The sequence below is a fragment of the Eschrichtius robustus genome, chromosome 16, assembly GCF_028021215.1.
Source record: "Eschrichtius robustus isolate mEscRob2 chromosome 16, mEscRob2.pri, whole genome shotgun sequence".
Lineage (NCBI taxonomy): Eukaryota > Metazoa > Chordata > Mammalia > Artiodactyla > Eschrichtiidae > Eschrichtius > Eschrichtius robustus.
The window spans coordinates 84,869,546-85,422,767 of NC_090839.1; the positions used below are offsets into that span (position 1 = coordinate 84,869,546).

The 553,222-nt window shown below is 51.3% G+C and overlaps 3 protein-coding genes and 1 non-coding gene across 10 annotated transcripts; 1 reads left to right on the forward strand and 3 right to left on the reverse strand.

Moving 5' to 3' along the window:
* Window positions 1-12,683: 12,683 nt before the first annotated feature.
* LOC137750816 (U6 spliceosomal RNA) lies at window positions 12,684-12,790 on the reverse strand. The gene has a single exon (XR_011070598.1). It is a non-coding gene; the product is annotated as a U6 spliceosomal RNA (small nuclear RNA).
* A 4,989-nt stretch (window positions 12,791-17,779) lies between these two features.
* Window positions 17,780-40,726, reverse strand: SH2B2 (SH2B adaptor protein 2). Its single transcript, XM_068524126.1, is given in 10 exon segments — window positions 17,780-18,123; window positions 18,655-18,826; window positions 21,415-21,623; window positions 22,754-22,918; window positions 23,027-23,092; window positions 23,095-23,117; window positions 24,460-24,551; window positions 26,220-26,321; window positions 29,560-30,308; window positions 40,517-40,726. Coding segments are annotated over 9 exon segments (1,893 nt in total). The 5' UTR covers window positions 30,280-30,308; window positions 40,517-40,726.
* A 2,976-nt stretch (window positions 40,727-43,702) lies between these two features.
* On the reverse strand, window positions 43,703-415,524 carry CUX1 (cut like homeobox 1). 6 transcript variants are annotated; one of them, XM_068565277.1, is made up of 24 exons: window positions 413,728-414,551; window positions 334,886-334,996; window positions 242,468-242,515; window positions 214,529-214,607; window positions 186,982-187,119; window positions 182,652-182,775; window positions 178,254-178,330; window positions 176,724-176,790; window positions 143,551-143,599; window positions 133,714-133,818; window positions 127,340-127,522; window positions 118,144-118,202; window positions 114,948-114,996; window positions 114,130-114,226; window positions 112,444-113,115; window positions 111,231-111,296; window positions 109,824-109,925; window positions 107,789-108,633; window positions 105,366-105,531; window positions 104,763-104,819; window positions 83,965-84,267; window positions 81,587-81,775; window positions 75,224-75,488; window positions 69,423-70,273 (listed from the first exon to the last, which is right to left on the reverse strand). In XM_068565277.1, exons 1-24 carry the CDS (start codon window positions 414,055-414,057, stop codon window positions 69,553-69,555), a joined length of 4,902 nt encoding a protein of 1,633 aa, XP_068421378.1. In that variant the 5' UTR covers window positions 414,058-414,551; the 3' UTR covers window positions 69,423-69,552. The 6 variants fall into 6 exon arrangements, with proteins under 6 accessions (XP_068421382.1, XP_068421381.1, XP_068421380.1 ...); XM_068565276.1 differs by having other exon boundaries at window positions 69,426-70,273; window positions 127,340-127,528; XM_068565278.1 differs by lacking the exon at window positions 413,728-414,551 and adding an exon at window positions 415,303-415,524 and having other exon boundaries at window positions 69,428-70,273; window positions 127,340-127,528.
* Window positions 415,525-530,390: 114,866 nt separating this feature from the next.
* On the forward strand, window positions 530,391-543,662 carry MYL10 (myosin light chain 10). 2 transcript variants are annotated; one of them, XM_068565750.1, is made up of 7 exons: window positions 530,391-530,431; window positions 535,126-535,218; window positions 535,758-535,833; window positions 536,744-536,848; window positions 540,576-540,654; window positions 543,062-543,110; window positions 543,391-543,662. In XM_068565750.1, the coding sequence occupies exons 2-7, from the start codon at window positions 535,183-535,185 to the stop codon at window positions 543,487-543,489; spliced, it is 444 nt and encodes a 147-aa protein (XP_068421851.1). In that variant the 5' UTR covers window positions 530,391-530,431; window positions 535,126-535,182; the 3' UTR covers window positions 543,490-543,662. The 2 variants fall into 2 exon arrangements, with proteins under 2 accessions (XP_068421851.1, XP_068421850.1); XM_068565749.1 differs by lacking the exon at window positions 530,391-530,431 and adding an exon at window positions 534,824-534,904.
* Window positions 543,663-553,222: the final 9,560 nt, after the last annotated feature.

Genomic DNA, 553,222 nt, shown 5'->3' on the forward strand with positions numbered 1-553,222 from the left:
AGGGCCAATGAAGATGAAATTTGTGAACAGGACACAAGCTGGAATTCAGCTAATGGAGGCTGGAATATAATGTTACCCTTGACAAGGAAAAACCTGCCACCTGGGTCCAGCATCCTATTTCCGAGGACCTTCCAGAACTGGCTCCGTCAGTGATTTCATCTTTTTCCAGTGTTCTCACTCTCTCCTTCAGCATATAAACATGCTCCATCTCCCCAAACTCTACGTCCTTCTCCACATACTCTCCTTCCCTCTACCATCAAACCGCTTTTCAAAAATTTTAATTATGAAGATAAAAAATAGCCCTAACAAGAGCAAATACAAAGTAATTCCCATGTACCCATCACCTAACTTCAACAATTATTAACATTTTCCATTCTGCCCTTTCCCCCTTCCTGCTGGTAAAGCAAATTCCAGAGATCACATTATTTCATCTGTAAATGATTCTGGATGTATCCATAACAAATAAAAACCTTAAAAAATCCAGTATATTACTATCACACCTAAAAATATTAACAATAATTCCTTAGTATCAACTAATAGCCAATTTTTAAAATTTCCCAATTGTCTCAAAAGATTTTCTTTTACAGTTGGATTATCATCTTTAGTTCCCATGTCTTATCTTACCTATATAATTTCCCCTCCTTTCTTTTTCATGACAATTATTTGTTGAAGAAACAGAATATTTTTTCCTATAGAATTTCTCAGTTTGGGATTTGGACAAATGCTTTTTTTTGACATCCTTTCATATGTCCTTCTATCCCCTTATTATTATTTATTATTTGGGTAAACTCATAATTAGATCTAGAGACTTGATTAAATTCAGGTTCAATTTTTGTTTGTCTGTGTGCTTCATAAAAGGTGCTGTGTTCTTTCCATCATCTGACCTCAGGATCCCCATTGTGACTGTTTGTCCTGCTTTTAGTCATGTTCGGATTGATTGGGGGTTAGAAGTTGGCAGTCTAATCTATCCATTATAAAGCTCCAAAAATCTTACCTAATGGTTTTTGCAGCCTGTAATGGTTGTTCCTGGATCCATTATTTCATTGAGTGCTACAAAATGTTCAACTTCTAATTTCAGCATTCCTTATGCATTTTTAAGCTGGTATTTTTCTCTAAAGAACTTTCCTCATTGCCCTTTATCCTGTATAGAAGATGCTATTTTTTTTTTTTTTGGCTGCATTGGGTCTTCGTTGTTGCACGCGGGCTTTCTCTAGTTGCTGCACGCGGGCTTTCTCTAGTTGCTGCGAGTGGGGGCTACTCTTCGTCGCGGCGCATGGTCTCATTGCGGTGGTTCCTCTTGTTGCGAAGCATGGGCTCTAGGTGTGCGGGCTTCAGTAGTTGTGGCACGCGGGCTCAGTAGTTGTGGCTCTAGGGCTCTAGAGCGCAGGCTCAGTAGTTGTGGCACATGGGCTTAGTTGCTCCGCAGCATGTAGGATCTTCCCGGACCAGGACTCAACCCGTGTCCCCGGCATTGGCAGGCGGATTCTTAACCACTGTGCCACCAGGGAAGTCCCTAGAAGATGATATTGATGCCACTACCCACGTCTCTTTGGCTTCCCTTTGAGTTTACTATATACACGGACAGCTGCCCACCTCAAGTACCTGTGTCTTTCTGCTTCTCTGGATATAGCATCACAGTTGCCAAGAATCTCACCTGAGGTGGATCACTTATGTTGTAGCCTTAGATCTTGAAGGGTATGAAGGAAATGGCAATTATATGAGTTGTGGAGTTGCCTGGTTTTTCTTTACTGCCCTAGAATATTTGAAAAAAGAGAATAACAGACCCAGGGCAGCCAGTGAAACCCAGCACCAAAAGACTGCCTACATGGCAACACCTAGAGAGACTCTCATCTCCAGTATCTGGAGGAAAGTCTATGCTGAAAATCAGACCCTGCAGGAGAGGACAGAAAGAAGGCAACAAAGTAATATTTGAAGAGATAATGGGACTTCCCTGGTGGCGCAGTGGCTAAGAATCCACCTGCCAATGCAGTGGACATGGGTTCGAGCCCTGGTCCCGGAAGATCCCACATTGCAAGGAGCAGCTAAGCCCGTGCACCACAACTACTGAGCCTGTGCTCTAGAGCCTGTGAGCCACAACTACTGAGCCCACGCGCTGCAGCTACTGAAGGCTGCTCACCTAGAGCCCGTGCTCCACAACAAGAGAAGCCACTGCAATGAGAAGCCCGCGCACCACAACGAAGAGTAGCCCCCACTGGCTGCAACTAGAGAAAGCCTGCGTGCAGCAACAAAGACCCAACACAGCCAAAAATAAAAATAAATAAATAAACTTAAAAAAAAGAGATAATGGCTGAGAAATTTCTAAAATTAATGAAAGACATGAATCCACATACTAAAGAAGCTCAGTAAACCCTAAGCAGGATAAATACCAAAAAACCATACTCAGGCATGCCAGAGTCAAACTTCTGAAAGCCAAAGACATAAAGAGAAAATTCTAAAATAGCCAGAGGGACTTCCCTGTTGGTCCAGTGGCTAAGACTCTGTGCTCCCAATGCAGGGGGCCCAGATTCAATCCCTGGTCAGGGAACTAGATCCCGCATGCCGCAACTAAGACCCGGAGCAGCCAAATAAATAAATAAATAAATATTTAAAAATAAATAAATTAAATAAAATAGCCAGAGAAAAAAGACACATTAAATTCAGGGGAACAATAACAACAATAGCTTACTCCTTAAGAGTAATTATAGGAATCAGAAGAAATGGAATGACATCTTTAAAGTGCTGAAAGGAGAAAACCCTGCTAACCTAGCCATCTATGCCCAGTGAAAACATTCTTCAAAAACGAAGGCAAGGGGCTTCCCTGGTGGCGCAGTGGTTGAGAATCTGCCTGCCAATGCAGGGGACACGGGTTCGAGCCCTGGTCTGGGAAGATCCCACATGCCGCGGAGCAACTGGGCCCGTGAGCCACAACTACTGAGCCTGCGCGTCTGGAGCCTGTGCTCCGCAACAAGAGAGGCCGCGATAGTGAGAGGCCCGCGCACCGCGATGAAGAGTGGCCCCCACTCGCCGCAACTGGAGAAAGCCCTCACACAGAAACGCAGACCCAACACAGCCAAAAAAATAAAAATAATAAATAAATAATAAATTAAAAAAAAAAAAAAAACGAAGGCAATACTTTAATAAAGATGTTTAAAAAAAAAAAACGAAGGCAAAATTTTTTAGACAAACAAAAGCTGAGAGTCTTTGTTTCTAGCAGACCCACACTATGAGACCCCCAGCTAGCTTGGATCTTCAGGAAGGAAAGAAGAAACCTGGAATTGGTAAGTAAATGGAAAAAATTTTCAAGATATGGAAAATAGCATGGCAGTTCCTCAAAAAATTAAACACAGAATTCCCACATGATCCAGCAATTCAACTTCTGGGTATATACTTAAAAGAACTGAAAGCAGGGACTTGGACAGATAACTTGAACCCCAATATTCATAGCAGGTATTATTCACAATAGCCAAAAGTTGGAAAGCATCTAAATGTCCAGCGACAGATGAATGGATAAACAAAGGTGGTATATACATACAGTGGAATATTATTCAGCCTTAAAAAGGAAGGAAAGTCTGACACATGCTACAACATGGATAAACCTTAAAGCCACTATGTAAGTGAAATAAGGCAGACACAGAAGACAAATATTGCATGTTCCTCTTATCTGAGGTACTTAGAGTAGTCAAATTCCTAGAGACAGAAAGTAGAATGGTGGCTGCTAGGAGCTGGGGGAGTGGGGAATGGGGAGTTAGTGTTTAATGGGTACAGAGTTTTAGTTTGGGAAGATAGAAAATTTTGGAAATTGATGGTCGTGTTGATTAAACAACAACGTCAATGTACTTAATGCCACTAAACTGTACACTTAAAAATGGTTAAAATGGTATACCTTATGTTTTGTATATTTTTCCATAGTAAAAAAATTAAAAAGACTACCAACTGTTTAGGGCAACAATGATTACAGTGTATACTGAGGTTTCTAACACATGTAGAAGTAAACTATACGACAACACAGAAAGCTGGGGAAAGGAAGTGTAAATGGAATTGTACTATCAAGTTCTTACATCTTTCCTGAAGTTGCAAAATACGATTTTAAGGTAGACTGTAATAAGGTAAAAGGCATATTATAATCTCCAGATTAACCATTTGAAAAAAATATAAAAAGGTATAACTAAAATGCCATAGAGGAGATAAAATAGAAGAATAGGGGCTTCCCTGGTGGCGCAGTGGTTGAGAATCTGCCTGCCAATGCAGGGGACACGGGTTCGAGCCCTGGTCTGGGAAGATCCCACATGCCGCGGAGCAACTGGGCCCGTGTGCCACAACTACTGAGCCTGCGCGTCTGGAGCCTGTGCTCCGCAACAAGAGAGGCCGCGATAGTGAGAGGCCCGCGCACCGCGATGAAGAGTGGGCCCCGCTTGCCACAACTAGAGAAAGCCCTCGCACAGAAACGAAGACCCAACACAGCCATAAATAAATAAAAATAAATAAATTTAAAAAAAATAGAAGAATAAAAATAATGCTTGATTCATCCAAAAGATTAAATAAAGGAAAGGAAGAACAAAAAAACAGATGGAACAAATGGAAAACAAGTAGTAAGATGACAGACATTAAATTTAGTGTTCTAAATACTGCAGTCTCCAAAAGACAGAGATTGCCCAACTGGATTAAAAAAAATCAGCAACAAACCAGTTGTATGCTTTTTACAAGTGACATGCTTCAAGTATAAGGACATAGAGAGATTGAAAATATAAACATACAAAAAGATATACCTGGGCTTCCCTGGTGGCGCAGTGGTTGAGAATCCACCTGCCAATGCAGGGGACACGGGTTCGAGCCCTGGTCTGGGAAGATCCCACATGGCGCGGAGCAACTAGGCCCGCGAGCCACAACTACTGAGCCTGCGCATCTGGAGCCTGTGCTCCGCAACAAGAGAGGCCGCGACAGTGAGAGGCCTGCTCACCGCGATGAAGAGTGGCCCCCACTCACTGCGACTTGAGAAAGCCCTCGCACAGAAACGAAGACCCAACACAGCCAAAAAAAAAAAAAAAAAAAAAGATATACCCTACAAATAGCAACTATAAGAAAGCTGGGGTGATTCTATTAATAACAAAGTAGACTGTAAGACAGAGTACTATCAGAGATAAAGAGGGACATTTCTTAATGATAAAAGGGTGAATTCAACAGAATGACATAACAAACCTAAATGTGTATGGTCTAATAACAGAGCGTCAAAGTACAGGGAGAAAAAAAACTGGCAGAACTAAAAGGAGAAACAGGCAAATCCACAATCATATTTGGACATTTTAACGCTGCTCCCTTGGCAGTTAGTTCGAAAAAATGTAGACAAAAACATCAATGAGTATACAGAAGATGTGAACAATACTCTCAATTAACTTGACCTAATTGACATTTATAGAACATTTCACCCAAGAACAGCAGAATGCACATTCTTTTCAAGTGTACATGGAACAGTCACCAAGATAGACCAGGTACTTCGGTCATAAAACAAGTCTCACTATATTTCAAAAGAGTGAAATTATACCAAGCATATTTTCTGACCACAATGGAATTAAAGTAGAAATCAATAACAGAAGGATAACTGGAAAAATCCCTAACTGTTTGGAAATTAAGTAAAGCAGCTCCTGGTAGGCTACTAAGTCTCTGGAAGAAATTGAGTCTGTCCGTGGGAACCACGGTCAATGCAACCGGAGTGGCTGTCATGAGCTGGATATTGTTAGATCCACTACGTCATAAGGTTAGGTGGGCACAGTACAATCATTGTATGATGGAAATGGTACCTTTGGGATCTGATTCAAGCAGGTCCGAAGGACACAAGTAAACAAAATGAATAGGCAGCCCACTTCTCTTCTGGTGCACTAAGCACCTCTTAGTGTTCACCTATGTAGGAAGGGGTGGGTAATACCAAGACCAGCTGATGGAGGACAAAAAGTCTGGGTCTGGTTCAAAGTAGGTTGTCTTGAAATGCTGGTGAGAGCCAAAAATGGCCTGCTGCTACACTACCTTCCCCACTCAGGGGTATCCCAAGTGGAGAATGGAACAGAAATTCTCCCAGTGGGCAGAACTTTGAGCACTACAGCTGCCATCAGCTCTGTGTTCAGGGAGAGGTGGTCAGAGGCCAGGCTATACACAGACTCTTGGGTAGTGACGGATAGCTTGGCTGGGAAAAAGATATGTAGATGATGTATGGGAGTGGATACAAAAATGTATGGTTTCACGCTTCCCTGGTGGTGCAGTGGTTAAGAATCCACCTGCCAATGCAGGAGACACGGGTTCGAGCCCTGGTCCGGGAAGATCCCACATGCCGCGGAAAGCCCATGTGCCGTAACTACTGAGCCTGCGCTCTAGAGCCCATGAGCCACAACTACTGAGCCCGTGTGCCACAACTACTGAAGCCCATGTGCCCTAGAGCCCGTGCTCTGCAACAAGAGAAGCCACCGCAATGAGAAGCCTGCGCACTGCAACGAAGAGTAGCCCCCACTCACTGCAACTAGAGAAGGCCTGCGTGCAGCAACGGAGACCCAATGCAGCCAGAGGAAAAAAAAAAGAAAAAAAGTATGGTTTCTTGGGACTTCCCTGGTGGTCCAGTGGCTAAGACTCCACGCTCCCAATGCAGGGGGCCTGGGTTTGATCCCCAGTCAGGGAACTAGATCCCGCATGCTGCAACTAAGTTCGCATGCCGCAACTAAAAGATCTCGCTAGGCCGCAACAAAGATCGAAGCTCCCAAGTGCTGCAACTAAGACCCGGTGCAGCCAAATAAATCAATAAATATTTTTTAAAAGTATGGTTTCTTATGTCTCGTGCCAATGCCCATCAGAATACATCTAGTACAGAGAGAGCACCAAACAAACAGGAGAATAGGATGACTTGTCTGGTAGATGTCAGCCAGCTTCTGTCCTTGGCCACCCCAGCACTTGCACAGCAGAATAGCCACGGTAGCAGAGATGTAGGCTATGCATGGACCCAATGATGCAGGTTCCCTCTCACCAAGGGTGATCTAGATTCTGCAGCTACTGAGTGTTAAAACTATCAGTAGCAGAAACCAACATTGAGCCTTTGATATGGTACCCTATCTTGAGGAGACCAGGCCACTATTTTTTTTTTTAAATTTATTAAATTTATTTTATTTTTGGCTGCGTTGGGTCTTCGTTGCTGCACGCGGGCTTTTTCTAGTTGCGGCGAGCGGGGGCTACTCTTCGTTGCGGTGCGCGGGTTTCTCGTTGCGGTGGCTTCTCTTCGCTGTGGAGCACGGGCTCTAGGCCCGCGGGCTTCAGTGGTTGTGGCTCGTGGGCTCTAGAGTGCAGGCTCAGTAGTCGTGGTGCACGGGCTTAGTTGCTCCGCAGCATGTGGGATCTTCCCAGAGCAGGGCTCGAACCCGTGTCCCCTGCGTTGGCAGGTGGATTCTTAACCACTGCGCCACCAGGGAAGCCCCCAGGCCACTATTTGATGGCACTTGAGTTTGTCTACCTTAGAAGAGGTAGAAATTCATCTTTACTAGGACTGAAAATTATTCAGGGTATGGGCTTGCCTTCCCTACCTACAGTACCTCTCCCAGCTTACAGGGTACCTCATTCAGGGAATTCACATAATATTGCCGTGGAAAAGGGGGAACATTTTATTTTACTTTATCTTCTTTTTTGTCTTCTTTGGATTCACTGAATTTTTTTCAAGTTTTATGGAGATGTAATTGACATACATCACTGTTTAAGGTGTACAGCATAATGGTTTGAACTTACATATATTGTGAAATAATTACAGCAAAATTTAATTAGCATCCATCACCCCTTATGGATACAATAAAAAAAGTCCCCTTGTCCCTCTAAGTCACAGGACACAGCCCAATTCAGTGTGAGTTATGACTCAACCTCAAACTCACTAAGGGGTATCGAGCAAGGCTGGCAGATTTGGCTGGTAAAGAAACAAACCTTTTTAGATTCAGACAGTTTATCATTTACATCAGGAGCAAAAGCAAGATCAGCCAAGATGGCAGCTCCCTGGGACCCTTCTTCAACAGGATGACCAAATTTTACCAAAACAAGAGAGGACAATGCAACACGAGGGGTGGGGCACCCTGATACTGAGGAATCAGTTCTGTGTAGTTTGATAGCCGGCAGCTGTACCCTAAGACGGGAAACCTCATACCTCACCAGAACCCAGGAGGTAATGAGAAAATGCCTTCCTGGAAGATGGGGAGGCAGCTTCCTAAGTTCTCATCTTCTGGGAGGGCCACAGGGCGTCCTGCCAACGTTCAGGTCAGCTGTGGTTAAGTCTTGCCTACATGGCCCGTGTAGAGGCGCGCATGGTCGCCAGGGCAACAGGGAGGAACCCTTTCCTTTACAGAGTTAAGACTTCTCTTCCTTCCCCAGCTAAGGCTGGTGGCAGGAGAAAGCCTTCAATCCAGGAAGGTGATTGTGGGTGGATTCTGCCCCCTCTCCCTGCTTACATCCTCACTTACTAGTTATGTTTTCATCCTGGTAGGGGCAAAAAGAGAGGAGGTAAGGCAATGAGATGGTTCCTCCCTGGCTGGATGCCTCGGCGTTTTCTTAGCCTGGCCAAAGTCGACAGCGGAAATCCTCTTGAGGGCACTTTCTTGTTTCCTTCAGAGGACCAAATATTGGGTCTTTCTGAGGCACTTCCTGTGATGTGATCTAAATACTTTCCCGGAGAAACTCCAGACATGCAGACTCCTATATCCCGAAGCCGCAGGCTCCTTTAGCTTTTTCAGACATGAGATGGAGAACAAGTCACGCTTTCTCAACCGCAAGGGAGCAAGTGGAAAGCACCTCTCTCCTTGGGAGGAACTCAGCACAGCTGTAGCTCCCATCCTCCTTTTTCCTTCTCTCAACTCTTCCATGTGCTTGAAATAGGGGAGTGGATTCGGAAGACCCAGAGTCAGCCCATGACCATTTCCTTTGTAAATTCTGCATTCGATGATCTGCCTCTGGCATTTCACATCTACTGAAATGTTGAGCCTCAGTGGAAATTTTTAACATCACGTTACTGACCTCCAAAAATATTTGTCTCTTTTGAGTATCACGGACTCACGGTCTGTCACAAACTCAACTTACTCCCATTGACCATAATTTTATTTTTGCTTTTTGCTTTTGGCCCGTGGATAGCCCTTGAAGCTGGCTCTTTGTTCTTTGTAGTGATGGATCCCCAGTCAGCCTTGAAAGCATTCTTGCTTTCTGACAGCAAGACGTTTTAGGCCCAGTTCGAGGTTTTCTGCCTCAAACATGGAATCAGCTACTCTTTCCAAGGAGCCTTGGTCTTGTATATTCAAACATGGTATTAGAGACCAAAAGTTGGGCCTTAGGAATGCAGACTTTTATGGTGTCACAGGAGTACCGGGGGCAATGCAGGATGACAGAACAGAAAAATTATCTTTTATTTAAAAACAAAAAAGATCATCAATTTATGTAGATATTTTAAACTTAATTACAATTTTACTTAGCCCTTTCTTATACTGATATCAAAGTCTTTTAGTTTATTTTCTCCTCTTTTCTGAGATAGAATCTTTTCTCCTCTCTGTGACATATAACATATTTTTACCAAATTTTATGTACTTTGCTTTAATATATTATACCAAATCATGTGTTTAAACAATAATGTTATTTAAAGCTTCAGAAGGTTTTACTTTTCTAAAACAAAATTGGATCTTATCCAAGAGTATTATAAAAGAATACCCGTGATCTCTTAGCTGTTTTGCTATTTCATTTTTTAACAGCTTTATTGAGGCAAAATTTATACACAATAAACTGCATGTTTATAGTGTATAATTTGATAAGTTTTGACATGTGTATACACTGTGAAACCATTAGCACATTCCAGATAATGAACATGGGCATTACCCGCAATAGTTTGTTTATACCCTTTTGTAATCTCTCCTTTTTGTTCCCCTCCCTGCCCACCCCCCATCTCCAGGCGACCACTGATCTGCTTTCTGTCATTATAGATGGCATTTTCTAGAATTTTATAGAAATGAAGCCATACAGTATGTACTCTCTTTTTGTCTGGCTACTTTCTTTTTTTAAAAAATTTATTTATTTTATTTTTGGCTGCGTTGGGTCTTCGTTGCTGCACACGGGCTTTCTTTAGTTGTGGAGAGTGGGGGTTACACTTCCTTTCGGTGTGCGGGCTTCTCATTGCGGTGGCTTCTCTTTGTTGCGGAGCACGGGCTCTAGGCACGCGGGCTTCAGTAGTTGTGGCACGTGGGCTCTAGAGTGAAGGCTCAGTAGTCGTGGCGCACGGGTTAGTTGCTCCGCGGCACGTGGGATCTTCCCGGACCAGGGCTTGAACCCGTGTCTCCTGCATGGGCAGGTGGATTCTTAACCACTGCGCCACCAGGGAAGTCCCTGGCTACTTCCATTTGGAATAATTATTATGAGATTCATCCAAGTTGTCATGTATATTAATTGTTCGTTCCCTTTTATCGATGAATAGTATTCCATTGTACAGTTATAGCATAATTTACTCATCTACTCAACTATTGATATACCTTTGAGTTGTTTCCAGTTTTTCGTCACTACAAATAAAGCTGCTATGAGCATTCATGTGCAAGTCTTTCTATGGACACACGCTTTCATTTATTTTGGGTGACTACTTTGGAGTGGAATGGCTGGGTCGTATGGTACTTATATTTTTAACTTTTTAAGAAGCTACTGAACTGTTTTCCAAAGCATTTTAAACATTTTACATACCCACCAGCTGATGATGAGAACTCCAGGTGTTCCAGTCCTCACCAACACTTAGTATGTCAGTCTTTTTAATTTTAGACATTACAATGGGTGGTTCAATTTCCATTTCCCTAACGACTAATGATGTTGAGCATCCTTTCATGTGCTTATCTGCCATCCATACATCTTGGATGAAGTGTCATTAAATGTTTGGTAGAATTCAGGAGTGAAACCATCTGGGTCTGGAGTCTTCTTTGTGGGGAGGTTTTAAACTACATTTTCAAACTCTTTAATAGATAGAGGACTACTGGTGTTATCCATTTTTTCTCGAATGAGCTTTGGTAGTTTGCATCTTTCGAGGAATTTGTCCATTTCATTTAAGCTGTCGAATTTACTGGCATAAAGTTGTTCATAATATTCCTTTATTATCCTTTAATTATCTGTAGAGTCTATAGTAATGTCACCTCTCTCATTCCTGATGATGTTAATCTACTGTCTTTTTGCTTGCATTATTTCCAGTGAGAAAACTATTGTCATCCTAATACGTAATGTGTCTTTTTTCTCTGACTGCTTTTAAGATTTTTCTCTTTACCACTGACTTTTAGCAATTCGAGTATGATATGTCTTGATATAATTTTCTTCATGTTTCTCGCACTTAGGATTTGTTGAGTTTCTTGGATCTGTAGGTTTCCAGTTTGCATCAATTTCTGAAACATTTTAGCCATTATTTCTTCAATTTTGGGGGTCCTCTTCTCTCTTCCCTCTTCCCTCCTTTGCGGACTCCAATTACATGTATCAATGTATTTAGCAGCTTGAAGTTGTCCCACATTTCACCGATGCTCTGGTCATTTTACAACAGCTTATCTTACTTAATTTTATTTATTTTTATCGTGAATACATATATATATTTCTCATGAACGTTGCCATTTTAAGCCATTTTAAAAAGTTGTATATGACACCATTCTTTATAGATTGGAAAAAGTAACCCTTTTTGTGAGTACATGATGAAAATTAATAAATTGTTCTCCTTATTAGGGCAAAAGGAAAGCAATATAGTGTTGCTATTGTGAGGTTAAAACATTTCAACTTTTTAAACAGTGGAGCAGCACCTCGTCCTAGATATAAGATCAACGTCTCGGGCCTCCCTGGTGGCGCAGCGGTTGAGCGTCTGCCTGCCGATGCAGGGGACGCGGGTTCGAGCCCTGGTCCGGGAAGATCCCCACGTGCCGCGGAGCGACTGGGCCCGCGAGCCACGACTACTGAGCCTGCGCGTCTGGAGCCCGTGCCCCGCCACGAGAGAGGCCGCGACGGCGAGAGGCCCGCGCCCCGCGATGAAGAGTGGCCCCCGCTCGCCGCAACTAGAGAAAAGCCCTCGCGCGGAAACGAAGACCCAACGCAGACACAAATAAATAAATAAATAAATAAATAAAATTATTAAAAAAAAAAAAAAAAAACAAACCCAGTATTATGTACTTGAAAGTTGCTAAGAAAGTACATCTTAAATGTTCTCATGGGCTTCCCTGGTGGCGCAGCGGTTGAGCGTCTGCCTGCCGATGCAGGGGACGCGGGTTCGAGCCCTGGTCCGGGAAGATCCCCACGTGCCGCGGAGCGACTGGGCCCGCGAGCCACGACTACTGAGCCTGCGCGTCTGGAGCCCGCGCCCCGCCACGAGAGAGGCCGCGACGGTGAGAGGCCCGCGCCCCGCGATGAAGAGTGGCCCCCGCTCGCCGCAACTAGAGAAAAGCCGTCGCGCGGAAACGAAGACCCAACGCAGACACAAATAAATAAATAAATAAATAAATTAAAAAAAAAAAAAAGATCAATGTTTGATTATTGCTTTCTTTTTTTTTTTTGATGTTAGCAGTTGTTGAAGCTTAATGCCTAGGTTCATTTATTTATTGGGAGTTGCAAAATAATATTCCAGTTATATCCTTTTTTCTTATTTATCAGCTGGAATAGATTTATAAAGAGATGCTTCCTCTCACCTACCAAAAAATATGGAACGCTTCACAAATTGGCATGTCATCCTTGCGCAGGGGCCACGCTAATCTTCTCTGTATCGTTATAATTTTAGTACATGTGCTGCCGAAGCGAGCACCATTTTAGCCATTTTTAAGCGTACAATTCAGTGGCATTAGTTACATTCACCATGTTGCGCAACCATCACCATAGCTATTTCCAAAACTTTTTCAACACCCCACACAGAAATTCTGTACCCATTAAGCAATAACTCTCTGCTTCCCTTTCCCCCAGACCCTGGTAACCTCTAGTCTACTTTCTGTCTCTATGAATTAGACGGTGTTCTTTAAAGCTCCTAAGCACCAAATTTTAATCTCAATTCGTTTCCAAAACATTTGTCCAACTTAAAAAGCTCCAAGTTGAAAATTATAATACATAAACTACATGGGCATAAAACCTTTAATTTTGGGATTTCCCTGGTGGTTCAGTGGGTAAGACTCCGCGCTCCCAAGGCAGGGGGCCTGGGGTTCGATCCCCGGTCGGAGAACTAGATCCCACATGCATGACGCAACTAACAAGGCTGCATACCGCAACTAAGAAGTCTGCGTGTCGCAACTAAAAGATCCCGCATGCTGCAACTAAAGAAAAAAAAAAAAAAGATCCCACATGCCATAACAAAGATCCTGCGTGCCACAACTAAGACCCGGCAGAGCCAAACTAAATAAATAAATAAGTAAATAAATAAATAAATTTAAAAATAAAACCTTTAATTTTTTCCCCTTTAATTAGCTTTCTCCATCCAGTCCCAGACAGGGAGAATAAGGTCAGTGAGAGATCACACACAAGCCTCCTCTCCCCTCTAAGACCGGCTCCTTGTCCAATTTGTTTTGTAAGATCAGGATTCTCGATCGTGTTAAAGTAGGAACCAGGAGGTCAATTTATGCTACAAGCCAACTGTTAGCTCAGGGACCAGCTGAGGGCTTTTTTGATTCCTCATCACACCGGTTTTTTCTCTGCTATTTCTGAACATTCTATTTCAAATACAGGCAATTTATCTTCATTCTTTAGAGCAGGGTTGTTAACCTGAGGTCCTGGGATGGTTTGTGGATAAACCATTCAGTAAGTCCATTTACTTCAAGGGGAATAAAATGACATCTTTATTTTAATTAACCTCTAACTAAAAACTACACTTCCTTCATTTAAGGAGAGACCACAGCAGTAGTAGCAGCACCTGTCACTTTAGAAGCACTCATAGAAATCAGTGATATTTTCATAGTACATCTTGGTTGTTGCAGAAACTTTGAAGTACCATTTACACTAATCCTACTGTGAAATTACCTTAGTCCATAGAGGTGCTACTAGAACTTGCTATTTAAAGTGTTAATAAACACATATATTATCACATCACAAGTTAAAAAAATGTTTTTTGATTACTTTTTGATTATGTTTAGTATTTCGACTGAATTTCAGTATAATTGGTTTTCTTTGCAAGCCTACTTCATGAGTTTTTAAAAATGCTTTAAAACTGTGCGGGGGTCTCTATGCTTCACCAGACTGCCAAGGGGTCTGAGGCACAAAAGAGATTAAGAACCCCTGGTCTTTTGAGGGGGGGGGGGTCACTGTAGAAAACTTCCTACTTGCAGGATGGCAGTTTGGGCCAGATGCATCTTTTTAAAGGATTTTGGGGGAATGATTGAGATTCACTACTCAACATTTACATTAGTGTACTACTTTGCTGTCTCTTAACACTAGGCATATAAGAACACTTCTTGGTGCCAGGAATTTTACTTCTTCTACCCCAAAAGGGCTCACACTTGGCTGAGTTAGAAGCGCCCGCCAGAAAAAACGATTTGAGTCATCACTGGTACACCAGTTCCATTTCTGAAGGAAACTGACACCTTCGGGGCCATAAAATACCCAGCTTTCCATTTTGACGGGGCAGGCACAGGTGTGGACCCTCGTCCTCCCCCAGCACACATACCTCAATTCTATGGCAGTGACCTCCTTGGAGCAAGTGCAGCCTTATGTCTGGAGGCAGGACACAGCATTTCCCACTTCTTGGTCTGGCTGGTGGGTGGCTGCAGAAGGGAAAACCCACCCCATGTGGTCAGGCCTGGGCGCCCTCCCAGGGAGACCCTGCACCCTTGGTTTACCCTGGAACCCTGTTTCCAGGTCACCCTTGGTCAAGTGCAGAGATCAAGGGCCCAGATCTAGCCTCAGCGTGGATCTGCCTCTGGGTCGAGGGCCCCCTCCTAGAAGAGTGTATTAATGGCAGTGGCTTGCCTTTCCACGGCTCTGAGTGCTTTATCTTGGAGACTTTGGGGTAGCCGAAAGCACCCTTCTGTGGCTTACGTAGGGGGACATCTAACCCCACCTCTTACCTGAAGGAGAGCTGGGAGATGGACAGAAAAGGTTTGGATGGTGTAGTCCCGGGCTGGACAGAGACCGACAGTCCTTCGGAGCCTCTTGGTGAAGACAGCAGACGCCTCTTCCTTCTCTTTAGGCATGGGGTTGGAGCTCGTGTTCTCCACAGCCCCCTTCAGGTGGAGCAATCCAAGCGGGTCCAGTAAGGGCTGTACCGTCCTCCAAAGCCTCAAGCCAGAGATTCCCTTGCACCTCCCCCATCCTCCCCCCTCCCCGCGTCCATCAGTCTATGGATGATCTTTCCTCCATCACTGGTCTCCTCCTCACCCTCTTCTATCCTGGTCCAGCTCATCACCCCTCACCCATCACCGCAGACTCCCTGGCCTCATTTTTGCCCCTTCCAATCCATCCTCCACTCATCCTTAGGTCCCAGGGTGATCTGTCCGAAATAGAAAACTGACCATCTCAGCCCCCATTTCAAACTGGCTCTGGTCCCCAAAAACCCTCCATTTCTGGCCTGGCTCTCAAGGCCCTCTCAGCCCAGCTGGTCTCATCTCCCACTCCCTGCCCCGGCCTCTGCAGGCTGCCATGCCCTCCCAGTCACCAGGGCACGTCCTCTGTGTGGTCCCAGCGCACGGCTCATCTCTCTGGCCGTCCACCCACCTACCCCACGGGCCTGGCCATGCACCAAGCAGGCATCTGAAATGCTCGCTGAGGAGCAAAATCTTGAGAATGTCACCACCATCCGTGCAATTGCTATGGCTTCCCCAGAGTCCCACCAAGTCCGGGCTTTCTGGAAGCTCCACTTTGAGTGACAGGCCTGAGGGTCTCACCCTGGGGGCCACACTGTGGAGACAGCGCCTCTTTTCATTTGACCTCTTGTCGCTGGGCCTCCGTGCCACAGCCCTTGGAGAGCCCTCGGAGATGGCCATCATCTTTTCCACCATTCTCCCACGAATCCACTTCAACCTGGGCACACCTTAGGAACAGTGCCTGACTGCCATCCTCAGAGTGGGCACAGACCCTCTCCCATGTTCTCATGCTCTGGGTCCCTGGTTCAGCCTTCAGTGCCTTTTGCTTACTCCTGGGCCCAGATTCCTGCCTTGAGCTCTCAGCAGGTAAAGTGGCCTCCAAGGTGGCCGACTGTGTCAGGAGGGAGAGGCAGGAGGGCTGAAGAATGGCAGACCCCGTGTTCAAGTCTCAACTCCACCCCTGAGGCCACTGAACCCTTCCACTGAGGGAGCAAGGATGAAGCCTCAGGCTTGGGGGTGATGTCTGGGGCTCAGCCGTCTTGCCACTGGGGAGACTCCTGCTGCCGGAGAGGCAGAAGGCAGCCAAACAGAGCTCTCACCAGCCCCCTGTCCTCTGCCCAGCCTGAGCCTCACCCCCACAGCCCCCGAGGGGGATGGGGGCTTGCACTTGGCCCGGCATAGACCCCAAACCACCAGGGGGCACGGGCAAGAGCACGGAGCAGCTCCAGCCGCAAGGATGGAGGTGCCAGAAGCTGAGGTACAGGGTGTTCTGAGCACCAGCCTTGTACTCCCTCACCGTGGTGGCAGCAGGAGTGCTGCTCGGTCACTTCCTGGTCATTTGGTGAGTCGGGACTGGGTAACTCAAGCAGAAAAGCTCTGGGAGCCCCCCAGGGGCGCTGGTGCCCCTCATACGGGGAAGGGCTTGCAGGTGCTGCAGTAGCAGTCCCAGGACGATTAACTGTCTGGGGCTCTGGAATGCACATCATGGATGCAAGCCCTGCCAGGGCGCTCCTGGGCAGAGGGACCATGGGTCCATGGCCCCAGGCGGGGAGGCAGAGTTTGGACTTGGGGAGGGGGAGGGCGCTTTGGTGCAGCAGGAGTAAGCTCCTTCTCAGACGGACCACTGCCTGAGGGCTGGGGTGCTGGGACCTCGAGCAGGCTGTGTCTCCAGGTGGGAGCCACAGCGGGACCTCCACCTGCAAGGAGGCAAGGGGTTGGGGTGGGGGGTGGGAGGACCCTCTAGGCCACTTGCAAGTTTGACTCTAGGTCAAAGGCGAGAAGCCTAGCCTCTTCCACTGCCCAATCCCCCAGTGGGCTCGTGTGGAAAAATCCTGTCCACACTGCCAGGACCTCAATGACGAACCCAAGGACACAGTTGCTCTCTCCTCGCCAGGGTCCAGCTGCTCACGCTGGCATTCAAGGCCCCCATACCTGGCCTCGCTCCCATCCTTCACTGTGTCCCAGGCTGAGCCCTCCTTTCTCATCTTTCCTCTACCCTCCCCCACCCCTCATTCTTGCCCCCGAAGCCTCTGCTCAGTTATCCCTCCCCCCCTACCTCTCTCACAGCTCCGCCAAAGCCCCCTCCCCAATCCCTGTGGGCCTCTTGGGCCCAGCGCTTTACCTCTGCACCTCATTCAGGGACTGCCGGTTGTCTCCTGGTTTCACTCGCCCAGCGGGGAGCCGGGTCCCCTAAGACCTGGGTGGGGGCCGGGCAGGTGCCAGGCCACGGTGGGCTCAACAGGGGGCCCGTGTGTGGCTCTCCCTCCTCCCCGGCAGGCCCAGGAGGAGCCGTGCCTGAGGCCAAGGCAGGAGAAAGGACGACAGGAGAGCCAGGTGCAGTCCCTAAAACAGGCTCTTTAATAACATTATGTCTTCACTGAAGAGCTTCGCTTTTCCCACCCAGCGCCGGGCGGGGGCCGGCAGGGTCCGCGGGACGGACGGCCACGTGGGCCATCGCCCCGCGGCCGGGCGGGTCCGGGTGGCCCCAGGGCCTTGGCGCCGCCCGCGGCCGCCTAGTAGAAGGAGTACTGGTTCTCGACGGCGCGCGTGCGGCCCCGGGCGCCCTCTCCCGGCCCGGCCTCCGGGGGCTCGTCGGCGCCCCCGCCCGCCGCCTCCAGCAGGCGCTCGGCGCTGTTGCTGCGGCTGCGCGCGCTCAGCGGGCCCTCGGCGGGGCGCGAGGCGCCGGGCACAGACGCTGCCGAGGACGACGAGGCGGAGGAGGACGAGGCGCCGCCGGCCTCCGAGGGCGAGGCGGGCGGGCAGGCGGCCGCGGCGAGGCTGGAGAAGTAGTGCTGGCCGGCCGGCTCGCTCCAGCAGGCGGGGGGCGCGGGCGCGGCGCTGGGCGAGGGCCCCGGGTCTGCAACGGGAGACCGCGGGCCGTCAGCGCCAAGCCTGGGCCCTGGCCCGCCCTCCCGCCCCCCAGTCCCGGCGTGCAGACACGGGCCAGAGCCCTGGAGGAACGCGGTGGCCTGGCATCACACAGGGAGCCGGCAACCCGAATTCAGCGCGCCGGGTTCCAGCCCACCTCCCCGATAACTAAAGTCATGGGTATAGGCGGCAGCGCACACACACAAACGGCGCTCCACCCGCGTTGTGCCGGGCACCCTCACTCACCCCTCCAAGGCTTCCTTCCTTCAACAGCTCAGCGCTGAGCCCCACCTGTGCAGGGATCTAAGTGACTCCACCCCCTTCCGCCCGCCAGGAATTACTCAGGACACGGATCCCTCGGGGCTGCGGCTCTCCCGCCAATCCTGATGGCCGGGTTGCTTACAACTTGCCCAAGACCGGGTGCTCATCCCACCGGGTCTAGCAGGGTGGCAGCCTGAGGGTGACGCCCTCCCCCACTGCCCACCTGTCTGTTTGCACGGGCCAGGTAGGGGCGTCTTACCAGGTGGGGGGCCCTGGGCCCGCACATAGCTGCGAAGGGTGATGTCTGCAGAGCCCCCGGACTCCAGCGGGATGGGGTGGGTGTGGAAGTGGCGGAGCATGTCGAGCACAGACTGGAACCACAGGTGCTGCACGTGGCACTGCCCGTGGCCGTTCAAGGACAGGCGCAGGTGCTGTGGGCATAGATGGGCGTGGTCAGTGTGGGGTGGGGGGGTCCTGGACTGGCCCCATGCTTGGCAAGTGCCTTGGAAGGTCACAGGGAGGACCAGGTCTCATAGAGGCCACAGGGGTGGTGTCAGAGTGGGGGCCCCTCACACATGAGCCCATCTTAGGGGGGGGTCATGCCTGTGGCGGGGACGGGGAATGAGGGCCACAGAGCCAGGCTGAGACTGGAGGCAGCATGCATCTGTCCCTATGCTGGGAGCACCCACATCAGGCCCTTCACACACCCGCTCCATCCCTAGTCTCCAAAAGCCCTAGAAGGTAGAGATTACAGCCTCCATATTAGAGATGGGGAAACCCAGGCACAGGGAGGGAGAGACTCGCCCACAGCCGCAGAGCACAGAGCTAGGAAGAGAACTCGTGTTTGGGTGACCCTCCCACCCCAGCTGCTAGGGGTCTGCCCACTGTCCCCGAACAGGCAAAGCCCAGCAGGCTGGAAACAACCCCCAGGGTGGCTGGGGAGGAATGGCTGCAGATGCTACTCAACTGTGCTGCAGCGGGGGGGGGGGGGGGGGGGGGGTGCGTGGAGCACGGAGGAGCAGTGCCCACCTGGGCCAGGCGCCTCGGGGAGAGGAGGGCCCACAGGCCTGTGGTCTCTAGTGGTGAGCCACAGGTCTCTGGCTTCAGCCCTTTTTTGCTCCATGTGTATCTCACAAGGGGAAGAGTGGCCGTCTCTGGGGTGTGTGTGGCAAGAGGGCTGATGACAGGAGGGTGCATGGGACGGGGGAGCTGGCCTCCTAGTACAGGAGAGAGAAGCCCTGGGGAGGAGGGGAGCGTTCCCATGAGTGAGTGCTGCCGCTCGGCAGGGCCAGAAGTTGCCAGAACAGTGTGGGCCAACCCGGGGAGCACATCATGGCAGCCCAGGGCAGGGGCTCAGCCCAAGAGGAACAGCATAGCGGGGTCACACCACAGCCTCAAGTCGGGGTGGGGCCTCTGGGGACAGAGACCCAGGGCAGAGCTGGGCCCCAGGGAGCGTGTGCCTCTCAGTCTTTGGAAAAAGACTGCAGACATTTATTATCTGAAGGTGAAAAGTGAGGCCTCGGAAGGCAGAGGTCTTCCTTCCCGGGAGGTGTATGAGTAGGAAGCTGCTCTATCCCACCACTAACTTCTCCAGCTCTGCACAGGACTCTGGACAGACATGGTGCTCTGAGAGGCACCAGCTGTGGTGAGTACAAAGTTCAGGGCCGGGTTTTGCCCTGGAAAGAGCGGAGCCTCCCGCTCTGTCTCCCTTACCAAACATCCTGACACCACCCCCCGACCCCACCCGCATGCCCCATGCCCCACGGTAGGCTGGGCACCATCCGAGCCTCTGGCTTGGGCATGCGTCAGATCCGGGCCCTCCCAGGAGGCTGCCTCGGGGCCGTGCTGGCTAAGAAGTAAACTCCGGGTCAGGCTGCCAGGGACGGTGTTAAGCGCCTGGTTGTCAGAGGAACTGGTGAGGGAAGCTGCTTTCCAAGGAGGCGTCCCCAGGGAAGCGCTGCCCATGGGGCCAGGGGAGGGCCTGAGCCGGGCCAGCCGGGGGCTGGGACGCTGGCTACCCGTGCAGGCCTGGAGCAGGAGTCCTAGGGTGCCCCCTCCTCCAGCAAGGACTGACGGGAACTGTGTGTCCTGGGAGGAGCCAGGGCTGGGTCTGTTTCCTTAGCGGAAACTCGGGATGGGGGGGGAGGGGAGTTTGAGGTTCCTGCCCACTCTGTCACACTGAAACCCCCCACGGTCACTGGACTTTCTGTCATGTTTTCCTTTGTGCCTTAGGTCTTTATTAGCACGCAGTGCCCTTCCTTGAGAGCCCGCCTTCCGGGTTCACAGTCATGCCTTTGCCCTGCCCTGTCTGGACCACCCTTCCACTTGTCTTCACCTCAAGGATTCTCTGTCCATTGCACGTCTCAGGTCAAGGTCCTCTCCTACTCTGGCTGGTGGGGTCAGGAGCCTCCTCTGGCCCCCCCCCCCCCCACCCCCCGCCTTCTCTGCAGCCCTTCTGCCCGGCCCAGCTCCTCCTCTTCTGCCTGGCTCTCGAGGGCCCACTGTGTGTGGTTCTCTTCCACAGCCCCTGGCCTGGCATGAGCACAGGCCTGGCCCGGAGCTGGGGACCAGGAGGGGCTGGTGAAATGTGCTGGGCAGGGGAGAAGAGGGGCTGTTGGGTGGGTGGAGCATTGGTTGACCCCAGCCCTGTACTGAGGTGGCTCTCGGTGGAGACCCTCAGAAGCCCTAGTGCTCCGCGATCCCCCATGCACAGGGTCAAAGTGAAACCCTCAGAAGGGCCCAGCCTCCTGGGGGCTCGGCCACCAGCAGGTGATTTCCCCATCGGATAATGGCGAAGCCACGTCTGAGGCAGACCGTAGCCCCACAGAGAGGTGCAGGAGGATGCGAGTGATTCGGAGCATGGCCAGGGGTAGGCCTGGCCTGTGGGAAGCCACGCCACCCCTACACCCATGGAGCCCGCTGCTGGGCGCCGGTGCAGCCTCAGGACCAGGGCCACCTCAGCCCCCCTCCCCCTGGGCTGGATACTTCCCCCCTGTGCCCCCCGCCTTCCCTGACTTACCTTGGCCTTGCCCTGGAAGTTGAAGGTCAGCACGTACTCCCCAGGCCGAGTCTCACTCTGGCGGATCACGAAGAGGCCGTGGCTCCGGGGCCCGCCTGCCAGAACCAGCTGAGCTGCCTTGACCCGTGACAGTGTCCCGTGGAACCAGGGGTAGTCAGAGAGCTCCAGCTCGGGCTCAGCCTCGGGCTCCGGCTCTGCTCCGTCCTCCACTGCAGAGGGATGACAGTGTGAGAGGCGTGGGGGAGAGAGCGGGCACGTAAACGAGAAAAGGGATGCATCATCTTGTTGGGTTTTTGCACGTAAGATGCTGCTGAATAATTTAGAACGAGGCAGGGAGCTGACCCGCCCACTAAACATATGAGGTAAACTGAGGCACAGAGAGGAGAAAATGATAGAATAAGAGAATGTAGATTTAAACTACAGACTGGTTTAGCAAATAGCTTAACGATAAGAACGTATCAAATGATGGAATGGGTGCCATTCGTCTCAAGGATAGACCATTAATAGCAATTGGCGGGACTCCCCCGGTGGCACAGTGGTTAAGAATCCGCCTGCCAATGCAGGAGACACAGGTTCGAGCCCTGGTCCGGGAAGATCCCACATGCTGCGGAGCAACTAAGCCCGTGCGCCACAACTACTGAGCCTGCGCTCTAGAGCCCGCGAGCCACAACTACTGAGCCCACGTGCCACAACTACTGAAGCCCACGCGCCTAGAGCCTGTGCTCTGCAACAAGAGAAGCCACCGCAACGAAGAGTAGCCCCCGCTCGCTGCAACTAAAGAAAGCCCGCACGCAGCAACAAAGACCCAACACAGCCAAAAATAAATAAATAAATAAATTAAAAAAAATAGCAATTGGCAAATGGTTTCTGTTCTCACATAACATACATTAAATGTTCTTGCACCTCCTGAACCAGTAACAAAACTCCTCAATACCCCAGCTGTATCTGCTTGTATGTATAACATCAGAATATGCTTATTTCACAATCATCGTGCAGTTTTCTCTGGTTTGGTGGGATCACTCAGTTTCCTGGGGTCACTCTCTAAGTCGGCAACAAACCTGGGAACAAATCAAGTGCCTTTGTCCCCAAGCCCTCGTTACAACCCTTTGCACCCCTTTCTGTGAGCGTTTTCTACTGAAACCAGGGCCCGTGGGAGGGGTCACATTCCCGGACTAGCCGGCAAAAGCCAGAACAACCGAGTAGCTGTGCAAAGGACCCGGTGGGATGAAATGTCACAGCTTCTGAGGCTCAGGAAGGGCTTGGGAGAGGCCTGGGGGTGCCTGTGGCCTGGGGCGGGGGCGCAGGGAGGGGCAGCAGGAAGAGTGCAGCCCCACCGCACCTGTGTTATTGCTGTCACTGCCGCTGCCACCTGGGGACTCCAGGGTCTCCAGGAAGGTCTCCAGCGGGACATGGACCAGGGACTCCCCGACGGCATCTCGAGCTCGGCTGTGTGGGGCCGTCACCACGGCTGCCGTTGTCTCTAGGGGCTGGGGCAGGTCCGCTGCTGGAGAAATGGCAGGTGAGAAGCACGTCTGTCTGTCTGACCATCTCTGAGCGACCGCCCCCTCCGGCCCTGCCCTCCACTACTCCAGCCAGCTCTGTCCCCACCTACCATCCGTCAGGAGCTCACAGCTGCAAGAGGCCACACGGCTGGCCAGACAGCTTCCCCGGGCACAGGGAGATCGGCATCTTCCTCGCTGTCCCTGCGAAGGCAAGAAAGCGCAACCACGTCCTGCCGTGGGACTCGGACCACGGGCTGCTCGTGGAGCCAGGCAGTGGCAGACAGTCCCACGGCCAGCATCAGCCCTGTCCCTCTGCCTTCATGTCCCTCTGTCACACCCTCAGCTTGCTCTGTGGCCACCATGTGAGTGACCGCGCCATATGGAGATGTCTCCTGGTGGGTGCAGCTCTCCTGGAGGTCACATGACCCCTGCCCCCTAACCCATGACAGGCTGCCCTCCTCCTAGGATCCCACGGAGGCCCTCATATAGGGGCAGGGCGTGGTGGTGGGCGGGGCCGGGGCCAGCTCCCTTCCCTGCCCTGGGCCTTTGTCTCCCCACCTGCGCCAGCTCTAAAGTACCGCAAAGTGAGGTTCACCTTCACGGGGGCTGGGGAAAGAGTCTGCGGAGCCAGCCGCTGGCTGGGAGGGTGGCAAGGGAGGGATTACAGCCACTTTGGGATGGGGGTGGCGGGGTGGGGGGAGCCTGGGAGGCGCTCAGGACTTTTGACTGTGCTTCCTTAAACGAAGCTGTTAATTAGAAGGCAGCAGCCCCTCCCCCGGGGCTTGGCTCACCCCAGTAGCCAGAGCTGCTGCCAAATGCTCAGCCGGCTGGCCTGCCTGCCCCTCCTCCTCCTGGCCTGGGGATCTCTCCCGCATGGCGCAGCCAGCCTCCCTGCTGTTCTTCCTGAACACACAGCTGACCGTAGCTGCCCTCTGCTTATTACCAGCCATGGCTCCCCACTGCCCCGACCTACCAGCTTCCGGGGCTCTCACAGAAGTCTCCTCCTCATCGGCTCTAATTCCAGTCACCCGAGGGCCCCGACATTCCCTGCGAGTCCCAGGTCCTCGCACACCTCCACAGCCTTTGCTGGGCCGTTCTCTCTGCCCTCCTCCCTGCCGCCCCCAGCCCCCTCTGCCAGGCTCAGGCCCGCCCTTTCTTTAAGCCGCAGAGAAGGGGGGCACCTCTACCAGTACAGCTTCTCAGAGCCCCAGGACTGGATTAGGGGCCTCCCGGTTGGTCCCCCACCCCTGGCACTTGGGGCCCAGCCCATCCCTACCCCTCTCCTAGTGGGCTCAGCCTCCCCTGGAGTGAGAACAAGACTTGATTCAACTTCCCTCCGGGTCCCCAGACCCTGAACCTACAGAGCCTGCTGGGAATGGGGGTGTGGGTGATCTGGCCAGCACCCACCTGGATCGGACTGCAATGAGAAAAGCCCATGTGCCAAGCTCAGCGCCTGCCCTCGCCGGGAAGGCTGGACCAAGGGCACAGCCGAGCTCGGCCCCCCCACCCCGTCTTCCCATCCTAGGAGCACTTGGGCACTCACCCAGGGTCCACACAGCCCTGGATGTCAGCTACCCACGAGTGCTTCTGCAGGGAGTCGATGGTCTCCAGGATGTACTCTGCTCCGTTCTCCACCTGGGGAGGGGGTGGCGAGAGTCCAGATCACAGCACCCTCAGCAGGAGGCTCCAGAGCCCAGGACAAATGGCTCATCCCACCCCTCCCCCTTGGGGGCTCACTGGTGAGGGCAGCAGGGAAGACAATGGGGTCCCGGGGTGGAGCCCACACTCTCAGCGGCGCCCTCCTCCTGGGCCCACCCCTGGGGATCATGGAGATGATGTCCAGCCCTGCTGAGCTCAGGTCCTCAGGCCCTGGAGATGCAGCCCTGCAGGAGGCCATGCTGGCTGGGTAAGGGATGGGGAGGTGGGGTGGAAGGGCATCACAACCCTCAAGTCTGTGAGGGGCCGGCTGGCCCAGCACTGAGTTGAGGGCCCACACGCCTTTGCACCTGGAACTCCGCCTCTGTGGCCACACCCCTGGGATAAGAAGCCTCCAGAAGGGAAACAAGGAGGAGAAAGCCGGGCCCAGAGTGTGACCCTGCACACACATTGTCTGATGAACCCTGCCCAACAGCCCCCCGTGAGGGAGGTGATGCTTTCCCCATTGTACAGATGGGAAGACTGAGGTTCAGAGAGGTCAGGTAACTCGCTCAAAGTCACACTAGCGCTCGGTGGAGGTGTTGGGACCCGAACCCAGGTCTCTAAGGCCAAGGCCTGGGCTCTGAGCTTCTTGTCGCGTGTCTCAGTAAAGAGCAGTTGGACTCCCAGCATCTCAGAGCTGAGACGGTCCTTGGAACTGCCTTCATCCCCTCTCTGAATGGATGGGTGAACTGAGGCCCAGAGTGGGCCGGCAGGTGAGCCCCTTGGCCTCAGGGCTCCTGAGCGTAATCAGAGACACAGAGGCCACCCAGCTGTCAGGGGCGAGGCTCTGACCTGTCTCATCCAGCAGAGTGCCAGGCAGGGAGGGGCCGTGTCCTCAGTCCCTCGCCTGGGGTGACTCAGGGTACGGGGTTGGCAAATGTTTGCTAAATGAATAAGAGAGTTCATGACTCAACAAACAGGGACAGTAAAAACATAAACCCAACCGGGAGCCTGGAGAGGAGGTGGGGGGGGCCTCCATGCAGCCTCGGGTGGGTGGAACCAGGCTTCCTTGGGGACTTGGCTTCACAAACATCCTCTAATCCTCCAAGGAGGCACGGGGCCACAGCCCTGGCAGCCTGGAGCCATGTCCTCAGCAACCCAAGCAGGCCACCCCGGTGATGTGGAGCCTGGGAAAAAGAGGAGCCGCCCCCAGACTCACTGGGGTGCCTCCCTGCCCACCCTCAGGGCCTTTGTGCCCTCTGTGGGACCAGGCAGGTTCCCACACTCCAGTGCTGGTGACAGGAGCATTTGCATAACTGCTGCAGGCTGGCTACCAGTTCCTGCCTGTGGGGTGGGTGCGTGCTGACTCCAGTGGGGGAAGGGAGGGGAGGAAGTGAAACTCAGGACCTTCACCCAGGCGCAGGAGGAAATGGGAACGGGGCCGCACACGGTGGACTTGGACGACACCTGGGGCATCTGGCTTTGGAGCCCAGGCCAGGATTCACATCCTAGCTCTGTGCTTGACATCTGCGTAGGATCCTGGGACCCCCCAACCAGGGCTCCCTCCCCCTGCCCTGCTGCTGGTCCTTTACCCTCACCTCCCCCGACACTGCCCTCGAGCTCTGCCACCCACGAGGGATCTGTGGGGCCCAAGGTGGGGCTCACCTTGAGCACGAACGTGTTGTCCTTCTCCGGCATCTCCAGGGGCATGGTGGTGCGGACCTCAATGATGGCCGACAGAGGGATGCTGACTTTGGGCCTGGAGGCCTGGGAGGCCAGAGGAAAGGGCAGTGAGACAGTGCCCCCAGGGCCTCCTGAAGTCCTCTTCCCCCTCCCCCCTCCCAGAGGTCAGAGCAGCCCTCAGCTTAGGAGGTCAGGCAGCCCTGGCACAGAGGTGTCCCAATCCCCATTTCACAGATGGGTAAGTTGAGGGAGTTCCTTGGAAACAGAGGGACCTCCCCGTATAGTCATACAGCAAGTCAGGGACAGAGCTGGGACTGACATGAGTCTCCCACGTCTGAGCCCTGAGGGGGTGAACTCTGCCCCAGCTGCCCTTCCACCCAGCGCACCTACCGGATCTGTGGCTTTCACATTTTTCACCTTGACCCATAGTAAGAAATACATTTGACATTGTGACCCAGTACACACACACAGGTAAAAATATCTCTGAAACACATGTTTCAGCAGACAATATTTACCCTGACTGTGTGATGGAGTGTGATATTTTCTATTCTATTCTAGTTCATTTAAAAAAAATGCTCATCTCCCCTTTCAGACTAGAGTTTTCCACAGCACAGGTCTGGAGCCTCAACTCAGAACAGGACTCCTGGAGCCAGGCAGGCCGTGTCTTTAGGTGGAGGAAAAGGGACCAGTGTGGGATTTAACCAAGGTGAGCTGGCAGGACTCCTGGGGACAGCCACTCTGTGCCTGGACCCCCCACTCTGCCCCCAAAGCGCCTGGCCCTGGCCTGAAGGCCCCCCCGAGGCTGCCTTGAGACTGAGATTCCTGGCAGGGCTTGGGCTTTGGACAGGGGCTTTCTTAGGAGGAAAGGGAAGGGCCACACGTTGGGTGGGCAGGCGGATGGGAATTCCTGGCAGCGCTGGCTGCCATCCAGCAGAGCAGGGCTGCGCTTGGGGCGGTGACCGCGAGGCTTGGCTGACCATGGCAGGCCGTCAAGCCAGCCAGCGGGGCAGGGGCCGCGGTCCTGGAGTGGGTGGAGCTGACAGGTCTGCAGTGAAGGCCGGTCTGGGAACTATCGCTGGGCTCCCGCTGGCCAGAGGCGGTGATTCCTCTGCCTGGCACTTGAGGCCCGTCTGTCCTGGCCTAGCTGCCTTTCACCCGGCTCCAGCTCACTGTTACCACTTCCCTGGACGGAGCCATCAGGCTGTTTCACGACCCCAGACCTTGGCTCACTCAGCTTGAGTCTCCAGAAATGCCTGTCCCGGGGCCCTGCCACCTGGTGAACACTTACGAAGCTTCTCCTCCTTGTGGCCCCCAGAGCATCCTGTGCTCACCCCACTGAGGTTTATTTTGCCATCCAGTCTAGCAAATATCACTTGCCTGGTGGTTCCCTAATGGCAGGGGGCTAGCATCATTGCTCCCTGGGTCCCAGGGCCGGCCTAGGGCTATGAGGGGACCTGGGGTCCAGGAGACTTTTCCTGCAGGGTGAGCGAGGGGGCAGGATGCTGGAAGCCTGACACACGGGGCCGTATGAAAGAGCAGTCTGAGGGTCCCAGAAACAGCCCCTAAGCCTGCAGACCCCAAGCCCCGGTCTGCTCCAAGGGTGCAGCTAGGCCCCCAGGGGCAAGAGGAGGAAGAAATCTGGACTGTGGGTGGGTGAACAGGACTCAAAGGCAGGGGGAGTGTCAGCAGGGGCTCCCCGTGGGGCTCGTACACCCTGGAGCCAAACATATTTGGGAAACTGGACCTGAGCCCTCACCAGGCATGCTTCCCACCTGGCTCACTCCTGAATTCACAAACATTTGTATGAAGAAAGGAGGGTCTGAGGCCAGATCTGGGATAGGAACCCACCTGCCTTTCTCAGAGGTTGGGAAAGTGACCCCTCAGGAAGCCTGCCCTCTGCCAGCGGCGAATGGTGGGCTGCAGGGGGTGGACTAAGGCAGAGGGCACCGGCTGCTGTGTCCCCTCCCTCGAGGGCAGCAGACATGCTATTTACAGCCGGGCAGCTGTGGTTGCCACTCAGGGCCCAGAGGCGTTGAAGCCCTGCCCTGTGGGTGACCCTGGGCAAGCCCCACCCCACTTCCCACCCTTCACTGGGCCTCGGTCTCCCTGTCTGACAAACGGTGGAGTTGGGCTTGGTGGTCTATGATTCTCTCAGGGACCTAAAGGTGGGGGGCCTGGGCAGGCAAAAAGTCCTTGGTGAGTCTGGGCGTCCTGGGACTTGGGGAGAAAGCTCTTCAGAGAGTCAGCGTGTCCCTGGGAAATCACCTCTCATGCGGCTCAGGGGCACCCAGCCTTGGGGAGCCCACACCCTGCACCTCCAGGGGAGAAAGGCAAGGAGGAGCATCCAGAGTCCCGAGAGACGGGGAGATGGAGAAAGAGGCGAGACGCAGGGTGGCTAAAGACAGCGGGGATAGAATGGGCCCAGAGGTGGGTGAGGGCCCTGTGTGGTTCTTGGGGCTGCCGCACCAGCACAACCTCCCACCTTTCCAAGCCTCCCAGTGCACAAGGAGCTCCCACCTCCACGCTCCTTTCATTCCCGGGACCACCAGGGTGATGGGTATAATTAGCTCAGCTCTGCCTCCCGCAAGCTGTGTGACTGGGCAGGCCACACACCCCCCCCCCCCTTCGTTCGTCTTCTCTTCTGTGACCTGGGGACCACGCTGCCCACCTTGCCGGGGCACCTGGGAGGATGAGGGCTCTCAGAAAGCGGGCACTATTGTTGGAGTTATTTCCTCTTTCCAAACAAGGCAGATTTGCTCCCCTGGAGGAGACCCAAAGCTGCCCTCAGGGCTCTGATGTTGAGCCCCCAGGAGAGTAGAGGGCACAGTGCACTCAGGTGAGCGGCCATGCTGGTGACAGCTAGGAGAAGCTTAGCTTTTGAAATCAGGGCCGGAAAGGGGCCACCTGGGCGGGGGCTGGGCTGGAGCGTGGCAGCCAAGCTAGGGACAAGCAGATTTCCCCTGAGCCAGATGCAGACCTCCGGCAGGCCCTCTGTGAGTGTGCCAATGTCATTGCCTGCTTTCCTCTCTGGGGAGGCTCCAGCCACCCAGGGGTCCCAGGTGAGGAAGAGGAGTCCAGGCAGCCAGGCTCTCCAATACCTCCAGGAACAGTACCCAGAACCCCTTCTGTAGCCAGAGGGCCCTTCTGACACCTCACAGGCAGAAAAAGAGGGCCTGAGGGGTGACTTGTCCCAGAGGCAGAGGGGGGCCCCTGGCATCCCAGGTGCCTGACCCTGAATACTCCATCCCGCTGATCAGATCAGGCAGTGCGGTCCCCGAAGCCAGCCCCTCCACGGTCCCCCCAGGTGTTGGTGGGCACTCACCTTGGGCGGCACGAAGAACTCTAGGCGGAAGCGCTCGCCTGCCACGGCCCTGCGCAGGAGCAGGCGACACTTCTGCCACTGGGCGGCGCCCCCGGGGCCCGCGGCCGCGTCGTCGGCCACCATGAAGCGCAGCGCGCCCTCTCGCTGGATGTCCACCAGCTCCACCTTGGCCGCCAGCGTCCGCGACAGCCGCAGGCGCCGCGTCCACTTGTCGCGCGGCTCGGCTGGGGGCTCGGCGGCCCGCGGGGCGGCGTCGGGCTCGGGCTCGGAGCGCCGGTGCCACATGTCTCGCACGCCGTCCACCACACACAGGCTCATATTGCGCAGCGAGAAGCCCTTGCGGACGCGGGCCTTGGCCGCCGCGTGCGCCGACACGTCCTCGGAGCTCCGCGAGTGGCCGTAGGGCGCGGCTTTGAGCGCCGGGGGCCCCGAGGGCTCGGGCTCCATGGCGTCTGGGGGCTCGGCCGCTCCCCGGGGCACCGGCCCGGCCACCAGCACGCGGCGCACCTCCTCGCTGAACACGTCCAGGAAGTTGGCGGCGAAGTGGCGGGAGAAGGAGGCCCCGGCGTCGGGCGTGTCGTAGGCCGGGTTGTCCCGCAGGAAACGGCAGAACTTGTGGGCGAAATCCACGGCGGCCGCCTGCGCGTGCAGTTCGCAGAACTGCCGCCAGTCCGGGACCGGAACCGGAACCGGGACCGGGGCGGCGGCGGCACCATTCATGGCTCCCGTCCCATGGCAGCCCCCGGAGGCTGCAGGCGAGAGGAGCGAGTGAGTGAATTCCTGACCCATGTCCAGAGCGCCCACGTGCCCCACTCCCCCAGGGCTGTGTGCAGCATTTCAGAGCAGCTTCGATGTGTGAGGCGGACAACCAGGCAGGGGGGGGGACACGTGTCTGCAAGAGGGGCACTCTCCTTCAAACCGCAGTCTCAGGGAACCCCAAGGTCATTCCTGGGCTTGGCGAGGGAGGCTGGGATGACAGACGCCTTCAAGTGGGGTCCCCGATGAGCCTCCCAAGTGACCTCGCTTCCCTGAGTACCCTCTTCTGAGGGTCCCCAAAGTTTGGTGGACAGAAAGAAGTCATGCGCAATCCTCTTGGCTCTACCTTTGAAATATACCAAGAACCCCACCCCTCCGCTGCTCCCCGCCATCCGTATTGCTGTCCTGGCACCCACGCAACCCTTTCTCCTGCCTGCAGTATTTTAGCAGCCTCTTCATTGGTCCCCCGGAACCTGACCTCACCCCCCTATAGCCTGTTCTCCACCCAGGAACCCAGTCATTTCTAAAACATAAGACAGATCAGGCCCTCCGCTGCTCAGAATCCTGCGATGGTTTCCCACCCCACTCAGTGTAGAAGCCAAAGTCCTACCCATGGCCCCTGAGGCCTCACGTGATCTGCCTCCATTTGACGCTCTGAGCTTATCTCCCGCCACTCTTCTTGCCCACTCTGCTCTGGTCACACCTGAGTCCCACCCCAGGGCCTTTGCACTTGTGATTTTCTCTTGTACTTGCCTGGAATGTCCTTTCCCCCCCACCCCCTCACGTTTTTCAGGTTTCTGTTCAAATACCATCTTGTCCGATAGCTCTCCTTGCCCACCGCTCTATTTAGAGTAAGAAATTCTCCACCCAGCACTGGTGTCTCCGTGCCCTTTGCCTGCTTACTTTTCTCCACAGTGCTTATCCCCATCTGACATTCTGTTTATGCACTTGCTTGGTCTTGTTCCACCCCTCCTGGACCGCCCCCCCCCCCCCCCCCCCGCCCCAGCACCACACCCTCCCCGGAGAATGCCAGCTCCACAAGGCAGCGGTTTTGACAGTCTCATATGTGGCTGTGTCCCCACTGCTGGGCACATGGCAGGCACTCAGTAAACACTGAATGAATGAATGAACAAATGAATGTGTTCAGCACACCAGGCACGTCACAGCTGTCACTGCCCAAACCGTCACATGGGGCCTGAGAACACACAGCTTGGTAGTGACAGACCAGGGATTCTCACGCTGACTCTGAGCCTTTGGGGGTCACCTCCCAGTGTGGATCTAGTATGACCAGTTTTTCATACTGGCATTGAAGGCGCTGCCTCTTCAGACTTCTTTCCCTCACCGTGGACTGACTGCCTGCTCTACTTGTGTTCCCACCTCCTGGAATCCTGCTCCCTCCAGAGCTCCCATCCAAATCGGACCTTCCTGAAGAGGCCCTGATCGGGGAATCCCACCTTCCTCCTCCTATCCCTAGGTCCCTCCACGCTTCCTCACTCCGGATCGCCAAAATGCATGGTGTGTGTCTAGTCATCTGGGGGCCTTGCCTCCTCATCCCCCATCACTTCCGGGGGCACAGGCCCAGCCATTCTGTTTATGCATCTCCTCCCCAACAGGCCAGGGTGAAAATTACTGGTGGGGAAGAAGTGGGGTGATGTGGTCCTGCCCTGCCTTAGGGAGCCCCTGTCTGAGGGGGCCGGCCAGTGTTAGGGGAACTGAGACAGGGGGTCATGCCCTCGCCTGCCTTTCCAGGATCCCCACAATTCCCAGCGTGGCCCTTCCCTCACAGCTCCTGGGAGCACCATCTCCTCTCTCCTCTGGGATCCAAACTCTGTAATTAATCGCCGGGTAAAAATAGCTGCCCCACTTCTGTGAGATCATCTGCGGGGCCTCTGGGTCATAGGGCACCGTGGGAATTCCCTCTCACCTTGGGGCAACCTCGGCCATCGATCTGCAGTCAATAACCACAGGACAGCCCCAGGGAGGAAACAGGCCACTTGATGAGGCCACTTAGCACGGAGGACAGTTTTCCTTCCAAACCAGCAGGTCTCCTCAGAGACTCTCACCCCAGCACTGGGGAGAGGGGGAGAGAGTAGCAGGGAGTTCGGAGGGCTTCCTGGAGGAGGTGGGGCTTGCACTGGGCTTCATGCTGGCAGAGAGGATGACGAGTGACTTCACTGCAGTCATGAGCAGTAACTTGGAGGCAGACTTTTCAGGACATGGGGGAGGGGCTGGGGGAGGACAGGGGCTGAGGCACCCATGAATATGGCTCATGCTGGGCCTTTCTCCTGCTCTGCACTTCCTTCTCATCTGGCTAACTCCTCCTTATCCTTCAAGAATGAATCCAGGGGCCACATCCTCCAGGAAGCCTTCCCTGACTCCCCTGCCTCCCCAGCCCAGGCGACAGGTGTTTCCTCTGAGCTCCCACAGTCCCTGCCTGTGCATCCCTCTAGCGAGGCGCCCACTGCAGGGTGCCCCAGGTATCTGTTTCCATGTCTGTCTCCCACCTGGCACAGGCACTCCTTGGGGGCAGAAGGCAGGCCTGAGTCATATGCCCGGAATGGGGGTGGAGGCAGGAATGCACCTGCCACCATCACCAAGGCCTTGGCCTGACCTGTGGAGAGTGGGCGTTTCTGAGGGTGGGGCGGGGACAAGGCCCTGCAGCTGAGCTTGTGAAGCCCCGTACCTGGGCTCCAAGCCCATCCATTTACCCAGCAGGGCAGTGCTCCCCATAGGGGCCATCTCTCTCCCTCCTGAGACAGACCACCAGGAGGGTCAGACTACGTGACAGGGCAGCCTGGGAAGGGCTAGCACTGGAGCCAGCAGCAAAGTGTGGATGCCCCACTTGCCATAATTTTGCCCTCCATGGGGCAGGTGGGGGCAGGGAGGAAGTCGGTCCCAGTGCCACATCCTCAAGCATCAATCCCCGTCCCTCCCACTCTTCCTGCTGGCTGAGAATATTCTTGGCAAGGAGAATGGGCAGAGTGGAGGGACAGGACCCAGGGGAGAGGCTTTCACGGGGTGAGGGGGCGGGGGGAGGGTCCCATCTAGGCCTCACTGGAGGCAGGGGTGGAACTCAGAGAGGAATCTGCCAAGGGTAGGGGGCACGTGTCCTAGGCAGGCACTGGCCTGGGAAGCACTGAGGTTGGGCCTGCCTTGACCTCCCCCCTCCCCTGTGCTGACCGCTTGCTGACTGGCCAGGAGCCTATGGGCCTGATGCCCAGCACAGCAGCCCTCACTGTCCCCTGGGTCCAGCTGGGGCTACACAGAAGTGGCAGGGGTTGTACAGCCAGGGGTAGAAGTCACAAGCAGCCGGGCCAGCCCGGGAGCCCCAGCCCTAGTTACAGACTGAGGCCCAGGCATGGCTCTCTGTGAAGGGGAGGCCGCAAGCCAAGAGGAAGACGGCTCAGCCCCAGCAGGGCACGGGTGTGCTGTCCCCAACTGCCCGTGGGCCAGAACTGGGGAGGAGACCGAGTGCAGGGACTCTGCTGACCTGGGCTCCAGGCCTGACCCCACTGCTTTCTGGGTGAAGGATGTTGACCTCGACTCCAGCCTCTGGGCCTCAGTCTCCTCACTTTAAAAATGAGGATGAGGGAATTCCCTGGCGGTCCAGTGGTTAGGAGTCCGCGCTTCCACTGAAGGGAGCACAGGTTCGATCCCTGGTCAGGGAACTAAGATCCCGCAAGCTGCGTGGCATGGTGAAGAAAAAAAAAAAATGCGGATGAGGGGCCGCCCCTCCCTGGAAGGACAGCACAGGAAGTGGTCTCTGCTGTGTTACAATCCATGTGTACCTGTGGGCAGGACTAGGGCTCTCCAAACCTTTGGGTGGAGCCAGGAGGTATCTCCAGGGACCAGTCAGTGTGACACCCAATCAATCATTCTGCAGGCGACCACAGACCCAGATGCGGGAAAAGCAGAGCCTCAGGGGGAGGGGAACCCAGAGGTACCAGAAGCAGGGTGGACGAACTCACCGGGCTCCTACTGTCTGGCCTGTCCGGGAAGGTTTATGGACTGACTCCAGCAGGCCCTGGGCTCTCCCTCCTCCAGGGGCTCCTTGGGAAGCCCCACCTGAGTCTCTGCCTGTGTCACTCCCCAGCCGGCTGGAACTTTCTCCCTCACTCCGCTGACGAGTCACATTCTGCCCCACCTTTAGGCTATGTACAACACTCTCCACTTCCAGGAAGCCTTCCCCCTACACTGGCCCTTCCATCCTGAGCTCCCATGGCCCCGCGGTCCTTGGCCCTCCTGCTTCCATGGGCCGGGTCCCAGCTCCCCCTCCTCTGGCCCCAGGGAGCCAGAAGAAACCTGTCGAGTCAGTGCGGGACAGCAATGGACTGGCCGGTGGGAGATGGGGGCTCTGTCTCGGGCCAGGCCCTATGTCTCCCGAGGCCTCGGCTCCCCATCCATAACATGGGGGGCTGGGGCAGTGGCCTCCAGGGGCCCCTGTCATGGCCCTTGGACACTGAAGACTGGGGCCCTACAGTCCCTCCAGGGGTGGGACCAGAGGCAGGCAGGAGGTTGCCTATCACATTCACGGGCTTCTTCTATGAGGACTCCGGTGGAGACAAAGGGAGCCCCACCCCCATTCCGCCTGGCCTGGGGATCAGGTGGTTGGCCCCCCAGCGGCCCTGGGTGGGCAAACCACCCTCCCCGATCCATCACCCTGGGGTTCTTCCAGGCTCAGCTGGGCTGTCTGGCTTCTCCTCCTGGAGCTATGTTTTTTGTTCCCATCTTGCCAGGGCCAGAGGGCGATGGGATGGGGCTTCAGGGAGGCAGGGCAGGGGGTGGGATGGGGAGGGGAAGCATAGTCCAGTCCCTGCCTGTTGCCTTTCCAAGCCACGGACTCTCCTAACCCCTCCGCCAAGAACCAGACGGGAGAATCCCCCAACCCCCACCCGGTTAGACGCCTGGGAGAGGGGGCGGCTGGCCTTCCGGTGGTAAAAATAGCACTGACAATTGGAAAAGAGGGAAAAAAAGCCAGCCATCAGCCCCCAGTGGCACGCAGTTCTGGACCCCATGGCCAGGTCATTCCTTAAAATATTAATGAGGCGGCCTAGCCACCCCGCTAATGGGCCGGTGACCAATCGATCCAGCGCACAGTGGGCAGCGGCCTGGAGGGGTGGGGGTGGGGGGCACCGGCGCGGTCCAGGCCCACACCTGCGGGGGAGGGGGGAGTGTTCCGGGAGCCCAAGCTGGAGCTGGCCTCCCTACCACAGGAGACAGCCAGCCCCAGGGGAGGGAAGGAGGCCCTGCAGAGCACACCAGCCGCCCAGCAACCTGAAAGGCTGCCCTCTGGGTGGGGGGCAAGGCCTGGGCGGCAGCGTCCTCTGTGCTGTGCTCCGGGCTGGGCCAGACAGTGCTCCCCGCCCTCTCCCCTGCCCTACCGCGAACCACTCACCATGGGGAAACCGAGGCCTCTTCTTGGGGTCTCCCCAACACAAGGAGAGGAGACAAGGCCTCCCTTGGCTCTGCCCTGCCTTCCAGGAAGCTGGCCCCTACCACGCTCACCGATGTCCTGTCCTCCAGGCTTCTCAGGACCACCGGCCCGGCCCAGCCCAGCCGACCGCGCACTTTACCACCAAGCCTCCTCCCAGCTGCCCTCCTGGCCTCTGTGGGACCGTATCCCCCGATCGCCCCTCTGCACCCCGCCCCCTGCAGCACACGGACAACCTTCGGGCCGCGACGGAGGCAGAGTACCCAGGGCTCAGTCTGTTTCGCTGTTGGTACTTGGGCGTTGGTTCTTAAGTCTACTCCCTACCCCACCCCCCCTCAGAAAGTGTCCCCACAGGACAGGCTCTGAACCAAGGCCTCCTGCAAGAAGGACGTGCGGCTGGAATTCCCCGACCTTCTCCACCCAGAATATCTGTGCTCGACCCATGACCCCGGCAGGAGGCAGGAGTGGGCATGATTTCTGGTCTTACTACTCTCGAACTGGCTGGGTCTTTGCTGCAGAGTGGGGAGGGTGCTCTGATTAGCGACAGGGACAGGTGTGGATTAAGAACCCTTGGGACTCTGCCCCTGTTTGTGGGGGTCGGGGTGGGGGGAGGGAGGGGCGGCGCGGGACTCAGCTGGCCCTGGCTTTTCTGAGTATCAGTTTCCATAGCTGTAAAGTGGGACCATCCTGCTCGCCCACGCAGAACCTGCCTGCTTCGTGGTCCAAGGCCTGCGCTGAGGAGCATCGCTGGGAGGTGGCTGCTGAAAGCTGGCGGGGCAGCTCTGTGCCCTCACGCCTTCCACGCAACTGCCAGCCTTTGCCACCATGGGAGTGGGGAAGCCCTTCTGCTGAGCCCCCCGAGCTTTCACTGATGCCCCCGAGCTTGACAAGCCCCTCTGGCTCTGGGACCTGCAGACCCCTGGTCCAAGGGGGCCCCACAGCTGCATCCGACAGCTGCTTCCGTCACCGGGGCCCCGTGGCCGGGGCGTCTCCCCTCCTCCACATCTGACACGTGGGACAGTGGAGTGGTTAAAAGCCTGAGATCTGGAGCCAGACCGGCTGGCTTTGAATCCCAGCTCCTCTGCTTCCTAGCCGTGTGACTCAGCCTCCTGGGGCCTCAGTTTCCTCATCTGTTAAAACAGAGGGTAAAAGGGCACTGACCTCAAAGGGCTGTCATGAGGATTAAATAAGTAATCTGTTTAAAAATCAAAGATCCTCTGCTTCTACTTCCTAAATGTCTTGTATTCATTCCCTCTTTTCCTCCCACTCCTCTGGGCAGAGGACTCCTCCCAAACCTCCTTGTTTCTCACGATCCCCCCCCAACCCCTGACAAATCCAGGCTCCACAGTGTGGCCAAGGTCATCTTTCTAGGACTCACATCCAATTGGGCTATGCCCCTGTTTAAAACCCTTCTCCCCTCCCATCTTCCCTGCCAGGAAGCGAGGATTCTCCCGTCATACAGTTGAGGAAATGAGGTTCTGCCGAGGGAGGTGACCGGCCCATCATTCACTGGATTTGTACTGAACTCCCACCATGTGTCAGGAGCCGTGCTGGTGGGTCCAGGGCCACAGACTGGTGAGGGGGGAGTGTGAAGCCAAGTTCAGGTCTGCCCCTTTCTGTAGCACATGCTACTCCCAGCAGGGCTTTGTCCCTGGGGAGCCCTCACTCTGAGGGCACAGTAGGGGGACCCAGGCCCTGCCTGGGGAAAGGAGATGGCCATCCTCAGAGGAGAGGGCACTCTTGACAGGCTGGAGGGCAGGGGAATCCAGGGCTGGGCCCTGCAGGAAGTCGACATCAGATGAGCAGGGAGCGGGCCCCAGGACAATAAGCTATGCCGGGGCCTGGGGGCTCAGGAGGGAAGCCTATCCTCCTTCAGGAGCACCTGGTGCTGGACAGCTCCTGGACAGGCTCTGTAGGTGGAGAGCAGGCTGGGATGGCTCCAGCTGCACTGGCCCCGCCATCCTGGCATTGCAGGGCAGACGCACCAACCCCTCTCCATCCTTGGCCTGAGCCTCGCAGTCTCTCCCTCTCTCCCAGTGTCGTGGATCTCACCTAGGCCCTGATTCATAACCCTCCCAGACCTCCCTGGGCCACGGCCCAGCCCCCCAAATCTGCCGGACATCCCCTTCAACCACTTAGCCCACCAGTCTGCCTTCTGGCTTTTTCCACGATACACATACCAGCGACTCCTAACTGAGACCTCCAGTGCCTCCCCTCGGTTCTGAGTATCCCAGAACTCTGGGTACTGCGGATGCTTATAAAGCTTCCCCAGGCCTTTTCCCAAACAACTGAACTCCCAGCCTGGCTGATCTCCAGGCACCTCAAACTCACCACATCCAAGTTTTAATACATCCTCTTCCTCCAACCCCTGCTTGTCCACTGCTCGGAGTCTCAACATGTAGCCCGGCATTGCCCCACCTGCTCCTCTGCCCCAGTAGCTGGCAGGCCCCTGAGCCCAAGGGGGCCCCGGGAACGCCCCCCTTTGTCCTGTCCCGGCCTCCACTCTGTCCCCCCTGCCCCTCGTCCCTCTACAACACCACATGGCTTGTGGCCTGTCTTCTCTACCAAACCGTGAGCCCCCAGCTGGGTGTTATACCCGCCCCCAGGTGGGCCCTAGACACAGAGGGTCGGAAGTATCTGGAGAATGGAGCCCAAACCCTGCTTCACCCAGAGGAGCCAAAAGATGCTGTACTCCCACACACTGCTCTGCCCAAACAGGTGTGGGCCGTGACCTCCTCTAGATGTTGAAGAGTCACCCCTGCTCTCCCCTGGGACAGAGCACGGCCATAAAAACAGACCCACCCAGGTGAGTGGGGAAGAGAAACCTCCCCAGTTTCCAAAGCTGCCGCCGCCCCTCCAGCCCCACGTGGACAGTGAAAGAGCAGGAAGCGAGGCAGGCTCTAAGGCTGGACCCGAATGGCACGGGGACAGCTGCCAGGAGGCCCAATATACCTAAACTCCCAATTTCCTACGACCCAGAATAGACGGGCAGTGCAGGAGGTAGAAACCAGATTCTTGTCAGAGAGAAGTGGTTTAGAAGCCTGGCTTGTTGGTTGAGTGACTTTGGGCAAGTCATTTCACTTCCCTGAATCTGTTTCCTTCTCTGCAAAATGGGGATAATAATAGAACCAAACCCCCAGGGTTGTTGTGAAGATTACATGAGAAACGCCACAGAGGCCCTTAGCCTGGCACGAGTCAGCTTGAAACCAAATGCTCAGCCCTGGGGGTCCAGGCTCCACCTGAGTGGGGGTCCCACCTCCCAGGGAAGCTCACCCTTGGGTGTGTGCAGGAGTTCTCCCTGGGAGACCCACAAAGTAGGGAGGAGGGGTCTAGAAATTTTAGACAGAGTTTTCACAGTAAGGGTAAGAAGAAAAGCATATGCATTAACTCTTGACTCCTCAGAACCATTCAATTATCCCGCATCAGGATCTCCTGCCCATCATCATTCACGCCCTCTAGAGGGGGAGAGGAGGCAGTCTGTGGGAAACTGTCTCTGAGAACCCCATAAACGCCCTGAACCTTGCCACTGCCCCCACGGCCAGACCTCCTCCAAAGTTCTTAGAGCTGAAGGGTTCTAGGTCACTCCCAGCCGATGGCCTCCTGGATGGAGCAGGGAGGCCAGGATGGAAGAGATTTGTTCGAAGTGGGGGGCAGGGTTGGGGGGTGGTTCAGATCACACCCCCCAACAGAGGCAGCCAAAGTCTCTTAGGGTAACCATCCCCTGGCTCCTCCGTTCTCTTAGGGGTGCCCATTCACCCCATGGTCAGCGACCTGTGTTGGAGGGGGCAACTCTTGCTGGTCACCCAGCTAGGAGGTAGGCAGCACCATCCCCATTTTACAGGGTAGATAATGGAGGCTCAAAGGGCAGACGTAGGGTTCAATCCAGGTTTGACTCCCAGCCCTGAGGCTCTCCCCTGCACCAACTGGCCTATCCTTGTCCACGGTCACTCCTGGGGCTGTCCAGTCAGCCCTGCGCGGCTCCTGAGGAGTCCCAGTCATTGCAGACTTCTCCCCCTGAAGACCTCACTTCGTGGGCTGCTGGGGTCCCTGCCTCTGCCCGGTCTTGGCCCGCTGGTTTGGCGCGGTGCCTGGCCCCGCGCTGCCCGCAGGTTCATCAATGGCTGAGGCCGAAGGGACTGAATGGAGGGCATGAACCCCACCCCTTCTTAAAGGCGCCGGCCTCTCCGGCACCCTCAGCGATCCTCCCCCCTATCGAGGGCTGCAGGAGAGTTCCCGGGGTGGGCGGGTCGAGAATGGAGACCGTGAGAAAGAAGGCCTGGGCCAAATGGAGGGCGTGCCGGCCCAGCGACTGTGGTCTGGATAGGGTCCCTCCCGTGGCCGGCACCCTCCTTCCAGCTTGGCCCTCCCCCCGCCCCCGCACCCTAGGGAAGAGACCCCAGCGCTCCACCACCCCCCCCCAGCCCCCAGCCAGAGACCCCTCCTCCAGGGGGGCCCGCTGCGCTCGCCCCACCAAGGGGTCTGGGCCCTGGGAAGGGGCCTGGGCGCAGCTGCTCCGGAGGCGGCTCGGCCCCTCCCGCCACTCCCGCCCGGCCCGGGATGGGGGTCGGAGAGCCGATCCCCGCCGGGGGCGCGTCTCCTCCGTCGCGCTCCCTCCCACCCGCGCACACAAAGACAACACGCGCGGACCGGGGCGCGTGCGGCCGCGCTCCCCGGAGCAGCAGTGCGCACACACACGCGCGCCCTCAGGGACGGAGGGAGTCCGGGGTGATGGACGGGGGGACGAGGGAACTGAGGACAAGCAGGCCATACCTACAGGCGCGCAGCTGTGGCCGGGAGGGCCGGGGCGCCGGAGGAGCGCTGCCCGGACCGCGGCCGGCCTCCCGGGGCCCGGCGGCTCATGGCCAGCGGCGGGTTCGGGGTCCCTCCGGGAGGGAGCTGGCGTTGGCGGCGGCTCCTCCCTCCGTCGTCCACAACCTCGAAGGCTCGTGCGCTCCTCAGTGGCCCAGCGCGGCCCCGGCTCTGCTCTCTCGGCGGCCGAGCCCCGCGCGCTCCGAGCCCAGCCCCGCGCAGCGCGCGCCCCGCCCGCTCCCCCTCCTACCCTCTGCCCGTGCGGCGCGCGCCTTCCCGGCCCCGCCCCCGCCTCGGGCTCGGCCCCCTCGCCCCTCGCAGGTTCCGCCCCCGCCGCGCCCCCCGCCCTCCGCACGAGCCTGTTCGGCGCCCGCCGCTGCTGCTCGCTGCCTCCGGGTGGCGGCGGTGGCGGCGGCTGGGCTGCCGAGCCTTGGGGCCCAGAGGGGTTAGGAGCTGGCTTGCAGCCGCTGCATTTGGGGCGAGAGTCCGCGGCTGCTGGGTCTCGCGGAGCAGGCTCCAAGCCAGGCTCCGGAATCCCCGCCGTGCAGAGGCGTCCCCCGGAGCCGGGGGTGGTGGCCCCGGGAGCGTGGCGGGTGGAGGCCGGGCGGGTGGCCTGAGTAGTAAGGTAGTGGGGTGTGTGGGGCGTGGGCGCCCGACGGGGGCCCCGGACCCTCCGGCGTGGGGACAGTGGGCGTCTCGAGAAAGCCCAGATGTCGCAACGGGAGAAATCAACGTCTGGTTCCCATAAATCCCAAGGGCGAGCGCCACGCCCCCTCCCCCCAGAGCTCCGGTGCAGGAAATAGCCCCGGGGCTACAGGGCAGGGAAGACCCGAGAACGGGTCCCACCTCCCCACCTTCACAGTGATGGGGACACTGACGCCACCCGGGGAGGTCTTCAGAAGTCACACAGGGCTGATGTGGGGGAGGGGAACACAGCCCTGTCTTCCTCACCCCTGCTTGGTTCTGCAGCCCCAAAACACGGGGCATAGGTTAGGGCAGATCCCAGTCTGGCTGAAAGAACAAAGACTGCTGCTGGCCTTTGCGAAAGCTTGTGGACTAACCCCTGGGGAGCTGGGGGCCTCCGGGAGGCTTCCCAGAAGAGATGGAGGGGCTCCAGCAGGCCTGGAAGGCGCCCAAGAGGAGCAGAAGGGCATCAGTGTGAGCAGAAGTGTGGAAGGGCTGCTCAGAGATGAGACCTATTGCTTGCTCCTTGGGGGGTGCCGGGCTCCTCCCCTCCTCTCCATTCTTGCCCCTGCCCCAGGCCCTCAGCTCCCACAGGCAGTTAGATCTGCGTCTCCCTGCCTTTGCTAAGCTCTCTGCAACCCCACCTCTGGCTGTTCTGTGATCTACCATGGTCTCCCTGCTAGCTGGGAGTGCCTCCATATGTTGCCCTCCCCCACCCATAATGACCCCTGACCTTTGTGACCTCTGACCTTTGTAGAGAGCTCTTTAACCTTTCCCAAAGCCATTTCGCATCTCTAATTACCCAGGAAGCAGGACAGGCAAAGAAGGTTTTTTTTCCCAGTCTTGTGGATGGAAAGGGTGTGGCCTAGAGAGGAGCGGTGGGTTGGTGAAGGTGGAGTCTGCCCCGGAGTCCTCACCTCCTGCCCGCCAGCCCTGGGCTGCCCTCCATGGGGCCTCTAAAGCAAGGCAGGCCTGGTCTGAGGCCCCGGTACCCGGCCCCTACCCTTCCACACACAGACCGGCTGCTCTCTCGCCAGGACCTGGCCAGCAAACCCTTAATGAAAGCTTAGGCGCGGACCAAACACCGTTTGGAGCTGCACAGAGGCCTGGACATCTGGCTGGGAACCTGACCTATGAAGGGGGCTGGGAGGCGTGTGGGAGTGTAGGGGTGGGTGCGTGACCGCCTGCAGGGTGGGAGAGAGGGAGGGAGGCTCCACGCTGCACGGCCTGGCTGTGGACCCCACCCTCATGGGAGATGGGAGAGCCTGGCCCCCCAGTGGACTAACCTGGTTCCGAGTAGTGGGCTGAGCTCCAGTGGTGGGCTGTCATTGGCCAGGGAGGGTCGTGGGGTGTGGAGCCCTGGGCAGGACAAGAGCGCTGATCGCCAGGGAGGAGGAAGTGAGGGGGACTCTGACCTACAAGGAGGAACTGGTGGGAGAAGTGGAAGTGGCTGCGGTGGGGAAAGGCGGGGGGGGGGGGGGGGAAGTGATTAGCCAAGAGTAGCTCTGTCATGGGGACAGGAGTGAGGGTCAGGGAGGAGAGGTCTATCTGGGGTCCCCGAGGGCAGGAGGCTCTGTGGCCTTAGAGGACGTCCTGATGGGACAGATGACGAGGGACGCTGGGGTGGGACCCCAAAGGGGACCCCTGGAGGCACAAACTCTAGAGCATTCAGGGCTAAAACTCAGACAAGGATAGCATGGGGGACTCTGGCCTGGTGGACTGCAGGGTGGGAGCTGGGTGTGGAGCCAGTCTCATGGGCCACCTGGCCAGTGGGATAACGCCAAACACCACAGACCAAGAGGAAGCCCTCTGTCTGGGTGGGAGGGGACCCACACCAGTGGGGCTGGGCTGGAGGCCAGGTGACCTAGAACCTGTGACTCAGGGGTGTCCCCATGCAAGCCTGGCACAGGGGGCTTGGTGGGCATGGGCTCTGCAGTGCGTGGCAGGCAGGGCCCAAGGGAAAGGGACAGAGTACATGGCTCCAGGGTACACAGAAAGGGAAGCAGGTGTTCCCCAGGAGTTGATGTCACACATCCAACCACACCCTGATGGGCAGTTCTTATAAAAGGAGTGGATTTCTCTTTTTGATTGGGTTGTCTGCTCAAGAGAACTCAGACAAGGAATTCCCTGGCGGTCCAGTGGTTGCAGCTCTGCGCTTCCACTGCGGGGGGCACGGGTTTGATCCCTGGTTGGGGAACTAAGATCCCACATGCCGCGCAGTGTGGCCAAAAGAAAAAAAAAAGAGAACTCAGACACTGTGGGTTTGGGTTTCCGCAAAGCTCTGGACTCACTCAGGGAATTCTTGGGGATGAGAAAAGGGGGAGAGGCCTCCCACGTGTGGGGGGCCGTGTCCCATGCCAGCAGAGCAGCTGTGAGGTCTAGCCATAGCTCCCGGGGGTGTCGCTGCGGGAGCCCGCCCACCAGCCTCCTGTACCCTCAGAGTCACAGAGGGCAGGACACCGGTGTGGCTGCAACAATGTGTTTATTCAAAATGTGCAAAGCTGAACATGCAAGTGCAAATCTAAGTTAGGAAGATCTGCCAGTGGCCCCAGGGTGGCCATGCTAGGATGGCCCACAGCTAGTCCTCCTTGGCCAAGAAGCACTTGGGCCCCTCAGCCCAGTCCTTGGGTCTGAAGAGCCTGGGGCGTGGGTGCTCTTCCTCACCTAAAAGCCAGAATATCTTGCTAAAGAAGAAAGCAAAAATCATAGTGGGTCTAAGGGGCTGGGAGGGGGTAAGAGAAACTATCCTGCCCTCAGGGGCTCCCTCTCTTCTTGGGGTGGGGTGGGGCCATGATAAAGGAAGGTGGCGGGGCTGGACTCAAAGCCTCCTGGCCTGCAAGGAAGGGCTTCCATGCCTTGGTGGGATGGTGATGGATCGTAGGGGAGCCCAAGGGGATCCCGGGGCCTGGCACAGAGAGGCCCAGGGGATCCCAACTGGATTAACCACAGCCAGAATCAGTGGGAACGCAGTATCGTGGCCGGGAGGTCTCTGCCACCAGGGCTGGTGGTCAGGCTGCGGGTGAGACCCAGGCTGGGTCACCAGCCTGAGATGGGCCTGAAGGGGTCCCTTTGGCTCAGTCTGGCTTGGCCTTGGGAGCTTTCTGGATTTGGGGAGCCGGATGTGGCTGAGACCATCTTTTAAGGGAGTCCAAGGAGACCTGGGGGCCTCTGGCACTGTTGGCTGGAGGGCAAGGGCAGTCTACGTTGGGGATTCTCCAGGGAAGCCTAAGTCATTAGAAGCAGCTGAACAAGCAGGGGTGGGGAGTGCAGCCATCACTGTCGTGTCGGGGAAGCCCCGGGACATCACTGCCACAGGTCACCGGCTGCCGCCCCGTTGTCATTCTCGTGGAACTTGTGCAGGTGATCGGCGAACCTGTGGGTCACAGAAACCTTTGCTGAGGCCGAGTGTGAAAAAGAGAGAAATGTAGGGGGTGGCGGGGGCCATGGAGATCTCCGAGGGGCGTGCACCTTGTGCCGGCGTGGGGGCCGGGGACAGTGGGCTCGGCAGGGGCCGTGGGGTGGACCAGATGGGGGCAGTGATGGGGGAAGGCAGGGAACGTAGGAACGCGGTGGTGCTGGGGGCCGAGGGTGGGTCCTCACTTCTTGGCACAGAAGGTGGCACAGTCCCGCTCCACGCTCTCACTCCATGCCAGCTTGTAGAGCACCTGCCCAGGGAGAGACACGGTGAGCTGCCTGGGCTGCTCACGGCCGCTGCTGCAGTCCACCTACGGCCCCTGGGCTTGGCTTCCTGACACGTGAAGTTTCTCGTGGCCCAGGCTCCAGGATGGGTGGGCCTTAGAGATGCTCTCGGGCCCGCCGGTTTCACAGATGGTCAGACGGGCCTGGGGATGCAGCTGCCATCCCTAACGTTGCTGGGTGTACCACTGGCAGGGCCAGGACCTCCTGGGCCCTGGGGTCAGAGTGGAAGCCCAGGCTAGCCATGTAGGGGCCATCTTGACTGCCCTCGCTGCGGGTGGGGATCCCTGAGGCTGGAGCCTTCCATAGGCACGCCCTACCCCCACCTCTCCCCACACGTGGTGGACACGCAGGCATCACTAGGCCCCTGCATGTGCTGTGTTCACTAACTGGAATGCCCCTCTGTGCCCGAGGAGATTCAGCTCAAGATGTCCCTTCTCTGTGCAGCCCACCTGGCTGTCCCTCAGTAGAGTCAATTAGACCCGTTTTCCCACCTGTCAGCCTCCCACAGCGGCCCTTCCCTCTACCAAGCCCCTCCGGGACTGGGCCCTGGGTGGAGTCAGCCGGGCTGCCGCCCCAGCCAAAGAGCCTGATGGGTGGGCTTGTGGTCCCCAGGGTGGGATGAGGCCCCTGATGGGGAGAGAAGTAGCCAAGAGCAGACGCTGTGCCTGGGGGTAGACGGGGGGGGGGGAGCGTGGTGAACGCATCCCTGGCCGCGCCTGGACGCTCACCAGGAAGACCAAGCAGTGCAGGAATAGTGTGTAGAAGAAGCCGATGGTGCGGGCCATCTTGTTGGAGAGAACCAGCCGCCCCTGGGGAACAAGCGAGGCGTGAGTAGGGACGGGGCAGGCCTCACCCACCCCTGCAGGGCTCACCCATCCCAGGGCAGCAAGGGGAGGGAAGGGCAGGCAGCTGGCCTTTCACTCCAGTGTTTAGGCTGGGAACTTGGGCCACAGGAATTCTAGGGAATGGCGCCCCCTGCGGCACAGTTCCAGAACCTACCATGAATTATGCTGCTGCCCCGGAGTGGGAGGGACCCTGTTTCGGGTCGCATGGCTACCCTTGACGGAGCCTGTGAGGGGCAGCGGGGTCCCTGGGGCTTTCCAGACTGGGCTGGAGGGCAGGTGACAAGGTGCCCAGAGCCAGAGGCCCAGGCCTGACACGGCGGGGGCACGGGGGGGAGGCGGGGCGTACTCACCATGCTGAGCGTGGCCTTGTCCCAGGGGCTTAGGCTCAGGTATTTCCGCTGCCGCTCCTGAAGGAGGAGGAGGGATGAGGAGAGGACCCCAAAGGGTCCCCAGTGCTCCAGCTCACTGCAGAGAGGGACCCTGCCCTGCTGTCCCCGCAGAATCCCGGGGGCCTGCCAGGGGCTCCCTGGCGCCCAGCCCCACTCAGGGTGACATCCTAGGCTCCCCCAACCTCTGTGTGAGCAGGGCCAGTGACGGGAGCTGCTGCCCCCTCTGCGGTGGCCGGTTCTGCCTACAGCAGGAAGGTCTTCAGGGCAGGGGGAGGGGGAGTTACAAGCTCCCCGCCCCACCACCGTTAAGTCACCTGACGCTGGGAGCTCTTTGCTTGTCTGCCTGCCCCCCAGAGTGTGCACCCAGGGCTAAGCCGGTCGCTGTCACACACCCTGCCATAGCCCTCCGCATCAGCAGGTGTTCCTGGCACTCTGGGCCCACGCCGGGTGGACCCCGGGCCTTCACGGTACCATAGCGAGCCTGGGGGCTGCCCTGATGGTCTGGTGTGTCAGGGTGCAGTGTGGGGGGCTGCAGGGTGAGACCAGGGCTGGCGCGGGGGGTGGGGGGTGGGTCTGGAGGGAGGCTGAGGCCAGGTGAGCTGGCGGCGGCCGGGTCCACGCACCCGTTTGCTGAAGGAGGAGAAGGGGTCCAGGCGCTCCTCGTACTGGGTCGAGTACCGCAGCTCTGTGTCGTCGCTGCCGCCGCCCTGCGAACAAAGGAGGAGAGACCCCCGTCACAGTCAAGGGACCCAACAGGAAGGCCAGGGCCGAGGACTGCAGACCGACAGCATCATAGGGAACCCCAGTTTCCTCCTTAGCACGGTGGAGGCGGGGAGAAGGCCCCGGGTGACAGTGTGACATGGATGGTGCCACGTGTCCAGGGGCACTGCCCGGGGTCAGAGGTCTCCGCCTGGGGTCAGGGCCACGGTGCCTCAGGGCAGGTAGGGGAATTAAGGCCCAGAGGGGGGCTGGAATGTATAAGATGGACAGGGCAGGGCGCCGTGCAGGGAGGTGGGTTTGGAGGGGCTTCGCTGGGAGTGTGCAGGGTGGCTGTGGAGCACAGGCCAGCACCTGGGAGACGGGGGACCCTCAGCCCCCCAGCGGGCCACCCACGGTGTAGTTTGCACGGAGTCTGGGCGCCCTCTGGTGGCCTGAGAACAGCTCCAACCGGTGGTTTGGGGGCCGGTGGCTGAGAGTCTTGTCCCAGGGAGGCCCCCAACCAGCGTGTCACTGCTCCCCATCCTTCTACTGCCCATCCTGTCTCCCCACAGTCTCAGAAGGGTTTTCTTGCACAAGGTGGTCCCCTGTGAGGCCCGAGGGCTGAGAGAAGCCAGGGAGGACCCTCCTGGCTCAGAACAGGGTGGGTAGCTTTCTGTTGCATTCTCTTGATAGATAGGTTTTTGGAATGTTGGACCAAATTCTGGTTTTTTGTTTTTTCTGTTTTTTAATATAAGTTTAAAACATAAGAATTCCCCCGGCCCAGGGACTTCCCTGGTGGCGCAGCGGTTAAGAACCCGCCTGCCAATGCAGGGGACACGGGTTCGAGCCCTGGTCCGGGAAGATCCCACATGCCGCGAAGCAACTAAGCCCGTGCGCCACAACTACTGAGCCTGAGCTCTAGAGCCCGTGAGCCACAACTACTGAAGCCCGCACACCTACAGCCCGTGCTCCGCAACAAGAGAAGCCACCGCAATGAATGAGAATCCCGCGCACCGCAACGAAGAGTAGCCCCCGCTCGCTGCAACTAGAGAAAGCCTGTGCGCAGCAGCGAAGACCCAACGCCGCCAAAAATAAATAAGTTAATTTATTAAAAAAAAAAAAAATTCCCCAGGCCTGTCCTGTATGTTCAACATCCCTGGGGTTAAATTCCCACATCCTGGGGTCAACTAGTGGGTCACCCCCATTCCACAGAGGAGTCACTGTGACTCCTGTGGGCCTGAGTCCTGTGGACCCCTGTGGGCCTGAGTCCTGTGAACCCCTGCCTCTTGCTGGACCTCACCACCTCCTGGCTTGTTCTGATGAACGAACGTCCATAAGGGCTCCACTGCGGGAGGCTCTCCCCAGCCTAGGGAGGACAGCTGGCAGGCACAGGGGGTGGGGGGTCGGATGCCCTCTGAGGGCCCCCAGGCCCAGTGCTGCCTAGCAGGTCACTGCCCCCAACCCTCCCGCCTGGATATGCCCGGACCACCTCTCTTCCTTGCCTGGTACACCTGGGGCTGAACTTGTGGAGGGCACTTACCCGGCCAGGGTAGCTCTGCAGGAACTTGATCTTCTCAAAGAGCTTGATGTTGTCCGCGCGCAGGCTGTCCAACTCGCTCTGCAGGGCTTGGATGGTGTGCTGCGCCAGGCGGTTCTCCTGGGGGCAGGCAGGTGGGCGGGTGGGCAGGTGGGCAGGGCCAGCAGTGGAAGGCGTGTGGCGAGAGGCCTCTGTGCTGGCACAGGTCCTGCTCTGTCCACCTGGAGCCCCTGCTTGGCCTGGGGCCGTGTCCTTGACCTGCCAGCCTCTGCTCAAAGCTGCCTGCTTTGGGGAGACCCCGCACCAGGCAGAAGTCACAGCTCTTGGATCACTTTCTTCATGTTGTTTGTTTATGGTATTATCAGCTTAAAAATTATTATCGAGATATAATTCATATAACATAAACATCACCATTTTAATGTGTACAATTCAGTTGTTTTTTTTTTTTTTTTGGTATATTCACAGTGTTATGTAACCACCCCCACTATTTAATTCCAGAATATCTCTATCACCCCAATAAGAAACCCCACACCTGTCATCAGTCACTCCCCATCCCCTCCTCCCCCAGCCCCCCAGCAACCACTAATCTACTTCCTGTCTCTATGGATTTGCCTACTCTGGACATTTTGTATAAACGGAACCATACAATATGTGATTTTAATGTTTGCCAATCTAGGGGCAAAGTGAAATGTGAACTCATATTCCAACTTATTAAAATGCTTAAATAGGTGTTTTCTTCACACTGTGAAAAATTCAAAAGGACAGGAAAAGTCCATGGTAGTGTGGCAGTTCCTCAAAAAATTAAAAGTGAAATTACCATCCAGCAATTCCACTCTGGGCATACACCCCAAAGAACTGAAAGCAGGGACTCTGAGATAATTTGCCTGCCCATGTTCATAGCAGCATTAGTCACAATAGCTAAAAAGGTGGAAGCAATCCAAGTGTCCATGGAAAGATGAAAGGACAAACAAAATGTGGTCCATCAATACAATGGAATATTATTCAGCCTGAAAAAGGAAGGAAGTTCTGACACATGCTATGACATGGATGACCCTGGAGGACATTATGCTGAGTGAAATAAGCTAGTCACAAAAAGACAAATGTTCTATGATTCCACCTATATGAGATGCCTAGAATAGTCAAATTCATAGAGTCAGGGTAGAATGGTGGTTACAGGAGGACAGGGGGACGGAAATGGGGAGTGAGTGTTTAATGGGTACAGAGTTTCAGTTTGGGATGATGAAGAAGTTCTGGGAATGGATGGTGGTGATGGTTGCCTAACAATGTGAATGTACTTAAATGCCACTGAGCTGTACACTTAAAAATGGTTAAGATGGTAAATTTTAAGTGATGTGTCCTTTACCATGACTTAATGCAAGTACATGGTAAAAAGTCTAGATTTTTAAAGCAAAAGGTAGACTATTATAAATACTCTTTCCTCCCTATTTGATCTAATTTGAAGACCTTCTTTTAAGGGCTGTCTAGCCTTCCACAGTGACTGTCCCCTGTCCCCCAGGGGCGTGTGGGTATTCCCTGTCCACTGTCCGTGCAGGCAGCTGTGAGGGGAGCAGTCCTGACGGTCCTTCATTTGAAGCCTCTTGCTCCAGAGCCCACATCACAGAGGGTCCCACTGGATCTGGTCCACCCTTGTCACTGGACCAGCACTGGGCTTGGCCCGCAGTGGGCGTTCAGCGAATGTCTCCCTCCCCAGGACCTCAGCCTGGAAACCCCATGGGGGAAGCTGTGGGTGTGGAGAGCAAGGGTCTAGACAGACATTCCACCATCCACTCAAGCCGTGACTCTTTGAGAAGACGGAAATCTTCTTGGCTCCTCTTTCTACTGGGAGAGTGATCGGGGGACCTGGGCTGGCTCTGTGGGATGCAGGGGGTGGGGGGTGGGTTGGGGGTGGTGGTCTGCAGAGTCCCTAAGGAGGCACTGCGTGTGAAAGACCCACGTGCAGTCAGACGGTCACCTTTGCAGACTAGACTGCCCCTTTCCCTATGGGGCTCCTCCAGGAGGGCCACCAGCTGGGTGCTTAGCAGCCAGCAAGCTCTCTCAGACCCCACAGAGCTCCTGGCCGTCTGTACGCTGTTCCTCTTCGTAGGGTTCAAAGACTCTCTTCCCTGGGACCTGCCCCTACTAACTCCCACCTGATTGAGATGTTTCTTCCTGGACGATGGTGACCACCCCCAAATCGTCTTCCCGGGCCAGGCTTCTGTCCTGAACTGGCTGCCTGAGTGACCTTCTTACCATCCATCCTGGCAGTGTTGGTCCCCCGCTTAAACCCTTCGGTGGCGCCCCAGCCTGGCACTAGGGACCTTGCCTGGCGACTCTCTGTTTTGTCCCTGCACTCCCTTCCGGCTCCTTGGCCCCATGTTTCCACTCACTCCTTTACCTTGAGTGTCTGAATCGTCTTTCAAAGCCCAGTGTGGCACCACCTCCTCTAGGAAGCCCTCCCTGATTGCACAGAACAAATTTAATCCCACTGAGGTTTATGGTCTGTGACACATCTTTCTCCCCCAAGCCTGTGTGTCCTCTACGGTGTCCTCAGGTCCAAGGAGTGTAAGGGAGAGAAGGATGTGACTCACAGCCTCCAGCTCCTGGTTCCGGGCCCGGAAGCGCTCCCTCTGGCTGGAGATGATGGAGAGCAGCGAGTCCACCTGGCCCTCAGGGAGGGTGCTGCTGGCTGGTGCTGAGGGTCCTAGGAGGGAGGGGACAGTGGCTTGGAGTAGCGGGAGGCACAGCCCAGCAGTGGGCCCTCAGTTCACCAGCCCCGAGGGAGCTCTGGCCAAGTGCCATGGGGTGGAAGCCACAAGGTGCTGAGAGGTCGGGGAAGGGGGAGAGGGGCCAGGGGAGCAGCAAGGGGTGGGGCATGAGAATAGGGGGCCTCGGGAGGGGAGGGTCCCTGAGGTGGGCCCCTCCTGCCTGCACTGTCCGAGGGCCAGACCCCAGAGACCCTCCCCTTTTTCTATACTTGGATCTGAGACCCTTACATCTGTCAGACTGGGCCCCCACTTCCTGGGGGAAAGCAAAGGGACACTGAGGGGACTGGGTATCCCCTACCACCGCCACCGTGTCCTGGCCCAGCAGCCCCGGGTTCTGGCCTCGACACCCAAGGAGGTACCTCCCCTCCAGCCCTCTGGCTGCATCTCAGGGCTGAGGCCTCCGCAGGGAGCCAACGCCCACCAGCCTTCGACGGCTTCTGGCAGGGCCAAGGGGGTCAGGGTCCCATGGTGGGGGGGTGAGGCCTAGAAGGGCAAGTGGGGGGCTCACCCCCTCTTTTGGGTTTCTGCTGCATTGCTGGAGTCGAGGCCTGGCCTTCTTTGAGGGCGGAGAGCGCTCTTTAGGGCCCAGGGCCCAGGCCGTACCACCTCTTTTCCCTTCCCGCCCTGCCCATCACTGCCTAGGCCCCTCCTCACCATAGAACAGGGCGGTGGCCTCCTTGATGGGCTCGGGGATCTTCTCCAGGCCGAGCTCGGCTGCGCCCTGCAGGTGAGAAGAAGAGGTCAGGGAGGCGCCTCCACACTGGGCATTGAGCACAGCCTTCCAGGGGGCCAAGCAAATAGGGGGCAAGGAGCAGGTGGGGCCATCTGGCGGCAGGGGTTGGGCACAGCAGTGGTAGGTCCTTAGAGGATGCCTCGTGTGGGCCACCGAAGATAAAGCTGGGCCCCAGTTTCACCCCAAGGCCAGAGCTCAGCGGTGGGGTTCACACCGGGCCTTTTGGCCCTGACGGGCATCAGAGGCCGGGCGAACCGGGCCCTGCCAGCCAGCCTGCTGTGTGGCCCTGGGCCAGCCCAGCTTCTCTTCCCTGAGCCCCATTTCTTCATCTGTAAAATGAGGTGGGTGATGTGATGACCTCTAAGGGTCCTTAGGGCTCCAGCCTTCCCCGATCTCGGGGCCTCAGGTCCTCTAGCTGTGAGATGGGTGGATAATCCCGGCCTTGCTTCTGCCCAGAGCTCCCAGGGCAGAGGTCCAAGCCAGTGCCCGGACGCAGGGGGCTTTGTGCCCTTTGCCCTGTGGCTGGGCATCCCGAATGGGGCCTTTGTGGTGAAGTGAGCAGACAAAACCCAGAGGCTGTAGGTGACAGCCCCTGTGGGGCTTGGGGCGGGGCAGGTGGACACCAGCTGCCTGAGGAATGGGCTGGCTTACTTGGAAAGCTGGTATTTAGTGAGGCTGAGAGAGCCCTGGGCAGGTGGTGCGGGGGCAGGGTCGGGGTGGGGGGGGCTCACCTCGGCGTCCGGCCGCTGGATGGGCTGGATGGTGCTGAGGTCCTGCTCCAAGCGGGCGATCAGGTCCCTCTGCTCGGCTGCTGTGGCCGTGACCTCAGTGATGTGGACCTGCAGCTCTGCACAGCGCCCTGTGCCAAAGGAAGACATGGCCGTCAGAGGCAGCCTGGTGGGACCCGCGGTGCTCTCCCCGCTCTGTGCCTCCCAACCCACGGCCTGTGCCCCTGCCCGAGGGACCAGCATTAGCCCAGCCGGCAGGGGTGGGGTACTCCTGGCATGAGCTGCTCATGGAATTCGCTGAGTAGGGGAAGGGGCCCATGTCAAAGATTTAGGAGCAATGGGCAGCCCCCTCCGCGGCTCCGCTGTGACCAGCCCCTCTCCCTCCCCAGGCCTCACTGCTTCCGTCAAGCAGGGCAAGGAAGCTGAACCCAATGAGCCCCAAGTTTCTTCCAGGGCTGATGCCCTGGGATAATGACCAGAGAGGGCCGCGGGGGGTAGGAGTGGGGAGAAAGGTAAGGGAGGCGCAGTGCGAGGTGCAGAGGGGGGCAGGCCGGCCTCCCTCAGACCGAGCAGGGGCTGGGGGAGTGAGGGGTCCCACTGACACCAGACTTGCTCGGCCCCTCCGCCGACAGGCTTCAGCGCAGCGTTAGGGATGGGGCAGCTCCCCCAGGACTCCCCTGGCCCAGAGCCCCGTCCCTCTCTCCCAGCCCGGTGCCAGGTGTTGTCTTTACAACAAAGCAAATCCAAAATAATTCTGTGTGGGGACTTTCCTGCCTTTGTGGAGGGGGGAGAGGTTGCTGAGTCTCCCAGCACAGTCCCCGTGGGTGCCTTCAGCTGCCGTCGGCAGGGAGGACAGCAGTGGCCTGGCAGCTGGGCAGACCTGAGTTTGAGGTCTGGCCCTACTTCTGGTTGGCTGTGTGACTCTGGGCAGCGACTTGCCCTGTCTGGGCCTCATTTATAAAATGGCGACAGTAAACCCTGCTCAGAGCCGCAGAGAGGGTAGCCGAGGCCTGAGGCCTGAGGCCTGGAGTGCTGTGCTTTGGGGTAGACTGTGTGGCCACCAGGGGGCACTGTTGTCTCAGAAATGCCCCAAGGCCTCAGGCTGTGGGCAGTGCCAGGAGAATGGCCCCCGGCCCTCCTGGGCAGACTCACCCCTCACCGCGCGGCCTGCTCACCAGCCAGCCTCACCCTCACCTGCTCCATCTCCTGGGTGTCTGCCGCACACCCAGCTCTTTACACACCTCACGACAGTCCCATCAGTCAGCTAAGGTGATTTCCATTTTACAGATGGAGGAACCGAGGCCTCCCGGCCTGGGACCGTCCAGACCCCAGGGTGTGCACCGCCGACTATGTCTAAGCCCTCCCCACGTCAGGGTCTCCACTGCTTCAGGCTCTGAGTGGATTTCCTCCAGCTCCTTCTGTACCTGGCGGGTAGGTGGTGTCGGCCGAAGTGAGGGGTCCACGGTGGGGCTGGGGAAAGAGGCTGGACCTGAGGGCAAGGCTGGGGTATGGAGGGAGGACCGTGGGTGGCAGGGTTGGGGTCTGGCCTTCAGCCTGCAGGCCCTGGGTGGCCTACAGGAGCTCTAAGCAGACCCCAGAGGGGAGAGGCCCAGAGAGGCCCCCCCAAGTGTCATCACCCGCCGGCCTGGGCGACGGGGCCTTGGTGAGCATCACACACGCATAGGAGGAAGGTGGACGGGAGTCATGGTGAGGTGTATGTAGGGAGAGGGCATCATTATTAATTTTAAAAAGTTAAAAAAAAAATTTTTTTTTTTTTTCCCCACCGTGCCACACAGCATGTGGGATCTTAGTTCCCTGACCAGGGATCGAACCCACGCCCCCTGCAGTGGAAGCATGGAGTCCTAACCACTGGACCGCCGGGGAAGTCCTGAGGGCATCACTGTTAGAGGTGAAGGGCCTGGACTGCGGGAGGCGACAGGTTCAGTTCTGGGCGCTGGGCGTCCACAGGGACAGCCACACACAGGAGCGCGTCCAAAAATGGCTCTGGGTGGACAGACCCCCCCAGGGATGAGCGGAGGGTGTGGAGCCCAGAGAGGGCTCAGGTGGGCAGCCTCCCACCTTGAGGGGTGAGGGCCCCGGGGACAGAAGACACAGGGTGCAGGTCGGGGAGCCCGTGGAGAGGGGGCCTGCTGCTCAGTCCCGGGAGCTGTGTACGCAGCGTGGTTCCGAGGGGGCCCAAGCACGGCACAAAAGTTAGACAAAATGTCAGTGAGATGATTCCTCGGCAGGCCCCTGCGTAAGGAGCGGCCTGCAGCTCCAGGAGCCGTCCATGGGCGGTGGGGGCGGGGTGGGGGGAGACGAGGGGACATCCAGGCCAGGTTCCCTGCGCGTCTGTGCCTGTGTCTGGTGCTGGGGGGGTGGGTACCCAGGTCCCTGCCCGTGCACACGTGACACTCGGTGCGCGTGTGAGGGCCCTGCCAGCAAGCCCTCTGCGCTAGGTTGCCCCAGCCAGTGGGTGCCAGGCCACTCGGTTAAGCTGCTCTGGAGGGCCTGCCTCAGCCGCTGCTGTAGATGCTCCCAGACACCGGGTGAGCCGCTGAGGGGACCTCCGGGGGTGCACGGCTGAGTGCTGGCTGCTCCCCAAGAGGTGGCTCTGGGTGAAGCTGAGGGCTGGCTGGCGTGCCCTCGCGGCGGGCGTGGAGGTAGCTGCCCGTGGGGCACCGGGCAAAGGCGGGGCAGCGGAGGTGATGGGGCAAGGCTGCGGGAAGGCCCTGGGTGGGACCCACCACCCCTCACTTCCTTCCGTCTCCTCTGCTGGGGGCGGGAACACGCAGACCGAGATTTGGGATCACATCTCTGGGTGGCCACTTGGTGTCAAGGGAGGGTCCTGAGCTGGAGTCTGGCCGACCTGGGCTTGAATTCTGGCCCTGGCGCAAGGCAGTAGAAGGCCCTGGAAAGAGTCGTGACCCCCATTGTTGCGGAGAACCCAGGAGGGTAGGCCCGTGCTTGGAAGTGGCCGCCCAGATGGGGAAGGGGCGAGCCGCTGGGTGGTTGGGCTATGGCAAGTCTGAAGCGCTAGTGGAACGGCTAACGGGACGTGTATGGTGGGGAGCGGGACCCACAGGCTGCAGATGCAGGCTGCGGAGACCTCCGGGTCCTGGGGTGACTGAGCGCCCAGCAGCGGACATGGATGCCCAGAGCGTGCTGGGTGAGAATGGCCAGAACTTCTGGGGAAGCTGACCTTTTCAGGCGTGTCCCGGAAGACACCCGGAGAAGAGGTAGCAGGAAGCAGGGGGGAGATCAGGAGGAAGCGTGTTAAGACACCAAGTTGAATAGGGACCGTCAGTGAGTAAGGAGGGGTCACCGGGGTCTCAAGAAAGGCTGGAGCGTTCGGGCAAGGTAGTGGCGGAGGGGGGCGAGCAGCAGGGGTGCAGAGGTGGGGACAAGCCCGCTCTGGACGGACGCCAGATGGGGGGCGGCATGCTCAAGAGAGGGGTTTTTCAGGAGGATGCTGCAGGAGGGAGTATCTGCAACCCGGGGTAAAGCCTGTGCAGAGGGAGAGGCTGCGTCTTGGAGGGGGAGGGGCAACAGAGGGGTGAGCGCGGGGCTTGGGGCTGGGGTGGGGTGGTGGAGAGAGACCCCCCGCCTCTGAAAGGTGGCCCATGTCAGGTGGGTCCGAGACAGCCCCCCTCCCCTTATGAAGGTTTATGGGGACCTCGTCCTTCTGGGAGAAGCCGGGAAGGGCTTTCTAGGGGGTGCATTTCAATTTCACAGAGGGGAGAAAGAAAGCAAAGCGACGTCAAGGTCAAGACTTAAGGAGACAAGGCTATGACTGCGGGTCAAGGCCTGATTTCTGACTGCAGGTCGATCAAATGCGGAAACGCATCCCAATCGCGATCGGGTGGTGTCACACCCAGGGCTTTCCCGAACGCGGGGCACCCCTTTATTAAATCAGCCACCTGCGAGCCAGGCGGGAACCCTGGAGGGGCTCAGCGTGCACTGTCTCTCTGCCTGGAGGGATCTGAGGGGAGGTGAGCCGCCAGCACACCCACCCCCTCCCCACCCCTGTGCCCGGGTGTCCCCACAGGTGGCCGGAGATGCCTTCCTGTGCCTGCAGATGCCAGCGCCTCGCTCTGTGCGTCCTCAGCAAGTCTCCTCCGCGTCCTGCGGCCCTTGCTTCTTCCCACAAGCGCGCACGCACATTATCCTCCCATCTGAAACGCACGCCCTCCCATTCTCTTGACCCCACTGACCCCCCCCCCCCCCCCCAGCAAAACGCCCTGAAGAAGGTGCCTAGTCTGAGTGTCCACTTCCGTAAACGCTCCCCATCAGACTTGGACGCCCACTCCACCAACTGTCCTCGCCAAGGTCACTGGTGACCTCACACCTCGCTCCGTCCTCATTTCTCAGCCCTCATCTTACTGACCCATCAACACCTGTTTCCAGGGCACTGTCCCGGGCCTCCTGCCCCGCTGGCCGCTCCTTCTCGGGTTCCTTTGCTGGTCCTTCTCCCCTCTAAGCTCTGAACGCTGCTGCACCCAGGGCGCCGCCCCTGCACGCCTTTCTCTCTCTTCTCATTCACTCTGGCCACCTCGGGTGCCATTTATAAGCCGATGACCCTCCAATGCATGTACATCTCCAGTCCACTCCTTCCCCTGGGCTCCTCCTCCACTTGGCTGTCTAAGTGACATCTCAAACTTAACGGGTCCGAACTGAAGCCTGATCCCCCAAGTCTGCTTCGCCCAGCAGGAGCCCCGGTCCCATGGCCCCAAGAGGTGGCACTCTCTGGGCTGAGAGGAGCAGAAGCAAGGCCATTCTTCAGTGGCTCAGACCAAACCCCTGGTGCCATCCTTGCCCTTCTCCAACACTCCTTACATCTCATCTGTCACATGTCCTGCTTTTGGCTTTCTCTTCCAGATAGATCCAGAATCCAATCAGTTTCACCACTGCCACCACCCGGTCCGGGTCGCAACCTCCCATCTGGATTGTGGCAACAGCCCCCGCACTGGTCTCCCTTCCTCCACCCTCACCCCTACAATCTAGTCACGAAGCAACAGCCAGAGAGCCTTTTAAACAGTAAGATCAGACCACCCTCTGTTCAAATCCTATAGGCCCCCGCATCCCTCAGAGTAACAACAGCCAGAGCCCTACCAGGCCCCACCTGCCGCGCCTCCCCCTTGCCTCTCCGACCTCGTCGCCTCCCGCCCCTCCCCTTGGTCACTGTGCTCCAGCTGTACTGGTTTCCAGGCACGTTTGTACCACAGGACCTTTGCACTTGCTGTTCCCTCTGCCTGAAATGTTCTTCCCTTGGGCGTCGGTGTGGTTCATTCCCTCACCTCTGTCAAGACTCCGTCCACATGTTGCCTTCTTAGTGAGGCCCACCTTGACAACCTATTGAAAACTTTACCCCCCCCCACTTGCTCTTCCTCTCCCCTTGCCTTGTTTTTCTCCCATAACACTTAGCACCGCCTAAGTGGCCATGTGATTCACTTATTCATTTATTACGTCTATCATCTTCCACTCCCCACTAGAAGGTCAGTTCCTTGTTTGTCCCCTGCTATAACCCCAGCGTCCAGAGCAGTGGTCCACAGTGAACCCTCAGTGTGCGATTCGCTGGCGGATTCCGCCCAGCAGGGAAGCACCATTTCTTCTAGGTGGGAGGTTGCACAGGGATCCCCAGGGCTGCAGGGTCTCCCAGGTTGGGGCAGAAGTGGCTGGGCACAGGCAGCAGGAGCCTGGCAGGGCCAGCTGGCCTCTGCTGGACCCACCACCTGATAACTGCTCAGGCCTCACCCGGAACCCTCCAGGCTGTGCCCTGGCATTGGGCCTGCAGATCTGCCAGCGCAGAGCCCCAGGGCGACCCTGCACCCCAATCAGTGAGTGCATACTTGCTGGGGGGCTACAGGGGGTAGGGGGGCACTTCCTCCCTGGCTGGGGCCCCGTCACTCCAAGTATGGTTGGAGACTCTCTCGGCTGCACCTGAATCCTTCTTGACATCAGAGAACAAGCATCACCTAGTGAAGCATCCCTCCAGACCTGGCTTTGTTCTTACGAACAGTATGGTCAACCCCCTCCCACCTCGCACGCCCTACCCCAGCACCGTGGCTTCCTGCTCCACTGACCCGCCAGGTTGTCGCCCTTCTTCTGTGCACGTGCCGCCCCTCGATTTGGGTGTCCTCCCTGCCTGTCCGTCACAAATGCCACCTCCCACGTCAAGGCCACTCTGGTGAAATCTGCCAGCCTTTTCCCAAGTGCCCACCAACGTCACAACAGTTCTGCCCAGCCCTCTGGGTTCTCACCCTGGCTCCCCACACGTGGGCCTGCAAATTGCGTGCCCCCCAAATCCAGCATCTAGGGCTATGGAGGAGATAGCAACACACCCCAAGGCAGCCACTTGAAAGCCCTTTGAAACACAAGCAGACCGGATTGCTGTGGACGACTCACGCACTTTAATAATTACATCATCGTGTCGCCTTACCCTGTATAAACCTGCAATTCCCCCAGTGCATCAAATAAGGCACGTAATTTTGCTCAGATCCACTTAACCAGAGAGAAAGGAGAAAGGCCGTGCACAGGGAGGCTGAACGTTCTGCCTGCGTGGGGACAGCACCCGACTGCAGTCAGAGCGTGAAATCTTGCTCGTTTTTCTGCCTCTGGAGCTGGCCGTTTACAAAAACAAGAGTCAGCCCTGCAAAAGCATGTGCAACTGCAGTTCTGCTTAATTAAATCTCACAGCAAAAGCACTTGGGGAGATCTTCTGGGTAAAAAGAGTTTGTGCTAAGTGCTTTTATTTTTTTACATTATATATTTTAATTTCGTTGAAGGATCTTTAAAAAGTGGGGGTGTGCCTAAACTAGAAACAAAAAAGGTTCCCAGTAAGGTTTAAGTTTCTCAGCGTCGAACTGGGAGAGCCTTACTGGTTTTATGCCAACTTCTCCCATGGAGGGTGGGTGGGCAGACGTTCGCGGACAGCGCTACACTTCCACACCCGAGTGACGGGTTGAGACGGGGGCTGCTGGGAGCCCCTAGCACTGATGGGAGGCTCTCCCTGCTCTGGGGTCTCCTATGGAGGGGAAACGGAGTCTCGTTTAGCTCACGCTTCTGTATCATGTGTGGGAGCTTCACATGCTGAAACCTACACATCAAGGCGCAAGGAACTAATATACCCCCTCCCCCACCCCCCACCACCAGTCATACATTGGTGAGGATGGCAATTCTTTTCCAATCCTGTAAATCTCGAGACTAGAAGCCTCCTCGGTCACAAGCACGTGGACCACACAGCAGCCAACTCTGCAGGGCTCTCCCACCTCCAGCCCCGAGCGCTGGCTGGAGAGGCCCTTTCTCAGGAGCCCGATCATTCTGGAAGCCCACAAGACACGGTTCCCGCCTTCCTCTTCCCAGCCATTCGCCTGCATTCACAGGTGCCCTGAGCTTGTCCTTCTTCACATCACAGGAGTCAGGGACAAAGCAAGAGACCCCAAGGAGCAGGCTGAGGCCAGGCCGCCGGCGCCACACCCTACACGGTCGCCCGCCATTCCTGGTCCTCACAGGCCTGTGAGACTCGCGATGGTGCCCCCATTTCACAGACAAGGAGGCGGATGCCAGGAGGGCCAGCCCTTCAAAGGTACCCGAACGGTAAGGGCGACATAACAGCAAGCAGGGATGCAGGCCCTTACGGAGCACGTACCGTGTGCCCAGACGGAGACCTGAGGACAGCAGGGCCTGCTGGTCCCCAGATCCCCACGCATCCATCCTACCCCCGGCCCAGGTTCCTGCCGACACCTGCCCCGACGCCACACGCCCCAGGAAGCACGGGAAGGCAATTCTCGAGGTGCCCTTTGGACCCAAAATGAAAGTGTTTGCTGCTCCTCCTCAGGCCAGAGCCCTTTAAATAAAAACGACCCACACGTTCTTGTGTTTGTATAAAAGATATTTACTTCAATGATCACACCTAGGGTGCTAGTGAATAATAATAATACATGGTGTGAGTTTCATACAGTGATATTGCTTCTCCATATCATATAGGGACCGTTGTACAGTGCTGAGAACAAACAGCGTATGGCTAACCGAAGACGGAAGGGACAACGCCCAGGGGCCGACGGGTGCCTCCCCCCACCCCCACGCCAGGCGGATCAACTTTTGACTTACCGTGTCGAAAACAAATAGCAGAAATAAAATGTTACTAGAGATGGCTCACAGCAACACAACAAAGACTTTTCTCAAAGCTATTTGTACAAAAATGATGGTGTTTTGTTTTTTTTTTTGTTTTTTTTTTTGGTCAATTGGGTCATTGTGAGGATTAAAAAAAAAAAAAGTCTGTGATTGTGAGTATGAACAAATGAGCTCTAAAAACACCTAAGACTTAGTGCGTTACAGAAAATATAAAATACTGCTAAAATGTAAGACACCACAAGACACGGGGTGCGGGGGGGGAAGCTGAGCTTATTAGGAGTCATCTGGAAGAGGCCCGCCGTGCGGCCGGCCATCCTGTGCTGTGTTAGTTAGTAGTCTGGGCAGGAGCGTGGCCACCCGCTCTCATGGCAAGTAGTTTATTGCACAATCGCAAAGAGCTAGGTCTTACTCAGCGGAAAGGGACGTGGGGGACACCGCCTTTTCTTTTGCTTTTTCCCACTTTTATTTTATAACAAGCTATCCGTAAATGCTTTCGGAATTTTGAACGAATCCTCATGCCTCCAAAATGCACAGCATTTTCTGAGGGGGTCTCAGAGAGTGGGACATGAGATGCCCGTTTTCCCAAGGAGGCAGAAAACGGTTTGAAAGTGAGAGAGAGAGAGAGAGAGAGAGAGAAATGCATAGACTACTTGGAGGGAAATGAAAACCCTTTGGCAGGGGAGGGATGGGGGCTGTTATTTCATCAGAGGGCTTTCTTTCAGAGACAAGGACAGAATCAGGACCCCAAATGATGTCAGAGGAGGGAAAAGTCGTGGCACGGAGAGTGAGTCGGCGGTCGGTGGGCCCTTTGGGAGCCCCACCTTGGCCTCCACCACCAGTCCCACTGCACCCCAACACCCGATGAGCAAGTAACTGGGTGTCTTGTTGGCTGTGCCTCTAGCCACAGAAAGCTGTGCCCCTGGTCCAAACTTCCTCCACACTTGACCACGTGAAGGGGGGATAAGGGACTCCACCCCACCCCCCTGGGGCGGGTCCTTAAGCCGCAGCCGGACTAAGAAACACAGTTGCTCCTCAAGAAGGTTCTGACCAACTTTGCAGGCAAGGAAAACAACAACAACAGAAACGAAAGCCAACCGAAACCTGTCAGCCCACGTGAGCCTTGCCCGGAAACCTCTGTCACCGGAAGTCAGGCTCGACCAGGCCGCCGCACCCGCTCTGCCCGGGGCTCCTGAAACGCCATGAAACCAGAAGTCTGACCAGAGGCTCTAGGAGGCTTTGGGGAACTGAGCTTTGCTTTTTCTAAGTCTCCTCTATAGCTCCTCACGCGAGTGTCCTTTCCTTACATTGGTACATTTTTTTTTTTTTGTTCAGCAACTCTCTCATTTTGAAAAGTTAGACGTGTAGAGACCACCAGTGTTTGGGTGGCAGCCCTGGAGACAGACGTCTGATTCTGCTGGAGAAGCCCCCGCTGGCCCCCCTCCCCCTCCCGCCTCCCACCCCCCCCTCCGCATCTCCAGACCCTTGGGTTCTTTGGGGCGGGGAAGGGCAGGAGGCAGAAGACGGTCACCACTGGAGTGATAGCAAAAAGCATTTATGACAACAACAACGACACAAAATAACAATATACTCCTGATAAGTACTTAAAGGATTAACCTAATAATAAATAGAAGAGGCTAGAAATAATTTTTTTTTTCTCAAGGAAACATCCTTTTATAATTATCCTCACGCACGCTGGCGGGTCAGTAGCAGTCAATCCATCTCAACAAGAAAAGGTTAAGTGCTGGAAGGCAGAGCTGTGGTCTCACACTGGAGAAGGTTCTCAGCTGCTGAGTCACAGACCCCCTCCACCCGCCCTGCCACCCAGCCAGAAGTTCTGGTGGGTACCCGTGGGCCCTACACGCCTAGCTTGGCGGTCAGCAAGAGGCAAGCTGAGATGGGGGTGGGGGGGGGTGGTGCTGGGGAGGCCTGTTTTCCCTTCAGTTCATGAACACACGGAACTACAGTGAACAAACTCGTCCTACTCCTCCACAACCTGAATCGTCCTGGTCTAAAGCTTACTTTGAGTTCATTTGGTGTGCAATACGTTACATCTTAAAAATGAAGAAAAATGATTTCTATTGCACAGAGCTTTTACACATAGTCATCTATTTAAGTGCTTTCTGTTTAAAGCAAACTAGGCCAAAAAAAAAAAAAAAAAAAAAAAAAAGAGAAAAGAAAAAAAAAAAGGAAAATGAAAAAAGGAGAAAAAAGGGAACCAGAAAACAAAAGCAGCCCCGTGCCACTTCAATGCATCTTGCTGACTGGTGTCTGGTTTCACCAACGGAAGTCCCAATGCTTCCGTACACACTGTGCTTCTGATTATTTTCCATAGGGATGTAGCCATGACATTGGGATATAAGGCACCTTTCCTTTCTGATCACAGAAAGCTTGATACATAGCATCTAGCATATTTTGTGGTAGAAATGAAAGCCTAAACGCTACAGAAATTACAGTAACACAGACTCTACACTATTGGATAAGCTAAAATGATCCATGAAAAGCAACTCAAAGCTATTTTAAATGTTGAATAGCGGGGATGGGGAAGTGTACATTTATGCCTAGCCTAATGTCTTTCTCTCACTCGCCTTTTTTTTTTTTAAGGTCCTTCACCTACAATGCCCAACTTTTAAAATTAGCATTTTGGAGGAGACTAGGCGCTTTGGAAATGTCTTGTTAAAGCTAAATGTCACTTCATCCAAAAATGAAAACGGGGAGGATGCCACGGACAGCGTGGACACAGTCTCTTTGGAGGGAAGGTGGTGACGGAAGGGGTGGTAGCAGGGCCTGGGCTGGTGGGGGCAGTTCCTGCGATGGGACAGACGGTGGTGGTGGGGGGAGGAATTGCACGTCCTTCTTTTTCCCTGACCAGGAATGAGGCTCCCAGGCTGCTAGGGCAGGGCAGACTCCAGGGCAGGGCTCATTTTATGCTCAGCTCGGCACTGCCCACGCCCCTTCCTCTGCCCCCTCTATCAGCCCCGAGTGCTCTGGCCTCAGTTTTCTGCACATCTCTAAGGGTCTCAGAGCCTTGATCTTTTTGGAACTTTAATTGGCAACTTGCTTTCCCTTCTTTTCCCGGTAGCTTTCATCTACCAAAAGGCAGCGACGGATGGGAATGGGAATTAACATTGCCAAACTGGACCATCCTCTAAGCAAGCAGGTGTGCTGGCCGGACCGACATTCAGTGCACTGGGGAAACAGGCGTACATCATGTTGGAGGCCCGGGCCACCACCTTGACACTTAGGGCAGGAGCTCTGCCTCGGGGGTCACGAAGGCTCCCCTAACGCCATCAAGGCCCAAACGAGACCACAGCAGCCCTCCCGGTAAGCGCTTCCAAATTCTTTCCATCGGAACACTCTGGCCACCTCACCTAACCAGCAGCCGTGGGAGCTGGTTTTCTTCAGCACGGGGCGGAAACTGGCCTATTCTTTGGGGAAGAAAGGGTCACGTGACTGAAGACTGGGCATGAGGGCTGGAGAAGGCCGTATTCTCTCCTGTCCTTCAGAAGATTCCCACGGAGGTCTCACAGAGGGGCTGAAACGATAACCTCCCAGTGCCAGAGACAACAGAGCTCCCCGAGGCCAAGTGGGAATCCTGGGGAAGTGACCTCACGTGGCCATGGAGGGGCAGCCCAGGGCAAGGGAAATGGCTGTGACGGATCTTAACAGCTGAGCAGGAATGGACAGAGTGCAGAGGCGGGCCAAAGGCAAGGCCCTCTGAGGCCCGAGACGGCCCCTGCCTGCAAAGGAAACAGCTGTGAGAGCTTCAGGAACAGGTGGAAGTCAAGAGGAGAGTCCCCGTGCCTCACAGAGAACAGCTGTCTGTCCGTGTTGTGCTCACAAGAGGGAAGCCGCCTGCCCACCAGGCCAAGATACACTCATGGACGCCACACTTCTAGGTTTTCTCTTCCCAGATCCCACTTGCCTCACGTTTCTGAGGGGTGAGGGGTGAGGTCGAGTGGGAGCATGGTTAGTGAGGTAGAAGGGGACAAATGAGTGTGACAACAAAGGACATCCAAGGAGGGAGCCAAACCTCCAGGCTTAAGGGGCACGGCTACCAGCCCACCACGCTCGCCAGGACCTCTCCCTGCTCCATCTCCCCCACGCAGCTGGCTTACTGGCCTCAGAGAGGAGCAGCCTGGGACGGCTAAGGACAGGCTCTTGTTCTCACAGGCCCGTCGAGAGGTGCCTGCCATAGTGCATTTAAGGCAAAGGCTACTGTCCCCAAGTTCAAGACCTAGTAAATCACCACCGCTGTTTCACTCTGTGCCCATCCCTGAAGGACGGGCGTTATGCTCCCCCTGGCTCCTCTGCTATTTTCAGGGAGGTTTGTTTTCCTACAATCAGAGGAATGAAAAACATTGCATAGAAAGTCAATAGAGTTCATTGATCACCCCTGCATGTAAGGACATGAATTCAGGGAGAACAAAGAAATCCAGGCCAACTTTAGCCAGAAAGGCACCTGCCTGCGGACAGAGCTGTCCCGTGACTCGTCCCAACCTCTTAGGGCACGACTTCCAGGTGATCTGAGGATAGTTAGCTGATGCCAGAGCTTGCGTACAACCTGCCCTCTGCTTGGTCTGCTCAGGGCTGTGGGCTGACGTGGCCCCAGGCATGGAGGCATTCGGGTGTTTCCTTCCTCCTGGAGCTGGCGGCTGGGCCTGGGGCTGGCTGGGGAGGGTCTCTCACAGCCAGAGGGAGCACAGACGCACACTTAACCCAAAGCTCTGTTGTACTCTGGGTCTGGACCACCAACCAGCATATGTGGCTTGTAAATGGGGGGTGGGGGGGGGGGGAAACAAAGATGCCCACAGGAGGGAGATGAGCAGGGAGGCATTTGTGCTTTGGAAGTTCAGGGAAACTGTCCCAGGGAGGCCATGAACTCTCATCTTTTTGCCTCGGTCACTTTCCCAGACGTAGTGGCCATGGCTTGAGAGTAGTCATACAAGTCAAGATCCTGGCATTTCCTGGAGACTTCTCTCCAGTCTGCTGACCGTAAGCCACCTCGTGTCGTGATGTTCTTTGGGAAGGTAGGCTCTGAGGAAAACCGAGTTAGAGCTAGATGGCTGCGGTAATCCTTTCTAAAGAAGGGCGGCCTGGTAGACAGAAATCACAGACAACCCTGCCTGATCCAGAAGTTCAAGGGAAGAGGTCATCTGGGAGCCAGGTGGCGGGAGCGAGCGGGCACAGGGCTGGGACAGAACCCACACCCCTTCCACCTCAGACAGCACAGGAGAATGTGGGCAGGAACCAAGGGTCAAGAGGCTGAACGTGAACACTGATTGTATGCGGAGCCTCCACTTAGCCAGCTAAGTAACGGCAAAAACCTTAACTTATGAACACTGCCTTCAATTAACAAAAAGAAGCCATTTAAAATGGTATAATGGAGCTTGTAGTTAAGCGTTAGTGTTTTATACGAAACCGTTTTCCCCAGGGGAGAGGTACAAATCAGCTTTTTAAACTGATGGAGCGGAAAGAGGAAGAGGTCGGCTGCCTGTGGGAGCTACTGCTTGGAACGCCAGCCAGCTGAAGGTAAAGCCCACGGAGAGGATGCTGTTCAAGGCACTTGAATATTGCTTCTCAAGATGAAAGATCAACCCTTGGACTCAAAATGAGGGGCGCAAAGAGGAGGGGGACACCCCCTCCCCCCCCCCCCCCCAGGTTTCTGTTATTTAGTGGCAGCTCTTAAAAGTATTATAGTGACAGCTTAACACAAGAGATCATAGGGTTGGGATCGCAATCAAAAAAATAAAATAAAATAAATAGAGGAAAAAATACAAACATGGAACTGCAAGCAAAATTTAACCAACTGATTGTATCGAGCACCCAGATGTAAGTCTGGCAAAAAAGATAGAATGGAAATCAACAATAACCTAGTTTAAAAAAAAAAAAACAACCAACAACAACAAAAATGACTAAATTGCCTGGAAGAGCCAAAGCGGCTGTTTTCGACGTTACTATTTGGCCACTAGGATGGACAGATTTATACTTTTTCAGTTTCCTCAGATTTCACACCTTAGTAAATAACAGTCATGCCTTTAAAACGAAAATACTACCCTAGTATTCCCTGTTAACGCCCTGCTTTTCGTTCTAATGAAAATCAGGTATTTGGAGATTCAGCACACGTGACGACAAAATTCCTCCTTGAGGTTTTCGTGGAGAGGACACCACAGTACTGTCAGGGGCTCTGCTGCTGTTGTGAGGGTCACGAATGCAAACTCGCTCTTCTCACCGCACCTGGATTCAGCCAGATGTGAATCCGTTTTCCCCTTAAGCTCCTCCATGTTGAATTCTCTGCTCACTGAACCAGATTTCAAGTTCAGAGATGATATGCAACCATCGAAAGACAAACGGCCTGCCTCCCAGCCTCCTAGAGCCTTCTGCAAACTTCTTATTCATGAAAAGGCATTGTCTTTAGTGTAGTGACTCTTAAACTTGTGAAAACTTGAACTAAGTGCTGCAGTTGCAGGTTAAAAGACTGTAAATGAAAATACATAATTTCTAAAACATCATGCAAGAAATGTGGTTTCACATCTTACAGTCAAAGTCCTACAAGTTAATTAATACAAGCACACTGAGGTGTAATAGCGGGAGCATACCTTTAAAATTAGAACTCCCTCCCACCCCCCCCCAAATCAAAAAAAGGTAATATTAATTAAACTTAAGAAATAATGAATGCACCATTAAAATGTCATCCAAAGATGTTGACCTAAGACAAAGGTTTCAATGATACACAATACGGTCAAAAAGGTTTCAATCAGTAATATACAGTATGACAACTACATCTTGTAAATTATACCCAATACTGCCGGCAGTCTATCCCTCTAAAGAATATTTGCCCCTCTCATCCCTTCCTAACAATCAGATAATAAAATACAGCACCTATAAATAAGCAAAAAAAAATATATATATATACCGAAATCATCTATTGTTAGTTTAAAGATATGGCAATAAAGGAGTCTAAATTAGCAAACTTGTAGAAGCCATAACTGATAAAACAGCTTATTGAAAAAAGGTGGCAGTAATGCACTCTATGTGTGCACAGGTACTTAAGAAAATACACAGATGTATAAAATTGCACACACGCACACACGCACACTCTCATCCACCTCTGTTCTCACGCGTATACACATAGACGACAGGAGGAATCAGAGACAAGTTAGACTTTTGATTTGTACTTAGACTGCCCTAAACTGTGCATAAAAGAACGTTCCAAGAGGCAAAATGAATGGAGGGCCAATGGTCTGGTCTGGATGTGAAGAGCATCAGCGTTTTGGTGTGAGTTTGGGCCATCTCTACGGGGGTGGGAGCCGAGCCCAGACTGCCACGTTCTCTCTTCTGCAGGGAAGGAAGGAGGCTTCCCACGACGTCAACAGTCATCAGTGCTTGTGGTGGGAAGAAAGGGAGAGAGAAAGACAGAGAGAGAGAGAGAGAGAGAGAGAGAGAGAAAGAGAGAGGGAGAGAGAGCGAGCGAGAGAGAGAGCGCGTGCGCGCGCGAGCCCTGCCCAGGCCCAGGGAGCGGCGTCCCCTGGTGGGGCTCAGTCCATCAGGTGCCCGGGAGAGTGGTGTGAGGTGCGGTGCCTTCTGTGTCGTGGAAAGACTGCTGCCTACGAGGGGCCCTGTGTGGCCCCAGGATCTGCCTGCGGCGACCTTCGCGGCCTACTCTTTCCTCCTTTCTTTCAACGCTCGTATGTGTGCAAGACGCACTAACACAGACGTAAGACACCATAAATTAAACAAAATGAACGGGTACATGCTACAGTTCTAACTTGTCTCCTACACCTCCGACATATGAGGTCTGATCAGCGTGCTCTGCGGTTAGAGGTTAAAAAGCAGATTATAAAATACCTAGATTCGGATCTTTTCTTTTTGTCCTGATTTGGCCTAGAATGGAGTGTATTAAACGAACCCTGGTCAGCAAAAGCCCAGAGTCAGTTAAAGCTATGGATCAATGTGCACTACATGTCAGGATTCTATTCACGTACAAGAAAACACTACGTCAGCTACCACAAAATCAGATAGTTTCCTGATGTGACTTTTCTTTTTGTTAAAAAATATGTGAAGTAAATGTGTTTTACTTTAATTCAAAGTTTCAAAGGAGAAGATTCTTTGCTTGAAAATATTTAGGAATCCAAACTAGTGTGTTTAGAGTCGGTTTGACTGTGCAATCTCTTAGTGGCAACTGAACAGCTACAAAAACTTTCTTTTTAAATTTTTCTGAAAAATCCCCCCCCCCCTTTTTTTCCTGGTTTAAGAAGATAATAGTGTATTATCGCTCTGAAGCCATTAGATGGCAGATAAAAAGCCCCCTTTTAATATGTGGGTTTGATTTTTTTTTTTTTTTTTTTAAAGCCCACACGAAAGAGGAGGGCGCAAGGCAAAGCTGTAAGAGTTATTCCAGAACCTGTGGAAATCACTTAGGGCAATAAAAAAAACACTTCAGGGTACAAAAAAGCTCGACTACACATTTCCGTTTTCTTCCTTGAAAACACGACATAGATTGGGCTTAATGCTCCTTTGTTTTCTATATGCACCTTGGCCTATGGCGATTTTGCCCTGTGGCCCGCAGGGCGGTAAGTGCGCAACACGGTCCAGGCCGCGGAGTCGGCGCCCCCCCCCCCCCCCCCACCGCCCCTCCTGCCCGGCCCGGCTCGGCCAAACTCGGCCAGACTCGGCCCAGCTCGGCTCGACTAGGCCCAGCTCGGCCCGACTCGGCCCTGCCCGGTCAGGCGCGGCCCGGCTCGGCCAGACTCGGCCCGGCTCGGCGGGACGGGCGGGCGGCGCCCTCTCAGAACTCCCATTCGATGGGCTCCTCCCGGCTGGCGGCCTTCTCCAGGCGGTGGATTATGCTGTTCAAGTTCGCGGCCTTCTTCTTCCTCAAGGGGTTGTCTCGCGAGTCCCTGGCGCCCGCCGCCTCCGGGAGGCCGAAGAGGCTCTGCAGCGAGCTGGGCCTGCGGGCGGCCGCGGGCGCGCTGGTGCTTGGCAAAGCGGAACTCCTGTCGGCGCCGTCCCGGGCCCTGCACGGGCCCTCCTCCGGCGGGGCGGCTGAGGTAGCGGCGTCCTCCCCGGCCGCGGGCGCGGCGGCGGCGGGGTTTGGCACGGGCCCCGGGCCGTCCGCGGGGCCCTCGGGCGGCGGCGGCGGCGGCGGCGGCGGCGGCGGCGGTGGCGGCGCCCGGGGCCGGCTCTCGTCGGTGGCGGCGTCCGGGGCCGGGGCCCCCGAGGGCGGCGGCTCCGCCTTCTCCGCCGGCCGCGGCGCCTCCTCCCGCTCCTCCGGGGCCGCGGCCGCCTCGGCCGGCCCTCCCTGAGACTTGGCGGCGGCCGCGGGGCCGCCCGACTCTTCGGCGTCCGCGGCGCCCGGGCCCTCGGCGGCCTCCACGCCGTCGCAGCTGTCGCCCTCCGAGCTGGGCGCTGCCCGGCCGCTCCGGGCCGACGGCGAGTCGCTGGCCCCGGCCTGGCCCTGGCTCCCGGCCTGAATCTCCTCAATAAACAGTTCTCTGCGGATCCGAGACCTACGAGACACAAGCAGGGGGGCGCCATGAGGGGGCCGCCGCGCACGGGCGCTCTGCGCCCCTTCCCTTGCGGCCTGAGCCTCCTGCCATCTCCGCCGCACGCCCTCTCTCCGTCCACCGCACCCGCATCTCACACTCCCACCCGCCGGACAGCCGTTGAGGCCCCTACGGGCCCCAGAGCGGAGCAGGGCCCGCTCCCCGGCGGCCCTTCTTTAAAGCCGCCCCCCCCCCGCTTCCCAGCCAGGAGCCAGCAGAGACCCCGCGGTTTCCTAAACCCGGTGCCTCTGCGTAACCTGTCCCTTGGCTGGCATGCCAGTCCCCTCTTCACAAGGATGGAGCGCCAGCGTTACTTATTTAATGGCACGGTTCCTCCACCTCCAACCAGGCTGTGAATGGCGAGGTCCCATTCTAGCATGGTGCTTGGTGTACAGTGATAAAGGCCGACTGCATTCATACATGGAAGGCGAGCGTGAATGATAACCACTGCTTCCTCATCTGGACTTCGTGACAGAGAACCAATTACTAGTCGGTGCCCAAAGTGAAAATCTTCAGTGTCCCGCTCTGAGCCACGGGCCAGGCAGGGCCTCTGGTCAAGGCTGAGGTGGGATTCTGACAAGTTATGTATTTCAACTAATTCCCTCCTCTAAAAGAAAAGCAGGAAAGGGTCATTTCTGATCAAGCAGGAAGGAGACCAAATAACGTGCTCCAACGCATCAAGCAGGTTTTAATCAAGCTGAGTTCAGCCTACGGTGGAAAGTGTGCTTCACTGTTTTGTCGGGTCTGAAGGAAACAGCTACAGAAGGGCCCTGGCCTTCCCTGTTTTGGAGCCCTTCGTGATGTCATGAAAGGGCTGTTGTTAAGTCTGTTTTGTTTTGTGTCGGAATTTCTCTTCCCATCGTGCTCACAGTACTAGGCTCAGTCAGAAGTCTCCCCAGGTGTTTCTTCCAAAGAGCTGAAAGAGCCTCTGATCATGAGCCAGCTGTTAGTGGAAAAGCATCTTCAGGGAAAGGAGCACCAAGCCCAGTGTCCTGCAGAAAGTGGGCCTGCAGAAAGCCCTGGGGTTAGGCACACACAAAGATATTTTCTACAGTGCACGTAACTCAATAAAGGTTAACATTTTTTGAGAACCCACACTATGCCAGGTCCTGTGCTGGACGTAGGGAGGCTGGGGCCAGGGAGAATCCGGCTGTAGTTGAGTCCAGTATATCAGAACTCTGGTCATGGTTATCTGCTACATGGTTTTTTTGCTCCATACATAGGGTGAGCTCTGACCCTTGTCCTGAAGATGCTTCCTGAGCCAGAGCTACCCGCGTGAGATCCTGAAGCCCCCCAGAAGTTCCCAGGGATAACGGAAGACTTTCCTCCTTCCCTGGGGCTACCTTGGGAGCCCGTGAAATGGCAGCTCCCATAAACAGCTTCCTGGGCACTTTGCTGGGAGGGCGAACCTGCTCTTTGCTGGCTTTTAAGCCCTTTGGCAGCCAGAAATGCCCGTTGGGATGAACACCCAATCCCATTCCAGCCTGGTTACGGAGGTGGGAGGCTAGACGGGCAGCTGAGGGTTTGGTCCCATCCAGGCCACAGGCCCACCCCTTGGACTAACTCTGAGTCTCAGGGGCAGCCTGGCCCGGCTTGGTGAACAGGCTTTTTGGAACCAGGCAAACCTGGGTTTGAAATCTGGCTGGTCACTCACTAGCCGGGCAACTTGGGCAAGTTCCTTAACCTTTATGAGCTTCAGTTTTCTTAGCAGAAAAATATGGAGAATAGTGTCTTCCTTGCAGAGATGTTACAATTAAATATCAATGTATACTACAGGACACAAAGTAGACAAAAAAAAAAAAAAAAAAAAAGTAAAAGAAAGAAAAAAAAAAAAGGAACTATTCTTCTGTTCTTACCATCTAGCTGCCTTTTCAACGACAAAGTCCCCGTTATAAGCACTGAGGCTGAGACAGAAAGGCTGAGGGAAGAAAGGGACAACTTCACGCCCAGGGCCTGGGATCCAGGCTGCCACCCTCACTGGCTCGGCTAACGTGTATAATAACCTTTCTCTGTAAAACGGGGCTGGCAGCAAGCACTGAATTCCACTGCTGATCAGAGGAAGTGATGAGATAACATCTACAAAGCTCTTGGCTCAGTGCCTGGCACATGTTATATGCTCAGCAGATACGAGACGTCATCCTTCTTAGCCTAGGTTTGTCTCCATGTCCCTGAGGAAGATTATCTTCTGGTCTAGAAAGATCAGGTCCCAGAAGCAAATCTGGTTTTCAGACAAGTCACGCAAGGCTGACAGGATGCCATGGCTTTTAGGGCTTGGGAGAGTTTCTTCTAATGGACCTGTTCTTCTCCAGGAGACCAGGTGTCCTGTGCTATGTTGTTCTGAAACTCCTGGGTAAGTGGTCACCCTAGAATACTTCTAATTTCCTTAGGGTGAAAGGGTAAGAGGAAGTAAAGTTTTATTATTTTTTTGATGGGGGCAAAAATCGACCCCAAACATTACTAAGGGTTCCAGTGGCGCAGTAAAAAATAAATCAACTTCTGTTTAACTCCTGTGGAAAGAACCTAAGAAACTGCCCTCTCGCTTAGGAATTAAAACACGCTCAGTGCATGTGTGCTGAGTGCTACTGTGTGCTCGTCCTTGTGTGAAGCTCTGTGAGACGTACCAGGTAAGCTGGTCTGGACTAAGCATTTAAGGGAAGAGCTAAAGCCATGGAGAGAGTGCTCGCTCAGCTGGAATCTCTGCTCTGCACTTTTCCTTTGGGTGACCTTAGGCAAGGGACTTCCAATTCTTTGGGCTTTATGCCAGTTCTGAATGACCTGGTGCCGCTTCTCATCCAACCTATTTTGTGGCTTATAAAATTCTTCTCTAGTTCAGTTCTTCTTTCAAGACCCTGCCGTATCATACCTCTTCCAGGATAGTCATCCAGATCTCCGCAGGTGAAACTCATCTCTGCCCTTGGTTATCCCACGTGACTTACCAGCCTGCTTTGTTGTGGAGTACGTTTGACGGAAGGCATTTATTGCACATCCATCTACTCTTAGGTCTGGACCTGAGCTCATGACTAGCTTTTGAGGTTCTACTGCTATTCTTCCCATCTCCCGCTTCTCTCTTTATAGCTGAATTTGCTTAAATGCTCAAGTGAGGCATCTCCACGATGACCAGCTGACCATCATGTGATGGCAGTACTATGGTGGTCAGGAGGCCAGCTGGGAAACGTGGAGAGTGCATGCCCTGGCCAGGAGGCAGTGATTGCCACTCAACTGAGGCCTGTGGGGGGATCTGGAAAAAAAAAAAAGGTGGCCCCAGCAGGGCCAGGGGAAATGGCTTTGGAGATGTTTTGTGCGACTGGTAGCACCTTTACCCAGACACTCAGCAATCTACAGCTTCCGGCACCCCTGTCCAGGGTTGTGATTCTCGCATTAAAATGGACGTAACTTGCAGAAGACTCAAAAGTACACATTCAAGTGCACCTCTGTGTCTAGAAAGTGAAAGGAGGATTGTGTGACACCTGGCACGGAGAGGCTCTGGTGAACTTCTGCCCACGTTTCCATTCACTAGCCTTCACTGCACTTTAGTTTACTACTTTGGAGGTTTCCTTCCGTGCAGAGGGAGCTCTCCATTACTGTAACTGCTGACCTCACTCTGCCTCTGTTTTTATCTGATTGGTAAATTTAGGATGAATAAGCTAGCCGGGCTCAGCTCATGTACTTTGTCTTCTTGGGAGCCAGCCTACACATGGGGAGGCCTGCCGGGGCCAATGGTGCCATGATGGATAAACTGGCCTGGTTTTCAGGGTCAGGGAGCAAGTCTGTTTGGCTCTCACACTAAGCTACATCTGCTAACGTAGCCTTCATCAGCAATAAAGGTATTATTTTGGCTCCCATCTAATAGTTAAAAATTTTCCAATTTGTTCAGATCCTGGGAACAATTGTGCCCTGTCAGAAGCTCCAGCAGAGCCTATCCGATGAGGCAGGCCCCAGTTTGAGACACAACTCCTCCCTCTAGCCCCTGACTGTCTGTGATCTTATGTTGCCTGCCACTTATTTGAGGTGAGGAACCACGAGGGCTCCACCTGCACTGGTTATACATGTGTACTTGTCACCTTGGTATAACCAGGAGCACCTACCCCAGTTCTGCCGAGCCCTAGAGAAAATGATGTTTTGATGGGAACTAGCGATCGAGATGGCCGAGTACAAGGCATTAAACAGGCAGGAATTTCCATCAGGCCACTGAGAATTCTTGGTTTCTAGCAGTAGGGAGTCTTGGTTATAGCGGTGATCGACAATTCATTATCTGTCAGTGGATCTCCATTATCTAATCCCAACATTTTACCCCAGTCCTTTGTTCTAGAGGAGAGCACCGGGCCCTTCCCTCCTCAGGTAAGTTATTTAACCCCTCTGCGCTTTATGTTTTCATCTATAAAATGTGGAAAAAACTATATCTCTTACACAGTTGTGAGGATCAAGTGATACAGTGCTGGTTAAAACAAAACACATAGCTCAGTGTCTGTAGACCTAGTAGATGCTCAATAAATCTTCATTAACTCATGACTTTCCCAGAAGAAAGGGTCTTACACTACTTGATTTAATTACAAAACTAATCAAACTAATTTGGAAAACAATACTGTAAAAGACCCTGAGAAAGCACTGAAAAAATCACCAAATACACGGTCACTACTGTGGAACCATGAATGACTACACTCTCCCTTTTTAAATGATAGCCCTGATAGATTTTTTTTCTGGTCTCTAACTATATGACCCTACGTCTTTGGGGTTTAAAACGCCAGTACGAATAAGAAGCCAATTAACTGACCAAACCCCAAGTTCTCAGTCCCCAGCACGTTGTCCTTGTGCATGGTGAACGGCCAGTCTGCAGTACCCGTCGGCCTCTTCCCGAGGGCTGAACGCGCGCTCTCTAAGCTGCAGCTGACTTACTGGGCGAGAGCAGGGCCGTACCTGTAATTGTGGAACCAGTTGATGACAGTGCTGGTTTTCAAGTTGAGCTGGGTGGCGAGTTCTTCGATGGTTTTTGGGGACGGGTATGGCTTTTGCTGATACGCTCGTTTCAGAGCTTCCTTCTCTTCGGGAGCCAGCACCACTCGGGGTTTCTTCAGCTGGTGCTGGGGCTGGGGGCTGGCGCCCTGGCTGTAGTCGATGCCAGCGGACGGGGGCTCGCAGGGCTGGCTGTCGCTGACCGAGCTGTGCCGCCGCTTCATGTAGGCTGAGGGAGGGAGAGGAGTCAGACTGAGGTGCAGGCGCCGCGGGGAGACCCGCCCCGGCCCCGGCCCCGGCCCCGGCGCTACTACGCGGTACGCCCTCCGCTCCCAGACATTGTTGGGTGGGGCGTGGCGGCCCCCTGCTCTTCCGAGGGCATCTCAAAACGCCTGGACCAGAACCATTCTGAAACCCAACACACGCTCATCGAGGACCTGCTCTGTCGTGACGTGAGGTCCCCGTCTGTCCCTGCACGACCCACGGTTTAGTGGGGACACAGAGAAGTATACAGATAGGCGGCCCCAGTAAGGTGTGATACGGGAGGCCAGCGCGGGGTGCCACGGAGGCGGGCGCTGAGGGACAGCACTCAGCTCAGCCTGGGGAGGGGGCTGGGGAGGCTTCCCGGGAGACATGATGATTGAACTGCACCGTGAAGGACAAAGGGATTAGCCAGAAAAACGAGGCAGCGAAGTAGAAGATGGTAGGAGGCTGCTCCAGAAAGCGGGAATAGTGGGAGCAGAGACGCAGAGGCACGAAACAGCACAGAGTGTGGCGTGTGTGTGCGCGTGCGCGCGCGCACGTGGGGGGTGGGGGCTGGTGGAGTTGCCGGACCCAAAGGTGGAGAGATGGGCGGCCAGGGTAGGCCACAAGTTTGGACGTAGGTATTACCTAGAAAGCAGTGGGAAGAGACGAAAAGATTCTAATGAAGGGAATGATGTGATCAGCTCTCTGCTTCTGAAAGGCTGCCTTGGCGACAGCTCGGAGCGTGGAGTGGAAAGGACTGAAAGGAAGAAGCTCAGTCGGGAGGAAAGAAGAATAAAGATCTGCGCTAAGGCAGTGGTGATGGGGCTGGAGAAAAGCAGACGGATGGTGGAGCTGTGAGGCGTGGAACTGACAGACGTAGTGGCTGACTCAGCGAGGGACCAGAGTGAGCGGCGCTGAGGACGGCCCCCTGGCCTCAGGCGTGGGAGGTGAGCTGGGTGCTGGTGTCATTGGGCTGGGTATCACAGAAGGAGCGGACTAAAGGGGGAAGATGACGGTTCGTCTTGGAAACGTGGAGTTTGAGGGGTCTCTGGGTCACCCACGTCGAGATGTTCTGTAGGCAGTTGGAAAGACAGGTGTTAAGCTCAGACGAATGGTCCGGGCTAGAGAGAGGAACTTGGAACCACTAGAACAGAACCTGTAGTTAAGTCCGCGACCTTGATGAAAAAGAGAAGGGCCGGGAATGGAATCCTGGAAAACACCCACATGCAGAGGATACCCCAGGAAGCAGCAGCCGTGAAGGATCCAGAGACGGGAGGCAAACCAGGAGACAGTGGTGTGAGGAAGGGATGAGTGAGGAGTGAGGGTCCCTGCGTCAGTGCTGCAGAAAGGAAGGTCCAACAAGCACCCAGGATGTCCTGGGTGCTTAGACATTAGGAGGTAACTGGAGGCCTCGGTGAGCAGATAGAGCGGAGCTGTGGGAGCAGAAGCCAGACCGCAGTGGATTTAATAGTGAACAGGAGGTGAGAAAGTGGAGGTAGTGGGCAGGAGTTACTATTCTAAGAAGCCTAACTGTAAAAGAAACGTGAGAGACAGGATGGCTTCTAGAAGGGAAGTCCCAGGTCGAGGGTGGCCCTTTAAAGATGAGAGAGAGCTGATGTTTCCAAGCTGATGGGGGAGAAGACAGAGAGAGCTGGGGCTACACGTGAGGGAGGAGACGGCCACCGGAGGTGCATGAGGTGGGTCCTGAATACAGGAGTAGGAGTGGGGGGGGAAGGGTGGGGTGGGTGGACATACAGACACGTTTATAGGGACTGAGGTGGGGAGAGTTGATGGCCTTGGTTTTCTTTATGAAGTAGGAAGGCAGGAGGAGGGGTGATCTGAAGAGATGGAAATGGGAGTCTTGAGAGAGGTCGGTGAGAAATGGTGGTGGGGATGGAGGGGGTGATGGCGGGGGTGGGGAGAAGCACAGAGGACCCTACTGAAACCGGAGATACAAATCTGAGGCGGCACCGACCCGTGTAGGTCCCAGACGCCAAGGAGGTTGGGTGAAGAAGACGGGCAGGGCGCTAACCCAAGGCTGGGATTTGCAGGGGGATGAGGAATGAAAAGGTGTGCGATAGAGTATCATGGCCAGAGAGTACCAAAGCGGGGATCGGGGCAGGGGGTGGTGTTCTGGGGAAGGAGAGAAGGGCAGCAGAGGGCAAACTGCTGGGGGAAAGCCTGGGAGGGGATATCCAGGCTCTGGAGCCATCTGGGGTCAGCTGGGATGAACGGAGAAACGTGGAAAGGTGGACGGACAGGGAAATGTGGTCAGTGACGGGGGACCTGAACTCAGGCTTTGAGAGGTAGAGTAGTTGTGGGCGAGGATGCAATTTGGGGAATCAAGGGTTGAGGAGGTCAAAGAACTTGAGGCCTGGGTGCTGGACAGGTCAGATGGGGCTTAAAATTCCCCTGGATGAGGCAGGACATGGGCGTGGAGGAAGGCGCTGATCCAGGGGCCACAGTCTTGAGAAAACGTAGACAGTGAGCAGGAGGTTGGCGGACGGAGATGAGAAGGGGCTTCGAGAAACCCTGCTGGACCGAGCTTGGAGGAGGCTCCTAACCCAGGAGGGGAGGAGCGGCCAGAGCAGGGCTCAGAGGTCAGGAAATGCGCGGCCCGGAAGGCACAGCAGCTGGCGCGAGGGGAGGACGTGTGCTGTTCACGTGTCTTTTGACTGTGGAATAAGGGTTAGGAGGAGCGGTGGGGAGCGGGCTGAGACAAGGCTCAGGGACTCAGGTGCGACTGTCACCCGGGGATGCGCTGCGTGGGCTGGGAGGTAAATGGGGGGTGATTCCTGGGAGATATCTGCTCTCCCAGTGCTGTGTGTGCTTCGTCTGCTCCTTTCTGTTGTTACGTGTCATTAATCACCAACTACGCTTCAACTTAAAAACCATCTGGACTTCTTGAGCAAACGAATCATCCATAGAGGTCATTCTAGTGAACTAATTTGGAATACGGTCTGAAAATTCCTTAAAACTTCTGAAAACTGATGAAAGTTGAGAAGCAGTGTTATTTAATTCAAACGGCACGGGGCAGTAAGAGTAGTATCTGTCAGCAGCAGCAGCAAACATCTGTCATCTGGTCCTCACAGTTACCCTACGGGAGACAGACCAGTATCACTCCTACTTACAGGTGGAAAAACCGGAGCCTAGAGAGGTTCAGTGGTTCACCTGAGGTCACACAGCTAGTAAGTGAGCGAACTGAGAGGTTGACCTAAGTGTGTTCGGGGCAGCACTGCCTGCCCTGCCCAGCCGGCTGGTGGCCAGCCCCCCTCCCCGCCTCCGCCCCGCCCCGCCACGGCATGGGAGCGGGGCCTGGGGCTGTGTCCACGGGAGCCGAGGGAAGCCAGGGAGACACACTTCAGCAGCACTGACACGTGGGTCTCAAATGTCACAGAAGACTATCAGGGTCCATCTGTAGCCTCCAGGGAGGGGAGCCCAGCCCCCGAGCTAGCTGAGGCTGCGTGTGTGTGTGTGTGTGTGTGTGTGTGCGTGTGCGCGCGTGTGCGTGTGTGTGTGTGCGCGCGCTATCTCATGAAGGGAACAGAAAGCAGAGGGCGGACTAGGGTAGAGAAAGAGATTTACAAGAATGAAAGAAAGGAGAACAATAAAAGATTTGCGCTGAAGGGAGAAGAAGCAAAAGCTTTTACGGAAGAGGAGGAAGTGCAGCGTACATGGGAAGCCTACAGTCTGGATTGCCTGGTGCAGAATTTTTAATCTAGGCTAGACTGGGGGCAAAGCTTATTTTCATCTATTTTAAAGGGATACAAATTATTTTAATAACTCTCATTTCGTGAGCGCTTATATGTGCTGGTTGTTATGCTAGGTACATTCTAATCCTTACAACCGGAAAAAGTATTACCTTCATTTTACAGATGCTGAAACTTAGGCTAGGGGGTTACTTAACGTGCCATTTTATGATTAGAACTCAGACATAACTGAGAAGCAAATCTTCTCACCCTAAAATGAATGTGGTGAAGAGTCAAGAGGCTAGAAAGAAATGAGCCTGGTCTGTCCAGCCAGCCCCCTCGCGTTGGGCGGGTGACCGATCGTCTATGGAAATCACAGGAAGTGCTGTGCCCTGGGTCACCCGCTGTCGTGTCTGAGGGGTCAGATGCCTCGGCCTCCCGCTGGGGCTGGTTAGCGAGCACCCCTACTGGCGAGAGTTGACAGGGGGCCTGCAGCTGCTCAGGGACTTCGGGATGTGAGTGAGGAGGGGCCTGGGCCCCAGCGAGACAGAACTCTTCTGTGACACAAGATGGCGCCCAGAGCCTGTGCAGGAGGGAGTGGAGGCCTAGGAAGCCCCCAGAGATCTATTTGTGGGGACTGAGGTCCTTTTCTACTGGCTCAGGAGAAGCACCCCAGGGAGTGGTCGGGCCAGGGCCCGTGCACAGGAGGTGGCCTTCGGGAGGGATGCCTTCTGACAGAGCGCGTGCAGCTTTAAAACCGCTTGGGGTGGGCTCTTGTTGAAAGTCTGTGATGGAGGTATTGGGTTCACGAGACCATTCTCTCTGCTTTTATGTCTGAAATTTCCCATGATAAAAAGTCAGAAAGTTTTGGGGGGGGGGGTGTGATGTGGCCCCTGGCCTCTGGAGCCTGCAGCAGTGCCTGCAGCTGCCCACGGCTGCAGCCTGTGTCAGAGCCTCGGTCTGCAGTCTGAGGGCGGGCAGGGCAGGAGCCCCCCGGAAGGGCCCCGGCTGGCGTGGCAGCCGCTGCCTGGGCACGTGGTCCCGGCGTGGCAGGCACTCGGCCCAGGGCAGCAGAACACATGCCTATCTGAGAGCACTGGCTGCGAAGCCTAACAGCCCACGTTTGGATTCCTGCTTACGCCAACCTGAAGTCAGGTAAGTTTCATGATGCCAGAGCCTCATTTTTCCTGGATAATAGCATCTCTACTGGATGGAGTTATGTGGGCTGAGCGAAGTCTCAGCACAGTGTCTGCAAATAGGAGGCACTTTGAACCTACAAGTCTCTAGACCAGAGACTCTCCCTCCCTCTCGGAGCCCAGCCCTTTCCCTGGTTGGGTGAGGACAGCGATGCCGGGCTGCAGGTGAGCCGCACACGCCCCTGGCGTGAATTCAGAGGGTTCGAGCCTGGGCTCCACCCGCCCCCGGCTCGGGCGCGCTGGGCGTGGGGCCGGGCACAGTCACACGGGTGGGTGTGACGCCCCCTCTTTGGTGAGGTCCCCTGCAGAGGCTGAGGACGGCGGGCGGTCACGGCTTCCTACGGCCAGACCAGCAGCTGGTGCCCGCTCTCCCACACCTAAGGGATTCAGCAGCCCCCAGGTGAGCTCGCAGCACTAAAGGTGACAAAGGACTGTCCCCTCCAAGGGGAGGACTCACTGACGAGGGACGGCACGTGCAGTGCAAACCAGGACACAGAGCAGGTGTCACTTCCTGCCACCGAGGAAATCCCTCAGGGTTTCTCCTGTGCCGTAACCTGTAGCAGAACGCTGCTCAGCATTTGAGGGGGCTCGGGATGTGTCTGGAGAAGAGAGCTGCTCTTAGCTCTCTAGGAGGTCGTATCCTCTACAGCCCCAGAGACTGTAACGTAACGGCAAGAGAGAGGTCTGTCCTGGCAGGAATTTGCTCTGCTGTTCTCCAGGCTGGGCGACCTCCATGGAGGCGGCTAATTTCTCTGAACCAGAGACTTCTTATTTACAAACGCATTTTTTAACCACCTCTTTGTGGAAGCCCTGCCATGTGGTACACGTGCGATGAAGTGTTTTAATACCCCACCCACCCAACAAAACAAAAGACAACAAAGGAGCCACCACCAAGTGGCCTTATTCTCCTGAAGAAGAAAAAGGTACACTGGTCGCCAGGGTGACTTAGGAATTATCACAGTGCCCCCCAGGGCTAAATGCCTTTGGGTTCAGGCTGCTAGGCAGGAAAAGCCACAAATCTTCCCAGTCCTTTTAGGTACTCATCGGTGGATGATCGTCAAAAAATCCTTTGCCCTGCCTTACAGTCCCTTGGGCATGGATCAATGTCCCTCCTCAGCTTGGTGTGAAGGCTTTACAAGCAACAGCGCGTTTATAAATGAGAAAGCGATTGGCTGGGGCAGGCGGCAGGGAGTTACCTTTCTTTTCCATCCGTTTCATGTCCATCAGCTTCTCCACGTTGTTGGGGTCATTCAGCCACAGCTGCATCCGGACAAAGGGCTCCCGCCCCTTCAGACTGAGCTTGTGCCAGGGCTTTGGGCGAGCTAGGAGGTCGGAGACGGAGCCTTGGGTGAGCCCTAGGATGGTCTCCCCAAACAAGCGCTGACCTAGAGAGAGAACAGAACCAAGAGTGATGTCACTGCTGAGACCCAGGGATCTGGTGGGACTAGTATGTGTCAGGTTAAAATCAGAAACGGGGGTTCAAGACCCACAGTCTGATCAGCTGGGTCCTGGCTTAGAGCGAGCACTTTGTAGCAGCACGTCCTCAACCAGACTGGTAACGAACTCCACTGGTGATGGAGTCAGTATTACTCTCGCATTCTGGCTACACACAAGGCTTCCCTCAAAAAAGCCTCTGGGCTTCGGATGAACCGAGGCCTGGATGACACCTGCGGCTTTTATCAGAGGTGGTTAATCCCAAACCCGAGCGCAGGAGGTTAAGCAGCTCGTGGGGAGACCTCCCTTTTACAGCCTCAAACCACAGGGCCGTCTGCACCGGCTCCTTTCACGATTAGTGAGGTTACCAGGTCCTGCTGAGAAAACAGGCCACTTGACCCAAGGTCACAGCAGGAAAGAGAAGAAGAAAGAGCTCCTCAGCTTTATTTTCCTGAAAAGCGGGCCATTTCCAACTCTAAAGTCTGTCCCCGCAGTTCAGGCAGCCTGCTCCCCAGGCTGATCAGAGGGTATTCCGCTCTGGAGAGCACAGCGGCGTGAGGTCTGCAATGTTCGCCGGAGGCTTAGAAAGAAAATTTCTCTCCTCTGAGAGCCATTCAGCTGCCAGTGAAGAGGGACCACCACTTTTAAAGGTACGCACGAGAACCAGGCACAACCTGGAGGACTGGACGGGAGGACTTAAATGAACAGGACCGCTAGTGGAAGTGGAGACCGGGATCAGAGGCCAGTGTCTGGTACCATCAAGCCTACGGACCACGACACCGGCTCTGCCCCTCAGTGCAGGGGGACCGTGGACCACCGGCTTGTTCCCCCTGCGGCTCACGTCCTCCATCTGTGAGAGGGAAACACCCCCAGCTGCGCTCACAGCAGTTACAAGAGAAGCGGGGCTCTAAGCAAAAGTTTACTGCACGGAAAGCTTTGGATTTGAGAAATTAAGTTTTTTTGACATCAGTCATTTTAACTGAGATATATACATTTACTGATTTTGGTAAACCTGTGGTTTCCCTGCTTTTCAGACTCTCAGTTTAGCCTACAAACACATCCTAGGTCCTTACCATTTTTTCGTTGTGGTAGTTTCAAACCAATTTTACCTAATTCTAATCTGGCAAGCGAATCTCATTTCATTCCAAGGAGCTTGTTATGTTCAGGAAAGCGATATATATGAACAGCTAGTTACCATTTGCTTGACCCACCCAGTTGTACGGGGCGGTGGAAATCAAGCGAATTATTCTTAGAAAATTAATCTGTATTACTTCTAGAGGTTTCACAGCAGTGGCGCTCAATCAGTTTGGAGTCCCAGACGTATTTGAGAGCCTGAAGAAAGCGACTGACCCTCACCCTTTAAAACGTGCGCGCACACACACGTCCTGCTGTGACTTTAAGAGACTAACCCATGAACACCCCAAGACCCCAGGTCAGAGGTTAAGAGGATGCCTGGGTCTTGACCAAGCTGCCTAATTCGTCTGTAACTTGGCCCCCTTTGCGTCTATTACTCCTCGCACACACCCTGGGAGGGGAGGCAGCTTCTTCCCCGGAGAAGCCGAGACCAGTCGGAGCAACTGTGAAGACGCCTCTTATCGCCAAATCCAGGTGACGCTGCGATGGAGCCTCTCCTGCTCAAAGAGGAGCAAGTCGTCTCCCTGGTGTGAGAAGTCTCACCCCTCAGACCACAGATTTGCCTTCACAGCAAATCGGAACCCCGACTGTCGGGCTCTCCCGTGACGCCATCCAGATGCTACTGGGCTCGTGCCGATTCTGCCCTGCTCTGCACGATCCCCACCCCCTCGCCCAGGAGTCAGAGCTCCACTGGGCATGCCCCCATCGGCGGTCGCAGCGTATGGCCTGAGTTGGCTCCGGCCGGCATGCTCGTCTTCCAAGAGGTCCTGGTTGGGGTGCAGGGGCGGGGCTGGGCTGGGCTGGGACTGACCTTAGACCTCTAACACCCTTATGAACCCTGAGTGCTCACAACTATAGGACATTTTAGGTTCTTATAGGTAGCCTGTGAACGTTTAAACCCTTTGGCTGGCTCAGCCTGAGGCCCCCTTCCACTCGTTCTCCCTGAGAACTCCCAACAGGAAACGACCTGCCACCTCCTGACCGAGCAGTTGGGGAGGGAACCTACCCAGGTTGTTGTCGGTCAGCACCTCCTTGACCCTCTTGGTTATGCCGTAGGTGTCCAGCTCTGGAGACATGGCCACCAGCTCTTGAATGCTGAGAGCCGAGTGTCCGGACAGAGGCAGTGGGGTGGTGGGCTGGGAGTCTGAAGCGGGCGGGTCGCTGGGTTCCGGCGGTTTGCCATCCTTACTTGTTTCAATGGGGGGACAGGGCTGCTGGACCAGTTCAGTCAAACTCTTCACTGATTCGCTAGAGCTCATCGGTGATTCGGGTGCAGGGCTGCAGCTGGCAGAGGTCTTTGGAGTGCTTTCTGTAATCAAAGCGCACAGAAAACCGAGGCTGAAAACAGCTGTCTTTCACCATGTGCATCTACTTTCCTTATCTAGGAATTACTAATTAAACGTCTGTTTAAGAAGGAGACAGTATGGCAGTCTATGGATTTAAATGAATTGTTTCATAGTTTTCTGGCTGAAAATTAACCTTTCATTTTCTGTATTAAAAAATAAAAAACAGCAACAGAAGAAAAACTAGGGGTTTAAAGAGAAAGTTTCTGAAGGCTCAATAAAGGGCATTCTGTTAAAAAATACGTCCTATTAGTCACGTGCTATCACTGTCATGATTTCTTCCGATGGAACCCCTTAATTCTGTAATTCAGGAGTACCTTGGCTAGATTATAATTTGCATACTTATTTTGTCCATAATTTCCAGCACAAAATGAATGGACGTAGTATTTTAAATGAGGGCTGCCTACGATGTGTGGTCACCACAGTGACGAAGACCCTTGAAGATGAGACCTAAGGCCTCGGCCACCTAGTGCTGAGCTGGGACCCCAGGTCGGTTCTCACTGTGATCCCGGAGGGCTCCATGGCGCCTTACGTGGAGGGAACCGATGGAAGGGGGTGCCCACCCTGCTCTCTGCCAGAGCCCAGGATGTGCTTCTGAAAGCCTAGCTCTCTGTCTACGCCATGCTGTCACCAACACCGGAAGAGACAGGGCCAGTGTGGGCAGTCAAGTCTCCATGCTCTCCTTTCTTAAGAAGGAGCTGTCTTGTTGCAGGTGCCCGGCAGGGAGTGCCACGGTGCTCTGTTGGTGAGTGGTCCCTTCAGGCCTCTCTGTTAGCATTACCCGTAAAACCTGACATCCGTTCTAGTTTTGGGATGCCTGGAATAAAGGCTTTTGCCATTTCCTAATTTCCAAATACAGAGAAAATGCAAAGTGACCTAGCACTGTGGTCCTACCCACAGGGTAAAACCTGCCTTTGGCTCAGAGTCTGGGTGCAATCTCTGCCCCCACTCCCTGCTCCCACCAGGCACGGCACACGGTGAGATCCCACAGCACCCTGTGTGAGGGGCCAGGCGAGGCGCTGTCACAGGGCTCTACAGCCCCAGAGAGATGACAGCTCACGAGGCTGGGCCATGCAGTGAGTGTGAACACACGTGGGCGGCCCCCCCAATACCCGCGACCTGACTAAAGAAAATGCAAAACTAAGGAGTAACTGAATTTCAACTGATCGTATAACTGGAGTGTCCTTCGATGGACATATGATGTCCAGGATAACAACCTATTCTCAACTCAAGAGGACGGAAAATGTATTCCAGATACAAGGGATATTTTGTATAAATACCTAGAAAGAGAAAATCCCAAATAAAACAACTGCAACTCAACCGGTAAACCCATCTGTTGTCCTAAACCAGGACAGAGTTCCACCATCACATAACGCTGTGTCCTCAACCTGGAAGATCAGGTTAAAAATAAAAAAACCAAAAAAAAAAAAACACTGGTTTGTGAAAGCTGTAAAAGAGACAGACGTAAACAGCAGAAACGGTCCATATAAATCCTTAAGGCAATCTGGATCCTACAAATCGGATTTCTTCTCTCTGCTCACTCCAGGTCATCATACAACTGGATATAAAACCCAGCAAACGTTATTTTTGAATCTGAAGCAGCAATGGAATTGCACTGTGAACTTGCCCTGAGTCACCCAGGCGAGGGACCAATTTGGCAGATCATTCATCTTGCTCACTGTATACTGTCAAGGATGGCATGAATTCCCCACATGATAAACAGATTTCTTCTCAGGTTTGTGTCCTTTAACCCACAGCAAGGTCAGAATCATGGCTGCCTGGAGAACATACCGGCCGGCACTGCTGCCCGAGCACCACCCCTGTTTTGTTCTGGGCACCGGCGCAGGCGGGTGCTCTGAATAGCTCGAATGGAGGCATGTTTCTTTCTTCCAGGCATCCTCAGCAAGACACTCGCACACATTTTTGCCAGGAAAACCCTCTGAGAGAACTGACCAGAGGAGCTCGCCACACGTTACTGGCGTCCCTCTGTGCTCCCAACCGTGACTGCAGACAAAGGTATCCCCGCCCCCCCCCCCCCCCCCCCCGCCGCCGAGATCAAAACCCCACTGGGCCTTGGAATGTACTGGGTGGCTGGTATCTGCACCTCCACCCTGAGTCTGTGTCTAAACTGTACTGGCTGAGTGACAATTGTTCACCGACAGACACAGGTGCACACAGGTGCCACCGTGGTCTCAGGTCACCGAGAGCAGAATTGGGCCCACGTTTTTGGAGCGGCCTCGCTGGACACACCACGAAGCCACAGGCTCAGAACATCACATTGGAAAGTCATTCAGTTCTCTAGAAAGCTACTTCCAGTAAGCACCACAAAACCAGACCCATCAACCAGCTCCCATCGACCCCTGGTGAGGGGACCGGGCCCCTCGGTGCCAGGAGGACAGGTGCCCGTATGACTCACCATCTTGACAGAACACGAAACGTGGTCAACAGAGAAGAAGAAATATCTTCTTTTCTAAAGATTAGCAAATGGAGCCCTCTGATTAAAACAAGACTTTTTGAAAGAACAAGGCTCTGTGCTCTTCTGTGTAACTAAAAATAATTTAGACAAGAAAAAAAAGGAGGAGCCCTGGGCTTGGCACTAAGGCATTGAGCCTGGGGATGGGGGCTGCCTCTACTAGCTGCCGGTGCTAACTTGAATAGGATTCCTAACTTCCTGCAACATCCCGGTTTCCTCATCTGAAAAATGCAGACAGGTTGGTAATGAGGAACGAACCTGCCACGTGGTCAGCGCTAAGGAAACCTGAATTCGATGTTAAAAAAAAAAGAGTTGTTATTAAATTGAACATATTTGTCTATATAAAGGTCCCCTGGGACTTCCCTGGTGGCGCAGTAGTTAAGAATCCGCCTGCCAATGCAGGGGACACGGGTTCGAGCCCTGGTCTGGGAAGATCCCACGTGCCGCGGAGCAACTAAGCCTGTGCGCCAGAACTACTGAGCCTGCGCTCTAGAGCCCGTGTGCCGCAACTACTGAAGCCCACGCGCCTAGAGCCCGTGCTCTGCAACAGAGAGAAGCCACCGCAATGAGAAGCCCATGCACCACAACGAACAGCAGCCCCCGCTTGCCACAACTCGAGAAAGCCCGTGCGCCGCAACTACTGAAGCCCACGTGCCTAGAGCCCGTGCTCTGCAACAGAGAGAAGCCACCGCAGTGAGAAGCCCATGCACCACAACGAACAGCAGCCCCCGCTTGCCACAACTCGAGAAAGCCCGTGCGCGGCAACGAAGACCCAACGCGGCCAAAAAAAAAAAAAAAAAAAAAAAAAAAGGTCTCCCCTGCACGCAGCGTAAATCTCTTCATGATTTATTGCTGTTACTTCCATAGTTCCTGGCACACGACTGAGATGTGCTGGTGATAGACTCAACAGCTACATCTTGTGTGATACCATTTAGATGACATTCTGGAAAAGGTAAAACTACAGGGACAGAAAACAGATCAGTGTTGCTAGGGGTGAAGGGCAGGAGTTGCCTACAAAGGGGCACGAGGGAATTTTGGGAGGCTGATGGAATTATTCTATATCTTGATTATTGAAATGCACAGAACGCTTCTATGCGGGCAGAGTGAATTTTACTGTATGTGAATTGTATGTCATTATCAGCTTACTTAGGACAAAAGTGCCAGCAGAAAGAATGAATGAAGATGCATTATTCCATCCTTCTTTCACTCATTCCCTAAGTCTGTTCAGTCAGGCCAGTGGGAATACGGCAGTGAACGTAGCACACAGCAGGGGGGTGGGGACACTGATGTGGCCTGGGGATCAGAGACCTCCTGGGAGGGTGACATTTCAGGGGGACTTCAGGCATGAACAGGAATTAGCCAGCTAAGTTGGGAGGAGTAGCAGTGACAAGGAAGGGAGATAGATTGTTCCAGACACTTGGTGGGTTTGAGGCATCAATAAAATTGAACGTAGCAAGAATATGAGGCAAAGAGAGGTGGTCCCCAGGGGCTGGGTTGTGCAGAGGCTTTGAATTGGTTAAGGTGTCTGTTTTAATTTTTGGGCAGTCGGGAGCCAGGGCACGTTCATACGATACACCACGTGCTATAAACAGCGGCAAGAGGCTCAGGACTACAGCCGCGGGGACCAGCATGGAAGCGTAATGGCGAGCCCACAAAGCAAGGCGCAGGACGAAACAGATGACAACACTGGTGCACAAGCCGAAAGCCCGCACGCGCTACGTGCTGTGTGTGGCAGTCAGACCCGTAGCGAGGGTATCAAATCCCGTCCAGGAAAGACAAAGTGCACATGCAGGACGGACGGTAGCTGACTTCTAGGAGGAATGAGACTAGGGAGAGGCTGATGTTTTATTCCTTAAAACATACAGGATTGAATAACGACCAATTCAGTTTAGCCCTTTATTTAGGGCTAAGGTTGGGTGATCGGCATTCGCTGGGTTATTCTGTAATTTCATGTTTGAAACATTATAGGCCTAACGTCAGAGAGTAAGAAAGTAAACAAGTTCACTGTTGCTTCAGTACAGAGAATGAACTTGCAGACAGCATGGCTGGGGCCGGGAGGTCGTCGGGGACAGCGGACGGTGGCTGAGGAGGGCGGGCAGTGGGGTGGGGAGAAGTATGTAGGCTCAGGAGAGATTTAGGAGATTGCGTCAACAGGACTGGGGGCTGAGTGGATGTAGGCGGAGGGCTGAGCAAGAGGGGGTGTGCCCCACGTTGCGGCTTGGGCTACGGGGTGTGTGGGGTGCCGTTCTGAGAGGGTGTGCACTGCGGCAGGAGTGTCCTGGGGTGAGGGGGAAGACAATGTTAAGAAACCTTATTCTTGGGGCTTCCCTGGTGACGCAGTGGTCAAGAATCCGCCTGCCAATGCAGGGGACACGGGTTTGAGCCCTGGTCCGGGAAGATCCCACGTGCGAGGGGCAACTAAGCCCCTGCGCCACAACTACTGAGCCTGCACTCTAGAGTCCGCGAGCCACAGCTACTGAGCCTGAGTGCCTAGAGGCCGTGCTCCGCAACAAGAGAAGCCACCGCAATGAATGAGAAGCCCGCGCGCTGCAATGAAGAGCAGCCCCCGCTCGCTGCAACTAGAGAAAGCCCGCACGCAGCAATGGAGACCCAATGCAGCCAAAAATAAATAAATAAATAAATAAAAGAAACCCTATCCTATGACCTCTTGTAACAGCAGCTAGTGCTCAAGCGAACGTTTCTTGTGCACTCACTGTGCGCCAGGCACTGTGCTGAGGCACGTGTCCACGTGCCCGGACCTCAAAAATGCGATGGTGAGGCCCTCAAAGCCAGCCCACCTCTAGGATGAGGGAAGGGGACTGAAACACCTTTACAACCTCACGTGAATGCAGCCGTGCGCTAAGGGCATTTACACACTGGTTCATTCAATCCTCACGATGGTCCTGCGGTGGAAATATAAACCCCACACTCCAGGCGAGGAAACTGAGGCTCCAACGGGCATTGTGACTTGGCCCAGGTCACTTGGGTGGAGCGAGGATCTGACCAGCTCAGGAGCGGAAAGCCCCCACCGGCCAGTCACTGCGGTATCACAGCAGCCTGCCTCTGCCTTCATTCATTCATTCACTCGCCCAAGCGAACTTTTTTAGAGCACCTGCTCTCTGTCGTACACCCTGCTCAGCAGTGGGGATAAGATGAAATTTTTTGTTTTGCTTTATTTATTTTATTTTTATTTTTTTTAAAGATTTATTTTTTTATTGATTGATTGATTGATGGATCGATTGCTATGTTGGGTCTTCGTTTCTGTGCTAGGGCTTTCTCTAGTTGCGGCAAGCGGGGGCCACTCTTCATCGCGGTGCGCGGGCCTCTCACTATCGTGGCCTCTCTTGCTGCGGAGCACAGGCTCCAGATGCGCAGGCTCAGTAGTTGTGGCTCACGGGCCCAGTTGCTCCGCGGCACGTGGGATCTTCCCAGACCAGGGCGCGAACCCGTGTCCCCTGCATTAGCAGGCAGATTCTCAACCGCTGCGCCACCAGGGAAGCCCTGTTTTGCTTTATTTTATTTTATTTTTGGCTGTGCCTTGCGGCTTGTGGGATCTTAGTTCCCCGACCAGGAATTGAACCAGGGGCCGCGTCCTAACCACTGGACCACCAGGGAAATCCCCAAGGATAAGAGAAATTAGACAGAGACCTTGCTCTCAAAGAGTCTGCAGCCTGCGGGACTGGGGCAACTGAAAATGCGTGATTTGCATTAAGAGCCCAGCTACACAGACCATCTATCCAATTCTGATGGCAACAGTAAGGTGTTACATTTAAAAAGTGATTAGTGTGGATTAATTTTTGGGGGAAGGCTTCGAATCTTGCAGAAGAGTAGCCCGGTTAGTAAGACACAGATAGCACAGACAGTGACTCAAGGCCGCCTGAAATACACAGAGCTTTCAGGAACTATAAGAGGATTATGAAAAATATTATATTCCAAAAACAGCAGGCAAACAACAGCTGCCTTAAGTTTTCAATAGAAGCCAATAGAAAATCCACACCCGCCATAATTTTCAGAGACAAATCTCTCTGCAGATTACCCAATCCACTGTTGAAATTTCCATACCCAGCCCTCTATCTGCAGTAATAATAACCCAAATTCCATTTAGTGCTCATTTGAGCAGTCAGGATAAAGTCATTTCTTATTATCTCCCCACTGTGTAAAAAACAGCTTGAAGGTAGGAAGTCAGCAAGCATTTTCACCAAAAAGTAATTATTGTAAGTGACATTTTTACTGCTGGCATGCCATAAGGCGAACTGTGCATTCAGAAGGACAAGTTGCTGAAACAAAATGACAGGGCACTCTGTGACATTCTGACAAGAACCCAAACATTATTTAACTGGCGGCTGGTCTGATGCACCGCTTTTCATTATGCCCATAGTTTAGGCTTTGAGCCTGCGCCAAGCCAGGAAATTCCAAGCGACTCTACAGACTGTCAAGTATGGAAGACGGGAGAGAGAAGGAGAAGTTTGGGGGAGCAGTGGGGTCACGGCCTGGTGCATGGACTGAGGGAGGGAGGAAGTCAAAGAGTCGAGGAAGAGGGGTCCCGGGGAGGCAGAGGGCGGAGACGGAGCCCGAGGGGAGACGGGAGCCTCGGCGCTGCGAGTGCCACGGCCGTGCAAGGACCTGCAGAAGGTTCTGGAGTGCCCGGTGCTGGCGTCCTTGGTCCAGCGGGAGCCCTGGTGGCCTGGAAGGGCCCTGCGCAGCTTGAGGGGCCTCGACAGTGATGACAGCTTCAGAGGCCACCGCAGGATGACCGCCAGCCCGGGATGCTTCCCAGCCGAGTTCAGATGTGGAGATCGTGGCGGGGACACAGACCCAAGCCGAAACATAGGGACGTGCTCACGGCTCACGCGGTTCCTGTCTGAAGAGACCCCCCACCTGAGGGTTCATGGCCGCCGGGCCTCTTTAGAAGTAACGAGCTTCTCTGCGTCGGAAGTGAACGGCTGTCTAATTTGCCCGCCTGGGTTTTAGTGCCACACGGTGACGTCAGGCCTTCTCTCTAACATCCCCGAGCACCAAGCCTTTCCTGGGGGGCGGGGCGGGGCGGGGCGGGGGCTCCCTGCCTCCGAGTCTCTGAGCAGATGCTCGGGGCCCATCGGGACCCCCATCCTATTTCTCCAGCCACGTATCTCTGTTAGGCACGGCCAACATAAAAACGTGGAGTTTTTGATTGGCACTGACATATACACACTACTATATATAAAGTAGGTAACTGGTAAGGACTTGCTGTATAGCACAGAGAACTCTACTCAATACTCTGTAACGGCCTATACGGGAAAATAATCTAAAAGAGAGTGGCTATATGTATACGTATAACTGATTCAGTTTGCTGTACACCGAAAACTAACACAACATTGTAATTCAACTACACGCCAATAACAATCCAAAAAAACCCACAAAACATGGAGCATTTTGCTTTTGCGTATGCGTGGTCTTTGGACTGATTAGCAGAGGCTTGAAAGAATACGTGGAGACGTTCATAGACGTCTCGGAGACACGCAGGACCTTTCACGGCCCTCCCGCCATGCCACTGCATGCTTGCTACCGAGAAAGGAACAGAAGTAACCTAACAACACACTAAGGCATGTCGGAGCTCGTGAAGTGGCCCCACTACAGAACAGCCTGCTCTCCGAGGGCCTGCGCCTGACACCGGTGCGGGGGTAACAGGGGGCCTCGGGCCCCATCCCCAAGGGCCCGGGCGGGTCTCCCCCTGGCCCGGGGAAAGCCCAATCCCAAAGAGGCGGCATCACACGCTGGCGCCCACCCCTCCCACGGCCAGGCCCTGCCTGCCCTCCTCGCTGGCCCCGGGCTGGCAATACTCTTCGGCCCTCAGCCAGCCTGGGCATTGCCTTAGGTCACTGAATATCCCAGCAAACCTACCAAATCACTCACTCTTTGTTTCAATAGTAAAAAGGAGACAGTAGGTGCTGGTGTATGTGTGTGAACATTTAAAAAAAGTCTGCCTAAGGAACTCTTATAGTGACTTAAAAACCACAACAGTTTACTTAGTAATAACGAAAACCTGTTTAATAAAAGCACTATTTAACTTGTGCCAGCTTACATCCCCAAGCTTGACTTCCAAGCCACTTGAAGAGAGGGCCTGTGCCCTTCATTCACTAAGGGAAACTTCTAAGTGCCAGGCGGGGTGCTAGGAGGTGGGGCACAGCGGTGACCCAGGCAGACATCACTGAGCAGCTGGCTGTCACAAAGACCTTGGGCCGAGGACTAGGAGGGGGACGTCCAGGGGGTGGTGGCAGCTCGCAGCACTGTGACACTGAAGCTGAGGCTGGGGAGGAGGGAACAAGAGGGAGACCGAGGTGGCGGGGGGCAGGGTCACACACTGAGAAGGTGGGACTTTAACCCCAGGGAAGGGGCTGAAGGAGGCGAGGGCCCCAGCCCGATATGCAATCTAGAGAGATGGTTCTGGAGGTTTAGGAAACAGAAACTGTGTGAGTGTGAGCGTGAGTGTGTGTGTGTGTGTGTGTGTGTGTGTGAGAGAGAGAGAGAGGGGGAAGGCGTAAGAGGGAGAGGGGGATTGAGGTGAGCTGCCCGGGCCCTGGCTCAGGTGACCATGGGGATGGCGGTGCTTTCACAGTTCTGGGGAGAAAAGGCTGAGCTCCATTTTGGTTGCGATTCACCGGAGGGGACGACGAACACGTGGCGGGAAGTCGGCGCTCGAGGGAGGGAGGAGGCGGGAGGGCCGTCCTTGGCAGGTCGCCTCTGTCCTGGCGCAGCACGGGGTGCAGGGGGTGAGGCTGTGATTCGCGCGTCTACAGGGCTCCTCCCATCAGGCACTGCCTTGTGCCACCTGTGCTTCCCTCACTCTTGGGATGCTTTCTCACCCTCCTCTTTTCTCCCTGAACCGAACCCGGAAAGCACATGGCGGGGAAGGATCTTAGCACCTGGGGAAGCTGCCCAGGTGACGTGGTCCTGAGCCCAGGAGCGCTCACCCGAGGGGTGGGCACTGCCGGGCATCCGGGATGTAAATTTGCTGCCCCTCAGGCTTCCATGATTTTTCTTGTGTATCTTTTACAGGCTCTCAAGGAAATAGGCATGTCCAAAGCAGAGTTTGGGAATGTTAAAAATTAAAAACCTTCCTTAAGTTACAATTCAACTTTGGTAGTGAACTCCCAGGCTGGCGAGGCTGCGGGAACCACACTGGTGACACGGTTGGGCCGGCCTCAGGAGCACCGGGCTCCCGCTGTTCCTAGCTTTTCTACAGATCCACACTGATTTAGAAATAATGCTTTCAAATTACCTTCAGTAACCTTATTACCGAACCAGCTGTGTGTATGAACACTTATCAATGCGTCCCTGTGCATTAAGAGAAAATGTATGTCATACAAACAGTCTAAATATATATTACTGAGATGAGTAAAAACAAACTCTCTAGTTAAATTGCTCTGCTGTAATCAAAGATTAAGCACTGTGTGTGCGTGTGCGCGCCCGTGTGCATGTGTTTTCTTCCTCCAGGGTTCCTTTCTGGCTTTGGGCAGACCTGCCCATCCTTCACCGGTAGTGATTCTCTCTGGCAGGCAGCTCATACTGCCGTTCTGACAGTGGCATTAATTTTCCCCGATTTCCAAGACTTGGAGGAGCTAAGAGGTGGTTTTGAGTAGTGTTTTCCTTCTGAACCTTTTAGGCCTGCGGCTCAGAAACTTTCCTTCCCTCCAGGCACCTGGTGGACAGCAGGCTTCCAAGTGCCCATCTGCGCAGAGGCTCCAGCATTTGCCCCGAGAGCAGCCTGTCCCCTCTCAGTAACCCTGCCAGGCAGCCTGGCATGCAGGTGATGTCTGGCCTGTGATGGAATGTTCCTTAGAGAATCCTTCGCTGATTGGATGACTAGCTGGTGTGGTGGGCTGCTTCCCGGCTTCCCAACAACACGCAGGTGAGTGCACTGATCTGGCCCTACACGGGCCCCAGGCCGTGCCGAGCAGAACCACGTGACATTTTCGTTGCATGTGATGGTATTAGAAAACCTATTAAGGGGACTTCCCCAGTGGCGCAGTGGTTAAGAATCCGCCTGCCAATGCAGGGGACACGGGTTGGAGCCCTGGTCCGGGAAGACCCCACATGCCGCGGAGCAACTAAGCCCGTGCGCCGTGACTACTGAGCCTGAGCTTTAGAGCCCGCGAGCCACAACTACTGAAGCCCGCGCACCTAGAGCCCGTGCTCCGCACCGAGAGCCCGTGCTCCGCACCAAGAGAAGCCGCCGCAGTGAGAAGCCCGCGCACCGCAACGAAGACCCAACGCAGCCAAAACTAAATAAATAAAATAAATTTATTAAAAAAAAAAAAAAAAAAAAGAAAGAAAAGCTATTAAGGTACATTATTTTACACATCCTCCTAATCTCTCCATTCTGCTTTACTTAATTTGTGATGAAATTGTTGAGAAAGGGTACTTAATGTACGACAGTCAGTAAAAGTAATTTATCATCTTCCCGCTTCAGTGCTCACGTTATCAGCGAACTCATTTTCTGCATTCATCATGCAATCAGCCTATTATTTGCATATTAATCAGGCAGTGGACCATGAAAGAACTGCATCCCAGCCAAATGCTGCACTATCTCAGGAGAAACACTCAGTAATTATCATACATCAGTGTTATGATGTGGTAATTGATTATAACATCTTTCTGCTGCCCCTGGGGAGCTCCTCTGCTCACCCAGCTCCAGGAACTCCGGACAGATTGCTCTTTTCCTCCCCAAATCAAAGTCACCACTGCTGTTCTCTCCAAGTGCTATTTCTGTGCGGTATTGATCCTCCTCTTCCAGTCTCATGAGGTATTTAAACTACGTGGAACAAACTGACTGTAACTCAGAGACGAGAGGGTCTAGCCGGGAGGAAGGCACATCCCTCTGGACTCAGCCTCTTGGCTTCAGAGAAAGTTTCCTTGTCGAGAGAAATGCGGCAACTTCAGTCCCTCCTCGTTGCAAAGTTGGTACAAAGGCAGTTTGGCTGCTTTATTTAGGTGCCAAATGACAGACTAATTTTGGCCCTCTTGTAAAGGACAAACCCAACATCTGCCAATTCAGACTCGGGCTATATTTAGGAATCCAGTTCCAAAGGGAAGAACAAAACACAAAATCAAGATGAAGCCGGTGACGGAAGCCGCCTGGCTTGCTTCGTTCTCTCTGGGACCCCCTTTCTCACTCCTGAGCATGACCCTGGCCCAGGGACCAGTCAGCAGGGGGCTGGGCCCCGGGTCCTGGGCTGGCTGAGGGCCACTAGCAGGGAGAGGGCATGAAGCTGAAGGGCGGCGCTGTCCTTGCACGGGAAAGAACCCTGGGCCACTGTGCATATCTTCCTTGGATCTAGCCTGGAGGGGGTTTCAAAGCAGCATGGACACACATCGCAGGCCAGATGGGTCATACACTTTCTGTTGCAAAACTTCATAAACCGGGCTCTGACTATGCCACTGATTTGTTGCTGGGTTCCCTTCCCTTCTACCCAGCTCCCAGCCTGAAACACAAGGGCATGCCTCTCGGGGTAACTGAGGCATCTGATTTTCTGTTAAGTGTGCATCTTGGATCTGATTTTATTTTATTATTATTTTTTAATAAATTTATTTATAAATCATTTCCACTTTGATCCACTTAGGGATCAAAGGTATTAGTGCTGCACTTGGCACATAAAAGGTGCAAATATATGAGTTTCTTCATTGTACTCTTACCGCCTTTGAAAAATGACCTGAGGATTTTTAAGCATTTAAGCTTCTTCATCCCTCCCTGGAAGCAAACCATTGAAAACTGAAGTCCTCATCTGCACCTGTGACCTACTTTTGCCTCTTGTACTGAATGCCCAATGTACTGTAAATTCCCTCCTCCAAAGAAAGTCTAAGGGGAAGAGAAAGGAGATGATGTGTCCAGAGGCCCGTGACAAAGGCCTGCCGGGGCCTTCTCCTAACGGGCAGTTAGGGCGTGCCAGGACCGAGGGGTCCAGGCCAAGCAACCAAGAGAAGCTGAGCGGGATGGCGCTGCCGCTCACCTGTGCCCACAGTCACCACTGTATCCAGACGAGATGGCCTGGCTCTGCACTAGTTTGCCCCAAATGGCCTGAGCGATGACCTGTAGTCTTACTCTTGAAGCTCAAGATTCTGGGTGAACTTCATGGAATGGCAGATGGACAGACAATTTTCAAAGATGGACGGCATTTCAGGGAAGCCAGGGATCTGGAGAGCTGCATGCAGGCCATCCTGCAGCTGACCCTTCGTGCCGGCTGCCACCCAGCCAGGCTCTCACTTGACAGTCTCCGCCCAAGGAGTGAGTGCTGGACCCGTTTTCTGTTTTAAAGCCAGGAGCCTGACATTTCACGTGTGCACGTACATTATTCTATAGCTATCTGTGCGCGCACGAAGTGACATAACGGCAGTGGTTTCAAGGGCAGCAGTAGGAAAGCGAACACTCAAGTAGCACTTCCTCTGTGCCAGCCACTGCTCTGGAGGCTTTTATACATGAACTCATTTAAAACTCCTGAAGGTCTAGGAGATAGGTACTTTCTTTTTCCTATTTTAAAGAAGAAACTGAGACACAGAGAGGTCGAGTCACTTGCCCAAGGCCACACAGATGCTCAGTGGCCGAGACGAGACGAGCCCTCTGCAGTCGGCTCTGAGCCACCGCTCACACGTGCTCAAGGCTGCTCACCGCAGGGTCGTTTCTTAGGTTCTGCTGTTAAAAATCAATCTAGGGACTTCCCTGGTAGCACAGTGGTTGGGAATCCGCCTGCCAATGCAGGGGACACGGGTTCGAGCCCTGGCCCGGGAAGATCCCACATGCCGCGGAGCAACTAAGCCCGTGTGCCACAAATACTGAGCCTGCACTCTAGAGCCCACGTGCTGCAACTACTGAAGCCTGCGCGCCTAGAGCCTGTGCTCCGCAACAAGAGAGGCCACAGCAATAAGAAGCCCACGCACCACAACAAAGAGTAGCCCCTGCTCGCCGCAACTAGAGAAAGCCCGCGCACAGCAAAAGACCCAACGCAGCCAAAAAAAATCAATCAGTAAATAAAAATAAATAAAATTAAAAAAAAAAAATCAATCTAAATATCTCTCACTAGTGATTGGTTAAATAAAATATGGTATGTCCAGACGCAGGAATTCCCTACAGCAGTGAAAAGAGGAGGAAATTCTTTATGTCCCAGCCTAGGGCCATCTCTACAGACTATTGCCAGGTGAGAAAAGCAAAGCACACCTTGAGCACTGCGTGCTCCCTTCTGTGTGCAACAAACATCTAGATGCAGAGACTCTCTGAAGGAAACGAACAGGAGGGCCTTGGGGGAGAGCACCTGGGGGCCTGGGGATGAGGGAGGAGGGTGACTTATTTTCGAAAAAGGGTGTAAGCTCTTTTAAATCCTGCATTTTGTAGCCACGATGCATTTTACTTATTCAAAAAAAAACCAAACAAACCCCAAAAAACCCACAAACCATAATTAAAAATAAAAGTCTCTTACTCTGGGTTACTCTGATTCTCTCGTCTTTTTCTGGAGAGACCCAGTGACAAATCCCACTCAAGGAGCAGAGACCCTTGGGGGCTGACTTGTGCAGAAGCAGCCTTTCCCAGGGATCGTGGTGACAGCATTTGCTGCTTTGAGACGAAAACATCGAGTGGGCGGTCTGGCTCAGTGGCTGCTGCTCCAGGGGTGCCTGTGCGGGGCCTGCAGGTACAGTGTGCTCTAGGGGAGGGCAGGCCAGGCCGGCTCGGCTCCACCCCGCCCCCCGCCGCCCGGCATCCCAGGAGGGAAAGGGCCTCTCCGTGCTCCCTCTGCCTCCCTGGTTAATGTTGCAGCGAGGCAGCTTCAGGGTCGTGCTCAGGCGCCACCAGGAATCCCACAAATGCCCGGAACGGCTAGGAGAGCTGAAAAGGCAGCGCAGGCACGGAGGTAACGCAGGGAGGCGCAGCTTCCGGGGAGCTCATGAGAAGCCGTCCTCCCTCCCTCCAGCCTGAGGGCCGGGTGGGCACTGCCTTGCCCTCCCGCCCTCCGAGGCCGCTCTTGGGTGTGCTGAGCCTCAGCCTGCCTCTCCACGCTCTGGAAGCCCACCTCCTCTCAATAAAGAGCCGCCCACGGGGCGGCAGGCTGGGCATCCTGGGGCCCGGTGCCGCCACGGGGGCAGGTGACGGAGGTCACCTCAAAGGAGCAAGGAGCCCCCCTTCTGTCCTGATCTCCATACTTTTTTTCTTATCGTACGAGCCTTAAGGCGGCAACAGGAACCCTATTCTACATAAAGAAAAGACAAACTTCCTCCGTAATCCACTTTCCTTCTGTTACTTTAAAAGAAAAACAGAAGGCCTCTAAAGTCGGGGCTTCTACTATTTTCCCTTTTTTTCAAAGGTTCCGCACATGCCCCGTCCTCAGCCATCAATGAACGTCTGCACCCGCAGAGCTCTCCACCTGGAATGTTCTCCGCCCTGACCCCTTTGCCCTTCACGGCCCAGCCACCTCCTGGGGCGCCCTCAGCACCACGGGCCTCCCCACCGGCCTGCGCCCACATGTACCAGATGACAGACAAACGGTACATTGATTCCAGAAACCTGACTTTTCTGATCTTAGGATAGACAATTCCTTTATCGTGGCACTCTTGGTAACACTGAAATGCCGTCATGCAGGGCACAACCAAGAAAGAGAAATGAATGGGCACTCAGTTCTTCCGGCCACCAAGTTCACGGCCGGTGAGCGGGGGGCAGAGGCTGAGCCCCAGGGCTAATGATGAGCAGAGCGGCCACCTGCTCAGGAGGGGTCACTTCCTAGCTCACACGTGGCTTTCCAGGATTCTCCTTTGTTTGTTTTTTTTTTAAAAAATCCCATCCTGCTTTTTTTATTTTAATTAATTAATTAATTAATTAATTAATTTTTGGCTGTGTTGGGTCCTCGCTTCTGTGCGAGGGCTTTCTCTAGTTGTGGCAAGTGGGGCCCACTCTTCATCGCGGTGCGCGGGCCTCTCACTATCGCGGCCTCTCTTGTTGTGGAGCACAGGCTCCAGACGCGCAGGCTCAGTAGCTGTGGCTCACGGGCCTAGTTGCTCCGCGGCATGTGGGATCTTCCCAGACCAGGGCTCGAACCCGCGTCCCCTGCATTAGCAGGCAGACTCTCAACCACTGCGCCACCAGGGAAGCCCTCTTTTTTGTTTTTGATCTGTTGCCTATGGCCAAGTATAAATCAGTTATGTGTATACAAATCTTTTCAGCTATTCAAAATAAATGAGGGTTAGAAGAGTTCTTTTCAGAGAGCACCAATAGTTACTTCCACTGATGTATTTCCATGAAAGAGAAGAAAAAAAAAAGAGAGGAAAAAAAAAAATCAACTCAGTTCTAGTCTAGGGCACTGAACAAAGAGTTTTGCCCGCTTTAGATGGTGCCATGGAATTCTCTGGGGGTTCGACTAGCCCTTCCTCTTCTTATTAATGTGCTATCCAAATGCCCCACCCTGACTTAGTCACCAAAACTGAGGAACTGATTGCTTATTCAAGGAAGCTGAGTTTAAAGCACTAAAACCGTGGACGTGTTCTCCTGGTCATTTCATGGGTACCGACCGAGCAAGAGCCATTATGCATATTAAAAAGGAAGGCTGGCCTGTCCCTAACCGGGAGCTGTGGCCCTGGGACTCTCCGGCTGCATAAGGCCATGTGCAGCATACAGCCCCCGTGGTGCTCATGTCAGGGAGGGGGCACACGTGGGACCACCCACGTTAGAGAGGGACGCAGCTGCTATCTTCTCAAGAGGGAACTAACTGGTGGTCTGCTGAGTGAGAACAGGGATGAGGAGCCATGGAATTCTCCACGGCTGGAGAAGATTTGGAACCCGAAGTTCCTGCCTGACATGCTGGGAAAAAGCTGGGTATTTTATAATTAATCCGAGGAGACTGGGCCACCCTTTCGTCGGTACAGCTTGCAATAATCCATCTGGGCGTGGAAGCTTGTGAGCTACAGTAACGAAGTGCTCCCAGAGTAAAAAGTTACAAAGCTGAGCGCATGGGCGACTCCTGTCAGTTCTCCATAAGGTGAGGAGTGACTTGAGTCGCATTTAGAAAAATCTGTTCCTTCCCCTTTCTTTCTCCCCGCTTTGGAGTTGTCTCTTGTCTCCTTCTTTCCCTTGGGGCAAAAAGATTAATCACACCAAGGAACCATGAATATGAAATGAGCTTTAAGGAATGAAAAGGAAAAAAACAATCCAATTGTAGATCATATCTAACTAGGTACCTACGTACTACCTACACGGATGCACACACGTACATTACATCTCAAGGTTTTCTTCTTTAAAAAAAAAAACACCCTCCTAACTGATAAGCAATGACCACAGGCCACACTCAGAGAAAACAAGCCTTACTCGGTCCCTCCTTTCTCCTTCTCTGAGTGCTTCCTTTGCTTCTCCTGAGCACTGCTATTGCTACGCAGGGCGAGGGTAGCAGGTGCATGATAGCTGGGATGGGAGACAAACAAACGGGAGACTCGGAGAACCAATCCCAAAGGACTACCTGCACCTCTGTCTTGCCATATTAGATTAACGACAACCCAAGACACTGGGGACTTTGAAAGAAGCCAACAGAAACACGTGTGTAAAGGGACCTCCCTGGTGGCGCAGTGGTTAAGAATCCGCCTGCCAATGCAGGGGACACGGGTTCGAGCCCTGGTCCGGGAAGATCGCACATGCTGCGGAGCAACTAAGCCCGCGTGCCCAGAGCCTGCGCTCCGCAACAAGAGAAGCCACCGCAATGAGGAGCCCTCGCACCGCAACAAAGAGCTCGCCGCAACTAGAGGAAGCCCGCGCGCAGCAACGAAGACCCAACGCAGCCAAAGATAAATAAATGTATATTAAAAAAAATGTGAAACTAGACTACCAGGAAACATAGGAACAGGTAACTGATCTGAAGTTCTGTCCTTTAAAAACCACTTTTGTTTTTTTTAAGTTACTCATACGATTGGCGTGGAACCCTCCGTTCTCCTCATCAAGGCCTCAACGGCGCAGGTCACTCACTGAAAGTGGCATCAACTCTCCTCAGTGTCCAAGGCCATCACCCCAAGTCTCGCGTCATCAAAGGAACATCCAGAAATGGTTACAACCACCAGGAGGAGAAAGTGATGATGCGCTGGAAACTTCAGTTTCTCTCTCCTTCATCATAAACCTGATCGGCAAGTTTGACACAGAAATCATTAAGGAAGACGGAGGCGCTGAGGGCAACAGGGCTGGGCAGAAAGAGGCAGACAGGAATTCTTAGCGAGGAAAACAAGAGTCCCGTGTCAGCAGTTTGCTGTTTAGTTGAGTGAGGCCCTCCACCCTCCGGGGCACCTCATCGCCATGGCAACTAAGCAGAGAGCCCTGCATTAGACCCACACGATCTCTGCTCAGACTGAGGCTGTGGACAGAAGGCGGGTCTTCCAAAGTCCTTCCACACCTGGGAGGCTGAACCGATGGCGGGGCCAGTTTGGCAGCCTGGATTCTCAGACACTGAGTGTTTCTCACCAGTATTCAGGAACAGACCAACCCAGGGCCAGAATTACCTTCCTGCAGCCATCTGCTGCCACCACGCTGAGCTGCCTTGGGCAGAGGCCTCATGGAGCCCACCACCATGGACAGAGCATCTTTCTGGGTCTGGGGGCCTCTTGGAAGGATTCCGTGGTAGCCACGGCGAGAGCAGGGAATCAGAATCCTGGAGAAATCCTAGGCCAGAGGCGTTACTCCCCTGCCTTTGGGGGAGCAATGCTGAATACTTCCTCCGAGACACTGTTTTTTTTTTTTTTTGGTCACACTGCGTGGCATGCGGGATCCTAGTTCCCCGCCCGTGCCCCCTGCATTGGAAGCGCGGAGTCTTAACCACTGGACCGCCAGGGAAGTCCAGACACTGATTTTTTAGGCTGTCAAAGATCCTGGGGTCTCCAATAGTCATTCATCCCACTGATTTACCAACACTCATCATTATCAGAGAATTCTGTTTTTCAAATCTAAATTCCACATACCGAAAGGCACGGCTACTTTAATTTTTAGAAACACTCCTGAAAGGATAACTCTGATAGTAAAGAAATTTCAAACAAGGAAAACTACCACCCACAATCTTGCCACTATATGATCATCTGTCTTTTCATTCTGACAAGCACTTTCTAGTCTTTCCTGATCCAGAGAAACATTTTCGCTTAGCTACCATCATGACTTAAAAAAAAAAAATGTCTATTTTCCTAGAATGTAAGAAATAAGTTTTCCACCTTTGTCCACAATCACCATAATTATTATTTCTACTGATGGCTTCCCAACTGCTGACTCACAACAGGCACGTCGAGTGAGAGGTTTGCCATCCACCTCCCGTCTTGTGGAGAGTGTCGAGAGGCCTGCCTGGGCCTCTTCACAGAAAGCAGGGGAAAGTGCTACAGCGCTCACTTGTACCCAGGGGCTCACTGCCTCCTGCCTCCCTCCCTCTTTCAATCTGCAGGCTCCCCAAGAGTTTAAATCTCCTTATTTTAGAAAGTAATTTCATCTCTTACAAATATCACTTAACATCTCTCGGAGGAGCCCTGTGAGTTGTTCCCAGGTTGGAAATGTGGCTGTCATGGGAATGTTGCAGCACGGCAGCGAGTGCTTGCTACACAATAAAAAGTAAAAAGCCATTCTTTAAGGATGTGTTCCGACATGGGGAAGGTTTTGGCATCCACCACAACCAACCTGGGACTGCAGGCGATTTCTTATTTTATTTTGGAACAAGGGGTTTTGATCTAAAAACCGTTAGTCACATTCTGCCAAGTTGGGTCCTGACTCTGATGGGGCAGCAGATACTCGGAGAGTTTAACAGGGGGCCAGCTTCCCATCAGAGCAAGAGGCAAGGAGAATTTTCCATGCAAACGTCCGCAAAACTCTAGCACAAACAACCACGTCCATTATTTTCTCTAATGTGTTTTGAACGGGCGCCAGTGCTGCGTAAGTTCTCCAGTACTTGCTAATGAAATTGGCCAACGCAGAAAGGCAGGGAGAAGGAAGTATACCTGATCCTTCCTAGAGGGCCAGCCACTCCATTTAGAGGTCCAGCCAAGAAAACCAAGAGCCTGGGTCAGATACAGCCTTTCCACCCCTCAAGATGGAACACCCAAAACACAAGAAAACGTCAACCGGGAACTTAGCTGCACCCAGCACACTCTGGCTGCATCTGTGTGCGGGTTTGGAGTTTCGAAGCGGTGGCGGCCGCTGCCGCCCAGCTGTTCCCCTCACGACACGTGTTTTCCCTCGTAAAACTTCCAGCAGGCTGGCGGGCTCCACGCTCCTCACTTAGCTTTGTTTGTGTTTTCAATGAATCAATGGGATATGGAGACTAATCAACGTGTTTAGAAAAATAAAGAAAGAAAAAAAGAGGAACAGCTCACGATGCTGGCTGTTCCTGAGAGCTGGGTGGGAAAAGCCCGGCACAAGCGGGCACACGGGAAGGACAAGGAGGGGGTCCAGGAATCAGGGACGTGGGCCAGCCCGGGCTGCCGTGTCCAGGAGTCCGCGTGGCGGAGATGTGACCTCAAAGACCGGGCCTCGGGGCTCTCAGATGCCGCCCGGAAGCAGCCCCAGCTCCTGGGCCCGGGCTCCAGGCCCTCCACCACCTGCTCCCAGGCTGGACCCCAACCTCAGTCCCACTCCCCTGAGTGTCATGCCCTGAACTGCAATGCCCGTTCCTTGTCCCCTGTCCCCTGCTATGAGACTGGAAGCCCCCCTGAGCACAGAATCTGTCTCTGACTTGGACCCCAGCCCCCAGCCCTGAACACAGGGCCTCACACCTAGAAGCCGATGCACTGATGAAAGAACACGGTGAGGAACAAGAAAACGCTGGAGGAACCTGCACTCGGCCGTCAACTCTCTCCTTCTCCATTAGAAACTATGACCTCGACGAATCCAGTTTGCCTAGAGGGTACCATGTTTTCAGCTCACCGGATCCAGAACGAGGGATCCTTCAAGTCTCCCCGGTACAGCCCAGAGGAAAACACAAAAGGCAGGGAAATGTTTCATTCAAAACACCAGACATGGCTAGTTACCTGAGCTCACGCAGCCCTGCTGCAGGGGGTCCTGGAGTGACGTCATGGAGTGCAGGACTAAACGAGAGAAAGGGGTACAGTTAAACGAGGAAACAAACTTGGGGGGTTACAGCTTCCTAATACCTGGAGCACAGCAGAGGGGGCACAGCAATAAGGGCCCCAAAAGCCCAAGGGATGGTACCCACTCCTTACGGGGAGGGCCAGAACGGGGAGGGGGTTGGGTGTCCACGCTGGCAGGCAAAGCGCTGCCGGTAGAAAGCTGGGCCACTGGCTGGAGAGCAGGCGGAAGCCGTCACCCATGAGATCTTCCATTCTGTTCCTTTGGCTGATTTCCTTTCCTGATTCCCTGATTTAGCTACTTGACTTTTACCTATATTTATGTATAAACAGCATTTTCCTAATTGGTAACTCATTTTCTGCTGCTTATAAAATTAGCTAGGCACAATCTTCTCTCTCCTAAAAACTGAGTCAGTCCCATGGCAACAGGTGGTGGAGGAAGGGGGGTGGTTCTCAGGCAGCAGCTGACAGCGTGGCTGGTGGTCTCCCCGCACAGGGCTCCCCTCCCCCACCGCCTGCAGCAGCCCAGGGCGGGGCTGCCCTTACCTGGCCCTTGCTGCTGTCCTTGGACAGGCAGGACGCCCTGGCCCAGCTCGCCGTTCAGCCAGAGCTGCATCCGGATGAAGGGTTCGCGGCCTTTTTGGGTCAGCTTGCTCCATGGCTTCGGCCGGGACAGCATGTCGCTGACACTGCCCTGGGACAGGCCCAGCACCTGGAATGGCGACCAAAGACACACAGCATCAGCACCCCGGATTCGGTGTGAGGCCGCAGAATGTGTTAGTGATACACGCACGGCCATGTGGAGGCGTGGTCGGGATGGATGGCACACGGGGAGCACTCCTGGGGCCGAGCACGGAACCAACCCCTGGGGGCGGGTGGCAACAGCCTGGGGTGGGGGATAAGCTTTTCAAGGTCACCAGTGGGCTGATGCCCTGGCACGGGGAGCCACAGTCATAGTCGCAGCTTTCAGCTCCCAGGGAGAGGAGGGTGGGCAAACGGAGGGGAGGGGCTCCCCCCAGGGTCTCGATCCTGCCAAGCCTGCAGGGCTGCCGTCCTGACAACCTGAGGAGGAAGCACTGAAACCATGTTGCTCTTTGCCTGGTGGCGCCAGCAAAGGCCGAGGTGCTGGGGGCCAAGGACCCCTTTAGAGCAGGAGCAACGGATGCCGGCGGGACGCGGGCGCCCGTCTCCTTTGCTGGCGCCGGGCCAGCCTGGCATTTACAAAGGTCTGCTCTCTCTGATCACATCCTGCTCGATGGTAGGGGCCCAGAGGTGAGCTGGTGGCAACCGAGGAGCCAGCCTGGGAGTGAAGCTCACTGCAGACGATCGACAAGTTGCACGTACATACCCGACTTTGTTACGCTCACATATGGCCATACATATGTATGGGCACAAACACCCCCTACAGGACACAGATGCAGCCCAGAGATATTTAGGGGCTGCATCCGATCACTCTTTGAAAAGTTCTCAAGTTCCAGAATAAACTGCACTCATGGGCCAAACAAGTTCAATGCTATTAAGTCTCTGCTAAATTTAAGGCATGAGCACAAATGTCTATTTAAATGTTCTCAAATGATATTTTTACAACGCTGAACTAGAAATTTCAAGGGACTTTAAATTCTCATCCTCATTTCTATTCACCCCCTCACCTTTTGCAAAGTCGGGACAAAGAGCTCACAACCATATTTCAAGGATTCATAGCACAGTACATCGCAAACACTGAACTCAAGGCAGGACCTGGTAAGGCGGGTAGGAAGTTGTGGGGCGGGCCACTGCTGACCCAGCCACGTGGCCCTCGGGGAGGCTGTCTTTTTTTTCTTTTTGCGGCATTGGGTCTTCGTTGCTGCACGAGGGCTTTCTCTAGTTGCGGCGAGCGGGGGCTACTCTTTGTTGCGGTGCGCTGGCTTCTCGTCGTGGCGGCTTCTCTTGTTGTGGAGCGCGGGCCCTAGGCGCGGAGGCTTCAGTAGTTGTGGCTCGCGGGTCCTAGAGCGCAGGTTCAGCAGTTGTGGCACACGGGCTTAAGTTGCCCCGCGGCACGTGGGATCTTCCCGGACCAGGGCTCGAACCCGTGTCCCCTGCACTAGCAGGCAGATTCTTAACCACTGCGCCACCAGGGAAGTCCCGGGGAGGCTGCCTTTTAGGGGACTGGAGCGCTTCTCATTATGCTCAGCAATTCATTGTTTAATCTAAGACTATCCCGGGGTATTATGTTTATCTTATATTTTGCAGGCCTGGTAAATCCCCATTATCCAGAATCTCAGTGACCGGGAAGTGCCAAGAACAGAAAGGGTCTGGGATCTCATCCACAAACCATGGCCTTTCATGAGCCAGGGATGGCCGACATGGAAACAAGGGTCTTCGGGGCCAGTCCTGGGCACAGCCTGGGCTCTGTGCAGCTCTGCCTGTGCCACCTCTGGCTGTGCATCCCTGGGCAGGTTGCTTCACCCCTCTGGCGCCCCAAGCACGTTCTGAATTATGAGAGAGGTACAACTATGCTTTACATTGCTGTTTCTATCGAGTGCCTTCTGGTTCTCTGCACGCTGGTCGTCTCTCTCTGTGATCAGATCAGATCCTTTTGGCCGAAACAGCCTGCAGAGGCGCCTCTGGGCTCCACTTGGCTGGGGGGACAGAACTCGATTCAGTCACCTGCTAGCTTGGGGCACATAGTTAACTTCCCTGAGCCTCGGTTTCCTCATCTGTCAAATGGCGACTTTGCCACCCCCTCACAGTGTGACAAGAGGTCTAAAGGACTGCAGAGGGTGAGAGGGCCTCACCCAGAACCTGGCCCCCAACGGGGATGCCGCAAATGGAGCGTTCACTGGCCAGCCTCCCCGGAAGTTTGGGAGTGGACGAGCCACGATGCTCTTTGGTTAATCAAGTGGGCGACGGCCACATCCTCCAGACAGATACGCAGTCCTAAGCAGTGAAGGGAGATGGGAAGACCCAGGCTCCCAAATCGAGTCCCTTACCTTCTCCCCGAAGATCCTCTGACAGATGCCGTTCTTGGCCAGCTTCTCCTTCACCTGCCGGGTGAGCTCGATGGTGTCCACCTCCTGGTACATGTAGATCTCGTACTGCTCGGGGGTCAGCGGAGGGACCGAGGGCTTGGTGGGCTTCGACAGGGGCACGATGGGGGACGAGGGCAGAGGGCTGTTCTGGGGTGTCTCGCTGCGGCTGGCTCCGGTGAGGCTCAGCTCTGAGCTCTGGGAGTACGGCGACTCGGCGCTGGGCCAGTCCTTCCAGTATTCTGACGACGAGGGGCCCTGGAGCTGGCCGCGCTCGGCCCGCGCCTGCCCGCCACTGCCGCCGCCGCCGCCGCCTTTTTCTTTCCCGCCGCTGGCTTCTTCAGCCTTGGGGTCTTCGGGGGGAGCGCTGCTCTTCCTCTCGGGCTGGACGGCGCTCCACCAGTGGTCCTTCCACACGCCGCCGCGGCCCAGCTCGCTCTTCACGTGTCTGAGGACCCCCTGTGCGGAGTCGGCCGCCCCCGGGAGGTCCGGCCCGGGCACGTCCTGGGACTCCTTCTTCAGGGCCGGGGGGTTGGGCAGAGCGGGGGCGCTGGAGTCGGGAGCCGAGGGGGGCTTCTTCAGGGAGACGGCTAATGGAGAGTAACCGGACACCGACGACATGGGCGAGGGGGGTATTAGCTTGGGGGTCAGGATGGCGATGTCCGTCTGGGACAGCGGCGCTGGCTTTAAGGCGGGGTCGAGGGCGGCCTGCTGGGCCTCCATCTCGCGGCGGGCCTGCTGCAGGATGGAGCGGATGGCGTCGTCGGAGTTCCCGCTGCTGGACGCCGAGGAAGGCTGGGCCGGCTCTGCTGCGGAGCAAACACAGAGGTGAGACGGTGGCGGCACCGCCCCGTGCTTTTTCACTCCACTTCATCCTGACCTGACCTGCCACCGCATGCAGGTTACCGGGGAGAACCTCACGGCTCTGTTTCTCCAACGTTTCCCCCGTCGTGAAACGTTCACGCACCCTGTCCGAGCGGTGATAGAGGGGCCAACGTGCCTGCTGTGCGACCACGTGGCCTCTGCGACACACCAGCCGAAGGGGTAAGTTGTGATCACGCGTGTGATGGGGGGCGGGGGGGGGGGTACGTGTGCAAATGCTCTGTGACTCTCTTTCCGGGATGACTTTAAACTTAACATTCTCATGTGCTATATCCCAAAATTCCAGTGCTTTTGTTAGCTCAGATCCCCTTCCGGGTGGGTGACTACGGTGCAGCCACCAAGGGGGAGGGGGAGGGCCAATGGGGGGGGGGGGGGTCAGTGGGCAGGCCCTAACTCAGGAACCCAGGGGAGTGACCAGGTGGTGGCAGGGCCTAAGCGGTCACAGCTGCCTGCAGCCAGGCCTGGTGGGGCCTCGCGACCACGTCTGTGGTGGAAGGACTCCACAGAGCAGGGGCTTCGTGGGCACAGGGCAGGGGTGTGTCTGTGTTGAACCCCGGGTAGAGCACTCAGGTTTCCTCTCTAGCGGAAGGTCTGAGCGGAATCTACAGCCTGGAGCGCCTCTCAATCAAAGCCCAGCCGGAGAGAAGCTGAAATGTGGGTGTTCTCTTACACAAGGCAGCTCTCCGGGAGCTCTGAGGGCCGACTCCTGAAGCAGACTGACTGCAGAGGTGGGGACATCCACCCTTCAACACTCCCTGCTCCTCCCTGGCAACGTTTGTTCCGTAAAGCAGCTGTGGTCAAGTACATACCCAAGTAGCAAAAGCCTGTGTTGCATTTAAAAAAGGGAATCTGATACAAACTACTTGCTAATTCAAGTCACGGAGATTCTAGGCCAGGGGTACATTCTTGAGTCAATGCTAGGGAATGACCTAGAATGGTAACTATTAGCAAAATAGACATCACACAGACCTGCTCCCCTCTGTGCTTGCCTAAAGGCTTGAAAACATACATTCTATTTTTTTTTTTTTAACAAAGTTAATCACTGCTGACCAGAACGCTCATGACAATTCTTTTAACTAAGTGTGGAAGACAGTGGTCGAAGACTTGGACTCCGTACCGGTTTTCTGTACTTGCAGCTCCCTTTTGGCTTGTTCCAGGATGGACTTGATTGCTTCATCGGACCCGGTCTCTGAGGCTCGGATCCGGGTGGTGATGTTACCTGCAGGGAGAAGCCACACCAACGACGTCAAACTCACACCTGGAACAAAATTTAGGGCTGCACAAAGACGTCATTCTGATAAACAGCTGCCGAGTTGAGGCCGGTGATGACACAGAGGCAGGCGTGGCCTCCCGTTTACCTGTACCTGCTGTGCGTGCAACTTCACAGCAGGTACCACGGCCCCGGGGCAGGAAGGGCTTCCTACTGACTCCACCTGGCGTCAGACAGTATTCACCCAGTGGGACAAGCTCTCACATTACCCAAGCTGGACGTCACCCGTGGGTTGGGACCAGGGAGAGTGAATCATTTAATCCGGTATAAGAAAAAGATGAAGGATTAAAAGGCAACGCTTTTTTTGTGAGTCATTTAAAAACAACTCCAACAGCTGCTTTGGCTTGGGACTACGTTCAAGGCTGTGTACGTGTCCTTGAGGCCAGTATCCCAGAGCGGAAAAATGGGTAGAGAGGGCAAGGGGTGGAGGCTGATTATCTCGCTATCGTTTGCTCGTACAAGGTGAAGAGGCTGAAGGCTTAAGTTAAAATTTTCGGGTCTCTTATCACATACTATCTTTTGAAAATTTATGAACAAGGAGAGAAGCCTGCAGACATTCCTAAAGGACAAGAATTCCGTCTTTCGGTCACGTGGCGATGCTCTGCCGAGCGGCCACGTGCACAGACGCACTGAAGCTACTACGGCCCCGGGGGCTGGCCCCGGTTCTTCCCGGAAGCCGTCCACGTGTTTGAATTGGTCACTACCTCACTAAGTGTGAACCGCCACATTAAACCATTTAAAAACAAGCAAACCACCGGGACAAAACCCCATCAAAGCTGCGACTCCGAGGAGTGCTATGGGGGCTGGCAAGCCAGTTCCACTTGGGATCTGTCCCCTCTGTCATGCCCTCGACATATTTCATAGTTCAGGGAAGGTACAAGGAAGCAGCAGTATCTCATCTGACTCAGTCACCTGATTCTTCTCAGAGCAACAAATGTTACTCTTTCACCTGCTTCTGAGAAAATGGGGAAAGGCGTAATTTGAATCTAAGAGGGGGGGGCGGGTGTGGGATTCGCATTTTGGGGCTCATCTTAGCGGTGCCGCCCCCTCCTGCGCTCAGTAGAGCGCGGGCAGCTCAGGGGGAAGGGGCCGTGCGTACTTGAACCCGTGCTTTGTTTTATACTTACTAGCTCTGTTTTTCCATCAGGTTCCAGGCCAGAATCACACTGTACAGTTTTAACCCAAATACACAGCTAAGGACATGCTGCTTCCTAGGTTACTAACTGCAAAGAAAAACACCTGCCTGCAACATACCTTCAGACCCATTTCTTCGTTTCGGTACTTCCTGAAATAGTCTGTTCAGGCTCTGGCCTGGATTCTCTGTTGAAAAACAAGTGTGGTAAGAACAAAACAATCAGGGGGATGGTGGTGTTGACGATATGGGCTGCGTGATATGAAATCTGAGCCGCCTGTCACTACAGAGAGGGCTCAGGGCTGCCTGTGCCACTTGGGAGTCACTAGAAACTTCGGAGAGGCCCTTCCCTGGCTGAGCGGCTCACAGAGGCCACGGCTCTGCCACCAGAGGGGATTAGATGGACCTAGGTGGCGGCCTGCGGCACCAGCGCCACGGGGGTCAAACGGAGGGAGCAGGGCCGCCAAGCGGATCGCCCACCAGCCCCGGAACAAAGCTCGCATTAATCATCCAAAGACAGTCAATTTCGGTTAACATCGCCGTGAAAGGCTCGGTGCCCTTTGTGCAAATGGACGCTGTTTGACGCGTCTCCCTTCTCTGAGTCTAAATCTCAAGTGCGTCTGAGAAGAGTCCCTTTCTCTATCACTGCTGACTTAGCAGAAGGATCCCCTGTCGTTAAAGAGGGAAGGAGTTCTTGCAGTTAGGGACGGGACGGACTTTTTATCTTTTTATGGGCGGGGGGTAGGAAGTGTGTTTTAATACCACTTTCATGTATCTTACTCAAGGCAGGCATGTTTCGCCGGTAATGCTAAACAGATCGCTAGTGGGACGTAAACACGGGGAGCGTGACCGTGGGCCTCGCTCCCACTGGTGCGGAGGGAGGGGGGCGCACGCGGTCGGCTTGCCCTCCGCGTGGACCCAGCGTCGCGTGAGGACCGCCCCCGGCCAATGCCGCTGCTCTAGGGCCGGGTGGTACCCACGGGCCCCTCCCCACGTGAGGCCAGCACCGAAGGCCGGAAGGATCACTGGACACGAAACGCATCAGAACGTCGAGCGTGAGGTAATTCCCTCCGACTCAGTACGTGGTATTGAAATAGCGAGTCTACTACGCGTGAGGGTGCTGAGCGATTTTCAGAGGCCAGACCGCCACCCCCCCCCCCCCCCCAAGTCTAACAGCCTTAGCTCATGCCCCTCGGCCCTGAGCTCTGGCAATGGCAGGACTGAGAGCTGTACCTGGTGTGATGCACAAATGTCTCATCACACACACACACACACACACAGACACACCTCTCCATGACGGGCTCACACGCGGGCACCAACCCGTGAGTCTCTCACCTCTCTGTCTGCCTTGGATGCTGCGAAGAGCCAGGATGTTCTGCTCGTCCGAGAGGAACTGCTTCATCTTGTGAAATGGCTCCTTGCCGCGAACCGTCAGTTTATTCCACGGCTTGGGCCGGGCCAGAATCTCGCTCACGGACCCTTGAGACAGTCCCAAGACATAGTGTCCGAAAATGCGCTGTCCGATATTGTGCTTGATCAGCTGCTCTTTCACCTGCCGGGCGATTTCTGCAGTGTCTATCTCCTCGCCCTCGGAGATGCTCCCAGCACTTTCTGACTGGCTGGGAGACGGGGCCATGCCATTTACATCAGGGCTTTGTTGTAATGGACTTTGGGAAGATATGGAGTTTGTGCTGTATGGACCTGTTGAAAAAATCATGCTTGTGCTTCCTGCTTCCTGCATGGCCTTGGAGTAGAAGGACTGCATTAGCTGTCGTTGGAGGAGAGAGTTTAGTGCAAATTTTCCCGTAGAAGCCAGGGGCAGGCTGGGGCTTGCCAGGGATGAGCTGAAAAAGTCTTGCGTTAACCCCGCTGGTGAGAACTGGTGTGTACCATTAGTATTGGAAGCCTGCTCCCCCGTGTTGCGGGGCAACTGAGAAGGAGGGGAGGCCGGCAAAGGTCCAGGACGCCGACTCTCAGGCTGGTCTTTCCCTTTTCTCCTGGCTGACCCTACAAGGAAGGGCAAACATAATGCATTATGGGGGATTCAAAAGGGAAAAAAAACCAAGACCAAGATGCAAAGTTTGCCCCGCAAAAGGGAAAAAAAAAAAGTGCAGATTTTTTTTTTTTTTTTTTTTTTTTACAAGGGCCAATGAGGTGTGTTGGTTTGTTTTTCAATTGAATTTTTAAATTAGCCAAACGAGGCCCCCCGAAACAAGCAACATGCATTTCATGTTTGCACCTTTCTTGTACGTTGCAGCCTGGAGAGTTCCCCTTGACATAGACTCAAACTCCTAACGTGACAAGGAGCCGGTACCACACACAGTAAAGAGTCGGCAGGTCGCGGGCCTCTCATCGGGCCTCTAGCATTTGAGCTATAACCAGAAGGGCCCCACCTGAGGAGCAGCAAACACTGACATTTTGGGACCAACGGATTCTCACACCACTTGCTCTGAGGCGAATGCACCGCACCGAGTCCACTCGATCGAAGGCACGCACATTTTAAGAATGAAATATCATCGGAGCCCGAGACACTCTTAAACTCTTTACCAGCTGCCAAAACCCGAAGCAGTCAGTGACGCCACCACTTTGGGACGAGCAAAGAAAGGCTAAGGATGGGGGAGGCGTTCCCAAGGAAAACCTGACAAAGGAAGAAAAGCTCCACTGAGCCGGGAAGGGCAGGGCCTGGCCCTGGAAGCGGCCCCGGAAACACCACGGGAGAGGCCGCACAACCAAGAAGAGACCAGAAAAGCCACCATCCGCGAGCGAGCGCCCTCGTGGGCTCTCCCGCAGCACGGTCCTGCCTGCGCTCCGCAGACGCCCTGCGGCCACGCACCTCGCCTGGACCGTCTCGGAGCGGGTGGGGGCAGGGGGGTGAGGAGGACGAGGAGGAGACGGACACTCGTTAGTCAAGGTTCTCATCGCCCAGTGACGCCCGCCATGCATCGGCCCAGACTCACGGTTCGTCTTCCTCTTCCTCGACCCCCGGAGGGGCCAAGCGGACGCGAGACCCTGTCAACCTACCACTCAGGTCGCTGTTGGAGATGCGCAGCGCGGCGTTCTCGGACTGCAGCGAGCGGTTCTTCTCCAGCAGCAGTACCTCCAGGGGCCTGGATGAGTCCTAGAGACGGGGCAGAGCGGGGCTCACCGCGGGGCCGCCAGACCCCCAGGATCCCCGCTCTGACCTGACCACCCCCCGCCCTGCCCCCGAGGGTGCTCCACGCACGTGGAGAACACTCGAGTTCCTTTCTGAGATGACTCATTTCGGTTGAAGTAATTTCTCTCTTTCTAGGCTCACACAGCTTCCAGACAGCTAATTATTCCCTCTTCTGTCCCCAAACCCGAGCATCTAGACCTACGCTTTGTTAGGCAATGGGAGCCACAAACCTGTCAGAAAGGCCCGCAAAGGTGATCTCTTTTGGGTGCCGACCACCAAGAGTCAGCGGCTGCCTTCTGGGCATCAGGAGCGGGATTCCACGTGATGACTTACAATTTTAACTGGCCACTGGGTTACCGTGTGCCATTGTCACCTTGCCCGTTTCTTGTCCACGTGAGGCAGTAGATAATAAAAATTCCTAAGTCAGTCAGTCCATTTGGGGCTGATCTTTTAACACAACCTGAAATTGTTTGTACCCACGTTCTTGGTACCTGCCCAAGTTAAACTGCAATTTCACGTGAACGCAGTTACCAGTTTGAAAGACACTAACTTTTCTCTTCTTGCCCCTTTTAAGTTAAAGATAATTTGCTTTAACTTGGTGAAATAGTCTTGAGGAGAAACTCCGCGATGGTGAAGCAGTGACACGGACGCTCACGCACACGGAAAGCAAAGGGAGGCCATGTACCTGCGTCCCAGCTCCCTCGGCCGGAGCAAACTCCATGGACTTCAGGATGCTGCGGAGAGCAAGACAGAGCCGTTAGCCCTGCTCGGACCTTTGGGGGCAGCCGCACTCACGAGCGGTCACGGCACCGCTTCCTGCTCTCCAGGAACCGAGGAGCTGACAACTTTAACAACTTCCCTGGCAGCTTTATCATCTGATAGCGTCTCTGGAATAACTATTCGACTAGCAGTTGGCCAGCGAAAGTTTCTTGCCCAGCATGTAAATCATTCCATATGGAATCACACCAGGTCTGTTCAGAGTATAATTTTAAAGTTGAGCTGAACGCAGACGTAACACTGCTGTAAGTGGAATGTATTTGTAAAGCTGAGAGGGGCTGGAAAAGCTGTAACGAAGAAGCCGGGGAGAGGAACCTATGCCCCGGGCCGCTGCCCCTCAGGTACACTTGGCAGCTGCCGCCCGGGGATGGGCCAGGAGCGAGGGCCCACCGCTGGATGGCTCAAAGGCGGCAGCGGACCGTCTGCAGCCCAGGCTGGGGAAGGAGCCACTGCCAAGGTGTGGGCGCCAGGGCTTACGTCTCCTTTGTTCTCCTTACCATGGAAACCGCTCCGGTCTCGGCCTGTGTCAACAAGTCCGAGAGCTGAGGGAGCGCGGGTGCCCAGGACTGCCGTTCGCAGCGTTCGGCACACGTGGACACTCCTTTCTTTCTGTGGGCCCATGTGGCCCCAAGGAGCCCAGGCGCTCCCCTCACGCTCGAGGCGGGAAGGTGAGAAAGAGGGCAGCTTCCATCCTGGGCACCGGGCCTCCTGCGCTCTCCCAGCTGTGACTCTAGCCTCGGCCCTTCTTTAAGATCAACGGCAGTGCCATCCGGACAGCACAGCGTGCCCGGGGCCCAGGGGCCCCCTCTGTGCCACGGCCCCCGGGAGGTTCAGTAAGGAGCCGACCGCTCTTAGCTTTCCTGTGGTTGTATCTTTGTAGTGGCCCCTGTCGGGTAAACTAACAAAATGGGAACAGGGAGGAGCTCATAATTTTGTTTTATGATGAGCTACTACCGAGAATAATAAGAACCCTGGGCCGCATTGCATCAGCCAGGAGAGAAGAGGCGGGCAGTCTGGACAAGCCTGTCTTTCCTTCGTGGCTGTCACATTGTTTGCAGCTATATTCTTGTCTGAGGGCCTCTTTACGATCATGTAAGAAACGACTAAGTGCGTCTGAATTTATACGGGAAACATCAGGGTCTTTTCATTTATTGACCAAGTTTACCGACAGCTACTACGTGCCTGGCGCTGTGCAGACTCAGAACCACTCCTCATCCTCAGGGACCCTACAGGTGATTCTGGGTGGAAGACGAGACCCAAACAGCACCAGCAGGAGGAAACCCGGGCAGGAGACGGCTCTGTCTCATGAGATGTCAGTGTTTGTGAAGGGCCTTGAAGGAGCAAAATGCTTTACAGACTCCTGGGGTGGGGTATGCTGGGGACCTCAGGGGAAGAGATGGGACGCAATGGGCGCTGGTGTGCATCCAGAGGGCGTGTGGATCACCAGGAATTGGGAAGCCAGAGACACCTTCTAGCAGAGGAGCCACCTGAATGGGGCCGTGCTGGGGCCGTGGTGGGCACACGTAGCAGATGGGCTGGCAGGAATGTGGGAGGCTGTCCTGGGAGAGGGTGAGGGCCGGCGAGTGGCCGGGCAGGAGCAGCCTGGGGCCAAGAAGCCTTGGCTCTCGGTGAGAGAGGTGAGCTCAGAGGAGGGGGTGTGGGACCGGCCTCAGCCTGGGAAGGGCGGGGGCTCGGGAGAAGGCCTTCGAGTCAGTTTTTCCGATTCAACACTAGGGAGGGTGCACATTGTCTTTTTTTTTCTTTTGAGGTGGGAAGAAGAGGGAAAAGGATGGGGAGGCGGGTAGAGAAGTAAAAAATATACCTCCCGGAAATGGGGTGGGGGAGAGGGCAGAGCTCAAAGCAGCTGGACCTGCAGAGAGTTGAGGGGCTGTCCGAGGAGGCGTGCAGAGGCCCCCTGTGTCATGCGGGTGAGGATGCGCGGGGAGAGAAGGGAGCGGAGCTCCCGGAGTCACCCCGCCAGCGAGAAGACTCCTGACGCAGGGGCGAGAAGGTCGAAGGGGCCTTCCAGTGGGCTTTTTTAGCAAACCCGCGGGAATGGAATTAAGAATCCGAAGAACAGCATGGGGAGTGGGTGTAGGCTTATTTTAAAAGGAGAAATTAAAAATGTCAGCGAGAGCGAAGAGCTGATGGGAGGGGTAGGAAGGAAGGGACCAGCGTGGCGGGGTCAGCCTGGAGAGACGGGGGCGGGGGGCGGGGAGAAGCCGAGACCAGAGGAGTCGTTTGGAGGCAAAGGCTCTGGGAGCCGCGGGCGTCTGTCCCCTCCGTCAGGCAGAGCACTGGGGGGGTCTGCTGAGGGGTCGGGGTGCAGCTGGGGGCAGAAGGGTGTGCCGAGGGCGTGGCAAGGCCCCCGGGAAGCAGAGGCAGCCAGCAGCAGGGGAGAGGCCCGGAGCCCGCAGGGACCCAGGCCCAGGGACTCCTCTGCAGTGTGTGCCAACCTGGCTGGGGAGGAGGGGGCAGCTCGGGTGAGACTCTCCGAGGCGAGGGAGGAGGACAAGGAGGGGGGTGTGTGTGTGTGTGTGTGCACTGTGGGGGGCACTGCCCGTGAGCTCCAGGTGGGCCAGGGGCAGCTCAGGGGAAGGCGTTTGAGGCGGGAGGGTCAGGCTGGGCGCCGGGGCCCGAGGAGGGAGCTTCTAAGCGTGAGAACGTGAGTATCAGAACCAAAGGATGACAAGCTCTCAGCTGCTGCCTCTCGGGTGGAGGCCGGGGGAAGAAAGTCCCATAGTTTAAGCCAGGGAGGTGTGAGGCCTCAATTGGACAATGTGTCCTTGCTCTGTTCTCCTTCTGTTTGGGGAACTTACAGCTGAAAAATAAGCTCATATTTTACATTTCCTATAAAGGCAGTATCTCCCCTGATTCCGTGCACATTGGCAATTTTTATGCACAGAGTTTCATAAAAAGTCCAAAGAATTCAGGCATAGGCCTGAGTGCAAACACCCGCCATGTTGGGTAGGCCGGGATGCGGCCCAGTGGTGGAGGTCAGCCGAGGACCCCGCAGCTGCCCCCTCGCTGACACGGTGTCTCCTTAGCAAATGTCCCCAGCGAGCCCTGGCTTGTGAATGGCCGCGCTGCGTCTCCAAACTTACTTTAGCTCTTTCTTCACCTCTTCATAGTCAGCCTGTCCTTTGAGTTTTTCTTCCAGTTGCTGAAAACAGAGAGGGATTTTATTAGTGGTCGTGTCTGAAAAAGGCTGATGGGCTTTGCCACAGACTGAATGTGGTGTGTCCCCCCCAAATTCAAATGTCGAGATCCTAACCCCCGACATGGTGATGGCATCAGGAGGTGGCGCTATTGGGAGGTGTTGAGGTCATGAGTGGAATTAGTGACTTAAAAGAGACCCCCGAGAGGCCCCTCGCCGTTTCCACCATGTGAGGACACAGCGGGAAGGCGGCAGTCTGTGAACCAAGAAGGGAGCCCTCTACAGACACAGAAAATGCTGGAGCCTCATCTTGGACTTCCAGCCTCAGGATTGTGAGAAACAAGTGTCTGTTGTTTACGTCACCTGGTCTCTGGTATCCCGTCATGGCAGCCCCAACGGGCTAAGACCCTTCACTGACTATGTCCCCTGTAAAGCATCCAGCAGCCCCGAGGGAGCCCAGACATGCGCAGTGAAAGGTGCCAACTGTGGAGTCGCCCCTTGTCCTTTGCTTGGTGCCTGATGTTGAGTGGGCACAGGCGTGCGTGCGCACCACACACACACACACGGCAACCATAAGGTTGTAACATAAAACCCAATGAAAGTAGAAGGAAAAAGCTTTACAGAAGTGGAAAATCGAACAAGGAAAAGGCCATTTTGTATGAAATCCCACAAAATGGCCAACAGGATGAAGAGACGCTGTCATGGTGTTTTAAAAGCAGCGTGTGGCTTTTCACAAACTACGTGAGGCCAGCTGACACGTACGGTTAGTTGTCAACGCCTTTGGTGGGACCCTGCTGATAAGAGATACGGCCCTTTTGTCACTGAGGTCAGCATCAGATAGGCACCAGGGAAAATGCGTTTGTACTTCTGGAGGGATCCCCCCGGACGCAGGGATTTTAGCAGTGGAGGCCGGCCCGCTGGGTGGTCAGTGGTTTCTCTGACAGACGGTCCTGCAGGGAGGGCCCTCGCAGGGCACCCTGGCCAGCAGGGCCACGGCTGGGCATGGCTGACTCCCTGGCCCTAGAACGCCCTTCAGAGGGAAGGTCAGGGGCCCTTTGGCAAGCTTCCCAGGTACGGTGATGTTCTGCTGTGCTCCATTCACCTCTGTGAGCTCACTTGGTACCCATGTGGCTGTTTGTGCCCAGAGCCCTGAGGGGCCTTCTTGCCAGGAAGAGCCTTTGCTATAGAGTGGTCGGCAGAGGGTGCTTCCTTCTGTGAAGATGCTTTTGGCCTAGTTTGTTTTTGCCCTTCCCCCCTCAACCAAAGGAGTTCCTTGTGGGAAGTAAGACGGCTTGACATAAAACACAAAGACTCAGCCAGCAGGGGGGTCCTGACCATTTAGCATCTTTCCAAGCCTGGGGTGAACGAATTCCAATTCTTGAATCAACAGGCCTTTCCCATCCCCAGGGCTTCTAGTTACCTTTTTAGGCTCTACTTGACCAGCCACGTCTATGATCACAGTTTAAAGCCGACTGAGAACATTCTAGAGTTTGGGGAGAAGAGTCCCACCTGGCCCACTAGCCTTGATGCTCACCTGAATCCCACGTGGCCCCATTTAGCCCATCTTTTCCGGTTGCCTTTGCTGGCGGTTTCTTGTGTGTGTATTTTCCATTGTGTAGAATTGCTCTGCCCTAGTTCCTTTTTAAGACCTCTTGCCTGTATTACAATGGTTTCTCCTCATAATCAAACAGGGTAGCATGCACTCATTTTCCGACGAAAGATGCTCAGAAAGTGCTCATGAAGACGTGATTCTTTCATTCTCCTCCCTGTGGTCGGACAGTGGGAAGCCCTTCCCAACACAAGATTGCCCAGCGCTGCCGGGACGCAAAGCACCTTCGGAGGGTGGGACTCACTGACGCTGCACGCGGAGCACGCGTATAAAGTGGTCACGTTCAGAGAACAGGAGACGGGCAGGAAGAACAGCAGACACGAAGCTTCTGGACCTGGCACGGCCCAGAACCTGGAGTCAGCTCTGTCACTCACGAGCCGGGCCCTTTGGGCACGTCAGTCAGCGGCTCATCTGTGAGATGGGAAGACCGGTGACCTCCAAGTACTGAGCGAAGGGGCACGAGACAAGGAGCCGGTGCAGATGCTGGCACCGACGGGCCCTCGATGCGGGACCACTGTCGCTGCCAGGTCCTGCTGCGGGGTTCCCTGAGAGCACGGCTGCAGGCCTTCGATCAGCCCAGATCAGAAGGTTTTCGGGCTGGAATCTGTCTGGTTAAATGTGAGTTTTCACTGAGAACCAAACAGCTTCCACTGAAATTTCTGCCATCTGCCTGGGGGCAGCATAGTCAGGGAGAAACCAAGATGGTGTGTGCAAAACCTCTGTTGAACAGACACCTGGACGGGGGCCTGGTGGGGGGCACCTCACAAAGCCCATCCCCACCGAGCTCCCAGCAGAGCGCTGTCTCAGGACCCCGCGTGTGGCGGCAGGCTGGGGGTGGGCCGGGGCAGGAGGCAGGCGGCGTGGGCCCACACAGGCAAGAGCCCAAGCGCCCTCAGCTCTGTTCTTTGGCCAGAAACTCCTTGCTGGGTGCCCGTAATGTCTGGTTTCAGAGGGTCCTGCCTGGAAAGGGCAGCAGGTGCTCTAGGCCGTCGTTCCTCTGGGGACTATTCCCTCGGATTTTGCCGATGCTTATCAAGCAGTGGGCCAGATCCCAGGCCCGGCTCCACACCCCACGTGTCATCTTATCAATTATCGCGACACGTCTGCAGAGCATCTGTCTGTCCGTCCAGAGAAAGAAAGGAAAAAAAAAACCCACAGGGGGTCTGCACCAAAGGCCGTGGCAGAGCCCGAGGCTGCCCAGACTTCCCAGAGCAAGTGCAGGAAGCAGTGAGGCACTGGTGGGCTGGGGCCCGACAGACCTGGGCCAAGTCCTGGCTCCACCACTTAGCTGCAGAGTGACCTTGGAAAAGACACTGAACTTCTCCTAAGCCTCGGTTTCTTCATCTATAAAATGGGGATAATGGTACACACGGGACAGTGCTTTCCTGAGGACTAAATGAAATAGTCGTCCCTTGGTACCCACGGTGGATTTGGCTCCAGGACCCCTGTGGTACCAAATCTGCAGATGCTCTAGTCCCTTATACAGAATGGCGTAGGGCACTTGGCCCTCCGAATCCGTGGATGTGGAACGTGCAGACAAGAGCCCCAACTGCAATACTGAGTGCTTAGCCTGTGGTAAAGCACTCAGTAACGACGGTGACTGTTATTACTGTAGTTATTTCTACTTTATCCCTGGTGGGTGGTACTGAATAAGACTAAATGGTTCTGAAGACACTCTGTGGTCCTCGATCCAGGGGCTCCATTTATGAAGTTCTCCACATCCCAGTCTGCCACCTCCGAGCGTCCCTGCTGCTCTTTGGCAGATCCACGGAGGAGGACAGATGCCCAGAGCAGCTCTGGCTGTTTGATGCCGATGGCAGAAAAGGCAGCCCCACATCCTATGCCATGAACGCAGAATCTGGCAAGCGGGTCGCCTTCCTGAAAAGGTGCTCTTGTAAAGGAACACACTCTGACCTTGTATAGAGAGGGGAGGAAAGGTCTAGGGCGGAGCTGGGCTTCTAGCTCAGTCCCACTTGGCTGAGTGTGACCCCTGGGTGACAGGCTTAGCCTGTCGGGCCTCACGCTCCGCATCTGGGAAAGGGGGAGAGTAAGAAGAAGGGTTTCCAAAGGACAGTGGTGAGGAAATGTCGGATGCACAAGTGCAGGCTGCAAGCACCCCTCAAAACACGGTGGTTTTATGATACATTAATCATCACACACGTTTAATACTATAGAGCACGTATGTAGTTCCAGAACTTAGTAGGAGCTCATCAAATGTTTCTTGAGTTGCTAGAAGCATTATCTATCTGAAGTTCTTAAAATCCTGGCTAAGACTCAAATAATGAGGTAATTTAATTTAAAATGCAAAGCATTTTGGTGTGCAGCAAATTAGGCACTGAATTTATAAAAGACATCTGTCTTAGTCAAGTTATAACATGGGGCCTAGGGCTACCAACTTAAGGGACCTCTGGCACAGAGACTAATGCAAAGACCCTCGAAAGACCTCGTCCTCTGGGTTGCACAGCAAGGGGTCAAGGCAGCAACACGCCTTTGCCACACGACGGACGGGGCCGGAGAGGCGACTGTTGCAGTTTACAGGCAGCTCTGTCTTCTTCCTCTGGGATAATCGGAGCCAGGCTTTCGGCAGTGCTGTCTGAAGACCCACAGCTCAGGTTAGGGGCGTCGGTGTGTGACGTGGACCCCGGGGCTGAGGGGCCACCAGTCAGAACCCAGAGGGGGTGACTGGGCTCCCTGGTCCGGGCAGGGGTCTGAGGTTGACTCTGCCTCTCTGGGGTCTGGAACTAGGCAGCGTGCCCCTCCTTTTCACCTGAACGGGGACCCCTTCAGGTCTCCACTGTTCCTTGGTGAGAGGTGGCAGTGATGTAAATTTAGGATCTGCTGAGGCTGGCCTGGGGGAGAAGCCCAGGGACGCCCAGGTGGGCGCTGTGCGCGCACTACAGGGAGGCTGAGAACGCAAGACAAAAAGGGGAGACCCCCCCCCCCGCCCCCCGGCCAGGGGGTGGGGAGAGTGACCATGACATTGGAGGCCTTGCTGCCAGCGGGAGAAGTGTGGTTCTGGAGAGAGAAGGGGCACCCCTGCGTGGCAACCCCATCACAAGTCACCTCCAACTTCCATGAGCTGTGACCCAGGCACAGGGCGGACGGGAGCCAACTCCTCCTCATGGAGTGGTGCCATCATAGGCCAGGAGGGTCCTGGCTCAGTATTTCAGCTACTTGGACACTGTATGGTCGGCTAAGTGGGCCACAAGCTGGGGATCATCTGCAGGTGAGTATCTAGATTTACTCACCCAGTGACCAGGGGCACGTGTGTCTAAGAGGATTCACCGTAGAGTCCCACAATCAGCTCCCTGAAGCATTTCCAGTAATGCCCACCGGTTTGCAGAGATTTACTTATGACCTCACTGCAGATAACTGGCCTTGAGGCCTCTAGCACGATGCCCCAGAGGGAAGAGGCCCTCGGTTTCTTCCCTCCGGGGCATCTCCGCTGCTGCTTCCCTGCCCGGGGCCCCCTTCACCCCCCTCCTCCCCGTGGAAGGCTCACTGCTTCCTTCAATTGCACAGATTGCTTCCTTCAATCTGTGCTCACAGTGCCTTCAAGATGCAGCCAGGACAAGGCTCAGGGAGGCTCGGCTCCCGGGCTCTCTGATACCGGGATGTGTGACATTAAAACTCACTCGTGCCATCCAGGGAGGGCAGGGGCCATGGAGGGACACACACAGGCCTCCCCTCTACAGCCATGGGCTGGCTGGCACCTCCTCCCTGAGACAACGACGATCATCATGCCCACCCGCGGCAAGCGACCAATGGAACGTGGATGTCGGAGCTTCACACACTGAGACGATGATGAGATGCTCGTTAAAACGCGGTCAAGGGCAGCCCCGGTGCAGAGGAAACACACGGCCGGTGAGGGAGCTTATGTAACCAAAGAGGCAGCGGCCAGAATGAAAGGTGCTGAACGAGTGCAGAGAAGTGGTTGTCGGTCTTTTGTCCTGTCCCCACCCCCCGAGGGACACAGTGTGCCCCACAGTGGCTCAAAAGGACCCATCAGAACCTCGGGAGGTGGCGTGAGGGGTGCGGAGGGTTGGGGGGGCTTGTGTGGTTTGGGAAAAGGCCTCCAGGTGAATGGAGCACACCTGCCCACCCGCCCAGTGAGAAGTACTGATCTTTAAAGCATCTGCAGAAAATATCATTTCTCCCTAGGGGAGACTGGCCTCAGTTAGTCTTTCTTACAAACACCCATCTTAAACCTGAGCTATTGGTAGCATTGTTCCCTGTGCCATAGTGAGTAGAACGCAGGTGACTGCCGCATTACACTGCCTCTGTACTGAAGTGTTCCAACAGAAGACCCCAGAATAGTGTTATCGAGAAACAGCAGCCTTGTAACGGCAGTCGGGTTACTTCATTAATTGTGAATACAGAATTATCCTTGACAAGTGGCACGGTGCTGCAGTACTTGTCAGATCAGGCAGGAAGAAACATCTCCCACTTCTGAGTTGGTTTCGATGTCTATTTGAAGGTTAGAGGATGCACCACCGTATGTGGCTAGTGATGGTGAACTTGGCTTGAAAAAGTAGAACATGGGGAGAGAGACCAGTACACATCCAATTGGCAATTTATCCTCATAATTATCAATCAGTTATGAAGGTGAAGGGAAGAAAGCATTAGTCGCCAAGAGAGGGAGTGTTTCAAGGTGCTCGGAAAAGCAAACCACTTAGTGCCCAGACCCCAGTAAGCTCAAGACTTGTCCATGGGACTTCCCTGGCGGTCCAGTGGTTGAGACGCCGCTCTTCCACTGTGAGCGGGCACGGGTTCGATCCCTGGTCGGGGTCCTGCATGCCACATGGCATGGCCAAAAAAAAAAAAAAAAGACTTGTCCGTTACGCCTCCTGCCCTTGTGAGACCAGTGCCCCGCATCCCTTCAGTGACCGTCATCAAGCACGTTAGCATTTATCTCAGAGGTCACGGTGGGCGTCCATGGTGAAACCACCCACCACGCCAGGATGCTGAGAGACAGCTGGAAGCTGGAGCTTCCTCAGACGTAGATCCCACCCCGAGCCCACAAAGCTGGACAACACTGTCCAAGATGGAAAAGACGGGGTGTCGGGGGGTTGGGGATGGTGGGAGCGGGAGGAGGAGGAAATGGGAAGCTCAGGGGCGGCTTCCGGCTGCTTCCAGCGGCCACCACGGCTGGGCCCCAGACCCCCGCCACAAAAGCATCAGGTTGCCGATTTGCCAGGTCTCATTCATAAAATATTTTTCTAGTAATTGTTTCGCTGCTTAGTTTAGATTTGAGACTGTAAATTATACATGTTAGGAGAAAAAAAAAAAAAAAGCCCAGGGAAGTATCTCATTCAATTAACCTTATTCCTTTGGGCGAGGGAGGCTGACGTGCCCGTTTGGGGAAGGCTGATACCTTCTGCGTGTGGGTTCGATATCAGCGAGAGCTTCACTCCTGGCGACAAGGGGTTAAGATAATTAAAATCAGAGAAGTCTTGTTACTAGAGGACATGTTTTGATTATTAGATCAGATGAAGATAAGGGAGTAATAATTTTGGAAGAAGTATTGCTGAATTGTTTCATTAACTGCACAGTATTAAAGAATTCCCCCAAGATACGGATAAAGAACATTAATCTGTGAAACTGCGTTTCACTTTTGGTGAAGGCAAACATTAAAACCTTAACTGATTTAGAAGAAATTGCTCTACAATAAAAAACGTAAGGTTTACAGCCTCCCTCTCATGTAGTCAAACGCATCATGTACTTGAGTCGAAGCCTTTAACTGTAACAAAGGAGGGGAAGGCCAATTATCCAATAGCAGTGCCACTGCTGGGGTCAGAAATGGCTATAACACGAGGAAATGACACTGAATCTGGAAATAAAAAGTGAGTCCTGGTACTCAGTGGGCAGGCTGATGAGAGCTGCCATGTGACCGGGCCTCAACCATCTCCCCATCCCGGCAGGACCATCTCCTCAGTGGGGACCGGGCACCCGGCAGTTTCTCAGACAGTGGATGAAATCCACCCAAAGAGGTAGAGAAGGATCTAGTGAGGATGAGTGTGGGTGCCCCGGCGCCAGCGAGGTCAGGCCAGGGGGCTGCCGGGAGGACAGACTTGCCGGAGACTGAGTTCTGCCTCAGAAACATGGTCATGGCGTGGAGGAAAAAAAAAAATCTCAATTAAAAAAAAAAAATCAAAATGGGCCTCACCACATTCTGGAATTACTTTACATAAGAAAAAGTTTTCCTGACATTTTTACAACCAACTCTGATCCACTTTCTTTAGAGCACAGACTATAATTGGCAGTCGGTCACTTATCCATTCACACCCGCCTCGAATGGGCGCTGAGCGGGGGCGGGGGCCCGGTGGGCGGATGGAGCGGGGACGGCAGAGCGGATGCCCGCGCCCTCGCCGGTCCTGTCTCTTCCCTGTCAAATAAGAAACCACTGAGGAGTCCCTGCTGGCTCTGACGTGTGAATCTGGGGTGCCACGACTATCTCCAAATTATGCTAACTTCAACAGATTGGGAATACCTTAAATAAAGTGTAATTAAAAAAATATAACGTAAAAGGTTCTGGGTTCTGAATTTGGGACACCAATTTATGAGAAGCCCCAAGAGGATCTAGCTTTCGGCTAGACTGCTAAAGACGCCGGAGGGAGATCAGCGGCTGATGGTGGGAGCTCCCCCTGCTGAAGCAACACCACGCTCTGGGCCCCCGCGCCTGGCACAGGCCTGAGGGTCAAAACCGTCCCTGCAGGTGGGGAGCAGGGCCCACAGGGCTCGGTGCAGATGTGCCCTCCACGGACCCCTGGCTTTCATTTTGTTTGGGCACGGGGAGGGCTGGGGTCTCGGTGTGCTGGGTCCTCCTGCCGGCAGCCTTCTCCAGGAGCCAGGGGAGGCCGGCAGAGCTGCACTAACGCGTCTGCAGATGGCCTGCGCCCCGACGGCACTCCAGCCCATGCGGCGTGCTGTGGGCACCAAGGATCGGGGTTTCTACAACGGGCTGCATGCGAGGACAGCTGACCAGGAGGGACGTGCCACCAGGGCAAGGGCTGACGGGAGGGGTCAAGGCCCATCCCGCCTCACTGCCTTGGGTTTCAGGACTCTGATTCCGGCTGCCTCACAGAGGTCAAGGCTGCCATGCCTGCTGTCAATCAGGACAAGGTGTTCTCCAGAAAAGAGCCCTGATGGAGCTTCTGAGTGATGTGTCCAGGGGAACCTCACGCCTCCTTATACTGGTCTCACTGGAGGGAAAGACTTGGCTGATGGCTGGAGCTCACCTGAGATAAAACCCCAACAGTCACTTTTTGCTTTCAAAAGAGAAGGAGTTTTAACCATGACCTTTGCAGACGACAAAAACGAGATACGTTTGTGCAGTGGCTGCGGCGGGGCAAATGAGTTGGCTTTGAGGCGAGACCTCCTGCCGTGGTCACTACGCTGGGGGCCGAAGTGCCCCGCTGAAGAGCTCGGGGTGTCGGTGGGGAGCCAGACCCCCCGTGCCGGGCCCGGGCTCCTTCCGGGGCCACGTGTGCGCGTGCGGCCCTCCCCCGGCCCCTGGGGCCCCCGGCGCCCTTACTTTGAGGGTGCTGTTCTTGGCACTCAGCTGCTGCTCGAGCTGGGAGATCTGGCTGGCCGAGTTCTCGCGCAGCTTGGTGAGGCTGGCCTGGAGTCTCTGCACGTCCTCCACCAGCTGCGCGATCTCCCGCTCTTTGGCGGCCAACTCAACTTCCAGGCTGGAGCGGGTGAGGACCTCTATGGCCTGCTCCTGCGGAGGAGAAAGGAGATGACAAAACCGCACTGGCTTCGGACGGGCGCTTGGGGTGATCGGTGCTGGCAACCGAGGCGAAAAGCAGGCAGCGGGAAGGATTTGGTTGGTGATGCGGATGATACGGCATCGCGTCCTGCCTCTGCTTGGACCACACCTGCCCGTCGCCCTCCCCCCTCACCTTCTCATCTGCACGGGGAGCTGCCACCTGGATTCGTCTGTTCGACAAGCATGTACTGAGTACCCATGCCACGTAGCAGGCACACAGCAGGGGACAGAAGGACAGAAGTCCCTGTCCTCACAGGGCTTCTGGTCCAGTGGGATGGGGCAGGGATGAGATGCCTTAAATATGCTTATTAGTAGCAGAGAGTGTGTCGGATGATGATAAATGCCACGGAAAAACTGAAGCAGGGAAGGGGCAGCTGGGGCTTTTAATAATGTGGTCAGGAAAAACCGCATTGAGATGGTGACATTTGAGCAGAGACCTGAAGGAGGTGATGGAAAGGGCCTTGCTGATGGCTGGGGACGCCAGAGGGGAAGGTTCTGAGGACGGCTCCTGGAATGTTCCAAAGCATTCGGATTTTTTACCACAAGATGAGATGCAATGTCCTTATGATTCATTACTCTGTTATCTAGAAGCTGAGATACCGTTTGACAAATTGATTCTCGGAGTTAGCATTTTTAAGAAAAGAGTTAAAAGATGTGGAAGGTGCATATTTGGGGTTCCTTTGCGCAGGAATTCTTTTGATAATTGCTGTTTTAAAAAACTTACTCCCCACCCCTCAGATGTGCTCATTTTGGAAAAAAAATGCAAAACAGGGAAAAGGTATTTTTTTTTAAAAGTCAAATTCATATTTCCACTTCCCAAGGATGAAAGCAGTACTCTTCTCAAGTTTTAGAAGTAATCATAGCTCCTGAATGGTTCTGGAAGCTTGTCTGCCGGGCGGAGCACTTCTGGGCATGACTGAGGGGGACATGAAGGGCGGGACTGCAAGGTCCCTATGACAGCAGCGACCTGGGGACGGCTCACACCGCAGTGTAGAACGCCACCACCCTCACTGTCATCCCCTTGCCCCCGGAAGTGCACCGCCGCACACCTTGACTTGGCCTATACTGGGGCGGAAACAGTGGCAGCGACAGCCCCAGTTGGCAGGGGCGGCCCTGCCATTCCATGCATGATGTGCCTGTCACAGGGTTTTCACATTTGGGGACAGCCAGTCACCATGGAAATAATTTTTCATATCTCCCTCCCAGGAAATTAAGGCCTTTACCATGTAAGAATGCGAACTTTTGTGGGCAAAGAAGTGAGCCCCTTCTGTCTCTGGTTTGTATGATGTTATAAAAGTAAGTCCTTCACTTCCCCTGACTTCCGGCAGATCTGCCCGTGGCCCTGGGGCCCCAGTGAGCATCTTCCCGCCAACTTATTAAAGAGGCACATGCTGTCCAGACCAGTTCTGTTCAGCCTGGGCTCCACGGACTGGTGCCAACTCACAAACCATGGCTGGTACACAGTGAGACAAGCACAGAAATTGAGAGTAAGTGTTTAGAAACTTTTATAGCAATCTGACTTTGCTGTGACATTTTTATTCTCTTTTGTAAAACTATCGGTCTGCAACAGATTGGAAATTCAAAACAAAACAAAACAAAACAAATAAAACCATCCTTCACCACAGAGAACTTAGGAAGCGCCGCCCTAGACAACTCTGGCCAGAACCCAGGTCAGGAGCCAAGGGACCGCAGACAAGTCCTTCCAGCAGTGAGGACAGGAGAGGAGCACGCAGAGGGGGTCCTGAGGAGGGAGAGGGGGGTGTGTAGGCAGCTGGTGGGTCTTGTCGGAAGAAGAGGGGCTCCGTCTCAGGGTGGGGACCCCACAGGCGGGCACAGGGGTGGGAGGGGCAGGGAGCAGGGCACAAGCAAGGGGTGATCAATGCTGAGAGGCCGGCTCGAAGAGGACTGAGCATGTTGGTGCCCGGAAGTGACTGCTCGGGAGGGTGGCAGGAGGGGCCTGGACTTAGCAGGGGGACACGATGAAAGTGATACCCAGGGAGGTTGGCCTCATGGTGGGTTTAGGCTGTGCCACGGTATCTAATTTAACTTGTTTATCAATCTTCCAACCTGAGGGATGGCAGCCATGGCAGCTCTTTAAAGTGCTCTTAGGGAAAGAATCTGTAAAACAAGCCCAAAGGTGATCTGGGGTTTTCAATGGGCGAGTGCAAATCACAGCAGGGACGAGGGTTCAGAGAACCTGTGTAAAAACAGGAGCTCTCAGTGTAGCCCTAGATCCAGGATGGGTACCGGGGGACGGGCAGTCCCAGGGTACAGTTGGCTGCTCAACTCTTGGGGCCCAGCCTGGCCTGGCCCCAAGCTGACCTTGTGACCTCGGGCACATCAATTAACTCACGAACCCGGGCCACAGATTCCTCATTCATAACAGAGCAAACACCATTTGTGTCTCGCATAAACTAAGCTGAGATGAGATAATATACCCCAAAGCAGCAAGACCTTGGCATTAAGATAGAAAACAGCATCCTACTCTGAGCCCAAACATGCTCACTCCCATCTCCAACACGAGGGCATCCTGTTGTCCCATCGTGAAGATGCAGCAGAAAACGGAGGAAGAAACAGACAAGGGCCCGGGAGTTGACCAGGGGCTGTGGGTGGAGGGAGAGGCCCGCACCTGGGTGATGGAGCTGGGCCTGTCGGTCCGTGGGCACCAGCTAAAAGGAGATGGTAGGACAGGGCGCACAAGGTGCTGGGTAGGGTCGGGGGTGGGGGGTGAGGGGGGCGTGGAAAACTGCAGGGGGGTCGGCGTCTGGCAGTTCAGGTGCCCTTGAGATCATTACTGAGAAGGGAAGCAAAGGTGGATTCAGGGACCCAGGACCACTGGCTCCCTCGTGTCTGTCCAGGCCTCGACTCAGCCGCACCCGAATCCCTTGGGGGCTGGGCCCTGCCCTGGCAGCTGTGGTTCAGGGGGCTGGGGTAGGGCCCAAGGACCCCCTCGTCATTCTGATGGGGTCCAGGGTCAGGACCCTGGTTCGGACAAGCCTTGGAAGGAAGGAACAGAAACTGACTTCCCTCAGTCTGACAACAGGTCCCTGTGGGCACCAGAATGGGGTCCCGAGAGTCTGTCCCAGGGGGACCTGCCCACGCTCCAGGCTTCACAGGTAAGGGCCTGTGTTCCTCATGTTTCCAAAGGGGAGAATGAACCCAGAAACCGAAGTCGCCGAGGGAGTACCCCATTAAACTTTGTCCCTCGGAACCGTCCGCCCCCTTCTGCCAAACCGCTTGTGTGAACTATCACGGGTCACGTAAATCCTCCTACAGAGACCAGAACACGGAGGCCGGAAGAAGCCAGATAAGGATCTCTGTTACCCTGCAGCCATTTTCACACGAGATATGAATGAGACGCAGGAACATCACTCAACACGAGGGAAACCTGACGTGCGGTGACGGTGGGCTGGGACCCCAGCCTACGAGGCAAACGCTCGGGGTCTAGGCTAATCTCCCTGGGGAAGGTTGAGGGAATGAGAGGCTCAGTTTTCCTTCTTTCTTGTCACCCCACTATTCCTGCCAACACTAAGTGGCCGACATATGCCGACTATGTCCAGTATATTCACCTGATGGACAGACAGGCATTTAGGTTTAAGGCGGCCTGGTGTGGTGCACCAGAGTCCCAAACTAACATTTGCCTGTAAATACTTGACAAAGGGCCTGCATACCTCCTGTCTCCTTGAATGCGCATGAAGCAGGGGTGGCTCGATGGAGGGGTAAAGAGTGGACTTTGGAGCAGGACAAACTTGGGATCATATTCCAGCTCGGTCATTTTCTAGCTGTGTGACCTTGGGCAGATTACTTAACTCCTCTGAGCCTGTTTGCTTACCTACAAAATGAAGGTAATAAAACCGTCCTCTAACGACTGTGGCATCATGAGTCAGCAATGACATAACTGCACAGAGTCCCGCCCGGCCACTAATGAGGAGCAGGGGCTGGCTGAGTGGCGGCTCGCCTTCCAGAATTGGTGATTCCAATGGCCCAATGGCCCGGTTTCGGCTTTTGCTGGATCTACAGACTCCACTGTTTCTCTGCCTAGTTCTGCCAGCCAAGCCCAACAGACATCGTGCTGCTGGCCTGGTCTCCTATGCTTGCTCGTTTGCTCCCCAACGGGCTGGGGCTAGGGCTGGGGCTGGAGCTGCCAGGCTACATGGGAATGTGTCCCTGAGGGGAGCCCTGGCAGGACCGGCTCGCGGGAGACTGAAGCGGTGCCATGTAAACACTGCACTTAGCCGATGCTGAAGTGTTTAAGCACCCCGAGGATCCACAACTTGCTCTACCTGCGAAAACATTCATTTCCCTCTGAAATGTTTTGGTTGCTACAGTCCAGGATGGTGCCAGAAATCCTTTCAATCAAAACATTTAGCTCAGGAGCCCCGGGCAGACACACGATGCACGGCTTTCTCTAGAGGACCCTGAGCGACCACAGAGGCCAGGAGAAGCCGCACCGATTCCATCCTCGAGGGCTTTTTCCCGCCTCGGCTCCGGTGCTGGGTTCAGTCCAGGTAAACTTGGACAAGGGGACGGTGACAGAGCCAAGGGGACATTTCAGGCAAAATTAATACCAGAGTCCATGAAGTACAAAGGTTGTGATGGTTCCTTAAATGGAAAACTTTTCTCTGTAGCCTGAAACACTTAAGTCATGTTTTAGTTAATGTGAACTTAAAGACAGAAAACAAAAATCCAGTCTTAAAAGGGGTCCTCACACTAAAACTTTGCTTTGGACGCATTCCTGGGGAATAATTTAAAAGCTCCGGTCTGGGGCGGTGGAGGCCCCTGCCGAGCCCTGGCTTGGCCGCTGGGGCCAAGCGTTCTGGGGCAAGGGGTTTACATCCAGGGAGCTTCTGTTTCCTCATCTATATAAAGAAATAACAATGCCCTGCTTCATGGGTCGGGTGGGGTAGTGGTAGTCAAACTGATGTGTGACCTTATTACAGCAGCACGTCTCCCACTGGACTGTCCTCTCTCCAGGAAGGGCCTGGCTCGTCCCTCCTGGCTCTCCCAGGATCCACTGCGGGTCCCGGCACACAGCAAGGGCTCTCCAACCCTTTATTAAATAAAAGGACAGCTACAGGTGCAATTCAGCCATCACAGGCCATCAGAGCTGCAGGGACCTCAGGATCACTTGCTTCCTCCTTATTCTGCACACCAGGGAACTCAGGCCTCGTAAGTGCCACCACCTGAGTTAATCACTGTATGTGAACTAGTGACGGAGTCGGCTCTGAAACCGGGGCCCCTGGACCAGAGTGCTGATGCCAACCACAGTCAGACTAACCGCTAAGGTTGGCTGAGGACGGATTACGTGGCAGGACGTGCTCTAACGGCTTCGCTCAGAGTAATTTCCAGAACCCTTGTAAAAACCCATTTTACGGATGATGCAACTGAGACTCAGGGAGGTTAAGCCACTTGCCTCAAGTCACACAGCTGATAAACTGCAGAGCTGGGTTCGGAACCCAGGGGTTTGGCTCCAGTGGCCACGGTCTTAATTATGCCGCCGCTCTGTATTGCCGCACAGCATTGAAGGAAAGAGTCTGGAGTCCGACAGTTCAAAGCCGCCTTGATCGAGCTGGGAAAGTTCCAGCTAAGAGCAATTTTCATTAGTCTTAGAAAAATCAAGAGGCAAAGGTCTGAGATGTGTGCCTGGCTCCTCTTGAATGCTTGCACGTCAGGCGACATCCTGACTACCACGCGGACTCAGAGCGGGTTGTGTTATTACCTGCCCTGCTCCTCCCACATCATGAACTGTTTTTCACGCTGGAAGGACACATCCAGGAGAAGACCAGACCTCCAATATTCCTGTGCAGTTCTGCAAGCCTCCAGCCTCGGATCGCCACCCATCTGCCAGCGGTCCACCCACCAGTCTAACTGGGAAGATGGTCTCTTGGTGATGGGCTCTCCACCGGGTGGGCGTCACGCTGACCACTGGGCACCGACGCACAACCAGTAAAGCTCTTCCCTCTGACACAACGGGGTTCCATCCCCAGACTGTCACACGCACTCCCCACCAAGACAGCAGGACTGTTTCAAACATTACCCCCGTAAAGGGACGCTCTAAAGCCAAAGAAGAAAGCGGCTGTAACACACAGAGGTACGGATGCGAGGCGACGGGGTCCCCGCGGGGCTGGGCTACCCACCACGTCCGGCGCCTTCTGGATCTGGGAGGCCAGCTGGAGAGAGTGGTTGGCCGACAAGAGCTGCTCCCTCAAGGTCTCCACCTCTCTCTGAGCCACCTCTGCCCTCTGAAGGAAGCGAAAAGGGTGGAAAGAGAAAGTACATTCAGTTTAACAACTGACAATTATTACAAGAAACATTCATCAATTCATGCCTGACTGACTATAATTGATTTTCCTAAACACTCAACCTAATAAATGCTAGAAAAAAACAGAGAATGTGATGGATTTTTATTTTAAACAGTACAAAGAAGAAATAATTGAGCGATTATGACAGTAATTTAACGCTAGGAGCAAGGAATCCCCTGCTGATACTAGCGCTCCGGCCCACTGAATTTCCCAGACTGAATAAATACAAGTGGAAATGGAGTCTTTTGATTCAATTTCTTTCTATTCTCATAGCCCAAGAAGATTTTATTGCAGGATTACTCCTGGGAGTAATTCTCACGGGTAAACAGTGAATTAAAGACACTCTGGCCATTCTCCTCCTAAAAACATGCACAATGTTGCAGTTGTTTTCCTCCAGCAAGTATTTCCATAAACGGAGGGGGTGTAAATGCCACTTCTTTTGTGAGGACCAGGCTTATTTCAACGTATTTAACCCTTCACCCGACCAAGTTTTCTAATGCTGAGGCTGGCATTTCCAGCCAGCCAGGCCAACGAGGGGCTGCTGAGGGGGTGAGGCCGAACAGAGCCGCCCACAGGGAGGAGGCTGCAAGAGGAACGAGTGGACGCTTCTGTCATTTGCTGTAATTCCCGGACAAGGACACCAGTGCCCCGGAGAGCAAACTGGTATTTCCCACTGGTCAGCGAGAACAGTCACTCCAGTGCCCGCCTCCCAAGAGGGCACCGTGGTGCAGTGGGCAGGAGCTGGGCATTTGGGACCAGAGGGATGAGAGCAGGTCACCTAACTCAGCTCACCGAGCCTCCACCTTCCCATCTGTAAAATGGGAACACCGTCTCCCTCCCAGGGACCTCGCAGGGATTAACACCCAGAAGCGCCCTCATTCATAAGTGCTTTGTTAATGGGCTTGTCCTGATTTTACAATGACTGAGACGAAACGCAAGGATGGGTGGGAAGCTGTAGCTAATTGACACTGGGCACGTGGACTGAGGAGTGATCGCTGCTTCTTTCTACCAGACGTACATTCTGCGCATAGAAAAGATGAACAAGAAAAGCCTGGCTGACTAAGGCTATTTCGTGTGTTTTCTTATTTTGTGGTGTGACAGTGCGTGCCTACTAATTGCTAAGAATGAACTGAAAAGAGAAGCAAGAAGTTAGCCTGCCCGGTACTCGCCGATCCACCTAGTTGTACGAGGACTGGGTTTGGCAGCCTTAAGTGGTTCTACGACGGCGGCGCGGCCCTATCTGCTCTGCATCCAGACAAATTAGGGTATTTCTAACAGTAGCTGCTCCTGCCCGGGGTGGTGCTGGTGGCCGCCCGCCCTGCTGCTCCAGGAGCTCTTGGAATTGCACTCAATCTAATTCCCATGGCGCCTGGGCGGGCCTGTCTGTGCGCGAGCAGCCACTTCCCACCCTCTGCTGCAAACCGTCTAGAGGCGCCCCTGTCAGGAAAGGCGGTGATGTGACCGGCATGGCCAAGATGCCAGGGGTGACTTCTGGTTCACGATAACTGCAGGAAGCTCTCCCCTTCAGTGAAAAAGAGTTCCCCTAGTTTGTTTCCAGATGAGCCACTCCACGTTTTTCTGATAATCAAGTCATGTTACTGAAGAGTTCACTCTCGTCTTTCTCGTCAGTTATACTCTAGGGCACAAAACCTCCATGGCTCTGCCAGGAAGAAGGTGTATTTGGACATATTTCTAGCCTTTCTGACTAAGGAAAACATTGCTCAGCCTAGTGGAGAAGCAGTTCTGGTGGCAGCAAACTAGGCAGCATCCCCCCGCCCCCGCCCGCTAACACTGGCTGTGAAATGTTCCAGAAGCACCAGAGCTGGGGCAGCCCGGGCAGGGGCTTCGCGGCCAGGATCTCACGCGGGCATTTCACTGTTGGGAGCAGAGTGCTGTCCCATCAAAGGCCGAGGGCTCACAGAATAAGGGATCTTAGTTGTGGATGATTTCACCCTCGGTTTTCATAATTTCTCCAGAGCTTCTGCACTTTGTTCAGTTTCCAAGCTCATGTACAGTCATGAAACTGGGGCCTATCCTCGGTGGTCACAGCCTCTTATCACGTTTGACTTGACTTGGCTGCTTCACTGCAACTCTTTTTTAAAAAAATCAATTAATTAACTAATTAATTAATTAGGTTGTAGCAGGTCTTAGTTGCGGCAGGTGGGCTCCTCAGTTGCGGCATGCAAACTCTTAGTTGCGGCACGTGGGATCTAGTTCCCTGGCCAGGGATCGAACCCCGGCCCCCTGCATTGGGAGCGTGGAGTCTTAACCACTGTGCCACCAGGGAAGTCCCACACTGTAACTTTTTGATTGTTTAGGATTTTTATTATTTATTCAGGATTTATAGCCTGAGTACATCAAAAACAAAACAAAACAAAACGAAATGAGTTGAGGTGGTTTGTGCCGCTGAACGTGTGCAAAGCAGAACAACTGAAAGTCAAAATGGGCCTAAGAGCTGCTGAAGGAGGGAGCGGGTACTGGACGCCGGGAGCTGCTGGGGTGAGTGAGTCTCTGTAGCTGTAAATGCAGCCCAGCCGCTGGCGGCTGAGGCGGAAGGAAAAGGGTGCTGTGCTGGGTTGGCTCCGTGGTCTCACTTGCTGCCAGGGTTTCCTATCTTCCCCACGACCACAGTCCGACCAGATGAAGTTGTGTTTCTAGAACTGGAATCAACGGGGGGAGGGGGCAAGCTCTGGTGCTGGTTTCTGATCTGGATGCCCAGACACGGGGCTGTGGCTGCCATGAGACACCCAGCTCCCCGTTTCCACTGACGGGACTCCTCCCCTGTCCCTGCAGAGGCAGAGCCTGGGGACTGAGGCCAGGGCCCCGGTGGGCAGCTGGCGGCATCGTGGGTGTGACTCAGCGGCCACCCCACGGTGAGAAGAGAGCCTGGCCAAGCCTGAGCTGCCCTCCTGAGAGATCTGCTGGCTGTTTCTTACTTTCTGTCCTTTTCTGAGAAGTGAGGGTAAATGCTGGAAGTGCAAGGGAAAGTAAAGGAGAGGGCACGTGAATGAATGAGGGCACTGCTTTGCATTTTGGTGGTAACTCCAACCAGAAAGATAGAAAGGGCTGCCCTGCAGGACAACTGGGGACCAGTGAGATAACACAAGCCAGGTGCCTAGCGGTGCCACCACGCGGTGACAGGCGCCCAGTGAAGAATTATTATTATTATTTTGGGCCCTGGAATGTGCTGCCTCGGGTGGCCACGATTCTTTCCTTATCTTAAAATGAGGAAAAACTTTTTTTTTTAAGTTTATTTATTTTAGGCTGCGTTGGGTCTTTGTTGCTGCGCGCGGGCTTTCTCTAGTTGTGGTGAGCGGGGGCTACTCTTCATTGTGGTGTACGGACTTCTCATTGCGGTGGCTTCTCTTGTTGCGGAGCACAGGCTCTAGGCGTGTGGGCTTCAGTAGTTGTGGCTCACGGGCTTAGCTGCTCCGCGGCATGTGGGATCTTCCCGGACCAGGGCTCGAACCCGTGTCCCCTGCGTTGGCAGGAGGATTCTTAACCACTGCGCCACCAGGGAAGTCCCGAGGAAAAATTTTAAAATTTAAAATCTTAAAATTTTTAGGGGAAAATTACTAAAGACTGTAGCTGGTCTTCAGGTTAAACTCCAGCTTCCTTCAGCTGTCACCAGGAAGTCATAAAATGTGGAGAAGCGCGGCCCAGTGGGGCAGACAGAGGGGGCAAAGGCAGAGGCTCGGGCGGCTGCAGCCCGCAGGGGACGGCTGGCGAGGCCGGTCACAGCCCAGCGTGCAATGCGGGCCCAGGGAAAGGGGGCTGAGCTCAGGGGTTCCCTTGGGGTGTGTGTTTCCTTCTCCCCCAGCACCAAGGCTGGCATGTGAGGGAATCCTCACCACCTCCCCTGTCGGGCAGGCTTTCCCCGGTTTACCCACTTAAGGTGTGGCTTTGAGTCCCCTAGTTTTATATGGTGGTGGTGGAGGCAGGGGGGGTCTCTGATCCAGCCTTCTGCCCAACCCGGCCCTAGGCTTTGTCTCTTGTCCCTTTTATATGTGTGGCCATGAAAACCCAGCTCTGGGGACACCAGAGATGAGCAAGTCCCTTTAGTGACACAGCAGCCATGTGAGCTGGCCAAGGGCAGTGCCCCCAGGGAGACAGGCCGTGGCTGGGCACTCGGGTCTGCTGGCAGTCTGTCCCTCCTGCAGTAACTTCCCAAGGCTGCTGGAGCAAACTACCACAGATTCAGTGGATTCAAACAAGACCAGCTTATTACGTCACAGTTCTGAGGTCAGGCGTCCGCTGTGGGTCTCACTGGGGTAAGATCAAGGTGCTGCAGGGCTGGTCCCTTCCTGAGGCTCCGGGGCAGGATCTGTTTTCTGTTTTCTGGCTGTTTTCAGCTCCTAGAGGCTGCCCGCATTCCTCGGCTTGTGATCCCCTTCCTCACAACCTTCAGAGCCCACAGCGGCCAGTCAAACCCTTCTCACACCCCATCACTCTGACTCTTCTGTCTCCCTCTCTGCACCTAAGGACCCTGACGATTATGGAGGGCCCACCTGCATAACCCCAGGCACCCTCCCATCTCAAGGTCAGCAGATTAACAGCCTTAACTGTGCTCTGCAGATAAGTGGACCTATTCACAGGTTGTGGAGATTGGGATGTGGACATCTCTGGGGGCCGTTCTTCTGGCCACCGTAGTCCTCAAGGACAAATAACACATTTGGACCATTTCCAGGAGAAGGCAAGCTCTCCTCGGGGATGACTCCTCAACCTGCTCCCCTCAAGGCCCCGGACTCTGGGGGGAGAGAAAAGGGGAGCAAGCGACCTTCCAAGGGAACAGATGCCATCGCTGTGGCAAGTGCACAGCTAACTTCCGGTCACCCTTCCAGATCAACACCCACACTCGACTGCGGAGGACAGCTAGTGCCCAGAGGTGGACCCGCTTCAGCCATGCTGCAGGGTAGAGGTCAGAAAGGTCCACTGAGAGAGTTACCGCCACACATCCCAAGCTGGCCCCGTGCTGGTGGCCGGAGTCCCATTTGGACACCCTGCCTGTGTTTCTGGGGGACTCGATGGATACTGACTCGGATTTCTTTTCTCGGGTCGGCCAGGCTGAAAGCTGGACCTACCCCAGCGTCACACCACCTGCATAAACGCAGACTGTTACAGCCCACAGACTGCTGAGTCACGATTTCAGAAAAGCCGTAAGAGCAGATTTCCCTACCCCCTCCTGCCCCAAAAGCTCTGAACCTTTACCGTCACCAATTAAGACAGTATTAATACAAGCACCTCCAAGTTGGACAAAGAGGTGTAAGTGAGAGCCAGCCCTAACTGCCCGTCACCAGTCGGACTCTCTTCCACTTCTCCTCACTAGAAACACAAGTACTTCAGCGATAAAATAAGAGCTTCAGGTCTCAGTAGAACGTTTTGACTATAAACCAGTGCAAAAATAATGTTACATGCCAATGAACTAGTAAATTGCTCCGCCCGGGGCTCTCCCCTGATGGGAGAGGCATGGAACCAGATGTCTGGCTGCGCCCGCCCCGGTACCCCTCCTCCGGCCTGGCCTGCCTCCGCCTAATCGCCACGGGGCCCCCCATCATCCCTGCCCTGACACATCACCACAGCTGCTTACTGCTCTCCTGGCTTCCAGTCTTTTCACTCCCCTCCGTTCTCTGGATGTTTAGCCAGAGCGATCCTTCTAGAACTCAAATCTGACGTCTCACTCCCGCCCGTGATTCTCCACTGTGCTCAGGATGAGGCCCTCCCCACACCTGGCTAGACCCCCTCCTCTGGGCCCACCTTTCCGTAGGGGCTTTACGGAACAGCCTGGAACCCCCAGAGCTCACGGCGCCCTTCCGTATAGGCCCTTCCTCGCCTGCCTGGACGCTGCCCTCCTCCCTGTCCCCCCGGGGAGTTTTTCTCCTCATCGAGTCATCCTTGTTGACCCGTTGAGTCATCGAGTCAGCCCCTCTTTCTGTCTGCTCTGTGTCTGATCCTCTACCTCATACTCTCAGCGAGGGCTGGCCCGCATCTGCCTGCACAGCTCTGGTGACGGGGAGCTCACTCCCTTCGGGGGCAGTTCCAGGCACCTCCGCATCGGGAGGGAGTTCCCTCCCATCAGCCTCTGCACTTGGCCGTGAAAAAGCCCGACCCCTTCCCTGGCCAGCCCTGGACAGCTGCAAGGCCAGACTCCACAACCGCTGCCCTAGGCCTTCCCCTTTCTAATCTCTTAACATCCCAAGTTCCTGACGTGTCAAGTCTTTCTGTCTTCTTTCCCGGCTCCCCAAAGAATAGGGATGTCCCCAGACCTCCTTGTTTCTTTCGTGTGAGGGTCCCTTCCCCGTCCTGGCCATGGAGTGGAGCCTGAATGCATTCCATGCGCCTGGTTTCCTTCTAGTGTGTGTGGTTTTCCAGGACAAGCGATAATTCCCCGGGCATGGACTAACTGCTACAGCCGGCTGCAGAATCACCGCCCCCTTCACTCCAGAGACTATTTCTATAAATGTAGCCTGAGTGGCTGGTGAGACTCTCCTATACCTCTCCCCACCCCCACTGTGCTGGTACCTTCCTGGGCAGGACTTCAGAATTCTCCCTGCGAACCCAGGCTTCCTTAGCAACTACGGAGCACGCATTTAAGCACCCACTTACAGGTGTTTTACCTCTAATCCGCAAAACAATCTTGTGAAGGAAGTACAAGCAGACCTCGTTTTACTGCGCTTCACTTTATTGTGCTTTTTACTAACTGAAGGTTTGTGGCAACCCTGTGTCAAGCAAGTCCACTGGCGCTATTTTTCCAACAGCGTTATTTTAAAGTTAAGGTATGTGCATTGTTTGTTTAGATGTAATGCTATTGCACACTTAAGAGACTACAGTGTAGCATAACCTTAACTTGTATATGAACTGGGAAGCCAAAAAATTTGTGTGACTCCCATTCCGATACCCGCTCTGTTGCGGTGGTCCGGAACCTGGAGTCTCTCCGAGGTCTGCCTGTACTACTCATCATTTCCTCCCTCCCTTTCTCTCGTACATAAACAATTTTTTTAAATTAAAAAAAAATTGAACTGTAAAATACAGTCACATAAAATATACCACCTTAACCATTTTTAAGTATACATTTTAAAGTAGTGTTAAGTAGGTTCGCATTGTCGGGCAACCATCTCTAGAAATTTTCATCTTGCAAAACTGAAACTCTGTCCCCATTAAACACTGTAATTCCCCATTCCCCGCTCCCCCAGCCGCTGACACCCACCTACCCTTCTTTTTTTAAATTAATTAATTAATAATTAACTAATTAATTAATTTTTGGCTGCGTTGGGTCTTTGTTGCTGCGCGCGGGCTTTCTCCAGCTGTGGTGAGTTGGGGGCCACCCTCGCTGCGGTGTGCCGGCCTCTCACTGCAGTGGCCTCTCCCGTTGCGGAGCACGGGCTCCAGGCAAGTGGGCTTCAGTAGTTGTGGTGTATGGGCTCAGTAGTTGTGGCTCGCGGGCTCTAGAGCGCAGGCTCAGTAGTTGTGGCGCACAGGCTTAGTTGCTCTGCGGCATGTGGGATCCGCCCGGACTAGGGCTCGAACCCGCGTCCCCTGCATTGGCAGGCAGCCTCCCAACCACTGCGCCACCAGGGACGGGAAGTCTCCCCCACCTACCCTTCTACTACTCTCTGTCTCTATGAATTCAATGACCCTAGGGATTTCATGTAGGTGGAATCACACGGTCTGTTTTTTTGTGACCGGCTTAATTTTCCTTAGCATAATGTCTGCAAAGTTCATCTCTTTCTTTTCCTTTTTTAAAAGAAATGTAAGCAGTGTAGAGACTTGTCCAAGGCCATCTATGGCCAGGAAGTACCAAGTGCGGACCTGAACCAACTGTCACCGTGGAGGCGGCACCTTTCTCCAGGGTCCTGTCTGGTGTCTCCGAGGACCCGGATCCACCCAGTGGCCTTCAGCACTTTGAGAAGCACATCAACTGTGCCAAACGGCCTAGTACCTGGGGACTAACTAGAGCCTGAGCACTTGATATGCACAGTCAGCTCACCTGTCTAACAAACTAGAGCTTACCCCAAAGTGCCACCAAAAGGGGAAGCAGGCCCAGGATGGGCCTGGAGGGAGGGAGAGAGTGGGTGAGTGGAAACTGAGAAATGCAAACGATAATCCCGTGACAGGGAAGGTTAACCAATAAGGTTTCTGCAAAGTCCAGCAGTGCTACTTGAGTAAGAACAAAGGGGCCAAAGTAAATTAGTTTAGCAAATTAAGGTAAATAAATGCTTAGGCACCTCTGTGAGGTGAAGCAGAAGTAGTGCCTTAGGGCAAGGAGCTGAATGGGTGTATTTGGGAAATAAAGAAAGGCCAAGTGAGCCCCCAGGCTCTATCCTTGTTTCCGAGTGTGGTGAACAGCACAGGCGCCAGGCCTGGCTCTGCAATTGACCGGCCACTGACCTCAGTTTCCTCATCTGTGAGATGGGAGTCATAACTACACTGACCTTGGTGGAAAACAGTGAGGTTTAAGTGACTCGGTTCTTGTGAAGTTCGGTACAAAATAAGTTACTCAACAACGGTCAGCTCTTCTCACCATGACCAGCATAGCTACTACACAAAGATGCTACCTCGGGTGATGCAGTCCACGCGTCTCTACTGAGCAACCCCCATGGACCAGGCCCAGGATACTCAGGGGTGAGTCTGAGTGTGCAACACCGAACACACAAAGTCTTCCTTAAAGAAGAAAGGAATCCACACGTTCCATGATCATTCTTATGCATACACTGACTTTCATATTTTAATCAGACTTCAGGACATTTTCATGGGCCAAAGAATGCACAGGGACGCTCTTTGCTGAGTGTCTGCCAAGGTCCGGGTTAGCAATGCCAGTCAGGGGGACAGGCACCCTGTGGGACCCTCACAGGGTGGAGAGCTGAGACCACGGATCCGAGAAAGATTTTCATCCCGTGGGGCCACCCGAGGCAAACCGCTAAGCTTCCAAGTGCCTGGAGCGACCCAGCTGTAAAACTGAGTGGGGAGAGGCCACCACTGCCCCTGGCCTTCTGCGGCTGAGACACATAACCCAGCTCTGGCTGCTTCTCCCTGCAAATAAATAAACTAACACGAGAGACCCCTCTCTTTTCAAAGCAGTAGCACCATATGCTGAAGCACAATGTTCTCCTGTTCTGCAGAGTCCCTGGGGAAGGGCGGGGCTCTGCAGGGTGGCCAAATTTCCCAGGCAGCTGAGTGCTTAGAGCCACTGGATACCGTGTGCCTATTCTGCACTGGACACAGTGCTGGGGGTACTTTGCGCAAAGCATTGTGACAACTAAGTATCAGCCAAGAGGGGCTGTCAGCTGGCAGCCCTCTCCAGAGCAAGTGGCTTCATCCCATTAGAAGGTGGAGACACAGACTTGGCTACAGGGTAACGCACTGGTATAAACTCTATGGCAAAACGGCTGTCACGGGAACAGAGCGGAGATTTAAGAGACGGATTAAGGAAAAGAAAAAGCATCACCACGGGATGCCTGGGATTCTGGGACCACGTCAGAGACCTTCCCAAGGAAATCACGCATGGGACTTTTCACGTATTTCTCATGACATCAGAAAAAGCATCAACGTCGACAGCTATATGTGAAAGGTACAAGACTAACTGGCCTCCTAACTTAGAGAAGAGAAGCCTCTTCGGAGAGAACAGAAAGGGCTACGTTCTTGTGATTTCACGCCTGAAGCCATCAAACGTCCTACCTGGTTTGCTCTTTCAAGGTCCGTCATGATCATTTCAATTTCGTCGGCCCTGGGGAGGTGAGAGGGAGACAGCAGGTTAGTCAGCGGCGAGGGAGGCTCAGGGGCCACCACGGTTCCAACTCGGCAGCATGACCCACAGGCACGCAGGTCAGTGTCGGGGGAGAGGGGCCATGCAGAAGGGGACCCTGCCACCCATTGGGAGGAGGTGGGCTTGCATCGGCGGGAGAGCCCACCTGCCCTTGAGGGGCGCCCGGTCTCTTTGGGGAGACAGTGCCTCCTGCCAAGAAAGCAAACAGAACCCTGAATAGAATGCTCTGGAAAAACAGAGGCGGCAGAGATGAATTCTCCTTGCGGGAGGGAATCAGGAAGGTTTCAGAGGAGGTGATGCGTGAACTGGGTTTTGAAGGATGAGTAGAAGTTTGCTAGGACCAAGAGAACCACGAGCAGGTGGGGGAGGCGGGAGGAGGCTGGGGGGCTCTGCGGTCTGTGCTATAAAACCACCTGGGTCACCGTCATCCTCCCTCAGCCTGCTCACACACAGGGGGTTTCCAGGTGTTGTTTGTTCTTTCTCTTTTTTTCTGCTCTGAAAGTACTTTCTTGAGTAATTTGAAGGCACATACATGCTTCCAACACACAACAGCATGAGAGAGAGAGAGGAATGCTCAGAGTTCTACCGAGAAGGTCAGTTCCAAAAGTCTGTGGCAGGTTTGAACAGAACGCCCAGGGAAGTCACTGCCCCAGACGAGTCCCGATGACGGCCCCTGTGATTAGGAGCCCACGGCCGAGACTGCTGCCCAAGGAAGGTTCAGCCCACCCATGGAAGAGGCGGGGGAATGTTAACAGCTGCAGGCCAGGAGTGGGCGTGTGGGCCCCCTCCTGCTGGGGCCGCCTCATTCCACGCCCCACGGGGGGGACCTGAGCTGGCTCTGCCGCCTGCAGGACTGAGCTCCACCCCTCCCCGCCAGCCTCTCTGCCTGCTGGACCCCCCCCACCGGCTGCCCTTCTGGGCCGAGGCTCCTGCCCCCCTCCCACCCCCGCGGCCCTGTGCTCAGGCAGCTCCCACCACGTGGGGGCCCTACACAGCCTGGACGTGTGCCGTCTGCCCCATCACCCTCCACTCCTGGGACCCTCATCCCCTACTTCCACCCCTCCCCCAGCCCTCCTCCAACCCTGCCAGGGGCTCCATCTCAGGAGGTGGCACAGCTCCCCCCTCCACGCCAGGGTGTGTCTCTTTCACCCTCATCCCTGCCGGCACAGGGCCTGGCATCAAGCTGGAGGCCAGGGTCCTGAATGCAGCCTGTTCTGCCAGCAACGGGCCAGTCGGCCAGTCTACTCCCTGGGACAGGTTGGGGCGCTCAGACAGGTCGACTCCAGGGTTCTTCTGTCCCCCAAGCCTACTTCTCTGGTCTTAGCCATCCACCCTTCATATAGAGTGGGACAAACTACCCAGGCCCTGGCCGGTCTGGTCTTGCCATTTGCTGCATCGTGTGTTCGCTCCTCCGGCCCCGAGGCTTTTCCAGCCTTCACGGCGCCCTGCGATTCAAAGCAATCTCATCAACTCCCAGCAGCCCAAACGGGGTAACAGATGCCTTGTGATCAGGTTCACCGATCGTCGTATCTGTTTGAAGTAGTGTCCTGCTTTCAGACTCGTCCGAGAAACGTCTGACACAACTCATCAAGTGGCCTAGTTAAACGAAGCTCTTTTTAGGACAACTTCGTGAAGCAGGCAGTGTCTCTAAGACAAACACCCAAACTGGGCCCCCGCAGAGAAATGCTGGGGGCCGGGGGCGGCTTCAACTACAAAACATCTCAATGCACCATGGCAAATAGAAACCTCCAAGATCTCAGAGAGAAACTGCCCTGACTCCAGAGGGTAAAACCATCACTGAAAGTGCTTGGTCTTCAAGTGACAGAAAAGGGGACCTGACGGCGGCCAGGACAGAAAGCTTTCTTGACAACCTGCTGATGCTGAGTGCAAATTTCATTGCGTATGAAGGGCAATAAAAAGTTAACAAACTTCTCTTTTAAGGCAACTCACAACTTTTAAATGCAGTTTTGAACTTTAATCAAACAGTTATTCACTACGTATTTACAAAGTCCAGATCTACACGGCCACCCGCCCAGCCCGCCGGCTGCTGGCATCACCCGAGCACTCTCTCCCTCGGTCCGTGAATGTTTTCCGACACCCACAAGCTCCCTGGCCCTGGCAGGGGCCATGGGAAAGGCACAGGCAGACGTGGCTCCTGCACAGCCCACCGGTGCCGCGTTTACAGAGGGGGACAGAAGCGCCCCCTCTTGGCTGCTGAGCATCTGAAACAAGACCTCCAGGCACCCCACCTTCCTTCTCTCTGGAGCACATCGGGGAGCTGGCGGCTGCAGGACCCAGCAGGTGGCCAGGGGAACGGCCTGGGCTGGGGGAGCAGAGATCCCGAGCATGGGGTCTCAGGGAGGGTTTTCCCAATCTCTCCTGTTGGGTCCTTCATGATCCCTTTCGTCTTTAATTCTGGCTAATTTATCTTCGTCTTTCAGATATTTCTTCTGCTTGGTTTGGGTCTCCTATTATCTGGCTACTGTTGGCCCGTCTACTTCCGTCCTCCACGTCGTCCAACTTTTCCTTACATTTGCTACATCCTGATCCTTTCCTGCTCCTTCTGGACGGTTCTTCAACTTGACCCCCCTTGTAGCTGTGCTCAACCTGTGATCCATCTCTTCTCTCTGCTTCCTTAGTTTAGCTATTCTGTTCTTGATACCTGTCATTCCCACTCCGTTCATTATTAAATTATGCCTTGGTTTTGCTTTATGTTTCCTCGAGTGTATTTCTCATGCTTATTTTGTACGTGGGGCCCATCTGTCTGTCTTCAGATCACATACACTGATGGGTTTGGGGGTCTGTCTTCCAGAGAGGGGTGTTCTCCTCTGGAGCCTTGCTGTTTTCCCCGTGGGTACCAGCTACTCTTCTTGGCAGTGTTTATGGGGGGGAGGAGGGAGGACAGAGAGGCAGCCCCGCTGTGTGTCTCTCAGGATGAATTGAAGGCACACAGCAGTGTTCAGTGTCTTTTGCTGAGTGAAGAAGGAAAGGCAGGGGATGACCCCAGGCCCCCAGAGTAGTCACTGATAGCTCCCCTCCACCAGAAAAGTCCTCTGGCCAGAGCTTCACCTTCAGTTCTCAGCATTAGGAGCAGGGGATCTCCCTGGTACAACTCCCCAACCTCTGCTCTGGAGATAAGGGGTAGAGATGTGGCTGCCCGGGGGCCCACCCTCCCCTGTTTTCATCCACTCCTCACTCCTTGCCTGGCCACTGCCATTGGCCATGGGGCCAGGACAGGGTCAGGCACAGGCCTGGGCTAAAAAAGAGAGGGACTCCCAGGGGTCTGGCTTCACCTAGAGGCTAGATTGGCAAAGCTGGGACCTGCCGGGTCTGGGAAGTGGTGTCCAGATCTGGCCAGATTTAGGGGGCCTGGGTGGGCTTGAGCGCCTCCTCAGGTGAATGGTTTTGGGTGGTCGTTAGAATGCTTAATACCCAGAAAACAATGTGGCATCTCCAAAAGATGTCATGTCCCTTATTAAAAATGAGTCACATTTAAACAGGAAGGTGTCTTCTTGGCAGTCTGAGGCAATCCCTGGGAATGAATTTCAAGTTTTTCCATCTTCTCATCAGTTTAACTTTGGTTACTAAGCAACTGCTAAGCTGACCAAAATATTGAATGTGATAACAAGTGCGGCCCTTACCTTTCATTACGAGAGCAAGTCTCATATTTCCAGAGCTTTCAGCCGATAATGCCAACACTGAGCCCTGCTGTTACCGAGTCGGGCAGTTCAACACCAGGTACCCTGGCGACAGCGGGGCCCCGAGGGGCTGCAGTTCCCCTTCACGGATGGGACCAGGAGCCACAGAAGGAGGCAGTGGAAGGAAGCAGGGATGCAGTGGGTGAGGAAAAGTTCAGATGATCATTTTAAAAGCCTGTAGCCTCGTGATTCACTTTCCCAAGGGGCATGCTTTTTGAAAGGTGAGAGAAAAATACAACTGGCTGGGTAATGAAATGTGATCAGGGCTTCTGGAGACGGGAAGCGCAGCCCTTGGTGCTGGCCGACCCGCCGGTGCTGGCTGCATTTTAGAACCCGTCTGCCACCGGGCCTGTACGACCCACTTCTCGCCAAACTGCTGCCCGCACCCGCCCCTCAACAACACGACTCCTACCAGACAGCTGCCCTCAGTAGGTAACATGAAAGTGCCCAGCGGTTAATACTGCAACTATAAATGTTATCTGAAAAGCACAGCGATGAATTAAACGGCATGTGCTTTCACAGCAGGATTGTCAACAAGACTCCGAGGGGTTTTTCATTCTTTTCATTTCGCAGGCTCAACTACCACGTCAGGATCTGGAGCCTGACATTAGTCTAAAATCATTTATTTTCCAAAGTGCGTGATAACCACAGGTATGGTTTGCTCAGCAGAACTATTTATTATAAAAACTTAAGTTCTCTCACCTTTTTATGAGCTGACAAAACAGTTTTCACTGATCTATTAACCTGTGCCGCATTATGCTCTGCTCTGGCTTCAAACCACAGATCATTTTGGCCTGGGCTGGAATACATAGTTCATTCGATCGGTTCCCCACAGATCATTCCAGGGTATTCTCTGGGCTGGCATGCGATTTTTATGAGGAACTTAAAAGGACACGGTCAAGGCCAACGGCCGGGAAATCATATTCCTGATGGAAACCCTGTATTTCCTTTCACACTAGCCTCCCGCGTGCTGAGGGATGGCACCAGGGCAAGGGTGGGGCATATTTCAATCCCAAACAATCTTACGACATCGGGAGCTGTTAAAGCAAAGTACGTCTACAAGGCAGTTGAAAAAGCGTCCAGGGCGACCTTCAAAGGTCAGTGTACCTTCTTGGACCCAGGTCAAGAGCCAATAGTCTCAGTACTAGATTGTAAAGTTCTTAGGTATCAAAAGAAGAAATATGTGGAATTCCCTGGTGGTCCAGTGGTTAGGACTCCATGCTTCCACTGCAGGGGGCACGGGTTTGATCCCGGGTCGGGGACATAAGATCCCACAAGCTGCGAGGCACAGCCACAAAAAGAAGAATATCTAAAGATTAATTCTCCCTGCTTTAAAAACAAACAAAACATTTCAGTATGTTTGGTAAAGCAAACGCTCCCCCCACCACCGGATGCTGCGTCTGACGCCTGGGCCGTCAGGAAGGCGGGTCACTTTCCAGGCAACACTCTGAACACAAAGGGGTAGAGGAGCCCCAGAAGCAGGGCTCACTGGACGGCGGGCAGAAAGAGCAGGTGGGAAAACGAAGAGGAGGAGGCAGAGGACCAGGGGTGAGGAAGGTCTCTTGGCTGCGGGACTGGAATCCCCTTGATGGGGGGCGGGGTCCTTAGGAAAGGGGCCTCCCCCGCCTGCACTTGGGCACACAGATGGGACCTGGTCTCAGGAGAGGAACGGCTGGTCTGCAGAGCCCCACGTGGGAGGCAGGGCAAGGCTGAACCTGGAGAAGGTGGCACTGGCCTGAGGAGCAGGGCTGGGAGGGGAGGGGGGCAGTCTCCCCTCAATGATGTTTACTGAGCACCTACTACGTGCCACACTGATGGGGAAACAGAGCTCCCAGCTGCCAGGTTGGCAGTGCACTGGGCAATGGCATTCGCCTTATCGGGAGCACATGGGACAGAGGATGCACATCCCAGGAGCTCAAAGACATGAGACTCTGTAACTGCCTGCTCAGGGTGGGCGCAGGGAGGTGAAGACGCCCAAGGAATTTTGGTCCAGTGACAGCCCAGAAGGAGGGACAGCGGGCTTTGCAAACAGGAGGAGAGAGTCTCTTGGAGAAGTGGACATCTGGTCTGCATCCCGGAGGACGAGTTTGCTGGGTAGAGAACAGCAGGGCAGAGGGACGGACAACCAGACAGAACAAGACCACAACGCGGTGGGGGCCCTTCAATCTTGTGTTTCCATGGCATCCAGCCCCCCACCCCCCCGTCATGACAGGGCAGCCTCCTTCTGCCCCTTCCATGCCTCCTATTTCTTTCTCTTGTGATGGCAGAGGCCATGCAGAGCCCTGTCACACAGCGAGGGTGACAGTGGAAACCCTGCCTGTTGTCTGACGTCACGGGCGATGGCTCCAATGGTTCACCGTCAAGCACCTTGCTCATTTTGGACTTTAGATACATATGTTTGTACTTTGTTAACGTGATAGCCAACTGTTCCTATGTTATTAAGGCTTTTTAATAGAAGACGGACATTGATTTGATTAAGTACCTTTTAAGCATTTATGGAGCTAATTACATGGTCCTCTGACTCGCTGAAATGGTAAATTATACTGACAGTCACCTGCTCCCATTTGGTTGTGGGTATGATGCATTTAACGTGCTCCTGAGTTCTATCTGCTAATATTTTATTGAGCATTTTTTTCCCATAAGTATTTATAGATGAGATTGGCCTCTCGTTTCTTTTGTCTTATCTCTGTCAGGTAAAGTCATACAAAACACTTTGAAAGCATTTCCTTCTTTCCATAGACAAGAGTGAGCTATCACAGATTGGATGCTATTACTCTATAAAACCTGAACCCACATCCCACCTGTATGGTCTCAACACATCGCCTGGCAGGCGAGCCCTGCGGAGTCTGCACCCAGGCCTGGCTCCCCTCGGCCGCCTCCCGCCGCGCCTGGGCCCCCACCTCCCCTCCTCGTCTGCGGCCTCCTCTGCCTGCACTCGACTGTCCTCCTCTCTCCTGGGGCAGGGTACACAGCCAGTCTGCCTTCGATGGCGCGATGGGCTCCATGAGCTGCTCCTCGGCTCCCTCCCTGCTGGTCAGATCCGAAGTGCCTTCTGGGCCAGGATCCCTGCAGGGAGCAGAACCGACTAGAGAACTACCTCTCATCAACACCTCACTCCTCTTCCAGCTTCGTTTCCCACTTTTCCAACCCTCCAGTCTTTCAGACAAAGAGGCCTAAGTGCAGAACTGCTTCTTCAGAGCTGCTGAGCTGGGGTTGAGCCTTCACCCCTCTGTTAGTGACACGCATTCTGCGCATATTTCCTTTTGTGGCTCAATCAGCATATACTCTTATGGGTTCTTTAGTCTTATTCTGTTCCTTGAAGCCACCACACTTGCCCGCACGTCTGTCTCCTCTGCTGAGATCCCCATGGGGGGCTGCTGTCTACATCCGGTCCTCAGCTCCAGGGGCCGTCGTCCTCTGAGGGTCTCCCGGCAGCCCTGCCCCGCATCGTCCGCTCATTTATTTTTATTGCACTTATTCCTGCCTCTGAGTATCTTGTTCAGATATTGATGACTTGTTTATTCACGGCCATCATCCCAGAGAACAGAGCAGCCGCTCCCTAAATCCTGGCTGATGAACGATGCAGACCTGCGACGCCTTTGCTTCCTCAAGTCCACCCGGCGTGCGACAGGCAACAACTCACCGGCTGGTATTTTATAAATTTATTTATTTTATTTTATTTTATTTATTTTTGGCTGCGTTGGATCTTTGTTGCTGTGCACGGGTTTTCTCTAGTTGTGGTGAGCAGGGGCTACTCTTTGTTGTGGTGCGGGGGCCTCTCATTGCGGTGGCTTCTCTTGTTGTGGAGCACGGGCGCTAGGCACACGGGCTTCAGTAGTTGTGGCTCGTGGGCTTCAGTAGTTGTGGCTCGTGGGCTTCAGTAGTTGTGGCTCGCGGGCTCTAGAGCGCAGGCTCAGTAGTTGTGACGCACGGGCTTAGTTGCTCCGCGGCATGTGGAATCTTCCCGGACCAGGGCTCGAACCCGTGTCCCCGGCATTGGCAGGCGGATTCTTAACCACTAAGTCACCAGGGAAGTCCCTGGCTGGTATTTTAAAGAGCAGAAAGTATAGGGCTGTTTTGCCAAATTGTAAATATGACTTTCAAGGAAAGAGTCTGTAAGTTGTTTTGGCAGAAGAAAAATAATTTGCTTTTCTTACCACTTTTTGTAGCCCTTGAAAAAGAGGCAACACTCTCCCTGGAAGAAGAAGTATATGTAGACCCAGGTCCACGGGACTGTGCGCTCCCGGAGGGCAGGGCCGTCGGCCTAGCTCCCCGATCCTCCCTGTGCCCACGGAGCTGGGTGCAAATCGACTCAACACAGATTGGCCAGGGAGGCAGGAGGAGAAAGCATCATTTGTGGAAGGGTTTTCTTGACAACCTCCAGCTGTATGATCGGTCCTCTCTCACATTTTCCACCCGGGTGAAGCCACCTCTGCTTTGGGGTGAAGCTACCTGGCATCCTTCCAAGCCCCTGATCCAATGTGTCACCCCAGAGCTGACCCTCCCTCTCTGATCAAATCGAGGTCTAGGCAGAGACGGTTGTAGAGCTTGACTGCTACGTCAAACTCTCTGGAAACAGTGGGTTTTACTCTTCTTGGAAGTGAAACTGTATCGAGAGACAGTTAAATGGCCAGAAGGTCACCTCTGCCTGCTCAGAAATTAACCACAATTTATTCCTTTTTATGACCATTATATTTAAATGTAAATGATACAAGTAACAATTAAAATCAATTTTTGTTAAGCCTCATCAATCCTGAATGGGAAGAAAATTTCCCTTCTTGCCCCACTATTTAACTGACTTGTTTACATGAAATAATTTAAATAAAATCCTACTTTAGTTTAATCTGAGTCTAGCTGACCAATGAAGTGGTCTGCTACTGCCCACACGGGGCAAATTTCCCACCTGTGCCAAACCAACAGGGCAGCTCCAGCAGGCTGGTCACTCCCTGAAGTATGACACTGGTGTGACCAGAAACAGCCTGTGACCATCACTCAGGCTTCAGTCCTCTCCGGGCAGGGACCCAGGACAGCTGTGGCCGGAGAATTAGTTTACAAGACTGCTGCTTCTGAGATCATGGAAGCCTCTTGGGATAAGCGTCTGGATTACTCTTCGGATGCTTTTTGCCATTTTTCTAACATTCTCTAAAACCGTTGCTCTAAAAGCAATGGGGAGCAGGCTGGATGTGAAAATCCTTTTCTTCCCTTAAATCAAGTACCATGAGGTCATAAGTAGGATGGAGTGACTGGAGGTGAAATCAGGGAAACCAAGGGCTAGAGCCACCAGAGTGTGGCTGGCACCACAAACGGGCCGGACTCTCCCCCACTGCCTTCTGGTCCTCTGACCTTGGCCAGATCGGGGCGTGCGACAGCCATCTGTACGGGAGGACTAATGTGGCCTTTCTCAAAGAAACTGGCACGAGGCTAAAATAAGAATACTGATGGAAAGTAAAAAAAAAAAAACTTCGTAAACCCATGCACATATTCATTATTATTGTCGTGCACGAAAATCAAGATCTTTCTCTTCTGGTCAGAGCTAATTTTCAACACCCAAGACCATTAGGTGATAATCACAACCACCTAGGCAGTGGGTTTTGCCCCAAATCTCCAGCCTCAATCTGATCAGACCTCTAGGTTCAACTACAAACTCGCAGGAATGAGAGGACAGAGGAATAAGCTAAACTTGCAGCAATGAGAGGACAGAGGAATAAGCTACATCTGGGGATGCCAACGGCAAGATCTAGACTGTGGGAAACTCTTCAGGACAAGTGAGCTGGTTTCTTCTGCAAATAGATTGAAAGGAAAAGAAAACGAGACGGAGGGAGATCTATAAGATGCATGAGACTTAAAGATATACCAACCAATCGCAATGTGTGGGTCTTATTTGGATCCTGACTCCAAACAATGAAAAAAATCCCATTTATGATGTTTAGGGGTAATTTGAAATTTAAATATTGATGATATTAAGAAATTATTTTTTTAATGTGATAGGAGTATGGTGGCTATATTAAAGAGTCCTTAATGTGAGGCTCTACATGCTAAACCATTTAGAGGTGAAAGGAAAGGATTCTTGAAGAAGCCTCAAGATAAAATGCGGGTAGGGGTGGGGACAGGTAGGCCAGGAATGGGGTGACTGGAATCGCCCAGTAGGCACCTAGGGGTTCTGTCCTCTACTGTCTGTTGGAAATTTAACATAATAAAAAGTAAACAGACAAACAAAAGTATAAGGTGACAAAAAAGCACAGACCATCACAGTTTTGTGTCTCTCCATCAGCGCTTGTCAACTATAAAGTTGGTATGTATGATGTTGACCACCGTTTGCACAGAAATGAGGTGACAGGCAGGCCTGTGCCTGGGAGGAGGCTGCAGAGGGCCCCCCCCCCCCGGAAAGAATACCGATTAGGAGGTACTTTGCTAATCTTAGTCAAGTCAGTTAACCTCTCAGAATCTCAGTTTATTCATCAAAGGGGAGGAAAAAAAAAACAGGCACGAAAAGCACATCTCTGCAAAGAGAACATGACTGAAAAATCATCCATGGATATTCTTCTTTGATACAGAAAATGTGGATTCTGGAGGGGACAGCCGAGTCCATCCTTCATCCCACTGCGAAAGGGGCTCTCAGGAGCTGTCTCCATGAGGGCTCTGGAGGGAACCGAGGCTGCCACCCTGAGCGCCCGGCCCCCAGGAGCTGGCAGATTGTTTTGGGAATCTTGGGCACAGGACACGGCCAGCAGGGCTGAGCACCCAGGTTGCTGCTTCTTTCCTCCAGATTTTTAAGAAACGTTTTGGAAGGGCTGCTGTTGTGCCACCTACAAATATTTTTCAAGCTCTCCTTCACATATTTAGTGTAAAGTTTGTCAGCATGTCTTTCTGGCAGCTGGAGAACTGCCTGCCCCATTTGAGCTTCTGCTCTTTCAAAACTGCCTTTTAGATTTCGTTTCCCTTTCCCTGTCGACTTAACCTGTAAGCGCCCTGCCTCTGGCCGACAGGTGCCTCTGATCCTGGGCATCGAACCTGCTGCTCTTAACGCCTCCCGCGGGACAGGGGACGTGCCACCACCACAGGTGCACAGGAGGACACTGCTCGGATTTCATAGGTGGGGAAACTGAGGCCGGGGCCGAGTGGTGACCAAGGAGCTCAAGGTTGCAGCGAGTAGCGGTCTAGGGTAAGAACCCTGCTTTTATGCCCGAAGGTGAGGGATTCTAATTACCCCCTTTCTCCCCTAAGTACTACTACTTGGTAGGGACTGTTAAGAAAAGGTTGGGTGGCAGAGAAGCTAAAACTAAGAATAAGAAAAGCTCTCCAACTGCATTCTAGTTATTACACTCAGGTCCCTTCCCCTCCAAGCCTAAGGCCGAGACGACTTCCTGGGCCTTCCTGGGCCCATCTAGAGGCTTGGGCTGTTCTCTGGTCACACCTGCACCCCGGGGGCCTTCTGACTACACATCTCCTGCTGGTCCTTCAAAGCTGCTTCCAGAGCCTCCCCTCCACCTGGTCTTTCCCCGCTCAGTTCAGTGCTCAGCTCACCTGTGGCTTTGGAGGCCCTCACAGCATCTGTCCACAGCCCCTGCCCCCTTAACTGCCCTGCACTTAAGGCAGCTGGTGGTTTGTCTCCTTCACCCCGCAGGGCTGGGAAGTGAAACTGGAGCACCAGGCGGCCAAAGGCAGCAGCGCATCCAGAGGAAAGACGGCATCCTTCCTCTTCCTCTCACTGGCACCGAAAGTCTGCATTTCGGCAGCGTAAGTGCCTTTTTTAGGGCAACTTGAGAATGAATAATTCAGCGGTTCCTCTTCTACTTGTGAAGTGTTAGACAAACAATTCAGACGGGGCCAGACTTGCTGGCCCCACGAAGACCGTCCCTTCCCTTTGGTCTGACATCATCGGATTTGGCCATGAATCTTTAAGAACACCCTCCATCCTGTCTAATCACTAAAATACCACAAAGGAAATTCACAATACTTAGACATGGGGAAAAAAACAGCAAGGTTAACTGCGACATAAAGTTTTCCCTCGTTGCCAAGCAAACAGTACATCAGGGCGTCACAGGAACACTGAACTCTGAAAATCCTATGCGGGGAATGTCTTAGTCACATCAGGTTATTGAGTCGTTGAGCTTCTAATTCAAATCCAAGCCTTAAAGAAGTATCTTCCCCATGGAGCTCTAAGCTCGAACTCCCAGGTTTTGCTCTGAGAGCCTCACTGATTCTGTGTCTTGTATTAAAGGTACCTGGAATACTTTTTGGAGGTAGGTGTGATGAAAATTTGAAGTTAAATAAACAAACAACCTTCCTGGTTTTATTAGAGAACTCATTTTGGAAGGATTCTTACTGGACAAGCCAAACCCTCTTCCATACAGTCATGGTTGGTTGGAAACTTCAGTGGATAGAACCCCGAGGACCCTCGGTCGGGAAGACACAGTCAGCAAATAACTGCCTTACAGCTCAGCTAGTTATGCTCATGACCACTGATGTACAATGTCGCTGGGATTCTGGGCAGGAAATTGGATCCAGTCACTTTCCAAATGACAAGGTAAGCGCTCCCTGGGTTTAATCCTTATGGAAGGACCCAGGTGGCAAATTTCTGAGTTTAGGAAAAGTTAAACAATGTGATGATAAGAACGCATCTATGTTTGTGCTTTGGGATCTACCTGGGAAGCCTCAAGTCTGCGCAAAATATTAACTGTATGCCAGGGAATAAAGGATGCTTATCACTGTAGTTGACAATCCTGCTCAGCAGTAGCTGCTTTGTGAAGGCAATAGAAGATTCTTGGAAAATCCAGATAACTTTAAGGAATTCACCAGCAGGAATGTGTAGGTTCAGAGTATTCTATAAAGGATTGTGCCTCACTGCAGAGGGAGGTGGTGAGGTTAACGCAGTGAAATATACCTCGCTGCTCTGCTTGACATATAGTGCAATAATGGTACAGTACGGTAAGAGATTTTAAAATAAACACATGGCTTTTAAAAGTTTCAGAAGGGCTCAATCGTTCTGCATCTGACACTGAATTTCAGTAAAAAGAGGGGACCTGGAGCATGCTCAGGACATTCAGAGAGTCAGTTAAGCTCTGTGGTCCATCTTCCTTAAACAGATCAGAAAGTTTAGGACAGAGAAGCTGCGAATTAGAAAAAAAAAAAAAAAAAAGAGGATTAAGAATAAAGAAAAATGTTAAGAGAAGAGTGATACTGGTAAATGTAACTAGGCCAAATTCACCTATAAAAATAAAATACATATTTGAAGAAAATCCTAAACCTAACAAAATGTTGGAGAAACACACTTCAAGTAAAGAGGAAATGATTAACTAGATTTTTTTCAAAAGGCTACGGTAAGGTTTTAAAGCCACACTAGCCAATGTTATATGTAGCAAAATAACATTACAGAGAAAGAAGTCATACTCAGAGGTACAGTAAATAATAAAACACCACAAGCTGGAACTTGTCTTAAATCACAAGGCAAGAAAATCTATAAAATACATAATATAAAAATGGAAAGAAATGTAATATATAGAAGTATCATCCTACTAGAAAACGAACTACACCGTATGATGTAGGTTAAGGGGTTCCAGTCACATGGAACCTGAAACCTAGGTCACAGCTGAATTTAAACGGGGTTCACAAGAGTGCTGGGTCTCACAAAACCAAGAGCCTCCACTGCCCTCCGCAGACAAATAAGAGAGATGCCCCTTTTAAGAACAGGAATGAAAGATGGGGTTCAGATATCCTGGCTGTCACAAAAGCACACAAATTCACTACTTGTAGGTAATATGGTCACATGCTCACCAAATCCAAGGGATTCACTTGAGCAAATGGGCACAGGTGACCCAAGAATTCAGCAGAGTCCCACGTTTTTTGGTAAAGACAAAACACTAAGCTCCTATGTACCAGTAATAAATATCTAGAAAACGAAATAAAAGACTATCTCATCTACAACAGGGATACAAATATTAAACATGTGGGAATTAAAATAACATGGTATAAATTCCATCTGTATAAAATCAAATTACAAAATGCTAGTGGCAAAGAAAGCTAATGATGACATTTCCTATTTGCGGTTGTGTTAAAGATAAATAAATGTTAAGTTTAGCTCCCAAGTTGATTTATAAAACTTGGTAAAATGACAAGATGCATATAGGAAAATTAGGTGACCCTAATAACAGTAAACTAATTGTAGGTATTAAGCTAGAAAACAAAGAAACATTATTAAAACAGTTTGGTACCTACGAGAATGAAAAGTCGGATCAATGGAACGAGATTTCAGACAGAAATCCAGAGACACATGTAATTATTTACATCTGATTTGTCGAAAGTTAAATACTGAAGGAAGGAATCATCAACATTATTGGGCAAACTGAGAATTAATATGAAGAATAATAAAGACACATACCTTAACCTCATATGCTATAAAAAATTCCAGGTTAAAGATACAATAAATCATAAAAAAATAATAAGAAAATGGATTGGGAAGGAAAGACCATTTTCTATTATTGAAACCATATTAATAATGATTAACGACAAGGTTGATGGGACCTATCTCATATATTTATGCTACTGAACAATGAAATCACTAAAACTCAAAAGAAAATCAGTTGATAGGTAAAAGTAATGGTAACTGCAAGTGAGTAGTTAAAATCCAGAATACATGTAGAATTCCTACCCTGTTCCCACTGTACCCACGTTCACGGGTGATAAGGAAACACATGGAGAGTAAATAAGCAGATGGGGGAATGTTGAGTTTTGTGCTAACGAGTATCAAGTTAATAAGCACCTACGAGCATCCACGTGGCACAGCGGAGAGACGGTGGGAATCACTGCAGCCCACCCCTTATCTCCTGGATTTGGCACAGAAGGTCTGAGACAAGCAGTGTAAGATCCCCAGGCCAGGCCGAGCTCTGGGTACACCTTGGAAATTGGGGCTGTGGGAAGGGAGACAGCCTGTAGCACCTGCCGCCGCTCGCTGTTCCAAATGGGTTCTTCCCCCTGCAAAGGACACGCTAAGAAGCCTTGAAACAGCACCCCTTTTGCCCCAATGATCCCTCTTCTTGAAAAATATATAAATATATTTTTTGGCCGTGCCACACAGCATGCAGGATCTTAGCTCCCTGACTAGGGATTGAACCCGCATCTCCTTCAGTGGAAGCGTGGAGTCTTAAGCACTGGACCGCCAGGGAAGTCCCCTGAAAAATATCTTAAGAAATTATTTTTCTAAACAAAAAATTCATTATGAAAAACCGAAATAACCAAAGTGCTGGCAAATCAAGAATGGTTACGTGAAGTCTAATTCATCAAGAGAGGAAAACAAAATTCTGCCATCAAAGTGACAGATCAGCAGATCAGCAGGTGTGGTAAAAACTGTAGGAAAGGGACTTCTCTGGTGGCACAGTGGTTAAGAATCCGCCTGCCAATGCAGGGAACACGAGTTCGAGTCCCGGTCTGGGAAGATCCCACATGCCCCGGAGCAACTAAGCCCGTGCGCCACAACTACTGGGCCCACGTGCCACAACTACTGAAGCCCACGCGCCTAGAACCCGTGCTCTACAATGAGAGAAGCCACCGCAACGAGAAGCCCGCGCACCTCAACGAGGAGTAGCCCCCGCTGGCCGTAACTAGAGAAAGCCCGCGTGCAGCAACGAAGACCCAACGCAGCCAAAAATTGAAAAACAAACAAACAAAAAACTGTAGGAAGTAATATCAGGCCGAAAGGACAAAGGGCAGTGAGCAGAGTGGGACGTCCTGAGCACGTCCAGCCACAGTGGCAAAGTGGGCACAGCCACGTGACACACACGTGCAGAGCCGTGTGCATCCGAGATGTGTACAAACGTGTGTGTTCCTGGTCACAGAACTGGTTAGGTAGTGACAGAGCACATCTCAGATTTTCTTTTTTGCTACAAGGATGGCTAATTATTTAATTGCAAACAACAGAGACAGGTCCAGTGGACGTGCACTTGGCATTCGTGGTCACTGCCAGCTTTCCAACAGGAGCCAGCCTGGAGGGTATCAGATATTAATAATGATAGTGGCAGCTAATACGGCCTGAACCCTGGTGAGGGGACCACAGAGCACTTTATTCACTCCTAGGGACTCATGGGGTGGCAGACGCCGTTACAGGACGGAAACCCAGGCCAGGAGAGGTTAAGAGACCTGCCCGAGGGGCCGCTGTTGGAAGGGGGGGTGGAAGCAGGTGCGCCCCCAGACTTGGCTCCTGCACATTGCACCTCCTCTCTTGGGGTGTGGAGGCATGTTTAACTAAAAATCCAGCACAAATTGCTTTAAACATAGGCGCGTTCACAAAGATGGTTCAAAAGTGCTTTCTTGTTTAATCCTGGTGATTCTGAGCTACAGAGAGGAGGGGTTCCTGATGGCTCCAGGGCTGGAGGGACTAAACAGGTTCTAATTTACTTATTTATTTATTTTTGGCCACGGGATCTTAGTTCCCCGACCAGGGATGGAACCCGTGCCCCCTGCAGTGGAAGCGAGGAGTCCTAACCACTGGACAGCCAGGGAAGTCCCAATAGGTTCTAATTTAATCTGATATTCAAAATTCAGAAAAGGTTACAGTGAAAGAGCGTCTCTCTCCCTGTCCCCGAGATCTCCTTCTAGACATTAAAATTTTTTTTTTTTTTGTGAATGCACAAGCAGATGCAGCATACTAGACACACAGTTCTGAACCTGGCTTTTTTCATTGAATTACATATGTAAAAGATCTTTCCATAGCACTATATAAGAGCTTCTGCATTCATTCATTCATTCTTTCTTTCTTTCTTTCTTTATTTATGGCTGTGTTGGGTCTTCCTTTCTGTGCGAGGGCTTTCTCTAGTTGCGGCAAGCAGGGGCCACTCTTCATCGCGGTGCGTGGGCCTCTCTCTATCGCGGCCTCTCTTGTTGTGGAGCACAGGCTCCAGACGCGCAGGCTCAGTAATTGTGGCTCACGGGCCCAGCTGCTCTGTGGCATGTGGGATCTTCCCAGACCAGGGCTCGAACCCGTGTCCTCTGCATTGGCAGGCAGATTCTCAACCACTGTGCCACCAGGGAAGCCCCTGCATTCATTTTTTAAAGAATAATAAAAGACAGACTAACCTAGCAATTAAAACTCAGACGGATTCTAGAAGACCAGAGCAGAGGGCTTTAGTGGTCTTCACCCAGCCCTGCCCCGGCGAGCCCTTCACATCACTTTGGAGCTTCTCAGACGCTGGGGCTCCCGCAGGCCACCGAGTAAACTCTGCCAGCCTTGAACCAGCAACCTGGCTGCCTCCTGAGAATTATGAATCACAAAACCCCTCATCTGGTATTTTCACACTTGGCCCTGGGACTCCTCAAAGGTGTGCCGGAGACCACACAGCAGAGCCTCACAGAGCTGCCTGGGCTGGGCAGGCGGTGGGGACAGGCGTGGTGGCCGTGCCGGCTGCAGCCATCACCCACGCCACGAGCATGTACCTTCCATCTGTACCCTCACCTTTGCTGGCTCTTAAGACACGTTCTAACCAATAATGTTCCAAGAATCTCGCTCTTTAGACCCTTGGGTAAGGGGCGGGATATAGCGGCTGTGTGAGAGCCCTAAAGGCAATGACCTGAGATGATGTGGGGAAGGTGTCTGCACATCCTGGCACATTAACTCAAGGATGATTCAGACGCTTGCTGTGTGCCAGGCACAGCCCCAGACCCTTCGATCCCAGAGACGAGCCCCCGAGGAGCTCCCATTCTGGTGCGGCAGAAAGGAAGATCAGACGCTGGGTCTGACACACCTGGTGGCCCGTAGAGGTAAGCACCTGAGCACTGGGACAGAGCTAAGGGGTCCCGGGGGGCCATCACAGCGCTGTCCTTTTGTCCTTATTTGGACAACTCTTTCCTTAAACCAAAAATCAACGATCAAACAAGAGCAACTGGATCGGAGTTTCCCACAGTGTGGTCAGCAGACCCCACGTGCGTGGAGGGCCGAAGAGTCCTGGGTCCCCTCCCAGACCTACTGAGTCAGACACTCTGGGGTGCGGCCCAGGGATCTGCATTCTAGACCAATGCTCTGAGGAATCCACTCAAGTCCAGGAGTCACTGACCTGTGTGACGAAGGGCGATTTACTGAATTCCAGTGCTTCCAAAGTAGGGGCTGGAGCTGCAGTGTCACAGGTTACAGATGTGCGGAACTTCCCCGGCACCACATACCCTGCCCTTCTGGAAGACGTCTGGAACTACCATCTATTTTCTCGTCTGACCGGACTGGGGGAGTTCTATGTTTCAGCGCGAGCCTTCTCATGTTGGGGCCGGGCCCAAGGTTCCCGCTCATTTAAAATAATCTCTGAGTAGATGCCCATAATAAAGACAGATAGCAGAGCAAGCACACATGGGTTCCATTTAAACACCATACAGAGCAGAGCCCCTGCTACAGGCTGTGACATTTAACTCTCAACCAAGTGACTTTCCCTGACCACCCATCTCAGCCAGCCACTCCGGTCCCCTTCACGCCACGCCCCCTTCCTTTTACTTGCTTTAATTTTCTTGGCAGGACTTGACACTAACTCAAACTTTTATTATTATGTGGCAGCCTACTTTTTGCTCAGAGACTGCTTCTGGGAGAGCAGGGCCTTTATTTTCATTTATCCAGGGAACATCTTTCAAGCACCCCAGCAGGCCCTATGCTAGGCACTGGGGACACAGTGGTGAACAAGGTAACATGATTCACGGAACTTGGAGCCTGGTGAGTAGAGAGAGCTCAGCGCACCGGGAAACACAGGGTGTGTCATAAGGAGAAAAATAAAGTGGGAAAGAGGACAGAGCCCGCCAGGAGGAGGCCATCAGGGCTCCGAGAGCAGTGACGGGACCAGCTTACAATGTGGGAGGATCACTCTGGTCGCTCCTTTGCCGGGTTTGATGGGACAGATCAGGAGTTGGTATTCGTCTGGGTGAAGCTGAGATGACGCCTAAGGGCAGCTGCTGAGCCTGGAGGTGAGGGGGGAGGTTTGGGCTGGAAACGTGAACACAGGAGTCAGCGCCAGGGAGATGGAATTTAGTTACGGTGGTGAGTGAGCCTCCCAGGGAGAGGGTTAAGCAAGTGCAAAGACTGAGCCCTGACGCACTGTGGCCCCACCAGTGCCCGAACAGTGCCCTGTGTGCAAAGGAGGCCCTCAGGAGAGACTTAACTGAATCGACGACATAGGTGGCACTGACACCTATGACATAGGTGACACTGCCTGACATAGGTGGCACTGCCTCCATTTTTATGAATGGAGAACTGTCCCTTAGCTTGGACTGAAAGTACACTTAACGCCTCCTGTTCATTACCACTGCCAGCCGCAGCCTCTCTGACGCTGGTCCTTTTCCCGTGGCTGACTTAGAGTCACGGCCCATGTCATGCTAATGGCGTATGCCCTCCGGTGACCTAAGTACCCACGTCGCCTCACACGGGGGTCGAGGTGTGTGAGGTGCAGACCCTGGGGGGCCAGCGGGCATCCTCGGTCCCTCAAGGAAGCATTCACCCCGCACAGCCAGCAGGGACCACCTGCTTCCACGCATGTGCGGATCTGACCCAGGCCCATCTCAGCCCCAACCGTTTCATACCTGGAAGAGGTAGGTTTTATGAAAACCACATGAACAAACTATTACTAGGAGCCTGTGTAATGTAGGAAGCACTGTGCAAAGTGCCAGGGCAAAAAACGAGGAAGGTCCAGTTGCCACCCTCAAGAGGCTGCCAATCTGATGTGGACGCTGAACCTTTCTGGTGCCGTGGTCCCTCTGGTGAAGAGAATGGACCTCCTTCCTGGAATAATGTTTTAAATAGATCAGTTTACTAAGGAAAATAAATATTTGGAAGTGCATTTACTACAATACTAGAAAACCCCCAAGTCTGTGATCTAGTAACAGATGTTCTTTTTTTTTAAAAAAAAATTTATTTATTTGGTTGCACCAGGTCTTAGTTGCGGAAGGCAGGCTCCTTTTGCAGCTCCAGGGCTCCTTAGTTGCGGCACGTGGGCTCCTTAGTGGTGGCACGCGAACTCTTAGTTGCGGCACGCGAATTCTTAGCTGCGGCACGCATGTGGGATCTAGTTCCCCGACAAGGGATTGAACCCACAACCCCTGCGTTGGGAGCGTGGAGTCTTATAGACACTGGACCACCAGGGAAGTCCCCGTAACAAACGTTCTTCTTTACTGATGCGCCATATAACGAATCTCATGGCAGGTCTAAGAACTACTGACATTTTGAAGCAGCGATGGAGATAAACAGTCTTTGAGGTATCTGCAAGGACCGTGATGTGATGTGAAAATACTAGGATTTCCACTTGCAGCAAAGTCACAGGTCTGTTCTTGTTCTGGTCTGTTGACTTGATTCGCAACGGAAGGAAATGTTACATTGCAGTCAGATTTAGTAAAAATCGAGACCCCTGAACTCTCTCCATGGAATGGGAGAGACCAGAGCCCCCCTCTCACAGGCTCACAGAGGCTGTTAAGTGTGGGCGCAGGAACGGGGCGTGGAGGGACAGGGATGCAGGAATGGGGCGTGGAGGGGCAGGGGTGCAGGAACAGGGGGTGGAGGGGCAGGGATGTGCTTGTGAAGAAAGGCTGGTAGCTATATATCGGGATGTGGGAGCATGGTGAGCTGGGGATAGGCCCACGATTCTACAGAGGGGGTTAGAGTCGGTAGAAAATGAGGTTATGAAGGAAGAGCTGTGTCATGAAGCATCTCGGGCGCTACGGCATCATTTTTTCAGTGGTGGCAAGAAAGAACCATGGAAAGATTTTAAGGACTCATTTCAACAGGATCAAATTTATATTTTGGAAAGATACTTTTAGCAGATACTTGGAGGATGCCTTAGTCCAGGGAGAAATTGGCAGCAGGGAGATCTGATGTTAAGATATTGAAGGAGCGAAGCCAAGAGATGAAAAAAGCCCAGTTATTGCAGTGACAGTGGAAACAAAGACTTGAGGAATGAGAAGGTCTCAAGGAGGTGGAATTAATATGGATTAGACAGCAGGGTCAAGAAGGACCCTCCGTCTCTGGAATAAAGGAAGGCCACGTATGCTTGAGGGAGGGAAAAAAAATGGAAGGGAAGCTGCCTGCAGGTTAGAGGGAAGTCAGAAGGGATGATGAGTTCGCTTGAGTTTGAGACGCCTATGTCTAGCAAGGAGTTGGAATTGAAAAGATAGAGCTTTCTTTGCTGTTCAGCAGAAACTAACACAACATTTTAAAGCAACTATACTCCAATAAAAACTAAAAAAAAAAAAAAGAAAATGGAGAGCTTTCCCTTTGGGTATTAAATTTTTTCTTATTGCTTTGTAAGGGCTCTTTATATATACAGGCATACCTCAGAGATACTGCGGGCTTGGTTTCAGACCACCACCATAAAGTAAATATTGCAATAAAGTGAATCACACGAATTTTTAGGTTTCCCAGTGCAAATAAAAATTATGTTTACACTAGACTGTGGTCTGTTACATGCACAACAGCATTATGTCTAAAACACGTATATATCTTAATTAAAAAAATACTTGAATGCTAAAAAAATGCTAACCATCATCTGACCCTTCAGTGAGTCGTAATATTTTTGCAATGGTAACATCAAAGATCGCTGACCACAGATCAAATAAAATAACAATGAAAAAGTCTGAAATTTTGAAGTCTGAATTACCAACGCGTGACAAAGAGACACAAAGTAAAGCAAATACTTTTGGAAAATGGCACCAATAGATTTGCTCAATGCAGGGTTGCCACAAACCTTCAATTTGTGAAAATGCATTATCTTTGAAGCACAATAAAGCAAAGTGCAATAAGACGAGGTGTGCCTGTATATATACATACACACACACACACACACACTTTCTCTGTCATACACAAGGCAAATATTTTTGCCAGTTTATCTACCAGTCAGTCATCAATCACCAGCAAGCTGTGAGTTTCCTGTGTGAGTTCTACCTTTGCCATGGTGCTTAGAAAGGGTTTCCCCACCCCCACATTATAAAAATATCCATCGAAAATTTCTCCTAATGTTTTTATGGCTTTGTTTTTCATATGTAAATATTTAAAACTTCTAGGCTTGACTTTGCACGGGCTCTGCCCTGACTCTCATCTTCTGGGTGTTAGCTAGCTATTCTGGCACCGCCGCCGATCGAAGACTTCATCCTTCCCTAACGCATTTAAACTCAAGCCATTTTTATAGACAACTTTTTCTAAAAATTTTTCCCCTTAATTTGGAAACTTTCAAAAATACAGAAAGCTACCAGAAGAAAGGGCCAATCAACCATATGCCTACACACAGAATTAACCACTTACATAACTGGTCCTTTTTCCATTATCGACGACAAATTCTAAATTTCTAATTACATTGGGGCTTTCCATGGAAAACGGAAGTATCTAATAATCTTTACGTTCGGTAAATCCTACAAACTGGCTTTTTTTTCAGGGTGGAAAGTCACAGAAATGCATCAAAGTGAAAACAGTCCAACTTAAAAAAGATAAATGAAAAGCTAAAAATATATGCTATCCCATGAAATTTCAAGATTATGCTCTGTTTCTGTGCCTAGGCTATGTTGATAACATTCCAAACACTACACAGTTTTAATTTTTTTCTCGCAACTCCTTTAGGTTTACCTTGAGGGACATCAGAGGGTACACGTGTGGTCACTTGGGGGTTAATCCTCACTGATGCTGAATGCCCCCAGTCTTTGCTCTGTTCAGCAGAGCATGAAATCTCAAAGCTCAGGAGAGCAATGCGGCCGGGCTGCCAGAGTGATGCCATAAAGCTCTGCATTAAAAATTCATACTGCAGGCTCGCCTCAGAGCTCGGCTCTGGCTGAAAGGAGAGCTGGTGGGGAAATATGAGACACCCCACTGTCTTTCTGGCAATTGGAGACATTCCTCAACAAACAGCACCTCAGGAAGAGAATGAAAGGGCAAACAAGCCGTGAAGGAAATCAATGAGTTCAATTATCTAGCTCCCTCTCGCTTTCCTATAGGAAACTTCTCATTCTGAAGGCTGGTTCCCAAAAGTTTTTTTTGTTTTTTTTTAAAATATGATATCCCAGGACAAAAGCCCTAGACATCTTGCCTCTGCCCAGGTGTTTGGCACCTCTCTTAATTTGTTTTACACCAGCCCAGGGACCCCCAAATTCTCCAGGACACGTGGAGTCAGGTCTCTGCTGAACGCTAAGAGCTGCCCCAATGTGTGGCTGGAGGGAACCACGCTGTTCTCGCTTTAGAAAGTGTGTCCCGCACACACGGCACGTAGATTTCCGAAGGTGGTTATTTCGTGGTTAAGGCACTAACAGTCCTGCAATCATCTGAACTCAGAACTTTTTACGCCCAGTGTTAGCAGCACCCAAATGGTAATAGTTAAGATTTTTAGATTCAGAGTCTCTTAGGATGATGACGTGACACCAAACAGTGCACTTCAGCCCACAGCTGCAGCATGCAAATACAGACAGAGGTCTTGTGATGCAGACAGACTGATCTTCCCAGGTCAAACATGGAAAATGATGGGGTTCTTTAGGGTTGGAAGAGACCTGACGGTGGGGAAAGTGAACCAGCGTTTTTTCCAATGGGCCAGGAAGGGACGCTTGCAGCTGACAGCAGTGCCGCAGCCCTGTTTCCCGAGGGCGTGCATTCAGACGCTGCGCCCGGCTCTCTGCGGCGGACTGCACTTCACTCGGGAGGAAACTAAGGCCAGACTAAGGAAAGGGAGCGCCTTGCCCAAGGTTTCTGCACCCACAGCACCAGGAATCAAACCCCGTAGTGACCCTGAGACCTGGGCTCTTCCCCTGAGGCTCACACCACCCCCACATGCTGGACAGCCCCTTCCCCGAAGGCCCCTCCGCAGATGGCTGCGCAGGACCTGCTGGGAGAGGATCGGAGGTCCCAGCTTCTGGCAAGAACCTGGGTGATAAAGTTCAAGAGGCCGAGAAACGGTCAGGCTCTTCAAACCTGCCTGTGGGTTAGTCCAATCTTCCCGTTTTGCTAATGAGGACCCTGCCGCTGCCCAGGGAGGGAGCTGTGCTGGCCACACGCGGTGACAGAGCTGGGATCCGACCCAGGGTCTCCTGACTCTAGGCCCAGCACCTTCCACTGTCCACCCACCAGGGGAGGCTGGGACATCTATTAGCATCACCGAACAGCAGTCTGGGAACGGGGTCCGCAGAGCATTCTGGGGCCCCAAACTCCCTCGTCTGATGATACCATAGGGAAGCCACCGGAAGATGCCACGGCCACTGGCAGAATGTAAAGGCACAAAAAGACAGGGCAAGTGTGAAGCTTCCTAGTTTGAACCTGTGCGGCAATGACGGCAGTGTGACAAATCAGGCTCCCCAACAAGAGGGAACCCAAGGGGTAACCGTCTCATGGTACACCTACTGATGGAATATCGTGCAGCATGCATCACATTTCTGAAGAACAGGTAATGACAAGAAAGACATACTTACATGGCAAGTAAAAAAAGAAAAAAAACAAACTAGAAACGAAAACTGAGTATCAGTCTGATGCCGTTTTTAAAAGTTAAAAAAAAATAGAGCACCATATAGAAAAGAGACTGGAAGGAAATATGCCAAAATGTTAAGAGTTATCTGTGTGTTGTGGGATAATAAGTGATGATCTATTTTTAAAAATCTTCTAGAATTTTCTAAATTTCATATAATAAACATGTGTGGCTTTTGTAATTAAAAATAATACATGTCACATAAAAGGAATTACTCTTCACTGATGTGGGGCGATTCCAAGCGAAGGATAGTTTCTCACTTCCGCCAGCTTTCCTGCTTCCCTTCAAAGGGCCCTTGACTGGTCAGGGTGCGTCAAATCCCCTTCTTCCCGACACTTTGGAAGCAAAGATGTGCAGTGTCACAATGACCAGCGAGGACACGGCCCCCAGGGCAGCCAGGGACTCCCAGGGGGTGGGGGTCAGAAATGCACGGCTTTGGGAGGGATCTCACTGAGGGCAGAAGGCAGCGTGAACATTCCAGACTGGCCTCCATTACAATTCTGTCTCCATGAAGCACTTCAAAGGTTCAGGTGGCTCCTGCCTTCTTCCTAGACTCCAACAGCTTCCTTAGTTTGCCCTTCCAGAGAGCAAACGGCCTTGCTGCTCGGGCTCCCAGCACTGCCGAGACTGGTCCCTCGGCTGCACCTCTGACCCACCGGTCTCCACAGCGGAGGCACCCGCAGAGTGATTCATTCAACAAAAGCCCCATGTGTCGATGATGCCAGTGGGCCCGTGGTGTGCAGGGACCGAGGTGCGGGCCCTCCTCTGAGGCAGGTCAGGCGACGTTGGCCAACTCTGGGCGGTCTGCAGGGACACGCCCATCCTGTTCCCAGAGCCCCACAAGCAGGAAAGCGCCCGTGACGATGCCCATTTTGCAGCTCATTTGCTGTGCTTTGATCTTCTACAAATTGACGTTTTCTCCAGCAGTCCCTTACCCGTTTCCTTTAGCCTCAAACTGTGAGTTCTCCAAGACTGTCCTTTACAGTAGATCAGAAGAACTTCAAGGATCATTAAAAACCCAAAATTTGTATAAAAGCATGCCAGACCCAGGTGACAGCCTATGAGTACTCTTCTCTACACTATCCCCTCCAAGGATGCTGGACGAATGTGATTGCTATCTCCATATTCATAAACATGTTTATACACACACGCATATAGGACAGCTATATGTACACGTGTGTGGCACGTGTTTTTGTGTGCAGAGCGTGTGAGCCATGTCTGTGTGCATATCACGCCTGTTAACTCTCCCTGCCTTCTTTACTCTGCAGTTCTAGCACCTGACACAATGCCTGCATTTTAACACAGAGTTTTAATGTTAGCCGAAGGGGGACTTACTTCCCTGGTGGCGCAGTGGTTAAGAATCCGCCTGCCAATGCAGGGGACATGGGTTCGAGCCCTGGTCCGGGAAGATCCCACATGTCGCGGAGCAACTAAGCCCGTGCGCCACAACTACTGAGCCTGCGCTCTAGAGCCCGTGAGCCACAACTAGTGAAGCCCACGCACCTAGAGCCCGTGCTCCACAAGAGGAGACACTGCAACGAGAAGCCCGTGCACCGCAACGAAGAGTAGCCCCCGCTCACCGCAACTAGAGAAAGCCTGCGTGCAGCAACGAACACCCAACGCAGCCATAAATAAATAAATAAATAAATAAATAAATAAATAAATAAATTTATATATATATATAAAAAAGATTAGCTGAAGGGAGGAAAGGTAAAGATTGCCAATTCTCACTGATGCCTTACAATTTCTAGAGCATGGAGTCCATGGAACAGGTTAAGAATCCCTGGCACTCAGAGGTCTTTCTACCTGAATTTGAAAATATGAAGCCACGCCCTTCTTTCTACGCAGTTCCCAGACTGGGGAAAACTCCAGATCAGGGCTGTACTGCCTGGAAAAGGCAAAACAGATTCAGTCAGTGCAATAGCCAAGGAAAGCCCTTTAGGGCTCATGCAGGCACTGAATTTTAGGTGTGAAGCAAAATGCTTGGACAGAGAGGGAAAATCCCAGGAATTCTACAAAACGCACACACCCTTTTGCAGATAAGGTATGGGGAAAAAAAGGCATCATTTGTTCCCAGCAAGTCTGATTTCTCTCTCAGGTTTAAGGGACAGGGGTTTCTTTATTCAAGCCCATCCCCTGGAAACCATCAAAGTAGCTGCTTCTCTATTTTTAGGGAAATTAATCTAACCAGGATAATTACAGCAACTGGTACTGGAAATTGATGACTCATCAAAAAGCCAGGAAATAGAAAATGTTACATTCTTAAAGGTACAGCAGGGAGACTCCATTTCCGGACACTGAGGTTGGTCTTTTCAAACTCAATCGGGGGAAGCACAATCTGTCTAACGTGAGTATTCCGCTTACTGAGCTCTACCTGGCCCAGTTTCCTGAGTCCTGCACGTGGAACTGTAAAAAACATAAATAAAAGAGAAATCGGTCTGCGAGGGTACACACCACGGGGCTCGTGGGGAGGGAGAGAAGACGTGAAACCCTTCAAGAAGGCCGGTCACCCGGTGAGCCAGCACTCGGTAACGCAGCCCTTTGAAGACAGCACAGGAAGAGACTTTCTAGGCCACGGTGGGAGTGCAGAGAGCACTGGATTTGAGGCCTGCCTCTGTGTTCCCAGGACTGTTTCCTTGTCTATGCAATGAACACAACAAGCACTTCCTCCACGACTGCTGGAGAGAATAAACAAGGTATCATGCAAGAAGGTGCCGTGACATAGTCCAGAGTGACCCGGATGCACGGACGGTCTTGGTCCCCCCGTCGAGTCTTCAACTGTGGGCATCCTCACATTTTCAAATCTCGTTTGAGGTCCTCCACGCCCATTTCTGGGACACAGGCATCCCCTACCTCCAAAACACGGGGTGCAGGGTACAGGCTCCCTTAAACAATTTCAATAAAGCCCTAAGCCAAGCTCGCCTGGGAGTTTTCTGCTTTCTCAGAGCATAATGCATTTTGTGATTATACACTGGTTATATACACGCTAGAGAGTAAATACTCTAAAATGAACCCAAGTGAAGTTCCTCATAAACGTCTCTTTCGTAATGTACTATGTAAGTATGTGTGCATACGATGTGGTTCTTTTTAAAAAGCATATAGGCAAGGAATACAACATGAGTAACCTTAAGAAATATGAATTTTACCGGCAGGAAAGGTTTGGGAGGTGCAAATTCTTCTAAGACTAACATTAGCTATAAAAAATGCAGCATTTCAGTGCAATTCAATATTTTCTTTCATCAGAGGCTCAGAGCCTCCGCCCACAAGTCAAGAGGAATGTAATAAGCTGACTGTGTGTGTTACAACTGAAGCTGCTTCGGCAACCAGGACTCCGGGGGACAGAGCAAAGAGGTGGCCGTGGACTTGAGCGAAAATGGGACTTCCTGCACTTTCGCCCAGAATGCTGGTATCTTGGCTGGGAGGGCAACATTCCTCCCAACGTGGGCCGCGGCCACCTAAGCCCAACTACAAGCGAACAGCTGCAGGAGACAGGCGTGGAGTCGGGGGGCAGGGGGAGCTGTCCAGGCCTCTCTCCCGGGGCCCAAAAAGCGGTCTGCCCTCCTCCAAGGCCAACCCGGGGAACCACTGAAATCTTAAAATCCAACCTGTTCGCCTTTGCTAGAATCTCCAAGTTAAGTGTCAAGTGTGGGGTGCTAAATCTCTGTTTGCTAAGAGAAAGCAGAAGATCTGTACACAGCCTGACCAGCCGAGGAGGACGTACATTTTTAACTTAAAAAAAAAAAAAAGCTGAGAAATAATTCATTTATTTAACCCAGAAATGGCTATAATCTGAAACCCTGCAATCCTCTTCCACAGCAACTGTTTTGGCAAGCCCCCCCGATGTTCCAACAAATAGTAAACTGTGCTTGCCATTTGTCTAAGGGACCTTGCATTAATAAACATGAAGAAGAGCACTTTACCTCCCACTCTCAATGACAGGACAAAACAAAGACCAGCTGTATTCATCAATGAGGCCTTGTTCTGCACATAAAGGCTAATTACATTTCGCTTCAAGCCTACACATGGAAAACTTTCCTGCTGCCGTACCCGCCACAGCCAGCCGGGCCGGTCCAGCTGACGCAGGCCGAGGGCTGCACCCAGTCAACGGGGGCTCCCGATGGCCTCGCTGCCTTCGACCTGCAGGCTTCGGTCCCAAGTGGGGGCGGGGATGGTCACCCCAGTGACATCTCCCAGGGGTGGACAGGCGACGTGGGCCCTTCCAACCTCCTGTGGAGACGAGGCCGTTCAGGCCCGTCTAATTTCAGAAACGCACGCACCCGAGCCCAGGGCAAGCTTGTCGGGAACAGCCTCTACTCGTTGACAACAGAATAGGCGACAGCGATTAGTGACAGTGACCACGGCTGTCACCGTGCTGGGCGCTGCACACCCACCTCCTCATTACTCTCCACAGCCGCCCAGCGTCCTGACTACTATTATGCCCATTGTACAGGCGAGAAAAGAGAGTCACGGAGGTCAATTAGCTTATCCCGGGACACACAGAAGGTGAGCAGCGGACCCCGGCAATCCACTCAAAGCCCACCTTCCACAGTGCCTCCCCCATCCCCTTCCTGCATTTTCTGTCAACACATTTTTTAAAAGCCCTCCTTTCGAAGGGAGAAGATACATTGTTTTGAAATGTTTTAAGACCATTTGTGAGATTTGCCCCTGGCGGGCTTATATTCGTATGTATTAATGAAAAGCTGTCTAGTCTAAGACAGTATACGTCAGTCGGGCCTGAAGCAGATGGTAAAGTGACAGACCTTTCCCAGAAAATGAAAGGGGGGAGGAATGCGGAGGGGGCAGCTCTGTGTGGGATCTCCAAGATCGAAGCGATTGTCTCCGAAGTTAAAAGAAAGTAGCAATTATTATCTCAGGCCATTCTCTACGCTTTTTGTGGCTTACTTACTCTGGGAACCGTTTACAGTAAGGGTTTGGCCCTAGGCTGCCCTGTGGTAGCTGTTCATTTCTATTGGGGAAATGCCGATCCCCGTCCGAGCCTCCGTCCAGCCCCTGCGCCCAGCATGCCCACCTGCCCTGGCAGATCCACCCGCCGGAGCTTCGGGCTGGTCCTCCAGGAGATCGGCCTCGCCGCCTGGTGTTTTCACAGACGGCGCTCCTCCTTTGCCTCTAGCAACCCCTCACCGCGGCTCGTCCTTCGGCCTCAAACCCCTGGTCATCCCTTTCAGGAAGGCTTCCTCCACAGTCCTTTCCTCTGGCTCCAGCGGGGTGGGGTGGTGTGCGCTGGGGACCCGCCATCCCCATCGCCAGCTCCCTCTCCCCCTGCTCCTCCCCTGGCCGGGGAGGGGAGGAGGGTAAAGGTCAGGGGTTGCTGGCGCTGCCGGGATCCCCGTCGCCTCCCAGAGGCCACAGCTCCTCTCCAGGTGGCCCCTCCAAACGGAGGTGGGGTGAGGCCCGGCCAGTGCTCGCTCGGGGTGCCCGGACCCCGCTGGTCTCCCTCGTCCCCGCTGTGCCCATGTTAAACTCTCTTCTGACCGACCTAGCTAGAGTGGGCTGTCTGTCTTCTGTGGACACCCCGACGGCACAGGTGCTGCGCTAATGTACGTCCCCTCCATCACAGCAGGGGTCACGCTGGCTCGCAATAGCTTTTCTCCCCGCGTCCCCCGGCCGATCCTCCCCGAGGAGGCCTCCAGGAACGCGAGCGCCGCTGACGAGTGGCTCTGAGGCGTGCCCATGAGGCTCGCTCTCTCTGCGCCCACGTGCACGCCACACCTCTGCCTCCCCGCCTGTCCCTGGAGGAGACGAGGGCCTCCTGCTACGATCACAGGAGGGGACACACCCCGAGAGCACCCGTGGCCCCGTCAGCAGTTGGTAACAAGAGCCACAGCCCGGAGGCAAAGCATTTTACGTGACAGAACGACTGACCCCCGTGCTTTTTGATTCTATTCTCCGTTCAGTGAAAATGAGCAAGTAACCTGTGGGTTTTCACTCGTCTAGATCTGGAGGGAAAAGAAGCTTTCTGGACTCAAGATAACACTGATGTGACGGGAAACAGTCTAGAGACATTTCTCCCTGAGCCCCTGTCCCCCACCACCGCTTCTCGTCAAAGGCCAGCGGGCTCAGAGTTCAAGGAGAGGTCTGGGGGCAGGAGGACCGGCCTCTGGTGCTCCCCTGGGTAGCCCTGCTGATGCAGGTGACCCGAGATTTAACGATCTTACCTGTCAGATGACAGAGCTGGCGGCTTAGGAACAGCCCGGGGTCCCTGCATCTATAAACGGTCACTTAGGACAAGACTGAAGGCTGAAAATCATCCCGACATCTCAAGGCACCTCTGACCCCTCCCTGGGAGCAGGTGACTGAGCTCTTTGCTGGCTGAGAGACGGGAATCATCCCCAAGCATCACCCTGGCCCTGAGCACAGTGAGGCAGGGAGAGAGGGTGGGGACAGGGACAAGATGTCCCCTCCTCCCCCTTTCTGTCTCCCAGGCACTCCTGGCCGCCACGTGCCCTCCCGAGAGAAGACCAACAGCCCTGAGCTGGGGAAGGTTAAGTCCTTCCTAGATGGCTGTTCTCGGTGCCATTGCTTCCTCAACCCCTAAGGCAAACCAATTACATGGACACAAATTCTCTGTGTGGCTTTTTAGAAGCCCAAGAAGGAAGTAAGAAGTTGTGACTCTCAGCCACGGCCCAGTACTTAGCCATCATATGACAGGTGGCATTCTCGGCTGTCAACTCCCAATAGTTTCTGCAGATGCTTGGTGTCACCAGGCAGTAGGTACACCTCCCCCCCTGTGCACGCAGGGAACACGGCGGGAGACACTGGCTTCTGGAAGCTGAGCTTTGGTGACAGTCTCTGAGCAGCGGCTTTCGAAATGGTTTTTGACTGAGATCCACAGGAAGAACTACACTTTATGCTGTGGCTCAATAACTCTGTACTTTCAGATTTACACACGAGTTAAACAAAAGTGTCACAAAACAATGCCTAACTTTACTGTGTGCCATGAGCCATGACATTTTCTGTTCTATTCCATTATTTTGTTTTATATTCTATTTATTACCCAACTAGCCAGTTGCCACTCGCTAAAGTGACTTCACGATTGTGACCCACAGTCTGAAAACCATGGGCTTAGACGGGCTTAGAGGTTGGGTTCACAAAAGTTTTTTTTAAGTGTATAATAAAGCCAACTTTGGTTGACTGTAGATATGCAAGATGTATCTATGCCTTTTAGAAAGAGGTGTGGTTTAACAAAAATAAATTAACAGAAACTAATGAAATAATCCAACTTATCACCCCCAAAGTCATCATGAATTTTGTCAGCAAGTAAGATGATGTGGGTAAGAGTGAATGAATCAGGGAATTAGCACAGCATCTTCAGATCAAAGTCTTTTAGAAAAGAAATGCTATAAACTTAAGGCTAGAGCTATGTATCAGACTAAAACATTATAATTTTAAAAAATCGAATTTACTGAGAACAACAACCTACATAGTAGAATAAAGTCCAGGCGGAAATAGGAGAAAAACAAGGATGACACGCGGGCAGAAGAGGGAACCCGGACACGGACACCGAGGAACCCCAGGGTGACAGCAGCTGGCGTGGTGCCTCGGAGGGTACGTCTTGGGAGGTGAGGAACTCTCATGCTGTGGGCCCAGAGGGGAGGGCGGAGACGCACGCCTGCCGGCCCATTGACAGTGATGCCCGGGGTCGGAAGGGTTAATACCAGAACCACCAGTTTTCAAAGCGCAATTGTAACGGTCACGGGACCTTAGAACCGGCTCTTTCTGTACCACCTGAAGTCTCATTTCAGCACACCGAGAGGGGACAGCGATCCGGCGGGGTCCCCCGGGATTAGACATGCCAACAAGTCAGCCGGAGTCGCCAAGACGGACCAGGACGCTTTAGTCTTTGCGCAGAAGATCTCTGCTCATGATCAAAACTGGTTCTGACCACCAGACCTGGGTAGCTGGGCTCTCAAGATCTCGAGCTGCTAAACAACCCCGAGCAAAGGTCAAGGGCTGCCCTACTGCCCCCTCAACGTGCCCTGAGAGCAGCCGGCCCAGCAGCAACCTCAAAGGCCAAGGGCAAAGGTGATGGGGCTGAGGGATGCCGAGTACCAGGGCCCCACACGGAGCAGGCGCCGGGGAGGAGGGCGACGCTGCTCAGAGCCCCCTCCCCACTCGCCAGCGCCCCCTGAGGCCCGGTGTGAGCACAGCAGGAGACGCTTCTCACTGCAGACACAGCTGTCACGGCTGGGGTGGGGTGGGCGCTGGGGACGCATGGGTTTCTGGGGGAGGTGGGACAGGAAAAAGTTGTTCCAACTCTAGCCTGGCATTGTCAGGGGATGATCTGTTTGTTGCTCCTTCATCTTTCTTGATTTACGTCAACATGACTTCTTGCCTCCTGGTGTTCTGCGTGGAGGGTAGGCTAGCCACAGTGTACCCGGAGTGCATCACTGATTTCCTCCCCACAAGACCCTCGTGTGATACACCTGCCCAAAGATACACGCCCCCTCTGGGTGTGTCCGCACGCGGACGCCCAGCACCGTAAGGTGGGACTTGAGCAAATACACCTGTGTGGGAGTGAAGGCACAGGTGAAAGGTGATGCCATTGGCACAGACCAAGCTCCACAAAATGTCCCAAGTATCACATCTTCTCTACACTGACTCTTTTTCAAACTTTCTTAGAAAAAGGCACAGTGGTGGCCAGGGTTCACAATAATTAAGGAAAAAAGTTTCAGTTGGAAGGATTGTTCTGAGAGCACCAGATAGAGCTTACTGTCACATCTTGGGTTTTAAACTGATGCAAGCAAGTCATGGGAACGACACCCTGTTCCTTACAGCAGCTCAGAGGCCAAGCATCTTCGAAACCCCGTACCGCTTTGCAAAGTCAATAAACAGGAGGGTGAGGCAGGGAAATCTTTCATGGATTAGCAAAATCGGATGACACCTGACCAAATGCATGCCGATGGAGGGAGCCAGGCAGAGACTTACTTGGCGGTAATTTCTTCATCATATTTGGTTTTCAGGTCAAATAATTCTGTTCGAGTTTTTTCCAGCGCTGAAAGGCAGAGGACATAAAACCATAATATACTAATTGTTCACATTAAGTCAGAAAGAAAAAGTATACACGTAATACAGTCTCATTTCAAAGGAGGCAAAGATTACAAAAGTATACACAGCATGGAACAGAAAAATCCCCTTCCACTGCCACCTCACCTCATCCCATGCGCCTTTTCTGAGATAACCACTGTTACTAGTTTATTGTGTAAGTTTCCTGCTTTTAAATAAATTTCACTATTTAAAAAATATTTCCATACCTAATCGCATATATATTTAAGTGTATGTGTGTGTGTATATATATAGTTCACACCCCTCCCCCTTCATAAATAGGATGATACAAATATCTTCTGAGATTTGCCCTCTGCCCTTAGCAGACATATGGAAATCTCTCCATGCTGGGACATTGGCAATGACAATAACAACTTAGCTCTTGTACAGGGCTTGCCACATGCCCGGGGAGTCAGGACACCTAGAAAGGAAGGTGCTAGGTAAAGAGCATGGGTGTTTCAACTTCAGATCAATATCACTCAGCTGGCCTCTCAAGAGTCGATTTACATTCACGTCAATACTAAGAGTGTGACTATTTTCCTATACTTTCACCAACACTGGAAATGATCAATTAAAAAAAAAAAATTCGACAGTCTGACAGGCAAAACAATCTTTTACTGATTTAATTAGCATTTCCCCGCCTGTTCAAAATTAACATTTTTTCATATGTGTATTGGCTGTGCGTATGTCTTCCGCAAACTGCCTGCTCTCATCCTTAGCCCATTGTCCTCCTGGACGGTTTATCTATTTTTATTGATTTGTAGGTGAGCTTTATATTTTTTGGATATTGTTTGACTGTGAATTTGTTAGGATTAGTTTCTCCCACTCTGTCACTTGTGTTTTTTTTGAACTTGGACTACGATGTCTTCTGATGTTTTTCCCCACGTTTAAATTAAACATATAGTGCCATTTCGCTTTCAGAACAAAAAGAAAAAAGGCAGAAAGAAGTTCAAAGAAGCGATAAAAACTTAAGCATAACCTTTTTAGGCATCTAAAGTTTTAAAGGTCTGCTATTACTGTTCTCCTTAACTTCACAGGGTAGAAATAAGGGTTTTTTTTGCCCTCATTATTGTTCCAAACGAGACGTCAGCCCTTGACAGTTTGGTGATTTAGACTTGTTTGTTGGAAAAAGAGCAGGAAGAAAGGATGGCTTGTGGCAGTGATGCAAATGGGATTCAGAGCCTCCCACCTCCGCAGGAACGACTCAGTGTGGGTGACTCATGCAGTCGAGGTGGGGAGCTGTGGAGGAGGGGGTCTGAGGCACGCTGGGGCGTGGGCTCCCCCCCTCCTCCAGGCTCGCCGCGGCGGCGGTGACAGGTGTCAGAGGGGACCTGGAGGGACTGGGAGGTGGAGAAAACCTGCCCTAGGTCAGACTGGCCCGTAGCGGCTTGACCGGCAGGCAGAATAGCACACCTGTTTGCAGAGTCTGGACTTTATGTTCGGCTTCTTCCAGCTTTGAGGTGGTGGACATCTGGGTCTCCTGCAGTTTTCTGAAAAGGAAGAGGAGGAAGCCAGATTGGTCACCTTGTTTAGCAACTCACACATCTTGTGTGTTCTGGAGCTACGGCAATGAGCCATCTTCACACGGCTGGTGACAGGCTCGCGGCCGGTTACAACTCGTAATGCCAGGAGCCTTGATGCCTTGTTCTTTAACACCCAGACTTTGTACCCGCACATCACACGAGGGGAGGTGTATTTCCCGTGGGACTTGACGTGAGGCAACTGATCTAGAAGGTTATCCTAAATGTAGCTCGTTCTTGAAATGCCAGATATTTAAAAAAAAAAAAAAAAAGGAAGAAAAATCATCATCATGCACTCATTGTTTCCTGAAGTTAGCCCAAGAAGAATGACACATTTACATTTTGCTGACACAGTGAAGGAATTTGTTGGAATAAAGGATGTACTGAAGAGATTCGACAGCTGTTCCGTTCGTTTCTGTTGGAATGGAATGCAAATGCAACTCTAATACCTAATGGGGACATTTGGAATGTTTGCAGCCACATTCCACGTATTTATATTTCCCATGATCTCCAAATGAATTCCCTGGTCAATAAATAGCATTCCTTCCTCCTCATCGGCAGAAAAATCTCTAAAAATAAGTTTATTATTTTTACATCATATGAATATAACACATGCTCTCATAAAGAAGAAACCTGGGAATACGGAAAAGTAGAAATGGCACAGTTAAAAAAGGCACCCAAATTTATGGAAATCTATGGAAAAGCACTGCTGGCATTTGCACATATTTCAATTATAAAACTAATAAATGCTCTGCGTTAAAAAAAAAAAACAACCACCAAAAATACTATAAGAGCATGGAAGTTAAAATGTCCTTTCCCTTGGCTCCACTGGCACTCCTCAGAGTTCTTTTGTAGCTCCCTAGAATTTTTCTTTACTTTTTTTTTTTTTTTTTTTAATAAATTTATTTATTTATTTTATTTTTGGCTGCGTTGGGTCTTTGTTGGGGAGTGCGGGCTTTCTCTAGTTGTGGCGAGCTCTTTGTTGTGGTATGCGGGCTTCTCACTGCAGTGGCTTCTTTTGTTGCGGAGCACGGGCTCTAGGTGCGCGGGCTTCAGTAGCTGTGGCTCGTGGGCTCAGTAGCTGTGGCTCGTGGGCTCTAGAGCGCAGGCTCAGTAGTTGTGGCGCACGGGCTTAGTTGGTCCGTGGCATGTGGGATCTTCCTGGATCAGGGGTCGAACCCGTGTCCCCTGCATTGGCGGGTGGATTCTTAATTAACCACTGCGCCACCAGGGAAGTCCTAGAATTTTTCTATACGTATAGAAATACAATGTAATATGTAATATACTGTAGCATAATATAAACTCAGATGTGATATATTATAGTGTAATAAACACTCCCCGCCCCTTTCTTTTAATACTAAAGGGATCAGAGCACACATGGTATCCTGCAGCTAGCTTTTTCACTTATCTCCGTACTGTGGAAATGTTCTACCCCAGCATATATAGTTTGTCCTCATTCTTATTAAACAACTGACTTAACCAAGCCTCTATGGACATTTAGACGGTTTATCACCCCTTTCTACTAAACAATTCCGCAATGATCATCATAGGTATTGGTGCATAATTCTGACAGTGAATCTGTTGGATAAAATTCTAACAGAGGAACTACAGTGGTGAAAGGGTATGTGCAACTGTTTTTGTTGTTTTGATAGATATTGAGAAACTTTCCAACAAAAAGCCTCACCAGTTTAAACTCTTGCCAACAGCATTCGAGAGTGTTCTGCTGTGCCAACACCGGATAAAATTAAACTTAATTTTACTCTGGAGTAAAGCTGAGAATTTCTCTTTGTATGAACTGTCTGCTCAACTCCTTTACCCATTTTTTGTAGCGCTGGGTTTTTTTCTTATTAATTTGTAAGAGTTCTTTGTTTATAAAGAAAATTAGCCCTTTTTCTTATGTGGTGCAAATATTTCTTCCCAGTTTTTTGATGGTTTAAAAATGTTGTTCACTGTTACTTGTTTTCAAAAGTCTGTGTGAAATTTTAGGCAGCTGTATTTATATAACTTTTCTTTTATGTGTAGAAAGATCTCTCCACTCCAAACTTATTAAAAACAAAGTAAATGCCCAGGTTTTCTTCCAGTATGTACATGATTTAATTATTAATACTTAAATCCTAATCCATTTCAATTTTTTGGTGTAAAGAATGAGATAAAGATCTAGCTTCATCCCCCACCCCCAGCGGTCAGTTATTTGCATCTTTTAATATAATCAATCCTTTTACCTAGTTTGAAAAGTCAACTTAATGATATTAAATTCCTATAGAAATTTATTTCCCTACTTTTGTAACGCATAAGTTTACTCTCTGCAGATGTAATCACGCTGTCCATAATTCAGTATCATGAATTTTTCACTTCGCATTATGCCGGATACATTTCTGGTGTAACTGCAAATTCAACAAAACTATTATTTTATAAAGGCCGTATAACGTTCCCGTTAGGGGTGGCCTCTTTTACGCACCCATTTCTTGTTGGCAAGGCATTTCAATGGCTTGCATTCCCCCCTCCCCTCAATTATCAGTAATATGGTGAGAAATCTCTTTGGGCACAGAGTGCTTTCCTAGGAGACACATTTAGTGCCAGTTCCACATCTGCTGGGTCAAGAATCCGCTCATCCTTCGGAGCCCCGACTCTGTGGGGCTCACCTCCTTCCCAGGGGCTGTACCCAGCCGCGCTCTCCCAGCAGCGTAGGTGCGGCATCCCCTGCAGATCTGGGCTGGACCCCGAGGGACTGGCTTTGGTCCTGCAGTGAGGGCTTTGGGAGGCCAAGTCTCAGCGCAAAGGGAGGCCAGGGCCACAGAGGTGGCTCAGGCTCTGCCCCCCCCTCTGGGTGCCTCGCTGGGAGAGTGCGGGCAGGTGCCTAATCTGTAAAATGAGATGGTCTGCTCCGCAAGCCTATCCCGAGCACTTGCTGAGACAACATCTCGAGAGGGCCTGGCAGGCAATGAGTGTAGCGGGCATTCTTCTTCTTTTCTAAATGAAGCCAGTTTAATGGTGCCCCAGGGAGGCCTTGGTGATGCCCGAGATCTCCACGGAGCCTGCCTCATAGAAGTCCGAGCAGCTGCATTCCAAGTCCACGGGAAACACCCACAAAACCCCACCGCCGGGCCTGCCTCTTAACTTGTAACCAGACATTTAGTGCCTCTCATTAATGGACTCACATTTCTTCGTAACAGGCTTAGACTTTTAAACCTTAGCTTCACCAGAGTTCTGAGAGACCTGACTTACGCAATTTGAATTGGTAAGTTCAACACTCCTATGGTTTTTATAAGAAATCTAACTTTCGGGCTTCCCTGGTGGCGCAGTGGTTGAGAGTCTGCCTGCCAATGCAGGGGACACGGGTTCGAGCCCTGGTCTGGGAAGATCCCACATGCCGCGGAGCAACTAGGCCCGTGAGCCACAATTACTGAGCCTGCGCGTCTGGAGCCTGTGCTCCGCAGCAAGAGAGGCCGCGATAGTGAAGAGGCCCGTGCACCGCGATGAAGAGTGGCCCCCGCTCGCCGCAACTGGAGAAAGCCCTCGCACGGAAACGAAGACCCAACACAGCCATAAATAAATAAATTTTAAAAAAAAATTAAAAAAAAAAAAAAAAAGAAATCTAACTTTCATTAAGTCATCACACCAGTGAAAAAGCAACTCATTATTTGTGGCAAAGTTTTGGGTGAGGCAGGCCAGCGGAAACCTAACACTCACAGCCCTTGGATGGTGCATTAATATATTTTACTGATACTAACTCCTTGATGTATGAAGCACTGTGAGGTAATGAAACGAGGCAAGAGACAAAAAAAATTAAAAAAAAAAAAGATATTGTGTGTGTGTGTGTGTGAGAGAGAGAGAGAGGGAGAAGAGATGTTAAATATCAAAATTCACTTAAGAAGGTAGCAGGAGCTCAGCATCGCCCTGGACTTCCCAGAGAAGACACACAGCAGGGGATGGTCCCACCCTTCTCATCTTACCTCGGGTACCACCCCCATGTGCCAAACACACACGCTTTGTGCTTAAGCCCCGGCACCATGTGGCCCCGAAAGACACGCCCTTTGACATACCTGACACCATCCACCAATGGGAAAGACTGGTACATTTCACTCAAGGTCACCTCACAATCTCACAAATTACAGAACAAGGGACACCTTTGTTTTTCAAACAAAATTGTGCCTTAGAGCCCCTAGGATTTTGGTTTCCAACCTGGGCTTATTTCACAGGTCCATTTAAAAAAACTGTCTTGTGATGCGACGTGTACAAGTAAAACATTATGTCAGCACGTCAGTGCCTGCAGATCCCAACACGTGCTCACCTCTCCTTTTCTGCGAAATCATTTTGTAACTTTTGTTCCTTTTCGAGAGCTATGGTCTCGGCTTGGTTCTTCAGAGTCTGTTCATATTCTCGGATTTTCTCTTTAAGTGCTTTTATCGTTACCTCTGCAGAAGGGGGGGAAAAAGAACTCCAGTAAGAGAAGCATGGTTCCATGTGGCTATATATACTAGGCTTTCGTAACCTAGGAGGATCGGTGTGTTTTAAACTTTAGCTCTTCAACTCTGACACAAAATCAATGGTTACAGGTCCCTTCGGAGACCTTTTACTCCCTAAATGTTAAATTGAACTTTAAACATTTAGGTTGAGGAGGATCAATGGATTTTGCTGGAAGAAGAACTATGTCTCTCTAATACAACTTAAGAAAAAGAGGGGGGAAATCAATGGTAAAATATAGTATCATCTTATTGATGAGTCTTAAATTAGTCCTCTACTGAGGGAAGATTAATAACGTTTTAGTGTGGGTTTAAGTACTTTCTTACAAAGAAAACGGTTCATAATTGTGCGCACATTTTGGAAGAAGCCTACTGACCTCCCCGGCCACGGGCTGCACCTTTGCTGTTTCACAAGTGATGAGACACACGGTGCGCTAAGTGGATGGGGCGCCGGTCTCCTCGGCTGGAAGGGACCAGCCCCGGAGCTTGGGTGCTGAGAGCACCCTCCGCCGGGGCCAGAGTCTGGCAGACCCAGGCTGCGTGTGCAGAACCGATGACTGGGCCCAGGGGAGCCACAGCTGAGGGAGGGTGAGTGCCAGAGGCGTGGGAAGCAGTGCTGTGTGGTGAAGCCCTGCAGTGCCCGGTGCTCAGGACGCAGGGTCCCTTGGGGGTCAGGGTCGCCCCTGGAAAGCCCAGGTTCCCCCACCACCAAGTGCGTGTTTACAGCAGTTGCTTCAATGACCCAAAATAGGAACACGAGAGCAGATGCAATGAACAGGGCAGGGTCCTAACTCAGCCCCAGGCAGCGCACCGAGGCCCTGGCTCCAAGGATGGTGGAGCTCCTGGGGGACCGCACCTGCCTGGGCGTGGGTCCATCTCGCGGGGGGCAAGGCTGAGTTCCTTGGTCGTCCCAGCACCTGACACAGTGGGTGCTCAGAAAGTGGCTGAGGCATGAGGCTGGGCTGAGCAGGGTGAGGCCTCGACGGGGCTGTGACAACGGGGCTCCAGGCTCAGGCGACAACGTCGCCTGCCAGGTCTCTGCCCATGGAAGCGCTGGGACTGGTGGCCCTTGTTCCTTCGGGCTGTAACTCACGTCAGCTTCTGCTCCCTGAGCTGCGCAGACACGCCGGGCCAAGCAGGAGCCAGGCAGCCGGGCATTTGTACCCACGTGGCTTGGTGCATAAAAGCTAGAGGCTCTTTCGTTAAGATAAGAAATGGGCCTTTTTCATCCAATGGAACCAGAGGGTTCTCCTCAGAGGAGGAGAGAGGGAATTAAGACCAATGACCTTGGCAGGGTATCTGAGAGATGAACAGGGGGCTTCCTGCCTCTCGGGCTGGGTGTTTGGGGCCTGGAAGAAATGCTCTGTGAGCACAATGGTTAACATGGAGTGATGGGGAGGGAGCAGAACACGTCCAAAGCGGACACGACAGGTCACCTCTGGAAACATCTGCACATTCTTTTTAGTCGATGGTCAATGCGGCTGTAAACACGCAGCATTTCTGCCTTGAGCAATGGGTTGGAAACCTCTGGGCAGCCCCTGGGCCCTGGTGCTCAGCCCAATGGGTTTCTCAGTGTGACCCATCTATGCTCCTTCCAGGGGAGTTTGGGGCACTAGCTCGGGGCTCCCACTCTGTCTGATGGGGATCTGCCTTTTCAACGACGGATGCGTTGCCTGCGGGTGACACCTGTCAGAGAGTCAGCTCATGATCAAAGTAGGGTCACATCCAGCCCAGGTGGGCTGCTCAGTGAGCCAGGGGCGGATTTGTCCTGGAGCCTCGGTCCCTCCTCTGGCACCTGGGCCCGGGTCCAGGGCATTGCCCTGGGCGTGTCCCAGCTGGGTCCCCTCCGCATGAGCAGGGGAGGAGGGAGAGCGGCGTGGAGGAGAGGACACGAAGAGCTCTGCTCCCACGGGCTGTGCCTGGGCCCCGTTCACTCACTTTTACATGGAGTGGGGGAGAATTACAGCATGTGATAAAGAAACTCCTGTCCTGCTCTAACATTTGATCCATCCACACTACAGCTGTGATGATTAAAACAAGTGATGTGCACCTCAACCCCTTCCAAATTCAAAGCATTTTTATACTGGGGAGAAAAGAGAGGAAAGCAGCATTTTCCTGGCAGCGGGGAAGATCTGTAAAGATACCTATAAACAAAGAGAAGGATGGGGGGCGATTTCTGGAAAAAGCCACAGCGCTGAGTTAAGAGCAGCTGATATTTACTGAGTGTCGGGAACAGCGCTTAACGCCTCGGCTGCATCTCATTTAATCCTACAACAGCCCGTCAGGGTTAGTACGAGAATTCTGCCCCCACCCAAGGAAACGAGGCTTCAACAATGTGAGACCACTTGCTCCAGGCTGCACAGCGAAGTGGTGGCAACCAAGGGACCCCGGCCCGGTCTGCTGGCCTTTGGAGCCTTTGTTCTTGAGTCTTGGACTCTGCATTTCTTTCTTTCTCTCTTTCTTTCTTTTTTTGGCCACGCCACGTGGCTTGTGGGATCTTAGTTCCCCGACCAGGGATCGAACCCATGCCCCCTGCAGTGAAAGCGCCGAGTGCAGTCCTAACCACTGGACCGCCAGGGAAGTCCGTTAGGCTCTGCATTTCATTTAGAAATGTCCATCAGGTGAGGCCTTTGGGGAGGCGATGATCCCCACGCTGGGCAACTGGCCCTGGGGCGCTGACAAAACAGCGGGGGAGGGCGACCAGGCCCTACAACAAAACCAAATCAAACTGAAGGAAACCCAAACGGTGGATCTGTCAAAATAAGATGCCAGAGGTCACTGGAAGGAAACGTGCAGAACCAGAATTTACAGGTTCTCTTTTCCCTGGGCGCTGGGTGGTTCTGACCAGAGCCAAGTCCTGCTGGGGGAAGGGAGCATTTCCCTCACTGGACCCCAAGCTCCTAAGTCCTCACCTTGCTCCCCAGCGGGACCAAACTGTCCCTTGGGTCCCACAGGCTCACAGCTCCCCGTGGGCCAGATTGAGGTGGCGTCCCCGAGGAAGGGGCCCTCGGGCCTGCTGTCCTTACTGCCCAGGCCTGGACCTTCCTGCCTCTTCCCAGGTCCTTTCCGCACCCGACCCCTCCTTGCCAGCCGGTGTCCAAAGGTCTCAAAACCCAAGGATGCTTTTAATAATCGTCATCAGGGACTTCCCTGGTGGCGCAGTAGTTAAGAATCCGCCTGCCAATGCAGGCAACACGGGTTCGAGCCCTGGTCTGGGAAGATCCCACATGCCTCGGGGCAACTAAGCCCAGGCGCCACAACAACTGAAGCCCACGTGCCATAGAGCCTGCGCACAACAACGAAGACCCAGCACAGCCAAAAAAAAAAAAAAAATCTTCATCAGGTAATTCCTTCTCCAGCCCTCAGGGGAAGTCCCCCAAGCAGTTTGCTCTCTTTTTTGTCACCTTCCTCACCCACACCCCCAAACAAAACCAAACAGGCCCACTTTTACTTGGACTTGGCTGAGAAACCTACAGCGGCTGTCAGATGGGGCAGTGATTTTCCTCAAGACAAGGAAGCCAAGAGGCTCCCGATTGGGACACGTCTGGATTTTAGGTGTGGGAGAGATTTCTTTGTTCTTCCCAGACAGGAAAAGCCAGGCAACCTTTGCCCTCTCTCCTTGTTGCCAAAAAGCTGTTATGTTTTCCTTCGTTAACTTCGTCATGGATAGGTGACAGTGACCAGGACACCATGGGGCTCACGCGTGGGGATGTGCAGGCTGCGTCTGAAGCCTTAATGTATCGGCCTCAATTATTAAATGACTTACTGGATGTGACCCTTTGATCATGAGCTGGCTCTCTGACAGGTGTCACCCGCAGGCAACGCATCCGTCTTTGAAAAGGCAGATCCTATTACATGATGATTCAGGAAGAACTTTAAAAGAATCCTGATCGGTCCCGGCGGGAGGGCAATAAAATCATATGCAGTTGTTGTGCAGAGGTAAAGTTTTCCTTCTCAATTGCTAAGCATTATTATTATCTCTCTTTAATGACTCTGATTCTTGCCCCACCCGGACTTTATGATGAAGGTGACAATCAGAGCTAGTTCCAACAGTATGGGGAAGGCAATTAAAAAAGAAAAAAAGAAAGAAAAGAAAAGAAAAAAGAGAAGAAGAGAGAAAGAAAGAAAAAGGAAGGAATGAATACATTTTCCACCAACCTTGATTTTTCACTTCAGCAAATTCCTTGTTGTATTCTTCGAGAGTTTCCCTAAGTTTCTGGTTCTCTGTTTCAATGTCGTGTAGGCGCTGCACTTTGAGCTGGAGCTGCTGCCCGAGGTCCAGAGCCGGAACGGGATCTGCACGAGAGGGAAACACACGTCACCCCCTTCTGGACACATTCGAGCCACCTTCCTGGCCTCGAGGAGGCTTGGAGCAGGTCGCCCAGCTCCCCAAGGCCCCGCGGCTGGATGGACCGCGTGCTTCTCTGTGGCTGCTACGGGATATGCACGCAGACCGACCCAGTACATGAAAACGGGGTGGGGATGGCCACGGGCTCCCTGGGATTTGCCCACTCCCCTGGCCTGCTATGACACTTAAAGGATTTTCCATTCCCTGATCCGACAGGAAGAAAGATACATGCGGCGGCAAGGGGAGGAGCCCGGGAAAATCACCTACCACCTAGCGCCCACGCGGAGGAAGCAGCGAGTGGGAATGTGCCGAAGGCCTCAAGTTTCCAATAATTCTTATGAAGTTGGAAATAACACCTGACACCCGGAGAGCGTCTGGCCATCACAGAACACTTTTACGGACATTTTCTCATTTGAGCCCCAGGACACTCCTGGGAGAGAGATGTGACACACAGATCACGTTCCTTTCACAGAAGAGGGAACTAAAGCTCACTGAGGCGGGGTGATGGGCCCAGGTTTCCGGCTGGTTAGTTGGGCAGAGAGATCTCAAACCCAAGCCTGTGAGATCCAGTGACTGTCCTTCCAAAGAGGAAGGTCCCCTGAGGGGGCGGGCTCCCCCTTCTGTCACGGCCCTCCTTTCCTGATGAAGGATGCTCAGGGAAGAGTCAGGGCTTACCAGCCAGTGATCTAAAGATGGGAGAACCCCGGGTTTCTGCTCTCCACGGTTCTGTCTTTCCTCAGAGGCACAGCTGGTGACCCAGCTGCTGTGACCCGTCCTGTGCCGGCGGGCCAGCCAGCCAGGAGGTCACCACACTCCTGGTTAGAGTACAAACAGCAGGAGAAGGGCATCTGGGCCAGTTATGAGAGGTCCTGCAGCCAATTCAATGTGCTCTCCACCATCAGACTCACTTACAAAAAAAACTGGATTTGTGAGGGGAACCACTGACCGAAACTGCCCACCCTGGCCAGGAACAACAGCAGCCACTCGCATGAGTTCTCTTACAACAGGAGGTCCTGGTAAGGAATGCGGAACTAACAAGCTACCACCGACCGGAAGAATTCGGGCAAGGTCAAAAGGAGAGAGGAGACGCCAGTCCTTAAGTCCTACCAGCCTCCGAGACTCCTTGCTGGAATCCATCTTGGCTGAGCGACGGATGTGCCACCAGGAAGGACCCTGGGTCAGAGTGATTGGCCAGAGACAACACGGAAACTCACCCCATCACCATAAAACCCGAGACTGGGAGCCGTGTGGCAGAGCAGTTCTCCGGGGTTCCCTGACCCTGCTGCTCTCTGCCCGGGCGCCCCTTCCCAATAAAGTCTCTTGCTTTGTCAGCACCTGTGTCTCCTTGGACAATTCACTCCCGAGTGTTAGACAAGAGCCCGCTCTCGGGCCATGGAAGGGGTCCCCTTTCCTGCAACAGATTTGGACCTAAAATCGGACAGTGCAGACGTGGAATTTGGGGTACAGGCGCGGACTTTGCCTTTACCGTTCATTCAGCACAAAATGGAGAGACATTAGGTGTTCTTCTGGCATCAGTTGGGTCTTTATTTTTATTTCTGCTGCACTTATAATCCACCTGCCGGGCCCCAGTGGGGCACTTCCTCTAGGACTCTGGGGCCCCGTCAGAGTAGAAGCATACCCGAGTCTGCTGGGCTTAGAAAAGATTACGGAAGATATTTCTGGTATGGACGCCAGCATCACTTGTGAGACGGCTGCAAAGATTTAGTCTCCGGTTGAGGAATGCTAAACACAGAGCCCAGTGGATCAACAATGGTATATATCCAAGCGCTCACTTAATTTTCAAATACCAGAGCAGTTAATTTTTCAGACCACCCTTGGTTCCTGGAAACGAGGGCTCCGTCTACCACGCCTCAGTCGGCGGGGCCACCAGGAGCCAGGAGCGCTTTGAGGAGCCAGCGTCTTGGTGGGGTTTACAAAAGGCAGGCCCCGCGGCACGTCCAGCACAGCGTTTAACACCGCCCATCATGTGAAACCCCGGCAGCCGGGCACTGATTCTGTGCGTATGTACAGTTTATGATGACCTCATCGCTTTCTCATTTGTGGCCTCTCATTATTATTTTTATCAGCATTAAAATATTTGTACTAAATTAGATTTCAAAAGCTATTTCGGGGAGATGGTTCCTTGTAAGTAGGAGTGGTAATAGCACTACAGAATGAACATCCTCAGAACATTCCAGGTGCAGCTTTTTTTTTTTTTTTTTTTAATTCCAGTATCTTCCCTGGACACCTTCCCACCCCCACTCCTCTTCCCACTCCCCACATGGCCTTATGCTGGGCAAATGACCTGAAGGAGATAAAAGAGAGTATTGCCTGTGGCCCCGTCCATGTAAAACGACAACTTTAACTTGAAACAGGGGTCAGGGAAGAATTGAGGAGAAGAACCACTGCGCTTCTATAAAATTCTCTGAATGTTCATTGCTGTAGGTTTCCCAGCACAACTGCCAGTACAAATTATATTTTAAAGAGCTAAGCTAGTATGCGGCCCCTCCATCCCCCAAATTTCTCTTGACAACTTTTCCAGTCCATTCCTTTTAAGAGGCCAGGACACACTGTGTCTGCTTTGAATAAAAAATAGTTTCCCTCGTTAGATTCAGCAAGGAATTCAGTAACATATAAAAATAATACGCACATTATCAAGTGAATGGTAACTAGGACCTTTAGACAAATTTTCAAAGCATTATATTGTAAATGAAAATTCTGGCAATCTTATAATTATTCATTACGGCATATATATTTAATTGAACATGATTAAAGGTTAATGCCTAAGTAGCAGAACTGGTCATAGAATAAAGAATGAACTGAATGTTCAAAAATCTCTATGTATTAAACTTCAAACTTTACTACAGTACAGTTGAATGACTCAACGCCTACAGCATTTGAATATCGTTTTGGATTATGTAAAAGGCATTGCTAAAGTACCTCTTAGGCTTAATATTTATTACTTGTATTACAGGAACAGTTAATTACCACATGACAATATAATGACTCTAGCATGTTTGGGCTAGAGACCAAAACAGTGAATTTCGGCATGCCAAACCCCAGCCTGCATGTTAATCTAGGGGAAATCATAGCTTTTTGCCTCATGAATGATTTCCAATGCCACTTAAACCCCACACAAGTATTGTTAGGTCTTATTCTGAACGTCACAAGCCTCCGATCTCAGCAGCTCAATTAGGGAACTGTCTGGGGGAGGCAAGAGCACACACCCATACGTGGAACAGCACCACACGGAAACCTGCAGCCCATCTTTCCTGCCGCCTCCTTCAATTCAACACGCCTTACTGCCAGTGCCATGCACCCGATGTGACAGACTTGCAAAGTGTTCTACAATCATCTCATAGTTCATTCCTAAAACACTCTTTGAGGCATTCTACAGCTCAGTATGCAGCACAGGACTCAAAGAACATAATTATAATAAACAACAAGTCACCTGTATTTATTCAGCACCTTCCCCTAAGTACATGGAACATTATCTCGTTGATTCCAGCCATCACAGCCAGAGGTCGGGGGGGAGGGGGCTCTGCAGCGAGTCAGGCGCTGGCATCTCACCCAGGGACAGGGGGAGGCAAGAAGTCGGCCAGGCAAACAGGTAATGCAAAAGTCTAATTAAGATTTCTGCCTTCTGAACCAGCAGCCGACTAAATTATACTCTCTTCGAGTACTAATATAGCAAGTAGGTCCTAAGCATCTGTCTGCTCTGGGTAAGGCACTGATTCATTGGGATGGACATTCAGCAGAGTCAGCTGGGCCCAACCTCACAGAGATAAACCATGTTCACAAATAACTAAGCTAAACAAGAAGGGCCACATGGAAGACCATTCCCAGATAGAGAGACTGGGAAAAGGAGATTTTTTTTTTTTTTTTTCTAAAAAGAAGAGTCAGAGTTTAGACCTGTGGAGACTGTGGGGCAGTCAATCCCTGTGGAAGAAACAGCATGCAGGGGAGCAAGAAGCAGGGAAGGGTCAGGCACAGCCACAAAAATACTTCAGTCCAACTGCAGGTGCCCACATACACATTCTATGATGTCAGGACCATTCTAGGTGCTGGGGGGACACGGTGGCGAACAAGAGAAAATCCTTGTTCTCAAAGACTTGACATTCCACTGAAGTGAGGGAGACAGACAAACAGTAAAACCAAACAAATCAGAATGCTCTCAGTACTGCCAAGCATGAAGAAGAGAGGAGACAGGGTGTGGAGAATGGGGAATGGGTCCTGGAGACAGAAGGACAGGGAGGGCCTCTGAGTAGTTGACCCTGGGATTGAGATCTGGATGTCAAAGAGGAGAGAACGTGAAGACTCTTGGCAGAGGGAATGGCAGTTCAAAGGTCCAGAGCTGGGTGCGAGGATGGGCATATACAAGGCATAGAGAGAAGCCAATGAGGTATGATGAAGGGAAGGGAAAACGGCCAAGGACAAGTGGTCAGGGTGGGAGGCCTGTGCTCAAGGATTTAAAGAAAAATATGAACACAATTAAGGAGAGAAAGAGATGATACAAAGAAGAATCGAACTGAATTCTAGAGCTGAAAATACAATGTTGGAGGTGCCCTGTTGCACAGTAGGTAGCGGGTCAGTCTCATGAAAATACAGCGTCTACAGTGAGCTAAGGGATTCAGTTTGGATTCAATTCTACTCCTGATGGAAAAAGCCACCAGAGAATAGGACTCTTGCCAAGATGAGCCACTGGGGCATGAGAAGAAAACTGCAGTACTCTGAACCACGAAAATGTTTGTTGGTTTTCTAGTTGCAAAGTATTTAAGAGTTTTAAGCTTAAAGATGAGTTATACAATTTTTCTTTTAAAAAGCAAAGTGTTCTAAATTAGCTGCCCTGTTCTGTGATGACAGATGGCTATCAGTAATATGCTGCCTGGCAGACATTTAAAAAATATAAACACATAATCTATGTCTTTGAAGTAAATGTGATGTTTTAATACTTAGGGGGGAAAAAAAAACTACTTGAATGAAACTCATCTACAGTGACAGCACTCTAAAAGTGGATATTTGGAAATGTTCCCATCATCATATAAACTTATGGGCAAAGATAACACTGTCTACAAAAATGTCTCAATGCCTCATATCAGACAAGAGGGAGTAGAAGGTAATTGTTTAGAGTGTGGGCCAGACTATATGCGATTGAATCCCAGCTCTGCCACTTACTGGTGTGCAACCTTTGACAAGCTACTTAATATCTCTGTATCTTACTTTCTTTATCTATAAATTGGGCATAATAATTGTGCCAATATCATTAGGTTGTTGTAAGGATTAACTACGATAATATGTGATAGACCGCCAGGCACGGAGTTAATACTCAATAGATGTTACCTATTATCAACCGACTCAAACCTGATGAAATATTTGCCAAAACGAGTTTCAAACCCATTTGTTAATATATAAAAAATACAGTATCTTCTGACTAGTTAGCAAGAAAAATTGATATACCATGATAAATAAAAATTTACTAGCTGAATTTCAACTAATACTTTCTTATAACTGGTATGCAGGTTTCAAAAATATGAATCATATTTTTGTAAAGTTAGCTAATAATGCACTGCTTTGGTTTGGGTCTATGTATCTTTGTGAGTTATCTTTTCCAGCCATTTATGACAGCCATTAAAATCAAAACAACATTAACAAAACTTGGAGATTTCTACTCCTGGCCATGACAGATTAACTGGCACTGGACCTGCCCTCTGGCCATAAACAACTAGAATACTAGGTAATCTAAATGAAACAAAGAACCATTTACAGATGTTGTACAACCAGCAGAGCAGGAATGGTGATCCCTGAAAGAGGGACACAAGTAAGGTGAACCCTATGATCACCCTGACTTTCTGCCAGGAAACACTTTCTGGACTGCAGCACAGGGAAGGGGGAACCCAAGCAGAGCATGATGGTCTTCTTGGATTGAGAAGATAGAGATCTAAAGATCAGGAGATTGAGGTACCGGAATTTATAGGGCAGAGCCCTGGAAAGGAGGGAGATATGCAGAGAAAGAGCTAGAGAAATCTGCAGAGGAGTCATATAAAATCTGTTGCTAAAAGATAAGGTACATACATACACACAGGGTGAAACTCCACAAGGCCGCACAAAGAACTACAAGGAAGGTCTAAGTAAACAACTCCTAGAGTTCACAGTGTTGGGAGGCTTTCAAGTTGCAACTAGCCAGAGAAGAGAGGCTTGTTGAACAGCCAGGACATTCAGTAGAAGACATCAGAGGGCCACACCAGAGTGGAGGGCTAAGCTAATCCTAAAGTAAAGGCTAGTCTGGACCTGTCCCCAAAAGCTTAAAAACATGTCTCAGAATAATTGAGTTGATCTGCAAGTAATTTAACTGCCTGCCCCAAATATTTCAACACTCTTAAGAAAGACAACAAAATCCAGTTAACTACAATGTCCAACATCCAATCAAAAATTACTAGACATGCAAAGAATCAGGATAATAAGGGAAAAAAACATCAGTTAATAAACACAGAACCAGAAATTACAAGAGATAATGGGAGTAGGGCTTCCCTGGTGGCTCAGTGGTTACCAATCCACCTGCCAGTGCAGGGGACACAGGTTCGAGCCCTGGTCCAGGAGGATCCCACATGCCACGGAGCAACTAAGCCTGTGTGCCACAATTACTGAGCCTGCGCTCTACAGCCCGCGAGCCACAACTACTGAGCCCACGTGCCACAACTACTGAAGCCCGCACGCCTAGAGCCTGTGCTCCACAACAAGAGAAGCCACTGCACCGCAACAAAGAGTAGCCCCCGCTCAATGCAACTAGAGAAAGCCCACGCACCGCAACAAAGAGTAGCCCCCGCTCAATGCAACTAGAGAAAGCCCACGCACAGCAACAAAGACGCAATGCAGCCAAAAAGTAAATAAATAAATAAATTTATAAAAAAGAGATAATGGGAGTAGTTGACAAAGACTAAAACAATTATAAGCATGCTCAAGGATTTAAAGAAAAACATGAACACAATAAGGAGAGAAACAGAAGCTATAAAGACCCAGATGGAATTCTAGAGCTTAAAATACAGTATCTGAAATGAAAAAAATTCCCTAGATTGGCTTAAAAGCACATTAGACACTGCAAAATCAAGAAGATCAGAGAACTAACTCAAAGACATAGTCACAGAAACTGTCTAAATAGAAGCACAGAGAAGAGACTGAAAAAAAAAAAGTTACTAAAACCTCAGCAGCCTGTAAAACAATATCAAGCAATCTAACATACATGTCCCAGAAAGGGGCAAGGGATGTATCTGAAAGAAGTGGCAAAATTTCCAAATTTGGTGAAAGCTATAAACCCCCAAATCCAAGAAACTCAACAAAATCCAAGCAGAATAAATGCAAAGAACACCAATAAACACAATCAAATTGCTGAAAAGAGGAATAAAAAGAAAATCTTAAAAGCCAGAAAAAAGGGACTTCCCTGGTGGTGCAATGGTTAAGAATCCGTCTGCCAATGCAGGGGACACAGGTTTGAGCCCTGGTCCAGGAAGATCCCACATGTCGCGGAGCAACTAAGCCCGTGCGCCACAACTACCGAGCCTGCGCTCTAGAGGCTGCGAGCCACAACTACTGAGCCCATGCGCCACAACTACTGGAGCCCGCGTGCCCTAGAGCCCACGCGCCTCAACTACTGAGCCTGCGCACTCCAGGGCCTGCGCGCCACAACTACTGAGCCCGCGTGCTACAACTACTGAAGCCTGCGCTCCTAGAGCCCATGCTCCGCAACAAGAGAAGCCACCACAATGAGAAGCCCACACACCGCAACAAAGAGTAGCCCCTGCTCACAACTAGAGAAAGCCTGCACACGGCAGTGAAGACCCAATGCAGCCAAAAAAAAAAAAAAAGCCAGAGAAAAGAAGACTCTTAGGGGAAGAAGGATAAGGCTGATGAAGACCTCCTGTCAGAAGTGATGTCAGTCAGTCCAGAGAGAGAAAAACTGAAACAAAAACTGCCAATATATAGTTTTATACCCAACAAAAAATATCCTTCAAAAATGAGGGTGAGGGCTTCCCTGGTGGTGCAGTGGTTAAGAATCCGCCTGCCAATGCAGGGGACACGGGTTTGAGCCCTGGTCCGGGAAGATCCCCCATGTTGCGGAGCAACTAAGCCCGTGCGTCACAACTACTGAGACTGCGCTCTAGAGCCCATGAGCCACAACTACTGAAGCCTGCGTGCCTAGAGCCTGTGCTCCGCAACAAGAGAAGCCACTGCAATGAGAAGCCCATGCACCGCCATGAAGAGTAGCCCCCGTTCGCCACAACTAGAGAAAGCCTGCTTGCAGCAACGAAGGCCCAACGCAGCCAAAAATTAAAAAAAAATAAAAATAAATAATTTTTAAAAATAATAATGAAAAGAAATGAAGGTGAGATAGACATTTTGTTTGTGTGTTTCAAATGAACAAGAGCTGGCAGAATTCATTGCCAGTGAACCTACAGTAAAAGATATGTTAAAGGAAATGCTACAGACCAAAAGAAACTGATGCCAGACAGAAACCTGCATCTACACAAAGGAATAAACAACACTGGAAATGGTAAATATATGGGTAAAAATAAAGTACTACTTTTCTCATTTTTAATTTCTTTAAAAGATAATTGACTATTTAAAAGCAAAAATAGTACAATGTATTGTAGGGTTATAACATATGGAGAAGTAAAATAAATAACAATACACAAAGCACAGGAAGGAGAGAGTGAAAGTGTACTGTAAGATTCTTACATTGTATGTGAAGTGGTATAGTATTATTTGAAAGTATAGTGTGATAAATTAAAGACACTTAATGTAAACCTTAAAGTAACCACTAAGAAAATAAAACAAAGAGCTATAGCTAATAAGACAATTGAGGAGATAAAATAAGATCACAAAAAATAATCAAAATAAAGCAAGAAAGACACAACAAAAAAATAGGTAAGACAAGTAGAAAGTGAATAGTAAGACGGTAGACTTATGCCTCTCTTTATCCATAATTACATGAAACATAAAATATCTAACATTCCACTTAAAAGGCAGATTGTCAGACTGGATTAAAAAAAAAAAACACGACAGAGCTGTTTACAAGAAATACAACTTAAATAAAACAAAAAGATAGGTTAATGGTAAAAGGATAGAAAATGATATAACATGGAAACACTAATCAAAAGAAAGCTGGAGTGCCTATATCAAAATGAAACAAAGCAAACTTTAGTACAAGGAATATTAACAAAAATAAAATCACTGTATAAACTTGAAAGTATCAAATCATTGAGAAGATATAACAATCCTAAAAGTAAATGTACTACAAAACAAAGCTTCAAAACCATGAATTAAAAACTAATATAAGTGAAACAAGAAAAAGAAAAATCCACAATAATAAAGATTTCAAAGCTCTGTGCTTGCTAATTAATAGTACAACTAAATATAAAATCAGTATGGATACAAAAGACTTGAACAACACTGTTGACCAACTTGAGCTAATTGACATTTATAGAACACTCCACTCAGCAAACTACAGAACACACATTCCCTTCAAGTGCACGTGGGACACTCACCAAGATAGAAATATACTGGACCATAAAACAAGTCTCAATAAACTTAAAAGAACAGAAATCATACCAAGCACATTCTCTGGCCACAGTGAAATAAATCAGTGACCTAAGCCTCCACTTTAAGAAACTCCAGAAAGCTCTAGCCAGACTGATCAAGAAAAGAAAAAAAGAAAAAAAGAATTCACAAGTTCCAAGATCAGGAATGAAAAAAGGGACAGGACTACCCATCCTACAGATATTTAAAAGGTAATGAAATGTCATCAACAACATTATGCTAATAAATTTACGTGAAATGGATCATTCCTTGAAAAAATTACCAAAACTGACCCAAGAAGAAATAAAAAATCTTAATAGACCTCTATCTGTTAAAGAAGTAAAATTTATAATTAAAAACCTTGCTATAATTAAAAAAGATACATGCACCCCTATGTTCATAGCAGCACTATGCACAATAGCCAAGGCATGGTAACAACCTAAATGTCCATCAACAGAGGAATAGATAAAGAAGATGTGGTACATATATACAATGGAATACTACTTAGCCATACAAAAGAATGAAATAATGCCATTTGCAGCAACATGAATGGACCTAGAGATTATCACACTAAATGAAGTAAGTCAGAAAGAGAAAGACAAATACCATATGACATCACTTATGTGTGGAATCTAAAATATAACACAAATGAAGTTATTACGAAACAGAAATAGACTCATAGACATAGAGAACAGACTTGTGGTTTGCAATGGGGAGAGGGGGTGTGGGAGCAATGGAAGAACAAACAAACAAACACCTTGCAACAAAGAAAATCCCAGGCCTGGATGGCTTCACTGGTGAACTAGAGATGTTTTAGGAAGAAGTAATGGCAATCTTACATAAACTCTTTCAGCACTTAACTCATTTGATAAGACCAGCAGTACTACCTTGATACCAAAACTCATAAAAACATTAAAAGGAAAAAAAAAATAGGCAAAAAACTACAGTGCTATATTCCTAATGAACTTAAATGCAGAAATCCTTAGTAAAATATCAGCAAATTAAATCCAGCAAATTCTAAAAAGCACAATACATCATAACCAAGTAAGACTTATCCTAGGAAGGCAAAGTTGGTTTAACACTAGAAAATTAAACTATTTCATCATATTAAGAGAATAAAAGAGAAAAATCATATGATTAGCTCAATTGAGGCAGAAAAAAATCTGACAAAATTCAATACCCATTTATGACAAAAACTCTCAGCAAACTAGGACTAAAAGGGACTTTTCTCAAACTTTTAAGGGTGTCTACAAAAACCCACTACAGCTAACATCATATTCAATGTTGAAAGAGTGAATGATTTCCCTAAGGTTGGGACCAACACAAGGATGTTTGCTTTTTCTACTTCTATTCAACATTGTACTGGAGGTCCTGGCCAGTGTGGAAAAAAAGAAAAAGAAAAGAAAAAAGAAATACATGATATTACAGATTGGAAATCAATATGGACAAAAAAAACTTGAGTAACGCTATCAACCAAGTTGACCTGAAATTTACAGAACATTCCATCCAACAATTGTAAAGTGCATAATCTCTTCAAGGGCACGAGGGACATTCAAGATAGAACGTCTAGGGAATCTCCAAAAAAACTTCCAGAACTAAGAAGTAAGTTTTAAAAGGTCACAAATATAATATTACTATATAAAAATTAATCACATTTCTATATAAAAGCATCAAAGAATTGGAAAAAAATTACCAAAAAAAATACCATTTACTACAGCATCCAAAAACATGACCTATTTAGGGATAAACTGAACACTATGGGCCAGGCCTGTATATTGAAAACTACAAAATACTGCTGAGGGAAATTAAAGACATAAAGAAATATACGATGTTTGGACTGGAAGACTCAATAGTGTTGTCAATTTTCCTCAAATTGATCTACAGATAAAGTGCAATCCAGATCAAAATCCTGGCAGGCTTGTTTGTAAAAACTGACAAGCTGAGTCTAAAATTTACATAGAAACTCAATTAGCCAAAACGATTTTGAAAAAGAAGACCAAAGAAAAAGGACTTATATTACCTGATTTCAAGACCGATTATAAAGCTACAAGAATCAAGATAGTATGATATTAACATAAGGATACACATACAGATCAGTGAAATAAATAGAGGGTCCAGAAAAAAGACTCACACATATACCATCCATTAATTTTCAAAGAAACTCAACCCTTACCTCATATCATACATAAAAATTAACTCAAATGTATCATAGGCCTAAAGGTAAAAGATAAAACTATGTAACTTCACACACACACACACACACACACACACACACAAAACCCACACACATAGGAGAAAAGAATTTATGACTTTGGACTAGGCAATGATTTCTTAGAACATAAAAAGCAAGAACCAATAGAAGAAAAAATTAATAAACTGGACTTTATTAAAATAAAAACTTCTGCTCTTCAAAAGACAAGAAAATGGGAGAAAATATTTGCAGTGCATATATTTGACAAAGGACTTGTATCTAGACTACAGCAAAGCTACAATTCAATAGTAAGCCAAACAACCCATTAAAAAAAATGCGCAGAAGATTTAAACAGACACCTTATAAGTGAAGATCTATGAAGGTCCAAAAGCACATGAATAAAAATTTAGCATCATTAGTCATCAAGAAAAATGCAAATTGAAGTCACAGTGAAATACGTTCTACACTCACTAGAATGTCTAATATCTAAAACACTGACAATACCAAATGGTGGAGAGGACACAGAACAACTGGAACTCCCACACATATTTGGGGGTGGGGGGTAAGATGACACAACTGCTTGGAAAAACCGTTTGGCGGTTTCTTATCAAGCTAAACATACACCTACCCCATGCCCCAGGAATTCTAGTCCTAGGTATTTATCTAAAAGAAATGAAAACAAATGTCCATATACAACTGTCTATGAACGCTTACAGCAGGTTTATTCACGATAGCCACAAACTGGAAACAATCCAAACGTCCATGAACAGGTGGATGGGTAGGCAAATCGTTATACACCCACACAGTGGAATACCACTCCCCAGTGAACGTGGGTGAATAATCCCCAACACGCCACGCTGAGTGAAGGACGCCAGACGCATCAGAGAACCTCCCCAAGGACCCCATTTATGTGAAACTCCAGAAACAATGAACCTAATCTAGATCGACAGAAAGCAGATCAGTGGTTGCCGGCATTTGGGATCATAAGGGAACTTTTGAGAGGTTATGAATGTTCTATATCTTGATTGTGTGGTTGGCCACTGTATCAAATTGTACACAAAATAAGTGTGTTTTACTGTACATAGATTATGCCTCAATGAGGTGGATTTAAAAATTTTTTTTCTAGTGAGAGCAAAATGTTTTCTGTACTGCTAATAAAATGTAAAATTTAAGTCCTTTTTACCCTTCATCACGTCCTTTAAATTCTGTTTCTAGTATATGATTTGCAATTTATTTCACACACTACTATAGTTACACATGTACCTCATTTAAATAAATAAGTAGTATATATGGGGGGTACAAATTCGAAATTTTTTACTGTTGGGGCACATGAACAAAAGTAGCTCAAAGACCACTCAGACCCGTGGGCTGCGTGCAAAGGATGGGCAGAGGAAGTGGATTCAAGTGGTGAGAGGTAATGGAGGCTTGGACTAGGGATGGCTGACGGGGTGAGTGGTCGAATTCGGGGTGCATTCTGGAGGTGAGGTCAGCAGGACTTACTGACAGATCAGCTCTAAAGTGTGAGGGAGGGAAAGGAGATCAAGCTGACTCCTGCCTTTGTGGCCGAAGCAACTCCGTGAATGGTGATGCCATTTACTTTCTGGGGTTGGGGGGAGGGGAGGCTGGGGGGGATCAGCTGCTCTCCTGTGCTCATGTGGAGTTTGAGAGTCTAACAGACATCAGGAGAAGCAGTAAGAACTACAATCCTGCAGCCTGTGGAACAAAAACCACATGCACAGAAAGATAGACAAGATGAAAAGGCAGAGGGCTATGTACCAGATGAAGGAACAAGATAAAACCCCAGAAAAACAACCAAATGAAGTGGAGATAGGCAGCCTTCCAGAAAAAGAATTCAGGATAATGATAGTGAAGATGATCCAGGACCTCGGAAAAAGAATGGAGGCAAAGATCGAGAAGATGCAAGAAATGTTTAACAAACACCTAGAAGAATTAAAGCACAAACACCTAGAAGAATTAAAGAACAAACAGAGATGAACAATACAATAACTGGAATGAAAAATACACTAGGAGGAATCAATAGCAGAATAACTGAGGCAGAAGAACGGATAAGTGACCTGGAAGACAGAACGGTGGAATTCACTGCTGCGGAACAGAATAAACAAAAAAGAATGAAAGGAAATGAAGACAGCCTAAGAGACCTCTGGGACAACATTAAACGCAACAACATTCGCATTATAGGGGTCCCAGAAGGAGAAGAGAGAGAGAAAGGACCAGAGAAAATATTTGAAGAGATTATAGTTGAAAACTTCCCTAACATGGGAAAGGAAATAGCCACCCAAGTCCAGGAAGCACAGCGAGTCCCATACAGGCTAAACCCGAGGAGAAACACACCAAGACACATAGTAATCAAACTGGCAAAAATTAAAGACAAAGAAAAATTATTGAAAGCAGCAAGGGAAAAACGACAAATAACATACAAGGGAACTCCCATAAGGTTAACAGCTGATTTCTCAGCAGAAACTCTACAAGCCAGAAGGGAGTGGCATGATATACTTAAAGTGATGAAAGGGAAGAACGTACAACCAAGATTACTCTACCCAGCAGGCATCTCATTCAGATTCGACAATGGAGAAATCAAAAGCTTTACAGACAAGCAAAACCTAAGAGAATTCAGCCTCACCAAACCAGCTCTACAACAAATGCTAAAGGAACTTCTCTAAGTGGGAAACACAAGAGAAGAAAAGGACCTACAGAAACAAACCCAAAACAATTAAGAAAATGGTCATAGGAACATACATATCGATAATTACCTTAAACATCAATGGATTAAAGGCTCCAACCAAAAGACACAGGCTTGATGAATGGATACAAAAACAAGACCCATACATATGCTGTCTACAAGAGACCCACTTCAGACCTAGGGACACATACAGACTGAAAGTGAGGGGATGGAAGAAGATATGCCATGCAAATGGAAATCAAAAGAAAGCTGGAGTAGCAATACTCATATCAGATAAAATAGACTTTAAAATAAAAAATGTTATAAGAGACAAGGAAGGACACTACATAATGTTCAAGGAATCGATCCAAGAAGAAGAGATAACAATTATAAATATATATGCACCCAACATAGAAGCACCTCAATACATAAGGCAACTGCTAACAGCTATAAAAGAGGAAGTTGACAGTAACACAATAATAGTGGGGGACTTTAACACCTCACTTACACCAATGGACAGATCATCCAAAATGAAAATAAATAAGGAAACAGAAGCTTTAAATGACACAACAGACCAGATAGATTTAATTGCTATTTATAGGACATTCCATCCAAAAACAGCAGATTACAATTTCTTCTCAAGTGCACATGCAACATTCTCCAGGACAGATCACATCTTGGGTCACAAAACAAGCCTCAGTAAATTTAAGAAAACTTAAATCATATCAAGCATCTTTTCTGACCACAATGCTATGAGATTAGAAATGAATTATGAGAAAAAAACGTAAAAAACACAAACACATGGAGGCTAAACAATACATTACTAAATAACCACGAGATCACTGAAGAAACCAAAGAGGAAATCAAAAAATACCTAGAAACAAATGACAATGAAAACACAACAATCCAAAACCTATGGGATGCAGCAAAACCAGTTCTAAGAGGGAAGTTTATAGCTATACAAGCTTACCTCACGAAACAAGAAAAATCTCAAATAAATAATCTAACCTTACACCTATGGAACTAGAGAAAGAAGAACAAACACAACCCAAAGTTAGCAGAAGGAAAGAAATCATAAAGATCAGAGCAGAAATAAATGAAAGAGAAACAAAGAAAACAATAGCAAATACCAATAAAACTAAAAGTTGGTTCTTTGAGAAGATAAACAAAATTGATAAACCATTAGCCAGACTCATCAAGAAAAAGAGGGAGAGGACTCAAATCAATAAAATTAGAAATGAAAAAGGAGAAGTTACAACAGACACCGCAGAACTACAAAGCATCCTAAGAGACTACTACAAGCAACTCTATGCCAATAAAATGGACAACCTGGAAGAAATGGACAAATTCTTAGAAAGGTATAACCTTCCAAGACTGAACCAGGAAGAAATAGAAAATATGAACATACAAATCACAAGTAATGAAATTGAAACTGTGATTAAAAATCTTCCAACAAACAAAAGTCCAGGACCAGATGGCTTCACAGGTGAATTCTATCAAACATTTAGAGAAGGGCTAACACGCATCCTTCTCAAACTCTTCCAAAAATTGCAGAGGAAGGAACACTCCCAAACTCATTCTATGAGGCCACCATCACCCTGATACCAAAACCAGACAAAGATACTACAAAAGAAAGAAAATTACAGACCAATATCACTGATGAATATAGATGCAAAAATCCTCAACAAAATACTAGCAAACAGAATCCAGCAACACATTAAAAGGATCATACACCACGATCAAGTGGGATTTATCCCAGGGATGCAAGGATTCTTCAATATATGCAAATCAATCAATGTGATACACCATATTAACAAATGGAAGAACAAAAACCATATGATCATCTCAATAGATGCAGAAAAAGCTTTTGACAAAATTCAACACCCATTTATGATAAAAAGTCTCCAGAAAGTGGGCATAGAGGGAACCTACCTCAACATATTAAAGGCCATATACGACAAACACACATTAAACATCATTCTCAATGGTGAAAAACTGAAAGCATTTCCTCTAAGAGTAGGAACGAGACAAGGATGTCCACTCTCACCACTATTATTCAGCATAGTTTTGGAAGTCCTAGCCACGGCAATCAGAGAAGTAAAAGAAATAAAAGGAATACAAATTGGAAAAGAAGAAGTAAAACTGTCACTGTTTGCAGAGGACATGATACTATACATAGAGAATCCTAAAGATGCCACCAGAAAACTACTAGAGCTAATCAATGAATTTGGTAAAGTTGCAGGATACAAAATTAATGCACAGAAATCTCTTGCATTCCTATACACTAATGATGAAAAATCTGAAAGAGAAATTAAGGAAACACTCCCATTTACCACTGCAATAAAAAGAATAAAATACCTAGGAATAAACCTACCTAGGGAGACAAAAGACCTGTATGCAGAAAACTATAAGACACTGATGAAAGAAATTAAAGGTGATACCAATAGATGGAGAGATATACCATGTTCTTGTATTGGAAGAATCAATATTGTGAAAATGACTATACTACCCAAAGCAATCTACAGATTCAATGCAATCCCTATCAAATTACCAATGGCATTTTTTACGGAACTAGAACAAAAACTCTTAAAATTTGTATGGAGATACAAAAGACCCTGAAAAGCCAAAGCAGTCTTGAGGGAAAAAAATGGAGCTGGAGGAATCAGACTCCCTGACTTCAGACCATACTACAAAGCTACAGTAATCAAGACAATATGGTATTGGCACAAAAACAGAAACATAGATCAAGGGAACAAGATAGAAAGCCCAGAGATAAACCCACGCACCTATGGTCAACTAATCTATGACAAAGGAGGCAAGGATATACAATGGAGAAAAGACAGTCTCTTCAATAAGTGGTGCTGGGAAAACTGGACAGCTACATGTAAAAGAATGAAATTAGAATACTCCCTAACACCCTACACAAAAATAAACTCAAAATGGATTAGTGACCTAAATGTAAGACCGGACACTATAAAACTCTTAGAGGAAAACATAGGAAGAACACTCTTTGACATAAATCACAGCAAGATCTTTTTTGATCCACCTCCTAGAGTAATGGAAATAAAAACAAAAATAAACAAATGGGACCTAATGAAACTTCAAAGCTTTTGGAAAGCAAAGGAAACCATAAACAAGACGAAAAGACAACCATCAGAGTGGGAGAAAATATTTGCAAACGAATCAATGGACAAAGGATTAATCTCCAAAATATATAAACAGCTCATGCAGCTCAGTATGAAAAAAACGAACAACCCAATCCAAAAATGGGCAGAAGAGCTAAATAGACATTTCTCCAAAGAAGACATACAGATGGCCAAGAAGCACATGAAAAGCTGCTCAACATCACTAATTATTAGAGAAATGCAAATCAAAAGTACAATGAGGTATCACCTCTCACCTGTTAGAATGGGCATCATCAGAAAATCTACAAACAAAAACAAATGTCGTATATTAACGCATACGTGCGGAACCTAGAAAAATGGTACAGATGAACCGGTCTGCAGGGCAGAAACTGAGACACAGATGTAGAGAACAAACGTATGGACACCAAGGGGGGAAAGCAGCAGTGGGGTGGGGGTGGTGGTGTGATGAATTGGGCGATTGGGACTGACATGTATACAGTGATGTGTATAAAATTGATGACTAATAAGAAACTGCTGTATAAAAAAATAAATAAAATTCAAAAATTCAAAAAAAAAAAAAATAGACATCAGAGTCACCCAGGGAGAGTCTAGGGTGCCCCACACTCAGAGTCCTGCAGAGGGAGAGAGGGTCTGAGGAGGCGCATAACCGGGGGGAGGTGGGTTCTGCAGGCCCAGTGGACTCTCAGAGGAGAGAGCGGCCAGTGGAGAGAGATGTCACCCTCCGAGCACATGTATTTTCTCAGTGAAACACGAGGTGTGCAGAGATCAGGGTGGAAAGAAGGTGTGAAATAGCACCTGTGAGGGGGATGGTGGCAATAAGGGTGGGGCCAGTCTGGGCTGTTCTGACTGTATGTAAACCAGTGCAGTGTGGTCCTGCAGGGACTTTGGGACACGGGTGAGGACGCCCTGGACCACCGTCACACCAACAGTCCCGGGGCAGGACATCCCGGGAGGAGGAAGAGGCGCTGCTGAACCGCACGGCAGGCAGCGGGGCTGAGGAGTGGGGCTCCGATTCCGTCGGGCCGTGGGGTGCCGGGGCGTGTGTGTGCAGGGCGGGCAGGCGGTGGTGGCTGCTTCTGTCGTGAGGACCGCAAAGAATGACCTCCCTGGACCCCAGCCCACGTGTGCACGGAGCCCCTGCCACCGGCCAGAGAGCGGATGGCACCGTGAGCGCCATCCCCGCAGTGACATCAGAGCGCGGCAGACGCTCCCCTCCGCCAGGGCACTCTAGGCTAATGTAATCATAGGATTACATAATTAACCCAGCTGTCTCATTAAGAAAATCAACTGGAATTCAGGGCATAATTAGTCATACAGCAATTAGCATGCTGATGAGCAACTGATGAGAAGCTGTCTAGAGAGCGCGTGTGCCAGTACCACCCCAGTCACAGCAGAGGCAGGAAGACGCCACCCCCACACCCCACACCCCCCGCCGGGCCACACCGAAAGCCAAGTCACCGAGTCACTTCCAGTGAGTTCTCCAGATGGGTCGGGGGGCCGGGACAGGAGGCCGGGGGAGAGCCCTGAAGGTGGGGCAGCAGGCGACTCAGACGCCCATCTTGTCAGGCTGGCCTTTCTTTAACACGTGTGGAGCTGTTTCCTCAGCCTGCGAACGACCGGCTCCTTGGGCCCCAGGTTTGTTTCAAGCTGGTCGAGGAGGGTGGAGAGGTTGCCGGCTCGTCTGGGTTGCAGTTACCCCAGCACTGGTCAGAGCGTGACTGTCCCTTGTCCCCCGAGGCTGCTCTGGACCAGCTCTGGTCCTGCAGCCCAGGAGAGGGGACAGGGGGGCACCTGCAACCCGCAGTTTCATCCCACGGCCACGGCCCTGGTCCCTCTCTTGTCCGTTTTGGTGCTGGTGGTTGCTTCTCACGTGTGAATGAAGATGTTTCAGGAAGGTCAACTGAAAACATGCGAAGGGGGGCTCCGAGGTAAGAGTTCTCTCTGGAGGGGCCTGGTCACGGGCAGCTGCCAACACCGGGCGACCAGAAGACACGGACTGGAGAAGCCTCACGGGAGCAGGCTGGGGCGGACACATCGCACAGCCTTCAAAAATGCCACCAGGATGCATGCCGGTGAAAAGCTTGGTACGAGAAGCAAGGGATATTTCTAACTAATCACAAGATTTTGTCACTTTTTGCCAGGAGTGCTTACTACACAGCCTTGATGGGGGGACAGACGGGGAAGAAAAGAAAAAGAATGGAAAGAACAGTGTTTTCTGGTTTTAACTGAGAGCATGTCCTCACTTAAAACAGCTTGACAGGCACAAAGGACCGGCTCACTATTTCAGTCTTACGGAGAAACATTAAAAAGCAGCTCTCGGGACTTCCCTGGCGGTCCAGTGGTTAAGACTCTGCGCGTCCAATGCAGGGGGCGCAGGTTCGATCCCTGGTCGGGGAACTGACATCCCACATGCCACGCGGTGCGGCCAAAAAAAGAGCAGCTCTCAAAACTGATGATGTCCCTCTTTACTTCTGGATCCTCAGATGCAAGCCTGATGGGGGTTGATGGGGATATTCTCCAGGAGAGAAGGTTTTCCTAAATCCTGACAGAAACCTCCGACCGCCCCTCAGCAGCACCCGGGAGCAGGGGCATCTTGGCGTGGGTGCTGAAAACGGAGCAGCCTACAAAACGGGCTCCCTTCTGCTGGTTCTCTTTCAAGGCTTCTGAAAACTAACACCTTCTCCTTCTGATCGCAGGCCAGTTATCCGAGGGAAATGCAGTGAGCGGAGCCAGTCAGGAAACGCTGAGCGCCAGCGGAGTTTCACGAGTCCATGAATATTTTATATCACTGGTCATGGGCTCCCTTAGATTTAAATCTTAAAATCAGTCCTTCTGGGCACTGCCTTTGTGTTTGAAGGGTTTGTGTCTGTAGGACCTAAACTACATCTTAGCAAGGAGTGAAAGATGACTCTGTTGTGGGGGGGGGGGGGGGATGGGGGGCACCCAGAGAGAGAGAGGCCAGGAGGTGATGAGAACAAGCAGAGCCTCTTCCAATGGACTCGGCAGCCAGAGAACAGAAGTTCTGCAGCACCAATGCCCAGCTCACCAACCTTGTCTCCTTTCTAGGAACTTCCCCCAAAAATACCTTTGCTGAGATGTTTCTGGGACTGAAAAGGAACAGTTGTGTTTTATACCAATTATTAAGTGTGGACAAATACTCCACCGACTGCTGCTTACGGTCTTATCTGGAATCCATCACTAAAGGCTATTCAGAAACTGAGATTGCAAGTTGAATATTTTACAAATTTATGCTTCCCCACACCCCCCCGATTGTAGAGATAAAGACATGCTCATTGTAAAAAATCTGAAAAGTATCAAGAAGCAAGAGCAGGTCACCCACGCGAGGTGAATTCCCGGCAGATTATGCATACCGTGGTAATTCTGCTCAGAAGGCAGTAAAATTCCAGTTATGCAAGGGCCTTTAAGAGGAGGTCATTCCAGAATTTTCCCAGCTATCTGAGAGGGTCACACTGTAAGACCCGAGACATTTATTTCTCCTTCCATTACAGTAAGGGAAGAAGGCCGCCTATTTCACCTGTTTAATTATGGGATATTCTCTCAAAGGTGCTGTACAGTCTCCCACCCCCCAAGTAGGAGCCACCTGAGGGAGGGCAGGGGCCACGTCTCAGCTGCATTTGCATCTTGGGTGCACGGTGCCGGGCCTGGCACCACAAGTGCTGGCCGAGGGAATGTGTGAGTATGATTTCTGAACAGCACACCTTGAACTGTTTCCTGCACAGCCGGGGTCACTGTGGCTGACAGCCACTGACCTCTGCTCTCACCCACAGACACAGACTCCAGTGCAGAAGGACGCTGGTCTCCCGGTTAGGGAGTCCGTCGCTGAGGGCTCCCCATCCCGGGGGGCCTCGCCCAGGTGTCCTCAACCAAGTCACGTTGTTAGCAGATGCCTATGATGCTTTTCCTCATGTGAGTAGCCATTAGCAAATTAATTAATATAAATCTCAATCAGAGGTTATTAAAATAAAAAAATGTAAATATCTGCAAGTGTTAAGGTATCGCTATGTTGAGCATACAAATTACGATATAAAATCTGTGATAAGAATCACAGATGAAGCCATCTGGGTTAATGATTTTACTTTATGAATCGAATTGTAGAACTACTTTATGAATCGAATTGTAGAACTACTTTCCTACTGCCATGATGTTGACAATAAAGGCAAAGACCACTTTCAACTAGAACAATGAGGGATGATTATCGAATTAGGGACAGGAGGCTAATTTGGCAAACTTCTTGTTGGTCTTCCTTTTAATTCTGTAAACCAGACGGAACCATGTAAACAATATTGCTACCAAAGATGGAGGAAGTACTGCTGCGTTAACTGGGCCCTGGGTTAGAGCCGTCCAAGTCTCCTTCCTCAAGCGTCTGTTCCTCTCCAACTTCACCCCTACCAGCCGAAACCAGGCGACCTCATCTCTCCTGCCCCACATCACCTTGGACCCCTTTCCGATCTGTTTCCAAACTGCAGTCAGGAGGACTTTTTTCTTTTAATTAATTAATTAATTAATTACTTTTGGTTGTGTTGGGTCTTTGTTGCTGCGCGTGGGCCTTCTCTAGTTGCGGCGAGCGGGGGCTGCTGTTCGTAGCGGTGCGCGGGCTTGTCATTGCGGTGGCTTCTCTTGTTGTGGAGCACGGGCTCTAGGCGCGCGGGCTTCAGTAGTTGTGGCTCGCGGGCTCTAGAGCGCAGGCTCAGTAATTGTGGCACACGGGCTTATTAGGTGCTCCGCGGCATGTGGGATCTTCCCGGACCAGAGCTCGAACCCGTGTCCCCTGCACGGGCAGGTGGATTCTTAACCACTGCCACCAGGGAAGCCCCAGGATGACTTTTTTATTAGGCAAATCTGACCATGTCATTTCCCTGCTTAAAATTCATCAATGGTTTGTTAAAGTCCAGAATCCTTCGCATACCCTACCGGGCCCCTCCCTGCTGAGTCAGTGCATTCCCTTGACCTAGGCACGACCAGGAACAGGGCCCCTGCACTGCAGATGGTGTCCTGCTGTGGGTGATAACGGTACGTGGCCACTCTCGTCACTGCCCTCTCCTCCTCGTGCTCCCTGGGCTCACAGCCACCTCTGACCCTGCCCCATCCTTCCCCACCTACACACTCGTGCCCAGTGGGCTCTGCCTTCCAAGCACTTATCACACCTAAAATTCAATCATTATCTGTGTGATGACTTTTTTTTTTTGGCCGTGCTGCGCGGCCTGTGGGAATCTTAGTTCCCCGACCAGGGATGGAACCCGTGCCCCCTGCATTGGAAGCGCGAAGTCTTAACCACTGGACCGCCAGGGAAGTCCCTGTGTGAAGACTTTTGGATGCCCACATTCTCACCAGACTCGAGTCCACGAGAACAGGAAGCTGTCGGTGCCATCCCTGGCACTCAGCAGGGTTCCTGAGACACACCGGGGGGGGGGGACAGGTGCTGGCCTGGTAGCCCCACAGAGCCGAGGGTCACAGCAGCGGGGAAGGAGAGCGTGCTTTGGTTGAAGTGGCAGGATATCTCTGATAAAAAGCATCTTAAAATACCCTCAAAACTGACGAGGGAATGAGGAGCGATCTGCTGACAAGTGAGAAAGAGGTAAACATGGGGTCTTAACTATGGCAACTGTTCAGAGGATGCATCAGGACAATGTCTTTAAATGTTTACTCAGTGTCTTTAATCCGAAGGAGCCTTTTGGAAGGAGAAATAACACTACTTGGGATTTTTAGACGTGGAAGATGAGAAGAGGGAGGAGCCGGGTGACCCCACTGTTTCTTTTGCCTCGAACAATTGAGTCGCACCACCGGGGGAAGGAAAGGGCTGGGGTGGAGGGGGGTCCCCTGCTCCATGCTCGGGGCTGGGTGTATAAAGCTTGGGATGCCAGCCGGACAGCTACTCAACCCAACACAGATTCTGGACGCCAGTACTGGCCACCAAAACCCAAGGCCTCTAAAGCACACGTGCTGGTTTGATGAACCCCGAATGCTAAGCGTCATATAAATGTCTCTGCAGGCAGGCAAATCTTTACAGAGTGACAGCAAAGCAAAAGGAGAGTTCAGAGAGCTAGTAAACTGCTCCATCTCCAGGAAGGATACATTCTGTTCTCTCGTAACTTAGGTGGTTATATGCACCAGAGGGCTCTTCCCCAACGGCAAGCTGTCAATCTCAGGATAGGTTCAATGCGAACAACTACAGTGCGACACCGATAAACCTCAGGAAGCATCCTGAAGAAATAATTTGATCCATTAATTTAATCATTCATTCGACAAATATTTATCGAGTTTCTGCTACGTGACAGGCGCCGGGGTAGACACCAGGCACATAATCAGGGACGAGACCACCCTGCCCCAGTCTCTGCCCAGCCAGGAAGGAAAAGAGCTGAGTAGCAAGTACAGTAAGTCCCCTACCTACGAACCTTCGAGTTGCGAACTTTCAAAGATGCGAACGTGCCCCTGCATGCCAGCTGTTGTACTGTACTTGTGTACTTTTCAAGGGACTGTAAGATTAAAAATGGTTTCTTTTACTTTTTGTGTTTGTTTTTTACGTATTATTTGTGTGAAAAGTATTATAAACCGATTACAGTACAGTACTATATAGCCGATTGTGTTAGTTGGGTACCTAGGCTAACTTCGTCGGACTTATGAACAAACTGGATTTATGAACGTGCTCTCGGAACAGAACTCGTTCGTATGTAGGGGACTTACTGTAGTTAGAACAGAGGTAAACAGACCCAGGGTGTGGGGAGCGGGGTGTGTGTGCGCGCGAAGGGCACACCTAGGCCGGACCTGGGAGGTCAAGAAGCAGCGTCTCAACAAGTCAATCTGGAGGAGCTGGAAGAGATCAGCTCAGAATGGGCTGGGCCTGCCCACGGCGAGGAGAAGGACCCATTCCTGCTGGCAGGAAGCCTGGCATCGCCACACTGTGGACACGGGAGAGGTGGCCTGAACCGCAGAGTGGAGGGCGGAGGTTGGGATGGAGAGAAGTGGACGGAATCCAGGACCTTCTGGGGGTAGGACGGCCAGGGCTTGTTGACCCAGTGGTCTGGCGTGAGCAGCTGGGTGGCAGGTGGTGTCACTCGCCAAGAGAAGGAGACTGTTTCCTCTGGACACACTGGGTCATTTCAGGTGCCCCTCAGTCAGTCCAGCGGGGATGTCCAGGAGGATATACAGGCTGACACTCAGGGGCGAGAACCGAACTACTGAACTGAAACAAAGCTCCAAGAGCCACCAGCGTGACCCCTGGTGCATTCCGCTGCCAAGGACCCTGGGTGGCTCTGGGTGAACAGCCTCATGTCACATGTCAACAGCTGTGCTATGCCAGGCCCTACTCCAGGTGCTAGGCACAGAGCGATCAAGCAAAACTGTCCTCAGAGAGCTTTCATTCTAGTAGGACCAGCAGATAAGGAACAAGAAAACACACAGGTAAGTAAAATGTCCAAAAGTGTGGCAGCGGTGGTGGTGATGTGGTAGGGCTGGCTGGTCACCTCTTCCCGGGCTCCTGGAGCTGGGCCACATGGCCAAAATACCCTTCCCATTATTTCCAAGAGCTTCCTCTATTTTCCTGAGATAGCATAAGTTGTTATTTCTTGAAACCAGAACTCGACACACCCCACCTACATTTCTGGATTCAGCTGGATTGAAGCCCGGAGCACACAGACAGTTAAGGCCCCCCGAGTCTCCCCAGCTGTGTGACTGACCGTCAGTAAATGCACTGCTATTGACCAGGCCCTTCCTGTAAGCCTCAGCCACACGATTACTTCATCTGAGCGATAAGCGGACCTCAAAACACAGGTTGAGGGCTCCAAGCTCCATTCCTGCTTTTCAAGTAGTTGTTAGATGTGTCAGACCACAGTGTTTGTAAGAGAAATACCTGGGAGGTGGGTAAAAGTGATCTACGTGGTGTGCAAATGTACTCTGATTAACTCATTATTACAGACAACGTCAAACATTATTCGCCCCCACCACCTGAAATTAAAACTGCCAGCCATAAATGATAATTACAAAGAAAATCACCAGTATAAGGAAAATGCTGATGGGATAACATTAAGTGAAAAAAGCAGACTATAACTATATAGTCATGTTATGATCAGAGTTCCATAAAAATTATATACGTATATGAATAAGGACTGCTCAGGCAAAGAGGAGTGTTGATGAGAAGAGTGGTCTCGTTTTTGTCTGTAAGAAGTCAAGATGGAAAATAACTGCAGAAGAAGAAACCCAACGACTCGTTCAAGTGGCTTCCCAGTGGAGAAACCTCACTAAGGGAAAACCCAGAGACAAATCAGACTTCTAAAAAGAGTGTAGATTATTTAGAAAACAGTAGCTGCAGGCTCTCTGGGTCTCTGGCAAAGGCAAAATAAACCAGGCCCCTTTCAACTAAGTCACCAACACAAAACTAGCACTTGCACAAGAAAATGCAAGTGGGTCCACCAAACTGCCAGAGCCTGAGAAAGAGAGCCCTGAATGATCCATTTATTGTGAAGGAGCCTCCACATGAGCCTCAGTCAGAGTACTCAGGAAACCCCTAGGTGGACACAAACTCTTGCAGAAAATCACAGGGCTAGAATTTGGAACTAAGAGTGGGGTAAGCTCATAAGATAGCAAAAGGTTAGAACAAAGACAACCCCTCTCCATCACTAGGCTGTTCCCCTACCTTATTCCATTTTACAGATGAGAAAACTGAGGTTCAGAGAGGGAAAAGGGATGTGACCAAGACCTCACAACAAGGCCCTGGCAGGAGAATCTGGATCTCCCTACCCCCGTCCGAAGTGTCTAATGTACTTTCTGCTGTCCGTAGCTTGGTGCGGCCTCTGTTAACCCCGGCTCCCAGAGGGGACAGCAAAGCCCTCAGTGGACCTGAATTAGAATACAATTCAGAAACAAAGGAGACTTGTTTCTGCTTTGCTTTGTTAAAGCAGTTCTAGTAATATCAGTGACGCACAGAGGATTCCTAATGAGGGCAAGTGCACAGCTCTAATGGGTGGGGAGGGGAGGGTGGTGGTAACTGGGTTTCCTCGGTCAGCACAAGATGACATTCAAGTGGCTAATTTTCAGATCTGAGTCTTTTCAGGACTGAGTTGGGACCCATGTGATCATGTCCATCACCTCCCCACGGATTAGGTGAGTGGACCACCTGAGAACAGAGGATCGATGGGACCAGTGGGTGCTCTAAATTCTGCCTCACTTTTCTAGAATAAGGAATGGGGAGCCATTATCTCTCTGAATGCATAGCAAGCATTATTAAAATTTTAACTCTTTAGTTCCTTCAAAAGAAAAAACAACCCATATATACTGTAGTTAAATGGGCTACCGCTTGCCCTTGGATATTAAGTGAAAGACTTGGCCAGAGGCCACTGATTCCCTGGACGACCTGGGAGGGGAGCAAGGCATTCCAGGTGCCCTATCAGGGCCATTCCTGAACGTGGAATTGGTCAGCCCAGAACCGTGAATATCCAGGACGTCTGCATAGCGCACACACGGGTTCTCTTTCTTCTCTGTGAAACGTGCAGCATTTTAAACCAAAGCTAAAGGTAGCCCCACAGGTCTGAGTTTCTGCATTTCCAAAGGCATCAACTGGAGGCAACTCTATTACTTCAGCAAATACGCATCTGATTTCCATACTCATCCCAAGTCTGGGTTTTGGAGAATTCACATTCCCAGAACTCCCCAGTTTCCTGGGGAAGTTGCCTTAGGGAGGCTGAGAAGAATCAGCCAGAAGCCCACTGACTCACCAGACACAATGCCCGCAGGTGGGCTACAAGCGCTGGGCTTACCTGGAACATCAATCAATCTCTTGTAGACATTCAAGAAGGCTGCCTCAGCTTCTTTGCTTCTTTTACTCAGTGCATCAATCTGAAAAGGAATGGGAGAAAGAAAAGAAAAACAAAGAGCTCAAAATTTGTCAAGAGGTAATTTAAAAATCATTACACGTCAAATGGAAGTCTGATTGCTCCATGTAAATGCCGGACAGCTGGGCCTTCAACCTCTTAAACGTCTGCAAACATGCAAGAGGGAGGCAACCCACGTGGGCCTGCCCGTGAGGGGGAGCAAGGTAAGAGCGGTCCCATCGCTTGACGGAGTGGGGACTCTCCACGGAGAATGTGGTCTCTTTCCTTCTTCCACCAGTGTAGACTATGAGCTGACCACATGCCAGACGCTGTGCCAGAGGCGGGACACAGAGGAACAGCCCTCAGCCCCAGGGGCTCGGGGTCCAGTAGGGGAACAGGTTATGTGAATGACTAGGGAAATCCCAGCCGGGAAAGTGCTCGGTAAGCACAGCCGTGGGGACACCGAGAAGGGGACGTCAAGCAAGAAAGCAGGTGACATTTGAGCAGAGTCCTCAAGAGCAGCTCACCAGGTGAAGAGGTGACACGAAAGGGGAGGAACACATTCAAACACCAAAGTTCTGAAACCTGGGGGTCCTTAGGTCCTCTTTAAGAATTTTATGAAAGCCGGGGCTTCCCTGGTGGTGCAGTGGTTAAGAATCCGCCTGCCAATGCAGGGGACACGGGTTCGAGCCCTGGTTCGGGAAGATCTCACATGCCGCGGAGGAACTAAGCCCGTGTGCCGCAACTACTGAGCCCACGTGCCGCAACTACTGAGCCCACGTGCCACAACTACTGAAGCCCGCGCGCCTAGAGCCCGTGCTCCGCAACAAGAGAAGCCACCACAATAAGAAGCCCTTGCACCGCAGCGAAGAGTGGCCCCCGCAAACCGCAACTAGAGAAAGCCCACGCGCAGCAACGAAGACCCAAAGCAGCCAAAAATTAAAATAAAATAAATTTTAAAAAAAGGAATTTTATGAAAGCCAAGGACCCTCTCCTAGAAACACACACACACAGGGTTACACACTCTACTTTAGGACACTCATGTGTCCACGTGTGTTCTGTCCATAGAATCCAGATTAAGAACTGTGGATAGGGCTGTAACCCCAGGGAATGTGGGGCTGCTCGGGGGGGGGGGGGTGTGTGTGGACATGGATACATGGGTGTGAGACTGGATAGGTGAGGGGGTCGGTGCTGGTGGAGGAGGATGACCTTCACCGTCTGGGCCTGAGTCAGAGTGGAAGGAGGACAGGAGGGGCCAGGCAGGAGGCGACCATTCCTAGGTTGTTGCCGCTGCCCTGGTGAGAATGTGCAGGGCAGTGGCGCTGGGGACTGAGGGAAAGAGGCCAAGCAGAGAGATTAGGTCCAGCTGAGCTGATGTGAGACATGGAGGGTCCAGGTGAGTTAAGGACGGTGCCCAGGTTTCTAGCTCAGGCAACGGCGCGTTCCTGTGACGGTGGCCAGGATCAGTGTGTCTCATAAACAAACCCAGCTGAGCTGGCTTCCCTCCAGTGAAAAGTCTCTTCATCAAAGAAAGGTGACGCGTCCCAAGCAAGCTGGACACACATCCAAAGAGGCTTCTGTGGTTGGATGGACTCAGCATGTATTTTGCTCCCATAACATGCTTGCTGAGACAACAGATCACTTTTTACCCCTGAAGCGTGCAAGATTCTACATGCACGGAGTTCACGTTGGCTCAGGAAAAGGACACTAAATTATATATTCCTCTGTCCCCTCACAGAATTATACTCTGTCTCCAACGTTATTAAAGAGGCAAAAGAAGTGGCGTAATTACAGGGCCTCTCACCTGAGCCAACCAACAATTTGTTAAGGGCTGAGAGAGGTGACCTGATTAAGGATGGGAAGACCCTGGGGAGGGGGACACAAAGGCTGTGGGAAGGGGAGCCGGGCAGGTCTCAGGAAATCCAATACAGAGCAAAAAAGGGCAATGCATGCATTTCCAACTTCTACCAAGTTGTGCTAGAAAATTCCTACTTGAAGTCAGTCGCCGAGAACTCAGACACGTTCCCCCCACGCCCCCGATAAAATAAGCTTGTGATTTAGGTGCTGGGCATGTTTTCTGAATAATCCACAAGGACTACTTAAAAACGATAAGATGGCTGGCTATTTTTAAAATATTCTTTTTCTTTTCCCCTCTGATTCTTAGCAGTTCATGCTCATCGCACAATTAGAAATATATCAAAAACTAAAGAGAAAATTAACACCGTAATTCTGCCATTCACCAGTGGAAGTCATGCCTCTGTCTGTAGTTCCCTTTAATTCTGAATGAAATGTAGGCATGTAGGCAAACTATAGAGACAGTAGATTAGTGGTTGTCTAGGGTTGGGGACCGGGAGGATGACGGCTAAGGGGTGTGGGTTTCTTTCTGGGGTGAGGAAAAGTTCTACAATTGATCGGGACTGCAGTAAAAGTCAATGAACTGCCGAGTTCAAATGGGTGAATTATATGGTATGTGAGTTACATCTCAATAAAGCTGTCACAAATGTCTGCGTGTATATTTGAAATCAAACCATATGGAAAATTTTGTACTGTGCTTTCATGAACATATAAAGTCTTTCCAAATGTCTATTACAAAATTTGGAAAATGTCTTAATAGTAGTATTTCAACTGTACCTAACCACCACCTACATAGATGTTGTGAGCAAAACTGGATATTTGGAGTTGCCTTTCCAGACGTCTGGAGCTTTCCATGCGCTCCGGGCCTTTCTGCCACCTCCTGAGAGAGGTGCCCATGGGCAGCAGTCTGCCCAGGAAGCAGGACAGAGGCCCTGGTGGATCTCTGCACCTCTCAACACCCAGAGGGTTCTCTGCTCGGCTCCGGATCTGCCTAGGGAGGGCCCCTCGCTTCCTAGGGATTCTGAGCCCACAAAGGCGGCTACCTCTAGAGTGGGCAGAGGATGGGATCTGGAAGGATCCTGAACACTGTCTTCTCTCTCCCTTATGGGTTGTTGAGGGGGGACGTGGGATTGGCAATCTACACAACACACTTGGGACTGTTACAGATTGCACTGTGCCCCTGCCCTGAAAGCCCTAACCCTCAGTACCTGTGAATGTGGCTTTATTTGGAAATGGGGTCTTGGCAGATGACCAAGTTAAGATGAGGTCCTTAAGGGGAGCCCTAATCCAACAGGACCTGTCCTTATAAAAAGGGGAAATCTGGACACAGAGACAGTCACGCACACAGGAGAACCCCATGTGAACGTGAAGGCGGGGATTGGGGTGATGCACCTACAAACCAAGGGACGCCAGAGACGGCCAGCAAACCTTCAGAAGCCAGGGGAGGGGTCTGGAACAGACCCTCACAGTCCTCAGAAGGAACCAGCCCTGCCCATGCCTTGATCTTGGCCTTCTGGTCTCCAGACTGTGAGAAGTAAACATCTGCTGTTTAAGCTGCTCAGTTTGCGGTACTTGGTTGCGGCAGCTCTAGCAAATTAGTACGGGAACCATGAATCTGCGTCGTCTTCCCCTCCCCCTTCCACAGACGCAAGAACATTCAACCGAGTCCTGAGAGAACAAGGCCAGGTTGCTGAGTTTAACTCATTAGGCAACTGGACTGAGGTTTCTTAAGAGAGGTGATGAGAAGTCCACGCGTGGGTGAGCTGCTCCTTGATGAGGTCTCCCGAGCCTCCTTCTGAGGTTTCCAAACCCGGAAGAATTTGTTGATTCTGGTGATTTTGAGACTTTCTCTGCTCGCTCACTCTTTCGACTCCCCCCACGGCCTCTGCCCTTGTCCAAGAACAGGCCTCGGGCTCTGAGTTTTGGTCTGTCCTCTCCCTTTCCCAGCCCCAACTTTGCTGGGGTGGTCCTTCCCTAGAAGGCCTAGCCATGCTTCCAGAGCCAGTGCACGTCTCATTGGCCCCAGGATGCGTGTGCCGGGTTCCCCTGGGGCCAGGCTGGCCGGCCTTGCAGGGTCCAGGGCTGGGCGGGTGGGTGAGCTCCCGTGGGTGAAGCACTCAGTGCCTAGCGCAGGGAAGTAGGGCCCTGTCTGTCCTCCTTATCCTTCAGTGAGGGAGGAAAGAGACGGGGTCATCTTCATCCTCACGCCCTCTGCACCCGCCTTGGAGCCAGGACTCGGCATGGCACCCCCTCACACGGTGGGGAGAGGTTTGTGAATGAGAAGAGGTTGGGGGTGAGGTCTTAGGCACAGATGGTTGAAAGTCGGATCCTAGGTTAGACATTCTGGCTACTTAATGTGCAAAGATAACCCGAGGGAGAGATCCTTTCTACCATCCCCACACCCGCAAGGCCACTGTGAGGGGCGGCAAAGGACAGAGGGGCTGCTGGTGGCGGAGCTGGGACAGATCTGGAGAAGCTCTGACGGCGCTCAGGCCCTGGGTAAAACCTGTTCTGCTCCAGGGATCGACCTCACCTCCTGCCACGCCTCACACTCCAGCCACGCCCGGCTACTCCCTGTTCCCTGAATACACGAGAGCGATTTCCCCGCAGCCTGGAAGGCGCCTCCTTGGAATGTTCCTCTGATCCTCCAGGCTCAGCTGATCCAGCTCTGGGCTGCCGGCCACTCCCGTCACCATATGGGATTGCCCGGAAGGTCCAGGACTGCAGACAAGGCTCCGTTGGGAGATCTTAGATTCCTTGAGAGCCCACCCTAGGCTTTCCTCCCTACGACCAGTACACAGTAGGTGTTTAATACATTTTTATTGTGTGAATGAAAATTTACCTAAATTGGTCAACTGTTCTACCTGCAGAAGTGAGCAAATGGTTACGGGATGCAGTTTTAAGTCTTTATGAAAATGCTCAACACGTAGAGTTCTTTGATTTTCGGCGTGTGTTTCACGTGCTCCTATGATGACAGCCGCTTGGCTGAAGCCAGCGCACGGGAGGCCTCCTTCCCCACCGCGCATGCCTGGAGAGCCCTGGCCAGCCTCCTGCAGGGAGCTCCGTGTCCCCACTCTACGGAGAGGCCCAGTGCTTCTATCATGAGTTTCCCGGATCCAACAGTTACCCTTTCAACAACATCACTTTTATAATGCGGAGTTTGGTTTTTCTGTAATAAGGATGAAAATTCAAGATAAAGGTCTACAGAAAGCTATCTTATTCCAAATCTCAATCAATATTTGCTTCCAATAGGATGAAAAGTCAGAGACCAGGGTTAGAGGCCAAGTTCATGGAAATCGACTGCAAGACCCCCGAGATTTAGAAGGGGTGAGGGAGCACCTGACCACTCGGGAGCCAGCAGAACTGCGCTGTGGGGCTTGGGGCATTGTGTGGAGTATAAGTCACTGCCCCCCTCCCTGTGAGGGCATCGCATGTCTCTGCCCACTGCCACGTGACTTGGGGGGGCTTCCCAGCCCACGGGTGGCAGACTTGACCACGTGGAATATAAGGGGTGGTGCCACACACTTTGAGCATAAGATTTAAGAGTGTGTGTGTGGTTCCGCTCTGGTGTGCTCTCTTTCTCTGCCATGAGAACAGCATGACCTTAGAGGAGCCGCTTCTTCCACTGGGATCTCTGAGTAAAGACAACACATGGTTCCAGAGCCATCCCGCCAACCCACAGCCCACATGTAACATGAATGAGAAATCGTCTCTTGTTGCCATTAGCCGCTGAGATCTAGGGTTGCTTGTTACTGCAGCGCGATCCAGCAAAGCGGCCTATTACGAGTCCTAACAGGTGATCACGTCTCTAAGATGACAGCACAAAGTAAAAATAAGGACTAAACGACCAATATCGTGAGGGCCAAAGGATTTCTCTTCGTCTGCTGTGAAGCTTGATTGTTTATTTTCGCCAGGGGCAGGGCAGGGGGGAAGATGGTATGTGATCAAGGAAGAAAGGGCACAGGATTTAAAATCAGAACAATGGATTTAAGACATGGCTCTATCACGCAGTTTGGAATACTGGGCCAGCTACATACCCTATGCCTCTATGAATTTCACTTTCTATGTGTCTAGGAAAAGATACTGATGAGAATACCTGCCTTGTAGGAACCCTCAGAGAATCGAATGAGACAGAAGATGTGACAACAGTGCAGAGCTAGTCACAAGCTGGTTTTCAGCGTTGGTGATAATTACTGACCCATGCTGTATTTAGGAGGAGAAACAGCAGACAAATATCAACTAAATTAAGCACCAAAATTTCAGGGGGTTCAAGGAGAATTCACAAAGCATTAGTTTTGTGAATTAGAAATTACAAATTACAAATCATTAGAAATCACCACTTTTAAAAGAATTAGCCTATTAATAAGACTGCCTCTTACACAGCATTTCCAGAGGGTTGCTGCAACATTTCAGGGGCTTGGTTATGTCTTAAATGACATTCCCTGCAGAAACTCCCCCACCCACCTATAACTCAGAACATGAATGGGTTTGAGGCTTTGGGGTTTGTTACTGGAATTTTCAGCAGGAGTCTCCAGTTCTCTGTAGAGGAAGGAAATGTGGGGAGATCAAATACAAGCCTGAATTTTAACTGGAAGGTGTTTTGTTTAGAACTGAGAAAAGGATCAAATAGTGTAATATTGGCAGATGTGTAGATCCTCCTCCTTCTCTTCCAGCCTCGACCACTGGTCAGTCAAGCGGTCCTGCTCACCTGGCCTTAGAAATCAATTTCAGAATTAACGTCTCTTTCCCTCCCTTGATGCTTCAGCCTTAATTGAAGCCCCCACCCCATGACTTCCAGTTTGGACACTGCAGACCAGTACTCAGAGGATCTCCCCGACGGCGGCCTCTCCTTGCCATGGAGCGTGAGGCGTCCTCCACGGTGGCCTTGGAGTATCGCCCCAGAGCCCAGGAGGAACACGCAGCCGCCCTGCCCTAACGGCTTCTCCTGGCTCCCCGACTACAATCCACACTCCTTGGGCTGGGCTTCCAGAACCCTTCCCAACACGGCCCTTGTTTACGCTGCCAACTTCACCTCCCACCAAGTCCCACCACTGCCCATGCTTCTCCACACCAGGCCTCGCCCTCCCGCCAAGGCCCTGCCCCTTCACCCTCCGGTCTTCATACCCGAGGTCCTCCACCTGGAACGTTCTTCACCCCAGGCACGGGGGACCCAGTTCTCCCTTCATGGGTTGGCCTACGTGCCACCTCCTCTGTGGGGTCCTCCCGACTTCCCCAGACACGGCTGGTCGCCTGGCTCTTGTGCCACCTGAGCTTGTTGTGAATCCCTCTGTGCCCACTTCCCGCACCGAGCGACGAGGCCTCCCATCTGAGAGCTTCCTTTCCACCACCCTGTGGTCTGTCCCAGGCCAGGCCAGCGTCACCTTCGTCTCTTGACTCCCGGCACCCAGGTCCTGACTAACACAGGAGGCCGCCTGGGGCGTGTCTGTGAATGAACGAGGGTAGATTCCAGGCTGCCCAGGCCAGGGGATTCCTTGAAACTCACTGGTGACTCCTGCAGCATCGATGACTGTGGAAGCTCAGGGTGGACAAGGTAGTTTCCTACCATCGAGAGCTTCAAGAAGGCTGTTGCTATCCACCGCACTATAGTCTAGTCCAAGAAGTGGGGAGCCATGAGAGTCCAGCTCCGATCTGGTTTAGGGGAGCCAAACCAACTGCCCTTGTCAGAACTAGAGGACCCTGGGGAGGCGGCGTCAGCGGAGGGAAGGGCAGGTAGGGGCTGTGCGGGTGGAGAGGAACCAGCCAGGGGGTGTCGTCTCTAAAACGGAGAAAATTAGACCTCCTCATGGGCTTTTTGTAAGTATTAAGGAAACGTGTGCAAAGTGCCCGCAAGTGGGCCCAGCTCTCGGGAGGGACGGAGCCCCGCGGCGGCTGCTGTTAACGCAGAGGCTCTGCTTGCGGGCCGGTGACTCCAGCATCTCCCCGGGGGTGGCCTGAGTCTGGGGGCCACGACTGTTGCTCACCCAGCTCATGGTGAAAGGCATGCTATTCACCGGGTACCCTGAGCGGAGCGCTGTGGACGCCGGGCACAGCCCAGCTGGGCCACACACCCACTGCCCACCCCCCCGGCCACACACAGAGTGCCCTGTCACACCAGCTGTGTAGCACAGACGGACAGCGGCGTGGACTTGGTGCAAGGGCCCAGGCATCACCAAAGAGATACCAAACAGAATGACGGGTCTTGATGTCTGCCCAGTGCAGCGTATTTTGAAATGGAAAGGGCTCATCCTTTCAGAGCATCGTCCGGCCTTGCCACGCACAGGTGGCAGGCAGGGCAGAGGCACCCGAGCCAGGACCTGGATACAGAGCCGGAAAGGCAGGGCCGAGCCCCAGCTCCAGCGCTAACAGAGGTACGCTACCTCAACCCGAGTCAACCTCTCGGTGCCTCCGTTTCTTTGTCTGCAAGATGGGGAGGACTCTTGTGCAATGGTGACGGGGCCGCTGTGCTGGCAGCGCCACTTCTCAGATGCAGAAACCGACCAAGTCACTCAGAACCAGGTCCGCGAGCAACCCCTCCTCCCCACAGGATGACACCCCAGCACAGCGCTGAGGCCGGGGGCCGCGCGGCCGGGGGAAGGAATGCGTGCTTTGAAGGAACGCAGACTTGGGTTTGAATCCAGTCCTGGTGCTGGTTACTGGAGGATCTGGAGGCGGGTTACTTAAACTATTTATGCCTCTGTCTCTTCATCTGTTTACTGAATTGCCGAGTTGTGAAATAAAATGTGGGTATCTGGTATGGTCGGGAGCTCGCAGCAGGTGAGTAAACATCTTTGCCTTCCTGAATAAATCCAAATCAGCACTCTTCCCACTACACCACAGGCCGTCCCCCCTCTGCCATCAAACTGAGCAGGAAGCCAAAATGCTTAAGGTCTTGGGGGACAGAGACACTTAAACAACATTTAAGATACTACGGTAGCAATGGCACACTCAGGAACAATCCGTAAGCCTACACCCTGGGAATTTACAAGCTAGTGATTTAGAAATAAACACAGACCGTTAACGGAATTTTCAAATCGATGTGCACTGCTGGACTACGGGCCAGTGAAGACCAGCGAGAGCTGCAGGGAAGAGAGAGAACAGTTTTGTCTCTACGTCTGGCTGCAGAATTCCTTCCAGAGCAAAACATGATGTGAAGAGCCACGTGGAATTCCAGAAGGCATGAGACTGACCAAGGTCCTGTCCAAAACAGAAGCGGACGCAGCCACAGCTTCCGAGTTCTAATTTTAACTGAACCCGGCCACGTAAGAGAGGAACATATTTTCTGAAAGAAGATCGCAGTAGCCGAGAGCCCAGTAATTCTTCTCTAAGTACACATCTACTTAATGCTTGGCAAGTACCAGTCTTGCTACTGCTGTGAGAGTTCTATGGGGAGACGAGAGAGGACGCCAGAGGGCAGGGGACCCTCTTCTGGCCCCCTGGCCACCTCTGGAGTGATGTGTAGAGAAGAGAGATTGGAAACGGGAGTGGGAGCCCGGCTGCCACCACCAGCTTTGGTTCTCAAGGTCACGTTCCTTCATGACTTCCAACCCGCACACGGAGCGCAGGGAGGAAGGATCACGTTGGAGATACTCCCCATCGCAGAGAACTGAACAGGACTTGTTGGAAATCCATACGCTGCTCAAGAGCAGGGGGCACAAAGCCCAGAGGACAGTTTTGGTTGTTAAGGCAGTGCAGTGTAGACCTGGGTAATGACACAAAATCACGTCTTATATAAACTGACGACATGTTCCTTAACTATGCCCCCAAGCCGAAAGATCCTAAGAGAATAAGCCTGGAGAATTCCAGAAGAGAGTGCCACGAAGAGTGAATGGGGATGCGGGACCACAGAGAAGACCTGTGGCAGAGGGGACAGCAAGGGAGTAGTAAAGACAATAAAATAGCCGCAAGCATGTCATTCTTCCTTTACAGTTTACAAAGCCCTTTCAGGTACGTCTGACATCCTGGCTGTCGACATATACCTGAAGGGCTGTTGTGGGGAAGAAGGATTAGCCAGCTTCTCTCCCCCTGGAGCACAAACCAGAATCAACAGGCAGAAGTTACAGGAAGGCAGATCACAGCTTAACAGCAGGAAAACCTCTGCAAACAGCAGAGTGCTTCAGAGGAGGATTGTGCTGATGCCTGTCTGACTCACTAGTCTGTTCATTCCTTCACTCTGTCAATACAAGCGTTCAAGGAGTGGCTAAAACGTGCCAGGAGGTGTGCTAGCCTAGCCTCTGGGGCCAGAGCCTCCACTTCTGCCCCCAGAGGACACAGGGTGGAGGGTGCCGTCCCCCTACCCCCCACAGGCAAATCGCAGCAGGGCTGTGGAGAGGCTTCCCAGAGGACGAATGCCTACCCGAGATTTTAAAAACACTATTTTGTGAACAGATGATATGTATATAGTAAAAAAAAAAAAAAAAAAAGTTCAGGTATAAAAGCATATAGAGTGTTCGGCAAGGTTGCACAAGACAAGATCAATATACGAAAATCAACTGTCTTTCTATACACTAGCCAAAAACAATCTGGAAGTGAAGTTAAGAAATGTTCGTGGATTGGAAGGCTTAATATTGTTAAGATGGCAAAAGTCCCAAATCGGTCCACAGGTACAATGCAATGCCTATCAAAATCCCAGCTGACTTCACTGAAGAATAAGACAAGCCAATCCTAAGGTTCATATGGAAAAGCCAAAACAATCTTGAAAAAGAAAAACAAAGTTGGAAGACTTACACCAATCTCAAAACTTACTACAAAGCTACATTAACCAAGACTGTGTGGTACTGGCTTAAGGACAGACGTACAGAACAATGGAATAGAGTAGAGAGTCAAGAAGTAAACCCTGACATTATGGCCAACTGATTTTTGACAAGGGAGAAAGGACAGTAGGGAAAGAATAGTCTTTGAACAGATGATACTGGGACAAGTGGTTATCCATGTGCAAAAGAACAAAGTTGGACCCCTATCTCACACTGTAGACAAAAATTAACTCAAAATGAATCAAAGACCAAAATGTAAAAGCTAAAGCTATAAAACTCTAAAAGGGAAACACAGGTGTAAATCTTCATGACCTTAGCTATGACACCAAAAGCACAAACGACAAGTGAAAAATGGATAAATCGGGTTTTACCAAATTTAAAACTATTGTGCTTCAAAGGACACTATCAAGAAAATGAAAAGACAACCCACAGAATGGGAGAAACTTTTTGCAAGTCATATACCTGATAAGGGATTAGTATCCAAATACAAAAAGACTTCTTACAACTCAACAATAAAAAGACGAACTGAATTTAAAAATGGACAAAGGTTCTGAATACATATTTCTCCAAAGATACACAAATGTCCAATAAGCACATGAAAAGATAGTCACTAGTCATTAGGGAAATGTAAATTAAAACCACAGTGAGATACCACTGCACACCCACTAGGATGGCTATAATCAAAAAGACAGTTAATAAGCTTTAGAGAGGATGTAGAGAAACTGGAACCCTCACACACTGCTGATGGAAATGTAAAATGACGCACACTGGAAAACAGTCTGGCAGTTCCTCAAAACATTAAACCTATTCCATTCCTAGGTACATACCCAAGAAAAATGAAAACGTGTATCTATGAAAAAACTTGTATATGAATGTTCTTAGCAGCATTATTCAAAACAGCCAAAGGGCAGAAAAAGCCCAACTGGCCATCAACTGATAATGGATAAATAAAATGTGTTATATCCACACAATGGAGTATTATTCAGCCATAAAAAGGAATAAAAGTACTGATACATGCTACAGCATGGATGAATCTTGAAAACATGCTAAGTGAAAGAATCCGGTCACGAAAGACCACATGTTGAATGATTTCATTTACATGAAATGTCGAGAATGGTCAAGTCTACAGAGAGCGCTTAAGTAATTAGTGGTTGCCAGGGGCTGGGGGTGGAGTGACTGGGGAGTGACAGCTAATGGGTATGGGCTTTCTTTTTGAGGTGATAAAAATGTTCTGGAATTGGATTGTGGCGAAGGCTGCACAACTGTGTGAATATAATAAAACCCATTTAATCGTAAAAAAGAAAAGAGAGACAAAAACAAAAGTATAAATATACAGTGAAAAGTAGGTCTCCTTCACATCCACATCCACCTGTCGCTCAGCTGCCTGGTCGGGAGGCAAAGACTCACTTGAGTATCTTTCCAGAAATATTTTATGCGTTTGCAAGCACCTTTATACACACATTGTCTCTCTTAAAACACACACACACACACACACGGTAGGATATTATAGATACTGTTCTGCATCTCATGTTTTTGCACACTTTAGGTCAGCTTCCTTCGTGGTGGGAGGGGCAGGGCTTTGGGGCAAGGGGAGCCTGTGCAACACAGAGTGGCCTGTTTGAAGTGCAGGATCTGCTGTGCCTGGTGCCTAGCTGGGGGGGTGGGGTGGAGTGGGAGGGCCTGGGGGCTAAGCGGGGGTGGGGGTGGGGGGTGGGGGGGGGCGGCAAACTTTATCCTGAAAGGTACCGGGGTCCCAGAGGCTGTCAACCGGGAAGTGACGAGCTTGCTCTGGACGGGAAGGCCACGCCCCAGGAGGCAGGGAGACCTTGGCAGGTGGCAGCACAGCCCAGGAAAGAGGAAAACCTCACCAGGGATGGGGCAGGCATGCGGTGAGAGGCCCCGAGAGCTGGGGCTGATTCCCGGGGGAATTTAAGAGGGCGAAGGAACTGGAAGATTCTGTGATCAATAACTAGAACTTCCACTTTTCCAGCCCTGCTTTACGCCATGATCTTTAAATGCATACACATACACGTACCGTCTCTGCTCTGCAGGGCGGATTTTCCATTCTAAGGACGAGACACGGAGAAGCTAAAATGACTCATTCAAGGTCACCCCGTTAAAAGATGATGTCAGGACTCACATCCAGATCTGTCTAATTGCAAAATCTGGGACGTGTCTGTGTGGTGTTCTCTGCTACTCTAAGCTGTCCCCCTGGAGAGGAGGTGCCAGAGGGGCGGGTGGGCACACAGGAGAGAAGCCGGGGGGAGCAGGAAGGAGCAGTGCGTGTGTCCAGTACCCCGAGTCGGCTGCCACACCCCTAAAGGTGTCGGCCCACAGTGCAGCCCCGGATGCGAACGCCAGGAGGTGCTCGCAGCTGGGCCTCTGAGCCCTGCGTGTCCCGCGGGGCACGACTGCTCCCAGGGCAGTGATGCCCGTCTGCTGCTTCTCAAGAGAACACTCGCTCAGAGGTTTGCCCTGGGACAGTGCCCGGCCCCGCGTCCCACACTTGCCCTCCCAAGTCCCCAAATATCCGTGGTCTCAGGCCTGAGGATGAATGGGGGCTTGAGGGCCCCAGGGTAGTAGCGGGCAGGGTGGGATCTGAACCAGGAGCTGGAGGGGCTCCCTGAGGATCACAAGCACATGATCCCAGGACGGGACCGGGAGACGGCAAGAGGCCAGGAGAGCCGAGAGCCTGGAGCTGGGGGCACAGACTTCCCTCCAGGCACCCGCTCCACTCCTCACACTACGGCCCTCCCACCCGCTCACTCTGCTTGGCGATAATGTCCCCTGAACAGGGTGGGGTGGGGGGAAGGCTTCGAGAGATCATGGAAATGGTGATTGGTAGAAGCAAAATGCTACGCAAATAATTATTGGCAAAGCAAGCAGCGGCACAGTCTGAAGATTTGGGAGAAGTGGGACGTGGAATAATCCACGTTCAAGCAACAGAACTTCCCTGGGCTATCATCAGTGTCCCCGTGCTCCCCCGCCCCAAGTCACGCACACAGGTTCACAGTCCTTCTTTCGACCATCTGGTCCTTGGTGTCAGTTTCATTTAAGGAATTACTGCATTAAATTGATGGAGCATTAGTAAAACCTAATTAACATCCAGATTGAGTTTTTCCAAGGGGAGGGAGATCTGCAGAAAATAAAATACCCTAATAATTTAAATTCCACAGTATTCAAATAAATACTATATGACTGAACGTTACAAGCAGGATAATTTTAGTCCAGGAAAAAAGCTATTAGAGTCAGTCTATTCTCACAGACAAATACTACTTCTAATCCTCATTCGAATCTGTTGCCCTCAATTCTTCACATTTATTATATGAGGAAACAGGCACTGAGAGAGATCAGCTGACTTGGTGAAGGTCAAGGTCACTGGCAAGTCAGGCCTCAAACCTAGACCTTATAACTCTAGGTCCAGTGCTTTTAACCTTCACATCACAACTGCCTCCTGGTATCACATGATTTCCTGAATGGGGCTGGGAATGTAAACACACAGAATTGAGCCTTTTTTTAATCAATAGAGATTGCTTTTGATTTATACACCAGGGGTGTTAACTCTCCATCTATCCATCCATTCAACCAGCCATTCATCCATCCACCAATCCACCTCCCTGCCCATCCATCTACTTGTCCAGTCATCCATCCATCCATCCATTCAACCATCCATCCATCTATCCATCCAACCAGCCATTCACCCCGATCCATCCGCCTACCCCTACCCAACCATCTACATGCCCATCCATTCATCCATCCATCCATCTACCTGTGCACCCATCTACGTGCCTGCCCATCCCTCCATCCAGCCATTCATCCACCCATCCCCAACCATCCATCGTTTCCGGAGGGCCTACTATGCGCCAAGCACTGTGCCATGTGGGGATACACATCCTGCTCAACTGTTAAGCTCCATGAAAGCCGCATCTGAGTTAATTACCTAAGACCACATATTAGGGTCTAGCTCGGGTCTAGTCTGGCACCCAGTAGATGTTCAGTAAACACTCACTGAATGAAAGAATGAATGAGTAGACCCTGTCCTCCAGAAGCTCATGGTCTGGGAGAAGACATAATTCAGCATGACCAGGGTCACAGCTTGGCCACAAACAGAGCAGTGGAACAGTCCAGGAGCGTGTGGTGGCCCTTGCCGAAGTGACCCCCACCCAGCTGGCTACAAGATCACTTTGGTGGCTCCATCAGTGTGGGTTCCCTGATACAGACCCTCTTTCCCGAGCTGTCAGGGAATGTAAGTACAATTGGGCAAGTCCTGGGGCTCCCCTGGGCACTGGCACCCGTCCCCCTGTCACGTGGGACCTCGAATTAATTACCTGTGACCCTCTGATCTCTATACCCTCAGGTTCTGAGTCAGCTTTGCCAACGTATCTTTTTACTAGTTTATTCTAGGGCTCTCTGAGCTCCCTTTTCTGCATTTCAACTCAGTTCATTTCAACAAACATCTCCCAGGCACCTACTGGGCGCCAGGCCCTGGGAGAGCAGCCCGGAGCCCTCCGTGGCCTTGTTCCGGAGCAGGGTCTGCCGTTGGACCCTCAGGGAGCACCACGTCCAAGGGCACCTGACGCGGGTCCTCCGGCAGAGAAGCCAAGGAAGGCCGGGGAGGGCCTGCCGCGCGCGGCTGTGCGCCGTAAACATCCACGAACTCTGCCGACGGTTACCGAGAGGATGTTAAAAATAATTATCTGCTGAAAATATTAGATTTGCTCTGGATTGTTCATTACATACAATGGCTTAATAGGACTTTTATTGAAGAGCTGCAGGGCTCTGGGCCGAAATCAATTTGCCGTACCCTCGGAATCTTCATGTATGCTGTTGGCTTCCCCGGCGCGGAGCAATTTGTAATAGCTTTGGCGGGCTGTTGTTTTCAAAGCTCCGGCTCCATCACAAGCATTTATTTCTGACCACAAAATTACATTTATTCAACAGAAAGCAGCTCCAGGTCTTTAAGAGGTTAACTTCTGGAGTGCTTGGCTGCGGTCCAGCCGCGGCCCAGGCGCGGCGGGCGCGGTGGCGCAGGCGGCGGCGGCGGACGCAGCACCGGGCGGGCGGCCGTGATGAATGGGCTGCTGAGCGCACCCCCTCCACGTGCGCTCGGCTCGCTCACCGGCTTCCATAGATCACGGGCTTAGCCTCAACGTATCTGACTGAAATTGAATTTGGCTTCTCTCTCAACCGTTCATTTCCTATGTTATGCAAGGTTATATCCTTTTCTGCATGAGCAGAACCAAACCAGCTGCAGCTTTGCAGGAGAAAATGTGTTTTCAATTAGGAAGCTGGCCTGAATATTGAACCACAGCCCTACTGCTCCCCTAATTGAGCCATCATGGAGAGGGCCTACAGGAAGACGCTGCAGTCACCAGGCCGCTGGGTTTCGGAGGAGGAGAATTAAAACACACGGTCGTCGTCACTGCCACGACCGTCACCACTGCCACCACAGTCACCCTGACTACCAGGTGCGTAAAAAGGCCCAAGAGTCTGAAGATGGCCGTGTTGGCTGAGAAGGAAGTTCCCCTGGAAACGGGTCAGGACGGCAGCCTCCCCTGACCTCCAGCCAGAGCCTGCCGTGTCCTCAGGGTGCCTGGCCCGCCCTGTGCTCACCTGTCAAATGAACTTATTTACAAAACAGAAACAGACTCACAGACTTAGAGAACAAACTTACGGTTACCAGGGGGGAAGGACGGATTGGGAGTTTGGGACTGACATGTACACACTGCTATATTTAACATAGATAACCAACAAGGACCTACTGTATAGCACAGGGAACTCTGCTCAATATTCTGTAATAGCTTAAATGGGAAAAGAATTTGAAAAAGAATAGATACATGTATATATATAACTGAATCACTTTGCTGTACATCTGAAACTAAGACAACATTGTTTTGTTTTGTTTTGTGAATAAATTTTATTTATTTTACTTTTGGCTGCGTTGGGTCTTTGTTGGTGTGCGCGGGTTTTCTCTAGTTGTGGTGAGCAGGGGCTACTCTTCGTTGTGGTGCGCGGGCTTCTCATTGTGGTGGCTTCTCTTGTCGCGGAGCACGGGCTCTAGGCGTGCAGGCTTCAGTAGTCGTGGCGCATGGGCTCAGTAGTTGTGGCTCGCGGGCTCTAGAGCGCAGGCTCAGTAGTTGTCGCGCACGGGCTTAGTTGCTCCGCGGCATGTGCGATCTTCCCAGGCCAGGGCTCGAACCCACGTCCCCTGCATTGGCAGGCGGATTCCTAACCACTGCACCACCAGGGAAGTCCTAAGACAACACTGTTAATCAACTATACTCCAATATAAAATAAAAATTTAAAAAAAAAGGGGGGACACTGGGCTCAAACTGGCAGATGCCTTTGAGGCCCCAGGGAGGGGAGGCCACCTTATTTTTCTTGTGGGTCACTAGGAACCTGGTGCAGAGCCTCAAACACAGGACTCGGTGAGTCCTTGCTAATGAGGAGAAGGTAAGAGGGAGGAAACTTCAGCTGAGAATACCTCCCTCACCCAGCTCGGTCAGGCAAAGAGGGAGATACACAGTCGGGGAGAAGATGCAGGCCCTTGAAAGGAAAAAGTTAGCAGCAGGCTGAGATGGTCTGCAAAAGGAACGAAGGAGGCAGACTTGTAGCTCGGTCTTAACGGATGGAAACGATTTTTATAGGTGAGGAAGAGCAAAAGGTTATAATAACGGAGGCTGTGACTTTAGGAAAAGGGCAGAGGCAGGAAACCACAAGGCATGTTCGGTGACGGTAAATAGACCAGCCTGGCCGGAGCAGAAGCCAAGGACATGACGCCTGGAAATACATTTTAAAGAGAAAACACGGAGCTCCTGACACAGGGATCAAGGGTGCTTGAGCGGGCGCTGAGACCCAGAACTTGACCTAGAGGAACTGCCCTTGGGGGGAGCCTAGCCCGTGGGTCCTACAATCAGCCACGCGTGAGAATCAGTGGGGACTTTGTAAAAGGACAGATTCTTAGGTCCCCTCCCCAGTCTGCTGAATCAGAACCTTGGAGGGAGGAGCTCGGGGAGCTGTATTTCTGGAAACATGGGGTGATACTCAGGCAGCCGGTTGGGCTATCCGGGGACCAGCTTTGGGACCCACCTGTCTGGTCCAATTTTCTCGACTACCAGCCTGCCCACAACACTTAATGTGGTACTTGCTAAGTACAGGTATGATGGGGACATAAGTGCGCGTGTGTGTGCATGTGTAACACACACACTCCCTATCATCTAGATTTCAGAAGCATAAGGCTTAGTATAGGGCTAAACTGTGTTCCAGTAACTAGAAAATAAAGACAATGTCTCCAGGCTCAAAAATCACAAGACAGATACAAACGAAGCCCCACGAGAGATGAGGAGGGGAAGGGTCTGTTTCTGGCGAGGGTATTCTGAGATGACTCGGAGGCTCCAAAGTTTGGGTTGGGCCTTGAAGACAGGGTAGGAGCTGAAAACATCCCTGACAGGTGGTCCCCTGGCCTTTGTCTGAACACTCCCAGTAACGGGAAACTCGCTACCTTGAATGACCGCTCCTTCAAGGAACAGATATAATTGCTGGAAAACGTCCCCTCTTCTGTTCTGCTGCTGATAGTCAACCCACGTACCAGGCCACTGAGTCACACGGGACTTCAGAGCCACGGGGCTCCCTGCCGACGCCCTCGCTCACCCACTCACTTTACAGATGCGCGAAGTCAGACAGAAAGAGGCCCAGGAGCCGCCCGAGTTCACAGCAGACGGAGCGGCAGTGCCCGGGCCAGCGCCCAGCGCCTCTAAACCCCTGCGAAATGTTCTTGGGAGTAAAGCACTCGGGCCTCCTGGCTTTATTTAGCCATGGCCTTTAGATCTGAACGCATAAATATGTGACAGGACAACAGACCCAGGCCACAGGGCACCCTGGAAACTCAGTCACTTTTAACTAATTCATGGACTATTTACCCAACTCAATCCATTTCATCTGTTTTCTTATTAGATCTATCAGACGGACCTGCAAGTGTGCACGGTCCTTTGCTTTACACCGCACTCAGACGTCTTTGGACGAGAGCCTTTCAAGGCAGTTTCCCGTCTCGTGGCCCGTGAGACCCCCGCCCACCCGTCCCCCGCTGGCTGCTCTGGCCTGGCTTCCTCGCTCCCTCGGCCCAGCCCCCCCCCACCCCCCACCCCCGCCTCCTTTCCGGTCCCCACTCCTCCCGAGCACTGCCCCTCCTCGGGGCCTTGGCACCTCCCCGCTCTGCCCGACACTCTCCCAGCTCCGTGCTTGGCGGGTCCTTCTCATCACGCAGGTCTCCCCCCAACGTCACCTCCCACGAGGACCGTCTCTGGAGGAGCCGCCCCGCCCCCCCTGCGCGTCTCCGTTCCTATCACTTCCCTCACAGCACTGTCACCATCTGACATCACTCCTGTGTCCCTTCACTAGGACACAGGCGCCTGTCAACTGTATCCACGGCTGCGCCCTCAGCTCCTATTTGGCCCAGAGCTGCACACAGTCGGCTCTCGGGGGTTTTACTGAATGAGGAAATGAACAGAGAGAGTAAAACCCAGCATCAGAGCCCATGTGGGGTTTCACACGGCCAGACCGAGGCTCTGAATACCATTGGTGCTATGTATACAGTGGACCTTCAGTATAAAGGAAAGTCCCAAATGATGGCTTGGTCCCTCCCGTGGGCCACGTCAGCAGGTGACACTGTGACATCAGTTAACACGCACCCCACTCCTCCAAGGGGCACAGGCTGGGTTGCACCAAAGGGTCTGCACAAAGTTATGGATATTTGTGTCCACGGGGACCAGGCATGCAGCACCAGATCTGATACAGGAGGGGCTGGTTGGAAGGGGAGGGAGCCTGAAGTTGTGTTTGCCGAGCGCTTTACACTAAATGAACATCAGTTGTCCTTATCAAAGACCAGGGAGTTGACTGAGAGGACGGAGGGGCAGAGGGCGCCACCTCCCCACTCCCCGAGCACCATCACTGGAGAACACGGTCTGGGAGGCCAGACGGCCCAGGCCCGCCGTTATCACCCATGTGACGATGGGTGCCTTACCTCCCTGCTCTGGGCTTAGTCTCCTCATCTGCGAAATGAGGATGTTGCTTCCACCCACGCAGCCAATGGGCACCTGCCGCACGCTGACTGGGGCCAGGTCTAGGTGTAGAGCGGAGGCCAACACAGACGGAAAATCTAGAGAGTGGCGGACGTGAAAACTCACATGCACAGAGGAGGGCACTCTGAATGGAACAACTTGCTACAAGAGAAATAAAGGGGCCTCAGTTTGGACTGACCATCAGAGGACACCTCTGTGAGGGGTGACACCTGAGGCGAGCCCTACAGGATGAGTAGGAGAGGGCCGGTCGGGGGGTTGGGGGAACAGCTGGGGCTGGGAGGCAGGCAGCGGCCAGGCCAGGGCACCCCGAAGGCCCAGGGCACTGGGGAGGCCCTGGAAGCAAGGAAGGACCCAATCCTTGCTGATGCATAGAGGAGAGGAGGGGGTTGGGTGGGTAAGAGCGGGAACAGAGACCAGTTAGGGAACCACTGGTCTCGGTGACACACGACACGGCACTGGACAAGCATGTGGGAGACGGCGATGGTGCACTTTGGAGGTGGGATGGAGGAGGTGGGGGCATGGGAGAGAGGAGGCGTCCTGGATTTCCAGCTGAGGCGGCCAGGCCACCTGGGGCGTTATGCCCAAGAAGGTAAGGGTCGGAGGAGGAGGGAATTTCAGCAGGCATGGAAGCCAGAGAAGGGGAGGTGGGCCGTGGGTTAAGAAGTCTTTCCTGCGGAAAACGGCGAGGTCATGTCACACAGGCATTCTCGAAGGAGCTGGGACTCCAAAGAGAAGACCAAGTTAGAGAGAGAAACCTGAGTTTTCCGCAGGCAGATCCTGAGAGATGATACAGCACAGAAGGCCGTTCTTCAGAGGTCTGAAGGGAAAAGGAGGAACAGCCCAAGGAGACTAAAACTCAACAGGCAGAGAAGTGAACAGAAACCTCAGCGGGCACAGTATGACGGGATGTCAAAAGAAGAGGTTATCAAGAGAGGGTCAGGTGGGCTGAATGTCACTGGGGTAAGAGAGCTGAGGACTTAAAGGGTCAAGGAAGAGCGGGGTGGATGCCAGACAGGGGTGGGTATATGCACAGGATGGACGGCTCTTTGGAGAAGCTTGGCCAAGAGGCTGGGGGAGAAAGGAGTCTGTCTCCCTCCCTACCTCACGAGATGGCACATGCTACCACTTGTAGGAATGCTGCTGAGAACACTCCAGAAACTAGCAGAGACTGAAGACACAGGAGGGGGTCCCTGTAGGACTGTGGTTCCTGAGAAAGCAGGAGCTGGGCTTCAAGCCCCAGTGTTGGTGGGGCGGGGGGGGGGGGGTGGGAACCAGTGTTTGAGGAAGGGGCACATCCTCCCACAGTGGGAGCCAACAGGAGAGATGGATACAGCTTTGGAGATCCGCTGGCAGGAAGGTCAAAGCAGCGGCTCCTTTCCGGGATGGCGGAGACCGGGCAGCACATGCCTGAAAAGGCACTGAGCACAGCGCTTGCTAACGGTCCCACAAATGCCATTTTGAACAGCTTCACAAATGTGCTTTATCACAGAAGAAAAATGCAAAGAGATGGGAGAAAATAATACTCAGCTTCTGACATGCGAAAATAGAATTATGTAGCTACTGCCTTGTAAGCACGATTCTCTCTTTTGGAAAGAAGTAGTTCATACTTACAAAAGAGTACGTAAATTACAAATAACAAAATGAACACCTGTGAGTGACAACATTCCCATGACCTTTGAAACCACCTTTGTGCCTATATGCGGCAACCTCTGTTCTGGATTTCCTGTTTAACCTTTCCGTTATGGTTCTATTATATAATAATGCAAATGTATCCTTAAACAGTATCAGCTCAGTATTGCACCATTGTGCATTTCATTCACTTTCCCCTGCTGTGTTGTACTCCACCGTATGACTACATCATTCTTTACTTATTTTTCCTACTGCTGATGGAAAGCGGGTTGTTTCCACTTGTTTACCATTTGCAAACATTCCTGACCTTGTTTCCTGGGGCCCATGTTTAAGTTTATTTAGGGTGTATGTCTGGGAGTGGAAATCCTCTGTCAAAGTATCGGTACTTCTTCAGCTGGAGAATCTGATGCCAGATAGGTTTTCAAAAAGGTTGCACCCGTTTATGCTCTTATCTTGACTTTTGAATTTTGGCCAGCCTGGTAGATACGCATAAGGCGCATTTAGATTATTTTAATTTGTATTTTCCTTGATTATATGGTTGAGCATCTCTTCGTATGTGTCCTGACCATTCTGATTTTCTCTTCTGAGAACGCTGTTCATGGTTTTGCCCATTTTCCTACTGGGATGTTTGTTTTTTTCTTATTAATAGGTAAAAGTTAAAAAAAAAATTTTTCCTGAATGCTAATCCTTTGTCGGCTATGTGTGTGGCAACTACCTCCTCCCGGTTTGTGAGTTGTGGCCAAGGATACCCCATGTATGATGGGTTCACAGTATGGCCCAAGGGGGCAACATTCACATCAGGGGCATTTGATCTTTATTATGAAAAACGTTCAGATAGGTTTGAATCTTTATTATGATAAGTTTCCAACAGATAAGGAAAATGTCTTGAGGGAGGTGGCGCCCTTTCCCAGTTCATAAAGGTGAAACTGAGCTAGCAGCACTGAGCTCACCTTTCACTTCATTTAGGCTGTCTTTCCATGAGAAAAAGAAAGCTTTTACTTTAAAATTTTAATGTAGTTGAAAGTAACAATGTCTTCCTTTATGGTTTCCTGTTTAAGAAATCCTACCCAACCCAAAGTCATCATATTCTGCATTTTCTTCTAAAAGGTCTAAAGTTTTACCTTAAGTCTTTACCTGTAATTTGTGTTTGCATATGGTGTGAGGTAGGGATCTAATTTCATTTAATTCCATAAGGATAACCAATGGTCAGGAGACCATTTATTGAAAAGTCCACCCTTTCCTCACTGATCTGCAACGCCATGTTTGCAATATATTTGGCTTCTGTATATGCACAGGTCAGTTCCTGATTTCTTCACTACGTCCCACTGGTGTATTTATCTGTCCCTGTGCCAATTACTGTAGCTTTGATAATCTGGTTGGGCAAATTCTCTCTTATTCTTATTTACTATTATCTTTGTCATTATTGACCATTTGCTCTTGAATATAAATTCTGGAATCAGCTTTTCAAGTTTCATGAAAAACACTGTTAGAATTTTGATTGAAACTACAATGACTCACTCTATCATCAACTTGGGGAAAACTGATGTCTTTAATAATACAGTAGTGGGAATTTCTTTCCTTGAATACCTTGACTTTCTCCGTTTAACTCTTCTTTAATATTGCTCAATAAGAATGTTATACTTTTCTCCAGAAAGAGTTCCTATGTGTTGTCATATTTACTTCTAGGTATCCTTTATTTTATTGTTGTTATCTGCAGTGGTATCCTTTTTCAGTTTGCTATTGATGTAGAGGATATGCAATTACTTTTTTATATTGATTTTGTATCTAGTAACCTTGTTAAATAATCGAGGCTCACTTGAAAAATGACAGTTTTATTTCTTCTGCTCTAATACTTGTACTTTATTTCTTTTTCTAGTCTTCCATGAAGACTAGTCTTCTAAGACTTCCAGTACAATGTTAAATAAAAGTGGCAACAGTAGGCATTTTTGTCTTGTTCCTGATTTTATAGGGAATGTTTTTAACATCACTGAATATGATGACTGATGCAGGTTTTTGATAAATACCTTTTCCCAGGTTAACAAATTTCCCCTCTATTCCTGGTTTGCTGGTAGTTTGTTTTCTTTTTTTTCAATCGTGAATGAATGTTGAAATTTACCAAATTCTTTTCCTGTAACTTTTGAGATTTTTCCTTTTTAATCTGAGAATGATTACTAACTTGCATTAACTAATTTTTTTCTTTTAAACCACACAGCATTCTTGGGATACATGGAGCTTGATGGAGTCAATTTATTGATACCTTTTTAAAGACTTCTGCGTATCTATTCATAAACAAGACAGACTTTTTCTTTTCTTATACTGTTCTTGTCTGGTTTTGGTATGAAGGTCACACTAGCTTCATAAAATGAGTTAGGAAGTGTTCTCTTTTTCTATTTTCTGAAGGAAAAGAAATTTTCCCAATTTGCAAAAGAAGAGAACTATCTGTTTCGTGAATGATTGATAGGACTCTCCCATAAAACCGTCTAGACCTTGTGGAAATATTTCTGCAATAGTTATAAGGCTATTCAGGTTTTCTACTTCTTCTTTAATCAGCTTTGGTGCATCAGAGAGTACCAGAAATTTGTCCATTTTGCCTGGGTTTTAAAATTTATTGACATAAAATTGATTATAATATTCCCTTACTATCTTTTTAATCTCTACTGCAGCTGCAAAGTTATCCTGTTTTCCTTCCTAACCTTTTTTACCCTTGATTTAGGAAGGTGGTTTGTTCTACTGTAGTAGTTTTTTCAAAGAACCAACTTTTGGGCTGTTTCTTTCTTGGGTCTTTCTTTTCTTTTTCATTCATTTTAATTTATATATTATTACTGCATTTTTTATTTACTTCTTCCTCTTTTCTTCGAGCTTATTCTATCATACTTTCGTAACTTTTTAAGCTGGATGCTAAGCTCATGGATTTTTAGTCGTTTATTTCCCCTCTAATATAAGCAACTAAGTTATTTCTTAAGAGGATTTTCCTCCCTGAGGACACTTGCGTTAAGTATGCAGCTCCCCTACAGCCAAGAGAAGTAGGGCCTAAGCCAACTCCTCACCCCCTCAACCTCTGTACGAGGACCCTTCTCAGGGAGAGGAGCTAGGAGCGGGGGAGGCAATTTGGAAGACTTAGCGTTTTCCTAGAGAGTGTGACTGTCACTTCACTGAAGGGACTGTCTGATTACTGGACTAAAATAAACCTTAAATTGGACTGACCCTCCCCACCTCCGCCTCGCCAATCAGCTGGTTGGGTGTAAGAGTTAAACTTGATGACTTTGCCATAACAATTATGAATAACCATTATGACTGTATGATCCCAAACCTTTCAATCAAGGACAACAAATCGTTATTTACTAGTTTCTTCTAAAGGTATTTCCTGAGCATACCTTCCAGGGTCCCTCTCACATTATGAACAACAACAGATCCTGAAGAAAGGAGAGAGGCAAAGTGCTTTAAAAACTGCCCCCGGGGGAACCTGGCCGTCCCATCATTTATCAATAACCACTTCGAGAGCCCGAATACTTTTTGCTTCTCACTTGCTACGTCGGGTGCTGGGAACACAATGGCCAATAGGACAACATACAGTGGCTGCCTTCACACATTTTACAGACGAAAGGAGAACCGAGACAAAGTGACAGGTGGCTCTCAGGTATGATGACAAATGTGTCACAAGTAGCTCGGAGCACACGATGGGGTGTACCTGGCCCATCCTTTGGGGCTCAGGGAAGACCTTCCTTGAGGAAGTGAGCCAGGTAAAGAGGAAGGAAGAGGAACGTTTCAGGAAGCAGGTCAGCCGTGCAAAGGCCCGGGGGCCAGTGAGGACGCCCAGTGCACAAGGGCCTGGCAGAGACTCAGGATGGCCATGTATGCTGGGACAGGAGGGAAGGAGTGAGCGGACCCTAGAGAGGTGAGCAGTTACTGAACCACGTGGGCCCCACAAACCACAGGCAGGAGGGTGTCTGGATTTACACCGAGCACCATGAGAAAACACCTAAGGGCGTAAATGGCACCCTGGCCCGGCTAGCGTTTCCCGTGACGTTATGACACACAATAAAGAAGTCTTCTCGCAGGAATCCTAAAGGCCTCTGTCTGTGAATTTCTCACTGTCCGAAAACTTTATTTTTATTTTGTTTTGTTTTTTTCTTTTGGGGATCTCAAGTAAGGAAGAAATCTATACAAATTCTGAGGCAAAGATTACCTTTTCACTAACACAGTACTTTCTTCTAGGGGACCTCAAGCACATTGGGATGAACTCAAAGAATATATCTGATAAATAAAACTGCAGCAGCAGACACTCAAGCGATGGGTACGAGAACGAGCCTCTGGTTACTAGAGAAGGTGGCTTTTTAGAAAAACAATGGATCCCCCACCCCATCTAAGCATCAGGACACGCGGCCCCTGGTCATCCCTGCACTCGTGGTCCCCACGTGCAGTTACCCACTGCTATGCAAGCTCAGTCTTCAGAAACGAGCAGGATTTAGCCCCCTCTGCTCAAATCAGCTTATTGGAAAGCATACATTATTTAACATAAATATAGCAATTAGCAGCAGCTTGGTAGATATTAATGGTGCTATAAAAATATTTACTTTTCAAATAGCCTTAAAAAAAAAAATCAGGCAAATAGGAAGCCTAGATGTCTCACAGGCATTTTAAATTTAATATATATTGCCAGAAGTAAACCCATCACCCCGACAGAATGTGGGATAATCTACACAACTGGCTTAGAGTCTTTAAAAAAAACAACAACAACAAAAAAAACAATAACAATAACAAAGGTGAGGGGGTGGAGAGAGTGTCTATATGAAAAGAGAAATATATATATATATCCATCAAATGCAATGTAGAGCAGTTATAAAACACATTTTAGGGGTAACGGGAAATTTCATTTTGGATAGAATATCAGATATCATGAAATTCGTGTTATTTTCCCAGGTGTGATACTCGGGGTTACTGTGCAAATGCCCTTAATTTTAGGAGACGCCCATGTCGCTGAGGGTGTGGGGTGGCCGGCTAGCTGCAACTCACTTCCAAATGTTGAGCAAAGGGGTGGGGGGAGGGGAGCAAACGTGGCACAACGTTGACAGGTGAGGAGTCTGGGTAAACGGTGCTCAGCTGTTCCTTATACCAGTCTTTCTACTTTTAGGTAGGTTGGAAATTTTTCAGAAAGAATGAAAAACAAGCAAACAACAGAAACAGCACCCTGAGCTATTTCAACCAGAGAAACACTAAGCCGATGGGTCTCACAAAAGCTGCTGAACAGGTAGAAGAAGAGCTTAGATCACATGTGGGCAGGTGTAAGGTGATGGCTTTACTCAGAAGATGAGGGTTTGGAGATGTAATTCTGAGGAAAGGGCAATTCAAGTCCTTCCGAGACCTGGGCTACTGATGTCCTTCTGTGCCTTAGGGAGCCAAGCACGGGGTAGCGGGGCACTTCCTGCAGCAGGAAATTATAAACAGAGAGAGGAGCCCCCCCGCCTGCACTGCTCTCAAATCTGCAGCCATCACCAGCCTCACTGCGGCTGTTGCCCTCACAGGCAACCCTCGCCGTCCTGGAATCGCCTCTCTGGCCTCCGCCGCCTCCTTGGATCCCACACCTTCTGCTGTCACCCGCGTGCTGAAGAGTTTGCCAAATGGCAGCCCCGATCTCTCGCTGGAAGCTCGGGGGGGGGGGGGGCGCCAGGATCCCAGCCTCTTGGCACTCCCCAACTCACCCCCTCACTTCCCCGCATCCAGCCCCTCCTCCCGGGCTCTCTGTGAGTTGGGAAGCTGCAGGAACACAAAATTTCTAAGATCCCACCGGCGTGGGTTCCTTAGAGGACTTGTAAACAGTCTTGGCTCCTTCTCCTGGCTGTCATTACTAGGTCGTCACTCCTACAGGAGAAGCTGAGAGGGAGTAATTCCCCGACACTAACATCATTTCTGGTTTTCTGAAATTCACCGAGGGTCTACACAAAGGGCAGAGAAGGAGCAGGCGTGTCACCCACCCCGACTGCCCGCGTAATCTGTGATGAACAGCATCCAGGGCACACAGGTCTCAGATGACCGGCCGCCTGCCTGCCACCTTGCCTGGCCCTTCTCTGGAAGCATCCATGAGAAAACGTTCCTTATACTGAGCCCAAACCCACTCCTCGTGGCTTCTGCCTGTGAAGTTCCTCTTTCCCCCACGGCTGTGCATGAAGGCACCAGACTGACGGAGCACGTCCTTTCTGCATGGGAGACTTCGTGGCTGCAGCCCCCAGCCAGCTCAGGGGACCAGTGAGCTCGGGGAGGTCTGTGGGCTCCGAGGCTGGGGTCTGAACAAGCCCAATCCACCGTGGGAAGTGCGATACGCCGGCCACTGCTCCCCGGATTCCTCCGCGGCTTCCGACATCCCGAATCCCGCCTCCCCGCCCACGTGGGCTTTAATCGCGGAATCGGTGGAAGCCTCACTTTGAGGAGCCCGTCACCTGCACGTGGACGGGTCGGTGCGGCCGGGGAGGCTCCCTCCGAGCAAGTACACTGCCAGTGGCACTTACTTTATGAGAACAGGAAGAAAGCGTGATGAACAGAAAGGCGGCTCAGGATGCAAAAGAAACATAAACGCTTACCTCCCCTTGGAAGCTCTTCAGCAGGGGCGCTACCTGCTTGCGCAAATCCTGGGGCGAGAAGGTGGGTCAGGAAGCAGCCATGGGAGAAGAAAAGAGAAGGAAACATTCGTTAAGGTCTCCTAAAAACAGCTTCGAATGCGGTGCTGGTTACCATTACATAAAGCAACCCCGGTGCCTCTCCTGTCCCCTTCCCTCCCTCATACACGTAAATAACGCCAACTGTGCCCCATTGTTTAAATGAACTCACTTAAGAATACCACTAAGCTTTATTTTCTCTGAGTCCTGGTTATATACACCTCATTTTGAATATGCTGTGGACTAAAGTTTTTGCTGGTGTCAGTCTAAGACAATTTGCTTAGAATACCACAGGAATATTATAAGGTAGGTTTGATTTGCTTGTATCTGAAGTGGATTTGGGTCACCATCCTGCATTTTAGCTGCTACTTTTGGGCACTATTCATGGGAGGTACATGGATTTTGAATCCATGTCTGATACAGTCACTGGAAATTTTATCCTAAGCCACCAGTACCCGTTTCAGAACCTGCGAACATTTTATCTTATTTAAAATGAAGTAATTGACTAATGCACAACATAGTGATTACAGTCAACAATACTGTATTATGAACTTCAAAGTTGCTAAGAGATTAGATCTTAACTGTTCTCAGCATAAAAGGAATACTAAGGATGTGACGTGATAAAGGTGTGAGCTAATGCTACTATGGCCATTATACTGTAATACATAAATGGCTGTACAAACCAACATGTTGTACACCTCAGACTTACACAATCTTACATGTCAACTCTATCTCAACTTTTAAAAAATAGAAAAAAAAAGAAGTAACGGAGAAAATACTTCAAACACTTTGAAAGGACTCGTGTAAGGCAACATCTCCTTTACTGAGAGCTGGGGCATATAAGGTATTTACTGAGCCCGGTAACCTATGTGCCAGCCCCCTATGTGCCAGACCCGGTTCAGTAAGTCTGGGCCAAGGCCTAAGCACCTACATTTTTTTGAAGCTCCGAGGCTGATGCAGACTCCCAAGTAAAACGGACTTGTGTTGGTAAAGGTGTACCAATCCAACCATAACATGGGGAGAAAGTAAAACATTATTTCAGAAAAAGAGCCCCTGTGCTGTGGGAGAACATAAAAGGAAGGATAAATTCAGGTTAAGGAGATGAAGAGCAGTGTCACAGGGGAGGCAGCATCTGAGCTGGGGAGACAGGCAGGATTTTTGTAGGGGCCAAGGAGAGGGCCCGGGGACACGAATCCTTGGCCTCTCTGCCTCTGGAACGCTGCAGCTCTCTACGTAGCCCTGGCTCTGGGCCTACTCAGGCCCTGAGCTGAGCTGTGTGTACACACGGGCTCGCTGGCATCTGCTCTTTTGGTAACTGCCTTTTGTGTTCCTTTAGCCAAGCACCCAAATGAAAGGGGCCTCCATCCCACGCTCTGAATCCAGCTCGAGACCACAGCGCACGGCTCTGCGGCGTTAGGAAGAACGACGGCTCCAGGTATCCTGTGCTCCACTGTTCTTTGTGGTTTCCCTCTGGACTGCGGCCTGTGACATTTTGGTGCCAGGAAGCCCTTCTAAGAATCTGAGGACAGCTATCGACCTTCGCCTCTGGGAGAAAACTCTGCAAGTTACTTCACTGAGGGCTTCCTAACGCCTACCTACAGACCCAGGTGAGGATCCCTTGGTTCCAGCCCACGGGGTTGTATACAGTTGCCACCAGCTCTTTATGTTCAAATGTAACTTGATTAAATTAAAAAATTCAGCTTCTCAGTTGCAGGAGCCACATTTCAAGTACTCAGTAGACACGTGAGGCTGGTGGCCACGGCACTGGAATGCAAAGACACAGGACATCTCCACCGCTGCAGAGTGACCTAACAGACAGGGCTGTACCATAAGCTCTTTGCCAAACCTAATTAACCCACATTGATTTGTATTGTAACCTGTGAAAGTATTTGCTCAAGAGGAATTATAGTTTCCCCTTTGATTATACATTTTCCGATAGGTTGCGTCCTTAAAGGTGACTTCCTTGGAGAAGTCCTTTTGTTCCTCCATTGGGTCATTTTCTCTATTTTTACACCAAACTCCATGGCAAAAAAATAATCAAACTCTTTGCCAGCCTCTCCTTAAATAAACAAGGCTATCTGCGGTAAGCACGGTAACGGCCCCCAAAGATGTCCATGTCCTCGTCCCCAGAACCTGTGACTCTGTTAGGTTACATGGTAAAAGGGACTTGGCAGATGTGATTAGGTCAGGGACCTTGAGTTGGGGAGATGACCCTGGAGTATCCAGGTGGGCCTGATGTAATCGCAATGGTCCTGATGAGAGGGAGGAGGGGGGTGAGAGTCAGAGGGGATGTGAGATGGAAGCGGAGGTCAGAACAACGGAGGGCACAAGCCAAGGCTCGCAGGCGGCCTGAGAAGCTGGAGGAGGCGAGGAGACTATTCTCCCCTGGAGCCTCTACAGGAACGTAACTCTGCCCGGTAAAACCCATTCTGGACTCTGACCTCTGGCGCTGTCAGATGACAAGTTTCTACTGTTCTCGGCAACCCAAGTCTGGTAGTTTGCTACAGCAGCAATAGGAAACGAATACACTATCTCATTTAGCCCACTGTGCTTTTCGGCCACATAGAGGATAAGATATAACACCGAAAGGGAGAGTGAGGGGCAAGAGGCTGCCAAGGGTGAAGAGTGACGGAGGAAAGATTACGGGCTGGCCCCAGACAGGGTCAGTAAAGCCTACGTTTCCATCACGAGGAATAAACCTGGCTTCTTTGGGAGAAACTCGGCCGCTGCAGGTAACTACTCAGGAAGTCTACACACAGGGAGCTCACTGTGCCCCGGGAAGGGGTTACATGGCCTGGATTCTCTGTGGGGGTCGGGGGGACATGAAGGTGGAAACAGCCCTCAGGACTCTGAGGGGGGTGGGCCAGTCCCCTTGCCTCCCCCAGGAAGGGACAAGCAGGCAGCATGATCGCACTGAGGTACTTTGGTCACAAACTGCAAACACAAGATGATGGATGGAGTTTGCTGTTTGATTTCCCAAAAGGCTGACTGTGAGGAAGGCGATTCGTTACTGAGGTGTCATGTACCCCCGGGGTCCACACTAACCACAGGTGGGGGGTAAAGGGCGTTAACGGTGCGTGCCCTCGCTCGAACAGGGGTGTGGCGAATCTTCCCCTCAAAAGACCACAGACTCATATTAATCTAATTTAAAAATAAGACATGAACAGGTCAAGGATGAGAACCTCTACGCAATGCTTGCCTCCCAACTGCTGGTGGGAAGCCATGGGCTTCAGGTGGTCTTTGACTTACCAGGGAGCCCTCAGGTGGTCTGGGAGCCATGGGCGTGCGCTGAGGGCCTGCCTTGCTCCATCTGACGGCTGGTAGCACCTGATGGCCCTCGGGCTCTTGAAAGGGGGACCCCTAAGGCCTCCAACACACCTGAATTGGATACTGCAGAGCCGGAAGCAGCCAGGCTCTGAGGTCAGGCACGGCATACGCTTCCTGTCTCCTCTCACTCCGAGTCTGTGAAGGGGGCTGTACTCAGAGTCAGGAGTGTACCCTCCTCCTTCCAGACTGGGGGTTGCTTGAGGGCAGGGGATGGGTTTTGGTCACGCCCCCCCCCTCCAACTCCAGCATCCAACGCGGGGCTGGGGGATATTTTGCTGAGGAAACCTAGGCCCGAGGGGCCTTAAATCCAGAAGGGTGGCCTACGGAAGCCGGTTATAATCCACGCCAGGGCCCTTGTCCCAGAGAGGCCCCCCACACAGCCTGCTCCCCCCAGCGCACAGCAGCGAGGGCTGCAGGGCAGCCCTGGGTGGGGTGCACAAGGCCCCCTCTGAGGCCACGGACCGGTCAGCGGAAAGACCTCTGTTGCCTCTGCCTAGAACGGGCTGGTCACACAGAGGGGGAACTCAGAGGGCATGGAATGGGTGCATGAGCAAATAAAGTAAAGAACAAACAATCTCTCAAAGTGTGTTAAGAACCGGGCAAGAGAGAGACTGCCCCGCCTGGATGTGAGCCCTCGAGGCTGGGGTCCATCTCCCAGGCCAGCGCTGCCAGCACAAACGAGTGCCAGCCACCTGTGTGGCTGACAACGTTCAACAGCTCCCTTCGAAATGCAAAAAGAAACAGAGGAAATCAATTTTAGTTACACTTCACCCAATATATCCAAAATATTGTCATTTCCTATGTAACCAATATAAAAATTATTAACGAGATAGTGTACATTCTTTGTTGGTATTAAGTCTTTGAAACAGGCGGCGCTTCCCCCCACCTCTCCGTTTGGACTGGCTGCATGTCGAGTGGCCCCTCGTAGCCGCACACGGCCGGTGGCCACCACGTCGGGCAGCTCGGGGCTAAGCGATGTGCTCACAGATCAGGGCTCTCCTGGGGGAGACGGTTAAGGCTGGCGAGCCCCCCACCCCCCGACGGCAGGAGGGAGTGGTGAAAGAGCCAGAATCAGGAGAAGGAGGAGAGTCGGGGGAACACAAGGTCAAAAGGAGGCAGCTTCAGGAGGGAAAAGGTACTGGTGTCAAATGTCGCCACGGACGCCGGGCCTGGGAGCACCGTTGGGTCGAACATCCAGGAAGCGCTGAGCGCAGCTGAGTAGAGTCGGGGGCTGGAAACCAACGTGTGAGGGGCTGAGGAAGAGGCTGCAGTGAGTGTGAGGTGGAGGAAGAAGCGAGACAGGGTTGGGGAGCCCCACGGGGAAGGGGGTCGCGGGCGGAAGTTAATGACAGTTCCCACTTGGCGAGTGTCTAAGTGAGGGAGGGGCTTCAGATACAGGATGTTCATTTGCTTTTCACTATAACTCTGCCAACCGAAGGGACTGGTACCCACACGTCACACACACGGATGCCTGAGGCTCTGAAAGGGAAGGAGATTTGTCCAAGGTCGCACAGCGGGAAGAGTCAGGATGTGAACCCAGAGCTCTCTCCAAGGCCCACGCCACACGGCGGTTTTGTAAAGGAATCCATCACCTCGGACACCAGCACTGTGGGGGGCACACACGGACCACTCAAAAGGCTTGTAATGGGCCCAAGCTCGGAGGGGAAACGGCGAAGCTGGATGGGGTCATGGAATGTGAGAGCTGGTAGGGCCAAGGCATTTGAGACCCTGTGAAGAGAAGAGGAGGGAGAGCCGGAGTGGAGGTGCAGCCTTGGGGGCAGGCACCCGGGAGCCCTGGCGCTCAGCCCACAAAAGAGCGCCTCTTGGGCTTCCCTGGTGGCGCAGTGGTTGAGAATCTGCCTGCCAATGCAGGGGACACGGGTTCGAGCCCTGGTCCGGGAAGATCCCACATGCCGCGGAGCAACTAGGTCCGTGAGCCACAACTACTGAGCCTGCGCGTCTGGAGAGCCTGTGCCCCGCAACAAGAGAGGCCGCGATAGTGAGAGGCCCGCGCACCGCGATGAAGAGTGGCCCCCGCTTGCCGCAACTAGAGAAAGCCCTCGCACAGAAACGAAGACCCAACACAGCCAAAAATATAAATTAATTAATTAATTAATTAAAAGAGCGCCTCTTACTCGGCTCGCCCCGGGTCCACCCCAAGCCCCGCCAGACTGCACAGGGCCAGCCTCATGAGAGCACCAGCTTTGAGAAGTTCAGCAGATGGCAAAAGTATTTCTAGAGCGCTCCAGGGTGGTGGAAGAGCCACGCCTCTCATAATGGTAGTAAATAAAGTAAACTGGTCTCCACTGCCCCTGGTCTTAACCAGCGGGCAAAAAATCGTGTCTTTGGGCATAAAAAATCGTGTCTTTGGGCATAATCGCGTCTCACGGCAGACCTTCTAAAATAACCTCTTAAGATGTTAAAGCTGGATGTGTGTGTTTGTACTCAAGCACACACATCTATCTGAAGACAGCTGGAGAGAAAAAAGGCCCTAAATAGTCACACCCATACACACACAAAGTGATGTACTTGGAGTCACCAGCTAAAACAATCACTCATTCCCATTTTATTTTGGGCACCCTGAGAAATTCCTTATCTAATGCTGCTACCTCCAAATATTACCTGGTTTAGTACCAAACTAAGAACCCAGAACCAAGGATGCTGACTTCTGACCCGTGGACCGCTCCGTCATTGGTTAGTGAGGACATGACATGCTGCATTGTCCTTTCCTATTAATTAATTAATTAATTAATTAATGGCTACGTTGGGTCTTTGTTGCTGTGTGCGGGCTTTCTCTAGTTGCGGCAAGCGGGGGCTACTCTTCGTGGCGGTGCGCGGGCTTCTCACTGCGGTGGCTTCTCTTGTTGCAGAGCACGGGCTCTAGGCGTGCAGGCCTCGGTAGTTGTGGCTCTCGGGCTCAGTAGTTGTGGCGCATGGGCTGAGTTGCTCCGCAGCATGTGGGATCTTCCTGGACCAGGGCTCGAACCCGTGTCCCCTGCATTGGCAGGTGGATTCTTAACCACTGTGCCACCAGAGACGTCCCTGCATTGTCCTTTTAGAACAGAGTGCCCTTTGCTCTCTGGACAGCACCAAAAACTACAGCTGTTACCACTCCCAGTCATCGCAGGGGACCACGTGCCCTTCTGTGCAACTGCAAACTGAAGAAAACGGGGTCCACGCCAGTCAAAACCCCACTGGCGGGACTTCCCTGGTGGTGCGGTGGTTAAGAATCCGCCTGCCATTGCAGGGGACATGGGTTCGAGCCCTGGTCTGGGAAGATCCCACATGCCGCGGAGCAGCTAAGCCCCTGAGCCACAGCTACGGAGTCTATGCTCTAGAGCCCGCGAGCCACAACTACTGAAGCCCGCACGCCTAGAGCCCATGCTCCACAGTAAGAGAAGCAATCGCAATGAGAAGCCCGCGCACCACAACAAAGAGTAGCCCCCAGTTGCCGCAACTAGAGAAAGCCCGCGCGCAGCAACAAAGACCCAACGCAGCCAAAAATAAAGGAATTAATAAATTTAAAAAAACAAACAAACAAAAAACCCACTGGCGTGAATGAGAATTAGGAAATTAACACACGGTCAAGAAACTTAAATTTAGGGTTACCACACTTAATTCAGCAACAGGTTTTTCAGTGCTGTTTCAAATTTTCTTCAATTCTGTATCATTTACTGAGCAGAAAGCAGCAAACATCTTAACACGTAGAGAGTGATGCCCTTGAGATTATTAATATCGGATGTCTGTTGGCAAAACCAGAGTACTGCACTGCGACCTTCTCTCCCTGGAGCACGTGGCAAATAATAAGCGATGTTTATCGAGAGGTGCTTCTATGTGAAAAGCATTTTCATTAGTCTCCAAACCACTGATTCACAACTCATTTTTTAGGTCAGAAAACTGAACAGTAAAATGCTATTGAGGAATTGTCTATCTAATGACTACTGCTGGAGAAACCATTCTGATTTAAAAGCAAAACAGAAATAAAATGATGAAATCACCACGCAGTATTCAGTCACACCTGTGAGGTGCCAGCCAGAAACACAAGACACACAGTCTCTGAACCCAGATGGTCTGAATCTTTGACTCTCTGCCCATTTTGAGCACTTGGGTGGTCTCTGGAAGGCTCTGTTCCCTCTTTGGGACCTGGCACTCTCAATACCCATGACACTTCTCCCATCCACACTGACACATGATGCCAGGGCCGGCATCACAGAATCTCATACCGTGGATTCAAATCTGGTGGCCACCCGGGCCCGCCCCTGAGTCTTGGAAAGAACGGTGCCCAGGACATGGCTGTTTAGGTTTGGAAGGACAAGCAGATGAAGGGCAATAGCCAGGCCACATGTGTCAACAAGAAGAGGCTATGAATTACAAATGCATCTTCCGGGAATTCCCTGGCGGTCCAGTGGTTAGGACTTGGCGCTCTCACTGCAGGGGCCCAGGTTCAATCCCTGGTGGGGGACAAGCCGCATGGCTCGGGTGGGGGGAAAAATGCGTCTTCCAAGTCATAAAATGATCTCTATTTCCAGAAGATTCTAAAGTCCAGATTTCCCGACATGTTTTACTCAGTTTTACAATGCCCTTTTCCCTTTCCCTTTTGCTTCTCTGTAACTCACGTGTGTTTCTCTGGAACGACTCTGCCTACATTGAAGACTCCGACCGTCTGACTGCGTCTCGGTGGCACCTTGTCCTCTGTGGCACAGACCAGGAGTGCGGCCCTGTCTTCTTCGGTGACAACAGGGTCTCCCCAAGAGCACTGGGGGCAGCGTGGAGGGTACCTGTTAAAGGCTCTCCTTTGTGACTCCCGCAGGGCTGCCAGCATCCCTGCCCCGGTGCGGGTGCAGCAGCCGTTAGGGACCCAGCCCTGCGGCACCTGCAGAAGTGGCTTCATCCCTCCGGCTTCTGTTTCAGAACCACCTTGGCCCGGGGTAACTCTTAGCCTCCCCCTGTCTCCTGGTCTTAGCTCACATTTTCTTCACTGTGTTCAGGTGGGGAAGGAGTTTAACCGTTGACAGGGGCCAGGCAAAAATATAAGCCTGGCCGGCATTTAAAACCCTAGGAAATGCTTATGCATGAGCAGGTTCCATGCTACAAACCCGCCTGGAGCTGAAAATATCTCCAAATGAATTCACTAATCCCTCCTCGTTACTCAGGCCTCAAAACAAGGACATTCTGACTGGAAAATGTTTTAGGTGTTTATTCAAAGAAAATCATTCTATCACATAGCCTATTTCACTAAGTTTGATACCGTCAAATGTAAGAGGTACTGTTATTTCATGCCACACCAAGGGAAAAAAAATGCTGCTTATTCAACTGTGATGTCATTGATTTTCATCCTCGCTCTAATGTTGAAGAGGGTGAAATGTGTAAAAGTGTATGTATTATAATTGATAAAATATGGCCACAAAATGAACTAAAGTTAAAATAGATCCCAAGTTGTTTTTATTTTTAAATGACGTGGCCTATATTTTAGGTAGTGCAGCCGCGTTTTTTAAAAAGGGCTCTTGTCTTTTAGAGATACCTACTAAAATATTTATGGATGAAATATGGTTTCTGTTTCAAAATAATTTAATGGGAAGGGGTAATGGGTGAGAATAAGGATGACACAAGTGTGCTCAGGTTTTAGTTCACAGATTTGAGAAAATTCCATTAGCTTTAATTATTTATCAGCAGTCAATTTAGATTATGGTCCTTGACCTATTTTTACAGTGTATGGGCCACCCGGCAATGAAATAAATGAATAGTCCTTTTTCTACAATGGTTGATTTTTCTGAGATAATAGAAATCGAGTTGAAAGAAGGAATGAAACCCCAAACATGTAGTTACCACAACATATAACCTGCCACGCCGCCTTTGTAGCTGGATAAAATGCACATCTTTGTGAGTTTTTTGGTTATTAAATAAGATTACCTTGAAAGGGATAAACTCACTCATGCTATAATTTCTTCCCATTTAAATTTCTTTGCTCCATTTAAAACATGTTCTGTATCTCGGCAGAAAGGCTCTAATACTGACGGATGTGCCTTCAGCGCTGTGCCTAATAAAACTGCATAATGGGAAGGCCTGGCTTTGTGGAGCTGAGCGGAGGGGAGCTCGTGCAGGGCTTGAATGGAGGGTTCCTGGGGCTGAGTGGCAAGGACCAGCTGAGGGCATCCGTAGGCAGAGGATGGACACCCAAGGAGCCATGGCAGAGCAGAGGACCGCTGAGCTCCTGGGTGACAGCAAGTGGCGGTCTTCTTTAGCGAGACTCGTCTGATGATGAAAAGTGGCAGGTTTATCAGATGGGTGATGCCCGAACCTGGCCCTAAGGTGATGAAGGCTGAGGATGGTGCCTGGGACACAGATTCGAGACGCACAGAGGCTCTGGTTTGAAGGTAGCACGTGGCGGCAGCTCAGTGGTACGGGAGAGCCCGAATGCCCCTAACGGTGGGGTCTGGGACCCCTGGATGCCTCAGACCCTTCCAGGGGTCCATGAGGTCAGAACTATTTTTGCTGTTTTCCTTTTCCACTCTCATTCTCATAGAGATGCCCAGTGGAGTTTCCAGACACTGTGTCACGTGTGATGATGTCATCACCCTGAAGTGTTGGCATGTGCGCTTGTGATTTCTTGTGCTTTAAACACGTCTCTAACATGGTCACTACTGATAGATACGCACATGGACACAAACGCTCTCTGGAATCCTCAATATTAAGAGACCAAAATGTTTGAGAAGTAGCAGCTTTAAGGTTTTAGTCTCGGAGCGGAGAACTGGTCGTGGCCCAGAGGTCAAGCCTGTGGGTCCACCGATGACTTGCTGGTGTCCCTTGAAGCAGCTGGGCCAGCCAGCTGCCTCTGGGCCCCGGAACCCTCCCCTGCGTCTCGTGGCACCTGGCTCTCCCGGCCTGAGCTGGCATCACGCTTGCCGGTGGCGCAGGGACTTCCTGCAGCACTCTTGTTGGCCAGGAGTTCAGTGGTGGGGCCGGGGAGGAGGCCACCTCAGGTTCCTCTAATTCTCTAATTACGTCTGATTTGCCTTTAGGTCTGATTTCAAAATATTCTTCCAGGTCCCTTTCTGAAAAAAAATGCTCGTGTCTAAACCTTGAGTTTTATTTCAGAACTACGAAAATACTGCTGTGATTTGTTTGTGTATCTACACATCAATAGGTTTTGAGTTTGTCAAAGAGAAGAACCACGTATTATACACGTAATCTATTATAAAACCATTTGAGCATTTACTCCGCGCAGTGAATGAGCTAGCTGCAGTCCCTGCCCTCCTGGGGCTCACCTCCTAGTGCGAATGGGGAACCAAGTCTAGACAGATGCCCAGTAGACTGCTGAGGGGCCTACACACCCCGACTCCATTCCTGGGACCATCGATGGTGCCAGGCCCAGAGGAGACTCTCGTGAATACTTGTGGACTGAATGAGTAAACAAAAGATGCACTTCCCAGAATCACCACCAAGCTGACCCTTCATGGGACCTGCTGCAAAGGGGATCCACGTGCTAGACGGGACGTGCCTGAAGTGCCTTTTTATCCTGGGACCCTCCGAAAGGAACCAGGAAGTGTGACTCCCACTTCCCCACACACCCGCACGTGTCATTTACTCCGGATCTTCGGCCCTGCTGACATTTAGACAAACGGGCTATTTCGGTAATTTAGAACGCAGATTAAGCCTTCCGTTTAGTGCTTCTACTTCTAGGAATTTACCCATCAGGAAGATCAGAGATGTAGGCAGAGATCTATGTATAAGAATGCTTAGCATGTGTTTGGAAGAGAGAAAAATCAGAAATAATGTAGATGCCAACAGTAGGGGGTTACTTATTAAATAAACTTTCGTAAAGCAATACAGCGGCACATTAGGTAGTCAGTAAAATTATTTTTCAAAGGACAGCTAATACCATGGACTAATGCACATGACTGCCATCCGTTCAACAAATGTTTGTCGGGTAGATGTTATAGGCCCCCAGGCACCGTTACAGGTGCTCCTTCAATCACGAGCAAAACCAATCGGTCCCTGCGCCTCGTGGGGCGCCCGTCTAGCAGGGAGAGGGACGTTACTCACTGACCACCCACAGGAGTGCACTCCACGTGGTCAGCCCTGTAAAGAGGAGGGTCGTGGCGCTGGGGGTATGTTTATGAAGCCGACCTGGCTGGGGCAGCAGGCATTTCCTGCAGGACAGAGGAAGGGGCGCCTGAGCCCAGATCTGGAGGATGATCAGGGGTTAAATGGGGAGAAAGAGGGGAAAAGAAGCCACAAACTGCAAGATGGGTTTACAGTATGACCCCCACGTTGTAAAAATGAATAAACGCACATCTGCACGTGTTTGGAAAAGGATGGCGAGAACTACGTCGGGGTTAAACAGTAGATGAATGGGATTATGGCTTATGTTTCACATCTTCGGCTTTAAATAAATTATATCCTTTTAACCTCAAAAGCGTTCTTTTAAAAATTAAGGATGAGGGCTTCCCTGGTGGCGCAGTGGTTGAGAATCTGCCTGCTAATGCAGGGGACACGGGTTCGAGCCCTGGTCTGGGAAGATCCCACATGCCGCGGAGCAACTGGGCCCGTGAGCCACAGCTACTGAGCCTGCGCGTCTTGAGCCTGTGCTCCGCAACAAGAGAGGCCGCGATACTGAGAGGCCCGCGCACCGCGATGAAGAGTGGCCCCCACTTGCCGCAACTATAGAAAGCCCTCGCACAGAAACGAAGACCCAACACAGCCATAAATAAATAAATAAATAAATAAATAAATAAATAAATTTAAAAAAAAAAAAAATTAAGGATGAGGGTTGAGTGATAGTTCAAAAAAGTAAGATGACTTTAAGGTTTACAGAGCAACTGGGTTACCCCCCGCTGTGGCTCCCCAGTGGCAGAATCCCCAGACGCGGCGCTGTCCACGCGGCCAAGCAAACAGCCAGGCGTTATTTCAGCCTGTGCACAGCCCACAAAGAAAATAAATACGGTACCTGCTAATGCATAGCTAAACTAGACATATTTCTCCAAAGGAGAATTATTTTATAAGTACAATAAATATTAGCAGGAAACCTACTGGTCCGCCACGTTTTACATTTTTTTCATTATATAAAAATACTATGGTTGCGGGAAAACCATGCTACAAACGATATGTACAGCATAAGCTCTATTGTTTTAACGTATGTAATATTTATGAACCAAAAAAGATTAGAAAGATCTAAAGCATCAGCGCTAACATTTATGTCTTGGATTACAGGTGATTGATTGCTATCTTCTTTAAATGCAAATTTCTGTAATGAACATTCATACTTTTTGTAATCAGAGGATAAAGTCTCAGATCTCAGACAATAATGGGGACACTTAAAACATCATCTCACCAATAAAGATGTTAAAAATATATATATATGTTACCAAACTTACACAAAAAGGAATAAAAGTCAGAACCATGAAAAACAAAACAAAACAAAACATCATCTCAAACCAGCACCAAAGGGGCAGAGACAGACCCCACATACAGATCCTGGACTCAGCAGGCAAATCATAAAACAAGGACAGATTTCACCAAGGAGACAGAAAAAGAAAAGATTTAAAATCAGATCTCATACAGAATGGATAAACAATAAGGTCCTACTGTAAAGCACAAGGGATTATATTCAATATTCTGTGATAAACCATAATGGAAAAGAATTTTAAAAAAGGAATGTGTGTGTGTGTGTGTGTATATATATATATCTATCTATATATCTATCTATATATCTGAATCACTTTGCTGTACAGCAGAAATTAACACAATATTGTAAATTAACTATATTTCAATTAAAAAAAAAATCAGATCTCAGTTGCAGCGTGCGGGATCTTCGTTGCCGCCTGAGGGATCTTTAGTAGCGGCATGTGGGATCTAGTTCCCCGACCAGGGATCGAACCTGGGCCCCCTGCATTGGGAACACGGACTCTTAACCACTGGACCACCAGGAGAGTCCCTCTTTCCCACATCTGATCTCAGTTTTCTTTGTTTTCCCACCCGGAAAGCCTTACTTCAAGTTTATTCATCACTTGTGTGCAACTAGCTTACCTAAAATTAAGCAGCATGGAAAAGATATACCTTTGTCTTGGCTTAATAATCACTACATATTGTTTACTAATATTTACTCGCTTCATAGAGCTGCTCAGAGGAATAATTAATAATGCACGATGGGAAAATCTACTAGCAGATGCAGAGCACACTGTAAATGCTTTTTCAGACACCCACTCAAACACACACATGGAAACAAAGGCAGGATCCTTCAGCCACAGGGTCCTGTGCTTTAGCAGCAGAACGAGGTTCTTAGTGACCCCCAGGCAACCAGAAGGCTCCAGAGACAAGGGATCCAAACAGGGATCTTATAATTTTTTCACGCATTTTCTTTTTTGGAAACTACTACTGCATAGGAAATGCAGGCCATAATTTCTTAATTTCTAAATGGAATTATTTATATCATATGGCTGAAAACCAAGCCTAAGAAACATGTGACTCAGTGGCAACTAGGGAATTTAAACCTTTGGAATCAGACTTTATGTTTAAAGATGCTCAGAGGGCTCCCAAGGGATTACCCCAACCTAGCAATTGAGGAGAAACAGAAGCTTCAAAAGCAAAGAGAGACTCCCTGGGGGCTTCCTGGCCTGGGTACACTTCGGCATCCCGGATGGCCAGCTAGCATGCTCCGGGGAGGGGACCCGACTTCACTCCAGCAAAGGAAGTCCATTCGAGGGCACCAAGGAAGCACCTCCTTAGTTTCACCCAGGCTTCTCCAGCAGGCCCCCAGAGACCCCAGAGGTCAGGGATGAGGGTTATGATGCCCGGCAAGGGCGGGGAGGAAAGGTGAGTTACCCATCCCGCTGATCAAGCTGTGGCCTCGAGGCCCGAAGATGACTTCATCCAGTGACTCTCCCGTCTGGTTAGTCTGCACAGCTCGAGGACCCTGTCTAAAGCGACATCTTCTTGGTACTGATTTGTTCCGAAGCACGTGTGTCATTTCAAAATTAGCACATTTCACGGGAAATCCTGGGGGGGGGGGGATGCGGGTGCCGTGCCGTGGGGATCCCCAGTGTCCCTCACGCTTGCTCTCTGGGATGCTGTAATGTATCTTCTACAGGCGCGGGGAGCAGTGACCCACTGAGAGGTCCAGCGAGGTCGGGCTCGTCCAGGTCTGCTGCTCGGAGCAGTGCTGCAGGCCCGGAGGGCAGGAACCAGGCGCAGCTCGGAAGCCGCTGGGCTCGAAGGGGGTACACGCCGAGGTGCTCATCTGTAACCCTGCCCCTGGAAACGGAGCCCTGAATTACACCCAGCTACCTACACACCTCAGCAAGAAGGGTGTGTCCATGAGCAGTTCAGCCGAGAAAGCTCAGACCCCTCTGTTTCTGGCATGAGAGATAGAGTTGCTGCTGCGGGAACCTACAGAAAATCCACAGAAAGTTGCTAACGTTTAGAGAGTGATTCTGCTTTGGTAAACAAATGGCTTTCAAATACTTTTGGAACTCCTCTTTCTCAGGCCTGTTACCAAATACTTTTACACAGTCCTGGAATTTTCTTTTGAATACACAGCATGGCTTCTTTGTAGTGAAACCATTCAGGAGACAGATACAGTTTAACAAATTCTATATCTCTTGGCTGAAGCTGTTAGTCCTGCTGATGAATCATTGAGAAGTCCATAAATGCCAAGAGTATCTGCTTGGACTTCTTTTATTACCATATATGGCAAATATACATCTATTTATCTCCCAGCATCTCAAATTGAGCTTTGGTGTTTTTCCTACCTTATTATTGTTCTTAAAAATTTCTCTTGATCTACAGCTTGGCCACACAAGACAGTACTGCAGTGGCAGTCCTGACGTAACCCCAGGCTGGGGTGGTTGTGCTTTTTTCTGGGTTTTTTTTTGGTACGAGGACAGAATGTCTTACATCGGCAAATATTTGAGGTAGGTCAAAGTACCTAGCTATTTATAGTCTTGCTACATCTTAGCTGAACAATATGAGGCTATAAGAATTTAACCTGAACGAGTTTTCTCCCCCAAGGAATCGTGCTTCTTATCACACATTCAGGAATCAGCTGAGAAACAGAGGTTGGCGCTTATTTTTTTTTTAACATATTCGTTAAAAAGATAAATATCCAAAATATTTTCAGGCTTCTAAAAGCTGGCTGTGGGGAAATTCCACGACTGGCTAAGAGTTTAAGAATTCTCTGGTGGAATGCTTCCTGCGTGCATGCATGCATTCATTCATTCATTCACTCACCCAATAAACGTGTACTGAGAATCAAGCTTATAGAGATGAGAAGATGAGCGGCCTCAGGCCTGCCCACCCCCGAGGACAGATTGGGAGCAGGACACATGGGTGGGGGGGGAGACAGACTGCGTCAGGTTTCAGAGAGAGATAGCTTTGCAAGTGCCAAGTCTTTTTTTAAAAATTAATTTTATTTATTTATTTTTGGCTGCGTTGGGTCTTCGTTGCTGTGCGCGGGCTTTCTCTAGTTGCGGTGAGCAGGGGCTGCTCTTCATTGCGGTGCACGGGCTTCTCATTGCGGTGGCTTCTCTTGTTGCAGAACACGGACTCTAGGCATGCGGGCTTCACTAGTTGTGGCACGTGGGCTCAGTAGTTGTGGCACGTGGGCTCAGTAGTTGTGGCTCGAGGGCTCTAGAGCACAGGCTCAGCAGTTGCGGCACGCAACAACCAACAAGATGGTAACCTAAGCTTAAAACTTAATGTGGTGAAATTATTTTGGAAGACCCCTTAGAGGAGTCCTTTCTGGAGTCTTCCAAAATTACCTGTAACAAAATATGTATTTCAAATTCAAGTCTGGGCAAAATAATAAAAACTACCCCCTCGAGTGAGGGGGCATAATTCAGTCTCCTGCCCTGACTGGGTACCAGCTCCACACGGCAGTTCCCTCCCAGACGGGGTTAACAGAAGAGGTCACCTCTGACTCCCAAATACCAGCGCCATCCTCAGGAAGCGTCAGAACTTTCGAGAAAGGCATTTCTTGGTGGTGGTCCTGGAGAAAGAGTTCAGGGGAATGAATGGTTTCTGCAGGACAGGGGATCATGGGATCACATGCGCCCTCATCCGAATGTCCCCCCACGTCACGCCTGGGCTCGCAGTGCTCTGATGGACCTCTTAGGATTCTTTCTTTGTAACACGAGGCTCTTACCCAGCTCCCCCGACGTGGTAGCAATGCCACGAGAATAGGTGGCACTGTGGATCTACTATAAGATGATATATTCAGAGAGGGCTTCTAGACAAAACATCCTTCTGAGGAGTTATAGAAATAAATTTCAATAAATTGAAATGTAATACATGCCTTGGGCAAAGCAATGTAAACTGACAGTGTCTGAATGGTACCTTCTGGAAGAGTCCTCAGGTTAGCAAGTCACTGGGGTCCACACACACGATCCCCCCCAGAGCTCCATCAGTGCTTCACCGGGGCCTCTTTTGGACACTCTTTTCATGTAGCTTTGCACACACACACAGACACACAGGGACACGTGCCAACAAACCAACTACCCCATCACTACCTGTCTCCTTCCTCTTCCCTCCAGACTACACACTCCCCTGGGTGTGGCCTTGTAAACAAAAGACGCCCAATACCTACTGCCTGAACACAGATTTGATTCACGAAATGCTGTGCACGGTTCAGTCACTCCGTGAAATCTCCCTTTCTTATGTAAGCACATCTGCAAAGTCATCCTCACAGAAAAATTCAACTTGACCTGGGCTGGAATCTCAGCTCTGCCCTTGAATAGCTGAGTGAATTAGGCTGCTTACTAAACTTTCACCTCTCTGCACCTCAGTCTTGCCTCCTGTTAGGTAGGAAGGATGTCACTAGCCTTATGAGAACACTGTCTGGCACACAGTAGGCAGCCTGGAAACATTTCTGAATGAATGAACACAGTAGGTCCCGAATGTGGCTTTTACCATGACGATGGCAACAAAGATCATGACCTTGTCCCCGTCCACAGACGCAACGCTCAGAGCCCCTGAGCCTCTACATGGTCTGCAAAGTGTACCTTGTTCCAGGTGGGCACTACTCAGGTAGTCTCACCTGATTGACAACAAGGCTGTCATTTCTTCCCCAGCACTTAGTCGAGGGACTGGCATTTATGGGGCGTTCCCTCCAGGCTGCTGACGTCGGGGTGGCCAGCGCACTCTCTCAAACCCCTGGGCTCTCAAGTTCTACCCTAGCCGGTCCCTCAGGACGCCAAGTGCGGCTCATGGTATCTTCCGCAGGGCTTGGCAGACAGGGCTTTCCCAGACAGAGATTTCCAAAGGTGATGCCTGCCTGCTAGTTTGTGGCCAGGGAAGGCCGGTTTCCTCCAGTGTTACCCCAAACTCGGTGCCTTGCCCTCTTCCCCCAGAGGAAATGGAATAACTTCCCATCCCCGTCCCGAGGGCACCCGGCATTTCTATGTCAGGGAATCTGGCGCTGACAGCATGGGAGGCCGTTCACCATGTTTTTTTCTTTTTTAAGAGGTCCATCGTTCTGAAAGTTTGGATCAGAGGGATCTTTCGTTTTCAAGCTCCCCATGTGTGCTGGAGACACTCTCTTTATATGTTGTAACATGTACCGAAGAGAGATTAAGCTAAGTGAGGCATGCCATTCACGAAGGCGCACTGAAATTGCGCCTGCTAATCTTTTAAATGGCAAGAACATTATGCAATACAAAAGGAATCTTAGTCATTCTAAAGCTTTTACCCAACGAAGGAACTTTAAATTTATAGAAGCACACACTAGAGATAAAGAAGTTCAGAAAGGCTGGGCGAACCGTGTCCCCCACCCTGGTGTGGGGAAGCAGAACGATCCCGTGGTAAGAGAGAAGGGGCAGAGGGCAGAGGGCAGAGGCCAAGGCCTTAGCCTGGGTCCTAGCTTGCTTGAATCATTTCACTTATGGAAAGAGGCTCGGCTCCCTGGTCTGGACTGAGTGGCCAGGCTGCCCTGGCACCGCCTTTCTGTCGCAGGTCCTTTAGAGTGAGGGGGACACCTGGCCGCGTTCCCTGAGCTTGTGGCCAGCCTGGTGGCGGGCACCGTATGATGCCATCTCCTGTCTGCGTCGGAACAGCCCTGCAGGTGCCTGCGATTATCCTCACGGTGTAAAGAGGAAATCTGGGGCTTGGAGAGGCTGTGTTTCACCTGAGGCCATTTGGCTACAATGCAGACTCGGGGCCGGCTGGCGCCAAAGCCGCCGCGCCGTGCTGTCTCCGAAGCTATATTTCACCCAAAGCTGCCACCCGTGGCAGGCCCCGCCTGGCTGCTACGACTCGGGACATCACTGGACCTGCTGGAGCACGCAGCCCAGGGGTTCCCGAGCTGCGTCCTCTGCCGGCTGTCTGGAACCCTGACCTCTGCCCTGGGGAACAGGAAGTCTGTTCCTCTGGAAGGTCAGGAGCAGAGGTGCAGAGCGTGGCCCCAAGGTGGCTCCCTGGGGGCCGCTGCCATGAGGAGGAGGATGACAACAAAATCGAAGAGAGATACATTTCCTGGTGGAAAAGCTGGAAGAGCGAAGGTTCCCCTGCAGCCTCGTCTCCCTGCCGCTCGCTGCCTTGCGTCCCCAGTGCACAGCGGCCTCTTGCTGTGGCCGAGGCAGTGACGCTGAATCTGATGCATCGAATGGCTTTATTCCATCTCTGCCACACGCGTCTTGTTCCAGATTAAATCAGTTTCTGAACAAGGAGGGCCAAACTCATTCACTGAGAACATTACTTTCCCTGAAAAAAAAAATCCCTTCTACCTGGATTCTAACAGGCTCCGGTGTTCCAGGGTTCCCCTGAAAGGCAGCAGTGTGGTGTGTTCAGCAATCAAGAGATTCTAATAAGGTTTCCTTGTTTGAACAGTAATGAGACAACTGTCCTGGTGGTTAAAAAACAGGTTACCAACTGGAGCTTCTAAAGCTGGTCTAAACCAACGGAGGTGGCCCTGTGTGCCAATCGACCCCTGCCAGTCTTTTTTCTTCTCCGTTCCCAGGTTAAAAGGAGAGAGGCTGAAATGAAACTTATGTGGCTTTCTTTCTGAAAGGCTGCTGCTGCTCCCGGGAACGTTACTGCTTCCCTAGATCTGAGACTTTGACTCCAGGGCCTTATCTCTCTGAGCTAATCTTCCATCACCTCCCCCTCTGCAAAAAAAAGATTGCTCTGGTAACACCCATCCACACGTCCACCCCCATTTCTGCCCGTCCTCACTCCCTTTCTCTCTGGGACCTCTGGAGCTGATCTTTCTTCTGGGAAAGGGCCTAACAGAAGCACGTTCCAGAAGGAGCATGATCTTTCCAGAAGGCAAAATGATCTATGTGCTTCCCACAGGCTGTGCTGGTGACTATCTCCTCAAGAGCCCCCAGGCTCAGTCAGGAGGTGGCCCGGGGTCCACAGTGGAGGGAGCGGAGAGGAGACGGACCCTGAATGGGTGGGGCAGAGCTCTGGGGACGACATGGGCAGGAAAACTGCACACAAGGAAAGAGGCCAGCAGTCCAGACCTGGGTCTTAAATGAGCCCCGGCTGGATGCAAAGGTGGCTCCACCGTTGGGGGTAGTGCTCTGGGGCCGCGCCTGGTCAGTCCCTGCTTCTCCAAGCCTCACGGATGGGCAACGCTGAGCTCAGAGGGGAGCAAAGAACCAGGAAGTCTGGCGCAGGCAGCTGCCTGAAAACAGTCAAGTGAGTCCTCTTTCTAGAAGGAATATGCACGCGGTTCAGGACAGCGGGCCTGGGGCCAAGCACCAGGAAGAGCAGTCAGGTTTTCGAGGCGAGAACAATGCCGTTAGTAAGGAGCAATGCAGAGACATATTCTGATGCATCCACGGAGTTTCCACAGGTCCTTTCCCACTCTATCAGAGACCAAGTTCTCTGTGACACAGAGGAAGTCCGTCAATGACCTCAGGTTAGAAGCCCCAGCAAAGGAGGTAAAGGAGAGGTGTGAGAGGGACGCAACCTGCAGAATCCTGCCCCTGATAAGCAGCAGACCGTCTACCCCAGGGGTCGAAAGCTGCCAAATCCAGCTGACTGCCCTGCCAGTATTTTTATGGCCCTTGAACTAGGAATGGTTTTTTATACTTTTAAATGGTTGCGTTTAAAATGAACAGATAAGTACGTACATGATATCCTGATTTTGCCTCTTGGATGGCCAGGCCTAAAATATTCAGTAACCGGCCCTTTAAGAGAAAGTCTGGGGCCTCCATCTATTCTGTCATTCTCTTCCTTTCCTCTGGCCTCGCCATGCCCCCATAACAGGTGTGCGCACCTGTGAGAAGGATGAGCGCTGCTTCACATCCGGGAACTCAGGCCACGTGGACAGAGCCAGGAGACCAGAGCCCATGCCAGCCTCATCACTCTCTCCCTGTGGCACCCGGGTAGGCCTTGCCCCCCGCCCCAGCCTCAGTCCCACCCCCCACCCAATGACTCCAGCTAAAAGGGTGCTGTGAACATCATATGAGTTGGGGGATATGAATGTATTTTTGTTTTAAAGCTCAGAAGAGTCTGGGGATGAAAGCCTATTGTCATCTGAGGTTATTTATGAGCTGGTTTATTAGCCAAACTTCTTTTCCTTTCTCGTAAACGTGGAAGCCTGACGTTCTCTCCCAGTCCACACAAATACAGAGCACGTGGGGGCCTCGCTCAGCTGACCCGAGCTGTCTATCCTGCGGCTCCCTGATCCAATTTCACCAGCAGGCCAGGCTGACCTCCCCGTTCCTCCTTGGCTGAGCCCACCTCCCCGGGGACAGCTTGCTGGTCCGCACCCTGCCATTTGGAAAATCTCTCTGACTCTGCATTCAGACGTTTGTGAAGGGAGACACAGGACTGAGCCGTATTTTTTAGGAAACGCAGACTATCTAGACATCGTATCCATAAAGCACTGGATAGCAACTCAGGGAGCAATTCAGGGAGACGCGTGATTTTTACATCCGAGGTCATTCTGAAATCGGGGGTCGCAATTTAGGTTTAATTTAAGTGACACCGTGGTGACCTTACTACCTCATGAATCCCAGTCACTTAATGGAATGGCCTATGATGGACAAGCATGCCACCCTGAGAGTGAGAAATCTGCGGCTTAAAAAGCCTCGGGCGGCCTGACAGAGGGTGGGGCTGGCACGGAGCCCAAGCCCCTGACCCCGGGGATGCCCAGCTCTGACCATGAGCGCCCCCTCCCTCCGATCCCAGGCCCCTTTTGATACGGCAGATGGGCTCTACTATTTGCAAATACAAGGCAGGCGGTCAGCCCCTCCAGGTTCCTTTCTGGGCAGCTGAGAAGTAACCTCCTTAATTAGGACAGCTCTCCCCAGTCCCAGTCACGGAGTGTGACAGGAGGTGGGACAGAGACACGCCCCCTCTCCCCCCCCCCCCCGCCCGCCCCGAGGGATCTGGAGAGTCGCTCATAGGTGGCAGCAACGAAGACCTCCCCGTCCAGGAGGGAAGAACTGCAGCCCGGGGCGGGGCAGGCTGTTACCAACTCAGATGCTGCGGGTGGGAGAGGATGGGTGGCCCACAGCTGTGCTCAGATCCACAGTGCACCCCCATTTCCCTGGAGGCCCGCAAATACGCTGTGATTCTTTGACAACGGGGAGCCCCATCCCAAACAACCAAGTAGACCTTGCGTCAGCCTCAAGCAAGGAAGGAGCTGAGCTCACGGAGGACCGTGACCCAACCTCCAGGCGTCCTTGGGCTGGGACAGCGGGGGAGGCCACCACCTGGAATTCTACCCGAGCTGCTAAGAGCCAGACGAGACCCCACGGGGGCAAGATCTGCGAGGAAACGTGAGCGGGGGTGAGTCACGGAGCAACAGAACCAACCCAAACCCCGGGGCTGTGGGAGCCAGAGGGAAGCCACCAACCCAAACTCTACCCCCCGCCCCCGCCCCGAGCTCAAGGCCACGTGCAGAGCTCAACACCACACGCCATCTTACCTCATTTTATACTATGGTTCTCAAACCACCATTTTTAGTCAAATTTTTGTAAAGTAATCACACTTTTCCTTTGACACAACTAAAGAATGAACAGTGGGGCTTCCCTGGTGGCGCAGTGGTTGAGAATCTGCCTGCCAATGCAGGGGACACGGGTTCGAGCCCTGGTCTGGGAAGATCCCACATGCCGCGGAGCGACTAGGCCCGTGAGCCACTATTACTGACCCTGCGCGTCTGGAGCCCGTGCTCCGCAACAAGAGAGGCCGCGATAGTGAGAGGCCCGCGCACCGCGATGAAGAGTGGCCCCCGCTCGCCGCAACTAGAGAAAGCCCTCGCACAGAAACGAAGACCCAACACAGCCATAAATAAAAATAAATAAATAAAAAAGAGAAGGGCAACTCACATTAAAGGTCTTAAAAAAAAAAAAAGAATGAACAGTGATGTCTCAAACTGGAGGAGATTCAGTAAAAGCAGTTAAGCCCCTTCTGAGCAGGGGCGAGGTAACCGGTGACAACTCTCTCCAGAAGGTAGGAGTGGATTTTGCTCGGCACACACTTACCGAGTGTCTGCTGTGTGGCCTGCGTGTGCACGGCCAGGAAGATCGCCTGCCTCTACGGCTGGAGTTCCACAAGGAGGATAAACATGCAAATCATGGCAACATAGTGTGAAAAAGGCAAAACAAGAGCGGGTCTAAGACACAGAGTTAAGAGGAGGGCAGGCCTTACGGCTACCCGGGCTGCTCCAGCGCTTCGCCAGCTGGGTCACCTCCTGTACCACCCAACCGCCCCCCACGGAGGACTGGGGGCTGGTCCTGGGCCCCCAACACCCAAGGCACCCTGTTTCCAGGCCCGAGGCCCCCCACTCAGAGGCCCCTGCGGGCTGCGCCATGCCCTGCTGATGTTTCTACTCTCAGCACAGGGCCTTGCAGATAGGACGCATTTAATACACATGTTTATTAATGAACGTAACGGTGGAGAAAGGGTATTTCCACTCCCCATACTTCCTCCTCCCCTCACCGTCACAGCTTAATAAACAAGGGCTTTTCAGTTAAAAGACAAGGAACCCAAAACTTAAACATCATTTTGTTCAAGAGGAAGAGGTCAGCTGGAGCTATAGGGAGTATCTGAGATAAATGCTCACGGAGGCCCTTCCAGCCTGAGTCTGGCAGGTGGGTGGGCTCTGTCGTTTTTAAAAGACCTTGAGCTATCCTGTGAATTTTCCAACTGAAGGTTGCAGGACATTGGCCGAAAGTAAATCATGTTTAAAAACACCTTTCCCTGAACACTGGCGAACCCTCACCCAGCCCGTCAGCGTTCCGGGGAATTGCACAGACCCAATCCAATAAACAGTCTGCTAAAGTGCAAACGAACGTTTGCAGGAGGAAGCCAGGCGCACACAGAGCAACGGTGCACGCGCTGCCGTGGCCTCGTGGGGCCCACAACCCGGTGGTTTCTGGAGGATTCCAACGCAGGACGGGGGTGACTGATTCTACTAGGAATTTTTCTAAGTTCACTGTATACGGAATAGATGTTGCTCTCCAGAGAAGAAACTGTTGAAAACTCTTTAGAACCAAAAATGTTACCTTCCACACAAGGCGGATGAGACAGAAGCCGGTGGAACCAATGTGCTTGGGGAAAACATTTGGAAGCGGTTTCATTGATGAGTTGCCTGCGAGAGAGGCTGCAGACAGAGACCGATTTCTATTTTAGTGCTAACGTCGGGAAGCGAGCTGGAGACACATGTGTCTCGAATCAGGGCAGCTGCTTTTCCAAACAGCTCAAAATAGAGACGCTTGAAAACACGCTGCACGCACGTGACGCTGAGAAGACCAACGGGCCCCGGTTTGGGACAAAGGGTTTAATTTCCTTACCAAACCTAAAAACTTCAAAACCTGGACAGTTTTAAACCAGATCCGACCCCATACGTTCATCAGTAATCTTAATCCCACAGCCCGACGGCTCACGGGGCAGCGCAGACCCCACGGGATGGTTAATCTTGGAAGCGACCGGGCCGCAGTGGCCCCGCCGCGATGAACACATCACACTCTGTCAGGAGGTCCTCTCGGGCGATCTGTCACAGGCCTCAGGGGAGCAGAAATCACACTCAAACGCTCTAACTGTGGGGTTCGCCCTGGGAAGGGTGGCAATCCCGCCGTCTGGATGCGGCAGACATAAATCAGAGGAAAGCCGGCTCCCGAGTTGGTGTCTTTGCTGGAGAATTGAGATTTCAAAGTAATCTTCTAACACGCTTGTCATCAGTAAAGTTCAAAGGGGTGTGTGGAGGCGCAGCCAATGGGGGTGGGTGGGGGGGGGCCCGGGGGGAGGGGGAGGAGGAGGAGGAGTCACCTCTCAGGCGAGCACAGCCAGGGGGCACCCCAGGAACTGGCCCTTCCCTCCCCGGCAATCAGCTCTCCCCACCTCGAGCTGGCACCGGACAGCAGATGCTCCGAGGTGCAGGATTTGGTGGCGCAGCGGAGCCTTCGCGTCCTTCCTGCCTGTCTGCAGGGCCTGGAGGAAGCGGACCGCGGGCGTGCCAGGCTCTCAGGAGGGAAGCGCCACAGGAGGCCATGCAGAGGCGTGGCCCGAGGGCCAAGAGGAAACACACTTCAAAGCCCTGCCATAAACCTGGGAGGGTCAGGGGCCTTTATCTATCGTCCCCCGACGTAACAGCTTCCCTGGACTTCAGAAAAGGAGGAAGAAAGAGCTGGACGCAGGCATTCAGGCCAGGAAGCAGCTCCCTGCCCACCGGGGCTACGGAGCCCCGGGAAGCTCCTGGGCTTGCTTGGGGGCCAGATGCCGAGGCCGCCTCGTGGCTCCAAAAGGACAATTTTTTTCACCAGGGATGGGTTCACCTTTAGGAAGACCGAAGTGGGGAAAGCCAACCCCTCCCTTTCTCTCCTTCCTGAAACCCCACAGACCTCCTTCTCCCACGACAGGCACAGGGACGGGCGGGGCTGGTGGCAGATGAAATGACGATGCCTTTCAGGCAGTCCTGGGTGACCCTCGGCCAGGGGTACGTCCTGGGCTGGGACACCACCCCCCAGCCCCCCGGGGCGGGAGCGGCTGCCTCCTCTCTACAGGCCAGGCTCGGCTCTGCAGTGGGCACCGTGGGTGCCCAGGAAACGGGATGAAGTGGAGGGGAACACACAGCCCCAAGCCTGAGCCCGGCGATTTAAGACACAGTGACTGGGCAGCATGTGCTCCCGTGGCCTGGAATCCCTGAGCTGGGGGCGGAGGCCAGGCCGGTGAGAACTGCTGCGTGGGTGCCAGCAGGGTCAGCAGAGCTGGGAGGGGGAGGGAGAGGGGGAGGGGGAGGGGGAGGGGGAGGGGGAGGGGAAGGGGTGGGCCTTAAGACCAGGCACTCTGACCCAGAGTGAACCTCCCTGAGATCCTCGTCCTGGGAAGGGAGAAGCCTGGCCCCAGAGCTGGGCTCTGAGCTACGCTCACCAGCCTCCTCCACTCATGGTGTGGTGCTTCCAGCAGCTTCCTCACCACAAGGCTGTTCTCTCGCCTGTAAGATGGGGAGGAAATAAGACAAGTGCCCAGACAGGGACAACCCAGGGCAGGGCTGAAGCGCACTCAGTGCTGAGGAGAGGTCCCAGGAAGAGCGGCCCCATCTAGATGAGTGAGTCAGAGAAGTTTCTATAGGAGGCTGCTTTGGGCAGGCACGCGAAGGGGGTGCACGGTGTTTCTGGGTGGACAGCGGAGGGCAAGGTCAGGAGAGGGCCACAGTAAAGGAGAAAGAGAAGCCGGCAAGGAGGCTGTGTCGACAAGAGGGAGGGACGGAGGGAGTCATAATGAAAGCTGTGCATTTGGGGATCGTCATTTCATTTTCTCTCTTGCTGTGTTCGCTGTGGTACTGCCACCTCCAGACCTGCTCGGGGCCCCCAGGCTTGGTCACACCCGGTGAGGCAGAGACAAATCAGAAAGAATGACTCATCGCAAAATGCCTGAGCAGCTGGGCCCGGCTGCCCAGAGGCGGGGGCCACTGTCCACTCAAAAGGCCTGCAGGGGGATTCCGGGGGTCAGCTGGGACCCGATTCGGGATCCGATTCAGAGCAGCCTTCCTCCCGGCCCCCTGCCCGCAGTCACCGTCCAGCCACCCTCACGTGCACGGTCTCCCTGGGAACTCTCCTCCACGAGAAGGTCAGACATCTCCACCAAAATGTAAACGAGGCAGATGGCCCCGCAGCTCTTGGATAAATACGAATAAGCACTGCCAAGCTTACTGCAAACTACCCACCAATCTGCTAAGTCCCCGTAAACACAAATCGCTCTGTGTTCACCAGGATGTCGGCCTGCCTGTGGGACCAGGGCCAGACCCATGTGCTTTTCAACATCGACCAGAGTTCTGTACATGTAAACTGAGCCTCTTACAAGTACCATCTAAGACGTTTTATAATAGTCTGTGGGGTTCTTTCTTGCACTTTTGAATCTTGTGACCAAAATTACTTCCCAAGTAAACCATGATCTGACATTCTGACAGCACTGATCTTAAATGACCCTTACCGCAGAGATAATTAAGGTCATTTAATCAAAAGGCATAAGGCCACAATTTAACACAGGCAGGTTCAGCTGGTTGTCTTATAAGAAGAAGGGACCCAGACTCCTTCATTTTTAAAAGAACGACAGAAAGAACAGGAAGAGCCTGACGCAGTGGGCAACATGCTCCGTCACTGTGCAGGGGGTCTGCCTTCTAGAGTCTACAGGGTGGGAATAAGCAAGTCGGGGTGACTCTAGGGGGTCTTGAAGCGGGGTCCCACGAAATCCAAGCAAAATGGCAGGAGCTGCTGCGGGCGGTGTGCCTGGAGACCCAACAACGGCCCTCAGCCAGGTGCTAAAACCACCACGTTTCTCTTCTGCACAAACCAGACAACACCCTGAGGTCTTGAATGCCCTCCAGAAACCAAACCAAGGTCTTCAGCAACAGCCCTGGAAGGCAGGTAACAAGTAGGTTCCTGAAGGCAACAACAGAGAAAGCTGAAGCCTTCAGCGCAGGTCCAAGGGCAAGTCTCTGGGCAAAAAAAAGCCAATTCAAGGTGTGCAGGCGGCCACGCTGTCCCAGGGAGATTATTGCCAAGGTCACACTAGCAGATCTAGGAGTTCTACATAAAATAATAATAAAAAACAAAACGTTGGTGACTCCTAAGGTACGATGGAGAGAAAATGAAACGAACCGAGGCCCTTAGGAGCTAGAGTCGGCAAGGCCTGGTACCAGGCTGATAAGGGAGGAGAGGTCACGAGGCCACTCCCAGGCTTCAGGCGGGCACAGCTCTGTGGGCCACGGGGCTGCCAGCAGGGCGGCGGAAAGCTCGAGCAAGCAGACAGGACTCCACCAGCCGCGGCCATGCTGGCTTTGATGCCCACAAGGCAGCTGGGTAAGCGGACCCAGAGCTGGGCGGGTTAGGAGCTGAGAGGACAGAGATTAACTAGAGCTCTGGGAAGGGCCCGGCCTCCTGCAGGGAAGGAAGGTGTCAAGGGCTGCGTGGTGCTCCCAGGAGCATCAGGGAGATGGAGACAGGGGACCCCAGGAAGCCGGGGAGGGTGTGATGAGGTGGGGGAGAAGCCAGGCAGGGGCGGTCACAGAGGGAGGAGCGCATCTTCCAGGTGAAGGTGCTGGAGACGAGGCCTGAGAGTGTCCTCTGGGCTTGGAGACAGGGTTCAGGGACAGTGGCCGAGGCCAGAGGGAAGGGGTTGGGGAAAGAGTGGGCGGCGAGGAGGGGATGACAGCCAGGAGGACCAACCCCGCCCAAACTGCTCAGAGAGGTGCAGAAGCCTGTGCAGGCCACACAGCAAGGAAGTGTGGAGCTGCTCCTACTCTGCCCTGGGTGTGCAGAGGGATGGATGAATGAATGAATGAATGAGTGAACAAACCGGCGGCTCAGTCTCGCTGAGTGGCAATTTGCTTCTTTCCTGTGTCAGCAGTTCTCGGACAAACTGTGAAATGGAAAAGTATGTGCTCCCTGGGGAGGCCTCTCTTCCCTCATCAGAGCAGCTGCAGCTCTCAGCCCCCACCTCCCATCTCCGACCTGGGCCCCTGTCTTCCGAGTTCCTTGAAACCTGCCCCGGACCAGCCAAGTGTATTCTCCGGATCCTAACGGCCTTCGTGTGACCTATCACCACGCACAGAAGCTGGCGAACGTCAGAAAAGGTGAGGACTTGAGGCCAAGCCCTTCTGTCGTACAGGGAAAAGCTGAAGCCCGGGGAGACGGATCCTGAACTGGATGTGGTTGGCATGGAGCCCGGGCCTCCTCGGGATGCTCAGAGGGCCCCCAGACCCGAAGACTGGAGGGATGACACACCTGTGCATTTTTTATCATTCTCTATTGAAACTGGAACATTTATTTTCTAAAAGTATGTAGCTGCCGTGAACAAAAAACCCCTCGATACAAGAAAAGACCAAAGACTGAAGCCTGGGCAGCCCACGCCCCAGCCTGACGCTCCTCCTCCTCCAGACCAAGCACCGAGGACAGACTTCTGCTCTTTCGTACCTGAGTTTCCCTCTCTGAAGACAGAAGACCTAAATCGCTGTCACCCTGTGGTCCACACGGCCGCCCAGGAGACACCTATTTACTTCACTTACCAACATGGACGGACCCCTTGCTGGGCACTGGGCACACGGTCAGGACGCTGCCCTGCCCTCGGGGACCCAGCAGCCACGGGCGGCATCTGAGATGAGGTGACAGCCTAGACCCAGCTCACCAGCTGGTCACCTCCCTTCTCTGGGCTCAAGTTTCCCAAATCAAAAAACAAAGAGGCTGGAGTCTAAGTTAGTGATTTTCACACTTTTTTTTTTATCTTCAGTTGTAGAAGACTATTTTCAAGCAAAACTTTACAGGGAGGCACAAAACTGCAGAACAGAGATGAAAACAGAGTGGCTCTGCTGGGAGATGGGTGGGGGTGGGTTTCAGGCCGGCCCCCTCCCCACTCGCCCTTGAGGGTCAAGGAACTTAGCGTGAAATCCCCAGGCCCTTTTCCGCCCTGAGCCCCTGTGACCGTGGCCGCACTTTCCTTTTCCGCCCTGAGCCCCAGTGACCCTGGCCACGAGGCCCACGTGCCTGGCATCTCTTGGGTACAACATTTAGCCGGCACTTCAATATTCTGCTTGCGGTGCTGGTGGGGAGCCCAGTGTTTCAGCCTTTTTCTTGTCAATGACATGAGACTAGAGGTGCTGGGTCTCAGGAGACCCCCCCCGCCCCGCCCCGGGGAAATGCTTCCCCTCTGACCCCAGGGTGGGGATGGGGATGGCCTGCCGTGCCACCTGTGTCTCCATGCGCTAGTTCACATCTGGCGGGAGGTGTAAAAAACGTTGAATGGGCTCAGTCATGATGAAAAACTACATACTGGAGGGAAAAGGGAATTTTGGAATCCTCCTGTGGCCTTTATTCTGGGGCTGCAACTGGCCCCCCACCCCCCCGAGTCCCGGGTGCAAAGGCTAAGAGCTGGGGATGATGGCAGAGGAGAGGCAGCCAAGAGGTTCCCCCCCAGCCCCCTGACCACACGCGGGGAAACCCCCGTTCCTGCTACTCCCGTGCAGCAGCTCTTGTACTTACCCGGTCTTGTTTCAAGTTCATTTTCTCCATTTACCCCCTCGACTCTTATTTGCATGTGGATGCTATTCTAACACAAAACCGTTTACGCATTTGTCTACAGCAGATGCACCCAGAAACACGCACGAAAAGGGAAGAACAAGGGGCCAAAGAGGCTTTCTCTCCAACTGACTATTGGGCCCTGGGCCCGACGAAGCCTTAGGGTTCCTCATCTGTCAAAGGGGGACATAAGGATCTGTGCTCGGACAAGTTATGGGGCAGATGAGCGGGGACATATGCAGACTGGAGCTTACATAACTGCCACGTGTACTGCTCTTCCTGGCAGGGCCGAGGCTGTAGCAACCCATGGTGTGGAGAGACACCGTCCACCTCCCAGCCTCCTTCATCACGTCCCGTCTCCACTGCGGTGAGACTGTCATTTCACTGAGAGTTGCTCCCCAGAGCATAAGACCCCACACACAAATGACAGCCACAGAAAGTGCGTGCAAACAGAAGTTACATTCCAGCGTCTACCCGGGTCTACTCATGTAGCTGCCCTCCTGCTCTCCACGCCCCTGGAACCAGCGTAGCAGGGATGACAGAGGATCGGGGCAGGAGCTGAGAATGTGGAGGAAACTGTGCCGGGGGTCAGGACATGGCACCTGCCCTCTGGGTGCGCCCCAACTCACTTGGGGAACCCAGGGAATCACCGCGCCAGCCTCAGCCTCCATCAAACCACAGTGCTGCGGCCATCACCTCCAAAGTGCCTTTAACTCTTAAACACCAGGGCCTTCAGCTGAAATTAACGCTGAGCATGGCCAGTGGTGGAAAGCTCGGGTTTGGGTTTGGGCTCTGCCCTTCAGCAGTTCTGTGACCTTCTGTAGAAGCCTGGAAATTTTCCTAGGGCTTCTGAGCCTGGTGGGTTATCGTGTCTCGATTCCCATCTGAGATCAAGAGACGATGACCCACCCCACTGGGATGCTGTGAGGTTACATGAAAGAATGGCTGTAGAGGGCTGAGCACTGCGCCTGACAATAACGCTAGCCATTCTGGCTGTTAACGTCACCGTTACCATGCTCAGTGCACGCAAAGTCCTAGGCAAGGTGCCACTCGGGACAACGTTGGGATCAAACACCATTTGGGGTCTCCGGTTCCACGTCTGGGGGAAGAGGGGGGGGTGCCCACGATTGCAGGGAGGCAGGACGGAGCGAGGAAGGAGCTACAGGAGGGGAGAGGGCCTGGGAAGGCTCACAGAGGGGCTTTGGAGGATGAACGAGCAGGATACCGACGGGCAGGAACAGAAGGAGGGGCAAAGCCCAAAGGCCTCGGAATACGGGAGCCCCTGCTTCCAGAGGCGATCCCAGCACCCTGAGCCCGGGAGGCCTGAGCGCTCGGCAGAGGCTGTGTCTGTCTGGTACCGGCGTGCGGGCAGAGTGTGGAGGTCTCATTCCAAAGGCCCTGGTAAGCGGGAAGATCCTGGGGACAGTGGTGATGGAAAGGGCTGGCCAGGCCACATCCAGAGACCGGGAGGCTGTTGGCAAGCTGCAGGGTAGACTGAGCAGCGCTGTGGACTCGGGAGTGAAAGGGAAACAGCAGCCGAGAGCCCTGGGACTTTGGGGAGGGGTGGGGGCGGGAGGCGCTGACTCATCTGAGACGACCGCCGCCCGGGGCTTGGACACCACAAATAGAGCTTCGAGCTTTCACAGCCAGGAGAGGTGACACTTTCTTCGCGGCTCACCGAGAACTTCAGGGTTCAGCCTGGATTTCTCACCTCCCACCCCAGCCCCCTAACGGGGTGGTGCGAGCTGTGAGGAATGAGCTGGGGACACTTAGCAGACACCCGGGTGACTCACGCAGAGCAGCTTCTGCCACTAAGACCTTCCCTTTTCCTGACCTTGGCTTTCCCCTGTCAACAGTTAAGACTCCTTTCCAAGGCAAAGTACGTCGTATGTTTGTTTTTAATCTGCGTAAGGAATGACACCGGGCCAGAGCGATCCTGTTAACTTGCCCTTTCCTGTCTGACAAGTGCTCCCGAGTCCCCTCCGATCACCGGGACAACGCAGTGACCCAGAGACGCTGTCCCTGTCCTTGCTTCTTGCAGGGGAGCCGGAGGGTCTCCACCGTCATATGGAGCGAGCAACCAGGATAACGGCCCCTAACGCTCGACCCATAAAACAAATTTCTCTTTAATTCAAAAAAAGTGCAGATCTACAATGGACTTCAAAACAAGCAGTGGCCCTGGATTCATCATTTCTTCCATGAAAATCTATTAGGAACTATCACCGGTAAACTACTGTGCTCTCAAAGTATCTGAGCTGTAACTGATCGGCAGGCCCTACGCACCCCCTCCCCACGAAGAATCTCACGATTAGGATAAAAGCAGCACCGCTCAGGCCACGGGGGCTCATGCACCCACATCCGCAGGCGCCTCCACTCCCCGTGTGCAGTGCCTGCTGGGTGCTGGGTGCTGTCGCCGGAGGAGAGGGAGCAGACCTGAAGGTAAACAGGATCACAGCCCCCTGTGTTCCAGACGCGTCCGGCCCAGCCGGGAAGAGGACCACAGCCCGCTGTGTTCCAGAGGCGTCCGGCCCAGCCGGGAAGAGGACCACAGCCCCCTGTGTTCCAGAGGCGTCCGGCCCAGACGGGAAGAGGACCACAGCCCCCTGTGTTCCAGAGGCTCCTGGGTGGCAGCGTCTCAGCTGAGCTGTGGGCGAAGCAAAGTGGGGGCAGGGGCGGAGGGCGGGCGGACCGGGGCGCAGGAAGTGCCCAGAGAAAAGGACTTGGGATTCCACGGAGGCCAGCAAGGCTGGAGACACGCTGCGGCCAAGTCACCATGGCTCCCAGGGAAGGAGTCGGACTTGGCCTCAGGCTGCAGGGAGATGCCGAAAGATCTGGAGCAGGGCCCTGAGAGGATGAGCTTAGTGCTGGAGAAAGAACATTCTAGCTCAATCAATGGGGAAGAGGTCTAGAAAGACACCTGCTCTGGAGCAGTATGGTCCAGGGTCTGGCCCTGGTCTCCTTATGCCAACCCAGTACTACTTCTTATCTCCAAACCACCACCGGTTGACAGGAACTTGTAGGATAACAACCACTCAACCAGTTCTGTGCTGGAGCCTGAGCCCAAGCTGCAGGCAATGGTGCCCACGGGGCCGGCCTCCAGAGCTCATCCCTGGGATCCTCCAAGGAGGCAGATGAGCAGAGACCGCGCCTGACCCAGGCAGGCTCCATCACTCACCGGCACGGTGATGGGGCCTCGGGAAGGGCACGGTGATGGGGCCTCGGGAAGGGCCCCGCCTCTCACCCTCCTTGGGAGGACAGAGTAAAAGGATAAAGTGCAGCACATAATAGGTGTTTGGGAAACACTGCTGGTTCTCTCTTAAGTGAGTCACGAGATGCACAGGTTCTTTTATCCAATCAATCGAGAGCTCAAACACTTGTATATCTTCTTTCCTTGTGGAAGGAGCTTTGCATTCTAAGTAAAAAATACATGCCTTAAAAACAAGCTCTTGGATCACGACCTAAACAAGGAAAAACACGGAATTCAACATTTTTCTTGGAGAAGACAGAACCACTGCTCTCAACTGATGAAATCTTACAAAAATCTTAAGATCAAACCCCAAGTGCGTCATTACCAATTCCAATTACCAAGTGTTATTATTGCTTGTGCAAAATTACACATAAAACCAGACACCAGTTCCTAACTGTAAGTGTTCCTGAATTGTCTAGCTGGGGCTCTGGTTCACATGTCAACAGTTTAACAAGCTCCAGGCTTCTGTCGGAGATGCACTGGCCTCAGTGGCCACTGGGCCAGAGACAGCCCTGGTCCTCCTCCCGGGAGGGAGCCTCTGAGGCCAACACCACAGAGACACTTGGCAGTGTTACTGCATCAGGTGCCTAGCTCCACGGAAGCCATGCTCCTTTAAAAGGTTCTGGAAAGTAAATTTCTGTAGCCCTAACGCGTAGCCCGTTTAAAGATCCCCTGTGGGAACTCGCCCTAAAGAACAAAAAAGCTTTTGTAACACTAAGAATCGCCCCACGTCAATCTGCTTTGTGATTTTTGCTGCTCGTGCTCAGCGGCGGCACCATTTCCTGGGCACCGTACTTTGTGCCCTGCACCGCGCTAAGTGCTGTTTTACGGGATCATTTCATTCAATCCCCACAACAGGGGTGTGTGTGTCGGGGAGTGTGGGTGGGCGGCTTCTGCTGTCATTCACACTTTACAGATGAGGAAACTGAGATCAGGGATCTCAGGGTCTCTCCCAAGGTCACCCAGCTGGTCAAGGGCAGTCAGGCCAGGGCCTCGAGCCACTTGGCTCCAGAACCCCAGCTCTTAATCTCTCTCCTGCAGGGCGCACACAACTTGTCTCCGCTGCATCTCTCTGCCTGTTCTAGAAGGACTGTGAGGTCTGCAGTGCGCGTGGTCTCGGGCTGTCACACTCAGCAAGGCTGCGGGTGCTGCCACGGGAGCCGCCACCGTGACCTTGGATGAGCCGCTTCCAAAGGCAGCTGGCTCCCAACGCCCGGCCTGAACTGCAGGTACCGGCCGAGTCTGGGCCACAGCACTTCCCTGTGATCTGATTCTGAACCGCAGCCGAAACCCTGGGGGGCCTGGCTGGGTCTCCCCCCGAGCAGGAAGCCCCTTCCCAGAGACGCTGTGTCTCCCCCCAACTCCCCCGCACCGGCTGCCAGTGGCAGGGCAGCTCGGAACCAAAGGTGAAAGTGTCTGAAAGCCAAGACTGGAGACTGTATACACATAGCAATTTGTTACTGTGAAAAACCATCTGTTTCTCGGTATTACAATCCTCAGAGGGCAAATTATAGCTAGCGTTCAACATAAAACATCAATTTAAACCATCAACTATTCATAATTTCAATTCTTTATTGGAAACCAAGGACATAAATGTCAGGGAATAAAGCAATATTTCTTTTATTAACTGTTCCATTCATCTGGCTATTAAATAAAACCAGGGCCCCAATAAATGACATGAGTCCTTGCCTGACAGCCACACCAAATAGCTCTATAATTCTCAGCCATTTTGAAACAACGAAAACGGCATTATCTGAAAAGTTACAAACTTTAATATATAATAAAATTAAGATTAATGTGCTCTTAATACCTTGCGAAACTGTTTGCAGTGCCCTCGTATTCAAATATATTGCTTCTTGTACATTTTATTTTTAACAGTGCTCATTCTGTACTGAGAACGCACTGGGTTTATGACCAGGTTTGGCGGATGCCAACCACCTCCGGCATTTTTCACTGACATCTACTTTTCCCAGGCTGCAGCCGCCTCCCCCTGCTGGGTCTGGGCCGCGCAGGGCACCGCGTTGCAAGTGCAGCTCAGGGAGTGCGTGGTCTGTGGGACACTCACAAAACAGTTAAGTAAAAATAGCCTGACTGAGTGCAGGGAAGGTTCTGGTTACAGGCCACTTTTTTTTTTTTTTAAAGAGAATAAGCTGAGCACTCGAAAGTGAAAGCCACAAAAGATGGAAGAGGATATTGACTGATTGATTGATTGATTGACTGATTTTTTTTTGGCCACACTGTACTGCATGTGGGATCTTAGTTCCCCGACCAGGGATCGAACCCATGCCCCCTGCAGTGGAAGCTCGGAGTCTTAACCACTGGACCGCCAGGGAAGCCCCAAAGAGGATACTTCTTGAGTGTCCTTTGTGGACCAGGACCTAGACTGAGATTTTTATATGTGTTGTCTTGCAACCACCCTGCAGGGTGGGTACCCTTTACAGATTAGGAAACAGGTTTAGAAGGGTGGCTCATGCACTTATCTTATCCCTAGGAGGTACACCTACATGTTAACCAACGAGGAAATAAAGAGAAATAAGACACAGGGTCCATACCCAGCACCTTACAGTCTCCTGGCTGTGATCTACACATAAGTAACTGTTGAGTGCGGTCAGCAGCAGCAGGGGCAGGAGGAAAAGGGCTCAAGCCCACACCCCACGGCGGGAGGAGCACTAGGTGATGGGGGGGGGGGAGGTGGGGCGGGTAGGGAGAGCTCCCGGGGGAAGAGACTGCACTTGGGCTGAGTCTTTTGCAAATCCTTGCTTTTCCCTTTCTTTTCGAGATTTAAGGGCTTCCCTGGTGGCGCAGTGGTTGAGAATCTGCCTGCCAATGCAGGGGACATGGGTTCGAGCCCTGGTCTGGGAAGATCCCACATGCCGCGGAGCAGCTAGGCCCGTGAGCCACAATTACTGAGCCCGCGCGTCTGGAGCCTGTGCTCCGCAACGAGAGGCCGCGACAGTGAGAGGCCCGCGCGCCGCGATGAGGAGTGGCCCCCGCTTGCCGCAACTAGAGAAAGCCCTCGCACAGAAACGAAGACCCAGCACAGCCATATATAAATAAATAAATAAAAATAAATAATTTTTAAAAAAGTGAATGGGAAAATTCCTCTTATTTAAAAAAAAAAAAAAAAGATTTAATTTCTACAAGAGAGGTTGCCACCCTAAGAATAATTATTTTAAGGCAAACACAAACAACAGCATTAAAGAAAGATTTCGTATTTGCAACACCCACAATGCATCCCGCGTGAACGCATTCACGACTCCAGGTTTTCGTGGCTGTGTGATACTCCTTCCTGTTCAGGTCCATAACTACTGGTTGAGTGAATGACTTGGGTAAATGACAGGGGCTTCACTTGGGCACAGCACACCGCCACCCACAGCATCCTCTGCGGCTGCCCTGTCACCGCCCAGGGAGGGGATTAACCATCCTTGTTTTGCAGATGAGGAAACTCAAGAGGCCCTGTGACCTTTCCTTCCTTCTCCTGACACCAGTCCCTCCTGCACGGTCTAGGGAGCGTGTTCGGGGATTTTGGTGGTGGTGGTGCTGGGGATGGAGGAGGAGGGGAAGGCCGACAGCTACGGGCTCCCGCACCCACGAGCGCAGAGCAGGCCAAGGGCGGGTGTGACCACCGCCCGGCACCAGCTCCCAGCCTCCCCCTCCAGCCCACAAGACCTCGGCGAGGAAGAGAGGCGCTCAGAGCCAACCACTGCTCCCAACTACAGAAGGAAGGAAAGCTCCAAGGGTAAATGACTTTTTAATGGTGTGTTATTGGCCATAGCTGAGTCATACCTTTTAGCCTGAAATGCAGGTAAAGAGAAGATCCAGCAATCAACAAGGCAAGAAGATACCTGCAAATATACACTTGCACAACCTCCCAGGGCTTGGTTTTCTTCCTTGCATTTGCTACTTTCTTACTTCAGGTCATCTTGGTGAATACAGAAAAAAACAGTTGACTTTCCCTCCTGCTTATGTGAAACTGAGCGAAACCTCCCTGGATTCATTAGAGTCAAGACTTGAAACTTCAGAGTCCCCCGACGTTTGCCTTCACAATTTAAACACCATTCGGAACCCTTTAGACGCTATAAACACATATCTGTCAAAGAGAAGAACTGAGAGCCCCTCGTGGGAATGGCTTACCAGCCACTTATCAACGGGTGGTTCCAGGAAGCCCAGGCCAGACCACCTTCTGTGCTCTGACCTGAGAGTCATCATTCATGAAACGGAGGTTTCAGTGCCAGCCACTCTGGTGGCTGCAGAAATGCAAGCAGTTTTTGTATTCATGGAACTTACATCCTAATGGGGAGAGACAGGTGACGAAAAGATAGATAATGGATCAGGAGATGGTAAGGGCAGTGGAGAAAAGACAGCAAAGTAAAGGGAATGGGGGTGTGTATGGGGAGGTAGGAGATAGTGCTGGGTCAGGATTCACGAAAGGAAGGGGAGGAGTGTCCATGCCACACACCTACCCCTGCTCAGCTCTGTGGCAAGGGAGGGGCATTTGTAGCGCTCCCGGGACAAGCCTGATGGGCACACGTTAATTTTCCGTTTATTTTCAAAATTCCGAAAGACACAGCGTGTAACTTGGCGGCTTTGAAACAACAACAACAAAATCAGCAGGACTTACCTGGCAGTCCAGTGGTTTAGACTCTGCGCTGCCAAGGCAGGGTGCGTGGGTTCGATCCCTGGTCGGGGAACGAAGATCCCACATGCCGCGATGCGCGGCCAAAAAAAAATTAAAAAACAACAACAAAAAATTAACAACAACAGCTCTGGAGTCAAGAAGCTAGGAGACTGATGCATAGGCTGGATTCAGACAGAGGAGAGGAAGGGCATGTGGGTTCCTCTCGGGGAGAGCGAGAGCCCTGCATGATGCAGGGAGCCACGGCTTCTGGGACCACAGGGATCAGGGGGTTGCCCATGTGGCTGGGCAAGTAAACAGTAAAGGGCTGACTAAGAGCAGGAGGCGGCTGTCAACATCACGGCAGCTGTCCCTGGGGTGAGAAGAGAGGAAAAGCCGGCAAAGTCTCAGGGCCCCTGGGAAGCGACCTGCCACTTCCTTTGTACTGGCATTTTCTGCTCCAGCACCGGATGGGGAACGGTCGGCTACGTTCGCATGAAAGTTCTTAGGCTGTAAGATCTTGTTCTCGACACGCGGCATCACTGCCCTGGGCGGCCCTCTTTTTATCACAATATCAATCACGACTCCGCGGCCCAGTTACCCCGCTGGTCTCGGCTTCGTTAGCGCGGCGCTGTCCGGAAGACCCTTGTTCACCAGCTCGCTAAAGAGGCCCTGCTCACCGTGCCCCAGCGCCTGCCTCTGGGCCTGGCAGCCACAGGTGCTCAAATCACAGTTCCTGATTGAACAAATGCATGAAGACGAAAGAAACCCGAACCCAGTGAGGGGGCGCTGCCTCGCCCAAACTCACAGGCTTATTAAGGCCCGCCAGGTCTCTTTTACTTCCAGCTGTTTCTGAGTTACTGTTACATGCGTAAGACTGCAGAAGTGATCCTTTTAACCCAATATTTGATTTGCAATAGTACACTGATAATTAATTACATGGTTTCTCTAATTGCAATTCAAGATCTAATAACATCAATTTTCTGTGCTTGGGCTTTTCATTAACTTGGGCTTTTGCCAAAGACTCAAACTTTCAAGCCTTCCCAAATTTAAACTTGGCTCCACTTCTGTGTGTGATGACCTGCTCTGGGGTGACAGCCCCAAGGGCCTCCCCTTCGAAGCCCGTCTTCTGCCAGGGAGCCCGTGCACCAGCCTGCTTCACGGGGAGCCCAGAACCCACTTCCAGCCTGGAACCCATTTCCCAGCCTTGCAGGCTGGGGCGTGTTAGTGCCTCTCTAGTTGCCTGCTGGAACATTTTCTGAGCAGTAAAAATGTTCCTCTGAGAGCTTACATCTGTACATACAGCTTGCCCAGGAGTTAAGTTCCTCGCAGATTAAACGGACCCTCCCGGCTTTGTGGGAAAGGGTGGGTAGCCCCCCCTGTAACTTGTGATCCCTGGTCATTATCCCGCCCACAAGAATATCCAGCCAGCCAGTCAATGGATATTTAGTGAGCACCTATTATCATGTCCCAGGCTCTATGCCAGGGCCTGGAGGTACAGTGTGAAATGACCACGGAGGGTTCCTGCTCTTGTGGGACTAACGTTCAAGCCGGGGTAGACAGGAGAGACAGCGTGTGGCCAGCACAGGATAACGACCTTAGATTGGGGTGTCAGTGGTGGGATTCCCGGGAGTACCGGGGAGAAGGAACCGCAGGGCGCAGACAGGCAAGGTCAGGTGATGCCAACGGGGCTGGAGCGGCTGTGACGGTGCAGGCGCCCCACAGCCCAGGGAAGGGCAGGCGGGAAGGCATCAGAGGGTCCAAGCTGGGCGGCTGTACGAGCTGAACTCCATTATTAATGGGAAGTGAAAAGGAGAAAAGGAAAAGGATATTCAAATTCTAGTTTCAGTACCGACTAAATGGAACAAAGCCTAATTTCAATAATTCTCAGTAACGTGAGTTCTAGTTACTTTTGTTTCCCCTGAACCGTGATACAGTCAGACGGCTGTACAAAAGAGGCCCATGAAATTTTTACGCCTACAGTATAATGAGACACAGTAGACCAAGCGATGTAAATTTAGAGTTTTTCGATATGTGTGATTACGCCACCATCCTGAATGCCAAAATGCTGTCACGTTCACCCCCGTCATCAGATCTTTAATGGCTGCTCGAAAAAGGGAAAGAAGAGGGAAGGCCGATGGTAGAAACCTTTTCAGTTACAGCTTTCTGGAAAGCCCTCGGGCCACCACTTCTATGAGTTTTGGCTTTTAGGGAATATTCATTAAAATGAATTTAATGACCTGCTCCTGCTGCCGGTCTGGGTTTATAAGTAAAAATTGCTATGCATGTTTTTGGGTTCACAATCCCCATCTCTCAAAGACAAAATTTTATTCTTTTACTTAGGGTATTTAAAAGAATACTGCATGGGGAAAATTACCTATCCACTTGGGGAAAAAAAATCGTTAGATCCTACACCTCAAACCACATACACAAAACTGCTGTCAGATGAAAAAAAAAATCAAATGAAAAACCAGAACTCCTTAATTACTATAAGAGGATGTACAAAAACACGTTTATATTTACGAGACAGATGACAGATTTGGGGAAAATATCTGCAATATATAAGATATGAGAAAAAATTAATACCACACTCTCTAAACACCGAGAAGGACCAAGAAGACAAGGCAAACAGCCCACTAAAAAAAATCAGCAAAGGACGTTGAGGCAGTTTACACAAGAGATACTATTGGCTGATAAACATATTACAAGATGTTCAACCTCACTGTTGATTGAGGAAGTATGAACTTAAAGGAATATACATACATTTTTTACCAGTGGAAGATTCAATAACTGACTTATCCAGTGCTAGTGAGGTCATGAGGAAAAGGACAGTCCCACTGTCCTGTCACCTGGTGAAGAGTGAGTGACAACTGAGGACACCGTTTTGGATGTCAAATCAGCAGAACCAGAAAAGGAAAACACATACATACCCTTTGGCCCAGCAATGTCACACCCAAGAATCTGTCCTGCAGTAATACTTGCACAAATGGTCAAGGACTCATGTACAAAGACGTCTGCTGCAGTGTCCACGCACCCCACAGACACTGACACACCACCTACTTCGTGCAAAATACTGTTCTCTACGCCTGAGATGCATCACTGAACAAGACATAGGGAAAAAAATGTTCTCATAGGGAAAACACGATAATCAAAACAAATAATTACATACTATGTAACTGACAGTGGTGACTTCTGAAACTGGGGTGGGGGGGGATGACTTTAAATTTTGTTATGTCTTGCACGTCTGGAGTGGTTTAACTTTTATAAGCATGTTAATTTTATAATCAAACATGTTTAAAATAAAAGAGCCCTTGCCACGCAAAGGCCAATGAGCTAGTCAACTCCAGGGGGGGCTCTGTGTCCCTGGGACAGGCGACAGCAGCTGACACCTTCACCCTCCATCGTCACTAATGTGGGAAAGGCAAATGCTACACGCAAACCTCCTGTCCACACTAAAAACGCTCTGCTAAGAGTCTTCCCTTTAAATTCGTGTATTACACATGTAATGCACAAATACATTCTTATTACGAAATTTAAGAAAATAAAGACTAAGGTATAAAAAAGTCAAAGCCCCTCCTTGCCTTTCTGGGCTGTCACCCTGGCCAGCCGCTCTTCTCTATGACTCAAAGGGCACTTTTTAGAGTGAATGATCCTCTCCCAAGCTGAAAAGGCCAACCTGTAATATATCTACATCTATATTTAGATTATAGAATTAGATCCCAATTTAGCTGACTTTCATCTCAGAGCGTGTGATGTTTCCCAGGACTGCCTGAATTAGATTTCCTACTAGTTAGAATTTCCTGTAAGCTGGGATTAAAAGCTCTCATTTCCTAGTTTCTAGTTTCCATCTTAATCATTACACAACACTTCAAAATTTCATAAGAAGTTTTGGAAATATTAATATGCTATCTCACTTCCTAACAATCTATAAAAGACAGGGAGAGAATGAAAGTCAGGAGCAGGGTTTAGATGAAAGTGCACTGTGTTGGGATTTGAGGAGACCTGGTTCTGTGGCTGTGGCTTTGGTCAAGCCACCTGTCCGTCCCTTTCTGGGTCTGATTCCTCATCTTTCAAATGAGGATTTGGGGCAATGTGGAGAGTATGCACAGAGACTGTCCCATAAAAGCTAATTAGTAAATGTTGTTTTCCTTTCCCTCTTTCTTTAAAACTTTTTCCGATTCTGGGGCCCCAAAGAGGGGCTTCTGAGGGTGCCGGTAATGCTGTTGATCTGGGTGTTGGTACACGGATGAGTTCGGTTTGGGGAAGTTGACTGAGTGTATACCTAATGAAGCATGCATCTTTCTGTAGGTATATCAAACCTAGCTGAAATGGCCAAAGCAAAAAAGGACTTACTCCCTTCAGTCCCCAACTCTCCCATCAGCGGGCTGCATCCTGGCGTTGGCTTGACGGGGAGGGATTGAGAGAGACTCTGGTGGAAAACGCGTGCCTCCTAGGGGCTGTGACCTGAGCGTGAGGCGAGTCCCGCTGAGGTCACAGAGCCGCCGGGAGGGGGTCATGTCATCCAGGGGCCTTGTGTGTCCAGCGGGGAAGGGCTGGGAGGTGAGTTCAGACTACAGGGAAAATCCAAAGGCGCCCAGCCTCTGCCTGAGGACGCCGGCCCGGCTTTCCACTCTGACGGACGTGAGTGCCTGGACCAGGACAAAAGGAAGCTACCTGATTCTTCTCTCCTGAAATGTACCAGAATGTGGGAGCAGTGATTTCAGCTGCCTGAGAAGCAATCCTCTAAAACCCAGGTATTCATTTTTAGAGTCAAATAAAGGAAGGCAGAAGCTGGCTAGACTTGTCGGTAATCAGAGCTTCTCACCTTAAGGTCGCTGGTTGGAAGCCTGCTGGGGTCAGAGGTGACGGGAAGGTGTGGCTCTTTGCAGGCATCAGACATCTCTGAGTGTGGAAAGGGGGCAGCATCTGTTGGTCACCACACAACGGGGCTCCTGGGCCCCTCCTGACACCCCCTCTGACACCCACCGGTGCCTCTACAGACAGTGCCTGGGAGGGGTCCTGGGTCACCGGGGCCGCCTCATCTGGGACACGCCCCTCCTCCCTCCCATCATGTCAGCACGAGACCTGCCCGTTGCCCACCGCACACGGGTCTTAAAGGAGACATGGGCCCTGCACTGGGCCAGGGTTCCTCCCGGGAGTTTTGGAAATGGAACTAAGGGCTGTGAGGAGGGAGGAATCTCTCTCTCGTTCAGTGGCTGAACCCAAACCCCTGAATACAAACCATGTGCTGAGAGTAAGTTCTGCCACGAATGAGGCAGAACAGGCCACTGGTGAGCTAAAGTCAAGGGAGAGTCAGAGAGAGCACATGTGCCCCCAGGTCGGAGCCTCCCTGGGCCCCCTGCACTCTGGGCCCCTCCCAGGCTGTCAGTAGTGTGGGCTCCGGAAGACCACCCAAGCCCCACTCAGAACCAAGCCGATTCAAGCGAGGTGGGTTGGGGGTTCTTTTCCACTTCTGATGATCAGTATTTTACACACCACATTTGCCCTGTATCTGAAATCAAAGCGTCATCCACACCTCAAAAATCCAGACAGAAGTGTCTCTACCTCTAGAAATGTGTCCACTCCAAATAATGGGCCTGCAATTTTCTTTCCTTCATCTTTCAGATAAATGCAATGCTACCTCTATTCATCCAGAAGATACATGCCAATGGCACTTGGTTGCCAGAAACGTGTAAGCAATAAAACCGAGCATAAAATACTCTTTATGAGGATCCTGGGAAGACATTTTACCAACACTAGAGGCTCTGTGCTTTTCCTAAAGAAATGCTTTGTTTTTGGGTCTGTGAGTCATGTGACTCATCTGGTTGCCCTCTTTACACTGGGTGCTAGGAAGCTCACAATCAAGTCTGTGTCTCATCACTATGAAGCATACAGTGTCTGGGGAACATAACTTTGGATGGTCACCCCACTTTTTTTCCTCCCTTTATTTCTTTTCCTTCCCACTAGCTCCCAGCCTCACTGCCTTGCTTGTTACACCTTTGCAAGCCACCTGAAATCTTTTTGGAAGTAGGCAGAACACAACCAGCCAACAGGGCAGGGATGGCACAGTGGCAAGAGCATGGTTTTAGGGTCAGACGAACCTGGACTCAGTATTAGCTCCACCACCTACTGGCCGCACCACCCTGGGCAGGCCAGGAACGTCTCTGAGCCTCAGTCTCCTCAGATGCAAAATGGGGAAAGTATATTTTCAGGGATGTTGTGACGATTTAATTAGCTGATGCGCGTGAATGTGCTCAGCCTGGTGCCTGGCACAAAGTAGGTGCTTAAGAAAAGTCACTTCCCCTTCTTTCCCCTGTACTGTTCCCTTGTCCCCTCTCCTCTTAACAAGGCAAAACTGGCAGAGATCCCACCCAAAGTCCCTGGACAGCCCTGGGCACCTCGGCACTCCAAGGAGAGGCCTGGGGGACCGTGGCCCACTCCTGGAGGTTAGGGTCTGCAATCCTGGGTGTGTGGCCCACTGTCCACTCCCCTGTACCCCATCTGGCTGGAGTCTGGCCTGTCTACATGAAGCCTGTATCAGAGGTGGTGTTTCCCTCAACGACCACAGTGGGAGAGCCGCCTCCCCCGTGCTCCCCGCGGCCAGCTAGGTATGGCAAGGAGCTCTGTCTCTAAAACATCTGTAATGGAAGCACTGAAAGTCAAGGCTAACTACTCCGAATGGTCTGTCCTACCCCAGGCCGGCCTGGCCCCCCACCATTCATCAGGATTCTGGGCCATTTTCTGTGACTGCCAGTCAACATTTGTTAGGAAAGTTAAAACTAATTTAAATTTTAACAAGCACGGCAATTAGAAAGGCCAATCTGCTACGGAGAGCATCATATAACACATTTGCAACCCAAATACAAATATTTCAGATTATGCCCTAAGTAGGAATATCCATTTTAATTTCTGACATGGAAACTGAAAGTTCAATCCCGTGTCTGTTCATCTTGGTTTTCAAGAATATAACTTGGACCACAGCAAACTCCTGCAAGAAGACAGGGTTGAACTCAAGAAAGGGAAAGGGGAGGAGGTCTTGGTCTACGCCGTGGAATCCAGACACCGGGGAGGGGAAAGTCAAGGGCAGAGAAAGTGACTTTATTAGCGCAGGTCAAACGCCTCATTTTTCAGGGTAAATGCTAATATCAATGGATACATTTAAGGAGGCTCCAGGAGCCCACACTGCACACATTTTTCAACTAAAGATAGAAACTATGCTTAAAAAGCTAATTTGGTATTTTTAGAAGTTTGGGTTTCTTTGATCCCGCCAAAAGAGGCTTAAAAATTCAGCTTCAGACTATTTTAGTCTCTGCTTCACAACTTTGAAATAACTGGTACATCTTAAGTTCCTTTCAACCACTGAAAAGCAAATGATTCTACGAACCTGCATGCTGGGAAAGCTGAAAATTTAGGACTAACTTGACATCAGAGTTTGCTTTATTGTGAGGATTCAAGTTTTGTTTAAAAAAAAAAAAAGTAAGTGAAATTTACAAAAGTATGATTTGGTCACTTTGGTTTGTAACAGAATTGGGCCTTCCCAATCTAATCTCAAGGTTTCTTTAAGGCTGGGGAAAATCTGGGGGCCTATTCATTTAAGTTGGTTTCAGTAGCCTGACTTTTCTTAGGGTGATGAGAGCCGTCAGCTGCTGGGTGCTCCCTATAACACCCCAGGCTCCAGCTCCAGGAGTTGTCAGGCCCACGAGGGGGCCTGGCCAGCCCTCTCTCCCCATGAGGGAGGGGATGGGGAAAGGACACACAGGGAGGCCCAAGGCCACACAGCTGACGGGCTGCAGAGCCGGACCAGCCTCCGGGTCCCTCCTCCACAGCCTTGCCTCCCATCCGGCAGCAGGGACATCCCGGAAAGGCCTGAAGGATTCTCAAGACTCTTCCGGTGCCCTCGCCACCCACATGCCCAGGGTTCTGAGCCACTTTAAAAGCAAAGGCCAAGCCTGGGCAGGGTTGACCAGAAGAACCACTTGGGCCATCATCTTTGTCCCTTGATTCTCATATTTTGAACCTGCATTCGATAAGGGAATCTCCTACCGTTTAATTTTCAAGGGAAGACAGAGGCGGGGGGAAAATGGATAAAACCCTAAGGCATTACAATTATTCCAAGTAACAGAGAATCTTCACACTGCATTACCCCAAGGATTCTGTGGGTGTCCCAGGCCTGCTACCTCATTTTACAGATGAAGAAACAGCTCTGGAGAGAGGAAACGGCTTGTCTAGGATAAATTCTGGTTATTTGTTTCTGGGGACCCTTTACATATCTTTTCCGAAAGTGTGGTACCCATACTGTCCCTTCACATGGCGCGGATCATTTCAAGGATGTGGTTTAATTAAACAATTCAGCTAACAGAATGTGTGTTTGTGGTTCTACATTGACAGATACACGCCCCGGCCAAGCAAGTGGAGTTTATTTCTTTAAAGCAGTTGCAGGCCATTGTTTGCAAAAGAATTTGTGTTCAATGAACATTACACAAACAAGAAGCTTTTAAAAGCTCCTAAAACCTGCAGTGTCGAATCTTTCCCACTGGAGACGGAATCCAAACTGTCAGCTACTCTCAGGTCTAGTGCGGTGTTTTAGAAGCTGTTAAGGCTTTATTAGTGTTTGAAAAAGACACTTAGCTAAGTTGCAAATGTGTTAAATGGAAAAAGATTCCAAACAGGCCCTTTCAAAGGCAGCTGGGACCCAAGTCATGGGACCGGGTGCGGGCACTGGGACAGACGTGTCAAGTCCCTCTCGCGTGGTGGGGACGGCCTGGCATGAGGCCAGCTCGGAGTAGATGCTCAGGAAAAGGTCCACGTCACGGCCTTCTGCAAGGGCCCCTCTGCTCGTCCATCCAGCCCACCCTTAGGCATCATCCCAGCAGATCTCAGCCAGAATCATGCTGATGGCGTGCTGTTACCTGTTCAGAGGGGAGCCCTGTAGGATCACGGATTAAAACAGGTAGAGAGCAGCGGTGGGTAATGAGCCCTGGGAGACACAGGGGGCGGCCACCAAGGCCACCCGTGCCCTCCCTTCTCAACTGTGTCTCAGAGGGGACTTTGGAATATCGAAGCCGGGGCACATGGCAACACCAAGGGGCCCCAGAGAAAAGGCACAAGCGCGACTGGGGAGTCGGCCAGCCAGGCCCTGCCAGTTACCAGCTGTGTGACGAAAGGCAAGCCCCTCGCTGCTCATCGCCACCTGCCCCAGAGTGGCCTTTCTGGGGCACAGATCGGATCAGGTCACCACCATGCGTGAGAGAGAAACCGGGTCGTGATCACCTAGCACAGTCTCTGGTCACCGTGAATGCTGGGGATATTGGGGCACGAAAAGGCACGTCTGAGGAAAGACACTCACAGACACGGGACAGTCACCTCGATGACCGTGAGGACAGCTCTTGGGGGAAAAGCATCTATAAACCCAGGCACGGCGGTCCTCCCCTGGCATTACTTCTCCCTCTCACTCCAGTTCCTTCCAAGGACACAAACTGCCTGCTGGCAAGGGCCACCTGAGGGGAGCCCTGGCACCCACAGGGGGAGGGGCAGGGCGGGCCTCGGCCGTCCGCACAGCCATCCCACCGAAATCCTTCCCTCCCTCGACAGCCCTCCACAGGGACACCCCCACGCACCTGCCTTCTCTCTCTCCTCCTCCCTCTCTTGCTCCATAAGCAATAAAGAGCTTTTCGATCATATCACACACATTACTCCATGTCTTCCCCGTGCCCGAGAGTCCAGCAATACAGGACGGCTCACCGTTCCCTGGAGACTATACTTCCCTTCCTCTAGAATGCTCCCCACTTTCAATGCTAGTAGCCAGTGAAAAACACAGGGTCAAGGGTCAAGATAGCCCCCAACTACGGAAGATAAGCGTCTACCCTCTGAGAATAAAACGGTGGAAAAAATAAGAGTGAGATTAGCCACCCACTAAAGGGACTCACGCTAGACCAGGATCTAAAAATGGGTGGCTGAGAAGTCTCAGTTAGTCCAGCTGCGGCGAACTGGGCGTGGCCTCTGGGGCCCGACGGGAAGTGAGTTGACCACGCCGGGCTCCGGCAGCAGGTGGCAGCAGGTGGGAGGCGCAGTGGGGCTCTGGTACTGGCGTGGGCACTGGTAGGAGAGGCTCTTGCTCCTAGTGGCCTAGCCCAGGCCCCCAGCCACAAAGGTCCTCAGGCCCCCACGAAGCCTGCTGACCCGGATGGATTTCCGTCAGGGACCCGCCTGCAAGGTGGGAGAGCCAGCCTGGAGGAGGCGAGGGAAGGACAGCCCGCTGACAACGGCACTGGGTCACTGGGCTGCCAGCGAGGCTCCTGTCTGAGTCTGGATGCCTGAATCTACCCTCCAGGGACCTGCTGGCTCGAGATCAACTGGGGATGGGGTGGGGGGGGGTGGACATGCTTCCTGGTCAATATCTCCGGATAACACCCCCTGACGCCCCCTAACTGGAGCAACGCCCACTGGGGCAGCTCACCCTGGCGGGTGTAACTCAAATATTATCTTCTCAGATCCCCCAATTGAAATTAACCTCTCATTTGAGGGTTTCAAAACCTTTCTGCCCCTCACTGCCTTTTATCGGCATACATTGGTACTATACCATATTATATCTTTAAAAAACACATGTCTGTTCTCAGGTCTGCCCCCTGCCTGGCACTGTGAGGTGCCAAGAGCGGGGACCGCTTTGGGACCCAGAGTGCTGGTGTCCAGCGCGGACAACCACCAGTGTCCACGAGAGAAATGCACCCAGAGGTGCTTCCTGGGCTCCTGGCTTCTCCCTAAATCTCAGTAGCAAGTGGTGCATCTTCTCTGCACATGGTCACCTCCTCTGGTCACTGGGAGTTACGTGGATGTCAAGCCTCTGCCACATCAGTAACCGATGCTTACGTGCCCTTACTCTGGGCCACGCTCTGCTCTAAACGCTTACCTGCACGGACTCACTAAAAGCGCGCAACAACGTCCTGGTCACCCCCGTGTTTTCAGTTCAGGACACGGAGGCATGGCGTCCTCAAGTCACTGTGCAGTGAAAGTGCTGGAGCCGGGTGCAAACCAGGGAGGTGGCCGCTCATTCCACACCGGACAGCACCAAGCGCCCTCTGCAATGCTCAGAGTGTCCCCATAAAACCAGGTGCCACGGGCTTCCCTGGTGGCGCAGTGGTTAAGAATCCGCCTGCCAATGCAGGGGACACGGGTTCGAGCCTTGCTCTGGGAAGATCCCACATGCCATGGAGCAACTAAGCCCGCTCGCCACAACTACTGAGCCTGCGCTGTACAGCCCGTGAGCCACAACTACTGAGCCCACGTGCCACAACTACTGAAGCCCACGCGCCTAGAGCCCGTGCTCCGCAACAAGAGAAGCCACCGCAATGAGAAGCCTGCGCACCACAATGAAGAGTAGCCCCTGCTCGCCGCAACTAGAGAAAGCCCACGCGCAGCAACAAAAGACCCAACTCAGCCAAAAATAAATAAATAAATAGATAAATAAATAAAATTAAAAGAAAACAAAAAACCAGGTGCCGCAAATTCTTCCTCTCTGAACTCTCACAGTGAAGGTCACGGACAGGGCACCGATCAGGGCCTGAGGAGGACGTTTTTGAAAAGGATGATCCCAATTTTGTAATAAGCACTTAAAAAACTGGAAGAACTACCTTGTATCTTCACTGCATAAAGAAGGCAGAGGCCTTCTCTTCCCGGGGATTTGAGGCTGCTAAGACTTCAAAACTCGAAGACAGCCCCCAACATGATTAAATATCTAATTTTTATTATGTCCCAACAGACCTGTTTTAGATAGGTCACATTTGTGATGCATTAAAGCTGTATTGTTTGTGGATTCCACTTCTGACTGATAGCTCATCAGGGCCCTCCACGGAATCACTGCGGACACAGCACTGATGCCCATTCCCATGAACCTGAACATGAGCTGATCACCTCAGGCGACCGCGGGGGGCTGGCGGGCGTCGCAGCTCTTGTGGGATCCGCAAAGCTGAGTCAGGAAGGCAACCCTAAGTACACGCTGCTGCGTGAGGAGGACACGATTCCTCACACACAGACCTGCCGTCCCCCAGGACGTGCAGAGGCGAAGCGTGGGAACGACTCTCCTCCTCGGCTGGAAATAGGTTCATCGTCGTGCTCTCTGGGCTGGGCCTGACGCAGAACAAAAGGCGTGACAGTGGCAAAGGTGGGGAGGGCCCTGCCGAAATCCACCGTCACCGTGAAACCCTACACACGCCCACGCCCACACCCACACACCGTGAAACCACAACACGACGGCACCATTAAAGTTCACATACACATACACAAAAACACACACACGCACACTCAAATACCATTGAACCACACCCTCCCACCACCGTTACACTCTACACACACCCACACGTACACCTAATTACCATGAAACCACACACACACACCCCATCACCATCAAACCCTACACACACCCACATATACCCCTAAATACCATGAAACCACACACACATGCACCCCATCACCATCAAACCACACGCAGCCCATCATCATTAAACCCTACACACACACACACACACACCCCACCATTAAACCCTACACACAACCACACGTACACCTAAATACCATGAAACCACACACACACCATCACCATCAAACCACACATACCATCATCATTAAACCCTACACACACACACACGTACATCTAAATACCATTAAAGCACACACACACCCCCCACATCACCATCAAACTTATACACACACCCAAATACCACTAACCCCCCCACCCCACCCCCCACACACACACAGGTGTTGGGAAGGGAAAGGCCCCCTCTCCTCCTGCTTCACAAGCCCTTCTCTTTCTTTAGTAGGCTGTAGGAAAGAGATTGCTCTTCTGCTGCGGTCCAAATAAAACTGTCCTCCATGGGAGGCCTGCAACCAAACAGGTGGGCTGGTAGACGGCTGTGGCCCTTCCAACTCTGACAGAACGACAGTCCACTGCCTGGGGACAGTGTGAACGCATTGAGGTCGGCTTGCTGGATCCTGAGCCTGTGCAAAGTCGTCACAACCACCTGTGCCAGTACTTCCACAGCGTGTCCCGTGGAGCTGAGGCTTTTCTACATGCAGGTGGGTGTTTCTGTGATCAAACGAGTATGATGGCAAAAGAGAAAGGGAAACTCTGGAGAAAACAAAGCCAGCATTCTCTCCTTTGACTCCTCAGAAGCCGGGTGTGTTTTGAGCCATTCTATGCCCTGAGCCAATACCAGCAATGACAATGACAGCAGTAATAATAGCCAACAGGCACCAGGCACTTACCAGGCGCCAGCTACTGTGCTGAGTACTTTATTTGTATTAACCCATCTAATTCTCATAACAACCCGAAGAGGGAAATTATTCACAGCTGAGATGGCTGAGACACAGAGGGGGTTAAGTGCTCGCCCAGGGTCGCACGGTAACTGGCAGGACCCCAGAATCCCCACTTTGCATCCTTTAACCACAACTATGCGCTGCCTCCCGGGCACCCGGGGAGTCTGTGTTAAATCCACGGGCACAGCCCCGAGAGAAGGATTAACACCCTCGTGGACCGGGCCCTGGTCCCCGGCGTCCAGTGCTTCCTAAAGTCACCTGGTCACTAAGCCTTTCTCCCAGGAACGCCTTTGCAACTCGGCCTCTTTGGAACACGCTTTGGGAGACGATCATCCAAGCCAGTCTGCTGTTCAGTGTAACAAGAAGAGTGCAGGCCTTGGTCACCAAGACGGGGTCCAAATTCCTGCTCTACCATTTTGTGATTTATCTTTGAGCTTCAGGTTCTTTCAAGGTGATATAGGGACAAAATAAGCCAACCTATATCGCAGGGTTGCAGAGAAGGTAAAGTGAAATTACATGAGTGAAGGGCCGGTTAAGATACTGGCCTGTGCTGACGGGGAAAAAGCAACTGGTAGCCTTACCACGGCTACTGTTCCATTTCAGACGGGGAAACTGACACGTTAGTGACCAAATCAGGACTGGACCCCGTCTGCCACTCCAGCCCTGACCCTCAGCTTTTCCTTTCTTCCACATAATGTCCTCCTGCCTCTGCTCTCCACCGCATAAACAGCAGCCATAACCTCTGAAGAGTGAGAAGAGGCGAGGAGAATGAACGAAGGCCAGTCCCTGGATCCAGGGATGAAGTACCAGGCCCAAAAATGGGGGCAGGATCTGTGTCCGCCTTGTTTGCCATTACCACCGCACACTGCCCCCGCCCCAGCACCCAGTGTGAAGTGATGAAGAAATGAGTGGGGGGGGGATGAGCAATTAACCAACACGATTTCTCCCCCACCCGATCAGTGGCAAAATACCACTTAAAAGGAGAGGACTGGGGGCTTCCTTGGTGGCGCAGTGGTTGAGAATCTGCCTGCCAATGCAGGGGACACGGGTTCGAGCCCTGGTCTGGGAAGATCCCACATGCCGCGGAGCAACTAGGCCCGTGAGCCACACCTACTGAGCCTGCGCGTCTGGAGCCTGTGCTCCGCAACGGGAGAGGCCGCGATAGTGAGAGGTGCGCGCACGGCGATGAAGAGTGGCCCCCGCTTGCCGAAATTAGAGAAAGCCCTCGCACAGAAACGAAAACCCAACACAGCCAAAAATAAATAAATAATTAATTTAAAACTTTAAAAAAAAAGGAGAGGACCGGCTATCCAAGTACAGTGAGGCCAGCACACTTTCTGGCACTAAAATTGGTGGCACGGGTAACGGCTACAGGGAGAATTTTCCTGCGGGGTGAGACAAGGGGATGGTTTTGGAGAAGGTGGCAGGTGACAGCACAGCAGGCACCGGGAAAAACCACGGGATGTAGAGGGCAACGGCCAAGGCAGGAGCAAGGGACCTAGAAGGGGGTGAAGAGGGAGACCCCAAAGGCAGAAAAGAGGCACAAATTACAGCTACACCTAAACAGTAAGTGCCTCAGGCCAAATAAGAAATCTGAAATTGATGACTAATCCTTGTAATGAAAGGGAGGGGTCAAGAATTATGAAAGAGCTGGAGAAACCCACTTCTCCTAGAAAAGAATACTCAACACACTTCTCCCATCCTCTTATGCGTGCCAGGGGGGACACATAAATGCATCCACTTCCACATGCCTGCAAACCGGATTCCATGGCTCACAAGGGCAGAAGAGAAGATACATAACAATTCGTTATCTCTGGTCTCTACAGGCTGCCGAATACATTCTACACTAAATAGACATTCTACGCTAAATAGAAATGCGAGATTAATACACAATAGCTTTAGCTGACGTCAGGATCAAATTTCATTATCAAAAAATTTAGGCAGGAGGTCCCAAAAGGGCACAGCAATTCGAGACTCTGCTCGGGGATATTTCGGTTTGGTTGCTACCATTTCTGTGCAGAGTCCCGTCTTCTCTGCCAGATGAAAACAGTGTTGAAGGGAAGACGAACCAGGAAAATATTAAAAAGATGAAATCAATACGTTTGTCCTTTTAGTTTCTTCAAGCATCTAATTCTCACCTGTATTGATTGGGTGGGGAAGGGGGGCTGGTGAGGGGCCGTTGTTTTGTTCATGAATTTATCTTTTCGATTACAGAAGTAATGTAAGGGCATGGCAATGTATGCTTAAAGCACAGAAAAGTATAACAAAGACGAAAAATTACTCCAAGTCCCACGCCCTAAGGTACCCACTTACTATTTTGGCATAGATCCTTCAAGTATTTTTTTCTGTGCGTTTCTTTTATAATTGTAATAATATACCCTATATACTTCCTAAGCTGCTTGCTTTGTTGAAGCCTGCCCAGACACTTCACTCTCTCTGCAAACATAATTTTTAATGCTTGTATAACACTTCCGAGAATGGCTACTCTTGGTTGCTTTTTGAAATATACTGCTTTAGCTCTCATACTAATCAATATGGTGAGCAAACCACTGAACAAACAGACAATAATATGCGTACTACAAGTCTCCAAGTGGGGCTAGTGTGCAATGCTTCCCAAATGGTTTGGGCAGATTACATTTTGATGTAAGAATGATAATAACAATAATAACTAATATTTCTAGATAGCTTAGAGTTTCTAAAGCACTTTCACCTGCATTTAGCTCATTTGAGCCTCACAGCAACCTTGTACAGGAGCTCTTTTTCTGTCTACTTCACGGACAGAGAAAACCAAAGATTAGGGGATAAACGATGTTCCCATGCTCACACTGCCAGAAGTGACATGGGACACAGAGGTGGGACCTGTCTCCAGGTCAACGGCTCCCATATCAACACCACTCTCCCGAGGGCCGGCCTGTCTACTGGGCAGCCCTGATTGGAGGCATCCTGGAAATACCTCACTGGTATCTTTCTTTCTCTCTCTCTCTCTCTCTCTCTCTCCCCCTCTCCCCCTCTCCCCCTCTCCCTCTCCCTCTCTCTCTCTCTCTCTCTCTCTCTCTCTCTCTCTCTCTCTCCAGGTCTCTATCTACTATCCCACTGGTATTTCAAACTCTCTGGATTCCAAGCTCATTCTTCATCGTATGCCCCAAATAATCCCTTTTGGATTCTCATTAATGGTGCCACCTACAACAGCCCCAGCCAGGAAGCTCCCTCCTCCCTCACCCCTACATCCAACCATCCCCAAAGCCCAGGCCCCGCTACACGGAAAGGCCTTCGCTGAGCTCATCTTCTGTCACAGGGCACGGTGATGGGCAAGTAAGGGGCCGTTAAAGGACATCAGGAGGGAGGGAGGGATCTTCATACACTACATACTCTGTTACCACGACACACTGCCTTACAATGGAATTAAAGTTGTAGTAAATGCACAGGGAGAAAAAAATCTTCTGTTGCACTGAATTCTCTTTACGTGACCAGGCTCTTAAAAATAACAAATTTAAAAAAAAAAAAAAAAAATAGTATTAAGGGCTCATTACGAATTTTATCTGAAGCCACGAGTTCCATAGCTTTCCTTGATAAGAATAAGAATCTCGCAATTAATCATCAATTAGTTTCCAACTCTCCTTTACAAAATGAATCTCATTAGTGAAAACTGGAGTGGAGCAAGACAAACACAGCGAACCTGACTCTAAGCTGAAAAGACAGCGAGCGATGCGACCGACGAGCACGTTAGGGTAAACGCAGTCAGTGCCCGCGGTCCAGGGCGGGCGGAAGTGGCGTCTAGCCGAGGCCGGCTTCAACAGCCGGGCAGCCGAAAGTGCTCTCTCAAGTTCATTTCAAGGGACCAAGCTATTATAGAGCCACTGTGCCAATTTAAGGCGTCTCGATGGCATTCGAGTCTTATTAAAACAGCAAACCTATTCTTTTAAAAAGAAAAATGGTATTCAAAAAGCACTGCAAAATTAATCTAGTTATTGCCCTATATAAAGAGTCAAGGATGTAACTACGTTTTAAAGGGGCCACAGGTTGTACCATGTTCAAACAGAGAATCCGTCCACGACGAAATCCTCCACGTAAAGTCTCCCCATTAATTAGGCAATGAAAACAGCAGCCTCCCCGAATCAAGCAGGAACAAACAGGAAAGAAAAGAATATACTTCTTGTGAGGGGGGGAAACAAATACGCGCACACAAAGAAATGAAAAGGCAATGCGCTCCACCCTCAGTATAATCAGTTTCAACAGAAATAATTAGAGATCTTACTTGGGCTTCCATGGTTTCTGCTCCCTGCTCTACGGGGCGCCGGTGGGGAGGGCAGGAGCACCCTCTGCTCTGGAAAAGCCAGGTGCTCGGGAGAACAGAGGAAGATTCTCCTTTGATGGGGTGGGGTGACAAGGAATAGTAAACAGCGCTGGGGGGTGAGTTAAAGAAAGGGGGGGCAGAAAAAGGGGGCGACTCAGAAATGGTGACGCCAGGCGAATGCCCCTGTCACAGCCACACTCCCTCTCCTGTTACACACACACACACACACACACACACACACACGTACACATACACTCAGGTGCAGTGAACATTCTGGAAGAGAGTCTGGTTTTCCTTAAAATAAAGGTATCATCTCCTTCTGATATAAAAAGAACGCTCTCTAGGATAGATGCCCCAGTGAAAGTCTCAGTGTCACCCCAGGCTCCCTTTTGGTCACCCCTCCCACCGAGTCAAGTTTGCCTCCTCAGTGCTCTGGACTCTGGCTGCGGCCTCGGCCGGCCCTGAGCTGGCTGGCAGGGGCGACCTTCACCCCTCTCAGTTCCGCCTGGGTTCCCGTGACACCCCGTTTCCACCCTCCCGGAGCCCCCCGCGTTGGCAGGCACGCCCTCCCTGACTCCAGCGCTGTGTTTCTCTGCCCCGTGCGCCCCCTCCCACCGCCAGGTCCCAGGCTTCCGGGAGCGGGACTATTTTTACCCACTTTCACATTGGTCGCACTTCACACGGAGTCTGGCACACGGCTGGGGCTTCAACCACAACGAAAAGAGTAGGAGCGATAACAGCAGATGGTCTGGACACGTGTTCCCGCCACGGGCTCGAGGAGTACCTTGTCTCATTTCATCACCCCAACAACTCTAAGAGGTGGATGCTCCCATTTTACAGATGGGGACACTGAGATTTAGAGGCTGGTTTTCTCGCCCAGGGACCACAGTGAGTAAATGGCAGGCTGAGATTCCGGTCTTAACCTCTGTTTCCCACTTAAAGATGCCTAGTGAATGGATTACTACATACCAGAGCCTTCTAAAAAGATTCTTTTCTCAACTACTGAGCCTGCGCGTCTGGAGCCTGTGCTCCGCAACAAGAGAGGCCGCGATAGTGAGAGGCCCGCGCACCGCGATGAAGAGTAGCCTCTGCTTGCCGCAACTGGAGAAAGCCCTCGCACAGAAACGAAGACCCAACACAGACAAAAATAAAAATAAAAAAAATAAAAAAAAGATTCTTTTCTCTTTTGCAAAAAGTTGAACATTTTCTTAGTTACTGTGTTCAAATTAAAGAGTAATAACATTCTCACTACAGAAAATTTGGAGAATATAGAAAGGCATGACAAAGAAATTAAAAAAAAAAAAAAATCAATCTCACACCGTCCAGAAATAATCCCTGCTAAGACTCTGAATTATCTTCTAGTCTTTCTTCTACATACCTATGTACACTAGGCCTTCTGTATACATAATAGGTATTTTTATATATTATGCTGAATGTGTATGTATTCATGTCATTTACTATTTTTGTATATTTTTCTTTCATAAAACTAGGGTGATATAGTATCTTACCTTAGTTTATATCATGATCATTTTCCATGTTATTAAGTATTCTTGGAGAAGAATATCAGTTACATAATCATTTCACTGAATGAATTTAACATAAATTAACAATTCCCATCTATTGGACATTAGGCTGCTCCCATTTTTTAGTATTATAAATAACTCTATAGTGAGCATTCTTGCTCATAAAGCTTTGACCACATTTCTAATTTTTTTCCCTGAGGGGGGAAAAGAAAACCGGATTGTTGAGTCAATGGAGTCTGTTTAAGGTCCCTGTTTCCAGAAAGGCCTGAACTAACATTCCTATTAGACCATTTCACAAAGTTTTCTGGGGGAAAAGCTGGATTCCACAATCCATTTGATTTCTTAAAGCTGATCTACTTTACCATCAAGTCGTGAACTATCTGTTCTTTGATGAGTCAGGTTACAATTTTGTGTATCTGGTGTTGTAAGCTGATAAGTTAGCTGGTGATAAATATAACCGGTATCTGCAAAAGGCCATTCCCAACCCAGAAATGGAAATGACCTAAGCCTGGCACGGTGGAGGGCGCGGCGTAACGGGGGCCCTGCGATGCTCCTGTCGGACGTGGCTGTGTGCACAGCACCCCTCCTGTGAGGTGTGGGGAGACGCCCTCGCTTTCCTTTCTGACTTTTAGAAACAAGGCTTGCTTGGCAAGTCCCGGATGCTTTAGGGTGGAGGGTAGGTCGTGACTCTCAGCTCTGTCGCACGTTGGCCCCCCGTGGGCAGCTCCAAATCCCAGGTCCCAGCCTGGGCCCCCTACCTCTGCTGCTCCCTCACGTGACTGCCCTTAGGGTGTCCGGCTCCTCGGCCCCTTCCCAGGCCAACCCAGCTCTGAGCCCTGAGGCCGGGGTGCCTGGTGACGGGGCCAGCCGTTGGCTGCAGACTGGGACTCCTGAGCTGGAGCCCTGGGCCGAGCCGGCTGTTGGGGACGGCGGAGGGAGGCCCAGCTCTGCTGATCACCAGCTCAGGGGCTTGGGTGAGTCTCTCGGTTTCCTCACCTGTGAAATAGTCAGGAAACTATGCCCGCCTCACAGGGAGTTGTCAAGACTAAGTGAGAGAAGGAATGTAAAGGGCTCAGCACGGGGCGGGCAAGCAGCACGGGTTTACTGCCTTCATTACTGACAAGTGAGAGGCTCCTCTTCCTTCACTCTTTCCCGGTGGCAGCACAGCCCGGAGCAGGGGACCCAGCAGGGAGAAGGGACAAAGTGGATCCCACGTTGTCTTCTCCCTTCCAGGATCCTGCACTTAAACAGCTCCCCGGTTAAAATACTCACTTGTGATCCGTTTTTTACTTGGTGAGACTCCTGGCATCAGCACCAGGGAAACCAGAGTGCCGTGGAGCTGGGTCCTGCCCAGCAGGGAGCGCGGCACACAGGCCCAGGTGTGCATCCTGGCTTCACCTGCGGAGGCTGTGCAACCGGAAGCAAGTGATTCCGGAAGTCCCTGTCCCTCTAAGCCTCAGCCTCCTCTCTCTATGGGGAGAGCATGGCACCTGCCTTGCAAGGCCGTTTTGCACGTGAAATTAAATAAGACAGCAAGGTACCTACCTAGACACCAGGCATTATGCCTGGCAGATAAGAAGGATGGCAGTGATAAAATAATTACAACTAACATTTGTTGAGCTTCCCTGGTGGCGGAGTGGTTGAGAATCCACCTGCCAATGCAGGGGACACGGGCTCGAGCCCTGGTCTGGGAAGATCCCACATGCCACGGAGCAACTAGGCCCGGGAGAGACAACTACTGAGCCTGCGCGTCTGGAGCCTGTGCTCCGCAACAAAGAGAGGCCGCGATAGTGAGAGGCCCGCGCACCGCGATGAAGAGTGGCCCCCGTTTGCCGCAACTGGAGAAAGCCCTCGCACAGAAACGAAGACCCAACACAGCCATAAATAAATAAATTAATAAATAAATTCAAAATAAATAAATAAAAGCATATTTAAAAAAACAAAAAACAAAAAAACATTTGTTGAGCCCTTACTTAGAGTCACATTCTGAAAAGATGTTGATTTCACTGGTAAGTTTTCCAGAACCAAGAGCCTAACGCATTTAGGACGCGCTGAACATGCAGAGAATAAAAGGCCAACGAGAGATGCCAAGCTTTAATTCCAATATTACAGTGATAAGTGAACTAACGCCTTTTATTTTTTTTTGTATTTTCCAGGAGGAGACTCTTTAAAGTCAAGGCCACGCGTCCACTTCAATCGTCAGTGTCATGAGACAAAACAGGCATCATCAGGTTCGACTGTGTTCTGGCACTGGCCTGAGCCCCGGGCCTCGAGTCCAGCTGATCCAGGCTTTATCTATATTTGGTACATGATGTCAACCTAGAACATCTTATTCCTTCACGTTTAATAAACCAGCTTAAGACATCATTACTCACCACCCCGGTGGATTCATTTTGAAACTCTGAAGGCGGAGAGGGTACACCTCACATTTCTCACTAAAAGAGAAGTAGCTTAACTATCCACTGCTAAAACGTGAACTGCCACAAATATCTTTTTAAGGTGGCGGGGGGTGGGGGGGGGGGGGGGAGGTTGTGCAATTCCCACACCAGCTCACTTTATGATTTTTACAGACAAGAAGGCTGAAAACAGATACACAAGAAAGTTTTTTTTCTTCTAATAAGCACCTTTCTACAAGAAGCTACCAATTATGAAAACCAGAAATGCATTTAAACGCTTCTTATTGCACCAAGCAGAATGTCAGCCGCTTTTATTTATTGCTTTTATGAAAGGGAGGGAGGGAGAGCAGAGGAAAATTTCCTTTTTCTTCTGTAACGAGGTGAGTCACAATTTCCAAACATCAATCAATCAGTGAGTCAGAGGCGGGGAGAGGAGGAAATGACCGCGAGCCTCCCCAGAACCCGGGCGAGCCAGGAACTCCCAGTGGGGACTCGACTTCCCTGTCCTCGCACCTGGGGACCAGGCGCCTCCATCAGACACCAAGAGCCACGTCCCAAGCATAGGGTTCCTTTGCTCATTGAGCAAACTCAACAAATATTTCAGGGTGCCCACTGTGTGCTGGGAATACAGAGAAGAGTAAAGTGGCCATCCAAGCCATTAACTGCATCATGACACACATGAGAAGCACCGGCAGGTACAGAAGCGCAGAGGAGGAAAACCCTGCAGGTGGGGCAGTGGTGGGGCTGGGACCAAACATGCTTCCAAGACAGGGAACACCTGGGCTGAGTCACGAATGACTAGAAGTTTGGGACGAGGCCGGCGGCAGCAAGAGAAGGGAGCTGCTCCAAACAGAAAGGTTCCTGCGCAGATGCATGGGTTCGGGAAAGGATGCCACGTTCCAGAACCTATAGGTAGTTCACCTGGAGCACAGAATGTGCTAGCGAGGGAGGGATACTGGACAGAGACCGGCTCTCGAAGGGCCTTCCATCCCTGCTAATGTTGGCTTTGTTCCTGGGGTGTTCCTGAAGTGTGTTCTGTGCTTCTGCATCAGGGGTGTCTCACACCTTAGCTGGCAGGTAGGGCTGGTTAAGATGCAGACTGTGGGGCCACCCCCAGAGCTCCCAATTCATCAGATCTGGAGTGGGTGCAGGTGATGTGATGCTGCGGGTCTGGGACCACACTGGGGACCACTGTTGTGTAAGGGCAGGGCTCAGCATACCCAATCTAGCCCACGGCCTGTTTTACTTTTCTACATGAAATATTGCTGGACCATGGCCATCAGTTCACATATTATCTATGGCGACTTCCCAGCTGAGCGGAGTAGTTGCAAAGAGACCGGATTGCCCACAAAGCCCATGGTATTTTACCATCCGGCCCTTCACAGTGCAAGTTTGCCAACCCCTGCTGTTGGTCGTTCCAGGTGATTAGGAAAACACAATGACAATTTTGCGCCAATTTTGGATGATACTGGATTAATCAATGCTCGGCAGGTTTCTCTTCTGCAGGACTTTTCAGAGCCTTTAATAACTTACTTTTCTGGGTGTTCCCAACAACACGACATTAGTCTGTGAGGTGCCACTACAGGATTTTTAACGGAGGTTCATCGATAGACTTGTCTCTTAGGAAAATCGCCCAAGGGCAGACAGACTGGAAAGGAATGAAAGCGGAGGTCAGGAGACCAGTTAGATGGTTGCTACGGTAACTACACAGGACGTGACAAGAATATGCACTAGGGCAGGGGTCGGCAAACTTCTTCTGGAAAGGGCCAGAGGGTAAATATTTCTGGCTTTGCAGGCCATGATGTCTCTGTTGCAACTACTCAACTCTGCCCTGGCAGCACAAAAGCAGGCAGAGACAACAGGCAAACAAGCGAGTATGGCCGCGTTCCAATAAAACTTTATTTACAGAGTCTCAGTCTGGGATGATGGATGGTGGCGATAGTTGCACAACCATCTGAATGTTCTTAACACCCCTGGACTGTATACTCAAAATGGTAAATTTTATGTTAGGTATCTTTTACCACAATTAAAAAAAAAAAAAAAAAACTTTATGGACACAGAAATTTAAATTTCTTTTTTAATTAATTAATTGATTGATTTATTATTTATTTTTTTATTTTTGGCTGCATTGGGTCCTCATTGCTGCGCACAGGCTTTCTCTAGTTGTGGCGAGCGGGGGCTACTCTTCGTTGCGGTGCGCGGGCTTCTCATTGCAGTGGCTTCTCTTGTTGCGGAGCACGGGCTCTAGGCACACGGGCTTCAGCAGTCGTGGCACTCGGGCTCAGTAGTTGTTCAGTAGTAGTGGTGCACAGGCTTAGCTGCTCCGTGGCACGTGGGATCTTCCCGGACCAGGGCTCGAACCCGTGTCCCCTGCATTGGCAGGCGGATTCTTAACTACTGAGCCACCAGGGAAGTCCCGAGAAATTTAAATTTCTTAGTTTTCATATATCGTAACATACTCTTGTTTTCTTTTAACCATTAAAAAACGTAGACACCATTCTTGGCTCCTGGGGCACGCAAACCCCGGCATGGGCTGGATGTGGTTTGCCGACCCCGGCACAGGGCAGCGGGCACAGAGGAGGCAGCAGATGTGTGAGCCGGTCAGGCGCTCCTATCAGGAACTGGTGACTGACTAGCTGAGGGGGAGGGAGGAATCCGGGCCCCCGTCTCTGGGTTGCTGCTCCCCATCCTCCCCATTAGGGTCTGGGAATTGTGAAAGCAGGCAGGTGGGGTCCAGATGCCCAGCCAGCACGTGAAAGGAAAGGTCTGGGGCTCAAGAGAGAAGCCGGGTCCCGATGGACACGCACGGGGGACACCAGCACCCCCGGACAGGCCCGCACCTCGGCTGCCAGCCCCTGAGGGTCATCGGTCTCCTCCAAGGGTCCCTGTCTGCACCTGGGGACGCCTGCCTTCTCCTTTCAGAAGCCCCTCCCCTCAGTGACTGTGCCCTGCGGTCCCCGGCCTAGCAGAAAAAGAAAACAGTCTGTCTTATCCAAAATAAACCATTACCACGCAACGCAGTCAGGGGTTGGGGGTTGAATAATGATCAATGCCTCTCAAACCATCTGTAGGGAAGGACGCGCCACAGATTTCTAAATTTCCAATCTGCTGTGGACTGGTATTTTTATAAAATACAATAAACATGCCACGTGGATCTCACTGCGATATTGAGAGGCTGCGAACGTTTCTCAACGCCTGCTCTGAACCCCTGTGCTTATCTAGCTGCAGGCCAATAACGGCCGTTTCCTGGTCCTCGGGCCGCACTCTGACACGCTTTGAGTGGCACACTGGCCTAGATCATGCCTCCTGAAGTTTCTCTGCTGAAAAGAGCAAAATGTACAACCCAACCAGGCCAGCCAGCCCAATCCCCCGGGGACAAGCCTCTCTGGAACGCTGGGGGACCTCGCTGTGTGCCAGCAGGGAAATCAACTGCCACCGCACAGACCGGAGGTCGGAGAAGAAGCTGTGACTGCCCGTCTGGGGCACAGACCAGACCCTCGGTGGTTGGGCTGGCTGGCAAAGCAACCAGAGCACCAGCCCCAAGGGACCTCAGAGAGACAGAGGGGTGGGGCCACTCTTCTGCTCTCATTAGGAGATCGGACAACTCGGACGCCAAAAATCTACAGAACGGGCAACCTTCGCAGGCTGCTCCTCATCTTAAACACTCACCTTTATTACACAATCCCAGGGCATTTCGGTCTCCTACGAGAAGCTGATCCCTACAGCCAATCTAGGGCACAGAGGGAATGCACTGCTCACGCCATCAGGGCGGACATGAGTTTTGCATTTAAGAGACGTAATTGCAAATCATCTCAGAAACTGCTCGGCAACTAATTGTCGTTATAATACCAAGTTTACATCGCCAAAATAATGGACAAATATCACCATGTAATAGAACAGTACAAAAATGGTAATTTTACTATGGAAAGTTGGAACTTGCCATTTCAAATTAGCAGAAGCTGTGAAGTGGGCATTACTGACAATGTGAATATAGTAATTGGGGCTGATTTCTTGGCGCCTGGCCGAATCTGGCTGCCTGGCGTCCTGTGAGTTAATTATAGCTCTGCTAACGGAGCGGGAACACTTAGCAAAGAGACGCAGAGATAAAACTCTGCTCAGGTCTCTACAGATGAGGCAAAATGTGAATGTTTTGGCTAGAGATCTGGTGCAACAGACGTTATTCCCAATTAATATCTTGAGCAGCGGCCCTAAGAAAATACAGACGTTTTCCTGCTAGGGGTCAAAAATCTGCAGAGGCCAAACCTCGTGAGGGTGTCCTCGCTAACCCCAAATCCGTCTTCACACTTTCCGTGTTGTTGATGGAATGGCTAAGTCGGTCATCTTAGCCTACGTCCAAAAATATTTAATTTACGGCTTGAAAAGTTGCCTTTAAAAAAAATTCCAGAAATCAAAATATGGGATTCTTCCCAAATTAGCTCTATCCGCAGACTGAGACAGTTATTTCACTGCAGACTTAAAAAAATAATAATAAATCTTTCTTTCAATTTTAGAGATTTTACTGTGTCCTTTCAAATTCAAGATTGGATTCTTTCCCTCCCTCCGCCCGAGGCACTGCCTATCGGGTCCATCAGCCCATCCCACACTGATCAGCTCCTTTCTTCAGGAAACGGGTGGACTCAGGCACAGCCCTAACTAATGGATTTGCAGGGAAAACGTGCAAGCTCGGGGTCATTCCTGGGAGAGTGAGATCATTTTGGAGTGAAGTTAGTCACGTTTAGGTCTGTCACCAAAGCATCTGAAATAAAAGCTGGTCATCGAGTCCTTGGTCTTCAGACCTGCTTCCATCCTCCTCACACACCGGCACCGTCCCCCCCGCTGCAAACAGGGACGATGAGCTGACGCCTTCGTGCTTGCCTCTGCTCTGCACTTTCTGCTCACCACCGAGCCCGCGGGGAGACTGGTCCAGGAGCGCTGCCTCTTCGGGCTGACTTGACACGTGCCCCAGCCGTGCCTGGCCGCAGCCTAGGGTTAGCGGGACCAGTCTGGACTCCAGCTGAAGGCCCGGGGCAAGCTCTCTCTGTACAGCTAAGACGCCAAGGCCCGCCTCGGAGGACCACAGGGGATGTGTGTGATGGGCCCAGCACTACCCTTGGCTTTGGGGCTCAGCAAACGAGACCCTTCCTTTCTCCTGCCCCTGTGCATTACAGTCTGGCCCACTCCCCACCCGCCTCGAAACTCCAAATCTAGCATTCGCTCTGCAGCGTTGGCCACCACTGCAAACCCTCCTGAAACCCTCCTCTTCCTAAACAACCCCGACTCGGTCCTCAGGGCTTCCGCCCGACTCGCCGGCCGCTTCACCACCGCTCTCGGGTCTATGTCTCGTGCTAGAAAAGGCCAGCCCCTCCCCGGTCCCCAACCACTGGCTTCATCTGGGGCCTCCCTTGCCATCCCCTTCCAAACCCACAACTCTAGTTTGCCTCCCTCCAAGTCCCAGCCCTCTGGCCCGGTGGGGAAAGATCTAGAGCTCATTCTTTATGAAAGCAAATGCCTCAGCTTGACTCCCAAGCCACGCCTTTCACCTCTGGTGTTCCCAGCCTCGGGGGACAGAGTCAATACTGTCACCCAGACCCAAGGGAAGGAAGCAAAGAAGACACATGCCCCAGACGTGACCTCCAGAGTCAGAACGGTGCTCCTGTGCGCAGCGGGTCAGGACCACAGACACGCCGACCTACCCGAGCCTGGCCCAGGCCAGCCCCTCCAGCTCCTCTTTCAGGCCCGCAGCCTGGGGGTTCAGAATCATGTGGATTCTACCCATTTCTTCCACTGTCCAGTTCCTCCCCTCGGTACCCACAGCCCCAGCCAGAATCAGGCTCTCAGGATGCTCCCAGGAGACCCCACTCCCAGGCAGAACATCAGCTCCACAAGAGCAGGACTGTCCCCGGGACCCCAGCCCCGAGCACAGCGCCCGGCAAAGAGAGGACACTCATTAAAGACACGGTTCCCATGAGTTCTTGTGCAATTTTAAATAGCAATAAATTAACTCCTGGATACAATTTACGAAATGCAACAAACAAAGAGGGAATTTACTCACAATTTAAAGCAAATTATTAATGACTGTTTTGATTTATTCTATTTTCCTGGCATGAACTCTAAATTCCATTGAATAGCTTCAGCCGTGTTATGCTTTCTTTGTATCTCAGTGATAGTGGATGTGTCGAAAGCAAACAGATCCTGGAGCTAAACTCTCAGAACTGGGGCCCGGCTTGGGATGGAGTGGGCTGTGGTCCAAGGCCTTGGGTGGCTCTGCCCCGCATGCTCGGGACGGCCCATGCCGACCCCCTTCGTGGCACACACCCAGCACCTGCCCCAAGGCTCGGTAGTTTCTGGGTGACTGTGAGCTGAATGGGAAGTTCCAAAGCTGGCTCGGGGGTGGGGACGGCACCCAGGAGTGACAGCACTTTGGAAAAGTGCACTGCTTTTTGCACCCACGCAGCATTCGGCTCTAACTCCGGGTAATGGAAGGAGCGGGGCTGACCTTGACCCACATACTCTTCGCCAGGCCAGCCTGCAGTGCCTCGCTCCAGAAAAGAGGCCCCCTCATCTTGCAGCTGGCAGGCACGAGCGTGGGGGGCTCCGGCTCTCCCAGGAGCAACCTGGCCACAGCCGCCTGCTCTCTGGGGAGACCGGGGTGTCCGCTGGAGGCCGATGGGACCCTGGAAGAGTCAGAGCACCAACCAACAGGCACGGGGTTTTATTAAAAACAAAAGCAGAATCGCCAACAGACAGACGCACAGAGGCAGATGACGATGAGGCAGAGACGTGCACACACCGCGCTCGCTCAGTGGGAAGATCCTGGCCCAGCTGCAGGGCTCGATTTAACAACTCACTGAAGCGCACCACGAGCAGCTCCCCATTTCCCTCGCCTGTGGAGGAAGAGGGGTGGACCAGGCCACTGGGCTCAACTGGGGGTTCAGTGGCCACCACTGGAAAGCAGAGGTGAGTCTGGGCAGAACAGAGAGCTCCTAACGGTGACGGGTCGCTCTCCTCGGCTGCCACGGGTCCGTCTGCCCAGAGCACCCATCTCCCTGGGGCCCTGGGCCAGTGAGCTGGATTGCAACACCAAGTGTTCTCCCGCCTCGTTCCCCAGCTCCCAGCGGGTGGGTTTAGGTACTTGGTACCACTAAGATGGCTGGGGTGCATCACTTGTGGCTAACGCCATCCTATCACTGATCAACACCCTCCTCGGGAAAGGCAGGAGTTTCCCACCATTCTGGGGCCGCGGGAGCTGCAGACCAGCAGGCTTCGAGGGCAACCTCCCGCTCTAACACGGAGGTCCCTCTCACACGGCCGCCCCCCACTGCCTACTGCCCCCTTTCTGGAAAGAGCCACCGGGAGGGGCTGGGGCCATCCCTCCCTGCGGGGACAGGGCCCCCCTCCCATACCTCTGACAGTCAATTACTTGCTCTCCGGGCCTGGGTCACTCATACCTGGGAATGGCCGAGCCCAGTAACCGAAGGAAAAGCAAGCATTCTTTCCTGAGTCACGGCACTAATGGAGGTTTTGGCAAGAACCCGCGGGTGGCTCACACTGTCATGTTGTGTGATTAGACACGGTTTACTTAAAATAACAAGCAACCTGAACTTCCACCAAGAGGAGACTGGCTAAATGCACCTGGGGGGGGGGGGGGGGGGCAAGCATTGGCACACTACGCAGCCGTGAAAAGTGCAGGCCGGCCAGGCCAGGGCAGACCCGCCGGACGGACGTCCCCAACACACGAGCTCGCAGAAGAGCATGTAAGTGGCAGGACCCCAGAGTCCCTGGCACACAGTCGGCGCCTTTTAATATTACCGAGCAGAACTGAGCCTGGATGGGCACGTAAGCACAGAGATGTCCGAAACGCTGTTTGCAAAATGCTAACAGTGGTTAGCTCGGGATGGCAGAATTTAGGGTGACTCTGTTTCTTCATTAATTGAATGTTTTACAACTGGCCCATATTATCCTAATGATGAGGAAAAAACGAAACTCCCTCCCCCCGCTGCCCCCCGCATTCTGAAAAGGCAAAGGTGTGCTCTATAGGTGGTGCTCTATACAGACAGATTTTCATGCACCACTGCAGGACAGCACAAAGATACAATCAACAAAAAGTTGCAATCAGCTGTCTGTGTAAAAGGCAAGAGCATTAGCCATATTTTCACAAGTTACTTATTCATTTCTTTTAATGGTATTTATTGAATGCCTATGTGGCAGGCACTGCGCTGTGTTTATGGCAGTGACCAAAATTACATTCTGAACCTCCAAAGGCCAACAAGGTGCCCACAAACCTATCACTGCCTTTTTTTAAAAAACGAAAATTCAAACTGTTAGAGGACATTGCTCCCACCGACATCTGGCCCCGCTACTCCTTTCGCCCCCAATATCTCTGAGCCTGGCTCTCGCTTAGCATCCTGCCTATGACGCGTAATACTAAAAAGAGCCCACCGGAGAGCAAACGCCAAAACTGGGCCAGAAGATGCCCCGAGAATGGCTGAGCTCAGCCACGTGCGTGTCGGAAAGCATCACTTAACTTGCCCAGAGTTGGATGAATTGTTCATTTTCCTGCAACTCAGTATATGAGCATTTACCAGGTTGGGAAGGAAAGCAAATGTTCCCCAGACACCTGTGCACAGGGTGCTAAGTGACACTGAGCAGGGAAGCGACCTTGATTATTTAATCACAGCCACCGTAAGAAGGACAGATTCCCATCCAGGTTGAGCTGAGTTGCAGAGACGTTAAGTGATAGACCAGCAGCTGGTGGAGGCAACATTTGGACCCGGGACCGTGTTGCTCCAAAGCCACCCACACCCACACACACACACACACACACACACACACACACCCACACACACACAAAATACACAACGTACACCGCACGCTGGCGCTCAGAGGCCCAGGGGTGCATCGCCAGCTGCTAACGAGCAGAGGAGAAACGACAGCAGGGGAGGGAAACAGCAGGGTCCTGGGGTGGCCGGTGGAGGGGGGCAAAGATGCTGCTTGCTTTCTGCCCTAAGACAGGTGGCTGGCAGAGGGATCGGGCGACACTCCCCTTTTCAGCCAGCCAGCTGTTTGGTTTGGAGCAGACACGGCACGAAGTGCAAACTGTCTGATATAATACCGGATACAAAAGTTGGGACCGAAAGACACACCTGCAGAAACTGGGCCTTTGGGAATGAGAACTCAGAAAACTTTGTTCCATTTCACTTATTCTGTGAAAGCAAATCTATGACCCAGCGTGTCTGCAGTACAGACGAGACGGTTTCCCTGCTGGGAAATTTCCCTATCCCGGCTGCGGTGCTCCACGCTGTTAGCTCTGGGAGTAGCCCTTTTCTCCCTTAGTCATACTTTTTTGGAAGCCCTCCAGCCCTCAAGCTAAACCTGCAATACCCTAAAAAGGTAGGTGAGTGGTGCTTCTAGGATTGAAGCATCTTTCTCCACCTACCGGAACAGAGGTTGGGTACGTTTAACGCAAAAACAGACCTGGGAAACAATGCGTGCTGGCACGTCTGATAAAAGTGCACTTACACCACCGACCGAAAGGCATGAAAAACAGGATTAGGGGAGGGGCAGGAAGGGGGAGGAAGGGGGAACCTTTCCCGGGTCTGTGACTTTACAAGTTGCTCCTAGCATTTTCTAGTCTTTTAAGGTTTGCAATCAACTCTGGAATTTAGCAATGCAAAAATGCCCCTTAGAACCCGTGTGTCCAAAGGCTTAAGCGGGGTAATTAAAAACTCAGGATTCTTCAAAGAATGTTATCTGTTGACGAGTGAATATAATAAAGGCTTCATTACTGAGCCGTGATCCCAGCATGAGACGAAGCAGACCCGGCTCAGGAATGCCAAGACATTAAAACTGCTGGACAGGAGAGAAGGCAAATCTGCTCTCACGATCGGGTTATCACACCACAACTGCTGAACGGCAATCTCAGCGAGAAAGAAAAGCCAGTAGCTTGATGAAATTAACTTCAAGAACTGGATTCCACTGAGAGTTCGCTTGCAGCACAAAATAAACGTACTGGATAGTTCTTTTTCCGTCTTTGAGATTCTCCAGGAATGATGGGAGGGCCATAGGATCTACAGGGGGAGCCCACCTCTAAGCAGGGCTCCCAAAGGGGGTCTCCCCAGAGCAGTGACGAAGTCTACCCCGTGCGAGTCCTGGGGAAAACGCAGGCTGGGGCTAGCGATGCACCAACTTTCCCTTTGAGCCAAACTCCTGCAGCAAAAAGCAAGGTGGAAAGAGCCTCTGGCGGGGCTCCTGGGTTCCCCTCCTCCAAGTGAGCAAGCTGGCGAGCTGTCAGGGGCTGAAGCTCCACCAGACCTCAGGGGGACAGGAACAAGCTGCCCCCACTGGCTGCTTCCATGGAAACGAGGTCAGATTGGCAACAAGCCCCAGCTTTAAAAGAGCCACCTGCCTCAAGGAAGCCCAGCACGCTGCCTTTTTCCTTCTGACTTTTCGAATTTACAGCGTGGAGATGAGCTGTGTGGGGCAGTGGACTGCAGGTGGGGGAAGCGGGGAAGCGGACCCTTCCGCCATGTCCCGGCCCCTCTGATGAACTGGCGTGTGACTCTGGGCAAGTTGGTGTCCCTCTCTGGCCTCAGTTTTCTCCAGAAGAACATGACAAGGTGGGCTAGTGATTGCTAAGCCCCTCTCCCTCCCCCACCCGGACCCGGTCTGCAGCTGTGACGATAGCATTCTTGGTTGGGGGGGGGGGGGGGCGGGGGCGGGCTGGATCACTCTGCAATCTGCATTACGGCACGCAATCAATCAACCAATCCCAGGTCCAACCAAGGCTGGAGGAGGATCTGAGGTATTGTTCTTACCTTCCCAGAGCGTACAAGTAGGAGAAAGCACATCACAGAGGGATGAAATAACGACATAAGGAAATAGTAGAAGAGCATCTACAGTTCAGAGCACAAAGGGGGCGAGATGCCCGGTTTACTGAAGTGCTACACCTGCCCCTCTGCACAGGTGCAGCCTCCGTCAACGGGGGGCTGGCATCCTCTGTGTGAGCTTGTTTCCAGCAACTCTCAAATCCTTTTTCCCTTTGGGACACAGGACCAGAAAACGGTCAGCTTTGCCAACTTAGCACTAACCCCGCCTCCTTGAAGGAAGACCCCTCGCACTCAGAAGGAGTGGGTTTGCAAGCAGAAACGGCAGAGCACCGACGTGACTATTCTTGGCAGGGATCAAAGTGCACTTGCCCGGCCTCCCTATTAAACCAGTCAGGGTATCAGGCAGCACTGGGTGCGAGGCCGTGTGCAGCTTTAAACACCCCGGGGGCCTGGATGTTGGGGATCCTGAGATAAAGTGCAGCACAAATCTCACCCCACTGTGGTACATCCATACAAAGAAACTCTACTCGGCACTAAAAAGGCAGGAACTACAGGTACTTTCAACGACGGCTGAGTTTCAAACGCATTACACTGAAGGAAAGAAGCCAGACTCAGGGGGGCTGTATGATCCATTTATGTGATATCCTGGAAAATGCAAAACTGGAACAGAAAAACAGATCAGTGGTCACCAAGAGCTTGGGGGTAGGGAAGGGGCTGACTATCAAGAGGCCCAGAAGAATCTGGGGGACGAGGGTGCTGTCCTACGCAGTAATTGTGGTGGTGGTTCATAAAGGTACACATCTGCCAAAATTCACAGAAGCGGACCCCTAAAAAGGGGTGAATGAGTACAAACCTGACTTAAAAAAAACCTCTCCCCAAGAGAAGGACTGAGTTTACGCCAACATCTCCATGCCAGTACTACAGAAGGAATTAGAGTGCAGCCAGAAAGATGGAAACCCATTCTCACGGACCAGTATCTTTAAAGGCTCGTGAGTAGCTAGACCAGGATACTCACTATGATAATTCGTATTCGCCCTTCTCCCAGCTTTTGTGGGAGGTGGGGATGGGTAGGTGGTAAAAGTGTGGGTAGAAGAGAGAAAGAATTTTCTCAAGACAGTCTCCCATGATTTATAAAAATCTATGGTGCCCGTTAAACTCAAATCCGCTAGAAAGTGTCGTGAGGATGAAAATGAATAAGCAGAAAACCACTAACATCATTAATGGAAAAGACAGGAGACTTGCTCGGCCTGAGCGCTTAGCGGCGTAGGGTCCCCTCCTCCAGGGGTGGAGAGCAGAGCGCACGGGGGGGGGGGGGGGGGGGGCGGGGGCTCTGGGGCCGGGCTGGCCGGCTCCGACGTCCTGATTCTGCCACGTCCTGGCCGGGCGACCCCAGGCACCTTCAACCTCGGGCTCCTCCTCTGCAGGACCGGGGTGAGACAGCTGGCCTCCGGGGCCTGTTGTGAGGAGTACGTGGAAGACACGTGCAGAGCGTGTGAGCACAGTGCCTGGCGGGCCGTGAGCTCTGAGCGCTAGCGCCCATGATCAGTATTAAAACCGTACTTTCTGCTTGCACAACTGCTTTAAGTCACCCAAAGAACGCACACACGCACGTGCACCCACAAGCACACTTGTACTTGGAGGTGTTGTCAAGGGAGCACCACGGAGACCATCACCACCAAGTCCTCTTCTGGGCGGGGCCTTGCAGACCCGGTTTCTACCCTTCACCACACTCCAAAGCAGAGTCGTCTCTACAGGACGCCCACCCACTCTCCCGCTGAGGTCAGGGGACTTCCAGCCTGGGTGCCTGCTCCCTCCCGGGCATCGCCTACCAGGGGCTAAGCCAAAGCTTGGTGATCTCTGGTCAAAAACAATCCTACAGATGCCCGGCACCGTCCCTGCACAGAGCGGAGCCTCGGCCGGCCGCAGACCTCAGCTTCCTCACGTGCGTGATAAGGAGGCTGGACCAGACAACCCGGAGAACGCTTCCAGGTCTGCCCGTTCGTGACGATGCTCATTTCCAGAGGCCTTCCGGAACCCCGAGATCACTCCCAGCCTCCCCCAGGAGTGACAGCACTAACACCGTTCACAGGCTGCTTTTCCACGCTCACGACTGAGGCTGACCCCACCCGCACGCCCTGACCACCCAAGGTCTCAGGTGGCCACTGGACACACGCTCCCCGAGCATCGTTGTGGGGAGATGGAGAAATGCCAACCACAGCCTTGGCTTTCTACATCCTACATCCTCATGGAGGAAGAAACCATCCAAGCTGGGGGGAGATCAAGGGAGGCTGGGTGCCTCAACAGGCTCCTGAGTAAGAATTCGAGGCGCTGATTCTAAATGCAGGTCCCCAGGCCCTCACTGGGAGATTATGTCTCGCTCCGTGTAGGGTGGGGCCCAGTGGCGGTAGTTTTATTTAACAAGCACACACCCAGGAGACTTTTATAATTAGCTAACTTAGGAAAATACTGACATAGGGTGGCCCCTGCATGGCTAGAAGTGAAGCTGATTTCTTAACCTTTAAAATTCGGAGACACGAGAACCTTGGCTTTGCGACCTGTAAGCAACTGGTCTGGCGTGATTTCAAAAGCATCCAGACTGAAGCAAGTCAGTGAAGAGACAGGAAGCCCGAATGCAACCAGCAGGGTTGGTCACCTGTCCTTCCTCATCCTCAACGGGACACCCACGGTCTCCTTCTGCACACCTGGTGGCCAGGCGCCACCACACATCTGAGACCTCCCACTGCCCCATCCTCCTGGCTGCGCTTTGCCAAATCCCTCTCCCACCGTCTTCACGACCACTGTAAACCTGTCCGCTCTCCCCTAGCACTCAGCTCCCTGCTCACCCTTCAAGGACAACTTCCCCTACTTCTCTGGGAGAGCGGATGCCGCCCCCTGGAACGTAGAGTCCCTCTCCTCCCACCTCTGTGACCTTGCCCTTGCCCTGGAATTATACCCCACCACACATGGATTCCCCTTTTCCGCCACCCTGCCCCCCACCTAGAACAAGCTCCGGTCCCCTCGGAGTGGGGAAAACCACCTCCTTAAAACTTGTCCTTCCCTAGTTACCCCTCCCCCGCCTCTTTCCTGCCCTTCTCAGCCAAGCATTTTCAAAATTCACCGTCTCTCCTCCCCCGATCCCACGATCAGCATCCCCTGGAACTCAGTCCTATCTGTTCACTGGTGGTCTGTCTCCTCCCTTTGAAGGCGGCACTGTGAGGGCAGGGGCTTGGCACTCTGTTCACTGCTGCATCCTCAGCACCTGGCCCAGAGAAAGTGCACGATATGTATTTGTTGAATGGATATGACATCACCTGCTTGTGGAGAGAGCAGCCGTTTCCCACCGAGCCCCCCAGAGCAGGGGCCCGGCGGTTCTGGTCCCACCTCTGCTCCCGGGGCATCCACGCTCCACACCACAGCGTGGGCACCAACTCTGCGACGTGTAGGCCAGGCCGGGTCACTCTTGGGCATGCACCCTGTGGTCCCCTGGCAGGGCCTTAGGCAGAGCAAGGTCCATGTTCCTCAGCCTCGCTCTGGAACCTCTCCAGCAGCGGCCAGAGCCCCACCATGTGCCACCCCCATGGACTGATCACTCCTGCCGACCGCCCCACGCTGGCCCCGGCCCGGGTCAGGACTCCTGCATCTCCCCCGGAGCCCCTTCTCTTTGCTCCAAGTGTCCTCTGGGCACTGCCCTCACCATTTGGTCACTTATTACTCTTTCTCCAAACAGTCTAACTCCACACCGTTCTCTGGCTGGGCCAGGGGTGCCCGTGGGGAGCTCCGGATACCCCAGTGCCTCTCAGGGGCCCAGCCCGCAGCTGATTCTCAATCCCAACTGTTCCCCCCTGCCCCCAGCTGTCACTCGGATCCCCTCCCTTCCCTAAGCGAGCAGGCCGCCACCTCGTCCTCGCCCAGGGTGCTGCTGTTTTCGCCTCTCCCCCTAGAGGACACAGCAAACCCAACTGTACTTTGGCCAGAAGTGACTTGAAACAAACCCGAAAAGTTTACTTTGGAAAGGAGTTAATAATAAAAGTTGGAAGGCGTCTTCGGGACGATAAACACCTCCTTTTTCCTTTCTCCCGACTTCTGGCTCAGCACCCTTGCCTGGTGGAAATGCTTTCTGGGACACGACCCCAGGGTTCAGGACGACGGGGCCACCAACTCCAGGGAGGACGGGGCAGGGGAGGAAAACCTCACGAAAAGCCAGAAAGTGTGTTTCTTGTCTCCTGAAAGCTGCGATACCATTTCTGTAATCTACCTTCATTGTTCTTGTAAGGAAAGGCTCTGGTCTGAGAGCTGGGTTTTTAGAAGTCGGACAGATTCTCGAAACCCTGCACCTTGCCAGCAAGAGCGAATAAGAGCCCAAAGTTTCCAGAAATAAATGCAGAAATGGAAGAGGCACCTTTGGAACCCAAGAAAAATTATTCCGTCAGTGTAGAAGGTTGTCAGAGCAATACCACCAGAATAAATGTCTCTGATAAGGAACTAAAACTGTAATGAAAATAAGGCACTTTAAAAATGTCACGTTAGCTATGTTTAACATAAACAAAAACAAAAGAAAGCTGTCATTTCTTTTAGTGCCTAACTTAAGTAGGAGGAAGGCAGAGAGACTTTCAAACTTCTACAGCACGAGTGGACTTTTAGAACAGAGTGTGAACAGGTTAAACTCTGAATTTTTAAACATATCCTTTGAACAATAACCTGTATTCTGTTAAGAGACTGAGGAGGCTACAGACTTCCTGATAAATATATTAAGGCTCCCGGCGGGAGAAACAATTCCTCTTCTGATTGGCCACAGAGATTTCAATGGGCTGAAATACATATTTTATACTGAAAACGTTTTATTAACCAGTTGATGGGGGTTGGGGAAAGAGAAGGGAAGAATGATCGAATAAAACAAACTTTTTCCAAAAACCGTAAGTGGCCCTTCTGGCTTTCTAACTACCATAAAGATCAGTTAAAAAACTTCTTTTTTTTTTTTTATACAATACAAAACAGAAATAACTTTTTTTCATCATTTCAGAGTAAAGCCCTAAAAGTTACCCTAACTTAGGGCTAGAAGACATAATGATTATTTTTAAATGTCTGCTTAAAAATTAGAAAGTCTCAACGGTAAGCCACAAGTATGAGAACTAACCCTGAACGTTGCTATTTCTGTTCAAGCACCAAACAGCGTAAATGAATGAATACATTCATCTTCACTTTATAACTAAGATAGTCAATGGCATGTAAGAAATTTAAAAATTAGGGAAACATTTTTATTTTCTGTGCAACATGAAACCTATGGAAAATTATCTAGAAATTAGTATGATCTTAACATAATTTTCTTCTGCCGATTTTAATTTTAAAAAGAAAGAAAGAAAAACAATAAAGTCTGTTAAGAAATCCATGACAATTGATAATGTGGGAATATGGGCTTTAATATTGTTGGCTTAAGAAAAAGGTAAATAGCCAGCTCCAAATTCTTTTTTCTAAAATCCAATTCTTTTTTTTTTTTTTTCAGGGAAGTGTCCACTTACATATAAATACTAACAAAGGCTCTGTAGCTTTTTTTTTTTTTTAAGATCCTCAGAATCCCTGGAATAATGCCTGCCAACTAAAACACCTACTACGAATTTAGTAATGGGTTATGCAAACATAAATTACAAGGCCAGACATTTTAAAAGGGAAAAAAAGGTGATTTATTGATGTACTGGAGACACAGCAGGATAGAAGCACTATTTCAATTTTCCATATATTCCTCAACATTGCAGATGTGTTAATGCGAAAAGAATTTTAAAATAAAAATTACTCTCAACTCTTTTGGTTCTAACATATGAGTTCATTTACTTAAGAAGGGTTACCACGGAACTCCTTTCCCACACTTACAATCAAGAAAATTAATACAGTCAAACATTTTATCTAGTTTCAAGTACAAGTGGATTTGAAAGGAAAAGACAAAGAGAGAAAGAAAGATAAACATTTCCCTTATAACAGCAAAAAGAATTAAACCCCAAGTTCTACTCTTCACTTTATTAGCCCAACCTGCCCTGGTCATATTTTTCACTTTAATTTCTTCCATCCCTATTCACGGGTCGTTTTTTCTTTTTCTGGTCTCCTGTCACTGTTGGAACCAGCTTTTTTTTTTTTTTTTCTTTCTTTACTGTGGCAAAGTAATCATTTGAATATACATGGAATACTTTTCATGGGTTGTTTACATGTAAACAAAATAAATACAAATATTCTCGTCATCAACTTTTAATGAAAGGAAACAGAAGCTTTCGCCCTTCCCCGAACAGGTCATGGGAACTGCACTGGGCTCATGAAAACCCCTGAACACACATCAACAGAAAAGCCATCTTCATTTTTCTTCAGTTTGCATGTGGTCGACAGCATCACAAACGGTCATTTTCCAAAGCACATGTGACAGTGGCTGAACAAGCCTGTCGCAAAAATAAGCTCGAAAACACTCTACTAATAAAGAACGCACATTTTAAAATGCAAAGGCACAAAAGGCACAATCTCTGTATCCTGGCGCTGTGCATTCCTCCCCAGAGAAGGCTACTTTGTGTACGTACACACACACGCATACGATATGGGGTCCCTGCACTTTGATTATGTGAACACACCTGACCCCAGGGAAATAGGCTGAGACCAGCCCCATATTTCAGACAAACCAAACAGCCAATAGACAGTAATGGCTTTAAGCTACCGATGACCTGGGCCAAAAATGAAGAACCACTTAATCTTCTGAAGGAAACTGTCAATGTGAGGAGGCCCACAGCTGACCTTTCCCCTGATCTTAATCACAGCCACCTAGGATAACAGAGTGGGGTTTATTTTTATGCCTGGCTCCAGACTACAATGATCAATCCTTCAGTGTTGACTGTTTTGTATCCACACAACGAACTAGAGTGAGTTAAGAGTGTGTCATTTTCATGGATCCCTGGAGTCAGGCATGGAATAAGAATAAGATCTAGAGTAATTCCATCCAAACCCTAAACACCTTATAAAGTCTCCCCAGATTAATCTACAAATTCAACGCTTTTCCAATAAAAATCCCGACAGAATTTTTCAAATGGCACTGAATAAATGATTCTAAAAGTCATACGGAAGCACAGTCTAGATGGTTTTGAAGACCCATGAGGATGGGCCTTCCTCTACTAGATATCAAGACTTAGTAATAGTATGGAAATAATCATGGCAATAATATAGTAATAATCATCCAGACAGTGTTGGGTTGGACAGACTGGGGGCCTAGGGGCGGGTGTGGTACCTGGCAGAGGTGCGGAAGTTAACCCTCGGGAAAGGGGGACTCCACGGTAAATGGTTCTGGGTCGAGGGGCCCTCGACGGACAAAGATAAAATTATAGCCTCACCCAGTCACCATACACACAATACTTTACAGGCCTGATGTAAAAAGCAAAACCAAAAAACTGTTGAAGGAAAACACCGGAGACTGTTTTTATGACATCAGCATAGGGAGAATTCCTGAAATAAGATTAAAAGTCCCAAACTTTCCATCAAAAAACTGGAAAAATAAAAGCCACCGGCATTAAAATTAAAATCTTCCATGTGACCAAGGACAACATGAACACAGTGAAAAGACAGGCCACGGCCTGGGAGGAGAGAGCAGCCATGTACACACGCAACAAAGGATCCAGATTCTGGATATTAAAATTTCCTACAAGTCGCTAAGAAAACAGCCAACAGCCCGACGGGAAAATGGGCAAAAGATACAAGCAGTTAAGACACAAAAGAGGAAACTGTATAGGCCAGTCATTGTACAAAAGGATGTTCTCCCACATTAGAAATAAGGAAATACAGCAAAACCCAATGAGGATGTGGCCGGAACAGGTACTGGGAGACGGGGGGCATGACAGCATGTAGCCACTGAGGGCAGCTAACTGGCAACACCCACCTGGCCAAGCTGTGACCGGGGACCACACTTCTGGGGGGTCCACCTCGGTAAATTCCTGAACCCACTCCCCAGGACGGGTATAATAATAAAGAAAGAGTGTCAACAACAACCAAAAGTCCACGCGCCATCTCAGGAGGGCGACGGGTACATCTTCTGTGGTTCATGCACACAGTGAAGTGAATTTAAAAAAGACCAGGTGGCAGAGGATATATACAGATATCGCAAGATACCATTTGCCTACCATGTGTGTAAATAGTAAAATAGAGATATATATATAAAACAATATCTATTGTTTATGAGTGCACAAACATTGCTAGGAATGCAAAAAGCACACGGCGATGAAACATCAGTTTCAGGATGGGTTTATATCTAAGGAAGAAAAGAGGGGGAAGGCAGGGAGGTGGAATTTTAGCTGCATATGTAACAGTTTATTTCTGTTTGAAAAAGAGGCATCAGGAGCAAATGGACGAAACGTTAACATCTTTCCAGTCGTCATGAAGGGCACAGAAACGTGTGTTTTGTTTTTATGCTTTTTGGTATGCTAGAAACACTTCATATAAAAAATAATAATAATAAACCCGGTCGTACGGCTTTGCATATAAAAGAACTATGTCATGCAGGTAAAATCCTGTATGAGGCCTGTGAGTGGGACCCAGGGGAGGCAAAGGCAGCCGTACCTTCTGGGTCTTTCTACCCAAGGGCCACTCCCTCGCACAAGAAGTTCTTGGAAGATGTGTGTGCCAGGGTCTGTTTGACTCAAAATGTTTGCAGGTTAAAATTTACCCAGTACCTTACAAATGCAAGAGCTTCTTGTGACACAATGTTGAAGGCGGAGTGGGAGGTGTTAGGAGCTGAGGTTGCCCCGCCTCCCCAAGGCTTGGGGTGGGGGGGTCCCCCAGGAAGACAGCTGTCACTAACTGTCCAATCTCAGGACACCTGACGGCAGACGCTCTTGGCAACAGTGCGGAGACAGTGAACGGATGAATAGATACGGGGTGAAATTGGGGCCCCAGCTGGACTTCGGAACTACAACAGTGACCTTTTAAATGTGAAGTAGGGAACCGCCAAGGGGGTGCCCTGCAGCTGAAGTGGCCCAGGATGCAAGTTACCCATGTGAGAAGTAATCCAGCCTCTGTGCCCTCCCCGGACTGTGCTGGGGAGTCTGGCTGCCCGGGAGGCAGTGGGGGGCTGTGTGGGGCAGGGGAGGCGGCTCCGGGGACCCATCCCACCCCAGGGGCCTCAGACCTGCCGCCGGCGGGCCTGCATTCCCAACCTCCAGCCAGCTTCTCTGCTTCTGAGCTGTGACGCCCTAGTGGACCTCCTCCCTCCTCTAAGGGGCTCAGTTTTCCACTCGTTGAAATGGAGAGAAATATTATACGTACTTCACAGGGATCCTGTGTGTTAAATCAGCCAATACAGTTAAAGTCTTTAGAACAGTGCTCGGTACACAGTAAGCGCTCGGTAAGTGTCAGCTGTTGTTATGAGCTCTTCCCGCTGTGTCCCTGCAGTGACCAGAGCCCTCAAAACAGAGCTGCCCGGGTACACCCCAACCCACATACAATGGGATCGCCATGACGTTTTGCTGTGTGCAGAATGAATTCTGAATAGAAAAACTGCAAGAGGTAAAGTAGGTGAGGCCTACTGAGAAGAAAGGGCAGCCCAGAAGTCTCGGGCCCATGGAGGATGAACAGGAGTGAGCCGGACGGGGAGGGAGTGGGCCCAGCTCAAGCGCCCTCGGATCTCGGCCACGCTGCATGGCCATCAAGCAACAGAGGGGACCTGGTCTGCTTAGCCTTCAAATCCAGTCAGTGGCAGAACCAGAATCGGGATCCAAGTGTCCTGATTCCCGATACAACTGTCCTTTTAACTGTATCAACAATACCATAATGTCTTCCTGTTAAAATACTGGACCACAAAGAAAATTATCACACTCTGCACGGTAGGCGCGTAATGCTCCCTGTAAATTACTTTTTCTGCAACTCACATTTTCAAGTTAAAACCAAGAGCCGACAATAGTCAATAATCAGTGTTCAGGACTTCCCTGGCGATCCAGTGGTTGAGACTCCGTGCTTCCACTGCCGTGGCCCCCGGTTCAATCCCTGGTCGGGGAACTGGGATCCCGCATGCCGCACGGCGTGGCAAAAAAAAACAAAAAATCAGTGTTCAATGATTAGCCCCAACTATTCCCGCCCGTAGCCCCCTTGGGCAAAGATAGAAAAACTTAGGACAACAGATCTCAGGGTCAGCAGGACCTGTCATCTGTCTCTTTCTTGACTGACAAAAATCTCAAAACAGAAGGGGAGATTTTCCTGTGCTTTGGGTTATAAAAATTCCCGTAAGGTAACCAGTGTTTTCAAGTAAAGGCCAGATTTTAGCCTAACCGCTCTTCCCTGGGTATAATCCCACAAAACGCACACCCAGCGCATACAACACCCTTTAAATGAGTACGTCACTTCAGAGCGATACTCAAAAAAAAATTTTTTTTTGGTTGTGTTTTTAACTAACAGAAGAGAAACCGCTTACAATTAACTGACTAAAAATCGACTTTCGGAAGCTAAAAGGGGACGGTCTGGCGCAGTGGTTATGGCCTCGTTCTTGGGAGTCTGTCTGCCTGGGAGGCAGGTGGTTTGCACTCTGTAAAGTGGCACTAAGGACACCCACCTCCTTGGGTGACCGTGATGCACTTGGCATAATGCTTGGCTCTTGGTAAGTACTCGATAAATATTAATAAATAACAGTTCACCACAATTTCAACCAAATTTTATGGCTTTCCCATTTAACCATCATACCTAACAAATTGCACGCAACAAGGATGTTTACTGAGAAGAGCTGTGAGCTCCTGTCTATACCTGGGTTATTACTACATCCTATGTAGAATGACATTCTCTACCCAAAATGTACTTCGGTTGAGGTTACTGACCAGAAAGACAAGCTACGGGCTGCTCCCAAAGAACAGCTACCAAAGAGAGAGTTTAGGCAAGTATTTCCACTCCACGAACAGTAGCACCAATGCAAAGGGAGAGAAAATGACCATCTAGACACATATGGAAGGAGTGTATTTTAATTTTACTGAATCTATTCAAGTCTGCCCTAGAAACTAGGTCTATAGCTTATAGACCTACAGGTCTACTTAATGCTTTAAGAGTATTTTTGTGTGGGGGGACTTCCCTGGCGGTCCAGTGGTTAGGACCCCGTGTTTCCACTGCAGGGGGCACAGGTTTGATCCCTGGTCGGAACTAAGATCCTGCGTGCCGAGCGGCGAGGCCCCCCTGCCCCCCAAAAAAAGTTTTGTGTTGTTTTTTTAAATTTTAGTGTTCATTTACAGCTTTAAAATTCACTCGTGAACACAATTTCTCCTTTTAAAAGATTAGATTTCTACAACATACACTCAACAGGCCATTTATTGCGCTCCCGCTATCTGCCAAGGTTACTCTGGTCCGTCTACAGCGTTCTGTCTGACTCATAATTACCCTGCGAGAGTCGTCACCGCTCCCATTTTCTGGATGAGAAAACGGAGGCTCGGAGGTTATACAACTCAGAGTGGTCTCGACTAAACTTCCACGCCACATGCATCTAATTACAACCTTTTCCTTCTGACAGCTATTAAACTCTCAGAGAATCTGTCTGTTATACTTAAAATGGCCCTTTGAAAACTGCTAGACGCATAGAGGAAGCGGCACACGGGCTCAGGAAGGAAAGGGAACGGCAGCCCTGCGACATTTCAGTGAGTGAGTCGGGACAGGCCGCTCCCGGGAAGCAAGCGGGGCCTGAGGGCTCTGCAGATGCCACGCGCGGCCCCCAGGTCAGGGCTCCTCGAGCAGTTCTGCCTGCTTCCTGTATAACCAACACAGACGAGAGATTAACTCTTCATCGATTACCTACGAATTCACTTTTCTGGGCCAAAGGCAGTCAAACAAAACAAGGCCTCCCTCCAACTCAAATGTTTACCGACCAAACTTTCTGACATCCGAATGGAAAAGCTCCCGGTCTTAGGAAGCAGAGGGACCGAATCTGGTGTCACAAAGTCACTGAGTGATAAGAGCAAACACAGGCCATCAGGCTTTTAGCTGAAAGAAATTACAGGGACCCTGCAGCTAAACAATCTGCCCAAATTCAGCAAGGGCAGCAGGGAGCTATGCAAAGGGTCATTTTCCATTTTTTGATTCAAGAAACTGTCCTAACTTCCTGAAGATCCTTCACCCATCCATACTCACTGCCGTACTGTCCTGTTTTCATTCTTGTCACCACCTGAAATTATCCTGTGTGTCATTCGTTTACGTGGTCACTGTCTGCCTGCTCCCCACATGAGCCAGAACCTTCTCTCAGTGTCTTGTATCTCAGAACCTCAGATGGCCCCTGGCCCAGGAAAGGGCTCAGAAGGAAGGAAGGAAGGGAGGGAGGAAAGAATGCAGGAAGAAGAGTGTTTATTGAGCACCTACTATATGTTCCTTACAATTGAATTCATTTCACCTGCCCAGCAGCTGGGATATTGTCAGTTCCATTTATACATATGGGGTCTGCGTCCCAGAATGCCTGGTGATCTTGGTCAAGGTAACTTAGCCCAAACATCTTGGTCACCACTTACTGGCTGTCCACTCCACTCCAGCCCAGGACTGGCCATTTACTTTCCAGGAATCTCACATGTTCCTCAACATGACCTCTTGAAGTAAGCAGAATATATTTTTGCAGATGAAGGAACTGGGGTTAAGTTTCTGTCCCAATGACACTGAGCCATGGAGCTAGACTCACTCCATCTGTCCAAGTCTGAGCTAAGTCCTCTTCTGCTCTAGAGGCCTCCCTGGTGCCTTGGGAGCGTACTGCAGGGTCTCTCTGGAATGAGGGGGAATGACGTGGCCACCAGCCATTACCAACTGGGGGCTGAATGATGTTTGAGCTGCATTCATTACTCTATCTATCTATCACCCTTGAGGCAGGTTTTCTCTCCTAGGGACCCAGAAGAAACCAGAAAATAACCTCTTGGGTTGATAAACTGGCTTAAAGGGTTTAATTGGTAACAGTTAAAAGTTCACTTTTAATTTTTAAACTTTTTCTAGTTAAAGTCTTCCTATAACTTAACGGTGGGTGATTCTGGAATGATTAAACAACCAAGTTGATTATTTGGGCTTTATAATTTGGCCAAATATTGGAGCAGCCTTTTCCAAACCAAGCTGGCCACTGCCCAAATGAAATCCACAAGACCCTGTTATGTAGGGAATTTCTTCAGAGGATAAGAGAGAACAAGTGAACAGACCACCTGTGCAGGGATTTCCCACACCGCACAAAGAAAGGCATTAAAAAAAACAAACAAAAAAAAAAAAACTTAATTGAGATATAATTCACATACCATAAAGTTTATCCTGTTAAAGTGTACAGTTCAGGGCTTCCTTGGTGGCGCAGTGGTTAAGAATCTGCCTGCCAATGCAGGGGACACGGGTTCGAGCCCTGGTCCGGGAAGATCTGACATGCCATGCAGCAACTAAGCCCGTGCACCGTGACTACCGAGCCTGCGCTCTAGAGCCCGCGAGCCACAACTACTGAAGCCTGTGCGCCTAGAGCCCATGCTCCGTAACAAGAGAAGCCACCGCAATGAGAAGCCCGCGCACTGCAACAAAGAGTAGCTCCCGCTCACCACAACTAGAGAAAGCCCGTGCGCAGCAACGAAGGCCCAACACAGCCAAAAAATAAATAAAAATAAATAAAGTGTACAGTTCAGTGGTGTTTGGCATATACACAAAGTTGTGCAACCATCACTACTATCTAATTCCAGACCGTTTTCATCATCCCCCCAAAAAACCCCATAAGCATCAGCAGTCACTCCCCATCCCCCTGGCCACCCCTAATCTACTTCTATGGATTTGCCTATTATGGACATTTCATATAAATGCAATCATGTGGCATTTTGTGTCTAGCTTCTTTTACTGAGCAAAATGATTCAAAGTTCATCTATATTATAACATGTTATTCCTTTTTATAGCTGAATAATATTTCATTGTATGGATATATCACATTTTGTTTATTGATTCATCTCGTGATGGACGTTTGGGTTGTTTCTACTTTTTGACTATCTTGAATAGCGCTGCTATAAACATTCACGTACAAGTTTTTGCGTGGACATGTTTTCAATTCTTTTGGATATATACCTAGGAGTGGAAGTGCTGGGTCATAGGGTAATCCTGTGTTTAACATTTTGAGGAACTGCCAAAGAAAGGCAGTTCTTGAAATTTTTAAAAAATTCTGTACAGAAAATAAAATTAAAGTGTTAAGTAAAATTTTATCTGCCTGTTTGAGAAATGAATCTTCTACAGCAGTATAGTTAACATTTTTTAAAATTGGGGAATAGTTGCTTTACAATGTCGTGTTAGTTTCTGCTGTACAACGAAGTGAATCAGCTATACGTATACATATATCCCTTCCCTCTTGGACCACCCTCCATCCCACCCCTCTAGGTCATCACAGAGTACTGAGCTGAGCTCCCTGTGCTATACAGCAGGTTCCCACTAGCTATCTACTTTACACATAGTAGTGTATTTATGTCAATCCTAATCTCCCAGTTCATCCCACCCTCTCCTTCCCCCACTGTGTCTACATGTCCGTTCTCTACGTCTGTGTCTCTATTCCTGCCCTACAAATACGTTCATCTGAACCATTTTTCTAGAGTCCACACATATGCATTAATATATATTTTAAAGATTCTGTTTTGTAAAGAAAAGATTCCTAAACGAATGCTATAAATATGATCACCCAGCGCCCACGGTGCTCAAGGTGCACAGCTAAATACACATGATGGATGGAGTTACAGCTCCGGCCGGCAGGCCTTTCCCCTTCAGAAGTGGGAGGAAGTAATTGTACCAGAGCTGCAGACTCAGCAGAGGGGCTGCGTCTAGATTCCTGGATCCCCGATGTGAGTGGTCTGCGGGGCACTGGGGGTGTCTGTGTTCCTAGATGGTGTCCGCCTGCATCCCCTGGTCTTCAAGCTTACAGGCCTCCTCCCCATCACTACCCTACCTGAAAGGCCCGTGTCCCTACGGGCACGTCTGGTCTGCCCTTCTCTTTAAAAGTCACAATTTGTTGGGACTTCCCTGGTGGTCCGACAGTTAAGACTCCGCCCTCCCAATGCAGGGGGCCTGGGTTTGATCCCTGGTCGGGGAACTAAGATCCCACATACCGCAAATAAGCCCGCGCACCGCAACCAAGACCCAGCACAGCCTAAATAAATAAATAAAACTTAAAAAACAAGAAACCGTGACGGTATTCCAATAAAACTTAAAAAGAAAAAAAAGTCCTAGTTATGGTTTAAAAAAAAAGTCACAATTTGTTGACAGTATAGAAGAACAGAAAGGAGACAATGAATGTCACCTGTACCCCTCCCCTACTCACTACAGAAATAATATAAGGTTAGCATTTTGGTGTTTAACCCTCCAGGCTTTGGGCTCTGTATGATTATGTGTATTTAATAAAGTGGGATTAAACTAGTCAAAAAAGTCACAGTTTGTCAAATCAGTGCAGTGGGTCGTCAATGAACGTATTCCCGTGTCCAGTGAGACACCAGGAAAACTAAGCTCGCATTTCTAGTCTCCCATGTGCACTCTCTCTTTTGATTCTCATGGGGACGGAAGCAAACACAGAGGCCACACAGGCCTCTGTAGTCTGTCAATTTCTTGAAAACAAGAAGACGAGCGAAGAATTCAGTCACTGCTCAACACGCAAGCATGTCCAGTTGTAGCGAAGAACGTCTGAACACTGTTTGATAGTTTAAACAGCTTGGGGAGTCATACGTGAGCTCGTTTAATCCTCATGCCAATTCCACGATGCAGCTGTAACGACCATCCTCACCTTGGCCACCTGACCGGCCTGGGACCCCTGCAGGGCCATGTGGGGCAAAGACACACCCCACACCCCCCCGCCAGGTTTCTCACCGAGCCCCAGCCACGCCGTCTCGAGGCAGCCTGTGCAGGACGTGTCCATCTGAGTTGCAACTTTATTTTTAAGTGACGCTCTTTTTCCAGGCTGAGTCACTCCCTGCAGTGTCTATATAAAGGCTGTAGAGGCAGTGACTAAATGCATTTGGGCCCGGGCCACAACTATATTACTGCCCCCTCCTTCCCTCCCCCAGCCTGCTTGCTGACTCCTTTCTCACAGGGAGCGCAAAAGGAGCCACAAAGTTTGCAGCGTCTTTCCGTCCTTCTGTCCCCCTCACCTCCGCAGAAGGCAAGCAGCTGGCTCACGCGTGCAGGAGACGGGCTGGGGGCACGCGACTTCATACCTCACTCAGGAGGAGTCCATCCTGATCAATAAGAAAGTGACTGGGGACTTTCCGAAAGAAGGCGCCCTCGCCCTGCCCCCACCTGCCAGAGTTGGGGAGAAATCCACAAATCTATTTCCACAAATCTAGTTCATTTCAGCCATGGTGCAAGATTGCTTCCCGAGTTGTATGTCAAGAGGACTCCTGACTATTCTATAACGGTTTCCTAAGAATGTAAAAATCAGAAAAACACTCCAGCCAGAGAGAGAGAGGGCAAATTAAGATTCTGGCGCTCAGGAAATGAACGCCCGCGAACAGGCGGTTATGTCAGCAGGAAAGAGAACGTTCCCTTCACGGAGCCAGGCCTGCTGACCCGGGAGGAGGGGCTGCGAGGCTGTGGGTGGCGCCAGGCCCAGGGCCACCTTCCCCATCGGGGATGGAGGGTGGTCAGGGAGCTGTGCCCCGGTCAGGGCGGGGACCGAGCTCTGTCTGTCACGACGGGAGCAAGAGATGGTGACCGGGGAAAGAGGCCACGTGCATTTGCGCAGGAGAAATGCGGGAAACAGACCCAGGATGTGAGCCTGGTGGACCAGGTGTCACGAGGATTAACACTCAAGAGAGCAAGAAATGTTGAGGCAAAAATACATCCGGGGAAAAAATGACCGAGGAGAGCTCCCGAATTGCAGCTGAGTTTTCAACCTCACGGAAGAGATGTGACCCCTTTCACAGGAAACATAGATTAATCCAGCAAAGTCTGACAGTCAGGTGCCTAAGATACACTCTGGGTTAGGAGCTGGACACTCTGCCAGGACAAAAATGAGGCCCAAAGATGGTTTTATGATAAAACTGCAGCATCTCCAGTCGGAGGTTTTCCTTTACCTCCTCCCTATAAAGGATGGTTCTTCTGTTGTTCAAAAGAAAGGCAACAAAACAAAAACCATCCCTTGTGCTCCACCTGGAAGCAAGTCTAACACTGCAGACCCTTCTTCCGATAGTCGAGCATCACATTCAAATAGCTGGAGCCGCTGAGCTGGGACGGCACCCCCTGCAAACCTCCCGTGACCTGACTCTGCGGGCCTGCACCGCTCCAGATGCTCAGCCCATCGAGGAGGCAGCTAAAAGCACCAACTCAGGGGCCAGGCTGCCTGCTTTCAAGTCCCTGCCTGGCCGAGCAGCAGCTGTGAGATCCTTGTCAAGACAAACGTTGGTCCCAGGAGCAAACTTAAAAGTTAACCAAACAGAAAACCAAGAAGAAAGCAATTCCTCGGTAGAATCATGAAACCCTAGCGCTGCTGTCCCTATCTCCGTCCCCACCCCCGCCATGGGAAGTAACTCAGTTTCCAGGAGTAAGGAGTCGCGTGTGCCCTAGGCGGGTTCTGGACAGGGCCCTCCACATCCCTGGTCCTCTAATCTGCCACTAGGTTTATCAACACAGAGGCATCAAAGGTAATCCCGCCCGCACCCTGGCTCTCTGATCAAAGCAACAGAAAAGCAAAAGGCACGGGGTTTTGGCCTGCACTGAACCCACAGTTTCAACCCCACCAGGCTTCGAGAAAGCTGCCGCCAGCCTAGCCATGCTCTTCACCAGCCTCGGGCAGGAAGAACGTGCCACCCAGCATGGAGGCACCTGCCCCTGCCGCCAGCCTGCAGGGCCCCTCATCGGCGGGGGTGGCCCAGTTCCTCTACCCACCTCCCGGTCCCCAAAATCCAGCCCGGGGGCCGAAGTGCAGTGGCCTCTGCCCAGAGGTCAAGGCCTCAGCATTCATCTCTCACGCAGCCCCTTTCCCCCATCTTTCACTCCCACCCCTCCCAGTCTGGGCACAACTAGGAGGAAGGTGAAGGGGGAGACACATACAGAGCTCCCAGGGTGGTGCGCTGAGACCACTGAGACCACCAACGCGTGCCTTGCAGCTGTGAATTAAGCCAGGGGCTCCTGGATGAGTTTCAGGCGGTCCAGGAGAGACTAAACTATGTGCAAACGTGTGCGTTTCTCAGGGGGCAGGTCCTTCCCCAATGCTTCAAAGGTTGAGAACCAGGGCTCAAAAAGCAGCCCTGCTCACCTATAGTAAGAATCACTGTGACACATGCGGCTTGGAATTTACCAACATTGATCTAAGAGTGTTTCTGGGGGAAAGTCTGCATTCAGAAGATTCCAGAGACACTGTCCTATACTTAACATGCCTTATCAGGATGGCATACTTGCTTGGTAAGAATAGAAGGAACTTTTTAAGAATGGGGATAGGATTTTATCCCCAGGGCCAAACCATCTGGCACGTGGAAGGTGCTCAAAAATACTTATAAAATGATTAACTGTTATTACAAACCAACTTTTGGAACACTTTGGGTGAAAACAACCTATATTTGTTGTGGGTCTTTTTTTTTTTTAAGTTCCTTGAGCTGGCTTTGAGGAGCAGAAAACAACTGTATCTCATGTGTTTCATGGTATGTTTTCCAAGTTAATGCTCGTAACAAACACGTACTAGACTCTCGGTGCTGAGCCTGTGTGGAGCTCCCACACACACACACACACACACTACTTACTGCACACACATTACATACTACACACACTACATACCACACACACACAAACACTACATACACATAGCAACCCTGTGAGCTGGGCCCTGCCAATTACACTTTTTACAGTTGATGAAACTGAGACTTTGGGAGGTTAAGTCATTTGCCCAGTGATACCAGCCAGTAAGTCACCTGCAGCAAGAAATATAAAAAGTGAAACAACCTAGAAATACCCCCCAGTCTCTTACGTTCAATTATCAATCATAAACTGAATAGGGAATGTATGTTTAGTCACAAAATTCAAATTTAAAACGTTTTTCTTCGAAAGGGACTCTTTTCTGGGTCAAAGAAAGGCATGAAACTTCATATGCAGAGTAACTGCATCTCCTTCAGATTAACTACAATTTTGAGTTTAAAAAGACAGAAGCAAGAATATCAATTGACTAGGAATGTATTCATTTAATGACATAAAACTGAAACTGAAAGAACTTCATTCTAAACAAAATATCTTCAAGGCTCTGGCCTCCTCGGTGCCTCTTGTGCTCCTGGATGGTGGGCTGGGCACTGACCCACCCACGTCCCCACCCAACACACACTCCTACCCCTGGACCCGGGCTTTCCCAGTTGCCCTTGGGCAGCACCAGTCCAGAAAAACACAAACTCCCTGTCAGCAGACAGCCTCACTCACCTCTGACTGCCCCTTGAAGCCTGAACCTGCCTATTAGACTTACTAGACACTCAACAGACCCTGGAAGGACAGTTTCTCCTCTCCCGGAACAAAGAGGGACATCAGGGTTTTCATCCAGAATCAACGCACTTGGTGTGACACCAGCAAGACCACTGGCCCTGGCTCTGCCCCGCCAGCCTGGTCCTCACTCGGCCGACTGTGTGAGGCATGAGGATGCTGGTCTGTGTTCACACCCAGAGATGCCGCCCCCGTCAACAAGCCAACTTTTTTTTTTTTTTTACCCCTGAGAACAAAGTTCTAAGCAACCTTCACCTTCACACGTCCAATTTCCAGAAGTGTTCCCTCGACAGTAAGCGTTACTCTGTCCTCAGTTGTTTAATAATCAGAAGAAATGACTGATGTCACAGACGGGTCAGGCTCCTCTGGACTGAAGCTCCAAACAAAGTGATGACCCAATACCTGACCTGGGTCCCAGGCCTCACACTCATCAGAGCCCCCAGACACCGCCATATCATAGGACCCCCAAGTACCGCCATCATGTACCCTGGAGGACCTCGCTGAAGCCACCCACCCCCACCTCCACTGCAGCCTTATTAAGAGGTTTCCAAATCTACAGAAGATTCTGGATGGCTGCAGCATAGGTGAAACTGTCTTCTCTATGGGGTCTTGCCTCAAGTTCCCATGGGAACCCCACACCAAATTCAAGGGTGGGTCTGGGATCGGGAAATGCAGGGGAGCCATCAGGGCAAGAGCCGGCGAGCGGCTTCACCCTTCCACGCATCTCGGAAATCTGTGCCGCAGCGAGGCCTCCTGATTGTGGCAGGAGGAGCCCGAGAGGGCACCAGCCCCGACCAGCTGGCAGAACCAGGGACAAGCAGGATGGCAACGTCCATCCGTTCCAGGTGGGGTTCTGTGTCCCCTTCTCCGTGGAAGACGGTGTCTAAAAACGTGCCCTGGCAAAACTTGCAGAGATATTTCCCAACCCATATCCTGTAGCCCAATAAAAATAAAAACAAATTAAAAAAAAAAAAAAATCAAGAACAAACAAACAAACAAAACGTGCCCTGGAAAGCAATGCCCCAAATGGCTTTTCCCCACCAGGCTGCTCCTCCCCAAGCCTCTTCTATTTACTTGGATTAGGAGATAAAATGCAAAGTTTGAGGCTAGGTTTCATCAAGTAACTGGCTTGGGATTCAGCACAGGCCATGGATGGGAGCTGGTGGCCAGTTCCTGCCAGACGAGCCCTGTTTAGATGTCAATGGAGGGACGGGGCCCGTTCACTGAGCCTGAGGTGTCCGGAGGGGACACGCCCTTCCTCGGCTGGCACCACCTCTGGCTGACAGGACCTTGGGACCCAAGAGGAACACCCAGGAATCCAGTTCTCTTCACGGCACTTCCTCACAGGACGAATTATATTTACCTACTGTTGTCTGACGTCTCAAAAGCATGACCTTGCCCTTCTTTTTTAGATTTTTCTATGGCCACCCCCGGACATGCGGTCACCAAGGGAAGGGCAGTGAGAACACAGGACAGCGGTGACAGCTAGTTGCTAGATCAGTGCTGAAGGTGGCTCGAGAGACACACCTGACCCGGGCTGGTCTAGGGAAACAAAGTCAAAGACAAGAGCGCAAGAAACCCCGCAGCGAGACCCTCCGGGAAGGTCTGCTCTGAACAGCCCAAGAGGAGGAAGGTGGCCTGTCGCTCGACTGCCTTCTCTGCTCCTGCCTTTGCTCATGACATGACGAGGTGGAACGTGGAGGCCAGCAGTCCACCCCCAGCCCCCAGCGGCATGGAGGACGGCAACCCCCAAGCCTGAATCACTCTGACCCACGTGTCTGGTCCTGATACAACACGGAAGATCCACGTTTCAGGGCAGGGTGGGGTGGAGAGGGTAAGCAATGAATCTAAAATTTAAAACCCTTAGGTGGGTCTGCCCCTAGAGCCTTATTTCTTTCCACTGGACTACCACGATTTTCTTCTCCTAAAATATTTATTCCGAAAATAGAGGGTTAATTACTTGTTTCCCCAAATGATTCACAATAACACTCCCTTAAACAGCAAGCTCCTTTGGAGCACTTAAAATGGGTCCACTTTTAAGCAAATTCAATTCACACACCATTTTCCAGGACTACTATAAAAGCCAGAAGCATCCCTCCCAGAAAGCAGCTTTTCTTCCAGGACTGTTCCTTTGTTCTCCATGGAAGAATCTGGAGGCCTGGGAGCCAGGGCTGAAGCTCTGAACACCCGCCACACACCCACACCTGAGTGGAGGGTGCAGGAGGCTGGGTACGAGCCCATGGCACAAGAACCACTGTGGCTCCAACTGGCAGAAGCTCCCGGAAAGCAATCCTCACGTCTGCTCAACTGTCTGTAAAACTCTCCTGTCTTTTTATTTCCTCTGAAGCCTTTGCCAAGGACTCAGGGAACAAGGGACCGAGAAAATAGGGCAGGAAAAGGCTGCCCCAGCCACTCTAAACACTGTCCTCTGAACACATACCACCAAAAAAGAAAAATTAGGAGCTCACGAAGAGCACATTTCCAGTGCCCTTTAAAGCATATTTTCGGAAACACAGAGGCAAGTAAAAGGCCAGACCAGACTAAATGTCTGTTTCGCAAGAAGCGTCGCCATACTGCATCCCTGGATGCATGCAGCCTGCAGGCGCCCCTCTGAGGCCCTGCCACCGGGCTCTGCCCCTCTACTCATGCTCCCTAAGGACCCGGGGTGAGGTCCTGCCTACAGACGTGAGCACACGGGCACGGAGGGGCTGGGGTCCTGCCCCTGGCTACCCAGCTGGTTCAGCAGCTGCATCTAGAATTCACTCGGGCTTTAATCTGGCCCCCAGCCCGCACAGGGGCTCGCTGTTGGGGCCGAGGGCAGCCGAAAGGAAGGAGCAGACAGCCCCGTCTGCTAGGAACGAAATGCTTACGACACACCCTCGGAACGCGCGCGCTAGGACAGTAAGACCCCCCCCCACTGCTGAGAGCCAGGGAGGGAGACGCTGCTCACCTCCGGAGTGTTCTTCTTGAACTCTCGGCTCTGCTCGATGAGCCGCTTTCTCGACTGCTCGCTTTCATCCTGCCGGTTCGCCAATACTGTTGCGGTGGCATCGAGTTCCCTCTGCGGAGAGAAACAAAAAGGGAAGGCGAGATTGTAATTGCACTTTGTACGGGAGGAGGGCACATTTGCACCTGACCAGGGCACCGGGTGGCGGGGCGGTGGGGGAGCCCGTGGCTCCAGGGGTCACCACCTCGTGGCCCAGGAGGGGCTGGGGGCCAGCGGAAAGGGACCTGGGCACCACCAGGAGGCTCCCATCCGCCCCCATGCACTGACTGGTTTGAAAAAACCAAACCCGCTCGGCTTGACACGCTGTGTATCGCGCATCACAAGTGACTGCTCCTATGACAGGACACGCAGACGCATTTTTCTTTGCTAAAACCAGAGTCAGGCCAGTGCCCAAACACCACCCCTCCCCGGAGTCACTCGCTTCTGCTCTTCACGGGCGTCTTTCCTGCCACGTCTCCGGGCCCCAGTCCTGCTGCTTGACTCCGGGCTGCTCCCTGGGGCATCCTGTCTGACTCTCTGGGCCTGGCATCTTCTGTAGTCACATCTGATTTGCTTTCATTCAACAGATACTTCTTGCGGGCTTACTACAGGCCAGATATCATGTTCAGGGCCTGTTAGTTGTTTTCAAAAGGGACCTTAAGAGGCAAGCCCCAAGAATAAGGATCTCCAGCGTCGTGTCAACTTGGGAAGTGAGGCGCCTGGAAACAGTGTTATCCCCCAACCCTTAGACTTGCCCCTGAGACTCTGAGAACCACCAGGAGTGGGTCTCCCGTGAGAGGACCTCTGTCGCACACAACAAACCGACACTCAGAGCGTCAGAGAACCTGTGTCCTAGCGTTGGAAGCTCTGGGAGGAGAAGCCAGGAGGCTCTGTTTGAAACAAGCCTGCGGCAGATGGGCCCAGGAGGGTGGTGTCCTGGGCGGACAGCAGGAGTGCAAGGACACGTTCCCGAAGCCACCGAGAGTCGCATTTTCGTGCTGGGTGGCTTTGGCTACTACAGACACACACGGGCACATTCCGCTTAGGATGCGAGCGGCGGCTCCAAGTGGCTTCTCCGTGGTACAGCCCGTCGCCCCGAGGCCCAGCAGAGCTAGGGAAGGCGAGGAAACTCCAGGCTGAAGATGCATGCACAGACATCCAGGAAGCCAAGGGGCTTTGTACACCCACCCTCCACCCACCCGGCTTCCCTTTTGGCGGAAGTAACCAAAGGCGTCTGCGAGCCCTGCTGCTGAGCACTTCGTTCGTTCCGCTACAGGGTGGGCCGCGGCCAGACGGGGCGGCAGAGTGCTGGAACAAACATCTAGGGTGCTGTCAACTTGGAAATGGCAGAGAGTTTTTAAAGGGGTGGGGGGTTGGGGGGAGGAACAAGGGGGTGGGGGAGATGCCACCGCACCGCACTCTCTCCCTCCTTCCGCGCTTCTGGCGTTGCGGCAATTCTTGGGCAAGCAAGTCCAAAAGAATAACGTGGGCTCGGATTCAAGAACAGATGTCAAAGCGACTGCAGAAAAGAGGGAAACACTGCACATTTTGATAGACCACATTTGAAACACATCCCAGTCAAGTGAAGGCAGGGGGGGAAAAAAAGAGCAACTGAAACCAATGTGGCAGCGTGGGGATGGAGACAGAGGAGAGAGCAATCGCAGATAAGCAGAAGGCTTCTCAAAAATATAAACAATCTGGTAAGGAGGAGGACTTAGACATCTATATTTAAGCAGCAGCAGCAGAAGTTATAAAAGGAGACTTCAAGAAAGGGGGTAAAAAGCCAATATTGAAATACGACAAAAAAAGTAAAGTTGATGTTTGGTTCCAATCACACACAGATGCAGAAAACTTAGAGAAAAACAAAGAGCCTTCAGTGAAGACCCTGCTTCCTGGGGCGGGGGGGGGGAGGGGTCACTTAGTCAGTGGGTGTCTGGTGACTTCTGAGGACAGGTGCTGGATGCTGGAGGCACACGGCTGACTGTGGGGTCCCAGACCTAGTGGGAAGAACTCGGGGACCATGGGGGCAGCACTGCAGGAGATGTCTAAGGGCACACGGTCTGTGGGCCTCTCTGGGCCCCTCGGTCCCCCCACCTCTCACTCTGAGGTCTGTCCCAGCCCGGCATCAAGGGGGTCCGTGGGCAGATCCATCAGAAAGCCTGACTGTGGAGGGCTGAACCTGGCATAGGTCGCTCACTTGATGGAAGGGAAACTGACCCACCCCTATCGCGGGGTAGCAGGGCCAGGGCGCCCGAGGTGACCTGCTGCTGGCAGGCAGGGACCCAGGCGGGTGGGGGGGGGGGGGAGGGAGGGGGGCGCGGGGGGGCATGCCACACCCCCTTCCCCATGAGTGCAGACATATGCAGGCCCGAGTGAGAAACCAACAGGGCTCTCCAAACTGCACCGGGTGCCGCCACCCACCGAGCATGAGCCTCTGCCGCCCCGGGTCTGGCTGCTCAGGTTCAAGGCTCACAGTCACAGCCCTGGAGGACATCAAGGCTTTCTAAGGCTCTGGGGACAACACAGAGGCAGGAGATGGCTATGAAACACAAGCCAAATACTGTTTTATTATCTACCCAGCCAGACTATCCTCCAAATGTCGCATATAATGATCCATTAACAAGGGAATTTAACATTTCAGGGGAGTGGCAGTGGGGGCCTAAAATACAGAACCCTCAGCCCCTGAGTCACTGGTCACACGTAACAAGGAGCACAGAGAGCCCCCACATGTGAAAGGCATTAAAAATTCACAAAGGGGGGGCGCTTCCCTGGTGGCGCAGTGGTTAAGAATCCGCCTGCCAATGCGGGGGACACGGGTTCGAGCCCTGGTCCGGGAAGATCCCACATGCCGCGGAGCAACTAGGCCCGTGAGCCACAACTACTGAGCCTGCGCTCTAGAGCCCTCGAGCAACAACTACTGAAGCCCGTGCGCCTAGAGCCCGTGCTCCGCAACAAGAGAAGCCGCTGCAATGAGAAGCCCGCGCACCACAACGAAGAGTAGCCCCCGCTCACCACAACTAGAGAAGGCCCGCTCGCAGCAACGAAGACCCGACGCAGCCTAAACAAATAAATAAATAAATGAAATTTATTTTTTAAAAAATTCTCAAAGAACCAAAAAAACCACAAAAAACAAACAAACAAAAGCGTAGAACCAACCTAAACGTCCACCAATAGCACATAGCGTATCGGCATACCCACTCAAGAATTATTTTGCAAAAATACAATCCTACATACACACAATATGAGATGGAATGATATTCAAGATATATTTAAGCAAAAAAAAAGCAAAGTGCAAAACAATGCTACATTGTTTAAAAGAGTATCTATACACGTTTGCATACATTTTGCTTGTCTCTAGAAAGATGGAGAAACTTAAAACTGTGCTTGGCTCTGAGGAGGCCCTGGGGAGGAGGGGACTTGCTCTTCATGTATCTTTTGGCTATTTTGCTACGTATATGAATTACCTGATTGGAAAAGTCGCAATATATATTAATTTTATATATATTTAAAAACTGCTAATGTGAAAAAAACACACACGCATATAGTTACACAAACATATTTTACATGCTGCGTCCCCAATATGTGAATGTGCGTGGTCTCTGTGTCCACCTGCCCAGGGGCAGAGGCCTGGGATAGATGACCCCTGACTCACTCTGGTGATTCAAAAAGTGAGGCAAGCGCGTCCTTTGTCAAAACAACAGCTGTTTCTTGCACAACGTGCTGCACGCTGGCCAGTCTCAGGGATTACAAACGAGGAGGAGGTGGCCGGTCACCGAAAACACCACTCAGTCAAGCCCCAGCCTTCCCAGGGAAGGGCAGAGGAGGGCGTCCTCTCTGAACTGTTCACAACTGCTCTCCTGCCGGAAACACCTGGCAACCCCAGGTCCCAGGTGATGGAAACTGGTAGCAAACCCCATGGGCTCTGAACAGGGGCATTTCCAACTAGGCCGAAAGAGCTAGAAATGGTAACGACAAAGCATCTTGCAAGGACGGCACCTGGCTGCAGAAACTCTGGGGTTTTCTTTCAAAGTCGTCATGGGATGACTGATGTCAGGGGGCGACAAGGTCCAGGGAAAAGACCTCTGGCTTTGGACACCTCACCCCTGAAACTGGGGAACTGCCCCAAGAGCTGTGAACGCTGCAATCCTGTTTTCCTCACTGACTTTGATATCTGGGATGCTTTTTCTCCATTTCTGACAGATCCTCAAAGGGCAGAGCTCCCAACACTGGAAGTTTTTCTCTGCCTGAACTCCAGCCTCTCAGCCAAGTATTAAAGGCTTATTAAATACACACACAAATAAAAAGCGACCATGTAGCTGCCTATTTAAAAGAAACTTTGGGGAAGTGTCTCCCAAAGAAAACAACACGTCTCTTAATAAAGTCAATGATCAGTTTGGAACCCCTCGCCTTTAAAGTGAATGGTCAGTTGTTGGTCTTAAACGTGTGTGTGTGTGTGTGTGTGTGTGTGTGTGTCTGCAATGCTGCCACAACTTTTGTGAGATCCTCTCTCCCTGAGGCCCCCAGGCCAGGCCTGCCAATGCTCTGGGCAGATGCACACAGGCCCTCTTTGCCCCCAGGGCCCCCGGGGCTGGTGGGGAAAACACACCAGCCAACTGCATCAGAGATGTGAGTAAAGTATTGTCTTTTCACTGTCGCTAACTTTGACTCAAAGAGTTGGTTCATCTGAGGCTTCTTCAGGGCTTATCTGTCAACTAATCAACAGTAAATCCTATATAAGAATTTAAAGTGGCTTTATTAGGGAAAATGGAGAGCGCTTGTGCAGAAAGGGGAAGGCCAGCCATGGTTTCTGCATGAAGTAGGCCTTGGAACATTTTCTGTTTCGTTTCCTGCAATGGAATCACTGGACAAATGGAAGCTACTCGGACTAGAAAGGGGTGAAAGCCCCAAGCCCACCCACCTGCCTCCTTCCATCACCCCCTCCCTGGCCTCCTATATGGGACATCTGGAGACCCTTCAGACAGTGGCCTTAGAGAACCCTGGTTTGGATTCCAGGCTCCACCCCTTTTATAACCTGTGTGGTTTTGGTCAATGATGTCCCCTCCCTGGAGATAACTAAGGTAAAGCATGTCCACCTTGAGGCGTGGTGAGCACTCCATCGAGGGGAGTTTTTCTGTACCATCAGAGCCACACGCTTGACCTCAGGCGAGAATGCGTTCTGCCACCAGTATCCCCAACTAAGCCGGGGGCTCGGGGGATGCACAGGTGAATTGGAAGTTGACCCTGACCTACAGGTACCCACGGTCCAGCCGAGGAAACTAGGCAGGCATGGAAGAGCGACAAGACAAGAGGGGACCAGGTTGGTGGAATGAAAACAGGCAGAGGTTAGATAAGGCAGGACACACTGCCAGCAGGAAAGGGCTCCAGGTTTTCGTGACAGATGCCCATCTCAGCTGGGGCCTGTGTACGGGACGGCCTGAGTCCGCCGTCACCCTCCACCTCCTCCTCCTCCTCTGGGCTCACCGAATCCCCAGCACAACTTCTGGTTGTGACTGGTGCTGTCAGAGACCATGAAAGGGGGCTTAGATGGAGCAGGACCCAGGTCAGGTCCCCCCGGGGAGGCTGGCTTGGGCACAGAAGTGGTGAAAGGGCTGCTGCTGAGAGGGGGCTGGGGCTAGAACGGACACACTGTGTTCAGTTAGAAGTCACAGACACTGACCAGGACATCCACTGTGAGTACACACACACACACACACACACACACACACACACACACACACACACACACACACACACACACACACACACACACACACACACACACACACACACACACACACACACTGTGCTCATAAACGAGATCGCTCTGGAAGGCTCCCCAGGTTCAAGATCCTGGTGCCATTCCCCGTACTGGGGAGGAAAATGAATGGGCGGGGTCCCTGGGGGGGGTTGGGAGGTCCTTTCACTGTCTACCCTTTTGTATCTTGTGGATTTTGTACACGTAAATATAATGACTACTCCTAAAATGTAAACATTTATCTTTTAAAATCTCATTTTTTCCCCTATAATGAGACGTGGGCTTTGAAGGACTGATAAGAGCCTATGAATGCCTCATTCCCAGCAGAGCCCTCACGTGGTCCTGCAGGAAGTGCGTTTTGTCCTGTTCCCGGGTGTGTGGATGGATGATGGTCTCTGTTTCAAGGAGAACCGTGCGGAATTCCCTAGGGAAACGTTAATGTTCTCACTTATTTTATAAGTTTAGGTAGAGAACCAAGTCTGACCCCGTATCTCCCAAGTGTTCCTGCAGACACTTAATTCTTACCCATCACTTTCCCACTCACAGTCTTTCATTCCCCACCGGGCGATACAAGGATCTGAATTCCGGCTGCAGTGTTCTGTCACGTGATGTCAGGCTGCGGGCCAGCAGTCAGCATCCGCACCCAGGAAGCCATACTTCCTACAGAATTAGATGGACCTGCACGCGGCCCAGGAGAACCTCAACAGAAGGCAGGCAGTGCGGGAAAGGGGAACAAACGGAGAAAAGCAGAGCAACCAAAGGCAGGATGGCAGGAGGTGTTGGCGTGTGTACAGGGGGCTTCAAGGAGGGTCCCTCGATGCCAGACCAAGGTGCCCTTGACCCTCATGGGTGTTAATCGCCACACAGTTGTAAGGTCACCAGGACACACACACACCCTGCAGGAAAGGGGACCCTGTCATCCCTGCTCAAAAGCTTTCAGGGGCTTCCCAGGGGGCCTGCGTGAGACCACCAGGGCCCACCAGGCCCCTCACTCACCTCAGGCCCTCAGCACGGGCTCTTCCCTCTGCCTGGAAGACTTTCTCTTCTCTCTCCCATGGAACCTGTCGGATCTCTGCTCAAACACCGCTTCCCCTGCCCCTCATGCCCCTCCCGCCCCAGAAGGTGTGCACCCAACCCCCTAAACTGTGCCTGTCTGCAGTTCCGTATTGGCCTGGGTGCTTGTTTAACTCTGGGCGCCCCACAGGCTGTAAGCTCTGGGAAGAACTGTTTTTGCTCACTTCACCTGGTGCTCGGGCACATCGCGGTCGGCCCTCCATACCTGTGGGCACTGCATCCAGGGATTCAATCCACCAGGGATTGAAAATATTCGAGGAAAAAAAATTTCCAGAAAGTTCCAAAAAGCAAAACTAGAATTCACCACAATCCCGCAGCTATTTACACAGCATTTACATTGTATAAGGCAGTATAAGTAATCTAGAGAGGGTTTAAAGTATATGGGAGGGCGTACTTAAGATTATATGCAAATACTACGCCATATTATTTAGGGGACTTGAGCAAATCCCCATGGATACCGAGGGACTACTGTAGTCAGAATCTGCCAAAGGAAAGAGTAAGCTAAAAAAAAAAAAACAAAAAAAAAGGAAAAAGAAAAAGAATGGCAAAATAAAACTAAATGCTCCAACAGAAGTTCAGAGTAAGTGCAAAAGGGTTCAAAGGAAGAGAGGTTACTTCTGCTTGGGGAAAAACAATCAGAAACAGCTTCATGAAAATAATAGCACCTTTGAGAGAATTCTGGGGTGGGCAAGGATGCACACCGGACAGAGGGACCCACAAAGGGGGAGGGGACAAATGTAAGAACTGCAGACAGCAAGGCTTCCAGTCGGAAAGAGAGAGGCTGCCAGAAAAAGGCCGGCCCAAGCACTGACCCTTGAATGAAAGAGAACAGTCTAGAACAGTTCAAGAGGCTGTGGAGGCTGAGGAGGAAGGGGACAAGTTGACAGAGGCAACTTCTTGAAGGCAAGAACGGCTGAGGAGGGAGGGCAGGGGCGCCTGGAGGAGACCCACACCCTCCTCTGGCTCAGCTTCAAAGGACGGTGGGTGGTTCCTTGGATGGTACCATTTTTCTAAGAATCAGGATCATCTGGCTGCGAGGGGCCCAGCTCTGCTGGAGGCGCCGGGGCAAGGTCTCCCGGCAGCCGAGGAAGCCACCGTCATCACAGCTCCACCGTGAGAACAGGAAACAGGAAAAACAGGGGCAGGAAAAGTCCGTGCCCACAGTGCTTTGGGTAAAATCGGGAGCAGCAGAGCAGACGTGGAGGGCTCGCTGTTGAGGCTCCTTGCGGGCCTGTTGGCAGGGCCTGCGTCTGCTTCCCCGAGAGGGAGATCCCAGGAGGAGGCCCTCGGGCAGGGAAAGCGCAGCTCCTGGGGGCACCCAGCGCAGAGCCCAGCACGCAGCAGGCGGGCAGCACACGTGGGCGTGCCGGGCGGACAGGAGGCGAGCTCTCTGGGTTACTCACACCCTGAGGTTCTCAGGGAACGGCCAAGCGGCGTGGGAACGTGCAAGGGACAGCCTACAGCTGAAGTTTCTAGCTGTCTGGGGGCTTAATCAAAAACACCGTTTCAACCCTTGCGGAAACCTGCACGGTGTAGTTAGCTATCTTCTCCCGTCTTGGAGTTTAGAGTCGAATGAACAGAAGGCAACCTCTTGGCGGGGGGTCTCACAGAGCACAGCGGGGTTCCCCGTGCCCAGGGAAAGTAGAGGGAACGGCCAGGGACTAGGAAGTGGGTGGGCGGGTGGGGAAGCCGGCAGGGCGGCGCAGAGACCGGTCTGCATACAGACTCCCACCACCTTTTAGCTCTGGACCGAGCCAGCTCTCTAACCTGAAACGGGAACGCTGATACACACAGAGCTGCTGTGAGGATTAAATAAGATGAAATGCCTGGTACGAGTGAGAACGTTAGACCCCACCTCAAATAAAGACCGTTTTCTCACGTCCCTTTAACTCTGAAGAAAAGGTTATCATACGTCAAGTATGTATCATACATCTAGCATGTACTCGATATTTCTTGATTCTGGGAGATGACTCGATATTAATTCCCAATCTAAGAAATTCAAGTGAAACAATTCACTCCAACATACACTTACTGCCTGAGGTCTTTCCATCTAAAGGCGGGCTGGCACAGAGGTGGGGGGCAGATTTCTTACATTTTTAAATAGAACTCTGATTTTATATCCAGTGAATGCGTTACCTATTCAGAAATTAAAATTGAACAAAAATAAATAAATCATCCTAACAAAAGCTACGTACGAGCCTTTCTGTGAATTCCTCGGCACAGAGAAATTTCAAGAGAGAACAAGATTTTGTTTCTTATTGTTTTTCACCCCGTTGGAAACCTACTACGCAGAGACAAAAATGCCAGATGTATCTAACCAGCATTGCACTACATGTAATACTTGCCAGACTCTCATTTAAACAGTGAGACGTGAGAGGAGGCATCTCGGTGATGCATAATGAAACACAGGCGATCAGAGGCCTGGGTCGCTGTGGCCCAGGACCGGCGCAGGGAGAGGGAAGGACGCCTTTTAACCCTAACTAACAGGATTCTGCTTTACGTTATTAATCAAAACTGATGAAACTGCTGCCGTCTGCCCAGTTCTGAACTACAACAATGTCTGTTTCATAAGTTGCATTCTTTACTGCTCTTTGGCCACATGGCAAAGCAAAACTAAATTCTGCCTTGGAAGCCTCAGCCTTTCAGGCACACGTGGCTCCAAACGGCGGGAGTGCTCTCTCCCTCTCTGATCTTAAACTTCTCCAAGGAGCCCAAAAGCCTTTCCTCCTCCCATGCCCCACCCTCCACCCCCACCCCAAGGTGCCACTGGGGTTGGTCCTTGCTGTCTGGTTGTCTCCTTTTCCTGGGCTATCACTTTCTCCCCTGGCCGTCTTGTTCCCGGGTAAGTCTCTTGTCTTCTGCTTGTCCCCCCAGGTCACAGCCTCCGCCATCCCCTGCTGAGGTGGCCGCTGGCGCTCCCCGTCCCGTGGGCCTCAGCCCACTTGGGGGAGAGGCAGCCGCAGGAGCTTGGCTAATCCCATGTCACAGATGAGGAGACCAAGGCCGGGCGCGGACGCGACGTACGTGCTAGCAAATGCCCAGGGAAGAGGCCCTTGACGCCGCGTCTTTTCTCAATCTTCTTATGCTTACCATACATTATGAGACAAATTCCAAAACTAAGTGGAATCTTGTTAAAATGTTAAATGTCCATGAAGGCTGATCTGGTTGGGGGGGTGGGGGAGATCTTTGGCTAAAGCGTTCATTTCCCTGCCTAGCTCAGTGCAACTGGCCCACTGGTCCGGCTGCAGGACAGGAGACGGACGTCAGAGAGAACAGATCCGCCTAAACTCCCGGATTCGCAATGGAGAGAGAGAGAAACTCAAGAGATCTCCAGTGGGCTGAGCTGCCAACCAGTGAATTGGAACCAGGGACCAATTAGTGGAGTGAAGCGGACGAATGGGAAAGGCACTCTCCAAAACGGTGGCCACTAGCCATGTGTGAATCGAAATTAAATTACAAATTCCTCAGTCGCAGTAGCCGCATGTTGAGGGCTACTGACAGCTGTATTCGATGGCACAGACACAGACCATTCCATCAACGTGGGAAGTTCTGCTGGACAGCGGCAGTCTAGAAGGACTCCCCAGGTTCTGAGGGTAACATTATTAACAGCTACAGAGCAGAGACTGCTGCCCCATTTCACAAACTGAGTAAACTGATGATCCGATGACCGGGCTTTGCCCAAATCACACCACGAAGTGGTTGGAAATGAGATCTGAATCCAGCTCTGGGTAACTAACTCCATGGAAGCCGAAGCTCCTTGAGATAAACCCCAGCAATGCCTCTTTCCCAAGGTCCGGCTTAACGCACTTGACTTTCTCCAGGAAATGGGAGGCAAGGCCATGGGCTAAAATTGAGGCAGGAGCAGGAAAAACGTGTTTTAATCTCAAAAATAATTATGCCACTGCCAAAAGGAGTGATTCCAATCTCATCTACGCTGGTAAATGTTTTCCTCCTAAAGTATTTGTTTCAGAAATAAGCCTTTAATTTGAATACTTTAAGAGCCAAAATTTCTGTCTGTTGAAAATATTTATTTCTATTGTTTGGCAAGAATCAATTTGTCAGGGCACCAGCCACTCTGGCAAAGGTTCCCTTCCACTTCTCTGGGAAAACACTTGGCGGCAAAGCCATCCACCGCCCTGCAGCTCACTCGCTCTCTGCCGGGGCTGCCCCGGCCACAAACATCTGCCGGCACAGACGCAGGCTGTGAACCAAACCCAGTGTGTGTGCAAGGACAGACGCGCTTTGGGGGTTACTAGGAATACATAGCTGGGCTCAGTGGGCAATCAGCTGAATGTGATTTCCAGGAGCAGAGGACATTTTCTTTAATTATCTTGAAGGTGGTAGAAGACCTGGGACCCAATATCAGGTTAATTTTTCACATAGCCCTGTCTCTCCCACCATTAGTGAAGTCTAGGAAGCAAGCAGCAGAATTTCAGGAAGAGCCAGCTCCATCCTGCCTACAAGAATCTGGACAGGTCACCAAGATGCCCTGAGCCTTGGTTTCCTCATCTGTAAAATATGCCACCTACCCTGGCTCGAAGGGTTGTTGGAAAACTGCATGACATAAAGAATAAGAAAAACTCTTCCAAGTGAAAGGACTTCCACAGAAATGGTAGTTCTTCTTATCTCCTGCAAGGATAAAGTATCCTACAATTTCCTCACTTAGCTCCCTTTTTTATACACTACGGGGGTGGAGGGGGGCTTAAGAGACAGAGCATGAAAGTTAAAAGCTATCACAGTTACAGGTGAAGTGCTCATAACTTCGTTTTGGAACTGTCAGGTTTGGTTTTTTTTAAATCACAGCTGTGGCTTGCACTAGCACTCTACCTGTAGCTGTGTTCCCTTCTCACATTTTAATTAGCGAATAAGAACTCCAGAAAGCTCTCAAAATGTTTTTGCCTGGAATTTATAAGTAAAAGTTGAAAGACGCCAAGTGGCTCCTGGGGGAAACCAAACCCCTAACAGACATCTATCAACAATGCTGAGCAGGTTCATTTGAATAGCTCATTTCAGGCCAAGAGATGCCACCTCTGAGCCAGCTTTGATTTTACTTTTGCAGTTAATTTTCAAGCGAGCAAGGTTTACAACATCCTGCCACTGGCTGGATGGCAATGGAGAACTGCTGACAGCCAGAGCGCCCGGCACGGTGACACTCGCGTGGCAAAGTGAATGTCGCGCGTGATTCCTTCACTCTCTCCTGGCACCAGGGCTGCTGGCCGCTATCAGGGAACCGGGGTGCTGGGCAGCAACAGGTGACATCACATGAGGGCTCCCGGCGCCGCCGAGAGCAGGGATGTGCTTTTAAAGGGGCCGTTTCAATCCTCAAAGAGTTTCACCTCTGGCTATGCTAGAGGGACACCCGGGAAGAAAAAAAGGGCTGCTCCGGGAGCTGCCCTGGAAGTGCTGCTGCCAGTCTGCCCACTCCGTCCTGTCCGGGGAGCTTTCTAAAAAAAAGCTGGAGGGGCACTTTATTTATTTATTTACTTTAATATTTATTTATTTGGTTGCATCAGGTCTTAGTTGCGGCTTGCCAGCTCCTCAGTTGCGGCACGTGGGCTCCTTAGTTGTGGCATGCATGTGGGATCTAGTTCCCTGACCAGGGATCGAACCCGGGCCCCCTGCACTGGGAACACAGAGTCCTATCCACTGCGCCACCAGGGAAGTCCCTGGAGGGGCACTTTAACTCAGACTTTATTGAGCCAGCTACAGAGCTATTGTTAACTCTCTAAACTCACGTGAAAGGATGAGGACACACAGTTCACCAGTACAACTACAGCAAACTACTACTGACTCTGGAATGGGTTCAGATACTCGCATCCAGCGCCCTCAGCCAGTGCAAGCTCTTGCCCAGTGTGGACAGGTGACTCCATGGCCTCCTCAGTGACCCACGAGGGCCGGGGGAGGTGGGGAGGGTTGTGTGTGTGCAGACAGAAGGGGGGGCTAGTCCTTGAGGCAGAAAATCAATGCCAATTACAAAGCGTTCCCAACCTCTCTGTGACCCCTCCAAGTTCAGGGTCTCATCACCTGTTTTCCCCTAACTCTGGGTGTTATTTCTTAACTACACAGACACCCAGAAGATTTCTGAGCTCGGTAAAATGACACCACTTGCTTTGGCCCAGGAATGACATTTCTCTATACCCTCTGTTCTTGGTTCTCTGTGTGATTTCTTGAGGAGCAGCGGAGGGGAGAAGGTCCTGATCTGCTTTGGGGGCAACAGGCAGCTCCCAGTAGAGTGTGATTTATAAAAGGACACCTCTCACCCCATGGCCTCCTCGGCAATATCAGTCAGCAGCGGGGACCCCAGGGCGCTGCCCACGCAGCGTCAGAAGCAATGCTGGCCAAGTGGCCTTGGTCACCCTCTCTGGCTCTTCCTCTGCCCACATCATCCCATCACAGGCAGGAAGCCACAGGCAGTACTGTACAAGCAGCAGCCACTGTCTTCTATGCCAGCAAACATTTGATCCCGCCAGGCTAACGTAAACATAAAGGAAATATTGCCATAGATCCGAAATGATAATCAAGCTCTTCAATCATCAAAAACAAAAGCAATCAATCGTGTCCCGCATACTCCACTTCCTAATTCTGGAAAGCACACCAATATATTTATCTTATCAAGATTTTCAGCAAGAACTGAGACAAAAGAGGATTTCCTGCTTTACTCCTAGCTATAAAAGTCCATCCCTAAGTGTCCGCTTAACGGGTCTCACTGGATTTCTAGACACCTGTATTATACTAAAGAAACTGCACATAATCGCCACTAGCAAAGGCTTGTTATGCACGGCTGCAGCAGGAACCCCTGAATTGGGGAGGTCCAATGAATCATGGACTAACCATGAAGACTCCGCTTGCATCCCAAAGACTCTCAGAAGAAAGGACGTGACTGGTTTCAGAGACGGTGGGATCAAGTGTGCACACCTGTGTGAAACGAGGGCCGAAGAAAACCAAAGGCTTCCCTCCCCTAGAACAGCCATTCAGCCCAAATGCCCCAGGACGCTACTCCCCTCCCACCTGGCCCCTTGGTCAACTCATCCATCCAGCAGGGGCATTCCCGAGCTCCTCCTGGAAGGACAAGACAGGGCACACAAGACAGGACGACAAACCATACCAGTGGTCAGAGCTTACAACCAAGAAAGACAGCCGGATGCTGTGAGGCGGGACACGCCAGGAGTGGTTCTGAGACAGCTGGGAGTTGAGAGGGAAGATCAGGGAAGACTTGGGACTTCCCTGGCCATCCAGTGGTTAAGACTCCACGCTTCCAATTGCAGGGGGCACGGGTTCAATCCCTGTTCGGGGAACTAAGATCCCACACGCCCTGCAGCGCGGCCAAAAAATTAAAAAAAAAAAAAAAAAGCAAACGAAAACAAAAAACAAATACGAAAACAAAAGATCGCGGAAGACTTCATAGGAAAGGTGGCAGGGGATGGCCCCAAAGGATGGGTGTGATTTCATTGAGGGGGGGAGGTGGGAGGATTCCAGAAGGCACAGAATGGGCGGAGAGACATGATAAAAACCGCTGCAGCTACAGTTTATCAACTCATGCTTTACACCCCTTGTCATTTTTCATCGCCACGGTGATCCTACAACAGCCATCACTCCTGTTCCACCAATGAGCGAGGATACCGAGGCTCAGAGGTGAAGGGGACCTGACCGAGATCACACATTTACGGAGGGAGACGTAAAAGGCCACGTTTTCTGCGCCTAACGCTGCTCCCTCCACCACAGCAGGACGCTCTTGGAAGCGCACCAGGCTTGGGGCTGAAGTGGGGACAGTGGGCTCTGGGGGCACAAAGGGGGAAACCCTGGGGCTCCTGCCTCTTCTAAAGCTCTGTGATGATGTCCTAACGGTGGAAATGGTGACGCGGTTCTTCAAATCCCCCAGCCTCCCTTTTCTGTCGTCCGCCCCCCTCCCCTACCCCGGGGATGGGGGCAGTTCCCTCAGCTTACTGGTAAAAAAAAAAACAAGACAGTGGGGTCTCGAGCACCAGAGCTACTTGTTATTTGCTGGGTCACTAAGAAAGGCAGGAAGTGGATCTAGGGACAGCGCGGGGGCGCCTCATCGGAGCCCTGAACGTGCGTCCGACTCTGTGTTGAACCCACGTGCGGCTGACTCCAGGCTATTGAGGATCACTGCGGTGCTTTAGAAAGATCACGCCGGCGGCGACGGGGAGAATGGATTTGAGCGAGGAGAGGCTGAGAGCCGGTCACGCGGTTCAGAAAAGAAGCCACGGGGCGAGGGATTTTGCCGCCCCGTAAAATCTGCTGTGAGATCAAGAAAAAGGAAAGGAACCAGAAACGTCACTAAAAGAACCCTGAATTGGCTTCAGTCAATAAAGTAATACAGGAAGCCGCCGCAAGAAGGGAAAATAGGATATACTAAAATGGAATTACAAGCCTGGCACTGAAAGGCGGTGGGGACTTTCTCCACCCCGGCTGCTGCCAGCATCTGCCCCCGTCCCCCCTGCTTTACATGCTCACGGGGGTCCCAGAGCCAATCAGCAGCGGACCTGTCACATCTGACTGCTGGAATAAAAATGGAAAGGCCGAGTGGCAGCCGTAACATGGAATTTCCTTGTTTTTATTAGTTTAAGGCTCTTAAAGAGTAACTTTTACATTGGGGAAAACTTTTCAAATATGTACTACTTGCAACGTAGATCCAGTTACCTCTCACATGTTTTCAATCATTCTGCTTGCCAATTTTACTAGTTATCAAAAGACATTTGTGGTTTAAAGCAGGGGAACGGGCTTCCCCCTCCCGGCACATCTGCCCTTCCCGCGGTGACCTCACCCTGCCGGATCCCGAGCCCGGCCGGCTGCCAGAGGCCTGATGGGGCAGACAGGGGCGCGCTACTGGGTCCCACAGCTGGAGGATGGTGCGACGGATTATTCGGCAGCTCTGGCACTACAGGGAAACCTGGGTGTGGACTTCTTTTTTTTTTTTTTTTTTTTAAACAAAAACTATTGATAAAATCCAGCTTTTCTGCATTACTGTTCCTACTTAAATGAATCCGGGAACGCAAGTTTCTCTTGAGACGTACACACACCAAAAAAAAAACATGGTTCCTCGCTTTTCAATCCTTACAGCTAAACCTATTGAGATCTGGGGACGGAAAGGGGCTGGTCGTGCTGCGTTCTGGGTGTTATTCAACACTGAAGCCGGGCATGAAAAGAGCCAAGTGTTTACGATGCCCCCACGTGCGATCCTTAAACCAGCAAAACTACGGAAGCCTAGCTTCTTCGCTGTTAGAAGTCTCCTCGTTAACTGAGAGCAGAATCCCCAGGCTCCAAATAAAGAGGCTCTTGTTCTCTCCTTGCTGTGTTAACCCAACACACCCAGGAGTGGCGGAGCCTTCAAGGTGTCAAACCACAGATGTCTAATATCCAACGATGTGGAGCTCCGTGCCGTTACTCAGAGGACAGAGATGGGCGGCGGAAGTCTGACACCCCACTGAAAACAAAATGAAACACGCACAGTGTCCTGAATGGTTTACTTGACGTACATTCAGAAGAAGACCTAGGAAGATGAGAGGAAATCGGGTGGGTGTGCTGGCTGGAAGGAGGCTGCCCTCCCGGTACCACGTGCTCCACATGTGGCAGCACGTGCGTGACCTGCTTTGTACCAGGGTCAGAGTCCCCCGTGGAGCCAGGTGGCATCTTATTCTTCACGTGGACCAAAGGCAGGCCTTAGGCATAAAGGACAATAAAGGACGGACAGCTCGTGAGAGACCGCGGCCAGTGGGTCACGGCTAGTGGCCTGTGCATCTCTGGTGTGAATATGTACTTTCCCCCGTAAAGACAAAGAGGCAAACAGACCCTCTGAAACGAAAAAAACCCACACATTCGGTTTGTTAGGGACGGGCTCCAAATTTCCGGCACATTTATTTTTTAATCAAGCCAATTTTTTTTTTTCCATTTGAAACCTGTTAATTCCATGACTGAGAATTCCTCAAGTTTCAGACTGGAATTAATTTTAGCAAGGCTTTATATCAAAAATATTAGTCGATGGAGCTGTGGAAGTGGCCTCACTTCACACGCTGTCACTGGAAAGTCTGTGTGTTCGAGTTCCCTTCAGATGGTGGGGTTCACGGCGATGGAGTGGGGGGCCGCTGTGAAGCTGAAGTGTGTGAGCTCCCCGACTTGCTCCTGGGGGCACACGGAGCTGGGGGAAGCCACGCTGGCAGCCTGGTCGCTGGCCCTTTGCACACAAAGCTGACTGTGGTTACTTCCCTGGGCAGGGAGGGGGACTGTCACCGCACACACCCCCTTACTTTTCAACACATGCAGGTTGATGACACACCTACTCTGGGTGCGAACCATCCCCCCCCCTCCTCCCGTGCTTGGTGGTTCTTTGTCCTATAGCCTCTTCCCCACCACCCCCCTTTCTGATACTTCACTGCTGTCACAAACATCTCTGCCCCGCCTTGGAAAGCAGCTGCGCTGCTTCAGGCAAGCTGGAAATCGGGAGGCTGTCTGCTCCCGTGGTCTGCTCTCCTGGGGCATGGATCCTGCTTCATTCCGTTGGTGATACAAGGAACTGTGGCCCCTGAATCCTCAGGAATCCGTCCTCTTACTCACTGCCACCACTACAATAATTAGGCAACAGCTGTCACCTCTTCACTGATTCTGCCTGAAAGATCACTGCGACATCTTTCGGAGGCAGGCTTGGCCGGGCACATCATTGCAGGGAGCCACGCGAGTTCCATCCTGAGGGCTTCAGAATTTCCGTCGCTCTCCCTGCCCGCCTTCCCTAGACTCTTTAAGAATTCGGGTTCCTCTTGCCCTTGGAGGCTGAGCCAAGCCCTGCTATGGGGCAGCCACTTGGCAAATCCCACTGACAGGCCTGCATCCGTGGACAAACACTCTGACCAAAGTCTCCACACCCCGTCTCTTCTCCCTGCGACTCCGGGCCTCAAAGAGCGGCCAGCACCCCAGGGCAGGCTCAGTGTTCCTATGGCCCTGCCCTTGCGAGTCCCACCGTGGCTATACTGCAAATCCCCAGGAAAAGCATTTCCCACGTCATTTCTAAAATTTCGAAAATGCCCAGCCTCTAAGGAGCCTGGAAAGCCGCCCAGGGCTCAGCCTGGGGCGTAAGGCTCAGCGAGGCCACCGTCCCCGCGCTCAGGCAGCAGCCACTGCCCACGCACAGAGAGCATCGGGGGTGGGGACGAGAGGCCAGCGGAGCACGTGCTAGGGCCGCAGAGACTATGCTTCGGCTCACAATCAAAGCAGCTCCTCGTCTCCAGGGCTGTCTGTGCAAAAGACATCCTTCGGGAGCCCCCCAAATGCTCACATGGTTCCCCCTTCGCAGCAGCTGCGCCTCCCACCACATGATTTACTCTCCCGGAGTTTTAGGCAAGGCGGGTGCTAAAGCACGCCATGACTTGGGAATCCGAGGGGCTGCAAAGGTCCAAAAGCCGCTCCGCACTTGATACTGCATTGCCAGAGCACTTCCGCTCTTTAAAAGCTGGGCCATAATTCACGTACCTCTGCAGGCTGGCATGACATTCTGGTCACACCTTGCCCGAGTTTCTGAGGAATGGGGATACTTCTGGACTTGTTAGCGGATTTAAGTTTTTTTAAGACATCAACACCGTCCCCACAGAAGACATCTTCCTACCTGGCAACCTGACTGCGGTGATGACACGCCGAACCCGTGCAACCACCTAAGCGTGCCAAGCGGAGACGCGGGCCCAACGTTGGCGGAGCCAACTTCAGAGCAGAGAATATGCCGCTCATTTACAGCCCCAAAGCGGTTCAGATTCTAACTTGAATATACATTTCACACAGTACCCAAACTTTTAAATATCCACAAGAAGATTTCATTTTTATAGGCAATAAACATTAAATCTAAAGGACTGGGACATAAAACGTGTTTTAATACCATATAAATCACCTTTCCCTAGAACAGACTACATCTCTGAAGGCTTTAAGGACTGCGATATAAATTTTTATGGCAAATTATCTACATAGAAATTATCTGCACGAGATGCACTTTCACTTTCCTTCTCATTTACATAGTGCTGACAATCTTTTCCATCACAACAGCCAGTCCACTTTGGGGGATCCAACAGAGGGGAAAAAATACTGGAGCTCTGGTGGGTGGAGGTCTCCCTGCCTTCCTTCTGCCCCTCATCTTGGTTTGATGCAACTAGGTCTGACCATCTTTCTACAGAAGAGTCTTTGGCTACCCCACAGCCCAAATGGGGTATCGCTGGTCAAATGATGAGAGGCACATTCTCCAGCTGGGCCCCAGACGTGCTTTCCTCCAAGCTTTTCTCGAGCCAGAAGCCAGCCAGCCTGGTTCCACAGCCCTGGAACTGGTGTTTTTAGAACTTTCCGTGGATGAGGCAAGTCTGTCACATGCACATGGTTTTGTTTTCTGGATTAAAACTGCAAAAGGAATCCCAATAAAAGGAGAGACTTCGATTCTTCTACTAGAGAGCAAAATTGGATAATGTGATCAACAAACATTTTATTATATTAGTGAGTTATAAAGTTTACAACCTGACCCCCAAATACAAGGAGACTGAGAGTGTCTGTTCCTTGGAGAGTTATTTTCTAGTAACAGAACAAGGAAAAGTAGCAAATGTGCCTGCTTTCTGGCCTGCTATTAATCTGAGCCAGCTGTCTGAACAAGGAAAAAGAGAAAGGGTTTCTGGAACTATTCTCCCTCTTGGTTTTATTCATATAATAAACAGTGAAGTTAATTTTTTGAGCTTTTCATCTAGGATAGTTTGAGGCTCTTCAATGGTCTAAAAATTTAAATACAGCTCTCCCTTATTTCCTTGCAGGGCCTAATTAAACAAGAATAGATCTAGCGACACAAAATCCTGCACCAAAAATGAAAAGAAGCATTCTGGCAAAGGGGCACCAATTTTAACTGACTCTAGCTTGGATATATAAGCATTAACAACAGACTGATGGGAAGGGAGAAGGACACTTCAACAGCATTTTTCAATTAAACAGTCACATTCTCATGAAAGAAAAATCCACATAGATTTTTAGGCTGCATATATATAACATGGTAATAACCAGCCCATACCCTCTGGCTCATTACAAAATTTTCTTGTTGAAGTGGCAATTTCTGCCCTGGACGTCTAAATAAGGGTAGTCAGAAGCCCACAATAAGTTCTGAAAAACGGGACAACCAGAAGATACTCTGGGATACGGTGACAGAAACACGCTGTTTCGCAAATGAAGGAAGTAACATTTTCTCTCCAGATTAAAAGACACTAGAAGCCAGCTAACAGCAGCTTGCGTAATCCTATTTAAAATGTGCTAAAGCATCACACCACTTCACCAAATGGGAGGAAAAGGAGCATCACTAGCCCTAAAATTAAAAGAATCTGACCAACGATCTGCTTCTAGATGCAGCTTTCTTAAGGAGTCCAACTGCCCTCGGCTTGCCGGCGGCCAGCTCAGAGCAAGGAGAGCGACAGAAAGAACGGGGACAAACTCTCCACTGAAACTCAAAAAATATGCTCTGGGATCCGACTCATTCAATGAGCCCTGAGTGAGTCCCCCACCTCTGACAAGTCAATTTGTAGGAACAAAAAGCTAAAATGTGCACTGCCCTACCCAGCCGGGACTTCCAGTCTACAGGGTGCCAAACAAAAGGTACAGCCCAGATCATTAACAGTGACAACCACAACAAAGCCTTCGAAATAATTCAACATTTACTGACACTCTGCAGTGGAGGAGACAGGAAAAAAATGAGCAGATGCTCTCCGTACAGAAATCCAACACCCACACCAACTGGTTTAAAAACCAAAATGCCACCACTTCTTCGAATTTAGGGGGGAACTAAATATAAAGGACTATTGCCCCAAGATTACCATGGAACCCAACAATCCCAAATATGGAATTCAAACGCCACCATCTCCATGAACCCTGTTCTATCCTCCCACTGGTCAGAACCACTTCTCCCTCGCCTGCACTTTGCAGCATGTGTCACATTCCATGTGCTTTCCGGTCATTAGTGGGTCTTCTTGATGCCACTGACACAGCTCCGAGAAGATGGGGGCTGGTCCTGCTCATCTCTGGATTCCCCACAGCACCTAGTGCAGGTCAGACGTACACCCCGGTCATGAAGTGAGTCTGAACGTCCGCTCTGCACTCAAAGAAGATCCGGGGGCTTCCCTGGGGGCGCAGTGGTTGGGAATCCGCCTGCCAATGCAGGGGACACGGGTTCGAGCCCTGGTCTGGGAGGATCCCACATGCCGCGGAGCAACTGGGCCCGTGAGCCACAATTACTGAGCCTGCGCGTCTGGAGCCTGTGCTCCGCAACAAGAGAGGCCGCGATAGTGAGAGGCCCGCGCACCGCGATGAGGAGTGGCCCCCGCTCGCCGCAACTAGAGAAAGCCCTCGCACAGAAACGAAGACACAACACAGCCATAAATAAAATAAATAAATAGATTAAAAGAAGATCCGGTCCGAGACTCTGGGGCACATTCCAGACAGTCTCCCTGGACTGCAGTTCTAAATGAAATGATTGAACAAAGTATTTTTGGTGTTTACATCTAACAGTTAAATGTCTTTGAGAAGAGAATTACAGGATCTATAGTAATTCTAAAACATGCCTCCTTAAGAAAGTATTCAAAATGCAACACAAAACCATATTAAAAAAGAGGAAAAAAGCAAAAAGAAATTCTGCTAAATAATCTAACACGAAATAAGAATTAAGACATCCTACTTAAGTGACAAAAGAAGAGTCAAAAATAAGAAGCAAACAACAGCTTAAACAATGTCAAGCCACACTTCAGAATAAAAAAGTTCTCATGTTCGCGTGTAAAGTGAGAAGGGGTAGATGGTAAAAACCACAGCCATGGAAAGGTTCAAGGTTAACCTGTCCAATTCATTAAGTAAATAACGATTAAATTACAATTTAATCAGATAATTACAATTCAGAAAGGAGGAAGACAGATTTGTGTTCTAAGCAATGAGCAAAAACGCACAGATAAAATTGAGCTGCTACTTTTCCAACCAACCTTTATATAAATGTTTCATAAAAGAGATCCACCATTTTGCTCCATGCTGACCCACAAAAGCAGCAGCTTAAAAACGTAAGGGGTGCATTTCACTCTGATCCTAAGAATCAATCTAGCGTAGGGCTCTGCCAGGCACTTTGCACCCTCCAGCCCTGACTCCTGCCCAGGACAGACCCTGCCCAGGGTCGGGTTGGTTGTCCAGCCAGCCCTGACCCAAGGCAGGGGAAGACAGGGGGAGGGGGAAGATGGAGAAGAGGCGGAGGGGAGGAGCCCTCCTGCAGGTCTGCTCTGACTCCTAAGCTCTCATGTCCCCATTTTGGTCACCAGCTGGGATTTCGGTTCCCCTGGAACTGACGCCCTGCTCTGTCCAACCAGGGCCCTCTTACCCCATGTGCCAGGGTGGGGTTCCTGCTCTGAGCAGGCAGACTCTGGATCTCTGAACACTCACCTGCCTCCTATCCCACATTAGGCCTCCCTGATACTAAAACCCATCCATCCGTGACCCCACGTTTTTCCTAGCACTCTCCTTCTTCCAGTCCGTTCCTACAACTGGCTTCTTCTCCTCTCCCCAGATCCTTGGGGACACCCCACCATGTGCCAGTAGGAATGGTTCTACTGTCAGGGCAGCTGTGTCTCTGCTGTAAAGACCCTGGAACCCTGTCTAAGCGAAGCAGGGGTGGGAAAGCTTGGATTTCCAGAAAACAGAGCATCTCCAATCATTTGGATTAACGGAGAGTTTCAGTGCCTTGCATGCAACCAGTAAAAATATTGTATTTGCAATTGCAGGGTTCCTTCTTCTAGGAAATTATTTCCTGAACACTTCACAAGCACTGGATGTTTTAGAAGAAAATTCTGGTTTACTCCTCTCAAGTCTATTTTATGAATCCTTTAGAGCTTAAAGTGAAGAACCAAAGTAAGGGGGGGAAAAAAAGAAACCCAAATGCTAATGTGCACCTGGAGACAAGGCTGTGTGGTACAGGGGAGAAGGCATCAGACAGGGGAAAGGGGATGGCTCTTCCACAAACCATCCTGGGGGAAAGATTCTTGCTCTCTGAGCATCAATTTTCTAATCTGCAAAATAAGAGTGACAGCAACTTTGTAGGGTTTTGTGAGGACTGATTAAACTCAGCAAACTTTAATGACCATCTCCTAATGTGCCAGATCCCGGGGAAAAAGGAAAAAATGGGCCTCATTCATTCATTCAAACATGCATGCATGCATGCATGCAGCTTGGGACCTGAAATGATCACAGTGAACAAGACAGTCAAGCTGACAGTACAGACAGGGAGAAGGACAATAAACCAATGTGTTCAATACATTTATTTATAAGTAAATATGAGTATACAGATGTCTGTGAGTCTAGAGACAAATATGAATTTCATTTATTATCCAGTGGAATTGAAAGAGACCAAGCACAGTGCCAGGTACAAGGGAAAACACTGAAAAATGTTTACTGAACTTATCGACCTAACCCTCAATGAGCTTTATCCTCTAGGTCCCTAAATTCAACTTCACATGTCAGTGTCTTGGCATTGGATGTGTTCTCCTGGGGTGAGCATGCATAGGGCCCCATAATCGCTGGGGGGCACATACACCGGAAGACACCTGAGAATTGTAAGCTTCAAGGCAAAATAAAGGTCATTTTCAGCACCAGATACAGTGGTAGGATTTGGTTTTTCAATCCCCAGATACTAAGAGCAAGGAATGCCACAGTTCCATCCCCAGATCCTAAGAGCAAGGAATGCCACAGTTCCATCCCCAGATCCTAAGAGCAAGGAATGCCACAGGAGAACAAGTCCCAGAGGAGGACACTTGTTTTACTGGCTTGTACACATGGTCGTTGTGGATTCTGTCCTGCCCACTGGCTCCTCCCGGAGGCCCTCATCCAGGTCAGGAGACATCTCGGCCTTGGGTTCACGAGGGTGGTCCTGACACCGATCCTGGTGTCCCGGATGGCTCTTACCCGCTTCGTGCACACACGATTCAGAAAGAGAGGGGACGAGGAGGAGGGAGTGGTTAAAAAGAGAGGTGAGATTGTGTCCACGTCTCGAAGAGGGGAGGGAGGGCAGCAGCACCTCTGCTGCCCGGCCAGGGGTGCCTCCTAGAAACTTCCACCGGCAGAGCCCCTTGAAAGCTTCACCAGCTGCGCTCACCAGCCCAGAGGCGGCTCCCAGTAGCGTTCACCACTGACCCCGTTTGCAAGAACACACGTTCCTGGGCACAACTGCTTTCCCTGATCTGCAGTTGGGATGGGGTGGCGGAAGCCTGTGGCCGAGCCCCGAGGGCTCCTTTGTCACCGCGGAGCAGCATTGGACCTGGGAGGGCCAGAAAACGCGCCTGAGCTGCCTCCACACCCCAACAGGAGAAAGTGACCCAGGGCCAGTGGGAGGAAAGAGGGGCAGGAGGGGCAGGAGGGGCCGGGCGGGCCTCCTCCAAAAGCCAGGCCCGGCACCGGACCGCCAAGCGCTGCAGCATCTCAAGGACGGTAAGTCCCTGCAGGGTCCCCAAGGCTGGGACTGGCATTCAGGAAGGTAGCACACGGCAGGCTCACGACAGCGTGGGCATTTGGGTCATTTGGGAGACGGGAGAGGCTCAGAAACTCTTCAACCGCCTCTCCCAGCATGTCTTCCTGAGGGGCGAGGGGACCCCGGGGCCAGCCGAGCACTGGCCCCCGGCCTCGCTTTCCTCTGCTGTGGACGAAGCTTGTGAAGACCGACGGAGCTAGAAGGTGTGAGGCGTGAGAACAGCCCAAACACAGAGGAAACGTCCTCTAAGTGTGAGCTGTGGTGATTACTCCGTGAAGCCAAAAGCCTCGTGAGAAACAGCCAGGCAACATACCCTTGGAAAACATGGGTATTTCTTAAATAAGTCACGAGATACGAAGAGGAAAATCTCAACAGCACTGAGCTGGGCCTTTACGGACAAGGGGCCTCTGAGGTCGGGGGTCCTCTGGGCAGACTGATTCCTCCTCTCTCCCCTCCTGCCCTCTGGGCCGCAGGAGGAACCTGCTCTTTGGAGCAATGTCACTCCGAAGGCCTCCTCGACTTCCCCGCCACCGCGGCGGGGACCCGCTCTCCTGGCTGGAGATCCTCCTGGCGGGACGGGGCGCACCCAGCCCCGCGCAGGGCACCCCTGTACCTGAAGCCATCATCACTCCTCGGTGAACTGGTAGGTTTCTCCCAGCCTCCGGCCAAAGGAAGCAGACCTCAGAACACTGGCCACATGAAAGGCCCGTGTGTAAAAATAATTCAGTTCAACAAATATTTCCGCCACGTGCAAATCACAGAAATAGGCACAGCGGCAGAGCGCACCCGGAGAGAGGGGAGGAGGCCCGGGCTTCGGAGAGCCCGAAACCCAGTGAGGACACGAAGCGGGGGAGCGTTCTGGCTGCTACGGCACCACCAGAAGTAGGCAGAAGGGGAGCCCCGGATTCCACAAGGCAAGCGGGGAAACGGCTTCGGATCACTGAAGGTCTCTCATTAGAACAGATCCCCTGTTCATCCAACATTTGTGGCGTCACTGTATAAATATCCATTTAAGCGCCAAATCAAGTTTTAAGCGCTTCTGTGCTCAAGTCGATATTCTGTAATGCATAGGACTTGGCAAAAAGGGAGGGGAAAAAGGACATCCAACAGAGTTAACTGTCATCCATGAAACCGACAATCGCATGTAGTTTTGTCTCAAAACCCCGCCCATTAGCTGTTCTCTCTGGGAGAAGTCTGCTTTCCCAGGTGCTCCGCGTAGCCAACGCGCAGGGTGGGCTGGGACACGGGAGCTGGGAGTTTGACGCACACCCAACCCTGCAGGGGGGCTTAAACAATGACCTGCCCGAAGCAGAGGAGGCCCCCACGGCGGTACACTGCCTTCCCAGCCCATCTACAAACTAGGCCTGCAGCAACTATGGATCCAGACATGGGAGAGGAGAAAGGAGTTCCGGAATCAGAAATTTCTGGGACGCCGCCGGGACGATGCTATGGAAGAGACGGGAGATCTCAAGGTCCACAGCCAGGTACTCCAATCCCCCGTATTTCCCAACAGCATCTGGCCCGCTCTGGAACATTAGCTAATAAAAGCACAACAACAGATAGAAATAGCCTTCTGAACTAAAGCCAACTTTGTCTGTATGTACATACTATAAAAATCGCGCGCAAGCCAACAATTTCTATACTGTGCTAGTTGCACCCCAATATAATTTTCAATAGCTCTATTGTAAACAGAAATTACTGGCAGGATTCTGATTACAAAGGATGGCAACATTCCGCATTCAGACCATGTGACAGACGCACCCCATAATATAAATAACTTGATTTAAAAACAAAACAAAACAGGGTGAAGAGCGCCGCTCCCACATATGAAAAATCGGGGAAATATGAGGGTTAAATGAACAGCCGTCCCTTTCACAGCCTAGAACATACAAACTGAGCCAGCCAGGCTGAGGTTTGGAATAAGTTGCTGATCTAGATTCTCTAGTCGTGGTTTCCACTGACTCAGGGCCATGCATAAATTAAACGACAAAGGTGGCACACCACCACGCAGAGGTGCTGTTACTTGCATTACGCTGAATCAACGGGGACTTTGAGGTCTGCAAAGCCTTTATCCTTGACTTTCAAATCCTGGGACAACCTGAGAGCTGGGGAGGCAGGGACCAGCCTGTCCACTGCCACCGGGGGGTCCGGGCCTCCAGTGACTCTGGAGGCCACCAGGTCATCAGGAGAGCCAGATTCCAACCAAGGAGCCCCGCTCAGAGCAGGGACCCACACACAGATTCTTCTTCTGGGTCCTCCTGAACCCGTGCATGAAGGGCTGCGTGGTGTCGTGGGTAGCACACTGCTCGAGGCCCTGAGTCTCAAAGTCAAAAGGTAACGAGAGAAAGAGAGAGGCCACCAAACACAGGTTCTGAATGGAGAGCAAAAAGCGCACCCTGGCTTTATTTCCACGCACCGTTTCCTTTATGATTTTTTTTCCCCACAACTAAGTCACACTGAAGGTATTTGATAATCATCACAGATTTTCACTTTATTTTAATTTCAGGAAAATAGGTCTCTGGTAAGAGACATCTTCGCTAACTAGGCTAACCCTGAAGCTCGGCGTGGGGCGGCTCCGGGCGCTCCTGTGGACCAGGCATCCCCCTCCAGCAGGGAACACTCGGGGACCAGTCACTGCCACTTCACCAAGTCAGCGGACTGAACGGCTTTCTGCGTTCTGCTCATTTATTTGCCAGCCTTATCGGCCTCTTTCCGTAGGAAGTAAGTTCCTGTCTCAGCAACTGACTGTGCTCCTAATGTGTGCAACGCGCGGTGCCGGGCGACGTGAACCCTCTCAACTAATTCCCCAACCCTGGAGGGTGACAGCAATAGACATACATTGCCTTGCCCCACACGTGCCCGGCATTGTGCTCGGGCAGCGTTACGCTGAGCGGCCCCTCGTTCAGACCTCACCGCCGCCCTGCGAGGCCCTTTCTCAGACGAGGACCCGGGCTCAGAGATGTTGAAGGCCCGGCCCTAGGCCCCACAGCCAGAGCCCAGCCCTGCCAGCCTTCGAGGCCAACCTTTCCATCCTGCACTGGCCTGCCTCTCGGGAGGGCAGGGACAGGGCAGTCACGGCAGATGCTGGCCTGATCTGGACCCGGTGTGCCGTGCTGCAGTGTTTCCCTGCAGGTTCGCCCAGCCGGGTGAGGGCAGGTGATGGACCCATCTCCCTCCCCGTTACAGGGAACCTCCCCACAGCACAGGGCCTGGCGCCAGGGGACCAAGGCCTGCGGGTGTGAGAGGACGCGGTGGGTGGCCAGGGACGGCCAGGGCGCTGTTACCGCTGTGGGCCCTTCTCCCCAGCGCACTGCCCTGGTGTAGAGGCGCTCGGCCTTTTCTAAGGAACTTAGCTTCACTAGGTTCAGACTGTGACCAGGCTCTGGTATGACAGGATGACTCAGCCGTCCTACAGAAGCACAGGGATGAGCCAGTATCATTAGTCTCCCCTCCTTCCTCAAAATTCACCCCCTGCAAGGAGGTTTCTGGATGCCCAAGCGACAAGGCCCTAGTTCCCCTTTCTTGGCCGGCAGAGGACCCCATCACAGGATGCGGTGGTCCAACAGGTTCTGTCAAATCGCTGAAAAAGCACGCGGAACTCTTGACAAATCGGCGGCGTCAGAAAATCAATTCCCAGATGCCATGTAATGCAGTGACAAGCCCACCGGGGCATTCGGATTGAATAGGAACGGATTTCTTTCCTTAAAAAGGACCAAGATAAGAGCAAGAAACACATTTCCATCTTGCGTGCAGACCCGGGCTCTCGAGCTGGCAAGCAGGAGTAATGAGTACAGTGCGTCACAAACAACTCAGGCCTGCCAGCGATGAAAATTAATGGGAAGGTAAAGAGCTTCTTTTGATACTGGAAAGGCTCCAGTAAAAACTGGTCTGTACATGGAACACGGTGTCAGACTAAGAGAGAATCAGCTTGTCTGACTTGCGGTTTTCTTGACAACATTCATCTTCTCTTGGCCTGATACGGGGCAATTAGTGCTTGTCAGCTGAATCATGTGTTATTAAGATCATTCAGGCATTTTTTAATTACGGTGAGCGAGACAGACAGTAATGAGATCTCCAGCAACTTTAACTTCCCACTTCCTTTTCAGATAAATCTGAAGCTGCTTTTTTTTTTTTTCCCCCTCGTGATGTGTCAAAAGAATTATTTATTCCTGCAGGTAGATACGTGTAACCCGGCCCCAGCTTCCCCCACCTCCACATAAAAGATCAACTGCTGGGGGCCTCCCCCCAAATCAATCAGACAAAGACACCTTTCTTAAACATCTGCTCCCTCTGGTCGGACACGACGGGACAGGCATTTTTTGCTCGAGAACATGCTCCTAACAGAGGATTCCGTTCTGGAGGCCTCTCTGGATCCGTGGGGCTCTCCACCCTGGGCCCTTGCTGGCCGGCTTCTTCCTTCTGTTCCTCAAGGATCACAGCCTGTGCTTGATCTCACGTGAGCCCCACCGTCCTCCGTCCAAAACCCGCTCTTCTCTCTGTTAGCTCTTCCAACCACGTGACACCAAAAGCCCAGGAAGCATAAAAATGATTTAATTTGCTTTTATAGTCTATATTTCATTCTATTTGCTTTTAAATTAACAATTCTCAAAAAGGTTAAAGCGCAGTATCTGGTTCGACTTGAATCTGGGTTCATAATTTTTGTCGTTTTAAATGCTCCCCTTCCATCGATATTTCATTGAGGAAATAACGGCCTTTCCTGGGACGTTTCAAATTTTTATGGTCCCCGTCCTTTCTCTTTATACAGCCAGGAGCCAACGTGAGTTCGGAGCTATTCCTGGGGCGCCATCTGTTTCTTTACAAGGCCAGTGAGAGGGGTCTGGGGGATGTGTGATAAGGAGGAAAGGCCCCCCAAAGCCCACGCCTGCACACCCTCCCCCTGACACTCTACACAGTCATCCCTAACGCAGCCGTTCCTAAGGAATACGGGCTTCTGAACATTTCACAACCGGATTCCATCAACCATCTCCATGCCGGATCAGGGCTTTCTGAAGGCAAGCTCTCCAAACCCTCTGACCCATTCCTAGGAGTATTTTTAGGAAATCCATTTTAAAAGATCCTTTTCCTAAGTTGGTTCACGATGTTCCTTTCAATGGAGCACATTACATAATGCATTTTGTATATGCTTTGAGTCTTGTGCGCCTTTAGCTGTTGTTTTTCAAGCAAGCCTCTTCCTATAGGTGCTCCGACCGTTCCGGACCAGGTGTGCGCTGCATCCACAAGCACACCCCCTTTCTCCCCCTCCACCGCCAGCAAAGTCACCTTTCCCTTGTGTCCCAGTTGACTCCTGTTTGTCCCCACCCATCACCAGTGTCCACAGGTGGGGGAAGATCACAGCATGATCCTACAGTCCCCCCCAACTCGAACCCATGTGTGCTTGGTGACCATAGATCACCCACCAGGATGCCGTCCATGGAGCCGCTGTGCTGCCTCTGGGCGGGAGCAGACCCTACGGGCAAATCAATGCTACATCTGCAACTCCACCAGGGGCCCTGCAGGCAGCCCGCCAAGCACCTGGCAAGACCACGTCATCTCCTGGCAGGGCTAGGCTATGGGAGAAGAGAACCACGCTGGGTCTCAGAAGAAAGCAGACCAGCCCTCGGGTGGGCCAGACGAGCCGACTGTGGGGTCCACTGCCTGAGGAGACCGCTAGCTGGCTGGGCCTTCAGAGTGGGAGGCAGCAAGCCCAAGGAAAACGCTGAACACCACTGAAGCCATGCAAGACCAGCCTCATCCAATACGACCAGCCTCATCCAATACGACCAGCCTCATCCAATACAACCAGCCTCATCCAATACGACCAGCCTCATCCAGGAAGGGGCTAAATGTCCCTGAGAAAGAAACTTTGAAATGCCAATGGTCAGAATGTGTTTATCTAGAAGAATAAAGCAGAAAGTTACATTATACTAAATGGCTCCAACCTAGAAATAAAATAGGGAGAAGGGAGGGAGGGATCCACCCTAATTTCAAAGTGTTTTTTAGAGGAGACCACTCTTGCACAGGGTAGATGATTTACGAATATTTATACCTTAAAGACATCAGAAAGGGACACGGGGAGGGGCAGGGAGAGAGTCAAGGTCACCCTAAGCTACCAGGTGGTGCCCTGCGTTCCCACGGACGCCCCTGAACTCCTCCTGGACTCAGCTCCACTGCACAAGTCAGCCCCGGGGACACTGTCTCCCAGGGGAGTTTGAAAAGGCCCTGAAATCCAACGATCCCAGATACTCAAGCATGTAGGTCTGTATCATTTACAAAGAACGGATAGGGCAAGTACCCCCTTATCACAATGCAAACAGGCTTCTGACCCTAACAGTATTTTGAAGAAAAGGGTTTCTTCTACTTAAAAGCTTGTAAGTCGTCATTTCATCTTTCTTCTCTTCATTCATAAAATTTTTTAAAACCACATGGTGTTAAAAAGTATCGGTTTGCTTTTGTGGTTTGGAATCTGCACTGTTTTGATCAAAACTGCGTGAAGGTGGGCTTGTCTGGGCCACCCAAATCCTGGCTGGAGCTTGACTGCTGACTCTTGCTACCAGTGGGGCTACGTCCAACAGGGACATGGCCACCACTTGCCTTCCCTGGGCCCTGCCTGCATTTTGTCACAGTCTCAGCTGTGATCATTTCGGTTCCTCAAGCTCTGCGTCGTCGGACCGTTTACCCCAAACCCCAGTTTGCCACGCCACAGTCCACGGCTGGCTCCTTGTGAGGTCAGGCTCTAAAAGAACTCATTGCTTTCCTGGTGGCACACGGAGAGCCACTGCCTGCCCGTAAAAGGAAGTGGCGTTATTTCAGTGGGGAGGGGAGGAGGGCTCTCACATTGGGGTACAGAGGGGAGGGTCCTCACAGTAACCGATGCACGGCTAGAGGGATCATGAGAGAACTAGAGCCCAATGTGGACTCCGTGGCGGGGCAGCGGAGAGCGGAGCTGCGCTGGGGGGAGTCTAAAGGGACACATGAGGGGAAGGTGACAGCACCGATCACATCACAGATGCTCGTGTGCAGGGACCCCGCAACTCTCCTTGCAGGTACACGTGCACCCGTGTCAGACGGTGTACACACAGGGCCCTTCAAGGCAGCGCTGCTGTGAGAGCACAGACTAGAAGCAACGCAAATATCTGTCCATGGGAAACCTGGCACATCGGGTATGGCCATCCGTATCAGGGAGTATCACGGAGCTCTGAGAGAGAGAGAAATAGAAATAGAAATAGAATTTTCAGCTTTCATGTACTGATTTGGAGAGCCTAAGGAACGCTGATAATTTTTAAAAAGTAAAAAGCAAGATGCAGAAGAGTACGTACAGCACGCCAGACTATGGGTATATGAGGGGAAAACAACACGTATTCATATTTGTTTCTGTGTATAAAGAAACTCAGGAAGATACACAAAGAGATCAGCGATGGGGTGGAGGAGTGGGCAGTGCAGGGCAGGTAGGAGACTTCTCTTTATATCTTTTTTTTTTTTTTTTTTTTTTGCGGGGGGGAACCATGAGATGTTACTCAGAAAAAAGTATTAAAAGGAATTTAGTGCAACTGCTGCTATAAATTGGTCCAACTGTTCTGGGAAGTTTGGGTAACATGTACCCAAAGTCTTAAAAATATACACACACCATTCACTCAGCACTTCTGCTTTTTGAAATTTAACCTAAGGAAATAATCAAACATTAAAAGTACTATAATTAAAAAAGCAAAAATATGCATAGATGCACAAAGATGTTCATCCCAGTGTAGTCTAAGGTTGAAAAAGAGAAGAACAATTTAATGAAACATGGGAAATCAGTGGAATACTATGTAACGTGTAAGTTCAACAAAGAATATGTTAACTTTTCTAAACTAACATTGAAAGATATTCTTAGTAGCATAGTGAACTCTAGGCTGGGGAGAGATTGTTACCAAACAGTATCCAAAGTGTTTATTCCACTCACCTAGTTTTGTAAACCCACAGCCAGGGAAACGTCTGGAAGAATGTATACCAAAATGTTAACAGGAGTAAGATTAGTGGTGTTTTTTATTTCCTTCGTCATATGTTTTCATAGTTTCTTAATTTTTACTAGCATTTCTTACTTTTTCAAATCACAAAGTCACTTCCACTTTGCAAAACAAACAAACAAACAAAAAACCAAGGCCATGTTCAGTAGCTGATTTTCCTCTATCAGTGCTGTAACGTTAGAAGGCCTACACAACCAAGGATGAAAGGCCAGGAGGAGACGAGCACTGGCTCAGGAAGGGAGGGAGATGCACCTGAGCCCCCCCGAGAGGGTCTCCCCCATCACAGGTCCTGATCAGCCTCCAGACCAGGTGCGGTAAACAGAAACTAGACCCAACACAGCAAACACAAGACCGCGGGCTCCAGCGGGGAGCTGGACGAGCAGAAGGGCTGTCATACCCCCTTCACTTTCCTTCTGTGTCTGGCACAAACCGTTCTCTGGCTTATCACAGGGCAGTGTGACAAAAATATATTCAACAGCAATTAAACACCACATCTAAGAGCCAAGTGTTTTCGGTTAATAAAGAGCCCTGCTTATAATAAGAGCAATACCTGTCCAATTCTAAGTGGCTGAAATCGAAGCCTTCATCCTCATTTCTCATGAATGACTAGCAATATTTTAAAAAAACAACAAAAAACCATCAGCTGGCCAAAGGCATGGCCGCAGGTTTATCGTACCCGAGAGACGGTGAGCTCTGGAATCCAAGAGCTCTGGGTCTGGACCCCAGCTCTGCCGCGGAATAACACGCGGCCCTGGGCGAGTTCATCATCCTGACTGCCTCTTCCTCACCTGTAAATCAGCCTGGCTCGAAGGACGGGTCAGGACACGGAGACACAGCGGCGAAGACCACAGGCCCCCGTCAGCCTTGTTTCCTTTTCTTGACCCTCCCCACAACTTCTAACCAGAATCGTTCGAGATTGATCTGGCCCCGGCAAATGGTTTAAGCAACAGAATAAAGTCTATCAGCAGATGCCACGCTTGGGGGTTGGCAGCTCTGCCCGGGGTCGAGAAGTGGGAGGTGGGATGCCCTGAACCCTCTCTGCTCCACGATCCCAAGTTACTTTCAAGTGAAGCTGTGATCAGTGGTCTTAACCACGTGACAGCCACTACAATGGAGTCGCCGACTTTGCTTCAAGCATGTTGAAGCTTTGTTTTCCCAGAGGACAGATCCCGATGGATCCCCACCGCTCCCCCTCCCCCCGCCCTCGCCCCGGGGCTGGACACAAGGCCTGGTGACCAGGCGGGAACCTAGGGCCTGGCGGGGCAGGGCCAAGCCTGCCGCTGACCAGCCTGGGGAGTCGGGCCAGGGACTTGGACGCCCCGAGGAGAAGCCAGGATGACCCCACCGACGGCTGCACAGGACTGTCCTCAGGATCAAAGGTGATCATGATCCTGAGACTCCCCAGCAGGGCTGGGCTGGCGGCGACACATCCCGAGTGCCTCCTTCCTCCCCCGTGAGCTGCGTTGACCATGACCCTGGCCAGAGCTCGGAGAGGAGGGTGGAGGCTCCCGGGGAGCTCAGGCTCGTCATGTTTCAGCCCCTTTTTGAGTAAAAGGGAGATAATACTACCTGCCTTCTATTCACCTTTTCAAGGATGCTGTCAGGATTAACTGAATGGGGCACATTAAGCTCCTGTTTCCTGAGAGCAAGACAGCAACTGAGTAAAGGATATTATTCCATCAATGGCCGGCTTTAATATCATCCCCCACAACTGGCACGACAGGAATGTACCATCTCACTCCCACCCTGACTGCAAGGATGCTAATTCAATTAAGCCAGAAATCTTGTTCTGAGAAGCATCTCTTGTTCCAGCGACAACGTGAAACCATCCCAGACCCGCGGCCTGGATAATATTAGGTATAATTTACAGTTTACTTTTGCCAAGGATCCCGAGTATCCTTAAGGCCTATACGTAAGGAGATGCAGGCATCAAGGGTCTCTTCCCTTCAGTCCTCTTTTGTTTTTCTAGAAAATTCATCGTGATTACACAGAAAGAGAGGCAAGGACCTATTTTTCTATCAAAAGGCATAATCCAAAGGAGAAAATACACCTTAAAATTGTCTTCTTAAAATGTACAGAGACCTGTGGGCTTCCCTGGTGGTGCAGTGGTTGAGAATCTGCCTGCCAATGCAGGGGACACGGGTTCGAGCCCCGGTCTGGGAAGATCCCACATGCCGCGGAGCGACTAGGCCCGTGAGCCACAATTACTGAGCCTGCGCGTCTGGAGCCTGTGCTCCGCCACAAGAGAGGCTGCAATAGTGAGAGGCCCGCGCACCGCGATGAAGAGTGGCCCCCACTTGCCGCAACTAGAGAAAGCCCTCGCACAGAAACGAAGACCCAACACAGCCATAAATAAATAAATAAATAAATAAAATTTAAAAGGCTTTATGGTGCTGCTGTACCTTCCGTAAGTTCCTCAAGAAAAAACTGCTTTTTGGAGAAAAAAAAAAAAATGTACAGAGACCTAAAAAGTTTCACCAACCTTCTGATATTTAAAACAAGAGACCATAAAAGTTCTTCAACAAGTTCTTCTTAAGTTCTTCTTAAAATTAAAGCCACCATAAAGAAGTTCTTAAAAAAGTTCTTCTCAAGTTCTTCTTAAAATTAAAGCCACCATAATTTTAGAATTCTCTAACAGGAAAAAGAGAGATATAAAAGGGTCCCACATAAGACGCCCCGATCTTGAGAACTTTAGGCTATAAATACAATAGATTACTAAAGCCTGTTCACGTACGTTCAGACAGCTAGTATACATTATTTCTTTAATAATAGTAATATATTTCAACCGTACAGAAAAGCATAAATTCCTACGTACCTATACCCAGCGTCATCAAATTTCAACATTCTGCCATATTTGCTGCTTTTAAAGGGATAAGATATTATAGTCGGCCCTCCCATTATGCCCTCTTCAGTCCCATTTTCTCCCTTCCTTCCCCCTCAAATAATCACATCTCCAGAATCTGGCATTTATCTTTCTCCCAAAAAATCTTTCTATGTCCACTAGCTCTTCATGGGGGCATGAACAACACGAGGTATGGCTTCACGTATTTAACTCCGTGGGAACAGGATTACGCTGTGTGCGTCCTCCGGCTGGCCCCTTCCGCTCTCTGCTGTGCCTGTGAGGTCCACCCGCACGTGAAGCCTGCCTTCTACAACTCCCCTGGGCAACACCACTCTCCCCCAACGACCTCTACGTTCTCCCCAGGTGTTCACTCCTGTTCTTGTACACATCTCCCGGAACACACGCCCGAGAGCACCTCTAAGAGCACATTTCACCTCGGAGGGAGACGACCCCCCTGTACCCATGCACCTTCAAAGTCCCTCTCCGAAGCGGCTGTTCTGGCTCGCACGCCCACCGACAGGACACAGAGATCACACTGCAAACCCTCCATAGCTTCAGACTTAAAATCTTGCCACTCTGATGGGTGTATTTTTTGTTTTGTTTTGTTTTGTTTAAAGGCTTTTAGTTTTAAAAGCCATCATGTAACTGAAACCATCCCCTCTTAGTCCTCATAATGGGACCGAATTAAATGGAGCCGAGGCCTACGCTCTGCTGATGAAACTGCAGGAGGATTAACTTCACAACCTCCCCCACCTTGGGTGCTCTGATCACAGACTAAAACCAACCTTCTCTTCCCGAGCAGCAAACGTCAGAGAGAACACCGGCGTCCACCCACTCTGAGTCACTTCCACACCCTAGGGACCCGCTTGGCCCCTCCGTGGCAGACAGGTGAGTCCAGCTACGTAAATATTTATTAAAACTGATATGAGAGGGCTTCCCCTGTGGCGCAGTGGTTGAGAATCCGCCTGCCAATGCAGGGGACACGGGTTCGAGCCCTGGTCCGGGAAGATCCCACATGCCGCGGAGCAACTAAGCTCCTGTGCCACAACTACTGAGCCTGTGCTCTAGAGCCCGTGAGCCACAACTACTGAGCCTGCGTGCCGCAACTACTGAAGCCCACGCGCCTAGAGCCCGTGCTCCACAATGAGAAGCCACTGCAATAAGAAGCCCGCGCACTGCAACAAAGAGTAGCCCCCACTCGCCGCAACTAGAGAAAGCCCGCGTGCAGCAATGAAGACCCAACACAGCCAAAAATAAATAAATTAATTAAAAAAAAAAAAAAAAAAACTGATATGAGAGCCAGGATGGGAGGTGAGTTTGGGGGAGAATGGATACATGTATATGTATGGCCAAGTCCCTTTGCTGCGCACCTGAAACTAACATTGTTAATCGGCTATACTCCAATATAAAATAAAAAGTTAAAAATAAAACTGGTATGAGCATGGCACTAGGCAAGGGTTTTTGAATTATTATTTACAGACTTCATAAGCATCTATCCTAAAATTACTAGTTAGCAACTGAAAAAAGCAAAGCTCTATACCACCCTCACAGCTTTATCTGAACAACTTTAAAAGGGGAAAAATGAAAACTCCACTACAAAGAGAAACATCTTGTTAAACCAGCTCTGCCACTTAAGGTTAAGGAATTTACCGTCCCACAGTTTCAATGAGATAGCTATGATGTTTCCCTTTAAGTTCATATTTTTGAGATTTCTTCAAGGTATCATTGGACAAGGTTCCCTAGATCCTCTCGTCCATTAATTTCTAGACAAGAGTTTTACAAAAGGCAATGAAGACGGAGCTCTGACTTCCGCTCTGCTTCCTGGGACACCCCACTGTGGGCCGGGAGGTGAGCAGACAACAGGGTCCCGGCTGTAAAACAAGAAGACATCGGGACCAAGCCGCTGCTCCGGCCGACATGACCTCGTCCGGGCCCCAGGTGGCGGTGCTCCTGGCTCCGGGAGGCGGGGGCGTGAGGCTGGTGGGTGCACGTGGCGGGTGGACGGTGCACTGCAGCCCATGAGGCAGCGTCCCGGAAGAGAAGTGGGAAATGAGGCGCTGGGGGGAGCAGGACCAGAGCGGGTGTCGGCAACAGTGTTTGGGTTCGGCAGAGGCGGCCGGGGGTAGGCGCTGGAAAGCCAAGCCCTTCCTCTACCCTCTCTCTGGCCTATTCACTCGTCCGCCTTCTCCATGGTGAGGACACAAGGCTTCCTGTACCCACGTCACCACCATCACCCGGGAGCCTCCTGACCTCGCCTGACCTTGCACCCTGCACTGCACCCCTAACTGCAGGCTCCCCACACCAGCACTCAGCTCTTGGCCCCTCTTCCCTTTAATCCTATCCCTTGGGAAACTCATTCACTTCCAAGGAGTCAACAAACGCTCAGGTGGAGGGAGGACCTGCGGCCAGTTCTGACTCCGCTCAACCTCGTGTGTTTGATCCACGGGTTTATTAAGCACCTACTGTGTCCCAGGCACTGGGAATCGGGCAGAGACAGGACAGACCCACCCTTGTCTCTCAAGCAGTTCTCTTTACTCAGGATGTCTGAAAGGCAGTGTGTCCTCCCCACATATCTCCCACCATCTGGGTTTCTGACCAAAACCCTTCGTGCCCAAGTGCACCTCTGGGTTCATCCAGGTGTCCTCCCTCCCTGCCTCCAAACAAGTTACCACGACCTGGGTGGGGTTCCTCTTACTCCTTCTGCCACCGTCACAGGCCCTCTGCCTGTTCATCTCCGAAGCTGGGGAGGCTCCCTGACGTGTCCCTGCAGCCCAACCACCTCCCGGCGGGTCAGGCCTAAAGCACTGTTCCCGGCACTCAAGGCCCTTACTCTCCAGCTCCCACTAACGCTTCGCCCCCTCCCCAGCGCCCTTTCAGATCAGCCCAGCATCCTCGCCTGCACAGGGACCTTTCTCCCGTAGATGCTGGGAGAAAGCACTTGTTATCTGTCTGCTCTGAGATCTTTGCTGCTCATGGTGTTTCCTGCACAGTTAGCTCAGACCAAGTTCTCCATGGTGAGCTCTTCCCGCAAACAGCCGGCGCCCCAGGCAGTGAGGGGCTCCCTGAGGGCGGCCCAGCCTGCGGTTGTTGAGGGTCACGGACGGTGCTGTGTGTCCGGTCGGTGGTCCACACGCCAGGAGTGCAGGCAGCTCGCATGTCCCCAGTGCAAGACAGACTGAGGGGGGGAGCGCCTCCCAACACCCCGACACTGCCTGCAACTGGGAGAGCCTCGGGGACCGGAGGGGGCAAGTTCAAGACCCTCTGCCGGCCAGAGCAGGTGCCGGGCCACAAGAAGGCCAGGGGTCGGCGGCCCGCGGGAAGACCTCAGAAGCCGGCTCTGCAGAGGGGGATGGGAACGGATGAGACGGGTCCCAATCGACTGAAGGGAGGGTGGGCCACCCAGGGACCAAGTCGGGAAGGAGTGGACTTCTGACACCTGGACATCGAGGTGACAGTTAAAGCTACGAGTGAGCAATTCTACAAAGAAGGTGGCTTGAAACGAGAGCAAATTATCTGAAGTCTGAGCTTCTGGGGACACCCAGAGATGAAGGTCCAGAGGAAAAAAAACCCAGCAGGTGAAGTGTTGGTCAGCTGACACGGCATACACGGCATATTAATTATCCCCATGGAAAATCAAATCACACTGAAACTTCAAATTAACTTTTATGAAACTTTTTGAACTTTCTTACATGGCACTTTTCCCAAAGGCCCCAGTGGTGCCTTCTTTATAAGCTTTGAAATCAATCAGATGCTTCGAGGACAAAGGAGAATCACCTTTAACTCAATGTTTTATGGTTTGTGTTGTTCAGAGTGTCTCAGGGTTGAAATTCTCATGACTCCATTTGTTACCAACAATTTAATGAGTTGCTCATCCTATCAGCCATGAATGATCAGCAAACAACTATGCCTGCTCATTTATCTCCTCTAGTTTAATTTGAGTCCTTAAAATAAATGTTCATGTCTGCAATAGAGGGTCTGATATGATTCTTTTGTCTGGAGACTGTAAAATAAGCATGCCAACTACTGCTGCCTTTGGTAGATTTCAAGGTCGTCTGCTTTGCCAAGGTCCCTTAAAAACAAGTGCTGCTTTCCCTTGAAACCACCAAAATGTCAGTCCCATGAGGGCAGGCGCTGTCATTTTCTCAGTGCTAATCCCAGATACCTAGCATTGTGCTGGTCCTTACTAACCAAACAATAAAGATTAGTGTAACTACTGGATGAGTGAATTTTCCATCACGGCCATCATACATGTAGGTGTAGGTATACACCTCCCACTTTCATAAATATCTGTGTTCAGAGACTACACAGAAACATGTAAATGGATGCGCTGCCCCCAGAGGGACATGCTACATGGCTGCTTGCAGTTGGACTGTCAGACCACCCTTCCACCCCGTCCTGCCCACGTGCATCGGGCACCAGCGCTGTCTGTCCCCCACCGCGATAAGCAGGGTAAGGTTTAACTAACATCAGACTTTAACACCGCATAAGTAAGGTTTAACTAACATCAGACTTTAACACCGCGCTCTACCAAGGGGTCCTACTGTCATCTGAAAGTAATAACCTAATTTATACGGGGCTACTAATAAACGTTTAACAACAGGAGAAGGAAACACAGTAACTCTGCAAAGTGGAATTCTTAAAGGGACAGAAGCAACTTTCAGCTGAAAGAAAGATTTAACTTAGCTAATCTGCATGAACATCAGTGCCTGTGCAGCATCCAGAAATATGTTCTCAAAAGGTCATGTGCATAAGCATTCACTGTGAAGAATAAAAACAGTTGTTCTGAGTTTCTTGACAAATAAGAATAACTGCTCTATAATAAGAGCAACTGCTGGTGGGCATGTGTAGCCAAACAAATAGGGCTTTGTGCACCTGGCCCTCCCCACTGAAGGACCACAGCCGGGCCTAAGAAGTGGGGAGAAAGGACAAGGAGGCCAGAGCCAGCAGGAGATTCGGACGTTGGACCCGGGAACTTGGGGCCAAGCCTCATCTTCCCTCTCCCACGGTTGCAGCCATGGACAAAGACCCAGTCCCTGTGAGTCTCATGGTTAACTGAGAGGATTGGGCTAATTTTGGTGATTTTACAAAACATTTCAAGCAGATGATATGTATTGTGAATACTGTTGGGGAAATAGCATTTCCCCCATTTAGTTTTTAAAGAAATAATTAAGGTGGCTCACTAAATATATGCCCCACCTTGAAGCGCCCCCAGATGAAATATAAAGTTTAAATAAGTTATTAAAAATAAGTGTCGTCATTACGGAAATGCAAATCCAAACTACAATGAAATACTACCTCATACCCATTAGGATGGCTTCTATCAAAAAACCAGAAAATAGGGCTTCCCTGCAGCACAGTGGTTAAGAATCCGCCTGCCAATGCAGGGGACACGGGTTCGAGCTCTGGCCCGGGAAGATCCCACATGCCGTGGAGCAACTAAGCCCGTGCACCACAACTACTGAGCCTGTGTGCCACAACTACTGAGCCTGTGTGCCACAACTACTGAAGCCCGCACGCCTAGAGCCCGTGCTCCACAACAAGAGAAGCCACCACAATGAGAAGCCCGCACACCGCAACGAAGAGTAGCTCCCGCTCGCTGCAACTAGAGAAAGCCCGCGTGCAGCAACGAAGACCCAACGCAGCCAAATAAATAAATAAAATAAATAAAATTTTTAAAAGATTAGGAATATAAAAAAAAAAAAGAAACAGAAAATATGTGTTGGCGAGGATGTGGAGAATCAGAAACCTGGTGCCCGGGCTTCCCTGGTGGCACGGTGGTTAAGAATCTGCCTGCCAATGCAAGGGACACGGGTTCGAGCCCCGGTCCGGGAAGATCCCACATGCCGCAGAGCAACTAAGCCCATGCACCACAACTACCGAGCCTACACTCCAGAGCCCACGAGCCACAACTACTGAAGCCCGTGCGCATAGAGCCTGTGCTCTGCAACAAGAGAAGCCACCGCAGTGAGAAGCCCGCACACCGCAACAAAGAGTAGCCCCTGCTCACCGCAACTGGAGAAAGCCCGTGCACAGCAACGAAGACCCAACGCAGCCAAAAATAAATAAATTAAATAAATAAATTTTTAAAAAAAGAAAGAAAGAAACCTGGTGCCCTGTTGATGGGAACGTAAAATGGTGCAGCCACTGTGGAAAACAGCGTGGCGGTTCGTCAAGTTGTTAAAAATAGAATACCATATGATTCAGCAAATCCACTCCTAGGTGGAGATATATTCAAAAGAATTGAGGTGGCGCAGTGGTTGAGAATCTGCCTGCCAATGCAGGGGACACCGGTTCGAGCCCTGGTCTGGGAAGATCCCACATGCCGCGGAGCGACTAGGCCCGTGAGCCACAATTGCTGAGCCTGCGCGTCTGGAGCCTGTGCTCCGCAACAAGAGAGGCCAATAGTGAAAGGCCCGCGCACCGCGATGAAGAGTGGCCCCCACTTGCCACAACTAGAGAAAGCCCTCGCACAGAAACGAAGACCCAACACAGCCATAAATAAATAAATAAATAAAATTTAAAAAAAAAAAAAAAAGGAATTGAAAGCAGGGTCTCAAAGAGTTATTTGTACACCCTTGTTCAGAGCAGCATTATTCACAATAGCTACAACGTGGAAGCAACCCAAGTGTCCACCCGTGCATGAAAGGATAAACAACATGTGGCCCATCCATACAATGGAATATTATGCAGCCTTAAAAAGGAAGGACATTCTGGCACCTGCTACAACACGGATGAGCCTTGAGGACAGTATGCTGAGTGAAATAAGTGAGTCACAAAAAGACACATACTGCAAGATTCCACTTCTATGAGGTCCCTACGGTAGTCAACCTCACAGATACACAAAGTAGAATGGTGGGTGCCAGGGGCTGGGAGGAGGGGGGAGATGGGGACTTAGTGTGTAATGGGTACAGTTTCTGTTTTGCAAGATGAGAAGAGTGCTGTGAATGGAAGCTGCGGATGGTTACACAATATGAATGTACTTAATGCCACTGAACTGTACACTTAAAAATAGTTAAGATGGTACATTTTATGTGTATTCTGTAATTTAAAACATTAGAAAGGAAAAAAACCCTGTATTACACATAAATAGCGTACCCCTGACCTCCTGAGGGAAACACATACCATCACTTAGGAAGGAACCTAGCCAAACAAATGAAAAACAAACAAAAAATCCAAATCTGATCTTCAGATTCAGAAATAGATTACAAGGGGGTGGTGGGTTGGGAACTGGCTGATTAAGAGACTTACAAGACTAAAAGATGTACGAACCAATCACAATATAGGGATCTTACTTGGATTCTGATTCAAACAGATTTTTTAAAATGACATTTATGAGAAAACAGAAATTTGAGTACGGACTGGATAGTTGATATTACCGATTTTTTGCCATTTGCGGGGGAGATATGATAATGGTACTGTGGTTTAAAGTCCTTATCTTTTAAAGATACACACTGGAATATTTATGGATGAAGTAAGAATATGGGGCCTGGGATTTGTTTCAAAATTAAGTTGGATAGAGAAGGACAAAGTCCAGCTAAAACAAAGTTGGCCATAAGTGAAAAATTATTGAAGCTGCGTAATGGGTACAAAAGGCTTCATTCTGCTCTTCTGTTTGGGTATGTATCTGAATTTGGAGCCACATTTTCCAGGTACACTGAACAATAAAGAGTCTTATCCTTTCTGGGCATTAAACTTCAGATGTGACATTTTCGAGCACATAAACTGTAAACTGTAAGAAAACCAACACAACACTTGCCCCCATACCAACCCTGGTAATGAAATGATTTAAGGGCATGCTTGGGTTGCAAATTATACCCGGATTTTAAATATGTTCCTCGATGCATACAGAGTCAGTATAATTACTGAAAAAGAGGAAAACCCCACCCTTTTACAGGCAACTTAAAGGGAAAGGGGGCAGGTCCTGAGCCCACCAGCTGAAAGCCTTCCCTGAACACCTTCTGAGCCTGGGTTGGGGGATGGGGGCGGGGAGCGGGCTGGCCTGTCAGGGTCACATTTCACAGACAGCTGTTCTCTGTCAAGCTGAAGGGCAACAGCAGGCTGGAAGGGCAGGCGAATAATCCGTGGACGGCCTAGTGTAATCTGTAAAGTGAACTAAACAGAATACAAATGGCATCTACCATATGGTACGATTTACTATGTAAACCTACCAGAGTGTAAGCTCCTTAAGGGCAGGAATCACCTTGACCTCTCCCTACCACCCCAGAACCAAGAAGAGAGTCTGGCATGTAGCCAGATGCTCAAGGCGTGTTTCTTGAGCTGCTGACTGCGTGAGTGGATAGCAGAAATCCAGGTATCCATGCAGAAATACCCAAACGAAACGAATCACATCGTTAACGGGGATTCTAAGCCTGGTAGTGGGATTACGGGTGTCAGGCACATGACTACCCACCACCGCCCAACAGCCCGGATGTACAGAAATCCCACTCGTGCTTCAAGGCCCAGCAGCACCGTTACCGCCAAATCGGGTCTTGCTGCCCACCCCGCCCCAGCCCTGCACCCAAGCCCTACACCTGGTGAGGCCTCCCCCCGTAGCAGTTAAGGCACTGGGCACCTGTCCTCTCCCCGCAGACGGGGCTCCCGGAGGTCCAGCCAGCACCAAACGAGCTTTGTAGCCCCAGCATCTGCGGCAGCGCCAGGCAGTTTGTTCAATTCAAATAACTAAAACATTTCAGTTCCAAAAGATTGGGGTGAAAATGGGTTGCAAATGTGACACCTGTTCCTGACCCTTAACCGCTAACCACTCAATATGGAAAACAGCCTCCACTTCGAGAAGCAACTATTGCGCAGAGTTTCAGATGATCAGCACGGGCAACAAAGGAGAATCCGTGGCCCGTGAAACACTGCCGGGATAAAAGAGATGACTGGGAGCACACGTCCAGCTACCAGATGGAAGCAGCTGGAGTCAAACATTCAAACTCCCACAGCTGGCAGGAAGGAGGCAGGACCCGACACAGTAAAGCGCCTGCCCGCCCCCTCCTTCCACGGGGCTGAGGGACCGATTCTGGAGCAAGGCAGCAGCTCACACGTTCAGAGACTCAAGATTTTCACAGATAAGTCAACTTGTCTTACACAATAAGAAATAAACTAAAAAATATATACATATGTGTGAAATATTTTTTTTAAAAAGGAAGATTTTCAGAGACAGACAGAAGAACTAGTGCATCTGGTTTTCTGGATGAAGCAACTAAGTCTCGAGAAAGAGCTGTAACCAGCCCCAGGCCCTGGAGCAGGTGAGGGCAGAGTCTGGGCCAGGCCACCTCTCCCCAGAGACACCACGGACTGTCTCACTTCTGTGCCACTCGGGTGAAACGCCCCCTTCACAGCGTTATCTTTTAGGTGCGGTCATGGTATTACGGTGTTTTTAAAAAAAAAGACAGACGCATCATCTTCTAGAGATACATACTGAAATGTTTACGGATAAAATAATACGATAGCCTTTTCAAAATTCTAGAAACAGGTGGAGGTAGGGATGAAATTAGACAGGCCGTGAGCCGTTAACTGGTAAAGCCGGTGATGGTACACGGGGGTTCACTAGAGCTGCCTCTGCTCTGGTGTATATTTGAAAGGTTTCACCAGGAAAAATTGTCTTAAGTACTCTCCAAAATACCAGGCAGCAGCAATGACAGCTTCTTCAAGGAGAGTTTTGTTACCATCTAGGTCTTCTCCAAAAAAAGAAAGAGGAGGAAGGAAAGGGAGGGGGTGGGGGAAGAAGAAGAAGGAAGGAAAAAAAAAACTTTCTATGACTGTCTTTAAGACACTGCCCCCTGGGAATTCCCTGGTGGTCCAGTGGTTAGGACTCCGCGCTTCCACTGCAGGGGGCACGGGTTTGATCCCTGGTCAGGGAACTAAGATCCCACAAGCCAAAAGAAAAATAAAATATAAAAAAGACACTTGCCCCATAAAGCTTATGGCAAGAAAAAAAAAAAAAAAAGAGGGCAGCTTATTGAACAAGTTATCAAGTCAGCAGAGAAAACAAGCCATGTCAGTATTAGATCATTAAATCAGCATTCTGGCAAAAAACAGTATTTCCAAACATTCTGATGACAGCTGGATCAAACCCGCCAATACTTGACAGTAATAAATATAGTTATTTGGGAAGAAAAATAGGGAGTGACCTTACAGTTCCACTGAAATATGCCAAATAAGGAAAGCTTGAAGCTGTAGGAAATGGAAAAGAACGGCTAATATTTGGCAAGCTTCCTTTATGATCAACAAATTAAAATGTTAAGGAAGCAATCTGTTGAGAAAAGATATTTTTAAAAGGAGCTGAATCATGCAGGTTCGGCCCCGGATATGGTCAATTGGTAATTTTAAATCATTTTTGAAAGTTAATGTTTTCAGCCCCCAGAAATTGCATTTAAGACAGCGCTGAGTTAATCATAAGCCCGCCTCCCTCGCAGCTCAGGTGGAGGGAGGGAAGCCTTAACTTAAGTTTCCCTGCAGCTCTGCCCCTTAACCCCTGGTCAGCAGCCACTGCAAACGCAGCCTCCGCCCGGCCACTTGAATGATAAGGGGATAAACAAAAACACAGCCTCAAAGACTTTAGCTCCCCATTTCCAAAGACACGCTGGAGGCCAATCCATTTTCAATCGCTAGCCATCTGACCTACTTTGAATCTAGAAAACCTGACGTTACTGGATTTCTTCAACAAAGAAAAGGTACAAGTGTTTTCACAATCCATGGATAAATAAGAGGACATTCTTGTGATTAAAAGCCGTCGCAGTTCTACGGGCCAACGTGTACCTTCATTAAGGCACCACAGTTCACACAGGGGGGAGGGGGCAGCTTTTATAAATAGTGGCTCACGTGACAATAAGTCACTGCAGAAGAAAAGGTCTGGGAGGCGGGGTGAGGGGCCAAGAGGGGGTGCTAGTTTATAAGGGGCGGGAAGGGGACATCTGAGACCTGAAGGAAGTAAAACCCATCGAGGCAAACCAAAGCCGGCCCTGCAGTGGAAGCCCCGTCACCACCCCCAAAACAGAAACCAAAACGCTGTGGGCGAGACTTCTGTCCATTTGCCTGCTTACAAGCTGCTTTAGCTTTGCCATAGCCTTGAGGAATCTAGATACTGTATTTTTTCTTTTCATCAGTTCCCTGGTAATGAGCCCTCCTCCTCGGTAACAACTGAAATACAGTGTCGGGTTTTAAAATCCTCTTGGTTCCAGCATTAGCCCTGTACTGAGCGGAGCCTATCTCGGCACTCAGTTAAGGACTTCCCTGGTGGTCCAGTGGTTAAGACGCCGAGCTTCCAATGCAGGGGGCGTGGGATCGAGGGAAAAAAAAAAAAAAAAAAAAAAAAAAAGCCCTCAGTTAAAACGTCAGACCCGGGGTCGTTGATGCAACAAACACTGATCCACACTGGACTGCACTCCTGAAACGGCCCCAGGTGACCCTCCAGACGGCACCGCGGGAACGGCTGGCCCTAAGGGGGCCACTCAGCTCCCGCGAGAACTGCCAGCGCCCAGCGCCCACCCGCCCACAGGGGACAGGCCTGACGGGAGGGACCACATGGGAGCAGACAAAGTCAGCAGCTGCGCTGTCGACACGATCCGTGGCAAGTCGGCCAACCTGGAGGCCCCAGAATCTTCCAGGGTCAGTTCTATCAGCTGACCAACGCCAAGGCCTTGGCTCGTCCCCAGCCAGAATGGAGACAAGAAGCCCCGCTCACCTGTTGGTGAAGTTTAGGAAGCAGCCTGCCTCGGGCAGGGGAGAGTCACCTCCACCGCTTTCACAGTCAGACTGGGGCTGCCTGGCCTCACCGAGACAGAGGTCAGTTCAGCATGTCCTGAAAGGCCTGAGTAGGCTGGCTTCATATTTAGTGATTTGATTTGATTTTGTTTCTTTATTCATTCATTCATTCATTCATTTACTTTTTGGCTGCACCGTGCGGCTTGCGGGATCTTAGTTCCCAGATGAGGGATTGAACCCGCACCCTCAGCAGTGAAAGCACCGAGTCCTAACCACTGGACGGCCAGGGAATTCCCATCATATTTAGTGTCGTTAGGCTGTTCTCACATGGACAGCTAAACAGGCAGACTCTGCAAAGCTGGCTACTGGACACAGAGCATCCAAGCCCGCGTGCTCGAGGCGGAGCAGGCAGGGAAACTGAGAGCACGGGACACGGACGCAGTCCAACGAGTGCGAACACACGTCCACGGAGCAGCGAGGGCCTGGGGCCTCCTCGCTCCCTGGCCTCAGCATCCTTACTGATGAAGCTGATCTCCGAAAATCACCAGGAAGAACAGCTGAGGGAAAAAACCCTGACCCCGCCATCCCCCCAAAAAAACCCAAAAGAAATAAGAAAAAAAAACCCTAGAAACTTCCTTGCAATTCTGCGAAGCCACAGGAGGGCTAAGTCGTTCTGACCTAAGTCCAGGTAAGGGGGTAACAGGCTGGTGGGGGGGGGGGGGCGGCCAGCCCAGCCCTGTCCGTCCCCTCCCATCTCATGTGTGGGAAGACAGGCCCTCAGAGCTCCGAGGCACCCAGCACGTTAATCCTCCTCTGGTTAAATCGCATCCTCTCACTTCACCTGATTCCACCCTCACACTGCTGTATTTAATTCAAAACAGCTGATTTCAGAGGTGCTCATCCTCATCTTTCATTCTAGTCCACAGCATTCCAAGAGCTGACTATTAAGTGAGACCAGTGAAAGGCCTTTCTGTGTTGAAAACATCTTTTATGTGTTGAAAGTGGATGAAAGCCATGCATTTTGACTCCTGGAAAAAAAAAAAAAAAAAAAAGCATTTCTTTTTATTTCAACAGATATTTCAAAACTATGACATTTATTGAATGCTATGCCTATTCTATTCTATGAGAGGCACCGTGGGAGGTGTTGAGTCCCCAGTCAAGCACAGCCCGCGCTGATAAGCTGACCCGGCATAAAACAAGGACCCGGAGGACCGTAATCCTAGGTGCGGTGAGGGCAGAAATATAGGGCAGGCCAGGAGCGCCCCTGGGGGTCAGAGGAGGACAGATTCCATCTGCTGGAGGGGATCGGAAGGGCTTCATTCAAACAGAAACGGGAACTTGATCCGGGCAGCGGGACTTCAGAGGCGGAGGGGAGAAGGATGGAGAGGGAGGGAGGGGACAGCACGAGCAGAGGCCTGACCGGGGAGGGTGGGTTCTGACACCCGGGGCCTGGTCGGCTGCACGCGTGGGAGCCCGACGAGGCGGAGGTCACAGAGGACGAGGCCCGAGGAGGGACTGCAGCATTCATCCAGCTGCAAGAAAGCAGTTTCGGTTTAATGATGAAGAGGGAACCAGACAGAAGAGGGGTAAGAAGGAGGCTTCTCCTCAAAGCGCGACAGGCTGCCCCAACGTCCCCAGAATTGGAGAAACAGTTGAACTTGGTCTGACTGGGGCAGCTTTTGAAGTCACTAACCACAAGGAGGAAGCATTCCCTCGGGCCTGCAGGAAACAGGTTGCGCGGCTGCGTCTGTCCGGCTGAGAGAGGCCCAGCCCTCGGAAGGGTTTCCATCCAGAGGGGATGGAGTATACTCGCACCATCTTTCTGTGGCGTCCCCGTCACTTTCCAGACCCACCAGACTCCTGGCTGGGCCCGCTTGTAGAGCCTTCAGTGAGGGAATGGGGAACACTGGCTCCGATAAGCCGTCAAGGACAGGGCAGAGAAAGGACGAAGATGCAATGCCAGTGAAATGAACAAACTGCAACTGAGGAAAAACATTCTGGTCATTATGTATCACTGACAACTTAAAACTTACGGTTACCTGCGTACTTCCACCTGATCTCAGCTGTTTTCTGGTTTTGTTTTGTTTTGTTTTGTTTTTGACCTCAGCTGTTTCTTAAGGGAGGGGGAGAACGCACAAAGTACCAGACGGAATGTTGTGACTTAAATGGTAAAATTCCTGCAAACCCACTGGTGACTCTCCCATTGTGCCACCTGTAAATTCAGGTAAAACCCTACCTCTCCCCAAGCCTTGTTTTCTTGGTCAATTGAGGAGAAATGACCAGACTCTACGGAGAGAGGCCATGCCCCTCAGGGTGGCCCCTGGCAGGCAAGGCCACCAAGACAGATGAACGGGGCTCAGTATCACCACAGAGGAAGGAGGGGTTTCCGAGGAGATGGAGCTCCTGGGGCTGGGAAGGCAGAAAGGCCTCCACAGGGAGGCAGGGCCTGAGCTGGGGGCTCCAAGGGAGGGGGTCCACCCCCGGCAAAAGGGGGGAAGAGTGAGTTCTGAGGCAGGAAGTGGGGCATCAGTGTGTTGGGGAAGATTACAGGCGAGAGGCAAGAAGACGAAATAACAGGGAGGGAGGGACGTGACCCCTGCAGTTGAGCAGCACAATCCAAGCCAAGTCCGTTTTGAGTTCTTCTGAGTGTGTGTGTGAATAACCACTACTGAGAATGAGGTGTCACCTAAATGCGAGACGGGGGTGCCATTTCTTAGTCCAGTAAGGATGTTACGCTTAATAATAGCTCCCGTTTACAGAGCAGCTACCAGCAGACACTTCACATACATTCCCTCTTTTTGTTTTTGTAACAACCCAGTTAGGAAGGTCTCGCCTTTCAGACGAGGGAGTGAAGGCATCCAACCACAAAATGGTGGAGGATTTGAACCCAGGCCTTGGGTTCCAAAGCCCACAAGGCTTCCTTCTTCCCATCACAATCAAGCCTCCTACGCTAGTGAGCCCACGGTTCGAGGCATTTCACAAAGTCCCTCTGAAGACGATCCCCAACGTGTGTTAATCACGTGTCACTCAGGGCAGCCCGGTCGGAAGGAGCTCCCAGAAGATCGCTGTGATGTGTCTCCTAGAAAACCGGTGTCGTCACAGACACACAGCCTTACCCCACACATTAAAGTGAGGCATTTTGAAAACGTGTGACTTCCAGCTTCAAAATGGCAGCTTGACACCCAAGCTCTCTCTGCTCCCTCCAGAACAGTAAGGTCTAGTCTCACAGGAGAGGGTTGCAAAGGAGAAGTCCACCGAATCTTAGAAGCTTTCCAGCTTCTGAACCAGCCACAGCAGACTTCACAGACCAGAGGAAGCTCACAGCTCAGCCTCAACACAGGCCGTCAGACTTCCAGGCTCAACCACCCCACCTGGCAGGGAACCCAGGGCATTCATGGGAGAAACTGTCAAGCCCAGGAGAAAAGAGCACAGACACGGACACTTGGGGAACTCCCCCCAGCAAAGCACCTGGGCTGATCACTTACAGCGAAGGCCACCAGTCGACTGCCCCCAAAACCACCCCCTCAAGACGCACATACACGAGCTTCCGTTATAAGCATGCTAGTGCCTTGCTCTTATATAGAGACAGATGATGAAATGTCACCAGACATTTCAGGAAATTTCTAACTGGGACCAAAACAAGAGAAAAAAGGAGCAGAGACGAACCAACAGGAGACTTCCTGGACTTCCCTGGTGGACCAGTGGTTAGGACTCTGTGCTTCCACTGCAGGGGGCAAGGGTTCGATCCCTGGTCGGGGGAACTTAGATCCCACAAGCTATGAGGCATGGCCCAAAAAATAAAAATTAAAAAAAAAATTTTGTTAATAATTAAGAAAAAAATACTGAGCCTTAAAAGAACTTTGAGAAAAAATGAAAATTAAGTGTTTTGAAAGAAAGAAAATATACAAAAACAATGATTACCTTTAGACAATTTTTTATTTTAAGATTAAATACATTCAAGATGTACAACTTTTTTTTTTTTTGGAACCTTGAACAATTTTAAACTGTGATAACCATAGGGGCCACGTGGAAAAGCATTAATTCTGCCTTATAACTGTTTCCACTCCCAAACCTCTCTCATCCGTGACCTATTTGCGAATGGCTGAACCTGGGAGCTTTGCCCCTACCTGGGTTGGAAATGTCAGGTGGAGGAGGCTGCCCAGGGCTGCCAGGCCTGAAACCGTAGCCCAGGAGGCCTGCACATGTGAGCCAACCTTGGCCTCCACTTCCTGGAGTTCTGGGCCTGCCAGACGGTGTGATGCAACGTCTCGGGGCACCTGCGCAGCAGGGAACCATGGAGGCTTGAGCGTTGCATTCTCTTCTCCTTGTCACCCAAGATTTTTTACCAGATTTTTCTGACTTTGCTTCTGAAACTCTTGCTGGTCGCATATTCTATACAACTATCTCACCACCTTCGCCAAATTTCAGTCCTATTATCTTTCTAAAAGTCAGATCAAAGTGTGCTTTATATGAATTTCCTACGTTCAAAATTCAGCCAATGGCGCCGCTCCATTCAAAACTACTTGAGAGAGGACAGAGCACTCACATTAGCCACTCTGCCCACTCTCTCCCAAACCCCCAACTCAGCTCCCCTGCACACAAGGACAGGGCTGACCACCCAAGAGCCCAAATCTCCTGCCAAGGAAGAAACACCTACTTGGAAACAGTCTTCAAGATCTTTGCCAAGAAAACAGAACTCCAAGCCCGACAGGTAAGTCACAAGGCACAGTAGCTTTTCCTGCTCATGGCTGGAGGAAGAGCCAGAAAAAAAAGAAAAGAAGAAGAAGAAGTTGTACATCTTGAATGTATTTAATCTTAAATACACCAGAGAGAGCAAACCCAAGCTCTCTACACGGGCAGAGAGATGCCCTGCAAGTATTGTATTGGTCTACACACTCTCTGTCTTCTATTTGCGGTGCATTTCAGAAGGTACCAGAAATGGTTCTCATCCTTAGGGGTAAGTCCATCCAGTGAGCACAGAGCCTCACTCTGCACAGGAGTGGTAAATTCGGGATGAATTTGGCCCCCATGGAGGCCTAGCAGGCTGAGAGAACAGGAGGAGGAAAAACATTCAAATAATCACTCGTCCCAGTCAGTGCTAAGAATCAAGCGGCTTCTTTGGAAGGATCCTTTCACTGCCTGGATCTGAGAGGATTTCCACTCAGCAATTCCTCCTCTCTGTAGGAAGTCTGCCACCAAATGTCAGAAGCCAAAGGTGACAAGTACTGCACGACTCACGTTTTTCATTTGCCTGCTGAACACTCAATGTGCAAGCTGCTCACACCCAGAGGCACGCTTTTGCCTTAATGCATCATTCAAACCGAGGTGGGTTTAACGTGTAAGCAGATATTTTTCATCATATAAGGGGAAAACAATCTCTGGGGAAGAGCATAAAAGAAATAAAAGTAGTAAACAACACACCAACACGTACCCAGTGACCCAGACGGCGGTACTGACACTGTGACATAGGACATTGCCGTCTGGGTCACCAGTATTACGCTTTTACTAGAAGGCGGTGTCTCTTGGTGAGCTGCCAACACTACATCCTTTCCTTGACTTCGTCATTTTGAGGCTAAAAGACACTTAGGATAGTGTATCGGGTTCTGTCCTAAACTGAGTCTCAGCAAGTCCCCTAGAGAGTAAGTAGTTTTATTATCACCATTGTACAGAGGAAGCAGGTTAAGTGCCCAAGGTCACACAGCCAATAAATGGAGATCCCGAGTCAGATGGGCCGGTGGGTCTGGGCCACCCAAAGGCAGGCCACCTAGGAACCCCACGTTCTCACGCTGAGAGCTGCCATCACCAGGGGACAGTGTGCCAGGGACCCAGCACAATGAGTAGAGGAGACACTCCCCAAAGTGCATTCTCCAAACAAGCGTTTGTCTCCGGTCTTGGCCCTGACACGTGCTACGGCACTGGTGACAATACTACCTTCCCCACGCGATGGCTGTGGTAGGTATATTCATCACAACGTCAGCTAGTCTCTTCTTAGCGGCTCAGACAAATCATACTGAAGGTCAATGCTGAAATCTGCAGTGAATCCCTATGTTCCTCAACAACCTCCAAAGGGGAGGAGCTGCCTCTCCAGCGAACAGCCCCAGCCTGCAATCTTGTCTTCTGGTCTCCTACTCCCAAGTGGACCGCTGGTACTGCCACTGGGACTTCCCTTGCCTTCTTCCAATTTGTTGTTTTAATATGTTAGGACCTTGAATATCAGATAATCGATACTATCAGAACTGTGCGTCAAAAAGGAGGTAGGTTTACAGAGTAATGATAGCAAAGATGATCCAAAATCTCGGCAACAGAATGGAGCAAATACAAGAAACATTTAACAAGGATCTAGAAGAACCAAAGAGCAAACAAACAGTGATGAACAACACAATTACTGAAATTAAAAATACTCTACAAGGAATCAATAACAGAATAACTGAGGCAGAAGAACGGATGAGTGAGCTGGAAGATAAAATGGTGGAAATAACTGCCAGGGAGCAGAATAAAGAAAAAAGAATGAAAAGAATTGAAGACAGTCTCAGAGCACTCTGGGACAACATTAATCGCACCAACGTTCGAATTATAGGGGTCCCAGAAGAAGAAGAGAAAAAGAAAGGGTCTGAAAAAATATTTGAAGAGATTATAGTCAAAAACTTCCCTAACATGGGAAAGAAAATAGTCAATCAAGTCCAGGAAGCACAGAGAGTACCATACAGGATAAACCCAAACAGAAACACGCTGAGACACATATTAATCAAACTATCAAAAATTAAATACAAAGAAAAAGTATTAAAAGCAGCAAGGGAAAAGCAACAGATAACATACAAGGGAATCCCCATAGGGTTAACAGCTGATTTTTCAGCAGAAACTCTGCAAGCCAGAAGGGAGTGGCAGGACATATTTAAAGTGATGAAAGGGAAAAACCTACAACCAAGATTCCTCTACTGAGCAAGGATCTCATTCAGATTCGATTGAGAAATTAAAATCTTTACAGATCAGCAAAAGTTAAGAGAATTCAACACCACCAAACCAGCTTTACAACAAATGCTAAAGGAACTTTGCTAGGCAGGAAACACAAGAGAAGGAAAAGCTCTACAAAAACAAACCCAAAACAATTAAGAAAATGGTAATGGGAACATACATATCAATAATTACCTTAAATGTAAATGGATTAAATGTTCCAACCAAAAGACACAGACTGGCTGAATGGATACAAAAACAAGACCCGTACATATGCTGTCTACAAGAGACCCACTTCAGACCTAGGGACACATACAGACTGAAAGTGAGGGGATGGAAAAAGATATTCCATGCAAATGGAAATCAAAAGAAAGCTGGAGTAGCAATTCTCATATCAGACAAAACAGACTTTAAAATAAAGACTATTATAAGAGACAAAGAAGGACACTACATAATGATCAAGGGATCAATCCAAGTAGAAGATATAACAATTGTAAACATTTATGCGCCCAACATAGGAGCACCTCAATACATAAGGCAAATGCTAACAGCTGTAAAAGGGGAAATCGACAGTAACACAATAATAGTAGGGGACGTTAACACCCCACTTTCACCAATGGACAGATCATTCAAAATGAAAATACATAAGGAAACACAAGCTTTAAATGACACATTAAACAAGATGGACTTAATTGATATTTAAAGGACATTCCATCCAAAAACAACAGAATACACTTTCTTCTCAAGTGCTCACGGAACATTCTCCAGGATAGACCATATCTTGGGTCACAAATCAAGCCTTGGTAAATTTAAGAAAACTGAAATCGTATCAAGTATCTTTTCCGACCACAACGCTATGAGACTAGATATCAATTACAGGAAAAAATCTGTAAAAAATACAAACACATGGAGGCTAAACAATACACTACTAAATAACCAAGAGATCACTGAAGAAATCAAAGAGGAAATCAGAAAATGCCTAGAAACAAATCACAATGAAAACACAACGACCCAAAACCTATGGGATGCAGCAAAAGCAGCTCTAAGAGGGAAGTTTATAGCAATACAATCCTACCACAAGAAACAAGAAAAATCTCAAATAAACAACCTAACCTCACACCTAAAGCAATTAGAGAAGGAAGAACCGAAAAACCCAAAGTTAGCAGAAGGAAAGAAATCATAAAGATCAGATGAGAAATAAATGAAAAAGAAATGAAGCAAACAATAGCAAAGATCAATAAAACTAAAAGTTGGTTCTTTGAGAAGACAAGCAAAATGGATAAACCATTAGCCAGACTCATCAAGAAAAAAAGGGAGAAGACTCAATCAACAGAATTAGAAATGAAAAAGGAGAAGTAACAACTGACACTGCAGAAATACAAAGGATCATGAGCGACTACTACAAGCAACTCTATGCCAATAAAATGGACAACCTGGAAGAAATGGACAAATTCTTAGAAAAGCACAACCTTCTGAGACTGAACCAGGAAGAAATAGAAAATATAAACAGACCAGTCACAAGCACTGAAATTGAAACTGTGATTAAAAATCTTCCAACAAACAAAAGCCCAGGACCAGATGGATTCACAGGCGAATTCTATCAAACATTTAGAGAAGAGCTAACACCTATCCTTCTCAAACTCTTCCAAAATATAGCAGAGGGAGGAACACTCTCCAACTCACTCTACGAGGCCACCATCACCCTGACACCAAAACCAGACAAAGATGTCACACAAAAAAGAAAACTACAGGCCAATATCTCTGATGAACATAGATGCAAAAATCTTCAACAAAATACTACCAAACAAAATCCAACAGCACATTAAAAGGATCATACACCATGATCAAGTAGGGTTTATCCCAGGAATGCAAGGATTCTTCAATATACGCAAATCAGGCAATGTGATACACCATATTAACAAACTGAAGGATAAAAACCATACGATAATCTCAATAGATGCAGAAAAAGCTTTTGACAAAATTCAATACCCACTTATGATAAAAACTCTCCAGAAAGTAGGCACAGAGGGAACCTACCTCAACATAATAAAGGCCATATACGACAAACCCACAGCCAACATCGTTCTCAATGGTGAAAAACCGAAACCATTTCCTCTAAGATCAGGAACAAGACAAGGTTGCCCACTCTCACCACTATTATTCAACATAGTTTTGGAAGTTTTAGCCACAGCAAACAGAGAAGAAAAAGAAATAAAAGGAATCCAAATCGGAAAAGAAGAAGTAAAACTGTCACTGCAGATGACACGATACTATACATAATCCTAAAGATGCCACCAGAAAACTACTAGAGCTAATCAAAGAATTTGGTAAAGTAGTAGGATACAAAATTAATGCACAGAAATCTCTTGCATTCCTGTACACTCTGAAAGAGAAATCAAGGAAACACTCCCATTTACCACTGCAACAAAAAGAATAAAATACCTAGGAATAAACCTACCTAAGGAGACAAAAGACCTGTATTCAGAAAACTATAAGACACTGATGAAAGAAATTAAAGATGATACAAACAGATGGAGAGATATATACCGTGTTCTTGGATTGGAAGAATCAACACTGTGAAAATGACTATACTACCCAAAGCAATCTATAGATTCAATGAAATCCCTATCAAACTACCAATGGCATTTTTCACAGAACTAGAACAAAAAATTGCACAATTTGTATGGAAACACAAAAGACCCCAAATAGCCAAAACAATCTTAACAAAGAAAAACGGAGCTGGAGGAATCAGGCTCCCAGACTTCAGACTATACTACAAAGCTACAGTAATCGAGACAGTATGGTACTGGCACTAAAACAGAAATACAGATCAATGGAACAGGATAGAGAGCCCAGAGATAAAACCACGCACATATGGTCACCTTATCTTTGATAAAGGAGGCAAGAATATACAAGGGAGAAAAGACAGCCTCTTCAATAAGCGGTGCTGGGAAAACTGGACAGCTACATGTAAAAGAATGAAATTAGAACACTCCCTAACACCATACACAAAAATAAACTCAAAATGGATTAAAGACCGAAATGTAAGTCCAGACAGCATACAACTCTGAGACGAAAACATAGGCAGAACACTCTATGACATAAATCACAGCAAGGTCCTTTTTGACCCACCTCCTAGAGAAATGGAAATAAAAACAAAAATAAACAAATGGGACCTAATGAAACTTCAAAGCTTTTGCACAGCAAAGGAAAGCATAAGCAAGACAAAAAGACAACCTTCAGAATGGGAGAAAATATTTGCAAACGAAGCAACGGACAAAGGATTAATCTCCAAAATATACAAGCAGCCCATGCAGCTCAGTATCAAAAAAACAAACAACCCAATCCAAAAATGGGCAGAAGACCTAAACAGACATTTCTCCAAAGATATACAGATTGCCAACAAACACATGAAAAGATGCTCAACATCACTAATCATTAAAGAAATGCAAATCAAAACTACAATGAGGTATCACCTCACACAGGTCAGAATGGCCATCACCAAAAAATCTACAAACAATAAATGCTGGAGAGGGTGTGGAGGAAAGGGAACCCTCTAGCACTGTTGATGAGAATGTAAATTGATACAGCCACTATGGAGAACAGTATGGACGTTCCTTAAAAAACTAAAAATAGAACTACCATATGACCCAGCAATCCCACTACTGGGCATATATCCAGAGAAAACCATAATTCAAAAAGAGTCATGTACCACAATGTTCACTGCAGCACTATTTACAGTAGGCAGGACATGGAAGCAACCTAAGTGTCCATCAACAGATGAATGGATAAAGATGTGGCACATATACACAATGGAATATTAGCCATAAAAAGAAATGAAATTGAGTAATTTGTAGTGAAGTGGATGGACCTAGAGTCTGTCATACAGAGTGAAGTAAGTCAGAAAGAGAAAAACAAATACCATATGCTAACACATATATATGGAATCTAAAAAAAAAAAAAAAAAAGGTTCTGATTTACCTAGGACAGGAATAAAGACGCAGACATAGAGAATGGACTTGAGAACATGGGGAGGGGGAAGAGAGTAAGCTGGGATGAAGTGAGAGAGTGGCATGGACATATATACACTACCAAATGTAAAATAGATAGCTAGTGGGAAGCAGCTGCATAGCACAGGGAGATCAGCTCGGTGCTTTGTGACCACCTAGAGTGGTGGGATAGAGAGGGTGGGAGGGAGACACAAGAGGGAGGGGATACAGGGATATACGTATCTGTGTAGCTGATTCACTTCCTTATACAGCAGAAACTAACACAACACTGTAAAGCAATTATACTCCAATAAAGATGTTAAAAAAAAAAAAAAGGAGGTAGGTTTAAAACAGGCTTGGGAGAGGGCCCGAGGGCCTCCCTTGCATAACCCCATAGACGGTGTGCACCTTTCCTAGCTGCTCAGAGCACTGGATACTACCTCTGTTCTGGAAAGCTCCACTGGGATGATAAGGGAGGAGTCACTCTATTAAAATAGAAATTAAATGAAACCAACCATCCCTTTAAAAAGACCTAGACCAGTGCTTCTCAAACTTTAATGTGCATATGAATCACCTGGGGATTTCATAAAAATGTCGATTCTGACTCAGTCCGTCTGGGGTGGGGCCTGAGGATCTGCATTCCTCACAAGTTCCCAGCTGCTGCTGCTGGTTCACGGACCACTGGAGAACCAGGGTCTAGATGAGAACAGCGCTTTCCAAGAGAAACAGAATACATGCCACATAAGTCATCGTCAATGTCTGGCAGCCCCAGCTAGCCTCTTCTATTCCTGATGTGGAAAACTCGGTCTCTGTGCACTAGTGCCAAATCGAATCTCGGAGACAGAGTTCTGGGCGAAGTAGAAAAGAATAGCTTTATTGCTCTGTCAGGCAAAGGGGCACACAGAGGGCTCGTGCCCCTCAAAACTATGTGTCCCTAAACCGCGAGGATTTGGTGAGGAGTTTTATAGCAATGGTTCAAGGGCGGGTTGCTGGTAAAGATTATGGTGTGTGCAGGGCCTGCACTCCTTTAATCTGGCCTCAGGTGGTCTTCTCCTAATGAGCTTCTCTTGGTTCCTTTAATCTGGTCCCAGGTGGTCTCCTGATGAGCTTCTCAAGATTATCAAACTGTGGTCTTCTCTGGAAGGAAGAATGCTAACATCTTCCATTTGTTGGGGGTTTTAGTTCTGTAAAGAGCTCAAAGATATTGTTACGTGTATCCCTTGAGGCGAACCAGGACCCTGCCCCAAGGCCCCACTATTGTTTCTGGGCTGCTCCTCCCTTGTCTCTGCATCCCCTCCCTTCCCTGATTAGCAACTGTGTGAAAGGCTTCCTGCCCAGGAGCCCCACAGGTTCTTGCTAGGTTTCATTCCCCACCCCCAACCTCTATCCTGTACCAAGGGTCAGTGTCAGTCAGTCTCAGCCAGGAGGTAATCAGACTTGTAGCTGTACACAGGCAATACCTCAAACATAAACAAAGAGTATAATGAACCCCTAAGCACCCATCTCCCAGCTTCAACACTGATCAACCATAGCCAGTCTATATCATACCCCACTCCTGTCTTGAGAAGCTTTGAAAAAAATACCAGTGCCCACCCCAGACTAGCAGGATCAGAATCTCTGCGGGTGACCCCTCCCCCAGGGGATCCCGAAACACAGTGAAGGTTGGGCAATAACATCAGAGGGAGGCAGCCCCAGGAGGACAGGTGTGGCTGGAGCAAGGCACCAAGAGCTCGCCCCAGGGGCCGACTGCACCCCGCCTAAGCCCTCCACCCTGGGCACACCCCTTTCCACCAAACTCCTCCCCACCCAGGGCAAGGAATCAGCTGATACCCTGGGGCCTAGGTGACAACAGGTCACAGGGAAAAACAGCCAACACTAGAAGAGACAGACCAACTAGTCCAACAGCCTGAGGAGAGAAGGCAGAGTTCAAGAATAAGAACATAAAACGAGCATGGTCAAAACCAGAAGAGAGAGAAGAAAGGCTGGTGAAACAGGAAATAGGACAGAGGTATTGACAAACTTTAGAAACTGATAGGAAAAAATAAACACATGGATGGGTCTTAATAATTTCGGGAATAATCCAGATTCTGAATTTCAGAAGAATACAATAGACCGCACAATTTTAAAATCCAGCAGAGGAAATTCACCCCGATGAAACATTACAAGAAAAGATACCCCCATAAATGTAGAACTAAATCATTTTGCTGTACACCTGAAACTAACAAAACATTGTAAATCAACTATACTCCAATACAAAATTTTTTTTTTAAAGAAGAACCCCCTCCCAAAAAAGGAATGGTAAAAAGAAAACATAAAATTGCATTAGTCCTAATATAATCACAATTATCATAAATGTACATGAGTTAAATTCACTAATCAGACTCTCATCCTGGGTTTAAAACACAAGATTCTGCATCATGTATCTATAATAGACATATTTAAGGCAAAAGGATATGGAAAGATTGGAAACAATGAAAGAGAAGGAGCTTTATCGGGCAAACAGAAACTAAACACAAAGGAAAAAAACAAGAAGGAGAATAATTTAAACATCAAAACAAATAGAATTTAAGGTGAAAAACGTCATAAAGGATGAAGAGTCTACATATACACCAGAAAAGGGAACAATTAATCAGGAAAATATAAAGACAATAATCATATGTGCACCTAACAATATAGCCTTAACATAATATAACATAACAGCTGTCAAAACTATGAGAAAAAAACTAAGATACGGAAGAATTAAGTAACATGAAAAAGCTCAAAATAATATAGGGGAAAATGTATCCCCAAACAAAAAACACATTATTTTTGAGCACATGTGGAACATTCACAAAAACACACCCTGTGTCAATGCACCAAAAGTTCTCTTACATGTTCCAAGGAAGTCAGTGTCACTTTAACTATATTCTCTGACCGTATGCAATAAAAACAGACATCAATAGCATAAGAAAAGTTATTAGAGAAAAATGTCAAAACTCTGAAAGATGTATGCTATTAAATAACCTTTTGGTTAAAAAGGAAATTATAATGGAAGTTACAAAATAAATACAAAATTACAAAGTGAATAAAAATGAAAGCACTACAGGTCAAAATTTGTGGACCACCACTAAAGTAATACTTAGAAGAAATGTTACAGCTTTGAATATATTTATCAGAAAATGAGAAAGAAGTCAAATTAAAAGGCTGAGCCTTCAAAAAAAGAAGTTAGGAAAAGAGAGTGACCTCAAAGAGACAAGAGTGAAATAAAGGTGAGAAGTTAGCCACGTAAACAAAAAATAGAGACAAAGAGGTTAAAAAGAGCAAAAGCTGGGTTTTCTTTAAAGATTAGTAAGATGAACAAAACTCTACATGAGCCTGAAAATAAACAAGTTTTAGACAAATTCAGAACTACAGATGAAGAAAGAAAAATGAAATAGCAAGAGCCGAAAAACAGATTTACAAAAATAATGGAGGGCTTCCCTGGTGGCGCAGTGGTTGAGAGTCTGCCTGCCGATGCAGGGGACACGGGTTCGAGCCCCGGTCTGGGAAGATCCCACGTGCCGCGGAGCAACTAGGCCCGTGAGCCACAATTGCTGAGCCTGCGCGTCTGGAGCCTGTGCTCCACAACAAGAGAGGCCGTGATAGTGAGAGGCCCGCGCACCGCGATGAAGAGTGGTCCCCGCTTGCCGCAACTGGAGAAAGCCCTCGCACAGAAACGAAGACCCAACACAGCCATAAATAAAATAAATAAATAAAATAATTAAAAAAAAAAAAAATAATGGAAATATTATGAACAATCACACAAGAATACAACTTAAAGCCTAGATGAAATGGATACATGTCTAGAAAATTATAAAATGCCAAAATCAGTCTATGGACAGAAAACTCAGATAGACTAATAACAAAGAAAATGAAATGATAAATGCCTCCCAGCACCCTCTCAGGCTCAGGCCCCACAGTTTTACAGGCGAGCCCTATCAAATTTCAGATACAGATAATCTTCGTCTTATACAAGTGGTTCCAAAACCATTTTAACCCATTTTATGAGACCAGCATAACCTCAATTCCAACCAGGTAAGAATAAGAAAATTGTAGGCCAATTTTATTGAATAACACAGATGTGACAACTATACATCTAATCCAACAATATTTTAAAATACAAGACAAAGAAGGGTTGATCAAAGAACGCAATGGATGCTTCAATATCAGAGCATCAATCACTGTAATTTACCACATTCATGGACTGAGGGATAAAAATCACCCAGACATGAATAGATTTAAAGGAAAAGGTCAACACCTATTTATGATGAAAGCTCTCAGAAAAGTGGAGACAATGGAGTCCTGTAGTTCCTTAACCCGATTAAAGCTGCTATCAAAAATCTCCATTATGCACATTCCCAGACTAGGAAAGAAGAGGCAAAGCCCCATCACCACTCTGCTACAGAGTCCTTGGGGTTCCAGCTGACAACACAAGTCACTTTGGTATAAGGAGTCGAAGGAATGGGACAAACGAAAGTGTCATTTTTTTGCATATGATATCCTCCCCAGAGAAATGCAACAGATTCAAGTGAACTAGTAAAACCAATGAGAGACTCAGCAAGCTGGCCAGTTTCAAAATCAGTGAACAAAAACAGTTGTTTTCCTCCACACCACAATAACCAATCAGAAAAAAATTTAAAAATAAAAAAGTCACTGTTCCCAATACTACAGAAACTGTACAGAACTAGGAATTAATCTAATGACAAAGGCACAAAACCTTTCTGGAGAAAGACCTAAGCAGATGGAGAAATATTCTCGGTCACGGGACAACTTGAAAGTTCTTAATTCTCCCCCAGATTAATCTGTATATTTGATCCAAATCCAATATAACTCCAGCAGAACTTAAGGGGAACTTGATAGAAATGGGCACAAAAGAATAACAGACCTTGAGGAGCCGAGATATGTTTAAAGAGAAAAGCAAAGATCAAATTCACCTGATCAGAAAGTAAAACATGTATAAAGCCACGAAATTAAAACGGTGTGGCACCAGTGCAAGAAGAAACACATAGGATAGTGGAACAAAAGAACAACCCAGAAACATACCCAACATGTATATGGGGACTTGGCATACAGTGGACGTAACTTCCCAAATCAATGGGTAGGAGACTGGACCACTTGGCAGGTGGTGCTGGAAAAACTGACTATATCACATTCTACACAAAAAACCATCTCCAACCTAAAAATCTAAACGAATCTCTATGGCCGTCCAAGTATGAGTATCTTTGCGATCTTGAGTGGGGAAAGATTTTCTTAAACAAGACTGAAATGAAAAATTGATAGATTTGACTTCATCAAAATTAGGTTTTTCTGTTTATTGAAGGACACTACAGACAAATCAACAAAACGAGTGACAGATTGGGAGAAGATACTTACAAACATGAAAACCAACACAGGGTTAGCATGTAAACATACAAGAAACTCTTGCAAATCAACAAATAGACGGTAAACCATTTTAAAAAAGTAAAAAAGGATAAAATATATGACCAGACAATTTACAAAAAAGTAAATGTGATAACCTAAACAAGTATAAAATGAGGTTTATAAAAGTAGAAAACTTACCGGTGATCAGAGAAAAATCACAACGCTGAAATGCCACTTTAAAACCATCAGGATGGCAAAAGTCTCTAGGAAGCGCTGATGAGACTGTGGGAGAGAAGCATGGTGCAGCGCTCTGGGGAGCAATCTGGCAGTGCTCAGTGAAATTAAGAACACTTTTCACCCTGGGACTCAGCAATCCTACTCCTGGGCATCTGTTAGGAGACACGTGTAAGGATGCCCGAGGCCACCGAAGGGGGCCATCCCCAGGGAAATGGACATGTGAGCTAGAGTGGTGCTAGGGACTGAATGGTGTGTCCCCCAAATTCATATGTTGAAGCCCTAGCCCTCGATGTGATGGTGTTTGGAGGTGAGGCCTTTGGGAGGTTTAGATGAGGTCACGAGGGTGGAGTCCCCATGATGGGATTAGTGTCCTTATGAAAAGACTCACTCTCTCTCAAGACCCTTCATCATGTTGAGGACAGAGCAAGAAGATGGCTGTCTGCAAGCTAGGGAGAGGGCTGTCCCCAGGAACTGAATCTGCAGGCACCTTGATCTTGGGCTTCCCAGCCTCCAGAACTGTGAGGAATAAATGCCTGCTATTTAACCCACCCCCACTCCTGTGTATGGTATTTTGTTATAGTAGCCTGAGATGACTAAGACAAGTGGATTCTTAAGGTGGAATCCGATGTAGCACTCATGAATGATGAAATTTATGGGGGGTAACATGGACAGATCTCAAAAACAGTGAGAAGTGAAAGGGAAGGAGAGAAAGATTTATAGCACGATGCCACGCTTATGAATTATAACTACTTATACATACAAAACAGGCCACACACTTTACAAGAATACATCCATATAGAGGCATATTAAAGACGTTAGAATGAGGAGAGGAGGGGACTAGAAATGGGGATAGAGCAGAAAGGAGAAAAAAGTTAGTAAGATGAATCATGATGTGCTGTGAACTGAGAAGTGATTACTGCAACTCGTGTGGGGGGAGACACACGTGTGTGTACACATGCACACACAAGACACATACACACACACACACATGCCCTGAAGGCAGGCAGAAAATAGGGATTTGATCTTTCCTGCCCATAGTATAGAAACGAGAGCGTTAAAGTTCTTACAACTTGACTTAAGGATTTCAATCTTTGACATAAAACAACTGGCAAGATGTCCCTAAACTTTCAGAATTATAGTGAACTGGGTTGATAGCAGCCCCTCATTTCTATTCCAAGGAGGTAAGATGATATACCTGTCTGGGCTGACAGACCACAGAGATACACATACATCTTCTACTTGAAGAAGATTTGGTATTTTGCTGTAACTTATGGAATCTGTCAATTTCATTCACAATTTACACCAGCTTCTAATTGTACTTATATTAACCATTCTAAATGCTCAGTGCTTTATCGGCTGGATCTAAAGTACTGAAGGACATCTGGCTTGGCAAATGGGATACTGCTTGCTATCAGAAAAGAGAGCTTCAAGTGCTCACTTTCTTCTCACACCCTTAGGTCTGCCTTCAGCCAGGACCAGCGCATCTCAGAAACATGACTTGCACGTCCACACCCAGCCAAAGCCGTCAGGAGAAGCTTCCTGTGGTCTGGACTTCAGCTATAATGCTCGTTTGGCATCACAGAGAGCTGGGGGAGGGCGGCTGCAGGAGCAAGGGCCCAGGTTCCTGCCACCTCCCTGCTCCACGTCCTCTGTGGTTGCCCATCATCCTGGGCTTCCCCCTTTGGTGCTAAGATGATGGCAGCAGGCCTGGGCAGCCTCTTCTCCCACAGGCGTGTTCACAGGCAGAAAATGGCAGTTTGTCCTGGCTCGTCACCTTTTATCAAAGCAGCAGCACCATAAGCAAACCTGCCTGACAGTCCCCATCTCTCTGGCCAAAATGAAGTGAAATGCCCATCACACTTGGCCAGGGGAGAGGCCCCTTGCTGGTGAGAAAGGAGGGAAGGCGGGGAGGGGAGAGATGGGGGGAGGGGGGCGGCCAACAGTGTGTGCTCTCATTCAAACTGCTCCCAGCCTCTCCACAATCCATCTGCACATAACAGTGGTCCCAAAGGTCGGGGGGGGGGGTGGGGGGTGGGGTGGGGAATCCCCATCAGTAAGGCACCCGAGAAGGAGTCAAGAAGAAGACCAGAGCAGAACAGAACAGAGTTAAGATGGAACAACAGTCTGGGCCTTAAAATGAGCGCCCCAGAGAAAACAGGAGTTACACAGAAGAAGCCACAAAGTAACAGACCCAAAAAGTTAAACACAGAGTCACCACCTACCACCCAGCGATTCCACTCTTGAGTATCTACCTAAGAAAACTGAAAACCTATGGTCACATCAACACTTAACACAGAGATGTTCACAGCAGCCTTCTTCACACTAGCCCCAAAGTGGAAACAATCCAAATGCCCATCAATTTATGAAAGAATAAACAAGAGGCTGTATATCCACACCATGGGATATTATTCAGCCATAAAAAGGAATGAAGTGGTGATACCTGCTACAACACGGATGAACCGGCAGAACATCACAGTGAGTGAAAGAAGCCAGACACGAAAGGCCACATACATATTGTATGATTCCGTTTATACGTGAAATATCCAGAATAGACAAACCCATAGAGACAAGAAGTAGATTAAAGGTTACCTAGAGCTTGGGGGGCGTGGGGCAGGTGGGGAGTGACTGCTGACAGGTATGGGGTTCTCGATGGGGTGTTGGAAACGTTCTGGAATTAGACTGTGGTGATGGTTGCACCACATTGTGAACATACCAAAAAATAACGAATTGTATACTTTAAAAAGGTTAAAATGGTGAGTTTTATATGAATTTTATCTTAAAAAGTAACCGAGCAGAGGTATCAGGCATCGTGTCAAGGGAGCTGCCCTGTGCACCAGGACAGCAAGTAGCACGTTCAACAGGGAAAAGTCTTCCGAGCACGTGCTGCGCCATCACGCTCCCTCTCCCAAGTGTGAAACTAACTCTCCCTTAAAGAACAGAAATCCGTAAGACACTTAGGTGCCCTCATGGCCTAACCCAAAACTCCGCCTCAGCTTGCGCTTCTGACACAGCCCCTTGGCCAGCACGATCCCAAGGGGAAATGCTGGAAAACTCACAGACGAGCATCAAGAAAACCTCCCTAGTTTCAGATGTAAGAATCAGCTTATGAAAAGATGCCCTGAGCCTCTCAAATTAACAGGCCACCGGACACTGGATGCCACCCGTGGGCACCACTGCTGGAAGTCCATTCCAAGAAGCTTCCCTGGAGGACAGCGGGATGGCAGGAGTGTCTGGAGACTGAGGCTGTGCGGGTAGGGGCGGGAGGCCCACCATGGTGCCCTCGAGCGAACATGCACCCCCCAGCCCAGTTCTGGGAAGGACTGCCATTCCCCAGCGGGAGATGGGAGTGCCCAGCTTCAGGGGCAACGGTCGATCGGGGTACAGATTTCTCAGCAAGACCCCCTCCTCCTAACACAAAATAAAACCACCACCACATGCAAAGAGGAAGCCCACAAACACAAAGCTCCATCGTGGGGTCTGAGGCAGTTTACTGGTCCCAGAGCCCCGCACACTGGCCACCTGGGAATACTTCCCACAGTGACATTTTTAAACCTAGCTTCCACCCCACCCCCCTCTTTCACCCCAAGGTGGTTCTTGCACCTTTCCTTTCTCCCTAAACCATCCTGCCCGTTCTTCAGGCCGTGTTCACACTGACTTAAGTGCGACCTCCCTCCAATATCGCAGAGAAAGTAGAGGAATCCCGCAGTAGTGCCCTGCTCCTCCCCTCCGGCCTCCCCCAGACTTGCTTTCCTAGCTCTTTGGCCTGAAAACAAGTTTGAGCCTTTGCGTCCTAAAACAGGCCTCCCCGCCCACCACCCCTGTCCCTGCACCTCCCCCATGTTGCACACCTCACAGGTCCTGGAGCTGCCCCTGGTGGGGTGGGACAGAGGCACCAGGCAGCCCCAAAGTCAGCCGCACCCCTGGTGACAGAGAGTGGCCATCCTAATAGCTGGCAGACAGGAACCCGCCAGCAGGACGTACCTGACTTGCCACCAGGTATCACATTATAATTAGTCATTGTAATTGAAGCCGAACGTAATTAATTACAAATTGAAGTGTTCAAGTTTAATTCCATTAAAATTACACCATGAAACTAGGGAATTACAAAGGATTACCGACAAAAATCAAATAGGGATGAATAAAAGAAAGCCGGGCTGACTCCATGCATGTCTGGGTCACACCCAACGCTCAAGTAGGGCGGATGGCACCCCACCTGCTTTTAATCAACCTCTGGGGCCCGGCCCAGCCCAGCGGCCGTGTGCACGGGCCACCTGTGGAAGGGCCAGCACCAGGCACCAGGTGACACAGACTTGCTGGCCGCTCAGCATCTACCGGAACCTGAAGACCACTCCTTCCTCCAGGCGCTGCTCCCAGCCCCTCCCCCAGCCCCAGTCTCCTTGGCTGAGGCCTCTCCCCAGGCGGCCTGTCCAAATACCACTCACTCGGCCCATCTCTGCCACGCCACCACGACCCCAGCAGCCTCCCTGAACATGCCAGAACCCGGGCGCCTCCTCGTCCCTCGGCCACCAGCACTCAGCCTGGCATCTTCTCTCCTGGCCCAGTCCCTCTCCGCCTCTTACTGGACTAGGACGTCCTACCCTCCCGGCTCCATCCCTCACCACCCCTCCCCCTCACACTCTGATCAGCCTGTCCTAAGGAGCTTCTGGAAGAATCCTCCTAAACACAAATCTGAGAGCTGAATTGGCCCTCTCGCATTTAAAAGCAGCATCTCTCAGGGCCCTCAGAACACAGAACTGACTCAGCAGGGCTTTGCACAGAGGCTGTCTGGGCCCAGGCCCTGGGCACGTACTTGCACTCTGTACTGTACTTATTCCTCCTGTGTTTACTTTGTCTCCCCTGCTAGATGGTAAGTTCCCTGAGGGCAGGGACGTCCTGCTGCTCTGGTCACTAGAAGGCTGTGCTAGAATAGCGCCTAGCTCACAGGGGAGGTCAGGGCAGCACGATGTCCCAGGCCCATCTTTCCAGGCCCCTGTCCTGCCCTCCGCACACATCAGACACCCCCAGCCCCTAACCTGACGCCTGCGGATGCCGTGTGTCCTGCAGTTCTGACCAGCGGGGCCGCGGGCTCATTCCTCTTGGTACCCCAGGGGCTGGAACAGGGTCCAGTGCGGACACTGGGCACCATGGAGACCCGCTCAATAAATGAATGAATGAGAGGCCCCAAAAGTCTACGAAAAAGAACGAGTCATTCCAAAAACAAACAAAACTGCAAACCACCTCACTCAAACATGCTGCATTATTTCTGAGACCAGCGCACCCTTGCGCATATTTTCTTACTAAATGTACAACTTCATTACAAAACAAGCCGCGTCATCTCCAAAAAATCAGGCATGCAAAATAATCATCTGAATTCAGAGTAGCCTAAACACTCAGCTTTTCCATGATGACTCCTTGAGGAAAATAAGGCGTGTCATCTGATCAGGCTTTTCATCAAGGGATGGATGTCCACCTGAGGACCCCTTACAGAGCCGGCCTCTTACTGAACACACCCCAGCACCGCCTTCACGTGCAACTGGGAGCAAAACCCTGTGTGGTTGATGCTTCTCGGGTGATAGGAGTGGATGTGAATCCAGTATCACTACAGTGGCTAAAGCAACTAGATTCCCAGGGGCTGAGGGAGGCAGTTTCGTCTTGGCTGCCACGAGGTTAAAGGCGAATTGCTCCCCAGCACCAGCAGCAGGCCAGGTGTGTCAGGGAACAGTCCTGGTGAGAGACTCACGCTCCACAGCCCGGTGCTCAGGGCAGAACTGCCCGCTGGACAGTGCCTGGCCTCTCCTGAGTCAGCTCCCTCCCTCCCTCCCTCCCTCGGGCCCAGGCCCCACCATCAGGCCTCTCTCCTGCCTTCCATTTCCCCAAAACCCTTCCCACAAATTTGCTCTGTGCACAGATGGGGCGTTGAGGACAGCAGGTGACACAAGGAGGGTGATGTTCACCCCAATGCTGTAACTGTACCCCAACTATCAAGATAAAGTTTGCTAACGGGAGTGCTCACTGCCTGGGGAAGGATTGTCTCTCAGATAATTCTCTTTGGAGCTCTATTGCTGGGAGCTGACTCTGAAGTCTCAGGGCAGGGGAGGCTCTAGAAAATGTCTCGGATCCAGCGAGGCCTTGGCCAGAAGGTGTCTGTCCACCGGTCACCCAAGTACCTTCATGTGCACCTCAGAGACTCTATGCAATCCCCAGCTGTTCACATTAAGTGACTCACCCACCCCCATCCTGGGCAGCTTGTGGACAGGGGACCCCTTCTGCTCCCCCTGTCGCCTCATCACGATGACCCCGCTTCAAGGGAGAGCTCCTCTCAGGGACAGCAGGGGTGGCAGGGAAAGTGTGGACAGGACAGAGGCAGCCCCAGGCATCCACATTCTCCTCGTGGCTTCTCACCTTCCAGCTGGATCCTAGCTCCTCTATGGGACTGTGGTGTGAACGACAGGAAAGAAATCAACAGCCTAAACCAGATCCTGCCCAGGGTCAATACTCAGGAAATGAGAGCTGATACCATATATATATGTATAGCATAAAAAAAATTTTTTTAAATCATCTGTCTTGTCACTAGTGGACATAAAACCAGCTACAATATGAGGAATCCAATGCTTTCCTTCTCTTCTCTGTCTTTTCCTGAAGCATCACTGCAATCCCAGCTCCAGAAATGGGGAAGTTAAGACACAAGGTGGGAAGGGGGGGGGGACCAGATTAATGCTTCAGCCCTCCCCACCGCAAATGATGCCAAACTCTCAAGCACCAACCAAAACGCAAACAAATCCTCCACAGGCTTCAAACCCAGGGTTTCAACCCATCCTGGAGACTTCAACATCAAAACCTCTCCACTGCACTTCACCCCTCCTTTTTCCTAGGGCTCAGTCCCAGAATCCTCGCCAGTCCCCCCCAAACCCACAAAGCCCAACAAAGGAGCATGTCTTCTTCCACTGCCTGGGGGGGCTCCTATTCCTCCTCCCAGTCCCTCTGGACACCAGGCCCTGCCCCCCTCATCAGCCCCCCAGGCTGGACCCCAGGGACGGTGGCTCCTCTCAGCGCCCCCCCTTGGTGAGGTCCTGGCAGCCCTCACTTCCCCAAATCCATGCAAATGCTGATGCAGCCAGACACTGACGTCACCCCTACAAAAATACCCTAGGTACTTTCTTTGTAAATGAAGAAGCAGAGAAAGCACGCAGGCTATGAAGGCCACTGCTGTGAAACGAGCTGCTCGGGAGCCTTTGCCCAGGCCCACGGGACAGCTTCTGGGGGCCGAGCACTCCTGAGATGTTTCTCCAGCGCTGACCCCCAAGCCTTCGTGTTTCTTGCTACTCGCTTTCTGTTGCATTGGTGGAGTCCTGACCGTTGCAGTACCAACTTTCCCCATTCATATGGGGAAGTTTCCTCCCATTCAGCCTGTGAGCAGAGTCAGAGAATAAATCTCTGTCAAAGAATTGTTCTGCCCGATTCTATTTTTAAAAACGTGAATATTTTGTTATGTGCCACAAATACAATTATGTGTATTTTAACCAACGTATATGTCACTTTGCAAAAAAGGAGTTTAATAAATGGGCATAAAAAAAGAAATACATGTTCTATCAGTGTGTATCTATCAGTAGCTTTCAAAACACAGCCATTTTAATATCCCCTGCCTACCTTTCACAATCCTAAGAAGAATTCCGTTTGCTTTCTTAAATTAACTAGCTGAGTGAGTCCCAAATCAGAAATACACAGGACTGCTCCCTAAAAGAAGCCCGCAGTTCTCGTGCAGCGGGACTCACTGGGTGCCGAGAATTGTGGTGGGTGCCACAGCAGAGGGCAGAGTGAACAGCAGGTGCACAGCAACGTAAGGAGCGTGCCTGGGAAGCTAAGTGGGTGCTATGTGGGGTCCATCAGAAACAGCCAAGGAGACAGCCAGAGCTCAGTGACCACCGGCCTCCTCCCAACTGTTCTGCTGGAACACTCTCTCCCATGCGTCCCCAGGTGCACAGAACTCGGCTCAAGCTCTACCGGCCTCTGGGCGCCTTCCCTGCCCACCCCACCCGGATCTGGACGCCAATCCTCTGCAGCCCTCCACCGTTCCACGCGCATGCTCCGTGACAGCCGCCTCCCAGCCACCCGGCGCACCTCTGCCCGTACCAGGCTGCCCGCTCTTCCAGCGGGGAGCCGCGGCTCTCTCACCCTGCATCACAGTGCCTGGCACACAGGGGCTCCCTTGGCGTTGGTTAAAATGAAGAAGAAGTGCATCAACTAGGCTGGAGACTCAGATGTGCAGAGGGAGGAGGAGGAGGAGTTCCCCCAATGGAGCATGGATCTGGGATGCTTCTAAGCGGGGAAAAGGTTTAGGCGGGGTGGAGACAACCGTCAGGAACTCTGCCTCTTAAGGAACGTGGTCGCCATTCTGCGCCAACGTGAGCCACTGTGGGTCTTTAAGGAGAGGAATGACGTGATGAAATCAATGATTTGGGAAGATTCACCTGGCAGCCATAATGGATTGCGACCTGTTTCAGACAGACAATCTTCAAACAAGTAAAGGCTACACTCTCAGCTCTTGTAGTTAGGAAGATTTGGCTCTCACATACAAGCAGCCTTCAAAACTAACTGCGCACACGCACAAGATTTATTAAAGTATCAGCGTGTCTTAAAATGACAGCATAATTACATACCAACACAGAGCAACGTGAAACAATCACCACAGACCACCTCTTACTCCTCCTGACAATGACATTCAACCATAACTGGCAATATCCTTCCCCTTCTGATCCCGTATCAATGCTGACAAATAGGGGTGCCAGGGTTGAGGAACCATGGGGGGAAGAGCATGTGTCCCTCACCCTCCCCCAACCCCCGGGGACGGTCGGCTCCAGGTGACAACTTCCTGCCTGCGTCATGCTGCTCTCCAGGGTAAGTGCTCGCCAGGCCCTGGCCACCTCGCTGGTCCTCTGCGCTTGCCCCTGAGGTCCCTGGCAGACCAGGTCCCCTGGACAGGGCACTTTGGCAGCAGCCTGGGCTTCCTGTCTGGCTCCTGGGTCCCACACATGCCTGTGCAGCAGAAGCATGACTCCAAACCTGACCTGTCTCCTAGTTGGCTGAACGGTGTGACAGCACACTGTGTTATGTAAACGAGGAGCTGAGGTACAAGTGAAATGAAGCAATGCCAGTAAACTGAGGTTTCTACACTGGTTGACAAGAACGCTCTGGTTCTCACAGCTTTCTGTTTCAAAAACGTGCAACTTACAACACCTCTTCCTGTGTGAACGGGAAGGGAAGGTGGAATTTTATTTGCAGGTCTACGTATTTTAGTTGTAACTTCTACATGGTGATGACCCCAAATCTTTTCCCCTTTAAAAGGTTTGTGCCCTATGGGCAGCTGGGCAGAGTAGAACAATGTGAAACAAAGAATTCACTGTACACACAACTGCATGGGTTCAAGTTCTAGGGCAACTATCATGGTGAAAAACAGAAAATAAAGGATGTGTTTCCCATTATATGCCACACCTTTCACAATGAAGCAAAAATGGTGACAGGAGCAACAGAATGTTCTTATTTTCAGGGTAAGGAGGAAAAAAATCTTTTCCAAACCTAATCAAAAAATTGAATGTACAATTCCCTCCAGCAAGAATTTTATTTTTAATTTTCATTTACATAGTATCTTTCTTCCAAGAATCTCAAAATAATGGAGCTCCACAAATACTTAAAAAAAAAAAAGTTGTCACAACGAAGGAGGGGACAGGCTTGGCAGGGCGGGAGCTCAGAGAGGGCAAGCAGGGTGAGAGCAGGCACTCGGGGCTGGCAGCACCCAGGCTGAGGGCGGCTCCGAAGCGGCCCTTCCTTTGCCAGCAGCTCACGGGCCTTGCTTCTATTTGCATCTTCCGGCTCTTCAAGACAAGGATTTACCTTTGGTATCACTTACTAGCTTTAAATCAAATTATTTTGATCTAAACAGCAATTTCTCCTCTAAAAATCCAAGGGAAGGTGGCAATAAACCAAAGACCCTTGCAGGTCCAAAATAACAACTGAACCAAGATGCCTAAAATGAGTTCATATTCTTTTTGGCCTTCAAAATATAAAACTATGTTAGAAAATAAAATGTTAACAATTTATTAGGGGAAAAGACCCAGTGTTTAAGAAAGACCGTCTTGCTTTTTGGGGGAAATTGGAAAATTGGAAAGAAGCTTTTGAGCTGGTTGGGTTGTTTTTTTGTTTTTTTACAGCTGGGTGGACGGGATCTGAACGTCTTACATTTAGCAAAAAGCTGTCAACACCCAAATAAAATTTTAATGACAGTAAGAATGGCATTCTATTTCTCACAATTTCGCAATGTTCACTTAAGAAAGAGCTAATTTGTCAATTTGTTTTTCCCTTAACCAAACTCAAGACACCTCACAACTATGCATAACTTTCTAAAAAAACGTTAACTGCTTTAACTTATTAGATAAACACAGTCAAAGAGAAAGATGTCTAAGAAAACGGCCCCATGCTGGTATACTCAGGGTAATGCTAAGAAAGCACAAGCTTCAGAGAGAGCTCTGGTAATTTCTTCCGACATTAACTTCATAAATCACAGTCAAAAGCATCCAGGATTTCAATTGTCAGCTGACTGAGTCGGCCACAAGCAAGACTGGGTAGGCCCTGCTGTGGCCTCTTGTGTTTTATAAAAGGTGTGGATCACATAGTTGGTGTTCCCAGCTTCACAAGTGCCTCAAAGAAGGAAGCAGAATCTAGTCAGTTTCATGTGCGCCTCCCACCTATTCTTCCAGGGGCTCTGCGGTGTTGGGTAAATTCTTGGAAGGACTGAACACTCCTGGCCCCGCTCCTTTCCGGTCACCTGTCCCATGGTGTTCCTGAGGATGGGGTGGGGGGAAACCTCTGCGTAAGGATCCTACCAATCATACATTTGAAGAACTTCCCGGGCTGCCCCAGGCCCAGGGCTCTAATAAACACAAAACTTCTGCCGACTGCCGGGGGGCCTCCTGCATAAGGAAAGGCCTTCAGATTCAAATAAAGAAACTGACAACATTTATTTTGCGCACTAACATCATCCTATCAGAATTTAATTACAGCAAGAATTAGAATTATTTTTATTAGAGAGTTGTTTACTTTTCAAAGGAAAGGTTCTTGATGGGGTTTGCAACAAATTAGACGTCTTTCAGAAAGAGCTGTTCGCCTTCATTGTGTTTTTTAACTATGTCACATTATGTGAACAGGGTAGCACACAGGCCTCAGTCACAGGTGCATTACCCCAGGTGCTTAGCCCAGGTGCTTCAAAGCGGCTTCAAGCCATGGAACAAATGAAGGCTATGCCACAGGTACCCCCTCAATCCCAGGTAAGTCCCTGCAGGAACACCTCCTGCCCAGCCAAAGACTGTTCTCCTCTACCAGCGTTCTCAGAGGAGAGCTGAAAAGCAGGACTGATTACAGCTCAGCAAATCCAAGACTGTGAGAACCGACAGCTCAACACAAATCAGCACCTCAACACCAACCGAAACCTGGTTCTTAAACATAAAGCAAACCCAAGGCTATATAAGCTGGCTTTGAAAAGGAGAATAGGAGAAATGACTGAGATAATTCAGAGGGCCCCACCATGAACATTTTATTGAAATATCCTCCTAACCTGGTTTTTTGTTTGGTTTGGTTTGGTTGCTATTTAAGGTTACATCTCTAAATGTACTTAGGGAAAGTAATTTCTTTCTGAATTTGAAATGTTTATCAGGGTATAAGAAAAGGTACCCAAATGCTCATGTCAACAAATGTTTATTAAATCAGAAATCACAAATTTCTTTGCTATATTAGTTATATATGATACAGATATTAAATCGCTCATCTAATTATGCCATTAAAGTTCCCCTCTCACTCCGTGATCCACACATGCACGGTTCTCTTGGGTGTCCAAGCACACACAGGTATCCGGGCCCTAAAACGCCCAGCACAGTTGAACATCCAGGTAAACAGCAGTGGGGCACAGGGAGAGGTCACGGAGCCCCATTTCAAACAGCTTCGACAAAATGAATGGCCATAAGTAAAAAGTGTCTCTGGGCTTTGCTATAATAAGATTCAAACACAGGATTCCAAGAATTCCACCTGTTTCCAATTAGATACCAGAACTGCTTGAGTGTTTAAACTACATTCACTTGCTACTTATACAAAACAATTCTTCCGGGTTTTCTGAACATTTTAAGTATGTTAAAATAAGATTAAGGGTCTGGTTTAGACAATCAGAGGCAGGGGAATTTCAGCTGAAACCAAAACTATCTCTCTGCAGCCATAATGCAGAGCTTCAGACAAAACAATAGGATGAAATACACGAATTTCTATCTGACAATTGTAAAAATCAGAACTTTCATAGGGAAAGCTACTATATATATATAATGTATGTATAATACATTAGATAATTTTAAATAGGTTTTTAAATAATTTCTAAAAATATATGATCCTGTATATTTAATGTTTATAGTAACTTTTAGTCGGCATTTATGTTAGTCCATCACATATACCTGTCTTTTAAACATGTGACACTTACATGAGGCCAAACGTGTGACCTGAAAAAAACGGAAGCACGGGTGGGAATCTGGCCTAGCTCTGCAGGATTTTTCACACGATGAATTTCTCTTTTTAAAAATGTACCACTTTTCCTCTAACCAATTTGTCCTTCCTTCCTTTCACTGCGGATGTTCCTTGTGCTTTTATAAATGAGCTGAAAGGCACATGGATTTTCTACTTGGAGCCCTGTTTTCTCTCCTAAGACACAGAATGTGAGCACAGCCTCAGGAGCAGTTTAGACTGCTGACTGCTCCAGGTAGACTCGGAGTGGAGGGTCTCAAAGCACAGCCTGGTGCTTCTGCACAGGGACCCCCCACCCCTTCACACCACCTTCCCCCCCCTGCGGCCCCACATGAACCCTAGTGGGTTCGTTTGAATTGCATACAACAGGGCAGAGAACTTCTTCAACAGCCACTAAAGGTCTTGGGCTCCATCAACTCACAAGACAGTATTTTTAATTTTAAGGTTAGCTCAGTGGATTAGGAGAGAGTCATTCCTCAGGGGACCAGCAATCTGTCCGTTTCATGTCACTAACTACTGGCAGGAGATGGGTGAAATTGGGGAAGCAGGAGAAGAAGGCCTCTATGGACCCAACTGTCTCAGGAGGTGCTGCGTAACTCAACCCCTTCACTGACTTACACCTTTAAAAAAAAAAAAAAAAAAAAAAAAGGCAAACCCCCCCCCAAAAAACCCTACACATAGTTTTGTATAGAAGAAAAAAAAAAAAGAAAAAAAAAAACTTTAATCAACTGATAATGACCCCCTTCCCACACTCAATCTCAAAGACAATGATATTAAGAGAACCAAGAAAACAAAGACAGCAGCTGTGTGGAACCCCTCCATTTGTTTACTCATTATTTTATAAAGGTCCTAGATGAGATACATATTGTAATCAAAATAATATACTTCCTAGAGGGAAGAGTTCTGGAGGGCTGGGAACATACACACTTCCTTAACAGGAGAAAAATAAAAGCAACCAGAAAATGGACTTGCAGCAAAAATGAAATTGTTTTCTTATTTTGAAAAAGAGGAAAACATTTAAAGGTTACTTTTGCAGAGGTTCCTTAAAGGGAAAGACTAGTCACCACGTAGGAATAATGAACGCCCTAAAGGGAAGCCAGGCACTGGCAAAAAGCTACCCTAACATACAGAGTTACATGAGCTCGTTTTAGAAAGTGTCCTCTTTCCAAACGTGTATTTAAAAGGCAAATTTATACAATAGTGGTTTTCTTATTTAAAAAAAAAGAATCCTGGTTTTTACAAGTCTGGGATAGGATAAAAACTTGTCCAACTAGTCTTAACAAGGCCAGAGCACTGAAATTCCCATACCAACAAGACTTTGGGACTAAAAAGGAAACAAAATAGAGCTCAGCCTTCAGAAACTCTCTTCCTGGGCACTCACTGCACAGCCCAAGGCAGCTTCAAGTCAGACCGAGCAGAGGGGCCAGAGCTCAGCCCGGGCTCCCCGCATTGTTGCCGGGGGCACAATTGCCTCAACTCACCTGGACCCTCCGAGACCCAGCCTCTTTACCCTCAGGTAGCAGTACCACAACCCTCGCTGGGCTCTGCAGGCAACTCGATCTCGGTGTAAGGGGTTCTGGAAAGATGAGAAGAGTCTGAAACTAATGAATTCTCTCTTCTCAAACTGCAGTCCCACTGGCTCACTTACTGTCTGTGGGAATAGAGGTGACGCTAAACTAGATATCAATTCAAAAGGCCTCTTCAGGGCCCAGAGAAAGAACTACTTTAGCCTTCTCCTGGAACTTGGGCGTTCCACAGGCAGCTGAAGGTTTTCAAACAGGCGATGAAGCGGCAATAGGAAATCATCGAAGGCCAAATCCTTATCTATCACCAAAAGCCAATGGCTGCTCAGTAACAAGAAACGATGCTCAAAGAATTTTTAAAATTCAAGATCAACATCGTAAAGTGCATTCACATGAACTAACAGGGAAACTTTTCAGTAAAGTTACACAGTTAACCATGCTACACTGAAGAAGTAGCTAATCACCAAAGCGGGGGGGTGGGGGGCCGGGGTCAAAGAGTTCATATAATAACTCCCTAGAAACCAAATCCACCTCCCAGGCAGTTTTGCCAAGATGCTTAAAGAAAAAACCGCATTGGTGTTAAGCTAGAATGTCACATTTAGGAAGACAAGAAAAAAAAAATTAAGGTTTGTCTCCTAAAACTCCACAACGGGTTTTACAGTAAGCTCAGGAATTAAATTATGGTAAAAGGGAGCTATTTTTACTAAAACAGGGTAGACCAATTTATCAAAAATGCCATTCAGCTGTGTTCATTACATTCAGGAATCTAATTTACACAATAGACACTTTGGAGTAATCTATTTTAGTCAATAAACACGAACTCCTTTAAGTTTTAATCTTATCAGAAATACATATTTCACATAGTCTTCTTGCTAGTTAAGTGAGAAATCTGAAAAAATTTCATAACGACTATGAGTCTGCTTTACCACTCTTACGTAGGCAAGAGCAGAAAACAAGCACACACAATTAAAGTTGTCAGACTCCGTTTATATACATTTTAATCCAATCCGTTTCATTTCATACAAGCCCGCATCTGGAGTTCATTTGCTTTCCTCCTAAAAGTACTGTAGGTCACTATCACCAGTCCTCCGGGTTAGTAAAGTTCGGCCAAGTTTACCTTCAAGCACACCTTAGAGTTGGGAGCAACAGCCGTCCCCCAGGGACGCCGAGGGCCCACTCCCCCGCCCCGGAGCGCCAGGCCGCCCAGGGTCCCTCTTAGCCGCAGACACCCCCCCAACCCCACCGCCAGCGCTCGCGGAGCTTCTGGCCCACACGCCGCTCACCTTCAACTTGGCTCCGGCTTCGCACAACATCCACCTGGCAGAGTCCCGGGGCCGTCCAGGCGCCGCGAGCGCGGAGCTGGCAGGTCCCGGGCGGACCCCGAGGGCGCGCCGCTCCCCTGGGTGGGGGTTGGCAGGCAGGAACGCGCCCCCCGGGCACGGCTGCGGCTCGGGCGCCGGATGTGGAGCCCCAGCACGATGCCCCCTCGGCGCCCGGGGCTCGGCGCGTGGACCAAGGCCCGGCACACCACAGTCCAGCGAGGCCCCCGGGGCTTTGCTTTCGAGAACCCGATCGGAGTAGGCATTTCGAAGAGGACCCGCCGCGCGGTCCATTGCCCCCCGCGGACCCTGCTGGGAGGACAGGGCCTCGGAGGAGAGGGTCAGAGAGGAGCGGGGGGTGGGGTGTTTACTGGGGTCCGCGGGAGCCCCTGGGCGCGGGGAGAGGACCGCCCGGACAGGCGCCGGGGAGCAAGCACCCCCGGCCCGGACAGACCGCGCGCCCAGGCGCAGAGCCGGGCCTGCGTTCGGGGAAAGTTGCAGTCCTCCTCCGGCGCCCGTACCCGCGCCCCCGGGACACCCGACACCCGGGCTCCGCGTGCGCGGCGCCCGCCGCCCCCAGCAAGTTTCCCCAAGCGCCCCTACCGGGGTCCCCGGCCGCGGAGGGGCCGGTTCCGCGCCGCTCCTGCAGGCACACAAAAGAGCGGGGCGGCTGCGGGGTCTGCGGGTGGCCCCCGGGCACCCGCCCGGACGTAAACAAACCCCGGGGTCCGCGCTGGGCGCCCCACGCCTGGCGGGGGAGCGGCGGCGCGATCCCCGCCCGCTGACAGCTGGGGGCCGCGGCGGGGCCCGGGCCGGCCGGGGAGCGCGGACGCCCGCCCGGCCACCCGCCCGCCTGGCCGGAGCCGGGCCGCGCCGCCGCCGCCGCCGCCGCCGCCGGTGGCCGCTCTGACCCTCCCCCGAGCCGGCGGCACCACAGCGCCACCAGCCCCAGCTCCGCCGCGCCGGCGGCAGTGGCGGCGGCGGCTCCTCCTGGAGAGGCAGGCGCTTCACCCCCACAGCAACTCCCCACAAACTTTCCCCGGGAATACGGCGGGCCGGGGGCGCGGGGCGCGCGGCCGGGCGCCGCCGCCGGGCCGCAGCCCCCTCCCGGCTCAGCGCCCGCCGCCGCCGCCCGCCGCCCGCTCCCCGCTCGCGCGCGCACCCCGCGGACCGCCGGGGCCGCCCCCTCCCCGGTCCCGCGGCGGCGGCGGCGGCGGTGGCGGCGGCGGCGCAGGGCCGGGGGGGCGCCCGGGGTGGGGGCCGACACCGGGGGCAGCGGTGGCGGCGGCGGCTCCCGGCGCCATCTTGGGCTGATCGATGAATTGAACAAAGAGGATCAATTTCTGATCAAGCGAGTTATCAATGGGGGCCGGGGAGCGAGAAGGACTTATCCCCGACTCGGCCCCGCTTTCCCCGGCACCCCCCTCCTCCCCTCCGCCGCGGCCCCCCGGCGGCCGGGCAGCCCGGGGCCCCGGGGGAGGCCGCGACCGCCCGCAGCCCCCACCCCCGGGCGAGAGGCCGAGCGAGGAGAAGCCTGACCTGCAGCTGCTGTAAATCAAAGCGCTTCCAATATTGAAACATCGATCCCACATTGGCCGCCATCTTGAGACATATTGAGACGGAGTGAGAGGCTGATAGAGAGGGGGCTGGAGTTCAGGAGCCGCCAGGAGGCAGCAGGCGGGCGGCGCCAAAACCCGGCCTGGAGCCGGCCGCCGCCGCCGCCACGGAGGACGCGGACTCCTCCTCACGGCGCCGCCGCAGCCATGGCGAGCCCGAGCCGGAGCCGGAGTCGGAGCCCGAGGGCGCGGCGGCGGCCGCCGGGCCTCGCGTGCGCGGCCCCTGCCCCCTCCCCCCCGTGCCCGCCGCCAGGCCCGCGACCCCCGCCCCTCCCGAGCCCCCGGCCCCTGCGGGCGGCGGCCGCCTCCCCGGCCCCGAGGGGGCGCTGGAGGGCGACGGGAGGGGCGCCCCGGGCCCCCGCAGGAGGCTCCGGGCCCGGCTCACCTGGGGCGGTTTTCGAGCGCCGGGGGGTCGCGGTCTCGGGCGGCGACGCAGCGCAGCCCCTTCTGGGCCCTCTGTTGGGAGCGGACGCCCGTTTGGGGAGGGCACCGGCCCCGCGCCGCTTTCACTCGCCCTCCGGCAGGGCGCCGAGCGCGCGGAGCCGCCGCGACCACCTGCCCGAGCCCCGACCCCGCGTGGACCCGGCCCACGGCTGCGGCGCTTGTGCGAGGCGCTCTGGCGGTCGGCTGCCGCACACCGTCTCCCTGCGACCCAGCCGGATTCAGAGACCGAGCCAGCCACGAACGGCGTTTCATGTTGGGGGCACTGGAGCCGGGGGAAAGCAGCCCTGACCCCCGTGTCGCTGCACACGTTAATGTCCCGCACAGTGGCCGCGCGGTCCCCGCGCCGCACCGCGCCCCCGGTGGCCGGGGGTCCCAATGGCCCCTGTCCGCCGGAGCTGCGCCGGCTTAGGCCACGACAGGAAAAGTCTTGGAGCCCAGTTCTGTATCCCCCCGCACCGCTTAAGCGGAACAGCCTTAGAAACTTCCTGTAGTTCAGACACATCGGTTTGGGTGCAAAAACTTGGGAAGTGTGGGTACGCTCATAACAAAAAGCATGGCCCCTAGTTTACAGGAATGCTAAAATATAAACCCCAAAGTCAATTCTCTTTTGATTTCTTTCTTCGAAGAAACCTGGCAAGAAGTACGCGTTTTATGGTCGTCATCTTTAATTGATTATACACACGTGTGAGTTTGAGTTTCCAGTAGGAATACCGTACTTCTACTCTCCCGCCCTTCTTTTAACGTGTAATTAGTTAAAACAAATCCCCACATTCCTCAATCTCGAAAATTATATGTAAATAAAATCTGTAAGGAACACAAAATAAAACATGTAAGTGGGATATAATTGCATTTCAACTGAGTTCGAGGGTTTAGCGTTGATCGTTGGAGTGAACTCAACATTTTTGAATGAAGGGACTGGAAATGAAAGTCCCCGAGATTTGGAGAACACACGTGCCCCCAGGTCTGCCACTGGCGACCAGGAGCCTCAGTTTCGACAACGCGCGACTCCCGAGGTCTGCAGGGGGGTTCCCTGGGCGTCCCGGCGGCAGCTTTGAGCAGCAGCAAGGGCAGGAAGCAGGTGGGTGGGAGCGGGCGGGCGCCGGGAGCCTTGGCCCCAGATGCAGTGACGCCGCGCCAGGCAGGGCACTCCCGACCTCGGGACGCCGAGGGCCGGCTCGGTGTGGGGCGCCCGAGCCCGCGCGGCGCAGTCGGCTGGCGACCGCGCTGCAGCTCCGACCGCGCCGCCCGGTAGAGGGCAGCGGCGCCCCGACACTCGCGTCCTCTGGTCCCTGCGCACGTGCCCACCCGCGCGCCCCGCGCTTGGCCACGCCCTGTCCCAAAGACAGGCCCCTAGCGGGAAACAGCATTGCCACCTCTAGCGATTCCCGTCCCGACGAAATGCCACATCTAAAGATTCCTCCCTCTCCCACACTTGAGGGTACGTCTGCCTTGCCCTCCTATTTGTGCAGTGGCAGGCAGGTGAGACCTCGGAATTGCCTGAAAGGTGACTAGACAAATAAAATGTGCAAGGGCTTAAAAAAAAAAAATCCCTCCCGTGGGGAAGGCTCAAGGAAGGATCAGGGAAATGGTTTGGATTTGGTGCAGATGTTCTCAATCTAATTATCGTGTCGATCCCCAGGGTTTGAACCAAAAAAAGTGAAATATATATGACCTGTGTAATACTCCAGAAATACATCTGGTTGGAATTCAGGATTCTGAATCCACGGCAGTATTTCAGAAATAAATTTGGATGAGTATTAAATACCCTTGTTACATTTCTGGTTATACTTAACGTTATTTACATGCTAACTGGACTTAGTCGAAAAAGCACTACATTGAATGGCCCAAATGTTAAGCTCTATTTAAATAAAGTTTAGATTTCTTCTACCAAAGTTTTGAGTTATACAAGGCTAATTGCTCTCTACAGGGGGAAAAAGGTTTAGAATAACTACCAGCACCACAAAATGTTACCATTTTAAAGGAAAAGCACTCCAGATAAATCACTGATCAAAAATTACCTTAGCTGCCTGAAAGAATCAGCAGAGACCTAAAAAAAACTTTTAAAAGTACATTTTCTTTTTCTTGAGTATAGACATAGAATAAGAACAAATTATATCTATTTCAAAAGGCTATTTTCTTTCTTTCTTTCTTTCTTTTTATATTGACTTTCAGCCTCCCCTTGGTAGAAGATCAGGAGGACCTGCTGACATCCAAATATAGTGGATCTATACAAGCTGTGTACTGTATAAAATATTCAGAAAATGGAGAGGTTTTAGGACCTAGATCTCTATTAGCATCTACAAAGACAATAGAATAATGGCTATAAGAACCCAGAGCGAAGTGTGGGAAAGAGGCAGGTTAGTAAGATAACTGGCCCAGGAAACAAGAAGCGTCTTGACTTGAAAACGATATTACTTAGAATGAAGCACAAGAAAAACAACCCAGAGACACTGATGTTCTGGCTCTCCCTTTAGGGAAAGAAAGCTCACATTTCCCAAGTATATGACTAATTCACCATCCCAATCTTTCAAAAATCAAGCCCCAAGTAATCAGATGGGAGGACTGACCAAAATGATGTTTGTTCCTGAACCCTTTAAATAATTACAGTTTCACACCAGATCAGACAAATAAATATGAGTCCAGAATGCCTAAATTTCTTTTCTGACCCATTTTATTTTGCCTATAATGGGGATGTGATAATACTAATGAATGTAACTTACAGAACACTGTAAAGCACTTTCAGAAGTTCACACTTTCCTACCCTCCTGGCGTTGGTGGACCCTCCATCTCCCAACAGCTACATATAGTTGATTAAATCAATTAAGGTTAAAATTGGCAAATTCTCTAAAATGCCATATGGGTTGATTATTACTAAATTGGTCCTCCTTTGATAGCCCCAAGAAAGGAAAATATATTACCCTGTTTCCTAAAGATTCTAATTTAGTAATCGTTCTGATATAGTTAACCTAATTCCTTGAAGGAATTAACCATCAAGAATTTCTTCCAAACTGAAAAATGTCTTACAATGTAGGGCATTATAAAAAAAAGCCATCCTCTTTATCCCTCACAAAAGAGTCTCTATGTTCTAAGATCTTATTTATAATGAACTCATAAAATTAAGTTTCACTTAGAAACTTTATCTCCAGAAAAAGTTGGAGAATAGAGTTTTTAAGCCAACGCCAAGAATAATGAAAAAAATTCAGAAATCTTCTGTCCTATGTGATATGCTTAAAAAGAAAACTCAAAAGAGATTCAGTTCTAAAACCTTAATTCACTTTCTGAATATTTTTGCCTCCAAATTAGAACTGGTTTTGAATTGTTTCCAACAAGAAATATGTCAGATAACCAGAGACAATATATAATGCTAAATGTTTCCTTCATAATTTATTCACAGATAAACATAAAGACATGGCTACTTTTTGATGCACGGTAAAAAAATTATTCATACTCCTAATGAGTCATACGAGAGTCTCAGTTTTACAAATATAGAAGCTGAAATTTTGTATCTAGGTATTCATTCAAGTTGACTGAATTTGCAAATGTTTTAAATTTAGGAATATCTAAGGCCAGACAGAAGTATTGAGACACTTTAAATTTGAAAAGGCCTTTTCCTTAAATCAAAAGATGATGAACAACAGAGGGAAATTACAGTGTCTTCCTTTTGTCTTTGGCGATGGCCTTCCAGAACAATTTGGCATGGACTATTGGAATAAATGAAAGGAAGATTCCAGATTCTTTTTTTTTTTTTCTGAAGCTCAAGAAAACCAAACGACTTTTGTTTTGTTTTTTAAATAATACTTCATGCTAATTATTTCTGAGTACACGATTCACTGTACTATGTAAATACCCACCAAATAAAAGTACACATTTTGCTACATGTAATTACATGCAGAATACATAATTCACCTCTATACGCCAAATGTATGTGTAGTTATATAATTGTACCAAGAACCTGCCAAACTTGTAAGAACAAACTATAATGATTTCTAAACAATAGACTCTCCTATTCACCAACCCCCTCAGCCTCTCTCTGGTGACAGCATCGCTCAGTTCCAAGACCCTTTTTGGAATCTTCAAAGACTTAATTTCTGGCCCACCATTTAAGTCTGCTTTCCACTTCTGGACAGCATATGTCAATGCCACTAGCTCTAGGTGTCTTTCCACACCTCTAACGATTACGTTCTGTTCTCTGCGTGTCTTAAACAAAAAAGCTTGCAGTTGGATCTTTCAGACAGAGCTCCATCTTACGCTTGGAAAATACATCTAGCTTAATGAACTCAAGGGCTCACTACCTTGGGACTTCCAAACCCCTAAGAGGGACCCGGGGCTTCTCATCACCCCACAAGCGCCCATACCCCATCTCACCAGCCACACAGCCCCCTGCCCCAGTCTCTTTGTTACCAAACTTATATTCTAATATAAGCTTTCATCACCCCACAAGCGCCCATACCCCATCTCACCAGCCACACAGCCCCCTGCCCCAGTCTCTTTGTTACCAAACTTATATTCTAATATAAGCTTTCTTGAAATTTAGAGTTTATTAGAATATCACATCTCATTGTCCCCTTTTTACTTCTTCCTCCTCATGAGTGGCCCACATACGTGTCATATTACATATTTCCTGTATGCTATTGAAATAAATGCCATCCTATATGACTCTCACTGATGACATTGCTGAATCACTAGGAATTAATAGTGTACATCATCAGTAGCATGAAAGGCTTGAAATATGTAAAGGACTATATAAATATTATTATTATCTTGTTTAATGCAAGTTCAAGTTCTGTGCTAAGACCATATATTAGTTCCTTTTCTTTCCTCCTGGGAGATATGATCCCTATGCATTCTATTTACATTGACCTTTCATTATTAATATTGCTCTTATGATATCAGTTTGCCATCCAATATTTTAAACACACAACTATGTCCCTGGTGCCAGGACATATAGGGCAGGGACACAGTTTTGTTTTTTTTTAATTGTATTCATGACATGAAGCAAAATATTGTTCTGTTTCTCCCCAAGATCCTTGATGACACATCTCTGCAGTTGTACAGTTGGAGTTGAATGAAGACTTGTTTTCATGAAATGTAATTAGATTTTCTTTTGTCATAAGCACTGTCAGACTGTATATTACTTTTTTCCTGGGTAAGTGTGGTTTGTAAGATTTTGAAAGCTTGTTCCAATGGAAAAGAGGGAAGCTGATCTACCTAGCGGGGAGTACAAAACTTTTTTCATTCCCTCAAGCTTCATTCACAGTAAATATTTGATCTAGTGTCAGCTTTGAGAATCTGTATTAGGATATCTTTAGAGGTTTAAGTAGCTAGCAGAATCTCCTAGGATGTCAAAATTTTGTTTGTGTGTGAGATAGAAGGAAGAAACCAGGAAAGTGGGCCTCTAAGCTAGCAATAATTTTTTCTTATTAAAATGCTCACACACACACACACACACACACACACACACACACACACACACACAATCTGGAAAGCATATATGTTAAAGAAAAGAATAAAATGCAAATACCTTCATCCCAGAAGTATTTCTGGTAACAAAACAAACACACCAAAAAACAACGAAATGGAACAACATAAAAGTCCAACAGTACAGAAATGATTAAATGAATGATGAAAGTGTGTAGCCATTAAACATTATGTTTAGTAAAATACATAGTGACATGGGGAAATGTTTAGTACTTAAGAGGAAAACAGGATATACGGTGAGCTCAGTCACAAAGAATAACGTGTTCCACAGACACATAGGATACCAAAAGAACAGTAGGTGTCTCTGGACAATGAATTTATGGGTAAGTGTTATCTTCTTTAATATTTCTGTATTTTATATAATTTCTACATGAGCATATGCTACTTTTATAATGCAGGAAAAGAGCAAATATTATGTAAAGTAAGGATGGTGAAAAGCTTGGTATGTCATGTCTTTCAACAGTAATTTAACTCTACCCTAGAAGGGATAGCATGATCTAGTGATTATGTAGACAATTGAAAACAAAGAGAGAAAAATCGTGTCCTAATTTTGCCACTGAGTCACTGTTTGATTTTGCCTCGGGTTTCCTGCCTGTAAAATGGGAATAATTAATATTTTCTTGTAAAATGCTTTTGAGTTCTCTAAGGAAAGATCCTATAAAGGTGCAAAGTGTTATTCTATTAATGCTAATTGAAGTCCACCATTTTGGATGATGAGCCACGGTAACGCCAAGTGACCTGCGGTTCCTGCAAATGACCCATTCCCACTGAGCTCCCATTTCCCATTCACCAAGTCAAAAAAGACCCTTGCCCCATCTGTCCAGCCAGCATCTAAACAGCAGAGCTAAGGCGAAGCGGTTTTATTGACGCATATAACCACAGGGTCAGACGTGGGCTGAAATTCTGGTGAAAAGCGCTTTGACCTTGAGCATGATGTCTAACCTTGAGAAGTCTGTTTCCACAGCAGGAAAGACAAAAGGTATTTGAGAGAAATTGAAGTCAGATATGAGGCCAGGTGCCAAACTGGCTGTGCAGGATTCTGTGTTCTTTAAAAAGGTTTGGGGGGTGGGGGGTAGATAAGGATGTAACCAGTAATGCTGGGATGTCCACTGTCCAATCACCAATCACTATCTGTTGAGCAAAGCACTCTGTCAGACACTATAAAGAAACACAGAAACAGTGGAAAAGGTCTCTGCCCTTAGAAGCTTACAGTTTTGGGGGGAATAGAGCAATAACATGTGCGGGTGGGGTGAGGAACAATGATTCAACTTAAGCAGAAGACAAACAATATCCGGGAAAGGAACTGATAAAAGGCTGATACGCGCCATAGCATTAGCTTGGATATGAGCAATGAACTGAGATTCATTCTCAGTTTAGATGAGTGAAAGATTTCGGAAATGATGGGGTGCTGGACAGGGCAGGACGTAAGAGCTGGAAAGAAAGATGGAGGGTATTTGGGGTCAGGAAAAGCAGGCACAACGCAGCACAGACTAAACTCATATAAAGAAGGGAAACAGTGCGTGGGCTGTTCAGCTGGGAGCCCAGGAGGTGGAGAGCAGGCTGGGATCTTAAAGGCTGGCCACATGGGAAGATGCTGGTGGCATCCTGGAAGAGGCAAATGGGAGTCCTCCACTGTGGATGACGAGCCGTGGTGATGCCAAGTGACGTGCAGTTGCTGCGAATGACGCATCCCCACTGAGCTCCCATTTCCAACTCACCACGTCAAAAAAGACCCTTGTCCTATCAGCCCAGCCAGCATCTAAACAGCAGAGCTACGGAGAAGCAGTTTGCATTGAAGCACATAACCACAGGGTCAGACATGGACTGAAATTCTGGTGAAAAGCGCTTTGACCTTGAACATGATGTCTAACCTTGCGGAGTCTCAGTTTCCACGGCAGAAGCGCATGCTTCATTATGTGCAGGAGACTTCAACGAGAAAATCCACAGAAAATGCTTTGAGCTCTACCTGCATACACTAAGCGCCCAGTAAAAGTGAGCTGTTATTATGTAATCTCATTCAACTGCATTATATCCACCTACCCTAACTTTGCTTCTCTGCACTCCCGCTTATATTTTAATACCATTTTACAGAAAAGCAAACTGAGGTTCAGAGCACCAAAAGGTTGTTTGACGGAGAGGTTGAATTTCTCAATCAGGCTGCCAAGCACCCGTTCAATTTTCTGATCACCTCTTAATGTCATGATCTCAGCTGCACCCTCCCAAATGCCTTTCTGAAGCAATTGATGTGTTTATTTATTTATTCCTCCAGCAAATATTTATTGAGGGCCTATTGTGTGCCAGGTTTGGAGCCTGAGGGAGTTCCCTGCTCCTTCTCCATTGGACAGCTGAGCAGTGCGATAAGAAATCCCAGAGTGAGAGGGGACCTCTCCTCATGGCCTTCCCATCCTGTGCCATGTCATTGCTGGTTATTAAACCCCTTTCACTTTCCTGACTTACATTCTTCATGCCACATAGCACTGTAATCCTTCAGCCTTCTTTGTTTTGGCAATGTAAGCCCTCATTACCAGAATAAAATCTTTGATAGGTCTGACCTTGGGGAGGGCTATCCTCATATTCTGCTTCCAGGCCTGTTTACCTGGGATCTTTCATTTCAGAAATCAGGGCTGAGACCACAACCACCAACAGAGAAGCCAAGTTTCCTGCTTTCCCAAATGCGACGTGAAATAAAGTCAATTCAAATCTGCAGTTGCTCCTGAAGTCTGTATCAGGCTGGTATGGTGTGTGTATGTGTGTGTGTGTGTGTGTGTGTGTGTGTGTGTACACGGTCATGTGCACTAGGGGGGCAGGTGGGATGGCAAGGTGGGGGGCGTGTACGTAAAGCCACATGAAATGCAGTAGCTCCTGCCCTGGTGAGAGTCTAAAATCTGACTGAAAAGACATTAGAAACATGTAACTGGTTCCATCTTATAGGTTATTTGATGGGATAAGAAAATAATATCTGATGGAGGTAAAGGCCCTGAAAACCCCAAACACACGCAGGTGCGTTGCCGTAGCTCGTAGATACGGCTCCTGAGACACCTAGATCCGAGGCACCCAGCCCCGTTCTGCCTTAGCCATACACCTCCCTTGGACATCTTTCCCCTTTGGGGACTTCTCAGGTCTGACCTCCCCCAAATAAAACATATTTATGGAAACTCTTGGAAGGGGGCTGGGGATAGAGCCAACGCAGGACATCCTATTATCTGCTGATGTCCTGAGGGTGGAAAGGCCAGACTGAAAGGCACATGCCTGGAAGAGTTATCTTTACTTGTAAAACCACCTAATAACAACAATTATTATCCATCCAGCATCTGCCCTCTGTCCTGCGCTTTACACACCTTTATCTCTGATCCTCGAAGCAGGTTTGCAAGGCAGGAAGCCTTATTACCCTTTTACAAATAAGAAGACTGAGGCTCGGAGAGATAAAGAGACTTCTCCAATGTGACTTGCTCACTGGTGAGTCAAATCTGGGCTTTCTGCACCGCCATGGGCTTACCTGCAGCTGCTCCGTCACACCTGAGCCCCAACCTGGTCAGAACTTACCTGGGTCGTCGGACAGGTCGCCTCTCTTTCACGCCTTCAGGAAGTCCAGAGTATTACCTGCCCAGGAGGGATCCCTCCATCTTACCTTGCAGCAGCCCGCTGGCGAGTAGCCCTTCTCGGCGGAGCTCTCGCCTCCAGACATTTCTCTGCCGCAGTGGAGGCTCCAGACACCCTGGTCCAGGGCATCTATAATAAAGATTGATCACCTGACCTTGGTCTTGAATGAGACATCGATTGCAAATGAGAGACAATGGCAGAGTCAAAAGTCCCTCTTAAGTCCAGGAAGACGGGATGTTTGGCAATCTAAGCGGCTGGTGACGGGTGTGTTTCCCTAGTCATCGCTGGGAATCTCTGCTAACTGCCCAGGGTTCTGACTTCTTCACCTTAGGGGAGTCTGGTCTAATGGACTGTCGGGGGAAGTATCTGATTAACAATCCCTTTCTGGCTACGAGTCTTGCTGGGAGGGTGGGGTCATGGATACACTATCAAAGTTGAAGCATGCAGTTTAGTAAAGTGATTGCAAGTAATCCCAAGTTCGGTATCTTCCCCTCTCTCGTTCCAAAATTTAATGCTGACTTGTGAGCGGGAGGTGGGATTCGTTTACACAAGCTCCGTTCATCCGATAGCATTTTATTACCAACCGAGTCGGACCAGGTGGCGGGTTTGGTTTTGTTTTCTGTTGGAACCGCTCTGCATTTTACTGTTGAGCCGGTCGCCTCCCATCCCCACATTTGGATGCTATGTTTTCCTTCAAAAACGGACTCCCTTAGGAAAAAAAAGAATGATCCCTGGCCCCCTGCTTCTGTCCTCTGTAGCCTGATCTATTTAAGACGTTCCCTTCAAACAAATCCTGCCCCAGTTTCTCCGAGGGCCGCCTCTTCCCCTCCTGCCCTCCGCCGCGCGCATTTGACACCAGCTCAGGAATCTTGTAGCTTCTCGCCTTTCCATTCCCAGCAGAATTTGGTATTCAGCACTTCAAAGAGGAGACTTGTTTGCACCTCTTGTTTCAAACAATAGACCAAATTTCCTGTCGCTGCTTCTCTTAAAAACTGCCTCCCTCGAGCTCCCTGGAACAATTGCATCGACCACTATTCAGAGGAGCAAAAGAGCGAACTCCTCACCCACCCTCCTTCTCAGAGGAGACCGGGCCAAGGGGCAGAGAAGGTCACGGGCGTGGACTTCAGACGGGACAGACCTGTGTGCAAACCCTAGGCTCTGTAGCTTTGTAGCTGGGCGGCTTCGAGCTGCTTACCTAACCTCTCTGAGCCTCTCTGTCCTCACCTGGAATATCTGAATCATAACTAACCCATCCCATAGGGCTGGGGTGAAGGTGAGAGGAAGTGATGTAGCAAACTTCCGCCTAACGATGGAGGTTAAGAGCACATTCCCTGATACCAGGCTGCCTGAATTCAAATCCTAGTTCCTAAACAGGAAAATCTCTGTTTCCTTGGACTTACGCTGCTTAAACTCTCTGCCTGTACCTCCTTATCTGTGAAAGAGAATAATTATGGCACCTACCTTGTAAGATTAAAGAGTTAAGACACCGGAAGCATTAGAGGTGGGCGTGGACGTCCCTCAGTGAAGTTTTATGCTTCCTCCACCTTACTCCTCACTCCGGAAGGGACTTTTGGCCTCACTATCCCTCAATAGCCGTTTTTTACTTTTCTGTCTCTAACTCTTTCCATAGCTATCACAGTGTTTGTTCACCAGCCCAGCTCCACGTCATAGAATGTTCACAGCCCATCAGAGTATAACACTTGTCCATACTTTCTTGTTCCAGGAGTATGGTTTCTGCTTAATTTCAGGATGATCAAATTGCCTGAGGAATGGGTCCACAACACTGCAGTTTTAGGGCGGGGAAACTATTCTGTATGATGCTGCAATGGCGAATACAAACCCTTATGCATTTCTCAAAACCCAAAGAATATATAACAGAGAGTGAACCCTAGGGTGGGGGAGGGAGTCCTAATCCCTAATTAGGAGTTGGGATGAAAATATACACACTACTATATATAAAATAGATAACCAACAAGGACCTACTGTATAGCACAGGGAACTATACTCAATATCTTTTAATAACCTATAAGGGAAGAGAAAGTGAAAAAATAATATATTGTATATATATATATATACACATATATATACACACACATAACTGAATCACTTTGCTGTGCACCTAAAACTAACACACACTGTAAATCAACTATATTTCAATAAAAATTTTTAAATAAATAAATAAGTAATGGATTTTTTTTAAAAGCGTGAACCCTAATGTAAACTGTGGACTTTAGTTAATAATAGCACATCAATACGGGTCATTAATTGTAACAAATGTACCGTACTAACACAAGATGTTAATGGGGATCCTAATATGGAAATTCTCTGTATTATCTGCTCAATATTTCTGCTCATCTAAACTGTTCTAGGGAATTCCCTGGCAGTCTAGAGGTTAGGACTTGGCACTTTCACTGCCCTGGGCCCGGGTTCAGTCCCTGGTCAGGGAACTGAGATCCCTCAAGCTGTGTCACACGGCCAAAAAATAAAAAAATAAAATAAAATAAAACTGTTCTAAAAAATAAAGTGTATTTTTTAAAAAAGGTAAAGCAGGTGCTCTTACGTGCCCCTGGCCCTCCTAAATACTCGCAAATAATGATCCGCAGCTGGAAGTGACAGCATCCCTTCTTGGAGGACCTGAAATTAACAATTGTTATTTTGTCCTCAAGTCATATAGTAAGGGCCCACGGTGAGTCAGCTTTGTCCCTGGAGGTAGTGAATGAGACCCCTGGCCAGGGGTCTCTGGATCAAGGTTCCTTCAATGTTTTGTAAGTTCTGGAAGAGTAAATGGTACTGGGAGTGGAAGGCCCTGTCTCCTTGTCCCCCAGTTCACAAAGCAGGAGGGACCATATGTCATTTCCCACCATCCCCTCCCCCACCCCCACCCCCACCCCCGTGGCCACACGCACACATACAACCTTTCAAATTCTGGGCTCTGCTGTAACCACGGGGAATTGCCTTGCCTTTCTCAGACTCTGGGCCTCTACTCTTGAGCCACTGGCCTCATCACCCTGACTTGCCAACATGGTGCTGAGGTTGAGCGAATCCCTGAAGCTTCTCCCTGAGTCCAAAAGCTCTGAAGCCCAAACTCAACGAAAGAAGCAATGGATTCTGTGGAATAAATACAGCCTTCCCACCCAGCACAGATCCCATCGAGGAACTGAGGTCTGACTGTTTAGTGCCCCGAGGCCGAGATTACAATAACCATCAAGTAGAAAGCAACCACAAAAGGACAGGAGAAACTTCAAAAACAGATTTTAAACATAGACAGAAACTTCCCCCAGCACATCCTGTCTGGTTGCCAGGTCCCCAAACTCTTACCCTGTGAGACTGAATTTCCATGGCGTGTCACTGGTTAATAAAACCATCAACTTGGAGACACTCAGACAGCATCTCATGGAGGGAGGTCGGCCCCACTGCTGTTATCAGGCATTAAGGTTGCTACTGATCCAACAAAAGCCAGATCAATGGAATCTGGCAATGGAATTCGATGTGAACAACGATGCTGAGAATTATAGTAGGTAACTATTACAAGTTGCCCTAGCGGTGTGTTTTCGTGGAGAAAGCAGAAAATGGTGAGGCGGGACACGTGGGGTCAGATCAGGCTGCTTACTGGCTGTGACATCCTCAAGCCTCTCTTTTCCTGTCTATAAAATGGGGACAATAATACTTGCCTCAGGGACTTGTTGCAAAGAGTAATAACAGACGTCCACTCTCTGGGAAGATACCTAGCACGTGTACCAGCACAAGCTAGTTGTAGACCTTTGTGAATGATGTTTCTTTAAAATTGGCCTGAGCCCAAGAAGATATAGTAGGTGAAAAATAAACTTAAAATGATGCAACCATGACAACTGCCCTATTTTGCTTTGTGTTTCCAAGATTCTGATGTAAATAATTTACAGTGTTAAAAATGAGTTCTCAGCAGGTCTTTGAGGGACTGAAGAAAATTCTTTCTAAAATGAGGGATAGTCTTCATAATGAGGGACTGCTGAATGGAGGGGAAATTTAGAATTTAGACGAGCATCTTTTACATAGTTATTAATCTGGTTGGATAGGATTTTTAATAATTAAATGGTATTACTGCAATCTAAGTGATATTTTATTAAGCTTAAATGAAATGTACATTTAGGAACTTAATTTGAAACATTGCCTACTTTGTTATTCTATTTTTCATAATTGCATATACTTGGAAATTATATTTGCCTTTCTGCATTGCATTCTCTCCCCCCGTGCTGAGCCTTGTGCTTTATTTATAGCAGTGATATTTCTTGCGTTTTAAAGGAAATTGATATGAAAGCTCTAAATGACAAACTCCAAAGCTAGCTTCAAAAGTTTCTGACTAATTGCTAATGAAATATCCATAATAGATGAGGAAGAAAGCAGAAATCGCAATGAAACGCCACTTCATTTCATAAATGTCTCGTGTTTGTTTGACAGCTTTGGAAATTTTCTTTGTCATTTTGGAAATCAATACAAAATACAGCTAAAACACCAGACTTAGCTGCTCAGCCCGAGACAGAAAAAAAGATAGAAAGCCCCTCTATCACCAGCTGTCGATTGCTGGGGATCATATTGCCATACGCAATCTTTTTTTTTTTTTTCTCCCTCCAGACGTTACTCAGCCTCCATGAACTCTCGTGAAGGGCCAGATGCACACACATTATGGCTGTGAATTCACGGCACAAAGGGATGGAGACAGCTGGCGGTTATCGGTTTAGTTGATCAATACAGACAGGCCAGGGAGGAACCACCACAGTCGCCTATCCCGCCCTCCCATTTCTCCCATCTTGAGACTAAATCACGCACCCAAGCCCGGATTAACCGACTAGCCTAACTTTCCTTTTCCTTCTGTGCTAAGACTCTTCCTTTATCAACAAATTCGCCATCTCAGCAACATTCTCCTATGGAATGCTTTCGCCCAGGACACCTTCGCCTGTTTCCCTGAGGAGCTCCCTTCCAATGCTTGCAAAGTTTACAGTTATTCTTGTGGACCTTCTCCACCCCTGCAGCCACTGTCTGCCCTTGAATCCCATACCTGAGCCCCACAGAGGACACTCTTGTAGTTTCCCTTCCACTCTGGTTTCCCATTGGGTTGGGCTAATGGAGGTGCCTGCTTTGTAGGAGGTTGGAGGGTGGAGACCGGAGGAAGGAGTGTCTGGGACTTTGCTTCCCCACTCCTGCTCTGCCTCTGGGATTTGAGCATGCTCCCACAACTCTGGCTTCCATCAGGCCCCCATGGCCACATCCCCCTGCCCAGGCCTCAGGGTAGTAACTGCTTCCTGCTATTACTGTTACTGCTGATGGGGGGTGGGGGAGCAGGGGAGGGCCTCAACACCCTTAGCTGACTCCCTTAATTTTGCCCACACCTCATACCTAGTCCCTTCTTCACTTCCCTTGAATCACCTACGTTTGATTCTGTTTCCCCGCTAGGCCCCTGACTGATACAGCAGGAATTTCAAAATATAAATTTAATTTCTATTTAAGTGAATGAAAATGAATAAAGAAAACAAATTCGACTCAGCAATGTGGAATTCAATTAGGAATGGGTTCATTTTTACCCCCTGTTGTCAGTATGCATAATACCAACCTTTTAAAGCATCCCTGATTTGCTTATCTTTTCTGTTAACCTCAGGTGAGGCAGAGACCAGGTCTGTCTTCCTTCCTCTCCCTGTTTTGTCCCCAGGGCCTGGCTCTGTCAATAATGATGTGTCGAATGAGAGAAGGCATCAGTGGCCATCTTATTCAACGACACTTTCTCTTACTGGGGCTGAGAAATGCAATGGTCCTTTGCAGTTCTGATCTGAAGGCATTTAGGATTAAGAGAGGAGATACTCAGAAAATGTACTCAAAGGGTGGGATGGTTTGATTCCTGTTTCTGGCAACACACAGAGTGGAAAGGGCAGCTAAGAATTATAGACTCTTGGAAATGCCGGGACTTCCCTGGTGGTCCAGTGGTTAAGAATCCACCTTCCAATGCAGGGGACGCGGGTTCGATCTGGGAACTAAGAGCCCACATGCTGTGGGGCAACTAAGCCCATGCACCACAACTACAGAGCCCGCGCATCGCAACAAAGTGCCCACGCACTGCAACGAAAGATCCCACGTGCTGCAACTAAGACCTGACGCAGCCAAAAGAATAAATAAATAAATAAAGTGTTATAGACTCTTGGAAATGGCTCACAAGGGACCCTGGGAAGTCTCTCTCTTTTTTTTTTTTTTAAATAAATGTATGTATGTATGTATTTATTTATTTATTTGGCTGCATTGGTCTTCGTTGCTGTGCGCGGGCTTTCTCTAGTTGTGATGAGCAGGGGCTACTCTTCATTGCGGTGCTCGGGCTTCTCAGGGCTTCTCATGGCAGTGGCTTCTCTTGTTGTGGAGCATGGGCTCTAGGCACGCAGGCTTCAGTAGTTGTGGCACGTGGGCTCAGTAGTTGTGGCTCACGGGCTCTAGAATGGAGGCTCAGTAGTTGTGACGCATGGACTTAGTTGCTCCACGGCATGTGGGATCTTCCGGACCAGGGCTCAAACCCGTGTCCCCTGCACTGGCAGGTGGATTCTTAATGCCTGCGCCACCAGGGAAGTCCTGGGAAGTCTTATAGGAGACCCCCCCGCTCTCCAGGAAGACTTGCGGTTTCTGAGCCTGGGTGGCAATTGGAATAGATTCTACTACAAGTAAGGCTTCCTCATCTATAACGTGATGATAATTCCATAGACCCTCAGCACAGGTGGACTTAACGTCTGTGGGTTCCAGGATTTGGGAGCAACTCTGAAGGTCTGTGATCTGGGCCAATTTGCAGTTTTACTGGAGGCCAGCCGGCAAGTGCACGGGAGCTGGTCACACTGCCATAGACTTATCTAGCATATGGCCTGGCAACCTTGCTGGGCTCCACCCACCACTGTGGACCCATTTTGAGGAGTATATTCTGTGATTTTGTGATTTGGAGGAGGGCCTACTTAAAACATAAGTAATGCATGGAAAGTACCTGGTATGGTGTCTGGTGCATAGTAGAAGTTCAAGTTCTCGGGGCTAAGACTTATCGCTGTGGTTCCACCTTGATGTCATTAGTCTGCTCATGGTGCACTTGGGCTGTCTCAAGTCCTCTGGCCAAACGCTTAAAGGAGGCCAGGTGGAGGCAGCGCCCCCAAGGGGCATGGTAAGTGCGGACTTCTCCTGCAGGCCGGGCTGGGCTGCGTCAGGTCTTAGGGAGAGCTGAAAAAAAGGGGATTAGAAGATGATGTGGCAATCAGGTCTGCACAGGATTGTTCTTGCTTTTGGCTTCTAAGTCACGGACAAGGGTGACGTGAGGGAAGTGGACATCAAGTAACTGGATGCTGGGAATTCCCTGGTGGCCCAGTGGTTAGGACTCCGTGCTCTCACTGCCAAGGGCCCCGGTTCTATCCCTGGTCAGGGAACTAAGATCCTGCAAGCTGCACCACGCGGCCAAGAAAAAAGAATAGTAGCTGGATGCTGGCTTTGCATTTACAGAGAGTGGAAGATGGGGACCAATGGCCCAGGCCCCTCTGCTTTTCACATCCCTTCATTCCCTCAAATTTGGCTTCTGTATTCTCAATTACACAGGACATAGGGACCAATTCACCCACTTGACACTCCACGGGGCCACGCAGGTGAGCATCCTGAAATGCTCTCATCTCGTCTCTCTCCTGCTAATCTTTCAGGCTCTCCTCGCATTGTCCCCACCCACCATCTCAGCCTCCATGCTGCCTCTCCCCGTTCTGCAGTCAACGTTCCAGCCACACTAGACTCTTCCCTGCTTCTCAAACATTCACACCAGTGTAGCCTGGCCGGTCCTCTGATGGTCAGTGTGCACTCTGATTGGTCAGTGCCCATCTATTCTGCTTGAGTTTTTAAAGTTTTCTAACATGAGGGCACCAGATTTGTTACTGACTTCTTTCTTCTTTTCTTTCTTTCTTCCTTTCTTTCTTTCTTCCTTTCTTTCTTTCTTCCTTCCTTTCTTCCTTTCTTCCTTCCTTCCTTCCTTCCTTTCTTTCTTCCTTCCTTCCTTTCTTCCTTTCTTTCTTCCTTTCTTCCTTCCTTCCTTCCTTTCTTCCTTTCTTCCTTCCTTTCTTCCTTTCTTCCTTCCTTTCTTTTCTTTCCCTGCAGCTTGCGGGATCTTAGTTCCCCAACCAGGGACTGAACCCGTGCCCTCGGCACTTTCTGGGGCAGGCAGGTGGTCTTGACTCCTGAGGTCAAGGCCATCCTTTGGCCCCCAGTGCACATCACAGATTCCATCCCAGAATCTAACGTTACCCGCAATCTCTTTGACCACGTTTTGGTAATTTTTTAGTTTCTCCCACCAGACTAAGCTATCTGAGGAGACGACCTAGTCTTATTTCTCTTTGCATTCCCATCCACCTACAGGCCTGGCACATAGTAGGGGTTTAAAGAATGTTTGATGAGGGAAGGAAGGAACGAGCCTGGTTCACTCCTCAGTTAAGAGTCAAAGGTCAAGGGTCATGAGGTCTAAGTCTATCTTGCCATGCCCTTCATTTCCAGGGTTTCTCTTTCTCCATATTTAAGAGTGGGAGAGTGATACCAGCCACAGCACACTGTGGTCACTGGTGACCAGCCTGGTTCTCCACAGTTCCTTGAGCCTGTGAAAGGAGCCAGCTGAGGCTTGGAGCCAGCATTAGGCCATCAGCAAGCTCTGAACCTGATAAAATCCTGACAGCCCCAGAAGCCAAGCTGGACTGAGACGTGAGATCATCAGATGCCTAAGATACTTGAATCAACTTGTTCACAGCTCTCCCTAGTCATGTTTCCCATAATTCATGATTCACATGAGATATTTAATAACAAAAACACTCAGATTAAATTTTTATATGAGATGTTTTTCACTCCTTATACAAGCATTATCAACCATTTCAATTGCAGAAAAAACTCTGCCCACTTCCATAATTATTTAAGGATTTTTTTTTAAACTTGTTTTTCTACTTGATTTTATTTGGAGGTAGGAACTCTGGGTATTGAAAGGTGGCTTCTCAGGTGACTCAGGCAATTTGATGATCCAGTTTGCTTTCATGTGTGGGACAGAACATTGTATATTATTTTTTTTTAAGCTGCTGCAATACCATAAATTCAGTACGGAAAAACCCTCCTTTTTCGCTGAAAGAATATTCAAAGGAAGAGTCCATTTCTTTTTATTTCACATGGATGTTTTTCAGTGGTTTATATACATAACCAAGAAGGGACATATTATAACTTTGCTGAGAACCCCATCTCTTTGAATAGGGAGTGACTTCTTATTTCTCCAATAAGTAGCAAGTCAGCTCATGACTGTCATTATTATTGCCATTTTTAAATGCTCCACTGATTTTTATTTCTCTACTGCCAGAGGTGTTGCTGCTTCAAGGGTGAGCCTTGTACCCAAACGCCTTCAAACAGTAGAAGGAGAGAAAAGAAGATTTAAAAACAAGGGGGAATGAATTCTATGTTATGTGAATTTTATCTCAGTTAAAAACAACAACAACAACAAAGAAGACATGGAAGAGATGTCAGGAATTGGGTTCCAGAAATGTTCTATAATGCAGCTGTTTTTTAAAGAATATCCTGTAACAGTCCTTTCAAACCGAGTTTGCCTTCTCTCATTTTATTTGTGCTGTGAGGCCAAGGGGACAGGTCCAATTATTGGAGATGAAGTTCCTCTTAACCAGGTGAAGGGTGGATCGGCCAGCCCTTTGGAAGAGCAACATAGTGAATAATGGGAGCACTGCCTAGGTCCTCCCTTCAGGACTGACAATCTCTGTCCCACCTGCTGCTGGGAGAGCTCAGCTGAATTCTTTCCCAAGGACGCCCCTTTCCCAAAGACATCCACCTTGTTCAAGGTCATGCCCCTCCCCAGGGGCAACCCTCATCCTATGACTGGTTACCGTAGAGGGTATAGAGGCCCAGCCCCCTTGCCTCAAAGTGAGACAATTCCAATGGGTCATTCCAGTTTCAGCGGGATGAATTCATGGGATTGGCTGAGGCCTTTTTTGTGACTGCATTGCAGCTCAGTCCTTCCCCCTGCTCAAACCTGCTTCCCTTAAAAATCTTGATCCATTCCCAGTAGACTTCCTGGGCCTGAATTTCTGCCTCAGATTCTGCTTCCTGGGGAACATGACCTAATACAAGCAGGAAGGTAGGAAGGGATGAGACTGGGAATTGGCTGCTGAGGGGACCAGGGCTGCATTTCAAGGGTAAAACCCTAAGAACATGACTGATGACTCTTAGACCAAGAACTACCCTTGTGCTTCCTCTTCTTTTCTTTTTTAGCAGCTTTTTGAGATACAATTCACATGCCATACAATCCACCCATTTAGATCGAACCATTCAATGGTTTGTTTGCAATTCACCAAGTTGTATAACCATCACCTCAATCATATTTGGAACATTTTCATCACCCCAAAAAGAAACCCCATACCAATTAACAGTCACCCCCCTATTCCTCCCCAACTCCAGCCCCCTCCCCAGCTCCTGGCAACCACTAACCTGCTTTCTGTCTCCATAGATTTCCCTATTCTGGAAATTTCATATAAATGGTATCAAACAATATGTGGTCCTTTGTGTCTGGCTTCTTTCACTTGACATGATGTTTTCAAGGTTCATTCAGCTTGTAGCCTGTGTCAGTGCATCATTCCTTTTTATGGCTGAATAATATTCCATTGCATGGATACATCCCATTTTGTTTATCCATTCATTAGGTGATGGACATTTGGATTGTTTCCACTATTTGGCTATTGTGAATAATGCTGCTATGAACATTTGTGTACAAGTTTCCATGGGACGATTTGATTTCTTCTTTCTTGGGTACATACCTAGGAGTGGAATTGCTGGGTCAAAGGTTAACTCTATGTTTAACCTTTGGAGGAACTTCAGACTATTTTCCAAAGCACGAGGGGCTTCTTGAATAGGCTTTTCCTGTGGGGGTCTTTCTGGGGCATGTCTTCCCTTCTTCACCCCCTCCCCATCCTCACCTCTGATCCACTTCCGTGATCTTTAGCGTTATCATCCTTGAGGCCTACCTGAAATCTCACCTCCTCTAGGAAGCCTTCCCTGATTAATCCAGTCCACAGGCGTCTTCCTCTGTTTCTCTGTGTACTGGTTGCTTTGTCTTCATGGTACAACGTGAGGCGAAAAACAACATTGCAGAAACAAGGTCATGTTCACTAAGTCCCTCAGCCCGACCAGCCAGTTACCTGTGGGCACAATGGCCTTCTTGTCACTTGCTCTCTTTTGTTCACCTTGACTGTGGAAAGGACCTTTGTCTCTGAAACCGACTGACCACACCAGCCTCAGCCTCTGTGGATGCCTTTTGGGGCTGAGCTTTCCAAAGCAGCCCAACTCCAAGAGTCCCAAATGTCCACAGTGAGGAGGGTCAGAAGAGGAGGGTGTCCCTCTTATTAATCACAAAACAGAAAACCACTGGTCTAAGAGGATGCAGGTGGGAGGCACTAGAAAGAATACCCCCTGGAGGGAGGCCCTTGAACTCCCCTTAGGTGCCTTCCCTTGCCCAAGCCGACCAGGACCCCTGGGGAATTAACTCAGTGGTCATCTGATCACAGAATCACAGAAGTGCAGGAACTTGGGGCTGGACGAGACATCAAAGACCAGCTGGTCCTAAGTGTGGTCCTGGGACCAGCAGCCTCACCTGGGAGCTACGTAGAAATACAGAGTCTCAGCCCCACCTTGGACCTGCTAAGTCAAATTTGCCTTTTAACAGGGTCCCCGGGTGATTCATGTGCATATTGAAGGATAATAGTAGTGCTTCCCTACAGCACTCTGATCAACTAGCCATCTTTCCAGAGAGGCGTGGTCCATCTCTTAGGGCACCATCAGAAAACTCCACCTTCCAAAGAGCTGAATCTGGGTTCACTACAGCTTCCACCATGGGTTCTAGCTCCATACCTTGGATCCGTTCACAATAGGTTTGATATCTCTCCACATGACACCCATCAAACAGAGAGGGACCCTCCTGCCATTTTTGAGCTGAGCTGGTAAGATTGTTACTAAAGAGTACAGCATGCTTTTCAGAAACATAGTGTAAATACTATTTCTGAAGCCCCCAGGAGTAGAGAAAACGGGGTAGAAGACAGCTCCCAAGCAGTATGTACCTACTTGGACCTAATCAGGATGGAACGCTGGCTGACAAGTTTCACCTCGTGCAGGTATTTATAAGAAGACCGTTAACGTACTTGGCCTCCCCATCCAACGGCTGCTGGAAGGTAGTTCACAAATCTGTAATTATCATGCAAGTGTTCTGTGAAAGAGAGAAACATCACATACCCATTTTACAGCAGTAAAAAGAAACACATAGAGACTGACAGCCCACTCAGAAGCGATAGAGGTGGAATTGGTACCTGGGAACCTGGCCTGCAAGCCTCTCGCTCTGACCGGGAGGGACGGGGAACGATAGCTTTTGTCATCAATTAGCCAAGACGGATTCTGAAACTGAGCAGTTGCCTGGAGAATGCAGTTTAGATAAACCCCAAGATGCACACAAGATGGAAATAGAGACGGAGCAGGAGTATACACCACACTTTGCCCACAAGAGATGCAACACATTTTCATAGTTGAAATTTACATAGTTCTTTATTCATGAAATTATGAACAGCTGCTATTTTGCTGCATTCCCAAGAAGAGTTGAAAAGGCAGCAAAGAAGAGAACAGACACATTAGGCAAACTCCATCTGCCCCTCGTGTCTAACACTTTCTTCCCTGCAGATAGCAGATAATGGGGTTACCAGATGTCATTGCCTGCTTGGGAAGGACCCAGAAATTTTGTGTGACCATGAGCTAGCCAGCACGGACAATGCCTCTTTTTTTTTTTAAATGATAAATGTACCCACTCCTGTCCACTCCTCAGTGACTGTTCTAAGACACAGGCTCTTCCCAGAGGAATGCGGATGGTGGTGGATTCTCAGGGGAACTTCAGAAATGTCACTCCAGTCTGGACCAATGTCTACTCACCCTGGCGTCCTCCTGACTTTTGAAGAGGGTTTGACAGAGTGCAAGGCTCCTGCACGCCCATCACACTTGACCTTCTAGGAACTCTGGGAGGTCAGTTATCACCTCTTATTACAGAGCGGGACTCCGAGGCCAGAGACCAGAAGTGACAGCATGGGGTCATCCAGCCAATGGTATCAGGTTCTCCATGTGACATTTTCCCCATCACTCTATGTCCATGGAGTTGGCCCATGTGGGCTAAATGTTCTGAGTGGGTCTCCGGCTATCTTAGCCACTGTGAAGCACTCCTTTTCCAGCCCCTTTATCCCAGGTCCTGCCTCTTGGCAAATACCTGTTGGATACCTGCAGGCCTGCTTCCAACGGGGTCACTCAAAGTTCCCCTGGGAAATCAGGAAGGGCCTCTTCCTCCTATCACAGGAGATATCGAATGCCAGAGACATAGCAATGTCGATCCCCATTTCACAGTTGTCTTTCTGTTTCCATGCATTTGTCTCTGGACCTTTATTCCAGAGGCCACAGCCTGGCTTCCATGTCTACTCGAGACAGAAGACTCTGGAATTTCATCCAGCAGGAAGAAGCTGGGACAGATCCAGTTGAAAAGGTCCCTGGACAACACAGGGACCCTCAGGGGCCCTCTCTGTTTGCAAGCATGGAAAAGGCCTGTAGCTATTTTGCACACTGATTAACAGGAGGATGTGTTTTTCTTGTTTCTTCTCCACACCTTGAAGCTGAAGTTAAAGCAGGGAGGAGCCCATTCTGAAAGATGTCGCAAGGGAGGTCAATGACCCCTCTTTCTTTGCCAATGTAAGCACTGAGCTGCCATCTCCGGACATCAAAATACCAGGAGGGTGACAAGAGGGTATCATCTTATCTCCTTACAGCTTGTTTGTGCCCCAGGCTTGCTTGTTCTCTCTCTCTCTTTTTTAGAGGAACAGAAAAGAAAAGAGGAGTGAGCTGGGAAGCCCCATGTCTCTTCTGCCTGGCCAGAAACCTCATAGGGCTGGGGTAAACCCCAAATCCAGGATGCTGGCTTAAGGCAAGGGTTGATGACCTTTGACATTACCTTTGGGGCTTTGATCTTTATCAAAGCAAGGAAGGAAAGCTAGATATTATTTTGTCTCAATGTCAGGTTCGGGTGGTTAAAGAGATGGCGGGCCAGGCAATTAGGTTAACTAGGGGAGGCCACTTTCTGGTAAGGAGTTAGCAAACACCCAGCTAATACCCACGGTGCAAGGAAGGGGGTGGGATCCACTCTCTGGAGACAAGCTTTCAATATAAGCGTCAAGATTTCCCGACTGGGGGTCACCTGGGGGAAGAAGGGCCCACAGACCAAGGATTAGGCATGATGTTTGCAGTTCTGAAGGCTGACCCTACTGCCCGTCAGCCATGTGGCCTTGGGCTGGTCCCCTCAGTTCTCAACTCTGATTCTTAGTTTCCTCATATGTAAGAAAGAGATGACAATCAGGACGCCTTCCCCACAGGGTGGTCGCACACCTCAACCGTGACAATGTGTATGAAAGCACTTTGCAACCTGCATCTCTGGATGCAGCTAGGAGCTTTCTACGGGTAGGAGGGCAGTGGGTTAATTTTCTCATTTCCCTGTAAGGCTGAGCCTCCGTACTCTTCGAAAGGTACTGCGGGGATCTTGCCAGCAATCCTCAGTCTATCCCATCAGTTGACAAACAGGACACCGGCACAGAGCAAATCACCAGGGTGGACCCAGAAAGCTGCCATTGGGAATAATCAATGGAGGTTCCCAGGTCCAGACGGGCTTGGTTACCCCATGCTGCCTGTCTTAGGCTGTGATCTTGTCACCTGAGAGAGAGACAGACTTGCTCAGCTCTGGACAAGAAAACCCAAGGGCCCATTGGCATCCACGTCGGAGGGTCCCCTCTTAGCGGCTAGCATGATGGTGAAATGGTGATGATGATCTAACTTGCTGCCAGGAACACAGCTTTTCATTCCCCCCTCCCAGCCCCCAATTAGAAGAGACCCCAATCAGATGGCAAAGGGCCAGCCCCAGGCCCAACCTGCAAGGTGTTGCCGTGTTGAGGTTCCAGTACCTCCACGCTTGACGGTCACGAAATCAGAAGAATGAATCGGTTGCAAAGCCCTCACCACGCGTGCTCTTGGCATCACCCTTTGGGAGGCTCGCTCACCTAGAAGGAAGTTGAAAGCCCATCTGTCCTCTTTTCAAAGTCACATAGTCACAAAATAAATCAAAGCACATATAAAAATGGTCTCCTCTAAACCATAACTCACCCTGGGCTAGTAGCTATTTACAAGGCTGGCTTATTCTTCCAAAGCAGTTCAGGGGGACCAGCACATTCCTGGACCATGGCATCCCTGCCCATGTGCTGGCCTGAGGAATCAGGTCAGAGCTCCATCTGCCAGCCTGGGGGTACCCCCAGTTGCCAGGTTGAGGCTGAAGCTGGTATAGAGTTAAGATCAAGGACCCACTGGCCACCCAGATGTCCAGTGTTATAAAGCCCTTGACATTCTCACCTGGATCTGCCATACCTGGAAATGGAGCCTGACATGAGGATTTGGACTCTGGTGGGCAGGACCTCTTGTACCCTAGAACCCCGAACACTCCTTTGAGAAAAAAGAGGAATCCTCCTGACTGGCCTTTGAGATGGGATAACCAGGGAGGCTGCAGTGACCTAGGAGAGCCTAGGAGGGGCCTAGGGGACCCTTAGCTGTTGGTTCAAGGTAGAAGTTGACACAAGCCCTGCTCCAGGACCCCATCAGATTTGGCTGTGGGAAATTGGAAGACTCAACTCTCTCCTGCCGGGAGCCGAGGTGGGAAAAAAGAACCAGGAAAGCATCTCTCTCCTGTTCTCAACCCTGACCACCTCTCCCCTGAGACCCATCTGCTCTTTGAGATAGGAGGGGAGAAAAATGAGGGAAGAGAAAGAGGGAGAGGGGAGCGGGAGAGAGGGGAGCCTGCCCTGGAGGGTCTGGGGTGAACAAACTGTGTTGCATGTGCACCTGGTGGGCTGACCCCCTGCCTCTCCGCCAAAGCCCCCAGCCCTCACCAGGGACCCATCCTCGGGCTTCCCTGCGGCCTTGCCAGCAGCCCAATCTTTGCGACAGCCTTTTTCTAGTTCTGCTCTTTTCTGAAGCTTCCATTCAAACACTTTTAGCACAGATGCCTCATGCATCAGTCCAATGCTAAAAAGATGCAGTAAGTGAAATTTTTGCCATATGTTAATACACATGTTTTAGTTTCCATAAATGCTCAGCGTGGTTTTTATGATACTCAGGATGGTGGTGTTTATACTGGTTTGAGGGGCTTTGAATTCAAATGTGCAAATGATTCTTTACAAGATGTGGTTCAAGGACGAGCCTCAGTTGGGGTCACCTGCTATCCAGACAGAGGAGTCTCTCAGCTGCCTTCAGCCTGCCACTTGTGACTCTGGGCAAAGCCCTGGTGCCCCCTCCCCGCCACTTCTCACTGCTGGTGGATGGGTTTGGGGGCTGGTTCCAGAAGCCGAGCAGGACCTGGCTGTTTGGAGATCAGGTTAGAGAACCAGCCCAACTTCACACACCAGATGTGACCAGACCTTCTGGTTGGACCTCGAGGAGGGGGTGTCACAGAGGAGGGGTCCCTGAGCTGGAGCCTGAAGGGGACCCAGGCCTGGGCTGGCAGGAGGAGGAAGGGAGAAGGACCAGTGGAGTGTACAGGGAACTGAGGGGACACCGAGGGGTCTGGTGGGTCGAGTGGAGGTTTGCACGAGGAAGAACAGGTGGTGAGGCGGGATGGGGTGGGACTGGTCCCATCCAGCGAGGAGGCAGCCTCCCCTCCCCACACTGCCCTGCTAGCCCCGTGTGTCCTGCAGGAATTCCCCCAATGCCTGAACACACCAGACTGTCTCACCCATCCCTTTATGCCTTTATGGGCGGGGGGGTGGGGGGGGTTGTCTCTCTGTTCAAAATCTCCTCTGCCCACCTGGAAAATCCCTACCCATCTCTCGAATCCCTGCTTCTGCCTTCTCGACCCGTCCCACCCCATGTCCCCCTGTTCTGCCCCAGAGTCCTGTCCAGGTATCACATTTATCTCAGGGTAGGGACTCCTTGGGCCATGAGCTCCCTAAGGACCGGCCTGTGCCCTTTTCATGGCTGCTTCCCAGAGCCTGGCTCAGAGCTGCAAAGGAGGCCCACGGAAGGAAAGGAGGAAGGGAGGGAGGGAGGAAGGGAGGAGCGGACTGCAGGTTCTGCACCCAGTGGGGAGCTGGGGGCGCAACCTAGAGGAGCGTCCTTGTCCTGTTCCCACGTCCAGCTTGCCGTCTCCCTTCAACCTGAGCTGGGCTCAGCACCTCCCAGCTCCCTGTCACCAGCCGAGAGGCCAGAGGGTCCATGGCCCACCTCAGCCAGGTCCAGCCCAGGGGGGCCAGGGCCCCCTGCAGGGACATGGGTATTGCCAGACCACTGCCAGGGCCTGGGTATTGCCCCCGTGGAGTGAGGGCATCTCGGAGGGCACCCATGCTCAGCTAGTCCTGGGAAGCAGAGATGTCCTTGAGTGTGCTTTCCAAGGCCCGAGGGAGCTGCAGGGCTTTTGTTCCACCGAGTTGCAGCGTCCTAGGGCCTCCTCCTTCTGTCCCTTCCCCCTAGAGCTCCCCCTGCCAGGGCCCTTCTGCTCTCAGTCTCCCCCGGAGAGTTTGCCCTCACATGTCCAGATTTGTCCATACCAACGTCTCAGGCTCTGTGCGCTCTGTGGGGGGAGCTGATCCATTCTGGGGGAGCCCGGGGGTGCATGCATGAAGATGGGAGGGGGCATCTCTGTTTGTTTGAACCAAGCACCTCTGATATTTGGAAGAAGGTAACCTCTCCTCCTGGCAACCAGGCTTTTTTCCCAAGGGACCGAGGGGCGAGGGTACTTAATCCTGGAGCCTCAGTCTCCTTCAGGGGATTCATATAGATGTTGCCTCTAATTATAGGTCGATAATGATATAATTTATAGCATGTATATCATCATTTGTGAGTGACTGGACAAGCTGGCAGGCGAGGAGGGTGAAACCATGTCATAAGCTCGTAAAAAGGTAATTATATTTCTTTCTGATCTACCTTTCGCCTACCTGGTCAGGTCGGGGTATTGTGAAATAGTGATGATGGTGATCGTGGAATCATCGGAGGTTCAATAACACGGGAGAGCTTGACATCGGAAGCCAAGCGGCCCTTTCTTTTTTTTTTCTTTTTCTTGGTCTCAAGTTGGGTCTGACTTGGGGCCAGGGGCATTGTGGGAAGGGACCCCACCAGGACTCCAATTTAACACAAAGAGGGCACCCCAAAAAGAGAAAGCCTGGCCAGATGACCCAGAGTCAGACTGGCCTATAGGTTCTAGCCTCTGGATGAATTCAGAATAGCCCCCGATCTCCTAAGACCCCCCCAGAACTGCTGCTCTCAGGAGGAGACGCCGTGTCGCCCTTCCCCTGGGGAATTCTGGGCTGGAGACGCTTGTCATGTCTTCCAAGCCTGATGGAATCTCCAGGAGTTTAGATCTGGATGGAGTTTGGTTGGAGTTTGGAACAATGGTTGGAGGAGATTGGGTTTTATCTACACCCCATCTCCCGTTCTCGGTAATAAGCAAAGCTGCAGAAAGCCCTTGGCCTGAGATATAATAGTGTAATGTAATTACAGTAATGATACTTTGTAGTTCTATAGCACCTTTCATCTGTGGATCTCCACGTCCTTTATAAACATTAATTAATTCTCATAACTCGGTGATGAGGTAGGTAAGTATCATCATCCCCATTTTACAGATGAGAAAGCCAAGACACAAAGGGGGTGAGTGATGAGCTCAAGGTCACCCGGAGAGCCCACTGGTTCAGCTGACCCTGTGGAGTCCATTCTCCCGTGCTGGGTGCCCCACCTTGGAGGGAGGATGGCAGAGCATCCCTGGGGTGCCCCCTCCACAGGCCTTGCAGGGATTTGTGTGCATTGCCTCTCTCCAGAGGTCAGGAGGATCATTCCCTGGTGTCCCCACACCCTGGCCTTGTGGACCAGGGAGGTCTCTGAAGCCATTTGGATCCCTAGGGGCCCTCAGCAGCTTGACCCCTGGAGGAGAGTCTCTGGAATAGCTCCCCCTTACATCGGACAAGTGGAACCCTGCCCCGACTTCTTCTCCTTCCTGCCTATTCTGGAATACCTCCTTATCACCACCAACCTAGGCCAGGCAGCACATCGAACCAAGTTTACATTTATTTTTTGAACACCTATTGGGTGCCAAGGTCTGAGTTGCCCCCTGGGAAGGCCCATGAAACAGAAAGACATCTGGGCTGATTTTTTTTTTTTTTTTGGCTGAGCTGCGTGGCTTGTGGGATCTTAGTTCCCTGACCAGGGATTGAACCCAGGGCCTCATCAGTGAAAGCGCAGAGTCTTAACCACTGGACTGCCAGGGAATTCCTTGGGCTGAAAATTAAAAAAAAAAAAAAAAAAGTCATGTCTGGTCCAGGCTCTGTTCCTTGATAGCTGTGTGACCTTGGACAAGTCACTTTCCCTCTCTGGGCCCTGATTTTCTCACCGTGGATGATGGGAGATGTAGATCATTCGTTATCTTCCCAGGGTGATGTTTTATAATTCCTCATTTCCCGCTTGGATGGCAGGGCAACCTCCTAATGTCGTCTCCCTTCCCCCCGCACACACCCCAACAGCCCATCCCATAAACTTTCTGAATCAAGGGCCATCATGTCACCTTGCTAACAAACCTTCAGTCACATCTCCTGACATGCAAGGAGTCCAAACCCCCGAACCTGTTATTCAAGGCTTTGCACAATCTGTCCCAACTTTCCTGTTCATGAACGCTTGGCTTGGCCAGATCTACTTTTCCTCCAAGTAGGCCATGGTCATTCCCGACTTTACAGCTTTGGCCACACTAATCTCTCTGACTATTTTATATGTGCTTTTGAGACCAAAACCCTGCTCATCACTGCGTTAGATGCTGGATTAAAATCCTGTCATTCTTCAAAGCTCAGCTCCTAAATTCCATGCTCTAGGAGATGGCCACCCAGACAGCAAATGTGAATATAGGCTACATTACTAGAGGCCTAGTATCTATAAAAAGGGAGGTGACAGTCCTGTTCTCTAGAATATGTGTTTTTAGAGAAGGAGCAGGGTGATGCGAGAGATCTGCCATGTGTGGAACAGTTAGGGGACCCAGAATCATTTCACCGGGAAGAAACTCAGTGGGACAGGAGACCCTCCCTCCCCTGAAGAAAGATTGTTCTTTCAGGCCATAAAGCTTCCAGGAGGAAGGGTTTCAGTTCAACATAAGGAAGAACATTCTTTCCCTTTCCCACCAGAGCTGGCAGGAAATGCGATGGGGTAATGAGTTGTCTGTCACTGCTTACTGGCCGAGGCCGAGAACAGGCTTGTCATGGAGGCAGGGCCGGACCTATTCTTTGCAGCATCAGGACCCGGGGAGAGAGGATGCTCAGGATGGTGGCTTGGACCCTGCTTGGGTTGCCTGGTTACTCACCAGCCCCCTCTGCTCCTGACCGTTGGAGTCATCTACAGAACCGGGGGAGCAGCGCCCAGCGTGGTGTGACCTCATAGCCTCTTACCTCCTGTTTCCCTGAGTCCCACATGTTCCTGGTGGGTGTTCTAAAAGTAGGGACCAAAGAGGGTTGCCTGACCTGTCAGACAACATTCCAGGAGAGCAGACTCCATGAGCAGAGCCCTGTCTGTGTTCTCAGGCCCTCACCCAGACCCCAGAACTGGCATCCACTGGGACAGATAGACGACAGAACTCAGGGAACTTAGGTTTGAGTCTCCACTCTGCTTCTTTAATAGCTGTGTGGCCTCAGGGAAGTTACTTAACCTTTCTGAGCCTTGATTCTGTGTGTAATTGTGTCTGCCTTCTCGGGTGATTGTGAGGATTAAAGGGGCAATGAGGCAGAATTACAAGCTCTCTGGCACTTTGCCTGGGACGTGGGAGAGAACATTCTCAGATGAGGAAAGAAGGACCCCGGGGATGGAGGTAGTGCCGGTGGTTAGGGCGACATGGGGAAGGGGGAAGGGAAAGATCAGCCATCCAAGGTCAAGAGGAAGATGAGGTTCCTATCTCCCTGGGAACAGTGACGTGTGACAGGCTGAATCTGCAAACCACAGAGGAGACAGAGGGTGGAAATAAGGATGCGTTCACCAAAATCCTGACACACTGGTGAGGAAATTCCTCACTACCCTCAGAACCTGACAGCCGGGTTGAATTCATTCATTCATTCAACAAATGTTTAGTGAGTGCTTCTTCAACATCAAGTACTGTTGGGCCCTGGAGAATACAGCAATTAACAAAACAAAGTCCCTACCATTCTGGCTTTTCTATTCAGGTCAGGGCAGACAGAAAGTAAACAAAATAAAACAATTAATATACAATATAATATTAGGGGATGTTCAGAGCTGTGAAGAACACGTGAGGGGAGCTGTTTTACAAAGGGGGCTCACAGAGGACCTTTCCGACGAGCCGATTTGTGAGCGGAGACCTGCGTGTCCTGAGAAAATAAGCCCAGGCTGCCACCTGAGGGCTGGGGTGCCCCATGTAGGCCCAGCACCCTGTCCGTCCCTTTTGCTTTTCTTGTGGGCTTAAGTGTTCACAGCTGTGGGCGTTTCATGGGCGCTATTCCAGGCCCCTTAAATCAGCACTTCTCAAACTTTGACATGTGTAGGGATCACCTGGGGATCTCATTGATGTGAGCGCTCTGGGCAATAGGTCTGGGGTGGAACCTGAGATCTAGCAGTTTCTAACAAGCTCCTGGTATGAACGAAAAATTATTCAGTGACTCTGGTTAAAGATAGTTAAGGAAGATTTTATTCAAGGGAGGACTGTTGTGCTAGGTAGGGGGACCGCCGCAGTGGGGTCTTGCAGGAGGAGAGAGAGATTGGGCTCAAGTCTGAATACCACAAGGAAAAGTGGGAATTTGTAGCCAAGGAGCAGGGTGGGGGGCCAGTGTATGGAAAACTACTAAAGGGAAACATCAGGGGTCAGGGGGCTCTGGTTAAACCAACCTCACAGGATACTTGCAGAAGGCAGGCCAGGGTGATAAGCCATCACCTGGGGGATGGCGGAAGGGGATGAGGAATTTGGTCAAATATCGAAGGTGATCAGATACAGAGAATGTGGGATTCTGGTTAAACTGACTTAGCAGGATTCTTGCTAAAATTCGACCGCGTAGAAGCGAACACGAAAGTCCAAAATTAGGGCCGAGTCGAAAAAGTTCCGGGGAGCCTGAGTAGACTTTGGTCAAGCACACAATCTTTGTCACCAGGTGACACTGATGCTGCCGGTTCAAGATGGTGCTTTTAGTAGAAGACCACAAACACCTGCAACTCAGCATATTAGAAATGGGGCTCAGAATCTTCCCTTCCACACCCACTCTTGCCCTTACGCGATATTCCCCACGGCACTCATAAGCAAGCACAGCCGTTTTCTTCCGCTCCAGGGCTTTTTTAAAAAAATCAACTTTATTGAGATACAATTTATATACAATAAAATATACCCATTTTTAAGTGCATTTTGACAATTGTATACACTCATGTAACCATCACTCCATCAAGTTCTAGAATTTTCCCTCATCGAGTTCTAGAACTTTACGTGATCCCAAGAAGTTCCCTTTTGATGTTGGTGGCCCCCACCCAGTCTCCTCAAGATTGTTGCCCCTGCATTTCTCTCCCACCTGGTCCACCTCATCTCCCTTACTGCTAAGTCTTTCCCTGTTGCCTGTTGACCTGTGGCACCCTTGAAGGCAGGGACTGAGTTTTGATTTCTCATCATATTATTCAAGATCAAGAAGCACTTGTTGAAGGGAGGAAGCTTGTTCTTCCAAGCTCCAACTTTTGTGTTGATTACGCATTGTTCGACAGAGAGATGATTGTCTATTTTGAGCGTGAACATCCAGTTGTTTCCATAGATACCTGATCATAATGACTAATTAAACAAAAAAGGTTTAAACAAAAACGGTTTTCTATTTTATTATCTCTCTAATATTAAAAAAAAGTCCAACCTTTTATCGAGTTGTTCACATTTTTATTCTTTTTGGAAACATTAGTGAGTCTTTTACAACTTGAAGAGAGATGGCGGAAGTAGAAATCAGGTTTCTCCTTTATAATGTGGTCTTGAGAGTTTATTCTCAAAGATGATACTGGCTAAAAATCTACTATCACCGTTTCTGAAATTTTACTCATTCATTCAACCAGCCGGCCCTGTGGGCATCAGGGAAGGGTAAGTAGGACTCAGTCTAGTTGAGGAGGTGGATAAGTAAGTGGGCTCAGGGCTCCATGTGACATATGTTGGCATGGAGATGGACGGAACACAGAGGGGGGAGTATACAGCCCAGAGCAGTCACAGAGGGCTCCACAGCTGGACTTTGCATATTTTTTTTTGAGGAAACTCCTGTTTCTTTTCCCTTCTTTTTTTTAAAGATTTTTTTTTTTTTTGACATGGACCATTTTTAAAGTCTTTATTGAATTTGTTACAATATTGCTTCTGTTTTATGTTTATGTTTCGGCCTTTTGACAGCAAGGCACGTGGGATCTTAGCTCTCCCACCAGGGATCAAACCCGAACTCCCTGCATTGGAAGGTGAAGTCTCAGCAACTGGACCACCAGGGCAGTCCCTGCATTTTGTTTTGAAGGATGAATTGGAGTTCACAAAGTAACCGGAGTGGAAGGGCATGCAGGTGGAAGGAGAAGGGTGAGCAAAGACACAATCATAACAGCAAATATTTGTGGGATGCTTACTTTGTGCCAGGCATGCTTCCAGAGGCTTTATACGTGTTAAATCTTTTAGTCCTAACACAATCCCATGACACAGGAATCTTTATCATCCTCATTTTACAGATGTGGCAATTGAGGCACATTTGCCAACAAAATGCACCTGTAGAGGAGACTCATTCACAAGGAGTTTCTGTTTTGGGGGGGGGGGAATCTCTGTAAAAATTCTGAAAACACAGAAGACGTAAAATGCATCTGAAATCATTGCAGTTGGGAGGGAGAGAATATTGATTTCCTGGTGAAACTGTCACTAACAGATTATTATCTGTTCACTCACAACAGCTTGAGGAAACTAGAACATACCTGAAATTCAGAGTTAAACATATTTTATTCTTTGGAACACAGTGTTTATTGTTAAGAAGTCATGCCGAATCTATTTCATCTGTGAATAAAGGCAATTTGGAGGGAGATGCCAAAAGAGATAAAGCGAGGTAGTCTAACTTATAAATCAGGTGATGCCTATGGAAGTTAGCAAATTCAAAATGAAATCAGCAGAAAAAGAAAACCTGCAACGTTAGAAGACACAGCAGGTGAAATCATTAGTTCCTGACTCAATAACCTGTGACAAGGCCACTGGCTGGGTAGTGAAAGAATCACTGTAGTTTATGTAAGAAAAATCTCCATCACTTTCCCAATTATAGAGATGCATGGATTTTGGTAGTATTGAAAAGATGACGAAGATCAACTTAGATGTGGTCATAGAGAGTTATCTGCAGCAAATCAAAGTGGGGTTTAAAACAAAGTAGGGGTCAAATCCACCACTGAAGGCTTGACATCGTGGGGAAAATTTGGCCACCCTGCAGCATGGCGTGAGAAAGAATCACACCTATTGGTTGGACGGTGCAATGCTGAGGACTTTGCAGAAACAGGAAAAAACTTCAATGTGCTTTCACAGTGTTCAACTCTTTGATCTACGCTATACATTCATCTGTGAAAAGATTGGCCATTACCCAAAACACATGTAACAGGAGTGGCAAAGCGACATGAAGGTAGTTTGCTGAAGTCACACTGGGTCATCCATCACCAGGCTTTGTCTGCTGTGATTGAGCGGCTTCCAAAGGTTATTGAAACTTTGGAAGCATCATTAAATGATTATCAGACACGCAGGTGGCCCATGAATCGAGAATTCCTATACACGTGCTAAATGTTATAAGAGGGTTTTATTTTTTTTCCTGATGAGCTTCAAAGTGAAACCATAGACATGTTTTCATTGCCTTCAAAAGTAAAAGCAATCTTTTAGTGTTTATCATCTAGAGAAATGATGACTATTTCAAAACCATTTGGTAGAGAGTGAAGGAAACTTGCAAAAAACTAATCTCAGGGGTTCAAAGTAAAAACAAAACAAAAGGGAAAAACCCTTCCCTTCAGAGAAGAAAAATTCTGGCATGGGGCAGGGTGTGTGTGGCAGGGAGAAGATCTTGGAAATTCAGATGGTGAATATTTCTCTATTTTGTCAGAACAGCATCCGACAATAGTCAACTCATAAAGTTTTGGTTACTGTATTGCTAAATTTAAAGGCATACTTTTCAGCCAGTGATTACAGCAAAACAAATTTTGTTTTTAATTAACTGTTTAAATGCAATGAACAGGTATGTGAAGCAATGGCCAGACATATGGGATACATTTGCAGACCCCACGTAAGAAAGACCCTAGAACCTGAGTCTCACCAGAGCTCAGCCTCTGTCATGATGGCTTGTCCCAACTGGGGGTCAACACCATCACGCACTAAGTGCCTACATCTTAGCCCTGAACTTGACTCCAGCTTGGCCAAGCCATGCGGCAGGTGAGGAGATTCATTTTTGTTTGTTTGTTTTTGTAAATAAAGTTTTATTGGAACAAAGTCACACTCGTTTGTTTACATATTGTCTATGGCCATTTTTGTGCTACAACCAGAGTTGAGTAGTCACAATCAAAACCCTGAAACTTGCACAGTCTGAAATATTTACTGTCTGGGCCTTCATAGGAGAGGAGATTCATTTTTGACCCTGTGTTAGACCTGGTGGCTGATACTAAGAGCATCTGGGCAGGTGCTGGCATCAAAACTAGGGAAACGAGGAGCTTGGTTGTGCCTCAGAGAACCGTGTGGCCCCGTCTAAGAGGTGGGTGGGCTTTGCGAGTTCTGTCTCACCTCTGAGAAGCTGACCCTGGGATGGGCCCAATTTCCATAATTTACCCTTGAAACCTTAACTCGCAGGTCCCCACACTGGCTGCCCCAGTTCAGTTGAATGAGGTGTGGTTGAGGGAGGGACATAAAAGGAATCACCATGTTATTTTGTGAAACTGTTCACAGCTTCTTAAAAAAAAAAAAAAAAAAAAGAACCGGAGACACCTCATCCACCTCTTGCTCAGGTCCACTGCTGGAGAGGGAGTTATCACTGCATGCCAGTAAACTGTCATCCTCTGCCTGTCAAACACTCGATCAAATTCTACTGAATGAATGAATGAATGAATAAATGAATGAATGGATGGGTGACAGGGCACGTCTCTAGGGTGGCTGAAGGCAGGCAGGCAGACAGGAAGGTCTGGTGGGCTAGAGGCAAAGAGCCTGGGCCCAGGAGGAGTGTCAGGGTGGCAGGGCGACTGGTCCAGCCTCCTTCCCACAGACTCAAGATTTTGGATCTGATTCCTTCGAGGATGCTGCACTGGGCTCCAGGTGGCGGCTGCCACTGGATGAGACAGAGCAGGTTTGGGGAGCTGGAGGACTGGGCAGGGTTTACCAGCTCAGGGATGCCTACTTTCCTGTTTGCAGTGCCTTGGCAGCCAGCTCCTGTCACGCCATGCTGCTACCACCTGCAGCTGTGTCCTCCCCCAGAAGCCACGTGTCGCACCTGAGGGTGCCCTGACCTGCCACTTCTTTCCTCCTCTGCCTTTTTGTTCTATTCAGGCCCTTGATGGAGCGGATGGCTCCCACCTACCTTGGGGAGGGCAATTTGCTTTACTCAGGCTACTGATTCAAACGCTAAACTCATCCAGAAACACCCTCACAGACACACCCAGGAATCAAATATCTGGCCACCTCATATCCTGGTCAAACTGATGCATAAAATGAACCATCGCAGAGATAGATGGTGGACCCCGAGCACTGCAGCTGCGGGCTGGTAGGTCCTGTCCTGGAGCCCCATTTGTGGGTCTCAGGGCCAACATTTGTGGTCTGTTGGGGTCTCAAAGAGAGGACCTAAGGTGGGGGAGAGCCTCTCCTGAAGACCAGACAGTGAGACTGAGTTCTGACTCTGCACCTTGTCAGCTGGGTGGGGGCCCTGGATCTCTCTGAGACTCTGTTTCTCCAACACTAAAATGGGTCATTGTGTTTTCACAGGTTTTTCACTGTTGGTGGGAATGTAAATTGGTACAGCCACTATGGAGAACAGAATGAAGGTTCCTTAAAAAACTAAAAATAGAGTTACCATATGATCCTGCAATCCCACTCCTGGGCATATATCCAGAGAAAACCATAATTAGAAAAGATACATGCAGCCCAATGTTCACTGAAGCACTATTTACAATAGCCAAGACATGGAAGCGACGTAAATATTCATTGACAGATGAATGGATAAAGAAGTTGTGGTACATATATACAGTGGAATACTACTCAGCCATAAAAAAGAATGCAATAATGCCATTTGCAACAACATGGATGGACGTAGAGATTATCATACTAAGTGAAGTAAGCCAGACAGAGAAAGACAAATATATGATATCACCTTTATGTGGAATCTTAAAAAAAAATAAAAAGATACAAATGAGCTTATTTACAAAACAGAAATAGACCCACAGACATAGAAAACAAACTTATGGCCACCAAAGGGGAAAAGGGGTGGGGAGGGATAAATTAGGAGGATGGGATTAACATACATACACTACTATATATAAAATAGATAACCAACAAGGACCTACTGTGTAGCACAGGGAACTATACTCAATATTTTGTAATAACCTGTGAGGGAAAAGAATCTGAAAAAAACTGAATTACTGTGCTGTACACCTGAAACTAACATGACATTGTAAATCAACTATACTTGAATGAATGAATGAATGAATGAATAAATAAATAAAATGAGAATAAAATACTACTCTTCTGGAGGGTGACAGAGAGTCTTAAGTGAGATGACGGACAGAAAAACACTTTGTGAAATCCAAAGAACAGCACAAACATGAGACTTTACTATCAAAAATCCCAACTTGGTTCTGAACTTCTGGCATGCGTCCCTTCCTAGGGCTCTGTTTCCCCATCTTACCAGATAAAATACAGGCTGAATAATGTTTTTAGCATAAGCATGTCCCAAATACTGCGTGAGACATACTTATACTGAAAAATGTGTTTATCTGAAGTTCAAATTTAACTGGGTGTCCTGTAGTTTTACTTGCTAAATCTGACAACTTTATCCCTGCAGGAAACCCAAGGTGAGTGCAAGCCTAATCGCGGGTAATCTGCACTACACCCTCAGATGATTGGGAGAGCAGAGGTGTTTTTGCTTCTTATTATCCCTGCCTCAGGTGCGGAGAAAGCTCAGGGCTCTAGGGACTGACCAGGTCACCCAGAGAGTAAGGCAGAAGGGCTGGGCCTCACCCCAACCCAGCCCCAGTTCCTCCTGACCTGCCTTCTGCAAGGAGGGTGGGGCTGCAGGCTGCTTTTCTCAGGGGTAAGCACAGCCTCTGTCTTCTTGAAAACTATTAAAAATAATTTTTCCTGACACGCGCGTTGAAGTATTTAGGGGGAAATGTACTGTTGTCTGCAGTTTACTTTAAAACGCATAAGAAAAAAAAATAAGGTGGATTTATGGGTGGATAGAGGGAGGGATAGATGGATGGATACAGAATAAAGTATTATAAAAAAAATTCAGTGGTAGAGGTTGTGTACTTCACTGTGACATCATTTCAACTTTGCTATAGGTTTAAAATTTTTCATCATAAAATGTTGGGAAAAAATTTAACTAATGAAAAAGAATTTAAAACACAGCCACTCATTGTCGAAAATTTGGCAAATATGGCAAAACGAACTCCCAAATCTCCAGTCTCACAACTCAGCAATATTCTGTTGCATTTCCTTCCTGCCTTTTTCTGTGCATTTGTGAGGTGGTTGTTTTACAAGATTGGGATTATTCTGTGTATGCTTTTTTCATTCCTGCTTTTATCACACCCAACCTGGGGTCATCAGTTTGTGAGTGTTTGTGACATGCCGGCACTGCGATGGGTCCTTTAAGAAAATTAGCATATACACATGACTGTATATAAAGTAAGTAAACAACAAGGACCTACTGTATAGCACAGGGAACTATACTCAATATCTTGCAATAACCTACAATGGAAAGGAATCTGAAAAAGAATATATAGATGTATAACTGAATCACTTTGCTGTACACTTGAAACTAACACAACATTGTAAGTTAACTATACTTCGATTTTTAAAAAAAGAAAAAAAAAGAGAAAATTAGCTTATCTAACACTTAAGTCTTATTGACAGCATTTCCTCCACATCGATAAACCAAATCCACGAGCATCATTTGTAATGGCTACATGATATTCCATCACATGAAATTATTTAACTGTTATTGGAAGTTTAGGTTGTTTCCCATTTTTCACCATTATAGTACACGCATACCTTGGAGATATTGCAGGTTCAGTTCCAGACCACCCCAATCAAGCGAACACCCCAGTAAAGCAAGTCACACAAATGTGTTGGTTTCCAGCGCATATAAAAGTTATATTTACACCATAGTCTATTCAGTGTGCAGTAGTATTGTGTCTAAGAAAACAATGTACATACCCTAATGTAAAAAATATTTTAGGGAAGTCCTGGTGGTCCAGTGGTTAGGACTCGGCACTCTCACTGCCAGGGGTCCGGTTCGATCCCTGGTTGGGGAACTAAGATCCCGCAAGCCATGCTGCGCTGCCACAAAAAAAAAAAGAAAAAATTTTTTTATTGCTAAAAATTGCTAACCGTCATCTGAGCCTTCAGGGAATTGTCAACTTTTGGTGATGTTTATTTCGAGAAATATCAAGATGTGATCAGAAACCCAAAGCGAGCAAATGCTGTTGGAAAAAGGGTGACAACAGACTTGCTTGACGCAGGGTCCAAATAAACCTTCAATTTGTAAGAAAAGCAGTATTTGCGAAGTGCCATAAAGTGAAGTGTGATAAAATGAGGTCTGTCTGGAAAGCTTCTGGAACACCCTTGGGCAGAAGTCTGGTCACTCATTCCGGTCTCCCTTCCCTCAGGGCGGCTTCCTAGCCTGAGCATTTATCTGGCATTTATCTGTCCCATGAAAGAATCACAACCCCCCTCCCCCCTTGCAGACATTTTAATGTCCTTCCTGGGCTCCCTCTAGGGACCCCGTGGGGGTTGGAGGCAGGGGGTCGCTAAGGCAGAGCCCCTCCCTCCCTTGTCACTGAAGCCCAGGGAGGGGCAGGACCACACCCAGGTGGCCCCCAGCGAGTTAGTCTGGGGGCTGTGGCTCCAGCTCCTCTCTGTTCCCTAGAGAGAGGGGCTAGTTGGAGAGCGTGGGCGTCAGATGCCACCTTTGGGGGTTCAGGACATCTCTGGAATTGGGGGGGGTGCGTATAGAAAGAACGTGGTCATCAGTGAAAAGCAGCAGGATGGGAAAGCTCTTTTAACTTTATTTTTCGAGTTGAAGGTGTCATTTACATCCCATTCCTGTCCGCTCGTATCTCCACTTCCCAATACTTAGAAGATATTTCTGCCTTGTTTCTCTACCTCTGTGTTTAACCTGGAGTTAATAATCAGACCACCGCCTCGGTGCTGCCCTCCAACAGGGAGATATGAGGATGGAGAACTTCAGGAGCCCAATATTCCTTTTGCTCTGCGTTTTCAGGGAGGTGCTGAAGCTCTGGGGACCGGGGCACCTGGCCTTGAACCCCAGCTCTGCTTTGCGCTTCTGTGGCTGGGGAGACAGGGCCCAGGCAGGTGTGCGGCACGGGGGCCAGACGCACAGTAGGCCCTCATCTCGTGAGCGGGATTGCTTCCTCCCCACCCCAACCGCCTCCTGCCTCCCTGGGGAGGGCGAGCTGACTTGCAGACTTGGCCGTGCTCCATCTTGTGCGGCGCTCTTCCCTGGAGCCCGAGTGGAATGTTTTCTCTTCCCTCCTCCTCCTCCTCTTCCTGTGCACTGTCTGTGGGACTCCTCCAGTGTCCTGGGCTCCCCCCCAGGGCGGCCCGAGCCCTCTGCCCGCCCGGCTCCTACCCCATAGCCCACCAGGCTGTTTCCAATTTGGACACGATGCATCTTGCCCCCTCAGATCATAGCCGCCTCTTTGATGGAACTAATGATGATCTAGGGGCTCTGGGGCCCCAGACCTCCCCAAACTGAGATAAATCCTGCCTCTGCGCAGACAAGGGGCCTCCATCCCCGCATCTGATCCCCCTCCTTCAGGCTGCACTGCAAGGGGAGGCGGCTCTGGGAGATGCCGTGAAGGCTGCGGCTGACGCAAGGAGACCGGAAGACAGGGATTTCTCCAAGTCTCCGAAGAGGGTCCTAACACCCACTGGGGGTGCAGTGACGGGGGTTGGCAGGCTTGCGAAGAGCCACCTGGGCACGCCTCATCCCAGCGAGACTCAGGGCCACAAGCTGAGGCAGGAGGGAGATCCCTTAGGCTGGCTCTTGGTTCCCCAAACAGTCACTGACAGCTTCTTTGCACTGCTGGGGACACAGGGAAGAATGGGACCCCACTTCCTGCTCCCACGGGCTCACGGTGAGGGAGAGGGGTCGGCAAACAGACTGTGTGCTGGAGTGGCAACAGTGGAAGTCCGGGGGCCGTGGGAGCATGACAGAGGGAACCTGACCCAGCCTGGGGAGCCCGGAAGGCTTCCTGGAGGGGGCAGCCCTGATCTGGGCCTTGTGCAAGCCCCATACTGGGCAGATGATGTGCCCCCCCCCACCCTTAGAGAACTGAAAATAGAAAAAGCTGTTAAACCCTAAATCATAAAACTTATACATATGTGAAAATGAAAGAGATCTTTCTAAAGATTTTCTGATTTGAAACTTTTGGATGAGCTTTTTTTTTAAGACTTGCAAAGTAAATTTATTAAGTGGCTGCTAGTTAAATTGCCAAATGATGAATTTCATATATCATTTACAGAATCACAAATTTCAACAGAATTTACATTGCCACTTAGCAGTGGTGGACATATACAAATAGAAGAGTTGATCATCTCAGAATATTTCAGGGCAAGGAAAATGTAGAAAACTTTTCTTCTATCTTTGTTTTTTTGGTTCTGCTGGTGCTATATGCAAACGCTTGGGTATTGTTTGGCACTGGCTGCGTGGAGACTGGGCAGAAAAGGTGAATGAGTACAGGAGTGTGTATGGGTTGGGGGATTCCACAGAAGGGCGTGAGAAAATGCAACGCAGAGGGTGTTAGGGCTGGCAATGGCTCTGAGTTCTGGGTGCCTGGTGGTGGATGTGTGCCCGGGCAGGAGGTGCCACTCGGGGGGTAGTCTGCTGTAATAACCCTCTGGCCTTCCCTGAACCCAGAGTGACTCTGGGGCAGGGAATGTGTCACCTCTACTGCACCAATCAGGCCGAGGCAGGAGCTGGTACAGGTCCGTCTAAGGGACAGATAGAAGAGGGGGCCCATGAGGCCCCACTGAGAGACTGGTTTTATCTAGCGAAGGATGAGGAACCACTGTCGGTTAAAAAGTTGGGGCCCCCCAGGCCGCCCGGAAATCCTCTCTGGGCACTGGGGCTGCTGCCACACCTCCCATCCTGCTCCCTGATTTTGCTCAAGAACACTCCTTTCTGGAGAGGCAGCCCCCCAGCCAGCACCCCTTTCTTCCCAGCACCCCCAGCCCTGCTCTTCTGCCTTCTTATCCTTTCACTTCCTCCTCTTTCACCCCCTGCGGCTGGCTGCCCAAATTCCACCTCAAATGTATTAATTTTAAAACTTAAACTTAATTCAGGGTAACAAGAGCACTTTGGGGTCTCTGGGGATGTAACTGAGCTGAGCGTGGACTCATGAACCCAGCAAAGAACTCCGCTCAAACCACTGTGGCTTAGCAGCAAAAAACACCCGTGATCCTCAGGTGGGGAAGCAGGTGCTCAGCTCCCCAGCCAGCTTCTCCCTTTGGGGGGCAAACTCCAAACAGATTTAGTGCTTCTGTTGTGGGCCTGCCTCTCAGCCATCTGCTTGGGTGGCTTCAGAGAACCTGGGCCCTGCCCCTATGTACCCGCACCTGGGGGGTAGGTATTTTCTGAGCCCTGTAGCTTCTTAGAAGAGGCTCTGAGAGGCCTTCATCCAGGCTGGCGGCGGCCCTTTGCAGGGGTCAGAGGAAGGGATGAAGGTGATGAGCGCTGGGGGAGCTCTGTCGTGAAGCTCTCCTTGTGTAGCCCTGCCACTTTGAGCTGCTTCTGTCCAGAATTCCACCCTGGAAGCCCCTCTCATCTTCCCAGATGAGGGGTGTGTGGCCCCAGTCTCTTCTGGACCGGGAGCCCTGAGGGCAGAGGCTGTTCTTGCTTGTGTTTGAGGCCAGCGCTTTGCTCAGGGCCTGTGAATACAGTAGGTGCCTAATACATGTTTGCAGCATGGAACTCTGGACCCAGCACACCCTCTCTGTTCAGTCATCCATCAGACAGCCATGTCCCCTGGAGAGTGGGCTTTGGGAGAAGTGACCTTGGGTGGTGGGTCATGCAGAGGCCTCATGGGGGGCAGTTGGGGGTCGTCCTGCCGGGCTGGCCTGGGCCAGACCCGGACCTCGACCCCGGCTTTGCAGGAGGCGCCTGGGCAGTGGCTTCTTGCCTGGGTCGGCAGCCCTGCATCCGGAGGAGGAGGCGTCTGCAGTCTGTGCCCATCACCTGAGCTGCACCGGGCGGGGAGGATAACAATTATTTGGAGAGTTAAAAAAAAAAAAAAAAATCATTATCAAATAACTACAGCTTGAGAAAGTTGGCGGGCAGGACGCAAAACGCGGCCTGGATCGCGCTGTGGCCGCCTCCGCTCCAGGCGCGCCGCGCCGCGGTAGCCAAAAATGGGAGGAAGAACATCTGTAACGCATTTAAGTGATGTTCACCTTTGAGACCGCGCGGCTGGATGGAGGCGGTAAGTTCACGCGAAAGGAAAAACTCTTTAAGAGGGTTTCCCATAGGGGACCTGCCTGGCGCGGGCAGAGCGGGGCGGGGTGGGGGGCGGCATTCGCGGGGGGGGGGCGCGGGAGGCGGAGGGAGGGGGGACTGGGACCACGTCTTTGAGCCTCAGTTTCCCAGTCGGTACAACAGGTGGCTGCATTTTTAAGGGCCCTTCCAGTGGGGACATTCGAAGAGTCCGTTCTGGTCACTTGTGATTCTGTAAAGTGTCCCTGATGCAAGGAGAAGGACCAGCCTTTGGGCGGGGATGGGCGGGCCCTCCTCCTGTCCTGCGGGTTGCCAGGCCCCTGTCATTGCATTCCCAGTCCTCTCTCCACATTCCAGAGCCCATGACGTCTTCTGGGTGAGCGTTTGTCTCCTGAGCGAGGCCAAACCCACCTTCCCGAACAGTCACTGCTCTGTCCATGCAGAGGAGAGCAAGGGACCCTCCCTTCTCAGGGGGGAGATGACCCTGCCCCTCCAACCTTCTCATTTCTGGTCATTCTCACCTCTTGGGTCTTCAACACACCCCTTCCTCCCTCAGGCCCTGTCTCCCCTAAAGCGCCTTTGCCCTGATCCCCACCAACCATCCACCTTCCCCATGGGGATGTCCATCCCAGAGTGGTCAGCGTGGGGTCCAGCCCTCCCCCGCTCCCTCCCCCAGTCACTTTGAAGGTGGCCCAAGCTTCCCCACCCTCACATCGCAGGGGCTGGTCCTGCCTCTGGAGCAAAAGCAGACTGCAGGCTGACTCAGGCTTCCAGAAGGGCCTCTGAGCTTTTCAAACTTAGAGGAGAGCCTGGGGAGGTGCAGAAGTTAAGTGCAGGGACTCTTCCCCAGGGACGCCCCCTACACACACACACACACACACACACACACACACACACACACACAAACCCCACTTGCCCAAGAGAGGCACAGCTGGAATGATCCCAAGGCCCAGGATTTCTATCCATAATATTATGTCCCTCCCAGCCTTTGCCCACCAGGAGACAGAAAGCACTGGAAAGATATTGTTAGGTGGAGCCAGAAGCACAGACAGTCCCTTTGCACAGACTGTGGTCAAGTGCTCACTGAAAAGTAGTTAAGATGGTAAATTTTATGTTATATGTATTTTGCAACAATAAACAAAAATTGCAGGGCGGGGGTGGGGGGAACAAAGCAAGTTTGGCCCCAGAGTCTCTGCTCTTATCTCTGCATTGGACTGTAAACCTAGAAGATGTTCGATAAATATTTGTTGAAAGAATGAATGGGAAAGTGAACGAGTGACTTCAGAAACTGTCAAACAAGTCAGTTTTCCTTCCACTCCCTGGGGCCTCGGTGTCCCCATCTTACCCACCGTCCCGGGGCACGTGAGGTCCCCACATGTGTCTTCACAGTGTGTCTTGTGAGCACTAGTCTGCATTCTCAGCTGTCTCTGTCCTTCCTTTGGCTTTCTCTGTCCTCCCTCAAGCACCTTCTGGGCAGCGCTGCACTGCCTGTTTGTGTGTGTGTGTGTGTGTGTTTGTGTGTGTGTGTGTGTGTGTGTGTGTTGGGGGGTGAGGTGGGGTGCCAGGCAGCAGAGGCACTGACTGAGGACTGCCACCTAGGGCTCTCATGCCTTCTCCTCTCTCCTCAGGTGTCACTTTTTTACTTACCCTCTTTACTTACATGGCCCTCTTCGGCACTGACTTCTTTCCCAAATCTCAGAGTTCTAGAGTGGTGGGTTGGTAAGGCTGTTGGGATTCCATCTGGGCCATTTTCCCTGAGTTTTGGTTGCACCTGAGCTAAAATCAGGACTCCAAGGGTCTGGCTTCCCCTCCTGGCTGTGGGAATCTGTTTCTACGTAACAGGTGAGAAAATTTCCTTTTCCGTCCCTGGTCAGAGTTTGGCCAACCCAGCCTGAGACCATGCCTCCGACTCTGGTTACTGTACAAGAATTTCTTCCAATGAACCCAACTCAGCTCTACCTCTCTGTTCATTCATTGCACCTGTTCCTTGCATGGTGGGAGGATTGGACAGAGGTTCAGGATTAGTGAGATCTGGGTCAGCCTTGAACATGGACCCTGGACAGGCCCAGAGGGCTATTCAGGGTGCTTGGGAGCTGGCTGGTCTACAGGTGATTGGTGATCAGGAATCCAGACCCTAACTCTCCCAGGGTGAGAGGCAGAGTAATGTTTGGTTAGGATGTATCACGGGTGAATGGGCATCAGGGGACAGGAGCTGATGGGGGAGGGGGGCGCAGCCTGGCGGTGCTGAGGGAGGCTGAGGAAGGGCTCTGGTGTCTGGGAGGGCTGAGGATGGCCAGGCGTGGATGTGGCCCCAGACTGCCAAGGGTTCTGAGCAGATTGCTGAGGACAAGGTGGGGTCCAGTGTGATGTGGAGCCCAGGGCTAGGGGGCTGGGCCATACCCTGGAGACACCAGGAGAACGGAAGACACTTATTAGCTGGGCCACAGGGTCAGACAGAGCTCACACTGCTGGGCATCAGGAAGTCTTTTTTTTTTTTTTTAGTTGATGTGCTTTAATTAATTAATTAATTAATTTATTTATTTATGTCTGTGTTGGGTCTTCGTTGCTGTGCGCGGGCTTTCTCTAGTTGCGGCGAGTGGGGGCTACTTTTCGTTGCAGTGCGTGGGCCTCTCATTGCGGTGGCTTCTCTTGTTGCAGAGCACGGGCTCTAGGTACGTGGGCTTCAGTAGTCATGGCTCGCGGGCTCTAGAGTGCGGGCTCAGTAGTTGTGGCACACAGGGTCAGTTGCTCCACAGCATGTGGGATCATTCCCAGACCAGGGATTGAACCCGTGTCCCCTGCATTGGCAGGTGGATTCTTAACCACTGCACCACCAGGGAAGTCCCCATCAGGAAGTCTTGACCCAAGGAGTGCTAGGAAGCGGGAGGATGAGGAAGGGCCAGTTTCTGCAGCCGATTCTCTCACTTTGCATTGTCACGAAGAACCCAGAGCTCCTAATTCACAGACCAACGCAAGCCCCTGGGCCCAGCAGACCCAGCCGCCTCTCACTTATCTATTTGGTGAATTCTTTTATTTGCAGCTCCCTGCCTGCTCCCCGCAGCTGGAGGAGCTCAGGGCAGGCCAACTCACTTCCACTCGCCTAAGTCAACCCCATGCAGAAGATAGAGCCTGACACAGCAGGGCAGCCGGACGGGGCTTTGGTCCTTGACCATGTGGGGCCCGCTTGTCCCATCCAGTGTGGACCCCGCAGCCGTGCAGGTGACTGAGGGGACTTGCTTTGCTCCGCCTTGCTTGTCCCAAGAGGCTGGTTCTGGCACCAACTGTCACCAAATGGTAAACAGCTGGCACAACCCCCCTAAGAAGTTTAAGATAAGAGACACCCCTGCAGGGAAGGAAGAAAAAAACCTAACAGGAAGCCAAGTGGGTAAACCGTTGCTAGTGTCAATGTGAGGGTTGCACCTCTCTGTCCCAGGCTGGAGACACCATGCCTCTGGCTTTCAGGCTAGCCTGGGGGGAGTCACAGAGGGGAGATTGTGGTGCACCTGCCGGGGTGCGGGGCTGGGGAGCGGAGTCACTGTCATGTGATTTCCTCCCGTGATTCTCTGGGTGTTGCTCAGGTCCCTCCACGTGGCAAGTGGAGGCAAAGTGACCAGGAACAGGGACCCTGAGGCTAGACAAGTCACTCCAAGGTTGCTGAGTATCCTTGGGAAGTCACTGACCTTCTTGATCCTCTGACCCTTCTGGAGGTATCCCCTAAACCGCGGCATGGGGAGATGAGTGCCTACGGCATGAGGGTGTTGACAGGATCACCAAGATAAGGCAGGTGAAGAGGCTAGCACGGCGCCTGCCATACAGGAGCGCCATGGCTCAGCAAGGCTTGGGGGCTGGAGATAGGCTGGGTGGTGCATTTTGCAGACCTGGCACCTGGTGAGAAAAAAAATTCCTTAACCATCCAGAGCTGGGGCAAGTCTCCTGGAGAAGAAGCCCTCCACCCCAATCCTGGACACTATCATCTCAGAGAGAGAGAGGAGAGAGAGAGAGAGAGATCTTAATCATAGCCCGAGAAATATGAATCAAGAACTTTTAGTTGAACACACCAAACGCTGATTCAGCACCTAGTGTGTGTGGGGTGAGAGGTTGAAAAGATGCCAAGGCTGCCCAGGATGTGTCCTCGGCCGCTCACCATCTGGTGGAGGGACCGGAAATGGGTGCTCTCACATAGGCTGTGGTGAGGGGGCATGGAGAACAGAGGAGGGCCTCGCAGACAGGTGGGAAAGCCAAAGAAAGGAGGGGAAAGGACTCTGGGCCTCGGGAGGCGGCTGGGAGGGAGCAGGGAGGAGAGGGCCTTCTAGGTGCAGGGGGGCTGTTCGAGGGGCTCAGAGAAGCAGGGGAGGACGGAGGGAGGAGGAGAGTCCCCAGGGCCAGGGCTTGGTCACCGAGTTCCCTACCTTACAGCAAGTCACCCTCCCCTGGAGGTGGAGGGAGAGAAGGACGGCCAGTGACTCACTCTGCCCAGCTTGGCCTGGACAAACAGACTGAGGAAGGGGCTTTCCAGGCCGCACCTCTGTGCCCCTCTCTCCTCCTCCCCCTGCTCGCTGGAGGCTGCCTCCATCCCCCTTCCTCGCACCGATGCCTCTGCTCTCCTTGAAACTGCAGGAATGTCCTCAGCGCCCCTGAGCTGTTGACCTTGGAGGACGAGGAGCAGGAGGTGGGAGGAGGGGCTGCGCCGTCCAGGGCTCCCTCCGCGGAGAGTCTCCCCTCCTAGGTCCTCTGAAGAGTGACTCCAAGGCTCAGACCCCTAGCAACAGCACCCACTTGCCCATCCATCCCCCCATCTGATCCCTTCGGTCATTCATTCATCCTCTCGCCCACTGGCACTCACCCCTGAGCCAGACCCACACACCTTGTGGCCCCTCCTCCTGGCTGTCTCTAGGCTGTGCCCAACTCCCCATGTCCCAGGCTCACCTCTTACTCTTTCCCCTTCTCGCGAAATATCACCACTGGCAGTTCCCTGGTGGTCAGTGGTTAGGACTCCACGCTTTCACTGCCCTGGCCCGGGTTCAACTCCTGGTCGGGAACTAAGATCCTGCAATCCGCACAGCAGGGCCAAAAAAAAAAAAAAGGAAATATCACCACCCTCCACCGAGTTGCTCAGGCCAGAAACTTGGGAATCTTTCTGACACCTCCGTGTAGGTTCCAGCTCCAAAATGTACCCCGTCACTAGTCACCGTCTCCATGGCCACCACCCCGGTCTCCTCTGCCTCGTCCATTGCCTGCACATTGTACAGCCACAGCCCCTCCACCTGCCATCCGTTCTTTACACAGCAGTCTGAGTAATTAAAACATGTCAGTCAGATCCTTTCTCCCTGCTGAGAACATTGGGGGTGGGAGGGCTTGTGTAGGGAGCCAGTGAGGGGAGTGGGGGTGGGCTGGAAGGTTAGAGTTCGTGTTTCCCTGAAAACAGCCCTGGGCTAGAAAGCAGAGAGCCTGGCTTCGTTATACAAGTTACTGACTTTCTCTGAGACTCAGTTCCCCTCATCTGTAAAATGGGCATAATTAATCCTCCCCCAAGAGTTGGGGTGAGGACAGAATGAATCAAACTGTGGGTGCTAATGCCTGGGCAATGGTGCGCCCCTCACAAGGGCTGGATGTGAGCAGCTGAATCTGTCTTGAATCCCCCCGCGGAAACTGGAACAGAAGTCTGTTTTCCTGGCCACTGTTTCCTTCCCTGGTGTTTCTGTTGAAGTTTTACAGTTCACAAGGATTTCCACTGCCCGACTAATGATTAAGCAGGCACTTGTTTGATCTTTCTGAGAGCAGGGCCCCGATCCTGCCTCTTCTTGCTGCCATTTATTCCCTCTCTATTGTCGGGGGACTTAGGAAAGCCCAGACGGAGTCGACAAGGGAAACGGCACAGACACCCCCTCCCCCTGGAGTCTGAGCAGTCAGCTCCCCATTGGCTATAACTTTGCTCCAGTTTACTCATCCAAAAAGTGCAGAGAACTCGGCCTCCTGATACGAGGGTGAGATGTGTAGAGGTCAGGGACGAGGGGAGTGCGTGGCAGAGGGAACAGCCAGGAAGAATGTTCAGAGGCTCTTCCTGTTTTGCTCTTATCCCGCCTCCTTCTCCAACAGCACCATCTCCCAGAATCCTCCCAGCCTCTACAGAGGCTCAGAAGAAGGATCCAGAATGCCCATGCTTATCACAGAGGAAGCTGACAGATCCTGTGGGGATGGCATAGCCCTTCCCAAGCCCCAGTCCAGAAAGCCTGTCACTGCTTGAATTCCTGCAGTCCGACCACGTCACTGAGTCCGCACTCCCCTCCCTGGCAGGAAATGACTGTCCTGCCCAGCCATGTGGGGTGACATAAAATTCATGCCTGTGTCTGCCTTATCCCATAGCAGGGAGCGCCTAAGGGGTGAACATGAGATTGCAGCCTCCCTCTTCCTACACTTGACTGAGAGGGGAATGAACAGTGGACTCGTCCCACAGAGCAGTGTCGTGTTAAGTGGGGGGCACCGGGTGCAGGCGGTAAGGGGGCGCATCAGCTGTCGAGAATTTAGTAACAATAACAAAATTGACTCAGAGTTGGCCCGCTCTGTATCTTCACTGTATGCTGGCAATTCTAAACCATGTCAGGGATAAAACGTGCCTTTGCACGGGGGCAGCCGGCGCCCACCCTCCACCTCTTGCTGTCCCGCGGGGGTGCTGGCCCCGCACAGGTGACTCTTGAGCTTGTCCTCAGTGCTGGCCCTCCTTTCTGACTGATTTGGCACAAGGTTGAGATGGAAATGAACTTGGAGAGGTCAAAGGGCACAAAGAGGTCAAAGTGGCAGGTCAGAAGGCAAAGCCGTTCTCGGCTTATCACCCTCCAAGGCCTTCCCCCGATGACATAAGAGAGAGGTGCGGGGCCCAGGCCCTGCAGGGCCCTGTCCATCGAGGCAGGGAGTTTGGATTTTATTATCGTTATGGTGAGACGCCCTAGGAGGGTTCTAGGCATGGAAAGGATGTGATCTGATCTATGTTTGGGAGGAACGGGAAAATTCAGGAAGCTGAACACGAGAATGGGCTTCATGGAGACTTCAGAGCAACATTCTTTTGTTCTATCTACAAGGCTTTTTGAACGGCTGCTATGTGCCAGGCTCTGGGCCAGCTGTAGTGGGTGTCAGTGTGGGTGAAGCAGGCAGACCCCTGCCCTCAGGGGGTGCACAGCCTGAAGGGGGAGACAGACATTAATTCAATAATCTCAGTGACGCTGACACGCTGACCAGTGCTGGAAAGAGACGTGCAAGAGTCCTGGGGCATCAGGGAAGGCTTCCTTGAAGGGTGAGTTTTAGCAGGAGTCTCAAGACAAAGTGAACTAACTAAACAGGTTGTCCACGGGCCTGGAGGTGAGAGGGGACAGAGGGACTTGGAGGAGCTGAAGTGAGGCCAGTGTGGTCGGGAGTGTGACGGCCGTGAGCTGACAAGTCCTCGAGTGGGCAGTGCTCCTAGAAGACACATCAGGCCAGGTTCAGGAGCCCTGTCTTTATCTTGGGAAGGGCTTTAACCAAAGGAAGTGGCCCTGATTTGAGTTGTGTTTTTTGTTTGTTGTTTTTTGTTTATTTTAGATATAATTGACCTATAACATCGGATTAGTTTCAGGTGTACAGCATAGGAATTCGATATTTGTATATATTGCAAAATGATCACCACGATAAGACTAGTTAACATCTGTCACCATACAGTTACAAAAATTTTTTTTTTCTTGTGATGAAAACTTTTAAGATCTATTCTCTTAGCAACTTTCAAATAGACAGTATAGTCTGATTAACTATAGTCTCCACGCTGTACATCCCATCCACAGGACTTATTTATTTTATGGCTGGGAGTCTGTACTTTTTAACCCCCTTCTCCTAGTTCGTCCACCCCTCATGGTGTTGTGTTTTACAATATCACGTAAACAAGAGCAAGAAAGCCAAAGCCAGAGAACCCAGCGCCGGCCTGGCCCGGCCTAGCTCGCTCACCAGGGGTCACTGAACCGGCAAGTGGGGAATCAGACTGCCAGCCTCCGAGTGGCACAGCCGTGACGGCTGTGGGAAAGGTATGGTCCGGGGCAGTGTGTGGTTAGTCCAGCAGGTTCACGGGCACGGCCCCCAGTGGGCACCAGGGTTCGGCCCAGCACTCTGGCATGAAGGCGCCGAGAAATATGAGTTGTTCCTCCTGCAGGCACGGTGACCGCAGCCTTTGGTCTTGATAAGTAGCTGATGTTGATTCATGGCCTTGGACTTCAAGTCACAAAACCACAGTCTGGCTCAGGGTATTTCACTGGGGAGTATAGAGATAGCTGCTCAAAATGCAGCTGTGCATCTCCCTGATCTGAATCACGAGAAACTCTGTCCAGTGGCTGCCGGGTTTGCCCGGCCTGAGAGGATGCCGCTTTTCTGCTTGGCTTGTTGGGAGCAAGTAACCTTTGTAAGCAAACAGTGGCTGCTGCAGACAGGAACTAGGGGGGCTGGGCGGGGCGGGGCTGTGGAGGCCTCCTCTTCCCAGGGGGCTCCCAGAGGGTTGTCGCTGGTGTGTGTGTGTGTGTGTTTTAAATAACAGCCTTACTGAGATATAATTCACATACCGTGCAATCCACCCATTTAAGGTGTAAGATTAACGGTTTTTAGTATATTCATGGAATTGTGCAACCATCACCACCATTTTTAAGCATTTTCATCACCCCCAAAAGAAACCCCGTACCTATTAGCAGTCACGCCCCGTTCCCTCCCTGGCCTCAGCCCCCGGTAACTACGAATCTACTTTCTGTCTCTATAAATGTGCTTATTCTGGACATTTCATAAATGGAATCATACAGTATGTGGTCCTTTGTGGCTGGCTTCTTTCACTTAGCATCATGTTTTCAAGATTTGGCCATGTTGTAGCGTGTGTCAGTACATTCTTTCTTTCTATTGCTAAAAATATTCCACTGTATGGATAGACCACATCTTATTTATTCATTTATCATTTGATGGGCATTGGATTGTTTCCACTTTTTGGAATTAATAATGCTGCTGTGAACCTTTGTGTACAAGTTTTTATATAGACGTATGTTTTTATTTCTCTTGGGTATATACCTAGGAGTGGAATTGCTGGGTCATATGGTAATTCTGTATTTAACCTTTGAGGAAAGGCTAGAGTGTTTCCCAAAGCAGCTGCATCATTTTACATTCCTATCAGCAGCATATGAGGGTTCCAATTTCTCCGACACTTGTTATCTGTTTATTTTATTATTTTTTTATTATAGCCATCCAAGGGGATATGAAGGGATATCACACTGTGGCTTTGATTTTCATTTCCCTAATGACTAATGATGTTGAACATCTTTTCAGGTGCTTATTGTTCATTGGTAAAAAAAAAAAAATTTTGGAGGAATGTCTATTCAGCTCCTTTGCCCATTTAAAAATTGGGTTATTTGTCTTTTTATTACTGAGTTGTAAGAGTTTTTTATATATTCTAGATACAAGTCCCTTATCAGGTATACGAGTGCCTACTTTTTCAAGATTGGCAGTGGCTGCATTCATCCAACTAAGGCAGCCATGAGTTGGGCAACCCTCTCCCACGCTGCCGCTTTTGCTGGCCTCCCGTGCCCTTTCATGCCTGGAGAGGTGGGCGTAACAGTTAATCCTGGTGTCTCACCATCCCTGTTGATTCTCTTCGCTCTCACCTTTGTAATTAGTCTCGTTATTAAGTTTCTTCAATTACCCCTTTAGTGCAAGATCTGTTTCTTACCAGGTCTCTAACTAATACACCCAGTTAACAAAAATACCTTCTCCTCCAGACAGAGAAAGACAAATAGCATAGGATATCATTATATGTGGAATCTAAAAAAATGATACAAATGAACTTATTTACAAAACAGAAATAGGGGCTTCCCTGGTGGCGCAGTGGTTAACAATCCGCCTGCCAATGCAGGGGACATGTGTTCGAGCCCTGGTCCGGGAAGATCCCACGTGCCGCGAAGCAACTAAGCCCGCATGCCGCAACTACTGAAGCCCGCGCTCCTAGAGCCCATGCTCTGCAACAAGAGAAGCCACTGCAATGAGAAGCCCGCACACCACAACGAAGAGTAGCCCCTGCTCGCTGCAACTAGAGAAAGCCAGTGGGCAGCAACGAAGACCAACGTAGCCAAAAATTAATTAATTAATTGCATAAATTAAAAAAAAACAAACAGAAATAGACTCCCAGACATAGAAGACAAACTTATGGTTACCAAAGGGGATAGCAGGGGTGGGGTAGGGGGATAAATTAGAAGTTTGGGATTAACACATACACACTACTATATATAAAATAAATAAACAACAAGGACCTACTGTATAGCACAGGGAACTATACTCAGTATCTTGTAATAACCTATAATGGAAAAGAATCTGAAAAAGAATAGATATATGTGTAACTGAATCACTTTGCTGTACACTTGAAACTAACACAACATTGTAAATTAAAAAAATGCCTTCTCTGGATTTTGCTGTTATTGTCATTATTCATCTAACTCTATAAATGGTTAGTCTTTGGGGGAAAAAAGATTGTTAAAGATACGGTGGCTTTACTCCATCTTAAATGGAGTCCCTTTGTCTCTATATGAGAATGGGCCCTAGCAGCCTTTTCTGTGCTACATGACCCAATGCCCCTGGCCTCAGCTGATTGGTGTAGGGCAGACACTTGACCAGGCCAATCAGAGTCCTTCCCTAGCATATTTCAGCATGAAGAGATGTGGTCCTTAGTGACGTTAGTGAGTCTTAGAGCCAAATGCCTCTTGGACCCACCTGTATCCAATACCCCATAGCTACAGATGACACGCCAAATCCTTCCATTGCCTGGACTAGTTCCAATTGGTTTCCCATCATGGATAGCCTAAAGCACGTGACTGATACCGCTGTTCAATATGGTGGTGGTGCCATTCACCAAGGTCCTGGTACAGAGGGAGTGCTGTACTGTATGCATCTGTCCCTGTGCGGTTATATTCTGGAGCCTGAAGTCTCTCTGGGCTCGATGTTGAGATTTAGGAACCATCTGATGCAGTGGAGAATGGAGGCTTTTGAGGTGGATGAGATCAGAAAAGGAACAAAACTTAGTACCAAGAGCCAGTCTCCCAGGGACATATTTCCCAGGAGAATTTTGCTGCATTTGTGGCAGGAGACTCTACAGCAGACGTTCTCAGCCCTTGCTGCACACTAGAATGATCATTTTAGATGAATAGAATACTGATGCCCGGGCCCTACCTCAGACCAGTTAAATCCGTCTCCTTGGAGGCGGAGCCCAGGCATCGGTCTTTTAGCAGACCTCCCAGATGAGTCTCATGAGTAGCCAGTGTGCAGAGGGAGCGGCTGACCACGCTGGGTTTGAAGGTGCGCTGTGGACCTGCTTCAGGGCTGGCACTGAGGGGGGTGGGGGACGGGCGGCCGTGGGCCCAGAGAAGATGCAGGGAGTACATCCTCTGCCCTCGAGGATCCAGTACAGATGAGGAGCCTCCCAATCCTGAAAGAGTCGTTAGAGAACAAGGCAGGGTAGCCTGTAATTAACTGCCACACTGCCCACTCTCACTGCTTTGCAAGTTCCAGGAACAGGGGGACAGCAGGGACCCGGGACCCTCCTGACTAATAATCTGACAATGTGCGGAGCCTAGAGCTTACCTTGTGTCCCCTGTCCATCCTCTCCCTCGGTCTTGTAGGGTCCACACCTTGATTCCACTGAGCTCATGGGCATTAAAGCATCTTCCTACCATAAAGTGCTGGACAGATGTGAGCCCATGGCTCTTGTCAGCGCAGAGGGCTTGTGATGGGATTGCTGGTGGGTCACGAGTGCTTGATGTAGAAGCCTTTCATAGGCGTGGCCCAAGGACCCGCCGGCCCCCTGCCCTGTTTACTTTCGGTGAAGTGATCGTGTCCACTGCCACGTGGAGGAGGCAAATCCAGCCATTTCCGCCTCTTGTCTCTGCCGCAGCATCAGGGGTCCTGTGGCCTTGGGCGCCCGGGGACTCTATGCAGCTCCCACCCCTACTCGTCTTCCTCCCTTTCCTCCTCCTGGGGCTGAGATTGATTGAACTTGGCCCTGGAAGGGCGATTACCTTCCAGGAGCTCCCAGTCTGATGGAGAAGGCAGACACAAAATCTGACGCTGACAGTGCAGAGTGAGCAGTTCATCTTAGACAGGAGGAACTGATGGCAGATTCTGTCCCAGCTGCTTCCTCTCCTCGTGAAGCCCTTTCAAGGCTGTCGTTCCCATCACCTCGTCGGTGAAGCCCTTTCTGGCTCCTCCAAGTAGAGGGAGCTGCCCCTCATCCGTCCTCCCTGGGTCTGTGTCGGGGGTTCCTCCTCCCAGCATCACCTGTCTGCTCTGCCCGGGTGCTCTCCTGAGGGCTTCTCCACCCCAGGGCCCCATGACGTCTGGATCTGTGTTCCATTCAGTTCTGGGTCCCCGTGATGCAAGAGGTGCTGGGAACTGCGTCTTCTGTGAAGATGAGTCTGGTACCAGGGCAGTGGGATAAAAACCCATCGTTTTGAGAACTGGTACCAAATTCCCCTTAGAAGTGAATCCTCCTGTTTCAGAAAATTGATTAGACTCTCTAGAAAACAGGACCCCAGGGGCTCGGGCTGTTGTGCTTTGACAGGAGGCAGGATTTGAGGGGCAGGAGGAAGAAGGAGAAGGGGCTGCCAGGCAGAGATGGCAGAGACACATCTAGGGGGAAGGACTTCAGTAGGTTCCTTTAATTGCACAGCACATGCCTCTGCCTCTCCCACTATCAGTAAACCTTCTATCCACACAAATGCCTGGTGTGAGTGGGTTTGGGGATGGAAAGTAAGGAAAAGGATTTCTACATCTGGATGGCGGTGGTGGAGGACTGAGCCATCTTGAGCCAAGACCATCCCCAAACTGATGTTCAGTAGAAGCAGGGTTCCAGGTCAAGGGCAACCGAGATGTGACCGGTCTTGCCCCCACCCAAGACTCTGCAGACCTCTTGGGAAATGAGTTCACGTTCCTCCACCATCCAGGGGCCGGGGTGGCTGTGAATCATCCTGGCGCAGCCTTGCAGGGTTGCATGACCCTGCTGACCCCAGCTTGCAACACTGGGGCGTGAATCTCTGGTGGCCGCCGCCTGGAGGTGCAGAGACCCCTCACACTTTGACTCTTGCAGCCCGGTTGGTGGGGTACAGTGGCCTGATTCCCTCCAAGGAACTTCTGGGGAACCTCCCCTGCCTGCATGTCGGGGGAGGAAGAGTGATTCCAAAGGGCTGCACTTGACTTCTACTCAGTGCTGCTCAGGGAACCACTACTGCTGCCTTGTGCCTGGACATCTGCTTGACAAGCATCCCTGGCAAACCAACGGAGAGGTTGAAATGGTCGAGATTCAGATCAGTGTGGGAGAACGGGGGCCTTGAAGCCAGCCGGTGGCTCCAGATTTATTTCCTGGGAAATTTTTTTCCATTGAATTTGCTGAGAAACCCACGGGAGTTGGAGCAGCAGGTGTTACCCCACCCTATACAACCGCTTTGCACAGACACAGCCGAGCCTGGCCTAGGGGGGTACTGGCAGGGGTGGGCTTGGCCACCAAGCCCCAGGGCCACCCTGTAACTGCTCTTCTCTCTGCTGCTCTCACAGAGCCTGGAGACCACCAGCGTCTCCCAAGAGCGAGCACACTCACTAACACTCACTCAGTCATTCAGCAAACATTCCCTGATTGTCTCCTAAGTGCCAGGACTGTGCTTGGTGCAACTGCTCAGGGTGGACCAGACATGACCCCTGCCCCTAGGGAGTCACCATCTAGCAGGGAGACAGACAGACGTGGCGATGGGCAGTTACCATGCAGTGTGGAAGGGTGTTGGCCGATGTGACCTGGGAGCACCGTGGAGGCACCTAGCCCCAAAGGGATGGGCCTGGAAGCTTCCTGAGAGAGATCATGAGAAGCTGAGTCTTAAAGGACGAGGAGAAGGAGTTAGTGGAGGTTGGGCGGGGAGGAGCAGAGGCATGGCGGGGAAAGCCACGCCCCGTAGCCATGGGGTGGCCTCGGGATCCCAAGGCAGCCCCTACTCAGACCCTTGTCTTGGTCCCGCTTTAGTGGGTGGGCATCTCACAGGCCAGGGAGGACCCGCCCCGCTGACCTCTGCTCCCTCCCACCCCAGCCTGCTGCCCCACACAAAGCCCAGCCTGCATGAGGCTTCCTGGGGCATTTACTCCATCACTGTGAGATGAACAACCCAGAGTCTAGAATTTCAGACGCAGAAACCAACTCCAGCTGGGTAAGGCACACAAGGAATTTATTCAAGGATACCCCATAGCCCAGACTCTCCAGAAAGCTGGAGTACCAGAACCAGGATCCCACTGCAGATGGGCATACCCAGGGCAAGCCCCCTGATGGGCTCCCACACCAGTCACAGCACTGTCCCCGGAAACTGGACACGGGAATCCACCTCTCCCCAGGTAGAATGGATTCCACAGGGAATCTGCCTCCTGGGTCACCCCCTCCCATCTGAGTCTGGTGGGTGTGTGATTGGTAGAGCCCAGGTCACACGATTAAACCCTAGCTGCAAGGGAGGCTGGAAGGTGGCAGGCTGACTTTTGTGAAAGAAGTTGGAAACTCATAAGGTGGGGTATTCCGCAAACATAGGAGACACATGTAGCGGCATTGGGCAGGCAAAGGAATGATGAATAGGTACCCTTTGACATATAGGGTGAGGCTCTGTCTGGTGAGGGAGCCCCGCTGTCTGGCATGATCTGACCTTATGGCCCAACCCAAAGGCCTGTCGTGGGCCATCTGTTTCCTCCTCTTTCATGTGTCCTTTTGCTCCTTCATCCATTTGGCCAATCATCAATGACAGCTCTTGTGTTCCACCTCCATCAACCTTTCTTTTTCTTCTTCTTTGTTGTCATGGTGACAGCTGTTGACCTGCCTTGGCAATCCACGGAACATGTGTGCACCAGAAATCACAAATTGCATGGAGGAAGGGATCAGGGCCACAGAGGAAGGGAGGGTGGGAGAGGCATCCTACATGGGGCCACAGTGAGCATTTTGTGGACTCTTCTGCTGTCACCCAGTACCCCTTTTTCTCCTGCCTGGGAAGGCAGGTGCATTGGGTGTAGGGAACTCGCCTCTTGTTATTTCTTGGAGGGATGGCTTGTTTCCTCCTACCCCTTCTGATCTTTGGGGTTCCCATCTGGAAAACAGCAGCTTCCCTCTGGAGAAGCACCTCTGTTGTTGAACTTGATTATTCCCGCTCATGCTTTGTTCGCTGTTTCTGGAGCCTGGAATGAAATGTTTGCCATGGCTATTTACAGAAATGGCTATGACCATGGAGTCCCACCCGACTCCCCCCCCATTACATAGGTGCATCTCTTCCCATCCCAGGGCGGCACGGTGGGGAACAGACACAAGATCTGGAGTCAAGCCCCTGGGTATCTCTAGCTTTGTGATGTTGGAGAGGCCACTTCACCTCTGGGAGCCTCAGTTTCTCATCTGTATAATGGGGCTACTATTACTCACCCGGCAGGGGGAGGAGAAGGACATGGTTGATGAGCCCAGGGCGGGGGTGGTGTCCTGAGTCACCGGCTCACGGGGACCGCCGTCTTCCTGCCCCTGGGCGAGACTTGTCTGACTTGTGTGGGCCATTTGTCCTTTTCCTAGAGACCTCGTGGGAGGAGACGGCCCTGTGCCCCGGTCCCCTGCCCTGGGTCTCCACCTGAGGGAGCCTGAGGCACCCTCCCCAGGGAGGAGGAGATGGGCTCCGTCACCCTCTCAGCTCCCCAAGGGAGCAGCGACCGCTCAGCCTGCGAGCTGGAGGAGTCGAGAGAGAAAATGTGGAACTAAAATAGCTCTTTTCCATAAACAAAGCTGCTTTTCGTTGGGGGAATGTAAACAGGCAGATGCATTAGGAGACGGTGCCATCCGGCAGAGCAGTGGGGGAGGCGACAATGGGAGGCCCGGGGCCTGGGCTGCCAGCGTCTTGGTTGCCCCTCTGCCAGCAGGAGGCCAGGCAGCCAGGCCGCTCCAGCGCCCCGGGGATCAGGGCAGACTGGGCGCCCTTCTGGGTCTCCCGCCGCACCACGGCCGCCCTGCCGGCCCCATGTGGACAGGGCTGGGGGCCTCTCCTCCCCCCGGGTGTTGCCCCTCCATGGGCTGAGAGGGTCTCCTGGAGGGTCGGGAGCAGGGACCTCTGACCCCAGAGGCTGGCACTGAGCCAGGAGGAGGGGGTGTGGCCATTCCTGTCCGCCACTGTCCCAGCCCCGGTGCGGGGCTGGTTCCCCCTTCTCTGCTCCCCATCCTGAGTACCTAGTGCATTGCCTCCCTTTGTATTTGGTTATTGTGTGAGTCAGTCTCAACTCCCTTGAATGTGCCTTACACTGGGAGGGACGTGTCAAGTGCAAAGAAGAGCTCCTGGGTGCGGGCATCCACGGGGGCGGGAGTATCCGGAGGGGATGAGTGGGAGAGAGAGAGAGAGATTCAGCTGCTCTGCCCCCACTGGGTGGGCAGGGGCTTGTGGTGCCTCCTGAGTTGTTGCCCAGCCTCAGGGGTGTCAAGCCCACCTCCCCCAGAGACCCCTGGATTTGGCTCTGACAGCTCTCTGAGGGCTCCTGGGGAAAGGGCTCATTTCTGGTTTTGCCGCTGTGGCTTTACTGAGATAATGGGCCTGTTTTTGGCGAGGGGTTGGTGGTCCAGCCTCAGAGCTGCTGAGCTGTCCCTGGGGAGATGGTCTGTTAAGGAACAATAAATGGTTCTAGAACCAGATGGAACCTTGATCATCCCGCTGAAAACATCACACAGTACCCCTGGTGCACCTGCCCTAGGCTATGTATGAGAGAGATGTTATTATACCCCATTTACAGATGAGAAAGCAAGGCCCAGAACAATGAGGGAGCCCAGCTTTAAGAGACAGAGCTGAGGGGCTTCCCTGGTGGCGCAGTGGTTGAGAATCTGCCTGCCAGTGCAGGGGACACAGGTTCGAGCCTTGGTCTTGGAAGATCCCACATGCCGCGGAGCAGCTGGGCCGTGAGCCACAATTACTGAGCCTGCGCGTCTGGAGCCTGTGCTCCGCAACAAGAGAGGCCACGATAGTGAGAGGCCCACGCACCGCGATGAAGAGTGGCCCCCGCTTGCCACAACTAGAGAAAGCCCTCGCACAGAAACGAAGACCCAACACAGCCATAAATAAATAAATAAATAAATAAATAAATAAATAAATAAATAAATAAATTAAAAAAGAGACAGAGCTGAAACCCCAGCGGCCAGCCTGAACTCAGAGGCCTTCCTCCACCATGCCCTGATGCCATGTCCTGACCAGAGAAATGGAGGCCACTACATCCTTTTGCATGGGAGGAAGCAGAAACCCCATGATGGTCAATAACTCCACAAGATGATGGCCCAAAAATCAAGGGCAGAGCTGGGACTGCCACCCCCAAGGCCAGGTCACATCCACTTCGAGGCTACTTCATCGTGGTCAAGGGTATCCCAGGCATTGGAGGCCAGGGTTGACTGGACAGGGCCCTGCCACATGGGAGAGGCGCATCCCTCATCTATAAAATGGGATGATGACAGCCCCTGCCACACAGGACAGGTGTGAGTATCAACTTGACCCAGGCCCCAGCCAGAGGAAACCGTCCCCCTACCCAGCCTTTGCCTGTCTGGAGGTGGTGACACTCTCCTGTAAAGACAATACTTGGAAAACAGCCTCTGGCAGAGGGGATGTGACAGTTCTGCTGACAGGTCCCTGCCCCCAGGACAGCCAGTGGCTGGTTGAGGGCAAGGTGGCGACACTTGCTATGGGGACTTGGCCGCGAGGAGGCTGCAGTGGGAGCCCGGGTAGCAGGTGGGGGCCGAGGTGCGGGCTGAACAGTGGAGGGACAGGCGTGGGCCGTGTGGAGGTCTCTGTAGAGCCAGCTGAGGGGGCTGGCAGGCTGGGGTAGGCTGCTCTGGTGACCCTACAGGGGACCTTGAATGAAGCCCTTGAGAGGCCAACGGAGGGGAATCTGCAGGAAGAGGAGATGGGCCAGGAGATGGGATCCGGGGAGAGAAGACTTTTGGGGGGAGGAAGGGGTTTGGGTCCTGGAGTAGGAGCCAAGGACCTTATAGAACCATTTCCTTGGTTGATGTGTCCCTCGGGGCGTGTCTGACTGTCTCCAAAGTTCTGATCAAAACAGAGGGTCAGCGTCACTGCTGGTGGAGGGGCACGGCACCAGCTGGGGTCCTCTGGGGGCCGATTTCCACAAAGACCCCCGAAGTCCCATGTGAACCCCTCCCCGCCTCTGTGGCCCATATCTGGGGAGGGCCCCCTCCTGGTCCCAGCCCTCCCAGCATGGAACCTGATCCAGGGGGTCCACTCCCAAATGTCCTCCGGCCCACACCCCTCTCTGCTCCTCCTCCACTCCCTCATTCTGGCCCTTGTCCCCAACTGGCTATTGTCTAGTTTCCTGACCATGCTCTGTGCCTTCCTCTACCTTCCCCTGGAACCCGTCACCCTCTTTTTTGCTGCCTAAGAAAGGGCTCAAAGCACCCTGGTGCACTTGGAACCCCCGTGGTCGAAGACCTTTTGTGGATCCCCAGTGCCCACTCAAAGGAATCCTTGCCCCTGGGCCTCCCTACCAGAGGCCCCAGCCTTGGCTGGGTCTGCGTGCTCCCCACCTGGCCTGTGACGTGTCCCAGACCCCGTGTTTTCTCCACACTCTTCCCTCTCCCTGGCGGCCTCTTCCTGCACCTCCTGCCCCTCCTCTCCAGGGGTGGGTCTCTTTGGCTCCCTTCCTGTCCTTCGTGAGGTCCTGCCAGAGACCCACCCAGACCCTCTCCTGGAACACTTTGGAGATGTGTGTGTTGGGGGCAGGGCGGGCACGGGGATGGAGGCTCAGGAGGAGGGTGGAGGCCAGTTCTCACCCTGGTCGAGCTCAGCATGGCTCCACTTGGCTTTGGGGGGCGGTCTCTGCCCACTCATCTCTCCCCTTGGCCAGCTCGGGGCAGTGCCTCTGATTCGCCCCATGAGAGCTGGGAAGTTGGGGTGGAGGGCTCAGCATTGCTCCCACTGCAGGTGTCTCTGTGTTGGTTGGCAATTCCCCTCCCCTGGACCTCACCTCCCTGCTGCAGCTGACGCTACGCCTCCTCCATCCTCCACTTGGCTTCCTAAAGGCGGAGGGGTTGGGGTTCAGATGAAATCTTGGATGGGGGCTGAGCCAGATCAAGGATTCCGAGTTGTGACTCTGATCTGCTGCGGAGGCCGGCGGGGTCCGGGAGCCTCCCCGCGGCTCTTTGGAGACGCCGCCGTGATGGCAAGGGGGTCAGCTGCGGGCGTTGAGCCGTACCTCTGAGGACCCACATGGCTGCCCACCCCCAGGGAAGTGGGAACGTGGTCAGGGCGGTGATTCACAGCTGCTGCTTCCATGAGGTCATCTGTGGCCTCCTCCCCGCAGGGGGCTGGGTGAGGTGGGGGAGGCCCAGTGGGCTGGGACAGGCTGGCCCTCCCTCTCCCTCTCCCTCTCCCTTTCCCTCTCCCTCTCCCTCTCCCGGTCCCTGGCAAGCAGGAGGGAAGGCAGGAAGGCAGGAAGGTGGGCGATCTATCTCTGCCACCATCTAATTACCCCGAGAGGTAATTGCTCTGGGTTTTCTCTGACACCTTGAGATTTCTCTCCGGGACCTTCCGTGGTGGAGCCAAAATAACCCTAAGGAGGCTGCAGGCCCCAAGACAGCGCCTATCTCGAAATCCCAACAAATCCCCGGCAGCCCCGCCGCGACGTGCCCGAGCTTTGAGACGGCGTGAGTTTATGACAGGTCCCATTATGTCTCTTGCACAAGCACTGAGTGTTGAAATACCCAACGGATGATGACAGTGTTGAAATAACCTGTCGTCTCAGCACTTTCCCCGTCATTAGCCAGATGTTCCAGCCCTCAGAAGCGTTTGCAGCCTTTTGCAGGGAGGGAGGGGGCCTGGATGGAGGCGGCCAGCCGAGGCCTAGGTGGGTGGGAGGATGGGGGAGGATGGGGCTGGGGCCTGCAGTACCCGGGAGAACAGGGCGAGGGTGGGTCAGCCTTGGAGGAACGTGGGTACAGATCTACGGGGAGGTGGGGGCCCCCTGGAGGAGGAGGAGAGGCTGGCCTCTCTTGTCCCTTTTACAAATTTTTTTCTTAATGTATTTTATTTTATTATTTATTTATTTTTGCCGCACCGCCGGGAATGTGGGATCTTAATTCCCGACCAGGGATCAAACCCGTGCCCCCTGCAGTGAAAGCACAGAGTCTTAACCACTGGACCACCAGGGAAGTCCCTAAATTTTAAAATATTTTTATTTATTTATTTTAAAAAATTGTAGTGGAGTATAGTTGATTTGCAATGTTGTGTTAGTTTCAGAGGTATAGCAAAGTGATTCAGTTATACATATACATATATTCATTTGTTTTCAGATTCTTTTTTCAGATGGTTTATCACAGAGTATTGAGTAGAGTTCCCCGTGTTATCCAGTAGGTCCTTGTTGGTTATCTATCTTATACATAGTAGTGTGTATATGTTAACCCCATATACACACTTTGGTAACCATAAGTTTGTTTTTGATACCTGTAAGTCTGTTTCTGTTTTGTAAATAAGTCCATTTGTATCATTTTTAAACTAGATTCCACATATGACTGATATCCTGTGATATTTGTCTTTCTGTGCCTGACTGACTTCTCTTAGTATGATAATCTCTGGGTCCATCTATGCTGCTGCAAATGGCATTATTTCATTCTTTTTTATGGCTGAGTAATATTCCATTGTATATATGTACCACATCCTCTTTTGCATCATTTTTTAAAAATTAGATTCCACATATGAATGATATCATATGGTATTTGGCTTTCTCTGTCTGACTTACTTCGCCCTTTATCCCAGAGTCCCATAGTCACTGCAGGGGGTGTGGGGGGAAACCCGTGTGTGCTCTGCATGGGGAGCGGTCCTGGGAGGACCCACACGAGCCAGTCATACGAGCTCTGCTTTGCTCAGAGTGCGGCTCAGAGAGGTGACAACCTGAGGCCCCTCCACTCTGGCTAGGAAAGGACAAAGCCTCGTCCTGAATCTGACTCTGGTCTCTGAGGCCGGCGTCCCCATTACACAGTGTCCCACACCCTCACCCCGCAGTGGCCTTCGGGAGACCATACTTTAACCAAAAGTACTGCTAATGAAGGGGCAAGTGGGCCAGGATCCAACCTCTCAAAGGAACTTTCTGGTAGCTGTTGTCAAATAACATAAACTCCCTTGATAAGCATAAGGCCCTGTCACTGGTGGTGTCCAAGCCAGGGGAGGGACAGCCACCAATGGGGGAGGGGACCCCAGCATTAGCGAGGGGTGGACAAGAGGCTGAGTTGCTACATCTGTTGTTGATTTGGGGAATTAAGTGGAAGAGTTTGCAGCTAATAACTGAGCCCCAAGGGGTTACAGCTGCCTAGAGCGTACAACTGGGGACGGAGGGAGGTTCAAAGTTTTTATCTTTAGTGCCTTCTCATTTCTCCTCCTTCTGGAACCCAATGTATGACCCCGTGTGCTCTCTGCCTTTCAGGAAAGGGCTAGAGCTGTCAGTCATTCACACCTTAGTGAGAATGACTATCCTGGGAGCCTGGTCTCCCTGGGCTGAGGCCCCGGCACTCTGGAGGTGAAAGTGCTGCCATCTTCAGGCTGTGTGGACCCAGCCTGGCTCGGGCTGTCGGTCCTGCCCCTGTTTGTCAAGAGCACCAGGGCAGCTTTCTGCCAGCACCTCCCTTCAGCCTCCTGGCTCAGAGGAAGAGGTGGGCTCCAGTTAGGGACCCAGCCTGGGGCAGTGGGCCAGTCCATCCTGGGTTCCACTTGCTGTGTGATGTTGAGTGAATGCCTTCTCCTCTGTGAACTTCGGTTTCCCCATTGGTATTAGGGACTCCAGGAGCACGTAACTCACAGGGTTAATGTGGACATGGTATGTTAAGACCTGTGGGTGCCTCCGCAGGAGGGGACCTCGTGGCCAAGAGGATGCTAGGCTGGGGGGCAGGAGGGCTCTCACAGCAGGTGCTGGCTGAATGTGAAATGGCACTTTGGCCCTGCTGCCCAGCAAAGGGACTGGTGGTGAGAGTGGGGCTGCCAGGGGGCTGCTGACCCCAGACCTCGGCTCAACACAGAGGCCTGTTTCAATGCGTCGACACCTCGTCTCCTCTGTTGCCGCCTCTCTGGTCCAGGCCACCATCATCTGTCTCCCAGACAGAGCTAGGAGCCTCCTAGGAGTTCCCCAGTGATCGGTCTCCACTTAGCCAGAGTGATCTTTCTGTTTCCCAGAGATCTTTTAAAATCCTAACTTAGATCAAAGATCATCCCCCTAACCCCACTCTGCTTCACCTCTTATTGAAGTCTTCTCACTGCACACAAAATGAAACCCAAACTCTTCATCATGGCCCTTCTCCCATGCTCCATCCCTCGCTGTAGCTGCAGGGCTGCCTCAGGGCTCTGGCACATGCTGTTCTCTCTGTATCATGTCCTCCTGTCCACGCTGCAGCTGTTCCCAGACCTCCTCCAGCTGTGTCTCACCTCTGGACCTTTGCACAGGTTGTTCTCCTGCCTGAGACATGGCTCTCCTCCTTTCCCCGCTTCCCGCCACTCTTCCTCCAGGACACAGAGTCAGGCACGCATCACCCTTTCTGCACCATCAAACTGGTCCTATGCCTGCTCTGGAAAGGGAGGGGCACCCCTTGGGCTTCCCTTGATGGTGGTACTTGCCACCTGCCTTGTGTCACCTGTTACTGCTCTGGGTCTCCTCTCTGGCCGGACTGTGAGCCCCTTGAGGGCAGGGATTTGGTCTCCAGATCCCCGGCACGTAGCACATCGAGGTGTTTGGTTAGTATTTATGGAATGGATGAAAAATGGACTCCAAAGCCCCTTGCTCTTTCTGCTGCTCTGTGCACCTACTGTGTGCACAGGGAGAAGAAACATGTCTGTAAAACTGCACTAAGTGTAGCAGGGCCTGAGGAGGAGTCAACATTGGTGGAATGTCTACTAAGTAGCAGGCATTTCACTCCATCGGCAGCACAGTCTCCCCCCAACAATGTCATTATACAGAAAAGGAGATGGAGGCTCAGAGAGGTGAAGTGACTTGTCTGGGGTCACACAGCGGGTTCGTACCAGAGCCTGCGGGATGCCAGAGCACACGCACTAGCCACTACCCCACACAACCTCTTCACACCCAACTAGATGGACAGTGCCTTGTTCAGACGCAGAGCTTCCTACGGGCCCCAAATCTGGTGGCTTTATGTGGCCTTTTTCGTGTCATTAATTGCCCTCCAGACCCTGCCTCTTTGGGTGTTTCTGTTATAGTTAAAAGAGCAGTAAAAAACAGCATAATTAGTAGAAAAAGGCGACTGCCCAGACAGCTCGCCCTAAGGAGCAGAGTGCCAGTAAATTGGGTGTGATCCTACCTGTGATTCATGCAGAAAAATTACAACCTTCCATGTACAGGTGTGTACAAGCCGCCGGGTGGGGTGCAAGCAAACATGGCATTTAGTGTGGGCAGTAAAACCCAGGCCCATGGTTGGGAACCAAGTCAGAAAGCCTCCTGCTCTACTTCCCCCTCCACCCCAGGGAGACATTACTGGTGCACAGCCCTTTAAAGTTTGCAAAGTGTTCCTGCTGGTGTGTTTACATGGACAGCAGAGCCCCACCCATGCTGGGGCTGGGACAGTGAGGGCTGGGTGCTCCAGGTCAGGGGACCAAGATACCAGTGCTGACGGAGAGGCTCCTGGGATGTGCCATCAGGATCAAGGGTCCCAGCCCTGGGCAGGTTGCAGCCCGCCCAGCAGAAGGGGTCCGAAGAGGTGTCCCACCATTCTGATGGACCCAGGAAGGCTTCCTGAAAGAGGGGGTGTGGAGAGCCATCTAGGAATCCCTTCTTCCCCACCTATCCCTTGTCTGAGGCGAGAGGGAAATCTTCATTTTGAAAGAGAGGAAGAAGAGAGACCCATCAGGTCCCCACTGAGTGCCAGGGCTTCTTCCCTGGCCACCTGCTCTCATATTGGCTGAGGGCCCTGGGTCCTGCCAGCCGAGTCCCTGGACGCTGGGCTCAGAACCTGGCTCTCGTTGGCTTATTTGAGCCACTGAGGTGGCTGCTCTCTCCCCAAATCAGGGAATCCTCCTTAGTAGAGAGAAGCCTGCAGAGAAGCCAGGAGCTGTGTGCCAAGCTGCCTCCAGGGAAATTGGACATTGAGATTGAGGGGTGTGGCGGCTTGGGCCGGTGGAGGGCCCGCCTTGATCCAGGGCTGCCCCCATTGCTCCAGCCACAGGTGCCCTTGCCCTGCAGATGTCCACTGGCTCTGAGCCCTGGTCGAGGGGCTGTGGGCTTTCTTGCCCACGTGTGTCTACCCTGCTCCGAACCCTCAGTGGCTCCCCTCTGCCTACAGCCCTTTTCCCAAATTGAGGGACGGGTTCCTATGGGCCTAGGTCTTAGGGACAAATACCTGTAAACATCGATGTTTGCTTACCTGGCAAGTTATTTACTTTAACATCATTATCAAAGTTTGAATGTGTGTTACAGTCACATGGTTGGAAATCCACATGAGAAAGCATCCATCAGAAGCTCCCTTTCCACCCATGTCCCAGCTCACCCATCCCCCTGCTCCCTAGAGAAATACTCACTTTCTTATGTGTCCTTCAGTATTTCTTTACATAAATGCATCAAGCAGTATGTATTTGCTTCCATATATGCTGTCCTACTCTAAAAATATATACTGGAGACTTGCATATGAGAACATATAGAGCCATCTCCTCCCCTTCCTTCTTCCTCTTGCTCTCCCCCTTCTTCCTCTTCCTCCTCCCCTTCCTCCCCCTCCCCCTCCTTCTCCAATAGCTGCATAGTATTCCACTGTGTGGATGTACCATTGTTTATTTCACTAGTCCTTTTCCATAGACACTTGGGTTGTTGCCAGCTTTTTGCTGCTACACACGGCTGCGACCAATATGCTTGTACCTACCTCCTTTCTCACGTGTTCATGGTGTCCGTTGAGCAAATTCCCAGAAGTGGGATTGTTGGGTCACAGGGTAAGAGCATCTGTAACATTGACAAGAAATGACTAAATCATCTCTCATCGGGGTTGTACCATTTTGCATTCCTACCAGCAACACATGACAGTGTCTGTTTCCCAACATGAGAGCTTTACCAACAGGCTGTGTTGTCCTATTTTTGGATTTTTGCCTATCTGATAGGTAAGAAATGGCATCCTGGTGTAGTTTTAATCCATATTTCTTTTCACGTGAATGAGGCAGGGTATCTTTTCATATGTTTAAGGGCCACTTATATTTCTTTTCCTTTGAATGCTCTGTTCAGATATGCCCACTTGTCTATCTGATTGTTGGTCTTTTTCTTCTTGTTTTCTGGATTACATATTTGGGAGATTAGCCCCTTGGCTATGATGTGAGTTGCAAATATTTTCTCCCTGTTTGTCTTTGACTTTGCTTATGGTTTTCTTTATCATGTAGAATTTGTTATTATTATTTTTATTATTTAACTCATCATCTTTTCTTTTCTGGCTTTTGGGTTTCGAGTCGTTAGAAGACTCTCCCCATGCCACAGTTATAAAGGGATTCACTCATGTTTTCCTCTGATTCTCTTATGGTTTTAATTTCTACATCAAAATCTTGGATCCACTTGGAGTTTCTCCTGGTGTTCTAGTGAGGAACAGATCCAACTTTATTGCTCTCCAGATGGTTTCCCGGTTGTGCTGACACCATTTATTAAAACTCTCATCTTTACCGTCCTGATTTAAGAGGCCACCTCTATTGTACGCTAAACTCCGGTGTGTTTTAGCGTGTGTTTCTGGGCTTGCCTTTCTGTCCCATGTGTCTGTCTACTCATGAGTGTGATAAGTAATCTGAAAACGTATTTTCAAGATAAAACCCTAAGCTTTGAGGCAATTCGGAGCTTGCCCCCAGCCCTGTGTCCCCCCCCTCCACCTCCACTGCCCCAGCCCCTCTCTCCTCCACACAGCTAACCCACCCCAGGGTGTAAATCACCATCTTCCATCAGGAGAATCGCAGTCCAGGTGCCCCCAATGGTTATTAGCTGAGTTGTCCTCTCTTCCAGGAAGTCTTCCTGGCTGTCTCCTTGCCTCTGGGCAGAGCTAGTAACTTGCTCAGCAAGCCCTCTGAGCTTCTTTTTCTCTCACAGCACCTATTAGAGTTACTGGGCTGCATTGTAATCGCCTGTTTACTTGTCTCCAGCTGGATTCCTCCTGGTCGTGAATCAGTCAACATGCTTCTTACTCATTTATAAGGCAATAATCTGGCTGCAGCCCAGAGTGCCACGAGCAAAGTGTTTGATTCTTGTAAAGTGTCAATCAATCCTTGGACATTTTCTAGTTCCCCCTGGGGGCTTGGCGCTGGATGGGTCTCCTCTTCCCCGTTGCCCTCATTCCTCAGCCTTGGGGGGAAGGCTTTGCAGAGTGGCTGGGGCCCAGACCTCCGCTTGTCCTGGAGAACTGAAGGGCTGCCGTCATTTCTTCTTGGACGCCTCGCTACGACACACGGGCCCAGCTGACACATCCCCAGCCCCAATCACAGGTCCTGGCAGCTTCATGGGCAACAAGTCACAAAGGGTGATGCACTGGCTGCGACTGAGACATAGAGGATGGAGGGGTGGGCTCTCACCTTGTTGCAGAAGCCCCTTCCTTCATCTTTCAGAGCAGGAAGCTGAGGCTGTGTTGGGGAGGAATCGAAGGGGACCAGAATCAGGGCGCCCTGCTTCTCAGGCTGGGCAGACTGGGGGCAGGTTTTGGCAGTGCACCCCCGTCCCACAACAGGCCTCCTTGGGTAGCCCTGATTTCCCAGCTAGTGCCCTGGGGCCTGGGGATGGGGCCTGGGAGAACGGGTCCAGAGGGCTCAGCATGGTCAGGGCTGGACCCACAGCAGGGCTAGAGACCAGCTAGTGCTGGTGATGTGAAGCTGGGGAGAGAAGAGGGTGGCGGGAACTGGGCACGGCTACCCAGTGCCAGGGACAAAGCCTTGCTCTTCCAAGCCCCTCCCCCCACCACCTCCATATGAGGCCCCAACGTCCTCATCTGAAAAATGGGACGGTAACCCTGACCTGGGTTTCCTACTTCACAGGATTGTGTGTTGAGTAGACACACAAGAGGGTACCCTGGGAGCCATGGAGCTGCCTCTGATATTTGGCGGGGTTGCGTTGCTGGATGACCACTGTCTTAAGAGGCCCCCAGAAGAATGGCTCAGTGAAGACGCCAGACTTACAGAGGGGCTGAGTCCACTTCATCTACAGTCAGAGCTGTAAGATGGACTGAGTGGGCTTGGGAGGGGGTGAGCTCCCCATCACTGGCAGGGTGAAAACAAAGGCCAGAGGTTCCCCCGAATGGGAGGCTCTGCATCTGATGCTGGTCTGTCCTCTCCAGCTCCAGAAAGCTCTGGGGTTTGCTTTTAAGATGTATTTCCTTTACTCTACTTTGCAGTGTACTCCACCTCCAGGCCCTCTCCTTTCCCGCCTTGCAGTGGGGGGAGCAGAGGTGGAAACCAGGAGCCTCATACTTATCCAATGCCTGTGGTTCTGCTACTTTATTTTATTTTTATTTTTAAAAATATTTATTTATTTGGCTGCGCCGGGTCTTCGTTGCGGCATGCAGGATCTTTAGTTGCAGCATGTGGGATCTAGTTCCCTGACCAGAGATGGAACCCGGGCCCCCTGCCTAGGGAGCGACGAGTCGTAGCCACTGGACCACCAGGGAAGTCCCGGTTCTGCTACTTTAATAAGCTTTGTGACCTTGGGCAAGTTACTCAGTCTCTCTGAGTCCCAGCCCACGTGCCCACCTCCCTCGCCAGCTTGTTGGCGGCTAAGATGAGTTAGTAGAAGGAAAGTCTTTGGCTCTGGTCAGCCAGACAGTAGCTGCTCAATAAACAGAGCTGAAACCCCAGCCTCTGCGCCCCACTCTCCACCCCCACCCCCCGGCCCCCTACATTCAGAGTCCCCTTTCCAGCTCCGGGACACAGACATTCCCTTCTCTCTGTGCTCCCCACCCCCACCCCATTAGAGCCAGATCATAAAATCGCCAGGGGAGGGAGGCTGGTGACATCTTTAGTGGCGACATTTGGGTGAAAAATTCATGACCATCAGTTACTCAAGGAAGGCGGGGGGAAATGAGCTATTTCCGCGGCTCAGGAACGTGGCTCTCCCTGGCTGTGAGTCCACAAATCTATTTTATGTGACGAGATCTATAGTCTAATAGAAGGAGCTTATCACAGACTTAAGAAAAAGTGCACAATAATGCACCACTCTCCACCTGTCGGCCCCACGAGGCGCCCTTTTGGAAAATGAGGGCAATGGCATCTCCGGGAGCCGCGGACAGTTCCCGGACCAGCAGAGTCCTGAGGGGTCCTTGACCCCTAGATTGAGTCAAGCTCCTCCCATGTGCCCCCAAAGGCTCCACCTCCTGCCCTCATGAGTGCACATATGGCTCCAGGCCGGGGTTGCCTACATCCTTCCCATCATCCACTCACACTGCACGGAGGAAGCAGCTTTGCCTCACCCGGGCCCCATCGTGTCCCTGGTACCCAGCACAGGGCCTGGCCCGTAGGTGATGTTGAGTGAATGAACCACTGAGTGATTGGCTGTCACTTGGGCAGTCATGGGAGGTGGTTCCCGGTCCAGTCTGTCCCGGGTGCAGGCAGGGGCAGTGGGGGGCAGGTCTCAGCAACCCAGCATCCCATTGATCTGGTAGAGGCTGTGCCAGAAACATCATTGCTACAGTGTTACTGTGGAGCAGTAGAGGGGAGAGAGCCGCCAGCAGCCAGGAAACAAGAAAGTTCTGTCTGGAGGTTTCTGGAAGTATCCACAGAGTAAACAGGGGCAAAGTGGCTAAAGGTGGAGCCCAGGAAGATGAGGAACCCCAGTGCTGGGGATTGCTATTGTAACCTCCAGCTTCCGTTTCTTGTATTTTTTTTTTTTTTACATCCGCATGTTGGAGTGACCTGTAAACCTGGGCTCCCGGATGAAGGGAAGGATCAGGCCTCAGTGGAAATCAAAGTTATTAAAGCTGGAAGACTCCGAGAAGGTCCAGGAAGAGGGGCAGCTGGCAACACGCACTTCACCTGGAGCTGTTCTGTTCTCATCCGTTTACATCCTAGGGTCCTGCCTATGATCTCACGTGTAAAGCAAGTTCGACGGCTGAAACAGAATGAAAAGCCAGTGATCTCGTCCAGAGCAGGCAGTTACTGGCTTTCTTCCCCCAGGCCCCTGCTACCAGCCACTTTCTTGAGGTGTGAGCAGGACCAGTCAACATGCATTGTGGGGCGAGTGAGACCGAGGCGGGAAGTCAGCCATGGCGCCTGTGTACCTGGAGGTGCCTGTGGTCTAATGCACTCAGATCCCACAACAGGGGTGGCAAGGCCAATGTGACACAGAAAGTGTCCGAGTGTGTGGACTCATCAGGGCTTACTCACAGCTGTCATTTAAGAAATGCTGCTAAATGGAAAAGAGCAAAGCTGGCTGGCCGAATGCTTGGCTGGATGTTCTTAAAAGGGAGTTTTATTAACATTCAGCAGGAACAGCAATTCTGCCTTCTGGGTAGAGCTAAGGAGGCTGTCAATCTCTAGGAGCGAAGGGCAGTCATAATCAGGCTATCACTTTGGGGAGTGCTTAAATGCATGCCTTAAAAGTGTTTGAAAGTCATCATTTTCCTTGAGCAGGTTAAGCACGTCCATCGCGATCCTGCTTATAGTTTAGCAAAGCCTTTTTTTCTTCTTTTTCCCTTAGAGTGTTTGAAGGCCAGGTTTAGCTGAGCCCGTGTCCAAATTAGGCCAGCTCCACACTGGGGCTGCCCAAATTCACGAGAGCCCTGCCTTCCAAGCTCACTGATTGATCCCTCTGCAATCCCTCGGGGAGGAGTGAACAGACACTCTGTGACTCAGGTTTACTGCTGCGCCCCCCCGCCCCACCCAAGGTGAACCTTACAAGCCCTCTCCCCTTGTTTTTGATGGTCCATGTGAGGCCTGGCAGTGACTCTGTTAAAAGTATTGTCTCTTCCAGGGACACTCTGGGACCAGACAAGCTTGGGGCACATGGCAAGTAGGGTGGGGGGATCAGCTTGGTTTCCCACGCTGGTGCAAGAGGAAGAAGAAAGCAAGCAAGTGGCAAAACAGATGTTGCCTTGTTCCGTGCGCCCTGGCAGGTCCAGGGGCACCAGAGGGCCCAGGCCCGCTGCTGGGAGGTGCTGGCTGGCTTCCTGGGCCGGCCTGTCCTGTCGGTGGAGGAGAAATGTGCCTCTCTCCCAGGCCCTGAAGATAAATGATTAACAACCGGCTCTAAAAAAAAGAGAGAGACAGAGGCAGAGATGGAGAGAAAGAAGGAAAGAAAGAGAGGAAAAAGCAGTAGTGCTTACTGCTTTCCGTGGTGTAAATTTTCCCGCCGTGGCCGGGGGCACAGCAGCTCTCTGTAGTGGGGGGTGAGCTGCCTCCAGCAGATTGCTACTCAGAGCCCACCCACCCCAGCCTGTTGTTGTATTGATGAAACTCAAAGAAGGGCCCAGGGCTACCCAGGGGCAGGGGCAGAGCAGGGCCAGAACCTAACTCCAAGCCCCAGCCCGGGGCTGGCTCCATGATGCCATCTTTTTTTTTTTTTTTTTGGGCTGTGCCACGTGGCATGTGGGATCTTTGTTCCCCCACCAGGGATCAAACCTGTGCCCCTGCAATGCAAGTGCTGAGTTCTAACCACTGGACCGCCAGGGAAGTCCCACATGATGCTGTCTTGGAGGCAATTTCAAGAATGCCCAATGAATCTCAGCCTGAGATGCTAAGATGATGACGTTAGTGGGTTTCTGCTGTCCCGGGGACAGCAGGGGCTGGCCCGGCCTGAACCAGCCCAGCATACCTGTAGGTGGTCAGGGGCATCAGTCCTGGTGACTGGATGGCAGAGCTTTCTCGGTTACACAAACTGGGTGATGATGTGCGATGGGGGGACAGAGGCCTGGGGCCCAGAGCAGGGCACCCGCAGCACAGTTACCCCCTCTCCCAGCTGTATTCTACAACTTCACTTTGCCCTGCCCCTTGAGTGAGTGTGGTTGTTTTTTTTGGGCCTCACCTCGTGGCATGCAGAACTTCCCTGACCAGGGATCGAACCCACTCCCCCTGCAGTGGAAGTGCAGAGTCTTAACCACTGCACCACCAGGGGAGCCTATTTTTTTCCTTTTTTAAAAAAAAAATTAATATTTATTTATTTATTTATTTGGCTGTGTGGGGTCTTAGCTGCGGCACTCAGGATCTTTGTTGTGGCATGTGGGATCTTTCGTTGCACTGTGCAGGCTCCTTGTTGTGGCACACGGGCTCAGTAGACGCGTGGGCTTAGTTGCCCCATGGCACGTGGGATCTTAGTTCCCCGACCAGGGATCCAACCCGCATCCCTTGAATCAGAAGGCGGATTCTTAACCACTGGACCACCAGGGAAGTCCCTTTTCTTTTTTTTTTTAACCTTGGTTTATGTCTAGTCTCTGCTCTGGTTTGCTGTGTGACTGTGTTGGTCACTTGGCCCCTCTGAGCCGTGGTTTCATCATCTACCCTGTCTTGGTCACCTTGGGCTACTGTAACAAAATACCATAGGCTGGGGGGCTTAAACAACAGACATTTTTTTTCTCACAGTTTTGGAGGCTGGGAAGTCCAAGATCAAGGTGCTGGCAGATTTGGTTCTTGGTGAGGGCCCTCTTCCTGCCCTGCAGACAGCCGCCTTCTTGCTGTGTCTTCCACAGGGCAGAGAGGGAGAGAGAGCTCTGGTTTCTCTTCCTCTTCTCTATGGACACTAATCCCATTGTGTGGGCTTCACCCTCATGACCTCATCTAAACCTAATTACCTCTCAAAAGCCTGCCCAACCTCCTAATACCCTCACATTGGGGGTTAGGGCTTCAGCATATGAATTTGGGGGGGGACAAAACTTCAGTCCATGAGATACCCTAAATGCCCTTCTAAAAGCTTCTTCGTAAACTGGGTTTGGGATGTGGTGTAGGCTCCCCCATGGAACACATCATGGTGGTGATGTGTTCTCAGCTGGTCCCTAATAGCTGCTTGAGTCCGCAGTGTGTCTGAGCCAGGGACCAAGTGAGGCTCTGAGGCTGGGGACCCCTGTAGTCATGGAAGTCTTCCTGCAGGAGGTGATGTTAGGGTCGCCCCTATGGAATGAGGCTGGGAAGACATCTTTCCTGGCAGGATGGTCAGCCCCTGCAAAGGCTAGGAGGTGACTGAGGACAGTGGGAGCCTCAGAGGGTCAGAGGTGGGCCACAGAGTCAGAAAGTCTGAGAGTGGCCTGGTCACCACGCCTCGGGGTTTAGTCTCAGGCAGGGAAGGCGGGGCTCATGGCATAGAGGGTCTGGGGCACCCTGGAACAGCTGTCACTGACCCCCTGTGTGACAGCTCTGAGCCCCAGCTTCCCTCTCTGATCCCCAGCTTCCTCGTGGGAAAAACACTCAGAGTTGTTGGAAGAATATATTAAAGAAGCCCCTGGCACAGTGCCTGATGCAGAGTGGGGTCAATGTGTGTTGTTAGTGCCCTCCTTCTTACATGAATCAAATTAACAAGCATTTATTGGGCATTTACTACGCCCCCCTCCCTGTGCCAGGCCACACCGAGCGGATGGGATATCTCTGTCCCAGGGGGTCCACAGCCTGGCAATGGGGGTGGGACTACCCTCAGGACAGACTCAGAGGCCAGGAGGAGTCTGATGAATGGCCTCTCCTGTCTCTCTGGATGCTGAAAGGGGGGCGGGGACTGGGCCAATTTTGCCAAGGGGTGGAGAATACGGCCTTCCTGTTCTGGGCGTGGCGGGGTGAGAGGCAGGTAGCTGTGCATTAGATGCTTCTGAGCTGCAGTCTGTACTACAGTGAGGCACGAGGACCCCGGAACCAGGAGGGCAAAGGCAGAGGTAAGGTACGATCCCTGGGAGGTGTAAGGGGAAACTGAGGCACTGTTGCTTACTGAGTACCAAGTCTGTGCCATGCCCGGTGCCAGGAGTCATCCATGCTGACCTCATTTACTCTGTGGGTTGGGATCAATCCCACTTTATAGATAAAGAAATTCAGAGAGAGGAAAGGACCCATCTGGAGGTCTGGCCCCAACCCAGACACTCAGGCTCTTCTTCCTCACAAGTTTCCTATCTATCCACCTCTGCACTGTGCCCCAGAATCAGGGTCACCTCCTCCAGAGAAGGTACGGCCTTGGGGAAGCTGGCCAAGCCAGTGGGACCAGGTGAGCTACCCAGGGACCAAGTGCAGAGGTGGTGAAGAGGGCCCCAGGGTGCCTGGCCTGAGCCCCAGGGCGAGCCTGGAGCCTTGAGGAGAGCTTGGGCCGGGGTCGGGGGCATGGGGACCCGAGGCACGAGGACCCTGATGGTTGCAGCCTCGTGGGAGGAGTGGGCGCGGCGCTCAGCTCTCGCTGCGCAGACCTTCCCGTCCGTCTCGATCCTCGTTGGCGCGGCGCCACCTAGCGGCGTCGGGGGGAAGCGACGGCGCGACCTCGTCCCCAGCCCTCTGTCTGGTTCCTGAGTTCCTCTGGCCTCTGCCCCACCGGAGACAGGGCGGCCAGGACGAAGGGGCCGCCCCTGGACCTCGCCCAGAGGAGCGGAAGGTGACACCTGATGCCTAAGGGTCTGTATGGGTGGAGGCAGGGGCTGGAGGGAAGCAGATAGGCACACTCAGGTTTGACCTTGACCCCCGGTACCTGTAGTTTAACCCTGCCCAGCCTCTGGGCAGAAAGGGGAGGCAAGAGAAGGGAGGAAACTTTGAGACTGGGTGGGGAGGAAGAAAGGTCCCGAGGATTCAGCAGGGGTGGGGGAGGTCTGGGTACAAGTCTGGGGCTCAGGGTAGGGCTGAAATAAGGAGGGAGGGGCAGGCTTTGGGGTGGGGGCCTGAGCCAGAAGATTCGGGGATGGGAGGGTCAAGGACCTGCCAGGGGCTGCCAGAGGCCAGAGGCTGGTGGGCTGGGCTGGGGGCACCTGTGTGCTCTGGCTCCCAAGCCGAGGGGGACGTGGTCCTGGCTCTGCTCTGAATTAGCCAGTGGTCTTGGACGAGCCGCGATTTTCTCACCAGCACAAGGCCCCGTGGCGCTAAGTAATTCCTGCTTGTGAAGCTGGAGGTGTCCGTGGTCCAAGGGCCTAGGAGTGACTGGGAGCCCATTGCTACTGGAACCTCAGGGAAGGCAGGCTTGCACACCTGCTTTGGGATGTTGGGGGCATTAGTGTGGTGGTGGTATTGGTGTGTGTGTATGTATGTGAGAGTGTGTAAATGCACTTCTGCGTGTGTCTGTGTGTGTACGTGAATGGATGTCTCTGTGTGTGCTTTGAATGCATATCCATGTGTGACAGTGTGAGTGCAGCCCTGGGCAGAGCTGCCCCTTTGGCTGTGCATTTGGGGACAACCTACCCTCCAGGCCTTGCATCCCTTCCTGGGGCAGCTGGGTGCCCTCCTGTGTCCCCAGAGGGACCTGCAAACTCCTTGCAGTGGGGCCCCTTGTCTCCTTGACCCCATCCCCAGGCCTCAGCTCCCGTCCCCCCCAACTCTCAGCAGACACTCACTTGGGCCATGACCATGCAGGGAAATTTCTCTGTAAAGCTGGACTTTGGGGCCACCCAGCTTTACTTCAGTCTGAGAATCCCATATAAGGGTATTCAGGTGGAAAATATGAGGACACTCATATAGTCACAAATAAAGCAGCCATTTGGTATGTGCTTCAAAAAGCCAGGTGCCCAAGGACTCACGTGTTTCTTCTGCTATGTCTGGGGCTTGGAAAAGTCCAGAACCTGCTGCTTTGGACCCCTAGTGAGGAGGCACGGAGACCCAGATGCTCAGTGGGGCCTCACGGACCCAGGCAGTTACTGTGCCAATTTGTTGGCCATGCTTGGAGTCTCTGTTTTCTGGAGAAGAAGGGACATGTCAGCACATGTTTTATTTCTTGAAACGACAATTGTTGTGGAAATTGGAGGATGCCGACCACAAATTTGACCAGCATCGTTGGTCCTTTTATAATGCCCTTCCAGGAGCGACGGGGCCAAGATGTCCACGGTGGAGGGGGAGGGGGCGCGCACTGGCCCAGGGACACGAGCTCATTTAGCCCCCCGTGTGGGTACCTCCTTACAGAGGCAGGGGCTGAGCCTCAGGGAGGTTATAAAACCTCCTTGCCCAGGGTCCCTCTGTTTGTAAGTGACAGAGGGAGGATTTCAGCAGGGCTCAACCGACCTCAAGGCTGTACAGAGGAGTACTGGCTAGTATCAAGGTCATGGTTGGGCCTGGGTGAGCCTCAGAGTGGGCACAGCTGGTGCCAGCTGCCCAGAAACCTGGCCATTGCTCCCCCGGGCTGTGATGTCATGGGTGGATGGTTATTCTGTGCTTGGGCCCTGGGCCCCGAGTTTAGGCAGGAGTCTGGGATGGGGTCCTGTCTCTCCGAGCACTGCTGCGGGGTGTCAACCCACAGGGAGAGATTTCCTAGCGTTTCTCCTGGGACAGGCATCTCTGTCCTTCATTCTGATAACTACTCCTGGGTTTCCCAAGGAAGCAAGATGCCCTCCAGGGAGACCAGCAAACATTTTCTCCGCCTCTCTCCCTTCCCACCAATTCCCTATCTCTTGACTCCCTCCCGCATCCCTGCCCCAAGTGCTGGGACTGGCCGCTGGGGTCCTTGCTGTCTTCCTCTAGGATATTGGCCGCCCCCCTACCCCCACGGTGCCCCGGGGAGACCCACAGAGTGAGCTGGCACAGTAGGGGCGGGGAGACCACACAGAGCCCTGAGCTCGGAGGGCTTCTGCCCCCATTTTCTCATCTGGGAGTGAGGGCGTCGGCTCCGGAAAGCTCTGACCACCTGTACCTGAGTGGTGAGGCCGCCTGCTTCTCTCCTGGTCCTCCCACTCTGCGTGGCTCTCCCTGGGCTCTGGCAGCCTCCCAGGCCTCTTTGCTCTTCCCCAGCTTCCTCTCCTGTAAGATGGGTTTAGCAAGAGGACCCAGGGCTGGGTGCTGCAGGCTCCCTCCGCCCTTCTGCTCTGGCCCGCTGTCAGATCCACTGGGACACCGGTCCTGCTCCTCCCCACTCTTCCAAGTGATTTTGCTGCGTGGACCTCTCATTAACCAGATTTGGAAAATTGAGGCTGACGGTATTAGTGTCCGAAGACAGATAGGGAAACTGGGGCTTAGGAAAAAAAATGATTTACCTGAGGTTGCACAGATGTTGGTGGGTGCGTTGGACCAGAACCCAGAATCCTGGGTCATGTGCCCTCACTGGGGATGACTGGGTGAGGGATCTTAGGGAGGATCTCTTGTCCTTGTCCCAATGAACGAACTCCTTTGAATGGTTTTAGTTTTCTCCATGTTTGAGCATGAATATTTTTTTAAAAACATAGTTTACTTCTCTCACATATAACAGTCTGAACACAAGCAATCCAGGACTTATTCGGCAACTCTACAATGTCACAGGAACCACTGTCCTTTTATCTTGCTGTTCTGCCACGCTCAACAGGTGACTTCCATATTTGAATCCAAAAAGGCTGCCCCAGCTCCTGCCATCATTTCTACATCCCAACCAGTGGCAAGGGGGGAAGAGGAAGGGAAAGCTTATGCCTTTTTTTCCCCAATTTAAAAAATTGTGTTAAAATACATACAACATAAAATCATTTTAAGTGTACCATTCAGTGGTATTAAGTACATTCATATTATTGTACAACCAGATGAGGAAAATATTTTATAGAAAAAAAAAAATTGAGGCTCAGAGAGGATAAGTGCCTTGCTCAAAGTCACACAGCATGTAAATGACAAGATTGGGCCTGGGGACCTTCTAACTCCAGGGCCTGCCTTGGGGGCTTCTGCCCAAGCTGGGAGCTGCTTTCATTAGAAATGTGGCCAAGTGAGGAGTATGGGTGGTAGTAGTGGGGTCTCAATATTCCCTTCACTCTAAGTAGTCGGGAAAGCCCATCTGGGGCCTCTACCCATGGGATGCTGGGCCAGGAATTTCCACCCAAAGCTCAGCAGAGTTCGCATTAGTACCCTGGCTAGCCTCTTCTCCCTCTAGGATCTTTAAGATGCTGAGAAAATAGGAATGACTGAGAAATGAGTTACTTTAATTGGATTTTCCCCCAGTATTGGTATGCAGAGGTTATCGCTGGATGATTTACTGAGTGGCCCATCTCAGTTTATTGCGGCATCCCAAGCGCGTGTGTGTGTGCGTGCGTGTGCATATATGGATGCGTGTATGCTTGCCTGCCAAGTGTGATGTAGACACACATGCTTCTGTATGGACTTATGTGTGTGAGTGTGCGTGTGCCCCGCAGTTTCAGAAGTGCCACAAACAGCTCTCTATCCGGTGGGCACTTTGCTGCCCCGGCCCCCGCCTCTCACAGGCGGGAACTGGTGCCTGTAGCAGTGAGCGGGGAGGGCGGCTGCCAGCTGGGCCCAGCAAGGAGTCGTGTCTGGGATGTTGTGTTGGAACTGGCAGTCTGGCATATGAGTCACCAGCCAAATTAACTCAAGTTTCCTTTGGGGAAAAATGTAATCAGTTATTGCACTCCATTTCATTCTAGCAAATTAACTCGTCCAGTTTTTTATTTCTATTTCTTTAATTTGGGGGGTGGGTGGTTCCAGATGGGGGGGAGGTTGGCGGGGCCCCCGAGGCGGAGCTGAGGCCGCTTCTCTGAGAGGCCCCCGAGGGCTGCTAAGGAGAGACTTCGAGGGAAGGTGGGTCCAGGCTGAAGCTGGGGACAGGGGCCACTGTCCCTGACGTGGCCTCAGGTCCTGCCAGGACCTGGGGGTGGAAACACACATTTGAGGAAGTACGTGCGCACATAGCACGTTTCCTGGATGATTTTCCATGCCCACCAACTAGAAGGACATAGTAGCCCTGGTATGAGCAAGTGGGGGAGGTTCCTGGGGCCAGAGCAGGCCTCCTGGGACGTGCTGTCCCATTGACAGAAGCCATTGGTCTGGAAGATTCCATCAGGCCTGCCTGTGCATGAATGATGGCCCCAATGCACACGGGCCCAGCCTGCAGTTCTAGGGCTTTTACGTCCACTTCTGCCTTTCCTTCTCACATCTACCCCTGAGGCAGGTATTGCAAACACAGGGGAGGAGTCTTTGCCCTCTGAGAAGCGACACAGTGACACCAGACATCGTTTCCTCCCATCTCAGTAGGGCCATGTGCTCTTTTACCCCCTCAAATGCTGGGAGAGAAAAAAGGTATTGGATCTTAAAAAGTCTGAGAGTGCCGGCGGCTTCAGTCGCTGGGGGTGGGTCTCCCTGGGGGATGCTGTGACCTTATGGGCTCCCAGGCGGCTGGGTGACATCTGTCTCTGGCTGGGGCCTGGGTGCACATCCTTCCTCTCCTGGGAGGTCCACCCCTCTCTTGGCATCAGGCCCTATCATGGCTCAGGCCTCGCCAGCTCAGCTTCTGCTTTCTCTGAGAAGCCTTCCAGGCTGTTCCCAGCCCATGTACCACACCATCACCCCCATATCCCATTGCTCTGCACCATGATATGCTGATCTTGGAATCAGATTTGTGTCCACTGTGGGCATGGAAAACTGTCCCAGTATGCTGAATGTAGGGTGGGATGGGTCATCCACTCGGAGCCATCAGTCTGAGCAGGCGGTGAAGGTGAAGTGGAACCCAGCCTGGTCCCTGGCCTGGGGTCTGGTCTATGCAGAGGCGGCTGCTGGCCAGAGCTGGGGCACTGGGGCTGGGGAACTGTAGGATCCCGAGGTACCAGGCCCTCTGCCCAGAGCCTGGGTGACAGAGGGGGACATCACAGAATGGGGACTGCAAATGGGGGTGCCCTGGAAGGCAGAGAGGAAGGGTCTCCTATGCAGGCAGGTGGTCTTGGCCAGGAGGGAGAAAGCATCACGGTGGTCCCGTGGGTAGCAAAGAAGATCATGAGCTCACATGCAACACACCCAGGGCACTTCCAGCTGCTGAGTGAGGTTTTGGGCGGGAGGTCCTACATTAGCAGGGGGGTGAGAGTCAGAGAAATAGGGCTTATTATAAGAAAGTGGCTGGCAAGGCCTGGGGAAATTCTGGATATAATAGTTATAAGGTGACCTTTATGGAGCACTTTACATGCATTATCTCATTGGGTTCTCCCAATAAACAGATATTGTGGGTACAGTCTTTATATCCATTTTAAAGCTGAACAAACTGAGGCTTAAAGGGCAACTGGTGAGTGGCAGAGCAGTGTGTCAGCAAGGCCGCCCTTAAGCCCTGCACAGGCTGCCCTGTGGTGGCACATGGCTGTGCCCTCACTCTGTGGCTTCATGGGTGAGTCTGCCCCCTTGAAGAAGCTGTGAGTCCGGGACCGGGCACCACCCTCAGAACTTCGGGATCCTCTTGGTTCCTAGCACAGGCCAGGCAGCTACGAAGTGCCTCCCAAAGACCCGGATCTCCTCTGATGGGACACTCATGTCCCGGCATGTTTGCTGACCGCCAGCAGAGGGCAGGATATTCAGGGCAGCCTCTCTGGCTGGGGAGCTGAGAATGGTGCTATATTCACATTGAACAGGTCGCCCCCAGGAAGCCCCATCGGATCCCAATCCTTCCTCATCAGCCCCCAAGTTTTGTGCAGCCCTGGAGCAGCGGACTTGGCCTTGAGGCCAGGAGTATCTTCTGGGTCTCCTGAGCCCTCTTCCTTCCGCCAGGAGGCGCACATTTCTGCTCATTGTCTCCACGGGGCTGCCCTGGGGGACCGACACTCTCCAAATGGGAGCTGGGACTCCCACTCCTTAGGTGGGAGAAAAAATAGGGAAGTTTAAGTTAACTAAAGTTCATTCTTACTATCCTATAGCATATCTATCTATATGTATATGTATATGTATATATATGTGTGTGCATGTTTGTTCGTATATGTGTATACATATATGCATAGACATGGAAACACATGCACACACACACACACCCCCCAAATGCTAACTGGAGCTACCTCTGGGTCATGGAATTACCAGTGACATTTATTTCTATCTTCATGCTTTTCTGTGTTTTCTAAATTTCCTATAGCAATCACATAATAGAAAGAAGAAAACCAAAACCAGCTCACCAGCCATCCGAGGCAGTTGTAATGGAAACCCTCTCTTGCGCCTGAATGATGGCCCCCTTAAGGCTCTGCATATCTGGTCTTGTCCGGAGGAGGGTGGGCTGCAGACAGCTGTGGATGGGATGCGGAGGTTGACGGGTTGTAGGGGAGATGTTTATTCACGGGAAGGACCCAGGAGCTTCCTAGACTTTCTGGAGCACAGCTATTGTCTTCAAGACGTCTTGACTCTTACAGTTAATTACAGCTAATTTCCAACCCTCCTGCTGCTTCCCAGTTGGGGTACAAGAAAGAGTTAAGATTCATATATATATTCAATCAAGCAACAAGTCCTCACCATAGTCAGCGCTCAGGGGCAAAATCCACGCTCCCTTTGTCACCTCTTTGTGGAAGCTGTCCCCTTTCTGCTCCTTTCCCACTGGCTGGACGCTGACAGTAATGACGCCACGAAGGGTGTTCACCGCCCCAGGAGCCCGGCTCGGCCCCCTCACCTCCTCTCGGGCGCTCATGGCACTGCTGTTTGGATGGCTTGGAGTCCCCGCTTGGGGTGTGTCCATCAGACACCCGACTTCCCAAATGGGCAGAGGCGGGGAGGGGAAGGACCAGGGAAGGATCAGGCATCTCTTCCACATACCCTGGTTCCAGCCTCCATTCAAGCAGCGGTGGGTGTGTCTGGAAAGTCCAGTCACCGCTGCCACCAAAATGTGACAGCAGGGCAGGAACTGGAGTGGTCACCTTGTGGCTGGCCTTAAGGTTAGTGTTTGTCATTGAGCCACACGTGGGGGGCATCAGATGCCCAGAGCAGTGCAGAAGGGCTGCGGGAACAGCTTGTCTGGTGGCTCTGTGGACTCACTCCATCCTGGCGGTGTTTTGGACGTGAGTGGGGGCATTTAAATGGTCATCACGATGCTGGGAGCGGGGTGCCTAGGATTCTGTAATGTGCCCAACGGCCCCGCTCCGTGAAGAATGCTTACTGCATCCCACATAAATTGCAAATGTCCGGCCAGACATTCCTATGGGTGAGAAACCTGTTGAAAATGATCTGAGCCAAGAACTGACACACAGTGGTTTTTTTGTTTGTTTGTTTTTTTGCACAGTTTTAACCTACACCGACTCTCCCAGGCATGTTACTAGAGTGAAAATTGAGGAAGATGGTCCTTTGTTTTGTCACAGGATTTTACCAAGAGTGCTTATGGTTAGACGATCACATTCCTAAATGCAAGGCTGCTCGTGGTATTTGAGTGGCCAATATAAGAGCACAGTGTCAGCCTGTGTTTGGAAATGCCATATTCATGGTGAATATGAACAGGTACATATCACTGGGTTGAGGCTTTACTACGTTGATTTTTAAAATTGTGTATGCGGATAGGTTATATTATCGAACTTTATTTCTAGAGAGAATAAGAGATGTTACCAAGCATTTGCTGTAGGACAGGGATGCTGGGTCTGATGGACTGAGGACCACTGAGCCCCCTATTTCACAGATGGGAAAATCGAGTCCAGGCAGGCACAGTGACCTGCTGGACGTCACACCATGTCAAAGCAGAACCAGAATTAGAACCCAGGTCTCCCAATTCCTGGTCCAGGGTTCTTTCTGCTCATCCAATAGCTTTTGGCAGCCCTTCCCAGCCTCTTCTCTCATGATGAGCTCCGTTCCCTATTATAAAGGTGGATGAAGATTTTTTTTTAACTTGCGGATTTCTGTTTGTAATTTAATGGAGACTTCCTGTAAATCCAGTGAGGGCCGGGGCTGTGGAAACCCAGCAGTTTGCTGGTGTCCAGTGCCTGCCCCTGCCGGACCATCCTCTCCCTCTGGGCAAGGCTGGAGCCAGAGGGCGGGGCCAGATGACCTCCTGTGACATCATAGCCCAGACACCATCTTCTCTCCTTCTAGATTGTTTTTCCAATCACCAAGTGGATCTGAGTGAGACTCTCTATTCTTTTGACGACTACCTTTCAACTCAAGTTATGGTTTTATAAATAATATATATGGCAAGTCAGTGCTGTGGGAAGGACGTTCATTCCGCTCTGAAATATTTACGGCCTGGAGTGTCTGCTTACTTTTCTTTGGAGTCATTTTTTAGCACAGCATGCGGGAGAGTGCGACAGGCCAGAGCATCTTTGGAGGCAGCGGCATGGATAGCCCTTCCAGCTGGGCTAGGGGCCTATCCATCCTGTGGCCGACAGGGGAGATGGCAGGTCTGCCCGGGCAGCACTCCCAAACCCAGACCTCTTAAATTATCTCAGGGAAGGCTCTGAGCCAGGGACAAGAATCAGCGCCACTGCCTTCAAAACAGACGTTGCTTTCCAGCATGCAGTTTGAAGAATAACAGACACTACATCAAGACTTCTCAGATATGATTTTGAATCCTTAGGCATTTCCCGGGAGGTGTGCATGAAGACGCTCATTTTACAGATGGGGAAACTGAGGCTCAGAAAGGTTAAGGAATTTCTCAAGGTCATGCCATAACCAAGTAGGAGCTGAGAGTTTTACCCAGCCTGGCTGACCCCTCATCTCAATCTTTTCTCCTACACAAAGCTGCCACCCAGCCTGGCCCATCACTCAGCTGTAGCTGGGAGCCAGTGAATGGATTCCAGATCAGTTTCCATGGCAGTGTCTGCCTGTCTACAGTGGTTTGACTGCAGGGGGACTTGGACCTGGGAATAACAATCTGCACCAAACAGCTGGGCTTGAATCCCGGTCCTAAGGCGATGGATGCATTCTTGCATGTGCTGAAGTGAGTCCAGATGGGAGTCTGAATTAAAGAATGACGGTCCTCAAAGGACCCTAGAGTCATCTTGTCTGACTTCCCATGTTACAGGTGGGAAGTTAAGAGCCTGACAGGAGTAGGGACTTGCCCAAGGCCACAGAAGTAGTTGGAGCCCACTGGTCTTGATGGTGTCTCTTAGAGTCCAGTCATCTGGTCAACCTCATCTCCCTCCCTTCTCTTACAGAAGAAAACCAAGACTTGGAAAGGGAAGAGCTTGATCAGAATCACAGGGGTGGATAGATATAGAGCTGTGTAGTTCCTTGGACTGGCTATAAATCTGCTAGTGAGTTAAACAATTTTGAGATTGCGTTTGAGGAAAAAGTTCTGGGGCATTTCTAAATTAGCTGGATCATGGAGTAGGCTGTAGTTAATGAAAAATATAGATATTTAATCAGTGATTTGGATTGAATAGTGAGGACTATTCAATCCAAAAACAGTGTGAATATCTCACACTATTTTTCCACCTTGAAGGACAATCTCCTGTAGGAAAAACACACTTGTATTCCTGAGAGTAGGTGACTCTGGGCACCCTGAGGGCAGGACTGGTGCTGAGTCCTGGCAGGTGGCAGGTGCCAGAGAACAATTGTGAAATCAATGAATGACAAAGTTTCTGAAAAAGTCCCGCTCAATTCTGAGCCAGAGGGAACAGTCAGGCTGTCCTTCCCTGGCTGCCTTTGTCCTTTTCTCCCCCTACCTTGCCCCTGCTGTAGGAAGACCCCCTTGTGGTAGATAGTCTCCAAAGATGGCACCCACAATGAACCATGCCTCCCGGTATTCATGCCCTTGTATAGCCCCCTCCCCTTAAATATGGGCTGGCCTTGTGTGCACCAATAGAATGCAGTGAACTTGACCATGTGCATTCTAAGACCACATCAAAAGAAGGCTGTGCAGCTCCCACTTGGACCTCTGGTAAGGCTTGCCCTGGGGGAAGTCAGTTACGATGCTAGAAGTCTGACTACTCTGAGACTGCCATGTTGTAAGGAAGCCCAAGCTAACCACATGGAGAAGTCTGGTGGGGGGAGAGAGAGAGATCTGGGCAGGCCCCAGCTGAGGCCCCAGACGTGTGAATAAAGAAACCATACTGGATTTCTAGCCCAGCTGGGCCTTCAGGTGACTCCTATTCCTGCTGACACCTAACTGCAACTACACAAACAGACCAGTGCCATTCATCCAGCTGAACCTGGTCAGCTCTATAGAACTATGAGTAAGATAACAATAACATTTTAAAAGCCATTATGTTTGGGGGGGAGGCTAGTTATGTAGCAGTAGATAACCAGAACACCTTGTGCTGGTCATGTCACCTGGACCTGGCCTAGGATTCTGGGGTGACGTGGAGCCTTCTCCCAAACAGGACACAAGCCAGGCAGCCTCTCAGAGCCCAGAGAGTCATGTTTCCCCAGAGATGGCCTGTCCACAGCAGCTGAGAAGCCTCTGAGAGCATGTGCAGGTGTAGTGGAAAGGGAGCCTCAATGCCCTTCCCCTCTGGACAGCACTCCTAGACCTCAGGTGACTCTCAGACCTCACCTCTGCCCTTGCTTTCTGACCCTCTCCCAAAAAGTGAGGTCAGGAGGTCCCAGAGTGTCCCCGGGGGGATTCCTGAAGGGTGGGGGCAGGGCTGCCTCCCGGCCCAGTGCCGTGTGAATGGTTAACTGGTTGAGACAAAATAGCACCAAAATTGAGCCTAAGTGTCTCGGATGGAAAATTCGACATTGCAAAGACAGCGCAATTTTGATCCATGGACTTATCTCCTCAAACAGGAAATACACATTGTGCAGTTGGTTATTGTCAGCTTGTGACAATACAATCGTGAAATGTGTCACATTTGGCCTGAGCAGTGTCCTGATCATGTGCAGAGGGACCACCTGCTATCCCTGATGGATATCTAGTTTGAGAAGCTGAGTTTGAGCCTGTACCGTGCCTTTGTGCCTCCCACTCTGGGAGGAGCCAACTGGAGGGCATACGTGCCATTGATGAGCACAGTGTGGGCTGGATCTCAGCCCCCATGCTCACTCTTCCCACACCCCAGCTGGGTACATTTGTGCAGTGCACAGACTGCACAACTGTCCATAGTAGCCAGGAGTGGAAGCTTGTCCCTGCAGTAAGGACTTGAGCAGCCTAAACCTGGCCTTCCTCCCTAGACTTTTGTAGACTCAGGGCTTACCTCACAAGAGAAATCTGACTTCCTGTCTCTCAAGAAAAACGGCTGAAGGATTCTAGGACTTTGCATGTTTTTGTAAAAAGCCAGTGACATGAGACTCTGGAATCATTGGCTTGAATTTCATTTAAATGCACAAGCCAGTGACATGAGACTCTGGAATCAATGGCTTGAATTTCACTTAAATGCACAAGACGTCAAATAGCAAATTCACTTAGGCCGGGGTTCTTTGAAATATCTGAAGAAGAGTCAGAAAGCTCAGTGCACAGCCAGTACTAGCACTTCCAGAGGCCAGGAGCCAGCTGGCTTTGGCTGACTGGGAGGTGGCCCCCCAGCCCGTTGTACCTGGGGTTGTTTTGGTGAATGCCAGATCTGGGGTGGGTCATTCCCAGCAGCTCCAGAGTTTGGCTTTGGAGTTCTGGTTGTGCCAGGGTTAATTAAATCCTGGCATACAACTCAGGCCAGCTCACCTCCCAGGAAGACATCCTAACAGTGGGGTGAGAGCCTGCAGCTGGGGGGAGAACTTCCCCTAGGGACCCCCTCACTGTCAGGCCTGTAGCTGACCAGGGGTGGGCTTGGGGATGCAGGGAGGACCTGCCCATGGATCCTTTAAGTGACCCCTTTAGTGAGGAAATCACATTCTATCCTTTTTTTAAAAAAAAATCTCAGCTTTATTGAGGTATTATTGACCAATAAAATTATAAGAAGCATCATGGTGATTGGATGTACATATACATTGTGGAATGATTCTCCCCGTCTAGTTAATTAACACATCCGTCACCTCACACATTTATCCCTTTTCACGCGTGTGTATGTGACAACACAAGTTTGACTCTCAGCAAATTTCAATTCTATAATACAGTGTTATCAACTCTGGTCACTGTGTTATACATTAGCTCCTCAGACCCTATTCATCTTATAGCTGAAAGTTTGTGCCCTTTTACCAACCTCTCCCTATTTCCCCCAGCCCCCAGCCCTCAGCACCACTTTTCTATTCTGTTTCTATGAGTTGGACTTTTTAAAATATGTTTTTTGTTTTTAAGATTCCACATATAAGTGATACCTTGTGTTTCTCTTTCTGGCTTATCTCACTTAGCGCAATGCCCTCAAGGTCCATCCATGTTGTCACAAATGGCAGGATTTCCTCCTTTCTCGTGGCTGAATAATATTCCATAATATGTATATACCACTTCTTCTTTACCCGTTCATCCACTGATGGACACTTAGGTTGTTTCCAAATCTTGGCTATTATGAATAATGCTGCAATGAACAAGGGAATACAGGTCTCTCTTTATCCTGCTTTCATCTCCTTTGAATAAATACCCCAAAGTAGGATCGCTGGATCATCTGGCAGTTCTATTTTTAATTCTTTGAGGAACCTCCGTACTGTTTTCCACAATATCTGCACCAATTTGCATTTCCACCAACAGTGCACAGGGGCTCCCTTTTCTCCACATCCCGTCAGCACTTGTTTTCTCGTCTTTTTGTTTTTTTAGATGTTTAATAACTTTTTTTTTAAAACGTTTTTATTGGAGTATAATTGCTTTACGATGGTGTGTTTCTGCTTTATAACAAAATGAATCAGTTATACATATACATATATCTCCATATCTCTTCCCTCTTGCATCTCCCTCCCTCCCACCCTCCCTATCCCACCCTTCTAGCTGGTCACAAAGCACCGAGCTGATCTCCCTGTGCGACGATAGGCAGCTAGCAGGTGTGAGGTGCTGTCTCCTTGTGGTTTCGATTTGCGTTTCCCTGATGCATCTGCATTTCCCTCGAAACGGTTTCTTACTTAAATAACTTAGTATAAAAAAACACATACTCAGAGGGACCACTTATTAAACATCTACTTCTGATAGCCACTGTGCTTGGGGCTCTTATCACACAAACTCATCTTTTCCTTCTTTCTTTTTTTTTTTTTTTGTCCACACCACAGGGCTTGTGGGATCTTAGTTCCCCGACAAGGGATTGAACCCGGGCCTAGGCAGTGAAACCTCCAAGTCCTAAGCACTGGTCCGCCAGGGAATTCCCCAAACTCATCTTTATTTCATAACCACTCAGTAAGGAAAGCGGGTGTGGTGGGCAGAATAATGCTGCTTCCCCTGCCCTCTCCCCTAAAGATGTCTGTGTACTATTCCCGGGAACCTGTGAATATGTTGCCTTAAGTGGCAAGGGAGAATTAAGGTCACTAATCAGCTGATGTTAAGATAAGAGATTATCTGGGTGGGCCCAATGTAATCACGGGGTCCTTTATTTATCTTTTGAAATATTTATTTATTGATTTTATTTATTTATTTGGCTGCACTGGGTCTTAGTTGCTGCATGCAGGATCTAGTTTCCTGACCAAGCATCAAACCTGCGCCCCCTGCGCTGGGCGTGTGGAGTCTTAACCACTGGACCACCAGGGAATTCCCAATGTGTGTTGTTTTAAGCCACTAACTGTGCGGTAACTTGTTACAGCAGCGACGGGAAACTAATGCAACAGGGTTCAGAGAGGCTTAGTAACTTGCCCAAGATGGCACAGCATTGAGATCCAATCCCAGGTCAGTCTGGTTCCAGTGACCCTGCTCTTTTCCTCTGCTCCACACTGCCTCCTGCTGGCACTCAAGGTGGCCTTGGAGTGAGGGGTGGGAGAGGGGCAAGCTCTGGGGCACTGGGTGGCCGAGGGAACGGGGCAGAGAAACCCAAGGAGTGGAGAGGAATCAGTGACCCTCTTGGCCAGAGCTCTGAACAAAATACCTCCTTGGGTCTTCAGGCAGCTCATCCCCATCACCAAATGAGGAAGGTTCCCTGCAGGTCCAGTGTCAGAGACCAGGGCCCACCCGGGGAGGGGTGCGGTAGGTACAGATCCTGGGGGGTGGACTGTCTCTTGGAAAGAAGACGACCCTGGTTTGACTCCCCACTGTACCCCTGGGAAAGGTGCTTACTTTCCCTGAGCCTCAGCTTCCTTACCGATAAAAAGGAGGTGGTGACGCGTACTTTATATCGGGGTCCTGGGTCCGCCCGATCCACGGCATTTCCCTTGCCTTTGAATTTGTAACTGTTGCCCACTGCTACCTAATCTCTTCCCAATCATCCTCCAGCCTTGAGCAGAGTACTTCTTTTTAACTCCCACGAACCTTGTGAATTCAGACGCCTCCCAGGGTCAGCTCCGTTCCGAAGGACCCTGAGCAGTTTGTCTTGTATTTGCCATGTTTTCACCCCTCCATCTGGTACCTTCCTCAGCCTTTCCTCCACACATAGGAGCCAAAGAGAGATGTTTTGGTCACGTACTGGGGAGAACATGGCGTTTGTCCCTGATTCCTCAGAAAGAAGCCTTTTCCATCAGAGAGGGTGGCCAGCACAGATTCACCAAAGGTCTCTCGCGGTATGTCACAGAGCTCTAGCCTGGGACTGAGCCTTGTCACTGGCTGGGTGCCAGAGAAAGACATGGAAGCCAGCTAATCAGATCTGTGGAATCTGCTGATGCTTGGGTGTTCCCAGGAACCGTGGCCAGGAGGACCTTACCAGGTACACCTCCCATGGGAGCTGGGGGCCCTGGTTGAAGCTAGTAGGCGGGGCCCCCTGGACTCTGCTCCGGGGAACATATGATACCTCTGGGCAAGCGATGCCCTTCATCTGGGATCTCTGGTGCTCTGCCAACATCCAGTCATCTTTGCAAGGAACGCGCAGGTATTTCTTCACTAGGATGCACCTGAGGTCCTGGGTGTTGGGAAGGGCCTCCAGAGTGGGGCACTGGGCTTGGGCAGGGCTCAGAGTTGTCCGCAGGGACAAGGGGACCCTCTGCCTTCTCACAAGCTGCCTCCCCTGGGTGGGTGGTCCGAGCCCTGCCGGCTGCCCCACAAGGACCACCAGACGAGGCAAGCAGGGCTGCTACAGACCCTGCTGGGAGGAGTGTCCCCATCCCCACCAAGAGCCCAGGAAAAGGGCTCCAGGTGCCCTATCATTCACACATGGGCCTTGCACCCTGTAGCCCAAAGTCCCCTTCCCCATGGGGCCTCCCGTGGCCATGCTGTCTTAACTGTCACCCTTTAGGCCCCACCCCAAGCCTTTCATGTCCCCTTTTTCTCCTTGGCACTTAGCACCATCTGACCTAGTGTATATTTATTTTACTTATTTATCGTGTTTATTGTATGTCTCCCTCCATAGAATATCAGCTCTGTGAGGACAAAGACTTTGTCCATCTTCTTCACCAAGGTGTCCCCAGCACCAAACACAGTGCCGGGTAAAAAATAGGTGCTCAAAACGTATTTGTTGAATGAATGAATGAGTGAGTGAGTGAGTGAGTGAGTGAATGAATGAGTCGGTGAGTGAATGAATGAAAGCAGTTCTTTGTAAACATGATTCTCCATCCGAGGCATCAGTGAGGACAGGGGAGTTAAGAGGTTGATTTTCTCACAAAGCTGGCAGCGAGGGAAGTGGTGTTTTAGGAGGTCGGCCGAGGCACCTGTGAGCTGGGTGCTGGGTGAGAACCAGCCGTGGTACGAGCTCTGACACTTCCCAGCTGTGCAGACTGGGGCAGACGACAGCTTTCCCAGTTCCTTCATCTGTAAGACGGGGATGACACAGCCGACCTCGGAGGCATAAAGGGCCCTGAAGGGGTCCTTGGCCTCCAGAGACTCTCAGCTGAGCTGCCGGGGGTATTTGTAGCTTGACTGCCGTGTCCTTCCTTCTGCAAGAGTAGAGGAGCTGGGAGAATGAGCTGGGTTTGGGTAACGGGCAGGGGTGTTGGGGGTCTGGGGTCCTGGGCGGAGGGGGTAGTGGGGGTGGGCAGAGTGAAGGGAGCAGGACCTGGAATCCCACCTGGAAGGATGGTTCTAAAAGGTCAGGTCCCCTGAAAGCGGACTCTAGATCGAGAGTGTGTGTGGGAAGTTTAATGCGGATGCTTTAGGGATCAGCACCCGGGTGGAGGGACAGCAGCGGGGGGCACAGAGGGAGAGCCGGGAGGGACAGGCAGGCCTCAGCCAACCCTGCAGGACCTCATCGCTGGGGCTGGAACTTCGCAGCCCTGTACGCATCCCTCCTGGGCACAGGCTGCCCCAGGAAAGGGCCTGGCCTCGGGTGGGGTGGCTCTCTTCAGCAGAGAGTAATGGATCAACTTCCCAGCCATTGGGGATGATGTTTCAGACCTTAAGGAGACTTGGGGTGGGCGGCAGAGCATCCACTCCCATGGGTCATCGGGGCAGGGCCAGACTCAGCTGTCCTGGCTCCACTGTGGCCACAGGGGCCCCCCAGCCTTGGACCTTCGTGACCTCTAGCCATGGTCCTCTGGTCCGCCTCCCATTCCTCCATCCTGGCCCGCCTCTGCACATTTGCAGGACCCTAGGTCCACTCCCAGAATGACCGAGGAAGTTCTCAGCAAGGGCTGTGGGGCATGGGAGGGAGTTGGGAGGGAGGAGAAGGATGTGGAGGTGGAGGGCAAGAAAGCGAAAACGTCCGTGAAAGTCAGTGTGGAGAGTATGGCAGGAGGAAGCCCAGCTCTGCTGCCTGCCTGCTGTGCGGCCTTGGGAAATCCTCCTCCCTCTCTGATCTGCAGCTTCCTCACTTGCACATGGGGACTCGGGGCAGTGGGGAGCCTCAGAGGAGATGGAGATGAGAATGAGCACGGCCACAGGTGGACAAGGTCAGCGGACACCTTCACGGGCCCACTGTGTGAGTGGGAGCCGGTCTGCACCCAGGCTGTGTTGCTGGGGGTTATACCTGGAGCCCTGTCTCTGGGGGGTGGAGAGCCTGCCGCCTTCTTTAACCTTTCCCCCTAGGAGATACCAAGGGTGTTCTGGGGTGGCCCCCAGGGTGCGGGACACTGGCCCCCCTCGTCCCACTATTGAAGCCATGGGGAGTCTTGGCTGAATACAAGTGGGTGAATATACAGCTGGAGAGCATTGCCAAAGTCAGGCTCAGGAAACAAAACTCCAGGTACCCCCAAGGCCTGCACAGCCAATCCGGGGTTGGTGAAAACAGCAATTATGAGCTGTGTTATTAAAGGCTGCGGGATTTTAATTAACAGTGGAATTACCAGGTGGTGGGACCGGGCGAGGGAAGGGATAACGATGGATTGCAGAAAAGCGGTCGGGCCATCATTTCAACCTCTCTCATCTCCTGCAAGGCCTGGGGAGGCAGTGGAGCCAGCTTCCCAGTTGCTAATAAGGTCCCTTTGCAGAGACATCAGGGGCAGGCTGGCCAGAGGGGAGGGGCTGCATGCACTCCAAGCCTGCCCAGCCCCCTACTTCCACCTTGCTCCCCTTCCCCCAGCCCTACCCCTAATTTCCAGGTAGGAGAAGTGAATGATGGTCATCAACAGAATTTTTAGGGGGCACCCTCCTCCCCAGGGCTGGCAAGGCCTGAGTGGGCCCAGATCATGGGCCCAGACGCTTGCAGGCGGGGCCAGAAGGGGAGCCCAGCAGAACCCTGGGACCCCCAGCTACAAGGCCCATAGGGAGGAGGTGGTACTTCCTGCTTGGGTCCTATAAGCACCCCAGAATCTCCCAGGGCCTCTTGACTTTCCAACAGCAGCAATGGAAGTCAGAAGGCAGTGGAAAACAGTATTTTTCATGTGCTGAAATAAAATTACTTTTTTAAAAAATTGAAGTATAGTTGATTTACAATGTTGTGTTAATTACTGCTGTACAGCAAAGTGATTCAGGTATACATATATATACATTCTTTGTATATATATTCTTTTCCATTATGGTTTATCATAGGATATTGAATATAGTTCTCTGCACTATACAGCAGGACCTTGTTGTTTATCCATTCCCTATATAAAAGCTTACATCTGCTAACACCAACCTCCCACTCCATCCCTCCCCCAGCCTCCTCCCCCTTGGCAACCACCAGTCTGTTCTCTGTGATTCTGTTTCTGTTTCATAGATAGGTTCATTTGTGTCATATTTTAGATTCCACGTATAAGTGACAATCATATGGTATTTGTCTTTCTCTTTCTGACTTACTTCACTTAGTATGATGATCTCTAGTTGCATCCATGTTGCTGCAAATGGCATTATTTTGTTCTTTTTTATGGCTGAGTAGTATTCCATTGTATACATATGTACCACATCTTCTTTATCCATTCATCTGTCAAGGAATATTTAGGTTGTTTCCATGTCTTGGCTATTGTGAATAGTGCTGCTATGAACATAAGGGTGCATGTATCTTTTTGAATTACAGTTTTGTCCAGATACGTGCCCAGGAGTGGGATTGCTCCATCGTATGGCAACTCTATTTTTAGTTTTTTGAGGAACCTCCGTACTGTTTTCCATAGTGGCTGCGCCAACTTACATTCCAACCAGCAGTGTAGGAGGGTTCCCTTTTCTCCACACCCTCTCCAGAATTTGTTATAAAATAACTTTTATCTATCAACACAGAAAGTAGAATGATCATTACAAAAACTCAGATAAATGTCATTTTGCTTGAAATGCTCCAGTAGCTGCCGTCTTTGCTCAAAGCCTTTACAGTGGCTACAAGCCCCTCTGTTAGCGCTGACTGCCTCTCACACCCTTTCCCTCACACACTCTGTTCCATCCACTCTGTTCCTTACTGTTCCCTGAATGCGCCAACCACGCTCTCATCTTAAGGGCTTTTGCACCAGCCCTTCACTCCATCTGGAATGCTCTTCTTTCACAAGTCATCTTCTCGGAGGTCTACCCTGACCACCGGCTCTTCTGCAGGCATTTCTGACTTCCCTTATCCTGCTCTACTTTTCTTTTTGATGTGGGTTTTCACTTGGTAACATACAAGACACTTGGTTTGTCCATTTTGCTTATTATCCCTACCTTGTCTTCTAGAATGTAAGATCCTCAAAGGCAGGAAGTTTTGGGGTTTTGTTCATTGAAGTGTCCCAAATGTCTGGGATGTGTCCTGGCACAGAGTAGGCCCGCAATAAATATATGCTGAATGAATCAGTTCTATATTTGTCATGAGTGTGAGATAAAGACATTTTCAGATAAACAAATATTCAGCCAGACTTTTATAAAATGAAATTTCGTTGTGCTTGAGGAATGCAAAGGATCGCTGGTGAAAAGGCAGACGCAAAAAGGAAGGAGGAGCAAAAAATAGTGGGAAGTGTGGGGACAAAAAATAAACATCGCCTGCAGAAAACATAATAATGCCTAATGTGTGTGCGGGGAAACAGTTGAGCACTAAAATGCTGATCAAAAAAAGCATGGCAATTGGAAGGAGAAGTGATTTCACTTAAAGAGTTCTAGGGTTCTCATATTTGTCAGGCGGGGGAAATAAGTTAACTGTAGAATTTATTACATATGAATGTTAAAATAGCTATCATGGCTGAAAGAACAGACATGCAATATATTACTCAAACAAATGGGGACAAGGTGGGAAAATAAAATGGAAAAAAAAAGAGAGAGGAAACCCCCTCTAAAATCTTCATATATATCTTCTAAATCTTCTAAATCTTCATATAAATCTTCTAAATATATCCCACTCATGGTGGGATATATTAGCGTTTAGCAAGTATTCACCCCGCCTACGTCCCACTCCATGAGAGGAATAGATAGTCCCACTACACCGAGCTTGAGCTTGACCACGTGACTTGGTTTAGCCAATGGAATGTGAGTAGATGTGGCACAAACAGGGGTTTGAGATGTCCTTGCACGATTTGGCTTTGTCTCTTGTGTTCGTGCCACTGTCACCCGCCCTAGAGAGCCTTTGCTGCTTCAGCCCAGCCCCAGTGAGCATATTTTTGGAACTGACCCACAATATGGAATAATAGGAAGACCAGGCAGAGCTGCAGCCAACCTCAGACTGAGAGTGAGAAATACCTTTCTGTCGTTGTGAGCCCCTGAGATTTTGGAGTTGTCTGTTGCAATATTACTGCAGTCATATCAAATTAATCCACAGGTCAAAAGAAGACAGGAAAAGAGCGGGAGGAAAGAAGCAGAAAATGCAGGTCAAGTTAGAAAATATAATGAGATGGTAGAAATAAACCCAAATTGATCACCAATCACTAAAATATAAATGGACTAAAATTCTCTAGTTAAAAGACAAGAACTCTCGGGAATTCCCTGGCGGTCCTGTGGTTAGGACTCAGTGCTTTGCCGCGCGGTGCAGCCAAAAAAAAAAAAAAAAAGACAAGGACTGTCAAACAGCATTAAAATAAAATTCAACCATATGCTATTTACAAGGGATGCACACAAAACATAAAGACACAGAAAGATCGAAAAGCAAAGGATGGGAAAATATGTTGTAGGCATATGAAAAAAGAAAAGAAAAGTGGAAAGGCTGTACTCATGTCAGAAAAAAAATTGCTTTTAAGGCTAAAAGTTTTACTAAAGATAAAGAAGATCAATGAAGAGTTAAAAAGAGTTAATTCACCAGGGAGGTAGAAAAATTCTTATTTTTTTATACATTAATAACATAGCCTAAAATATTTAAGGCAAGAATGGACAGACAGGGACTTCCCTGGTGGTGCAGTGGTTAAGAATTCACCTCCCAATGCAGGGGATGCGGGTTCGATCCCTGGTCAGGGAGCTAGATCCCACATGCATGCTGCAACTAAGAGTTCGCCTGCCACAACTAAGGAGCCCGCCGGCCGGAACTAAGACCCGGCACAACCAAAAATAAATAAATAAAATAAATAAAATTAAAAAAAAAAAAGAATGGACAGACATGAAAGGAAATACAGAAGTCCAAAATGATATGGGACAGTTAAAATTATTGCTTATAATAGTTAATAAATCAAGTACATAAAAACCAGAAAGTATTTAATAGTATATATCACAGACTTGATCAAGTGGATACGTAGAGAACATTGTACCCAACCAGAGGAGAATATTTATGTTTTTCAAGTGCACATGAATATTTATGAAAAAGACCACACGTTACTTCATAAAGCTAGCTTCAACAGATTTCAAAGGATGTGTATCAAAAGACTATATTCTAGTCTTAGAATAAGACTAGAATTAATTTGTAAATTAATTTACAAATCAATGATAAATAGATAACCAGAAAACCAGTATACATTTAGGAATTTTTAAAAAATGTCTCAGTTCACAAGTCAATCAAAAAATATCCATGTTCATGGGGTAGGATGTTATGGAGAATAAAAACAAAGTAAATATAGCTACTACATACATCAATGTAAATAAATCTCAAAGCAATATTTATCGAAAGAAGAAAGTCATAGAAAAATGTATGCAGTATGAGTCCATTTATTTTAAGGTCACAGAGAAGCAAAGTGAAAAACATACTATTTAGGGATACTAAAACCACCTACTATGTAGGTGGTTTTAAAGAAAAGCAAGGGAGTAATTAACCTGAAATTTGGAACAGTGGTTACCCCCAAGGGCACACAGGGGGCCTCTAAGGTTCTAGTAATATTCTAGTTCTTAAGCCAGGGAATGGGTTCTTGGGTGTCAAGTTCATGTTTATCATATAAAGTGTACCTATACATTTACTCCATTCTGTGTAGAGCTGATATATTTCACAAGAAACATCGTTTTACCAAAAAGCCTCAGACATGGAACTTCTCTGCGGTCATGAGCCCTCATCTGGCCAGAAGGATGGTCCAGCTCCTGGAAATAAAGAGCTTCTTTCTAAACAGATAAATCAGGATGGGCACAAAACTTGGCTTAGTTCATTAGCGGGGGGAAGAAATGAGTCCTGTTGAATTTGGTATTTCTTTCCAGATGGTATTAATTTTAGGAGACAGCCTGGGCGTCATCACTGTCTCTCATTTGCTGAAACAAATTCCCCACAAATAAGAGCATGTTTCCGTCTTGAGCTGCTGTTCCAGCAGCTGCTATTGTGGCATCTCCTTTCTTGCCTTGGGCCCTGTTTTGCTCTCCTTCCCTTCGCTCCTTTTCCTCATCTCCTTTTCTTCAAATTTCAGGGTTGGAGGATTCTCATCCCATGCAGGAATCCTGCCAACACCATCCCAGCCGGGTGGAGGTGCAACCTCTGCTTACACACCTCCCCTGATGGGGAACTCACTCCTCCAGCCCTGCCCCTCCCTGCCCACGTCCCCCTCTTCGGCGACAACCACTTATAATTACAGTTCCTTAATAAGCCCTTAATAAGGGCTTCCTTATTTGAACCCAAATCTAACTGCCTGTAGCATCGACCCATGGCTGATGGCTCAGCCATCTGAGGTCCCAGATGGGGGACCACTCAGAAGGGTCTACCTCTCTTCCTTGGATATCCTGCAGATGTGGGCCAACGGCAGCCTGGCCCTCCCTTCTGCCCCACCCCCATCCTCTCCTTCTGGGAAAACTTCTTTAGTTTCTCAGTTCATTCCAAACATCACTGCTGATCTGTCTGAAAATCAGATCCACGCCCTCCCGTGCACATACCAGTGTGGGGCTTTATGAGGGCCTGGGGGATGTTTCTTAAGGCTTTTTCAGGTTTTGGGTGGACTTGGCCATGGAGTGGGAGGGGAACCTGTGGGAGGGCAGGGGGATCAGCCTGGGGACCTGGAGGGAGCTTGGGGCCACGGGCCAAGTACAGAGCTTGTCTCCCAGGGCTGCAGGGCGCCAGCCTGGCTTGGCAGTAGAAACTGCTCTGACGATACGTGGACCCCCGGTTCACCCATCCTCATCACCCCCCCATTCAGTGAAGATCTTAGCCCCCCAACCCCCCAGCTTTCTCTCACACCACCCTGATGGCCTCCTGCCTTGTGGGTCACACATGCCACGCCCTGGCCAGCAACTTCCTCTCCACGTCACTCAGCCACTTCCCCCCACTGTCACACCTCAGTCTTATAAGCAACTAGAGCTTGACCCCTGGAATTTGAAAATATATATATTAAATTTTAATCAAATTAATAAATGCACATGGGTTAAAAAGAGATCATACAGAGGGGCTTATATAATATAATGAAAAGCACTGGAGCCCTGCCCCTCCCTGCCCACGTCCCCCTCTTCGGCGACAGCCACTTGTAATTACAGTTAGCTCTTGAACAACACGGGTTTGCACTGCTCAGGTCCATTTATACTGATTTTTTTTCCCAATAAATATGTATACAGTCTGCCCTCCATATCCTTGGATTCCACATCCGCAGACGCACCCAACAACAACAATCGCGGTTTGCTGAATCATCCATGGATTCGGAGGGTCAACTGTGGGACTTAAGCATCCTCGGATTTCGGTGTCTGTGGCAGGTCCTGGAGCCAATCCCTTGAGGATACCGAGGAACAGCTGCATTTTTTTTTTCACTTCTCCCTGGAGATTACCTTCTTATCTCTAAGAACAAGCCAGTATTGCTTGTTTTGTCAGCAATGTGAGTTGTAGGCAATAGAAACCAACTCTGGGAAATTTAAGTAGAAAAGGCATTCATTAGAAGTATATATATCGAGAGATTTACAACATCAGTGGGAGGCTGGAGATCTAGGGGGTAGAGGTTCGCATAGGAATGACACCCAATTCGCGTTCCAGCACCGGTGTGGTGCAGCCTCTTGTTCCAGAGCCCTCAATGCTGGGCACTGCTCTGTGGTCCCTGCCACTTCTAGAATCTGAGTGTTGTCTCCCCAAGCAGACTCTAACCTCACCAGAATGGAACCTGTGTGACGTCTGCTTCCCCACCTCGTGGCTTTAGTATCAGAGTCCGAGTGGGTGCGTTTGATTGGCTGAGCAGGGGCATGAACTTGACTCTGGCTGCGGGGGAGTCTGGGAAAGAGGGTTTGGAATTTTCCCTTTTTTTTTGGATGGGAGGAAGATTCCCCAAACAATGGAGAGGGGCCCAGACTCAGAGTGGTTGACAAGGATGACATGTGTCTACTACGTTGGTATTTCTTGATTTATCAGTTTTAAATATCTGATGACTTCTTCCGCCAAGACCTGAAGATTTAACTTATTTATCCTCCCTCCAGCCCCACTTCTTCCAACATAGTTACTCCCCATTTATAATTATTATTTATCTCCAGAATTCCAGTTCTCTGAGGAGAAATATACGACCACACAAAAACTTATACACATGGGCTTCCTTAGTGGTGCAGTGGTTAAGGATCCGCCTGCCAATGCAGGGGACACAGGTTCGAGACCTGGTCCAGGAAGATCCCAAATGCCGCGGAGCAGCTAAGCCCGTGCGCCACAACTACCGAGCCTGCGCTTTAGAGCCCACGAGCCACAACTACTGAGCCCTCGTGCCACAACTACTGAAGCCCATGTGCCTCAAACCCATGCTCTGCAACAAGAGAAGCCACCGCAATGAGAAGTCTGTGCACCACAATGAAGAGCAGCCCCTGCTCGCCGCAACTAGAGAAAACCCGAGCGCAGCAACGAAGACCCAGTGCAGCCAAAAATTAATTAATTAATTAATTTAAAAAAAAAAACAAAAAAGCTTGTATACACATGTTCATAACAGGGCTATTCATAATAGCCCCAAAGTAGAAACAACACAAATGTCCATCAGTGGGTGAATGGATAAACAAAATATGGTGTATCCATACAGTGGAATATTATTCAGCCATAAAAAGGAATGAAGTACTGATGGATGCTACAACATGCATGAATCTCAAAAACACTACGCTAAGTGAAAGAAGCCAGTCGAAGACCAAGTTACTCTAAGATTTCATTTGTATGAAATGGCCAGAGTTGGCAACTCCATACGGACAGAAAATAGATTAGCGGTTGCCAGGGGCTGGGGGGAGGCTCTGGCAGCCACTGGCAGGGGTTGGAGGGTAACTGCTGAAAGGTACAGGGTTTCTTTTTGGGGTGATAGATATGGTCTAAAATCAATTGTAGTGATGGTTGCACAACAATGTGAATATGCTAAAAGCCCTTGAATTGTATGCTTTAAATGGGTGAATTGTATGGTATATGAATTATATCTCAACAAAGCTGTTAAAAAAAATGGATAGGATGATGGATGGTGTGGGCTCTGTCTCCCGAGGCCCTCCTGGAAAGGCCTGCTATGGTCCGGCGGCTCCCACCATCTTGATCTCAAAGAGCAAGTGGCAGCTCCGAGAAGGAGCTCTGGACCAGGAGTCAGCAACTTGCTGTGTGTGCTGGGGTGAGCCTGTGCCCTCTCTGAGCCTCATTCTCTCCCCTGATTCCCCCAGGAGCACTGAGAAGTGATGCAGGAAGCAGCAGTGGACAGAGGAGCCAGTGGTCCCCACGGCAGAATTCTGCCTGAGGTCTGTAGCCCGGACCCCCGGCAGGACAGGGGTGGTGGTAAGATGCCCCACTCTCCCTGCCCTGAGGGATGGAGGCCACCCCGCCATGCTCTGTCTTTTAACATCGCAGAGCCCAAGGGTTTAGGTTCTGAGACTGCAGAGCATGAGAGCAAATTACCTACAACTAAAAGCCCTGGGTTGTCGGTGGTAAACAGGGCATTCAACTGTAACCTGTATCCTCAACGATTTTGCCAGTCTTTTTTTAGATGATGTTTTCTTAACAACCTACAGAGAACTTCAGTCTCCTCCCCTCCTAATCCCCTGCTTTGCACAAACATGAAATTAATCTTCTAAACACCCAAGGCAGTTCCAAAAAGAAGTGAGCAGAGAGAAAGCGTGGGGGTGGGCTTGGGGGGAGCCCCACCCTCCCATACTCAGAGATCTCTCTCCTGTTTGACTCACAGCCCAGGAGGGGCAGGTAGCTGAATGGCCACTGATGCTTCATAACATCCCCTGCACCAAACCCTCTAAGCATTCATCGGGCCCTGCTTGCATATCTCCAGTGACGGGGGACTCATCACCTGTAAAGTCAGTTTGTTGTATCTGAAATAGCTTTGCCTAGGGCAGAATTCTCCCTCAGAGTAAGCTGGCTTCTGCCCACTTTTGTGCTTCTTCCTTGGGCCTAGCTCTGCCCTCTGGGGACTTTAGGACTAGCACCTTATGCCCCACACCTGTTATTGATTAGTCCAACCATTAACAAGAAACCTGTGTGCCCGGCCCTTAAAGGGAAATGATCCCTTCCTTGGTGTTGGCCACAGGTGGGGAAGCCCATCCCCCACAGATACCCAGATACCCCCCATCCCACCTGGAACACATCCTCTTTCCCTGCACCCTGCCCAGGCTCAAAGAATATCTTATATAAATTAGAAAAAGATACCCCTGAATCCAGGTAGATGCAGCTTCATGCCAGGATCAGGGGTTCAGCCTTTGTGGATCCCTTAGCCAAGTGCCCTTGAGCAGTGAACGACGTGCACAACTGTACCAGGTTGCCCTGCACCTGCCCCCTCCTGGGTGCCGGGTCTCAGCAAATGGCTCTGTCATTCCCCTGTGGTGGCTCATGCCGATCAAGTTGGCTGGAACCTTGTTCCCTAGAATCCTCTCCCCTCTAGCTGGCCTGAAGAGAAATTTGTGCTCTGAGGCCATCAAGGCTAGAGGTGGGAGAGACAGACACAGAGATGCCAGCAGGTTCTGGTTGGTCCTTGCCCTTTCCTCTGTCCTCCTTTTGAGGACTGCTGGCCCTGCTGGCTCACAGTGACCTGGGCCTTCCACCAGATGCCTGGCTGTGATCTCACAGAGCAGAAGCTGTGAAGGCACGTCCATCGACGTCTACACTGGCTCTGCCTTCCCACTCCAGCAGCCAGACCCACTTGGCTTCCAGATTTTTCTGCAAGCTCCACCTGCACCCCTGCTTAGAGAGGGCTGGCTGGTGACATTCCCTGGTCCCCATAAAGCTCCCTACTTTGGACCTTTCCTTCCCAGACCCTCCCCAGTGGTGTGGGTGCTAATTCCTATACTATAACCCTCACCGGGGTTCTGCTTCCCTCACTGAGCCCGAATGATGCCCACCCCTTACCCACATCAGAGCAAGTGAGGGCAGCCTGGATGCCCCCTTCCTCCTCAGCTCATAGTAAGTTGCTCCCCAAGTCCTGTTGGCTGTACGCCCTTATTGTCCCTCTAACTGAGGGACACTCCCCCCATGTGCGCCTCCATCCAGGCCTCTGTCACTTCTTGCCTGCACTATTTTATCAGTCTTTTCTGGTTTTCTAGCTCTGGTCCAGCTCTGTGTCTGTGGCTTCATATTTCTCTCTGCCCCAGATCTCTCTGCGGCTCCCAGCCATGCACAAGGACCAAGACTTTTACCTGGGGTTCAGGGACCCTGCCAGGCCCACACTCACCACCTTCACGGGCAAGTCCCCACCATCTCCTCATCCTGTGCCCTGTGTCAGCCACTCCAAACCGCCCCCTCCTCCCCTGCTGAATCAGTGTCGCTAGTGATTGTCCTGGGAAAAACGAGAGGGAAACGTTGTGTCCTGCAGACAGGCTGTCTGAATCCCACTCCCCACTTTGTCCACCGCTCCCGTGTCTGTCTGGAAAACTCCTATTCATCTTTCAGAACTTCAGCCTCAGTGTTCACCTCCGCTCACTTGTTCCCTGGGCCACACCCTCCCCACTGGCCCCCATTAGAACAGATCACTCCCTCTGGTTCTCCCGCGGTTCCTTGGGCTTCCAGTGTCCTCGCTCTGTCCCACTGGACGACAGTGGTCTTTTGCTCTCTGTCTCCCTCTGCCTATGAGTGACCAGTCAGCAGACCCCCCCACCCCCACGTGCCAGGGTGATGGGAGCCGATGCGCTGAGGAGCAAGGGGACATCACGGGGCGGGAGCCACGTGGTCCAACTGTCATCAAAGAACTTGCGAGGGAGCCAGGGCCACACCACTTGGGGACGCCGAAGGGGCAAGAGAGTTCTGGGAGAGGCCATTGAGAGTGTGTGTACTGCCTCCCCTCCTGGGAAGCCTGGCCCTGGGCAGTGTGGGCCCACCTGAGTGGACACATAGGAATAAGGGGTGCCTGCCTCGGAAGGAGGGACCAGCTTGGAACTCACCCAATTTGTCCTCATCCTCTTCTTCTTCCTCATCATCAGCAGAAGTACTGCTAACAATTACCATCGCTTTTGGGATTCAGAGTTTACAAGGTGTAACAATCCACACTTGCTCTGAGGTTCTCAAGGGCCCAGCAAGCGGGGTACTGCAAATGCCCACTCGTGGGGGTGGAAGCTGGGATTGGAGTGGAGTCAGGCCTGCATCGGGACCTCTGTTAAGTGTGCTCTGGGTCCCAAGATGCCCAGGACACCTGGTTAGGCCGAGGGAGGCTGAGTGACAGTGACGGCCAGGCTGCGCTGAAGTCAGGAGCTGGGCTTTGGGTACCGGCAGCTCAGCCTTTTCTGGGTCTAAACTTAGTTATCCCACAATCTCTCTATGGGAGTCGGGCAAGTCCCTTTTCTTCCCTGGGCCTCAGTTTCCTCATCCACAAAATGGGAATAACAAAGTACAGCTCCGGGGTTGGCCAAGCGACCCACATGGGTAGTGGCTGTGGAGTCGCTTTGAATCCATACATCCACTTGCTCCGGGAAGGAGGGTTTGGACCACAGGCTGATGGTTGCAAGGCTCTCTGTGCCTCAGATTGGATGGCTGGAATGCCCTTGCCCTCTTTTTCTCAGGAGCTGCAGGATGCCCCTGTGTGGGTGAAGGGGATTCTCACAGGTGACCCGTCATGCTCATGTGGCCAACGGGGCACACTTTGCACAGAGAAGGAACAGAGTGAGACAGACACTAGCTGTGGGATGGAGTGGTGGTGGTAGTGGTGTGTGTCCTGGACCCAGAGGGATTCTGGGACTATAGCCTGGCCTGGGGATGGGTGGCCAGAGCTGGAGGAGGATCCTGTGTACATAGAGTGAGTGGCACAGACTCTGTAGTTGGACTGCTGGCCCCATCCCGGCTCCTCCATGTCCTAGGCTGTGGGCACTCTGCTGGTTACTTGCAATGCCTTTACTTACTCCTCTGTACAATGGGGTAATAGCAACACTGCCCTCTGAGAGTTGCATGAGGATTACTTGAGTTTATATACTACGACACCAGACCCATATTAGCTGTTATCATTCCTACAAGCTGCTGACCTGGTGCAACAGGAAGCCAGCAGGAGGTTCTGGGGAAGGACAATGCATTCTGCAGTCCTGGCCTCCATGCAGCATCTTCTCTGGTGATGTGGGACCCGTCACCTCCCCCTGGGCCTCAAGTCCCCATTTTGGGTAGCCATGTGGGCTCACTGGGACCCCAGCCACAGAGGGGCTTGTTGGCCGGAAGCCCCGCTCTGATAAAGCTGGCGGTGGAAGCAGATTCTGGACCATCAGACGCTTGTCTCAGGGCTGTCATGCGGGCTTTTATCAGAATAAACAGGTTTTGTTATGCATTTCACAATCTTAGCATCTTTAATTTATCGCACAACAAATTGGAGAGGATTTAGCATGTATTTAATTAATTTGACGAAAATAGTTCAACAACTGTAAACAAGGCTGCAGAAACACTCTTGCCGGGAAGCGGTGCGCCGACTCCTTCAGGGCTTAGAGAGGGCTGTGGCTTGAGGCTGCGCTGACGCTGCAGGACAGAAGAGGTGACACAGCCTAGGCACGGGGGTGAGGGCTACACGCTGGGCGGGAGGCCAGGGGACAGCCTGGTCACAGACTAACTGGGAGCCTCGGTTTCTCGTGCTCATGAAGGGACAGTAAACCCTGCCCTGCTTCCTGCTCAGGGGACCAGGTGAGGATTTCCTGAGATGAGGATCCAAGAAAGTGAGAGCTTGTTATGAGGTCTTTGATGTGAAACTCCCAGCAGGAGGGTGCTTGGTGTGTGCACGCCCTTCCGGCTGCCAGTGATGCCTGGATGCCTGACCAGTGATGCCTGGATGCCTGACCGGTGACAACCCCACCGAGGTCAGGAGTGCCCCTCATCCTTCCTGGGGGCACATCAGGAGCAGACCCTCATATGACCCCCAATGTACAATCCCTTCCACTTGAGTGTGTGGACCTGTAACTTGCTTTTAACCAAAAAAAATGTGGCAAAAGTGATGCGATGTCACTCCCATGATTATGTTACATTATATAAGACTCCGTTTTAGCAGACTGGAGAGAGACTTTCATTACTGGCTTCCCGAAGTCGTTATGTTGGAGAAGGCCATGTGGCAGGGAATGGCACAGAGCCTCTAGGGCCTGAGGCCACCTGCAGTGGACTGCCAGCAAAAAGTCCTCAGCCATACAGATACCAAGAAATGGAATGAATTCTGAAAAAGCCAGAATAAGTGTGGGAGTGGATTCTTCCCCAGTCAAGCCTCCAGATGAGAACACAGCCCGGCTGACTACTTGACTGTAAGATGCTGAGCAGGTGACTCAGCCAGCTGTGCCCAGACTCCTGTCCCAAGGAAACTGTCAGATAACAAATGTGTGTGTTGTCTTAGGTCACTAAATCTCTGGTTATGTTTTTATGTAGCAACAGAAAACTAATTCAGGAGGCATCAGGGAAAGAACTGATCTCTGGTGTAGCTGTCCCTCACCTCTGGCAGAACTTACACTCCTTGAGGATCAAGCCCCTCATTTGTAAGGACAGGTTATCGGAGATACCCTGGGGTAGCTAAGATCTGAGATCCACTCAGCATGTAGTAGATGCCAGAACACAATAGGTCACTTTGTGAAATGCTGAATACAACCATCTCCAAGAACCATGTGATTTTGGGAAACTGAGCTATCTATGCCTGTACATTTGACCTGAGTATTGTAAGACTTGCTTCCATTATTAGGGACTTTATAGTTTACAGGAACCTTCCCACTGCGCAGGGGAGCAGGAATTAGCCATCGGCCAGTGGTAACCAGGTAACCAGGGCACGCGGTAAAAGAAGCCGAGTCTCTTTGTGGATCTGCTCTGGGCTGCTGGGTCCTGGCCCCAGGTTCCACTTGGCCCATCAGAGACGTGCAGCCTCTGTTCTCTGTGAGCTGATGAAATTTGGAGAGCAGGGAGCAGGAGGAGTTGGAACTGGTCCCAGCTCACTGGCTCGGAAGTTTGAATGGATGGTTCTCAGTGATAGGGATGCAGTCAGCATGCGTGTGTGGAGGGAGTGCCTGACTCCCTGATCTGGCTTTGAGGGGCTTCCAGGAAAGAGGCATGGGCTGGAGAGGGGTTCAAGTCCTCCTGGAGGCTGGGAGTCTGCAAGGTGAGGCTGCCCATCAAGGGATGGACGCCAGCCGGATTACCAACCTCGCAGCTGCAGGCAGGGCAGATGCCGAGGAGATTGGGGGATGGGCAGTGCAGTGGTTACTTGCTCAGCGCCTCGAACTTCTCACTTACTAGCTGGGTGACCTCAGGAAGTCACTTAGCCTCCTCTGTAAATGGGGATCCTAACAGACCACTTTCTAGGGTCAGGGTGAAGGTAAAAAGAGCCAGCCCTTAAAGCACTCGACAGAGTTGTCTGGTCTGTCACAAGCACCAATGAGGCTTGGCTACTAAGAGTTACGCCCTAGGAGGGCAGGATGCTTGTCTTGTCCACTGCTTCACTCCAGGCACCCAGCATCACGCAGAAGGTCCTCAACAGGGGTTTGTGAGATTAATGAAGGGGGAACCCCAGGGCTCGCTTCCCCTTGTTTGTCCCTTCATCGAGGTTACATCCTGCAGAGGATGTGGGGATGTCCCTGAGTTCAGTGGAGGTGCCCCTCCATCTGGGCCGGTCTAGTAATTCCTCCATTCCTGCCAGGCAGGGTGGAGAGCTGTGGGTGGGGCCTCTCCTGCCACCCTGGGGATGGGGGGGCCCTGCCGCTGTATCTCTGCTGACTACTCACCCTCGCGGTTCTGGGGAGGGAGCTCTGTCCTCACTTGACCCTGAGCTCTGACTCACACTGGCTTCTGAGGCCCCCCAGAACGACTTTCCCAGGCTGGGCCCGCCCCCACTGTTTACTTTTGGCAAATGGGACCTTCCTGTTTCTAAGAAAATGGCTTTAATTGGTAATTATCTCATGTGTTCATACAGCGTCTTTCAACCAGGTGCCTGCAGCACCCAGCTTGTTAAACGGAATCCTCAGAAGGTACTGGGACTTCAAAAGTGCTCCTGGGCCACTGGGGCGCCTTGCAGGCTCCCCACAGAGTGAGCACGCTGAGGTCAGCAACGGGCGTCTGCTGCACCACTGGGCCCCAGGGTCTGGTGACAGCGAGAGCGTGACCTCGGGTGGCTTCCCTGAGGACCACCATGTGCCCAGCCCTGCGTGGGCTATACCAGGCCCGAGGCAGCCCTGCTCCCCACCCCATTCCCCTCAGGGCCCCCAAGACTAGGGAGACAGAGGTCGACTCAACAGTACATATTTCTTCTTTTTAATTTTAATTTGTCAAATGTAAGCAGGCCCCTCAGTTAGAGGCTGTAATCAGAGTTGTGTAGTTACACAGTTACACAGGCCTACCCCTCCTCCTGCCCCATTTCTCCCCTGCCGCAGAGGCCATTGCTCTCAATTCTAGCTGATTCTTCCAGGGTTCCCTCCGTAGCACTAAATAACAAGCTTGTGTTGCTACCAGCCGGCCTCTCAGTGTCAAGTTTATCTAAGGAATTCCTACTATAGGAGGCGAGCATTTATCTACACACACACACACACACACACACATACACACACACACACACGCCCTCCGCATTTCCCAACCTACCATCCTCCCAATATATCTGTGCTCCGTTCCACCTAAGATGCTGACACTTCCTTGATCTTTCCAGAAGGTCTCAACGAACGGTTATCACACAACTGGGACGAGTTTGAAGCTAATCTGATTCTTGAACAGTGGAGGATGCAAGCCCGGCCTGCGGTCGAGCCAGCGTTCGCAGAAGGAATCAATGCAAAGCGCAATCCACAGCTGTTAATGATAAGTGCCCACTGTGTTTTGGGTCCTCCGCTTCAGGCTGGGGTGCAGGCCTATGTGTGCGTGGCACAGACACAGCCAGCATTCCCCTGCAAGTGAGCATCTGGAAGTGCAGTGACATAACAGCCGGCTTATAGGCTGGGCGCAAGGACGATTGGGCCGCGTGGCCTTGCAGCTGGGGGATCTTGTCACTGACAGCCATGTCTTCTGCCAATGACCAGACAGGGTTTGTAGCACCAATTGATAATCACCGATCATGTTCCAGGCGCGATGCTTTAACCCTCATAACAAACTTGCTGAGTAAATACAACCAATTTCGTTAGCAGAGGCAAACGATCATATGTAGGACGGATAAACAACAAGGTCCTACTGTATAGTACAGGGAGCTATATTCAGTATCCTGTGATAAACCATAACGGAAAAGAATATGAAAAAGAATATATATACGTATAACCGAGTCACTTTGCTGTACAGCAGAAATTAACACAACATTGTAAATCAACTATACTTCAATAAATTTTTTTAAAAAATACAAACAATTTCGGGTTACGGGTAAAGAAACAGAGACCCTGAGGCAGTTAAGTGATATGCACGAGGTCACAGAGGAGTCAGGCCCAGCAGGACCCGAACCCAGGTCTAACTCCAAATTCAAGCTCTAGTCTATCCACAGCCCCCAGACCCTGGGGAGAAGATTGCAGCTGTACTGCTGGTCCCGCTACAGCTCAGGCCACAGGCCCAGGCACTGGGGAGGGATGCCTTCCAGGCAGGGCTCTCCTCTCCACTGTCCCTCCACTGTGGGTGCTGCAGCCTGTGGAGTGGGAGGGGGCCCGGCTCCATGATCTCCTTCGCAGGGGAAGGAAGCTCCATCTGCAGGCTCTTTTCTTGGGGCGTAGGGGTGGGAGGGGGCATTAAAAAGTGGCCCACCCCCTGTCCTGGCTTCTGATTCACCCCACCCTGAGCCAGGCGGGGGTGGAAGCTGCTGGATGCTGGGCAACTTGGCTAATTGCTAAGCCAGGGCAGCAGGGCGTGGTTTGACATAATTATAGTTTGTCCTGTTGCCTCTGGCCCAGCTCACAGGAGAGGGTGTGAGGAGGCCCCGAGCAGCAGAAAGCACATGTTAGTACAGCAAATTGGCCTGTTTGCCAGCCTCCAGGCCCCTGGGAGGGCCCCAAGTTCAAGCATCGCCTGTGCCACCGTCTGCCGCCAGGATGTCCCGCATCTCGAAGAGGGGGAAGCCCATCTGGAACGTCCCCACTGACTCGGCTCCCATGTATCTCTTCCAGGATGTGGTAAAAGTCTCCCAGTGGCACCTCGAGCCAGCCCTTCCCTGCCTCAGGCCTCAGTTTTCTCAGCTGTCCAATGGGATGAGGTCTGCGCTTTGTGAACCAGGGGGCTGGTCCCCACTGTTCACCGCTTGTCCCCCTCGCCCCTTCCCAGCCCAGACCCCAAACGCATGCGTGGTCAAGCCTTCAGATGTTTCCAACGTTAGCTGTCCAGCCATCCCTGGCCTTAGTCCCAGACATTACAAAGTAGAGACAAGCCTTCCTTGCTATGCATTTTCTGAATTTCTGACCCATCGAAACTGTGAACACGCCACTGTGATTTGGGTGATTCTTTACGTAGCAATAGCTAATAACCCAAACAGTAGAATTAAAATGGGATAACAGAGGGAAAGTTCTTCCCAAGGCACAGAGCTTGGAGAAAGCCTATGAGCCTGACGGCAAATACCCGGAGGAAGGACAATGGAGGCTGGAGAGCTGAGGAGTGGTCCCAGCTGAGTGGGTACAGGCCATGCATGGCCCAGCCGATAAACTGCCACAATTATGCTTCCCACCAAGGCTGTTACTCTCCAGCTGAGAGTCCCCAACCCCTCAGCCGCAATTCATGTGGCTATCCTCCAAAAAGCCCTCCCCTGCAAAGCGCAGTACTAGGTTCAAGCCTAAGGTTTCTAGTGTTTGTGTAGGTCAACAGAAGGTAGCACTGTCACCTCCCTGGATTGAGGACCTAGACCTCTATTAATGCAACCCAAGAATACCTGCACTTTTACAACCGCATGTCTGAGCTGAGCTGACTGTGAGCTGCAATCCCTAGGTTGCTCCTGTGCAACTCCTCAGCACAAGTTGCTGCCAGGTCTGACCTGCCTTGTGGCTACTGAGGCTGGGAAGACAAGTCACTGTCACTCACCCTCTGCAGTGAAGCTGCAGTGATGCTGCAGTGAGAGCCCCCACTTCTACCCGTGGACCCCTGGATCCTCCTGGCTGTGACCCGGTCACCAAACCGTCCTGTCAAACTCTGTAGCCACTTAACTCTGAGGAAGGCAGTGTGAGCGTGTGAGAAGGATCTCCCCTGGGGGGGCCGGGGGGTGGTCAAGCCAGGGGTCAGGAGGTCTGGGTTCTGATACCTGCTTTTCACCATCCCCCACCTCCCCATCACATCCCCAGTCATGAGATAAGAGACTGGACAAAGGGGTCGGTCCCCTCCCTCCCCCAAGGAGGCTCACCAAATAATCCCTGGGAGGCAGGGCCCTAATACCAGGGAGGTGCAAGCTTCCTGAGGACCACTTTCCCCACTCAGAATCCAGACCAATAGATCCGGCATTGGCCGAGGAACATCCAACACGTGCTGCTGGCACAGTAGTCTCTGTGCTCATGGTTGAGTCATCCGCCCCCTCCCAAGTGACCAGGGGCCAGACTCAGGCCACCACTCTGCAGTTAACATTTCCAGCAGGACCCAGACTTAGAGCCGATTTACCCTTTGCTCCTTCTTAACCCAAAGGAAATTGCCTTTCGCGTACATCAACTTTCTAATTAGCAGATGGGATGACCGAGATCTTAAGGATAATTAGGGGGAGGTCTGTCTTTTCCCAAACTCCCCGCTGTCCCCTCCTCCCCAGGCCCGCCCCTGTCTGGAGGCTTCCTCTAATTTGGAGCCACTTAGAAAAGACAAGGAAGTCTTTAAAGCTAAGAAGAATGTCTCCCAGGATGCCTCCTGCCTGTTTTATAGCAGCGGCCAAGAGGGCCGGCCAGTGTGCTCGATCTGCAGAAGCATGGGAGAGGCACCCGTTCAAGGGGCCTGTGGCCACAGCATCCTGCTATAAAAATAGCTGCAGGTTTGAAGGCTGCAGGAGGAGAAAGGACAGGATTCTTCTGCTCAGTGTGCCGAGTGACCCTAAACCAAGAGAAGAGGGAGCCCCAAGCCCGGTCTGGGAACTCTGTGCTGGGTCCTGCTTGGGCCCTCGAGGTCACCTCTCGATGGTCGGGATGCCACCTCTGAACAGCCCTGCCCCCTCTGCTCCCCTCTCCCGCTGGACCCCGGCCCCTCCCACTTGGCCCTTCATATCTGAGCAACTCCGTGGGTGCCCCAGGACACCCACACCTTATCTGCCCTCCACCCAGAGCAGTGACCTCTCCCACTGCGTCCCCCTCATCCTTCAAGGCCCAGTTCATTGGGTCCCAGCCCATAATGTCCCCTCTGAACGGGTGGATGTTGGCACTTTTTGTCTGGTCCCCTCACTCTCAGAGCCACACCTGTTTTGTTCAGCGCTGTGCCCAGCACCCAATAAATAATTGATGAGTGAATGAAGAAACTCAGCGTACATTGTCTGACTGGGTTACTACAATGACCCAAGCCCAGGAATTGTCAAGGATGAGTTCTTAGTCCCCCAGAACACCCAGTGGAGGGCCACAGTAGACAATCAATGAGCATTTGCCAATTTGAGTTGCCTTTGCTTGGGAAGTGGTGAGCTCCCCATCACAGGTGGTAATGCAAGCAACAGCCACTTGATGGGGAGGTTGCAAAAGACACCTAGCATCTAGCAGGGTCGGACTCAGAGGGCTGATGGTTCCCTCCATGCTCCCATAGGCCAGGTGAGTGGAAGCCTCTAGGTGGGGCAATGGTGGTGAGGGAAAAGCAGGTGGTCCTTGCTCTGCGGAGTATAGGTTGGAGATAGACAGTGACTCCAGTCAGGGAGGGGAGGGGTCATGTGACTTGGGCAAAGGCTTGGAGGAAGGAAAATGAAGGAAGGATTTGGAAAGCACTGGAGGTCAAGGTGGTGGCTGGCTGGGGCGGTGGGGACAGTATCCAAGGGCAGTGGGCCTGGGAGGGCAGGGGACAGCCTGCTGTTCACAAGGAGTTAGTGGTGAGAGGTTAGGGGTAAAGTCACCTGCCCCAGCTTGCTCTCATGTGGTCTGGGTGACAGCTGTCACCCTGCAGGGGGCTGGCCTTGTCCTAAGGCAATTGGTCTCTTTCAAGTTCCCATCCTGGCTTGGTCACCCCTGAGACTTCCGGTTGCCCTCTGGAAAGTGGGGTGCTCTTCACAAGCGTCTAAGTCCTCTGACTCCCTGGGGCCCACCTGAAATTCCAGTTCCGAGACTAATCGCTCCTGGAGGCACCTGGCTGGGAGCACAAACCCCTCGGGGGTCTCTCTGACCCCAACAGCTGGCCGTCTCCCAGTGGTCAGCCGAGCCAAACAATGTGACCTGGTGATGGCAACAGACTCGCCGTAGCCCCCTCAGGCTGATGGGGGACTGCGGTGGTAAGTTTCATCAAGAATTCCATCCAGGGGCTTCCCTGGTGGCACAGTGGTTAAGAATCCCCCTGCCAAAGCAGGGGACACGGGTTCGAGCCCTGGTCTGGGAAGATCCCACGTACCGCGGAGCAGCTAAGCCCGTGCACCACAGCTACTGAGCCTGCGCTCTAGAGCCCGTGTGCCACAACTACTGAGCCCGCGTGCCTAGAGCCCGTGCTCCGCAACAAGAGAAGCCACCGCAATGGGATGCCTGCGCACCGCAACAAAGAGTAGCCCCCGCTCACCGCAACTAGAGAAAGCCCGCACGCAGCAACGAAGACCCAACGCAGCCAAAAATAAAAATAAATTTATAAAAAAAAAAAAAAAAAAAAAGAATTCCATCCATGTGGGGGCTCTGCCGTCCAAACCGGGCCAGTGACTCCTTCCCAGGGCACTGGGCTGCCTGATGGCCGCTTCCAAGCAGCCAGCTTGCTGGCACCATTTCTCAGATGGGGAAAACTGAGGGTCTGTGTGTTGCTGAGAGAGAGTCCCACAGCGAGGGTAGAACTCAGAGCTTCTTTTTCCCAGGACCGCTGCATGCTCCCCACATCTCCCCCTACTCCCCTCCACCCCAGGGACAAGTGTTTCCCGACCATCTCTCCTTGGGGGTTTCCACGGTCTCCACCAGATTTCTGACTAGCTCTTCCTGCTTTCATAATATGAAGGAGGAGGCAGCCGGGGAAGGAAACAACGGGGACTCATTTACTCAGCACTCGTAAGTTCTGTTGTGACTCACTCCGAGTTCCATTGTGATTCCCTCTTGCATTTCCCTCCTCCTGGCAGGCTGGGCGGCTCTCCGAGTGCTCCGGACTGTCCTGGGCCCTCAGGAGCCCCTGCATTGTCCTGAGCAGTGATCCCCAGAAGCAGGCGCTCAGGGGCATCCAGGCCTTGCATATGGACACCTCCGGCCAGCAGGAAGCAGGGGTGGAAGCCACGGATGGCATCATCTCTCCCCGCTCAGCAAGCCCAGAGCCAGGAGGCCCCAGGCCCAGGCTCATGGACCAGGCCAGGAAAGGCTGCTGCCAGAGCTGGCGTGGACAGTGGCCACCTGCCCCTCCACTCAGGCCCAGAAAGGGGCAGGCGCCTGCCGTGCCCACACTGCTCGTCTCCCACAGTGAGCGGAGATGGGGCTGGGACTGGAATCCTGGCTCCTGTGGCCAGAGCCAGTTTCCCTTCTCCCTGACCTGCTGAACACCTGTAGCCCCGTGTGGTTGGTCCCTCTGCCAGGGGGCAGCGTGGCAGGGCCTGGCCCCAGCTCAGGGCGGGAGATTCCATCACAGTCCTCGGGGAGGTCAGAGGGGCTGGTCAGAGTCAGCTGGTCCAGGATGGCTCGGGGAGGGGAACGTCGCAATGGGCACAACCTTCTGGAACCACTAGAAAGGAGCCCTCGTCCTGCCACCACTACTTATCAGCCTGGGTGAGTGACTTAACCCATGTGTGCCCCAGTTTCCTCACCTGGAAAATGGGGTAAAGGAGTCCATGTGAAGACACAAGTTTTAGGATGTAGCCTGACTTGCTGTGTTTCATAAACGTCAGCTACTCTAATTGTTTTCGTTATCATCACATTCCCTCCCCCAAGACAGGGGATCAGCCGTACCGGGGCCTGGAGGCCTAAGGCCAGCTCCAGGGACAGTTAAGCTGTCCTGTGCCTGGGGCCAGGTGGGCCCACAGCCTGAGCCCAGCACTGCCGGCCCTGGCAGCCCATCAGACATGGTGGCCCCAGGTGGGGGCCGACTTGGCTGGACGGACTGGGCAGCCGGGCTGCTTTGGACACACGGGGCCCCTGCCAGGGGCAGGTGCAGGCTCGGCTTGTCACATGAACTGGAGAATTCTCGGGCTGGCCCAGGCCTAGTGGGGACGGGCTACGTCCCAATATGTGTGTGGCCACAGTGGATGGGCATGTGATTTCTCAATTCTCCTTCATCAGAGTCACCTCCCTTTTTCTTGTTTGTCTCTTTGCTCTTTCAACTCCCTGGACTATTTTCGATGCCCTGAGGGGGCCCAGGCTGGGGTGGGTAATGGTGGCCGTAGTCCTACTGGTTGAGGGGTCCCTGTGGGCCAGGCTGATGCAGAAACCCTCCCCATGGGCTGACCAGACAGAGTCACGGGCTCCCCGCTTTTCATATGAGAGGACCGAGCCTTCTGGAGGATGGTGTCCCACCGAGAGTCACACAGCTCGAGGGGTCAGGCCACGGTGCAGCCCTGAGTTTCCCCAGCTGGCGTGGGTGGCCCTGCCTTGGGAGCTCTCCTGAACTTGCATGGCCCAGGGCCAAGTCTTCCCAGCTGGCTCCAGGCCTCAACTTACCGTGTGTCCTCAGCCAGGAGCCCCTTCCTGGGCCTTTGTCCCTTGGCTGCAGAGATCCTGTTGGCCCCGCACTGGTGGAGATCCTTGTGGTTTGGACGGTCTCTGGATCCCACAACTCCACCCACTCTCAATGGCCCCTGACAGGTGCCTGGCAGGGAGGCCCCCTTCCTGTCCTTTGTCACCTTCCAAACTGTTGTCCGGACCTGGAGCACTATTTAAAGAGCTGTCGCCGAGCTCCCCCAGCCCTGCTGCAGCTCGAGGGAGCCATCCAGACCATGGTAGGCTGGTGCTGCCCCGCCTCCTGACCTTGACCTCATCCTGTGACCTTGACTTCATTTGTGATTCTGACCCTTACCTCATTGCCTGAACTCACCCTGACCTTGACCTTGTCTCTCTCACTGACATCCTTGACCTTGACCTGATGTTGTGCCTGTCCTGACCTTTTCTTCACCCTTGATGTCATCCCTGCACCCGGCCAGTCCATCCTTGTGGGTCCTGATTTGGGTCTCTGCCTTCCTGGACTCGGTGGGGGCTGCCGAGGTGAAAGCTGGGGCGGGGGGCGAGGAAGAGGAGGGTGGAGGGGGACAGAGTGGGCCAGGCTTGGAGGTTTCAGGGAAAAGTGGGGCTCTGATCTCACTAAGAGAACATGTTTCCTATGGGGGCCGGGGTCACTATTCCAGGACAGCCTGGGTCCTATGGAGCCTGGCATGGGGGCTGCTGGCCTTGCTGTGGGGTCCTTCAGGCCATGTGGGGTCTGCCCTGCCACCTTCCCCTTGCCCTGTGCTCCAGCCCCTCGGGTCTCCCTGCAGGCTCTCAATGGTGCTGTTCTTTCATGTCCCTGTCTCACTCACCCTCATCAGTCCCTCCTGGCCTGAGAACTCTGTCAAGCCTCAGCTCAGAAGCCACCTCCTCCAGGAGGTCTGCCGTGAGTACCCCAGCGGTACAGAGGCTCCTCTGTGTTCTCAGCATCTTCCCTCCCTCCATCACCCTCTACTGATTGTCTGTCTCCCAGCCGGACTGTGAGCCCCTTGGGGACAAGGACCAGGCCTGATTCAGCTCTAGGTCCCTGGGATTGGGCACAGGGCCTGGCTGGAGGTCAGCAGATACCTAATACATGTCCGGATGCTTTGAGGGAGACGTTATCTCGGTTTTATAAACGAGGCTCAGGGCAGAAAACTGATTTTCCTAACATCACAGAGGCTGTGATAGCAAAGCCAGGATGAGAACTCAGGCCTGGGTGACGCCCTTCTGCCCTGAGATGTTCCCTTCAGCGGATTTTTATTTTTTAGAGGCACATTATAAAAGGGAATTTCCAAGACAGCTGGGCTGGAAAGGGTCCTGGCTAGGAGATCAGAAGCCCGGTCAGGGCCCTGGGCCTCAGGTTTGCCTGTGCAGTAGGAGAAAACAACCCCTTCCTTCCTTGCAAGGTTCTAGAACAGGGTCTGTCACACAGTAGGGTGACGTTTCCCCCAGATGGACTTGAAAGGCTGGGGCGAGACAAGGATGGGGGATGCCGTGGCCGAGGGCAGGTCTGAGGAGAGAAAAGGCAGCATATTCCACAGACGGAAGTGATTGCTTTTTATTAACCAGAAGGAAATGTATATGTAATTATGTGAGATGTATTCCACAGGGAGGTTCTTTTCTTTATGATGTCTGAAGGGATTTATAAATATTACAGGGGTTTTACAGCATCATAACGTCCTGGCCACCCTGCCAGCCCCCTTTCAAAGGATTAGTGGAGACAAAGGACCCAGTAAAAGCTAATTATAAGTCAGCCGGGCACTGCGGCTCCTGAAGTGAGCCCAGGAACCCAGGGGAGTTGGGGGCAAGTGCGGGGGTGGGGACATTGGGCGGGCGGACAGGAGTGAGCCGGGGGGAGGGGAGACCACAGAGGCGCTGGGGGCGGGCACGGGGGCGCCGGGGAAGCCTGGGTTCTGGGGTGGGGTAGACAGGGGCTGGGCACAGAGGGTGGAAGGGGCTGAGATGGAGGCCCAAGCTGGGTGTGGGGACGCCCACGTCTGTGGGGGGTCCTCTTCCACCTCCTCCTTTGTGAAGTCCCGGCTGTCCTTTCCCCCCATCACAAGCCAAGTCTGGGGCTCCTTGCACATGGGGACCTTAGTGATGGCTGCTGAGAGAAAGGTCCCATGGAGGGGTTTGGGAACGGAGAGCTTTCAGCAAATGCCCAGTACTGGACGACTCTCAGGCACCATGACATCCGGAAAGAAACACACGGAGGCAGGAAGTCTGGCCAGAGACCCTCCACGTGGGTGGTCACCTGCTCTGCCTGCTGCCCTGAGATATGCCCTGAGCTCTGGGCAGCTATTTCCAAACCAATCCCTGATCGGAGCCAGGCCCTGGGTGGGGGAGGGGAGCCCAGAGGCGGGACAGACACAGGGAGATATGGCAGGACAGTGTGCTACGGGCTACAGGGTGTGGAAACCCAAGACTGGTGGGGAGGGGCAGAGGGGATGGGGGAGCTCTAAGTTGGCCTTGGGTCAGGGTTAGTCAGGGAAGGCTTCTCAGAGGAGGAGGCGGAGGAGTTGAGCCTGAAGGATGAGGATTCATCCCGATGGAAGGCAGGGAGGGTGTCCCAGGTAGTGGGAATGGCAGGAGCAAACGTTGGGAGAGAAGGAAGCTCAAAGCAAGTGGGGGGGGACCCAGGTCGCGGGGGGCGGGGGGGAGGCGGATGCTCTGGGAGAGGGACAAGGGACAGACCTCGCAGGGCTAAGGGATCTGGGTGTTACCCTGAACACCGGGGAGGGTGGCAGGAGAGGAGGGCCCCCACGTGGCGGCTGGTGCTAGAAAAGACGCCCCTCTCTGCTCCGCATCCTGGGCACTGACCTCCTGCATTCTGGAGTCAGGGGCCTGTCGGGGAAGCAGCAGGTAGCCCCGCGGGGTAGGCGCTCTGTTGGCTTCTTGCCGGCAAGAAGAAGCAGGGAAACGCCCTGCTTCTCTGCCAGGCTTCATGAGGAGCCTGGTCTGTCTGCTGGGGTCCGTGGGGGCGGGCAGTGTGGTTCAGGAGATGAGCCCTGAGGGGTGGGTGGGGCGAATGGGGGACCTCCCCAGGAAGGGGCTTCTGTAAGGCCTCCCCTGGAACCTCACAGGCACCCAGAAGAGCCCGGAAAAGAGCAGAGGGTGGAGCCAGCTCCAACGTCTTCTCCATGTTCGATCAGTCCCAGATCCAGGAGTTTAAAGAGGTTGGTCAGCCTCCCCCAGGGCCGTTGGGAGGGTTACAGGAATGCACGGAAAGCTCTTAGGGAGCCGGCAAGGCGTGGGGTCAGCCCTCAGTCCCTGGGGGGTGGTGACATCACTATCCTTAGAGGCTGCCATGCTATAGCTTAAACTCTGGAGATGTGACGAGCTGTCCTCGGGCAGCCCCTACCCCTCTCTCCCTGAGCCTTTGCTTGCTGTGTGACCTAGGGCAAGCCCTTCCTCTCTCCGAGCCTCAGTTTCACTCTCTGTAAAACGGGGTTGCTGGGAGCATGATATGAGGGAGGGGCAAGAAGCCCCAGCACGTGCTGGCGCACAGTAGGAGCCCAGGGCAGGTTAACCATCACTCTCATGCTGGTGTCATGCTGAGCTGGGTGACCGGGTGGCCAGAGGGCCTGTATTGAGGTTGCCCAGGCAACAGTGGTTGGGAGGACAACCCCTTGCAGGGACGGGGGATCTCTCTGGGGAGGGGGCCTGGGCTTGGGCAGGTGGGCGGGCGGCTGCTCAGTGCCCGTGTCTCTGCCAGGCTTTCACCATCATGGACCAGAACCGGGACGGCTTCATCGACAAGGAGGACCTGAGGGACACCTTTGCTGCCCTGGGTGGGTGACCAGCAGCCGGAGGCTTGGGGACTGGGGGCGAGCCGAGCCCTGGCCATCCAGAAAGAGTGGGCAGCTGGGGGCAGGCCAGGGCTGTTGGCGCAGGGGGTGTGAGGGGCTGGTGTTCTCTGGGGGTGCCGAGGAGGAGCGGCTACCGCCTGGCAGGTCAGGGGAGACTCCCAGGTGTTAGAGGAGGACTGGCCAGGGGAGGGAGGGGGGCATTTCAGGGGCAGTAGTGGCCCGTGCAAAGACTGGGAGTGGGAGGGGGAGGGGTCAGCAGAGCAGGGGAGACACAGGGGGTGGGGAAGAGGCTGGAGATATGCAGGGGCGGGACTCGGGTTACCGGGCGGTCTTCAGCTGCCAGCGAGGCTTTTGCCTTCTCTGAGGGCCCAGGGATGGGCCTTAAGCCTGGATGGGGACGCTGGGGTTGGGGGACAGGGGCATAACCAACTCACTTCCGGACTGAGCCTTAAGCTCCCAGAGATCTGGATGTCCACTGGGCTCGTGAGGAACCCGAGTCCCCGTCTCCAGGCAGCCAGTGCATCCCTCCCGGGGCACCTGAGCCCTGAGGCCCAGGTCTTCCACCCCTGTGTGCCTCAGCTTCAGCTTCTTTGGGTCTCAGTTTCCTCATCTGTAAAATGGGGATAACCACCAACTTGCTCTCCTTTCCAGGGAGGCTGAGGTGGTGGCAGGGGGGTGGTGAAGCTGGGGGCAGTCCAGTGCTGGCCATGGCTGAATGTGCCTCCGTCCCGAGGTCCCCCAGCAGGTGGGCAGGGTCTTAGGGCTGAGTGGGGGGCGGGTGAGATGGTAGGGCTGGGGGATTCTGCAGGATGCTCCCTGGTCCCGAGCTCTTGGGCTGCCTGCAGGCAGGGTCACCTCTGACCCTCCTTGTACTCCTGGGTGTCTCCCCCAGGTCGCATCAATGTAAAGAACGAGGAGCTGGAGGCCATGGTGAAGGAGGCCCCTGCGCCCATCAACTTCACCGTCTTCCTGACCATGTTTGGGGAGAAGCTGAAAGGTGATTGAGGCCCCAGGGGGCCCTGGGGAGGGGATGGGCGAGGGGGTGTGTGTAGGCAGGGCCCTGTGTGCTGACGTACCCCCCACCGATGCACACCACAGCTAGGAGCATGGTGCAGCCCCAGACACCAGCCCCCGGGGCACACACACCAGACCCTGCCTCAGCTTCCACCTCTGTATCACAGAGTGGGGTGAATGTAATGACCCCCAGTTTGCAGGGCTGTGAGGCGCCCAGCGGGACAGTTTGCGAGGAAGCCCTTTGCGCACCATCAGGATAATGCCCCAGCCACAGCCCCACCTTCCTAGCCCTGGGCTCATCTTGCCTGTTCTGCCTTACCACCCGCTGCTGACAGGAGAAGGTGGTATGGGGGAGGGGGTTCTGGAAACTTCTGTGGCCAACCCCAGTACAGGATGGGCTTCTCCTCCAGGGAGAGGATCAGGGGCCTCATTCGTGAGTGAGGAGACCCAGGCTCAGACGGGTCACCACACCTGCTCCAGGTGTCCCAGCATCGAAGTGGCAGGGATGGAACTGTAACCCCGACGCTGGCTCTAACCACTGCACTCCCCTGAGACGCAGCATCAGGCCGGGCTGGGGTTCCGTGGTCAGAAGGAAGGGCCAGCCTGGGCTGCGGCTGCCCTTGCGGGGTGGGTCTCATCGTCATCCCATGCTCAGGCGGCCCCTGCCTGATACCCTCCCCTGGCGCCTCGGCTACAGCTGGGCTTAAGACCTGGTCTCCCACTGACCCCCAGGGTGACCTTGAGCAAGGCTTATCTGCTCTTTGCACCTCAGTTTTTTTGTTTTTTTTTTAAATTTATTCATGGCTGTGTTGGGTCTTCGTTTCCGTGCGAGGGCTCTCTCCAGTTGTGGCAAGCGGGGGCCACTCTTCTTCGCGGTGCGTGGGCCTCTCACTATCGCGGCCTCTCCTGTTGTGGAGCACAGGCTCCAGATGCGCAGGCTCAGCAATTGTGGCTCGCGGGCCCAGTTGCTCCGCGGCATGTGGGATCCTCCCAGACCAGGACTCGAACCCGTGTCCCCTGCATTGGCAGGCAGATTCTCAACCACTGCGCCACCAGGGAAGCCCTGCACCTCAGTTTTTTTGTCTGTAAAATGGGGTTTGTGTTAGTTTCCTGAGGCTGCTGTAACAGATGACCACGAACTTGATGGCTCAAAAAAACCAGCATTGTATACTCTCAGTTCTGGAATCCAGAAATCCGAAATCTGTCAGGCCAGGCTCCCTGAGAGGCTCCAGGGGAGAACCCGTTCTTGACCTTTTCCGGCTTCTGGTGGCTGCTTTGCTCCCATCTCTGCCTCTGTGGTCATACTGCCCCCTCCTCTTCTGTCTCCCTCTGCCTCACTTTTGTAAGGACACTTGTTATTGGATTTAGGGCCCACCCGGATAAGCCAGGATGATCACTCCATCTCAAGAGCCTTTCCTTACATCTACGGAGGCCCTTTTGCCAAGTGACATTTCCAGGTCCTGGGGATGAGGACCTGGGTATATCTTTTGGGGGCCACCACTAAACCCACGACAGCCTGGTGTTTTCCAGCTGACAGAGAAGTGCCCTCAGGCCCACCTCTGGGCAGCTGTTCAGGGTTATTCCTGGGACCATGGCCACCTCCTTGAAGAGCACAGAAGTCCAGGGGGCAGGGCAGGGGTACACTCCCAGGCAAAGACATGCGTGACTCCAGCCACGACTTTAAAGCCAGTCCTGGAGCTCGTGTCCGTCCACAGCTGAGCTAAGAGCTCTGACCCAGGGCTGCAGCTTTTTCTCATTTTCGCAGGGGTTCCGGGGCTGGAGCTCCAGCTGAGCCTGTCATGCAAACTTGGCTGAGCCTGGGATGGGGACAGGAGCCGGGGGGCTGGGCAGGCACCACCTCGTCCCTCTAATTGGGACAAGGACACTGTCATGAGGTTCCCAACAGCAATGAGGGGAAGCAGTCTCTCTGCAGCCCATTTGATGAGGTTTGCCGTCTGCAGAGCAGAGGCCCATTCTGGGAGGAGAGAGGGGAGGACCGGGTGCGGTAAATGTCCAGCCACGGGGCCTGAACCCAGGGCAGCTGGTCCACGTGCAGCCTGTCCTGAGGAAGGCAGGCTGGAGCCAGGCTGCCCCGGCACGGAGGTCTCTCCGGAGACCCTGGGAGGCAGAGATTGCACAGCCGTGCCCCAACCATAATCCAGTGGCCACCCCTTCTCCTCCTGCAAGGCCAGGCTGTGACGGACCCTGGACTGAGCCTCTGGCCTGGGCACACTGGCTCCCTGCCACCCTACCTAGAGGAAGCCCATGGCTCTGCCTCTAGGAGCTCCCAGGCTGGCAAGGCCAGCACTGAGCCCGGCCCAGTCACTCAGGGCCAGTCTCAGAAATGTTGAGCGACTCAGACTTCATCCTGTCCTGGATGATCCTGATTGTGGGGACACAGCTGCCCCTGACCCAGTCTGATGGGGGAGACACAGATGACCCTGACCCGGTTTGATGGAGGAGACACAGCTGGCCCTGACCCAGTCTGATGGAGACACAGATGACCCTGACCCAGTCTGATAGGGGGGACACAGCTGGCCCTGACCCAGTCTGAGAAACAGGAGCACAGCGTGGCAGAACAAGAAGGGGGCTCTGGAGGTTCAAGGAGTTGGCTTCACACCCTTCCTCCCCTTATAGCTGGAGACCTCAGGCAAGTAACAGAGCCTCTCTGAGCCTGAGTTTCCTCTTTGACAAACTGGCGCATCAGGACCTACCACAAGGGGTGTGCTGGAGTCCCACAGGGTACAATGCCGAAGCTGCAGGATGGACTTGGCACAGAGCACTCAGATGTGTCTGTGGCCGTAATAATGTTGGTCAAGACCTTTACCATTAATGACCCTTTATCTTAACTGATCCTGGGAGGCGGGCAGCAAACCCCGCCCTTGTCTCCATTTCACCAATGACACAGCTGAGCCTTAAGAAGGAAGGGGACATCCCCTGGTTCCACAGTGAGAAGGGAGGGCAGTGTGATGGGGGGAAGAGCACCAGGTAAGGGTCACCAGGCCACCTGCTGTCATTCACACAGTCCCTGAGACCTTGGGTGAGACCCTTCCTCTCTCTGGGCCTCAGTTTCCCCATCTGTACCAGCAGGGGCCTGGGTATTTAATCCCATTGTGTTAGTAGAACCCTTTCTTCTAATGACATCTTTCGCCAAAGCCCACACTATAAAAGTGATAAAACCAGAACTGCTCTGGATGCACTCTGCCTCTCCCGTCCCCCCACCCTCACTCCCACAAACCTGTGGACCCACCTGCCCCGCCTCTGGCCTGGACAACCTCTCAGACTCCTCCAATGCCAGAGTCCCCACCTCCAGCCCCCAAGTAAAAGCTCTTTCTCCTCCATCCATAGCCGAATCACATAGCATCGGTTGTGAGAACTTGGACAAGTCACTTAACCTCTCTGAGCCTCAGTTTCTTCATCTGTAAAATGGGACCAGTGGGCAGGAGGGTTAAGCACATAGTAAACGCCTAGTAGGCCTTTCCAGGTGCATCTGTGCAGGCTGATTGTTACTATATGCAGAGCCCTTGGCTATTATTACTGTTCCTTGTTTCTCTGAAACATCCCTTCTCTGGCCTCACTGTGGACTAAAGCTGGGGAGGAAGCTCCCTGAGCCCTTGGCCTCTGTAGGGGCCACGGGACCTGCCCCACCCCCAGCCGCTGCCTGGCCTCTTCATCCTGACGCTCCCCCTGCCTGTGTGTGCTGCTTCTAGGTACGGACCCGGAGGAGACCATTCTCCACGCCTTCAAGGTTTTCGACACTGAAGGGAAAGGTTTCGTCAAGGCTGATTTGTAAGTCTCCTCTGCCTTCTCTCCCCAGAGTCTCAGGTGATAGATGGACTGGGGTCGGGTCAGGGTGGGTCGCAGCCCGGTCTCCTGTCCTGCCTGGAACTCAGGCATCTCAGGCAGCTTCCAGACAGGAGGCAGGAGGCCGCTACCCTGCCCAGTTCAGCCGTTACTAGATGTCCCTTCCCCTCTCTGGGCCTCGGTGTCCCCATCTGTGTGGATGTGTATGGGGAACATGGGGTCCGCAGGCGAGGGCTTCCCAGTAGCGAGGGAGGAACGGGTGGGGGTAGAGGTGGGCCCTGAAGGAAGACTAAGGATCGCCCTGGCTGGAGCAGAGAGGGCATGTTTGGGGTTGGTGAGGAGGAACGGGCTGTGGCTGGGGGTGGGAGGGGAGGCTGGGGTGGGGTGGGGTGGGCGGGGGGGGTGCAGGCAGCACAGAGAGGAAAGCAGGGCCTGTGTGGGGTAGCCCTGGACCTTGAGTCTGCCCTGGGGGCATGGGAAAGCCTAAGAAGCAGTTAGGCAGGGGCAACATGGAGGCCAGCCTGGAGGAGGAGAAGAGAGGGTTGCAGCCGCCACAAGGGTCTTGGCCATCGGGATGGAGGCGAGTGGATGGGTGAGTGAAATACAAGAGGCCAGCACCAATGGGATCCAGGGTGTTGGGAAGAGGACTGGGCCAGATGTTAGCCAGGGCCCGAGTGGATGTGGGCATGGAGGCGGAGCCATGGGAAGGAACCAGCTCAGCTGGGGCTGCAGAGAGAGTGAGGTGGCCGTGGGCAGCTGTCCGGCCGCCACTGGGCTGGCATCACTGACGGAGGGAGCGCTAATGCCTGCTATGCCTGGGAGCCTCAGCCCGGGGAGAGCACAGGGCAGACAGCCAAGACTTGCGGGCCGGGGCGGGCCGGGCAGAGGCAGCCTGTCCAGGGGCTGAGACACTGAGCCGACCTCTGAGCTGTCCCTTCAGGGCCTCCAAGGCCTCCCTGGGCCTGTGGGTGACCCTGGGCAGGCAAGATTTCTTCCTTAGTCACAGGCTTCACGACCAATTACTGTGAGGCTTGAGGCCTCGGCTGGAGGCTGATTTTGCTTTCTATTCAATATTAGCACAGCACGTGATGGAGGTGGGGTGGGAGCGGGCAGCAGGGCAGGGAGGAAGAGAGGAGGGTCTATCTTGTCTCTCAGACGTTCTTACAGCCCCTCACCCCCCAGAGTTTTGAGCCACACTCTCCTCAGGGGTCGGGGAGGGGTTCCCGAGGTTCCCGAGGGTTTCTTCAGGCTGCAGCCCTCTCCTTCACCCCTCCCTCAGAGTCCGGGTTCCCACCCCCATCTTGGAGACCTAGGGAGGCACTGGGGGAACCCCCCAGGGTGGCCCGAACCCACCCCTCTACTGCCACCCACCTTCCCTCCCACTAGAGCAAAGTCAGGGCTGGGAGGAACCCTTTGGAGACCCAGTTTGGGAACCGCAGGCGCCATCCCCAGGCTATGGGATCTGAAAGACATGGCTGCCTGCCAGGCAGGCCACAGAGGAAGCTCTGGTTGAAAGAGAGTCTGTGAAAAGTCCCCAGCGTGGAGAGATGGAAACTGTGACTGTCCGGTAGTAACATAAACAGTGGAAAATGTGCGTCGGTCTGGAGCAGGGCGGTGGCTGCCGGCGCCACAGGGCACATGGGTGCTCAGGGCTCTGCTCAGCCCTCTGGTCCCACCCCTGCCCTCTGCACCCCCTGAGAGCTCTATGGAGCCCTCTGAGCTCCTGCGGGCACCAATCCCTCCCCCACAGCCTCAAATGCCCCACCTCTGGCCATTCCTCCAGGCCCCGGGCAGCTCTGGCCCCTGTGGGCAGCTGCTCTTCTGGACCACCCAGGGGGACAGGCCCCACCCTGCTGCTGCACATCAGTACCCCTCCCGAGCCTCAGTTTCCCTCTCTGTAAAAGGGGGATAATAGTACTCACTTCCCAGGGCTGTGAGGAGCAAAGGAGACCTGGGCAGGCGCAGGAGGACACGGACCTGGGTAGCCTTCCTGCCCCTTGGCTGAGTGCAAGCACCTTGCACGCTCCAAAGCACCTTACAAATGTCAGCAAAAATCATAAGCTGAAGAAGCAGTGCGTCTAGAACCAGGGCAAAGAGGCTCCCCTCAGCGACCTAGAGGTTGATCATTAGTGCACGATGGGACATCAGAGTGGCCCCCACAGTCATGTCGGGGTCCCAAGCTCATTTCATTGGGTCCCCATCTGATGTGAAGAGGGGAGTCCACATTACAATGGAGGCTGAGAGCTGAAGTGGCCGCCCGAGGCCACACAGCCATCTGGGGGCTGTAGGGCCAGCCCTGGTTGGTGTCCTCCTGGGCCATCAGCCCCAGGATCCACGTGTCCACATAGAGTGGCCCTTACCCTGAATGTGACCCTTTCTCTCCCTTGAACAGCATCAAAGAGAAGCTCATGACGCAGGCAGACCGCTTCAGTGAGGAGGAGGTGAGTGCCGGCTTTTCAGGGCCTGGCCCAGCGCTGACAAGCATCTTCCTGGGAAGTGCTCCTTCTTTAGTGATCCGCTGAGATGATGTCCCCCTTGACTCCTAGGATGGGAACAAGGATGGGTGGGATCCTGGCCTGCTGGCCTGGCCTCTGTGGCCTCCACCCTGATGCCTCCCTCTCCAAAGAGGGGAGCGACATTCTGCCTAATGCCCTTGGGTGACCCCTGGCTCTGGCCCCCACCTCGGCCCTGGTTGAGGCTGACTCCCGGCTCTTTCCCCAGATCAAGCAGATGTTTGCTGCTTTCCCGCCAGATGTGTGTGGCAATCTGGACTATAGGAACCTGTGTTACGTCATCACGCATGGCGAAGAGAAGGACTAAAAGGGGACCACCGACGCCCACCCCCACTCCATACACACATTCAGAGGCAGCAAACACAGGGCCGGGGGTGGGGGAGAGGGGCGGCCGTTGAGGAGCCCCTGCAGCCAACATGTGTGTGCGCAAGGAAAAGGCTCCCTGGCCTGTGGGTCAGGGGCAAAGTAAGAATAAATAATGTAACAAGGTCTGAGGTTTTGTGATTAATGCTCCGGTTGGGGAGAAAGCTAAACATTCCTATGTTGTTGGTTTTTCCAAAGTTTTTACTTCCTGGCTTTGCTCAAATGTTCCTGATGAGCTGGTGTTTAGAACTAATTGACAGTTTTAATGATCCCCAGCTGGGGCACGGGACACTGCCTTCATTTATGAAGCCTTTATTGAGCACCTAGTGCGTGCCAGCCCTGGTGCCAGTCCCAGGGATGTGGAGATGAGCCAGCCCTGTCCCCGGGCTGAAAGATCATGCAGTGAGGGAGACAAGAACTGGGGTGGGGACACAGTGGGGAGGAGGTGGGAGCGGGCCAGGAGAGACCTGGCAGCTAGAAGCCAGACAGAGGCAAAAAAGGCGGTGGGGGGAGGGGGTGGGGGTGGATTCAAGGGATGTTTAAGGAAGAGGCAAAGATTTCTTGAACAGGGCACGCATAGCACCAACCATATAACAAAAGAGCAGAAACTGGACTTCAAATTGAAAACTTCCACTCAGCAAAAGACACCATGAAGGGCGTGAAAAGGCAAGCCCAGGCTGGAGAAGATATTGGCAACAATAGATATTGACAAAGATCTTAAATCCCGAATATACTCTAAAAAAAATCCTACACATCAGGACTTCCCTGGTGGCGCAGTGGTTAAGAATCCGCCTGCCAGTGTAGGGGACACGGGTTCGAGCCCTGGTCCGGGAAGATCCCACATGCCGCGGAGCAACTAAGCCCGTCCGCCTCCACTACTGAGCCTGCGCGCTAGAGCCCGCAAGCCACAACTACTGAGCCCGTGTGCCACAACTACTGAAGCCCGCGCGCCTAGACCCCGTGCCCTGCAACAAGAGAAGCCACCACAATGAGAAACCTGTGCACCACAACGAAGAGTAGCCCCGGCTCGCCACAACTAGAGAAAGCCTGTGTGCAGCAACGAAGCAAAAATAAATAATAAATAAATTAAAAAAGAAAAAAAGGATGTAAGGTCCATGGAAGCAAGGGTTTAAAAAAAAAATCCTATACATCAATAAGGGAAAGATAACCAAAACAGCAAACGAAAGCCAGGTAGGTGACGAGGTCAGTGGCAGAGCTGGGGGTGGAACCCAGGCAGCATGGCTCCGAGCCTGTGCCCACAAGCTCTAGCCCACACTGCTACACCCTGCACTGGGACATGGGGGCGGGGACTGAATTGGGGGTCACAGTGAGGAGGTCCCTTTCCTTGTCCCTTGCCCTCCTGCACTCCATGTTCCCTCTGGGGGAGGTGGGGAGAGAGGCGTCCCCATCCGCCTGGGGCTCCCAGGCTCAGGACACAAGGGGTAAGATCTGCGGAGCAGGGCTGGGGAAGGCCCGAGGCAGAGGAAGAGGAATATTCCAAAAGATCCCTCCCTCCTCCCAGGCCTTGCTCTCTGCTCTCGAAGAGTTTAGCTTTCCTGGAAATCAAGGACTAAGCTGCCGAGGAACTCGTCAGACCTGTTTGTGTCCCCAGGAACCAGGCCAGAGCCAAGCTTTTGGAGGGAGTGGGAGCCATGGCTACCTGCTCCCCCGTCTGGCAGCTCCGGGCTGCCCTACTCCGTGACATCAGGCCTGCTGGCCCTGCATCGGCCCGGCTCCACGAGGACACGGGGTGGCCAGTGGGGAAGGCCGGAGGGGCTCCATGCAGCTCAGGAGGGGAGACTGGGAGCCTTTCCTTTGCTCATTCATTCCTCCGCCCTTCAGACAGCTGTCCACTTACACCCACTCTGTTCCAGGGCCCAGACGCAATCAGTAACGCCTATAACACCCACCTGGGCCCTGGGTGGGGGACCCACAGGGACAGGAGGCTCCAGTGGCCTAGGGCAAAGAAGGCGGGAGGGGAGTGGGGGACCAGTCGTGAGGCTATTGGTGGCTCCAAGGCCCTGGCCTCTGCTTCTCTTGGCGTTTTTCACAGCATTGCTTGCTCAGGGCCCCTCCCCTTCCAGCTGGGGCTCATTGGTGGTCTTGGCTGCCCCTGACCTGGGCCTACCACCAGCTGCCTTCAGTCTCCATGACTCTCTGTCTAGTTCCCGAGGGACACCTGGGTTGGCACTCCACGACCCCTAGATGGGTTCCTCTGGGTCCTCCTCTGGTCCAGGCAGCTGGGGTGGTCCACAGAGCTGCCCCTTCCAGGGGTGGGGGCTGAGGCTCCTGAAAGCCAGAGAGAAATTGACTCCTCCCTCCTGAGTCATCATATCTGGAATCACCTTTTTAAAGGTACAAGAACTACTGTGGCCTCCCCCACCTGCCCACCTGCCCCTTTACCACCATCTTTATGGCTCCGTGCTTCCCTGCACAGCCTCATTCAGTTCCTTGAGTGCCCTACATTCCCTCCTGCCACAGGGCCTTTGCATATGCTGCTCCTGCTGCCTAGGACACTCTCCCACCCACTCTCCCACTCTCCCATTGGATAAATGCCCAGTTACCCCTACTCAGCTTTCTGCTCTCAGCTCCATGTCACATGCCCTGTCCCTGAGGCCTGGAATAGGTCAAATCCCCTTCCGTGTACTTTCATGGCACCAAGTACTTTTGCTGGGGAGATGTACATGATGTTGGTCTTCCCCAGAGAGCTGTAAGCCTGGGATCAGGTTGGATTTTGCCCATCACTCTACCCCTAGCAACCCTCACTGGACCTGGCACCAAACAGACTCTTGGGAAACATTTAACCAACTCCAGGAGGCCCAGAAAGCTGATCTTGAGGTGCATGAGGCCACTGGAGGGGGCTTCTGTGGCCAGCACTGAGGTCTGGGCCTCCAGGAAGACACCACGGGCCAGAGGCTGAGGTCAGGGCCTGCACCCAGGCCAAAGCCATGCCCGAGGCTCCATGGGACCTGCCTGTCTGTCTGGGCCTTAGTCTCCGCATAGGCAGAATGGGACCCTGTGGTTGTCTGGGTCCCAGGGATTTCCAGCTCCTCGGCAGCAGCAAACCCTGAGGCCGTGGCCATCCCCGAAGGTGACCTGTCTCGTAAGCTGGCCAGGCTGGCTCTCCTGGAATGCTTGGTGGCCCCAGCGTGCCCTGGAAGGTGATGGGCAGCAAGCCCAGGCGAGGCCATGGCAGGCCTCCGTGTCCCCAGGGAGCTGCGTGCAGGGATCCTGCCCTGCCCTGCCCTGGTCCCGCCAGCTCCCCCAGCCAGCTGGGTCTTATTGAGGGTAATTAGCCCAGTGAGACGCCTGGGTCTGGACCTTTCATTTTCCACTGTGATCCGTTAACTGGGGCCTTCGGACAGTGGCCCCCGTATAAATCACGAGGGGGTCACTGTTAAGAGAAATGGCAAATTCCTTCCACCCGTGTGGCTGGCTAAATTGATCCTGAGAGCAGATTCCCTCCTGGCGCTCACTCAAGAATGGCCAAGTCCTTTGAAGGTCTTTCCAGGGTGGACCCCGGGGCTTAGAGCCGGCTGGGCGGGGAATCTCCCCGGGAGGCTCTGCTAACCGCGGGCGGGTGGGGCCCCTCCAGGACCTCGTGGCTGCTGGAGAGACCCTGCCTGATGAGGCTCCACCATCACTCTGTCTCCATGGCAACCCTGGGGGCGACTCTGCACCTCTTCACAGCCAGGAAGTGGCAGGGGTGGGGGGCTGGGGGGAGCCAATGGTGTCCTGAGCCAGGAACGGGGGACGCTAGACCTCAGAGCAGTAATGAAACACCCCGGTGGAATTTCAGGCCTGGGGGTGGGGAAGGCAAGCAGTGAGGTTCCGAGGGGACGCCCCAGTAGCCACAGAGCCTGTTTGGTGGGAAAACTACTCCATTCCCTCTGTGAGCTGAGCCCTGGGCTGGGCTAAGATTTCAGTCTGGCTGAGGGTTCATCTGGGCCTCCCGGGACCCCTAAGTATCTGTGTCTACTCGTCTCTTCCTGTCTGTCTCACACATGCAGCCCTCAAGTCTCACTTGACAAAGGTGAAGGGAAGCTGAAGGCGGGGAGGCCAGGATCAGGGATGAGGGAGGTTGGGGAGTGTCCTGTGAGTCTGTGCACGCAGGGTGGGGAAAACCTATTTTCTTTAAAACTTATGTATTTATTAATTTTTGGCTGTGTTTGGTCTTCGTTGCTGTGCACGGGTTTTCTCTAGTTGCGGCGAGCGGGGGCTACTCTTCGTTGCAGTGCGCGGGCTTCTCATTGCGGTGGCTTCTCTTGTTGCAGAGCACGGGCTCTAGGTGCGAGGGCTTCAGTAGTTGTGGCTCGTGGGCTCTAGAGCACAGGCTCAGTAGTTGTGGCGCAAGGGCTTAGTTGCTCCGCAGCATGTGGGATCTTCCTGGACCAGGGCTGGAACCCATGTCCCCTGCATTGGCAGGCGGATTCTTAACCACTGCGCCACCAGGGAAATCCGGGAAAACTTATTTTCAAATCCCTGTCCTGGGGCAGAGCGTGGAACTGGCTCAGGTGTCCCACAAGGCAGAGCCGGGCAGGTGTCTGGAGGAACAGGGACCCAGCCTTTGGACCTCTCTGGCTTTCTGAGCCATCCTGGGGACAGGCTCCTTAGTAGGGAGTGAACTACCCGTGACTGGAGGTATGCAAGCCGGAGATGGTGAACACACGGTAGGGACGGGGCTTTCTGGCTTTTAGAACCTGAGTTGCTCCTCAGGGCAGAAAGATAGGGGTGCATAAAGCACCTAGCTCATTGCCTGGTGCACAGTGGGGTATCCCTCCCCCCACACCCACGTGGCTTCACTGTGGTCCAGCCGGAATCACAGAGCCCAGGGCAGGCTGAGCCAGAAGAACCCTTGGTGAACAGATGAGGAAGCCAAGGCCCAGAGGGAGCTCCCCCTTCCCAGCTCCAGACCTACCACATTCCTTCCCTCTTTCCGTTCACACCCCTGAACATGGTCAGGATCACATTCCTGTCCAAGACCTGTTATTGGGGTGATGGGCTCTAATGCGTGTGTGTCAGTGGGACAGAGCAGGGGGCATGTTAGCATGCAGCCTCTTGGGTGATGATGGGGGACTGTCAGATGTGATTTGGGGCCTGTGGCGGATCGTGGGGGACCTGGGGCTCCTTAGTGACCAAGAAGAGGGCATCCAGGAGACGGGCTGTGTCTTGCTGAGCAGGTCCCTCCGTCTCTGGGCCCCAGACTTCTCGGTACCACGAGGATGCTGGACTGGGCTGGGGAAGCCCATGGCGCGGGCCTGGCGGTGGGGCTGGGAGGGACAGGCCGGCCTGGAGCCGCCCTAATCGGGGGCTTAGCTCCGACTTCACAGCTGGCGGCTTCAGCTTCATTGGAATTGTCCAGCCATGGTGGGGGTGGAGAGGGGGTGCCTGGTTCCCATCAAGCGCCAGAGGGCCCTTGGAGGGTGGAGTGGGTGGCAGGAGGACAGGGCTGAAGATCTCAATTGGAGCATCTGGGGTTGGAGAGCCTCAGCGCCTTATGGCTGTGTGACCTCAGGCCAATGGCTTAACCACTCTGGGCCCTCGTATTTCTCATTAGAGAAACAGGGCCAGTGGTACATCCCTCTGAGGGCAGCACCCGGTGTAGGGCCTGGCCCTGGGTGGTGGCCTCAGTCTGCAAGGCCTGGTGTGTAAGCTCTCACTCTGGCTGCGAGGGTGGCCCTTATGGCCCCACAGCGCCATCTATTGACGGCTGAGGAGCCTGGCCCGGCTCCGGCTTCCCCAAGGCCTTTAGAGGCCTGCATCTTCGAAGCAGTCATGGGTGCAAGGTTAAAAGTGCAATTTGAGGGCAGACAAGTAGGCATGTGAGTCCCGGCTGCCTCAGTTCAATTTCTGGCTGGAAGACAAGGCAAGCTCGTTTACCTCCAGGTTCCTGCAAAAGGCAGCAGCAGCACTTAAAAGCACCCTCTGTGTACCGGGCGCTGTGCTTCACATGCATTCACACGTAGAACTCCTCAACAACCACGGGAAGTAGAGCCTACTACTATCCCCTTTTACAGATGGGGAAACTGAGACCAGAGAGGGTAAGACACTGGCCCTAGGCTGCACAGTAAGTGGCAGAGCTGGGATTTGAACCCAGGCAGTCTAGGTCCTCATCCCCTACTTGTCACCACAGGCTAAGACACATAGCATAGCTGCCTTGCAAGGTTGCGGGTAAGAGTTACTCTTGGTAGTTGGGCTGAAACCCTTGGTTCAAGTGCTGTGTCACAGTGACTCCAGCACAGGAGTTGCGGTTGCCCTGGGTTCTCGTCCTGGCTCCACTATTCACTCGCTAGCTGTGGGGCCTGGGTGCCTCAGTGTCCTCATGGATGGCTCAGCGCAAGGGTCAGAGATGACGCATGGAAGGGACACCCAGCTCCTGGCAACCGTGAGCTCCTCATTGTTCTCAGGTACCAGGGACGTCCTTGCTCTGAGCAGGTGGGGCCCTGCTGGTCCACGTGTACCCGGAGATGGTTGGTCCACAAAGCCATCCTCACACTGCCACAGTCCTGCATCCCTGGGGCACCAGAAGGCTGGCAACTGGGGAGGAGCTGGGCGTTCAGAGGGAAGGGAACTTCATCCCGGTTCCCACATCCGGGAGAGAGGGCTGAGGCTGCCTGAGCCCTGGGGCCTTGAGTGGAGGGAGAAGCAGCCGTGGAGGGACCTCATCTGTCGAGCCCGCCTCACACCTTGATCCAAGTTTGGTGGGAGAAGTTTTCCTCTTCTTGTAGGCCTCCAGGGGTCCCCTGCATAGCCTAACCCTACCACCCACTTGGGAATCCGGGGTCTCCCAGGACAATGATGGGGGTGGGAGGAAATGCCTGCCACCATCTGTTTGTGATCTGCTCTGAGACCCCTTGTTTTCTGGTCCGCAAAGGGGGTTACATTACAGCTCTAGCCACTTCCAGCTCAAAAGCTCCCACCTTTCCCTTCCTCCCACAGTGGGCCCATCAAGGTGTTGGATTAGCCAAGGACATGGTCCTAGGCCTCCAAACACCTCCACTGGGGAGCAAGCTTCCTGGCCACCACGGTGGGGGATGGAAGGGCCAAGGATGGGGCCACAAGGCTCAGGCTGCTGGGATGGCCGTCTCGGTCCAGCCTCCCTCTTTCCACATGGGCCTCCGTTGAGTGGAATGCCCCTTCCTGGAAGTGCCCCCATCAGCTCTGTAATTACTGTTTTTTCTCCTTCCTGCCCCACCTCCAAGCTTAAAGTGTTTGCCAGAGATAGGAGTCTGCTGTAGAAGCAGGAGGCCTGGGCCAGCTTGAGCATCACCAAATAAAATGGAAAGGAAAGTGGGGGCCCCAGAAACCCGCTGTCCAGTTTGGGAGACTTGGAGACAAGACCATAGATCAAGCTGGCCCAGAGGAGCGCTGACCAGGGGCCGTGGACACTCCCTGGGCCACCATCCAGAGAGGCCCTCCTGGATGGATCCTGTCTCTATGCAACCTGCCAGTGAGGGGGTGAGCTCCCTGTCACCGAGTGCTGGGGTGGGGGTCGGCCTGAGCCACCTGGTACTTAGCCCTTGACAGTCTCTACAACATTTGGACCCCCACTCTGAGGTTCAGGCCTGCCACCATCTGGGAGGTGGGCCAGGCAGGCAGGAGAGCCCATTTTACAGATGAGAAGGCTGAGGCCCAGAGAGGAAAAGCGACTTGCCTTTGGACATGCAGGCAGGAAGTGGCAGAATAAACCCCAGAGGCTGAGGCTGAGGACTCTGGGCCCAGTGCTCTCCCCATTGCCTGCCCTAGGGGTCTAGTCCCTGGCTCTGGGCTGTTTCCTGGGGGTGGGCACAGAGGACATGGGTGCCCAAAGAGTGCTCAGGGATGCGGCAGGTCATGGACCCCGAGGCAGACACCAGGGAAATGGTGAAGGTCTAGGACGAGGGGGCGTTTTAGACGGCCCGGGGATGAAGCAAAGAGGTGGACTCAGAGGCGGGTGATGGGCAGTGCCTGAGGCTGGAGAGAAACTGACAATTTTTGAACACCTGGGTGCCAGGCCCTGTGCCTGGGGCTTCATGTGGTTGATCCCTCTGAAACCTCTCTTTAGCCCTGTGATAACTGAAAATAGATCCTGACAAAGACCTCATCTCCTAAATACGCTTTTTAAAAATCCTACAGATCAATCATGGAACAACAACAACCCCAAATCTACAAAAACCCAGGTAGGTGACAAAAAAAAATATCCAGATGGCAAATAAAGACAAGGTGTTCAACGGCATTCCTCATAAGGAAAACGCAAATTAAAACGTCAATAAGGTACACACCCGCCAGAATGGCTAAAATGAAAAAGATGGTGTGTATAGTATTCCCATCCTGCCGATGAGGAAGCTGAGGCTCAGAGAAGCTAAGACCCCCGTCCAATGGCCAAGGATGCCCAGGGCCTCCTGCCCTCCAAGCCCGCCATCTTTCTACTCGTAAGGGTGTGGCCAGACTGCCTTTTGCTGACCAGAGACTTCCTGAATGCCTCAGTCACTTTGCAAACCACCAGTGGGCACCTCCTTTGGCCAGGTCCATGCTGGGGGCTGGGAGTCAGGGCCAGCTCACCCCTGGTCTCTGTTCCAGAGCAGCTGTGTCCAGAGAGCAGTGGGTGCATCCATAAACTGCCCACGTGTGGGCTGCACAGAGTCCTGGGGGGCCTGGAGGACGGAGCGCTTGCTGCCAGGGCCAGAGGGAGAAGCCTGGGCACCGATGAGCCTGAATTGCCAGAACAGGAGGAGCTTCGGGGGGGCCAGCAGATGGCCAAGTTCACGAGTGATCAGGAGGCAGGCCCTGAGACTGAGAGAAGCCCTCAGGGTCAGATGGCAGGGCCTTGGGCCTCCAGCCAGAGCTGGAGGTTTATCCTGAGGGCACTGGGAGCTGCCCTCCAGGGCTTGGGGGCCCACATGGGCAATGTGGCCTGGCCTTCCCTCCAGGGAATGGATGGCAGGCCAGTGTTGCCATCCACAGAAGTCGTGACAGAAGCCACTGCTGGACACGAGGCTGGGCGCAGGGAGAGGTGTGCGTGCCCCGTCCTGGTCTCCTGTCCTGTGGGCACTCGGAGAAGCCGGAGGCCGCTGTCCCGTCTTTGCAGGGGGAGCCAAGTAATTGTGCCAGGAGGACAGAGGGCAGTGGCTTCTTTGGCCATCTGAGTTCCATTGCTTCTGGGTCAGTTTTGGCTCCCGGGCCATGCCCTGTGAGCTCACAGAAAAGTCGGGCCTCCCATGAGCTGCCGGCCAGGGAATTCTCCATCCAAGAGGGAGTCAGCTGCTCCCCCTGGCTGGTCCCTCCCCTTCAGAGAGCTGGTGGCCATCAGGGGACGAAGCCCGGACCCAAAGTCCCTCTAGCTCCAGCCCCAGCTGGGCCCGGTGTGTTACGGCCACCGGTTTGTGGTGGTGTGTGTCTGCCTGGTGTCACCAGTCAGCTTTGTCAAAGTCGACCAACCGGAGCGGACGGGCTGCCGGGTCCCAGGGAGCAGGGCCTAGGGGCCTGGGCCACCTCTGGCCCGGGTGCTCGGCGGGTCCTGGGCCCCAGTCGGGCCTGGGCTTGCCGTCAGTGTGGACACCCTGCTGCCTGCCTGTGCAGCCCGCGGCCCCACCCATCTGTGCCCCTTTCTGGGCTGGAATGTGAGTCCGTGGAGTGAAGTGTCGGCCAGGCCCTGGAGGCCCGGGGGCCTGTGATTTGTGTCCTGCACGTGGGTCATC

Coding starts and splice junctions, on each gene's coding strand:
- CUX1 (XM_068565276.1), bottom strand. CDS start 414,057: ATGGACCGCGCGGCGGGTCCTCTTCGAAATGCCTACTCCGATCGGGTT. Junction 104,820..105,365: donor AGGACAGCAGCAAGGGCCAG/GTAAGGGCAGCC, acceptor TCTCTCGTTTAG/TCCTGCACTCCATGACGTCA. Junction 84,268..104,762: donor GCAGGGCTGCGTGAGCTCAG/GTAACTAGCCAT, acceptor CTTTGATTACAG/AAAGCACTCCAAAGACCTCT.
- MYL10 (XM_068565750.1), top strand. CDS start 535,183: ATGTTCGATCAGTCCCAGATCCAGGAGTTTAAAGAG. Junction 540,655..543,061: donor GGTTTCGTCAAGGCTGATTT/GTAAGTCTCCTC, acceptor TCCCTTGAACAG/CATCAAAGAGAAGCTCATGA. Junction 543,111..543,390: donor ACCGCTTCAGTGAGGAGGAG/GTGAGTGCCGGC, acceptor CTCTTTCCCCAG/ATCAAGCAGATGTTTGCTGC.